Source organism: Lissotriton vulgaris, chromosome 11 (genome assembly GCF_964263255.1).
Source record: "Lissotriton vulgaris chromosome 11, aLisVul1.2, whole genome shotgun sequence".
NCBI classification, from domain to species: domain Eukaryota; kingdom Metazoa; phylum Chordata; class Amphibia; order Caudata; family Salamandridae; genus Lissotriton; species Lissotriton vulgaris.
The window spans coordinates 949,030,537-949,607,252 of NC_141699.1; the positions used below are offsets into that span (position 1 = coordinate 949,030,537).

At 44.3% G+C, this 576,716-nt stretch overlaps 1 protein-coding gene and 1 pseudogene across 1 annotated transcript; both read right to left on the reverse strand.

The window, feature by feature from the left end:
- Positions 1–149,781: 149,781 nt before the first annotated feature.
- Positions 149,782–412,385, reverse strand: LOC147683731 (mast cell carboxypeptidase A-like). Its single transcript, XM_086944112.1, has 11 exons — positions 412,229–412,385; positions 412,069–412,144; positions 408,281–408,405; positions 345,874–345,979; positions 345,655–345,756; positions 340,951–341,052; positions 267,763–267,873; positions 251,851–251,941; positions 215,463–215,665; positions 165,005–165,089; positions 149,782–150,073 (listed from the first exon to the last, which is right to left on the reverse strand). The coding sequence occupies exons 1-11, from the start codon at positions 412,297–412,299 to the stop codon at positions 149,886–149,888; spliced, it is 1,260 nt and encodes a 419-aa protein (XP_086800238.1). The 5' UTR covers positions 412,300–412,385; the 3' UTR covers positions 149,782–149,885.
- A 149,243-nt stretch (positions 412,386–561,628) lies between these two features.
- On the reverse strand, positions 561,629–562,264 carry LOC147683732 (protein salvador homolog 1 pseudogene; annotated as a pseudogene).
- Between the last annotated feature and the right edge of the window lie 14,452 nt (positions 562,265–576,716).

The window sequence follows — 576,716 nt, forward strand, 5'->3', positions numbered from 1 at the left end:
TCATGCACGCCGCTTACGTTAAAGCCCCTGAAGAGAAGCATATGGAGCTTCGAAACGCGTCGGGCAGATCCATTACGGAGCGGCATCTGCAGGCGGATTCCCGTCCTCACCTACGCATAAATTAAGCTGCTGCTCGTGTGCTACTCAATGGTGGACAACCTTGGAGCGAGACTATATATATATATATATATATATATATATATATATATATATATGTATATATATACATATACAATAAAGAATGTTGCATACACTAAAAAAAAACAACAAAAAAAACAGTGAATAAGAGAAAAAGACAACAAGTAAAAAGAAAGAAAGGAAATAAAGACACTTAAGAGAAAATAAAGACGAGAAAGTGCAGAGCACGGAGAATAGAAGAGTGCCAGGAAGAGCACAGAAAACAGAAGAGTGCCAGAAAGAGCACAGGAAACAACAAAAGAAATAGATAATAGGAGAAATAACACAAAAAAAAAGAGTGCCAGGAAGAGCACGGAGAATAGAAGAGTGCCGGAAGAGCACGGAGAATAGAAGAGTGCCAGGAAGAGCACAGAAAACAGAAGAGTGCCAGAAAGAGCACGGAAATAACAAAAGAGTGCCAGGAAGAGCACACAAAAGTGCCAGGAGGAGCACAGAAAAGAAGAGATAGCACAGGAAACAGACAAAGAGTGCCAGGAAGAGCACCGCAAAACAGAAGACAAAGTGCCAGGAAGAGCACAAGAAACAACAAAAGAGTGCCTGGTAAGAGCACAGAGAATAGAAGAGATAGCACAGGAAACAGACAAAGAGTGCCAGGAAGAGCACAGCAAAACAGAAGACCGCCACCCTTCAAGTTGTTTGAGCCACAAGTAGGAATTATAGAACCAACGTCACTAGAGAATATCATGTCGCTAGCAAGAGCGGTACACGCTAAGGAAATGGAGCGAGGAAAAGACAAACGAGTGGACCAAGATCGCGCGGGCAGCTGGAAAAAAGACAGAAATGAACAGGCCATGAGGAAACACCACGAAGGAACATGCCACAGGGGTGGACGTGACCTTTCACATCGAGGCCCACGCCTAACATTTGGCCAGATGTGCAAGAGATGGAACGGGAGAAATGACTATGCCAGCGCACGCCAAGGAGCGCAGGTCAGGAACGACAGAGGAAGACTATGGAGACCGCAAGTGTCAACAAGTAGACATGTTGAAAAAGGAACAAGGAGCTCATCACTAGAACCGAGCGAGGAAGAAGAAGAAGAGGAAGAAGAAGAAAAAGAAAGGACTAAAGGACTGTATCTTATGACGAACGTCACCATAGAGTCAACAGATGAAGATGAAAAAGGAACAAGAAGGCGCCTGGTGGGCACAAGCAAAATGAAAAAGACAGAGTACGTGACTATAGGAGGAGGATCACACAAAAGAAAGTTTGTTTCAGACAGCGGTGCAACATGTAACATCATGTGTGTATCGGAACACGAAAAGACGAAGAAAAAGCAGACCTCGAGACTGTCCCGAGTTGAGGTTTTCACTTGGGGGTCACAGAAAGAAGTGACAAACATGGGGAAATTTACAGAAGAGCCGACACACAAAGACCAAAGGATCAAAGAGGACATTCATCTGCTGAAGGGCGACATCCCGGTGCCATGTTTGCTGAGCATCATCACAACTCTGACAATGGGTCTCATGGCCATGACTTACAACATGCCAGAGAAAAGAAGCATCCTAGAAGAATACCACAAGCAGCGCACTGAACTGACTGTAAATGCCAGCCCAGTGGGACTGGGACCAATATTGGCACAACACAAACAAGGAAAAGATTCCCCGAGAAACATGGTGGCATATGGGAGCAATATTCTATCAAACGCAGAAGAAGGATACTGCCAGCCGGAAAAAGAGAGCCTGGCGGCAGTGTGGGCGTGTGAACGCGACCACATGGTCATCCACAGAAAGTTGTTCAAAATCATAACAGATCACCAAGCACTGGTAACAACATGCGGACACCAAAAAAGAATGAGACTACCCAGGATAGAGAAGTGGGAGACAATACTGATGGATCATAACTTCACAAGGATACACAAGACGGGGAAGGAACACAATGAAGCAGGCGATATATCAAAGCAAACGCCACCACAAGTGTCCCAAGCGACAACCATGGCGGAGGAACATCTAAATTTTGCACTGAAGCGTAACACACCGGCAACGATAACAATGAAAGAACTAGAACAAGAGACAAAACAAGACATCACCATACAGACCACAATGAAGGTGACCAAACAGCAAAGGTGGAGTCACCACAACAACAACAGCAGCTGGAGAAAAAAAGTATTGAAGGAAGAGCTGTTGGCGTTCAAAAAGATTAGCGAAGAACTATTAGGAAGTGAGAACGGAATAGTGACGAAATGCACCAGGATAGTAACACCACGGACGATGAGGAGAAGGACAGCAAGATTGACGCATGAGTCACATAGAGGGACTGTGGCAACAAAAAAAATGGTGCGAGAAAAAGTATGGTTCCCGAGATTTGTAATAGATGAACTATCCAGATTCCTCATAGGGAGACAAGTGGAATCAACATCAGCCAACGCAACTTTGCCAGCTCTGGATGACATACTGGCAGCATGGGTGTCACCGCAGACAGAACAAACAGAGCTGGTTCTGGGGCGATCAAGTAGAACGAGGTTGCCCCCCAAGTGAAAGAAGTGGAACGGGTGGAACAAAAAGACATAGCTGAAAGAGACAAAGAAGCGAAAACAAGAATGAAGGCGTATGTTGATCGGAAGGGACATGCAACAGATGGAAAAGCGGAAGAAGGAGACACTGCGCTAGTTCGACAAAGACAACCACGGAAGTCAGACAGCACTTTCGCAAAAGACCCACTGACGATAACAGAAGTGGAAGGACAAATGATAACGGCGTTAGCAGGACAATACCACATCACCAGGAATGAGTCGTACACTAGAGAATTAAAGACAAAAGAAGAAGAGCAGCAGAAAGATGGGCTGGGAAAAGATGCCCAAAGGAAAGTAGCACAAGAGGACCTAATAGAACAAAGACCAAAAAGAGAAGGCAAGAAGCACAGGAGACTGACTGAGGAGATGCAAAGAAACGGAGACCTGTGGACACACTTTTCCGTATATCAATGTCTATCTATCTCTCTCTCGCTCTCTCTCTCTCTCTCTCTCTCCCTCTCTCTCTCTCTCTCTCTCTCTCTCTCTCTCTCTCTCTCTCTATACCTCTCCAGTATCATCAGCAAACATTGTCAACATAAAAAGGAGTGACAATGTCCAGTGAAATGTACCAAAGATTTGTTTGTATGTACCAAAGATTTGTTTGCGACAAAGGGGGAGGTGTAGTGACCTGACAGATGGGCGACTGGACAGGAGGGGACACTAGGACCCTGTGGGTCATGAGGGAGGTGACCAGGTCACCGGACACCACATCCTGTTAGGGGACAGGAAGGACACACACAGAAGGAGGACTGAGCAAGGGGACGGATGTGCTGAGGCTGGCTGCTGCAAATACAATAAAGAATGTTGCGTACACTAACCTGAGTCCCTTGTCTCCGGCCACAAAGACACCACAGATACCACACCCTGCAGGCTCTTTCCTAAGTAGTTGTTGTTAAGGACAACCTGGCAAAATCTGCTCGGGTAGAGAGTCCCGGGATGAAGGGAAATCCTGTGTCAGTCAATGTGCAAACACCGATTCCTGCACCGTTGCGTTGCTGGTGGGTCATGGGCCCTCCAAGTGCAAGCACGGATATTGACATCCTGGTCACAGTTTGAACTGGGGAGTACAGCAATGATCAGGGTTCAGTGGGCCCTGGTACACTGCACCTGCTGCTTCAATTTAAGCTCCTCCCCTGCTCCAGCAACAATTGACAGTTGCCATAATACTACTCAAACGCCCATCCCGGAATTATTATAGCCTGTGGCATTGGTAATTCCGGGTGCAGGATACGATTTACGATGCAGTTTTCCCGCAAACGTTTTAACAAGAGCTTAGGTGAAAATGTTCAAGAGTCCCCAGAGGAGGGAAAATAACAGACACCTCAACAGCGTCTTTGCAATTGGAAAACGTGCACGAGCAGACCTGGCCGATGAAGGAAGTAGGCCATCTGTTATTGGGACCGTCGTAACAACAGAAACAGATTTGGAAAATGAGTAGGCGGCCGCTAGCAGTAAAGATAGAAGCTGCGTATCCGGACGAGTGTACTGCTGCAAAAATTAGCTGCCAGCTCAGAGGCAAAGCCCTTTTCTGCTGCTGCTCTCCCTGCACAGAGGAAATGAACGTGGAAAACGGCTTGCATATTTATGAGGCATCAGCAGGGCAGCTATTCTTAAACGGAGGTAAGTGCCGCGAGCTCCCGTGTATGATTTGAGCGGGAACTTAACGAACCCGGGATGACCCCTCGCCAGGAATGTCAGTGGCCCCCCTCTCGCGTGCCCGTGGGCACGGGCGGCATTCCGCTGCACATCAGAAGCACATGTGGGATTGTTAGCACTCGGTTAGCTTTAAGGAGCATATCGTTTTGTGAATGTTTGTATTGCTTTCTATGAAACACATACAATAAATCAAAGTAACAGGAACATTATTTTACAGGGAACACTGGCTTTGTCTCCAGCATTCCAAGACTTCCACACAACGCCAGATCCCGTGTCTCAGTCATTTCACACTGACCTACATTCAATGTTTTCTTTAAAATGCTTAGTCACAAGTCTGCCAACGTATCTCGGAGGCGCTCATGCGGACGCTCCTGCCACACGACACGAAGCAAGAGAGAGCATCTGTGCGCATTAAATTGTAAAGGCCCACTTACATAGAGAGCAGATTTGGAGACTCAAAAACCGGGACAGGTCAGACATAAAAGTAGGACTAAGGCCTTTAGTCCTACTTCTATATCAGGCCTAATCCGGTTTTCTGTGCGGGACACACACACACGCACCCCCCCACCACCCCACACACACACCACAGCTTGTATGTGTGTGTGTGTATATATACATATACATACATACACACATTTACATGGCTACTTACCCTTAGCAATAGCAGGACCTCCACCCTGTGCCCCCCTGCCCCCCCCCCCCCCCACTGTCTCTGCTGGATGCAGACAGGTGCCTCCTCCTGTGCTGCATCTGGCAGAAAACAATACATTATTTTAGACTTCACAGTCATCCCCTGTGAAAGGGGAAGATACATTTCAATTCTGCTTTGCAGGAGGACCTGACCTTTATCCCAAAAACGTCGACATGTGGCTAAAATTATCAAAAGCGCTGGGACACCTGGACAGTCCTCTGAAACCAGGGACTGTCCGGGGAAATATGGGTTGTCTCGTCACTCTACGCATGCTTAGCACTAAAATGTGTTTTGTCATGCATTTACCCTCGCACTCTTTGCTGCATGTGGGCCCCGGGTGATACAAGTATCTCATCATTCCCCTCACTTTCAAGGAGGTAAATAACCAGTTGGATCTACAAGTGCCTTTGTCAACGCACCCCACTCCTCCACCACGCCCTCAAACTCAAAGAAATTCTCAGTGAGTGCCAGTTCTATACTATGACAAAGCGTCTTGGGATCATAAAATCCCACTCTTTTTTTTGCCAGGATCGCAATACTACTTCCAGGGTTCATCTCTGTGGGATACTAGTATACAGTGCTTCTATGTCCATTGATGTTATCATGTCATCGTGAGTAGTAATCTCCATATCTTGGAGTAGACATTGAACATCTTTTGTGTTATATAAATATAAGGTTGATGTTTTCGCAATCAGTCTGAGGAACCGTTCGCAAAATTGTGGCAGAGGTTCCAGGAGTGATCCTACCCCTGAGACAATTGGCCTACCAGGTGGCGCTACCCTGTTTTATGTATCTTAGGGAGGGTATAAAACCTCGGGGTTCTTGGTTTTTCAGTAATTGGAAATTCAGCTTTCCAGCTTTGTAATCCAACCCTGGAATAGTGCTTCTTCCACCATAGACTTTATTTTGTTAGCAAGTCTTGGTGTTGGGTCAGAAATAAGGATCTCGTTGCTCTTTCCATCCGACAGGAGACAAAGTCATTCAATGTCATACATATCTCTGTCATCACAACTATAGCTTCCTCTTCATTTGCTGGCCTTGTGACCAGATCTGTAGTCTTTTTTGAAGTCTCTAGGGCATGTTCCTTGTCTTTATTAAGATTCTGAAAAACCCTCTGGGCGTGGCACTCAGTTTCATCCACTTATTTAAGAACCGCTTGTTCGAACGGCAATATTTCACAAGGTAAGGATTGTGTTGGAGGCATGAAGGTGTCATCCCTATGTAATGTCGATTACAAGAGCACGTTATCATATAGACTTCTCGTTAGGAGTTGCAATTGATGAAGTGTCTTAATTCCCAGATGGTATTATTGTTAAATGTGATCCGTTTCGTTGTCTGAGTGAGATGGTTCACACTTCAGCTCCAGCTTGGGTGATGTTCCTTTATTGGGGTAATGAACCCCTGGTTCTCTCTTGTGTCTTTTGTTTTACGTGGTCGTGTGTGGACTAACATGTCCCTGAGACTGCACCACCATTTATGCCAGAACAATGGTTTTGGAATTTGTAAAGACCAACTATTCAGTATCAGCCAGTGTTTGTTTATGATTTTGTTCACTAGGTCAGATGCTGCACTGTAAATTGTGATGCAAATTGGTCATTCTTCTTTCCCTTTCAGAAGTAGGTTCTCTAGTAGTGCCTCTCTGTGGATATTCTTGGCTCGTTTCATAGTGTGTGATATGATTTTTTGTGGGTAGGTCCTTGCTTTCAGTTTGGAAGCCAAAGCCTCATCCTGTCTTTTATAGTCACTGAGTCTGGTGCCATTTCGTCTAAGTCTCAGAAATTGGCCAAACGGTAGATTCTCCTTGAGGTGTCTCTGATAGAAGCTGTCGAAAAGTAGCAGATCATTTTTAGCTGTGAGTTTTATGTGAGTGGTTGTTCTGAGGGTCCCCTCATCTGGGATGATGTTTAAATCCAGGAAAGCTAGTTCTGTTTTAGATAGAGTATGCGTAAATTTCAGAAAGTCATTCTGTCTGTTTAACCACCTTAGGAAATCCAAAGCAGTGGTTTTGTTGCCATGCCATATGGCTAATACATCGTCAATGTATCACTTCCACATGTTTATGTGCGTGAGGTATGTGTTGTGGGACATAGGATTTTGTGTTTCTCCAGATGCTAAACATGGAGACCTGCTATGCTTGGTGCAAAAGTGTTTCCCATATTGGTCCTGTGTTTCTGTAAATACAGGGTTTCCTCAAAGTGGAAGAAAGTCTCAGTTAGTGCCCATTTGCAAAATTCATCAAATGATCAAACATGACACCTGGTGGTGTGTGAGGACAACCCGTCACATTGTTATGTTTGTCCAATAATTGGTATTATGTTGAGTAGAACCTTCAGGGATACATAACCAGAAAATAAAAGCTTGAGTAGCTCTTTTTGCATGAAAGCATTATGTTTGGAGGCTAGCTCACCCTTGAGACCCCATAGAATCTAGTTCCCTACCGTGGGTACATTCCAGTGGTGTGTGTGTGTGCATGGCTTCTCCATCGTCCAATATGTGATCACAGTTGTTCAAAATTTTCAAGTTGGCTCTTTCAGTGCTGCAACCTTTATGGAATCCAGATTGATATGTTGCAAGTGGATTTCATTTTCTATGAACCTTGAAAGTTATATGTGGCATATTTTATGACTTTCCCAAGTTATGGAAAATGTATTACTAACCGGTTGTGCACAAGTATGTTTGGGTCAGCTTCCTTTTATTTTCATGACAGCATGATTTGCCCAATCTTTAAAGTTTTAGGAGGAGTCAATTACATAGCTCTCGAATTTCAAGAACTGGAAATAGCTTATGATTATGGTGGCTAGTAATTAGAAAGTTGGCTTCAAAGAATTAACAATCAAAGATAGTTATTCTTGTGAAATTGGACACACATTGCTGTTATGCCTTTTGTTTCCCTTTTGTGTGCAGTGTAATGGGGAACAATGAGAGCCTAGGAGCAGACTCTTGCAGTGGATATTCACTGACCAGCTGCCAAGCAGTAATAATGGAAATAGCACTAATTATTGTTTTCAAAGCTGTTGATTAAAATATACGTTTTCATTGCTGCTACATAATGTAAATGCATTTATGTATCAATAGTTTCCAGTCTATTTATTAGGATATATTTTTACATCTACTTGCACATACACAACCAACATCATTTATAATAAACCCAGTAACCTATGTTTGTATTGATGTACTTATAGATATTGTTGACAAACATTTTGTGGGTCAAAGGTATGTATATAACCAAGAACTGCTCTCTCGTCTGTCTAATCAGTCCATTTCCTTTGTGCTAATCACCCACTGTTTGTTTTATCGTTGTTTAATGCTTTAGGGTACTCAAAATGTAAATGTAAATGTACATGTATTTATATAGCGCAAATCACCGACCCGGTATCTAAGCGCTTGCTTAGGGAACCCGTCTTGGTATTCCCCTGCGAGATAACCCCGGCAGGGTATCCGCAAGGTGAAAGCTAGGCATCCCGCCGCGAGGGGCCGTTGTGGAGATTAAGCAAGCTATTGCCCAGAGTCGCAGAGTGTGAACCCATGAATCAAGTTGGCACCGGAGCGAGAATTGTCGAGTCCGTGGACATTTTAGGACTCAAGACCTCGCCGAGCCGGGAATTGAACCCTGGTCCCGGTCCTGATGCCACTTACATCTCTTTTGTAATGTTTTATCACTTTTGTACGAGGTGATTGGAAACCTGGGCAAGAAATTACATGTACACAGGAGATCATAGGGATCAGAGGGAAATTGAGTCTGAAGCCTAAAGTGGACGAGCTAGAGGGAAATTGAAGAAGACCGCGTGACTTACCATCGGCAAAAATAGGACATCGCCAGCTCTTCCTTTGTACTAACAGAAAGCTACAGGCAATTTTATCAACCTCCACTTAAGAATGAACCGTTTAAAAATACCTTTCTGAAAAAAATTAATGGCCACGTTTCGAAACTTCCAGTAAACTGATGATTAGAGCCTATATATTGTTGTTGGCCTGAAGGTGTGACAGAGCCCTGGGCAAGCTGTGACTGAAGGTTAGAGGTCTTGTTAGTTGTTTTAAGGGCAATTGATTCTGTTATTTCTTGCATGTGTTACATGCATTTCGTCAACTCTATTGATGAAGAATTTTGTGTCATTATGACTATTACTGTTAAAGGTTGGAGCCTGTAGCGTTGTTGAAACAAGTCTTTAACCACATCGCTGCAGCGGCTTTTCCCGCTGTGTGCGGCATTTTTGAAAATACCGCGTTACATGACGAGCGCTGAGCTCGTCATTAGCAGCGAAGAGGTTAAGCACATGTAGTGATTTATAAACACAAAATGAGAGTCATCCAGTCGGCCATATATTCTCCAGTCCTTTCTTTAATTGGATTCAGATTCCTCTACCATCCAACACGTGTTTCGTCAATGGGTAAATCACCCTACTACTTGCTCAGGGATGTAATCTGCAAATTCGCTCTTAAATCGGTAAAGCCTATCACATGTTTGCAGAAATAACAGTGACACAGTAGTTTGTTCTGAAATCCGGATACAAGCGTGTTCGCACCTTGTAAAACCTGCGACCAGTGTCCCGGCAAAGGTCTCCGCAATACCTTCCTTGGGGTGTACGATTTTTTCCTCGCTTAGAGCATTGTTGCAATATGTGTGCCATCCTAATCTATAAGGTTTCTGTAGCTTAGGTGTTAGCTGTCCTGTCTGAGCATGTACATTGTGTCTACTCCTGCTGTCTTCAGTCAGAGATGTTAAGTTTTGTGTAACATTTTTACTTATTTACTATGCCCTGTCATTCATAATCTAGAATGTACAATCAACATGAAAGGGACAGGGTGAAAATAGGAAGTGGAATATAGAAAGGAAGAAAAAATGATATATCTGTTTTAACAAAAGAATACAGTGTGTATTTAGGCAATTGGATAACTGGTTGAGGGGGATGTGTCATGTGGCCCATGGGGACAGTGTCGTCCTACCTAAGTTAGTGTGAGAAGGCTGCAGACTGTCTGCTGCTTTGCAATGTTACTACATGAGTTTACTTTGCAAATGCGTCTTTTGATATTTTCACATGAGAACCTACTGTTGTGTTCACGCTTTGCAGGCTCCTGGGATTTAGTCTAAACATTGTGAACAAGGTCAACGAACAAAGGCCCCTTGTTATTCTGTTCTGGTCAGGCCCTAGCACATAGACAAAACATACAGATGCAGCTGTTGTTTAGTAATACGTATTTTGGTCCTATTGGAACACACCACACAGATAGGTAGCACACACTTGGTGAGGGAAATTTCCAAGGAGAAGTGCATGACAGCACTTATGATGTAGATCTACCATCTATAGACTGAAGTACAGGGTCTCCAGAAAACGCCTGGAGATCTTCTAAAGTATATTCATCCTGCTTCTATACAGTGGGAAGGAGGTTAGGCTAAAGTGTCTCTCACTAGGACAGCTCCTTTTATGATTTACAGACTACTTGCTATGCTGACTGTATTTGTGTTATGCACTTTTCTGCTTATATGGGACGTATACTGCTTATTAGAGCACATTAGTTAAAATACATATTTTAAACTTTTTTAAAGGACAGAAGAGACAGTGGAAACTTCCTAATTACAGCACCTAATCCAAATCACCCCCAACATTCTTTAACACACCCTAGATAGTTTGTATGGGCGAGGTGTGTGCACACTGGTTAACACCCACTGTCACATTGATAGTTCATCCAAGAACTCAGTGAATTAGTACATAAAAGCAAAGGTGCACCACATAATTCCAAAAATACAATATCAATAATCACAGACGTAGGTCTTTCTTAATTGTGATTTTCTTTATTCCAAAAAGAGGGTGTACAGTCAAAACACGGGTGCTCGCAGCCGACGCGTTTCGTCCTCAAGGGACTTTTTCAGGGCAAAGTCTTTTGAGTGTATGCAGTCGTAGTGAACGATGGAAAATTTCTTTGCGGATGATCGTTTCCAAACGATTTCTTAGTAGGAAGTATTGGGAAGCCACAAGGACGTCTGTATATGCAGACAAGTTGTCACAATGTGTTTCGTCCTCAAAAATGTTTCAAGATTTCTATGAGTAGTCTTCTTAGGTTGTAATATAGATTAATTTTCAGAGGAGGATGGACAGGAGGATAGATGTTCCATCAGGGATAACTCTTGATAAAGTTTTTAGACTCCCCGCATCCTCCTTCTTTGTACCACACCACGCAAAAACGGCTTCCTTCCTCGAAAAGGGCTCGGACCCTTTTCGAGACTGCACGAACTAAGTATCCATAAGAAGATTACAAAGCACTCCTTCACATAGGAAAGCTATGTTTCAAAACATATAGGAGCATCATAAATATATGATACCAGAGAGAGGAGCTAAATAGGACTCTCACTCTTGGTCCAGAATTGAGTATATACTGCCCTGAACAGGAAAAGGAATATCTACCTGTACCATCATTACGGGATAGACTGACTAAGAAAAAGAACTAGGAAGGAACCAAATACTGTTACCCTTCCCTCCAATAAAGGATATGTACTAATGACGAACCCCATGAATATTGCTGTCCTGAAGAAGGTGTTTACATATCAGTGAGACAACACCGAAACACGTCGACGCACAGACAGTAAACAGACCCTTGACCTCCCAGGACTCCCCCCTCCCCCAACCCTGATCCAAGCTAAACAAAAGTGGCACAATTTTCTGCATTATGAGAAAAAAACAACCGTTACTAATAATATAATATTCACTGTAGACATAAGTGAAATTGACCCATCATTTCATATTCATGTCATATCTTGCCTAAACAGGTCCACAATATACAAAAGAAAAAGGAAAAAGAGAGTAGGTTAAATCTCTTATTTAATGTGTCCTGAGGGGCCCACCCTTTACTATCTTACGCCTAATCCTGCTGTCTGAACGTGGGAGGCTCGCCCTGCCTCATTGCCTTTTTCATTCTTCTATCTCGTTGGTCCACTTACTCAACGGTGCCCATATTTCCACCCCTCTTTCCTGCACCCTCTCTATGCATATACAGCTGTTTCCCATTGGTATACCACCAAAAATCTACCCATCCATTTTTGACTGGTTGGATGATCTGAATTCAGCCAGTGAGTGGCTAGAAAGAGTCTTAATACTGTCATGGCAATAAATAAGAATGGCTGAACCTGCCATGGCGCTTTAGAGTCGTCCTCCCCCAGCACGATCAGTTGAGAAGACATATCTATCTGGCTCCCCATCTGAGGTTCCAGCATTTTACAAATATCTCCTTTGAAAGTGTCCTGGTCAGGACAAGATGTGAACATGTGAACTGTATCGGCTGAATAGCAGCTGCATTGAGGGCATTGTGAGCCAGCAGAACCTCCCCACTTTGCAATCTTAGTAGGAGTGATGTAGAGGTTGAACCAGGTTTTAAAGCAATGCATCTATAAGCTAGTGACTATAAATGACGTCTGGGCTAAATGCAACAACTATTCACATTCCCCTGACCCATCTTGCAACATCAAATGCCAATGATCAATATGCTAGTTTAGGTCATCCGGCATTGTCATTTAGTAATTTATACACAGTGGGAAGCGGTGATATCCTCTTCAGCAGCTACACCATCAGTGCTACCCTTGTAAAGCTGCGCTGTCCCCCTACCTTTTTCCCCAGAAAGTCCCTTATTTATAGATACTTAAAGAAATGCCTGTTCTGTACCCAGTAGGAAGATAGGAAGATGGATATCTGACTATATGGTTACCCCAACTTTTTGCCTAATGTTTAGCTGGTTTTTGACTTAGTTGGCTTGGCATCCTGCTAATCAGGGCCCCAGGCTATCTGCTCTCTCTCTGTGAAATGGACTCCATGTACTTTAGGTACATCTCCAATTGGATATCGGGTCACCTTGTGAGCCCCTGTATAGTGTACCATAGGTACCCAGGGCATAGGTGCATCCAAGGCCTACCAGGGGCTGCAGCATGTATTATGCCGCCCCTGGCTGGCCATCCAAACTGACACAACTGGCTGATCACTCAGCTGGGGCAAGGTCGTGTAATCACCTCTTGCTTAGGTATAGTATTCCTATACCTACCATTACATATATACACACATATGCACCTATAAGTCACTCCTATGGCAGGCCTTGACAATCCTAAAGGCAGAGTGCTTGGTTTTATGTGAGATGGTGCTCTAGCATGAGCTGAGCCTGTCTGCATCTTTCGGAACCATGTCCTGATAGCTGTTCTATGATATAGCCATACCATATATTAAGTGCATATTAATCCTCGCGGTTAATGATAACTTTGGTTTGGCTTTATCAAAACATGTCTTGTAAGGTGTCATACGCTTTGGAATACTACCCCCCCCCCCCCGCCAGTCCTGGCGGCGGGGGTAGCATTCCACCCTTCTAGAGGGAGAAGACATGTAGTTGTAGCTTTACCCGTTTAAAGTTAAACAGAGCCTCAGCATCACAAAATAGATGCTGCTGCCGCAGACACAAGTCTGACCTCCTGCAGCTGGGAGCCCTTCCAGCGAGGGAGGCCTGGACAATAGATTTCCTGCCTTGGGAGGTGCTAGCCCCTCCCCAGACAAGCTATAGTGTATTGGGGCAGGGTGGGTTGAATGAAATGAGACACTGCCTGGGGCACACAAGGTGCTCCATGCATAGCCCGGTTCAAACCAGTTGCTGGGGCACTCCAGCCCCAGCTCTGGCGCGAAAATGGACAAAGGGAAAGGGGTGTAACCACCCCCTTCCCAGGTTCCACCCACAGGAGGGACCTAGCAGGTAATCCCGCCCCTTTGATTAGTATAAAGCTAGGAGCTGAGTCTAGAGACTTTAGATTATCCTGAACTGAAACTCTGAAACGATACTCTGGACCTTCGACATTCTACTGCAACTAAAAGACTGAAGAATTTCCATTGTGGTCAAGGAGTGATCACCCTGTGCAAACAGGCACCATCAGTGATTTGCCGGTTTGCTTTGTCGACGCTCCCGCCGGAGCCCGAAAAGCTGAGACCCGTGGCGGACACGAGAGACGTGGGACCGAACTACCTTCAGTACCAGCTTTTTGCTAACTGTGCAGCTTCTGAGGCATTCTCAAAGTTGTGCATTCGGACTTGAGAAGCCGCAACCCCGAGTCATAAGTGCACCGAAGCTCAGCCCTCCACACTCCACGAGTGCCACGTGGGGCCTGCTCTTGAATTTCTTCTTGATGCGTCTGCGCGGTTGCTAGTCCGCTGGCTAGTGGCCCTCCTGAAGACATCTTTACAAAACAACACTGCTTGCCTGATTGCTTCGGGTTTGCTCCTGCTTTTCTGTAAAGGGGAAGCTCCCCAGACCTTGATGGTCTGATCAGAAGCCAATCTTCCCTTCCTGCGTGGGTTGCCTTTGCCAAGGCTTGTTGACTCCAATCCGGAAGCCGACACCGCCAACAGCGAGATCCTTCGTGGGACAGTCCGTATCCAGCTCCAGGTCATCGTGGACGCCTCCTGGTCCATGTGGCTGCAAAGACAAGCTTCACTTCTTCACCTGTTTGCATCTCGACATCGCCTGGTTTCTTCCTGGTCACTGGCTAGTGACCCAGACTCTGTCCCCTCTGCTTTCAGGATCTTCACTGCTCCGATCCACCCTTGGATCCACCTGGACATCTTCCTCCTGATCGCCTGCAGCATCTTTGTGCAGCTCTCCATATGATTCGAAAACTAAACCCGACACGAAAGAACACCTATGCACCGGCTTCCCTGGGTGAGATAACTCGAGTACTCCGGTACTCCTGTGGGTAATAACTATCCAAGTGTCCTACTTTAACTGGGTTATACCCATAGTCCATCCGGAAGTGCCCGAAATCAACTACTTTGTTAACTTTACGTTCCTGTTGAAAGTCTATGAGAACCCCCGTGTGTGTTTAGACACTGCACACGTATCCTGTAGGACTCCTGCTTCCTAACCTTTGGTTACTCAGTGTAGTCCCAGTGATTCCCTAGGCCCTAGGCCTATTCACTTTTCCTGAAGTGGTTCTTATACCACTCACTGAGTATATGGTTCGTGAGGCCCCTAGGGCAGAATTGTATTTGTGCAACTTATAGTATGCTTATTGAGTAACTTGTGCTGTACCTCGAACTCTGACCTCATAAAGAGTGCAGAGGGGTTGTGTTAGTAATAAATACATATATATTTGATATATACCTTGTTCATTTGGTATTCAAGGGGTTATTATTGTTAAAACAATTGGCTTCACATGCTCTCTGAAGTATTAGCCTAAGACTGCTTTGTCCATGCTACCACTAGGATAGCTGTTCTATAAGGTGGACTTTGCAACCATCACCATAAGGGGTTGTTTGGACTGATACAGGGTGCCCACTAGAATAGTGGACATCACATATCAGGCTAACTTCTCACATACCCCATACTTGCCCTTAATTGAATCAAAAGATACAATCCCTCCTCATCCATCAAATCCCCAACCATCCTCAGTCCTCTTTCATCCCAGCATTTCATGTACCCATCACTAAAGATGCCAGGGAGTGATCCATTACTGTACATAGGGGTATACGCATTCACAGGGCCTACTCCAAATTTTTTCCGGACTGCTGTCCAGATCTTAAATGCACAGATCGCAATTTTGTACCCAACCCTTTTGAAATAGCTGAACTCAATGTGCCGCAGGACACACCCTCTAGCCTCTGTACCTAATAATAATTTATGAATTGATATGGACGCCTCATCCTCTGAACTTGTCCTCTCCCCTCTTAGTAGCATAGTCATCTGTTGTAAGATTGAAACCCAATAGTGTAGCTGCAAATTGGGAACTGCCCACCTCCTCGATCCCGTGAGAGAGTCAGAAATTTTAACGCTCTCTGAGGGCGTGAATTGGCCCATACAGATCTGGAGACTATCTATCTCCAGGGGGATATCCCTAAAGAAGTACAGAATTTTAGGCAGGAATACTATTTTGATAACATTACTTCCCCCGATCAATGCGAGTTTTAAGTTATCTATTAGAGCAATTAGAGCAAAATCGGCTTTAAACTTTTTGAGTAGTGGACCCAGATTGGCTTCGACAATTTTAGTCATTTCCACCCCAAGATCCACTGCTTTGAGAGTTACACGCCTATCACTCAGCTGAACTGAATGACTAATCACAATTTGAGTCTTACTTTGGTTGAGCAGGTACCCTGAGATATGCCCAAACATGGCGTTCTCTTTCAATTTCCACTAGGGCATTTGCAGGGTTGGGAGTAATAATTGCCACGTCATAGATCAAAATCTTTGTATCCCCCCTTATTGTGCATTGGTAAAATATTGTTGTTTCTGTCGATATTCCTTACTAATTAGAGGATCGATATATAAAGCAAACAATAGGGGGGAGCAGAGACAACCCCGTCGAGTCCCCTGGCTAATCGTAACCAAATCAGACATTCCCCCAGTTACCAAAATTCTCGCAATTGGATTTCTGTACATCATCGCAATAGCATTAATCAAAACCCTGGCCAGCCCTTATTATCCAAAATTGCCCATAAGAAAGGCCAGGAGACCCTATCGAAAGCTTTTCCTGAGTCTAGCAGAATTAGCGCCATAGGGTCTCAGCTAATCTTTGAAGCATCAAACAATGCGATCGTCCGCCGAATATGGTTGATGGTGCTGTGACAGGAACAAAACCATGTTGGACTGGGGAGACCAGTTTCTTGATTACCCCCGCCTAGCAACTATTTTGGCATAGACCTTGACGTCGCTGTTCACCAGCGCGAATGGGCGATAATACCCGAGTTTGTTCGCCGGTTTACACTTCCTGGGGAACACCACTATATTTGCTGACCTCCATGAATCTGGAGCCCCCCTGCCTGTCTGTGCCTCTAAAAACACTTCTCTCATAAGTTCCTGTAGGCGGTGGACTAACTTCTTATAAACTTCCCTGAGAATTGAGTCAGGCGAACTGCCTTTCCTATTGCAAGTGATTGAATAGCCCCTCTTACTTCTTCTTCCGTAATTGGGGCATCTAGCAGCTCCCTCTCCTCTAGAGATAGCTTCTCCCATGGTAAACCTGTCAAATACTGCTCTATTTCTTTTTCCTCATACTAAGCCTCCTCTGTATACAGCTGCTGATAGAACCGTTGGAATGCTGCACGTATAGCTGTAGGTTTAGCTGTAAATCAACCGTTAGATCCTTAATTTCTGTAATTCCTCCCTGAACTACCCGCTGCCTTGTACACATTGCAAGCAAATGTCCCACCCTTTCATTGCATTCATACATTTTACTTCATCAGGCCATTTATTTATTTATTTATTTATTTATTAATTTGAGAATTTTGTAGAGCGCGCAGCGACCCCAACGGGGCGTCCCGGCGCTGAGAACTCTGAAAAATAGAGGTCATGGGGTCAGATATCCAATATTAAGAGGAGAATAGATGTGTTTTCAGGGATTTACGGAAAGCTGATTCTGTCAGACAGGTGCGTAAGGCTATTGGAAGCTTGTGCCATCGCTGAGAGGTACAGACCTCAAAGGTTTTTCCACCTGCCCGAGAGCGTTTAAATCGGGGAGTTTCCAGGAAATGGAGGGTATTGGAACGTAAAGTCCTGGAATTGGCGTAGGGTCGCAGGGTGTTTTTCAGGTGTGCCGATCCACTGCCTTTTGATGCTCGGAAGGCCAGAGTCATGACCTTGAACACACATCTTTTAGCTATGGGCAGCCAATGTAGTTTGCGGAGGTGAGGGGTGATATGGTGTCGAACAGGGATTCTCTCCACCAGCCGGGCGGCGGCATTTTGGACCGTCTGAAGTTTATGGCAGAGGCCGGCCGTGATACCAAGGTAGAGGGCATTGGCGTAATCAAGGTGGGATATGATTAATGCCTGGATCACAGTCTTACGGCAGTCCGCCGGCAGGTAGTTGATAAGGTGTTTTATTGTTCTAATCTTAGCGAAGCAGGAGGTTGCTACTGATTGTACCTCGTTGTTAAAGCTAAGTTGATTGTCCCAGCGAACTCCAAGATTTCTCACTGAGTCTTTAGGGGTGGGAGCTAGGCTCAGGTCTTCTGGCCACCATATACTAGAATCCAGGGGGGATGGTGTGTTGAAAAAAAGGATCTCTGTTTTTCCAGCATTGAGTCGGAGGGAATTGGCATCCATCCAGCTCGAGATGTCCCTGAGACAGGATTTCAGTGGATCAAAAGCTGAGGCAGAGGGGTTGTCGAAAGTGAAGAGGAGCTGGATGTCGTCAGCATAGGAAGTAGATTTGTTCCCCGTCTGTGCAATCAGCTTGACCAGGGGGGTGAAATACACATTAAAAAGGAGCGGGCTCAGGGAAGACCCCTGTGGGACTCCCCATTTGAGTGGTCTGGCAGGAGAGGAGAATGGAGGAGTGAAGACCTGCTGTGTGCGGTCCGAAAGGTAGGATGAGAACCATTTCAGGACAGCGCCACCCAACCCTAGGTCCTCCAGTCTTTCCAGCAGAATTTTGTGAGAGACGGTGTCGAATGCTGCCGAGAGATCCAGCAGCACCAACACCGCCCTTGACCCTTGATCAGGCGTCCACCTCACCGAGTCAGCCATTTCGATTAGGGCCGACTCAGTGCTGTGGCCCGACCTGAAACCGTGCTGTGAGTCGTGGAGAAGCCCATTGGCTTCAATGTAATTCGACAACTGAGAGTGAACCAGTTTTTCCAGGATCTTAGCTGGGGCAGGCAGGAGAGAAATAGGCCTGTAGTTACTGGGGTTGTCTGGATCCAAATTGGGTTTTTTAAGGATGGGGACTAAGGAGGCATGTTTCCATTTGGCCATGTATTTCCCTGCCACTTTCCTTGCTGAGATATCACATATTGAGGACTTTACCACTGCCACTCTTGCTTCTACCTTATCTATATCCCCCCTCCTGAGATTGCACCCACCAACTGTATTTCTGCCACCAGAAACTCCCCATACAATTCCTGTTCATTTTTTTTTCTCCTTCCTCTGAGCGGCCCATCTGTTTCTTGATGTCTCCCCCTTATCCCTGCATTCAGGGTATCCCAGACCACATCCAATCTGGCACTTCCTTTATTCTCTGCTATAAACCTAGGAATCCACACCCTCATATGTTGAATATATTCCTAATCATATATCAGAGCTCTATACCACATTTGTTGTTTTTTGTTTTTTTCCCCGCTCTCGATATTTCCTGAACGAAGTCTTGGGCCTGAATTTCTGAGGAGAACACCCTTGAATTCCCCTTATAGATAACCTGGGCCGGGCTTAATAGAAACACTTCGCAGCCGAGCTTCTGGAAGGGTGTGATCAATTGTCGTAACCTTCACCTTCTCTCCAAGGTTGTATTACAAAAATCCAGCCTAACAAAGAAGGTAGGCCCTTCAGCAGAGCATCTGGCCTTGGGTCTAGCTTTATCAAACACTGCCTGCCTCAGAAGGAGGTTCCCCCAAAAAATCAGAATGGCCCTAGACTTCTCATTGGGATCGATCTGACCCCTTCTCTTTTTTAACATTAGTGGGAATTGGTGCACTCTCTGCACAACCGTGTCCCAATCCTAATGAGCCTGTTCGGGTAATGCCCCCTTCAGTAAGCGTAGCACAAATCCGCGGATGTCATCCCCTTCAGCGTTATCAGCTATGCCCAATAGTCTCAGATTATTTTGCTCCTGGTGGTTTTCAAAGTCCTCCAACTTTCACATAACATCTGGCATCCTTGTCTCATTTGCAGATACTAGCTGCCCAGTAGCCTCGGGCCCAATCTCCAGTACTATGATCCGCTCTACCAATACTCCTGTACATTCTGAGATTTCAGTGCAAGCCTTGCTGACTTTTCGGATAGCCCCTTGTAATTTCTTTGTTGCCAATGAGCCCTCTGATGCTCTTGCTGTGCTTCCCCTTGCATCTGTTTTAATGTAGAGTAAATTAACTCGATTGAGGGGGTGATTCTCAGGCCTCTTCCCCCCTGTGTATTTCCTCCATCTTTGAGAGGATATCAGTTTTTGGGTAAGTATAGAGCTATCTGAGTCAACCCCAGAACTGTCCAGATCCGGATCGCCATTCTCACTTGGACTAGATAGCTCTGAGTCATCATTGAGGGTAAATAACTTTCCCCCTTCTGGGTTCCCCCTACTTTAGAGGGTATCTGGCTGAAGCTTGATATCACCCTCAATTTCCCTTCCTCATTGTTGTTGTGTGGCAAGCTTAAAGTGCAAAATTCAGTTCCTTCCCCCTTAGCTATCTCTGATGGAGCTGGAGTCAGCAAATCTGTACTCACGCTATTCCCCAGGGGAAGATCTCCAGGGCCCGCAGTTGATTTCTGCAGTCTCTCGCCAGATACCTCTGTGATCGCCGTGCCTGCCATCTTCTTGTTCCCCGCTGGCCCACGTCCGGAGAACATACCAGGGATAACCTGCTGCTTTGCTGTCTCGGCTTCCTTGCTGGGACACTGCACTCTGGATTTTCCCTTGATGCTAGTCTCCTACTCTCTAAGTCCCACAAGGGGGGGAGTAGTGCCTTCTGTTTTTGTCCATTTGGCATCTTCCGGGCAGGAAGCGTGCCGCGTAATCCTGCGACAGCTCCAGTCTCAGTGCGGACCCTGGGAGGCTTGAATTGCTTGGAGGGTATTGCGATCCACTGGGTGTGTCCGCCAAGGTTTTTCAACATGGCGTGAACCAGCAAGTACACAAGTTGGTTGACTCTGGCTCCGACTCCAAAAATCCCTTGCTGTATCTATCTCGTCATCCAGTCCCTCTGGAAGAAGAGCAGCACATCAGATCTTCTTCTGTAGTATCCACAGGCCCGGAGATGTACTGAAGAGTACTGAAGAGTGGGTCTGAGGGTCCAATATTTATACCTGGTGCCCACTTGAAGTAGGAGACGTTTCTAGAGGCTTTCACCCAGAGGTGCTTGGAAATTCCTACCCCCTGGCCTGGGCCCAACTTGTCTGGGCTCACAAAAGACTTGTATCAAACCTGTTGTCTGTGTGTTCAGGCTGTGATGTGCAAGTATGGTAGGTTGAAAGCTCTGCCCCCTATCAAGTCAGAGATGGCCTATTCTGCCAACACCTAATCCCCTTTTGTCTCATTGTCTGGGAGTAATACACACAGACCAACTGCCAGCTATATCTAGTCATGTAGCTCAGGATACAGGCTGTAGGCACCAAATGGTTAGGACAAGAAAATGTCAACTTCCTCAACACAGCAGAATCCTCGCATAAAATTCACACACAATGAGTCAACATTCCATTAATTATTGGACATACAGTTGGAATTGAAAGAAGGCAGTCTACAAACCAGTGTTTATATAAAGGCCACTGATAGAAATAATGTGTTGCATTTTGCGAGCCTTTATACACCATCCTTAAAAAAACATCTACCTCTGTCTCAATTTATCAGAATCAAGAGAATCACTTCAGACCCAGGAAAATGCTGGCAATCTATCGAAGACACATCCGATTAATATCGCGAACAGGGCTATCCAGAAAAAATACTACAAACTGCAAAAACCAAAGTTCAACACAAGGAGTGGAAGGTCTTACTAGCACATTCTGTCAAACACTTCACCAAAAGAGAAGTGTGTGTTTTGAAATGTTCTACTGAAGCACCGGCCATTAAATGGAGCATATTACGAAGATGGAAAATCATCGAACAGGAACCTGATTTTATGAATGTATTTCTCTTCAAACCATTGTTTACGCACTCTCGGGCAAAAAACCTGAAGGAATTGCTGAAAAGAATGTCAACGCCCGAGCAAACAGTTCAAACCACAGGGATGAAAAAATGCTTCAACTGCAGCCACTGCGGCAATGTCATTGTAGGGAACATATTCACTCATCCTCAAACAGGGAAGAAGATTAAATTGACAAACACATCGGACTGTAATACAGACATGGTAGTCTATGCTATAAAATGCCCATGCGGATTGGTGTTCATGGGTAGAACATCATGCAAAATTAAAACAAGCATTACAGAACATAAAAGCATGATCAGAACAGCCAATACCAATTCTTGTCTAGTAGTACACTGGTTGGAGACGAAACATTGCATACCAAAACTAAGGTTTACGATTCTGGACAAGATACTCTCTACATCATATAGAGACACCAACAAACTGTTAGCGCAGAGAGAATCGATCTGGATCAAATGCTTAAATACCCTTATAGCACATGGGTTAAATGATAACATAGAAATGGTTTGCTCTCTTTGAACTTACGAAAGTATAGTTATAATGTGTTTTGAATTCACACTCTGAACAGGGGTCTATTACTGCTTTTGCAAGTATCACCAACTTGGTTATGGAGCCCTTGCGCACCGGGATAGCATAATTCCAATAATACAAATCAACATGTATGTCTTCATGTACTTGATTCTCTCATTATGATTTGATGATTTAAAATGGGGTGATCAAAATTATTCATGCCGATTGCAAGGGTAGTGGGGTACACGTTTTTCCGCACACAGAATATAGGCCATACATTTGAAAAATGTGGGTTTATCCAGATATTCTATCCTGCTTTTCCTTTTGGGTTTTAACTCTAGATTATTATGTTACAGGAGCCTTACAAATGTCAAGCATATACCGTTGTACATTTGCACAAAACTCAGTTGTCTATTTTCTTAGTTTATTGTGTATCGCATAACGTCAAAACGGAGGTACTCACGTAAACACCCAGAATTAGTATTTGAACCTAACAAGTGTTAAGAATACACTGCAGTACAATCACACAGAACCTAGTTTAGTCTGTTGTCTTTGTTTAATATGCATCGCATAACGTCGACAAGTACATATTCACGCAAACACCTAAGACTCTTATTCGATGGTAGTCGGGTATTTGTTACAACTCACATTGACTACAGAGAGCCGGTATCAATTTTAATTCAAAGTAAGTGCCACAGTTTAATGACTGACTATTGATTGTCTGGTCAGTTGAGTGATGGTATTGAATTTGGTATTTGGTTTTCTATTTAGGAAGTTGCAATTATTTACTGGTAATGCGCATTTGGACGGTTTGTCACGTTTACTTTAGGTACACATACAACATCCCTTGGGGGATCTGGCTTGCTTCGTACACCCTGAAATCTTTGTAATTGTTCATGATTTCCGTATCACAAACCTTTGGTTGTTAGCCCAATTTTGGTGAAGAAACAATGCTCCAACATCCAGTACTTGCCACCTCTTTTTCGAAGTCTTTCCCTGGGAGACCACGAAAACCTTGCTGGAGGATCTCTGGTTAGCTCTATTTGCTCCCTTTTTCAGTGCATTTTGGTGCAGATATCGACACGTCACTGCTTACAGACTTTGCTATCTGCTACTATTCCTGTTGAACGTTGAATAAACGTGACTGATCATGAATACCATTGATAAACATTTCACTCCCCTTCCAAATCTCTAACAGAAAAAAATATACTTTTCCTTACAAAGATGTTTGCTAGAGAGAAAGAAAAGCATACTGGCATTCTTGTGTCAATTGCAGTTTTCATTTTTGTGACCGTATCTACCTTATCCAAATTTAATATAATAAACTTTGCTTAAAGTATTCTAGACTCGACATTTGCAGTAATACGTGAGACTTTGAAATGAAGTCTATGGGCCCGATTCACAGAATTAACTTAAGACTAAATCCTAAACTTACTACTAATTTGGTATTCACAGTATGCACTTACTACTTTTGGCATTCAGGGAATGAACTTACTACTTTTGGGATTCACAGAATGAACTTACTAATTTCGGTATTCACAGAATGAACTTATGACTACTAACTTTACGTCTGCCGCCGGGCCGTAATTTCCGCCACCGGGCCGTAATTTACGGCTCTCCGGCGAAATTTACGATTCCGGTCTGCAATTTCCGAAATAGTGCCGTAACTTACGATTTCGGGCCAGAAATTCCGATTCCGGGCAGGAAGATGCGAATTTTGGCAGTTGGTCATGTTAGCCAAGGGTAAACACCTGTTCAAGTGCCTACCATCCCCCACCATGGATCAGGTGATACACTGCAGCCAATCTCAGCCAACAGCTCCATCTTGCCATGGTGAATGTTGCCAGTGCCTACCATCCCCCACCACGCTCCAGCTGAAGCCAATTAGCAATAATTGACCAGCACTAGAAAACACACAAAAGCAGCACACATTGAAGGTACAGGTTTGTCCACAGAGAGTTTGTGTCTACAACGCTCACAGTGCCACAGAAAATGGAAATGAGGAGAAAAAGGAACTTCACAGAAGAGGAGACCACCATGCTTGTGGAGTTCATAGTCAGGCACCACAAGCGCCTATATGGACTCCCACCCTACTGCACCAGTGGGGCACAGAAGGCAGAGCTATGGCAGCAGATAGCAACTGCTGTCTCAGCCTTGAGGGAGGAGAGGCGCACAGTACAGGACATAAAAAAAGTGGCAGGACAAAAGGCAGAGGGTGAAGGAGAAATACTTCAGGATTGAATTAAGCAGGATCCTCCCTGCTGCTTGCGCTGGACCCCGCATCTAGCTCTCCCCACTAGAGGAGGATATCCTCACAACAATACACCCCCACGTGGTCCATTGGCTGTCTGTCAGTGACGTCCGCTACGTGGTACCAGGTAAGTGGAATGAAAAGAAAAAGTGCATGAAAAGATTGTCTGTGTTACACTGTCATTGGTATTAAAGAACTTGTCCAAAGTGTATATGAAAATATAGTCAGTCGGAAACACATGTGTCACCCTCTGTATGTAGCACCACAAGTCCCAGAATCCTTTGCATTAGAAATGACAAATCCCTCCCCCTCTTTTTTATAAACATGGGCACAGTACTGCAGCCGTACATACACAACCCTGCAAACTCAATAACTGTTCATATTGACCGAAAATGTGCAATTCTATATGGAAATGCTAAATAAAGTTAAAAATATAAAGTAGCAATTGACAATTATTAGCAGGGAAGCACCAGTACCAATGTGACATGCAATTCAACCCTTGCGCAAAAACGGATGCCTTGTGTTTAGATGGTGGTGCACTGTGGCGCAGGGATAGACAGATGTGTGTTGAATCTGATGGTGTGTAGGGGGGGCTTTGCTGGAGTTGTGTCGCAAGAGCGATACAACTCCAATAATGTCCATGCACTGCCCATACGTAATGTGCTGCGCCACTCCTTACGTCTGCTTCAAGCAGACGTATGGTTGCGTCGCAGCGGCCTCTGAAAAGTGACTCTGTGAAACCTTGTAGATTTCACTGAATCACATGTACGCAGCATATCCCAAAGGAATGCCCATCCTGGCTACATCGAAGCTGACGCAGGTTCCATGTTGCGCAGGGCCTCACAATGTGACGTTTCACCATAGAAGCGTCACGTTGCGAATAATTCTAAATGTGTCGTCTGTTGTACACCACCGTTGTGTCACAGAAGTGAAGCAATAGCAGTGTAGATCTTATTCAAGGGGCTTGCCACAAATTCTCCAAGAAGTACATCACCCTGTGCCAGCCTAAATCACAAAGCAGAAGGTGAGAGTATCATCAGATGTAAATATGTCATACACATATTCTGTTGTCCATTTTGAACTCTGCCACGCCATTACATCCCCGACAACCCACTGCTCCTACCTGCCCCGTCTGCGGCAGTACTTCACAACACTGTTAGCACGCAGAAGATATGGGCAAATCCCCGAAAAGTTCCATAAGCACATTTCCCATTTGTTTACTTTTCTCTATTCTCACCCATTGACACATCCAGCCAGAGCACAGACAACTGCAGTAGCAGAGGTCACTGCATCTAATGGAAGGAATCAGCAATGTACAGAGTAAGGCATGACAACCACACTAACTGGTAAGTCAAACTGGTCAGGATATGGTCAAAATGCATACATTGTCAGGAGACGACAGAGGGACACATAGTGCCCAGCTATGTAAGTCAACCAGTGATGCAAAATTTGCTTCAGTACAATTGGAGTTGTCAATGGTCATTCACCTTTACCATATGACATTTGTGAACAGCAAAAGAACCAATATAAAATGTCTTGACCTATCATACCTTTGTAATTGTGTTACACAACATGTATTACACCAACAGACCCAGACTGGGGAAACCAATCCTGTAATCGAGGGCCACAACTAGTCAAAAGGGTGTACCCACTATATTGTAATAGTGTATGTAGACCTAATCAAGAAAGTCTATTTGCACAGATATGGAAATGAAAAACAAACACTGAGATACAAGTCTCTGTAGTATTGACAATGCATACACTGTCCAACCTCAAATCTTTCCAACATACATTAAATTGCACAGTCCACACAGCTGGTCATGTACTGCGTAAATTGGATGGATAATTTTCTGGGCATCAACAAAACACAATAGTGGACCTTACCTCTGAATTCGTAGGCATGTCATTGTGATATAGGTAGCATCAAGGTAGGGGGCCCATTCTAGGTGATATGTGTGTTCACTCCTTACATTATGTATGACACACTTCTGCAACGGTGGTGCCCACAACTGCTTGTGCTCGTCCTCTGTGCCAGAAATTGAATGCATCACATGTGGCAGCAGGAATGTAAAGTTGCATAACACACTTATCATTGTAGGTACAATGCGGTCCTCCCAGAATCAAAGACGCACAATGACTTCTGCTACTAGGTTGGACTTGACATCTGTCCAGGGTCCACACACTGCTCCGGAGCTGGGCCAAGGTTAGTCAACCTGACTGAATGCTCATTAATTGTGCCTTTCACCTCCACCTTATGTGTTGTACAACACTGTTGTCCTGCATCACAATATGCTCACATAGGGCATTTGAACACATGGCCGATCAGACCCTGGTGGCAAATGAGAGGCTGACACCAAATGTATGCCAAGTGTGTGCAGAATGGACATACAATAGAACAATGTGTCATATGAACTGACCAAAACACAACAGGCTTGCAATTCAATGATAGGATGAATCCCTAACAAACTGTACATGGTTAAATCAAAATGAAATTGGTATGGCTGAGGCACACACTGGTGCCAATTGTGTACCTTTCAGATGGGTGTAGGGGCTGCTAAGGTGACTCTTCATGCAGTTACACCTGCAAAATGAATTAGCTGAAGAGCAACACGATAATCCAGTGCAGGCGGGAAGCCTCAAAGCTTCTCACCTCATCTGCAATGTGTGATCATAACCAAATGTTGTTTTTTGCTTGCCTCCCTTCTATCGTATTCACATGTATAGGTGATTGTTTGAAATATGAGGTTTGGATGTCTGCTGCACAAGCCACCATCCGTTGTCATTTAAGTAGTACCATGATGTTGGAAATAGAGTATGGGAACAGAGAACACTCAAAGGATGGACATTAGTAATCTGTGTCCTCTCATTCAAAAATGAGCTGTGTGACCTCTTGGGTAGGGAAGCACAAATGGGCAACATCATGTCCCTGACAAGTGCACATCTCAACAAACAACATTACACCCATTAAAAGTTAGTCTCAATGGTAAAGGTAAAATCAGTGTGATGCAGATGAGTCAGGGTCATTTATCCCCTTCCTTGAAATATCAGTAACCTTCTCATACAAGTTTGTCAGTTGATGTGTCATCTTATTGATGTCAGTGCTGCATGGATGTAACAGCTGTCAAATGCTGCTTGTGAGTAGGCATGAGCGGGAAATCCATTACGCTCGCGGATTTTGCAGATTTTTGGGAAATCCGCAATCCGCGAATTTTGCAGATTTCCCGCAAAATCCGCAAAAAAAAATCAGCGAGCGTAACGGGTTCAAAAATTGAACCCACTCTCATTTAACTATTTTACAATGGCGCCAGCAAGCTGCCAGCGCCGTTGTAAAATAGTTACAAAGTTAGCTTGCACAGGAACCACTAGATAAAACGAAGCAGGTGCTTCCTGTGCAAGCTAACTTTGTAACTATTTTACAACAGCGCTGGCAGCTTGCTGGCGCCATTGTAAAATAGTTACAGCCTTACACAGGTCACTCAAGGGACCCCTGCGCCCTTCAGGGCGATTGCATAGTAACACACACATGGTCACTCGAACTAGTTGATGCTCAAATTCAGTGACTCATTCATTAGCCCAAAAACAATCATGAGCGTCTTCGAGGCTGGACAGGTGTGCCTCTTCCCAAATCTACCGTGGAAAATCAGCTGTGATGCTGGGTAGAGGGCGGCCTTTGCATGGTCGCTCGAACTAGTTGATGCTCAAAATCAGTGACTCATTCATTAGCCCAAAAACAATCATGAGCGTCTTCGAGGCTGGACAGGTGTGCCTCTTCCCAAATCTACTGTGGAAAATCAGCTGTGATGCTGGGTAGAGGCCTTTGCATCCTTGACTTTCATGAGCGCAATCCCTGTGCTGTTCCTGTGACTAGGAGCTTCTTTCTCTTCATATAATTGTGTTCGCACGGGTTGCTGCAAGTTCACACGCGTTTTGTACAATTTCGCAATTTGCGAAATTGTACAAAACCCTCGCGAACTTGCAGAAACCCGTGCGAACATGAAAAAAAAAAATCCGCGCCGATTCGCGGATTTTGCGGATTTTGGCAATCCGCAAATTCGCAAATCCGCAAATTCGCGGATTGCCAATCCGCAAAATCCGCTCATGCCTACTTGTGAGCAGGTGCCCACCTGTAAAGTCAATGAGGTAAACATGCTGCACATCGTCCTTGATTATCCGCAAATGGTTAATGAGAATGACATGTTGGCTCATAGCTACAATCTGTTGTACTAAAATATGGACATGTATTTCTCATCACAGGTGCTGACAGGATGAGACCACCACAGCGGACAACATCCTGGGGGATGCATGACATCCTGGCTGTAGCTGTAAAACCGTTGCGCACCTGTCCTTCAGGTAAATCGGGCATGAGGTGTGTCACCAGCTTAGATTACTAAGCCATGGCAGAGATCGAGATCTCCTTCTGCATGGAATCAACAGTTGTTGTTTACAAAGTGAAATACAAACCAGGAGTGTCACATATGCCTGTCTGTCAATTGGTAATGCAGATCATTGAGAATGAAGTTTCTACCCTCTACAGCTATGTCTACAACAACTATGAGGAGACAGATGCAGCAGAATACACCAGGGGGAAACGCAAAGGAACAGAGAGTTGTGGCTGGAGTTGGTGAGTTTGCTAGTATTATGTACATCTCTGTGTAACACCTCAGTGCTATGGTGTGAGAGTCATTTGTGGTGGTACCCTAACCAGATCACATGATCCTCATCTGCTGATACAAAGTGCAGGTAATACAACCCAGGTGTTGCAGCTCATGTAATACCTGATCAATCACTAATACGGTTGCAACCTCTGTGTTTCAGATGATGCTGAGGGAGAGGCTGACAGACCGACAACCAGTGCTGGCCGACGGGGAATCAGAGGGAAGAATCCCCTGATCCTCCAGGCAGTAATGTCGGCAGCAACTCATGCCCAAGAGGAGGATCAAGATCAGTAGGACGTTGACTTTGAGGAGGATGATGAGCACATATCCATTGACTCCGGGGATGACAATACTGACGTCACAGCATCACATCCTCTGCAAAGCAAGGCTCGTCTGCCTCCTCTCAAACAAACAATACCATGTCCTCGGCATAAATCAAACCAGCCACGGCTCACGCACATCCAATCACAGACATCACTCCCTCACAGCCCGCACGTCCGGTACTGACATGGTGGTTCCCCTAACCGCTCTTCTCTACGCAGTGTATCCCTGCCATCCTCTCCACCATCTGTGGGAAGTACAAGCCCTGTAGTGGTGCAGGAATCTCCTGGGCACCCTTCTCCTGTCCACAGTCTTCCACCTGCCACACACCCCTGTTGTTCGACTTGCTCATCTCATCCCTGGCAGATACCTGCAGAGGGGGCCTGCACGTGGCGATGGTGGCCAGTGGGAGCAGGACTTCTACCAACAGCAGGCAGATGTGAGGCAGGACATTCATGCCATAGGGGCTAACCTGTCACTCCTACCACCCCCACCACCTGCACAAACACCACCAACCTCTGGATAGTCACTCCACCACCCCCACCACCTGCACAAACACCACCAACCTCTGGACAGTCACTCCCACCACCCCCACCACCTGCACAAACATCACCAACCTCTGGACAGTCACTCCCACCACCCCCACCACCTGCACAAACACGACCAACCTCTGGACAGTCACTTCCACCACCTGCACAACCAGTCCTTGTCCAGGTGCAGACACCAAATATGCAGACACCATCTGCATCTGCACCTCTTGATCACCCTGTACAACACCCACATACACGAAGGCGAAAAGCTCAACCCAAACACGATCGCCAGTGACATTCACGTGGGCAATTTGTTTTGGGATCCTTAGGTGTATAGTGAAAATAAAGATCTACAAAAGTAATATCCTGTTGTGTATCATGTCCTGTCTAACGATGTAGGCATGTGTGTGTGTGTGAGACAGATAAAAGTGTAACACATCATAGCAACACGTTGTTATGTGCATAGCATATGACTCACTAAATATGTGTCCATCTTTGGAAAGAGACATTCAAAATGAAGTCAAACAAGTTAAACAAAGTAGAATTACTCAAAGATATTTATGTAGGAACAAAAACTGACCGTCCGTTTGGAAGGGAAAAAGGAAAACAAATGATGATCTTAATGCAGAAGGAGAAGGGAACTTGGATTGGGGTGGGGCAAAACAAATATAATACGTCAGGGAGAGTAAGGGAAGCCGGTCTATTTACAAGGGGAAATAAGAATCTTCATCCAGAACAATGTCTCAGTCCAAAAGTCAAGTGTCTTTCTGGTCATCCTCCAGGACCACAATGTCTAGATCCTCAGGGTCTGATGCATCCACACAGCTGGTTCTGAGCTGGGATGGTGCAGTGAGCTAAAAAACGGTGATGGATCTAGCCCTGATCTGTTGACTGGGTAGGAGTGTTCTGCTTAATTCAGATACTCTGTCCATCACCACCCCCTTTTCTGAATCGTTTTGTCCACCATAAGCATGGAAGGGTATGCTCAGACATGAGTCCCTTGCTCACTGCACCATCAGGATTCAAGCAAGCCAGGTCGAAGACAGCTGTAATGCCAGAAACAGGTCCCCGGAAGCTTGTTTCCTTTCCAGTAAAAGAATTGGCTTAGTAGTTTGGTCTGCCCTGTTCCCATGATGCACTGGGCCAGGGACAGACTAATTTGCATATAGCCAGGTTCTGAGCTGGGATGGTGCAGTGAGCTAAAAAACGGTGATGGATCTAGCCCTGATCTCTTGGCTGGGTAGGAGTGTTCTGCTTAATTCAGATACTCTGTCCATCACCACCCCCTTTTCTGAATCGTTTTGTCCACCGTAAGCGTGGAAGGGTATGCTCAGACATGAGTCCCTTGCTCACTGCACCATCAGGATTCAAGCAAGCCGGGGCAAAGACGGCTGTTATGCCAGAAACCGGTCCCCGGAAGCTTGTTTCCTTTCCATTAAAAGAATTGGCTTGGTAGTTTGGTCTGCCCTGTTCCCATGATGCACTGGGCCAGGGACAGACTAATTTGCATGTAGCCAGGTTCTGAGCTGGGATGGTGCATGGGGCTAAAAAACGGTGATGGATCTAGCCCCGATCTGTTGACTGGGTAGGAGTGTTCTGCTTAATTCAGATACTCTGTCCATCACCACCTCCTTTTCTGAATCGTTTTGTCCACCGTAAGCGTGGAAGGGTATGCTCCGACATGAGTCCCTTGCTCACTGCATCATCAGGATTCAAGCAAGCCGGGGCAAAGACGGCTGTTATGCCAGAAACCGGTCCCCGGAAGCTTGTTTCCTTTCCAGTAAAAGAATTGGCTTGGTAGTTTGGTCTGCCTTGTTCCCACGATGCACTGGGCCAGGGACAGACTAATTTGCATGTAGCCAGGTTCTGAGCTGGGATGGTGCAGTGAGCTAAAAAACGGTGATGGATCTAGCCCTGATCTGTTGACTGGGTAGGAGTGTTCTGCTTAATTCAGATACTCTGTCCATCACCACCCCCTTTTCTGAATCGTTTTGTCCACCATAAGCGTGGAAGGGTATGCTCAGACATGAGTCCCTTGCTCACTGCACCATCAGGATTCAAGCAAGCCGGGCCGAAGACGGCTGTATTGCCAGAAACGGGTCCCCGGAAGCTTGCTTCCTTTCCAGTAAAAGAATTGGCTTGGTAGTTTGGTCTGCCCTGTTCCCATGATGCACTGGGCCAGGGACAGACTAATTTGCATGTAGCCAGGTTCTGAGCTGGGATGGTGCAGTGAGCTAAAAAACGGTGATGGATCTAGCCCTGATCTGTTGACTGGGTAGGAGTGTTCTGCTTAATTCAGATACTCTGTCCATCACCACCCCCTTTTCTGAATCGTTTTGTCCACCATAAGCGTGGAAGGGTATGCTCAGACATGAGTCCCTTGCTCACTGCACCATCAGGATTCAAGCAAGCCGGGCCGAAGACGGCTGTATTGCCAGAAACCGGTCCCCGGAAGCTTGTTTCCTTTCCAGTAAAGGAATTGGCTTGGTAGTTTGGTCTGCCCTGTTCCCATGATGCACTGGGCCAGGGACAGACTAATTTGCATGTAGCCAGGTTCTGAGCTGGGATGGTGCAGTGAGCTAAAAAACGGTGATGGATCTAGACCTGATCTGTTGACTGGGTATGAGTGTTCTGCTTAATTCAGATACACTGTCCATCACCACCCCTTTTTCTGAATCGTTTTGTCCACCATAAGCGTGTAAGGGTATGCTCAGACATGAGTCCCTTGCTCACTGCACCATCAGGATTCAAGCAAGCCGGGCCGAAGACGGCTGTAATGCCAGAAACCGGTCCCCGGAAGCTTGTTTCATTTCCAGTAAAAGAATTGGCTTGGTAGTTTGGTCTGCCCTGTTCCCATGATGCACTGGGCCAGGGACAGACTAATTTGCATGTAGCCAGGTTCTGAGCTGGGATGGTGCAGTGAGCTAAAAAACGGTGATGGATCTAGCCCTGATCTGTTGACTGGGTAGGAGTGTTCTGCTTAATTCAGATACTCTGTCCATCACCACCCCCTTTTCTGAATCGTTTTGTCCACCATAAGCGTGGAAGGGTATGCTCAGACATGAGTCCCTTGCTCACTGCACCATCAGGATTCAAGCAAGCCGGGCGAAGACGGCTGTAATGCCAGAAACCGGTCCCCGGAAGCTTGTTTCCTTTCCAGTAAAAGAATTGGCTTGTTAGTTTGGTCTGCCCTGTTCCCATGATGCACTGGGCCAGGGACAGACTAATTTGCATGTAGCCAGGTTCTGAGCTGGGATGGTGCAGTGAGCTAAAAAACGGTGATGGATCTAGCCCTGATCTGTTGACTGGGTAGGAGTGTTCTGCTTAATTCAGATACTCTGTCCATCACCACCCCCTTTTCTGAATTGTGCAGGAACAGGCACCACATGGGGACATGACATACGAGGTGTATGGGGGGAAATAGTGTGGGGCAACGGACAGGGGGACACATTGACGGTGATATGGGAAGGGAATTGGGAGACAAAAGACGACATGGCTGTGCTCAGGGACTGGATGTGGGTGCCGAGGTTGTCCATTGATCGGACAAGGTCCGCTCGCATCGAGCGTATCTCCAGACACACTTGTAGCAACATGTGAGCGGACCTGTCAGGTTGACCCTCGACCATCCAACTCAAGTCCCCTGGCGCAGCCACAAGAGGAACAACACCGGGAGGGGTCGGGGGGACAGAAGGGATGTGGTGCCTCTGGTCCGGAGCTGATTTGTTCGGCTTGGTGGCTACGTGGGGGGACAGGTTTCAGGGGATCGAGCTGGAGCCCCCGATGGCATGGGGGACTCTAGAGGTAGGGAGGGGCAGGTGGCAGGCCCAGATTGAATGTTGGCCTGCCCCGGGGACACCTCTTCGTGAGCCACTGGTGATGAGTGTGTGGCTGAGTAGCTCTCCACCACATCATGGTCCGAGGTGTCCGGTCCTCCCCCCCTACAATGTCACCAGCCTCCACCCAGGATGTAGTACCAGAGTCGTGTTCTTCCTCATCCCAGGTGGGCGCAACCCCCTGGCCTGCAGATGTAGAGGTCCCCTCCTTCTCCTCTTCTTCCTCGCTGGTAGAAATAGGGTGTAGCCGCTGGCAAACTGATGTCCTCCTGCTCCGGACTTGTTCCTGCGTATCTTCTGTCTCACCAGCCGTGCCTGCAGAACTGTAAGCAAAATCCTGATGTGGTGATTGTTTCATGCAGGACGATACACATACATAAATGAGCCCAGGTCAGATTTATTTTGTTCTCCTCTGATCACACTCTACAGTTGTCAGGGGGCGATTTACAACTTCTGGCGCATCTCTGCTAATCAGCAGAGGTGTGCTAGAAGAGTTGCGACGCATCTGCCCACCCGTGCGCCACCCCTGAAGCGCCGCATTTACAATGCGGCACACCGTGGCGCTTGGGTGGGCAGATGCGTGATGCATCCCCGGTGGGATAGGTTCGCTTTGCTGGAGTGGCGTGGCAAGTGCGACCCCACTCCAGCAAGGCTCGGGGGTGCATGATCGCTAACATGCTGCACCAATGCTTACAACTGCTTCAAGCAGGCACAGAGTTTTGACGCAGCATGGCCTTAAAAGTGACTCAGTGAAATCTTGTAGATTTCACTCATCCACTTTTAGGAGGTGTTCCTGCACCGGATGCATCACATTGTAATTACCCAGCAGCATGGCGCATTGTTTGCTCCGCCACTGCATCACAAAAGTGACTCAATATCGGTACAAAAAGAGGAGCAAGTGCCTTGTAAATCTGCCCCTCAGTCTTTATGGACTAAATGGTAGTTGGGAGCACACTGCCTCACAGTCCCAGCACTGTTTGCCCCTCTGCATCCTGGTAAATGCAATAAACAGTTCAAACTTACTTCACAAACATCTGTGGTTGCTCGAAATGCTGCCAAGTTCCTCTCAGACCACAGTGCCACTCACAGGCACACAACAACCCCAGATGATTTTTCTTTGCTCTCTAAAACTACTGCTCTCTACTGATGAAGCACTCAATACAGAAACACGTGTCTAGAGATACACAGCAATGTCTGCACCAACTGTGGTGAATTAATCCAGATAATTTAGAAGTAAGTTTGAACTGTGTACTGTATTTACCAGGATGCAAAGGGGCAAACTGTGCTGGGACTGTGAGGCAGTGTGCTCCCAACCCCCATTCTGTTTATGAACTTACATTACATGTATGTTCACTGTCATGTACTGAATTGAGTTTGACATGGACATCTCATGTGTATTATTGTGACTTACGCAACTGTATTGGCCAAACCTCAACCTTGGCATTCTTGTGATCTGTGTGTCCTCTCACTGCTACATGTGTATGTTTAATAACCAGTCCACCAAACGAGAACATGAGGAGTCCAGATTTAATAGATTCTTTTCATTGATATGGATTTGCAGCTATTTAACGTCTGAACAAGTGTCATCTGCTTTGGAGCATTGTATGGGACAAGCCAAATGTAGGTCACACATCCACATAGGGTCTGGACTACTCCTCTAGCTACTTTGTGAGTCTAGCCTTTTGCTGTTCCCACACATCATCGGACAATCCAGTGCCACATATTGGCTTTGTTGACTTAAAAGGTAGTGCAGTACACCGGTGAACAGTGGTGGGTGGTTGTGACAGCTACCTGTACATGTAAAATGTCATACAGGCCACTGAGGGTGAGACGTCTGTCAGTGGACACACCTTGCAAATTTAGGAACACTTAAGAGTGATGCAAGGATCTCAAAGTCTGTCTTGACTCCATGGCAAATGATGATCTGTCTCAATTGGAACCCAACTCTACAGGTGCAATGCGAATCACAACATCCAATACCCTATGGCCTGCCATCCGCACACTGGACAGTCTTGGTACCATAATATTCACTATGCACCAGAGCACACCCAATCACTATATCTGTAATCCAACTAGTATATCACATATAAATCGGTCTGTGTATTCATAAGTCCTTTCAACAATGTGGTTCAAATTCCCAAGTTGTCAATCAAAGGAAAGGATCTGGTCACACTCTTCAATCAGATCTGTATGTTTTTACTGTCCTACATTGCAGGATCATTTTATCAGCACTTCGCCGCATCAAGCGCAGAGGAGCGCTTTTTAAACTCAGGAACTATTTCGTGATCCTAGTCTCTCCCCCGGACTCCAGGACACCTACCTGATCACTCCTCCTGAGTGCACCGGCGGTCGGCTGAGCGCTGATCGCTTCAGCGGGCTCTCAGCGGCCGGGGCCGCCATCTTGGGCCGGGTTGCTCGGGTGAGGTGGGAGGCGAGGCCAGTGACATCACCGCCACACCCCCGAGTCCCGCCCCTACTTAGGAGAGCCGATTGGAATCTACCCTTGGCATTCACAGGCTGACGACCCTGTGGCAGGGGGTCTCCGCCTGTAGCTAAGGAAGTAGCAGCAGCATTCACAATACGGAAAGTGACATTGCAGGATCATTTTATCAGCACTTCGCCGCATCAAGCGCAGAGGAGCGCTTTTTAAACTCAGGAACTATTTCGTGATCCTAGTCTCTCCCCCGGACTCCAGGACACCTACCTGATCACTCCTCCTGAGTGCACCGGCGGTCGGCTGAGCGCTGATCGCTTCAGTGGGCTCTCAGCGGCCGGGGCCGCCATCTTGGGCCGGGTTGCTCGGTTGAGGTGGGAGGCGAGGCCAGTGACATCACCGCCACACCCCCAAGTCCCGCCCCTACTTAAACGGTCCATATGTGTCAGCGCAGCGGAGGAGCGCAGCGGGCGCGACGAAGGCGCGCCGGAGTTGCGCCTGAGTTAAGCCCGTCTGCGCCCATCCGCGGCCGACCGGGACCCGGGCCCACCCCCCCTGGCCATTTTCTGAGGTATTCCTCTTCTGATTTACTATCATTGCAACCTAGCTTCCCCTCTGGAATAGCCCTCCCTACACTCCCCTTGCACCCCTGCTCACGTATCCAAAGACTGGGGCTCTCTCGCCTTCCCCTACCGGCCGATGATATTCAGTCTACTCCATCATTGACGACTGAACCTCGATCGGCTCCTTCATTAATACATAACCTGCGATGCTACTACCTCAACACAAGGTCCCTAATAAAGAACCAGGTCAACATCTTTCTTTTCCTGATGGAGGAAAAACCAGATCTTCTGCTGTTGACCGAAACGTGGACCAATCCTCATTCCCTGCCGGACATTCTTGCATCACTTCCCTCAGACTACTATATTCTGACTGCCAACCGTACACAAGGGAAGGCCGGAGGTGGGGTAGCAGCAATCATTTTGAAATCTTTTCATTTCCGGGAATTACCTTCTCTCACTCTCCTTAACACCGAAAACTTGGTAATCACATTAGACTCAGTGAGTGGGGCTCTTACTCTAATTCTACTATACCGCCCTCCCCAATACATGGCCAATTATCCAGTACTTTTGGCAGAACAACTGGCCTCTCATGTAATTAAGTACTCTAAAACTGTCCTAGTGGGGGATTTAAATTATTGGTTCGACAGAACAGACACAGACATTCAAGCTGGAGAACTGAGGGATCTGCTTACAGATCTAAACTTGGTCCAACACATCCACTTACCCACTCACCAGAAGGGCCACAGCCTGGACCAAATTTGGACACATAATCTACCACCATTCTCTCCCATTATAAGTCCTTGTATTTGGTCAGACCATTATTTCATCCAGTTCCCGCTAGAAATTCAAGGGCAGCTTAAGGCCAAACCTTCTATGGGAAAAGAGTTCCGTAAATGGAAATCCATGGACCGCTCTGGGTTCATGGACACGTTGAATAACACCCTTCCCCTATCAGGCGAAGACCTGGAGATTGACGAGAGGGCACTGTCCTCCTGGCTCCTCCATGCAGCAGATCTGTTCGCCCCCTCTGTATACTTGTCTAATATTAGAGGTAATGATGCCCACAAATGGTTCACCCAGGAACTTAGAGCACTTAAATTAGGGGTACGACAGAAAGAAAGACAGTGGAGAGCCACTTATTCCTCACAGGATAGGGAAATTTTCTGCGTCACTAGGAAAAAATATCAAAAAATTTTAAGCCAACACAAACTCAACTACTTTTCCACAAAAATGTTATCTTCATCTAATAAGTCCAAAGACATTTTTAATATAGTCAATGAACTCTGTGACAGCGACAGGACAGCCCCCTCAATAGCTCCCACGCAGAAGCTATGTGATTCCCTGAATAACTTTTTCAGAGAAAAAATTGTCACTATTAAATCGAGCATTGCTAGTTCCCCAACGTCACTTCCTCTGGATGACGCCTTTTATAATCCCTCTGTACTAGATGCCTTCCCGGCCATCGATGGTAAAACTTTTTCTTCACTTTTGGCGAGGGTAAAGTCCGGATCCCCAAACGATATCTGCCCCCCCCACATCTTCTCTGAAATCGGTCAGACTATCCCTCAGGGTATCCTACCCCTACTAAACAAATCATTGGCCCAGGGCAGGGTACCTACTGGTTTCAAACACGCCCTGCTAATCCCTCTGATAAAAAAACCAGGTCTGGACCCCCGGGACTCATCAAATTATCGTCCCATATCCCTGTTGCCGTTTTTATCCAAGATATTGTAGGCTCACGTCTCCAATTGTCTTTCCAACTTTGTGGAAACCACTGGGTTTCTGGAGCCCAATCAAGCTGGGTTCCGTCCAGGTCATTCGACCGAGACGGTAACCCTGGCAGTCCAGAACACACTTCGGTGTAACGCAGACAGGGACGTCCACCAGGCACTGGTACTCCTTGACCTGTCTGCTGCATTCGACACGGTCGACCACACCATTTTGGTCGGCCGTGTCGGGCAGGCAGGCCTCAGAGGTGCTGCCCTGAGCTGGGTGGAATCATTTTTGTCTGACCGGACTCAAGCAGTGAGACTGGGCACCTTCACAGCCCCTAGAATTAAGAACGACTGCGGTGTCCCTCAGGGCTCTTCCCTGTCCCCCCTTTTATTTAATTTATATTTGCGTCCCCTCTTGTACTCCTTGAGGAAATTCAAAGTGTGGATTTTTAACTACGCAGATGATCTGCAATTGATTTTCCCCCTAGGCTCGCCTGACGCTGTTACTGAGTTTAGGGAGGTCATGGCTCACATCCAGAGGTGGATGGGCCTTAAGCACCTAAAACTCAACCCAGGCAAGACTGAACTGATCTTGCCTGGGAAGAGTGAACTCAGCTGGGGACCTCAATTCTGGCCTCCGGAGATGGGAAATCCCCCTTTCCCAATCCCGCATGGTCAAGAGCCTTGGAGTCACCTTTAGTGAAGACCTCTCTTTGAAAAGTCAGGTAGGGACAGTAGTCTCCGCATGCTTCTTTCAGCTGCGCAAGATTAGAAAGATTGCCCATCTCCTAACCCATTCTGCCCTGATACAGGTGACCATCGCCCTTGTGCTGTCTAGGCTGGACTACTCAAATAGTTTATATTTGGGTCTTCCAGCCGGGCAGCTCAAGAGGCTGCAGCTAGTCCAAAATCAGGCGGCCAGGCTGATCTGTGGGCTTCCTAAATGGCAGTCCATCAGGCCAGGCCTGGCAGATCTGCATTGGCTGCCGATAGCCCAGAGGGCGGCTTTTAAAACCGGCTGCATTATCTTCAGGGCACTACAAGGCAAGGGCCCCAAATTTATCATCAACTTGCTTGCCAGATATGTCCCCTCTCGCAACCTTCGTTCCAGTCACAAAAGCCTGCTCACGGTGCCTGTTGTTAGGAAACAACGTCAGGGCGGCAGCTCCTTTCACTTTCTTGCTGCCTCCCTCTGGAACTCCCTGCCAGCTTCTTTAAGGTTACACGAGGGTATTCTGGCCTTTAGACAAGCCTTTAAGACCTGGCTCTTTAGGGAAGCCTATCCTTAGATGTTCCAAGCTGTCCTCCTGTTGTTGTGTTGTGTTTCTGAAAACTTCCTATAGCGCCATGAAGCCTACGGGCGAACGTGCGCTCTACAAGTCAAATTTAACATAACATAACATAACAGTCAGAAAATTGTTGAAACAACAGCAGCAGACGCGCGTTTCGCCCGCAGGGCTTTTTCAAGGCTTTAGAATGTAAGTAGAATTCATATAATTTCGTGAATTTGTCCACGTGCTAGTTAGGTCGTGCAGTATAATGAATCCAATGATAAAAAGGAAGGTTTTTTGCGTGATATCAATATAATCACCGTATGATTCTCCAGATCGAGGTTAATGGTCCTTTGTTATCATTCTTCATTCAGAATTGTTTTTTTTCTCCATTGATCCCCGTGCCCGATCCTGATACATCGTGCAACTGCGGGAAAGTGTCTTCAAAAGTCTTCCTGTCTCCTCCGATGTGTGTCCATATAACGATATGGCATAAGTGAGCGTAGTCTTGGTACCATAGCCCATCCAATGCACACATCAGTTATGATTTACTTGGTTCAATGGTAGTGGTGCTGGCAGAGCAGAATTCTATATGAATGCATGAGTGTGGCTCATTTACCCAGTTGTCATGAAGTAACTACAACTCCCAAAATGCACTCTGCCCTGTACAGTCCATATGCCACAGTGTGCTTCTTTAATCTTGGCGATGGCTGCTTGGACACGGAATTGGTAAATGTAGGCATGGGACACACAATGGTACAGCACTGTTTCACTCACATCATACTCCCAGTCACATATTGCATATGATGCACTTACTAGGTCTCTGCTGCTCATGCTCCTCCGGCTGAGCATGGAGGGTCGCCAAGCTGCTCACAGGACCCTCCTGTACAGTGGGGAGAGGCGAGGACGATGCACATGGTGCTGGAAAGACAGGCCTGCCAGCTCCGTAGCCTTGTGACGGCCCAGCGCTTTAGGTCCTCCCAGCGCTTGCGGCACGCCCTAGCACTCCTGGTGGACACTCCCACTGTACTGCAGCGCTCGGGGATGTTGGCCCATAGCCTGGCCCGGGCTGCAGTGCTCAGCTGGTGCTCAGGGTCCCCATATAGCTGAGGAAATTTCTCCAGCACCCCCTCCACCAAGATGTCCAATTCCCTTTCTGTGAAAGGGGGTGCTCTCTCCTCATACTCCTCAGCCGTTATGGGGAAATAAGTTTGATGAAAGCAGCAGGATGCCTGAGGATCTGATCAGTGATAGAGGATGACTCAGAATGAACACAAAATGGCTGCCAACTACTTCCTGTGATGTATTTCCTGTCTCCTACTTCCTGTATAACATTGCTTGTATGAAATGAAGTGTTCCAGTTTATGTTTCGGAATTTGCGGCGTGAAAACGTAGTTTCCGGATCCGAAGCGTTGTTTACGCGCACGCACATTATGCCGCAACACCGGAACGTACAATTTTGCGTCGTAACCTCCGAAAATGACCCGGAACACATTATATCATACAGGAGATGTTACACAGGAAGTGGGAGACAGGAAATTCATCACAGGAAGTATTTGGCAGCCATTTTGAATTCATCATGGTCCATCTACAATCAGTAATCAATTCCACTGCCATCCTGTTGTTCTGTTATAGTAAAAAGTGAAATGACAGTGCAGGTGTAAATCATGAATATGTATCTAAAGGGGGAACAGATAATTTCATGACATTTCTGCACATGCAAGGGGGACTGACACAACATCAGACCCCAGTTTCATTTTCTCATACTTTGCATTATGGGACCTGTAGTCCATATTGAGTGCTCAGTATCTGAGTTGTGTGATGTGTTATGTAACATTGGTGTGGAGCAGTGTGGATATGTCACAGACACATGGGGGGCAGATTTACGAGCCTGTATGCCACATTTGCCCCACAGTTGCATCACTTTTGTGACGCAGCGGCAGAGCAAAGCCAACGCCATGCTGTGGGTTATTTTCAACGTAACGCATCTGGCAATTGTTTTATGTTGTAAGGCCCTGTGCCACAGTTGAGTGTTCCTGCGCGGGGGGGTTACAGCACAGGAACGCCTCCTAAAAGTGGCAGAATCACTTTAATGGCCATGCTGCATCAGAACCCTGCGCCTGCTTGTTGAAGGCGTAAGGATTGACACAGCATGTTAGGCATTGGGTCACCGCTTGCCTTGCAACGCAACTCCAGCAGTATGGCAGCGTATGCGTCACGCTTCTGTCTATACTTACCCCATGGCGCACTGCATTGTAAATGCAGCGCATCCATGATGGTGCTAGGGGTGTCTGCTGTGAGGAACAATAACTGGGGCATTCCTGCAGATATGCAGGGATGCACCAGTTATTGTAAATCTGCCCGATGGTGCCTGATTCTCCCATGACATCATCACTCACATTCAGGGCCCATCATTTGTGGTGGAGTCAAATCTGCTGAGGTCACAGGCCTAAGTATGCAACCTTTTGTGAATTGGTGACCCATCCTTATGAGGTCCAGGTATGTCTCTCAGGACATGTATTGTTTGTCATCAGTGTGAATAGTTGGTTTTAGGGATGTCCACTACACTGATCGCTGACATGGGCACATGACCTGAGGCACACTCCACCTTTTGACTACTGTCAGCAACTGTGATTTGCATGCAGTTAGTGTGGCTTGCAAAGTCGTCTCAGGGTGGGATTTATTGACACTGTCGTGTCTATCCAAGTTTCATCATTGACAACAGAATGCAAACCACATTTTGTCCATGACACTACAGGTTGCTCATGTGAAAAACGTGGTAACGAGCTGATCACAGACTTGCACTCCCTGCCGTCGGTCATGTGCAATGGCCCAGTTTCCCAGATTCAGAGCTGGCCGAGGTTGCAGAGGCATGTGTAAGCCATGCGTTAAAACAATGTTGTGCAAAACACAACAGGCTAATATAATCTTGCACACGACTTCTGGGGAGTACTGCAGCACACCCCCTGTACGGCGGTAAGGGGGACGGTGGCAGCTTCTCCCCGACTCCGTTTGGCGCCATTTGCGAGCATTCTGCTCTTCTTATGTTTTAAATTGCTCTAAACCGGCTCCGTGAGCTCGTGTAGAATTTTAAACTGTGTACCTGAAATAATTGTTCTAAAAGGGGCAAAATAGCTTGTTGCTTGTGCTTCACTCTGTTGAAGTGTTACACTTTGTGAAATTTGTTTAAAATTGTACCGCATACCCACACGCACTGAGGGACCTGCTGTTTGTAGTTTGTCCTGTGCCTGCACGCCCAGTCCGACCCTCAGCCAATCACGGGTGCGGAAGGCGGGGCAGAGGCAGGAACATCCAGGGAGGCGAGCGGTTAGCGCTCTAGCTCTCCCCTAACTCGAGGGCTATAAAGCACCTCGGCGGCTCAACGCGCAGTGTTGACGCGCAGTGTGGCGCCTACTCCTGCGCCTAAGACGAGCCAAAGACTAGCCCGTCTGCGCCCGTCCCCGACAGGACGTGGCTAGGGGCTGGGGGCTATGGCGGGCTCTATCAGCCTCTCGGAGCCTTTCCATCGTCCCGTTTATACGTATTCGAGTCAGACTTTGCGGGATGTGGGCAGGTATGTTTCCACTTTGTGTTCCCATAGGGTGGAGATTTGTTTGGAGGGACCATTTACTTGCAGGGAGTGTTTTACACAATTCACCTGCAACGCTGTCATATCTTCTCGGCACACTACTTCTATCCCCACAAAATACCTGACTAAATCACCTCTCAGCCCTTCTAACGATTCTTCTCTGAATTGTAAGAACCTTCTTTGCAATGTTCGCTCACTAGTGTCCCACGCAACTCAGATCTGGGATCTCATTACTTCTGAGAACCCACATCTCTGTTTCTTAACTGAAACGTGGCTTAAGCCCCATACTGTCCCGGCCATTACAATGGGGGTGCCGTTAGGGTACAAAATAGTAAGAATGGACCGCCCTATCAAAACTGGTGGTGGGCTGGCCATTATTTTCAAACAAGATATGGAGGTAGTGGTCACCGAAACGGTGTGTAACCTGCAAATGGAGCTCCTGATTTTTACTATTAACCCGAATTCAAAGGAAACCAGGAAAGGGGCACTGGTTTATCGACCTCCAGGCCCTCTTGGGAATTTCTCCACTCAACTTGTGGAAGCGTTGGCCCCCCACATGCAATTCAATTCAGATTTTATTGTGGTAGGGGACTTTAATGTTCATAGCGAAATAGCGACATGTGTGGAAGCACAGACACTCTTGGCTGATCTGGCCACGCTTGGTCTTAACCAAATGAATCAGGGACCCACACACATAGCTGGACATACCCTGGATCTTGTGCTATGTAACTACACCTCCATAAAATGTCTGCCTCCCACTCCAGTGGACTGGACTGACCACGCAATTATTGAATTTTACACCCGCTCTAATTATAAGGTCAAAGGCACCCAGAGGACTATGGCAGAAGCCAGAAGACCCTGGAATAAACTAACTGCAGAGGGTTTCAGGAGGAAATACACAGAGCCCAATTGGGATGAATGCGGGGACAACGTTTCCTCTGCATTAGTTAAATTCAATGAAGCTTTAGCATTGACCATTAACCATGTTGTTCCTTTGAGGAAATATAAACCACGGCCTGCACCTAAACAAGAAGTCTGGTTTACAGACGATCTTAGACAGTTAAAGCTAACTGCTAGGAAGTCAGAAAAACGCTGGAGGGCTACTCGCAAGGCAGAGGACAAAGAAACTCATAGGACCTTATTAAAAGTTTACCATAAAGCTATTCGGGCTGCGCGGAAACATCATATTGCAGCCCAATTGTCAGCAGCCGGTAAAAATCCCAAAGTACTCTACCAGATTCTGCAAACCTTTATAAAGCCCTCGGTCTGCGAAACGGATGGGATTGAGTCTCAGGAACTTTGTAATAACATCTCTCAGTTCTTTGTCAGAAAAATAGATGGCATTTATACGAAGATCTTAGCCACTAAATCCACCTCTAACAATATGAGTACCGTTGATAGCATGGTCCAGCCTCATTTTAGCTCAGTAGAAAATACGACCAGTAAGCTTGAAGTCTTCCCGCCAATATCTTTGGAGGAGATAACCACCCTTATCACCCAAACAAAGAGTGGGTGTCCTTCAGATATTATTCCAGCACGGGTCATGGCTCTTCTTAGCGATGAGCTGGGTGCAGGAATTCAGCAAGTACTCAATCTTTCTCTGAGCACAGGGGAAGTTCCCCAAGGCTGGAAGCAGGCTTTGGTCAGACCTCTACGTAAGAATAACTCCATTCCCTGGACCGATCTGACAAACCTGAGACCCATCTCCCTCCTCCCTTTTCTAGGGAAGCTTACTGAGAAGTTTGTAAATCGGCACTTATCTAAATATATAGAAAGTGCGGGGGGACTTGATCCTTCCCAATCGGGGTTCAGGCCCAGGCACAGCACTGAGACCGCCTTGCTGTCCGTCGCTGATGATCTCCATATGCTACAGGATAAGGGTTATTCCGTTATCCTGGTGCTTTTAGATCTGTCAGCGGCGTTTGACACTGTGTCACATGATATCATGACCTCCAGACTCATTGACATCGGTCTGGGAGGTAAGGCGCTGGCCTGGCTAAGGAGTTTTTTCACCAAGCGCACTCAGAGAGTCATACTGGGCCCATACCAGTCAGAGGAGGTGGAGATCTCTAAGGGGGTGCCGCAGGGCTCCTGCTTGAGCCCAACGCTTTTTAACATCTATGTGGCACCCCTAGCTAACATCATGAGATCCCACGGGTTTATCCTTGTATCGTATGCAGACGATACTCAACTCCTCTTCCCTTTCAAAATCATGACTCCAGAGGTGCGTAACTCCTTTGCCCGGGGGATGAAAGAGGTGGCTCATTGGATGGCAGCAAACTTCCTTCAGTGTAACGTCTCAAAGACTGAGGTGATGCTTTTTGGAGAAGCCAAACGATTGTGGACTCCTGACTGGTGGCCTCAAGACCTAGGCCCAGTCCCTGTGCCCAAAGGGGTAGTGAAAGATCTAGGAGTCAAACTGGATCAGGAGCTCGCCCTTAAACATCATACTAATCAAGTGGTAGGCTCCTGCTTCCATGTTATTGGTCTTCTCCGAAGGGTATTCCCCCTGTTACCTGACACCACCAGGAAAACTCTAGTTCAGTCGCTTGTGTTGAGCAGACTGGACTACTGTAATGGTTTGCTGTTAGCCGCCAATGAGGGCATCATTAACAAACTCCAAGTCGTGCAGAACACGGCAGCACGCTTGGTTCTGAATGCCCCAGCACGTACACCCTCAAAACCATTGCTGAATCAACTGCATTGGCTTACAGTGAAACAGAGGGTGCTGTTTAAAACGAGCTGCATCATCCATAAATGCCTCACTGGTAAAGGTCCTGACTATCTAACTAAAAAATGTGTTCCTTACATCCCCCCGAGAACTCTGAGATCTGGTGATCAAGAGTTGTTATGTGTCCCCAGGTTCTGGAAGACCAGACAAGGAGGAAGGGCTCTGTCCGTAGCAGGACCAAAGCTCTGGAACGATCTTCCTTACGACATTAGTGTCTGTAAGGAACATTTTCCTTTTAGGAAAAAATTAAAAACTTTTCTGTTCAACTACTAGTTCCGTTTAGGCATTACTTAACCTTAAGATAGAGCCTGCTTTGGTCTCAGATGCTGCTAAAGGCGCGGAGATACTCCTCAGGGAGTCGATTCCCAGCGCGTTATAAGTATGCAAATAAATAAATAAATAAATGCATCTGAATTGAGACTTCAACAGCCCAAAAGTGCGCTCTATGATGGCTTGAGTCCGTATGTGTGCCCTATTGTACCTACGCTGAGGTACAGTGTTTGCACGCCTGTAAGGGGTGAGGAGATGTGGGGAGAGTGCATAGCCAGCATCGCCTGAGGAGGGAAGAAAGGGCAGTTGTTAACATTTCCCTTTTTGACTTGCACAGAACATGATCTATACGTTTGCACATGCAGTGTCTGTTGTGCCATGATTCTCATTGTACAATTGTTAATATTGGGGGGCATTCAGATATTTCAATGGCACATATCACTCATTTTTAGTGCTTGGTACTTACCCAGTAGCCACATGTTGCCAAATTCTCCTGCAGCCATACGCCGGGCAAGAGGTGACATGCGGAATATGAAGCCGTCATGCGTACTGCCTGGGAACACTGCATGCACATCGATGAACCTCCCACTGGCATCACAGACAGCTTGCACATTGATGGAATACCATCTGTGTCTATTGCAGAAGAGGTGTGCAATGTGGCGGGGTGGCTGAAGGGCCACATGGGTGCAGTCAATTGCACCCAGCACACGTGGAAATTGTGCAAGGAGATAAAAATCTCTTGCTGCAGTTTGTCTCATGACCAGTGTATGTAGCATTTGTATGTAGTTGGGGGCTCTAGCAGTGATGCATCTCAGTACCTGATGCAGGCACCGCGACTGGCTCACCTGGGAAATGCCCACAAGGTCACTCGTAACCCTTTGGAAAGACCCAGTGGCAAAGAAGTTTAGAGCAGAAAGGATCTTGACATATGCTGGTATTGCATATGAGCAGCAGGTCACAGAATCAAGTTCATGCTCCCACTCACAGACCATATCCAAGATGACCTCTGGTAGGAAACGGTACCTGGCCCTTACATCTTGGCTGGTCATTCCAAATAGGTTGATTTTCTGCCTGAAAATCCTCTCTGATCTCCTCCTCCTCAAGTAGTTTTGCCGCATGGCAAGGGGCAGTGCTACGAACACATTCAGTGACATCCTGAAAAGGTTTGTTTGTGTCTGCTCTGCATTTATCCATGTTGGTGGGCTGGGATTGGCTGCAGTTTGTCAGCTGATCAATGGTGGGGGATGGTAGGCACTTGAACAGGTGTTTACCCTTGGCTAACATGAGCAAGTGCCAAAATTCGTATCTTCCGGCCCGAAATCGGAATTTCAGGCCCAGAATCGTAAATTACGGCAATATTCCGGAAATTGCGGGCTGGAATTGTAAATTCCGCAGGAGAGCCGGAAATTACGGCCCTGCGGTGGAAATTACGGCCAGGCGGTGGACGTAAAGTTAGTAGTCATAAGTTCATTCTGTGAATACCAAAAGTAGTAAGTTCATTCTGTGAATCCCGAAAGTAGTAAGTTCATTCCGTGAATGTCACAAGTAGTAAGTGCATTCTGTGAATATCAAAATAGTAGTAAGTTTAGGATATAGTCTTAAGTTCATTCTGTAAATCAGGCCCTTAGACCCCATTGTAATGTTTCCATTTTATTTCTAAAAATCAATAAAGCACATTAACACAAAATAGAAGAGATTTAGGGCCAGATGTACGACGTGATTTTGCATGCGCAAACAGGTTTGCGAACCCGTTTGCGCATGCAAAATCATTGTTGGCCATGTACAATTCCTAAATAGCGAGTTGCAATTTATTTGCCACTCGCTATTTAAGAATTGCGAGTCACAATTAGGAAGGAGCGTTCCCTCTTTGCCTCTAATGGAAAAAAATAGCCTATCAGTCAACGGCCAATAGAAAAAGGCAAAAAAAAAATGTAATGCAGAATGGAGCAGCCAGGGCCAAGTGCAGCACACATCAACAACCCCCTCAAGCCACCCAACATCCAGGAAGACCAGGATGAGAGCCTGGTGCCTCGCTGGACCTGCGCCTGGAGCCTGAATGCCTCGCTGGATCTGTGTCAGGAGCCTGGAGTGGGCCATGGACATCCGTTCTCCGATACCATTGTAAAGCTCGTTGCACACCAGGCTCTCCCATTCACTGACGACATCCTACTCGGCGAACTCAAGTTCCACCTGGACTACCCCAGTGACCAGAACATCACCCCCTGCTAGGGAAGCACCCCATCATCAGACTCAAGCAGCTAGTCACCGCAGCAAGCCACATAGCAGGACACACGGTCAAGCGTGTCTCCTCTGCCAGCGGGACCTTCAACTACAGCCACACCACCGGACTCTACTGGACTGACCATCATCGTGTACATCACGTCTTCACCATGCCCACCGTACACCACCGCCATCATCGCCCCCCTCGCAGCTGGATCAAGGCCACCGAAGTACGTCTTGTCAACACCCTCAGCACCACCACTCTCCCAATGCTTACAGACTATGACACTGCAGCGCGCAACCACCACTGATGGATCTCCAAATGCGCTAACACCCAGGCACCCCTCAAGAACGGCACTGCATTAGTACCTTACGCCTGCCGGATGGAAGGAGTAAGGGGGACACAGTGCCACAGGGATAGGCTGGCCCCATGCATTGCTGGAGTTGCGTCATGGTTGTGACACAACTGCAGCAATGCGTGACTTCAGCGCAGACCGATACGTCAGGATTCCAGACGTATCTGTCATTACTTGTGTCATGGAGCGCTGTCCAGTGAATACAGCGCATCTGTGGTGTCGCAAGAAGGGCTTAGTGAAGAGTGTTGCAACGCTGTATTGTCACAACGCTGCAACACTTTTCATGAGTGAGGCCCACTCCCATTATTGATGGTGCGCAGTCCTGCCCTGTAGTTGTGTCGCAGGGCAGCGCAGCAGCATTGCTTGCAGCGCTGTCCAGCACCAAAACCTGCTGAAATGAGACCCCAAGAGTTATCTCCAATTATAAGACCAGCTATTTTCTGGTCCTAAAAAACTGCTTCTAACTGCAGTTTGCTACATTTTTTTGGGTCCTCCAAACTTCAATAATCCCCTTGTAAATATTGCGAAGTGGGGTTAGCGCCATTTTTGCACAGGAACGCCTCCCTTGGATATCATTATCGCTAACAATAGTGGCAATCTTTATAATGGACGTTTTCACCGAAAACCTGCCGCTAACAGAGGTAGCAGTAGCTTGTACATAGGGCGATAACAATCTCACCGCAAAATTGTCTGTACACAGACTATCACTATCAAGTTTATTTAATATGCAAAACCATTACATAAATAGCATCACAACACATCTGTCAAACAATGAAAATCTTCCATAATAGGTTTAAAACTGGTATAAGTTTGTGAGTTACAACAATAAGTGACATTTCAATTATTATCATCTCCATGGATTTTATTATATATGATGAAAAAAGAGAAACATGATTAAAGTGCAATGGTTCTTATGAAGTTGATAAATTAGATTTTAATTTTCTTCTCTGTGAGGCTAAAACATATAACAAATTGGACATTGATTTTTTACGTTATCTACAATGTAATATTCTATAACGGCTTGGCGACAGCTTCGTACGCCCACACTAGAAATGAGGGGCCGTGATATTCAGGGAGGAGTGCAGGACATGTGCAGATGACCTGCATATTGGTTAATTGACCTTGGTCACACCATCTGCAGATACTACCATGTCCTGTCACTATTCATTTTGGTTAGCGTTCTTGAGTTGGGAGGCCTCCTAGAGGCAGTTTGACAAGTCTCATTTTCATGGAGCACTTTGCTAAAACATTTCTGTCTTCAAGTAGACAACTTCATCATTTTGCGGTTAACCCGTTAAGCGCGCGCAAACATTCCGCCCCAGTGCGGACGTTCGATTGCGCTAACGGGATTCGGACGTCCAACGGTCGTGCGCAGCACTAGCGAGGTAGTGCACGCGACGACCGTTGGACGTTCGAAGCACTCAACTGGTTAATATACTTCTTGAAGACTGCGAATTATGTTGGCTGGGTCCACAATTGGTTGGTTTGCAAGTTCCTTATGCACCTCTGTAAATAATCACTGTGCACTGATTTCCTGGAGCCATCGGCCAGTTCTTGTCAGAGTAAGTGGTCAAGCAAACCCTCCTGGGCAGCTCTTAACTTAAAGCAAGGTTTTGAGAATGCGCCTTGTCTTGCGATGGATTGCTTGACCAGGCTAAATTCCAGCCCGATTTGAGCTGTACGTTTTTGTCCCATTTGTGTTGCTTGAACTTTGAGCTATTGGAATTAAATGTTATATATTGCTGTAGTTATTTGTTAAACTGGAACTAATGAAGTGAAAGCTTACCCAGAGAGTATTAATCTGTGTGAAAATGCAGTGGCGGCTCGTATTTAATGGCGGTAGGAGGGAATGAAAAATAAATGAAAAACGTCCCTGTGTGCCGCCACTGCCGCTTCTCTGTCCTCGTCTTCACCCGCTTCCAGGACTCCTGGGCAGGAAGCAGAAAGCACCCGTTGTGATTGGTCTGAGCACCGTGGTTCAGCGCACAGCCAAGGAATGGAAGCCTGGGCATGTTCTCCATTCAGGCAGTAATGCAGCCTGGGTGGAAAACATGCAACGTGCCCATAACGCTTTGGTCGGCCCGAGACGGCTGGCTAAAGCCTCATGTGCACTTGAATTGGGCTGTGCTGTAGCAGAGCAGACCCGCCCCTACCCAGCTGAGCAAGGACGGAGAAATAAAATGATAATAACAATGAGTTATTATCATTTTATTTTTTCCTTTTGGACCCACTCAGTGGGGTGATGCTCCTCTGCCTTAGCGGAGGAGCTAGCCCTGTTAACCCCTTCCATGCGGGGCTGTTCTCCTCCGCTGTGCTGGGGGGGCGGGGGCGCGTACAGCGCCCCGGTGCTCATGGCGAGGTCAACTCGTTATGAGCCACGGCGCTCCACTGCTCATGACGAGAGGAGCTCGTCATGGCCACACCCGTTCCAATGGAACTCTCAGCACAGCAGGGGAATCAGTCCAGCATGCAAGCGTTCCACGGAACGGGTGCGGTCATGACGAGCTCGGCTCGTCATGAGCACCGGAGCGCTGTGGCTCATGATGAGCTGACCTCGTCATGAGCACCGAAGGGGTTCAAATGACAAGTAAATACTGCCACAGGATGTGGTGCCTTATGCCTCAATACTTGCCTTTTTCTCCTGCATAATTGAATCATTCCTACTGCATATATTGTTGTTTTTAATGACTAATTCAAGTGGCCCTACCTCTGTATTGGACATTATTCCCAAGGTCACACCATCCCCTCAACCTTTCTCACAATCAATGCCTAACGAAACACAACACAACATATCACAACTTAACAAATAGCAAACTCTCATCTGTTCCTGTGAACAAAAGGCCATGTAGCCAACAGTGCCAACATAACCCAAGTGGAAAAACAGACGTTTTAATTGGTCCGTTTCGTGGTCCCTTGAACAGAGCTGGGCCCAAGGGCAATTCCTCCCACCGCCCAGCCCTCTGTATGACTTGCACGCCAATGCAATTAAACACAGTCCCTCTAAAGGCCAGTTTTCTTATGCGAATTGCATAAAAGACGGACTTTTCATTCTCATTTACATGAGACCTTAGCTATCAGATTTTACACGTTTTCCCTGCGCTCTTGCAGAGATTAAATGATTCACAGCCTCTATAAACTGTACAAAGGGATATGTTTGGATTTAGCTGCATGCACAGCAGTATCAGGTAAAGAAACCCCAAGGACAGAAATGCCTTGCATTGCTAAAAAAAAAGGAATGATCAGTCTGTTCCCTGGTAGCCTGCACAGCCCCAGATGCTGTAATCCTCTGCATCAGGAAGGCTGCCCCTGCTCAGCCTTCATTACCTACGCCTGATGAGTTCAGCTATAAAAGAGAGGGAAGCACAGGCAGCCTTTCTGCAAGGATCACCGCAGAAAAGGCTTCCCCTGTTTTCATATCAGATCAGGGGGAAGCATTTTCATGCCTGTGTTTATGCTTTGACTGTAACACAGTAACAGGCAAGAATCGCGTGTCTGACGTTGTTGAGATGGTTTTCTGTGCTGACCTTTTGCAGATGCTTATCTGGGTCATCATGTCAGTGGCGTCTGATACTGAACATGACAATACTGCACTGCACAGAGGGATGAACAAACCCTCACTGCTGTACCAAGAACATCCACCTGCGAATGCATTAACCAGTAAATACATTCCAGATTATTGTGTGAATGATGTAACCGGTGAAACAACAGAATAAAATTATTTTACGTCTTTTTTTTCCCTGCAGAATGGTCTTTCTTGCAGGACCAACCATAATGATATAATATCCATATAATATCCATGCAAATTCGGTGTCAAGTTATTTTCTTATTTACCTAGGCCATCTGAGATGCTTTACTGATGAGTACATGATGCTGTCAATATCCCTCAGGAAAACAAACACTGGCAAAACCAACAGGACGGGCTTTAACGGGCAAACACACAAAAACATTTGTCAATGCCTGTAATGTAGATAACTAGCAGAATAGGCAAGCACTTATTTATTTATTTACTTATATTCTTATGGATTCGACCCCCGAAGGGGTATCTCCGCGCTTGCGCTATTGCTGGAATGCCCAATCAGGTTTTATAGTCTGTAAAGTAGTTAGGAAGTCGAAAATAGATATGTTTTGAGAGGCTTCCTAAAAGACTGGAAATTAGTATTTTCAGAGTGAAAGTGAGTGAGTTCCAGAGAATGGGGCCTTTATAGGAGAGAGCTCGGCCTCCCTGCCTAATCTTCTTAATCCTGGGGACCTGAAGTAATCGTTGATTGCTAGAACACAGGGAACGTCCAGGACAGTAGAGGTTGAGCTTTTCAGTGAGATATTTAGGGCCAGATCCAAAGAGACTCTTATGTATTGTGCAACAGATTTTAAACTTAATACGTTGCCGGACAGTAGTACTAACTAAAAGAACATATATCACTAGATTAGTATAGAAAAGCAAGCCATGGATTTAGAAACTGGATTCAATTAGAGACGGGAATTCGGCCACTCTAGGTGAGGACGAACGAGGGCATGGGGGGAGTGAGGAGCATGATTGACTGACTGATGTAGTAGTTGGAGCAATAACATGTAGAGACTGAACTGATGTGTGCCAAGAGGTTTACGCACCGCAGGCTGTCAGTACTGGAGCCTCAGGGGCTCAATATATAGCGAGCCGATGACAGTGAAAACAAGCCACAAGCATGGAAAAATCTGAGCAGTGAGTGCAGGTCAAGTGTACAGTAAACATCAACCACAAAGTAGACTGACGCAGTCAAACAAACAGCATAGGCAGATGTTCCGCAGCAGAGGGATCTTAATTTACACCATTGAACAGAGCAGGTGTGTTAGAAATGGGGGTCTCTAGTTGGCAAGGGATTGCACCTTTGTTCAAGTAGGGACCCCTTTTCCTAGTCAGGATAAGGGAGTTACACTCCTAAATAACCCCTGCTCACCCCCTTGGTAGCTTGGCAAGAGCAGTCAGGCTTATCTTAGAGGCAGTGTGTAAAGCATTTGCACATAACCAACAGTAATACACTGTAAGCACGACAAAAGGACACCACACCAGTTTAGAAAAATATCCAATATGTTTATATACTTAAAACAATACCAAAACGGTAAAAATCCACCATACAGTACTTAAATATCTTCAGTTGTCAAAATAAAGTTAAAACACAGTTCCTTGATGTCAATAGCTCTGTCCGGGGCTATCATGGCATTGTGACCAAACAAATCCAAACAGTTTTGGCTGACCACGGCGTCGCGGGCCAGCAACGGTGTTGGGAAAACCCGCAAACAGTACCTTCCAGAAATGCAGGCTGTCGATGACCTCTCGTTGAGATTCTGAAAACACGGCGTCCGCAGGCGTCGGTTCTGGAGGTCAGTGCAGGAGTCGTCAGGGCCCTCAAAGTCACACGCATTGCAGATCGAACTCCTCTCTGGTGAAGTCAGGAGCGCTGGCATCAGCAGGCATTGGGTGCTGCGGTGTGAAGTGCAGCGATGCAGCGTGCGGTGCCCTCAGGTCGCGGTGCGAGCAACGGCTCGGTGGTGGCATCATATGGCGTCGTTGGTGAGACCAGGGTCGCGGTGTGAGATGAAGGCGGTGCTCGTCACCATGCTGGCAAGTCGCGATGCAAGCAGCAGCGTTGTCGTTGCTGAAGTGCTGTCGTCGGCTGACGAACTGGAGTCGATGGCACCGGTGTCGGTAGGCCAAGGCTGCGGTGCGGGATGAGGGTGGTGCGTTGTGTAGCTTTACGAGCGGTGCCCTCGAACCACGGTGCAAGCAGCGGCGTCGATTCCGGCGTGGAGCAACATCGTCGGGGATACCACGGCATTGTCATGAAGCGAGGCGGTGCGGAGTGCGGTACCCACAGGTCGCTGTGCGAGCAGCAGATCAGTGGCAGCATCAGCATGCGTCTTCAGTGAGACCAGGGTGGCGGTGCGGCGGTGCCCTCTGCGGTGCCGTAAGGACACGGAGTCGGAAGCAGCGTCGTAGACGTCGTCAAACTTGAAGTCTTTGCTGTTCCTGAGACTTCTTGAACAGGGGGCAAGATCTACCTTAAGCCCTTGGAGACACTCACAGGTAAATAGCAGAAAGTTCAGTCCAGTCTTTTCACTGCCCAAGACAGAAGCAGCCACTGCAGGCCAACACATCAAAGCACACATCAACGTAGTAGTTCCTCCTCACAGCTTCTCCAGCTCTTCTTCTTGGCAGTCTTCTTGATCCCAAAATTGTTGTAAAGGCTTGGGTTCTGGGCTCCAATATTTATACCAGCAATTCCTTTGTCCTCTGAAGGCAGAGGGGCTGGACCTAGTTCAAACCAGTTAGAGGTGCATTCTGCCAGTGTGCACCTTCTTCCTTTGTCAGTGTGGGCCAGGGTCCTCAGACTCACCACAGGAGGTGGAGCCAGCATTGTGGAAGGCAAGCCCAGCCCTTTTCAGATCCAGGTGCTACTCCTCACGCCCATCTATGTTTAGATGTGTATATTCAGCCCTTTGCTGACTCACCCTGTCTCCTGGAGTCTCCCGAGCCACTGTCACTCACAAACCAGACAGCTAATACACAAGCAAGCAGAGGCAGGCTGGATGGTGTGGACAGAAATTACTCACTTTCTAAAAGTGGTATTTTCAAACACAGAATGTTAAAACCAACTTCACTAAAGGATGCATTGTATCATTCTGAGTTCAGGCATACTAAACTCGAATTTCTACCATGTTCCCAGAGTCAGTTAGGATGATAGGTTGTTATAATCTAACTGCCCACTCTGGCCAATGGGGAACAGGTAGCCTTGCAATAGTGAAAAATGAAGTAGGCTGTAATTCACTATCGGGACTTGCCACACACAACAGGGCATGTCCTACCTTTCACATACAATGTACCCTGCTCATGGGGGTACCTTGGGCCTACCTTAGGGGTGACTCACATGTAGAAAAGGGAAGGTTTAGGGACTTGTAAGTTTGTGCACTTGCCAAGTCGACATGGCAGCCCCAGGCTGCACACAGACTCTTCAATGAAAGGCCAGAGTTGCACTTTACGGGCTGTTTGCATGGGTGGCACAATCAAGTGCTGCAGCCCACCAGCAGCTTTTGATTTATAGGCCCTTGCACTCGCAGTGCACTTTACTAGGGACTGACACATAAATCAGATATGCCAATCCATACCACATTTTACACAGAGAGCATATGCACTTTAGCACTGATCAGCAGTGGTAAAGTGCCCAAAGTCCTAAAACCAACACAAACAGGTTAGGGAAAAATAGGAGTAAAAAGCAAAAATTTTGGGGATAACCCTGCAAAAAGGGCCATTTACAACTAGGTATGACAAGGATCAGCAGCTCTTTGTGAATCTGTCAAACCTTGATGTAAAGAGAAGACACTCCAGGCGAAGGCTGTGTTACTAATCACTACGCCAGGGAGTGCATTGCAGGACTCAAAGTGCAGCTCGGTATCCCTATGACTTATACCATACTGGTGGGCCCTCGCTTGGGTCACCTAGTGTAGAAACGAAGCAATGCGGATGTGTAGGTTCATAAGTTGCTTCCATAACAGCCCCACACCAGTGTGCGGTTCACGGTTAAGGATTAAAATGATGTTGGGACGGTTGACAAGAGGGGAAGATGTGGGGCTAGAGTGTGGAATGTTGGGGAACCAATAGGAAGGGAGGAATGACAATGGATGCTCTCACGCAGGAGAGTCAGTGGACTGAGGCTGTAACACGCTAAGGTTAGCGCGTGACATTGACAGTGAATACAACACATCTTCCTCTCTTGCATGTTTAACAACAGTACAGTTACTCACAAACAAAATCATCAAATCATCTGGGTTTGTTGATGGCTCTACCAAACCTTCCTATGATACGTGATTGTCTGACACAACCTCAGTATCGGAATGAGGATCGCTGATGGTTCTACCAAACCTTCCCCTGAGACAGTGACTGTCAAGCCTGACTTCAGTATCAGAATGTGAAGGGCCATCCTCGCTCTGATAGAGCATGGGAGTGTTGGGACTGACTTCATCATACTGGTCCGGTGTGTGACAATCAGTGGACTCAGCGGTGGGTGGAGGACCACTATCATGAACATCTTAATTTCTAGAACACATTCTATCATTAAAAGGCATGGAACTGTGTCCCCTTTCAAGTTCATCGTAATCTACCCACAAATCTTTATTAGTACTATTGGGCTGGCGTTGACTTGACCAATCTTTATTACCACTATTGGGCTGAAATTGACTCGACTCTTTTCTTTCTGAATGACATTTGGCCAACTTGTTCATATGCCAGACTTTGCTATCACTGAGTCTGGCTGCATTGTTGTAAAGTTTGTTGATGCGAAGGGAAGCAGTGAATCTGCTTTCTCCCTTCCTGACTTTCTTTTCAAGGCGAACTTTGACCAGATCAACAATCCTGAATGAATGTTCTTTGACACCATGTCTGGTGTCGTACCTATCTTTGTAGCATTTTTGTGCCTTCTCAATGTTGTTTCTGATGGTTTCTGGTGACCACTCATTCTGTTTGGATGCGGGCATCCAACCTAAATCTCTGCTCAGGGGTTGTCTGCTCCTCATGAGGACAAAAGGTGATTCGTTGGTGCTGGCACATGGCGAGATCCTATAGGCCCAAATGAGTTTCAAAATGTCATCTTCCCAGTTGCGATTTGCGTTCCTGGACAATTGTATGTTCCCTTTAATGACTCAATTAAAACGTTCGAGAAGGACGTTACCTTCAGGATGGTAGATTGAGGTGGTGTGGTGGGTGATACAGTTTCCTTCCAAAAATGACTTGAAGATGTGGGGTTAAAGTGTGGAATGTTGGGGAACCAATAGGAAAGGGGAATGACAATGGATGCTCTTACGTAGGAGAGTCAGTGGATAGAGGCTGTGATGCGTTAAGGTTAGAGTGTGACATTTTACCATGTGGATGTTTGCCCCGCCCACGAGTGCGAGGAGTGCAGCCACCTTGGAGTGATTGTTCTTTTTGTCTTAAAATTAAAAAAAAACAAGGTGAGCATTCATGATGGCTCTCTTCAAATGTTTTTTCTTAAAATAAAAACAAAAAACAAAATCCAAGATGACGTCCGTGCACGTGCATGCAAACATGCACATTCAGTGCAGCCATCTTGGAATGATGTTTCATTAAAACATTGAAAGATGGCTGCAGAGCTTGAGTGAGCATGGAGGCCATATTGTTTTTTATCTTAATATGAAAATAAAGCATTTCAAGATGACTGCCATGCGTGCACATGCCTGCAATAACACACGTGTATCTCCATTTTGAAATGCTTTTTTCTCAGTTTTCAAGAAAAACAATCCCACTGTGGCCACCAATGTGTGCATTACAAACATATGGGGAACATGATTTGCTAAAGCAGATAGAACTGCACCTGACTGTCATAGGTAAAAAAAAAAGGCCAATGCTTGTTTTTTTGGATTTAATACTGGAAATTCGAGCTCATCTAAGGACATCACAGAGTTGCACGCCAGATAAAAATGTGCGATGCTTATAACAGAGTATGATGGTTTTGCAGATAGCATACTGAACCATGTTCAGTATTAAGTGCACACATTGCTAACAGGACAATTTCTTGTAAAAATAGGTGCACATATTATAAAGGGGGTTGTGGTTTAGCCCCTGAGGTGGTATCGTCCACGGGCACAGTGATGCAGAGCCATGCAGTGTGCCAGTTTTTAAGACATTACACTATATTTAGTGCACACACTTGGAAATCTTCTCAGTGCATGAGCTACAGAGAATACAACTCAGAAACTGGCAGCACTTGTTGGCTCTTTTTGCTTCTGAGCCTCTGTGGCGATGCCACCTAACTGTGCTATTGGACAGGGCACAGATGTGCACCTGCATTTACACAAATGCACTGTTAAAAGTGCATATATTTAATTTAGAATTTCTATTAGTAAGTGCAGAGATGCAGGCACCACATCTTGGAAACAGTGAGCTGTGGCTGCCTTACTCTCTTTCTTAGCTTTGCTGTCTGCAGTTCCCGGACCAATTCAGAGAAATTCTGAGTTGTGTGTGCATGCTTGACACCATAACTCTTTCCACAAAGAATGAAAAAACTACTGCCAACCATTCAGACCTTCACAGGGTAGTGTGCCACTCATCCAAAAATGCACTTTAGTGCCCCACAGCATGATATGTAGCACTGTATAAGAGAAACACTTTGCCTCTGCACCAGCGTTGTATTAAGGATGACTGGGTTGCCGATGCACTCAAAATATAGTATATAGATTGTTAGGTAACAATACAACAACAGTTTAGCACAATAATGACAGAAGTATTTCGACAGAACTCCAGTTGAAGAGTAAATCGTGGAGTCTTTAATGAAGTATACAGCCAGCCGACACGTGTTTCATCGCACTCGCGATTCCTCAGGGCTGAAACAAACAAATAAGTAACATAGAGCATGTGTCTTGTATGGATACAGTTTACAAATAAGACCTTGGTATGTGGTCTATACAGACTTTATTAGCTTCCTACTGCAGTGAACGCACATTGATTCATCTTGCATCTCCTATGTGCCACCACAACACATTCGTGTCGAAAGTGTGTCCAATGCCGATATTATAAATGAACGTGCTTGTGACTGGTGAGTTTGTGATGAAGTGTCATTACATTAAAGACTCCACGATTTACTCTTCAACTGGAGTTCTGTCGAAATACTTCTGTCATTATTGTGCTAAACTGTTGTTGTATTGTTACCTAACAATCTATATACTATATTTTGAGTGCATCGGCAACCCAGTCATTTAGATAAGTGGTAGTTCTTCCTACTCAATCCGAGTGGTTAAAGGTTTGTCCACTCGCCGATTTGCACCTATGATGAAATTGTTCTGAAACCTGTGTGCGTATGAACTGGCAGTGCACCCAGAGCTTTAACTGATCAAAAAGCCTTCAGAATCCACATTGTATTAAGGATGGCCACCATGAGGCGGGCTGACTGTGCAAAGCAAAGAGGTAGCACGCAATAAGTGCGTCCCCCGATTGTGCCCCTCTGGGTGGGGATGAAGAAGGTCCCATGGACCCAGTGCTTAATTTTTAAAAGGATAAGTGCCGGGGCTCTCGTCGGGAGGCCACTACAGCTTGTACCTCACATAACCCATGCCAACAGCCAATGACAGTACATACACAGCTACCAACCTTCACACTCCTACAAGTCAGGCTATTCTAGTCCCCTAAAGCCAGAAGATTGGCTTGGGAGTATGGTATTATTCATTGTTAATGTAAATTGAACAAATAAATCGCTGTTGCTGTGTTCCTACCTAAATGAGCATGACACACCACCATGTGGCACCGGTGAGTACCTGCTCAAATTAAGCACTACATGGACCCCCCCCCCCCCCCCCGCCTTACCCCAGCAGGTGGGTCCCTGAGGGAGGATTATCCTCCCCATAAAAGTGCAGGCAGGATAACACTTGCACAGTGAAAGATGGAGTTCTATCCTTCATCCATGCGCCACCCTGAGGCAGAGTGGCATCAGGGCTGCCGCCGGGGCTGCACCGTATCAGTAATAGGGCACATTCACTCTGTCTCCACCCAGAGCACCTCATTAGAAACGCCTTACTGCAAAACAGCCCAGGCTCATGATAGTCCATGGCACTCTTTGTACTGCCACCCACCCCCAGAGCCAGGCATGTGCCACCCAGATCAGTGCCTGCATTGTCCTCAGCAGCATGCCAACAACTGCCAAAATAATTGTTTTTTGCTCTGGCTTTTCCTGTAACCTGCTCTTGTGGGTCTTAGGTCGGAGGGATGCCTATAGTACCTGCACTGTCTTATGACTGTGTAACTCTTTTAGGAGCAGATACCAAAACACAAACATGGAGCGCGTTGACATCGACTCCCGGGGTCTCTTTTAGCAGCACCTGAGGTAGGAGTTGAGAGATGGGGTGGCACAGACTCATAAAAACAAAATAGACCCTGTTGAGCGGTGGAGATTTACAGCAGTCATCGAAATATCTTTTTTTTTAATAAACTAAAGGTCTGTCAGTTTCCATGTTAAAATCTGTTCTGCTCCATGTTATTTATTTCATAGAATATTTGTTTATGTAGCACGATTTGCTTTGTAACCTATTTTTTGAACTTTTTTTTAAAAAAAAACTTTGTTTTTATGGCAATGGAACCACATTCCATTTCGATGTTGTTTTTCGTATTTATTTCATAAAAAGTGTGAATAAGCCGTTTTCTCGGTGGTATTTCTGAAAGCTCTTTTTCTGCGTATAACATTAAGTCTCGCATTACCAGAAGGCGGCCTCAAGCCAGAACTAATAATAAAAAGGTATACTGATACTGCTTGATGAAAGCATAATAGGAAGATAGGAAATGTATTTTAGTGAGAAGAAAACCTTCCTCGACAGGCTTTCCTTTTCCATCAGCTCATTTGCACAGTGTGATCATATGTCTATTTAAACCCAGGGCAGACTGATATAATATTCTAAAAATAATTTACTGTTTGCATACTGATAGCAATCGGTGTAACAGACTTTTCCCACGCACGAGAGTCAGGGATCCTTTGGTCATACAGGAGGTGAAACCTACGGGCCGGTGCTACCATCTAGTGGTCGTGTTTGAGAATGCATGCATTATTTTGTAGTTTCATGCCTTTCAGGCACAATAAAAAAAATTCATTCTCCTTTAGGAATGTACTCAATAAAAATATGTGTGAAGTGAATAGCTATATTAAAATGGTAACTCTCTATTTACAACATAAGACTTAAATTAAGTTTTGTGAGACTTGGTGGTTTCAACACTCACAAGTTTGTTGAAACTACAGTGCTTCTGGTGGTTTAGTGCACGTTATTTGCTGTCAGCAATTTATAAATATAGCTATTAGAGTATTAATGTCAACTTGTGACCTGGTAATATTTAAGGCAGTGTTGTCTTCCCCTACAACCGGCTGGAAAAACGCAGAGGACGAGCAGTAACTGCTAATAAAACTCGGAGGCATGTGTGTCCGAAGAAGGAAGGCTACGTTCCTCGCTGTGAAACCCACCCGTTCATGTTTCACATTCTCCACCGAGGGAGGCCCAGCCTGGATCAGCAGAGCAGGCCTTGAAGCGGGGCCGCTGACACAAATGCCTCTTAATGCGGATTGTCTTTGAAAGCGTCAGCGGGGATTGGCTCCATGACGAGAAGCACTGTCCGCAGAGCACGTGTGCTCCAAGTGGACATAGGCAATAAACCAACAAATAAGTAAATAAATAAAGCTAAATTCGATTACAAATTAAATCTGGAGCAGGATTCTATCCAATCCCGGCGCTTTATACCAGGGTAGTAATAGCTTTCTCTGGTATTTTCGACATCCAACACTGTAAAAAGAATTTTACTTAAGGGAGATCTGTTGGGCAACCTGATTATCCCACTTTTGAATCGGATGTATGACGTTACAACGCAGGCTATTACAACGCCTGCCTTTACAACGCGGTTTTTACATCGCAATCCATTACAACGCATAGCGCTTTGGGGTGCTGGATAGTGAAAAGTTTAATTTACTATTCCAACACCAGTCCCCGTGGACACTAGGGAAGGTGTTGGATAGTAAATTAAACTTATTCTCTATCCTAGAGCGCCACCCAGCGCAATGCGTTGTAATGCTTTGCATTGTAATGACCGCGTTGTAATGGTAGTGCGTTGTAAAAGTTTCGTTGTAAAGGTTGTTCACCTTTTGAATCTATTACCAAAATAAAATAACTATATTGCAGACATTCCTGCCCACCTTTTTAATATTCTCCACAATCACTGACATGTGCTGTAAAAAGGAATGTATGGATGGGGGGCGGACAGCGTAAGAAAGGGAGAGAGGGTAGTTTATATTACACCTTGCATTCTTAGGGGCATATTATCTAGAACTGCAATAAAATTATCGCAGCTTTAGCGGCAGGAAACTGCAGCTAAAAAGGCGATAATGGGCTTGATAATATGTCCTTGTGAATTACCATAGCAGCCCAGGTTCTGGTGTTAAGTGGTTCTCCTCCTTTCTATAGGATAGATATCAAGAGGTGTGGTACCCTTCTTTCACCGCCCCCATCCCTGCTGTGAAGGTGGGTGTCCCCCAGGGTTCTATTCTGAGCCCAACACTTTTTAATATTTACATATCCCCTCTTGCTCCCCTGGCTGAAGCTTGCAGCGCAACAATAATAACCTATGAGGATGACACCAGCTTCTATTTTCATGTCAAAAGGGCGAGGACTTTGTAGGGGAGAAGATCAACAAATGCCTGACAGGGGTTTTCACATGGCTCAGAGAGAATTAACGTAAATGTAACCCAGAGCAATCCGAGATAATCTTCTTCAGCTCTCCATCTCGGGACGAATGGAGACAATGGTGGCCATCAGACATGTCACCTCCCTTGCCTCAGTTAACACAGACAAGAACATTGGTGTCAAGTTGGATGATCAATCAATCAATCAATGACATTTATAGAGCGCACTACATACCCGTAGGGTCTCAAGGCGCTGGGGGTGGGGGGGTGCCGCTACTGCTCGAACAGCCAGGTCTTCAGCTTCTTCCTGAAGGAGAGGTGGTCTTGGGTCAGGCGCAGGTCGGTCGGGAGGGAGTTCCAGGTCTTGGCGGCCAGGTAGGAGAAGGACCTTCCTCCTGTAGTCGCTCTTCGGATGCGGGGGACGGCAGCGAGGGTGTGGTTGGCTGATCGGAGGTGGCGTTTGGGAGCGTACCGTGTCCATGAAGGCACAAATCCAGTCAGTCGCAGGAGCCTGCTTTGGCCTCCTACGGATACCTAAGAGATTTCTCCCCCTACTGCCTCTCACCCACAGGAAGACTGTGGTCCAAGCCATTATTATCTCCAGACTGGACTACACCAATGTCTTATACCTTGGCAAGTACCTTCTGAATAGACTTCAGGTGGTCCAGAATGCGGCTGCCAGTGTGGTCCTCATGCTTGGCTCGAGAGCCCAGATCTCACCCCACCTGAAGGGGCTGCATTGGCTTCCCATCCAAAAAAGAATCAGCTTTAAAGCCCTGGTTTTAGCCTTCAAGGCTTTTCAAGGTGCAGGGACACACTATCTTAGAAGGAGAGAACTCTGAGGTCATCCTTCCGGTATCAGATGGTTGTCCCTAAGTTATCCCGCACCAGAACTGGAGGTCGTTCCTTCCAGGTTCTGGTAGCCCGTGTTTGGAACATCTTACCAGTAAATCTTAAACTGGTGTCGGACATACTTACCTTTAGGAAGATGTTGAAAACCTGGCTGTTCCAGCAACAACCTTAAGGATTTTCCCTTCAACTTTCAGGGTCTGCAACAGTCATGGCTTTGAGGTTTCTTAAGCGCCTGGACACTCTTGTTGAGTAGCTATGCACTCTACAAATATCATATATCAGATGATAAATAGAACCCAGGATAATTTAAATGTATATACAGAGAAATGGCAAATAAATCTTGGAATCAGGAATGTTGATTTATCTAGGTCAATTGAGCTGGCTAGTAGGGTATTATTTAATGGATCGCTCAAAAGCCAACATTTTATGTCCGTTTTTGATTTATATTATACCCCGGCTAAGCTGGCGAAATGGAAAGCTAAAAGTGGAGATAAATGTAGCTGGTGTAACCATTTTGCTGTGGACTCTAATCATATGTTTTTTAGTTGTCCCAAATTAATTCAATTTATTACTGATGTACAATGCTTTTTAAATAACATTTTTGGGACATCAACTCAATTATCCGTGGAATTAGTAATATTTGGAATGCAATCGGATCAAATTGGTAGAAAAATAACGGAAGAAGAAGGCCTTTTGTTTATATGCATGTCTGTGTTTCGATACTGTATAACCTCTCGCTGGCTAAATGTTGACCCACCAGCCTTTCATCACTGGCAGTCTAAATTACTAAGCATTTATCAACTTGAAAAAGCGACATATAAACTAAAGGGACAGAAAAGAAAGATCTTTGGTCAAAAACTCTGGGCTCCTATGTGCAACTGGATATAATTATTTAGTTTGTAAATTAACGTTATAGACTTTTCTGTTCTCTGAACCCTTTGTACTTTCTGCATCTTCTTTCTTAACTTTTTCCTTCTCTTTTTTGCTCCATCTGTGAAATGATGTTATGCCGGAATCATTTTGTTTTTTCTTCTCTTTTTTTATTTTTATGTATTCATCATGTACTGTACTATGTATAACTATCCGCGGTCATAAAATCAATAAAAAATAAATAAAAAAAATATCATATCAATTCAATTCAATAAAACTTTATTTGGCCACATTCTGGCCATAAAAGTAAATTTCGAATAAAAGAACACATACATTTTTAAAACTACACCACAGTCCAGGGTCTGGGCTCAGTGGAATTCGTATCGCGGGGATATCTGCTCCCCTCCACTTGATTATGAGGCTCCTCTCCCCTCCTCTCCATGATTGACGTTCCGTTTCCAGTTTTCCGTACTTCCTCTGTTTTTCCCCTTCATGCCCACCCCCCTTGCCTGATGTGTTCCTTTATCTCTTTGTTTTATCCCCCCTCCCCCCCCTCCTATGACCCTTGCCAGTATGATACCATGTGTTTGTGTGTTGTTGTTTTTTCGACAAAATCATAAAATTAAACCTTTTTTATCCTACTTGATATGGTGCTATGTTCCACATGACAGTGTATGCTCAAGAGATTACTTTAACAGCGTACTGTCTCTAATTTCCTTTTTATCCATCCTGTTTTGTCATAGCGGCCGGCCCCGCGGGATTGTAGGCAGACGCTGTGTACTGTGCTTTTATAAATAAAGGTTTTAAAAAAAACAAAAAAAACAAACAAAAAAACTACACCACAGATATCATTAAAAACACAGTTAAAATACATTTGTCATACAAGAAGCATATTCAAATCTTGGCATACAAAGTGGCGGAGGATAGAGCTAGTACTTTGATCGCTAATATTCGAGGCTCTGATAACAAGTTATATGACCAGCCTCATGATATATTGGAACAATTCGTGGATTTTTATAGGTCTCTGTACACTCCGGAATCTACCCCTAGTGCAGTTACAATACGGAATTATTTAGATGAGAACTCTATAAATGTACGTGATATTTCAGAAATAGACCTACTGTCTGAAGATATTACAAGGCAAGAACTCCGTCAAGCCATCGCTGCCTTGCCTGCAGGGAAAGCCGCAGGGGAAGATACCATCCCTCTTGAGATCTATAAAATCTGTTTAGAGGAACTGGTACCCTTATTACTACAGGTTATACAATCTATTGGGTTAACTGGAAAGGCTCCCAACTCGTGGAACAGGGCTAAAATAATATTCTTCCTTAAAAAGGGTAAACCAAAGGAGGAGAGAGGGTCATATAGACCCATCTCTTTGATAAACACCGACGCAAAAATATTTGCGAACATTCTAGCAACTAGGTTGGCTCCTCTTATGCCCAAAATAGTTAACCCGCAGCAACACGGGTTCGTGACTGTGAGAGACACTGCCACTCACGTCAATATGGCCATAACGGCGTTCGACGTAGCTGAGACTGAGTCCACCCCAGTCGGCATGATCTTGCTGGATGCCGAGAAGGCTTTTGACCAAGTGGGGTGGGACTACCTCTGGCACGTTATGATAAAAATGGGGTTCAGTGGGATTTTTGAAAGTGGATACAGGCACTGTATGATAATCCCTCAGCCTGTATTAACTATGGGGGGCTGACCTCTTCAGACTTTATAATTTCTCAGGGCACCCGTCAAGGCTGCCCCTGTTCACCTTTATTATTCGCCCTCTCACTTGAGCCATTTTTACATGCTCTTCAGGCACAACTCCGAATTGTACCTTTCAGGTCTAGTGTACAGGCATTGAAAATTACGGCATATGCCGATGACATCGCCATCTATTCTCCCGATGTCATCGAGGCACTACAAGGGTTCACCACTGAGGCTTGTAAGTTTGGGAAAGTATCTGGCTACAAGTTAAATATAAATAAGACACAAATTATAGCTATTTATGTACCAGTGGTAAAGGTCCCGGAGATTTGTAAAGTCGCTACATATTTAGGCGTCAAAATTACATCTAATATACGAGAAATAAATAATATCAATTATAATGAATTATTTAAATCTACTACTTTATTGTTAAAAAAATGGCACAGACTGCCCCTGAACCTAATTGGCAGAATTATTCTAATCAAAATGAAGGTACTACCTAAATTCTTGTATCTTTTCCGCTCCTTCCCACTAGCATTAAATAATTATTTTTTCAAGCAATTAGATGGAATATTTAGCAGTTTTATCTGGGGGTATAAAAAAGCTAGAAGATCTCTGAAACTCCTTAAAAATAATACGGATAAGGGTGGTCTCAACTTTCCCGATGTCAAGCATCCCCACCCTCTGGGTGGGGATGAAGAAGGTCCCATGGACCCAGTGCTTAATTTTTAAAAGGATAAGTGCCGGGGCTCTCGTCGGGAGGCCACTACAGCTTGTACCTCACATAACCCATGCCAACAGCCAATGACAGTACATACACAGCTACCAACCTTCACACTCCTACAAGTCAGGCTATTCTAGTCCCCTAAAGCCAGAAGATTGGCTTGGGAGTATGGTATTATTCATTGTTAATGTAAATTGAACAAATAAATCGCTGTTGCTGTGTTCCTACCTAAATGAGCATGACACACCACCATGTGGCACCGGTGAGTACCTGCTCAAATTAAGCACTACATGGACCCCCCCCCCCCCCCCGCCTTACCCCAGCAGGTGGGTCCCTGAGGGAGGATTATCCTCCCCATAAAAGTGCAGGCAGGATAACACTTGCACAGTGAAAGATGGAGTTCTATCCTTCATCCATGCGCCACCCTGAGGCAGAGTGGCATCAGGGCTGCCGCCGGGGCTGCACCGTATCAGTAATAGGGCACATTCACTCTGTCTCCACCCAGAGCACCTCATTAGAAACGCCTTACTGCAAAACAGCCCAGGCTCATGATAGTCCATGGCACTCTTTGTACTGCCACCCACCCCCAGAGCCAGGCATGTGCCACCCAGATCAGTGCCTGCATTGTCCTCAGCAGCATGCCAACAACTGCCAAAATAATTGTTTTTTGCTCTGGCTTTTCCTGTAACCTGCTCTTGTGGGTCTTAGGTCGGAGGGATGCCTATAGTACCTGCACTGTCTTATGACTGTGTAACTCTTTTAGGAGCAGATACCAAAACACAAACATGGAGCGCGTTGACATCGACTCCCGGGGTCTCTTTTAGCAGCACCTGAGGTAGGAGTTGAGAGATGGGGTGGCACAGACTCATAAAAACAAAATAGACCCTGTTGAGCGGTGGAGATTTACAGCAGTCATCGAAATATCTTTTTTTTTAATAAACTAAAGGTCTGTCAGTTTCCATGTTAAAATCTGTTCTGCTCCATGTTATTTATTTCATAGAATATTTGTTTATGTAGCACGATTTGCTTTGTAACCTATTTTTTGAACTTTTTTTTAAAAAAAAACTTTGTTTTTATGGCAATGGAACCACATTCCATTTCGATGTTGTTTTTCGTATTTATTTCATAAAAAGTGTGAATAAGCCGTTTTCTCGGTGGTATTTCTGAAAGCTCTTTTTCTGCGTATAACATTAAGTCTCGCATTACTGTAATGTCCGGTCTTCCCCCTTCAAGTACACACTGAAGCATGTAAAGTGGTAACAGGTATTTATTGTCAAACAAATACAATTCTCCTGAGCCAGGGCGCCGAGCGTCTTGCTATGCCTAGCTCCGGTCGCCAACTCCGATTCCTCGTTCGCGCCTTCGCTCTATCGCCTACTGCGCATGCGCGCGCTCCTAACGCTCCGGTCTATGACGTGACGCGTCATCGCGCTCGCGTCATAGACTAGAGCGCACACCACATATCTCCCCCCTTTTAATATGAACAAAGTAACCATTCCCCCCCCATAAAGCTGGGTGTCCGGTGGACAAAGTCATAGTCTATGGGGGCGCAGGGTACGGCCCCTCCCTATTGTCCATCCATTACAAAGTCCCTGTATCGCAAGGGCGCCGTGACAGGCCTACCGCTGCGGGTGTGTCTTACCGGCATGTTCTCCTTCACTTCAGACTCACACTGTGATTTCTCACCATCTCTCGAATCTTCTCTCTGTGTTACGATCGCTGGTGCCTCTTCTCTGACAGTAGACCCTTGATTAGGTGCATCTACCTCATTGTCTGCTTCTGCTCCTTCCCACTGGTCCACCGCATTGGGCTCTGGTTGGTGCATTGCTACTTGGCTGTTTATCGGTGTCTCGTCCTCCTCTGACTTGGGCCACCTTATTATCTTGTTAACTCTGGCCATGCGGTCTTGGGACCACACCTTCCCGTCGCTAAGGAGTGCCGCTCTGCCTCGCACCTCCTTGACCTGTAGTGGCTGGCTAAACTTGCTTTCGCCTTTCCTTTGCATGGTAGGGAGTTTGACCCTGACCCACTCCCCTTCTTCCAGACTTGTCTCCTTTACATTACGTCGGTTATTGTAGTGGGCTGCGTAGATCTTCTGGGCTTTCTCCAAGTTGTGCTGCACCACTGCAGGAGACCACTTGCTGGTGATGGTTTTTTCCCTCCACACTACGTTGTCACGTGTGAACGGATATCGACCTCTTAGTACCTGGAAGGGGCTGTACCCCACGGCCGTGGGGGTGATTCTGTAGGCCCACAGCATACTCATCACTTCCGTCTCCCAGTCTTTTCCCTGCGAGATAGCAGCCTGTATGGATCCCATTAACACGCGGTTAAACCGCTCCACTTGACCGTTGCAGGCCGGATGGTACACAGCTGTGTGCCTCGATTCAATCCCGTTCCTTCTCATAAACCGGACCCATTTATCCGATACAAATTGTGGACCATTGTCACTGAGGATAGATTTTGGTATGCCCTCTCTCAGGAAGACCGATGATAGAAATTTCAAAATGGTGTCCGTTTCCATGGACTCTTGTATGTCCACTTCAGGCCATTTGGAGTACTTGTCCATGATGACACATATGTATTTGTTCACTCCTCTGCTATCCAGGATGGGCCCTAAAATGTCTATGGCCACATTTTCCCAGGGGCCTTGAGGGGTGTCGAACTTCCCTAGTGCCGGTCTGAGGGGACGTAACACTTTGTCTGCTCCCTGGCACTGTCCACACTCTCTCACTTGTCTTTCAATTTGTGCGTCCATCCCCGGCCACCAGTACATCATCTTGACTCTTGCCTTTGTTTTCACTATTCCCAAATGACCCTCATGTAGCTGCACCAACAGTTTGGGTATAAGGGACTCCGGGGGCACAACCTTCTCACCTCTATACAAGAATATACCAGAATCACTTACGGACAGTTCTTCCCTTATTTCGAAGAACCTCCGCACTCCTTCTGCAAGCATTTTTTTGTTCGGCCAGCCGGCGGTGAGGTGCCTTTTCACCTCCATCTTCTCCTCGTCCTTGTCGTAGGCAGCCATCCACTCCTGAGCGCTGATCGTTGTCTCATGGTCCTCCATGCTGGCCACCATCTCTTCGCAGTCCTGGGCATCTTCCGGCGCTTTTTCCATGGCCGCAGCCCTGCTGAGGTAATCCGCAACCCTGTTTTGTGTCCCCGGAAGATACTCCACATCGTATGTGTAGTCCAGCAGTTTCAAGGTCATCTTAGCAATCCTCGGGGTCGCCGTATCATGCCCCGAGGAAGTTAGAACTTTCACCAGTGGCTTGTGATCTGTCTGGAGTTTAAATCTGGTGCCCCAAATAAACTGGCGAAACTTGTTCATTGCCCAGGTGACCGCCAGCATCTCTTTTTCGATCACACTGTACCTCTGTTCCGTTGGGGACAGTGCCCGGGATGCGAAGCTGATTGTCTCCGTAGACCCATCTTCTCTCACTTGCGCCAAGACCGCCCCCAAACCTTTGTCGCTCGCATCCGTGGTGACTATGGACTTGTCCTCGGGCATGAATCCTTGCAGTGGGATGGCCTGGCTGATGCAATCCTTGACGGTGTCAAATTCCAGTTGGGCTTCCGCATCCCATTCAAATTTGGTCTTTTCCCTGGTTAATTGCCTCATTTTGTGTGTTCGGGTGGCGAAGTGCCTCACGAATTTACTGTAAAACTCAGCCATTCCCAGGAATGACCGCACTTCTTCCTTTGAGCATGGGGCTTTGGCTTTCTTGATAGCTTCCACATTCTGTACCTTCGGTGTGATCCCATGCGTCCCTATTTCGTGGCCCAAGTACGTCACGGCCTGTGTTCCAATCCGGCACTTGCTCCATTCCGCCGTCATGCCCTTGTCCTGCAGCACCCCAAGGACTCTGTGCAGCTTTTTGTCGTGATCACCTTTGGATGAGCCCATCACCAGGATGTCATCTTGAAAATACTGCACCCCCGGTATGTCCTTAAACAATCTATGCATGAGCTTCTGAAACACAGCCGCAGCGGAAGCTAGGCCAAAGGGCATTCTCCGGAACTGGTAACAACCAAATGGCGTTATGAAGGCCGTGTACCTCCTGCTTGCCGGGTGGAGCTCAATCTGGTAGTACGCTGACGTGAGGTCTATTGTGGTGAAATGAGTGACGCCTTTTGTTTTCGCCAACATCTCCTCTATTCTGGGGAGCGGAAACCTCTCCACTATGAGATTTTTATTGAGTTCCCGAAGGTCCACGCAGAGGCGGACCTTGCCGTTGGGTTTCCTGACCACCACCAAGGGCGAGAGCCACTCTGCACTGTCCACCGGCTCAATGATGCCCTGATCCTCCAGTCTCTTCAATTCTTGATGTACCAGATCGCTCGTGGAGATGGGTATGTTCCGGACTTTGTGCACCACGGGCACAGCTCCTTCCTTGAGGATCATTTTGTGTACGAATTTGTCCAACTTGCCCACTGTGCCCTCGAAGACTTTCGGGTATGCTGATCTCCAATCTTCGCCCCTGTCCAGGGGCCATTCATCGGTCAAAAGTATCTGCTCCTTCCCCCCAGGGTTGAGGATGATGCCCAGGTTTCCTGCGTCTCTCCATCCCAGCACAGAAGGGCCTTTTTCCGCCACATACAGGGTGCACGTGGCTATCCTTCCTCTGAATTCAAATTCAAAGTCCCGGCACCCCACTAAGGGGATGGCGTTCTCCGTGTATGATATGGGCCGGATGTCCGGCGGCCATAAGTCTGGCCCTACAACTGGAGCGAAATCCTCCTCCCAGATGGACCTTTGCACGATGGTCCAGGGAGATCCTGAGTCCACCGCCACGTGTACTTTCACCCCTCCAATGAGCATGTCCGTGCGGGGTTTATCACTTCTCTTCCCTGCCACCTCCAGCACTTGGTCCTCGATGCACAATACCAAATCACCATCGTCCACTTCATCTTCCCCGCTCACCTCTACGGCTGCTGCTTCTACACACTTGACTGAGGATTTCGATCCTTTCTTCCGACATACCTTTTCGAAATGTCCGGTCAAGCCGCAGAACGCGCACCTGGCGCGGAAGGCGGGACATCTTTGGTCCTGGGCCGAGTGTGCCGTGCTGCCGCACCTGTAGCACGCGAATTTGCTGCTGGGGCTGGAGCGACTCGTCTGCTTTCCCGCTCCTCTGGTGTCTTTCCGCATCTCTCCGTACTTGCCCTTCGGGTTGCTGGAGTGGGGTGCCTCGTCGATTTTATTAATCATTTGCCTTGGCACACTCTCCCTTTTCGCTGCATCTGCTCCTCGCTTGGACATCTCTGCTTTCTTGACCATCGCCACCACCTCCTTGAGAGAGGTTTCATTCATTGCCCATAACTTATCTTGAACGGCTCTGCAGGTCGTGTGCATCACGATCTGGTCTTTTATGTATTCGTCTTGGAGAACACCATACCGACACGTGATGGCCAAGCGTCGTAGAGCTGCCACATAATCATCCACGGATTCACCGACCTCTTGTTTTCTCTGCTGAAAGTTGTAGCGATCTATGGAGACGCATACTGCTGGACGGTAGTGGCTGTCCAGATCATCGATTGCATTCTTGAAGACATCTACCTCTGCTGCATCCCTCTCCTTGGGTACTAGATTCTTAAATACCCTCACCCCTTCTGGGCCTAAATTGTGGAGCAGCAATCTCTTCTTCCTTGCCGGGGTGTATTCCGCTTCACCTTCGTCTTCCAGGGCTTCTATGTAGTTCAGGAAGTATTCTTTCCAGTCCTCCCATTTTAACTGCGGCTCACCCGGTCTGGGTAGGAATGGTACTGGTGCCATCAAGGCTGAGGCTTGATTTGCCATTCTTACTTCACCTCTGGGGTTCTCCACCTGTGCGCCTGACTGGTTGAGTCCCCCGGATGTCCCCGCGCTTCCTGCTGCGTCCCCTTGACTCCTGGGACTGCCTGGGGTACTGTCCCTTATGGGCGGTGTGAGGTTATCTTCCTGTGCCTCTACCTCTGACTTAGGGGTGATGCCCTTGGCTGCCAGGGTGCTGGCTAAGAGTTCTGTCCCTTGGGTAGCACTGACCTGGTGAGTTGAACTGTTTCCCGGTTTTTCTCGTGGTTTCTGCGCTGCTGCCACGCCCTGTGCTCTTGCTGGTTGTTGTCCTGTCCCTCTGGCTGCTGTGGGACTGTTAGGGGGGTGTAGATCCAGTACTGTGTGCACGGTGATGTTCTAGGTGCCAGCCTCGTCGCCAATGTAATGTCCGGTCTTCCCCCTTCAAGTACACACTGAAGCATGTAAAGTGGTAACAGGTATTTATTGTCAAACAAATACAATTCTCCTGAGCCAGGGCGCCGAGCGTCTTGCTATGCCTAGCTCCGGTCGCCAACTCCGATTCCTCGTTCGCGCCTTCGCTCTATCGCCTACTGCGCATGCGCGCGCTCCTAACGCTCCGGTCTATGACGTGACGCGTCATCGCGCTCGCGTCATAGACTAGAGCGCACACCACAATTACCAGAAGGCGGCCTCAAGCCAGAACTAATAATAAAAAGGTATACTGATACTGCTTGATGAAAGCATAATAGGAAGATAGGAAATGTATTTTAGTGAGAAGAAAACCTTCCTCGACAGGCTTTCCTTTTCCATCAGCTCATTTGCACAGTGTGATCATATGTCTATTTAAACCCAGGGCAGACTGATATAATATTCTAAAAATAATTTACTGTTTGCATACTGATAGCAATCGGTGTAACAGACTTTTCCCACGCACGAGAGTCAGGGATCCTTTGGTCATACAGGAGGTGAAACCTACGGGCCGGTGCTACCATCTAGTGGTCGTGTTTGAGAATGCATGCATTATTTTGTAGTTTCATGCCTTTCAGGCACAATAAAAAAAATTCATTCTCCTTTAGGAATGTACTCAATAAAAATATGTGTGAAGTGAATAGCTATATTAAAATGGTAACTCTCTATTTACAACATAAGACTTAAATTAAGTTTTGTGAGACTTGGTGGTTTCAACACTCACAAGTTTGTTGAAACTACAGTGCTTCTGGTGGTTTAGTGCACGTTATTTGCTGTCAGCAATTTATAAATATAGCTATTAGAGTATTAATGTCAACTTGTGACCTGGTAATATTTAAGGCAGTGTTGTCTTCCCCTACAACCGGCTGGAAAAACGCAGAGGACGAGCAGTAACTGCTAATAAAACTCGGAGGCATGTGTGTCCGAAGAAGGAAGGCTACGTTCCTCGCTGTGAAACCCACCCGTTCATGTTTCACATTCTCCACCGAGGGAGGCCCAGCCTGGATCAGCAGAGCAGGCCTTGAAGCGGGGCCGCTGACACAAATGCCTCTTAATGCGGATTGTCTTTGAAAGCGTCAGCGGGGATTGGCTCCATGACGAGAAGCACTGTCCGCAGAGCACGTGTGCTCCAAGTGGACATAGGCAATAAACCAACAAATAAGTAAATAAATAAAGCTAAATTCGATTACAAATTAAATCTGGAGCAGGATTCTATCCAATCCCGGCGCTTTATACCAGGGTAGTAATAGCTTTCTCTGGTATTTTCGACATCTAACACTGTAAAAAGAATTTTACTTAAGGGAGATCTGTTGGGCAACCTGATTATCCCACTTTTGAATCGGATGTATGACGTTACAACGCAGGCTATTACAACGCCTGCCTTTACAACGCGGTTTTTACATCGCAATCCATTACAACGCATAGCGCTTTGGGGTGCTGGATAGTGAAAAGTTTAATTTACTATTCCAACACCAGTCCCCGTGGACACTAGGGAAGGTGTTGGATAGTAAATTAAACTTATTCTCTATCCTAGAGCGCCACCCAGCGCAATGCGTTGTAATGCTTTGCATTGTAATGACCGCGTTGTAATGGTAGTGCGTTGTAAAAGTTTCGTTGTAAAGGTTGTTCACCTTTTGAATCTATTACCAAAATAAAATAACTATATTGCAGACATTCCTGCCCACCTTTTTAATATTCTCCACAATCACTGACATGTGCTGTAAAAAGGAATGTATGGATGGGGGGCGGACAGCGTAAGAAAGGGAGAGAGGGTAGTTTATATTACACCTTGCATTCTTAGGGGCATATTATCTAGAACTGCAATAAAATTATCGCAGCTTTAGCGGCAGGAAACTGCAGCTAAAAAGGCGATAATGGGCTTGATAATATGTCCTTGTGAATTACCATAGCAGCCCAGGTTCTGGTGTTAAGTGGTTCTCCTCCTTTCTATAGGATAGATATCAAGAGGTGTGGTACCCTTCTTTCACCGCCCCCATCCCTGCTGTGAAGGTGGGTGTCCCCCAGGGTTCTATTCTGAGCCCAACACTTTTTAATATTTACATATCCCCTCTTGCTCCCCTGGCTGAAGCTTGCAGCGCAACAATAATAACCTATGAGGATGACACCAGCTTCTATTTTCATGTCAAAAGGGCGAGGACTTTGTAGGGGAGAAGATCAACAAATGCCTGACAGGGGTTTTCACATGGCTCAGAGAGAATTAACGTAAATGTAACCCAGAGCAATCCGAGATAATCTTCTTCAGCTCTCCATCTCGGGACGAATGGAGACAATGGTGGCCATCAGACATGTCACCTCCCTTGCCTCAGTTAACACAGACAAGAACATTGGTGTCAAGTTGGATGATCAATCAATCAATCAATGACATTTATAGAGCGCACTACATACCCGTAGGGTCTCAAGGCGCTGGGGGTGGGGGGGTGCCGCTACTGCTCGAACAGCCAGGTCTTCAGCTTCTTCCTGAAGGAGAGGTGGTCTTGGGTCAGGCGCAGGTCGGTCGGGAGGGAGTTCCAGGTCTTGGCGGCCAGGTAGGAGAAGGACCTTCCTCCTGTAGTCGCTCTTCGGATGCGGGGGACGGCAGCGAGGGTGTGGTTGGCTGATCGGAGGTGGCGTTTGGGAGCGTACCGTGTCCATGAAGGCACAAATCCAGTCAGTCGCAGGAGCCTGCTTTGGCCTCCTACGGATACCTAAGAGATTTCTCCCCCTACTGCCTCTCACCCACAGGAAGACTGTGGTCCAAGCCATTATTATCTCCAGACTGGACTACACCAATGTCTTATACCTTGGCAAGTACCTTCTGAATAGACTTCAGGTGGTCCAGAATGCGGCTGCCAGTGTGGTCCTCATGCTTGGCTCGAGAGCCCAGATCTCACCCCACCTGAAGGGGCTGCATTGGCTTCCCATCCAAAAAAGAATCAGCTTTAAAGCCCTGGTTTTAGCCTTCAAGGCTTTTCAAGGTGCAGGGACACACTATCTTAGAAGGAGAGAACTCTGAGGTCATCCTTCCGGTATCAGATGGTTGTCCCTAAGTTATCCCGCACCAGAACTGGAGGTCGTTCCTTCCAGGTTCTGGTAGCCCGTGTTTGGAACATCTTACCAGTAAATCTTAAACTGGTGTCGGACATACTTACCTTTAGGAAGATGTTGAAAACCTGGCTGTTCCAGCAACAACCTTAAGGATTTTCCCTTCAACTTTCAGGGTCTGCAACAGTCATGGCTTTGAGGTTTCTTAAGCGCCTGGACACTCTTGTTGAGTAGCTATGCACTCTACAAATATCATATATCAGATGATAAATAGAACCCAGGATAATTTAAATGTATATACAGAGAAATGGCAAATAAATCTTGGAATCAGGAATGTTGATTTATCTAGGTCAATTGAGCTGGCTAGTAGGGTATTATTTAATGGATCGCTCAAAAGCCAACATTTTATGTCCGTTTTTGATTTATATTATACCCCGGCTAAGCTGGCGAAATGGAAAGCTAAAAGTGGAGATAAATGTAGCTGGTGTAACCATTTTGCTGTGGACTCTAATCATATGTTTTTTAGTTGTCCCAAATTAATTCAATTTATTACTGATGTACAATGCTTTTTAAATAACATTTTTGGGACATCAACTCAATTATCCGTGGAATTAGTAATATTTGGAATGCAATCGGATCAAATTGGTAGAAAAATAACGGAAGAAGAAGGCCTTTTGTTTATATGCATGTCTGTGTTTCGATACTGTATAACCTCTCGCTGGCTAAATGTTGACCCACCAGCCTTTCATCACTGGCAGTCTAAATTACTAAGCATTTATCAACTTGAAAAAGCGACATATAAACTAAAGGGACAGAAAAGAAAGATCTTTGGTCAAAAACTCTGGGCTCCTATGTGCAACTGGATATAATTATTTAGTTTGTAAATTAACGTTATAGACTTTTCTGTTCTCTGAACCCTTTGTACTTTCTGCATCTTCTTTCTTAACTTTTTCCTTCTCTTTTTTGCTCCATCTGTGAAATGATGTTATGCCGGAATCATTTTGTTTTTTCTTCTCTTTTTTTATTTTTATGTATTCATCATGTACTGTACTATGTATAACTATCCGCGGTCATAAAATCAATAAAAAATAAATAAAAAAAATATCATATCAATTCAATTCAATAAAACTTTATTTGGCCACATTCTGGCCATAAAAGTAAATTTCGAATAAAAGAACACATACATTTTTAAAACTACACCACAGTCCAGGGTCTGGGCTCAGTGGAATTCGTATCGCGGGGATATCTGCTCCCCTCCACTTGATTATGAGGCTCCTCTCCCCTCCTCTCCATGATTGACGTTCCGTTTCCAGTTTTCCGTACTTCCTCTGTTTTTCCCCTTCATGCCCACCCCCCTTGCCTGATGTGTTCCTTTATCTCTTTGTTTTATCCCCCCTCCCCCCCCTCCTATGACCCTTGCCAGTATGATACCATGTGTTTGTGTGTTGTTGTTTTTTCGACAAAATCATAAAATTAAACCTTTTTTATCCTACTTGATATGGTGCTATGTTCCACATGACAGTGTATGCTCAAGAGATTACTTTAACAGCGTACTGTCTCTAATTTCCTTTTTATCCATCCTGTTTTGTCATAGCGGCCGGCCCCGCGGGATTGTAGGCAGACGCTGTGTACTGTGCTTTTATAAATAAAGGTTTTAAAAAAAACAAAAAAAACAAACAAAAAAACTACACCACAGATATCATTAAAAACACAGTTAAAATACATTTGTCATACAAGAAGCATATTCAAATCTTGGCATACAAAGTGGCGGAGGATAGAGCTAGTACTTTGATCGCTAATATTCGAGGCTCTGATAACAAGTTATATGACCAGCCTCATGATATATTGGAACAATTCGTGGATTTTTATAGGTCTCTGTACACTCCGGAATCTACCCCTAGTGCAGTTACAATACGGAATTATTTAGATGAGAACTCTATAAATGTACGTGATATTTCAGAAATAGACCTACTGTCTGAAGATATTACAAGGCAAGAACTCCGTCAAGCCATCGCTGCCTTGCCTGCAGGGAAAGCCGCAGGGGAAGATACCATCCCTCTTGAGATCTATAAAATCTGTTTAGAGGAACTGGTACCCTTATTACTACAGGTTATACAATCTATTGGGTTAACTGGAAAGGCTCCCAACTCGTGGAACAGGGCTAAAATAATATTCTTCCTTAAAAAGGGTAAACCAAAGGAGGAGAGAGGGTCATATAGACCCATCTCTTTGATAAACACCGACGCAAAAATATTTGCGAACATTCTAGCAACTAGGTTGGCTCCTCTTATGCCCAAAATAGTTAACCCGCAGCAACACGGGTTCGTGACTGTGAGAGACACTGCCACTCACGTCAATATGGCCATAACGGCGTTCGACGTAGCTGAGACTGAGTCCACCCCAGTCGGCATGATCTTGCTGGATGCCGAGAAGGCTTTTGACCAAGTGGGGTGGGACTACCTCTGGCACGTTATGATAAAAATGGGGTTCAGTGGGATTTTTGAAAGTGGATACAGGCACTGTATGATAATCCCTCAGCCTGTATTAACTATGGGGGGCTGACCTCTTCAGACTTTATAATTTCTCAGGGCACCCGTCAAGGCTGCCCCTGTTCACCTTTATTATTCGCCCTCTCACTTGAGCCATTTTTACATGCTCTTCAGGCACAACTCCGAATTGTACCTTTCAGGTCTAGTGTACAGGCATTGAAAATTACGGCATATGCCGATGACATCGCCATCTATTCTCCCGATGTCATCGAGGCACTACAAGGGTTCACCACTGAGGCTTGTAAGTTTGGGAAAGTATCTGGCTACAAGTTAAATATAAATAAGACACAAATTATAGCTATTTATGTACCAGTGGTAAAGGTCCCGGAGATTTGTAAAGTCGCTACATATTTAGGCGTCAAAATTACATCTAATATACGAGAAATAAATAATATCAATTATAATGAATTATTTAAATCTACTACTTTATTGTTAAAAAAATGGCACAGACTGCCCCTGAACCTAATTGGCAGAATTATTCTAATCAAAATGAAGGTACTACCTAAATTCTTGTATCTTTTCCGCTCCTTCCCACTAGCATTAAATAATTATTTTTTCAAGCAATTAGATGGAATATTTAGCAGTTTTATCTGGGGGTATAAAAAAGCTAGAAGATCTCTGAAACTCCTTAAAAATAATACGGATAAGGGTGGTCTCAACTTTCCCGATGTCAAGCTATATTTTTGGTCTTCATTTGTTAGGCGCCTCCGGTCTTTGCTTAATAGCGAAGACACATTCTTTTTTCATTTACGACCCCAACTACTTTAAGAGGGTGAAATTTAAGACTGCCAAGGATATTGTCAGGATTTGGGTTAATATATTAGCTTTTTGTAAGACCTCCTTTTTCCATCCGAAACTTCTGCTATGGGGTAACCCGGGCCTTCCGGGGATCTTCAATGATGGCATGGCCCTCAGATGGTCTTCTCAGGGAATTAATGTTCTGGGAGACTTATACACCGCACAAGGGTTTTTAGATTTTCACACACTCCAAACTTTATACGACTTGCCGGAAACAATGAGATTCAAATATTTACAAATACATTACTTTTTGATAATTTATGCCACTCTAGACTGTGATATTGGGAATTGTTTATACGCTACCAAAAAGAAATCAGTTATAAGTGAGGCTTACAGGCATCTTTATGCTGTCAAAACAGATGATTGTTTAAAACTAGCTGAGAAATGGAGTAGCAAAATGGGCTTAAATATAACACCCAAACAGATAACATGCTCTTTATCCAACATTAACAACTCGGTACGATCATCTTGCTTAAGGTTGCAGCAGTTTCAAACAACTTGTATGTTGTATTACACACCGGAAAGGATTTCCAAGTGGTCCCTTAATAATATCCATAGCGATCGTACCAAATGCCTTAAATGTTTAGCTGATGCAGCAGATTTGGAACATATGCTGTTCTCTTGCCCAACTCTGAGGGACTTCTGGGGGGAAGTACATAAAGTTTTGGAAATTAAGAAGATTTATTTACCCTCTTCCACCGCTTCAATAGTGTTACTTGATATACATCCTGTTTCCCTACCCCGGCCTGCTCTGGTGACGATTCTCATATCTTGTGCTAAACTAATATTGGCTAGAGCCTGGATCTGCCCCAAACCCCCTAACATCTGGGAATGGTGGTCATTAGTTAATGAAACTTACTCTATGGAGCTAGCCCTGGCAAAACTTAGAGGAGCTTTTTCATTAAAAAAATTTGAGAAAATTTGGGGTAACTTTATATGAAGGTTATGCAGGCACCATAACACTACCTACTCGGTAGATACTTAGTTTTCTTGTAGACAGTTATCAGACTGTAATATTCTTGCTGTTTTGCTCTCTGTATGAACAAAATGAATTATGTTGTAATAATAATAATAAATAATAGGGGCATTTATAGAGCGCTGAGTTACGCGCACCGGCGTATCCCCGCGCTGACGATGAGAAGGCATAAGACAGAGAAATGAGGCTGCTAGGCCGGCCAATTATCTAACATAAAGGTAAGTTTTTAGCTTAGCTCGGAACCTCGTTTCTGCTGGTTCCAAGCGAAGGTCTACTGGAAGTTTGTTCTAGTAGTTTGGTGCTAAGTGCCTGAAGGATCTGCCTCCCATGCGAGCTTTCTTTATCTTGGGGATCCTCAGCAGTCCCCCGCCCGCAGATCTAAGCGCTCTGACAGGTTCATAAGCTTCGATCAATCTCTGCAGTGGCCTAGGTGCCCGGCCATTCAAAATCCGATGACAGGTGCAGAGAGCTTTGTACTCTACTGTGCTCCTCACAGGTAGCCAGTGTAGTTTTTGCAAGGCCAACTTCGAGGGCGCCCTTTTGGGCAACCTAAGGATCAAGCGTGCTGCCGCATTCTGCAGCACTTGAAGGTGTCCCACACTTTTACTCGGTGCCCCCAGATACAGCAGGTTCGCATAGTCCAGCCTTGCGGTCACCAAAGCATGTACCAGAGTTTGACGAGCTTCCAACGGCAGTAGGTCAAGGACTTTTCTCAGTCTTTTCAAGACCCCGAAACACACGCCGACCACACGATTGATCTGGGGCCCGAAGGTAAGACCCGCGTCGAACCATACGCCAAGGTTTTTTGCCTCCTGACAGGGGGTGCGGGTCGGTCCAAGACAGGATGGCCACCAGGCTGATGACCAGGCCGACTGGGCTCTCCCTACCACCAGCACCTCTGTCTTGCTGCCGTTAAGCTTCAGACAGTTCATGGCCATCCAATCGGCAAGATCTTTCATGCACGATCGGAAGCCATCTGCAGCAAGACAGGGTGCGTGTGACAGGGAGATGACCAGAACATATTCCACTTGGAATGTGTTCCAAGTGGAAATCGAAAGAAGTTCTCTTTTGGGAACGAGCTACATTTATTTTGTAAACAATGGTTTTCTTATTATATGTATATTGGTATGTTTTCCTCATCAGTTTGTCAATAAACCCCCCCCCCCCAAAAAAAACCAAGAAAAATATTCAAATAGGCGCAAGTCAAGCCAGATCATTCCTCTTATGAATTGCCCCTGATAAAAAACTTGCAACCCCATAATAGACGAGTGGAGAAAGAAAGCATCTGTAAATAGATCAGTGCTGGTCTTACTTGTGCAAAATAGCAATCTCTTAAAAGTGGTAGGATATGTTTAGCTCGCAGCGCAGTATAAAAGCCACAAAAAAAGATAAAATGCAACAGGTCTTGATCAGAGAAATTTTCGCATGCACATGGTTGCAAGGTGCCTAACTTTGTGAAGCCTTGAGGTACAGTTAGGGACCAGTGGATACAATTCAATCTGAATCTAGATAAAAGGAAACAATGATGCAGATTATTTACAAAAGACCAAAAATGTTGACTTACAATTCCAGGACTTATAATCAAAAAATGTCTACATGTAGATTTCTTAGGTTCATTTACTTCCCTATCCAGTTGTCTCCTTGTTAAAAATTGTGATTTTATAGCTTTCACATCTTCAGGGTGCAGCTTTCTTGGGTGATTAAACAGCTCTGGTTGCCCAAGTGCTGAATGCTGTCGGGAGACATACTTCAGCCAGGGAATATCTGCTGCACTGTCTAACACCATGCAGTCCTCTAAAATAGTTTGGTTTAGATTTGGCTTATCTCTAAACCAAATTTTTAGCCACCATATCAGGGATGATACAGCAATATTGTCTTTAATCGAGCCCTGCCTTAATTCCTCATGTACCATAAAAGCTGGAATGCTAGAAGGAGCAGAGAGGAGTTTACGTAGGTGTTTGCTTTCAACTCCTTGAATTTTATTGCATTCCTTGTGACCCCAACTCACACGACCATACACTGTCATGGCGATGCATTTCTCATTATAGATCTTCAGCAGAGGTGGTATGGGTTTGCTCCCTAGTCTTCTTGCAAAATCCAGTGAGGCTCCAGCTGCTCTTGCCAAATAGTTTTTCTGTAGAGCACGCTGTGCGACCCAGGAGCCATTTTCATCAAATGACACACACAAATATGGCTATGTTAATACATTCATCAGCACTCCACCTTTACATGGAAGGGGCTTTTTCCCTCTTTTTAGATTACCAAGTGACATGATGTGAGATTTAGTAAAATTGACCTCAAGGTCGAGAGCTACCATAAAATCGATGAAAGTGTTAACTAAAGATTTCAAAGCAATCGGAGTCCATGCAAGTAAAATTGCATCATCTGCATATAAAAGTGCTGGAATTGATTTAGAACCTACTCTTGGGATGTCTAAACATGAGTTTGATAGCGCTGCCCCCAGCTTATTTATATAAAGTTTAAATTAAACCGGAGCAAGGATGCACCCCTGCCTCAATCCTCTTTTTACATTCCAGGGTTTAGTTAGGGAGCTATTCTCATTATACCTTGCTGAGGCAGTCAGATTAATATGGTACCAGTGCAAGAAACTTACTAAGTTCCTATCCATCCCAATTTCAAGCAACATTTGCCATAGCTTGGACCTGTTTACCCTGTCAAAAGCAGACGTTAAATCCATAAAGGCCAAAAACATATGCCCTTTTTTGGCTAGAGTATATTTGTTAGTGATCATGATTAGGTTCATAGAGTGCTCCACTGTACCCCTGCCCTTGTGAAAAACATATTGTAGGCCAGACAACATATCCTTTTCTTCTAGCCAAAGACATTAACAATCTAAAATTACTTTGCCCATTCAACGATAACCGGCGGGATCGTCCCAAGAACCATTTTTATAAATGTTCAAAATCACTGCCGTTGACCATGAGCGGGGTTGACCTGCCCTTGTGGCTGCATTGAATACCTCGGTTAAGATGTTCGCCCATGTACCCAAGTCTGATTTATTGAGGTCCACGGGTGTCCCATTGGGACAGGGGGCTTTACGTGCAGATATACCCTCAATCGCTTTCTGAACCTCTTTTACATCAAAACCTAGAATGAGTGGTTCCGCGTTCGGTACCCAGAAGGGGCCTATTTGTTCTGTGTCAACCTCTGCATATATTTGTTCAAAGTGACTAACCCACCGGTCGGCTGGAATTACGCACTCCGTTCTTGTTGTGTTATTATCTTTAAAGAAAGGGCTAACGACTACCTTCCAGAATTTAGCACTATCAGCTTGTGCACTTGCCTGTGTTAATTACTCCCATGCCTGATCCCTTAAAGTAGCCTTCCCTAATTTTAAAGCTGTACCATATGCTTTCCTTTGTCTTTTAATCTGCTCAGGATCTACGTAAACTTTTTAATACGACCATAAGGGCTTTGTGAGCTTTAGAGCAGTCAGCATTAAATCACTTGACCTCTTTTTCACCTACCAAGGTCTGTTTGCCTGTTAACTTTTTACCAATTTGCTTTGTTAACTTGTCATAAGCCTGGAGTACTTCTGTAGGCTCACTATGTTAATTAAGGAATTGCTCAATCTTCTATTTACCCACACTATATAACTCTACTAAAAAGAGCTCGGGACAATTTTCTCCGAGCTTATTATCGGATCCTGGTCCATAGGTTGAAAATCCCCATTTGTGAAGGTTTTTTGCTCCGCACCCCGAAAGACCATTAGGCCTTTGGATTCAGCAATGATGGGAGTATGGTTGCTAAAACTGTTTTGAGCCGACATGATTTCCTGTATATGTTGATATAGGGGGATGATATTACAACATAATCTATAGTTGAACTGCTCCATCTCCCAAAGAACGACAGTATCATCTCTGCTACCTCCCCAAGCTCTAGACAGTATAAATTATTACTTGCTAATAAACTTTCTAGCCGGGCACCTTCAGGGGTATGCTCGAAATGGGCCACCGGTGGTAGATCTTCATAGATCTCCCCATCTAACAAACATTTTAATTTGCAACAGTGTATATTAAAATCCTCCATTATAGTTGTTTCGCAGGGAGAGTGTCTCTCCTGTGCAAGCTCCTCTATAAAACTTTCAAGATCATTTAAGTGTTCAATATCGTGAGCTCTACAAAGTGAGTTGTAAAAACTTACAATTACCAGGGTTACACTGCTTGGGCAGGTTAGTTCTATAGCTAATAGGTGAGGAGAGGAGCTAGGCAAAGCCTTGATGCTACATGACAATTTAAACGAGATTAGGGTAAACAAGCTCCCCTCTGCTCTTCCTGCTCCTGATTGAGATGCAGATTTAAAATAAGGGGCAAAACCATCCATTACAAAGGAGTCGGACTTGTCCCATGTTTCTTGGAGTAAAATAATGTGACCCTTCTTTATTACCACTAACCAATGTTCATTGTCTCTTTTTGCTTTCAGACCTGCAATGTTCCATGTCATGAGGGTACACACCCAAGGATCTAACACTTTGTCATAGGGTAGTTGAGATGCACTAATCGTTTGTACTCTTAAGGAAGGGTTTATACTAGTCACTGTCTCAGAAAGGGTTGGCTGTCAATCCACACTTTCCAGATCCCTTAATGGTCCAAATCTGGTAGTGAGAGGGATTAATAGATTCCTAGTGGTGCTCTCTTCTTGTGATTGCAATAACCTTTGTTGAGGCCGAGTGTATCTATTTCCCTCAAACCTATGGTTCCTCAGTCAGGATTCAAAGAAAAGCGGGAAGCCGTCAACTAAGCCTTAGAAGAATTTCTGCTCCTGGAAAATTGAACTTACTGTATTTTGGACACTGAAAAAATTGGAAATCAAAATAATTTACGCCATAAATCCTTGAGAAAGCCCCGGCGCAAATCGCCAAGAGGGGGCGAAACACGTGTCGGCTGTCCATGCTCTACAAAAAATAATAAAGATATCTCATTGCAATCAGAAATAGTTCTGTCCTCTCTACGACAACTTGAAAGAACGGATATTAATCCTGATAAAAACTCTTGTGATTTTCTATGGAGTACACACTCACCACTTCTCAAAACAATGTCTCACCTTGTGTATTAAGTCCACTGTGGTCTCTTTGGAGTTCTCCTGTAAGGGAGGAACTCCTACTAGGACAGTCACAAGTGAGGCTGACTCAGGAGGCAGGTGTAAAAGTTCAGTTCTTGGACTCACTAAACTATTTGATTTAAGAGATTTCAGGCCAATGGGCTCATTCCCACGAGTCAATCTGGTTTCCTTAGGCACAGCCCCTAATAATTCATGCGAGGCTGTGTCTGGGCAGTTACTTGGGGCCAACCATTTCCGGAGTAACCGGTTATTTCTTGTGGGCCAATCCTACCTAAGCTCTGTGTACTATCACTTGGTGACTGCTGTGACTCACTGTGTGCTCTTGGAATACTTTTATTATTTAATGACCTCTTATTGTGGGATTGACTATTACTATCTTTACCCTCGGCCACTAAGGGACGAACCTGTCCCATTGGTTCTGACCCTGTAATATCCGAGGTACTAACTGTGAACCGTTCATTAGCTTGAAGTAGTAGTAATTCTAGTTTGTCCAGCCTTGCAATAATTGGGCTTAGATGCTAGTTTGTAATTTCTTCTACTTTTGAAGAGATGCTATTTACAATTTATCCCAATCCCACATTAATTTGATCAACAATAGGTGGTGCGGTTTGCTTTTTCAGTCGCTGAGACGTTTTCCTGCCTTTGCCTCTTTTCTTTTTTACTGGAGGCTCAAATAAGGAGGGGCCCTCGTCTTGGTTGCCATCCGCCTCATCCATTAAATGGATGGCAGCCAATGGTGATGGCATAATCCCACCTTGCACTGTTCTTGATGGGGTATTTGATGGTTCCGGGCTCGAGGGTAAACCGTTCAGTTCCAACGAAAGTCTGCACTCGGTTAAAGCAATTTCATTGGACAAAACATTGGCAGCCCTGGTCAAAAATGAATCAAGGGTTGTCACTGCTGGCCCCCACTAGACCCTTTCATGGGTTGCTTCCTCTTACCCATGTTTTCCTTGTAGTCAAAATGCTAGTAGTTATATAGGCTTGTTCAAGATAGATGCAACAAAATGCACCAAAATTGTAGCCAGAGAACAAAAAATACTAGACTCTTATGCACAGGCCAGGATTCTCCTCGAGAATAAAATCTGTCAATTAAAAAGAATTCAGTCCTTATTGTTGTTTAGCATGGTTTTCTATTCCATTTTTTCCCTTCCCTTCTCCCCTTTCCCCCCCTCAAAATTAGAAAATGCTTGGTTTTTCTTTGCGACATCAATAGTTGAATATTTATTATCATTGCCTTTTTTCTCCTATTCATTTTGTTCCTCCTGGTGTCATCTTGTTGCTTTTATATCTTGTTGATTCAATAAAGCTTTTAAACTAAAAAAAAAGAATTCAGTCCTAGCGTTCATCAAATCGGGGCTACCAATATAGGGAAATACCCAGAAAGTGGTCACCAAACTACACAGTGCTCATGGAATATGATTCACTTGGTTTTCTGAACACTCGGTGCAATACCCCACACGTCTCAAGTATGTTTGGTCACACAAATGACGACTCACTTAATTAGGGTCCTGGCAGGTTTCCTTGGAAAGTGTTCGATAATCAGCAATGGAAACTTGTTGGCCGAAAGAAAGAGGGGTGGCCCAGCCCTGTGGGAGTGCAAAATGCCTTAAAAGGCGTGGAGTTGCTGTAGGGGTTTCTGGGACTTGCAGTCCCTAACGATGTGAATGATGGCGGTGCCACCGGTAGTGGCTCCCTTCTCGCTGGAGCAGTCCGGCGACTGATGGTGGTGGCGCGTTGGGGTGAGCAAACAGACCTTCGCCCTGGGAGAACAGGCTCCACAGGTGGCAGCAGAGGGTTTTCGAGTCCAGTTCATATCATATAATTACGGTAGGAAAAACAGCTGGTAGATGCGTACTCAGTATGCACTGGCGCCCAAAATCAGAAAAGGCGCAAATACGTTTTACTGACCTAGCATTCCTAATAGCCAAACGCTTCATAACAATGCGGTGGAAATCGGCAAGGCCCCCACCAGTCTATATGTGGCACGGGGAGGTGGTGACATGGGGTAGTGCGGAGAGCACGGCCATCAGGCGAGAGGAGGCCTGAGGTCTGCGTAAGAACCTGATATCGATGGACTGGGACCTTTTACTGGAGGCATTCAAAGCCCTTAAGCCCACGCCCGTCCCGCTAGTAAACAATGCATAGGCTAGACCTGTAAATCATTCCCAGCACACCTGAGCTAGACCCAGGAAGAGAATAGGCTCAAGCACCATCATACACACCAGTCACACCATTACGAGCAAGATCGGGGCACCCAAGGTAGAACCTGATGACAATAATACCAGCCAAGGTAGAGCCAGTAGATGTCGGGGGAGGGGGGGGGGGGGGGGTTTAGAAGTTACATTAACACACTTGCAATTATTCCTAGTTATCTTCCTGTCCGTATCAAGGAATGCTTATGTACTGTGTAATGTACAGAAGGTACGCATTGCTTGCTAGCTGTAAAACATTAGTGACTGTAAACTGTATAATGAACTGCATTCTACCACAATAATGTACCAAATGGACCTAGGTTAATACATGACTCAAAGAAACTTGGAAAACCAATAAAGTTTGTTTAAAAAAATATTAACTTAACAATTAACTGTTGTTGTGGTATTCTCTAAATTAGTCAGACAGCGCCACCTAGTGCCAGACTGTCACAAGTCCTGGTGTTGACAATTTAGTGCTGGTGCCAAGCACCGGAAATCAACAACTCAAATTAAGTACTAAAAACCTAAAAATATTACATTGCAGTAATGCAGCTGAAAAGAAAGGCAAAATAGTAAATAAACATGGCAGAGCACATCACCTCCACAATAAAATGCCACACAAAAAATATGCACAAACATTCTTCTCACACGTTGCCTCCTCCAGACTTCTGCTTTTATAATACAGTGGTAAAAGATGTTTGCACCACTCACTGCCTTAACTTACCACCAAGAACATGAAATAGCACCAGTCCAAAATGTTTTTTATCCGGCACTCTAGGGTGCTATGCGTCTGTCCCTCCCTAGCTACTATGGCCAGGAAAACCCTACATAAAGTGTTGCATGAAATAATGATCACCCTATCAACATGGAAGGTAGAAAACCCACACTTGGACGTTAAGTTCATCCCTCTCAAGTATTTTGGAAACATCTACCAATTAGCCTTCTTCTGATCCACATTGGACAGAAGGAGGGTCAATCACATTGTCAAATAAACAACGTGGACTTACTTGTGCAGAGTGTGACTGTTGTACTTTCTAAGTAATTTGAATTTTCCAATCTCTTACTTAGGGTCATCCAAGCATTGCCATTGCTCTGGTGAAGCAAGATCTAACTGGATGACATCTATAACCAAACAGATTGTTTTCCAGGAAGTTGACTCAATGCTCTGGCCCAGCCAGTGAGCAGAGCATTCACCTTGTAGGCTCTTTGGAGAGGACTTTGAATACATAATGCTCCACTACCCACAGGCTTGAACAAACATTGGAAGCGCCAATGAGTATGGTGTTGGTTGCCAGTCTTTTGACTTTGTCATGCTTGTTTTGTCATGTTTTTTGTAAAGGTTTGGTGTTGGGGAGCTGCTGGGCCCTTCAATATACAAAATAAATTATTTAGCATTTAGAAGCAGACAGGGCTGCCATAGAGGGCTGCCCTAGAGGATGTGGCCTAAAGGCTAGAACTTATTTGGAAAAAGGGGACCCATATATAATATAGTAGCACTTGCTATACATAGGGAAGAAAAAGAGTTAAGAAAGGTCTATAGCAAAGTGACAGACATTGATTAGATAGTACAATTTGCGTTTTTTTGTAAATAAAAACCTAGAGTGAAACAGTATATTAAGTCCACTTGTGTACAGAAACCAATGAGCAAAATAATTTCTGATAGAGCTTTACTGTTTATTGTTGTTGACTATTTTTCTTTTGTTTTCTACTATTTTTTGTATATATAGTTTTTATAAGTGATTATGTGTTTAAATTTGATATAGTCTTGAATTAAAAAATACAGAAGAGAAAATACAAAATCAATAGACATGAAACATATATACAGTGATGAAGGCAAAGCGGTAGACACCACTACGCGCATTTCGGCTCTTGAGCCTTCTTCAGGTGACCGTCTATTGTTAGAGTTTCAAAGAGTCCAGGACTCACAGTTAGGTGTGGCGTGGATATAAAAGGTCAGTCGGTAAAAGCAGCTTCTTAAGATCTTGAGATGTGGAACGATGTAATCCTATAACTTGTCATATGATGTTATGACATCAGAGAAAAGGAGGTGGTAGAACAGTATAGTGGAGGTAGCTTAGATTCAGATCGTTATTTGTGTTGACATTGCTTGCATTCTAGCGTACCGGTGTGCGGTCTTTTGGCGGTCGAGTACTGCTACAAGTCCTTTTCTACCAGGAGCGTCACTATCTTCATCAAACCTCACGGGCAATGCTATGACCAGATCATCCTCCATAGTATCTTCCGCTCCTGGGACATCCTTTCTACTTTATCTTTAGGTGGATACAAAATATTCGTGCTAACAACTATACATCATTATTGCTCGCCTCCGGATATTTTATCAACTTGTGGAGATAAAATACTCGCTTCCTTCACTATTGCTCTCATCACCTTACCATCTATTCACTGGAAGTTATCCTCGTGGAGATTTCTACAAATGTCAACACAAATAACGATCTGAATCTAAGCTACCTCCACTATACTGTTCTACCACCTCCTTTTCTCTGATGTCATAACATCATATGACAAGTTATAGGATTACATCGTTCCACATCTCAAGATCTTAAGAAGCTGCTTTTACCGACTGACCTTTTATATCCACGCCACACCTAACTGTGAGTCCTGGACTCTTTGAAACTCTAACAATAGACGGTCACCTGAAGAAGGCTCAAGAGCCGAAACGCGCGTAGTGGTGTCTACCGCTTTGCCTTCATCACTGTATATATGTTTCATGTCTATTGATTTTGTATTTTTTCTTCTGTATTTTTTAATTCAAGACTATATAAAATTTAAACACATAATCACTTATAAAAACTATATATACAAAAAATAGTAGAAAACAAAAGAAAAATAGTCAACAACAATAAACAATAAAGCTCTATCAGGAATTATTTTGCTCATTGGTTTCTGTACACAAGTGGACTTAATATACTGTTTCAGTCTAGGTTTTTATTTACAAAAAACCGCAAATTGTACTATCTAATCAATGTCTGTCACTTTGCTATAGACCTTTCCTAACTCTAAAGGCTAGAACGGTCAACCTCGACGCTGGGTAACCGGGTTGGATTCTCGACAAGATCCTGGGCGAATCACTTAATCTACCCGTGCCTAGCAAATAAACATGCCAGTCTGTAATGCAACTGGTGCTTGTGTAATGCGCTCTGAGACCTTTGGTTTGAGTTCGCGCTCTATAAAGCAAAAAAAAAAAAAACTAGGAGTGAGTAGAAAATTAATTTGCCTCCACTTTGAAACTTACCTTTAATGGCATGGACAGTTTAAAGCTTGTTTGCCCAAAGCTCCTAAATAGACTTCTCTTCACCCATCCATACTTGGATCGATTCCCCATCATCCATCCATCCACTCTTTTAATATCTATCCAACATTTTCCCGGAACATCCATCCATCCATCTCCCCCCCTCATGCATGCATTCTCTTAATCTTCTACCATTAGTTCCTTTCGATCCTTTCAGCCTTCCAGCCAAGCGCTCACTTAACCCCTCTTTTCGTCTTTATTCCTTGTTTTCATTCTTCCTTGCTTTCACCCTCCCTACGTTTTCACTTTTCCTTTCAGCTTTGCTTCCCTACTTTCTTCCTTCCATTCCCATTTGCTTCTTTTTAACTTTCACCTTCTCTCTACCCCCTTTTAGCTACCCATCTGTCTTTGTTCTTCCCTCATTAAGTGTTCTTATTTCAACTTCTCTATCATACTCACACTATTTGATTGATTCCTTAGTCGTTTTCACTGCAATTGCCGAGTTGGTCCCACTAGCCACGCCTCTTACTCCACTACAGTGCTATTTGTGAGCTGCAGACAGAGGAGGCCCATAAAGATCCAATCAATGTTTTAGTAAGTCTGTGGCAACCTCTGCTGTCCTACTAAAGTGGGGCGTCCATGGCGCCACTGACCATAACTCTTTATATTGATCAATTTCACCATTGTGTACCACATCTGGCAATATCCAAGTGAGTGTGTGGAACTTTTTTAAAAATGCTTTGGTACAGATTGGTCAAGAAGGACCAAAGTTATTGACATGGTAAAAATGGCCTTTACTAAGTAACTCTTAGTTTTACCATATTTTTAGAAATACGTAAATTCCACGTTTTCAGTTAGGGAATCAGGAGGTGTATGAAATGTGCAAATTAGTTTTTCGTAACTTTGTGAAGGTTTTTCAAAAAAATCCAAATGTGTTGTTGTTGAAAAAGTGAACGGCTTCCAGCAATAAACTGATTTTTGGGACAATAAACAGCCGCCTTGATAGATTTTACATTTCTTGGGCATTGGTTTTCACTTTTCTTTAGAGCTAAAATACACAGTAGGTGCATGTTAACGCTTTACAAATATTAATCTTTAGGTAACCTAGCCTGGTGCACACATTTATTCATCCACCCTTTCACGCACTATCTCAATACTGCACATTATAATAAGATAATCTTTCTAACTTGTATTTTGGCGTGCCTAAAAATGCTATTTATTCCTAGAAGTATTTGTCTTTTTCATTTTCATGCCCTGAAAAGAAAATCATATATAGACGACACTAAGCAGAATGCAATTCTATGGCAGAGAAGTACAGAAATAAAAGTATGGGCAGTGTCACTGGAATGATGTGATATGGAAGGACCAAAGTAGGCAACAGGGTTAACTATATTAATGTAAATGTACATGAATTTATATAGCGCAAATCACCACTGGTTTCTAAGCGCTTGCTTAGGGAACCCATCCTGGTATTTCCCTGTGAGATAACCCCGGCAGGGTATCCGCAAGGTGAAAGCCAGGCATCCAGCCGCGAGGGGCCGTTGTGGAGATTAAGCAAACTATTGCCCAGAGTCGCAGAGTGTGAACCCGTGAATCGAGTAGGCACCGGAGCGAGAATTGTCGAGTCCATGGACATTTTAGGACTCAAGACCCCACCGAGCTGGGAATTGAACCCTTGTCCCGGGCTGACCTCTGCTTCCAGGTCTGCCTTCTCTAACCAGTGAGCCACACTTCTCCACAAACGGCAAGAAAAGGCAAATTTTGCCACCCACGTAATGTGGCATATTTTGCCATAGTATTACTTCGTTATGTTGCCATTTTCTTACATATTAACACTGTTAGGGCAAAGGGTTCACATCATTAGTTCCAGTTTAAGTCCCAAATACTGCAATATCTAGTAGTCCATAAACAATAGCCAATCTTTGCAAAGACCTTACCACTGCGTGGCAACACATGTAGATGCATTTTTAGTATCTCTTGATTCCTTTGAGCTAAAAAAAATGTTTCTGTTAAAATCAGAGAAATATGAAGCAGATGATGTATTATGTGGCAAATGTGGCAAATCCACAATTATTCTGAAAAGGCAGCAGTTGCTCTAAGTACAGGTTGCTCTTTTGCTTGCCTTTGTTTGTTTCATGCACTGTTTAATTTTAGAAGATGGTATGATGCAAAAGGTTCGACAGGAAAGGTGTTCAGTTTTCAATGCCAGCGTGTGGTAGAAGCATTAGATGGCATGTTTAAAAACATAGCTAGCGATGAATTTTACTGCAAGCATAGTCTCTTCACAGGTCGTTTATATCTCGAATTCAGGGAGTAGAAATCCAAAATAGCCATCATCGCAAAGCTCAAAATCAAATGTGTAATTCACGCATGCATTATGGGCCTCATTTATGAAAAGTGACGCATCGCTGCGTGAAAACAGCGATGCGTCACTTTTCACTGCGCACTCCGTGCGACATTCCTGATGCGTCATATTTAATGTATGATGCATCATGTCGCAAGGAGTAACAGATACGTCAGTATTTCTGACGTATCTGTAAGCGCAAAAGTGACGCAGTGCTGGAGTGTGTCACAAAAGTGAGGCAACTCCAGCAATGCGTCCTTTCACATGGGGAAAGCCCCATGTGAAAGGGCTTGCGTCAGTCTTACCCCTGCTGTGAGGCAGGCGCAAGATTTTGACGCAACAGCGTCCTAAAAGTGACGCAGTGAAATCTCATAGATTTCGCTGCGTCACTATTATGAGGCTTTTTGCGGGGGAACGCCCCCTCTGCATACATTATACCTGACGCAGGTATAATGTGGCGCAGGGGTTTAAAAAGTGACGCATCTACCTAGATGCGTCACTTTTTAAATATGGCGCAACAAGGCGCATTTTTTACACCGCTGGTGCGTCACAAAAAGTGACGCACCGGCGGCACTAAACTGACGCAAGACCTTCATAAATAAGGGCCTATATATCCAGTCCAGAGGTGTACCACCAGTAATAGCTGTAGAAATAATAATGAGGAGAATTGGAATGAGAAATTCGCGTTTTTTGATAACCACACAACTCTCAGTTCAGATGTATTTTTTATTATAATGTGGTTCATTATAACATTGCAGGTACCCTTGCAAGGCCATGGGTAAATACCTAGGTGTATTGAGCTGCTTCACAAAAGGCACAATATTATTATACTTGTGAGGATAGAAACAGGAAGGAATCGGGAAATATCCTGCTTTAAATCGAAATTGACAGTCACGAAAATCACAATTCATTTGTGTTCATGAGTATTGAAAAAATATTATTTTTGTTTTCAAACTAAAAACCTGATTTATGGTTTTGTGGACAGGGTACTCTGCCTCAAATGTAAATCTATACCCGCCCGTCAAACAATCGGTCAGCCCATTCTATTGTCAGGTTTTGGACAGTACCGCCCAGTTGGTTCCGCCATCAGGACCCTTACACCAATGGCATGATGAAGTAGAGGTCATCAGTGTGAGAAGATCAGACTTCAGCCCTTTTATGAGTGGTCATTCTCCAGAGCCCCCTCGGATCCCTGCTCTCACCACATCTTCAACAGAGCCAACAGCTCCATTGCACTTGAACTTTCCTGCACCATCAACTGCTTCATCGAGTCCGCAACCTTCCCGGAAGACAGAAAGCATGCAGAGATCAACCCCCTGCTGAAGAAACCTTCTGATGATCTGACGGACCTCAAGAACTACAGACCCATCTTTCAACCCCCCTTCCCAGCCAAAGCAATTGAGAAAGCCATCAATGTCAAGCTATGCAAATTCATCTAAACAAACAACATCCTGTAAATCTCCCAATCAGGCTTCAGAAGCAACCACAGACCACTCTCTCTGGCGCTACAAACAACATCAGCACCCTACTTGACTTTGGCGAGACTGCCACCCTCAACCTTCAAGAGCTCTCAGCCGCCTTCAACACCATCTCCTTCCCCAACCTCTGCGCAAGACTCCATGGCGCCAGCACCACAAAAAAGCCCTAGAATGGATCTGCTCCTTCCTTACCGGCCGAACGCAGAGATTCAGACTTCCACCATTCAAGATCTTCCCTGAGCCCCACCCTTTTTAACATCTTCATGTCCCCGCTTGCAGTAATAGTCAGAAGCCATGGACTCAACATCATCTCCTAGTTCAACGACACCCAGCTGATTCTGTCCCTCACAGATAAACTCACAGCCGCCAAGAGCAACTTCTACTACGGGATGAATGTAGTCGCCACCTGGATGAATGGCAGCTGCCTAAAGCTTAACTTAGATGAGACTGAAGTGCTTAACATGGGCTCCTCCCCCTCTGCCTGGGATGACTTGGTGGCCCACAGCACTCGGATTCCCCCCACACCCATGGACCACACACAAAACCTCAACGTTGCTCAGTCAATATATCGATTTTGAAATATCGACCTACCTTAATATCGAGTTTTTAATATCGTAGGGACAGAACATTGAAGTCAAGAATATCGTTGACCAGAATATCGACCTTAAGGTAAGTAATATCGTTTTTTTGAATATCGAAGTAAGGAAAATCAAAGTAAGTAATATCCTTAGCAAAAATATGGTTGTCAATAATATCGAATTTTTTTTAGTGTTATGTATTTTAGTATGTATTTTATATGTATGTTTATTTTTTTAAATGTATTTTCATAAATTTTTCAATATATGTATTAAATGTTTTGAAAAATTAGTAATTTTTTAAAGTAAATTATACATTTTAGAATCAGAGCGGGTTTTGGGTTTATAGGGGAATAGGGTGGAAAGTGATTTAATTTTAATTAATTCATATATTTTTATTTATTGTTATTGATTATTAATTAATTGTTAACAAACTATTAATTGGTAATTAATTTGTATTAATTGGTTATTGTATAATAGTATTAATTATAATTAATATATTATACATTTTTATTTTTTGTTATTGTTAATTAATTTATTTTTAATTAATTAATAATTGGTTACAAATTTTTATTACATGCTTAATTGATCATTAAATTAATTATGTGATTGTTTTATGTGTATTGGGCTGTGGGTTTATAGGGGAATAGGGTGGGAAGTAATTAAAGTAAATTAATTAATGAAATGTTTTTATTTATTGTTATTGATTATTAATTTATTGTTATTTAATTTTTCATTGCTAAATACATTTTATTATTTGATTAATTGATAATAAATTAATTGTGTTTATTTATGTGCAGTGTGTTATGTGTTGATGGGGGAATAGTGTGGGAAGTAATTTAATGGTATTTAAGTAAATATTTATTTTATTTTATCGGTATTTATTAATAATTATTTTATTAAATAATAATTATGTTATTTATTTTACACAAATTATTTAATTGATAAGTATGTTAATTTAACCTCTACGCTATCCTACATTTTCCACACTGTTCCACTCACTGGAGTTGGAATAGTAATTTTAACCCCTCTGCTATCCAACACTTTCCCTACTGTTTCACTCACGGGGTGAGAATAGTAATTTTTACCCCTATGCTATCCAACACTTTCCCTACTGTTGCACTCACTGGAGCGGGAATTGTAATTTTGACCCCAACACTATTCAACATTTTCCCTACTGTTGCACTCATTGGAGTGGGAATAGTAATTTTTACCGCTACGCTATCCAACACTTTCCCTACTGATGCACTCACTGGAGGGGGGATAGTAATTTTTTCCCCTACACTATCTAACACTTTCCCTACTGTTGCACTCCTTGGAGTGGGAATAGTAATTTTAACCCCTACGCTATACAACACTTTCCCTACTGTTGCACTCCTTGAAGTTGGAATAGTCATTTTATTCCCTTCGCTATCTAATATTTTTTGTATTATTTTAGCTAATGTAGTGTATAATTAATTTTAAAAAGATTAAAAATATTTTTACTTTTGAAAATTTGTTACATATATTTATTTCATTTTTATTTGTATTATTGTTCTATGTGTATAGATGTATGTATAATTTATAAGAGTTTTTAAACAATTAAAAGTTATTAAATTAATGATTACAACATTTTAATAAGTATATATATATATATATATATATATCATATATTATATGTATATGTTTAATGTATTTTTAAATGATATATATATATTAATAATTTTTAACATTTAAAAATATTTTTAACTATGTTTATTTCAATTATATTCATTATTTACTTTATTTTACATTATTTTTTGATTTTTTTAACAATTATATTTTTTACATCAATATTTTGTTTCTCGATATTTTTGTACTTACCATGATGTAGACATTGTCGATATTCTTGATTTCGATTTTCTTGCTGCGATTTTTATGTAGGTCGATATTCTGACCTTCGATATTTTGTCAGTGATTCAACCTCGATGCTGTTTCGTCCTGCTTCCACACGCCCTGCCTCCTTTATGAGATCTTCAAGTGGATCCCACCGAGTCCAGGAAAACAGTCACCCATGCACTCATCAGCAGCAGACTTGACTATGGCAATGCGCTCTACGCCGGCACCACCGAGAATCTCCCCCAAAAATGTAAGACTATTCAGAAGGACTCTGCCAGACTCATCCTCAAAATACCACGCCGCAACAACATCAACGGTCGCCTGAGAGAGATTCACTGGCTACCTGTCAACAAAAGAATCACCTTCAAGCTTCTCACGCATGTCTACAAAGCCCTCCACAACACGGGACCTGCAAGCTTCAACGAGTTCATCTCCTTCTACACTTCCACCAGACATCTCCACTATGCCCAAAACTAGCCCTGCCCACCATCCCATGGATCCGCAAGACCACGGCTGGAGGAAGATCATTCTCCTACCTCGCTGCAAAGTGCTGGAATTCCCTGTCTCTGTACCCCAGGCATTCACCATCACTGCTGCAATTCAGGAAGGACCCCAAGACCTAGCTCTTTGATTGAGCCGCAGACCCCCACCCCCACTCAGGGCCTTGAGTCCCTCATGGGAAAGTATTCACGCTTTATAGTATCACTGATTGATTGATTGATGTTTACTTCTAAGTTTGAGTCTGCAAGGGAAAACCACTTGATTCAAAACCCCTCGATAATGGCTAGAAGAACACAGTGGATAGGGACTGATATCAAATCAATTATTAATGACTGTAATTTAAAATTTTGATAAATGAAAGTTTGGCTAGAGTCTTATTAGTATGCGCTAATCAGGGTTACTATCCCGGGAGACCTAGCCCTAAGCCTGCAAAGGTGGCTCCCAATCCGCTTCCCTTATATAACAGATACTCAACATTAGAAGATATGGAGGCCTGTGATTGACTGTCCTCTGAGCAAACGGCTTCTGGTCTGTGGCTCGCCTGACTAGTCCTGATTTAACAAATAGCATCCCCCCAATATGAAGTAATGATATTCCATCTACCTCTCCAGCTCCGTCAGTGCACCATTCACAAAATTCCAAAGAGACATAAAGTTTCTATCATGGAATGTAGCGGGATATAGAACCAAAAAAGAAAATCCAAACTGGCATTAAGTATTCCTAACTTTTGATATCATCTGCTTCCAGGAAACTTGGTCAAAACAGCCTCTGTTTGTAGATGGTTATTGTTCTTATGTTACCCTAGCAGTCCCATAAATTGCCGGTAGATATCAGGGAGGTTTACTTACCCTTATTTCAAACTCGATCACCCTAGGCCAGTTTATTAAGAATTCTCCTCATTTTCACATAATTTTGGCTTAAGCCCTGGGGATAGTCGATCTGCTATTAATTAATTTTTATAACAATAATTTTAAGAATCCTACACATGTGATAGAGGAGTCAAGGGAAATAATGGTTGCTTTTTCACATTTTATCCACAAACTCTCTTTTTGATTTGGGCGGGAGATTTTAATATACACTGCTGCCTTAAAATGGATCAACATATTTGTGATGTTACTGATTCAAATGATTTGCTGCTTACCTATTTTGTGCCTCAAAATTATGGTAATATTTTAAACAGTTTCCTATTAACCTGGGATTTAAAAATAATAAATCCATGTCACCAAATGACAGGCCAAGTCCTCCCCACTTTCCATTGCAACGGAGTCACATCGACAATTAATTTTATAATCACTCAATGTAACACTATGCGTAGTATTAAGTCTTTTAAGGTATAGTGGACAGAGTTCAGTGACCATGCTTTTCTTGCCTGGTATTTTGATGCGAAATTAAGACCTTTATATACTCCTAAACTGATACTGTGCACGAAAAATGGATTTACCCTTAAATGGAAGAAAATTGATACAACTCATTTCCTTCCAAAGGTTATCAAACAGTTCTTACTTGAGATTGAAACTTGTCTAGAACCCTACACTGACAATGACCAGGTAATAATATGATTTAATAAAATCTTAACATCTATAAAAATCTAATCTTACACGCCGATTTATGAGAAACACTACATCTACGAAGAAGTGGTTTGAGTCAAACAGTTCGAAGGCTTCTAGAGCTCTTCGCACAGGTCTAAAATCGTTACTAGAAATAAAGACCTAATAAGGTAATTGCGTGCTGATTATAAGAGAGCTAGAATGGTGAGGAAAAAGATGCTATGGGATGAAGCTTGGGAAAAATTGTTAGAGGCATCGAGAAGTAAAGACAGCAAGGCATTTTGGTGGGTAGTAAATGCCCCCTTTCTACATACAGGAATAGGGAGGGCCCTCTCTTGACACCCACATAGACGAATCCTCCTGGCTCTCTCACTTCAACAGTATTTTTAACATAATGAAGGATAGAGCTTCAAATCATCTGGATGACTCGACGATCTGCCACTGAGGATAGAGTAGTCCATAGAGGAAATTGATCTTGTATTTTCCCAATCACCAGCCTTAAATGCTGCAGGGCCAGATGGGGTCCCTCTGGATATTTGCTTTACACATAAAGATTTATGGATCCAGCTATTGACAGAAGTTTTTAATGCAGTTTCTAAAATGGGACCTCCAGTATCCTAGACACAATAAGTGATCATTCCAATATATAAGAAAGGTGACCACATGAATCCAGCAAATTATTGCCCAATTTCTCTACAAGACAGCACTGCCAAATTAATGGGCCGATTGCTCCTAAATCGGCTGGAGGAATGGGCATCCTCCAACAACATTTATCAGAAACTCAATATGGGTTCAGAAGGGGGAGAGGAACTATTGACCAAGGACTTAATATGGTACTACTAGCAGGAAAGTATCTCTGAGAGAAGAAGGGACAGTTTTATATGTTTTTTGTGGATCTGTCTGCGGCCTTCGACTGCGTGCACCACTCAAAATGATGAGTCCTTCTGGAGTCTATGGGTGTGGACAAACCCATAATTCTTTCTATCAGGGAACTTTACAGAGAGGCCGGGATGTAGTTTTATTTGGAAAACAGGGGAATGCACAAACCCATTTACAATAAAAAAAAGGGTGCAACAGGGTTGCGTTTTCGCCCCCTTTCTGTTCTCGCTACATTGCAAAAAATGCAACAAAGTCTTGACCGCACAGTGCTTGGATGTTCCATCAGCAGATAGCATATCACTGCCAGCCCTTTTCTATGCAGGTCATGCAGTCTTGATGGTCAGGACACGGAATGTCCCTACAGCGCCTGAATAAATCCAATTGATATTTTATGGCCGAATTGGGTTTGTTGGTCAACAAATCGAAACCATTATGTTAACAGCGGAAATGGGAAGGAAAAGGTTTATTTTATTTAACTTAGATGGGCACTTTGAAACTAGTAGAGTCCTTTATGTATTTAGGCATCTTTCTTTACTCTAAATTGAACTGGTCCGCCATGATTACAAATAGAATAAATATATTACAAAAAAACACAGTCGCTCTGTGGAAATTTGCCTCTAAATTGGGCAAAAAATCAATCAGGGTAATGGTTGAAATATACTAAGCAAAATGTTTTGCCGGTGCAGAAATCTGGGGTACAGTTGAAGTAGGTACTTTGCAGAAAGTGGAGGATAAGTTTGTAAAAAAACTGCTTTCAGTTAACCCAGGCTGCTCAAATTTGATCGCACACAACAAACCGGGCCACCCCTACATCACTGATATAGTTAAACTGGCCTGCTCATTTTATGGTTGCGCATATGGAAAAGGGACTCGGTTGGGTTGAACGAAGCTGTAATTAATGATATCATCATCCTTGACCGAGCCAATAGTATTCCCTGGCTTGCATATGTTAGTTAATCTTTTACAGATCTGGGTTTGGCAATCTTGTACACATCACCTAGTGAGTTTATGTTCTTCTCTAAGGATAAGCTAAAAGAGGCCTTTTCAACAAATGTGAGGCGGAAAGATGGCAACGTAATCATAGCAAAATCATGGTTATATATTACCACACGTGTCACAATTCATATGTTTCTTTCATGACCAACAATACCCACCAATATCTATTAACGAGGATGAGGTTAAACTTTTTTCCACTCATGGCAGGATACCCAGCATCTGTACATTCATTAAGCAACTTTACACCATGTCCCTGTGATGGCCTGTCTACCCAATCAACGGCACACATGTTATTGTTTGCTTTACCTGATTATTTTTACCAATCTTCATCAATGGTTAATACTGTTTTTAATTAAATTGCTGCTAATTACCTAACACATTAAATTGAATCTGTTAAAGAAAAGTGATGGTGATATAATCACAATTTGATTAATGTAAATATCTCACTTATGAAGTATAGCTGCCAGTTTTAGAAATCCGGATGTACTTAAATTATGCTATTTTTAATAGGCAAATGTACAACATGAAGTTTTAACTGTTTTAAAATATCTCTCGATCAATTCGCATTATGATACTTATTTGTACTTTTATGCATTTACTAAATGCGAATAAAGTTATTTGATTGATTGACCAGCACTGGAGTGTCAAGGAAAATAAAATAGTGGTGGTACCAGTGTAAGAATGAGAACGTTTACATGTAGCTTTGTGGTTCTTTCCATTTTACGTCACTCACTTCCTGCTGGTCGCCCGAACGACTCTGGATCAGTGCTGAATTTGTAAAATATTAAGTGCCAGGGCTCTGACCAGGAGGCCACTGCAGCATGCACCATCTATCGCCCTTGTCATCGCTGCCAAACCAGCTACTAACCATATCTCTTGCATGTAAATGCGACAGTTCAGATGATTCCAGGTCCCCAAAGCTAAAGGAATTGCTCGGGAGGCAGGTATATTCCTAAACTATAGTTGTTCTGCTCGTTTCTAAATTAGATGAGCAGCGCCACCATATGGTGGACTATTCTAAGTATGGTGTTGACAATTAGGTGCCGGTGCCGAGCACCGGAAAAGTGCCATTGCTTAGCACCGGAAAGCTCTGGCTCAAATTAAGCACTGCTCTGGATTGCAGATGGGACCAGCTTTCCTTTTGAGACAAACTGTAAGCCGATTTTGAAGAAGCTCCTTAAGTTGTGACTGTTCTTTCAGATATTATTGCATCCATCAGGGATGCATGCCTTTGGAGCTCACAGTGACCATGTGGGCTTCCCTTTTGGAAAGCTCCCTGCTTTTGTTGCATTCTACTATTGGGTGATTTTGGTCCCACATCGTCCTTAGGAGGCCAAATTTGGAGGCAGAAATGCTTTGACTTTCATCATTCAATACAGTACATTTTAAATAAAGAAGAAAAACATCTTGGATTAGAATATACATCTAATTGTGAGTTCAATTAATTTGAGAATTGTAACATTGGTCTAAATTGAATTAGTGTTGGATCCTGCAGACGTTTCTTTATTTGACCAAAGGAGGGTACATCATCCGTCATTTGCGGAAACCCTACTCTCCTAATTTGTCCAAAAAATAGAGTTACATTAATTATGTACTGTGATTTAGTATTACCTATGTGTGGATAAATGTTAACTGACCAAATAAATGTTTCGAACAACAAAGTTATTTTCATGTCAATGTTTACTTTTCATTTGCACAGCAAAACTTTTAGTAATTTTAAGATGCTACATGATAAAAATGAATAGACTGCACTAGGCGAGCACCTCTACCAGAGGCCACATATTAGTTAGTTGGCCTTTCTAGATACTTGTTGGTTATCTATCCTGCAGGAGCCATTTTCTCCTTTGACACATGTTTATGTTGTGGCCCAGGCTCCAGAGGGTTACATGGCTGTTGCTCTTTCTTTGTCTTACACTGCCTTGTTGGCCTTCCTTTTTTTTTAGGTCTCGCCTAGACGAAGCAAAAGCGAAAGCTTTTGCGTCTAGGGCGAGACAGCTTATGTTGTTACTTTTGGGGGAATGTGGACAGAGGAGATTTCACCTCGGGAGCGCGCACGTCGGCGTGCCTCTCATTCCCATTCGCAAACCAAGCCACACTCACGCATGCGCACATACACAGGCACACACACACACTGCATACACACACGAACCCCCCCCTTAAACAGACACACACACACACTGCATACATACACGCACCTCCCCTTTAACAGACGCACGCACGCACAGACACACTAGAACAGACACACTCGAACAGACACACGCAGACACACACGAGTACACCCCCACCCTCACCCCCACCCCCACCCTCACCCCCACTCACCGGGCTCCTCTCCCCATAGGCATGTTCGGCCCTTTCGATGTTCTTCACGACGGGAGCTGGCAGCCGATTCACGACGGGACTGGAGCTGGCGGACCTGGTAGAGCGGGGGCTGCCCGCGCATGTGCGGCATTTCTAACAGGGGCCGGGGCTCTCAGAATGAAAGTTAGAAATGCCGCGAATGCGCGGGCAGCCCCCGCCCTCCCAGGTTTCACGGGCAAATGCTTGTTATAGTATTGTTCGCCGGTTTTATTGTTGATTTTCCTACAGCGAGCGCAAATGCACACAGTAACCCATATCTTGGGAAGCACCTGTATAGCAGGTCTTTACAAGTTCGAAATGGTTCCAGTTTACAAATGTGGGCTATTTTTTTAGCTATTCCATTTGCTACTGGAGGCCTCTTTTATTTTGATGTCCGGGGCCATTTGTTCCCCAAGTCCGACAATGGCCTTGGCTTTTGTCCATGTCGGGGGCAGCCTTCAATGAGACTTAGGCGCAGCAGGGTCCTGGAGTACTGCCTGTGCGTTCACCTATGCCTGGGGTTGCAGAGCCGGTTCGGGCCTCCCGAGCCCTGAGATTGGCTGTGCCGGGAGGCGGCGCCTGCTGCTCCTGCTGGCAGCTGGACTAGAGCAGATGCAGCCGATAAGCGGCAGACCAGCGAGGCGGCGAGTGGCGGAAGCGACAGCGGCGGCGCCAGGACACAACGGATACGGCACTGGGAGGTATGTACAACTCGAAGTGCTCGTTTCTTTACTTTGTTTGCGCAGTTTGCCTTAAAGGAGCGACGAAAAGGACGGATTTCCGGGAGTTGAAAAAAGCAAAGCTGATTTTACTTTCTGCGCGGTGGTTCGGGTTACTTACAGCGATTGCTGCGTGTCTGAAGTGACGAGACATTCCTAGAGAGTGAGGAGGGAAACGTAGAGACGCACACAGTGAAATGGCTGTAGAAATTTGCGCATAGAAACCAGACATCGACGCAGTTTGCAAACAAGTTGTTTACGTGTTCTGCACACAATCACTGATGCATGTTCCAAATAACCCGTGCACATACCGAGCACGCAGCTTGTTCACAAAACTGCACTCTGCCCCCAATCTAACTCTGCTGGCAACATGCACACAAGCTCTGCAGACAACCTGCACCCAAACTGTATACACCTAAATATGCACTGCTCGCAGCCGACTGACAGGTTCTGCGCACCAACTGTATAACTGCACACAGCTTTCACTAGAGGTGGGCGAGCCAACAGATTGCCAGGGGAAGCCAAGCCAGAAACGAGCAAAGGGGATTGCCAGGGGAAGCCGAGCCAGAAACGAGCAAAGGGTCTGGTGAGGCTCTTAACAGCCCGTGCAATCTAAATCGTGTGAAAATATGATGGTCTCTTTAAAATTGAAAAAGATAGTTAACATGCAGAGACGTTTGACATCAATACACCAGATTATTTTTGTACAGTGCACACCCTCAATTCGTGTTTTTTTTCTTATATCTGACAACGAAGAAAAAAAGAGGCTTTATAAACTAAAATATTTTCCTAGGATCACACAATTTGGGAAAGCCGGGAAGCCAGAAAGCCAGAATTAGTCCAAGGTTTTTTTGGTTTCACATTATCCAATTCACCCACTAGATGGCTAGCTCTTTCACTTCTTTTTAATTACAATGGTTTATGTTTTCTTTTTAATTCTTGGAGCGCCATGGTAGAGTGTAGGTGTGAGCAGTGCTTTAAATGGGCCGGTACTCACCGGTACCGAGTACCGGCACTTCTAATTTTTATCGCTCTGAGTACCGGCACTTATCTGCTGCCAAGGAGAGTACAGGTACTCATCAAAGGTAGGCTTATTGTTGCTAGTATTCACAAACACAAACGAGGCTGTCTGACAGCCAAAGCACCTCTGTAACCCAAGCAGCGCCACCTCTAAACTATTCGGCAGGGCTCATTCGCATAATGTCCGGTGTTCCCCAACACACTGTGTTTGACAGAGCAGGGTCCATTCAGGCCCTGTGCTATCAATCACATTCACACCATGGGGTGTATGTGTGCACACACTCGAATCCAGGCATCCCGCTGACAGCAGCAATTGAGAAAGTGCAGGAGATAAGGGGTGTAAAATGGCCTTTATCCCACCAAAGTCTTTTGAATGAGTGTCTGTCTGCTTATGTCTGGATGTTTGCCTGCTTGTGTGTGCATGTTTGTGTGTGTGTGTGTGTGTGAGAAAAGCGAGTGAAAGAGGGAGAGAATCCAGACACTAGGGAGGTATTTTAAACGACATTCTGGGAATGCCGCTATATAAAACTTTATAAAGAAATAAATAAATGCTTGTGTGAGCATTGCTGCTTGTTTCTTTGATTGCGCACTTATATAAGTATTAGGCCGCATAGCAGAAGTGTCTTATATGTCTTGTCCTTAGCCCTGCCCCTAGCCCCTCCCACTTGCTACACTCATAGCTCATTGTAAGAGTATGTGGCTAATGGGAGCCTGGAACAGCCGACATCCTAAGGCAGGCTCTACAGCCCAATGCATGGAGCTGAAGTGCGGATTTGGTGACTTTGAAGGCCAGTGACAAAGCGTTAAATGCTTTATTTAGTTCATGGCTAAGGGCAGACTGGCCATTACGGCATACTATTGTTTTACCAGTGGGATGCAGGCTAGTATATTAGGCTGCCCTAGTAGCCAGTACGGATAATTACTCCCCCCCCCATCCACCAACGCCCCACCATAGTTATGATCCCCCGCTGTGTGGTGCTGCTTTGAACGTCATTGGTCGGGCCCTGTTTCGGCCTGTGAAAGAAGTCCATTGTCAGTGACGAAGGGACAGCTAAGGTATCATGTCTTACCCTGATGTAAGGGGTCTGAATGAATGTTGGAAAGACAAACTAGGCGCTGCCTGGGCAGATGAATGTGCAAAACGACATTCAATTAGTGCAGAATTGTGAGGCATACCATTACCAGTGCCACTGGAATTATACAATTGTGCAGCTGCAGCATTTTTCACATAATTGTACATTTGGCGCATAATCCATTATCTGCTGCACCATCTGCAGATAAAAAAAAGGTTTCTAGCTAAACGTTTCAAAAGTTACTAAAAGTGGAGCAGCATGCGTTGCTGCTCCATGGAAGGCCCCTGCCAGAGCTTGACTGGTCACCTTTTGTTGCTTATTGCTACATTTAATGGTTAAACTTGAAAAAATGAGGTGCAACCAATGCCCAGGTAGTTTTAGCAAGTGTAAAAATGACAAAATGGCATCATACTAGCATAAAGTGTGCTGCATGACGCCACATAATTTGGCTTTGCTTGCCGCATGATTTACTCATCCCTGCCGCAGCTCTGTGTGTGTAGCTCTGTGTGTGTGTGTAGCTCTGTGTGTGTGTGTGTAGCTCTGTGTGTGTGTGTGGCACTGTGTGTGTGTGGCACTGTGTGTGTGTGGCACTGTGTGTGTGTGGCTCTGTGTGTGTGTGGCTCTGTGTGTGTGGGTCTGTGTGTTTGTGTGTGGCATTTGCGAGAGATTAAGCTATTGGGATGTATGACGTTAGAACGCATACATTGACAACGCGTACCTTTACAACGCGTTCGTAACAACGAAAGTTGTTACCACGCATTGCGCTGGGGGGCGCAAAATTGATTAATTTAATTTACTATTCCAACACCAGTCCCCGTGGATAGTAGGGAAGGTGTTGGGATAGTAAATTAAATCATTTACTATCCTTGAGCGCCCCCCAGTGCAATGCGTGGTAACAACTTTCGTTGTTACGCCCGCGTTGTAAAGGTATTCCGTGGTAATGCTTGCGTTCTAAACGCTGCATACCAGCTATTGGCATTGTAAATGACTGCCATTTATTTATCTGTTTTCAAAACCAACACATAAATAAAAAAATTGTCATTTACAATGCCAATTGCTCTAACCTTTGCAAAGGCGAGACCGTTGCATTGTAAATGCTTGTCTGTACCTGAGTGTGTCCGTTTTGTCTCTTGTTTCTTCTCTCTTGTAAACATTCCATAGGGAAGGAGATAAGTTGTGTCCTGTCTTCACCTGCTTGTTCTTCCTGTAGTGTCATCCATCGCATGCAGTTCTCTTGCTGTCTTCGAGGCTGATTCCCCAACTTCAAGGGTGAAACTCAGGGGTGGTTTGAACACATGCCAAATGCGATTCAGAGCGTGCAACTAAATTAGTTCCATTTATTTATATGTTTACTTACCTCTAATCAGCCGTAATCCGTTTACTACCCCACACCCTACTCCTCCCCCACCCCACATCAGCGCCCAGCAGCACTTCCACCACCGGCCACTACTGTCATGGGTAAAAGAGTGCATAACAAGAGACAGCATACATTACCAGAAAAGTAAAGCCATGACCAACAGCAGACATAGGAACACGATGAGGACAGCAATTCTGAGCACAACATATTAAACAAATTATTTAATGCAGAATAAACATAAGAAGGTTAAATGGAGATAATGGTACTAAGTGCCCCTGAAAATGGTTACAGTTTTAGAAAATGCTCCAGCACCAACAAATTAAGACACCTTAAAGATTTCTCCTATTGGAGCACTTTAAAGATAACTCTTATAGTAGCACAGACGAACTCCAGGTCTGCACAAATGTACTTGTACACTTCCCTTTTCATGAGGTCGTGATTCGACGGTGAGCGAATGTGTATAATTTTCTTCAATTAAATTTTGTGAATTCACTGTAAATTCATGAAACTATGCTCTAAGCACAAAGTATGGTTTGTCAATCTCTTCAATGCATTTTTATGCGAGGGTGTAACTTGGTTAAAAATGTCACAAATGATAGCAACAGGAGACTGGTTTGAGCTAAAAATATCTGATGCATCATAATGTGAAATTTAGAGACATTTTGTGCATTGCAAAAATAAGCAATTTCACAAATGTTGCCTGAAAGTTGATGTTCCTCCTGTTTTAGTGGGTGGAGCAAGAGTTTGACAGACAGGGTACTCCATCTTGTTGCGGCAGAGTGCCCTTTCCGACAAACTCTAAATCAGTCACGTAATCCAACAATTCATAAACAGCTAAGTGGCTACTCTTTCTGGCATGGAGTAATGGTCTCCTGCAGTCAATGAGCTAAATTAAGTCCAGTTATGAATTAAAAGAAAGAAAATACCATGTATTATTTGTATTTTGCATTTTATTTTCAAGTTACTAACACAGGTGTTAAAAAACATTACATAAACATCATTAGATATCATTTATTCTTCGTTTTGAAATAACTGAAATAACTGATGTTAAAGAAAATAGTTGGTTAATTTAAATCAAATTCAATTAACCCCTTGCATGCGTCAGACATCCCCCTGCCGTCCGACGTCACGGTGGGCGTGTGCGTCGGACGGTGGGGTCCCCCTGAACCGCTCACGCGTGGAATTCACCCGCACCGTGGGGAATTCGAGCCGCGTCCAAGGGGTTAAGCGTGCCTTCTTCTTATTTCTGATTCTAACTATATAACTAATAACTGAATATTAGCTTGAAAACTTATTTTTTACTAATATATACTTTTACATACCTCACAAAAATTCCACATCCTCAAATCACTACCAATGCCTCAACCCTCAAAAGGTCGATGTCACTCAAATCACTATCTACAATAACCCCTAAATCCCCTTACCCTATTAATAATTGTGAGTAATTGAGTTTTGGGTTGAGTGGGGTGTTAACCCAGCTTAAGAAACAGCCACAATCCCTGTCAGTGAACTACAAAAGTTACTAAATTGACCCGTGCTTAACTCTCTGATAGCTTGGCACAAAGAGGTCAGGCTTAACGTAGAAGCAATATGTAAAGTATTTATTGAGCGCACAAACAGTAATGAAGTGAAAACAGAGTACAAGAAAAATCCCTCACCAGTTTAAAGAAAAAGAGCAGAATACAAAATTTTCTAGCTATCTAGCTTTTCTAGCTAATTTTAGATTCTATTAAGGACACGGAGGCGAGGATTATGCTTTCTCATTTCTTTACTGCAACAACAGCAGCCAATGAAAATGAAAGTACACATGTAAAAAATAACATTTCTCATGAGGCTTTGAACCACGCCTCTCTTACAACAACCAATCACAAAGGTATCATGTCTATAAATCCTGGAGACACTACTCCGGCCTCCTCTTTCTTTGCGCGAAAGTCAGTAACAGTCTCATCACACTGAAAAGTTCAATACTGCAACGGAAAACAGATCCAGCAGAAGTCCCAACGGAAAAATCTTGACCAGAAAAGGAAAACCTCCATCCGGAAGGAGCTGCAGCCAAAAGCACAGGCGGTCTTCAACTCTTGTTGGAGTCGTTTCCTAGAACATAAAAGGGAAGTTTGAGAAAATTTTCCACCACAACCTAGATCGTTGTAAGGGTGGGCAAAACAGTTAGGCAAAACCACATAAACAACAACAGTTGTATAACAGTCCCAACGGGTGGGATAATCCTCGCCTCCGTGTCCTTAATAGAATCTAAAATTCTTGTTGCGATAGCTAGAAAATTTTGTATTCTATGGCAGGACCGGAGGCTTCTGATTATGCTGGTTCAAAGCTCACATTAAAGCTCGTCAATCACAGCATCAGAAACATGAGGAATCGGTTTGTAATAAAACACCTTAAACATTGAATCTGAGGACCAGTCAGCTGCCTTCAGAATGTCCTCCAAGCGGGAACCCAATAAGTAAGCCTTAGAAGCCATCGCACCCCTCGCAGAGTGTGCCCCATAAGCAGAGATATCAATGCCGGCTTCCGACATTATCCACCTGACCCATCTGGCCAAAGTAGCGGCCGCAACTGGCTTGAACGGTTTTTGAATAGATATCAGTAACTGCCCCAGAGGATCCGCCCTGTGTACACTAGTACGCTCCTCATAACATTTAAGACATTGAAGAACACACAGCCTGCCGTTATGAGGAAAGGCAGGATAATCAACTAAACGGGACATGGTCTTAGTACGTCTAGTAATGACAAAGGATACACCTTGGGGTGAAAACATCCTCCCAGCCAAATCCAAAGCTCTGACATCTGAAACCCTCCGACATGAAATCAGGCACAATAGCATAGTAAGCTTGGCAGAAAGCTGTTTCAGAGACAAATCACCATTATCGGGCCAGGATTCCAACAAATTCAGAACCTTATTAACATCCCACATGGTGGAATACCTGGGCCGAGGAGGGTTGGCCACACTCACGCCTTTAAGTAACTTACATACCAAGGGATGCATCCCCACAGGTTTACCATCTATGTGGTCGTGACCAGCCGAAATAGCAGACCTGAAGTTGTTAACCGACCTGTAGGCCAGGCCAGAAGTCGCACACTCTGACAAAAAGTTCAGTACCTCTGTTATATTTGATCCCACGGGATCCACCTGTTTTGAAAGGCACCAACCCACCCACTTCTTCCACAAAGCAGAGTATCGTTTTCGGGTGGAAGGAGCCCACGCTTGCTGCATGAAGCTGGAAGCCTCTTGTGAAAGGCCTGCAAGGCGTTCATGTCTCCGGAGAGCGTCCATACCATTAAAGACAGCTGTTTCTGCAGGACCAGGGGGTGGCACGTCCCCACTGGGTCCTGCAGAAGCGTTGGGAAGACTGGGAGCCGGAAGGGTAGGTCTATTGACAATTCCAACAGAGTGGGAAACCATGACTGAGTCGACCAATAAGGCGTTACTAGCACCACCGTCGCCTCCTGTCGGCGCAGCAATGCCGCTACTCTCGGGATCAGTGCAAACGGTGGAAACGCATAATTCCTCTGATGTCCCCAATGATGAAGGAACGCGTCCGTCCCCAGAGCCATTGGGTCCGGTCTCCAACTGTAGAACAGGGGAAGATGGGCATTGAGGCGTGAGGCAAACAGGTCGATCCGACACGGGCCTCGTAGCGACATGATCCGGGAAAACAGCGATGGATGGAGCCTCCAATCGCTGGAGTCCCGGAGAAATCGGGAATGCCAATCCGCTACATGATTGAGTTTCCCGGGAAGGTATTCCGCCACCACGGAGACCTTGCGATCCAGGCAGAAGTGCTAGAATTCCTTCGCAATGTGCACCAGCATCCGGGACCTCGTCCCGCCCAATCGATTGATGTATCGCACCGCGGAGACATTGTCCATCCGAAGGAGGATACAACAATTGCTCTTCAGCGGTGAGATAGACCTGATGGCAAAAGACCCTGCTAGAAGCTCTAGACAATTGATGTGAAGTGAAAGTTTGTCTGCAGACCAACGTCCTCCTGTGGCAAACTCGCCGCAGCGAGCGCCCCAGCCCCACTGGCTGGCATCGGATTCCACCACCACATCCGGGGCTGTGCCGAATATCGCTCGGCCGTTCCAGGCTGACATGTGGTCCAACCACCACTGAAGCTCCTCCCTGGACTCGGAGGAGAGAGGGATCAAATGATCGTAGTGAAAGTTTCTCTGTAGGTAGGAGATCTTGAGCCTCTGCAGGGCTCTGTAATGCAAAGGTCCGGGAAAAATGGCCTGAATCGACGAGGCCAGAAGGCCCACAATCCGTGCCAGAACTCTCAAAGAAATCTTCTCTTTGGACAGGGTAGCTGTAATTTCTCTCTTGATCGACCTGATCTTCGGCAGAGGAAGGAGAAGCTGGGCCGAGAACGAGTCTATCAGGAAGCCTAGGAATTCCATCTGCTGATTCGGTATCAGCACCGATTTCTTGGTGTTGATCACGAATCCCAGATTCTGCAATAAGGACGTCGTCCACTCCAGATGCGTGAGAAGGAGGGACCGGTCCTGTGCCAGGATCAGCATATCGTCTAAATAGACAATCAACCGAACTCCCATCTCCCGGAGGCGGGAGACCACCGGCTTGAGTAGTTTGGTGAACACCCAAGGGGCCGAGGACAGTCTGAAAGGAAGCACCTCGTAACGAAACCAACGCCCTTTCCAAGGGAACTGCAAAAACTTTTGATGTGATGGGCAGACTGGGACCGTCAAGTAGGCATCTTTCAGGTCCAATCTGACCATCCAGTCGTTCTCCAAGAGAAGGTCCCGCAAAAGATGGATGCCCTCCATCTTGAAGTGTCGATACGTGACAAAGGGGTTGAAATCCCTCAAGTTTAACACGAGGCGCTGACCGCCTCCCTTCTTTTGAACAAGAAAGACGTTGCTGCAGAAGCCTCCCGGAAGGAAGGGTCCTGCAGCAATGGCGTGTTTTGCCAAAAGCTCCTCTAGTTCTGAGTCTATAAAACTCTGTTTGAGATGGGAAAAAAGGAGAGGACGGGGGGGGGGAGGGCTGAATGGGGCAAGACACCATCTCTATCTCGTAACCCTGGACGGTCCGAAGGACCCACACATCTGAAGTGAGAGATGCCCAATTCTTGACAAAATGGCGCAATCTTCCCCCTAACGGAAGTAAATGAAGAGAGAGACTTACCGGAAGATTGGTTATCGAAGTTCTTGTAGCCTCGATTGATTCCTTTATTATAGCGGCCCCTGAAGCCGCGTGATCGGGACGGGTAAAATCCGGCTTGATCCGGTTCTTGCGTGTACCCTCTTCCCCGTCTAGGGGCGTAGCCTCTTTGAGGACTGGGATTTGAGTAGCGGCCGGTCGAGCGTCCTCTGCCACGCCCGGCCCTACCAGAGACCTGTAGAACACGTTTCAGCGATGCCTGAGACTTATCCAAAGAAGCAAAGGTGTTCACAAATTTTGCAATATCTTTAACGAAATTGTCCCCAAACAACTGTCCTTCCGCCAAAGGACCCGGCTCCGAGGAAGCCAATTCCACCAATTGGGGGTCGATCCGGAGAAGGACGGACTTCCGCCGTTCCGAGGCAAGGGCGCAATTCGCGTTGCCTAGCATACAAATGGCCCTCTGAGCCCAACCCGCCAGAACCTCAGGGTGTATGGCGGCACCAGTCTCTTGCGCCTGCAGGGCAAATTCCAGGATCTTGGCCAACGGGCCCGAAAGGTCGAGGACCTTATCTTGGCACGCTCTGAGCGCGCGATCAATCCCTTTCTTCGGGTCCTTTTTATACTTTTTAAGAAAAGTGGTCATGGAAGGATCTATGTCCGGTGTGAGAGCCACCTTGTGGGGCAAATCAGGGCGCGGGCATTCAGATTTCAGGCGGGCACGAACCTCCTTGTCGAATCCCTTGCGGAGATGAGTCTCCAGATAGGTCGCCACCGCCGGAGGGGGAACCCAGTCGGATGATCTGGGGTGGACAATGTCTGTCGGATCAAATAAAAAGGGGGTGGGAATGACCGGTGAAGTGCGTTTACGCTTTTTAGTGCGTTTGCGCGGAGCGGCATCCGAGGAATCGGTATCGGTGCCAGTATCTGTCGTGGTGATAACCAGGGGGGAAGTGGGGGGAGGGGTAACAGGCTTGTCTTGGGATCGAGACTCCTGGGACTTATAAAGTTTGTCGTAAGACTGGGCATGCGGCCAGGAAAGGTCAAGAGCCGCCTTCTTCGGGGGAGGGGGGTGAAGAGGATCCTTGCCCGGCGCGGGCACCGGCTTACCCGGGACCAGCAGGTCCAACTTCTTGGCCAGAGGGAAGAGGGCAGAGGAAAGGGCTTTGTCCAATTTGGCATCGAGTTTTTTGTCTATGATCTCCTCCATGGAGTCCCCTTCATAGAATTCCTGCTGTCCCTGATAACCATACGCAGCATCCTCCTCTTCGCAGTACTCAGTGTCTGCCATCGCAATCAGGAATCCGAAATTCCAACTCTAGTCCCCAGCGGGAAGCAAAGACCAGCCCGAGCACGGGCGTCGAGGGTGGGGGGTGCTGGGCGCAGGAGCCGGAAATACCAGGAAGACAAGAGCAAGGCCTAGTCCCACTCTAGGACCAACGGAGGAAAAAGGTGGTTTGGGTAAGCTGCCCAAAAGCACGGAAATCGCCCACGGCTCCTGGCCCAAGCTGCGTCGATCCCCACTTCAGCCGGGGGCAGAGCGTTGATCTGGCACCTTCGAGAACTGGGCGTGCCAACACGGCGTGCGCGGGCTCCCCGAGACGTGCGTAAGGCCTCAACGGCACCTACGTACGCTCGTCCCCGAGGGGGGGGCTAACCCCTCACTAGTGCGGCCAGCCGAAGCTTGCGCCGCGGGCAGCGACGACTGGATGTCGGGGAAAAGATCGGACAGGCCTAGGTGCGCAACACGCACCACCACGGGGAAGCGGGGAACGGAGCGAAGCTCCGGCCCCAATCTAAGAGCAAACGGACAATGTATGAATAAACAGTGCCAGTGCCGTGAAGCGATCAATCAAATTATGCAATATACATGAATAACAAGAAACAATAGGCAATGGCATCAACCAAAATAAAAGGCATAAAGCACAAGTAATAGATCAACATGAAAGGAAAGAGCACTTATCTGGGCTGCGGAGCAGCAAAGAAAGAGGAGGCCGGAGTAGTGTCTCCAGGATTTATAGACATGATACCTTTGTGATTGGTTGTTGTAAGAGAGGCGTGGTTCAAAGCCTCATGAGAAATGTTATTTTTTACATGTGTACTTTCATTTTCATTGGCTGCTGTTGTTGCAGTAAAGAAATGTAAATGTAAATGTAAATGTACAAGTATTTATATAGCGCAAATCACTGACCGATGTCTGTATCTAAGCGCTTGCTTAGGGAACCCGTCCTGGTATTCCCCTGTGAGATAACCCTGGCAGGGTATCCACAAGGTGAAAGCCAGGCATCCCGCCGCGAGGGGAAATGAGAAAGCATAATCAGAAGCCTCCGGTCCTGCCATAGAATTTAATAAATCATTTGACAATAAAGTGACAAAAATCAAATCAGTAGAACTAGAGTTATGAATTTTTAAAGGTTAAGGTAAAAACGAGCTCCTAAAAGATCAAAGCACCAATCGTGGACATCTAGACGTGCAGACCTGTTCAAAGTCGAAAAATATGGCCAACTGTGTTGGAGTGCAAGCCGGGTACAAAGAGTGTGTTGGGCCCAGTCAGTGCTTGCCTTCAGACTGAGAAGACATTGTAGGAAGGTAGGATCTGACTACATGGTTACCCCCACCTTTTTCCTGGTGTTTTGCTGGTTTTTGACTAGTCTGAATGGGATCCTGCTAACCAGACCCCAGTCTATCTGCTTTCCCCCTTAAATTGCAATGCATGTACTTTAGGTACACTCCAGGTTGGATTCTGGGGTACCCTTATCGGTCCCTAGTATATGGTACCCCATGTACCCAGGGCATAGGTACCCCAGAGGCCTCCCATGGGCTGAAGCATGTATTATGCCACCCATGAGAGGCCATCCAAATTGACACGACAGGCCTGCAACTGCAGACTGTGTAAGATGGTGCTTGCACCACTTACTGAGATATAGGTTAACTATATCGATCTAAATCACTACACTTAAATACCTGTCAGTCACCCCTATGGCAGGCCTAATCAACTCTGAAGGCAGGGTGCTGGGCTTTACATGAGAGCGTGCCCCTGCATGAGCAGAGCCCCTCTGCAGCCTTCGGAGACCATTCTCTGGGGTTGTCTATGGTGCAGCCAGACATATATGTTTAAGTGCATTATAACCTCGAGGTTAATGCTAACTTTAAAACGGCTGCTTAGAAACATGTCATGTTTGGTGTCAAACACCTTGGAATCATACCTCCACACCAGTAACTGGTGTGGGAGGTATGATTCCACCCTTCTAGAGGGACATACGTGAGTCACCGGTCTACCCGGTACCAGCGTTCTCGACTTGGGCAGCACAAAATGGATGCTGCCAGTCACAGACACAGGTCTGCCCTCCTGCTGCTGAGCCAAGCTCACGCAGAGGAAGGCATAACAATAGGAATCCTGTCACAGGAAGGTGTAACCACCTCCCAGACAGGATTTAGTGTATTGGGGCTGGGTGGGTGCACTCACTGAATGCCAGAAAGTCTGCACTGGGGCACATGTGGTGTCCCTGTGCATAGTCCAGCTCAAACCAGTTCTGGGAGCCATTGGCTCCTGCTCTGGTGCGAAACTGGACAAAGGATATGGGTGTAGCCACCCCTCTGTCCTGCCCCTCCCCTAGGAGGGTCCACAGAATCTATCAAACCCCTTCCCATGGTTATAAAGTGGGTTACCTGATCACAGGATTTTTTATATCACCTGGACAAGATTCTGCTAAGAAGAAACCAAGTACTTCAACTGCCTGCATGACGCTGGATGAATCAAGAATCTTCCTTGGAGTAAAGGAGTAACTCCCCTGCAAAAGCAGGCACCTAAATGCATCTACCCAGTTTGCTTCTTCCAAGCTCCTGAGGACTCTGAAGATTTCAGGAACACCGGATGTGGTTTCCTGACTGAAACACTCTAAGGTCGATCTGCCCTCTCAGCAATTCTGAGACCAGAATCCCTTGTGGGGACCGTGCAACCGAACCCCTGTGCACTGCATACTTTTGCAGGTGCATAGGCTTAGTGATGATTTCTGAGCCTATGCTTTGGCTTCTGGGTAGTCCCAACCCTGAGCAGAATTTGCTCTGAAGATTTATGGCCTCCACTCTCCGAGCGTCCTGTGGACTGGTCTTTTGCATACTTGCTTGAGGTCTCTTGCGATCCCTGGTCTGTTGGCCTGTGTGTACAATCAAGGGTCACCTTGTGAATTCTTGGGCTTACCTGGTTACTCCAGACGTGCCCTGACTCTCCATTGCTTGGAGCTTACCCTGGACCTTGCTAGTCCACACCGCAAATTGATTCCTCTGACCTTGTGAGTTGCAGTTGCCAAGGCGAATTGATGCTCCAGCCAGACATCCTTCATGGAACAGCTCACCTCCAGATTCTGGTCATCCTAGACATCGCCTGCTCCCCGTGGCTGCAGACTCAAGCAAACCTTCTTTTCAACTGAAGCAACCCAACATCGGTGGGCCTTCGACTACTGAGCCCCTGGGCACCAGAAGTGACCCAGACTCTGTCCCCTCTGCTTTTAGGTTCCTCTCACCTTGAATCCAGGCTTGGATTCCACCGGACACTCTTCGCCTTCTTGGCAGCAGTGCTTCTTTGCAGCTCTCTATTGGAAAACCACAAAGGTTTCCAACACCACTTGACACCTATGCACCCGGATCTAAAAGGTTTGCTTGAATTCCAAATAGAAGTGTCCTTAACTTGTAAATTTCCAACCATGAGTTTCTAATAGAGTTGTACGGAGCACGCGTCTGTGTTTCCTCACTGCACCCGTCCTCTGTGGGCTCCCTGTGTCACTGCACTAGGTGGTTCCTTGGTTCCCAGCGATTTTACGTGCTTTAGGTACTGTGTCTATTGAAGTTGTGATTGTTATACAATTTTTTTAGTATATGGTTCGGGTTCCCCCTGGAGCCCGCTTCAAATTGTGCTATTTACGAATGTTGTATTGATTCAATATTGTGTGCTTTGTGCCCTAGTCTCACATAGAGACTAGTAGAGAGTGTTATATTAATAAATACATATTTTTATATAAGCACTGTGTGGTTCTCCTTTCATTTAGTCATTTAGGAGGTGATATTCTGGTAAAACAAGCTGATTTACATTCCTTCAAGATTAAGCCTGAAGGCTGCCCTCCATAGCTACCACTAGGTTAGCTTTCAATAAAGGTTATCTTTGACCTCGCGCATCATAAGGGTCGTGTAGACTGGTGCAAGGTGCCCACTATGGTTAGTGGACAGCATATACCAACCCACCTTCTCACATTGGTGTGCAGCAGTTGGGATTCAAGCTTGCTATTGTTGTACCAGATACATCTCATTGACTGATTAACAGAAAACCACTAAGTATTTGGTACATATAATACAATCAAGATTAGAATAAAGTAAGTTCTACTAAGCTCTACAGAGTTGGGTAAGTTAAGGGTCCAGCACACCCTTTCTCCAACTCAAGAGAGTGAAGTCTCCACTAGGTTAGGTAGGTGCCTACACCACATAACACTAGTATGTCTTCTAGAGAAGAGCGCAGTGGCTCTCTGCCAACTAGGTACAATGGTATTCCATTTTTAGAATTGAAAGCCATGTGTGTGTCTAGGAAGTTGAGGCCACGGAGAAGTGCCAGCACTCAACGCCTCATAGAGATATTGGTTCTTGATTACCTCAGAAAGACCCCAGGGTCTGATGAGGTAGGTAGAGTGGGTGGGGCAGGGAAGGAGGACAGGCTAGGAGGTCTCACCTTCTTTGCCCTAGAATCAAACCCTGACCATGAGAATCAAGATGGTTCTAACATGGCAAATCGGGACCAGTAAGAGAATGGAGAAGGCATTGAGGGTCCTCTCTTTAATCCTCCTGGTAGAATTCAGATTTTACCTTGGAGACCTAGGTCTCCCTCTGAAGAATCCAGACACTCAGGGACTTCTGTAGGAACTTCCTTTTATAATAAGACAGAAAACTCTTATGACAGACAGTGCCAATTCCTAGACCTTGGGAAAATCAAGCTTACACTCAAAAGAGAGCAATTGGCATTGGATAAAGAAGCCTTAGAGCTCCAGAGAGCTAGTAAAAGGTTTGGACTAGAGTCCCATGGTGGCAGCAACAGTGTCCCTAGAACTAGAGAGTATTCTCGTGATCATAGGAACCTGAACAAGATAGTCCCTCCCTATCAAAGTGGGGATGACATCCACAAATGGATACCTGCGCTAGAGAGGGCCTGTAAAGTACAGAGGGACCCTTAAGAGCAGTGGGCAGCTATCTTGTCGCTCTCCTTTGCTGACAAAAGTAGAGATAAGCTCCTCACTATTAGAGAAGAGGATGCTGATGATTATTCTGTCTTGAAGAGTGCTCTAATTGATGGGTTTGGCTTAACCACTGAACAGTATAGGATTATGTTCAGAGACACTCAGAAGGCGCAGACTCAGGACTGGGTTGACTTTGTAGATTGTGCTACTAAGGCTCTGGAAGGTTGGATATATGACAGCAAGATGCATGACTATTTAGGATTGTACAATTTGATTATAGGGGAGCAGATCCTTAATAATTGTCAAAACCATCTTTTACACCAGTACCTGATGGACTCAGGTCTGACTTCTCCCCAAGAATTGAGAAAGAAGGCAGATAAATGGGTCAGGACCAGGGTGAATCCAAGGAATCAGGGTGGTGACCAGAAGAAAGATTCTTCCAAAAACCAAGAGAAAGGTGGGGATAAATCAAAAGATAAACCCACTACAGGGCCCCGAAAGTCCTCTACTGTGGGTGGGTCCGAAACTCCTTCCTCCCCTGAAAAGAAACCTTTTTGCTTTGTTTGTTAAAAGCTAGGCCACTGGAAAAATGATCCCAATTGTCCAAGGGCCAGCAATAAGGTGAATGTTCCTCGAAGCACTACTACCACCCCTCCTGTTACTACAAGTAGTAATCCTCTGGGTGGTGGTAGTGTACCCATACAGTTAGGTGGATTCTCATGGGGAACTGCGGTAGACCCTGGCTTAGAAAGGTCCCCCTCAAAGGCCTCCTCAGTCTGTGATGGTGGCATGGGATTTTCTACTTTTACTGTCAGTCCTAATTCTTTGGGCAAGGAGAAAAAGGAGCAACTGATCAATGGCCAGAAAGCTGTGGCCTTTAGTGACACAGGGTCTAGTGTCACCATGGTAGTAAATCTCAACTGGGGAGGGGTCAATGGCCCTAAAAGAGTGGCATTGTCCCCAAACGTGCCTGTAGATTACCTCTTGGGCAAGGATTTAGAAACTTCAGCCTGGGCTGAAGTAGAACACCAGACCCATTTAAGAATGGTAGGCCTCCCTGAGAAAGTTGGTGGGACCCTTAGGGCCTCAGTCCAACTCCAGGAAAGTTTTGGAGAAGTGGAGCCTGAAAGAATGGCCCACTCTAATCCACCAGAGAGCAAAGGGATTAAGGAAAAGTCTTCTTCCCCTCAGACTGTAGGTAAGGGTCAGCATCCGCAGGGAACTGATCCTACCCCTTGTGGATGAACTGCCCCAGAGGTAGTCAGACCTAACCAGGCAACACACCTGAGAGCTGGGGACTCTTCCAAGGTGGTACCCAGTCTGGAGCAGGTATCCTTCCCCTGTCTACCCTACCTCAGTCAGCCTAGGGCTGGAGAGGTCAGGGAGGAAAGTGGACCTCTAAGGGCCCACTGTCCAGAGGAACCCCCTCATCAACAGATTAGGGACACCCAGTCTAGTAGCACTAGCCAGGTGACAATTCCTCAACACACTGAGGGATCCCTTATACCCTTGTGTAGGGACCTCTCCGAGATTGACTCTGTTGGGCAAAGGCAAACCTGGAACCAGAAGATTCAAAACCTACCCTGTCCCTCCAGTGTTCCAACCAAAGGGACTTAGCCCCAGTTGTAGGCAGCCAGAGGTTAATCTCGAGGGCCAGATATAACTCAGTCATGGAAAGAAAGGCCTCCATGGTGACCAGTGCTCTGAGGAAGCTGAGACCAATTTGTTTAGGTTCTCACTTCTACACTTAGGCACCCTACCAGCCCCTTTCTTTGCAAAAACACCCTACAGGTAGGAATCACAAATTCTGGAGAAAATCCAATACCCTGAAGGGTAGGGACTCCTTAGTGGACCAAAAGACAGGGGGTATCCATGCTAGTGCAGGATCTTCCTTATATGGCCACTTAGTCAATGAAGTCTCAACTGGGTAAGGGTAGCCTTATCTCCTTTCATTTTGGGGTGGGGTTATGTAGGAAGATAGGATCTGACTCCATGGTTAACCCCTCTTTTTCCTGTTGTTTTGCTGGTTTTTGACTAGTTTAACTGGGATCCAGCTACCCAGGACCCCAGTCTATCTGCTTTACCCCTTAAATTGCAATGCATGTACTTTAGCTACACTCCAGATTGGATTCTGGGGTACCTTTATCAGTTCCTTGTATATGGTACCCCATGTACCCAGGGCATAGGTACCCCAGAGGCCTCCCATGGGCTGAAGCATGTATTATGCCACCCATGAGAGGCCATCCAAATTGACATGACAGGCCTGCTACTGCAGACTGTGTAAGATGGTGCTTGCACCACTTACTGAGATATAGGTTCACTATATCTATCTAAATCACTATACTTAAATACCTATCAGTCACTCCTATTTCAGGCCTTATGAATCCTGAAGGCAGGGTGCTGGGTTTTACATGAGAGGGTGCCCCTGCATGAGCAGAGCCCCTCTGCAGCCTTCGGAGACCATTTTCTGAGGTTGTCTGTGATTCAGCCAGACGTATATGTTTAAGTGCATTATAACCTAGCGGTAAATGCTAACTTTAAAAAGGCTGCTTAGAATCATGTTGTGTTTGGTGTCAAACACTGGTGTGGGAGGTATGATTCCACCCTTCTAGAGGGACATATGTGGGTCACCGGTCTACCCGGTACCAGCTTTCTCGACCTGGGCGGCACAAAATGGATGCTGCCAGCCACAGACACAGGTCTGCCCTCCTGCTGCTGAGCCAAGCTCACACAGAGGAAGGCATGACAATAGGCATCCTGTCACTGGGCGGTATAACCACCTCCCAGACAGGATTTAGTGTATTGGGGCTGGGTGGGTGAAATCTCTGAGAGCCAGAAAGTCAGCACCAGGGGCACATTTGGTGTCCCTGTGCATAGTCCAACTCAAGCCAGTTCTCGGAGCCATTGGCTCCTACTCTGGCACGAAACAGCACAAAGGATATGGGTGTAGCCACCCCTCTGTCCTGCCCTCCCCTAGAAGGGTTCACAGAATCTATCCAACCCCTTCCCATGGGTGTAAAGTGGGTTACCTGATCACAGGATTTTAGATTTTACCTGGACAAGTTTCTGCTAAGAAGAAACCAAGTACTTCAACGGCCTGCATGACGCTGGACGACTGAAGAATCTCCCTTGGAGTAAAGGAGTTACTCCCCTACAAGAGCAGGCATATAAACACATCTACCCGGTTTGCTTTTCCTGAGCTCCTGAGGACTCCGAAGATTTCAGCAACACAGGAGGTGGATTCCCGAAGGTCCCTAAGATCGATCTGCCCTCTCAGCAATTCTGAGACCAATGTCCCTCTTGGGGATCGTGTAACCCGAACCCCTGTGCACTGCGTACTTTTGCAGTTGCATAGGCTTAGTGACAATTCCTGATTCTGTGCTTTGGACTCCGTGTAGTCCCAACCCCGAGCAGTATTTGCACTGAAGATTCCCGACCTCCACTCTCCGAGTGTCCTGTGGGCTGGTCCTTTGCATACTTGCTTGATGTCTCCTTGCGATCCCTGGTCTGCGAGCCTGTAGGTCCTATCGAGGGTCACCTTGTGAATTCTTGGGCTTATGTAGTTGCTCCAGACGTGCCCTGACTCTCCATTGCTTGTAGAGTCCTCTAGACCCTGCTGGTCCACACCGGAACCTGTTTCCTCTGACCCATGGGTTGCAGTTGCCAAGGCTTGTTGGTGCTCCAGCCGGACTTCGACTCCTCAGCTCTCGACAGCTCACCTCCAGATTCTGGTCATCCTAGACATCTCCTGGTCCCCATGGCTGCAGAGTCAAGCAACTGTTCTTCTCACCTGAAGCACCCGACATCGGTGGGCATTCGACTACCGAGCCCCTTGGCACCAGAAGTGACCCAGACTCTGTCCCCTCTGCTTTCAGGTTCCTCTCACCTTGAATCCAGACTTGGATTCCACCGGACACTCTTCACCTTCCTGGCAGCAGTACTTTTTTGTAGCTCTCTATTGAAAACGACAAAGGTTTCCAACACCACTTGACACCTATGCACCTGGCTCCTCTGGGATAGGTTGCACAGGTACCTCGGTACTCACGGGTGGGTTGGCCTTAGAACCACCATAGTTCCAAAGGGTTTGCTCAAAGTCCTCTTAGAAGTGTCCTTACTTGTAAATTTCTAACCGCGACTTTCCCATAGAGTTGTACGGAGCACGCGTCTGTGTTTCCTCATTCTATCTGTCCTGCTTGGGTTCCCTGTGTCACTCCTCTGGGTGGTTCCTTGGGGTCCCAGTGATTCTACGTGCTCTAGGCACTGTGTCTATTGACGTTGTGATTGTTATACCATTTTATTAGTATATGGTTCGGTCTCCCCTTGGAGCCCGCTGCGTATTGTGCTATAACGAATGTTCTATTGATTCAGTATTGTGTGCTTCGTGCTCTAGTCTCACACAGAGACTAGTAGAGAGTGTTATATTAATAAATACATATTTGTATATAAACACTGTGTGGTTCTCTTTTCATTTACTCATTTAGGAGGTGGTCTTCTGGTAAAACAAGCTGTTTTACGTTCCTTCAAGATTAAGCCTGAAGGCTGCTCTCTATAGCTACCACTAGGATAGCTTTCAATAAAGGTTATCTTTTACCTCATACTTCATAAGGGTCGTGTGGACTGGTACAAGTTGCCCACTTTAATTAGTGGACAGCATATACCAACCCACCTTCTCACAGACATTTTAAGAGAAAGTCTCTGAATAGATAGATTGCCTGCATCTGAATTGATAGATATTAGGGAAGGCGACCAGCAGTGCAAGAGGAGGAGAGATTACTGTGGGTAGCTGCTGAACGAAGTTGTGGTGACGATTTAAACATTCGGACTTATGGGCCATTGGTGTTCAAAAATAATCCCCCCTTGTTGGTGATGGGCTTTTGTAACCCCTTTGGTAGGAAAACAGAAACACAACGCATCCTCGCCCTTCATTGCTTTTTTTAACAAGACGAGGAGAAAAGGACCACTTACCTATCTGGTCATAATATTGGGTGATTTTAATGTACTTCTATGTCAGCAAAGCTGTGTTTTTGTAAAAGGATCTCTAGATGTAACTCCTGGCGTTACTCACTTTGAACATTCGGAGCAAGGTAACTTGATAGGGGAGTTCCTGGTGGCCAATAACCTGTACTGTCTGGAACAGACAAGGGAGGGCAAAGTTATTCCTTCTTCCACTGTTAGGGGTTGTTCGTCTACTATTGATTTCATCAAGTTATCTTCACCCCTGGCCTCTTAAATCTCTGAGAGCAAATTGGAATAAATTTAGTGATCACAATTACATAATGTTGGATCCGGCCTGGGATCAGAAATAGATGGCAAAGAAAAAAGAATATCTAGGAGCAAGACCAGCAGAATTACTTCAGTACTGTGTGATAGCTAACAGTACTTAATTCTGGGTGATGCAAATAGCCCATTTTTTTGCAGGATCAGTAAATTCTGGGGTGGACTGCACCAACACTCCCGATAAATGGAAGAGCCATTTTATCACTGACCTTTAGTATAGAAGAAGTGTGTAATGCCATCTATGTCACAGCTGGGGGAAAGCCCCGGCCCCGGATGAAGTTCCTCCAGACCTCTATAAAGCCGACCCCTTAACCTGCGCCAAGATACTGACTCACTTTTTTAACAGGCCATGTAAATGCGGTTTCCACTCTGCCTGGTCTAGTGCCATTATTTTACTAATCTTTAAAAAAAGGGTGAGGGATGACCCGCTGTGCTATCACCCAATTTCTCTTTTAGATTTGGCTACTAAAACTTTGGGGAGGGTTGTATATCAGAGCTACAATATGGCTTTAGGCAGGAGAGAGGGACGTTGGACCAGTGTGTCAACCTGAAGTTGACTGTGGGTAAATACCCTATGGCTAAGGGGGGTTGTCTGCATATGGCTTTTATGAATCTCACCTCAGCATTCGACTGGGTGAACTGATCCAAGCTTTAGCCTCTTCTTCTGGACTTGGGTATGGATTTTTTTTATACAGCTCCCATTCCAATCTCTCTGACTCGGTGTGGTATGATGAGAATGACAGCTTGACTGCCTCCTGGGGGTACAGAGGGGGATAAGGCAAGGGTGCATTTTGATACTCCTGCTATTTAGCCTATATATTAGTAATTCAGTGGAGGTTTGGACAGCCGCTTATAGGGATATTCCCAGGGTAGGTTCTGAATTATCCTGCATTGTTATACATAGATGATGAGGTCTTCATTACATAGACCACTGTGGGCCTCCAACATCTCTTGAATGCCTTTGTTGATTTTATGGATTCTCTAGATCTGTCATCAACTACACTAAATCACACACTATGACGACTGGCCGCAGGAAGGCAGTTGGGATTATGTTGTTTGATAAAGGGGTCCAACTTACCAAAGTCTCAATTTACGGGGTACTTGTGGATGATAGACAGTCCTGGATTGCACAAAAAACCCTCAAAACAAATTTAAATGATGGCGGTAGGTGGGATGATGGATTTTGCCAAGAGACTCCGGGCCAAACCGGTGCAAGCCCTAGTAAAGGTATACTGAGAGAAGTATATTCCAATGGCAAGTTATGGGTGTGATGTTTGAGGGTATAAAGATGTGGGAGAGCTCCAGGTGGTTGAAAATGAATTTCTGCATAGACTCCTCACCATCCCTTCTAGTACTCCATCGTTTATGGCTTGTGAGATTGGTTGGGTTAGGTTATATCTCCGATCTTATTGCTTTGTCACCCATTATGTGATGGCTGAAAACTTGATCCAGCCCTGTTCCTAAACCAACTTGTAATTGAGGACTGCAGATCACCTGCGGGGGAGCTGCATATCCCATGGCTAGGGCACGTCAAGGAGATGCAGAAAAGTGCAGGTTGTTTAGCTTTGTTTACCAATCCAAGACCATTAGGACCAAGGGAGATGCACAATATAAAAATATGCTTTTAGCTCGGAGGCAATATGAAAGAGAGGAAAGCAAACTTGTTAAACTCACTGTGCAACAAGGTTTGTTGCCGAAAGCATATCTACAAGGGCAACCCCATTTGTTGATTGTTAATAACGTTCACATCATTTCTTTTTAATGACAAGATGATTCAGGTTCAATACAATACACTGGTTTCTGGCTGTCCCTGAATATTTTGAAAGTCGGGTGATTTAAAACCATGCTCTTGTGACAATTTTGTGAACAAGACATTACACATTTTATATTTTTCTGTGACTTTTATGGCAAATTAAGGTTAAGATGTATTTTCCTGGTGATAAGAAATAATCAAATTGTACAAGTGAGACCAAAATTCCTGTACATACAACTGCTTTATTCCCCCTCTGTATCATTTGGGGTTGCAAGTTTCCTTTTTGGTGCACTTAGACCAAGGAAAAAGCTATTTAATGATTAGAGGATCTTTAACTAACTATAGGCCTCATTACAGTGTTGGGTGTACACTATATTGGTCTGGAACCGCCAGACCATAAGCCGGCTGTTCTGACCTCACAATTTGGATGCGATCCATTTAGCTAAGACAGGTTGTGTGGGGAGGGGGGGTGGGGGGGGGGGGGGGGTGGAAAAGGCCCACAGCACAAGCTGCCATAGCGAAATGAATTTTTGAAAACATCACAGCACCGTGTGGCAGGCACCTAATGTTGCCTGCCACGCGGTGCTGGGATGTTTAGGGGGCACCATAGGTGCTCCCTGGGGCCCCATAACAGAGGCCCAGGGGGGCCTGCTAGAGGCCTCCAAAGTCACTTTTTGCCTGCCTTTTCATGGTGGGCAGACATGGCGGGCAGACAGTGGAGTGGCATAGAGTGGAGTCGCATATAGTGGAATAACAGATTGTGGAGCTTAGTACAGTGGAGTTCCATACAGTGGAATAGTGTATTGGTGTATAGTGTAGCAGTGCACAGTGCAGTGGCGTAGACTGGAGTGTGTTAGAGTAGAGTGGCATACAGTGGAATAGCCTAGAGTGGTGGGGCACATAGTGGGGTATTATACAGTAGACTGGTGTACAGTGTAGTGAGATAAAGTGAAGTGGCATACATTGGAATAGCACAGAGTGGAGTGGTGTAGAGTGGAGTAGCATATACTGGCGTGGCATACAGTCTATCTTACAAACACAAACTCCTCTCACACACTGGTCAGTCCTTTACTGCCATTTAGCACTACTTTCAACACCTAATTACCACAAGGAGAAAAGACTACTTCCATGGCACACATTCCTTGTTGGTTTAGCGCCGGGAAACCTCCGGGTAGTTGCACGCTCTATAAAATTAAATATAATAATAATAATAATACCCAGGCCGAATCTGATTCTGTGATCAACTGCTCTTGTTTACAATTCAGCAATAACCCTTGGGCCCACTATGACTCATATCACCTCGAAAGAGCACACTTACAATCAATAATGAAAATAACCGATATGGACTCATCAGACCTTAAGCAATAGAGGCTTAGCTCATATTTTTCAAAATTCTGCAAAGTCACTAGAACAGCTGTATGAGGTACCTAAAGCACTAATATCATCATTGCAGTGCTGTGAGAAAGAAACTGTCTCCAGTGTAGGCAGAGTCTTGACACTCCAAGATGTTTCGGTTTCAACAGCTAAATTACAGGTAAATGAACTCATATTTCAACCTGTTTGCCAATCTAGGCATGTGAAACACCTTCACAAATTTTTCACAATGTGATTGAAACCACAATATTGATGAGATTTAGTATTAAGTACAGACTATCACAAACAAAATATTAACACGTAAGTCTTGATTTTCTTTCCCAAGCTCCACATCCATATACCTACGATTACATGAATCTTCAAGGTAAGTATATGTGGAGCTATGAACAGTAAAGCTATACTTTCCTTTATGCAACAATATTTCCCCTCGATATTCTGTCCTCAGTATTCTTGTAACACAATAGTGTTGGTGCCAATTTACAGTAGTACAATCATAGACCACAAATATTCACAGTATATCTCCTGCTGAGGACTAATGCAAGAATCCTTAGTGTCACACGTGTTATTCAAACTATTCTTGAGCCTGCAGTCTCTCTGATATGATCTTTCAACCTCACCATCCACAACTATGCAAACAAAACCCAAGCACACTTAATCAAGAGATTTTATTATGAGTCTTTCATTGATTTTCAGAGATAACCGTCGGCAATTGCATGATTCTTTAAGTTGCCATTAAGCAAAAAGATGATGAGAGAGCATCTAAAAACATATGAAGCAGCTTTTGAAATGTAATACCCACACTAACCTCACACGTCCTCAAAATCCACCCACTAGACATACATGGTACTCATGAAGAATACAACCAAAGAAATGAAATACTGATGTCCAGAGTCGCTATCACAGACTTCCTCGTACAGGGCTCAAGTTAGATGACCATGCATGTTAGCCCTTGAGACGTCCTCCCCGCCTGAAGCATCACATAAAGATACAGATCAGTAACTGAAGTCTCTGAAACAATGGGCCCAGAGCCCATCCATTCCAAGTCTAGAAGGAAATCTTGAATCATCTAGACATTCTTGGTAATCAGTTAGGTTCTGTCTAGTGAGCAAATGGTGATGTGTTTGCATGAAATCAGAGGACCATCCTAAGCATGGGCTTACAAGCTTGGGGTGGTGGGACAGAGATGACAACAGAAGTATGGAAGAGAAGAAGAGTGCTCTTGGGCACACGTGTGAAACAGGAGTCTCACTGATCTATAAAATGCCAGTGTGTTCTTCTTGTTACCCATCTTACTCTGGCCTAAGAGCAAGAGTCAACCATAGGGAGTCAAGCACTGTTTCAGTCAGAAGTGGAGCGTTTTATTAGAGCTAGTGATAATCCATCAGATATTGGATCTGGCATAACAGAAATAAATGTTCACCGGTTACAACCCAGGATTAGTCAAAGTGGAATATAGTTCTAAAATATGCATGCATAGTGTTGAGGGGGATGGAGGACATTTCTCCATCCTATTCCAATTGGGTTCTCTCTAGCTAGTTGAGGAGCATATCACTGACACAATCCATACATGTGCAGGACCAGTTAGCTAGGGAGAATGTTGGCCCAGCTTCTAAACACAGTATATCTTCCATGTAAGATTTCATCATCTATGCAATCTCCTTGCACCATGATAATTTTAAATATTCCTAATCAGATAATGCATGACAAATCAAAATAGGGAATTGCACCATTGAGTACACAGTTACCACTAGCATTAGTTTCAATTGGACTAGCCTGCTAACTTTTCTGGAAGCAGATAATATCAAAGCTAAAATCTGTCTGCAAGCAAGATGACTGGTCACTTCCATTGATTTAAATGATCTTCACTCATTTGTAAAATCTCAGGTTTCTTATTTAATTCTGGAATCTCTTTAAACCTACACGAGGCTCAGATTGGGAAAGAGAAACACAGAGACAGAAAGACAGTTCTTGTAAGTCCTATAATCACTGTTTGGTGTTCCATCAGCCCAGGCACCGACGCGCCACATATATTAAATTACTGTTCTCAAAATGTGATCACAAATTGTGAACTTACTTTTTGTGACAATTCTTTAATTTTTGAAATGCATCCTGTGTACTAGCAGGTTTTTATGCAATATCTCCAATCACAGGGGTGCACCACGACCTTCCTAATAAATATTATCTGACAGGTCACTATTTGTGACCTATTGTCACTGGATAGAAACAGGAGGATGTAGGCCTGTGAGGAGCAGAAGACCACAATTACGGTGTTTGGATTCCCAAATAGGAAACAGTTGCAATGAATCAGTGTTTCTTCTTAGAAAAGGTTTCCCAATTGGGAAAACACTATGGGAAGTACTGCTGGGCTGGTGCCTTCTACATGAGGTTGCCAATGGCGTTTTTTTCATACAGGAATATGCATGAAGTGAAACTCTCCCATTTGTGAATCAGTTTCTATCTCATTTGAGGTGTTGATAAGTGATCAAAGGTTTACAACTCCCAATTCCAGTCTCAATCCATTGTTTTTTATTTTTATTTTTTTTATTAATTGTTTTATTGTGTTTTACAAATCCAAAAACATCAATCCCCAGCAATCATCGAATCTCCCCCGCCACCCGCACACACAGATCAGAATCTCAAGTTAACATGTCTCCAGTACCCGTTACCAGGACTAAATGTAAATGTATATGTAGTTGTACTTGTAAAGCGCACAGCTGCCTCAGCAACAGGGCGTTCCAGCACTGCACTCCTACCGCTGTGGAACCCTTCCTGGCTTTCCTGTAAGATGTCCACTCCTGGGCACCGCCAAGGTGAAGCTAGGCATCCAAGCACTGCTGAGGCCATTAAGCAAGCTATTGCCCAGAATCACAAAGCGGGACCCATGATTAGACAAGGAACCAAGGCAAGAATTATCAGGTGTGTGGAAATGGAGTCCAAGAGCCGCCGAGGCGGGAATTGAACCCTGGTCCCGGGCCAGACCTCTGCATCAGGGTCTGCCACTCTAACCATTGAGCCACACTTCTCCACGAAGGACTGCACAGCCATTTAGCCAACAACCCGTTAACCGGGCAGGCGGCGAACACTGCATTCAGGCTCCATAAGACGGACTTGGTAAACCCCCTCAAAAGTCTCTAAAAAAATATAGGCGCATGACTGGACGTCATTCACCCCGGATCTTCCACGTTCGTGGCATCTTCTTCCACCACACTGAGCTCGTCCTCCACTTCCCCCTCCCCACTAACCATATAGGTCTGAAACAATCCGCAAACATTTTTTGCCCGGCTCCTAGGAGGTAACAGCGCATTGTATACCTCAGACTGTGTGCAACAATACAGCATATCCTGCATCCAACTCTGAATCGTGGGAGTCGGCCCCCTCAGCCAGCGCCTAGCAACCTCATGCTTCGCCATTAGCAAACCCATGCCTACCAGTCTGCGTAGGGACCTAGGCAACTGTTTGGTGTAGCCTAAAAGCGCCAGCGCAGGGGCCGGGGCGATCTTCACCTCTGTAATTCTGCTGATTTCCGCAAATACGGCACTCCAGAAGGTCTGCACCCTCGGGCACAGCCAGACGAGGTGTAGAAAATCCGCAACCGGCGTGTGGCATCGTTCGCATTCCGCAGCTGCACGGAGGCCATATCTGTGTAAGCGCTCTGGGGTGTAATAGACCCTATTCAGAAATTTCAAGTGAATCAGCCTATGTTTACCATTAAGGGAAATACGCCTGGTATTCTCGCAGCAGTATCGCCACATATCGTCATCAATTGGCATCTGCAAGTCTCTCTGCCAAACCAGTCGTGCCGCTGAGTACTGCGTCTCTCTATGGGATAGAGCAATTCTGTATAAGTTGGTTACTAGTTTACGTGGAGTCTCAGCTTTTACCACAAAGGTGAGTTCGGGGACCTCCAGGGGCTCCGCGAGGTCTTCTCCTAGCTGCTCTAGGAGGGCACTACGCACCCTCTGGAATTGGAAGCGTTGCAGCAGTGTTTCTGTGCCCCCGTTACTACGTACCTGCTCCCATGTTTTGGCCCTCCTCTACTGAAATAGATCTCCTACTTTGGTGATATTAAGCTTGTGAAGTGTCTCAGTCACTGCCCTATCTCTGCAAGGAGTCAAGCAGTGTGCCCATTCCACCGGCATACAAGGTGAGTATAACAATGCCCCACCCTGGTGCTGCAATAGACTATACCATGCATGGTTGGTAGATGCTATGGAGTCTAGTATTCCCGTTCTGCGGTCCACGGCCCAAAATACCGTTACTGGCAAAGGAAGCAGGTCTGCAAACAATTTCTCCATTCTCAGATGCGGTATTTGCAGGTTACCATGTATCCAAGCATGCAAGTGTGCCCCCTGTGCTTCTCTGTAGCATAGTTCCAAATCCGGGGCTCCCAGGCCTCCCATGTTATATGGTAGTGTAAGTGTCTTCCATTACACCCGTGTTTGTTTGCCTGCCCAAGCTAGTTTCACCATGATTTGAGTCAGTCTATGAAAGAATGTGCTGGGCAACACTATGGGAAGATTGGTAAAAAGGAATAACATCCTCGGCAGCACCACCATCTTCATAACCGAGATACGACCCAGAGGTGACAGGGGCAGTTTACACCAAGCTTCCACATCGGCCTCCAATTTGCTAACGGCCACGCCATAGTTCTCTCTCTAAACACCAGATCAGAGTCTGTGTGCAAGCGTTTACCCAAGTACCTAATGGACTCGGTTGTCCACTGCAGGAGGTATTCCACTTCGAACTCTTCTGTAACGGGGGTCAGCGGAAAAACTAGTGACTTTGTCCAGTTCACACGGAATCCAGACAGCGCACCAGAATGCACAACTTCGCGCAGGACCGCCCCTAGGTTTTGTTCAGGCTCACGAACATACAGTAACGTGTCGTCCGCGTACATGGAGACTACAATCTTATAAGAAGGGAATCCAATACCTTCCTGCCCATGGTATTTCCACAGAGTGCAGGCCAACGGCTCCGCCACTAAGGCATAGAGTAGAGGTGACAAAGGACACCCCTGGCGGGTCCCTCTGCCTATGGGAAAGGAGTCAGTGACCAGGTCGCCCAGGCGGATCCTCGCCGTGGGTCTGTCGTACAAGGTTCATATCATTTGCAAAAACGGCGCCCCCAGCCCCATCCTAGTTAAAACGTGTCTCATGAAGGGTCATTCCACCGAGTCGAAGGCCTTCTCCATATCCAGAAACACCGCCACCACCTTAACATCCTGCCTAACATGCTGCATTGCGCCGAAAATCATTCTAATGTTGTAAGTAAGATTCCTCTCCGGGATGAATCCTGCCTGTTCCGGTGCTACTTTCATCGGAGTGAGAAGCGCCAAACGAGTCGCCAGCACCTTGGCATATATCTTCGTGTCAACGTTCAGTAGGGAGAGGGGTCTGTATGAGCTGCACTCGTCCGGTGCCTTGCCCGGTTTGGGGATCGCCAACAGGATGGCCTCCCTCATAGATTGCGGCATGCAGCCTTATTCACATAAATCATCAAACAGTGTCTGCAAGTGTGGGATCAGTACGTCTTGAAACGCCTTATAGAACCCCACCATGAGCCCTCCCGCCCCCGGAGCACTACTAGCCCTCATGCTTGTCATTGCCTTCACAATTTCATCCTTCTCTATGGGGCACAATAGGAATTCCCTATGTATGTTTGTGAGCGTGGGGAGCTCAATGTGTTCAAGATAATCCAATATCTCATCATCTATCTCCCCACTCTTGGATGAGTACAAGTCTGTGTAGTATTGCCTGAACCTGTGTGCGACATCTGCCTCCTCCGTAAGAACGCCTCCTGCCTCTGATCTGACGGACCTTACCTGTGCCCGGCCCCTCCTCCCCTTAAGTATTCTCGCCAGAACCGAGTTTGGCCTGTCGCCCTTGCCATATAAGCGTGCCTTCGCATACTTTCCCATATGTTTAATCTCCCTATCTGCTTCCTCATTGAACTGATCTAGGAGTGTTTTAATCTCCTGCTCCGTTGCCGTGTCTGCCTCCCTCCTTTGCTGTTCCTCTAGGTGACCCAGCTGCTTCTCAAGGTCAGACAGGCGCTGTCTGATGGATCGAAGAACCCCTGAGTGCTTGGATATCACTACACCTTTGATGTAGACCTTAAAGGTCTCCCATACAGTTTGGAAGCTGTCCACCGAGCCAATATTTGTCTCAAAGAAGGTGTCTACTGCCTCCGCTATTTCCCCCCCCAAAAAAGAGGGTCAAGTAGGGAGAAGGGCGGAAAGTGCCAGGTGAAAGGGCGGATAACTTTCTTGGGGTGGCCTGGACCAGCAAGAGTGGTGAATGGTCAGAGAGCGTACGAGGGAGGACCCTACAGTCGCTCAGCGGGCTCATCAGCGATGAAGACATAAGCCAGTAATCTATTCGGGTATGAATATTGTGGTAGGCCGAGTAATGTGTGAATCCACACTGTTCAGGGTGTCTCGCTCGCCAAACATCTTCTAAGTCGAAGCCTATTATGGTGCAGTCTAACTGACGCGCGGCTGCCGAGGGTCTGTGGGCAGGGCCTGCCGATCTATCTAGCCTCGGATCCAGTACCAAATTGAAGTCCCCACCCCATATGTGCTGCTGGTGGTGATAAGCGCCGGCAACAGCGTCTAGCGATTCATAAAATTCCAGACAATCAAAGTTCGACCCATAAACCTTGATTAGCACCAGATACAACCCATGTCCTTTACATCGGGATATCACAAGGCGACTCGCCGTGTCAGCATTCAGTAAGTCCATTGTATATTGCGATTTGGGGTTAACCCACGTCAGTACCCCTCTAGCATACGATGTAAACCCCGTCGAAGTGATGTTCCCAGTGAGTCCCTTGCAACCCAACATTGGGCTAGACTGAGGAAGATGGGTCTCCTGTAGCAACGCAACATCAACCTGCTGCCGTTGCAAGTAACTCAGGACTTTACGGAGCATCCGGTGATCATTTAGACCCCAGACATTCCATGTGAGTGCCCTGAATGTGTCAATCATCCTGGGGGCTACTGTGTCACCCGTTACTGCCATCCTCCCCCAGACTAGTCATAGTGTCAGCTTCAGCGTCATACATCCAGCTGGAGCCGTCCCCCTCTGTCGTGGCTACCTCCCTTGCAGTCACTAGGTAGGATGGGTGCTCGCCCTCTGTGGGTGTGTGTTCTAAGCATAGTGTGTGCATTTTCAGGCCCCTCCCCAACATCTCAACAGAACTCCCTCACCCCCCAACATTCCCCCCCACCCACAGCTGACCGTCCCCAACCTGGTCAAACAGATTCTAGTATCCCCCCACCCTCCCCCCGCCACCCACCAAAACAGATCGTCCCAGAAGGGGACGAGATAGGTGCACTGCACTCTGGGCCAGAGGTTGCTTCGCAGTCAGTCGGTACTAAACTGTCCCAGAAGGCCAGACACCGCGCCACCCCGCCGCGGTAGTGCCTGAATGTGTGCCCCATTATGAACCCGTGGCCCTCCACCACGCTCCCGGACCATCCACATAGTGTCACTACTCACATAATTAGCCATGGCTTCCAGCGCCAGGAGTCCAGGGCCCGCCTTGGCAGGCCATACGCGCCGCCCAGGGGCCTTCTGTACTATGCCGATCGGCCCCAAAACGGCGGGGAGACCCCACTCCACACCCCCACATCATAGTCCCTCAGGGGCTGAGTACGTCCCTTCTCAGAATGCTCCCTGCTGGTGCAGATTAATGACGGAAGTTAAAACACAGTGTCAAACAAACCACAAAATTGCTGCATGTATTACCCCTCGTTCCCCCCCGCACCACTCGACGACTTGCTTCAGTCTTGGTCATCCAGCCGCCCATCTAGCTCTTCCTCTGCCGGAGCGGTAGCCGACTCTTTGCGGTGTGCACTCAACTACTCCTTAAGTGCTTGCTGCAGCGCTTTCGGGTCAGTAAACAGATGGGATTTCCCCTGCCGATTAACTCTCAGTCTGGCTGGGTACAGCATGGCGTAGTCTAGACCCAGCTCTCGCAATTGCCGCTTGTATGGGACAAAGTGCTTCCTGGCCTCCTGAACCCTGGCAGTGAAGTCCGGGTACAGCGAAATCTCTGATCCCTCATTGCGCAGCGACTTCTTTTCACGCGCAAGGCGCAGAGCCACATCTCTGTCCCTGTAGTTTAACAATTTCACAATTATTGGGCTTGGAGGGGCTCCCGGCCGAAGCCGGGGTCCCAGCGAGCGGTCCGCACGTTCCACGACGAACATCGAGGAAAAAACGCCTTCCCCCAGTAAGGTGACCAAAAGCTTCTCCACAAACAACTCAATGTTCCCTGTAGCAGTAGTCTCCGGCAGGCCCGTTATACGTAGATTACATCTCTGCGAGCGGGCTTCAAGGTCCTCCGACTTGTCTTGCAGGGTTTGCATCAGTTTGCCAAGTTGTTTTTGCCCCGAATCCAATTCAGTGTGGTCTTCTTCCACCTCTGTGATCCTTCTTTCGGACATATCTAATCTCTTGGCATGCTTATCGAGGCGCTCCGCCATTCTGTCCATCCTGTACGTGAGTGCGTCTATTTTAGTGCCCAGCGACGCCATGCTAGTTTGCAAACCCTTTTCCATTGCAATTAGCAGGCTTTTAATGTCCGTGCTAGGGTCCTCCGAGGGGGCAGTGGGAGTGTGTTCCTTCGCCGCTCCTGCTGTATCCTGGGATTTCAAGCGCCTTTGCTCGAAAGTCAATTTAGTCTGCGATTTATCAGTCCTTTCCATGTTGCACCGTGGGCTCCGCCAGAGTCGTCAAGCCACAACGTAACTCCAATGCACAAGGTCGTCAGTAGGCCACACCTGCCGCTCAAGTCGCTCCGCCGGGTCGAGAGACAGAGTTCGGATAAGGCCGCCAGATTGCACCTCCAAATTGTTCCCCACTCCAGCAGCGACGGCTTAGCCCCTGTACCTCCTCAGACTTCTTTGCAGGATGGGGTCACTCCCAGTCCAGCCTCTCCCGCCCGAATCCAGCCATAGAGGCTGCCTCAAGGCACTCGCTCCGGCCAGGCCCAAGGCTCCAGCGCCGCCCGGCGTATGGCCCCAGGTGTATACAGTCTCAGGGGCAGGGAGTCCTCAAAATGTCAATGTGCCCAGAATTACAGTGGCGCTCAGGGTACGTGACTCCCACCCCTTGGTACAACAGCCCGATCTCTCCGCTCTCCAGGGGCCCCCTCCTGTGTTCTCCCACCTGCAAATGGGTGTTGCAGCAGCCGGCTGTATGCTCCTACCGGGGGGGACGCCGGCCTGTTCTCCCGGATGTCTGTGTGCCCACCAGGAACGGCGTCACTGCACCAGGGCCTCCAGATGAATCCGCCCTGTGCCACCGCCGCCGGAGTTACAGCCGCCACTGGGGTACAAGCGGAGTGTTGATGGCGGCAGGTGCAGGCCCCCTCGATCGTGGCCCCACCATGCAGGGCACCGCGCCTCTGTGTACCCAGGAGCGGGGCCCAGCTCCGTTATAGCCCCTCTGCAAGCTCCGAGAGGGGTGAGGGGGGCAGCCCGCACCACCCGATCCTTCCAAAGTTTGTTAGGCTAGGCGCACTCCGCAGCCTCCAAGTACCGGCCCGGCCGTCCCGAGGCAGGACCGTTGCGTTGGCCACACGTTGAGCAACGCAACGCTGACCGGCCTCCAACTTCAGGCCGCCGCCTCGCAGCCCTCCCTCGCCTCACTGTCAAGCCGCCGGTGCTCCGGCTCCAGGCGCCGCAGGAGGTCCGTGGTAGCTCGGCAGCTTCAATGCTGTTAGGGGCGCTGAAGTACCCCCACGGGAATCGCTATGAAGGCAAGATAATTAAGGATATAGTGCCTACTCGGCTCAGGCGGCCATTTCGTTCGCCGGCAAGTTCCGCCCCGTCTCAGTCCATTGTTATATAGGAAGGTGACCGAAAGGGCCTCTTCTACAAGAAAATTACGCAGTGTGGCACGGCAGGCCATTTAGTTGTGCTGCGCTGCGTCATTTTCAAAGCACAGGGATGAGTCGTATTAACAACAATACAACTTTGTGAGATTGAGAAAACATGGTGCCCGGCTAGACGTGAGTCGCGGGTGAGCCTGGAGTGTGGTGGAAGCAACAAACATGAAACAGAAGTAAACTGGTATAAACATCCTGATAATCAGCCAAAACTAGCCCGTGTACTCGAGGTAAAGGAAGAAGCACCCTTAGGGAAAATTACATCACCCAGGATGGCCTCAACAGCATTTCTGCTGATCGGGCGACAGAAACAGCAAACACTGCAGCGGAGCAGCCATGGGTGAGGGCGGCACTGGAGCTGCGCAGAGGGCGGCGCTCAGCCAAAAGGATCCCCTTCCAGGGCAAAGGAGGAAGCGGCAGTGGCAACGGCAAAGGAGAAGCTGTCAGGAACCAAGTTCGGGATCGAGTCTGGTATCAAGGAAGTTTCAAGCCAGCTAACTCGACCATCACCACAGTTTCAGCTCCAGGAAGGGCGCGCAGACACAGAGCATACAAGAGCAAATGCAGGTAAGAGCAGGAGAAGAACAGAGGTGGGGAGTGTGTGTGTGGAGGGGAATAGAGGGATCTCCAGATACACATTAAGGAGTGCAGGGGGAGTTGGAGGGTCGGTAAATCCTGACTTAGGTGGGTCTGTACTTAAGGTGGAGGAGGTGGAAGGGAGGGAGGTAAAATAAATTGAAAGGGCAAGACCTCCAATAAGGGAGATACCAGTGCCTCGTGTTGCTTCAAGCCACAAGAAAATATTGGGAAAAAAACATACCCCTGAGCAGATGATTCAGGTCACCCCTTCACTTAGAACATATTTTAAGGTCTTCCAAAAACGCCTATTTTGAGCGAAAGCTGCATGGCGGAGGTGAAAGGGAGCCAGGAGGTGCTGAGCAAGGGCAAGGGACGCAAGGATAAACCTCTGAGGTAAAGAGTATGACTGGACTAAGGACATGAGCCCGAACCGATATCGGGTTCTCGCCTCTGATACTCTAGCGGACTAAGGGGAGGGATATTCAATTTCAGAGAAGGTCAAATCAGATCCAGAAGCATCAAAAGGCTCTAACCATAGTACTGACGCAAAACAGACTAGCACTGGGGGAGCACCAGAAAGAGAAGGAAGAAGGCAAGGGTACAGTGCACAGTTCTAAAAATTCAGATAAGTAGGACCCCTCTATTGGAGCTCTTTTAGCAGCCCTGGCCACTGAAATAAAAAGCAGATTTGAAGTTTTGGAGTCAAATCAGAAAGAGATATGGTCGGCCTGTGAAACCCTGAAAAGGAAGATTCATGACCTAAGCAACAGAACAGCAACCCTAGAAGGCGAAGTGAGGGAGCTCAGAGAGGCAGTGCAGACTAACAGCGCTGAAATAGAGAGGCTAAAAACGAAGGAGAGAGAGCAGCAAGATAGGTTTGAAAGGTTGGAAAACTTTCAGAGATGAAACAATCTGAAGATCTTAAGGGTCCTGAAAGTCAAGGCGGGGTTGGTATCAAATCTTACATAGTCCAAATGATTAAAAGGGAGCAACAGTTGGAGGAATCAGAGTAGGTGAATGCCAAGATATCCAGATGATCCATTGAGACCCCTTTAAACTAAACGCTAGCACGACCAAGCCTAGGAGAATTTTAGTGAATTTTCTCACATCACATTAAAAGAGAAGATTCTGTCTAAAGCCTTGAGCAAGGAGTCGATTGAGGTAGATGGGATTAGATATGAACTCAGATCGGATTTGTCGAGCGTTACTTCCAACAGGCAATGGGAACTATGGAAAAGGATTGAACCACTAAGGAGGTTGGGTGCATTGGTACAGCTGACGGTCCCAGCATTTTTGAAGGTGATGTTTAACAATAAGATGAACGCCTTCCGCTTTGTTGAGGAAGTAGACGAGTTTATAGAAAGTTTGCAGCCAGGTGGCTAATAAATTTGGCATAGGAATCAATATACCCCGGTATGGCGGTGCTTTTCTTAATTTTTCGTTGGGCTGTTTCATACTTTTTTCTTTAAAAATTTCCTTTCTTACTATTAAATAATCACTAGAATTCTACACACATTTTGGGGGGCGCCCATAGGGTTCATGCCACAAAGAGTGAGGGTTGGGTTTTTTGGGGGAGGGGCAGGTACAGGGAGCACCGGGTAGGAGCATGTGGGGGAAATAAAAAAAAACGTTCTCCGAAGCCTTATTAACGCTGAACTTACACTCAGTTTCAGACTTTAATGGGGATGGGTGAGAATCCATTTTTTTAAAATAAAATCTTATCATGGAATGTGAATGGCCTTAGAGTAAGGGGAAGACGAGAGAGGGTGCAGCAGTATTTAAAGGACTGCCCTGCACAGATCAGTATTCTACAAGAAACGCATTTAATGCTGAAGGAGGGTCAGTCGATTTTTAAGGCCAAAAGGTGGATGTGTCAAGCAGTATGTACAGGGCATTCGGCAGTAACAAAAGGGGTGGCTGTTCTGGTGAAACAGGAAGCAAACATTTCTATAGAAGGCAGTGTCTCAGATGGCTTGTGGTAAAACTAAAGACTTCAGGGCATAATTTCACGTTGGTGGGCTATTATGGTCCGAATAATGATGATACTTGCCCTCTAGAGGAACTGCTCACTGAGCTACTAAATTTCCCTGATCCGATTATTATGGAAGGGGATTTTAACGCTGTTCTGGATTATACTCTTGACAGATATTCGAATAGCAGGGTTGTGGTAAATCCCAAAATGTCAGGGCAGATTAGACAAATGATTAGACAGTTGGGTCTGTGTGATATCTGGCGTCAGAGGGCGGGCCTCAGAAAGGTTACACATTTTACAATAAGGAATACAGACACCAGTCAAGGATTGACTACTTCTTAATAGACAGCAGTCTGAAAGATTGGGTACAAGTTATCAATCATGTGTGGTTACACCTGTTAAAACACTCAGCGGTGATGCTCCAATTAAGTCTAGGTGTGGTCAATCCAGATGGACATTGAACCATATGATCTTACTAAAGGAGGAAGTCAAATATGTATTAAATACTGAGATGAAAGAGTTTTTGACAATAACCTGGGATCCACTTCGATTGGTATTGTTTAGGATGCATATAAAGCCTACTTGAGAGGCAGATTGGGGGCTCTAGCGGCGACAAAAAGGCGTCTGGACCATAAAGAAGTTGCGACATTAGAAGAGCAAGTGCGAACAATAGAAAAGGAATTGATCAATCTAAAAGTAAGTCTGGGGGACCGGGAAGTTTTGAAATGGGAAATAACAGAAATAAAATCAAAGTTGATTGCAGTCTTACAGGACAGGCTTAGAAAGAGATGGGAGGTCAGTCAGTTGGCCCACTTTGAATATGGTGAAGGATGCAGCAAGTTGTTGGCATGGAAAGTCAAGAATGAGCAGGGGGAGGAACAGGATAAAACAGGTTAGGTGTGAGCAAACAGGTACCCTACTACAAGGGCATTGAGCAAGCCTTTTTCAGATATTTTAGGAAAGTGTACCAGGAAGAGCTGGAAATCACAGAAGAAGAGGTGATGGCTTGGCTGAGACAGGACAATGCTGAACCCTTAACGGTGGATGAAAGCAAGCAGCTGAATGAGAGGATAAATGTGAAGGAAGTAGAACAGGCTATTGGGGAGGGCAAGAACGGGAAGGCACCTGGACCAAATGGCCTGCCAAATGAAGTCACAAAGCCTTGGCTATTGCATAAACACCTCTCCTAGTCAAAAATTTCAACAAACTATTCTTGACAGGAGCTGAAATACCTGAACCATGGAAAGAAGCCATCATTACATTTAAATCTGAAACCATGGCACATGCCCCAAAAATTGTGATTTGTACAGGCCAATATCTTTTTTAAATTGCAATTTTAAGATTTTCCTGAAAATTATGGCAGGAAGACTCAATGGGGTTATGTCTGAGCTTGACCATGAACATCAAAAGGGGTTCATTTGAAGAACATCTCTGAAAGAGTTGACTTACACGCTCATTGGTTCTATAGATTTTGCCACTGTCGAGGTCCCACTTGCAGTGGTGGCGATAGACGTTACTAAGGCATTTGATAGAGTTAACTGGGTCTACTTACAAGCTGTGGTGAAGTCTTTAAACCTCTGTACGAATTTTTGTAAAGCCCTGGCTGGAATTTACCCCGCACCAGAAGCTAGGGTGCTGGTTAATGGCACCCTGACAAACTCCGTTTGGATCACCAGGGGCATAAGGCAGGGCTGTCCCTTGTCACCACTATTGTTCAATTTATATATCAAACCGATAGCCAGAAGAATCAGGAGTAACTCAAATATCTTACCATTTGAATACAATGGTTGGAGAATGAAATTAGGCTCATATGTGGATGACCTTCTAATTTATACAACCCACCTGCTGAGAACTCTGAGTTGTGTCATGACATTAACAGCAGACTTTAGGAAGATCTCAGGCTATGAGGTTAATAAAGAGACGACAGAGATAATGGCATGGAACACAGAGGTAGGGAATGAGAAGGGTAAAAGGGAAATTATATATTTAGGGGTTAAGATCATCCATGATATCACCAAGCTAACCAAGGAAAACTTTTAAAAAGTAAGGAAAGAAGTGGGAGTTTTGCTGAAGAAATGGTCATATCTCCCGCTCACCCTATTCTGCCGAACAAACTTGGTGAAGATGATAATCCTGTCCAAGTTTATCTTTCTTTTTGATTCAATTCCCTTAACTTTTAAGAAGGAATGGTTTGCGAAAATGCAAAGCCAGATCAGTAGGTTTATTTCGTCTTCCAAAGGGCCATGGATAGCGTGGAAGAAGGTGAGAAGGAGGGTGGAGAAAGGGGATTAGCACTACCAGACCTGTTATTTTATTCCTGGGCATTCTTGCTAAAGAACAGGAAAATGCTATTGGATAGACCCACAAGTTCAGAAATTGGGAAGTTACTGGCAGAGATGCTGAAGCAGGTGGAAGGAGGGTGATGTGGCTAAATGCAGAACTATGCTGATCCTAAGTACTTTAAAAAGGTTAGGCAAAAAACTTTAGGGGGTATGGCCGAGACATGGTACAATATCAAAAGACCTTAAAACCTCTGTCAACTTTCACCAATTTGAGATTCTCTGAGCTCTCCAGAATGGTCAAAGGACATGCTGGGAATTCCACTACGAGAGGCCGGCAATAGGGGATCAGAATGAACTTGAAGACAGACGTATTTTAGGAACTGCAGCGAAGAAAGAAATTGCTACGTGGTACTGGCTGTTGATTGAGCTGGAATAGAGAGATTTTACCTTGCTGGTGTAGTTCTGGGGAGGATGCTTTCCGGAGACTTCACTGTAGTACCAATGGCAAGTATCTATGTCTATGATGTACAAAACCTGCCGATCTGAGGGGAAATTATCTTTTCACCAATCACAGGGCTTACTGGACCCCTCAAAGACTTTCAAAATTTGGAAAAGGAGGTGAGGTGGCATGTCCAAAATGCAGCAGCATGAAGGAAGATGATGTGCATATGTTTTTGCACTGCCCAAAGATCCAGGTATTCTAGGAGGGTGTGAGTACAGCCTTGTCTAACATTCTGAAGATACAAATCAAGGTTAGCACTTTGCTGATGATCTTTGAATGTTTGGACCCACAACTTGAAATTGGCAAAAACCATGCGATTTTGGTATTTTATGCTGTACTACTGGCACGCAGAGAGATCTGTAGGCAAATGGGGGCCCATGCCCCTCCCCTATACAAGGACTGACTACGTGCTATAAAGAGTATAGCCAGTTTGGATATGTCAGGTAAGGGGCATAAAAGGTATGAGTTCTGGTTACCTTTGTTACGATGGTGTGAGCAACAAGAGAGAAGTTCGGATAATGGGACCAATGATTAAGCCTACTCCGCCTCGGCTGGCACTTTTTTAGGAGCAGGGCTTCTCGCAGAAAATGTGCGCTTGAATAACAGGTCGTCACAATCTGAGAGTGGTTTCGTGTGAACCCTCTTTCTTTCTTTTCTCAGCAAAATGGGCAGGATACCCGGGTCAAGGTGCAAATGAAGATAAAAAAACAAAAAAAAACATACAACTCTATGCTTTGCCATGCATTGGCACACAAGTTGCTGCCATGCGCCATCGTAGTCACCCTTGCATCATTTTGCAACGGTGCCTATGCTGTGGGGATGACTGTTTTTGTGCAGGAAGGTAAACCTTCTTGCATAAAAACAATCGTTAATGGTATTTACCTCTTTCTATGAGTGCTGCAAAATGCAGCACGCATAGAAAGATGGAAAAACAAGGAGAATTAAAAGCATTTCACCTAGCTATGCAATGTCTATGCCATCCCTGGGCAGGAGTAGAATTATGATACTTTCCCAGTTTTACAAAATGCTGTAAATCTGGGAATGTGTCAAGTTCCATGGATGTTAAGTGGGAACACTCACAGCAACACCCATGGCATGCCCCTTTCAAGCAGAGTAATGCTTGAAAGGGGCCCATATTTACAAGGCAATGAATAGTCACACAGGGTGACTTTACGTGCCTTCTTTATAAATATGGGCTAGCCTGTTGTGCGGCCAATGCGTCATGCACTGGTGGCACAATGGGCTTGTAAATAAGCCTTAACATTTGGAGTGGATAATCCCTTTTACATCTCTTTGTAATTGCGATTTATAATGCCTTACAAACCCATTTTGCAAGTTGGAAAGACCATTCTAAGAAATGACCGGGTTTGCAATCGCAAAGTGGCTTTTTGCATCTAACCAGTAGTCCTTGGATTGAGCAAGGAGATAAAGACACAGTGAGAGGGTGACACAGACAATGGAGAAGGGAGATATGCAGCAAGACAGAAAATATGGACACTGTAACTGGCAGACCTGTATAATAGCACAAGAAATCATGAAGACTAGGAAAGGAAGACAAGGGCACTGTCCCAGGTGACACCATAGGAAAGGGAGAAATAGAAACTGGATCACTGAGAGATGGACACAGGGCAAAGAGGAGCAAACTCATGGGCAGAGAGACAAAGGTACAGGAAGAGGGTCACACAAATACTGATTAAGGTGGAAGATACAGGCAGTAAGGCACAAAGACACATATTCCGGAATATCTAGCTACATATACTAGGACTAGATGACATGTACCCTAAAATATGAAGAAATGGACTTTGGGATAGGGACATACGCCCACAGGGACAGGGAGACAATAACACTTGGACAGAGAGACATACACTGGAGTAGAGAAACATAGATATGGAGATATAAGCACTGAGAGAGGGAGACATGGAGCACTGTGACAGGAGGCATGAACATGGTCACAGAGACATGTGAACATCAGAAGAGGGAATGCGTGCAACTAGATAAGTAGACTACTAGGAACTGGGGAAATGAACACCAGGCAGGGGAGAAACAGGTACTCTTATGGGACAAGGAGACACAGACAAGGCATTAGGACAAATAAACATGAATTTGAAAATTAGGAATATTTACCAGAGGAGAGGCTCTGGGCAAAGCAACATAACCTAGGATCCCTAGTCATGTATTAGGCTACAATGCCCTCTCATGAATTCAATATAATTAAATATAATTTACTTGACTTTATATTTCTACCTGCTTTGGTTTCATTCCTCAGGCAACTGATCGATGAAAAATGCTTTTCATAGGGGAAAGGGTAGACACAGAAAAGGAGTGTAGGAAATAACCATATTTTGTTTGATGTTCCCCCAATTGTTGCCTTATCTGCCTTATTGTGTTTAGAACTATGTGCACTCTACCACTTAAAACCAGTAGTAAAGTCCTTGTTCTCCACCTTTACACATGGTTAAGTTGGCTTACCTTGCCTAAAGGTCCCTAGTATATGGTCTATGCACCCAGAACTTGGAAGTTATGTGCCACCTGTGAAATGCCACCTGTGGACCACCTATTGTGCCATCCAGAGAGTTGGCCGGCAAACCAGGGCTTCAGGGCAACCATTGTAGCCCGATTGCTGCAGTGTAAAACCTGCAGTGTTACCTCTCAACACAATAATTTTTGATAGGCAAAGACCTCCCTTTTAAATATTATTAAGTTACCCCTATGTAGGCCTGTGGCCACATGGTGCATTATAATTAAAATTGAGACATGAAGAAAATTAATTTCACCATGTTCCTACAGTGGGACTGACAACCATTTTTACTGTGTCAGGCCTGATTGTCATATTGAGAAAACCAATGGTTTGGGAACAGTTAGAAAAATAATTAAGCTACTATTTTTAATAGTCATTAAAAATGTAATTCAATGCTGAAGTCAGAATTTAAATTAATATTAAGGAAAAGTGACTTTTAGAAAGTTATCATTATCTTGCCTGAAGTTCCTGTGGGCTAAATTATATTAACTCTCCAGAGGTTGCCCAGCCTTTTACATGGTGTTAAGTTTCTTCAAGGAGTTACACAATAGACCACTTTGATTGAAAGGATTGAAAGTTCAACCTGAATTGACAGGGATTACTCCTCTAGGCTCAGCTATGCATTCAGGGTGGGGTCCGCTGGCCCTCCTGTTGAACCCACAAGGTCAAATCCTCCCTGAAACTGAGGTACATGTTGCCGAAGGACCCTGTTTTTTTTTCTCCCCAGAATTTTGTGTCACTGTTTGTTGTCGGTTAACGGCCTGCTTCAAACTCGATTTTAGTGCTACATGTGTGAGGACACTAGTAAATTCCATGGTCCACTCCCCTACACATCCTGTGCTCTCAGAGCCCAAGTTTAGAGTAGCTGAACGCTTTGTCCATTTTGCAGTTGTTCTAACACACTACATTTTGGGCCTGTTTGCAGTAAGGCAAACTGGAACTACTGGAGACAGAAGGTAGAATAGACCCTCTAAACTTCTATTCAATTCGTAAGAGGGTAGCCAGGCATCACTGCTACCCACTAGCTAGTGCCAACGATGAATGTAGCATTCCAAGGTCTCCTCCTCAGGACATGTTCTGGACCTGCAGAAGAACAGAAGCCGATTTGACCTGTGGTCTGTCACCTGAGAAGAACCCTTATAGACTTGATCTACTCCCTCTTGTACCCAGGACAAAGATACAAAATGGCAAGCATCCTGTGTGGCTGCAGAGACACAACAAGGTAAAAGAAGACTTTTCCCTGAAGTGGCCAGTTGACAAGTGGTAACTTTACCAGTACTGGACTTTGTTTTTGGCCTCTGCTTGACACCTGGACAGTCTATAAGTGCCTACCACAGAGGTCATAACAGCCTTAGAAGTGTACTTCTCAGGTTGTTTGGGCACCAGAAGAAACTTTGATAACTTAAAAACTAACTACAGAGCTCCAAAGTTTCAGCTGGACCTATTGTTAAATGTATCTAACCATCAGTTCCACATCATCTGATTGAATTTCAGCTTCGTCCCTCGCAGAGACCTCCACACTTTCGAAAGAACAAAACAGTCTCATTCTGGACATAATACGTTTTCAGTAAGGAATCTCATAAGCTCCAGAGTACCAACAGGACCAACCTGCTTCAGGTACCTGCCCTGTGGTTTCACAGCTGCTGCTACAATTTCAGAAGCATTCCATGTGGGTCTTCCCCAAAAAGTGACAAAGTTCCATTTTGCATTGGGGCATATAAGCATTTTCAGTTCCTGCATGAGGAGGATTTGTCTTCTCAAAAGTGACTAAGTCCCATTCTGTGCTGGGATAAAGAAGCATTTAAATGTTTTTTCTTCAGAAAAGTGACACCGAGCCCATTGACCCCCATTGGTGATTTGTGCTTCTTGGCACTATTTTTATATACACACTTAAAATTGATACCTCTGCTCCTGCTTGGATTTTTGTTGTTTTGATATCATCTTGTATATTAAATTTTACTCTATTTTCTAAATTTTGGTGGGGTTTTTATTGTGGTATTTCGACTTTCTTAGCGTTTTGGTGCTGCATACACACTTTACAACATGCCCTAAGTTAAAACTGTCTGCTGTGTGCCATACCTACCAGGGGGTTGAGCTCAAGTTAATTTAGTGACTTTTAGGGTTCATTCGGAGAAGAAGGGTTACTGTTCATTGAGATAGGCAGTCGCCCACCCCAAATATGCATCCACTTTATTAAAAGGGGATAGAAATGTTTCCTGTTGTGATTGTCAGCACATTCCATAAGTACATAGAGAGGTCTCCAAAATAAATTAGAGATTCTTTTTAAAAACAACATTGGTCCAACAGGAATTTTCACCTATTTCTAACAATAAATTCCATCAGTATTGCAATAAACTACATTGAAAAGAAAAATAATTCATCATAATTCCACTGATTTATTAGATACTGATACAAATCTAATACATACTTGACTGTCTGTAGAACTTCATGAAATATTTTGGTTTAATCTTTATTTTGTCTGTAGCTTCTAAAACAGTGTTCCAATATGATATCCTTTTTAAAAGATGGCCATTTTGATCAATTTACAGCTGAAATCGCCATTAAAACGCCCCAGTTCCCCAGAACGTCGAATGTGCTTTTAAAGTTTGATGTTCTACCTAATTATGAGAGAATTGCCTCCAAATATAAAAGAGGGACAAAAGAATGCAATCATTGAAAGTGCATTCCTTAGCTTTGCTGAAATACTTCATTTCTGATGTTTTGTTAGCCATTTCTATTGTTCTCAAAGGTCAACCAATATCCTAAACAAATTCATAATGTAAGCCTTTTCTTCTAGATGCAGTAGGTTTTTACACAACTATCAGCTCATATGTAGTTTCTAACCGTCAGTGATGTTTTGTTATTTAATATGTTTAGCCACATCGATGCTGATGACGGAACGGCTCTGTCATCAGCTGCGGTGGCGCTGTGCTGATGACGGAGCGGTTCCGTCATGGCCCACCCGACGCGCCTGCATTCTATTGAGCGGGTGGGGCCATGACGGAACTGCTCCGTCATAAGCACAGCTCAGCCGAGGCTGGTGACGGAGCGGTTCAGTCACCAGTGTGTGAGCGCCGCGCGGCCCCCCTTCGCTCTGCGGCGGAATAGCCGCCGCAGGGAAGGAGTTAAAGTGTGCATTCTGTGTGTTTTGATCTGTTACTTCCATTTCACGGGATGTGCAGCAGTGTAAACTCTAGACAAGTTCCAAGCAAGGGTGGGCATAACTTGCATAATTCCATGTAGCATATTCATGCGGAATTACCCTAAAATTGCACAAGATTATGTAAAACTACACAAGAAGAGTAGTTCTGCATTGAGTACTTTAGCCACAATGTACGTGAGGATACATTTTGAACCAAGAAATAGCACTGAATACAACAGAACACGAATAGTGAGTGTGAGTAGCTGCTCGTGCTCACTAAATGCGCACTTGGGGGCAAGAATTTCCCCCAACTTCTTTCTTGGCAAGTTGGCTTCCAGAGGTACTCAGGGAGGAGGAAACCATAATCGCCTGAGAGTAATTCTGCATTAAAGGTATTTTTGTAGCAAAAAAATGCCTCTTCACTCCAAAATGGACACAGAGATATGTTCGGAGCTAAGACATAGCACTGAATGCAATTGAACTTGAGTAGCAAGTGGGAGCAGCTGCTCGCACTTGCTACATGTGCAATTGGAGTTGGGTTTCCCCCAACTTACTCCAGACATTTAGAACAAAATGCACCCTTGCATACAAAATGGATGCAAGGATATATTTAGCAGTAAGGAAATAGTGCTAAATTCAGCAGAGCATAAACAGCAGAATGGACAGTCACCCATGCTTGCTAAATGTGTTCTTGCGGCAGGATATTTTCCCCCAAATGACTCTAAATTACGCGATTGGGCATAATTGTACTATTAGCTGTAATTCTACTTCAAAGAGCAGCACTCTGTTTTTTGTCACAACAGTATGAGAATGATGCTCCAAGAGTGATGAGGCCAGTTCCAGGCATACATGTGAAATTTCCTGGCAGTTATTGACCAGCAAAGTCCTCATTTCTTGATGAGCCATTTTACAACATTCACATTTGCTGCAATAACAAAAAATCTAGTTACTTGTTCAAAGTTATATAAAATGCACATTCAATGCAGACCAAGCAACACAAATGTTACACAAATTATTCAGACAGCACAACTTCTTAATCTCTACACACACTCATTTTTCATTATAAACATAATCAAAACGGATTGACTGTCTCAAGGCATGTTTATTCATCTTATGTTGCATTACAATATGTTTCGCCTAACAGTTGTTGATCTGTGCAGCACAGATACCTCTGTATCATCTTTAGATTTATGGTACAGTCCCGAGAACATGATTAGCAATAGATTTCACAGCCAGCATAGTTTCTTGGCAAGTTGGCTTTATTAAGGACTCGGGGAGGAGGAACCCATACTCGCCATTGTCACGAAGTTCAAAGCCGAATGAGTACTTGATGCCCTGATCATAGGTCCAGTCAACCGATGAACCAGCAGTGGGATCTAAAATACACAATTAATGAAAACAATATATGACTAGCAGTGGAAAACACACTGTATATTCGGAGCGAACACTCATCATAGCTTTAGAAGTTTAGCAAACTGTCATAGCAAGTCTGGTATTGAGATCATGTCAAGTTTACTCTGCTGTTGATAGTAACTGTTTAGGTTGTGTGAAACTGTAAGTTTTGTTTCCCCTCAACATTTATGGAAAAGGACCTCAAATTATGTGAATGGAGATTTGTCTATATCTGGAGTGAAATTTGAGGCAATACCTTGAGTTAAAAAAACACACAATTTACTTGTAGGACACCAGTTAAAGTGGAAAATGCCCCCCAAATGGGATGTTTTCTATGCAAACCATCCTCCTGCATTTGAATATTACACAATGTATGAGGCAAAGCTGAACAATTTTCACAAAATTTGTATAAATCAAAAATCATCAGTTTTGAAAAGTTTACTGGCGTGATAAAATATCACCCAGCCCTTTGGCAGATCCTCTGGCCAGAGCTCTGTTCAAGTGAGTTGACCTGTCTCTCTCAAAACCCACTGACACACTCAGGACTTGTATAAAGATTCGTCTATCAACACACCAGTTTCCACCATATGTATTTAAGACACTTATCCCTATCTAGGCCAGTCACCCACATTGATAGCTCTAATTAGTGCAGCAAGGGACTTTCCTGTGATTGGTTGATTACACTCATATTATGGCTGTTTCAAAGCTAAAACATGGGTATGACTGGCATTTTTCTTGCTTGTGTTATGAGTAATGACACACTTGCACATCACTGCAGTCACTGCCAGAAAGGATGGCATCCCCTGCCCACTGGTACACAGTGAAAATACATCAATGATTGTTTCATACGTTGACATCTCTTCACATCCATTAGAAGGCTAGCTGCTCCATATTGGACAAGTCTACATGTGTCAATGGTTCCCACATGTACCCAAACGCATCTGCTTTTTTCTACTGGATATATGTTTCTACCTGAGGAAACCCCTCCCCTATCCCCTCATTAAATATGGAAACCTTCCCTTCCCACTCCTAACATGAAAATGCAGTTACTCCCGATTCTGACAAAAAGATAAATGCATGTGTTTAACCCCTTCACTGCGGCGGCTATTCCGCCGCAGTGCTAAGGGGGAAGGGCAGCCGAGCGGCGGGCGCATGCTGGTGACGGAACTGCTGCGTCAACAGCCGCGGTTGCGCTGTGCTCATGACGGAGCGGTTCCGTCACGGCCCCGCCCGCTCAATAGAACGCTCAGCGCAGGTGCGGAATCCGCGCAGCGCAGGCGTGCCGAGCGGGCCGTGACGGAACCGCTCCGCCATCAGCACAGCGCGACCGCGGCTGATGACGGAGTGGTTCCGTCACCAGCATGCGTCCGCTGCTCGGCTGCCCTCCCCCTTAGCACTGCGGATCATGGAGCACAGGAAACCAAGATGTTGCAACGTATGGCTCTCTTTCCTGTCTGCCATGAAGTATAATCCAATCTGAAAAAAATGTTAGGCTCTGAAATGCAATAACACTTATGTACAAGCATGACCAATGCACCTATGATGTTTGAACACTTTCTACAGACCTTGGTTAATAAAGTGTATATTGTACTGTCAACCAATCTCATTTACTTAGTTAGGAATTAGAAAGATAGGTGCATGGCCTCTCAGTGTTAGTGCTCAGAGCTTGCTTGTTTGCTGACAAAAACAGGCTAACAAGGCTGGTTTTATGAAGTGGATGTAGAAATTGAAGAAACAGCACATCTAACTGAGACACAGTAATGTTAGGATTTAACAGGATCAAGGTCATGGCATTTATTCACTAATAAACAAGACCATAATGGAGACGGCTTCTAGGCAAAGATTGCATGTTACGATGATATTGCAATATAGTAAGGTCAAGCATATCTAACCAGACCAACATCATGTAAACCAACATGAAATGTATTCAAATATAGTACTCTGTATAACATACTTGATAATAATTCAACTAAGGAATTTAGAAAGATCTTGAATGATATTCATGAGAAAGCCCTCAATGCAATTGCATAAAAGAGAAAAACTAAGACTTTTCCCTGTACTACCAAATGACCATGAATATATGTTACTGAAGATCACATCAACTCATCATTAAGAATTGTGTGGTATATAGTTCTATAGACAAAGCAGCAGGTAAATACATCAATTAATTATTCCAACCTATAGTACAACACAGTAAATTGTACGTGAAAGGTACCTTTGATTTTTGGAGAAAAATAGCAAACTTTCAAATTGCTGATAGAAGTCAAATCTTCTTACATACAAATGTTTTGAATGCTTTATATATCTGAATTGTACATCATGGGGGCTTGCAAGACTTAGATTGGGCACGTTTGAAGCATGAGATGAAAGGAGCTAATGAAGATTTCTTTGTGCTACACTTTTCATATTATCCTTTATATTTCAATTAGGAGAGCAATTGATACCAATGAGATAGACACTCATGACTTTGTGGATTAGGTAGCAATGCAAATATAGTTATGTCTGAGTTTGAGGATGAACACATGTATAAAACAATGAATGGAAAGAAAAAGTAGTCATTTACTTGTGGTATATTCATGATATTTTTGTCATTTGGAGACAACAACAAAAAATACTAGTATGCAAAATCAATGAGCGTAATACCAAAAATATTGTAAATTATTCAGTGAAAACCTAAGTTCAAAACAAAGTGCTTTTTTGTGTACTGGTAGAGAGTGGTGACAGGATGCTGCAAATGAATATGTAGGGCAAATCCACTGACAATGATAAAAACAGTTTGTTGCTTTATCAAATTTTTCATCCTGAAGATATTGAAAATATCTGCCTTACCCCAAATTAGTCTGACTTAAATTAATAACATCACACAAAACATGTACATCAGGAATATGATTTTTGCCAAACATTTAATAAAGACAAAGGGGATATTCACAAAGTGTAACAGATAATGAAAAATCACATCAGCAAGATGCCATGAGTTGAATTAATGCCCCCTACCAGAGCAAAAAAAAGAGAGCAGATAATGTGCTTCTAATTATGCCACTGCCAGTAGTAACATCAAAAGGATAATCAATAAAAGTTGTGAAAGAGTGAAATTGTATCCAGTTTTCAAAGGGAATGTTTAAAACAAAACTGTATTTGTATACCTGCAATCCAGGAGTATTAAAGAAACAGTTACTGTAATTAGCCGAAGACATACAGCACAAAGTTAGCTTTAAATTGTGTTCACTGTAATATTTTATGAGGGGACTAGTGCTCCGTGTAACCCAGAGTAGAGGCATGACAGGTCAGTGCAGATTTTCCTGTGGCCGGTACCTTGGGGATGTTACAGATAGATTATCAGACAGATTCATCATTGAAAAATGGGCTCGCAAAGGGCCAGATTCTGAGAATCTGGCCCTTTGCAAGCGCAATTTTTGCATTTGGGATTCATCATCCCAAATGCAAAAATCGGTAATTGCGAAATCGCTAAATTGCGAGGAATTGCATTTAAGGAATCTCTATTTGAGATTCCTTAAATGCAATTCATTAACCATTTTTAAATTGCGAAATCGCAATTTCGGGCCGCTATTTACCGCGAGGTCAAACCTCGTGGTAAATAGCGAAAACTTAGAAAAATGCTTTTAAATGCATTTTTCTAAGTTGCATGTTACACACACACATGTCCTTTGGACATGTGTGTGCGCAACACCAATGTAGATTACATTTCAGGGGTGCTACAGGGTGTCCTTTGGACACCCCTGGCACCCTTGAAATCGCATCCTTATTTGCGATTAGCAAATTGCTAATCGCAAATAAGGAATGACTCCCCATTCATTCCTATGGGCCTCTAGGCACATAGGAATGAATGGGGAGTTATTTCTTATTTGCGATTAGCAATTTGCTAATCGCAAATAAGGAGGCTGTAGGAATCGCTATTTATTTAGCGATTTCTACATGAATCCCGATTTGCAAGTCCTTAATAGCGAATCCTTAATAATCGCTGTTAGGGACTCGCAAATCGGGACATTGATGAATCTACATGTATATGCGCTGTGCCATTTAAATATTGCTATTTACCCAGCGTCCGTGCTGGTAGTGTTGGTGGCTCAAATAATGATTTTATATTGCAAGAAACGTGTATGAGAGCAAACATTAAACTCTCGAAATGTCATTCTGGCTTGCTGTAACTTCACTAGTACCTAGTATGAGGGCTGTTTCTGTGACCCTGAACCAAAAACCGTGGCACTGTTTATTATCCTTTTCTTTCCCTGATCGTACGTACGTAGCACAGGCCAGCTCTGAGGGTGAAGCCAGAGTGTGAAGCAAGGACCAGTGACCCCTTTATGAGTGTGAGCGTGGGAGTCTGACACAGATCAGTGCCGCACATCCTGTGTATGTAGCATGGATTGAATCTGTGTTCTATGCAGCTAAGCACTGGCACGTGGCATGGACAGCCCAGCCACTAATATATACATTTTTGGTTATACAGAATGGAATGAGGACTGGTTCTATGTGACCCCATGTTATGCACCTTCAACCAGGGCTCTGCTTTTACTGAGCCTGGTTATGCAGCATGACTGAGAGCCCACTTCCTTGTTTGCCTGGTTTTGTAGCATGGGCAGTGACCCTGTTTTTTGAGCTTGGTAATTCAGCTGGCATCAGGCCGCTGTGAATAAGGGTTTGCACCCTGGGTCAGGGTACTGTCCTTTGTGAGCCTGGCCACGTCTGGTTATGCGGCTTGTGCCATACCCTGCTGTCTTTCAGTCTGGTTATGGAGCTCGTGCCTGAGCCTTGTTCTCTCAAAGAGCAGTAATGCTGTGTGTTTAACCCTCGTTTTTTTGTGAACCACGTTTTGTGCCATGGATCATATTTGCAGAATGCTAAGCAGGCTTGCCAGTACCTTGTAGGTCACTGCCTGACCCTTGCTCCTCTGGTGGTGTCCCATCGAACCCCTCTGGCTCAGGATATAAAATGTGGCATTGGTAGAGCTCTTGGTTTGCCAGCTACTTTCTCTGGTGGTGCAGATGTTGGCCTGCAGTTGAGTCAACAAGCTAAGGTTCTCCAGAGGGCCTTTCCTTTCCTGAATAAGATTGATGTGGGTGAGTGGCTGGGAGGGAGTGTGTTATTCTCATAGTGATGCACAATATGAGGGCCAAGGGGCTCTTGCGATCTTCTATCCTAAGCTATTTGAATGTTGAGTGTGTCAGCTGTCATTTGCCTGACACGAGTTGAGTTCTGATGGGCCTCTTGCTGCAGGGGTGTTGTGCAGTGCTTGAAATGGAAAAAAAGAAGTGCTGGTACTCTGCAGCAGAGTACCTGCTTGTTTCTGAGAAGTGTCGGTACTCTCCAATTAAAAGTATAGCATTTCTCTTGAGCAGTGCCGGTACTCTCCCTCCCAAAAAAAAAAGTGCCGGTACTCCGTACCGGACAGTACCGGCCCAATTAAAGCACTGGTGTTGTGCTAAACATCAATTATGTGTAGCTAGAGTGAGAGTTAATGCTGTGATTATTAATTGATTAACCACATAATATAATTGGGGAGTTAGATTTCCTGATGTTGGTAGAATCTTGGGGCACGATGGATCAAATGATTTCTCAATTTCGTGCCTATGTGAAAACACGTTTGTATAAATGGGCTCTGGTATGTTGATGGTGGTTCTGAGGGTCTGCTTCTTGCGTGGCAGCTTATCCACTGCTTAACATGATATCCCTAATGTCTCAAGGTGGTACCCTGCATTTGTTGTGTCATTTTCTTTAGTTCTTGGTTTCTGTGTTTTCCTTTCCCTCCTCCTGCTGTTTCCTTTTCACAGTGTAACTCACCGCAAGCAATGGTATCTTGTTTTTTGGCACATTGTCTTAGCTTGGAGCTACATGAAGTCAGAACTTAGTTTCTTGTATAGTGCTTTTTCTCATTATGCCCACCGCACCCCTACCCTAATGTGGCTCTCCGCCCACCCACAATCCCCTTTTTTATAATCTCAAAATGCGTTCTACTACTATTTCCAATGCACTACCCTATCTCTCATCCTATACATCTATCAATATATCCTCTACATCCACTATCTCATTTATCCCAAACCCCATACCACTACTATGATTCCCAAAATAACCCTTTCTAGACACTCTCCTACTCTATCCCTCCTTGATCATCTGATGCCTCTTTTACTATACTGAACCCCCAAAACAAACCTTTCGAAATTCTTCCCTATGAGTCTGCCCCTTCAAAACCCCTTTTACTCGTACAAAAGCCTCCTCCTACTGATATAACCTAAAAAAATAAAATAATAATAAAAAAAATATTCCAAATCCTTCACTCTTATATCCCTCCACAATCCTTTTCAATCAAAATAACAGACTACCGATGCTGTCGGCAAGATGCCGGCCGCTTGATTCGAGTGGGTGTCACTCCCTGATCAGCGCTGCAGTATTAGAGGTTTCTGCGAGAGAGAAGGAGCGTTTTGAATGAGGGAGTAATAACTCAACATCGCTCAAGCTATTGGGGAGCTATTGCAGTTCGACATTTGGAAAAAGAATCTATGTTTACGAACCAGGAAAAACAGAAGCTCTGGCTGCGGTCTGTACGGCTTGCAGTAATGATCCTTCGCAGCCATGCACACCTGTGGACTTGGCGGGCGTGGCCAGCAGGGAACTGTCAGTAAGATCCGAGGCTGAGCGGCGGCTCACAAAGCATTATGCCGCCTCGCAAGAATGGAAGTTCACCTGTCTTAGGCACCAAAGCTGTGGGAGACGCGCTAGTCTCAGGGACGAGGAAAACTCCGGCTGCTCAGGAAAAGTCTGACAAATTTCCCAAATCAGACAGAGTGGCGGAAAAGCCCGGGGCTAAAGTAATGGCGGTGAGTTCAAAGAAGGCGAGTCTTGCAAAAGGGAAAACTGCAGAAAAGACCCAACCCCCACCTACCTTGAATGAGGAAAGTAGGAGCAAGAATCTGGGGGTGTCGGGGAGTGCCTCTCAGATGATGGAGAGCTCTGGGCGATGGAAAACTGTTACAGTCCCAGGGATGTTTGCGGGGAAATCCTCACAGACAAAAATTCTGACGCAATTCTCCTTTTGCGATGCAAATGCTGCCGGCATCCCTAATAACACAGAGGTGATTGCGAAGGACTGTGTTGAGGGAGTAAATGACATTGTGGCAATTGAGAAGCCCAGGACAGTTGGTGATGATAAAATTGCAAATAAGCAAACCATAACCCCCCTGAGGTCTCATTGGTGCTGTGTACTGTCACAGGAGGGGCTGAAGGGGCGGAAGGGGGTTGTGAAAAATCACTGCAAGGCTCTGAGATCGATCTGGTTAAACCTCTGCCTTTCAAACTCCTGTCAGTGGGGGGCTGTATATGGAATCTGGGGCTAATAGTATACCGGATGCCCAAGATGGAGACAGCTTTTTTTCTCCGCCAGAGGAATCGGATATAGATTCTACCTCGGACTCCGAAAATGAGGAATTTATCTCGGGTGAGGAAAGTGGGAGTCCCCCAACTACAGCAGATACTTTGAAAAGGGCTACACCCCGCCAGAGTACATCTAGGAAGGTACCACTGCCCGTTTCAAGAAAATGTGAGAGCGATGGCTCTGAGGCAAGCAACAATCTACAATGGGATTATTCGGGCGCTACAACTACCCTTGCAGGCTTAGGAGGGCCAAGAGTCCAAGAAGGAGACCTGGGGAGGCCTGGGGACGAAACTAACTTACCTCCTTCGAATTCCCAGATCATTACCATGCTGAAGTCTATTCAAAATGAAGCTCGCCAAGAACATAAGAGAGCCCAACTAGCCAAGAGGAAAATACAAGGGGCAATTCGGAAAAATACTAAGGCTTGCTCTGAGGTAGTAGCCAGGACAGTTGCCCTGGAAGAACAAATTTTTGGGCTTGAGGCTGGATTACAGAATACCGAAATAAAAACCATGGCAATTGATGAAAGGCTTTCAGATTTAATGTGGAAGTTGGAGGATTCCCAAAATCGCCTCCGCAGGAATAACTTACTACTTTTAGGCATTGAGGAAAAAGCTGAGGGCGAGGACATTAGAGGGATTGTTCTGAAATTATTTAAAGCTGCGTTTCCGGAGCTCTCACATTGGTGTTGGGAAACCGAGATACAGAGAGTGCATCGGTTTCCCCTTATGTTGAAAAAAAACTGTCCCAAAGCCAACCCCCGGGCAATATTGATATTTTTGGTAATTTTTTGTTGAGACAAGCCATTTTTGAAAAAGCACGTCCGAATGCAAGAAGATCTGCAGAAGGCCACACCTTTTTTGTGCAACCCAATTTTTGTCATGCACCAGTGGAACGGAGGTTGCGCTCTGTCTGCTGATTACCCCTTTTCAGAAAAAAGGGTGTGAGGTCTTCTTGATGAACCCTGCACGGCTGAATGTTATTCTTCATGGCAAGATACGGGTATCTTACTCGGAAGTACAAGCGGAAAACTATCTGAAGGAACTTACTGATGGCTAATGTGTAGTAGTTTCAGTTCGGAACATTTGTGGAACTAACTTCTGTTGTGTTGGATGTTTTTTATACCCTCAAGACTGTTTTTTTTTTCTCTTAAATGTCCTTTTCTCTCTCTTTATGTTGTTATATGGACAGGGAGTGACCAGGTGAAACTCAACAAGTGAGAGGCATCACAAGGGTCTGAAGACCTTTTTTGCCAGTTTTTTTGGGTTGGGGGGGCTTAGGTGGGTGGGGGGATCAGGGTGGGGGAGGAACTACAGGGCAAGGGAAGGTTTGGGCTGGAGTTTGTCTTTGGGAATAGGGTAATTCAGGTAGGGTGGGCACAATCCTTTAGTTGGATATCTGTATGGAATGTATGCACAATGCCATGGCTAGTATCAGGATAGCATTTAAATATTTGCGGACTAAATGATTCTGCTAAAGGGCGTGGGATCAGAGAGCTGTTCAGAGAGAGGATGTTCGTTTTCTGCGGGCAGATATCATCTGCCTTCAAGAAACTCACATCGAAGCTAGTCGGTATAAGCTCCTGGAACTTGAGGGGTTTCAGTTGATTTCACGGACCAAATTGGAGGCTAAGACCAAAGGGGTTGCCATTCTGGCGCGATGGGGAATGGTTAATATAATCCGCTCCTCTGTTGACGCGTACGGCAGATGGGTTATTATTCATGGTAAATTCCAGAACAAAGTTCTCACACTCTGCTCAGTCTATGGCCCTGTACTTGATGATCCAGAATTATACACTTGGTTAAATCAGGAGCTGGTTGGGTGGCCAGAACCGTTTATATTGTGTGGTGAATTTAACATAAATATCAATTGTGAACTTGCTAATCAATCGGGTTTAGCATATGCTGGTCGAAAACCTAAAGTATATAGGGCTTTGTGGCAGATGATTGAAATGCATGGTCTGATCGATGTATGGGCTTCTTTTAGAAGGGATGATCCTGGGTTTACCTTTTTTTCTGCACCACACAAAACCCATTCTAGGCTAGATTACTTTTTTATTTCTCTAATCTTGGCCCAAGGCTCAAGTATCACTAGATATTTGAGAGTAATGTCGGATCACAACCCGCTTGTATTCAAGGTTAACTTACAACCCAAGGTAAGGAAACCAGATGCATTGACTTTTAATCGCGGTCTGTTAAGAGATAGCAAGTATATTGATTGCATGGCACTTTGGATAACAAGATTTCTAAGCAAAAATATAGGTAGCACTAGTGTGCAAAATGTATGGGACACACTTAAAGCTGGTATTAGGGGAGAGACCACTCTATACGGATGGGAGAGCCAGAAAAGGGAAAGAGGTAAACTGCAGGAGCTATACAGAAATCTTGAAGAGGCTGAGTTTATTCTGGCCAGAGCTGTCTTGGTGGGTGGGGATGGTGATGCTGCTCAAACTCAGATTATAATCGCTAAATCAGCCATAACCGAAATTTCACAGGCTAAAGCTGCAAGTAAATTCCTGGCCTGGCGTTCAAAAATGTTTGAGAATAGTGAAAGAGCTGGACATATGTTAGCGGGCAGAACTAGAGAAAAGGAATTTGCTTTGCGTATTGAGAGCATTTTGGACCCTGAAGTAGGGTTAGTCACTGAAGAAGGCGCTATAGCTCTAGCATTTCAGAAATTTTACCAAAAGCTATATAATGAAGATATCTGTGGGAAGAGGTGGTTCAGGTTGAAATCCAAAGATACCTTAAGGGAACGTTCTTTCGCTCTCAGCTTACCCCAGTAATGATTGAGATGTTTCGAAGGGTCCAAAATGGCGATAAGCCTCCTGAATCTTGGCGAAGAGCCAGGATTGTTACACTTTTAAAGAAGGGCAAGATACCATTGGACACTGGGTCCTATTGACAAATAACGTTAATTAATAGTGATATTAAAATTTACTCAAAAATTCTTGCAAATCGGTTAGCAGGTGTGATTAAAAAGCTTGTGTCGGCCCAACAACTTGGTTTTAACCCTGGGCGCGAGACAATCGAACATATACGCAGCACAATCGCATTGTTCGACTATACCAAGGTTACAGGAGACCCTATGGCTTTAATCCTGCTTGATGCGGAGAAAGCTTTTGATAGGGTCTCATGGCCTTTTTTATGGGCCGTATTGAGGCATTATGGTCTTGGGGCGAGGTTTATTTGTGCGATTCAGAGTATGTATATACACCCAACCGCTCAAAACTCGGCTATGGGAATTCAATCTGATCCAATAAACATACTGAGAGGTACAAGGCAGGGGTGTCCCTGCTCCCCTTTATTATTTGCAATTTATATCGATCCTTTGATCAAAAATATTTTTTCTGATGTATTAATTTGTCCGGTCCGGGCTAAGCATAGGGACACTAAAATCCTTGGCTACGCGGATGATCTAGCCATCTTGACTGACTCCCCCCGGGTAGCTCTGCAAGAAATTCAAAGAATTACATCGCAATTTGGTGCGATATCTGGGTATCATTTAAATGAGGCAAAAACCCAAATAATCTGCAATGATAAGATTATTTTGTCTGATCCACGGGTAGTTAGTAAGTCTAAATATCCAGGGATAGAGATCAGTTCCAAACCCGAGGAGACGGTCGACCTCAACTTGAACTCTTTGATGCGTAAATTAGAGGCTGATGCTCATCGAATAAATAATCTACAGTTAACGCTGATGGGCAGATGTAATGTTATAAAAATGATTTTTGCCCAAGATCTTATATTTTCTTAGAGCCATTCGTTTGCTTATTGATCAAATTTGGTTTAAAAAGTTAGAACGGATTACCTCTTGGTTTTTATGGGCCGGCAAATGCCCAAGACGGGCTATGAAATTTATGACTCTCCCTAGGGAGAGGGGCGGCTGGGCAGTACCTAACTTTCAGGTTTATTACTGGTCAATAATGTTGAGACAGATTGCTGATCTATTAGATGTTGGAGATGTAGATCGCTCCGGTATCTCAATTTACCATTTAATTTATGGGGAAGAGGCTCAGGGATTATTGTTTAGACATATCGACTTTGCTTATTTTAAACGGGTGAGGTTCAAGGTTCTGCTTGGTGCTTTTAAAGTTTGGACGACGGTTCGGAAAATGTTCAATATTGGTAGAATTAATCTATACTCCCCTTTTGCCGGTAATACTCTTCTTCTGGAAATTTTCCGGGATGGTTACTTTAAGGAATGGGTTATTGTAATAGGGGATATTTTTTCTGAATCTGGGCTCTTGACTTTTGAATCTATCAAGCAGAAATTTGGGATACACAATGGGCAATTTTTTTAATTCCTACAGATTCGTGATTTTAAAAAAAAAAAAACTGTTTGCTGGATTCGTAGTCCGTTGGTGGAATTAATTAATGGGAATCAATCGACCATATCCTCTATTTATAAACTGGTTAATGACAAGAGGAGTGATGATTTAGCTAAGCATTTTAGTCGATGGCAGGCCGGATTACATGTGGAACAAGGTTTGTGTGAAGATTCTTTAGCTTACAGCCAAACTGCCACTATCTCTGCTAACCGCCAGGTTCAATGCTTTAAGACTTGGCTCAATCTGTATATAACCCCTCTTCATATACAACAATGGGGTGGGGCGGTGGGGGTAAACTGTCCCCGATGCGGGGAGCTTGCGGTGGACAGTATTCACATGTTCTCCTCTTGCCCCTCTTTGGCTTCCTTGTTATGTAAAAGAGAACAACGTTTAGAACAAGTGTTTGGGTATCGGATATTAGTGGCACCCCAGGTTATTATGTTGGGTATAGCTAACCAAAATGTGGTTGAATCGAATAGGAAGTTACTTTTCGTTGCCATGGCTGTATTGAGATTATGTTTAGCTACTGTTTGGTTGGACTCGGTTCCCCGGACTCTACACGAATGGTTCTGCAGATTTCTAAATGTGTGTAAGTGGGAACTCTCTGTGTTTAAGAGAAGAGGATATAGGGCCCGGAGGGAGGGTGAACAGATCTGGGGTCCATTAACTAATTAGTTGAATACTGAACACTAAGGCTTAAGGTATCGCGTTAAATGTGAATTATGTTTATGTATCCTTTTTCCCTTTTTTTCTTCTTCTTTTCTATCTGCCCTGTAGTGATCCACCGGGGGTGGGTAATAAACTGAAAATCAGGACCTATGACATGGCTGTATGATATTTCTCAATTTTTTGTTCCTCTTCTGTAGGATTCTTTGTACATGTCATATCTCCTAATAAAAAAATTAATACAAAATAAATAAAAAGCAGACTAACATGTTCACTTCTCAAATTCCATATTCCCCTATACTAATTCACCGCTAATCCTTTATGGGTTACAGAGTATCGTGCTACTCGCCAAAAAAGAGTTTAAACACCCCATCAGGGTTACAAGTGCTATATAAATGCAAACCTTTTTCCCTTTTCTACCCCTCCCAAACCCTTCTCAGTCCAGAAAACTGACTAACATATCCACCACTCAAATTACTTTCATGTTTTACCATACTAATTCAACACTAATTCTTATGGGTTCCGGAATAGCGTGCTACTCGCCAAAAAAGCGCTTCAAAACCCCATCAGGCGTAGCAAGCGCAATATAAATACAAACCTCTTTCCCTCTTCTATCCCCCATCTACCCTCTCTATCAAATAACTGAATAACTTATTCACCACTCAAATTACTTCATATTTCACTATACTAATTTTTAACATTAATCCTTTATGGGTTCTGGAGTAGCATGCTACTCACCAGAAAAGTGCTTCAACACCCATCAGAGGTAACAAGTGATATATTAATGCAAACCGTTCTACCCCTTCTATCCCTCAGCTATCCTTCTCAGTCCAAATAACTGACTAATAGCCACCACTCAAATTACTTTTATATTTCACCATACTAATTCACCACTAATCCTTTAAGGGTTTCCGGAGTAGCGTGCTTCAACACCCCATCAGGGGTAACAAGTGCTATATAAATACAACCCTTTTTTTTCCTCTTCTATCCTTCTGCTATCCTTCCAAATCCAAATAACGTACTAATCTATCCACCACTTAAAATGTACGTGCATGTTTGACTATACTAATTCAACACTAATCCTCTATGGGTCCTGGAGTAGCGTGCTACTAGCCGAAAAAGTGCTTTAACGCCTCGTCAGGGGTAGTAAGCGATATATAAATGCAATTAGAATACAATACTTTTAGCTTTTTAGTAACAGCACATTGCTTTCTAGGATGTTGTGCCCGTACAGAATTTTCTGTGAAAGCAACATGTAGCAATATTGGCTACAAAGCCCGGAGGGGTGGAGCTGTCACACATCACATGTTGCCGCATGGTTGGTGTTGTGCTGATAACATCTGCTTGTGTGTTGCATTTAGTAAAATACTTTGTTTTGTGTGAATGGTGTCCTTTAGATGTGCATGGCCCGTTTAAAGCCATTGCTTGTGTATGCCAGAATTGGTATATGCTTTTCGCTTGAGACCATACTTGGGAACTGTGGGCCTCATTTATGAGAAATGACGCATCGCTGCGTGAAAGCAGCGATGCGTCACTTCTCAGTGCGCACTCCTTGCGACATTCCTGATGCGTCATATTTAATGTATGACGCATCATGTCGCAAGGAGTTACAGATACGTCAGTATTTCTGACGTATCTGTAAGCGCAAAAGTGACGCATTGCTGGAGTGTGTCACAAAAGTGCCGCAACTCTAGCAATGCGTCCTTTCACATGGGGCAAGCTCCATGTGAAAGGGCCTGCGTCAGTCTTACGCCTGCTGTGAGGCAGGTGCAAGATTTTGACGCAACGGCATCCTAAAAGTGACGCAGTGAAATCTCATAGATCTCACTGCGCCACTTCTACGACCCTTCCTTGCGTCAATACGCCCCCCTTGCATACATTATACCTGTTGCAGGTATAATGTGTCGCAGGGGTTTACAAAGTGACGTGTCTACCTAGATGCGTCACTTTGTAAATATGGCGCAACAAGGCACATTTTTTACGCCATTGGTGCGTCACAAATAGTGACGCACCGGCGGCGTAAAAGTGACGCACAGCCTCATAAATGAGGCCCTGTGGGCGGAGAACCGGAGGGCGGGAGTAACTTGAAAATATACATTTTTATTTCCACAACTCACACAGACTTTTTTGTAGGTTCGTATCAATAATTTAATGTATTTCTCTTCCAACAACTCCTAAGACCTCAAATACCACGTTCACTTGTCTGTTGCCAAATCTACTGCCATTCCCATGATCACTGCCACACAGTCCATAGCTAGGCTACTTTGCAGTAATGACGGTAATGTGCTGCATGGCGGAATGTTTATAAGGTCCCAAAGGCGAGACCGATTGCATTGCAAATGTTTGTTCTAAGAGACAATAATTAGAGAATCTTTACAGCTGTGTGCCAGTAATAACAGCTTGTCAGACCCATTTGCAGTACTGGCTGCTCCCAAAGTGAACACAGTTATCACAACATAAATATAACAGTTTGTGCCATGTTTAGAAATGAATCACATGCTCAGTAAATAAAGAATGCAGAAAAAAACTTACATATTGTAGATGCTATTGGTCCATATGTGTAATTTGTACCATATAACGTTTCCAAAGCTTCCGCAGCAGCTTTTGCAACAGCATTCTGAATTGGAAGAAATTACTTTTAAGTTTACAAAGGTACAAAGACTGTGAACGTGAAGTATTTGTTGATAATGTGTTTAGCGGAACCAGACAAAGAATACATTTTACTATGCGTTATTGGTGTAAGTAATAACCATCAAATAAAATCATCTGCAAAGTTGACCACGTTTTTGCTGCACTGAAATATGCAGACATTGAGAGAAACTATGAGAATCACTACTTTCATATTTTGATAAACAAAGCGAGCTCGCGCAAGAACCACACTCCACGCTGTTACTTGAAGAGTAAAAGGCCATTTTATTAGGACAAGGTTGCACTCCTTTAGACTTTATTACATAGTACATAAATGCAATAAATTTACTTTCCCCACCCCATGCCGACTCATTCTCCATTCCTCCTTCTCAAAACCATCTCACCTGTTTGACTCTTCCCCATTCACTCGGTGACCTCCTTCCTCTCCCTATTCTCACCTTCACTTGCCCTCCGAGCATCCTCTGTTGAATTTCCTTCTTTGCCTCCCGCGCCCGGCTATCAGTCACCCGTGTACCGTTCTCCCCCTCGAGGGGTGGATCGCCCGTATGTGACTCACCACCCCTCAAAAGTACCGCCACGCCTCTGCCCTGCAACCTGCCCTAAACTGGCACACTCAAGCCCAAAAAAACCACCCCAAAGCCCATCACTTAAGACCTGTAGGGTGGGTGGGTGGGTGGACAAAATTCTCCTGAAGTCCCCCCGGCGGTGCTTAGGTGTTCGGAAGAGACTGAATCTCCTCTCCCAACACCTTTTAAGCACTCCCAAATCCCCACCCCTTGCCCTTCTAATCCCACCCCCACACCTTGTCCTTCCGGTCTGCGCGAAATCCCCAGGGGAAGACTGGTCTGCGACCTTACTTCCCCTGGGGCCCGCAATTTGAAGAGCAATAAAAAATACACTGGCTGTCTGCCATTTCTTCTAGTTGTACTGTCGCCCTGATCTCTCCTCCGACCAGTCTATTTGGCAGCAGAGAAACTCTGGTATGGACGAAATTAGCCTTTGAAAATCAAGTGATTAGCCTACGGTCATGTCTTATGGTATGTAGAGTTGTATGTAGAGTGGTCTGTTTGCGGGGCTTATATACAGTGTGCTCTCCACTGCCAGTGGAGTGTGTGTGTAATCCAAACATAGAGTAGCAACTAACCCTCCTACAGTCCTCTGTTTTCGATCAGCACCAGGAAGGTCAGAGGTCACCCAACATGTGGATTTCAGTCCCCCCCCCCCTCCCCCTCATCTTATCAATTTTTGGGGTATGAGTAGGCCCCCCCAGTGTAGGGAAGCCTAGTAATGAAGTGGGTATTTTCCCCCAATAATATCCAATCTCTAGGGCGATATGACTGGAAAATGTCTTCTCTATGTAGTGCGTGTGGTAGACAGTTGGTTGAAGAATGCTGGAACAGACAATCTAATCTAAGCAAGCATACAACCCATGTGGTGGGGGGAAAAATTAGTATTCTCTCATCCCTGCATTTCTGCAGCTCCAGGACCATTCACGCACTCAAGGTCTTAGCATTACGCACTGTAGGTGAATTGGACAACGGTGGGTGAGTGGTCAAGGTCTACATAAGGAGATCTAAAATTGCCCCCTGTGCCCAAGGTATATCAACCCATTTAGTTAACTTCCTAGATAATACGTCCAATAGGGTTGAATTGTACACATTAGGGGGATGAATTCTACCCTACACTATTAGTTGGTTGTCCAGTCACCCTTTAAACAAGATGTAACAACCGCAGGGTCAAGTTGTTCTTCTTCCTTGGTGAAGGGTAGGTACTCCTATCTTGATCCAGATCTCAGGGCCCCTAGCATACTCCATGCAAGTGGCATAAAGCAGATTGTTCCTTCCTTTTATTAAGTAAACTGGCCCCTTCTGCTGCCATTAGATGAATCTCTAAAGACAGCTCTATATTGGCCCCTCACAGCTTTAGCTGTCAAAAACTTATAGCATTTACTGACAATGCCCAAGCCTCAATACCCACGCATTCCTAGTTGGAAACACGTATTTTCCTTTGGCTGTCATGACTTGCCTTCCTAGAGTAGGGTGAATGACTACGTGTTGCGCGTTGATAATTACGCACTAACACAGCGATAAAATCCGGCGATAGGAAAATGTGCGATGTGCGTTTTTTAACGCACATCTTGGTAATATGGCCCTTTGTGCTCACAAACTCTACAAAAGATGTATTTCCTATAGTCAAATCCCTATCCTCTCTAGAAAGTGTGGCAGTTTGCAACCCACCCTCAAATATAAGCTGCAATGAAATTGCTGGTTTCTTTGCCATAAGATCTCAAAAACCTATGAGGTCTTCCCTCAAGAGGCTAGAAATTTCAGTGCGACACAAAATTATTGTGACAACAACCGATCAGGGGCCCGTCTTCTCAGCTTTGGGGTGCCCCCCAACAGAGAGCTCAATGGGCTTTAGGGTAAAATTAAAACTGGGTCTCCATTGGACCCAGCCTCTGCACAAAATCCTCGTTCAAGCACAGGAAGCTATTCTGTCCGATTTTAGCAACCTATTAGCCAGGTCTTTTCCACTGGAACTAGTGCCCCTCAAATGAAAACAGGCAATGGTTGTTCCACGACTGAAAAACCCCTCCCTAAACTACTCACGGTTGGAAAATGTAAGACCTATCGCCCTGCTCCCCTTTTTTGCAAAAGTCATAGAAAAACTGACAAATAGCCAACTGACTAAGTTTATTGAGGCCAATAACTTTTTGCATTCTGCTCATTTTGACTTCCGGGTGCATCATTCAATGGAATCAGCCTTATTATTGGCCACTGAATCTTTGTGGTGCTATGTTGATGGGGCCAGACGACAGCACTGATTATGTCAGACCTGAGCGCTACCTTTGACACTGTGTTGCATGGCCTACTCTTACACCGGCTAGGTGCCTGTGATGTGAGGCGTATTGCCTGGCAATGTTTGACATCCTTTTTACAGGACTGCTCCTGCCATGTGTTGCAAAAATCTTTCTCCTCAGATCTGGTCCCGGAGGTGCCACAGGGCTCTATCTTGAGCCCTTTGCTATTTACTATCTATGAGAGCCCCCTGGCTGAAATTGTTGAGTGTCATAACATGACGATTGTATACTATGCAGATGACACTCAACTAACAGTTGCTTAATCTCAGGAGTCGGACGGGTAGGCTGTAGAATTTGAGATGTGCCTGGCAGAGGTGGATAAATGGATGACCAATAGCTGCCTCAAATTAAATGGTAACACAACTGAGGTTCTCATTGTAGGGAAAAGTCCCTATATTTGGTCATCAGCTCGGTGGCCTGATGTAATGGGCCCCACCACTGTCTCAAAGGGAAAATTAAAGAATCTGGGAGTGTGGTTAGACCTGTCATTATCATTAGAGTACCAGATAACTGCTGTGGTGGGAAAGTGTTTTAACACCCCAAAATGCTTAAAAAGCTCTCTGTTGTCCTTCCGCTCTCAGTAAAAAAAATCATCCTAAAGGCATCGGTCACCTCCCAGTTGGGCTACTGCAATGTACTCTACTTGAGAACTTCAGAAATGAGATTGCACAAACTACAGCAAGTACAAAATGTAGCGACCCGCCTTGTACTAAATCTTCCTAGTCGGGCTTCTGCCAGGCATACTCTGACTAGCCTGCACTGGCTGCCACTTAAAGACAGAATCTTAATTAAAGCCGAGTGCTTCTGTCATCGAATCTTAAATGATAGAGGTCCAGGGTAACTCACCTCTTTGGTGAAATGCCACAAACCAAGCTTTCATCTCAGATCTTCAGGAACGAACCAGGCAGTTATTCTGCGGATAAGGAAAGCTAGATGCCGCGGTCACTCTTTGCCTTCCTGGTGGCTCAGGCATGAAATTTCCTACCCCTCCATCTCAGGATAGAACCATCAGAGCTACTGTTTCGAAGGAGACTAAAAATGGCTATTTCCTCTAGATGCCAGCTAGTCATGAATCTTATATCCATCAAGAAGATAGACATATGGCATGCTATTTTTCTTCTGCAGCACTGGGAGGCACCATTAGGCATAACCAAGTACTTTATAAATAATATTATTATTAGCGACCCCTTTCCTGGATATCACACAGTAGGTTGATATTGATGACCAGTGTGTTGATCTTCGATTCAAGGGGGTTCTGAGTGTCACTTATAACAGCAAGATTTCGCTCTAGCTTATCCGGAGCGGGTTCCTCTTCTGGTAGCATCATATGGTCAGGTGGCCTCCCGGAGGAAGTCAGCAATTGCCACTCCCTCATTGCTCCATCTTAGGGTGCCACCTGACTGCCTTGAGTCTGCCATGTGGAATGATAAATGTGTTTGTAAATGTTGTTTGGCAGGTACAACGGCACCTTGGTTGGAAAGTAAACATGCTAATAGCCTGCCTGGCACCTATGGGTCTGGGGCTGACCCGAGAGGCTATTGTCTGGTTCCAGGGCCTCTAGCATTGCACTAGCAGGGATCCGCAGAGACAGTGAGGGTCCAGTCCGCGGCAATGGGAGACCCCTTCTTCAGGGATGACCACGATCCCCACTGGGCGCCACCTCCCACTGACCAATTGGACTCCGTAGTAGAGACCATGTTGTATGCAGCAGGGTCACTAGGATCTCTGAGGCATCATGTAGACTACCCTCATGAAGTTGCCAGGTGTCCCCAGGCCACAGCAAATCTCCTGGTGTGCCAGTCAGTCAAATAAAATAAAAAATATTCCCCTAGGGCACTGTTCTGATGCTCTTTGGTCCCTTTAATGACAGCATTCAATCAGAAGGCCCCCACCCCTAGTGGGAAGGTGGTGATCAATGGAAGTGAAATAGCAAGTAAAGGGACAGGGGGTAATCCAGGGCCCCCACCCATCATGAGCTCACCTCCCTCTGGGACTGTAGGTCTGGGTCTCCTCACAGCATGGCTGCCTAACCAAGACAGGCATCTCCAGCCCTCCAGTGCAGTCCATGGGTAGGGTACTCCACAACCCACTGAGTCCTCACTGGTGTTGCTTCTGCCTCACCACTACTGCATGAGGCAAGTCAAGGGTGTCCACTTGTTCAATCTCTCCGTGGAACGATTCCACCTGTTTAACTGGTCAGGGCCCACTTATAAAACGTTGCTGGCTCCTAAGCTGCTGGCCAATGAGGGATAATGGTGGTTTTCCACCAGATGATGCCAGATTATGATGGGCTGGTGCTCGAAGTTCGATTAAAAAACATCTGCCATGTTCAACAGTTGGCCACGTCCTCCAACTCGAGATGTCTTTATAGAGTCATGGTCTCTTGTCCCCTTTGAAAGAAGTCACACTCTTGCACTTGTTCCAAATAATTACATCTATGTCAATGTTTTGTATTTACTTAAGTATATTCATTGTCATGGCAATAAGTGTTCTTTTTTAAATTTAAATACTACAGCTGTCCACCAACAGATTCATAGATGTGTGAGAGGCTTTAATCCAATGAGATGGAAACAGAAGTCATGTTGTATCTGATTCACACAGGCTATGTATGAAAATGTGTAAAGTGCCTGGCTACACACTGGGTGACTTCTATAGATTGCAGGATCTTCAAATCGGGCAGTAGATCCTCATTTTATGTAGTATATTCTCACATTTTTCTGCAGCCTGCCACTCAGATGGAGCCTTCGCTCGGGAAACATCACTTACAACGCAACTTTTACAACGACATACCATTACAACGGAACTTTTACAACGCAAAAACTTTTACAACGCATGTATTTACAACGCATGTATTTACACCGCAGGTACCTTTACAACGCATACCATTACAACGTAAGTATTGGTAAGTATATAATTATATTTTAAATGTTATATGTTTGGGGTAAAGGGGTATGTTTAGGGTTCAGGGTCAGTTTTGGGTTTTTGGGTAAAGGGGTATTTTTGGGGTTCAGGGTCAGTTTTTAGTTTTTGGGTAAAGGGGTATTTTTGGGGTTCAGGGTCAGTTTTTAGTTTTTGGGTAAAGGGGTATTTTTGGGGTTCAGGGTCAGTTTTTAGTTTTTGGGTAAAGGGGTATTTTTGGGGTTCAGGGTCAGTTTTTAGTTTTTGGGTAAAGGGGTATTTTTGGGGTTCAGGGTCAGTTTTTAGTTTTTGGGTAAAGGGGTATTTTTGGGGTTCAGGGTCAGTTTTTAGTTTTTGGGTAAAGGGGTATTTTTAGGGTTCAGGGTCAGTTTTTACTTTTTGGGTAAAGGGGTATTTTTGGGGTTCAGGGTCAGTTTTTAGTTTTTGGGTAAAGGGGTAGTTTTTGGGGTTCAGGGTCAGTTTTGGGTTTTTGGGTAAAGGGGTATTTTTGGGGTTCAGGGTCAGTTTTGGGTTTTTGGGTAAAGGGGTATTTTTGGGGTTCAGGGTCAGTTTCGGGTTTTTGGGGTACAGGGGTACAGGGTAAAAATAAATTAAAATTAAATTTGAATTAAATTACATTAAATTATATTATTTAAAATTAATTTACGATTATAAAATTAATATATATTTACCAATACTTATGTTGTAATGGTATGCGTTGTAAAGGTACCTGCGTTGTAAAAACATTCGTTGTAAATACATGCGTTGTAAAAGTTTTTGCGTTGTAAAAAATGCGATGTAAAAGCATGCGTTGTAAAAACATGTGTTGTATCATCATATATCCCCTTCGCTCATGACTTTTAAGATGCCTGCATGGATACAGCAGTGAATGTGCTTGTGATGCTAGTGTAGTGTAGTCTCAGGGGTAACAAACAGGCAGCACATGAATGATATCCACAATCCTGGGTGGCATGACTTCTGTCATGGAGCACAAAAGACATCCTGAGTGGCAATGTCCTGAGCAAGAGGTGGAAGGATCGGCCAATAATGCCCAAGACCAAAGGTGGATGGGAGTGAGAATGAAAACCTGTAACAAGCCATGGCATCCAATTTCTTTTGAATTGAGTCATAAGCACTTATAGACTGTAAACCAATCATTGTGGACAGAGATAAATCCTTGGGTGTCTTCCTAGAGAACACATTTTACCTACAAAACAAAATTTCTGCTATGGCTAAAAATGCACTGCATCACCTCAAACTACTCCGGGTCGTCAGACAGTTCTTTCCTGACCAGGCGCCAAAGTCAATAGATTGGGCACTAATACTTTCTAGACTGAATTATGGGAAATTCTCCCCTCCCAGACCTTCCCAGTGTATATCTAGCCCTGCTTAGTGGATTGCTAAGTGTTGCTACTCTTTTTCTTTGGGTTGAATTAAATTCAACCCCAATACCTCTGTCCTAACAAGAGTTGAGTGGCTCCCCTATAGATGGTCAACTATAATGTAAAGTAGCCTGCATCACTCACAATGCCATACAAATGTCTACTCTCACTTACTTAGCTAGGACCTGAAAATCTGTGCTGGCCAACAAGGACCTAGAAATGCACAGTACCTTCACTTGGAGCCTCCTACCTTTTAAAAGTACAATATAGGAAGCAATATTTCTAGGGCAGTGCCACAAGAATTTAGAATGCATAATCTCCAGGTCTTTGCACTACCTCATGCCTTTCAACTGTCAAAAGCCAACTCAAAATCCTCTTGTTTGTTATACCTCAATGTTCTGTATACCTTTCCTCACTGTTGAGGCGTGGATGATACGGCTTGGACTCTGTTTTTCAGCTTTGTTCCTCTGTTTGAGCTTAGCCCTTAGCCTGTGTTAATCGCTCTCCATTCAAGATTATTGTTAAACCAGATATCGAGAACATTGTTGGACTCCTGTTTGGCCCTGTATCATCTCCTTCACCTATGTACTACAATCCTGTCAGATCCTCAAAGTGTGCTGCAACAACTGTTCTTTGGTCTCTCCAGTGTTATGTGCAGATCATGTGTGGACCTTTGTTTTGATGTATGTTAAGTTGTGGAACATTAACTGCTGCCGTAGGACATTGGAACACCAGTCTCATGACTCATGACAATTTGTTTGGGTCTGATAATATTAAGGTACTATACCACTGATATGTTGAAATGTTAAATGCTACGTATGACATGGTGAATCATGGCTTATTACTCTCCATGTTTGACTGTGCTTTATTGTTTGTAATTATGATATATAACAGATAATGTAATGGTTCCATTTTGAAATGACAAAAAGAAATCTTTTTTCCAATAAGAAAAATATATTCATGTCTGCTTGACCTCATTATGTCCATTTTTTAATAAAATCTTGTTTTCTGAGGGCTGTTTCTCACACTAATCATCTACCCTGCCCTTGGGACTATTATCCTTCAACAGGGGTTCCTTCTTTTGCTTCAATACAATAGATACTTGGAAATCAGCAATATGATAAAGATCAAATATATGTTTTATTTTCAATCCAACGAAAAAAAAGGTAATTGAAGAAAGCTTGCAGAAAGTCTAACCACTGACAATCGCTCAGGTAGCACTCCAACCCATTGTTCTTTTGCCCACCATGTTCTTCTGGTTAATCCCAACTATACACAAATCAGTCTTGGGCCTGCACCAATAGGAACAGTCCCGCCTGAACTACCACGCCTGGTCCTCTCTGAACTGTTAAACAAGCAATTATAGACTGGTTTCGGACTGCTTGGCCTCTTAAGTTGGTTGTAGCTCGGCTCTAGTGGCACAGTAAGAAAGCGACCAATGTCTGGCCATACACTTGGCCATTTAGGGCATTACAACAAACACATAAAGGTTGATGAGAAGAATGCTTGCCATAAGTCTAACCACTGGCAATCACTCCAACCCATTGTTCTTTTGAATACCATGCAACCTCCGAATGGAGCCCCCAGTTTCCAAATCAATCGTGATCCTGCTTAAATAGAAACAGTCCAGCCTCAACTGCCAAGCCAGGTCCTCTATGAACTGGAACACAAACAACTAAAGACTGGTTGTTTCAGCCTAATTGGGCCGTTTCAGTTAGGTGTAGCTTTGTTCCAGTGGGACAGTAAGCAAGGGTCCCACAATTGAAATCCAACACTTCAGTAGTGTAGCTCAGATTGGAATAGTAAATCTGACCCCTGCAAAGTACAATGATGTATTTTCTGTTGCTCACATAGGAGTGTGTATAGTAAGTCTACCCCTTTTTAAGTCCATTACTTTTCCTACTATTGCACAAGTTGGCCAGTAGATCTGCCCCTCCAAAGTACAACTCTTTCCCTACTGTTGCTCAATTTGGAGTGGGAATAGTAAATGTCACCTCCCAAACGCTAATAATTTCCTTACTGTTGCTTAAATTGGATTTAGAATAGTAAATCTGACCTCCTCTGAAGTCCAACATTTTCTCTACTATTGCCCAGATTAGAGTGGGAATCATGAACCTGAAACTTCCAATGAAATGAAATGAAATGAATTTGTACTTGTAAAGTACACTTATATCCCAACCAGGGTTTCCTGGCGCTGTACGCATACCGCTGTGGAACCCTTCCTGGCATTTCCCTGTGAAATGTCCACTCCTGGGCACCCCCAAGGTGAAGGCAGGCATCCCAGCGCTGTTGGGGCCATTGTGGAGATTAAGCAAGCTATTGCCCAGAGTTGCAGAGTGGGACCCATGATTATAATAGGCACCAAGGCGAGAATTATCAGGTCGGAGGAAATTGAGCCCAAGACCCTCCGATGCGGGAATTGAACCCTGGTCCCGGGCCAGACCTCTGCATCAGGGTCTGCCGCTCTAACCATTGAGCCATACTTCCCCAAAGTACAACATTGCTCCTACTGGTGCTCACATTGAAGTAGTAATAGTAAATCTGGCAATCGTATATTCAATCCCTCCAAAGTCTCACATTTTCCCCTCGCTTGGGTTGGAGTGGGAATATTACATTTGTTTTCTTTGATGTATGTTTTCTTTTTATTGTATCAGAGTTGAAATTGTAAATATTATCCCCTTTTTCTTAGTTCTATCTATTTCTATTATGTTTGTTGAATTGTATTGATAGTAATATGTGTGTATATTATTTAACTATTTTTATTTAAATCTTACTCATTCTTTTTTAATTTGTCTCAGTATTTTTAGATATGTTGTGCAATTTAATTTGAAACGTTATATTAATTGTAATTTAACATTTTTGGTTTACTTTTGTTATTTTTGTTTCAGTTTTATAAACATTAGTTTTAGTATTCTAATTTCTGTATTCGATTTCAATTAATTAATGATCATATTGCAAAGTTTATGTTTATCTCATAATTTTGTTTATCATTTTATTCCTGTACGTACTAATTTAAGTATTTAATGTTTTTTAAACAATATTTAAGTTACATATTTGTTTCTTAGTTTGTTATTAAATTTACATATGTATGTATATATATATATATATATATATATATATATTCACTGAAAAAACCATAGGTTTCACACCAGTTATAGTTAGCTGGAAATTTTACTGACATAAAACCAATGAAATTCCACGTTATAGTTAGTTGGACTCACTGTAACTTGCGCGTGTAATGCACTGCTGATGACATCACATATTACATCACTCATGACATGGTCAGTTACATCACTCATGACATCACTGATGACACCATCCAGTGAATGTGTGTCTTTCTGAAAAATAAATATGTTTTATATATGTATATGTAAAAGTTGATTGAAGAATAAATGTTTGAAATAAGTGTCTAAATGGATTTTTTTTAATTGATTGGTTAACTGGCTTATTAAGTGTATCTTAGTGAATACATATATTAGCGAGTAATGTTTAAAAATTTAAATATTTGTATCAGTGTTTCACTTTGTGTATAAGTGGCTGTATGGTTTGGTGAGTAGCTACATGTGTGTGTATATGTGTTATTATATGTTTTTTTTAGTATCAGTATGAGTGTCTGTATGGTTTGGTGGGGGTGTTACTTAGCACATAGATGCATCAAAGACTGACTCACTGTTTGTATGTTTTTTTAAAACAGCATATGTGCAGGACTGTATGAGTAGATGAGTGTGTATATGCGTGTTAGGGATTGAATGCCTATCTCAGTAGTGTGTTTATCAGTAACAAGATATATTTTAATCTAGTATATGTGAGTATTGATGTATATAAGTCAGTATATGTGAAAGGGAGAGATTGTAAGAGTTCCTGTTCAAATAAGTATGTGTTTCTATAAGTGATTGTTTAAAAGAGTACGTATGTGTAAGTTTCCTTAGAAGTAAGGTGGTAGTGTGTGTATATCTGTATATGCAAATAAATGGATGTTTATTAGTTTATTTGCATATGTGAGTATATGTGTGAGTAACTTTTTGATGACTGTCGGTGTGTAACAGGATGAATAGGTGTATCACTACATATGATGAGTGAGTATATGTATGAGTGACTATATAAAACTGTTGGTTAATAAGTGAATGTGTACATAGATGGTGAAATTACTGAATTGGTTGTTGTAACTGGTATGGGTATATCCACTTTTTTGAAAATGTTAGTTTCTATTTTTGAATATGTGTTTCAAGGGTTACTTTACACTGAAAGGAGATCAGTCACTGTGTCACAAGGATGGTGTCATCAGTGATGTCATGAGTGATGTAACTGACCATGTCATGAGGGATGTAATATGTGATGTCATCAGCAGTGCATTACACGCGCAAGTTATAGTGAGTCCAACTAACTATAACGTGGAATTTCATTGGTTTTATGTCAGTAAAATTTCCAGCTAACTATAACTGGTGTGAAACCTATGGTTTTTTCAGTGAATTTCTTAGGTTTTTTAAATGCTAATTCCTAACTATAACTGGTGTGAAACCTCTGTTTTTTTCAGTGAATTTCAAAGGTTTTTTTCATGCTAATTTCTAACTATAACTGGTGTGAAACCTTTGATTTTTTCTGTGAATTTCATAGGTTTTTTAACTGCTAATTTTTAACTTTTTATAGGGCTTCATACCTATGTACTTTTTAGTGAATTTCTAAGCTTATTTTTTCACAAATGTCTATAGCTGAGAAAGGTATGTTTTTCTAAAAATGAACACTATAATGTATATTAAGATAATTTTTTTGTTTTAAAATAGTATTTTACTTTTTTTTTATATTTGACTCTGGAGCGCTCCCGGTGCGCGTACCGGTGAACGCCCCTGTGCGCGTATCGTCAGTGCACCAACAAAAAAAAAGAAAAAAAAATAATGAAGGAGTGACCATGAGGAATGGGGACAGAGAGACTGGTGTTAAGAGAAAGAGAGCTAGAGGGAGGAACACAGAGGGACTGTGTAATAGATAGTAAGACAGAGAAAAAGTGTAAGAGGAAGTAACTGAGAAAAAGAAAATGAATAAGGGAGCAAAAGAAGAGAAGAAAGAGGAAGAAGACTAAAGCAGAGGTTCTGGGAGAATGTGAATGGATGATGACAGTAAAAGGAAGGAGACTTAAGTATGGGGAATGACAGATAGTGACGGAACCAAAGAAAAAAAACAGTAGTGACGGAGGGAAAGAAAATAGCAGTGAGTGTAAGTAAAGAGGAGTGAAAGAGGGTGGATATAAGTGAATAAGGGTAAGACATGGGGAGTGACAGAGAGAAAGAAGAGAGAGAGTAAAGGAAGGAGTGTCACAAAGGGACTAAGTGAACCAGTAAAAAAGGTAAGTGAAGGAGTGTGTATAACAGAGGTACTGAAAGAAGTTGAATGTGGTAGGAAGTAAACATGGAGGATAAGAATAAGTGAGGGAAGCAAAGTAAGGAAGGGTGAGAGAAAAGTAGTGAAAATAAAACAAAAGGTGATAACAAACTACATTTTGTAAACACACTTACCATATAATTAATGAAAACTTGTATCTGTGAAAGACAAAAGAAAAACACGTTATAATTACTTTAAAATATATATTAAAATAGAAGAAACAGTTCAAGAGGTTTAAAAATCTAAAAAAGTTTACTAAGAAATGAAGCAATAGTGAAGGATACAAAAACAGAAATAAAGTAATGTAGAAAGAGAAAAAAGAAGGAAAAAGAAATAGAAAGAGAACAAATTACTAAAGGTAAGTAAGATACTAAAAGAATGTGAGATACCAAAACGAAATCAGGAAAGATAAGAAAGTAAAATGAAAATGAGTGAAAAAGAGAGGAGTCTGAATGAGGAACTATTAATAAAAAAGAGGAATAGAAGATGACTGAGAGTGAGTGAAGGGGAGTCACAGAGTGAAGGGATGAAGGGAATGATGTTAATATAGAACGATGGATAAAACAGGAGTGAGAGAGTAAGTACACAGAAAAACAAAGGGAAGAACTAAGTGAACTACAGTACAATGAGTGCGAAAGAAAAAAAAAAGGAAAAAAAGAAAGAGAGGGTAAGAAAACTAAAGCAGTGGTACTGAGAGAATGTAAAAAAGATAAAAAGCGGTGGAAGGAAGAGAGGAAATGCAGACAGTTCAAATTAGATTGATAAGTTGTGAATGAAGTGCAGTAAAGGAACAGCGATGAAATAAAGTTAAAAAAAGAGAATGTAAATGAGTAAAGAGAGGTAAATAAGGGTGAAAAAGGAAAATGAGTGTGAGACAATGTGAACACAATATAAATTACACAATGCAAACTACACAATAACTTCTACAATATATTACATTATTTATTTTTGCTGTTCTCAGAATATATTGAATTTCACTTAAATTAGTGAGTTCAAAGTCTTCATCATATAACAGCGGGAAAAAAAAACACAATCTAAAAGATTGTGTTTAAAAAAACCCATTCAAACATACATCTCATATATGTACACTAATCTTTGATTCACTTACTTTTCCGTGAGGCCAAATAGAAGATAGTGAAGGTCCTTTTGGTGGAAAAAAAGTCTGCTGTGCTCTATAACTTCCATTTCATCGACTTCCTATGAAAAAAGATCTAAGAGCATCATACCTTACACTTTCCTCACGGCCAATTTGTGTCAGATATATCAGTATTTTTTACTTTGAGATCCACTTAAAGTATCTACATGAGATAAATAATTTAAAACATTAGATTAACTAACTAACTAACTAACTTTTAGTATCTATTCCCGTCTTCAAAGGCCAATTCCCTTTACTAAAACTTTAGTTTTAAAAACACTAGATAAGAATTTGTAGAGTCATAAGGCAAATTTTGTTTATAAGTTAAATGAGAATCATTGCAGTAACTCCATCCTTTTTCACATTTTAAGTAGCATGTATAATGTCCTGAGGTTGTTGAAGAACCATCATGATAAATAATAGCTTCAGTTGTAAAGGTTCTTCCTGAAATTGATAACTGAGAAGCCACAACATTTTTGATAGAAGTTGTCAATTTAGTTCCATCAGGTCTACATCGTTGGAAAACTAAAATGATATACTGCCCATAACTTTGTATAAATAATGTGGACAGCATTGTACAGTTACATTGGGTACACACCATATTATGATCTGCTGCTTTAACTAGATTTTTAAATGACACTGATTTACAGTCAGGTAAAGTCAAATATATAAATCTTTCAGTGTCTATTCTAGTAGTACTTGATGAACTACAATTGTGGCAGTCATGCTGCCATTGATAAGAAAGGCTGAAAATATTATCTACATCTACACCTTCATCTTCCAAAACACCAAACATATACATTAAAAATTCCTGACAATCCTGCTGAATGTTCTGTGAAAATTTATCTTGACCAGAACACATATCTAAAATATTTCAAATTTCTGTTACACTTTCTATTTTTGCTCTATCACTGCTACATTTCTCAAACACAGAATTCAATAAACCACACAATCTTTGATCCCGATTTTCAACAATCTGTTCTTGTAAAGTTTTAAGAAAAAAAACAACATTAACCACTACATTAGCATAGCACTTGACACCAGAACTATTTTCAAACTGAAATCCAACAACATTTTCTTCACAATTCTTTTTCTTCCTGTTTTCAATTACAGTTTCATCTACTTTTTGTCTTTTTGCTACTACCTCACTGCAATTACTCTCATTTCTTCTTTTTCGGCCTACCATACGTTTTTCAAACAGAGGATATTGAGGCAAATGTTGAGCATATTCTCTTCTTAATCTATTGTATTCTTTAACACAATCTAGATCTGCAAAAATTTTTGTCTCATTACACTCAATCAAGTACAATCCTGATAAAGTTCTGACTCGGGATAATGCCACATATGCCATACCCTCTTTAAACACAGATCTTCCAATGTTCACTAAAGTATTATCTACACTTAAACCTTGAGATTTATGAATTGTTACTGCATATGCCAAACAAACAGGAAACTGTTTTCGGCAAACATATAAGTCTTTTACAAGCAAAATCTAGCAGAACAACGACTGATTTGTTGTACTTGCTCAATGCCATCAAATTTTATTTTTAAAAATTCAACTCCATCTCTATTTCTATAATTCACAAAATCAACAACATAACCCATTGCTCCATTTACCAGACCTCTTTCAACATTTAAATTCCTTCTCAAAATGATACGACAATTTAAACACAAATTCAGAGTCTTTTCAAAACCAGCTGTTTTAGAAATACTTTTCTCTAATGAATCCAATTTAGTTTTCAAATTTTCAGACAAAACAATTGTTGCACCCATATGCTCTATTTTATCTATTGCTTCTAGTTTCACAATCTCTTCATTTTCTAACTCTAACATTTTGTTGTTGAAGATGGAACATTCTTGCAGAGTTGGCATCAAACATATCCCAGATTTCTTCTCAGTCATTTTTAAAAAAAATATTCTCTGGAAGAATGTTTTCATTTGGATACAAATTTGAAATTAATCGAGCATGTAAAGCTTCTTTCCCAAGCTCGCTTACTTTTCCAATTCTTACATCTTGTAGAATATTTTTATAATCTTCATCCTTTGCCTGTCGCATATTTTGAAGCAGTTCAGCATATTTAAAATTTAGCCATATATTAAAGTTTCCAATGCTTCCAAGGGACTTCCTGGTATCTTCATGCGTGAGCATTTTAAACACTGGTTGTCCTTTTACTGGAGTCAACTGCAATAGATCTCCAAAAACAATAATGTGTTTTCCTCCAAATAACACATCATACTCTGTTCTAAGAATTTCTTGCATTCTCAAATGCACAAAAGCAAGCATTAGATTTGAGACCATGCTTACTTCATCAATAATAAGAAGTTTCATTTTCTTCAAGACTCTTGAAACTTTAGAACACGCATCTCCAGATAACTTGTTGTAATGCAATTTATTATCATGCTCAACTGGCAGCATCAGTAAACGATGTAGAGTAATCCCTTTAATATTATGTGCTGCCAGACCAGTTGGAGCAGTTACAACACAAGACAGTGGCGAATCAGTCCTTTTCTGCAGATAACTTGCAATGGCTTTAATTAGAAAACTTTTTCCTGTCCCCGCTTCTCCACTTACGTACAGTCGGACAGGGTCAAATGATGTACATGAGCACTCTTTTTTCTCATGTCTGAATACATGTTCAATCTGCTCTGTGACTTCATCATATATCTTTTTCTGCTCAACGTTTAGTTGCTTTACCAAATCTTCTAAGTTAACTCCATCCTCTTGAGCTTGTTCCATAGCTCTTTCCACCTCATCCATGGCAGTGGCAGCTTCATTTTGGATAGTAGGTCCTCCTAGTGGATCCTGACTCAATGAAGTAGAACTCTGACTATCTTGAGAACTGTCTCTAGCTATCTCTTCAGCAATTGTGGTTTCTTGCTCTATTTCTTCATTCAACATTTGCAGGTAATTTAGAAAAATAGGACATTCTATGGTATCCTTAGTTGCATTAAAAGAGTCTTCATAACAGAGAAAATCTCCAAGTAGTTCCTCTTCTGTATGCCATGGCTTAAAGAGTTGCAAAAGAGCTAAATAGTAAAATTCTCTTTTGTCTGGAGCTTCACAACTCAATTTTCGATGATTAATCAAATGGTCTTTTTTCTGCTTCACTAGACATCCTTCATAGCCAATGACTGCATATTTTCCATTATTGATATCTTCTGTGATGTTCCTCTTATAACTGTAGTTTTGCAGAACTTCATACAAACAAGTGTTCTCAAGGTGAGTACTTCTATTTGGATAGTATGTATCCAACATATTTGTCTTCAAAATATCTGTACTGTTTGGTTCTTTCTCCGCCAAATATTCAATTTCTTGTACAGATTTCAAAACTCGGTTTCGTGTTGCAGCAAGACCTAGACTCACCCAAATGATTGTTCTTGATTTGGCATAGAGACTTGCTGATGATAACCGATCAGAACATTCATTTGCTCCAATTTCTCGATGCGACAACATCTTCAGACTGAAACTATATAATTTTTTGCTTAGACTCTTTTCATGTGAAATGTCCTCCCACATTTCCTTCAGTTCTGTCTTTTCTTTTTTGGTGATGTAAGATGTCACATATCGAGCCACAGCAATAGAATTGTCAGCAACGAACTGAATATCCATGTTAGCATTCCACATGGACAAAATCACTGGGTTGTAATCATTGATGTACTTAGATTCTTCATTTCTTTTCAAATTGTATGTATTTTTGGGAGATTTCCTCTTCACAGTATGTCGTAGAGATGACATCAAATTATTTACTCTTCCCTTAGAAATCACTGGTCGTGGAAATGCAAAACGACATTTCGTGTAGTACTTTTCCTTGTTTTTAAATTTTCGACGACAATACTTTCCACAACGATGAGATTGAAAACGTAAAACTTGTTGCCTTAAACTGTTTTCTTCAGTAGATTTTGGAACAGCACATGTTGAATACTCTTCAATGAAACTCATCACTGTTTCATCCGAATCTGATCCAAATTTGGGTGCATCTTTAATCCATAACAACATATGTATATGAGGAGCACCTCTCGCTTGATATTCCTTCCTCCAAAAGAAATCCAAAACCTCTCCAAGGGGAGGATTTTTTTTGTTGGTAATAAAAGACATCATAGCTTCAAATCTATGATTAAAATATCTGCAAACATTTTCTGGATCCAAAGAACACAGTTCTCCAGGTGTTTTCAATTCTATATTTGGTATGTTTCCATTTGCCTCTCGTAGAAATTCAAGTAAGTCGTCCCATGCATACTCGGCACAGCTAAGAGTGAGGAACCATGTAGGAGTTCCTAAGTTTCTTAGCATACATTTCAATTCTCCATGACGATGGAACCAATACTCATTGGTTCCACGTTGACATGCCATGAGATTGATTAGCTGAGATTCCAAAATACTATCTTGCAGATTAACTTTCTCCATAAAGTCCCTTGCAGAAACATTTTGCAGATGAGCTCCACTTTTCAGTATATGATTAACTGCATAAGAAAGCCCAGACAAATCACTTTCAAACAGTAGATGAAACAAATATGGAATGCATTGACGAAACCTTGAATCTTCAGCATATAATCTTAGAGTCCGGTATTCAGCTGCAGGAATTTGAACTGGTCGATCATCATATCGTCCACCACGACCTGTTGGAAATAATTGTGGAAAACAACGAGCTTCCAAACTTTCTTCCCATACACTAATAGGACTTCCTTTTGCTGCTTTCATTTGAAACAGGTCAATTGCATTTCCCATTACTTCTTTGGAATGCAAAGGATGAACAGTATAATGTTCATATATTTCTTCACTTCTAGACACATCGACTTTTTCAATTTGACCAACTGAACAATCACTGTCTTCTTCTGTAGCTGTTTCCTGTTTCCAGTGAAGTAGTGTGGCTCACTGGTTAGAGGCGGCAGACCCGAGAGCAGAGGACGGCCCGGGACCAGGGTTCGATTCCCGGCGCGGCAGGTTTCTGGACCAGGGTCAGCGGACTCGATAATTCTCTCGCCTCGGTGCCCACTCTGATCAGCGATCACACTCGGCAACTCTGGGCATTAGCTTGCCTCATCTTCACTAACGGCCCCACCAGACCGCCGGGGATGCCTGGTCTCACCCTGGAGATACCCATTAAGGGACCATCTCTCAGGGAAGCCAGGAAGGGTTTCGCAGCGGTCGAAGCGCCTTGGGACCCTACGGGTAAGTAGTGCGCTATATAAATGCCTATACATTTACATTTACATTTACATTTACATTTACATTTACATTTACATTTACATTTACATTTACATACATTTACATTTACATTTTCCTCTGCTCCAACACTTACATCTTTGTAGTACTCATTGTTTTTGATCAAATACAACGTTGCCTTTTTGACTTTCCTAACATCCACTAAATCTTGCCAGATTTTCTTACTCTTTGTCGGAACCCCATTAACTAGAATAACTAGAGGATCCTCTTCTACTCTTTCTACACCAATTGTATCAATATTTTTCTTTACATCTAGAGGCAAATAAACAACTCTTCCCTTTAAACTTCTCTGTAAATCTGATGGAGGCAATTTCCCTGTCTTAGGCTCCATGCGAACAATAGCCTGAAAAGGATGGACACATTGAATCAAAATAGATTCATAAGTATTTAAATCCATCAATTCAGAAGGAATATCTATCAACTGAAGATTATTATGAACTGCTCTAGCAGGCATTCTATTTTCATTTAATTTTTTTAAACAATAATTACAAATACGCTGATCAAAACTCAAATCAAAAGAATTCTCCACCAACAAATAACTTACAAAATCCTTCCATTCACTATTATTTTCCAATTCACTTTTTGCATATAAATCAACTAACCTAGTCTGAATCTTATAATGAGTCCGTCGACAACACACACAAGTTAAATTAGGCCTTTCAGTTGATTTCACCTTAAACTTGGTAATTTCCCCGTCAAACTTTTCTGTACTTGAAATCTGTCCATTATCTTCCACATTACCATCCATTACTATATCCATTTCTACACTGTCCTCTTTGTTCCCAAAATAACAAAACTCAATTTCTTCACAAATAGTCTTCACATCCACTTCAGATCCATGCAAAAGAGCACTGTTTAACTGTTTAAGCTTAAGTGCTGGACTTTTTGCACAATACAACTTTCTCACTAATTTCCTCACCTTATTATGATGCACTGCTAACATCCTAAAATGATGAAAAACACTCTGACATACTTTTCTAGAAAGACAAGCTAGTGAATGCCCATGCCAACCTGTGCTTTCTCTCTCTCTGCAAGGATCTAACTCTTGCAAGATCTTCATTTTTTGTTTGAGACTTTTCTTACTATATGTACGTAAGAAATTTCGAAGCAAATCAGTTGAATCCTGTCGCACACTACAAATACTACTGCACTTCCATGTGTACACTGGACCCTTAGTACGTCTCCCTAAAACTTCATCAGCTAGCACCTCTTCTGCATCTCTAGACACAAGTTTTTTTTTTTCATCACACAACCATCTTTCACCTCATATGCTCGACCACTGGTGTCAACTGCATGCATCAAATCATTTTCCTGAAAGTAACTCTCCTCATTGAAAAATGGCTCAGAACTTGAACTATGCATCCATTCACCAGAAAATACTTCACAAAAATTACTCCGATTAATAATTCTTTTCCATCTACTGTTCGATTTGAAAACATCAATTGCCTTATTAAGTATCCTAATTCTATTGATTACTAAAATAAATAAATTTTTCTTAACTTCAAAAGCCTGATCAACAATCTTCTCTACACTTTTCTTTTTCTTGTAAAAAGCAGTTCTAAGTTTACCTTTCTTATCATTTTTTAGCAAATTTAAAACTACCCTATTGCGAAACATTCGCCTACGGATTTCCCTAAATTGATTTACCCTTCTATTGCTATCCATTCTCTTCTCTCCTGCTCCAATCGAGACATTTTTTGTGGGCCTCTCCTTCCTTTTAAAATTTGCTGTCTCTTTCTGAATATTCACATTAGCAATATCATTTCTTTTTGTACGACATATGTTGCGAAGAAAAGACTAATTGGCTTAGCAGAAGCTTTTCTGGTGTTTTTTGAAGTAGTTGTTGTAGAGAATTCCATAAATTCTGTTGTTGATGTTCTCCTTTTACGTATGGTATTTTTGATAATTCTTTGCCTTGAAGGCATTTTTGCTTGCTTTTCAGAAGTTGATTTGAATCTGTTGTTCTGAAAAAAAACACATGAAAGACCACTATTAGCAAACAACAAAGTAATGACAAAAAGCAAACAATATAAACAATAAATTGCAACATATTTAAGTTTATACAACAGCAACTCTGGCCTTATTTATGAAGGCCTTGCACCACCAGCAATAGCAGAGCACAAACCAAGAGCAAAGAAACTCAAGGCCTTATTTATGAAGACCTTGCACCAGAAAAGCGTCACTTATTACCCATGTATAAAGTGATGCACCGGCTGCACAAGGCAATCATAAATAAGGGCCAAATTAAAATACCATTCATTTGCCCCAAAAATCGTTTTTTGAATAACATTTTAGAAACACTGCTCAGAACCTATGTACAAGCACAGAATTTCACTTTTGAAACATCACTGTTTCCCAAAATACAAATCCTCTATCTTGCAAATATTGATATCAAGCATTATCAAAAAGCCAAAAACAAACCAAAAGCAAATAAACTCAGGGCCTTATTTATGAAGGCCTTGCGCCACCAGTGCATCACTTATTACCCATGTTTAAAGTGATGCATCGGCTGCACAAGGCAAACATAAATAAGGGCCAAATGAAAATACCAATGAATTTATTTATTTATGAAGGCCTTGCGCCACAAGAGCGTCATTTATTTCCCATGTATAAAGTGATGCACCGGTTGCACAAGGAAATCATAAATTAGACCCAAATATAAATACCATTCATTTGCACCCTAAATCGTTTTTTGAATAACATTTAAGAAACACTGCGCAGAACCTATGTACAACCACTCAATATCAGCTTTGAAACATCACTGTGTCCCAAAATACAAATCCACTATCTTGCATATGTTCATAAAAAATATTATCAAAAAGCAAATAACAAATCAACAGCCAACAAACTCAGGGCCTTATTTATGAAGGCCTTGTACCAGAAAAGCGTCACTTATTTCACATGTATAAAGTGATGCACCGGCTGCACAAGGCAATCATAAATAAGGGCCAAATGAAAATACCATTCCTTTGCCCCAAAAATCGTTTTTTGAATAACATTTTAGAAACACTGCTCAGAACCTATGTACAAGCACAGAATTTCACTTTTGAAACGTCACTGTTTCCCAAAATACAAATCCTCTATCTTGCAAATGTTGATATCAAGCATTATCAAAAAGCCAAAAACAAACCAAAAACAAATAAACTCAGGGCCTTATTTATGAAGGCCTTGCGCCACCAGTGCGTCACTTATTACCCATGTTTAAAGTGATGCATCGGCTGCACAAGGCAATCATAAAAAAGGGCCAAATGAAAATACCAATGAACTGCACCCAAAAATCGTTTTTTGAATAACATTTAAGAAACACTGCGCAGAACCTATGTACAATCACTCAATATCAGCTTTGAAATATCACTGTGTCCCAAAATACAAATCCACTATCTTGCAAATGTTCATAATAAATATTATCAAAAAGCAAATAACAAATCAACAGCCAACAAACTCTGGGCCTTATTTATGAAGGCCTTGCGCCACAAGAGCGTCACTTATTTCCCATGTATAAAGTGATGCACCGGTTCCACAAGGCAATCATAAATAAGGGCCAAATGAAAATACCAATGAATTTATTTATTTAGGCATGTTTAAAGTGATGCATCGGCTGCACAAGGCAATCATAAATAAGGGCCAAATGAAAATACCAATGAATTTATTTATTTATGACGGCCTTGTGCCACAAGAGCGTCATTTATTTTCCCATGTATAAAGTGATGCACCGGTTGCATAAGGCAATCATAAATAAGGGCCAAATGAAAAAACCATTCATTTGCACCCAAAATCGTTTTTTGAATAACATTTAAAAAACACTGCCCAGAACCTATGTATAAGCACTCAATATCACTTTTGAAATGTCACTGTTTCCCAAAATACAAATCCTCTACCTTGCAAATGTTGACATCAAGCATTATCAAAAAGCTGAACACAAACCAAGAACAAAGAAATTCAAGGCCTTATTTATGAAGGCCTTGCGCCACAAGAGCGTCATTTATTTCCCATGTTTAAAGTGATGCACCGGCTGCACAAGGCAATCATAAATAAGGGCCAAATGAAAATACCATTGATTTGCACCCAAAATCATTTTTTGAATACCATTTATGAAACACTGCGCAGAACCTATGTACAGGCATTCAATTTCACTACTGAAACTTAACTATCTGCTTCCAAATATTCTCCATAGAGCAAACAAGTCTCTATCTTAATTAAATAAATCATTTCTTACCTTTACAAATGCTTTGGGAGATTGAAAACAGTGTCAGACACACACACCAATTTTTCTTTAGCAGAGCAAAAGGTGTGCACTCAATACACTGAAACCAAGACTGGCATTGAAAATCTCTAACTTTGCACACATATGCCTTAATTCAACCAATCAAAAGTCTTCCCTCACTATTTTCAAACCAACACCCTTCCCCCTCTCAGATCTTTCTATCTGTTACCATAGCAACTCCCTCCTAACTGAACTCTCAGGTTCAAAAGTTTATTGTACAATGCTGCAAATTAACTCAGCAAGGATGTTTGACCTCTCAATACATCAGCTTATCCAGGGCAGTATTGCTTTTAGTGACATTTTCTTAACCATTCAAATTGTTTCTTTCACACAACACAACCATGCACCCTAACTTTCAGTTTTCAACTCTCTGAATCCACCAATCATTGCTTGTGATTCAAGAGCAGGGAAATTCCACATTTTTTTTGTAAACTCCTACAGTTCCAACTGCTATTTCATTCCCACACTTCATCTGACTGCACCAGAACCTTCTCACATCATGTATTCTGTATGGATTATTGGACATAGCTACATCCACTGGGCTGAAAGGTATGCAGCAAGCAGAAATTATCACAACCTTGATTTATCAAATCTGGAAATCAAGTGGATTGGCCAGAGAGGATTAGGATGTCATCAATTGATACCATTGGTGAAAACCTTTTTGCATCTGCCAAGCCCTAACCTCTTAATAGTGCACTGTTGTGGAAATGATTTGGGCACTATGACTGGGGTTGGTCTGGAAATGCTCTTAAAGGACACCTTTGATCAATTGATGACACTTTTTCCACAAACTGCCTTGGTATATTCAAATATATGTCAAAGACAGAAATGGAACTGGTCCAACCAACTTTGGCCACAATTTGAGAAAGCACGGAAACATGTGAATAAATCTGTTTCTGCTTACATGAGAGACTGTGGAATGGGTTCAATATACAATAACAACTTGCATTACAACATGCAAGACATCTACAGAGGAGATGGTGTGCACTTCTCAGATGAGGGAAATAGAATATTCCTCCTGAATTTAAGACTGTGCATTGGAACCTACTTTTAGGTACCTAACTCAACCACAGAACCCAAAAGCTCTTTTCAGAGCTACCCTACCTCTGATCATTCAAAACGTTTATCTTTTTCTAACTTTTTTCACTATTTTTCACCAAAGTACGCTTCCCGGTTCGCTTACCGGTGCGCGTACCGGGCGCATCCCTCGCGGAAAATTAAAGAAATTTTTTTTCTTACCTTTATGAGCCTCCTAAGCCCCCCTCAGAAAACCTAGAGGGTCAAGAAGTCTCTACCGTGCCCCCTTCTAGCCATACCGAACATTGTTGTTTGCCCTCCATCTTGTGTCTCGATTGTACCGAAACACAAAATGGAGGACTCCCGTTACACTGCCGATGCGCGTACCGGAGCGCGCACCGGTAAGCGCTCCATAAAAAAGGTGGGAAAGAAATTTTCAGAAAAACCACTGGAGACACTTTCATCAAATATAGAACAGGCCCTACTACATAGAAGTCCCTACCATTTGCCCAAATTTGGTGGAATTCCATTGAGACATTTAGGCTACAGGCCTGTCTAAATATCCTGAGGTAAATTACATGTCAAAAACACATATGAAGTGTTAGAATTTACAACCAATTAAAAAGTTTCTTTCATTTTCTACAATTTTTTCCTGACATTTGATTGGTTATGTACAAGAATATATATAAAAGAAGAGAGGGAAACACAGCCATTTTGACTACTGCTTCCTGAAGTACATTTGAAAAGAAATAACACTGACAACTTCAACTGCTTTCTCAAAGGTAAGTTGTTATTTTAGAAAGTGAAGTATGTTGTGCACTTTAAGTTAATTTGAGAAAAAATATTCTGTTAGTTATATACTATCCCTGTGTAATAGTTATAGATTGAGATAGACTTCTCTGTAATAGTTATGGATTGAGTTAGGCTTCTCTGGTATAATTATGAATTTACTTAGGCTTCATCACATGCACTTTTTAATAGTTCTACTTCCTGCCTGAAACCATACACTGCCCAAAAATTACTTCACTGTTAAAAACTCAAAAGTACCTGTCTAAACTTAAACCCAACAGTACCCTAACTCTACTAATATAGTTAATTTTTATGCAATTTTCAGAAAGAAAATGGAAGGAGAAAAACAAGCAAATGTTACTTCTATCGAAGTAAAGGTGGAAAATCCAGAAGAGCAAAAAGATAAAGTTGATTTCATGGATGACTCTTTGGACCAACAGTTAATAGAATGTTTGGAACAAATGGAATCACATACTTATAATTATGAGGAAATACCGGACAATATTATGTTACAAGTTTTATTAAATTATGAAAAAGTATCAGAGGAATAAATTTATATTTAATAATTTTAAATTGTTTGAGACAATATTCATTTTTATATGTAATTCATGAAGTATTACCAAAATAATTATATTATAAAATGAGACTTATAGTATACTGTGCAACTTTTTTCTGTTACATAGTAAGTTTACTCATAGTTACTACCTTTCTCCCACTATATTATCTCCTATGTGTATTTTACACCTCTTTTTCATCACAAGGGATCAGGATAGACTACCCATGATCCCCTAGGACTTCTCAGGGAGTGCTTAAAAGATCTGTTTCTGCTTTCCTGACAGACTATGTTATGGATTCCATATACCACAATAACTTCGATAACAACATGCAAGATATCTACAGAGGAGATGGTGTACATTAAATTTAAGTCTCTGCATTGGTACCTACATGTAGGTTGGTTGAGTTGGCCCTGAAAGCTGAACATTTTATCGTGGCTGGCGATCTCAACTTTCGATTGGATGATCCATCCGATCCGGCTGCCACCAAACTCTCTGAGGTGCTAACCCCTCTGGGACTTGTCCCTTACCTTCAGGAGCCCACGCATGAGAAGGGGCACACCCTTGACCAAGTTTTCTCGTCTGTCCCTCTTGAGGGTATAGAGGTTGCTCCTGTCCTCTGGTCAGACCACTTCCTTGCCAAATTTGTCATCAAGGGCATAGGTAAGTCAGTGCCTACCCCTGCACATCAACAGGGTCGTGTCCATAGGGCACTCCATCGAGTAACCCCAGAGATGCTGGCTCAAGCAGCTGTGGCCCATCCCTGCCTCCTATCAGGCGACCTAGACAGGGACGTGCAGACCATGCAGGATTGGTTTTTGGACAGGCTAAACGACCTCGCCCCGGAAGTAACATCTCGCCCGACACCGAAACGGGTCTCCGCGCCCTGGTTTACCGCTGCACTGTCGGCTACGCGGCAGCAGTGCAAGGTAGCCGAAAGAGCTTGGCGGGCACAATATGACACTGTTGCCAAGCTGACCTATAAAACGGTGGTCAAGGCTTATCACCGGGACATTCGCCTGGAAAAAAAAAAGCGTATCTTGCCAGGAGAATTGATGCTGCGTCCAACTCCTGCAAGGAGATATTCTCCATCGTGAGAGAATTTACCTCACCTTGGTCGAACACCTCGGACCAAAAACCATCTGGTACCTGGGCTGCGGATCTTGCTGACTTCTTTACGAGCAAGATCCAACGCATCCAGGAGTCATTCCTGGTACCAATGTCTGTGGGCCAAACTGAACGGGATATCACCACACTGCCACAGACCGGGCCAAGGGCGACGTTGAGTGTGTTTCCTCCGATCTCTGCTCCGGACTCCCTGGCTCTAATGGGCAATTTAAAATCGGGTTCTCCCCTTGACCCATGCCCGGCTAAATTTCTAGCGAAAGTCGCGGAGGTGATCAACCCGCTGGCTAATCCGCTTTTGAATCTTTCGTTGAGGCTAGGTGTGGTCCCGCAAACCTGGAAGCAGGCGATGGTGATCCCCTTGCTTAAAAAATCTGGCCTGGACCCGAAGGCCCCAGTTAATTATAGGCCCATCTCTTTGCTGCCGGCCCTCACGAAGATTCTGGAAAAGCACGTTCAAGGCGTGCTCTCCAATTTCCTTGAATCTAATGAGATCTTGCACCCCACCCAATCGGGCTTTCGTCCCCATCTTAGCACTGAGACGGCGCTCCTGGAGGTTTCGGAAACCATTAAAGGGGTTCTGGACTCTGGGGGCAAAGTCATGCTGGTGATGCTAGACCTGTCGGCGGCTTTCGACACCGTTCCCCATGATGGTCTCCTCGCAAGACTTCGCGAGATAGGCATACGGGGGACGGTGTTCGACTGGTTTTCCTCCTTTCTTGCCGGCCGCCGGCAAACGATCTGGGCCCCGCCTGATTCCGCCGTGATGCCGCCTCTGGGAGTCGGGGTCCCTCAGGGCTCTATTCTGAGCCCGACCCTCTTTAACATCATTATGACCCCGTTGGCGGCACTGGTGGAGTCGCATGGTGCCCAGATCGTATCCTATGCGGATGACACCCAGCTCCTCTTCTCCTGTACGAGAGGAGGCGACTTTGACGGGGAGAGTATTCGGGATTGCCTTGGGGCTGTTTTTCATTGGTTCCATCTAAACAGCCTCAAGTGCAATTCCGACAAGTCCGAAGTACTTTTCTTTGGGTGCGACACCGAGCCTGACTGGCAGACTTGGTGGCCACAGGATATGTTCCCTCCATCCTGCTCCTCTCAGGTGGCAAAGAATCTGGGGGTGAAGCTGGATAACAGGTTAACCTTGAAATCGCAGATCCTGGGGGTGTCTGGCATGTGCTTTGGCATCCTTAGGATGCTGCGGAGGTTTCTTCCTTTGTTATCCGTGGAACATAGGACGTTGACAGTTCAGGCTCTGATTGGGTCCAGGTTGGATTATTCCAACATTCTTTACCTGGGCCTTCCAGAGTACCTGCTGCAGCGCCTTCAAGTGGTGCAAAACGCCGCGGCCAGGGCTATCTTCGGCCTTAGTAGGCGCTCCAGTGCCTCGGCCTTGCTGGTAACGTTACATTGGTTGCCCATTCGCAAGAGGATCGCCTTTAAGGCTCTGACCTTGGTCTATAAAGCTCTTCACAAGGGGGGAGCTAAGTATCTCCAAAAGAGAATGGTCTTCTATCATCCGACCAGGTCTCTGAGGTCGGAATCCCTGCACCTTGCTGTCGTCCCTCGGGTAAAGAAAGCGCGCCTTGGTGGACGCTCTTTTGGATTGCTGGCATCTCAGCTATGGAACTCTCTGCCGCTGGCCCTGCGGGGTGCCACTAGCTTATTGGCTTTTAGGAAAGGCCTTAAGACGTGGCTTTTTATTCAGTAGCCGTTCTTTTTGGTATTTCTGGCTCACTACTCTTTTAGTCTTTCATTTGGTGTTATGTTATTATGTTGCAGTTTTCTTGCCTTCTCCAATAAAAGCGCCGGGACACTCTTTTTGAGTAGCCGTGCGCTATAAAAATGAACCAATAACATAACATAACATAACATAACAAAATAAAAAAAACAACAAAAAAAACATTTAATAAACATACAATTTTTTAAAGTGATTTTTTTCCCCATAGTACGCTCCCCGGTGCGCTCCCCGCTGCGCGTACCGGATGCTTCCCCCGCGAAAATCGAAAAAAAAAAAAAATTGAGACCCCGCAGGGCCCTTTAATGGCCCCCACATCAAACCTAGGGGGACAGGGGATGTCTACTCTGCCCCCTTATGGTCATTTCCCCCTTTGTTTTGGCCACCTCTCATGTCTCGATCCTACCGAGACACAAGATGGCGGCCGCTCCGGACTGTTTAGAATGTTTACAGACACCCGAGAGCCAATCAGCTTTCCATGCGCAAGTCGCGTGGCACGCCCGGTGCGCTCCCCGGTGTGCGCACCGGAGCGCGCCTATAGATATATATATATTTTTTAACCTAAATTACTCAAAATCCACTGGAGCACATATCTTGAGACATAGCAAAGGCACTCGGGCTACCAGTCCCTACAATTTTGCCAAGTTTGGTGTAAATCCATTCAGCCGTTCGGGCTAAAAGTGAAATCGACCGCCCTATGGAAATTAACATGGGGAAAACGTGTTTTGGGACCCCCCTTTTATCTCGGCCCCCGCTTGACGAATCCCCCCCAAACTATCAGGGAAGGACCGGGGCGCCGCAAGGCCATTTTGAGGACATTTTCAGGCAGATTCGTCAACCGGCGCAAAAGTTATTCCAAATAGAATTTTGAGATTTAACATTGAAAAAAATCCTAACTATAACTAATATGTAATATGTATATATATATATATATATATATATATATATATATCTGCTCCCAGGTTCAATAATGATAAAGAACCACTCGGACACCTCAAGTGCTGTAGCTTGAATTTAATAGCAAAGGGTTTTTCCCTTTGCTATTAAATTCAAGCTACAGCACTTGAGGTGTCCGAGTGGTTCTTTATCATTATTGAACCTGGGAGCAGATAATTGCAAAGCGCCGGCTTTGGTACTCGGACCGCCCAGACAGCCTTACACTCTTTTCCGGCATTCGTGGAGCAGAATATATATATATATATATATATATATATACCAGCTGACTCCTCCGAATCTCTCGGCGTTTCAAGCTAGCACGCCAGCAAACAGAAGGAAGACGGACCACGAAGACTCAGCATCAGAAAGATTTTATTTTCGGTACACAGAAAGCAGCTACGCGTTTCCGGCAAATTATGCCCATGATCACGCAATATATATATATTGTTTACCAATCCGATTCCCATACGATAAAAGGAAGGCACTGACTCCATGAATTTGACTCAAGGAAAAGTATTTAATCCGACATGCTGCACAGACGCGTTTCGGCGGAAGCCTCCGCCTTGTTCACTTACTCTGCTGTGAGTAACATCAGTATATATAACACTTCACATAATGACACATCAAAAACAGACCCTCTGTCATGATAGGCTGACCATTACCATAGTTACCATGAGTCATGGTCCAGGCACACATAAAAATAGACATAGAAGATTTGGTTGTTTCTGTGACATACTACATTTACCGTTTTTACCCATAAAATAGATATAACCTTTCAATCGACGGAGAATGAACAGCGACTGTGAAGCCATGATAGGTTACTACAGTTTACATAACGGTGGCGAAAATAATCTCAAATTAATTACATATATTGTAACGTTATATATATATACGAACATCACCATTCTTCGCAACTATGTTATACAATTATTGTCATTGTATAGTTGGTAACATTCTCAGCCAGGACATGATTAGTGCATTTTCATGCCTTTGTATCATCATGGGGCAAAAGATCAACAATAGATATTAGTGTCATGTCGAAACTACGGAAGCACAGTTACAACGTAGCACAAAAAAACATATATTTTTAAAGTGCCTAGAGTGAATTGCCTATTAATTGCAATTCTGTATCACTACACATCGTCTCCAAGTGGAGTAGATAGCTCATACGCACATATGAAACGCTGCTGGAGTTTTATTTCGTATACTTCTATGACAATTGGCCTGGCAAAATAATAACCTTTTTTACATATATACATGGCATACTGTTGATGATTATGTGTCATACAAATATAAATCATAAAGTTTAAACTAAACAATAAAGTTTCACAGTAAGTTTTTGTGTGCAGAGTTGTTCATGGAATGGGTTTAAAAGCGGGAGACGCTTATCACTGGGTTATAAATGTACAGTTAAGGCCTCGTCCGAGTTCAGCCATTTGGGAATCTTGGAGTTTAGCAAGATAATGTATCTTGATTCTAGACGTCTTAGGGCTAGTCTGCGATTCCCTCCCCTGGGATTCTTAGGGATACTGTCTATGACATAGTAGGAGATATGCTTGATATTCCCTTCATGTTCTGTGTTTATGTGTCTGGCCACTGGATAGGTTGGGTCATTATTTGTGATCGCACGCAAATGTTGGAGAATTCTGATGTGGGCTTGATGGATTGTGCTCCCAACATAGCGTTTACCACAACTACAGACCAAAACATATACGGCATACTCTGTATTACATGAGTATCCGCCCCTGATGATATAGGGTTTTTTCCTGAATGGCACGATAACGTCTTTCGTGTTTATACCTTGTTTACAGGCTTTGCACTTGGTGCATTTCCTGAACCCTTTCTGAGGTGGCGGCCAAGTGGCGGGTTTTACCAGTGTTGGTGAGGTACATACTAGTTGACTGCACATTGATTTTGCCTTCCTGAATGTTGTGGATGGTTTGTTGCCATTCAGATGTCCTATCACTGGGTCATTTTTTATCAGTGGCCAGTGTTTTTGTAAAATTCTCCTTACTTGATTGTGATACATGTTAAATCCCATTATCATCCTTGGGATGTTCCATGTGGTCTCTGTTTTTTTATCTTTATCCTCCAAATCCTTGGAAAATAACAGATCCTTCCTGTTTTTAGTTTTACATTTTTGTTCAGCTTTATTCAATGTTTCTGGTTTGTAACCCCTCTTATTCAGTCTCTCAAACTGGTCAGTTTTAGCCTTCTCTACGCCTGCTTTCGTGCTGCAATTGCGTGTCATGCGCAGGCATTCTGCATAGGGGATAGACTCTTTACGTTTTGTAGGATGAAAGCTAAGCGCATGAAGCACTGCGTTCCCAGCCGTTTCCTTCCTGTATGTCCTTGTCTGTATCTTATTTGACTCTACATAGAGTTCTATGTCTAGAAATTGGAGCATTTCTTTGCTAGTAGAGCATGTAAATTTCAGGTTTAGGCTATTTTCATTTAGATTTTTTGCAAAAGACTCTGCACTTTCGATTGTCCCTCTCCATAGAATAAAAATGTCATCTATGTAGGGTTTATATAACACTACATTTTCAGACAAAATTTCAGCATGTTTGGTGGCTAATACCTGCTCCTCCCACCAGCCCATATGCAAATTCGCATAGCTGGGGGAGAAGCAATTACCCATGGCCGAACCCTGCAGTTGTTTATAGTGTAGTTTGTCAAACAAAAATTTATTGTTGTTCAGACACCATTCCACCATCTGCAATATCATTAAGGAGTGTTGGTATAATGCTATAGGGCTCTTATTTAAGTAGTGTTCTAATGCTTTCAAACCATCTATATGATGGATGCTCGTATATAATGCTTGAACATCTAACGTCATGAACACATACTCATCATCCCAATCAAAGTCATACAATTGTTTAAGAAAATCCCCACTGTCCTGTATGTAGGCGGGTAGATCTTTTACAAACGGTTGTAGGAAGTGATCCACATAGGTGCTGGTATTCTCGAACAGACCGCCAATGGCGGGTATGATTGGTCTTCCTGGTGGTCGCGTTGGGTTTTTATGAATTTTGGGTATCAGGTACAGTTGCGGTGTTGTAGGGTAATCGTTTTTCAAGAAATTAAATTCTGCTTTGCTGATTAAGCCCATATTCCTCCACTTGTATAGTTCACCGTGATACCTTTCTTGCATTCCAACTATTAGGTTGGGGCTCACTCTACAATAGCATTCTTGATCCTGTAACTGAATCATAGCTTCCTCATTGTACATTTTAAGTGGCCACAACACTATATTTCCACCCTTGTCTGACCAATGTACTACGATATCAGACCTAGTTTGTATTTTTGCAATTAGAGCACCATATTCTATTCTCCGGTTGTGGTCTTTAGTGCAAAATTGTCATGTGCTCAGAAGTGACAGTTCTTTTAAATCCTTTATCACATTTTCAGAAAAAAGATCTAGCCCATCCTTTAGTAAAACTGGCATAAACACAGATTTTGGTTTGAACTGTGTTTGCGTTGTTTGATGTGCATTCAAATTAGCTAGATTTGTTATTTCACCAGGTGTCAGTTGGCTTAATGATTCCTCATATTCCAGGGCATTGAGATCTCCCAAGGTTGCCATGTCCGCGAAACTGAGAATATTATCGATTTCTTGGCCAGATTCTACCATGTTCGTTCTTTTGTTTGTACAGTTTATAAAGTATTTTTGCAGTTTAAGTTTTCGTGTGAATTGGAACAAATCTATTCGGGTCTGAGTATAATCAAAGTTTGTTGGTGTGCAATACGTTAATCCCAATGAAAGTATTTTCGTCTCACTTGGTGTTAGTTCAAGATCGGTTAGATTAATAACCGTATTGTCCAGATTATTCTTTAATTCGTCATCCATTATCGTTTCTTGTTTTTTCTGTATTTTGGCTTGGTTTGTTTTGTGGCACCGCCACCCCCAGCGTCTGTCCTTTCTTCTTCTGCTTTTTGTTTTTTGTCTTGGTTGGATTTGCCTTTATTCCACTCTGGTCGTGAGTTTATCCGAGGCCTTAAGGATTTGAGTCGCTGTAACCGAAAATAAGCCAATTCCTGTGCTGGATTCGGAATTTGACCTGTCAAGACCAAGGAGTTGTTACTTTCTTGATCTGATTCCACCGAGGTACTTAGATCAGTTCCACTTGTGGCGGGTGTTGTTTGTAACCCGCTCGCTGTTGCTGATAGCTGTTGCCTCTTTATATTATCAAACTTCCTGGCAAATGTATATATTCGGCCATTTATATAATCATTCCGGTCTCGCTGGAAATTTATTGCCTTCCGTTCTTTTATTTCTTCTTCTAATTTGGAGAGTCTATTCTTTATTTCTTTCAATGCGGTGGCTATTTCCTCTTTATTTTCCCTCGCATCCAGATCTTTGAGTATTTCTTCAATTCTGGATATTATTTTATCCCGATCACTTGCCGCATATTTAATCAATATTTTGAGTATGTTTTGTGAAGCTTGGGCGTTATTATTCGCCCAATCTTGCAGCATAGCCGGGTCTGGGTTCTCATAAGTGGGGGCTACTAATATTCTTAGTCCGCGGGGTACCCTCCCCACATCCAGATAACGTTGCAGGGACTTGATCTCCCACCATTTGGACACTTCTTTTTTTCAAAGTTTTTCTAATTCTGCACATACGTTTTTGGTGCTATTGTCTTTATCGGGTACTGTTGTCGTGTCTGTTTTCTTGCTCTTAACTGCTGTGCTTGTGTCCGCGTCAACAAATACATAATTGCATTTTTTGTTTATCATTTTATTCCTGTACGTACTAGTTTAAGTATTTAATGTTTTTTAAACAATATTTAAGTTACATATTTGTTTCTTAGTTTGTTATTAAATTTACATATTATGTAAATTGGTTAACAGGTCAAGGCTGTGGGGGGTCCTTTTGGAAATAGGTATAGAAAAGTCATTAGTGGGCTTCTTGGCTGATCTGCACCAAGGACTGGAGGCATCGGTCAGAGTTACCAGGGATGGTAGATGTACCAAACCCTTTAGCTCTGAGAGAGGAGTGAGGCAAGGATGTATCCTTGCCCCTCTCCTCTTCACGCTGTATATAAACACACTTGAGCCGGTGCTCTCTGCCCTGGGGGCGGATGTTCCGTGTGCAGGAGAGACCAACAAACCGGTCCTCCTGTACACGGACGACGCCGTCCTTCTGGCACGAACAGGTGTTGCCCTTAACAAGTTATTGGCCTCTTTTGGAGACTTTATGAGTTCCCTAGATTTAAAAATAAATACGCAAAAATCCCATGTCATGATCATGGGACTCAATGGCAGAAAAAAGAGACCCATAACTTTTGCTTGCACAGGAAAGGAGGTACATATGGTTCCCTCTTTTACTTATTTGGGTGTCCTAGTCGATGACAAAGGCACTTGGGGTGCTCAACATAAGGTCAAGTCGAATGCAGTGAGTAGATCTGCTGGAGCCATCTTGAATTTCGCTAAGAAAGTGGGGTCAAGACCGACAAACGCCATTCTTAAACTTTATAACGCTAAAAGCATGGCGATCGCCACCTATGGGGCCTCGATTTGGGGATGTACGAGTCCAGTCCTCATTCAGAGGGCAGAAAACAGGTTTCTCAGATTATTACTCACTGTTCCCCAGTCCACCCCCACCTTTACTATCCATTCAGAGCTGGGGGTTGGGTATGTCTCAGACGTTATTAAAGCCGCCCCTGTCATTTCATGGTTAAAAACTTGGTTAAATGACGAGATCTCATTAAATCATAAAATCCTCGAAGATTGCTTAAGTATGGATGGAGCCTTAAAAATCCCATGGTTGACGTATGTAAAAACAAAATTAACCCAGGTGGGACGTATTGATCTTTTTAACTCCCCTGAGGGCATCCAAAAGGAGGATGTCAAAATGATTAAGGCTTCACTGATAAACCTTTTTATAGCAGAGCGGGAGGAAATGGAATTAAATAAAATAACGGTGAGAAGAAACTTTGCGCTTAAAACCGTCCCAGGTCCAGAACTATATCTGGTGTTTGTTAACAAACCATTTCACCGCTTTCTTTTAATTAGATTTCGTTTGAATTTAATACATTTTCTGTTGGGCACATACTACAGATGGGATACTCCTGATAACAATAAGCCATGCGACTGTGATCATTTTTCACCCCAGGACACATTACATTTTATTATGTTCTGCGATCACTACGATAAAATCAGAAGAAAATATCTTGTTCCCATCCTTAGAGAGGCTAGCTTTTTACAGGTTAGACAGGCGCTCCTATTTCTGCAACTTTTGCACAATGCACAAATCACTTTTCATGTTGCTAATTTTTTAGTAGCAGGAGTACGTATTAACAAAATGCGCAGCAAAGGTAACAATGGATTAATTATAAACGAAATACCTTAAGTGTATCTATAATAGATAATAGATATCAGATATTATGATGTTTTAAAATATTTTATCAGACTTTCTAAACTCTCGGATTGTTTATATTGCTAGCTTATGCACTTGTCACTTTAAAAATAGTCTTTTTGATGATATGATCTATGATTCACTATGTAAATATATTATGTACATATTTTTGATATTGTCTTTTTATATTTCGTGTAACTCATGAACTGTACCCTGTGTCTTTTTATGATTTTCAAAAATCGAATAAAAGTGATTGACTGACTGTATGTATATATAAATATATATAAATATAAATATATATATATATATATATATATATATATAAAAAATATATATATATATATATACACTGAAAAAAACATAGGTTTCAGGGACGTTAGAGTTAGTTGGACATTTCACTCATTGAAAACCATAGAAATTCCCCTGTTACAGTTAGTTGAGCTAACTATAACCCGCGCCCCCGCAATGCACTGCTGATGATGTCACATATTACATCATTTATGACATGTTCAGTGATATCACTGATGACATCAGTGATGACATCTCAAATGACATCACTGATTACATCATCCAGTGACTAATTGTGTCTTACTTAATCCATGTGTTAACGACTGATACAGACATTCACACAGTTTAGGTTGTCAGTTGGTGTGTAAGCGCATACCACGATAAACGCCGACCACAAGAAGCTAGGGAAACTCATGCAGTCCCTACAGGACAAGACTGAGGACTTGGAGGCCCGCTCGCGACGCTAAGATTTACGGGACTGCCGGAGACCACCCCCACTGGAAATATGGAGCTGCGACCCATTATCCCCAAATTGCTAAACTATAGAGACAGAAACGCGGCGCTAAGAGTTGCACAGGAGAAGAAGTCGCTTAAGTTTGAGGGTTCTGACATCTGGATATACCCTGACTTTACAGCAAGAGTGCAGGAAGCACGGAAACAATTTGTACCGTTCAAGAGACAACTGCGCGATCTAGGCATTGATTATGCCATGTTGTACCCAGCAAAACTTCAGGTGAATCGGCAGGGGCGGTCCCATATATTCACAGACCCAAAGGCTTTACAGCAGGCTCTAAAGGTGTGGTTGAGGGACCAACGCAGGAGCCCGGAAAGACAGCTGCTGGATGAGGCGGCGGGTGGCCAGATGGAGGAGCAGGACTGATAAAGATGAACATTTGCACCAAAAAGAAATAAGATTGAGGGGGGAGACCATGAATCTGGGTAGTAAGGCTAAAGATGTGATGCGGCTCAGGCTTAACGAATACGAGGCACTGACATTGTTGGGGCTAAGAAGTGTGTCAATGATGTGTGTAGAGAGGCAACAACTATGCATACAGGTTTGCTTTGGAACTGGGTGATGTTTACGGCTAGACACGAAGGGATAAGCAGTGGGGCACCGAGCAATGTGTAATACAGTAATATTCTCCATATACGGAGTGACCTCTGCCCACGTGTGCTGATCACCACAGTCTTTGTTTTTGGGGTTAGTTTGTGAAGTGTTGTAAGGGTTAGGTAGGGTGGGATCCGGGGTACTGAGTGACCATGTTGGGGGCGATCGACTGTGGGAGCGGGGAGGGGGTGTGCAAGGGGTTTTCGTACGGTTGAGGAACTTGTTTTGTTATCGCATGCAGGGTACAGCGCTGGTACACAAGATGGAGCAGGATACACAGTGTACAGGGAATATACTGATGGCGGGACAGGCTACAGCTGACTGCCTTGGTCGGGCTTACAGTATCAGAGTGCTATCCTGGAATGTCAGGGACCTAAATGACCACCCGAAGTTGCGCAGGGTTTTGAGCTACCTACAAAGACATGACATTGGTGTGGCACTGCTTCAGGAGACCCATCTACCATTGACGAGTGCGATGCTGCGCTACAGAGGCCTTAAAGATAATATTGCCGTGGCAGGATTTACCACGCATGCTAGAGGAGTTTTGACATGGGTGAACCCTAAGTCTGACTACACTTTAGAATTGCTGAGGGCAGACCTGGGGGGGGGGCGATTTGTAATTTCCCGGTGTAAGGGGCGGGCCTTGGATCTGGTATTGGTAAATGTGTACGGACCTAACTATGACTGCTCAGAGTGTTTCGCTTCGCTGTCCACAATTACACGTAGTTTTCAAGACGTACAGTTCTTTTGGGGGGGACTTTAATTTGGTGACCTGCTGTGGCGGCACTTGCACTGAACAGTGTGATGGTCAGTATGGACCTCAACGATGTATGGCAGACGCACAACCAGGGACAGGGGGGGTACACGCACTACTCGGCCTACCATAATTTGCACACTCGTATGGACTATTGGCTAGCCTCCATATCACTGATGGGACAAGTCCAGGCCTGCCAGGTCCTACCACGTACGCTATTGGATCATTTCCCGCTGCTCCAGGTCCTGGCCACCCCTAAGAATACAATTCCACCGTTTACGTGGCGCTTCCCACCCTACTCACTGCTGGATCCGCTCTTTAAGGGGGAGCTTGCAGAGGCGATTGAAATATACTTTGAAACATGTGGATAGTTTCCAAACAGTGTGGGAGGCTTTTAAGGTTTACATTCGGGGCATTACTATGACTAAACACTCGGGGTCCTTAGAGCCATAAAACAGAGACTTAGAGACCTGGAACTGAAACTGGGACAATTGGAGGAATGCCTGGTTTTAGAAGATAATAAAGAGCTAGAGGAGGAGATTAAGGAACTGTTAAGCGAATGTCATGAGGAGGCGGACAGGGAGGTCCAACACATGGGGAAATACGCATCAGCGCATACGCACGGGGAGGGGGATCGACCAGGATCAGTACTCGCAAAACGCGGGAAAACACATATCACTGTTATACGTTCGGCTGACGGTAAACAATTAACTGAAGAGACGGATATTGCGGCTCGGTTCCGACAATATTATACTGATTTATACACATCAAGAATGGGGGACTTAGATGGGGAGAATATAGATTATCTGGAGCACATTGCACTTCCGTCGCTTATGAACACACAAAGGGAATTCCTGATGCTCCCCGTTGAAAAAGATGAGATAGTAGAAGCACTGACCGGTATAAAGACGGGGAGTGCCCCAGGCGCTTATGGCCTCACGGTGGGTTTCTACAAAGCCTTTCTTGATCTCCTGCTTCTGCATCTGTCTGCACTTTTTGATGATATGAGCGAAGCGGGTAGCATGCCACAGTCGATGAGAGAAGCAATCCTGGTGGCAATCCCCAAGCTTGGGAAACCCCTAGAGGAATGTAGCTCGTACCGCCCGCTTTCCCTCTTAAACATAGATGCCAAAATATATGCAAAAGTTTTAGCTAACCGACTAGCGCTCCTGGTCCCACACCTGGTGGCCATGGAGCAGCGGGGTTCATTTCGAGTAGAAACCTGACATACAATATTCGCACCGTTTTCGGAATGATGCAGCATGTGAGGCAGGATACAAAGGCGGTGGCGGTGTTACTAGATATGGAGTAGGCCTTTGACTCTGTGGAGTGGCCCTTCGCGCAACATGTTTTGCTGAGAATGGGACTGGGGCAGGTGTTCCTTCATATGATCGGCATCCTGTACGGTCACCCCGGAGAGAGGATTTGAGTGGGCAATTTGGATACGGACTCCTTTGCTATTTCCAGGGGGACTAGACAAGGTTGTCCGCATTCCCCCTTGCTATATGCTTTAGTCGCGGAACCACTGGCATGTGCACTTAGGGAATATCATGGAAATTAGGGCATTGAATTCCTGACGTACAAGATAGTTGTCTCCACCTACGCAGAAGACACGCTGCTTAAAGTTCGCGAACCCGAGAACAACTTGTCGACGGTTCTTAGAGAGGTGGTACACTTTGGCATGCTCTCTGGCCTGAAGGTAAACTGGGCAAAGTCCTTGGCTTTCCCACTCACCCCGTCCACGAAGGAATTCGAGATGGAGTTTCCACTACAGTGGACCACGGACGCGGTCAGGTACTTAGGGATCCAGTTGCATACGGATTCCGAGATCGTATTTCGTGAGAATTACGGGGTTGCCATCAACAAATTGGAGGACGATGTAGAAGTTTGGTGTCACCTCCCACTCTCGTTGATGGGGCGCGTCTCCATTATGAAGATGGTGGTGCTACCTAGATTGCTGTTTCTATTCATGAATATCGTAATGGTACTCCTGCGGGCCTTTTTTCAGAGGTTGAAGCAATCCATGGCTAAACTTGCCTGGGCAGGCAAACAGGCCCGGGTACAATAGCGGGTGATTACACTGCCATACAGCATGGGTGGCCTAGGGGTCCCGGATTTTGAATTATACCACAGAGCCGCACAGGGAGCCCACATGCATACATGGATACATGGAGAGGAGAATATCCCATGTGTCCAGATGGAAAAGCTTTTTGCGGACACTCTCCCTTTACCGGTTATGATATTCAAGCCAGTTGACCGCCGAACTGGAATACTAGACTCGATAACTGCTACCAATCATGCATGGCATTGGTTACTACAGCAGCAGGGGGGTGCACTTCTGTACTCACCTATTATGCCATTGGAGTGGGTCCTTTGGTTGGTTCCTTGCAGAGGCAGGGGGCTGGTAAGGGCACTGCAGCAGCTGAAAGTTCTGAAGGCAGGGGACTTGTTTTTGGATGGAAAGGCTAAGACCTGGGAACAGGTGTCTGAAGATGTGGAGGCGTGCACCATGTTGCAGAGCTTCCAATTCTACAGAGTACGCAGGGCCCTGCAGAAACAGTTGGGAGAGGATCTAGACGAACCGCCGGAGGTCCCCGAACTTACCTATGTGATTAAAGCAGAATCCCCACATAAGATGGTTACCAATATTTACAAAATTGCTATGTCTCACCGGGAGAATAGGTACACTGCAGCGTGGCTTGCATGGCAAAGGGATTTGCAAATAACGATAGATGATGATATGTGGCGATACTGCTGTACAAACACTAGGAGAATCTCGCTACATGGCAAACACTGCTTATTGACTTTAAATATATCAATAGGGTGTACTACACACTGGAACGTCTACGTCGGTAGGGATTTCGCAAGGAGGCGGCATGTGAGAGATAACACGCACCGATAGCTAACTTTTTACATCTGGCTTGGCTATGCCCCGCAATACGCGTATATTGGATAGAGATATTCGGAGAACTGAGCAAAATAATAGAAATATCACTGGACCCAGACCCAATGGTAGCCCTCCTAGGCTACTCTAAACCGCTGCCCAGAGCAAAGTGTAGGTTGGTAGATATGGGTATGCTTATAGCCAAGCGAGTGGTGGCCTTGTGCTGGATGAGGGGACCGACTCCTACGGTGAAGTGATGGGCACATGATATTCTGTACTGCTGCACGCAGTCGGAAAATTATAACAAACTACTCCCTCCAAGAGGCAGACCGAAAAATTTCTGGGGGCTATTTCTGACACAATTAACCAGCGGGAATGGGGACACAGCTCCACACGATGCGACACACAATGGATGAGTAGAATTGGACAGACATAACTGGAACTGAGTGGGGAGGTTAGGGAAGGCCCTACAGGCACAGTGTGCTCCCCGGGAAGGTGTGTACAAGGAATGGTCGCAGATGGGGGGGGCGGGGGGGCGGGTGAGTACGGGAAGGCGATTGAGATTGACTGGAAGGGCTAGGGTTTGAGGAGGTATGGAAATAATGCCTGGTAGAAGACGGTGGTGGAACGGCTGTGGCATTCGCAATGTTATCCAAGAGGTATCCTTTATTCTTTGTAACACTGTTGGTGACTTTGACAGAACATGCCGCCTGCCCACATGGGGTTGTTGGCACTACAGCTGTGTTCCTTCTGTGACGGAGATGTGCTGCTGACTATTGTGTCTCCAGATGTCTTGCTCTGAACGCCTGTATGCTTTTGGTTTTGTTGTGTAACAAAATGTAAAAATATATATATATTTTTTTTAAATACTGAAATGAAGATCTTCGCCACAGCCCTGGCCCAGCGTCTCTGTCCCCTATTGCACAAGTTGGTCCATCCGGACCAGTGCGGCTTCATGCCTCCACCTCGCCCTGGTCCACCGCTATTGCCTAACACTGTATCTTGCCCTCCTTCTTCTAGAATTTGGAAAGGATTTTGACATGGTGGACTGGCGATACTTAGAAGACTCCTGATGATGGGCTTCGGTCCCCACTTCCGCCGTCTTGTCCGTGTTCTCTATTCCAGTCCCAAAGCTATGGTCCTTATCAATGGTGCCATCTCGGAGGAGTTACTAATCCAGAGAGGTACAAGCCATAGGTGTCCTCCTCTCTCACCTCTCTTATTCGCACTGAGGATGGAACCCCTGGTTTGCCTCATACGAAGCGACTCCCAAATCCAGGGTTGGTTGTGGCGAGCCGCCATCTTGGGTGGAGCTGGACCGGATTCAGCGGTCTAGTTCTCCCGGGAGGCAGGCCTTATAAACAATGTGCATACAGGAGCGCAGCGGACGAGCGCAGCGGGCGCGACGAATGCGCGCCGAAGTCGCGCATAAGTCAAGCCCGTCTGCGCCCGTCCGCGGCAGTCCGGGGCCTGGGGCCACAACCCCTGGACCAAACTTCACATACTCCTCTTCTACTTTGCTGTCACTTAGACCTCCAGCAAGTACTGCACTTGCCCCACCCGTCCACACCTTGAAACGCGCGGCCACTTACGGCATTCTGAAGCCCGAATATACCCTTGCCAAAATCCCCAAACACTGCTCCACGTCGTCTTTTGCTACCACGTACAACCCAGCGACAACGCTTAAATGCCTTTATTTAAACACCAGGTCTATGGTCAAGCACCATCTTGACATTTTTCTTTTGCTGCAGGCCGACCAGCCAGACTTTCTATTTATTTCTGAAACCTGGCTCAATGAAGGATCCCTGCCTGACATCCTAGCTGCCATCCCCTCCAATTACTACATCCTGCATGCTGACAGACCCGCCGGCAAAAGGGGCGGAGGTGTCGCTGCGATTATTCGCAGCTCTCATCAAGTCTCCTCTTTACCATCTTTAGATTTGACAGGATGCGACAATTTGCTTTTTAATTTGAACACTGACCTAGGAACATTACTCTTTATCCTGTTATACCGTCCCCCTCAAACTTCGCCTACTTTCATTACGTCCTTTGCTGAACAGCTTGCATCCCTGACCATCTCCCACGGCAAAATTGCATTATTAGGAGACTTTAACCTATGGCTGGACTCTACTGAGTCTGACCCTCAGGCAGCCAATCTTAAAGAAATGCTATTGGATTTGAATTTTATCCAACATATCCATCTTCCTACCCACGACAAAGGGCATAGCTTAGACCAAATTTGGTCCCAAAACACTTCTCTTGCTATTAATTCCATCACACCCTGTATCTGGTCGGACCATTACCTGATCAACTTTACCATCACCATTGTAAGCAACAGAAGGTCCCTACCTCAGCCAGGAGGTAAAACCAGACTGTGGAAGAAGGTCAATATCTCCACCTTTATTGAATCCTTATCCTCCTCTCCTCCCTCATTCGATCAGGACATCGACAAAGTGGAAGAAGCTTTTTCAGGTTGGCTACTTCAGGCAGCTGACGCTCATGCTCCCTGCACCAACTTTCTTCGCTCCCGCCCCAACGACGCACACAAGTGGTTTACACCTGCTTTGAAAAACTTTAAGCTTGAGGTCCGTCAACTGGAGCGAAAATGGCGTTCCGCCTATTTAGAGCAAGATAAGGACAATTACCGTAAAGCTCTCAGGGACTATCATAAGCTGATCTTAAAACATAAAACTGAATATTTTTCTGAAAAAATTCTCAAAGCTAACAACAAATCCAGAGAACTATTCAACATAGTGGAAAATCTCAGTACTAGTGATAGAACCTCCCTTCCGATAACCCCCACTCAGGAACTCTGTAATTCACTTAATTCTTTCTTTTTTGATAAAATTTGCACCATTAAACAGAGCATCGCCACCACTCAGCTATCTCTTTTGTTCTCCGATGTTTCCCATAACCCTGCCATTTTGACTTCATACCCTCAAATTGATAATGTCATCTTATCCAAGCTTCTCACTAAGGTTAAATTAGGCTCCCCTGACGACATCTGTCCCTCTTTCATTCTGAAAGAAATAGGCTCCCTCTTCCCTGAGGGCCTACTCCCCTTGTTGAATGGTTCACTCATCCAAGGGAAAGTTCCAAGTAACTTCAAAAAAGCCCTACTCATTCCTCTTTTAAAAAAGATAGGAGCTAATCCATCAGACCCTCTGAATTATAGGCCTATTTCTTTGTTGCCTTACTGCGCCAAACTTTTGGAATCTCATGTCTGTGAGAGTATCTCCGCTTTCCTGGAGAAATCTGAGTACCTTGCACCCAACCAAGCTGGCTTCCGCCCTTGCCACTCAACCGAAGCAGTCATTCTTTCGGTACAGAATTCTCTGAGGCGGAATGCGGACGAGGGGATTCACCAGGCCTTGGTGCTATTGGATCTTTCCGCTGCGTTCGACACGGTCGACCACACCATCTTGGTCGACCGTGTCGAGCAGGCTGGCCTTAGAGGCTCGGCTCTGAGTTGGATCCGCTCGTTCATTTCTGGCCGAACTCAATCGGTCAGACTGGGTACCTTTACGGCCCCCACCATCTCCACCAACTGTGGAGTGCCTCAAGGCTCTTCACTGTCCCCCCTACTTTTTAATTTATACCTGCGCCCTCTTCTGTTTTCTCTTAGAAACGCCAATGTTACCATCTTCAACTATGCCGATGATTTGCAGCTCATCTTCCCCCTTAACACCAAGGACTCTGTGGTAGAATTTCAAAACACCATGTCCCACATTTTGAGTTGGATGAGCTGCAATCACTTAAAACTCAATCCAGGAAAGACCGAATTGGTCTTACCTGGACAGAGTATACATAGTTGGAATCCCAGTTTTTGGCCTTCCTGCATGGGCGCCCCACCGTCTAAATCATCTTCGGTAAAAAGTTTAGGCATCCATATCAGTGAAGATCTTTCCTTGAAGAAACAGGTGGGAACAGTTGTTTCCTCCAGCTTTTTTCAGCTGAAAAAAATTAAAAAAATTGCACGTTTTTTTTCCTTTTCCGCTCTTACTCAGATCATCATCTCCTTGGTCCTATCCAGACTGGATTTTTCCAATAGTCTTTACCTTGGGCTCCCAAAAGGAGAGCTTAAACGCCTCCAGCTGGTTCAGAACCAAGCAGCCAGACTCCTTTTGAACATCCCCAGAAGGCAATCAGTCAGATCTGGTCTGAAACAACTACACTGGTTACCGGTGGAACAACGTGTGGCCTTCAAGGCGGGCTGCATTTTATTCAAATCTCTGCATGACACTGGCCCCTTATTCACCAGGAACCTTTTCCATAAATATAATCCTTCCCGATACCTCCGGTCCACCCATAAATCTTTGCTGATTGTGCCATCGTACAAGAGGAAACGTCTCGGAGGCAGCTGCTTTGACCATCTGGCAGCTGTCTTCTGGAACTCGCTCCCCCCTCACCTTAAACTAAGCGACAATCTCCTCAGTTTTAGACACCTTCTGAAGACCTGGCTCTTTTCGCAGGCATACCCTTGAGCTGCTTTTTCTTTATCATATGACTGACGTGCCTTGTTCCTCCCTATAGCGCCATGAAGCCTCCGGGCGTACGTGCGCTCAATAAATATTTGTTAACATAACATAACATAACATAACATAACATTCCAATCATGTGGACAATATCGCCCTCTACGCGGACGATGTCCTGCTCTCTTCGCAGACCCAGAATGTTCCAGTCCCCAATGCCTGAAGGTGCCCTGGGCATTTGAGAGTGAATTGGGCCCGGCTAAGTCTACCCTAATTCCCCTCCATCTGTCAAGGGATTGCTTTTATTGGCAGTCGAGTATCCCCATCAGGAGACTATTGTTCAAGTACTTTGGAATTTGGGTGGCTCTGCTTCCAGAGCTGGAATGGGCGCTTAATATTATCCCCCAGGTCACGAAAGCCAAAAACGACCTCAAATGTTAGCAGACTCTACCACTTAATCCCCTTGGAAGAGGGGCTTTTTTTAAAATGATGATCCTCCCCCGCTTCCTATGCATCATTCAGAATACCACCTTTCACTTTCCCGGGGGCTGGTTCCGAGAGTTTGCTGGTGTGATCATGCGGATTTTGTGGGGGGGAAGGAGGCCGCGTATCACCCTTGCCCGCTGCAGGATTCCACCATTTGATGGAGGCATGGGCATGACGAATCTCCATCTTTATTACCTGGCTAATATACTCCTTGTCATCCATGACAGGCTCACTAGGGGGTGGTCTGACCCGGCCAATGAGACAGAACTAAGAGACATGGACTTTTCACATATTCAAGCCTACCTGTGCCGGACTCCCATACCACAGACGATACCATCAATCACCAGAGCGGTCCTGGTGGCCTGGTGCTCCTCTCTGCGAAACACGCGCTGGGATAAGCGACTAACTCAATATACACCTCTCTGGCAAGGCACGTGGTTCCGAGAAGCGTCAACGCTCACAGGTTTCCGACATTGGGACCACGTTGGGATTTCTCTGCTTGGAGATGTTTGCGTGGGAGATCACATCAGGGCCTTCTCGATCTACAGCACTGCCACACCCTTCAAACCTCGCAATTCTGCAAGTATTTGCAGATCCACCATGCCCTCAGTGTACATATCCCAATAGGCACATTACTACCCGACTTTAGGCAGTTGGAGTCACACGTCATGATGGGCAATCTGGGTAGGGGAGTGGTGTGATTGATATACCGTTTCCTGGTGAACAATGGCCCAACCTCTTTGGACTTGTTCCGGGCCCTCTGGAAGAGATGGCTGGGCCCCCTAGAGGACACGGACTGGTGCAATGCCCTTAGGCTCCCAAAACCCTTACGGCCTCCTCCAAACTCCACCTCATTCAACTCTATTACCTCCACATGGCCTATCTCACTCCCGAGCACCTACACAGGGCTGGGCTGCGCCCCTCCCCGGACTGCACACGATGCGGCCGAGCTCCAGCCGACTTCTACCATATGGTCTGGCTTTGCCCAGGCCTTGACCCATTCTGGTCTGGGGTGGAATCTGAGCTCACACAGACTCTGGGTTGGCAGGTTCCACACAAGCCCTTACATCTTCTCCTGGGTGTATTTGATGGTTTGGACGGCTCTAGAGGGGACAAACATTTTCTGGGAATGGTGGTCGCTGTGGCTAAACAAGATATTGCAGCGGCCTAGGCCCAGCCCAATCCCCCTACCCTGCGAAAGTGGCGCCGGTGGTGGATTGGTACCCGGCCCAGGAGGAACCCCCCTTTGAGGCACATGGTTGTCCCCCGAAGTTCCATAGGGTTTGGGGCAAATGGCTGAACCTACTGTTTTAAATTACCAGATTTGGCTCTCCCATTTAACGGGGTGCTGCTTTCCAGCTTGGATGGCTTGCATAAAGACTCTTACCCTAACAGTGGGTTTTTTACTTCCTGTTGGTGGTGGAATTGGCTTTACTGTGTAAGATGTATGCTGTCATTTTGTGTGTTTGTTTTTCAAAATAATAATAAAATTGATTATCAAAAAAAACTACTACCTACAGAATCCCCACTAACTCAAAAACCCCAAAATAGATTACTTTAATATGATATAAAAATAATTCCTCAATAAAATAATGAGAATTAAGAAATAATACAATATGATAAAACAATATTATCAAAAATATTATTCTAGTAAACTGTATTTAAAACTTAAATATTACTATGAAATAGAAAAAAATATATACTTACATTTCATGCTTTTGTGTACAATGTTTTGTATTCATGATATTGTGCCCACAATATTATGGCCCATGTTTCTGATTTGTTATGTAGGTCGACCAACTTTTCATCAATGTCCATAGTATTTCAATATGTTCTGGCAGAAGTGCTGTGTCAAAAAAAGGAAGAAGGCGGACCAGGAGCTAACTGTGCTCCACAATCAAGTTGTTAAACCAAAGAGGGGTTCACTGTTCCGTTCGGTGGGGGTGAAAAAAAGTCACCACTCACCAATGAGAGAGAAAGGAAAGAGGAATGGGCAAGAGGGTAAGCCTGGGTCTAGAACCCACTTTGCAGGACGGAGAACAAGTCTCGTCTCATGTTGCCCTCACACACCCGGAAGGATGTCATGCTTCATCATCGAGCGTTTACTCCTCGTCGGGCTGGCGCAGCAATGCCCTTTGGGTCCCCCGAAGGGTCGCTTTAGCGGAGATCTTTTAGAGAACAGCTGTGAGATTAGTTCAGCTGGCTGTGTGGGATGGGTCCTATGTGAACAGTGAAAGTGTATGTGAAGGATAAAAATGGCTAAGAGATACCAGAAAAAAGGTATCTTTATTGTGGCGGTACCTTTGTCATACTAAAAAACCTGAAGGTTGTCCGAAACGCCTATGGGCAATGAAGTGCCCCATGTAACTAAAAGGTCAGGTCAACATGTTTCATGCCTAAATGGTCATAAAGATCCGCAGCGCTTCCATATGACCAGCAATAGATATGGAAATGGAACGTACAGGCGATAGAGGGAATCTGACCCTCAGTGTAGTTAGAGCTGTGCTGTGGAAAACGACAGCTCAGCTTACAACTAAGTAGCTGATCCGCTCTTGAAGTTACCTAAAGTTACGTGGAGATTTACTCCATGGGCTAGGACGTAGGTAATCCAGCACCTTGACGGGAGTTTCCGTGCGTGTGCTGCCTCTCAGCACCTACCCATCCTTACCCCAGCCCACATGTTCAGCAGTGCTACCTTGAAGAAAACACCAAATATCTTCAGGACTATCCTCATACTCTACAACCCTTCTTTCCATTGTGTGTGGGGGTGATGGGGAGCCTCCAGTCGGCTCCCTAGTCCAGATGAAACGCTCCACTCTGATAAAGGCTGACAAGGCCTTCACTGTCTAAGTTTCTTAGGCATCTTCCAGTTTTAGGAGAAAAGATTCACTGGGGCAATCAAGCTTAACTTACATAAACTTTTCACCCTTCAGCTCTGTAACCAGCAGGAAACCTGAGCCACTTGTCCCAGGGCAGAAGTTCAGACAGACGAGGGGGTTCCTTCTCTCAATGAGCATCCAGTAATTCTTCATTGCAGTAGAAAATTTGTATTAATCTTCTGCAGATTCTCTCATTGCAGAGAGTCAGGCAAAGTATTTTTATGGTCAGCCAGTCAGTGTCTGGGCAACTAGCCAATCCTAATTAAAATACCAAGCTTTCCACTATTGGTTTTTCAGCAATGTGGTGCATGTCTTTACTTGAGAACATGCTTTCTGCCATCAAAATCATCTCAAAATTCCTTTAACCAAATACCCATGATCATGAATGTCTGCTCAGCTGTGTAGAGGGCCACCTTGCCTCCCACCACTACGACTGGACTTTCTTGGTCATCCTTTTCAGCTTCTAAGGAAATATGCACATAAAAATATATCTATTTACATTTCAATAGTAAGTTTACGAGTGGGAGGGCCAGTGGCATAATGCAAGTTGAGGTAAACCCCCTGCAGAGGAAATGAAGGTCCCCCCTCCAGACTCACTTAGCAGCTCTTGGGCCATGGTTCAGTGCTGAGGGGGCCCCCATATACTGCCGGAGCTGCGGGGTCTTTGTATTGCCACTGGCAGAGGCCCTGCAGTCAGGGCAGAAACCTCTGCGTATAGCAGTATCTTTGTATGCGTTGCGTTCTTTGCCCCATCTTTGGAGTCTTTGCACTTGTAAACTTACTATTAAAATGCAGTTTTCTGAATACTGAAAAAGCGTACACTTACACGAACAATGTTTACCCTTGTGAATCAGGACCTCTGTATATATTTGTATTCATTTACAATAAAGCACGTAGGTGACTTTTGGTTCTTTGGGTATGGTCACTGCCTGCATGTTCCTACTCCAGTTGAAGAAATGGAGGACAAACAAGAACATGGAGATGCGTAATCTAGTGCATCGAGTAATGTGTCTTCTTTAGCAATCTTCACATTAAAACCCAATCAGAGTGTTGCTTTCTCTCCATTATGAAGTGCAAATTAATTCTACAAGCCTTACAGTTGTTACTACATATCTTCTTACTTGACATGACCCTATCTGCACTTATCCTTCTAGACGAAATTATCAGTTTAAGTAACTTTTTGCTGCATATTTGGTTATGGAACATTGTAATGAATTGAACTATATTAGATCTCTAACAAAATATCACTCAACTTGGTAATTTGAGAAAATGTATTGTCTTGAGCCTCATTGTGCTAGTCAAACAACAGTGAGGAACTCAGAACCATCATCCAATACCCCACCCCACCACAGACATGACGAGGAAGTCTAGATAAGGAGGACCATCTACCAATTGGACAGCAAAGAAGGTGCCTTCTCTAGCTTGTCTGCTTGGTACTTCAACTACAAACCTATTAATGAGGGTGTTGTTCAGGAGCAGATTTGATGTAGAACCAATGAAGCACCACCACACTATCTGTATAAACACATTATCAGCCAATTACATAAATAAAACAAATAAGGGTCCTTATCTACATTGCTGTTGTGTCTTACTTTATTGCCTTGATAGAGTTAGTGTCACAGTCTTCGCTTCACATATATGTCTCTTCGTATTAGATACGGACTACAAATTCTCAGCCATTGGATACATATTATTTCATTGTATCACACCAGGTCTTATCATAAATGAAAAAAAAGATGAATGAACTACAGTATGTACATAACTTCAAAGTAAAATACATTATAATATGACATGTACTGTACACCTACCAGGTCTTCGTGAGTCGGAGCCAGATCATAGGTATAGCCGTAGGGGTACAGCAGCATTTCAGAAAAAGCATGGAAAGTCAGATAGGCCTTGAGGGAGTGAACATTTTCTCGAATGAAATTTGCTACAGCCTTCGTTTCCTTTTCAGACTCTGCTGCAGCTCCACAATAAATGTCCTCACAGGGTTTGTTTGAAGAGTCTATAGCTGCAAGTAAGATTGTACTTTAATATTGTTTTTCAACTTTACCAACCATAGTACCCATCAGTGTTCACAGGACAATGACAGTTTTGATTATTATAACATGATGTTGCTGTTCCCCTATGTTTTTTTTTGAAAATTCTTTATTGTCAGGAGTTTAGAAGAGATAGTCATAACAACATTATGCAATTGCAGCAACATAACAGTAATATGATCCCCGGGCGGGGAAAGGATTGAGCATGGATTGTAATAACAGTTATCATGTTTACGTGAGGCCCAGCAGTTGAAAAGTGAATAAGCAGACATTTGTATCACAAGGCCCAGTGTCACCCCTTCTTCTTAACACCCATCCCGCCCATACTGTTTCAAGTCAGTAGGCTGACTTCTCCCTTACATAGCATGTGCGGGGACTCATAAGAATAAAGAAAACAAATCTAAAAAACCAAACAACGGTCATCATGTTACCAAAATCTGTGTACGTTCATATATATCATCCCACCGGCTTACATATTCAGCATTCCGCTTGGAGTGGCGGTGCACGCCCTCCGCCTCCCGGCCCCGCCCCCGTTCAGGTTAGCACCTCTATAGCCACTAGTCCTCTTCTTCCTCTGAGTCCGAGTCCTCACCCTCCGGCAATGCTTCACATGGGTCACCCCTATATGCGTTCCATGGCATCCACACCCGGTTCCATTTGCGGGGGCAGGCTCTTAATACATACACTGCTCTCTCCTTAACCATGAGAAGGTCCATATTTCTTATCCACCCTGCCACCGTCGGCAAGTCTGGAGCGCCCCACCTCTGTGCAATGTCTCGTTTGGCCACTGTCACCGCTAGGGTGACCCACAGTTGTCCATACCTGTTCAAGTCCGTAGGGTCCCAAATGTTCAGCAGGCATTCACGAGGTTTCGGCAGTACAGACACATTGATGGCCTGAGAGACTGTGCGCATAATCTGACGCCATAGTTCCCTGATTTGTGGACATTCCCATAACGTGTGTAGGAGAGTCCCTTCCTCCCCGCATCCCCTGAGGCAGTATGGGTGTGGCGCCCTCTGTATTTTGTGGAGTAATGTGCGGGTGTAGTAGGTGCGGTGTAGCACCTTGAGCTGTACCAGGCGGAATCTGGCTGAAATGCCCACTTCCCTCGGCGAGGCCAATGCCTCATTCCACTCCGTTTCATCCATGTCGCCCAGTTCGTCCACCCATTTCTCCTTAAGTTTGTGTGTGGGATCTGGCATGTTGTTAATTAATTTTTTGTACGTGAGTGAGGTCGCTTTCTGCTCCATGAATTCGGTGAGCAGCCTATCCTCAAGGGGTGACGATTCTGGGAGTGCGGTGTCTGGTGGGATCGCTCGTAGTAGTGCATGCCGGATTTGTACATAGCGGTACGTTTCAGTGGGCCCCAGGCCGTATTGTTGCTGGAGGTGCTGGAAGGGAATAACCGTGCCCCTGTCCCAGAGGTCCCCAACTACCGAGATCCCTATGTCGTCCCACCTCGCAAATCCTTTACAGGTCCGTAGGTTACCCAGTGTTTTAGTGTCCCACAGTGGTGTCAGCCTGGTGATTTTACCCTTCCACCCTAGGCGTGATTGTGCCGTGTGCCAGATTGTCGCTGTGTGGAATGTCGGGCCTAGCAGGGTCTTTACCTGCGGGTAGTTGTACAGTACCGAAAGCATGCCATCGGTCCCTAGTTGCGACCAGTCTGCCTTATATGCGGGGTCGGCTCTGGAGACGTGAATCCAATGATTAATAACTTTAAGCTGTGACGCCCAGTAATATAGTTGGAGATTGAGTAATGCAATGCCCCCCTCGTACCAGCTCTTTACCAGTTTTGCCTGCGCTATTCGCGCCGGACCATTACTCCACAACAGGCTGGAGACCAGGGCTGCTACTCGTCTAAAATACTGCGGGCTAACCACATAGGGGGAGTTTTCTAGCACATACAGAAATCTCGGGAGAGCCATCATTTTGTAGAGCGCCGCGCGCCCTAGGAGGGTCAGCGGCAGCGTCGCCCAGTATTGGACATCAGCACGCAATCTTTGCAGAGGCGGCTGCAGGTTTTCGATATAAAACTGTTTAGCGTCCTTCGTCACATAAATACCTAAGTACTTAAAGGAGGAGGCGGTCACTGTGAGAGGACAGTTAGCCGGCAACACCGGAGCCGGGCCAGTAAGGACATAGAGTATAGACTTGGCCCAGTTCAGGGTATATCCTGAGGCCCTGCCGTGTTCATCGCAGATCGCCAATAGGGCGGGGACCCCTTCAGTTGGGCCGGTCATGTATACTAACATGTCGTCGGCGTACAGGGAGACCTTGTCCTCCCACCCGTCGCTCCAAGTGATTCCCCGAAACAGCGGCGTCGATCTTAGCAGGATTGCCAGTGGCTCCAGTACTATCGCAAACAACAGGGGCGACAGCGGGCACCCCTGTCTTGTTCCCCTCCCCAGTGGAAAGGTCGAGGATATGCGTCCGTTCGCCACCACCTGTGCCATCGGCTGGGCGTAGAGCAGTCGCACCCATGCCATATAATGGGGCCCGAAGCCCATGCGGGCTAGGACAGCGAAGAGGTATTCCCACTCTACCAAATCAAATGCCATTTTAGCATCTAAGGAAAGTATCACAGCCTGCTCCTTAAGAAGATGCGCCTTCGCCAACACCCCATGTACCCTCCGTAGATTAAGCGCTGTGCTTCTATGTGGCATAAAGCCCGATTGGTCAGGGTGAATTAGGGTACTCAGATGCTTGGTTAGGCGACTGGCCAGGAGCTTCGCCAGGACCTTTGCTTCTGCGTTGAGCAGCGAGATGGGTCGGTATGAGGCACTGTCTGTTGGTGGCTTAGATGGTTTGGGGATGGCCACAATGGTGGCCGTGCGTTGATCGAGTGGGAGCAGCGCCTTTTGTACGCTGTCGTTATACATGTCTAGGAGGGGCTTGGCCAGGACAGAGTCCATCGCCTTATACCATTCCACAGGAATGCCGTTTGGGCCTAGGGCTTTGCCTGACTGCAGCGCCTGTATCGCCAACTGGACCTCTCCCTCTGTCAGGTCTGCATCAAGTTCCTGCTGTGCTTCAGGCGTGAGTACGGGGACAGGAATGTGACTAAGTGATTCTGTGGCCTCCCGCTCAGTGACTGGTCGTGTCGGTGCGTAGATCCCCTGGAAGTGGCGAGCTAGAGTCTGGATTATTTGCTCCGGGTGAGTTTGCAGCACGCCGGTCGCATCGTAGAGCCCGTGTATCCCCTTGTTACTGCTACCCCGTTTGTCCAGCCACGCCAGCATCTTCCCCGCCTTATCGCCCACATCATAGATTCTGTGCGCCGTGCTCGCGAGGTGTCCTTTGGTGATCACAGTGAGGTGTGCCTGGTGTTGCTGCTGACGGAGCTGCAGTTTATGTAGCGTCTCAGGAGTGGGGTTTGCCATATGCGCAGTGTTCGCTGTGTGTAGTGCTAATTCCAAATTGGCCAGTGTAGCCCTAGTCTCCCTTTTATGCCCAGTAATGGCCGATATGGACGCCCCTCTGAGGACCGTCTTATAGGCCTCCCACAGAATTGAGGGTGAGGTGACCGACCCGGTGTTCTCAGTAAAATAGTGTGTGGTGGTCAATTTGAGTTTTTTCCTAATGGTAGGGACCTGCAGATAATTGGGATAGATCGGGTACAGCCTACCCCGCTTACAATCCTTAGTAGAAATGTGAAGGGAGACCGGGGAGTGATCAGAAATACCTCGTGGTAGGATATCAATACTATCCACAGAGCTCAGTCCAACCCCTAGAGAGAAGAAGTAGTCAATACGGGAGAGGGTGTTGTGGGGTGCAGAGTGGTGCGTGTATTGCTGCGCTGTAGGGTTCAGGTGGCGCCAGATGTCTGTGAGGCCCATAGCAGATAAAAATCCCGGAAGTGTGGCAGACCCTCTCTGGCGAGCTCGCTGGGGAAAGGTGTCTAGCAGGGGGTCCGTGATGGCATTGAAATCTCCCCCCAGGATCACGTCCCCCTCAGGGAGGTCAATAAGGAATCGGCTAAGCGCCGGCAAGGCCGTAGCATGCAGTGCTGGGGGGATGTATACAGATATCACATTCAAGGCTCTCCCCTCCCATTGGCCTGAGAGTGCTGCGAACCGTCCCTGATCATCTGTCTTGTGGCCAGTGACCAGGAAGGGGGAGTTGTTTCTGAGGAGTATCCCGGTGCCCCTGGAACCCGAGGTAAACTCGGAGTGTACTGCCATGGTGTACCCACGCCTGTTTAGAGCCTTACAGGTGGTCCCAGCCAAATGTGTTTCTTGTAGCAGCACTAGGTCTGAGCGATTACGTTTAACAGTTTGCAGCACCAGACCCCGTTTAATTTTGTCTCCCAACCCTCTGACATTCTATGTAAGGAGCTTCAGTGGGGGCACCAACGTCGCTACAGGGGTACCCATTGTGGGTGTAGCTCGATCATGTTGTGCCATTTGAATGTATGAACCGTGTTCTCTATGTTCAGTAGGAGAAGGACGCCAGAATGCGGAGGCGGCGCATGCCGCCCATAGTGAGCAGTGTTCCCGTGCCTTGTGAGATTGCAATAATGATGACCATAAAACTTAACTTTAACTTGAACCTCGTAACTCCCATCCCTCCACCCCCTCCCTGCTTCCCTGCACCACGGACGAATTCCCGCCCGCATCCCCAACTCGGCAGAGTGCTTTTCTCCCCCCCCTGTCTAGTCTTACTTGCTTGTGGGGTTGGTGAGTCCCCTACAGGCTCCGGCCAAAACCCGCCCTACTCAGTTCCATCGGCCCAAGGTCCCAAGGGCAGTGATCAGTTCTTGGTGCTTCCAGTGTAGCCATTCATCCCCTGCTAGGCTGACCTGAATCAAACGGGTCCCTCTCGAGATCGGAGTCCAGGCCCCAGGCCGCGCCCTGCTCGGTGGCCGGGCTGGCCGCACGGTGTTCCGGCGTCTTCTCAGTACGGCGATCCTGGCGCGGGCGTTGAGGCCTGCCCGCCGGTCTCCAGCCATCTAGCCATTCTCGTGCCACCTCAGGATTGTCGAAGAACCATGTCCTCCCCTCGGCCACAATCCGCAGTTTGGCGGGGAAGAGCATTGAATAGGGTAGTTCCCTGTCTCGCAGCGTCTTTTTGATTTCATTGAAGGATTTTCGACGCCTGGCCACCTCGGCCGTGTAGTCTGGGAAGAACGCTAGCGTGGAGTTCAGGATTTTTACCGGCGGCGCCACTCTGGCCGCCTGCAAAATGGCGTCCCTGTCCCTATAGTTGAAGAGTCTGGCCAGCACCGGTCTTGGCGTGGCCCCTGGTTTGGGCGTACCCCCCGGGACCCGATGAGCCCTCTCGACGGAGAAGAAGGCGGACAGGCCTTTAGGCTGCAGTTTGGTCTTAATGAGGTCCTCGATGTACAGGTCCATGGCCCCCTTTCCCTCCGATTCCGGAAGGCCTAGGATACGGACGTTATTTCTTCTCGAGCGTCCTTCCTGGTCGTCCAGTTTTTCCTGTAGTTGTTTAGTGGTCCTTTCTAGTCGCTCCATCGCCACCTGAAGGTCAGAAGTGTCTTCAATGAGGGATTTCGTGACCACCTCCACTTGCGACACTCGCTCCGACATTTTCTTAAAATCCGCTCGTAGCAAGTTCACCTCAGTGGAGATGGTGCCTACCGTCGCTTGGACGTCTGTGAGAGTTCTCATTATGGCTTCCAGTGTGACTTTTCCAGTGCCATTGGTGTCAGAGGATGCACCGGCGGAGTGCCGTCCAGGTCCCTGTGAGTGGCTGTTCTGGGCATAGGCAAACTTATCAAGCTTTGTTTGCGTCGCTGTCATGCTCCTCGTGTTTTTGCCCGTCATGTTGGTTTGCTTGGGTTGATAGTGTCCGTGAAGGCCTTCCCCTTGGTGTTTGCCGTCGAAGCAGCCGGTAAAAGGAGCAGGAACCGCAGGGCTCAGGTCGATCCCGGCCTGTAGTGTAGGCCTACTGTGGCCGCCGATGAGTTCAGCAGAGGGGTTTTCGCGGTGCTGATGGCGGCGTGCGCATCTCTCGGATATCGTACTGTGTCTCCTCTCCACGTGGGTCGCGCCGCCGCTTTCTAGGGCTGCAATGGACAGCCGGAGACTGGCGCCACTACGATGAATATAGCCCTTCTGCCCAACGGCGGTCCGGAGTAATGTTCAGTGCTGTGGGTGGACTGCGTCGACCCAGGCGTCCCTCGCCCTGTCTTGCCGTATTTGTCGGGGCGTCCGCCTGGTATCGTAGATCCGGGGCTGCTTCGACGTTGTGCGGGGCCTCTCCCGTCCTTGATATCACTGGAGTCTTGGCTCAAGGGTGCTCCCAGGTGCAGCTTTAAGTGAGCGCCGTGGTGGAACTTGGCGCCAAGCGAGGAGGAGCGGATGCCGGCCGAGGCTGACTTCTCCCGGCCGGCAAGGCGCGCCTCCGGTCGGCCTGCCCTCGAACTCTGGGCCGGTGCTGCCGAGTTGTCGTAGGCCCCGTCTCACTGTCGACGGATGGAGCACTTCCCGGCGTCGGATTTTCGCTGGGGGCGGCTCGTTGTGTGCCGCTCGGTTCCCGAAGCCGATTTCACCCCTTCAGGCAGGTTAGTAGACGGATGTGCATGCGGATTATTGTGCGGGCCGGGTTGCCTTGCGGAGCTCCCGAGTTAAGCTGCCGCCATGTTCGGCAGTTGGCCACGCCCCCCCTGTTCCCCTATGTTTAAGCACATGTAAATGTAAATGTGTTTGTATTTATATAGCGCACTTCTACCCTGAGGTCTCGTAGCGCTGTATTCATACCGCTGTGGAACCCTTCCTGGCTTTCCTGTGAAATGTCCACTCCTGGGGACCCCCAAGGTGAAGCCAGGCATCCAAGCGCTGCTGGGGCCGTTGTAGAGATCAAGCAAGCTATTGCCCAGAGTCACAGTGAGACCCATGATTAGACTAGGCACCGAGGCGAGAATTATCAGGTCCGGGAAGATTGAGTTCAAGAACCGCCGAGGCGGGAATTGAACCCTGGTCCCAGACCTCTGCATCAGGGTCTGCCGCTCTAACCATTGAGCCACGCTTCTCCACATAGAAGAGGTAATCTAAATATTGACTATAATAGAGTCTGATGGCTATTGAGAGGGATAACCATGTTTGGTATACAGTTGTGGGACAGTGACAAATATGAATGTTTTGCCATTACTGGTATTCATACTATGATTGCCATTCACTTTCTTACAGCTCTTGGATTGTCATGGCTGTTTCCACTCTACTCTGGCTCAGTTGATTTTGATACACGTGGTAGCTTCTGATACCGCACATGTTGCCCTTTTGAGTTTTGCGACAAAAATCAGCAGGTGAAACTTGCAGATGTTTATCGAAACCTTTGGATTTGGTGCATTAAGCATTAAAGTCTAAGAATACTATTGATTGCACCCAGAAAGGTCTGACTCAGAGTATTCTATGTATTCTATATATCACACTATCAATGAGGGCCTTTACCTTAAAAATATGCAGCTTCCATATCATAGATTTTAAAGTATTTGAGAGGATTGAGACTCAAACAGGTAGAGGTGTTGTTACTTAGTTGGCGCGTGCATGTGTGACCAAGTGGAATTCGCTGAACATTGAGTATGTATTCATATACTTTTGCAAGACACGCTCGAATAAGTGGGGATAGAGATCTGAGAGAGGACTTTTTTAGAGTGATGAGAAGCTGAAGTGATGAGAAGCTGAAATAATGTTGGGAGTGTATAGATTTAATGGCATGGATTTGTTGTTGTAATGTTTTTTTTGTGTGCATGGAAATGCTGAAAACAAGATTAGGCTGTGGACCTGCATGAATTCTAGAAGAGGGAGAGTGCAGTGTGAGTATGTTGCTCTGTTCAATAACTTGAAAAATGGTTGGCTTTTGAGAAAGTGTTCAACCCAAAAAAAGGAAAGTAAAATGTTAGGGAAGGTGGGGGTGCTGTTTCAAAGATACAGAGGTTATACATGTTTATAAGCATATAAGAACACAATTATTGTCAACTGGGAATGGATGTCATCCATACGTTTAATAAAGAAAATCGTTCATGAGTCAGTGCTATCAAATATCATTTATGAAACATTTCTTCTTATTCAAACTCAAATCAAATAAGAATTTATTGTTATCAGTTAATAAAAACCATCACAATATACATATAAAACAATCCTTTTTTTAATTAATCGCTTATGTTAGCAACATGACTTAATGATGCTACAGCTCAGGAAAATGTTGTCTTGTTAAAAAAAACATTATCATTATAATTTATTCAGACATTTTCACTGTTGCCATAAATCAACATATGCCACAATAAAAGATTCAACAACTCTAAGAGTTAACATCTCAGAGCTGTTTTAACCATATATAAATATTGTGTACTCATTTTATGAAGCAAATTCCTCATGCTATGTATGCAGCTTACAATTCTGCTTAACTGCTTTATCATGAATTAGTAAAAATTTCCGAAGTTTGCAGTGTAGCTGAGGATATGTAGAGGCCAGACTTCTCATAATGGCTGTTCTGCACGTACGTATCCCTCTCTCATTAAATAAGTGCTTTAAGAATGTGTGGTGTGCATTATTCAGTTTAGGATGGTGACCAGATGCACGAAATCCTCCTTCGGAGCATCACATAGCCTGCACATTTTAGGTCCTTTGTATCTCCACGCAGGTTTGTCGGAGAGGGACGGCAGTTCACCTAAACGCATGGCCAATAGTTTTTTCTTAACCCCTTCCGTGCTCCCGTTGGCTGTTGGCCGTCGCGACCACTACCTCACTGGTGCTGCAAACGACCAATGGTCGACGTGGCCCCGCCCACTCCGTGGAATGCCCGCTCTGCGGCGAAATAACGGCCGCGGTAAACGGGTTAAGATACACCAGATATGTTAGGTGTAAATAAGCTGCTGGTTGCAATGTGACATAGGTTTATATTGTCATCCAAGCATGTGATCTCTGCAACAATTTGCTTTTGTCCTCAACTAGCGAATGGATTTTTGCAGTTTTATTCATGGTTTGGCAAAACGTGGTATGCAATTAATTCAAGTTCCATAAGTCACCCTTATTGGTTAGTTGTAAAGATGATGTCAAGTATCTGTTGTAACTTGAGTTCACATCATTGTTCAGGGATTCCCATAGAGCACTTATTAATGGACTAGACTGATTGTTGCATAATTTATGCATTGATTTGATGAAGTGATATCTTCTTGCTATGGTTTGTTGTGTCAGTCCAAATTCCAAACGAATTTGTGCAGGAGAGGCATTACAAGGCAGACCAAAGAGGCGTCTGTATGTTTTAACTTGTAGTCTATCCAACATTTTGGATTCCTTACCGTGCATCACTGTGCTTGCATAAGTAAGAGATGGAACCAGTTTGGCTTTAATTACAGAGAGCAGTGGTTGATAAGAGGGGGTGTCTAATTTTTTGGTAAGTAAACAGAATTAATGTGTTAAAGTATTATTTTTTCTAACCATATATTCTTGATGTGCACGAAAGTTAACATTTTTATCAAAATTGAAACCTAAATATTTATAAACACTGACTTCTATGGAGTCCAATTTCTGTATGACTCAGCAGGACAATATAGTCAGCATATAATAGATGGGATAACGTTAGTGAAACTATCCTTGGTGCATGTGAATTGACTTGATCTAGTTGGGTTGATAACTCCGCCGTAAAGAGGTTGAACAGGTGTGGCGCTAGCACACATCCTTGCTTAACACCTTGGCTGCTAGTGATATTTTTGTCCTGTGCTGACCTTTGATGTTTACCCATTGTTCATGACGAGCTCAGCTCGTTATCAGCACAGCTCCACTGTGCCTCATGACGAGCTGAGCTCGTCATGAGCATCGGAGGGGTTAAGACCCCTTGCAGTTGGTATTTTTCTTGATATTTTGTTCCCATCCCCTACCTTAATCTGGATCCATGTATCTATGTATAAAGATGCGATTGCTCTTAGCATTGTTTCTTGAATTTCCCACTGTCGCAATTTAATCCATAAAAGTGGTCGATCAACCCGGTCAAAAGCTGCTTTCAGATCTATAAAGCAGAGTTGCAGTTTCTTCTTTTGGCGTTTGCTCTTTTCCGCAATGGATGCTACTGTGGTCATATTGATTAGCATGCCATACCCTCTCCGAAATCCCGTTTATTGTGGTGGGATCAAGGAATTAAAATTAGACCACTTTTTTAGATCATCTAATATTAATGATGCGTAATATTTGGCTTCCGAGTCAATTTGAGCTATTAATCAATAGTTGGATGGATTCATTTTATCACCTCCCTTAAAGATAGGGTTTATTAAGGATCCCCTCCAGCTATCTGGAGTCAGCCCTGTATTTTCCACCTATTTGAACAAGAGCATTATCAGGTTGGCCCAGTATTTTGGGTCCAGTTTGAATATTGCCAGAGGGATGCCATTTGGACCTGGGGCCTATCACTTCTTCCTGCTTTGATCACATTTTCAACTTTTGTGAGCGTGCATGATGTCACATCTAAAGCATGTACCAGCTCAAATTGTGTTCTAGTCTTAACCACATCGCTGCTTGACAGATTCCTCTCCTGTGCTGGGCCCCAATGTAAATGGGTGTGGTCATGACAAGCTCAGCTCGTCATGAGCACAGGAGCACTGTACTGCATGACGAGCTGAGCTCGTCATGAGCATGGAAGGAGTTAATCATTTGCTCAGTCTCAATAACCTTGGTAGTTTTTATTGCTTGTAGGTGGTCTTCATCAGAAAAGAGTTTTGTGAGATGGACTACCCACTCTTGTTCCGCAACATTTGAAGATAGTGATACTGGATTTACCTTGTGTAAGCCATTTATTGTTTTCCAAAACGCTTTGGTATTCGATTGTTTACAATTGTAGAGCAACTTTGCCCAAAACTAGTCTGTCATTTTTCTTTTTTCCTGCCAGACATGTTTCTTAAATTTCTTCTTCAGTTAAGTTAACGTATCCATTGCAATTGGATGGTAGCCCTGCTTTTTTACCTTACTTATTTCTCTTCTCAATTCTTTCTTCAACACTTTTATTTTCTGTAGTGATTGATGTATGTAACTTTTGTTCCGTCCTGGTTTCGAATTTGGCTTATGATTTGTCATTTCGGTGACAAATTTGATCCAGACATTTAATGCTGTGAAGGATGACAATAGACTGTTCTCCATAACTGTTTTAGCTTTGCCAGAGAGTCCTGGAAGTCGATGGGTTGTCCAATTTAATTGTTTGTAGATGGTTAGTGCACTTCCTTCGTCAATTGTTGGAGCAGACTGATATCTGTCTGGATGAATATTTATGGCTATGTGTTGGATTGAGTGATCACTATTGTGAGAAAGTGTCTCTATATATACTGGACTAGAAGGAAGTACAGTGTGTATAGAGTCCACCAACCCCAGAGGTATAACAGAGGTTGAAGTCAGAACTGACCTTACTCTCCAAAGTGGTAGCTTGGTCGAGCAGTAAGGCAGTACCAGAGGACAGTGTAAAGCATTTGATGTACATACTCAGTCAGCAAAAGGTTTCACACACTCAAGGACTGAAGTCCAGGCCAATTGTTTGTATATCCAAAGATATGGTTGTTTTATTTTTAGAACCAACAGTTATAAAAAATATACTTTTCAAGTTACGAGTACTCTCATGTAGATCCTTTGCAGAGGAGCAATAAGTTTGTACACACAATAATCACAGGTTAGCTAATAAGCAATACAGTTCTGAAACACAGTCTAGCAAAGAGCTCAACGGGTTTTCATAGGAAAGTACAGTTGATTACTTTATGGATTACTTTGGTTGTTCCAGGACTAGATCTTGGATTCAGCCCTGGGGTCTAAGCTGACACCAGATTAGCAAAAACATTTTAGTTACAATGATGATTTTTCCTGAATATAAAGCTTTTTTAAAAGTTCACACTTAGAAACTTTTCAAGGTGATTCTCACAATGTTATTCAATGGGAGGAAATTCAGGTTACAGGTAAAGTACGATCCCGTTACTTTTGTAACCCAGCACTAGTCTCCTAGGGACAGCACTGGGGCTTAACTCAAAACAGGTAGGTAATTGCGTTTCAGTATTTTTTACGATTTTTAAAGAATATTTGCAGTTTTCAAAAGTAGACGCTTAGAAGAAATTTTATAGAAAAATAGACAATGGGTTCCTATGGAGAAAATACAGGTTACTAGTAAACCCGCTAGGGATTACTTTTGTGGTTCAGTACAGGGCTGAAAGGTACAGCACTGGCTTCTCTCCTGATCACAGGTGAGTATTTTCAAATTCGGACTTTGGCTGATTTTATAGGAATATTTTCAGTTTTCAAAACTTCACACTTAGAAAACTTTCGAGTCAAAAATGGGTCAATGTTATCCAATGGCAGGTAAGTGAATTACTGGTTGCCAGGTGAGTACTTGGATGGTGAAATTAGGGTTCTGGGTATAGATTCAGGGGTCCCCCAGGGTCAGGTGAGTACAGTCAGTTCAGTCCCAGCGGTGCAGGGGCGGCCGGGTGCAGAGGTAGGTACGCCCAATGTTATCCAATGAATGAAAGGGGACCATTGGTTGGTGGCTACTGGCAAGCAGGCCACGCGGCTCTGGGAGCTGGGCTCCTGGTCACTTGCTCAGGGCAAGAGGGGAAGTAGGATAGGGCAAAGAGGTCACAGCAGGCGACACTCAGACGGCTGGGTGCAGGGTGCTTTTGAGCCGTCGGGCGCTCAATGTTATCCAATGAGGATCTTGAAAAAGGAACAAAGGCTGCAGGCTCAGGGATGGTGACTCTCCAGAGGTGACCAGCACTTCGAGAGGTAAGTTGGGATGATGAAGCACAGGTAGGTACCCCAAAGGGTGGCACAGGGGGCCGCGGGGCTCCGGGTGCAGGGGTGTCTTTGGGGGTCGGAAAAGCTTACCCTCGGCGGGTCGCAGTTGGGGTGGCCCCTTGTTCTGAGTCTGCAGGCGTCGGCTGGTTCGTCGAGGAGGGTCTTTGGGCACTGGACTTTGGGTCCCAGTCGCCGGCGGGACGTCCTTGTGGTCTTGGTTCTGTTGGCCCGGCCCGGGCTCGGCTGGTGCAGAGTGGGCTGGTCCGGAGCTTCCTGGTGGCCACCAGGTGGATTGTTACAGCAGAGCCTCTGCTGATGGGAGTCCCAATCGTCAAGAGGGTCAAGGCAGGCAGGTCCTCTGGGTGTCCCAAGGTTGCTGTCCGCGGAAGTCGCCGGGTTTAGGCAGGAGCAGGTTCCAGGATCAACAGGCGGGTAGGCTGGGGCCAAGTCAGTTGTTGTTGTCCTGTTGTTAGCAGCTGCATGGCGGGTCTTCTTCTTCTTGATCTTCTTTTTGATATCGGGATCCGAGGAAGGAAGGTTCAGGGAGCCCCTAAATATTAAATTTAGGGGTGTTACAGGTAGGGCAAGGGCAGGGACGAATGGGTCCCTGTCCTGGGGTGAGTACACCCCCTAGCCTGCTCCTCTCCTGTGGGAGGGGGGCTGGAGCCTAGCTGGGATTGGGCAGGACTCCCCATCTACAAGAGCCCGGGGTCGTGCTTCACCTCGCCTCCTCCACCTGAGGGGTGGAGTTGGCACAGGTTCAATCAATCAACCAATCAATCATTACATTTGTAAAGCGCGCTACATACCCGTGAGGGTCTCAAGGCGCAGGGAGGGGCATCTACTGATCGGAGAGCCAGGTCTTGAAAAGTCTTCTGAAGGCCAGCAGGTCCTGGGTCTGTCGTAGGCCAGTGGGAGAGTGTTCAAAGTCTTGGCTGCGAGGTAGGAGAAGGATCTGCCGCTGGCGGTGGTTTTCCGGATGCGTGGAACTGTGGCGAGGGCGAGGGTGGCCTCACCCCCCTTCCTGACGTAGTTTTTCCTGCCCGTCTTCCCGCCAGAGTGGGGGTAGGACTGGTGGGGAGCTGGTTGCTGGGTACAGCAAATGGTCTGGAGAAGCTCTCAGAGGTGGTATGCCTTTGAAGCTTCCCCCTGTCCATCCTGGAGGAGGAGATATAGCACCTCGCCCAGGATGTGCTTTGTTGCAGACCCAGGAGAGCGGGGGCTCTCCACCCGGGGGTCCAGCAACATGTCTGCTGTGTGGCAGCCTCTGCAGCCGCTTAGCCCAGACGTGAATTGTAGGTTCGGGTTTTTGGAGGGCATCTCTAAGATGCCCTCTCGTGCATTTTACATTAAATCGCACACTGGTATCAGTGCGGGTTTAATGTGCTGAGATATTTGGTACCAAACTTGTCAGTCTTCAGTGAAGCCATTATGGTGCTGTGGAGTTTGTGAATGACAACCTCCCAGCACCATATACTCTTAAATGGCAGCACTGCACTTACAGTGCCCAGGAATGGTCCTGGGTACTGTAGGGGCACAGTGCTCATGCACCTGGGCCCTCACCTCTGGCATAGGGCACCCAGCTAGAGGGGTGACTAAAGTATGCCAGGGCAGTGGGTTCTGTGGGCATGGCACACAGGGATATGTGCCATGTCCACTCTTGCTTTAGTTTTGTACTTAGACACTCAGCCTGCAAAGGCAGTGTGTGGGAGCCAGGGTACAGAGCCCCTGAGGGTGGCACAATAAGTGCTGCGGTCCTCAGGGGTCTTCTCTGGTCACCATGCCCTGGGTACCTAGGGTACCATTTACTAGGGGCTGACAGGGGCCAGAGATACCAATTGGGTATTTTGTCTCAGCATAGCTTTTCTTTGTAGGGAAGGAACACCGGCCCTGGGTACCTGATTGGCAGGGACCCAGGGCACACTCAGTCAAAGTACATCAGCAGTTCAGAAAAAAGTGGGGGCATACCAAGGCAAGAAAGATGGCACTTTCTCACAACTATCCGTTGTGCACTTTATTTTAAACGAACTTAGGTGCTGTATTAGTGGCAAGGAGAGAATGTATAGTAAATTACGGACCCAGTCAGTGGTCCATAGTAAGTAAAATTAGGAGGATTATCATCCAGTGTTCTCCCATTGCTTACTCGCAAGCCTAAATATTATGGAGAGGTAACCTCGGGCCCGATGTAGGTGGCCCTTTACCGGCTGGTAACGGCCGATTTCGGCCGTTACCGACCGATAAATGGGTTATTGGGATGTAGGGGGCCAATTTTACCGATTCGGTAAATTTACCGAATCGGTAAAATACAGAATCGGTATTTTTACTGATTCGGTAACTTCCAGATGTAGGTGGGACTCTTCTGAGTCCCAAAGGCCTTTCAGATTCAGTATTTTACCACCCAATCCAATTGGGTGGTAAAATACCGAATCCAGGTGTGCATGCACATGTGTGCATGCACACCTATGTCATGTGACAGACAGACATGCCCTTAGGGCATGGCTGTGTGCCACATGGCACACATGTCTGTATTTGGGGTGCTAGAGGGTGTCAAAGTGACACCCCCTGCACCCTTGCTGGAATCGGTATTTACCGAATCGGTAAATACCGATTCGGTAATGCCCATTGATTCCTATGGGCTTCAATGCCCATAGAAATAAATGGGCATTACTGAAACGGTATTTACAGAATCGGTAAATACCGAATCTTAACGATTCGGTATTTACCCATTCTGTAATACCTACACCCCCCCCTCAATTTTACCACTTCTTAAATACCGAATCGGTAAAATTCGGTATTTAAGAAGTGATAAAATAAAATTACCTGCATCTAGCCCCAAGTCCTTACCGACTTTAGTAGGTTTCCTCCAGGGATGGGGTGAATGTTGGTTTATTGACCACATTTCATTTTCTACTGCCAGCTGATCATCATACTCCGGCGTGTGAATGAGATGAGTATTGAAATCCCCTGTAATCACAATATCTCAATCCGTGGAGTTACATCTTATTTCTGATATCTCATGTAGTAACTTCTTAATTGTTATTGCTTTTTCTTGAGCATTTGGATGAGCATAAACATTCAAAAGGATTAACAAAGTAATCCAATGATTTCTGCAAAGTGGAGTCTAATTATCTGAATATTTGTCGATGTGGTCGTCATCTGTTCTGATTCAACTTTAAGGTTATTCCATATGTAAACCGATAATCCACCTTTTGATCTTCCAAGGCGGTTTACAGCATCCATCCTGTGTAGTGTAAAACCCGGCAATTAGAAAGAGTCTATCAGCCAGGTTTCTTGCAGAGCAATGATGTCATATGAAACCCAGGTTTCTGTTAAAGTCCTATTTGCAAATTTAGCTTTTGCACCGGCAATGTTCCAAGAATATATATTAAATTTGGCATTTTGCAAGGCACACATTGGTTCACAGATTGGTCATTGCATATTTACATTTCTTGTTGGTAACGATGACCAATGACCCTGGAGATATCTTCTTTTTATTGGTGTTGTTATGTCTTTACCTGTCGGTCCTCAGGCGTTTTGCAAGATCAAGTATACTGGGGTGTGGGTCCTATCCTTGTTTTCACATTGAGCCAATGGAGCTGGCTCAATGGTTAGAGCGGCAGACCCTGATCCAGAGGTCTGGCCCGGAACCAGGGTTCAATTCCAGCCTCGGCGGGTCTTGGGCTCAATTACCCCGGACCTGATAATTCTCGCCTCGGTGCCCATTCTAATCATGGGTCCCACTCTGTAACTCTGGTTAATAGCTTGCTTAATCTCCACAATGGCCCCAACAGCGCTAGGATGCCTTGCTTCACCTTGGGGGTGCCCAGGAGTGGGCACTTCACAGGGAAAGGCCAGGAAGGGTTCCACAGCGGTATGTGTACAGCGCCTTGAGACCCCTTCGGGGTGATTCGTGCGCTATATACGCACTAAATTTACATTTTTACATTTAAGGACGCCCCGGTATCCAATCTGGAGTGTACCTAGGTACATAATATAATGGTTTAGGGAGAAAGCAGAGACTAGGGTCCTTATTAGCAGGATCCCAGCTAGACTAGTCAAAAAACGGAATCACATTTAGCAAAAAGTGTGGGGGAACCATAAGAAGCAGATCCTATTTCCTACACAACCCCATCAAAGGTAAGGAGATGTGGCTAACCTTTCCCAGTTGAGTCTTCATTTTCTAAGTGGAAATATCTGGAGAGTCCATCTGCATTGGCATGGTTACTCACAGGGCTAAGTTCCACTGTACATTCTCCCCCCATGTAGGGAAATTGACCACCTCAAAAAGTTTGGGGTTTTTACCCTTCATGTAGCCATAGGAGAGGCGAATGGTATGTCTGAACCATGAAGTGAGTGCCAAACAGGTATGGCCTCAGCTTCTTCAGGGCCCAGGCAACTGCAAAGGCTTCCATCTCTATAGCTGACCAACGTTTCTCTCTGGTGGTCACCCTTCTGCTGATAAAAGCTACTGGTTGATCCTGACCCTCTGCAGTAAGTTGTGACAACACAGCCCCTAACCCCCAAATCAGATACATCTGTTTGGACAATAAATTGCTTGGAGTCGTCAGGACTATGCAGAATGGGAGCAGTGTACATTGCGTGCTTGAGATCATCAAATGCCTTCTGACAGCTAGCTATCCACTGAACCTTCTTGGGCATCCTTTTTGATGTAAGGTCATTCAAGGGAGTAACTATAGGCCCATATCCTTTCACAAATCGTCTGTAGTACCCAGTCAGGCTCATGAAAGCTCTCACCTGAGTCTGGGTAGTTGGAGAAACCAAGTCGTTGATGGTCTGGATTTTGCTCTGTAATGGTTGCGCATGGCCTCCACCCGCAAGGTGGCCCAGGTATACAACCTTGCTCTGCCATATCTGGCATTTAGTAGCCTTGATAGTGAGGCCTGATTTCTGCAGAGCCTCCAAACATTCTTCAAGTGGACCAGGTGATACTCCCAGGTGGAGCTAAAGACAACTATATCATCAAGATATGCTGCACTACAGGCTTCCAGGCCTGTAAGGACTTTATTCACCAGCCTTTGGAATGTGACAGGGGCATTCTTGAAACCAAAGGGCATGACAACAAATTGATAATGCCCACCAGCGGTTGAAAATGCTGTTTTTGGTTTGACATCCTCAGCTCGTCTGATTTGCCAATAGCCAGCAGTGAAGTCAAATGTGCCCAATAACTTGGCTGAGGACAAAGTATCAATACGCTCATCTGCTCTAGGAATTAGATAAGCATCAGGTCTAGTTAATGCATTGAGTCCCCTGTAGTAAACACAAAACCTCATCTCTCTTTCCCCACCCTGGGTGTGAGGTCTTGGTACCAAGACCACTGGACTAGCCCAAGGGCTCTCTGAGGGCCCAATAACCCCTAACTCCTAACTCCTAACTCTAGCATCTTTTGGACCTCAGTCCTGATGCAATCTCTGACATGGTCAGGCTGCCTGTAAATCTTCTTTTTAATAGGTAGACTCTCACCTGTGTCCACTTCATGGGTACACCAGGTGGTATGACTAGGAGTCAGAGAGAACATGTGTCTATATTGATTGAGGACCTTCCTGCAATCAATCTGCTGTTGGACAGTAAGGCTGCCTGCCAACGCTACACCATCAACTAACCCATCATCAGGGTTCTGAGAGAGGAGCTCAGGGAGAGGGTCACTCTCTTTTTCCTGTCCCTCATCAGTTGCCATGAGCAAGTCCATGTCAGTCCGGTCCACAAAAGGGTTGAGCCTGTTCCCATGGAACACCCTGTGTAGGCTCCTTGGAGTGCTAAGGTCCACCAAGTAGGTGACCTCACCCTTCTGTTTAATTATAGTATGGGGTCCACTCCATTTGTCTTGGAAAACTGCTAGGGCCACATGCTCCAACACCCACACCTTCTGCCCTGGCTGCTAAACAGTCAGAACAGCCTTTTGGCCATACCAAGCTTTCTGTTATTCTTAACTTGCCTCAAGGTTTTTGCTGGCCTTCTTCATGTATTCAGCCACCCTGCAGCGGAGACCAAGAGCATAATCCACAATGTCTTGTTTAGGTGGTTTGAGAGGTAACCCCCCATCCCTCCTTCACTAAACACAGGGAACCCCTAAATGGATGCGGAAACAGAAGTTCAAAAGGTCTGTAGCCAACCCCCTTCTGTGGGACCTCTCTGTAGACAAAGAGAAGGCAGGGCAACAGGACATCCTATTTTCGCCTGATCTTTTCTGGGAGGCCCATGATCATGCCCTTGAGGGTTTTGTTGAACCTTTCTACTAACACATTGCATTGTGGGTGATAGGGTGTGGTGAACTTATAGTTCCCTCCATACTCCTTCCACATTGCAGTGATATATCTTGACATGAAGTTAGTACCTCTGTCAGTTAAAACCTCCATAGGCAAACTCACTCTGTAAAAAATTCCAAGGAGGGCCCTGGCCACCACTGGCGCTGTGGTGGTTCTGAGGGGTATTGCTTCTGGATACTTGGTGGCATGATCCACCACCACTAGTATGTAACTGTGTCCAGATACTGTAGGAGGGTTCATGGGACCAATGATATCAATACCAACCCTCTCAAAGGGAACCCCCACCACTGGTAGTGGTATGAGGGGGGGTCCTTTGTGGTGCCACCTGGCTTCCCACTGGCTTGACAGGTGGTATAAAAGCGACAAAATGCCTTTGTGACCTCAGACATGTGAGGCCAGTGAAAGTGAGGGACAAGCTTATCCCAAGTCTAACTTTGGCCTAGGTGTCCTGCTAAGGTAATGTCATGTGCCAAGGTAAGTAGGAAGCCCCTAAACTTCAGAGCTATGGCCAACCTACTAGTGGCACCAGGCTTGGGGTCTCTAACCTCTGAGGAAAGCAGTCCCTCATCCCAATAGATCCTGTGGGATCCACTGACACACCCAGCAGCCTTAGCAGCAGCTTTCTGTCTGAGGGGTTCAAGACAGGGGCTAATATGCTGCTCAAAACTCAATTCTGCCCTGGAAGAGCCCCCAACCCAGTCAGGTTCAAGTTCATCTGAGACAGTTCCAATTCAGGGACCCGTGTCATCTCCCACAAGAGACTGATCCTCACGTTGAGTCTGGGGGAAGACACAACCTTATAGCCTTACCCCTCCTGCTCCTCCTCTTGGAAGGCCCTTGGTCCATTGTTCCAGGATCCAGGGAATGTTCATTGTTTGTCAGTTTGAACTGTGACCTGGTCACAGGAAACACATCTGCAGAGATGCCAAGCATTGCTGCATGAGTCCTAAGTTCCGCTTCAGCCCAGCCCAGGTAGGTCTGAGCTAACCACAACTTTCATAGGGCCAGTTTCCCCTCCCCAGCTGAAATTAACAACTGCCAAGGAATGGTCATTCCTGACATTGTTAGCATTGGTTACTTGGTGCCTTTCCCCAAGTATGATTTGGTAAGGGGTCACCGTAGTAAAACTTGCACCTGTGGCCCTGTATGCCATGGCCTCCTTACCATTCATCAAAGGCTGTTGTCAGTATTTGTCCAGATTACTGGGACTGACAAATAGGGTGACAATATACATGCCACCATCACAAACAAGCACAGCCTGAGCTGGAGCTCTGACTAGGCTAGAACCTTCTCAGAGCCCATGGTTAACCCTACTAATCACTTGTTACCTGTACCATCAAGTGTACTTGTGTTAGGGGGTGGAGTTGCCTTATGGGCAGTGGTGGTAGGAGGATTTTCCTTGGTTTTTGGACAATCATCTCTTGTCCAATGTGTCTTCTGTTTATAGGGATAATCCCAAGGTTTTGTCTGCTTTTACCTTTGTTGGATTGTGACTTCCCCCAAGATACAGATTGTAGGACCCGTGATGAAGATTGTTTTTGATCTTCATCCTCGTCCCCACCCTTTATCTGGAGTTTTAGAAACTTGTTTCTTTTGGTCATCACCATTGTTATGGTTTTTCTGCTTCACCCTGGTTCTGACCCACTTCTCTGCCTTCTTTCCCAATTCTTGGGGAGAAGTCAGAGCAGAGTCAACCAGATATTGATGCAATAACTAATGTTGGCAATTAATAAGGATCTGCTCCCTCATAATCAAATTGTATAATCCCTTGAAATGATTCACTTTGCTGCAAAGCAACCAGCCTTCCAGAGCCTTAACCCCTTGCATGCTCATGACGAGCTCAGCTCGTCATGCGCTACAGTGCTCGCTCACACGCTGGGCTAATTCCCCTGCTGTGCTGAACGTTCTAAAGAAACGCCGCGTCCCCCCTCCCCCCAACTCAGCACCAACTCAGCAGGGGAATGTGCCCAGCAGGAAAGGGGTTAATGGCACTATCCAAAAAGTCTACCCAATCCTGATTCGGTGCCTTCTGGGTGTCTCTGAACTTAATCCTATACCGTTCAGTGGTTAAGCCAAACTCATCAATGAGAGCACTCTTCAAGATTGAGTAGTTGTCAGCATCCTCTTCTCTAACAGTAAGGAGCTTATCTCTGCCTTTGTCAGCAAAGGAGAACCACAAGATAGCTGCCCACTGCTTGCGAGGGACCCTCTGAACTTTACAGGCACTCTCTAAACCAGTTATCCATTTATGGCTGTCACCCCCAAGGGAGGGACAATCTTGCTCGGGTTCCTATTATCAAGGGAATTTTATTTAACTCTAGGGGCACTGTTGCTGCCACCTTGGGACTCTAGTCCCAACTTTTTTCTAGCTCCCTGGACTTCTAGGGACTCTTTAATAAGGGCCAATTGCTCTTGCCTGAGCCTAAGCCTAGCTTTCTCAAGTTAAAGAAATGTGTACTCCCTATCATAAGAGTGGTCCCTCTTGCTAAATACAGAGGTCCTTACAGACTTTCCTGAGTGATTAGACTCTACAGAGGGAGATCTAGATCTCCTTGGTAAACTTTGCACTCTTCCAGGATGAGTAAAGTAGGGCCCTCATTTCCTCCGTCATTCTCCTCTTGAAGATCTGAGGTATACAGGTGGGAAACATCAGGTTCCCCCTGGTCAGGGTTAGAATCTAGGTCATAAAAGGTGTCACATTCTGATCTGCTTTCATTCCCATGCCCACCCATTCTGTCCTGTTAATCTGACCCAGGATTCTTCCTTAGATCATCTAACAGTAACACCTCTACCAGGCGTTAGTGTTGGCACTTCTCCCAGTCTTCAACTTTCTAGAGGCACACAGGGCTTTCAATTCTTGGAAGGAAAGCTCACTGTATCTAGAAGGCAGAGAGCCACTGGCATCTCCTTTTGCAGACATATTAGGTGCGGTGAGGTGTTGCACCTACCTAACCTAGTGGAAACTAAACTCTCTGTGATCAGAGAAATTATATGCTAGACCCTTGACTTACCCAACCCTAAGTTTAGTAGAATGTACTTATTTTAAGCCAGTATTATGTGTACCTAGTACTAGTGGTTTTGCAGTTAATCAATACAAAGATTTATCTGATAAAACAATGCAGGGTTGAATCCCAACCACTGCATACCAATGTAAGAAGTTGGCCTGCTTGTGCTGTCCACTAATTACAGTAGGCACCTTGCACCAGTTCAAGCAACGCTTATGGTGATTGAAGAGGGCAAAGATAACCTTAGAAAGTTATCCAAATGGTAGCTGTGGAGAGCAACCTTCAGGCTTAGTCCTGAAACTGTGTAGACAGGCATTGGCACCTTTCCTGAAGCTGATGGATGGGTGCTTGCACCTTAGTTTTCTTGTGTTTCATCATCACTACAAATGAACCTTGACTTTTTAAGGGTGTCGATGCAGTGCAGGTATACACTTTGACTTTCAGTGGTATGAGTGGTGGTAAGGTATACAATTCATTATATTTCTTCTTTGGCATAATATTTATTAATGCACCACTGTCGATGATGAAAGGTATCGAACAATCATTTACTTTCAGAGTAATCTACGGACAATGTTTGAATGACATTAGTGATTTGGCATGTAAACTTTCTTTTTTTGACTAACATTTTTCTTCACATGTGGCCTGTCCAACATGCATATCCTTTTCTCAGGTAAACATCAACATGGCACAACCATCTTCTTCACTTTCACTTACAAACTGTTTGACAATGAATTAGATGACACTACTTTGCTCAGTGTGAATTTGTCGTACCTGACGTCTCTGCTGGGCCTTGTAGTTGTCCGTTGAACATTGCTTCTGGAACGTTCTGGAGGACATTTTGTCTTCGCGTTGTGACGCACTTGTTTTTTCCTTTGCTTTGCAAATAATCACAAAATGGTTCTCCTTCCCACAAGCCTTACATATCTCTCCAATGGCGGGACATTTACTTTCATGTGGAAACGAAAATCCACATCTAAAACATAACTTCTTTTTACATCTCGACCACAGCTTGTGTCCTTCAGTCTTTTGCTTTGACTTACTTTTCACACTCATGACTGATTCATTCTGGGCGCCTATGGCCTCCATATCAGCCGCGTTTCAATTGGCATGCTCTTCAGCTCTGGCAGCCATTGATGCTCATTCCAGACTCAGAGTTTTCCTCAGCATTCGCTGCCTGAATGAATCGGAAAATCATCCATCAAGAACCCTAAGATGTATGTTTGATGAGTGTGTCAAGTCTTTCTACAAATGAATTGATGGTTTTGCCAGCTTTCTACTGTTCTTGACTGAAAATATATCTTTTTTTAGACGACATTGGGCATTGGTTGAACTTGAGCTTCAAAGTCTCTTAATCAGACAATATGTGATTTCTTTGTCAGTCCATGCCATTTTCTCTATGGCTTCCTGTACACCATCACCAGCAAGAGTTTTAGGTAATTTGTTAATCTTTTTGTAATTGGTCTCTTCAAGTGCATCAATAAAATCTTCAAATGTTTCTATCCATTGGATCTATGGATTAAACCCAGATCAGTTGACTGGGGGTGAGTGCTTGTATTGTCAACGCTCTGTCCATCATTTCCTTTGGTTTTTCTTTGTTCGCCATAAGTTGGCAGGGTATGCTCAGACGTGAGTCCCTTGCTCACTTTGCCACTGGATTCAAGCAAGCCGGGCTGAAGACGGCTGAAATGCCAGAAACCGGTCCTCGGTAGCTTGTTTCCCGTCCAGGGAAGGCATGGCTTGGCAGTTCGGGCTGGACTGTTCCCATGAGGCACAGGGTCAGACTGATTTGCATATGGCCATGTCTGAACTGGGGTGGCAGAGTGGGCTAAAGATCAGTGATGGATTAAACCCAGATCAGTTGACTGGGGTGAGTGCTTGTATTGTCAACGCTCCGTCCATCATTTCCTTTGGTTTTTCTTTGTTCGCCATATGTTGGCAGGGTATGCTCAGACGTGAGTCCCTTGCTCCCTTTGCCACTGGATTCAAGGAAGCCGGGCTGAAGATGGCTGAAATGCCAGAAACCGGTCCTCGGTAGCTTGTTTCCGGTCCAGGGAAGGCATGGCTTGGCAGTTCCAGCTGGACTGTTCCCATGAGGCACAGGGTCAGACTGATTTGCATATGGCCATGCCTGAACTGGGGTGGCAGAGTGGGCTAAAGAACAGTGATGGATTAAACCCAGATCAGTTGACTGGGGATGAGTGCTTGTATTATCAACGCTCCGTCCATCATTTCCTTTGGTTTTTCTTTGTTCGGCATAAGTTGGCAGGGTATGCTCAGACGTGAGTCCCTTGCTCCCTTTGCCACTGGATTCAAGCAAGCCAGGCTGAAGACGGCTGAAATGCCAGAAACCGGTCCTCGGTAGCTTGTTTCCTTTCCAGGGAAGGCATGGCTTGGCAGTTCGGGCTGGACTGTTCCCATAAGGCACAGGGTCAGACTGATTTGCATATGGCCATGTCTGAACTGGGGTGGCAGAGTGGGCTAAAGAAGGGTGATGGATTAAACCCAGATCAGTTGACAGGGGGTGATTGCTTGTATTGTCAACACTCTGTCCATCATTTCCTTTGGTTTTTCTTTATCCAAGAAATCAATCACAAATATTTTGCTTATTGGCGGCATTGAATGATGATGGTGATTTCAGGAAGGTGGCAACATTTTAATTTTAACAATTTTTGGAAATTATTGACATTGAGAGCAATGTTTTCTTTGTCACTCTGTGGTGATCTTTTACATGCAAACTATCTCTGAGGCCTTGCGATGTATAGCCTCGGGGTCGTATTTTACACTGATGAGAGACTTAGCTTCTTTCTTCACTGCCATTTGAAAACTTGCACTATTCTTATCTTCCATCATCGACTTTCCACTCTGTATTGACCTATGGAGTTGTTCTGAGCCCCACTCATCATTGTTGATGGCATGCCTCTTCAGATATGGAAGACTCTGTAAGGACCACTCTGCGCCCTTCTCCTTGGGCCGCTTTGAATAGTGCTGCAGTATGAAGACTCTCTCTTGATTCATTCTGGTAAGCAGAAGCCCACATTGCTTTTGGCATCTCCGTGCAATTGCTTACACCTGGCTTCACAGCACTTGTAATCCCAGTGTTAATCTGTGCTTGGCTGTCACTTTGTACCCTTTAACACCAGGTTGATCTCTGCTTGGCAGCCCCTGTAATCGCAGCGTTATCACTCGGTACTATTTATGTCTCTATGTTGTGTAGTAGCGCGGTACCATTATGTCTGGCCTAACAAAGAGTTTCTCGACCAACAATGTGCAGAATCTCTGTAAATACTTAGGTTTTCAACTGCTTCACGATGTCTGGAACTACTCTTTGACTCCATGTGCATTAAGCGCTGATTCCATACTTCATCCACTGCACACCTGGAACGCATGAGTAGTTTGCCACGGCAAACTCTATGAGAGAGCACTTTCAATCTTTGGGTTACTTATCCCCTACCTCATTGCCATTTGTAGCATTTCCTCAACCGCAGCACCCATCAATGGTACTCCACACATGGAGCATGATATTACACTTCTTTATTCATCTGTGTGTAACTGCAAAGTTAATATTCTAAATCAACCTTCATTGCAATACGCTCTAACAACTGTCAAAGCTCTACAGAGTCTATCAGGAGCCAACATGGTTCTGTCATTGCTACCTCGCAAGACATTACAGAGGGGACACCCCACAATGCAAAAATATCAACTAGCCTGTCAATGACTCTGTCATGGGTGGTCAATGACAAATTTTCTACTAAGGGAAAACGTGAGTACTAATTAATAACTACCATCATTTCATGGCCATTGTTTAAGGGTCCAAATAAATCAACTGTTATTTCTCCCATGTTTACTCAGGATGGTCAGACATATTTAGCAGATGCTGTGTTGCCTAGGAAGACAGGCAGTTACACAGGTGACATGCTTTTAGTTCCTTCTCAACTCATTTGTCAAGGTGGAGAAAGAACACTCGTTCTTGGAGGGCTCTTTTAGTGGCTACCATGCCACAATGTCCTTTGTGTGCCAGTTCAATGACTTGTTGGCTCAAGCTCTCAGGTATGGCAATCCTCCAACTTCTTAAACTAGAGTGTCAAAAATTTCTTCCTGCATATTCTTCGATTTTTGATGGTCATTGCCAACTGTGAAAGGTCGCATTAGCTTTATCTATGTTTGCACTGTAATTATATCCTTGAGTGTGAGCATGTCTCTCTGTGTGTTGGTAGCAGCAATGATCTTCTCAATAGATAGAGCTGCAGGGTGCTACACTTTACTATGAAATTGATGTATGCTTCAGCTGCTTTAAACATTGCACTGTGACGCTGTAATGGTACTCATGAGAAGTAATCTGTGGGGTTTTGATCCTTCCTCGATTTATGCACAATAGTGTAGTCATACTCTTGCAATCTCAACGCCCACCTCTCGGTGCAAGGGGCCATCTTGGCTTTTGCATTTTCCAAATATGGTGAGCAATGCCTGGTGGAAATGCTTTCCATACAGAAACACAAGAAAAGGTTCACAAGCCAACACTACAGTCAGGCGCTCCCTTTCTAGCTGAGAGTAAGCATGTTCAATCTGAGATAGACTTCAGCATGCATAGGCCACAAGGTGTCTCTGAGCAATTGGATGTCCATTGTGATGAATAAGGATCACGTCCAAATCCATGGGACTTGCTTCTACAATAATATTAATAATAATAATAATAATAATAATAATAATAATAATAATAATAATAATAATAACAATAATAAAATTATTTATTAAGCTGCTGGTTACTTTAACCGAATTGTCCCCATACTAAGAATTCATAATCAGGCAGCACCTATGAAGTGTGATCCAGAGATGGCCTTTACGACAGTCTGAATAGCCAAGTTTTAAGCTTCTTTCGAAAGGTCTGTTCTGAGCTTTCCTGTCTGAGTGCCAGTGGCAAGGTGATCCACTGTTTAGAGGCCAACCAACAAAAATAGCATGCTCCCATGGGAGTTCTTTTGACAGTAGAGATGGCGGCTAAAAAGGCCCCTGCAGGCCTGAGTCTTCTGCTGGATAGATATGGTTTTACAAGTGGGTGCAGATACTATGGCCCTTTTCCATTCAGGATTCTATGACAATAGCACATAGCTTTGAAGGACACTCTCTTGCACAATGGCAGCCATTGCAATTTTGCGAGGGCAGGACCCGTAGGTGATCAGCTTAGGAGGTTAAACAACGGACGACCTGCCACAATCTGCACCCTCTGTACTCTCTGTAGTCTGCATTGTTGGACTCCAAGGTACAGCACTTTACAATAGTCCAGACCATAGCTTGGACTACTGATTTTCTAATGGCTTCTGGTGGAAAAGACAGGGTCTTTTTCAGAATTTTCAGAATAGGGAAACATTACACTGCTAGCCTGGTGATCTGATGTCAAACAAGAGACTTGCATTGAACTAGATGCTGAGGTTCCTAACTTTTACCTTGGGCTCAAGTAGTGGCCCAAGTGCCACTGGTCACCAAGTAGAAGACCAGATTGCTGGTTGCTTCCCTAGAACAAAAACCTCTGTTTTTACAGCATTCAATGTAAGGCAACTATGGTTCATCCACTTAGTCAGTTCTGGCAGACAGGATCTTAACAAGGCTGTGTGCTTCTTTCATCCTGTGACAGGGTAATAATAAGTTGTGTGTCATTGCCTTACGACACAATGTTGAAGCCATAACACTCAATTATATCAGCTAATGTGTGTGTGTAAAGATTGACGGAAGTGGGGCTCAATGCTTAGTCCTATGGTAACCGCTGTCCCAGCTGAAATCCTAAAATCCGAAAGGTTTTGGAGACACCTGGAAAGTGCGGTTCTGGAGGAAAGAAGCTAGTTACGGCAAGGCCTTGGCTGCGATACCATAGTTTCACAACCGTTTCAGCTGAAAGCCATGGGACACGCATCAAAGGCCAGACTGAGATCCAGCATTATCAGTGCCACAGTGTTACCCCGTCGTACAATAGGGGGTGGTGATGGACGGAGCATCTGAACCAATCAAACACTCACACCCAGTCAACAGATCTGGGTTTAATCCATCACCGTTCTTTAGCCCACTCTGCCACCCCAGTTCAGACATGGCCAAATGCAAATCAGTCTGACCCTGTGCCTCATGGGAACAATCCAGCCAGAAACCGGTCCTAGGAAGCTTGTTTCCGGTCCAGGGAAGTCATGGCTTGGCTGTTCAGGTTGGACTGTTCCCAGTTCGAGTTGATGGTAACCTTTGTTCAAGTCCAGATGGTAGAAGACTTTGGCACTATTCTGCTGTGCAATTATGTTCACTGTATGTGGACCTGGATGTCTTTCTCTCTTGATTGCTTTGTTGACCTGACTCAAATCAACACAAATGTGCACTGCAAAACAAGTGTCTTTTTAGCACTAAAACTATGGGCAAAACCCATGGTTTCAGACCAGTAAAGTGCTCGATGATGTTGTGCTTTAATAATGTATCTAGTTCTTTCTCAACGGCCTCCTGCAAATTAAAATTCGAAGGTGTCGCTGAGCAACAGGACTAATGCCCTCATTAATGTTAGGATGCACCTTCATTATCTTCAGTTTCCCTAGTCCATGAAGCAATGACAGGAATTGTCTCACTATTTCAGAATGTGCTGATGATCAACTTTGTTAACTCTCTACATGCCTCAATTGATATTGATATTGCCGTTTGACCTTGGAGGCGTGGCTAGAACCTGGCTTCTGGAAATTTCTGGCATCCATTTTCTCTTCTCGTTGTGATACATGTAGTTTCTACTTCGCTCTGCAAACTGTTACGAAATGGTTTTCTTTCCCACAACCCTTGCATATCTGGCCAATGCTGAGACAATTACCTTCATGTGGAAATGAGAATCCACATCGGAAACACAATTTATTTTTCTTCTGAGGTATCTTGCTCTGGGCTTCCACTTTGGGTTTTTGCTTACTTTTCATGATCAACGCAGATTCATTTTGGGTTGTTACAGCTTCCGTGTCTGCAGCCTGTCAATCTGCATGGTTCTCAGCTCTCGCAGACATAAGTACCTTCTCTAGACTGAGTGTCTCTCTCAGCATGCGTCATTGGAATGAATTGGATAGGGACCCATCGATGACTGAATCGCATGGCTTATACTCATTAAATTCACTGACGTTAAGTACTTAATAAGGTATCAAGTCTTTCAACAAATTCACCCATCGTATCACCAGCTTGTTGTCTTGCCTGGTTGAAAATGTACCTTTTATAGTCAACACTCATCGCTGGATTGATACTTGGCTTCCAACGTTTCTTTGATTTAACGGTGCAATATTTCATCAGTTTGTGACATCTTCTTTATTACTTCTGTCATTCCATCACTTGCAAGGTTCTTTAAGTATTTGATGATCTTTTTGTTACCTACTTATTCCATAGCAACTATAAGTTGATCAAATGTTTCAATCCATGCTGTTCATTGGCACTAATATTCTGGTTTTTGGCAGTGTCGAATGGCAGTGGTGCTTTCAGGAACGCGGCTGGACCTCATTTGTTGCTCTTTTCTGCAGCTATTGAAGAAATTTAATTTCTTGAAGACATTTTGAGTTGCACTGAATGCCATCAGCTGCATTTTCTGTCATTTCTGCATGAACCAACAGCTTTGTAGACACAATCCCTGTATTGGTGTTTGAGGCGCCTCGCAGGATTTTTAGGTTGTAATGCTAATTGTCTATTCTTCGCAGGTGAGTAGGTGTTCATTTCTGATACCTGATTGCCGCTGCCTTTAGCATTTCTTAGCACCTGGTTGTTTCTGACTATAGCACTTTCTTGCACCTGGCTGTCACTGCCTTTAGCATTTCTGCTTTCTATAAACGATGGCTCTGTGTTACACTATGGTGCATTATCCCTTCTTTTGGCCATACCAGTAAGTTTTTGGCAGGCTTTCTGATGGTGCTCCTCTGTAGGGCCTTCATCTTCTTCGAAGGCATTGTATGAGCTAGAGTGGCACACTGACTGGATATACGCAAACTGTAACTTGCTTCCTAAGGTGCACCATGGTACTCACAAACCGTTTGCTGGACCTTGGCAACCTCTCAGCGAGAGTAGTCTCATTTCTTCGGGGCACAAATGCCCTACTTGTCGCCAGTTTTTGCATCCACACAAATGACTACACAGTCGTGATCTCACCTTGGGGGCATATATTCTTGATCACCTACATGGCAGCTCGCTGTTGCTGACCCCGGGAACCCTTTGCTGACCGGATACCGCTGCTGCTATCTCTTTGGTCCCCCCTGTCGCCGCAGCCTCAAGCATCTCGGCGCGGCCGCAGTACGGGAGGGGACCACAACGACCAAGAATATTAAATTCTGCACTAAACATGACAAGTTTGGAGGATCAAGATGCGCACACAAAGACCCTGATTAATATAAAACCCCCTACTGCCGTAAACACGGGTCAACATATAAAGCTGACAGAGAATGTGATGGGGGGCTTAGTAGGGGAAGCGCCAGGGAGAAACCACAGGGAACAGAGGGCAGCGACAGGAAAATGAGGTTACCGGAGAAATCCCTAGAAGGGGAGAAACAGCCAGGTCCGAAACATACCGACAAACAAGCCATAGGCCCAGGCGACCAAACTATCTTAAATCTACCACCTGAATGTTCTCTGCTAGTGATAAAATGCTGACCCAAAATGGTTTGACCATGGATGTTCTAAAGCTGCAAGGGACTTAAAAAATGCATTAAAGAGTTCCCTTAGGGACTATACGTTAATTCGAGTGGCTCGAGCTACATATAAAAAACAGCTAGGCCTACGTAAGAGGGAGTTGAAGGAGGACTTATGGCGGGAACTTCTAGAACCCCAGACTCTATCAAGTAGCTCTAGATTCTGGAATATCATCAATAGTCCGTTATTCCCAACTAAGAAATCAGAAGACATAGGAACTAACATAACTGAGGAGGAATAGATAGAACATTTCAGGGTTATCTTCGAACGCACAACATCAGTCCCTGTGCCTCAAATAATCCCTAAGCTTGGAAATGAGATCATATTCACAGTACAAGAAGTAGAAAACAGCATCAATAACCTCACCTGTAAAAAAAGCCCCAGGCCCTGATGGTGCCCCACCTGATCTCTATAAATCTAACACATCTCTGTGGGTGCCAGTTTTGGTGGCGGTGTTGAATGCAGCAGTAAAGGTTGGATGTCCTGAATCGTAGGGATTGTCTACCATAGTCCCAGTTTATAAAAAAGGGGACAGGAACAGTACCATGAACTATAGACCTATCTCCCTGATAGATTCAGTCATTAAAGTTGTAGGGCATATAGTGTTGAACAGATTGAGGGCTTGGGCCGAAGAAAATAGCATTATATCAGAAGTGCAGTATGGGTTTTGCCTGGGAAGATCTACTGTGGCCCAATGTGTCAACTTACACCTCATACTCAGAAAATACACTGTAGCCCGAGGGGGATCGATATACATGGCGTTCATGGACCTATCCTCAGCCTTTGATTGTGTAAATCGGGAGGGGCTGTGGGGGACCATGAACTCCATGGGGGTTGACCCTAATCTGGTGGATTTCTTGATTGATCTCCATAAAGAGACCAAGGCAAATGTCAGGTACTCACAGGACCTAAGGGTCTCGAGGGTTTTTAGTATAGAAAGGGGGGTACGTCAGGGATGTATCCTAGCCCCCTTTCTTTTTACTTTTTATATAAATGATCTGGACCGAACCCTGCAGGCAACTGGGGTGGATTACCCATACGTGGGTGATAGGAGGCTGCCTGTTCTGCTATATGCGGACGGCGCAGTTCTCCTAGCACGGACACCCAAAAGTCTACAAGTCCTGCTAAACACATTTCGGGGGTTTATGGCAGAAAAAGACTTGGCAATAAACAATGCAAAATCTTTTATAATGCAGGTAGGGTCTAGATCTAAGAGTCATTATCCATTAATGGTAAACCGAATGAGAGTGCCAACAACCTCCACCTTTTCGTACTTGGGTGTTCTCCTAGATGAGAGACAAAATTGGGCCCCTCTGATCAAGAAGAAGCGGGGGGAGGTGACCAGGAGTAATGCAGCAATTCTGAATTTTGCAAGTAAGATGGGGAATAGGCCAGTGGCAGCAATGTTAAAAATGTATCAAGCCAGGAGCGTAGCCATAGCCACATACGGGAGTGAGCTGTGGGGGTACGCCAGAGTTGAAGGTATACAGGTGGCTGAAAATATTTTCTTAAAACATCTGCTGGGGGTCCCACGAGGGACATCAAATTTCTCCATTCATGGAGAAACTGGTGTTTAATATATCAGCGACACTATTGGATTGCGCCCTCTGCTCTTCTGTCTAAAAAGCTGACTGAACAAAGATCTCGGTCTGACACACAAAATCTACAGGGATTTGCTGAAACTGGACCATATGTCCGCAATACCTTGGGCCAAATACCTAAAGAGCTCTTTCAACAAGCTGGGACGCCCGGATCTTTTCTTAACCCCAGAGAGCATAACTAAGGAAGATGTGGCCTTTGTAAAGGGATCCTATCTAGTGTGTCAGCAGATTAAGCGGGAGGAGCAGGAACTCCAAACATCTGGAGTATGTAGACACTTAATGCTTAAAACCTCTCCAGGAATGGAGCAGTACCTTGCATGGCCTCTCTCAATGCACGAAAGATTCCTGCTAGTAAGGTTTAGATTGGACTACTTCCACCTCTTACTGGCAGTACCTAAAGGGAGCCATAAAGGACAGGTGTTAGCACCCTGTGGCTGCGACAACCTGTCTCCGCAGGATCTGCTACACTTTGTCCTTTTCTGTGATTTTTATGTGGCCCCCCGCAGACTGTTTTTAAAACCTCTTTTAAAAAAACTACATTTTACACAGGCAGGCCCAGCGTTGTTTTACCTGCAACTTTTAAAACCCGATTGCATACCGTTGATTTTAGGGTTCTTAAAATGTTCAATAAGATACAGAAAAAATCTGGACTGAAATTGATTTGGATAATAATGTACTACTGTGAATGGTTTTAAAGCGGTTTTTTATACTCTTATTTACCCACGAATTCACAGAACCTGACTTGTTATGCCTATTTTTTAAAGTGTATGTTTAATTGTGTAAATTTAACTTTCATGGTTTTCATCTGGAAGCCGAATAAAGTTGAATTGAATTGAATTGACTACACCGTACATGGAGCTCTGTATTGTATGTCGTTATTTTTCAGCATGCAACTGTTAACTGAATGCACTGTGTCATAGACTTTATTGACCAGACTCAGGCACACCCAAATACCTCTCAACTAATTATGTAACTTTGTAAGAAGTTTGCCAAGACCAGAAGTGGCCTACAGCACCTAACCATACAACACTACACCTTAGTACTTGCTTTCTGCCATCATAATGACCTAATAATTCCATGGACCATATACTCATGATCATGAATGTCTGTCTCAGCTGTGTATAGGGCCACCTTGCCTCTCACACCACCCCTGGGCTTTCTTGGTCATGCCTCTCAGCTTCTAAGGAGATTTTCAACCCTGAGCCCACATTTAGCCCAGCCCTTTTGCAAAATATGGCAACACTCTATTAAGTGTGGAGACTCTGTATTCATAAAGATACTACTCGCAAAATCCTATTGTGAATAGCATACAATAGGAAATGAACACGAAAGTGTACGTTTACTTTTGTGAACAAGGTCCTATGTGTTTCTATTTTTACTTTTTCTCCACAGTCATAAGTTCCAAATACCTACTGAACTTACATCTCAATTACTGTGCCCCACTTCTACTTAGTTTGCTTCTCTTCTGCGGTCAGTGCTCTTTTAAAACATGTTATCATTTATTTTTACATTCTTCAAAGATTCCACCCAAACTGTTGCTGGTTCAGCTATATATCCTAGTAGCACTTATAAGTTCACCCGTACATAATAGATTTTGCACTCATTACGAAATAAGAGCATTCTTTATCAGAGAGAAATAGGAAACAGTTTCTCATGCTTACAAAACACTGAAACATTAAACATATGACAATTGAAGACATAATTCTTCTATTCTCATTCTTAGACTTCGCTACAGGCTGCTTTAGTTGTCTGAAAGTCCCCTTGTTACCAATACTTAAAAGAAAGTACATACAAGAAGCAGTACAGTGAAAGAGCGGGCTTTCGGTCAGTCCATTTTAGGCACTGGCTTTCATGGTTTGCCATTGCTTGGATGGGCTGTCCTTCAAGCAAATTTAGTGGAGGATTACAGTATGATTTGATATTCGATGTATTGATGTATTGAGTGGGGTTGTGTGGGGCTACAACAACAGTTTTCACACACAATCGTGGATGTGAAAGAAAACATTGTAGAGCTAAACCAAAGTCTTAGTTTACACAACAGAAGATAGAGGGAAGGACAGATGTGTAGAATAAAGAATGTGTACATGGATCGAAAAAGAGGTAAAAAAGAATTTAGGAAGTAACAAATGGAAGACAAAAGATGTCAACCACCCCATACCTTAGTGCTTGGATTGCTTGCATCGCTTGCTCACACAGTACTCTTTTGGTTTAGTTCTGTCGTGTTATATTTTGCTGGCTATACCCTAGCCCAAAGCTCAGATCTCTCACATGTCTTCCTGTAACCTGCAGGTCTATGTTAGAGTCATCCTCACCAAAGTGAACCACGTCCTGGACATCTCTCAATCTAGATTCTGAAGCAACCACAGCATCAAGACCACACTCCTCTGTGCCACTAACGACATACGTTCCCTTCTTGACCAACACAAAACCACAGCCCTCATCCTGCTGGACCTCTCGGTCACCTTTGATACCGTCTCCCACCACACCCTAATCACGAGATTCCATGATGCCTGCATCAGCAACAAAGCCCTGGACTAGATCCACACCTTCCTTACTCTCCAAACGCACCCTAATCATAAGATTCCATGACGGCTGCATCAGCAACAAAGCCCTGGACTGGATCCACACCTTCCTTACTCTCCAAACACAGCGAGTCACACTATCTCCATTCATCTCAGAACCCACAGAGATTAGCTGCGGAGGGCCCCAGGGTTCCTCCCTGAGCCCCACCTTCTTCAACATCTCTATGGCCCCCATCGATGTCATTGTCAGTAACCACAGATTCAACATTGTTTCCTACCCGGATGACACCCAACTGATCCAGGTAGTTGCCTTAAAATCAACTTGGACAAGACTTCAGTAATTATCTTGGGACCCAACCCCTAGCTTAGGATGACTCCTGGTGGCCCACGGCATAGGGAACCTGCACGGACCACCCACGTAACCTCTGTATCATACTGGACTCCTTGCTCACAATGAACAGCCAGATCAGCGATGTATCCCCATCATGCTTCCACATGCTCGCTTTTCTTTGAAAGACATTCAGATGGATCCCCACAGAATCCAGGAAGATGGTCACCCACACACTCATCACCAGCAGACTCAACAACGGCAACTCACTCTATGCTGGCATCATCCAGAAACTCTTCAGGAAACTACAGAATGCTCAAAAACGCCACAGCCAGACTGGTCCTCAACACCCCCCACCACAGCCACATCAACAAACACCATTGAGAACTCCACTGGGTCCCAGTCAACAAAAGAACTACCTTCTAGCTCCTCACACATGACTACAAATCTCTCCTCAATGCAGGACCTGCATATCTGAACCAAGGCCTCTAATTCCACCTACCCACCAAACACCTGTGCTCCGCCCATCTGACCCTGGCCACTGTCCCACGGATCTACAAAACCAGAGCCAGAAGATCCTTTTCCCACCTCACCTAGAACACCCTGCCTCTCCACCTCAAGCAATCCCTGCTGCTAACCCAATTCAGGAAGGATCTCAAGAACTGGCTTTTCGACTGAACCCTGCACCCAGACAGACCAGCAGTGCCCCTCTCCCCTCAGCACATTGAGACCCTTACAGGTGAGTAGGTAGCGGCGCTATATAAATCCCTGATTCATTGATTGTGAGTAAATTGACTAAATCATTTTCCTATGTACAAAAAAGAAATAGCTGGTACTCTTTCAAAATGACATTGCACAGGGTTTCCTCACCACATTAGACACACATTCTTATCACTGGTAACAGGGTTGGTAACAGTGATGAAACCAAAAATACTGGAAACGCAGTTTCTATAAGATAAAACACCTTTCTAATTTTTAAGTTATCTAAATTGTCATTGCATTTGTTCTATGTGTCTAGAACTACTTACAGCCCCATGCTGCATCAAAGTTTCTGTTAAGGTCAGTCCCCAAACAGTCACTTCCAGGGTTTTTCGAACGATTCTTTCTCCAAAGGCGATCCTAAAGATTAAACCAATAACATTTCTGTCAATATTTATAGATTGACTCCAGCCAATAACTCTGCAGTTGAAATTGTTTGGAAAAAAAAAGAAGTCAGCTGAAGTATTCATTGAACATTTCACAGCCTTTGAGAAACTGAATGGAGTTAGATATTACATTTTTTTTAAGACAGAGATTGGGCTGCTGGAGTTCATGTCAAATAAATGTCAGACAATAGAGGAGCAGATATGTTTTAGTAGATGTTACATGGGTTTTAGAGGAAGGGGATGCAAGGGACAATATAAGCCCCAGATTTCGAAGTGTAAACAATGCATACAACAGTGCAGGCAAAACATAGGTCTCTGAAGTCATGCGACACATTGTCTGTCTCTGAAGCACCTTAGCCTGTGGAGTAAACTCCTTGGGGCTGTGTGATCTCTTTGTTTTCAGTCATTGAGGTGATGACCCTCTTCTAAAATAATTCTGTTTCTCCAACCTGGCGAGCCAGCAGAGTAAGGGGCAGGAGTAGATGCTCTTTTCTGTTAACGTCATTGCTAGCTTGCCTCATGTGGGAGAAAGAAGGACTTTAGAAGGCCCAGCATCTAAATTACCTCAAGTGAATATTAACCAAATATTAAGAGGTCTCAGAGTTTGCTCTGGAGGCTAAAATTATGTTTTATCTTCAGCGACTGTGGAAATATGCATAATCACAAATTTAAATCGTATGACTACAAACACATACGTACATATATATATGTGTGTGTGTGTGTGTGCTGTGCTTGTGTGTGTGTGTGTGTGTGTGTGTGTGCGTATAGTGTTACTTTAATTTAAGGTATGATTATTCTATTTATTGAATCCTTTATCTAACACTAATTGAACACCTAAATAGTAAGCAACGCCCTTTAGTGTTTAAAGGAAGAGAGAAGAATTTAACCCAACAGTTTCTGAACTGCACAGTTTACAGCCTGGCCTTAAATCCCAGCCTACCCACTTGACCAAACTGTTTCCGTTAGGGCCCATTGCTCCAATCGCATTAACCCTTCAGTTTAAGAGCACATCGAAGTAATTCAAAACAAGATCTGCATTCTACAAACACTTCACTTATGAATGACTAGTTGTTTGGTTTATATAAAATAATCTTGCTTCACAATTAAAAAGAATGCAGGCTATATAACTAGACAACATGACTAACTAACACATTTAAAGTAACTTGTATCAGTTTCATAAGAAGAGTGGTGTATTCTTGAATATTACTATTAATAAATGTCACTCAATTCAACTATATTATTGTATGTACTTTATTGTCTCTCCTTGCCTTTGTAGCTATACCCTACCATAAACCCATAAGGTAAATGCTGCACAGTTGTGTTAGGAAGGTGAATCATGTGAATAAATGAACAGCTGATTAATAACTGAAACCCTAAATAAATACAAAAAATGTGGTGCAGCTAGTTTTTTTTTCATCTCGTACATTTTCACACTAACGATTTTTCATGGAGACGTTTCAAAGCCATCAGGCATTAATACATTGATTGCAACTCATAAACCAGATTTTGTTCTAGCTACAGTTCAATGCCTCTTTGAAAAAATAAATTCATGGCTTAGGTTTTGGGACACATTGGACCTTTATTATTAGGACCTACACAGACAACTGTGACTTATTTAAAGATAGGGGGCAAGCTAGGCAGGGCATTTTCTAGTGTAGGCTTAGTATTTTGCACCTGTCGTCCTCAAAGGCTATTGATCTTTATGCTGCAGTATTTCAGAACCATATAAAGTGTGCACTTGTAACATCAGGCTTTGACTTATTCAAAGGTTTTCAGTGTGAATTCACAATGGACTAGTCTTGTTGCACTGCTATTATCTAAGGGGTTGGGTTTTTTCCTGGTTGCACGCTGGGTTTGAAAAAACATAGAAGACATAGATCGGCCTTCTCTGCATAACTGTTATTAAGATGGCGGCCAAGCCCTCATGTGAGGCCTTCAACATCAAACAAAAGAAAATTCTCTCCTCTCCTTGTCAGTCAAACAAGCTTTATTCGACAGTTAGTCATAAAAGCGAAATACAAAACATGTTACTAAAAAGATTATTCATTATCAATGTACAAAGTAGCTAAACTTGATTGAAAGACTTGTTTAAAAAATGCAATTGGATCATCATAACATTTAAAAAAAAACATAAAATAGTAGTAAAAAAACGTTAATAGCTATCACTAAGAACAACCATTTAAAGCAAGCACCATTAAAAATCTCTGCTACGAGGTATTAAGCTTTAGTCCTAACATGTAGGGCCAGCATTACAAAGCTAGTTACATTTTGATCAAATATTAGTTATGGAACTCCAAATACAGGTGCAAAATAGCATTTGTTAGGTGGAAGGGAAGTGTGACCTTATGACCCATAACCAACCTAAACATTTTGCTACAGCTGTAATGATTAGGATAGAAGTATTTGTGCGTAAAATTCTTTCCGCATCTTCGCTCCTTCTGGTTCCAAGTAATTTACAAATTGGCACAAGCCATGCCCGACGAGGAGCGGCATAAGCCGGGCAGACAAACAGCAAATGTGCCACCGACTCCTCTTGGGTCTGACATAAAGGGCACATATTGTCACATGATTTAGACCACCTAGCTGTAAAAACTCTAGTGGGTAATGAACCCACCCTGAACTGAAAATAAAATTTTCTGTCATATGATTTAGCTATTATGTCCCAATATGGTTCTAGGCTCGGAGTCAATTTGACTTCCAAAAGGTTTCCGGTTAGTGTCGATGACACACTGTTTGTTAATGTTTTGTGCATGATCATCTCCCAATATTTTTCTTTCAGGATCTTTTTTGAAGCAAAGCTGGCTGTGTCTGGTTCTTCCCATAATGTCCTCATACCTTTGCTTATTAGGGCAGCTCTAATTTCTCTCAGCCACCTTATTTTGTGAAATGTGTCAGCCCTTATTATGTCCAAGATGCCCGCAGCATGGTGATTCGATTCTGGTGTGGTTCAAAGTCTCCACCAGTATAATAAGGGGCGTAATTTAGCGACCTCAGCCAGAGGCCTTCTTCCTAGATCATACAGTAGGGGACACCCTGGTGTGCTTTGGGGGAGGGTTGTGATGTTGCGCATAAACCTATTTACAACGATCGTAAGATTGGACAGGTTTTCATACCCATAGAGCTCTGCTCCATAAAGTGCAGAATTGACCACTTTCATATTGTATGCCTGGAGCACTGGGCTAATTGGTTTAGTCTGTGAGGTTTAACACTCCAGACAATTGTGGTACAGAATTCTACAAAAATTATCAGGGCCCTATGAAGACCACTCAGGGTCTTTGAAATAATCAACGTGTTGTCCGCGAATATTAAAATCGGTATTTTATTGCCAGCAAGTGACGGGGCATTGCTGGGATCTACTTCCATATGATTTACAAAACCATTGATGAATAGGGAGAATAGGGTCGGTGCCAGCACACAACCCTGGCGTACACCTCTCTCTACTGGGAAGGGGGCAGGTAACCATGCCCTGGGAACCCCAACAAATTTTAGCATAGTTTTCTTCATGCAATCTCACAAGTAGTGTGAGTAAATTAGGAGGAATCCCCATTTCGCGCAAGATTGCCCATAGTTTGGAACTGGGAACAAGATTAAATGCTGATTTTAAATCAACAACGGCAGTGTACAGGCTGCCATTGCCCATGACCACCTTTTTCCAATACAATAGTGTGAAGCGAAACACCTGGTCAATGGTGCTGGTATATGCTCGAAAACCTGCGTGCAGGGGGGATAAAATGCAATTCTCATCAATCCACTCCTGGATCTTGTTAAGGAGTAGCCTACCCCTTATCTTTTGTAGGGAGTCTATCAGGCTGATGGGCCTATACCTACCTGGTTGTGTTTTATCACCCTTCTTGTAAATGGGGATTATTTCTGCCCCATTCCACGAATCTGGTATGGGGGCTCCTTTCGCAACAGAGTTGGCCAGCAACAAGATGTACTTGCTCCATCTTGGTTTGTCATATAGGAACATATCTGCAAGGACGCCATTGGGGCCAGGCGCCCTCCCTCCTACTACAGTTCCCAATGCTACATTGACATTGGTACTATTGAATGCGTCTTCTTCTTATAGTTCATTGATGGGATCCTTCAAATTTGGCTCTCTATCAGTGCGGGCATACTGTGGTTTAAAGAATTTATACCAATCATCCTGTGCTACGTGGTTGTGTGGGTGTTCCGGCTGGCCTCCTCTATCCCACTTTATTATGCTCAAAAACATTTTACTATCACTTCGGGAGCATGCCTCCCTGAGATCCTGCCATCTTTTCTAGTCCCATGATTTTTTTGCCTTTTTCTGGGTGCTCTTATAAACCTGTCTGGCTACTCGGACTGCAGTGGGCTCCCCCTTTTTGATTGCCTCCCCAAGTAATTCTCTAGCCTGCCTACATTCCTTGTTGAACCAAAAGCTGGCTTTCTTCTTTGTTGTTTTATTTGGCTTGCAACGATTCGAAAAATGTGTGTGCAAATGGGTAAAGAATTCATTATGGATCTCGGTGGTAAGCTCTAGTGCTGCATTCGAACCCGTAGTAGACTCTAGCGCTATAAAAGCGTTATCTAATTCCTTGGTAATGTTAGCTATGGATTCGGGCTTTTCTATTAATCTTGCCTACTTTAGGCGCCACATGTCGTTGGTGGGGACTACATCACAAGGATAAAGGTACCTATTCCGTGTGGATATCCGCTGTCGCCACAAGCCCAAGGGTGCACAGAAGGGGTTGTGGTCACTCTCCAGCCGATCCTTGACTACCATGTCACCAAGTGTGTGCCATAGATTCAGACAAATCAATTTTTAGTCTATACGACTGGCCTTTAATCCATTACTAAAGGTGTTTGCCCCATATCTATCCAGTGGGGTCCTGCCATTTGCAGCGTGTAAGCCCTTTCCTAGGCAGATAGAATTAATCTGGATGGCCACGTCAGTCCATTTGTTTATGGGTGCGAGCTCCAACTTTGGTATGGCCCACTGCACATCTTCTTCCTTTGGGAGTTTGCTTTCCCCGTTATCAAGGGGCTCAAAAGTGGTATTAAAATCACTCTAAATGATAACATTAGAATCTGCTGAGCATTTATCAAGGAGGTCTTCGAGCACCAATATCTACGTGCTCCATGGGGTCAAGTTTCAGGCATAAGGCCTGGATGACATTATTCATAATTGGGAGCTCCACTATTATGATGCCTAGTTCTTGCCGCACCCAGATTGTCAAAACCCCTGAGGGGCGACCTTTGTTCCCTCTCATGGCTGGAATGTGATAGTTTAGTTATCCTACATAAAATTGTGGAGCCGTGAGCCAAGTTTCTTGGAAAAGGCAAAGGTCATAATCTTCAATAAAGGCATGCCAGTCCGGGGAAGATCATTTTGAACCAACCCTGCTATGTTCCATGATAAAAGTGTACCCCATTTGGAATTATTACAAGACAGAAATGGGCCCGGTAGGTCCACAGGATGCGTGCAGCTGGATTCCCTGTAACTCTCCATTGGGGATGGAGATGTGTTAATCCTTCCTGAGAGCTCAGCACGCCCATCGTCATCAGTACCAAGAAGGTAAGTAGTTGGCGGACTACCCCTTTTGTTTGGTGAGTTTCCCGTGTCACCTACACTTGTTAAAAACAAGCCTCTTAGTCAGTCAATGTTCTCCAATGAGGAACAACCCACCCGCGTTGTTGGCAACTGTCCCATGGCGAAACTGTATGATTGATGAATTGGGGGAACAAGTACGAAACTCTAGGGCAAAGAGATTGTCAACTAAATCCTTCCTGCTGAGGGTGAGTTCAATGCAGTCTGTCAATTGGTTGGGAAAAGAAAGTCTGCGCGCCCTGGTAATATCCTCCCTAATCACAGAGTGGCAGCCCCTGACATGCCTAATCCAGTGTATGGCTTTGTTTGTTAGAGTTTGCATGTTCTATACCTCTGCTGGTATCTAGCTTAGGAACGTTTACCATGTAGATTCTGTGCATGCTGTATGCTTTGTCTGCATTCTGTTCCCCCCAATCCAGTGGGTGCCACTCTGCTGTATTTGAAGCTGGAGGGGGTAAGTCCCTCTACCACCCGGAGGATGTTTTTTTTTGGTTTTCTTATGATGTTTGGGTTTACAGAGTGGTGGGGAGTGGCGTTTATGTTAGTATTATGCGCCTGTTTGGGGGTAGGTAATAATGGTGCTGATTTTTTGGGCTTCGCCACCTCAGAATACAGCCGGTCACCTATGTTCGTGCCACCATTTTGAGGCTTAACATTTACTCCCTCTACGTCAGAAATTTGTCTAGGTGGTAAGGAACTATTAGGTCGAATGTTAGTGCATTCAGGGCAAGAAGGTTTTTTTTTGTTAAAAGTCTAACCACTATGGATAGATCCTCAATCACCTATTTCATGACCCCTATTTCAGCCCTTAACGATTGCACCAGCTCAATTACCTCCTGGGGGTCTGCAGTGGGAGTCTCTACTGGTCTTACTGTGTTTACTAGGGGTACCTCAGGTACCTGGGGCGTCGCTTCCTCTATGTTGTTAGATAACACCGTCAACCTATTTGTACATATCATTAGAGGGTCAATGTGTTGGGGATTATTATCTTCCATTGTGATAGGAGGGGTGGACAGATTAGTGACTTCTACTGTGATCAGAGGGCTGGGGCGGGATTGGCAGGTAGAGGGATCACCCATCTTTCCCTGATTCTGTTCCAACTCTTTTTTTGGAGCGGGCCCTTTTTTATGTGTTTTGAGGAACATGTCCAGGATAGCAACATGTTGGTTTGGGCATCCACCGTTAGTTTGTATAGGTCTAGATGGAGTTTTATTCCTACCTGCTCTCACGTTTGATTCAACTTCTATAATATCCTCACACTCCTCAATGAGCGTTTCAATTCTGTCCATTACACAGTTATTTCCAGCTTGTTTGGATACCTTTCTAGCTTTTCTTGCCTTGCGTGGTCTACCACTATTGCCCTCTTCGCCTCCGCCCCCACTGCCTTCCATGTACTTTCTTTTTCCCATGATTTGAGTTTGTAACATATGAAGAAAAAGCAGTAGAATATATAAACAATTAGAAACAGGCCCCAGGGCTAGGACAGAGTCTAACACCACGGGCTGGCCAGTATTCGGTACATTAGACCATACGCCCAAAATTCCATACGTTGATTAGCAGTCGGTAAGTATAGCGTTCAATTTCAACGATCAAGATCCTGCTCAGTCCATCACACAGAAGCGAATGAGGGGGAAATAATAAAGGACGCACAGTACCTCTACAACAGGAGGGGTATCGCCGGTGTAGACCAGACCTGAGGGGCAGGTAACAGAGGGGTGGCCCAGTCCGGCCTCTTCCGGACACTGACGGGCAAGGATGGGCCTGCCCCGGGCGCACCCGCGAAGCGGGAGCCACGAGTGGATTTATGCACCTTTGGGCGCGCAGGATGATGACGGCACCTCCAGGTGCAGCAGGCATCAGTGCAGTCTGGAGGCTGATCCCCCCCCCCCCCCCCCCCCCCCACCCGGTGGAGCAGGCCAAGTGCCAGTGGTGTGGTATGCGGGTCCCGCCAAGCCAGAGCCACAAGTGGATTTATGCGCCTCTGGGCACGCAGGATGACGACAGCGCCTCCAGGCGCAGCAGGCAGCAGGGCAGTCTGGGGGCTGCAGTCCCCCCCGGTGGAGCAGACCGAGTGCTGGTGGTGTGGTATGCGAGTCCCGCGAAGCAGGAGCCACGAGTGGCTTTATGCGCCTCCGGGCACGCAGGATGATGACAGCGCCTCCAGGCTCAGCAAGCAGCAGGGCAGTCTGGGGGCTGAAGTACCCCCCGGTGGAGTAGACCGGATACCGGTGGTGTGGTACGCGGGTCTTCTTGTCAGTTTACTACAATGTATCCCTCTAAAACTTTTTGTAATTCCTTTTCTGATATTTTTGTACAAAAATGTAAAACATTGGAAAAACCTTTGCTCCAAAGCCCTCAAACCCTGAACACCTGCAGTACCTTTATAGAGTTAACTTAATTTTCCTCCTCGCACAACTGAATCCCCTCCAATCTGGGTTTGTATAGATTACTTGGGGGATGTTTCAGAGTTTGGCAGTCTGGAACTCCATCACAAATTGTCCGTGCATAAGGATATAATGCATTTCTACTAAGCTAGACAGAATATCTGTTATGTTTGTGACAGTGTACCTGTCCACCGAACTCTAAATCAGACCCCTTATCCTTCAGGAGAGCGATGATGCAATTTAGCAAGCTAATGCTTGGTCAGATTCATCAGACCAGATCTCCAACCTCCAGTGACGGATTTTGTGTGCTAAGTGGAGTGTGATGTACACAGCACATGTAGATAAGCTGCTCTGAGGCCTGTTACTTCTTTCCTTTACTTCTACTTTATTCACTCACAGACTCTGATGGCCGTGATGCAAGTGGATTGATGCTTCTCCCTATAGCACAAGAAAATCACATAGGACTCCTGTTCGACCTGTCAGCCCTATGGTGCTCTTCCCCCAAACATTTCACCTTCACTCATCCTATTGTGGTTGAATTTGTTGTTGTTGGCCCTAAGACTCTGTGCACTTTGCCACTGCTAACTAGTACCACAGCAGTTGTGCTCCCTCCCTAAATCATGGTAGGATTGGAGTACAACTGATTGCCATATTTAATGTATTTGTAAGCCCTGAGTAAAGTAGTGATCCATGTACCCAGGACCTGTAAATTAAATGATACTGCTGGGCCTGCATTACTGATTTTACCACCTACTTAAGTAGCCTTTTAAGCATGTCTCAGGCCTGCCAATGCAGCCTGAGTGTGCAGTTTAAACTGCCATTTCCGCCTGGCAAAGTAAACCTTTTGCCAAGCCAAAACATTTATTTTTAAAACATATAAGTAATTCATAGGGTAGGCCCTTAAAAGTCCATAGGCAGAATGCATCGCATTTAAGAAGTTGGACATGCATTTTTAAGTTTTACATGTCATGGTAGTGAGCAACTCTCAAATTAGTTTTTCACTATTGCAAGGCATATCTCTCACATAGGCTATCTTTGGGTTACTTTATGACATTTAATTAGTGCTAACTTATGATTGGGAGCCAGTAGGAAGGCCATGTTTAATGTCTGAGAAATTGTAATTTAAAATCCTCTTTAACGGTGAAGTGGGATTATCGATCACAATTTTGAAAATACAGTTTTTAGAAAGTTGGCATTTTCTTGCCCTAATGATTTAGTGACTGCAGCCTGTTCCTGGGTCACATGACTAGTTGTGAGTGGCAGTGGCCTTTGAATATTCTTCCCACTCAGTAGATGGATTAGGTGTGCCTGGATTGGCTCCTTCAGGAACGATGTCGGGCAGAGGTAGGTACAGCCAGACTTGCAATTCCATAGGCTGTACCGTGCTCACACACAAAGGATTTCACGCTAAGCTATAGTGCATTTAGCTAGGCTGAAGCCAGGGAAGGAAGGTAGGAATTTCCAAACACCTCTGAAAAGGGGACTTCTAGAAACTTCCCCTACTTCAAAGAAGACATCTGGTATAAAATCGGACTCTTAGACCCACTCTTCAGCTCACTTCTGGACCTGTGCAAAACTCAGAAGAAGGACTGATTTGCTGTCCTTCTGCATGAAGGATTGCCCTTCTACCCTGCTACTCTTCTGCTCTGCTGCCCTGCTGCCTGGATAAGACAGACCTGACCTATACCTTGAAGCCAGGACCACCAGAGTGAACCCAAGGTCTAAATGGCGGCCTGATCATAGCCTCAGGTTCAGAAAAAGGCTCCAACCATCTTGGATGTAGCATTTGGTCCTTGCCTGCTTCTTTAAATCCATACACCCCCCCCCCACCAACTGGTACCTCTCCAGTCCTGAAACTTGGAAGTGTGAGACACATCCTTGTCCTGGACCTTGCATCGTTCCTCGGAACCATCGCTGTGGCACAAAGCTTTGCATCAACGACTTATGGTACATTTCTCAACAAGCCTAACTTAGTCACCATAGCTACACTGATCTCCATCATGGTCAGCCTGAAATTGTGACTTTGTCCCAGTCTGGCACAACCAGATATGCACAGTTGGCGCTTTGTGCTTTTAAGCACTATTTTATTCTACTTTTTCTTAATTGTGTATCCCTTGTTCTACTAATTGGATTTTAGGTGTCAAATAATTTATTACATTTTACTCTATTTTTCCAAGTTAGATTGAGATTTTTCTTGTGTTAAATTTTACTTTATTGCTGTTTATGTGCTCCATAATATTTTACACTTTGCCTTTAAGTTAAGCCTGACAGCTTTCCTGCCTAGCTAACAGGGGGTTAAGCAGAGGTTCATTTAGTGACTTTAGGGGTTCACCCTGATGGAGTTGTTATCCATAAGGCTACAGTATGTTAGGTCAATGGGTTACTCCATCTAACTGTTGACTGAAAAATAATGTCTGGCCATTATATTGTTGTTAAAGTATTGTGTCTACAAAAATATTGTGAACTAAAATATTGAGGGCATGTTTTAAAAATATTGAGGTTTAACATATTATTTACTTTAGTATTGATTTTATTATGGTGTTCAACTGTACTGTTATCTATTATAATTTGATTATTATATATGTTACAATATCTATATTACAGAGGGGGGTTCACAAGTAAATGTGGGCCTTTCTTCAATATCATGGTGCACAAGCATGCAGAAAAGTTGAGCACATACCTGTTGCAAGCCTGGATCACTCAGTATAATACTGCCCCAAGTGGCATATGTGAACTGGCATGTGTGAACCGTTGGCATTCACAAATATCAACTGCCTTAGGTACAGAAAAGGAAGTGACTCTATACCAAGACGAGAGCAGGTTTAGAGTAGAATATTAGTTCTGACAGGATTAATTGCATATTCGCAGGTGTTAAATTGTGAAATTCTTTTAAACAAATTTGCAAACTGAGTCCACTGACGTTTGCCAGTCCTTTTGTTTACCTATGTGTCTGATATTCAAAAAAAGGATCAAAAGTACTCAGCATCAAGAAAAGGGTCAACATTGATCAGCCTCAACAGCGAGAAAACTGACTTTGCAATCAGTGCAGAGAGTACTGTGAAAGAAATCGTCTCTAATTGATATCATTCAGAGTATGAAAACAAACATGAAATTGATTCATGAAGAACTGGCCGGCATAATAAAGGTCTTCAAGGAACCATATTTAAGGAGCACAGATTTAAGGGTTGGAATATTGGAGAACAATGTGCTTCACATTTGAAACACAATGATCCAACATTGATTAACTTATGTGAAGAAAATAAAGAGATGACTAATTAGGAGAAAAGAATGGAAGGGGAAGCATGATAATTCTGGACCATTAGTAAAATGTAAGACTGGAATAAATTATTGTATTTTTTTAATATATGGATTTTGAATGTACTGCATTTTGCAGTTGCAAGAGACTGTTAGAAAAAGAAGCAATACAAGATTCATGAGATCCTTCAATGCAGCCTGCTCGGTTTCCAAAATTCTAAACTCATAACACAAAAATTACAACAGTAGTTTCAGATGCCATTCCCAAGGTTGCGAATTGAGCTCTAAAATAAGTTATGACAATGTGAAAGTGAAATAGAGCTAGGTGATCCTCTTGCCTAGGGAGAATATGACAGACATGATAATTTCCTTCAACTTGGATGGGTTCTGCAAGATGAGGATCACCATCAACAGCAAGACTCATTTTTAACATGAGCCGAATTAACTTGTATTCTTAATAACTTGATCCAATTCTTTAATGGACAACTGGGCACATAGCTGCGTATCCTAAGTATATTATTTGAGGATGAGTTAAAGAGATAATTGTCTAACCTTACATTAATCTCCTTTTTTCAGTGAGAATGGTTTAACATATATGAATTGGAATAGGATCAACTCTATGTTTGTACATTTGCTGACATGTACTTGTTGGATAATGTCTTTGCATGGTAATGTTACTCAAATATGAACTTACCTTGAAAGACCAAAATACAAGAGGCTTTTGACAAAACAGGACCAGTTGGTTTAATTAAACTTTTAGGCCGGGGGAACAGTTACAGAGTCAGAGTCTGAGGATCGTCTCAAAGTACAATCGATCTGAGTGCCATTACGTACATTTCTTGGAGCATCATAAAACAATTTGAAGAGTCTTTTTTGGTAAAGGAATGTGAGTCTAGTTTTGGGGTCATAAATATTCCCACCTAATAAAAAATGCAGATGGGCCTCAAACTTGCGTGGCCACAATGAGGGCCAGTGGCTAACATATCCAGATGTCCAGGATGAGAAACGTGTGACCACTGTGTGTGCTGTGTTCTGATTGGCTGTGTTACTAAATTTATGTGGCATCTAACTTTATGGTGTTTTGGGAACGTGTGCACCCCTCCGGCCATGTGTGCTTTAATGGGGCCAATCTCCCTGGACCATTGTGGTGTTGCTGTGCCCATCTGTGGGATTCATCTGAGTTTCCTATTTGCATGTTTGTCTGCCGGCTATGTGCCACTGCACCTGTGACCTGTCAATCAGTAACCTCAGGCCTAGGTCACAAAGCCTGCTTGACCAAGTATGTTTGAATCTGGGATAATGGAGAGGTCATGTCGGGTAAATTTGACAGTAGTGCTGCAATGTCGTTCTTTTATACAAATGTATCATGGAGTACATAAAGATTGACTTTCTCAATAATAACAGCAATTGCCACAACCTGTCCTATCACATTTGATGCACCTAGATCAGCTAACAAAGGTGTCGGTCATTTAGTCATCAATATGGCTAAGCAAATCCATTAATGCGATCTTTATAACCATTAAGGGCCAGATGTAGGAGCCCTAATACCGGTCGGAAACGGACGATTTCGGCCGTTTCCGACCGGTATTAGGCTTTTCAGATGTAGGGGGCCTACGGAATCGGTAATTTTACCGATTCGGTAAATATACCAATTCGATAAAATACCGAATCGGTATGTTTACCGAATCAGTAAATCCAGATGTAGCTGACACTCCTAAGAGTGCCACAGGCCCTTAAGAGTCGGTATTTTACCACACAATCCTATTGTGTGGTAAAATACCGAATTCAGGTGTGCATGCACACCTGTGCCATGTGACACACAGACATGCCCTTAGGGCATGTATGTGTGCCACATGTCACACAAGCCTGTACTTGGGGTGCTAGAGTGTGTCAAAGTGACACCCCCTGCACCCTTGCAGGATTCTGTATTTACCGATATAAATACAGAATCGGTATTTCCCATTGATTCCTATGGGCTTCAAGGCCCATAGGAATCAATGGGCAATACCGATTCGGTATTTACCGAATCGGTAAATACTGAATCTTACAGATTTGGTATTCCTAAATTCGGAATTACCTACATCTGCCCCCTTCCCATTTACAGACTCTTAAATACTGATTCAGTAAAATTCGGTATTTAAGAGTCTGTAAATGGGAATTACCTACATCCAGCCCTAAGTGAGGTGATGTGGATCAATGAATCCAATGTGAGTAAATGTGGGACTTGGGCAAGCAGTGGAGGAAGTGATTGATTATTTTTTTCTTGTGTTCTTTGCTTCATATATGTTTAGATTCCTAAGTTACCTGGACAGTAGTAAAACTGATTGCATGCTGGGCAGTAAGAGATATGCGGAGGAGACAGCACTAACTCACCTGTTCACAATTATTATTGTGTCTTCTTTGACTCTGATGGTTGTACAGAAAATGGTTTTATAGATATACTAGCTTACCCGTCGCGCGTTGCTGCGATCTCAGAAGAAAGTAAATTTAAGGAAACTGGTTATGATAACATTCAATTTACATTGTGTCATTTTTATTGAAACTTATTCATTTTAATATGGAAAACATTTTAAAGTGTTGCTTTAATTCTGTTTATTTATCCGAGTGCTTGTGGATACACGGTATTTATTGTTTTTCCATCTGGTGCGTACATGAATAAATCAGAAGGTTTTCCGACGCGTGAGCTGGCTACATACAGTTGTGAGAAGCACAGATTCTCTAAATCTAGTCCACACACTTGCAGCGATTGTCCTTGGGCTTTGTTGATGGTCATTGCAAAAGCGAGTCGCACCGTAAACTGTAAATGTTCACTATTGGAAAGATTATGAGGGTCCTGGGGGGCCGGGGAGCCGATATTTAACACATTTTTCGCGGGAGTGTACTCAACATCTTCCCAAAGTTTCATGCCGATCGGATGAATGGTTTTTATTGAAACATTCATTTTAATATGGAAAACATTTTAAAGTGTTGTTTTAATTCTGTTTATTTATTTGAGTGCTTGTGGATACGCAGTATTTTTTGTTTTTCCGTCTGGTGCATACACAAATAAATCAGAAGGTTTTCCGACGCGTGAGCTGGCCACATACAGTTGTCCATGTGAGAAGCACGGATTCTCCAAATCTAGTCCACACACTTGAAGCGATTGTCCTTGTGCTTTGTTGATGGTCATTGCAAAAGCGAGCCGCACCAGAAACTGTAAACGTTCAGTATTGGAAAGATTATGAGGGCCCTGGGGGGCCGATATTTAACCGATTGGACCACCACCACCACCGCTGCCTGACTGCTGCCACCACAGCACCCATCACCACTGTTATCATCAAGACTGCAGTCACTACCACTGCTATGAACGCCCCTATATTGGTCAGTCCTCTTAGAGCAAGGTGTGCCAAACCATCAACAAAATAGGGGACGTCTTTGCCAAGAGCAAGGTCAGCAATACAGGGAATCACGTGATAGTCTTGGAGTGATATAGACCAGAAGAGCCACAGTGAGACAATGGCCCCTGAAGAAACAACTGCTGCACCTGCAATTGGGCACGTTTTTGCTTTTTAGCTATAACAAATAAATAAAATCAAGTGGGCATATTATCAAGGGGGTTTATCTCCGCTTTTATGGCTTTAAAAGCCAAGAAAGCGGAGATAAAATAAAATAACACCCGTTAGCGACAGCTAGTAGGAGATAGCGACCATCTTGGGCCCCGCTTTGCATGTCAGTGCAAAGTGGGCGTGCCAAGATGTTAGCGACTGGAAACAGTCGCTAACATCGCTATCTCCTATTACCAACTTTAGGAGATATTCACGCTAAGCGCGAATATCTCCAAAATCTAACACCTGCCCCAGAGCAGTTCTTAGCCATGTTATCCAATGGTAGGTGGATAACATGGCTAAGAGCATTAGCTCGGTAATGCATGAATATCGCAGACTTTTCAGCGATATTCATGCAAATCGGCAGATTTTTATCGCTTAGGAGATATACCTTGATAATAGCAAGGTTCCTAAGCGATAAAAATCGCCGCAGCTCGGCGATAAAAATATCGCTGCTAAACCAACCTAGCGATAATTATCGCTAGTTGTTGGTAATATGCCCCAAGGTTCCTTAAAAAAATATTTTACATGCAAAGAGCAATATTTTGGCTTAGTAATCCGTTGCTGCAGTGAGTTAGATTTGATTTTGTAGATGCTAGAAAACGCATTTCTAGGAATTGCAAAATATCAAAAAATGGTATCATTTGGCATGCCAAAGAAATGTGAATGGATGCACATAAGGTGTTTAACAATTTCTATTTTGGTTGGCACTTAAGATGGGCTTGGGTGTAATTTGTAAATTCCTACTTTTATAGAATTTACTAACCATAAACGTATTGACGTCTCTCGACAGGGTATCAAAACTGAATATAATTAGTGTCAGCTAAAATACTTAATAGGAGACTCTACGTTCAATAATTTTATAACCATCCTAGTGGCTGTACCAACCATTTTCAACAACAACGTCAGAAAAGTTGTTGTAATAGAATTCAAAACATGCTTAGAGGTGAAATGAAATATAACAATGTGTGAATGTTTTAAGTAGAAATGTATACATTACCCCAATCCATGTGTATACATAGCCATCAATGTTCAGTACAGGAAGAACATAAAAAGCCATTTCGTTCAAAAGATTGGTCATGGTTCTGTCCTTTCCATATTTTTCTGTGGCCTGAAAAACACCAAAGAAAATGTTATTTTCATTTAAATGCAGGCAAGCTAACCAAAGTTAAAATCATCAAGAACACTGTATTTATCTCCCATCAAGGGTACTCATGTGCTATATTTTGTTGGGCTAATAAGATAAGCACTGATCATTAAATATACAACACAACTCTAAGGACAGAAGCATGCCTGGTACATAACATAGATTCTACAATACAGGCTATCATCCTAGGTTGACCTTAATCCTGAGAAAAATGATACACCAAGTGAATGTGAATACTTTAGGGTTCTATAATTACGTTGTGTGCAATGAAGGACCATTCTGAGGAACTATCTGCTGGAAAATGGCCCTCTCTGAAGGATAACCTCAACCTTTTTGCCTTCCTCCTCCTCTTTTATATATGGATACGCTGAATATCTATTCCAAACACTCCCAAGTTGTACGCTGCAGGGACAATCCACCCCAGAAAGGAACCAATATCTGTGCCAGCTTTGCTCTGTGCCGTAATCCAACACTACCTATATGTTCGGCTCAATGAGGACTTGCATGATATTGACCCTTAATTCCTGAGACAAGCTTTCAAATTGTACAAAGCCAGCAGAAATCGTTGATCACTGGGGCAAAGAAAGCTGTGGTCACTAGATTCAAAAGGGTGAAATGAAGGAGAAACAATTTTTTTATTGGGGCTACCAATACTTGGAATCTGCTTTCACCTCATACCAGGGCTGCCCACTCCTTGCTTGACTTCAGAAAGTATTTGAAAACATGGCCTTTTTAATAACAGTGTGCTCAAGCTGTTTGCTAGCACTAAGACACCCCAGGGTATACAAGCGCTCTATAAATTGTTTAACATAACATAACATAAGATTAAAAAGAGTAGCAGCATCATGTTTGATATCATTTGAATGTTCGGGATAGATCCTCTTAATTGGTAAAGCCGGATTTGACATTACTATTTTAGAAATGCCACTTTTAGAAAGTGAGCATTTCTCTGCTCTTACTGTTGTGTGTGCTTGCAACCGGTCTCAAATACACGTGTGGGCTGGGTGACACCTACACGTTGTACATTCTCTTTAGACAGCCACAAACACAGGAATGGTGGGTGTGACAGAGGATTCATCTGCATTCATATGCATTCTGATAGCCTTCCTGAGCAGGAAGGGGGAGAGGGAACTCACACATATATTGGAATAGACTATGACCTTTCCCCACAGTAAGGGATGATTACCCCCAACAGATAGCCTGCACTTCAAGGAGCTGCTTTGAAGTCCCCACCCACTTCAAAGGCACATTTGGGTATAAGTACTCTGAGTCTCTGATCCTACTAAATCAGTACACTACTGGGCCTGGGAAGACCTCTGCTGGAGTAAGGTCTGCTTGCTTTAAGGATTGCCACTGTGCCTTGACTGACTGTTCTGAAGAACTGCCCCTTTGCTTTACTGAGCTGCCCTGCTGCCTGGTAATCTCAGTCCTGCTGAGGACAAGGACTGGACAGATCTCACTTGAACCCAGAGGGACTCCAAGGGTTTGCTGACTACTTTCCTGTTTTTTGAAGTCTCATGGACACAAAAGGTTTCCTGCAATCCTGCTGGTGCTGCTGGAACCTGCCATATGAGACTCCTACCCTTACTGGAGGTGCCCCTTTTGTCTTGGGACTCAGAAGTGGTTTTTGCTGTTGTTTTGCCACAAAATTGATGCATTGTGTGTGACCTTTGCGCAATCGAAATCAATGTATCACCTTTTCAGGCTGATGCAGAGGCTGGTCAGTGACAGACAATCCACAGATTGCGCTCTGTGCATCTTGATAATGACACATTGCCTGCATCTCTACAGAGCTTAACAGTGACGCAGTCACCAACTGTGTGAAATTGAATGGATGCATCATGCTCTTGACGTCAACAATTTGCTCCACCCAAGGTACTTCTTCAGCAAGACCTGTGTGAATCTCACAGCCAACCTTTCCTCCTTCGTGGTCAACATGAGATATTTCAGATTTGCCCAAATCCCTTGTGACCTCAATAAACCTTTTAATGCTATTGGCTTCTAACCACTGTTTCTGCATTTATTCTTTAAAAAATTATATCTCGACTTCTACTGATTGGATATTTATCAGTTTGCTCTTGTTTTACTCAGATAAATATTCTTTATTTTCTAAACTGGTATGGAGTCTGTTTGTAATGTTTTCATTGTGTTAGACTGTGAGTGTGCTGCACAAATGCTTTACACATTAGTTTAGCCTCACTGCTCAGTGCCAAGCTTAAAGAGGGCCAGAGCAGGTTAATTTAAAGTGTGTATCTCACTTACCCTGACTAGGATTGTGGTCCATGCCTGGACAGTGTGTAGGAAAGTGCCCTCTTTTTGTTTGGTTGCCCCCCACTTTATGCATAATGTTGATTTATTGATGTACTTTGACTGAGTGTGCCCTGGGTTTCTGCCAACCAGGTACCCAATACCTATGTTTTTATCCCTAAAATTGTAATGTTGCAAAACCCAATTGCAACTCTCTAGCCACATTTAAGCCACTAGTAAAAGATGCCCTAGGTACTAAGGGCACTGAGACCAGGTAAGGCCTCTAAAGGCTGCCGCACTTATTGTGCCCTCCTTAGAGGCAATGTACCTTTAAACACACACACTTCCTTTGCAGGCTGCTGTTTTGGTGCAGAACAAAGTTAAGAGTCGACATGGCACCCATCCCTGGGTGCCATGTCTACAACCCACTGCACTGGCATACATAAGCCACCCCTCTAGATGGGTGCCCTGTACCAGTGGTGAGGATACAGGTGCATGTGCCCTGTATACCTACAGTGTCTAAGTCAATTCCTAGAAATTGTAAGTGCAGTAATGCCATTCAGAGTATATGTTATGGGAGTTTGTATCTATAAACTCCACAGCATCATAATGGCTTTACTGAAAACCGAGAAGTTTGGCATCAAAAGTCTCAGCACGTTAAACCCACAGTGATGCCAGTGTGGGATTTAAAGAACAATGCACTCAAAGGGCATCTTAGAGATGCCCCTTGACAAATTATCTAACTCTAGTGTCCTAGCTTAGTGGCTGCTCACCAGCTGCCATCACCAGACATGTTTCTGGACTACTGGGTCGAGAGCCTGCTGCTCTTGATATCCTGATATAAAGCACATCCTGGGACAAGGTGCCAAGCCTCAACCCCCAGAATGGGCAGGGCCCACGAAGGGAAAGCTTCAAAGGCCTGCCGCCTTTGTGAGCTACCCCAGCCATTTGCTGCTCCCAGCAACTGTCCCCCACCTGTTCTGACCCCCACTTTGGGTGGGAGAATCGGCAGGAAAATCAAGTTATGAAGAGAGGTGTACCGACCTTTGCCAACCCCACCGCTCAGGCAAGGGAGGCGAGGTGAAGCACAACTCTCAGTCCATGCCATCTTGCAGATGGGGGACTCAGCCAACCAGAGTGAGTCTTATGCCCCCTCCCATTGGAGGGTCGCATAATAGGGGGTTTACCCACCCCATGGAAGGGACCTATTTGTCCCAACCTGTACCTTGCTGTAACACCCCTAAATTTAGTATTTAGGGGCAACCCTGAACCTTGCCTCTTCAGACCAGAGCCAAAAGGAAGAGGTAAGAAGAAAGACAAAACAACTGTGTGGAGAGAAGAAGAGGAGGACACCAACTGACTTGGCCCCAGTCCTTCTGGCCTGCCCCGACCTCTGACTATTCCAACAGAACCTTGGTGTGACCTGCAGCCAGCAGTCCTCGAAAACCCAGAGAACCTTCCCTGCCTTTGTAACTAAAAAGGACTTTGTCTTCTGTGAGCACCGGACTTGCTCAAAAGTAACCAACTCTGACTCTGGCCAACTCCGTGAGTCTCCATCACTCCACTCTCGGCGCCCGAGCCTGAGTGAACCAACTCCCTAAGGAGGTCCCCCCAGAAATCCTAGCCTGGATCTCAGTGACTCCTGAACCTCAAAAGGCTCCTAAATCTAACCTGCAACCAACAACTAGAAGTTCCCCTTAACCGCAACCGACACCCTAACCAATTCTGTAACTGAAGATGTCCAGAAAGAGCAACCATGACCATTCGACCTACTCCGTCACCGAACGCTTGCAGTCACAGGACAACAACTCCCAAAGACCCCACACGCCTCAACAGCAGCTGACCAAGTTCGAGGGAACTGAGACCGAATCTGCTGCATCAGCCAAGTCTGCATCCTACACCCGGCCGCCCCGTGCCGCTGGTGGTGTAGTTAAAGTGTTGGCCATTGGGCCCTACAGTGCTGACCTCAACCCCTGGAGCTTCTGTTCCCTAATCTGGTGGTCTGCTCGCAGCAGTCGCCAAGCCCACAACTGTGCTCAGCCCATTGGCTAACGTGTGGTCCCTGCACTCTGCATCCAGGCTACCTCTGTGCCGCTGACGGTATAAATCAAGGGCCCATTTGACAAAATGTTGCCCACGGACAAATAAAACTCAGTGCTGCATTCTAAGGACTAAATGTGGCTCGTGTGTAGTACTGTAAGCCTGTATTAAGTTTGCAAAACGCATTGTATCTTTTTTCTTTCCATCAGGAAATGCACCAGCCCTGTATCTAGAGATATCTGGCTGTGTAAGAAAAGTAATTGCAAAGTAATTCTGACTATCTGCAAATACAACGTAATTCTACTGTAGCTAATTCAATGCATTCAACCTATATTTAAACTGCATATGCTTGCAAGTTATTCTTATACTTACCCGTACCAGGCCTGGCTTGGTTCTAGAAAATATATATATAACTAAATATTATTTTTATACAAACCAATTGCTTGGGGTTCAATCCTTAAGTGTGTGAAATCATTTCTTGCCTGTGCTTAGCACTAACCTCTGATAAGACCTTACTGTTCACCCACACTACCGCAAATAGAGAGTAAGGGGCTGTCTACTTTAACCTCTGCCTTACTTTGGGGATCCACTGGAGTCTGTGTACACTATACCTTACTTTTGTATAGTATATACAGAGCCAGTTTCCTACACAGGGTGCATACATCTGCCAACTAGGGACCCCATTTCAAACACTATCCTTGTACCGGAAGATAACATGCTTATATTGCTTTCTTTTCTCCATTGTGAAGTGCACACACTCAGAATGTACACAGTTTTACCACACAATGTGTGCCAGATTTCCACACAGCATACTAATCCTATTGTGGGTGCAAACAGGAGTTTGCACACAAATACGTTTTGCACCCAATTGAATGAAGGATATTTGGACACAAATATCCCTTGCATGGTGTACCTCTTTGTTTAATAAACACTAAGAACAACCTATTTGGTGGCATGCTTCATCATTAGGTTGCCACCTAGGGGGCTGAGTGCTTCCTAGGTGTGCTGCGACGCTTGATTAAAGCAGAGCTGTAATCAGGCATAATCAGGGGTCGAAGCACACTAGAAGGCACTTGGCATGCTAGGTGGGAAACTAATAATGAAGCATACTACCAACTAGGTTGGTGGGTGAGAGTTCTTTTAAAGTCCTAATAGTTTTCTGCAAGGTAGACAACTTCTATGAAAAATGATAAATTGTCTCCCAGATGACCTCTAGCTTGTTCATAGTGCTTAATCAGTACATTTTGGGGAGACGAGCGAACCCCATTGTTCCCTACTCTCTCTTATATCTCTGCTTAGAGTACATCTTTGTTCTCCAAAAACCAAACAAGAGTACCTGTATGCAAGTATGTGGTCCTGTGGTTTTTACTTTTGGCCTTAACCTCACCCTAATCTATTGTGTGTGCAAAAGCATAAGTCTCTTCCTTGAGGTGAGTAAGGTCCTCTTTGACCTGGAGGGGAACATTTAGGGCCCTTTTGTGAGTATGATGGTCTGAGGACCACCAGACTTGTGGTGGCACAGCAGTGGCAGATCCAGCCACTGCAGCACTGGCGGTCCGACCCCCGAATATGGCCTGGGTAGTCAGACCACCCTGCGACTACTGGCTCTGCCAGGGAAACACCATTCCCTGGAGTTAGAGTGGCAGTCAGAGGTTGCAATATGCTTCGCGGGACAGCATATTCAAGTTTCCTCTCTGCCAGGGTAATAATCGGTGGTTCCACTGCCATGAAACCCCTGGCGGAGAGGAAACAGGGCCCGTGCCTCAAGCGTATGTGAATTCACACTTGGGGGCATAAAATGTGACCCCCTGTGTGCATGCACATAGGTTCCTGCCCTGAATGGACTTTTGAGTCCATACCATATAGGAACCTTGCAGTGTGGTCCCATTGCGGTGCCTTTTGTAAGGCCACTGCTACCTTTAAAAGAGGCACCACCTTTAGATTGCCATGCCGCCTGCCTGCCAGGCCACTTGTTAGTTGTAATCTGGTGGGTGTGCGGGTCAACTTCGGCAGAGCGTTGGCACAGTGGTTTGCACCACCACGCCATCGCTCTACAGAAAGGTCGTAATAGGTCCCTAAGTGTGCCCTCATTGTGCAGACAGTTTAATTCTTTCCCTGTGATGTGTTTAGCACATGGAGCGGTGGAGGCAACTGTATTGGGGAAAGAGGACACAGCACCCCTTTAGAAATGCAAATATCCTGTTGCTGAGAACCGAGATGCTGATTACTCTTCATGTTGTACTACCATTTAGTAGATGATATGGGTGAAGGCTGGACTGGACACTCTATTGTTAAAGATCCAGGGGACCACTCTTTCAGTGTGACTGATGACATCCAGGCAAATAAAGTACACACCTCTTAAATAATCTGTTGTGGATGCTCCAGCCTGGAGACAACCCTGCTGTGCGGAGCACTACTCTACACAAAGGCTGTATCTTGAGAGCTGCCGGTAGAGGACACCTTAAAGAAGAACCACAACAAAATGGTTCTGAGAGTGCAAACTGTGAATTCACATCTCATGTCTGCTTGACTGTATACAAGTCGGTCCCACTGATCCACTTGTTGTTCCAGTTCTGTCTGACCAAGGAAGGGAGTGCTTCAAAGAGTATCAGAGGACTGCTATTCAACCAGAACTGGTATCTGCCTGACAGCTAGCTTCTCAGAGGTGAAAGGATATCACTGCAGGCTACCTGTTGCTGAGGAGCTGTTGACCTCTGTCCTGAAGTGCCTAGAAGCCAACCTACCAATTGAGCAAGGTAAGGAGCCTGTCAACTCTGCAAGAGAAGTGACTATCCAGGAGTAGCAAGGTGCAGAGGGGCCTTAGTGTGGGAGTCTCCAGAATTGGAAGAGAGTGGTCTGTTTGCCCTGGTGGTCCCCAGACCCTCCCTTGAAGTTCCACTCAGGAATTGTGAAGCTGTGGATTGACCTAAGCTGCTGTGCCTGAAGTGTGAAGCCGTATCATGAGCTAAGCTGTTGTACCTGATTCTTGAAGCTGATTGTGGAGCTATGGTGTGATCTGAGTCACTTCCCAACTTGAGATTGTGGCATGACCTGAGTCATGGTCCTAGTCCACTAATGAGGGCTGCGTAATGCCTTAACCTTTGCTTGAGGCAGGACATTATATTGGTGCAGCAATCCAGACCAAAACAGCATGAGTGGGGCTGCAACATGCACATTCCAGACAAACCATGAGCAAGCCAGTACTTATCAAGCAGCGATCAACAGTTCAGAACAGTCGCATCACTGCATGCATGACTGATGAGTAGACTGAGTAGAACTGACAACTTATACTCAGGCCAGAAGGGAGGAGCAGACAAGTCGAGAAGAAACTTGGCTCTGTTGAGAACACTGACCCAACACCGAATGAGAGACTCATAGGTAACTGTGAGAGAGTCTGAACACAATTACAAGACCACTGGAGCTTATATAGACCTGAGCCTAATATTACTAAACACTGACCTAGGGAGGGATCCACCAGGATCACAAGGGTGAATAGGGGTATGTTTTGTGAATTTGAAATATGTAAAAGGATGGCAGTAGAAGCACACAGCTGTGTCATTTTTATAGTAATCGGAGGTCAATTTTAGAATTATGTTTATATTGAGTAACTTTAATCAATCTAAATAAATAGACCACAAAAAAAGAAAAGTATTACAGTACAAATATTATTTAACATGGTCTTTTACAGTACATTATGAGAACAGTCCATAAAAACACTATCATATCTTATCATAACACTGTCTGTGACATCCAAATAACGATGTTACATTTTTTGATTGAAATCAAGGGTAAAGGGAGGTGGCAAAAACCTCTACTAAGGGTCCGCTATGCACTCCCGCCTACCAGTGTGTCACTTCCAATTATCAGAATATACTAAAGGGTAAGCCAGTATCAATTCAGTTTTTAATAAAAAAGTATAGAAGTACAAACAAAATACAATCATAAAAAACAATAACATTAATAAAAGGAGAAACACCTTCTCAAAATACAGGGTTAACTCAGATCATAGATATTACATGAGAAAAAGTAATGATCAAACCAACAATTGTGCGGTCTGCAAAACTTTAAATATATAATGGTCCAGTGGAAGGCTAGAGTAGCTGAAATGCGTAGGCCGTCCGTTTTTTGATGATCTACATCCTGCACATGGTGTGTGAATAATAAAGAAGTTTGAAAAACTTACTGCTGCTGTGCTATGACTTCTGCCGACGAGTGGGGGGCAAGGAGAATCCAGAAATATATATATATATATATATATATATATATATATCGCTGCACGCTCGCTCGTACTTCAGAAAGCAGACGGCACTCAGAGCTCGATGTTTCTTTTTAGTTTATTGACAGACCCCCGTCACCCCAACCAAAAGACAAACGCGTTTCGCCGTGAAACGGCTTCCTCAGTGTCAATTGTGAATGATAAAAAATCGCCATTTAAACTCCAACTCTAACCACAATAGAAAGAGGACTAAGCCCAACATTACTCGAAAAAATAGCGGCAGACATATTGTAAGGTGCAAATGCTTACTGCTTTTCCATGCAACTTGGGAGAAATGGCGATCAATAAAGTGCTCGTGCATTAAAAAAAACAAGAGGGCAAACAGCTTCCCTCGTAATAAATTTAAACATTCTTAGGCTCACAAACAAATTAAAGAGAAAAAACATTTCCGACCATTGAAATCATAATATGTACAGTAACACATCAAATCATTATAAATGTATATGTATGGTGGTACTTTTAAATTTGACAATAAATATCATAACGTGTCCCCCGCGAGATGATAAATTGGGGGCAGACACTTAATTCATTGAAGGGAAATATAGTTGTGATTTAACCTTCTTTTGCACAATCATATATCCAAGTGCATCCTGTACATGTGGTCTTTCTCTTACATGTTGTGTAATACAGGTGAGTGAGTCCTAAAGTTGTTCTAATGCCCTGAATGGGCCTATTTGTTTTCTGTTTTTATACATCTAGCCCTGTATGGGCAAATGACTCCCTGATAGAAGTATATTGGTGACATATAAACTTTATGCAGGGGTTGTGGAGGCAAAAGATGTTAACATATATATTCTACAGAAGTTGCATGAATTACTTGAAACAAAGATTCCCCGTCTGATCAATCCAAGTGAACCCAAAGTTCCTCATCGTTATTAAGACCTGTCGGTTTCATCGTTTGGAGGTCTATGATGTATTTAGATTCCATAGCCCTGAGGGTTCTGATCTTGTCACCACCTCTCTCCTGTCTCCCTAGTTGGTCTATTAAATAGAATGACAAGAGATCTCTGTTGCTGTTATGGTGGGTCTCGAAATGGCGTGCCACCGGATAGTTCTTATCCCTGTTTGTGATGGCACGCATGTGCTCCAAGATACGTTTCTTCGCTGGATTGATGGTACTACCAACGTATCTCTTGGAGCACGGACAAACCAGTATATATACAACGAATTCCGAGTTGCAATTCAGGAATTTCGTGATATTCCTGGTTGGTCGTGGGTCTTTCGGTCTGCCCTCATACTTGATCTTCTTTTGGCTATACTTGCACGCTTTGCAATGCATGCAAGGATAAAAACCTTGTATGGGTTTGGATCTTGGAGCTGCAGGGGGCTCAGTGTAGTGACTCCTGGTCAAATGGTCACCGAGTGACTGACAACGTCTATATGTGATCAATGGTCTAGGCGATATTCTGTTCTTCAGGATGTTGTCTGTAGCCAGAATATGCCAGTTGTTATTAAAGATTTGGACCAGTTCTTTCGATCTCATGTTATAAGTTGTTATCATTCTCGTTGAGGATTCTGTCTCTGCCTGTTTGTTCTTGGTCACCAGGAGGTCTTTTCTATCTATCTGTTCCACTTTCTTTGAGGCTGCTACTAAAGCTGATTTGGAGTAGCCCCGTTCTTGGAACCTAGATATCGCTGCCTCTTGTGCATCTAGGAAATCGCTTGTTTCAGAGCAATTCCGTTTGATGCGCAATAGTTCGCCATATGGGATGTTTTTCACCATAGATTGAGGGTGGTGACTGGCAGCGTGGAGTACAGCATTCCCTGCTGTAGGTTTGCGGTAGAGTTTAGTTTGTATACTACCCCCTGCCGCAAATACCTCTAAGTCTAGGTAGTGGACTGACCTCTCACTTATTTCACTGGTAAACCTCAGGTTTAGGCTGTTGTTGTTAAGCGTTGCCACAAACCTCTCAGCCGAGGGTCTGTCGCCCCGCCACACCACAAACAGGTCGTCTATGTACCTTGTCCAGACCATGATATGGTCAAGACAGTACTCGTTGGTCCCACCCCAGGCCACGTGCTTCTCCCACCAGCCCACGAAGAGGTTCGCGTAGCTGGGGGCGAAGCACGTGCCCATGGCGGTCCCCCTGATTTGGCGGTATAATGTACCTGCAAACAAGAAGATATTGTTAAAGAGACAGAATTCAGTCATTCTCAGTAACATGCGATTATGTTGATGAAATTGCATGTTCTTCTTTTTAAGAAACCATTCGATAGCTTGGAGTCCATCTTGATGTCCAATTGACGTGTACAAGTTTGCAACGTCCAAAGTAATGAATAGCATCTCAGTGTCCCAGTGTATTCCATCAATAATCCTCAGGAAATCTTGTGTGTCCCTGACGAAGGACGGAAGATCCTTGACAAATGGAGAGAGGTAGTTATCAATGAATCTGGAGGTTGCTTCCAAAAGACTGCCAATAGAGGAGACGATTGGTCTTCCTGGGGGGTGCTTGATGTCTTTATGCACCTTCGGAAGGTGGTAAAATGTGGGGAAAAAAAAAAAAAAAAAAAAAAAAAAAAAAAAAAAAAAATATATATATATATATATATATATATATATATATATATATATATATATATATATATATATATATATATATATATATATATATATTACCTTATGGCTATCGCCAGTAGGTATATATAGTTAGGATTTTTTCTCTATGGAACTTTTGAAAATTCTATGTCTAATAACTTAGGCGTTTGTGGACGGAATCGGCTGAAATTTTCAGGAAAATGGCACATTTTGTTTCTGAGCAGCCCCTGAAAATATGGGGGGGTTCGTCAAGGGGGGGCCGAGAAAAAAGGGGGGTCCCAAAACGCGTTTTTCCCATGTTAATTTCCATAGGGCGTTTGGCCTCACTTTTAGCTCGAACGGCTGAATGGATTTGCACGAAACTTGGCAAAATTGTAGGGACTGTTAGCCCGATGTGCCTTTGCTGGGTCTCAATATATGTGCTCCAGTGGATTTTGAGAAATTAACGTTTTAAAAAATGTATATATCTGTGACAGCGTCCCAGATAGCGCTCCAGATCGCGTACTTTTCACGTCACGGAGCTTTGCGAAGCGATGCTGATTGGCTCTCCGGTGTCTGTCAACATTCTAAACAGTCCGGAGTGGCCGCCATCTTGTCTCTCGGTGGGATCGAGAGACAAGAAGAGGTGAAAAACGAAGGGGGAATTTAATGAAAGGGGGCAAGGTAGACCCCTCTTGACCCCCTAGGAATGATGTTGGGGTTATTAAAGGGTCCAGTGGGGAAAATAAAAAAAATGTGATTTTTCACGGTAGAAGCGCTTCTCGGTTCGCAAATTAACGGCTGAATGGATTTGCACGAAACTTGGCAAAATTATAGGGACTGTTAGCCCGATGTGCCTTTGCTGGGTCTCAATATATGTGCTCCAGTGGATTTTGAGAAATTAACGTTTAAAAAACAGGTATATCTGTGACAGCATCCCAGATCGCGTACTTTTCACGTAACGGAGCTTTGCGTAGCGAAGCTGATTGGCTCTCCGGTGTCTGTCAACATTCTAAACAGTCCGGTGCGGCCGCCATCTTGTCTGTTGGTAGGATCGAGAGACAAGAGGAGGAGAAAAACGAAGGGGGAATTTAATGAAAGGGGGCTAGGTAGACCTCTCTTGACCCCCTAGGAATGATGTTGGGGTTATTAAAGGGTCCCGTGGGGCAAATAATAAAAAATTGATTTTTCGAGGTAGAAGCGCTTCTCGGTTCGCAAACTGGTAGCGAAACGTGAATTCGCCATTTTGTGTTTCGATTTCATTAAATTACTAGGTATAAGGGGGTACGGGAGACGTATCCTGACCCCTTTTGTTTTCTGAGGGTGGCTGAGGAGGCTCATATATGTTGATACATGTCTTCCAGCGGCTGTGCGTGAGCTTTTTTTTTGTTGCGTGACGTCTGTTAACGTTTGATTCGATGGAAATCAGGAAGTGTTGACCGCCATTTTGTCACTGCGAGTAAATATTTTGTTTTAAATAATTGTTATAAATTAATCCTTATTGATAAACATTGTCTGCGCCATCTTGTCTTTTTTGCAATGCCACACTTTTGTTGAGCACGGCAGCCATTTTAGATGCCTTGACCAGACCCACTCTCTGCACGCCGCCGATCCTCAGCATGGCTCCTCACCCTCACAAGCATCTCCTCCACGCACTGGTCACCCCCGCTCTCTCTCTCATGCATGGGCCAGAAACCTCCTCCCATGTGCGCTGCTCTTCCCTGAGAATCACACCCTGTGCCCGCCCGACACCACCCTTTCACCCTATTCACTACCGCACCCTCTGACACTCTTCTTCCTCTGTGTCCGATTGTTCAGGCCGGTCCCAGGCTATCACCTAGCCCTGCAGATGTAGTTTATGGCCCCAGCTGTAGAGAATCACCCCTCTTCAAAGGAGTTACAGTAGATCTGTCACACCACACGCGTTCCTACTATCTGATAACCATCCTGTATTGTGCTTGGGGAGGGGATTCTCACTGTGAGGGTGTGTGGGACCGAGCCTGAAGCGGAAGATTCCAGGGATGCCTCTTTGTACATCAAAGTTTTTACAATTATGTGTCACATTATAAATATATAGTACTCCAACAAAGTAGGATTATAACACTTTAATAACTTTTAAATATATAGAACGCAACAAAAACAGTAAATACATTTAAACATTTTTTTGAAAAAAGAAGCAACAATGGTCAGTAGCTGTGTTTTGTGCGAATAGTCCCAAGGCAGCACAACGTGCTGAGTTCTGGAGGGCACCCAGGTGATGTTACCTGGGTGCCGCACTGGTTTTTGGTATCCTACAATGCAGCTCCAAAAAACGGCGTGGGGCGTCCCGGGGGGTGCGCGGGGAGGCCTCGTCAGTAGCGGTCTGTTGTGCGAATAGTCCCAAGGCAGCAGATCGCGCTGAGATGTGGATGGCACCCAGGTGATGTCCAGTAAGTTGTCGCACTGGTTTTGGCATCCTACAATGCTGCTCCGAAAAACGGCGTGGGGCGCCCGGGGGGGGGGGGGGGGGGGAGGCGGCGTGAACGGGTCTCCCCAGGTGGAGGCTCGTCGGCTGTACTGGGGCGCCCCTTTACCGTTTCAGTTGCCATTCCGCCCGCTAAGGCTACACTGTGCCTCATCCGCCATTCAGCTGTTTATCGCCCGATCTTGCGGCTACAGCGTCTCGCTCACCATGTAGTTGAGTTGCGCCCACTCTTGCGGTGCAGCGATAGGCGGCTGCCACAGGACTCTTAAAATGGCGGACGGCTCTTCCGATTTGGGCCTGGTCCACTAACATGGCCCTGGGACACCTTGGAACTCGGACGTCCCCTGAGCCTTGAAGATTTTACAAAAGTCTTGGGGGCTCCTGACTCCTGCAGGCTGCCATGATTGCTCGCGGAATGACCACGACGGAGCCACGAGATGGTGGTGCTCTCAGGCTGACACCAGCTTTAGTCTGAAACATCTAGAAACAAGGTGGGGCTTTCATCGTTTGGGAAAAAAAAATGTTTTAATCCAATGAAAAGTGATATTTTTAGGTCATATGATCAAGCCTTCCATCATTAGGAAACCAAAAGTAAAATGAACCAATGAAAAGTTTTATAAAGAAGTCACATGACCTGTTATGCTTACGTTACGCGCTGCTATAAAAAGCGTAAAAAATCCGTTGGCACGTGAGGCGGCGTCAGTAGCGGACCGATGTGCGAATAGGCCGAAGGCAGCACAACGCGCCGAGATCCGGATGGCACCGAGGTGGTGTCCAGCAAGTTGCACTCGTGTGGCCATCCTACAATGCTGCGCCGAAAGTCGGCGTGGGGTGCCTGGGGGGGGGGGAGGTGGCGCAAACTGGCCTCTCTCGCCTCCCCAGGTGGAGGCACCTGATGTGCAGTGCGGCGCCCCTTATCTTTTCACTCGCCGTCCAGCAGAGTTGCGCCCGCACTTGCTGCTACAGTAGGCCAAAGGCAGCACAACGCGCCAAGATCCGGATGGCACCGAGGTGGTGTCCAGCAAGTTGCCGCACTGGTGTGGCCATCCTACAATGCTGCGCTGAAAGTCCCATGGTCCGGCTGAACTTTTTTCCTTTTCCTTTCTGCATCTTGTCCCACAATCCGTTTAACCTTTAGACACAACCAGGTCCCTGAATGTGTGCAGGGGGACGCTATTGATTGAATCAAAATGGCGGCTTCACACAAAGCTGACTCAAGCGTTGCTGGTGATGCTATACAGACAAAAAATGGTTTTCAGTTTGTACATTCTTCAGGATTTTTCCATCCAAGTCTGCTTGAGAGTTTGTAGAACAATGGCTTTAGATCTTGCCCTCCCCTCTTTTGACTGTTGGTCTTGTTGCCTATGTCTTCTGTTGTCATTTAACTGAACCTTTTTTGACTGCCGAAAGGGGTTCTGGTCCGACCGCTGGTTGGTGGAGATATTTTGACTATATCCTGGACCTGCCCGGCCTCGCCCAAAATGGCGCAGGTATAAATGGGACTCGTACCTTCTTGTTGTGTACTGGTTGCACAACCTTGATATCACGAGATACGTATGCAGTTTTGAAGCACATGGCGGGCGGGAATGAGAATTGATTGAATATTTCGACATCCCTATTGATATTAAGTTCTTATGTGTTATTGGTTACTGTACTATTGAAAGTTCGAATTAACGTCACCCATGGTACTTGCCCGCAAATGTATATCTAGATAATTTTATTGTAAGTGGCCCTGTCGTATTTTAATTACAAAATGTACGTCCACCGATTCCGCAACTGTTAGACACCTTAGTTCTTGCAACCTAATGGCCCGCTCGTTGCGTTCCTCTACAGTGTAAATGTCTCCTCATCATATATACGATTCCATGTTTGCTCAGTGGCCGGCCCACGTGGTTATAGGCCCGTATTTGTATACTGACATTTTCACAATAAAGGTTTTTAAAACAAAACATGGTAGTAGTATTTACATTGGTAAAGTTTTTAATTTTAGTCACTGTTTTCGAATCAGTAAAAGGCAAGTGAAATAAAGCAGTCCAATTACATGACGGATAAAAGGTATAATACGCAGGAACGCAGTAAAGATAAATGGTCAAGGGCTGTTGTGTTTTTTACTTCTGCAACATAAAGTGATCGATAAGAATCTGATATTCGGGCGTATCGGCGACTAAGACAGCAGGCCGAGCATCTTTTGCTCAACGGCTCCGTCATGGGACGAAGAAACGCCCTTTTGCTAGAAAAAGGAATATATTTTACTTGCAGGACAGTTGTAAATTTTCCGGGAAAATACATTAGCCTGGAACATTATAACATATATGTTTAAGAAAAAATAATGTTCGAAAGCAATAAAAAGCGTAATTTTTAGGTCATATGACCAAGCCTTTCATCATTAGTATAACAAAAGTAAAATGAACCAATGAAAAGTTTTATTAACAAGTCACATGACCTGTTATGCTTACGTTACGCGCTGCGCGCCGCGCCCCGGATCCCTTCCGGGAAGCTGCGCTTCGCGCACTGGAGTACTTCCGGGTGCGCTAACGTGGCGTGTCATATAACGCATTACCCGACAACGTAGGTCCAGAATATAGTCAAAATGTCTCCACCAACCAGCGGTCGGAACACAACCCCTTTCAGCAGCCTAAAAAGTTCTGTTAAATGACAACAGAAGGGACAGGCACCAAGAACCATCAGTCAAAGAGGGGAGGGCAAGTTCTTCCCTACCGGGTCACGTTGGGGCGCTACCGGAACTGATCGAATTGGTAGCCTACAGTGTTTCTGGATGTTTCAGACTGAAGCTGGCGTTAGCATGAGAGCACCACCATCTCGTATCTCAGTCGTGGCCATTCCACGAGCAATCATGGCAGCCGCTCCCCACCAGAAGCCTGCGGGAGTCGGGGGCCCCCAAGACTTTTGTAGAATCTTCAAGGCTCAGTGGACGCTTTTGAGAATGGGGCCCAAGCCCTAGCAGACAAGCGTCCGAGTTCCAAGGTGTCCCATGGCCATTTTAGTGGACCACGCCCAAATCTGAAGAGGCGGCCGCCATTTTGAGAGTCCTGTGGCAGCCGCCTATAGTTGCATCGCAAGAGCGGGAGCAACTCAACTACATGGTGAGCGAGACGCTGTAGTCGCAAGAGCGGGCAGTAAACAGCTGAATGGCGGAAGAGGCACAGTGTAGCAAAAGCGGGCGGAATGGCAACTGAAACGGTAAAGGGGCGCCCCACTACAGCGTGTCTTCAGGTCAAACGGATTGTGGGATAAGGTCCAGAATGGAAGAGTCATCAAAAGGCAAAAAGTTCAGTCGGACCCCGGGAGCCGGCCGCCTATGTCGGGGGCGATCTTAGGCCACGCCAGGGCAACACGACTTGGGGAGGAGGCAGAAGTCAAGCGCACCCTCCCAGTCCGCGCCACCACACCGTATGTTGAAAATCTGAAGCCATCGTTCTACAAACTCTCAACCAGCCTTGGATGAAAAATCTTGAAGAATGTACAAACTGAAAACCAGTTTTTGTTTGCATAGCATCAGCAGCAACGCTTGCTATCAGAATGCATGAGTTTCATGCTCGATCGATTGAGCTAGCCGGCTCAGGCAACAAAAAGTATAAAATAGTTATGTAAATAGTTATTTAATAAAATGTTTTACCCTGTTACTTTGCTGGTGTGTTGTATATATTTATAATATTTGCATAGAGTTTATCGTTATTTTGGGCGGGGTGGGTGGCGGAGCCGAGCTGTCTTGCAGCCATCAATGTGTGGTGCTCAGTTCATCTCACTAGTTTCGTATTTCTCATGAAGGGTTGTTCCTAATGTTTCTATTTTAGCGAGGTCAAAAAGAGATCCCATTAGTGGCCTACTGATTTTGCTCGATTATTTTTTTTTTAACACGATTTTTCACTTTCTGCAAAGACTAAACAGAGTATTGCGGCTTTGTGCTTGTTAGTAAATAGAGAATGAACCAAAGAGAATAAATTCTAAAATAGTAAATGCTTGGATAACAATCAATCAAATGGAGAGACAAGCAGGCACGACGGATTACAACGGGGGCAAAGGCCTGCGTTAACTACCCTTCACTATCTGCAAAGAGAGAGTACTTCTAAGAGAAAAGAGGGGGGGGCAGCATTTAAAGCACATCAGCGTGCATAAACACGAAAATGTTTTTACCTATCACGTACTTGACATTTGACAGCTTTTGATATTTGTTATTAAAAAACCATTGAAATTCAATGAAAAAACCATAGGTTTTAGCCCATATATAGTTAGGGATTAGCATTTTCAAAACCTTATTTTACTCGCATAAAACCATTGAAATTCGCATATATAGTTAGATGCGCTAACTATATATCGCGCACCCGCAATCCACTGCTGATGATGTCACATATTACATCATTCATGACATGCTCAGTGACATCACTGATGACATCACTGATGACATCTCAAATGACATCACTGATGACAACATCCAGTGACTGTATGTTTCTGTAAAGTTAAAATATGTCTTACATATTGAAGAATGAGTGGATGTATAAGTGTCTGGATGAAGGATTTAGTAGGTGCATGACTGACTGTATGAGTGAGTGATTAAATGTGTCTCACTGAGTGAATGGGTTAGTGACTAAACTGTGTTAATTTGTGCATCACTATGTCTGTTGTTCTGTAAACTGCTGCATGTGTTGATCAGTAGCTATATGAGTAACTATATGGGTTATTGATTGGTTGCCCAAGTATTTGTATGGGAGACTGAGTGTGTGTGGGTGGTTGGGAGGTGTATGACTCTGTGCATAGATGTTTTAGCAGTTGATTCACTAGATGTATGGGTTCAAAAGTGCATGTGGAAACAGCTGTATGGGCGGTTAACTGTGTGCATGAGTGTATTGGTGAGTGAATGGATATCTCAGTGCTACATGTCAAAGTAAGTACATATGTAAAACACAGTACATGTGAGAGTTGACATATATAAATAACTGTGCATAAGAGCCAGTGAATGTGTGAGTGGCTGTATGGATCATTGTGAACTTGTATCAGGGATTGTATAAGAGAGTAAATATGTGTTAGTATATGTTTGGATAAGTAAGGTGTGTATAACTGTATAGTAGAGGAAATGGAGGTGTGATTGATTCTTTGCATGACTGACTAGGTGTGTGAGTAACTCCATGGATGAGTGACAGTCTGTGAGTGTCTGTTTACACTGAGTGTATCTAAGGTTATATTAGAGTCTGAAGAGGTTCATCGTATTATCACATGAATGATGTCATTAGTGATGTGCTCAGTAATGTCAAATGAGATGTCATCAGTGATGTCATTTGAGATGTCTTCAGTGATGTCATCAGTGATGTCATCAGTGATGTCATTTGAGATGTCATCAGTGATGTCATCAGTGATGTCACTGAGCATGTCATGAATGATGTAATATGTGACACATCATCAGCAGTGGATTGCGGGTGCGCGATATATAGTTAGCGCATCTAACTATATATGCGAATTTCAATGGTTTTATGCGAGTAAAATAAGGTTTTGAAAATGCTAATCCCTAACTATATATGGGCTAAAACCTATGGTTTTTTCATTGAATATATATATATATATATATATATATATATATATATATATATATATATATATATATATATATATATATATATATATATATATATATATATATATATATATATATATATATATTTATGTCACCTAGTGGCAGTCGCCAGTAGGTAGTTATAGCTAGGACCTAATTTCCATAGGAAAAGCGTTTTTTGATTTGGTGCTGTTTGACAAATCTTTGCAAAATTTTCAAAACTAATGGGGGGCTCTGGTCAGCTCCTCTCTTGAAAGGTATGGGATTATTCGTCAAGCGGGGGCCGAGAAAAAAGTGGGGTCCAAAACACGTTTTCTCCAAGTTAGTTTCCATAGGAAACTTGGACAAAGCTGCAGCCGAACTGCTGAACGGAATTACACCAGATTTGGCCAAAAGGTAGGTCTGGGTCCAGAAAGCAACCTTTTTTTTAAATGGTGTAAATCCGTTCAGTAGTTCCTAAGAAATTTAAAAAAGAAAAATATCGATATCTGAGCACCGAGGAGAGGTCGCAAACCCTCCCGGGCACGAGCTTCACTCTAATTGGCTACCAACACTCCAAACCAGGAAGTGTTGGCAGCCATCTTGTGACTCTTAAGCCGAGTCGCAAGAAAAGAGTTTAAAAAAAAGGTGAAAAACAAGATAAGGGAGCAGGGTGCAAACACCCAGACCCCCAGGCCTGTGCAGGGGGTCCCACAAGGACCCCCAGGGCCAAAGCATGCATGTAAAAAAACAATTGGCCTAATTCGTGCTGGGCGCACAAATCCAGATGACAAGATAAAAAAATGAAGCGCGGGCTCCCACGCTTTGTTGTATTTAGGCCCCCGGTGGGCTAGGACCGCCACATCCCAGTAGCATAATAAAATAAGGGTGGGAGGACCTTGCAGGCCACCCCAAGCTATGGGGACCGCAACCTCCCAGGGCTGTCTTAAAATTAAGGGGGCCTCGCCGGCCCCCTAAGCCCCAGGGAGTGCCAGCTCCCCGAGGTTTTGAAAATAATTAGTGTGGGGGGCTCAAGCCCCCCCACACTGCCCTGGGGACGACCACCTCCCCGGAGCATTGATTATGGTAATATGGCGGTCAATTACGGACCCACCGCCCCGGGGTCCACCACCTCCCCACGGCTATGTAAATAAAGGGAGAGGGGCTGCACGGCCCTCCTCCTGGCACCATTGATGGCCCACGGCCCCCCTTCTGGAGCCCTTGATGGCCCTGGGGACTGCCACGCCCCCAGGGCAGGCTCCTGCAAGGTCTCTGGGTGCCCACCCCGGGACATAGATGCTTGCTATGACAGGGCGGGAGCGTGCCTCCCACCCGGCCAATGCAAACACTGTTTTGGTTTTTGGAAGCAAGAGCAGGAAACCTGCTCTCGCTTCCAAAAACCAAAGCAAATTGCTTTTGAACAGGGGGAGATGCATGTCAGCAGCTCCCTTTGTGCAAAAGCAATGCCGGCTCCTGCAGGGGGCGGGGAGCCGGTAGGACTGTGGGGGCATTGGGGGATTAAGTTCAAAACCCTTTGCATAGTATACAAAGCACTGCATAATCATGGCCCGCATTTCCTGAAAGCCCATCTTAGGTTCCACTTATCCACAAGATCGCTCAGATCTAACAACCTCAATCTTTTGCTGGTACCGCGAACCAAAACAGTCACTTGGGGCGATAGGCGCTTCTTGGTGGCTGCTCCCAGATTGTGGAATTCTCTGCCAGTAGCCATCAGAGAAAGCCCGTCCCTGATGCAATTTCGCTGAAAAATAAAGACCTGGCTGTTTGGTCAAGAATATCTGCCGATTTAGCCTCTGTGGGAACTCTACGCACTGTTTCTAGCGCCGAGATGCCTACGGGCATTTGTTCGCGCTGTATAAATTGTAAAAATAAATAAATAAATAAACTGTTAGGCCAGGCTCCAGGGGATGAGGTCCCCTTCACCAGAAGTGGCCCAGGAGGGGGGCCACGCAGCCCGCCTCCCCTCTATTTACTTTTTTTTTTTAAACACGGAAAGGCCATCCCTGGGGGATGGGGTCCCCGGGGCCATAATTGGCCTGAGGAAGGGGGCACGTAGCCCCCTCCAAAAAATTAAATAGTTAAAAATGTAAAAAGTCTGGCCATGCCCCAGGGGATGGGGTCCACAGGTCCAAAATTGGCCTTGGGAGGGGGACCATGTTGTCCCCTTCCCAATCTTTTTTTACAATTTTTTTTATAAAAAGGGGTCAGGCCCCAGGGGATGAGGTCCCCAGGGCCCCAAAAATGTGAAAGAAGGGGGGCCACATAGACCCCCTTGTTAACATTTTTTTTTTAAGCCGGCATCTCGCCGGAGGCCACGGCCCCTTTCTCCACCACTCTGCAAATGCGCCCCCTGGTGCGTTGTTAGTTGAGGAATTAATTCCCCTTGAATACTGAGGGTCCCTCAGGGCCAACTAGCCCACCAGGTACCGCCAGTAAGCGCCACACAGCTGGATTGCAGAGAGGTGGTCTGAGACCATGCCCCTTTTTACACCACCTTAGGACACAAGTGGACTTCATCCCCCGAGCAGCAGTGCGCCAAGAGGTGAATTTGCAGAGCGGTTTAAAAAGGGGGGTGGCCTCGGACCACCTCTCTGCAATCCAGCTGTGTTGTGCTTACTGGAGGTACCTGGTGGGCTAGTTGGCCCCCAGGGACCTACAGTATTCAAGGGGACTTAATCCCCCAACTTAGAACCCGCCGGGGGAGGGTTTGCAGAGTGGTGGAGAAAGAGGGCGTGGCCTTTGAACAACTTTCAGGAATCCCACTGTGTGGGGCTTACTGGAGGTAAGAGATAGTCTAGTTGGCACAGAAAGGACCACCAGCAGCAAAGGGGACTTCAATCCCCATCCAAGAGCGTGCCAGGGAGTGCATTTGTAGAGTGGTGGGCAAAGGGGACGTGGCCTGCTCTGAGAACTTAGCAATCCAGCTGTGTGGGACTGGCCAGAGGTAATAGGAGGGTTAATTGGCCCCCAAGGACGTCCTTGGGGGCCAACAACCCCTCTAAGACGTCTTCGGAGCCCATGCCCCGTTTCTCTATCACTCTGCAAATGCGCCTCCTGGCAGACTACGGGATGGGAGTTGAAGTCTAATTTACTCCTGAGTGACTTTGGGGGCCAAGAAGCCCTACTGGTACCTCCTGTAAGCCCTAAGCAGCACAATTCCTGAGCGCTGGTCGGAGGCCCAGCACCCTTTCTCCACCATTCTGCAAACGCGACTACTAGTTAAAGAGGTATTTGCAATGTAATAGGTTTCGCGTTTGCGAGAATTAGAGCTATTAGCGTAGGAAAACGCAAACGTTTTTTACTAATGTTTTTTGGAGTGGAGTGGATGAACGTTGTGTGTAGTGTAATTATGCGGTATGTTGTGCAGTGAAATTATGTGGATATAAAGTGTGTGGTATTTAGTGTAAAGGAATTATGTAGAGTCAGATTATGTGTTATGGAGAGTAATTATGTGGTAAGGTAGTCTGTGTTGTGGAGTGGTAACCTCAGGTTTAGTCTTCCTTCTTTTCATAGAAGCTCAACTATGAAGTCTGTGAGACAAAAAGATGGAATCACTGAGCAGCACTTGTGGATCTAGTCAGAGGTATGAGCAGGGCCACTGGAATTATGTGACTGTTTGGCTGCACTGACTTTCGCACAATTCTAAATTTTCTGCATTAGCTCCATTAGGGGTACTCATAGTACGGCCCGCGGGCCGCTGGCGGCCCGGCAAGCCTTCCCTGGCGGCCCGCGGACCATGCAGACATCGTACCCGAGTTTTTTAAAATTTGTTTTTTTTAGAGTGTCTGCAACCAGAGCGCGACTCAGACTCTGCTGCTCTGTGGGGCCGGGCGATTCCCGCCATAGTCAGAGTGGGGCTGCAGGGGCGCTGAGAGTTGAACAAAGCCTCATTAACATTCCAATGGTCTTTTAAAGACATGTGAAGTGCTTGGGTGCTGCTGTGTGTGTGCGCCTGGAAACTGTCACAGCCCGGGCACACACAGGCAGGGTGAGGAGGGAGAGCCAGGGAGGGAGGGAGAGGAAACGAGGGAGGGAGAGCAAAGGAGGGAGCGAGGGAGAGTGAGGGAGAGAGAGCAAGCGAGGGACGGAGGGAGAGCAATGGAGAGCAAGCGAGGGAGGGAGAGCAAGCGAGGGAGAGTGAGGGAGGGATGGAGAGCGAAGGAGGGAGAGCAAGCGAGGGAGAGCGAGGGAGAGAGATAGAGAGAGGGAGAGGGAGGGAGAGAGAGAGGGAGAGCAAGGGAGGGAGAGAGCAAGCGAGGGAGAGCGAGGGAGGGAGAGCGAGGGAGGGAAGGGAGAGTGAGGGAGCGAGGGAGAGCGAGGGAGCGAGGGAGAGCAAGGGAGGGAGGGAGAGGGAGTGCAAGGGAGGGTGAGCAAGGGAGGGAGAGCAAATGAAGGAAAGCGAGAAAGAGGGACCGAGGGAGAGCAAGGGAGAGTGGGGGAGAGCAAGGGAGCAAGGGAGAGAGAGCAAGCGAGGGAGAGCGAGGGAGAGAGAGCAAGTGAGGGCTAGCGAGGGAGGAAGAGCGAGGGAGGGAGAGTGAGGGAGGGAGAGCAAGCGAAGGAGAGTGAGAAAAAGGGAGTGAGGGAGACCGAGGGAGGGAGGGAGAACGAGGGAGGGAGAGCGAGGGAGGGAGAGCGAGGGAGAGACAGAGAGGGAGGGAGAGCGAGGGGAGTAAGGGAGAGTGAGGGGGAGCGAGGGAGAGCAAGGGAGCGAGGGAGAGCGAGGGAGGGAGGGAGAGTGAGGGAGGGAGAGAGAGCAAGAGAGGGAGAGGGAGGGAGAGGGAGGGAGGGAGAGGGAGAGCGAGGGAGGGAGGGAGAGGGAGGGAGGGAGAGCGAGGGAGGGAGGGAGAGCAAGCAAAGGAGAGTGAGAGAGAGGGAGCGAGGGAGACCGAGGGAGAGAGGGAGAGTGAGGGAGGGAGAGCAAGGGAGGGAGAGCGAAGGAGGGATTGCGAGGGAGGGTGAGCAAGGGAGGGAGGGGGAGGGAGTGAGACGAAGGAGAGAGGGAGAGCGAGGGAGGGAGAGCAAGGGAGGGAGAGCAAGGGAGGGAGAGCGAGGGAAGGAGAGCGAGGGAGGAAGAGCAAGGAAGGGAGAGCAAGGGAGGGAGAGCAAGGAAGACAGAGGTAGGGAGACAGAGCGAGGGAGACAGAGCAAGGGAGACAGGGAGACCTCAGAGAGAGGGAGACCTGAGAGTGAGGGGAGGGAAGGAGAGAGAGGGAGACCTCAGAGTGAGGGAGAGAGAGGAAGACCTCAGAGTGAGGGAGACAGAGGGAGGGAGACCTTAGACTGAGGGAGAATGAAGGAGAGAGAGGTAGACCTCAAAGAGGGGAAGAGCTCAGGGTGAGGGAGAGGGAAGGAGAGAGAGGGAGACCTCAGAGTGAGGGAGACCTCAGAGTGAGAGAGAGCTCAAAGTGAGGGAGAGGGAAGGAGAGAGAGAGACAGAGGGAAAGGGGGGAGGGAAGGAGAGAGAGGGAGAGGGAAATAGAGTGAAGGAGAGGGAAATAGAGTAAGGGAAAGGGAAATAGAGTGAGGGAGAAGGAAACAGAGAGAGAGGGAGACTGAGGGAATGAGGAAGAGGGAAGGAGAGAGAGTGAGACAGAGGGAAGGAGGGAGAGGGACGGAGAGAGGAAAATAGATTGAGGGAAAGTGAAACCGAGTGAGGGGGAGGGAAACAGAGAGAGAGAGGGAGACAGAGACAGAGAAAGTGAGACAGTCAGGGTGAGTGAAACAGAGGAAGAGAGGGAGTGAGACAGTCAGAGTGAATGAGACAGAGGGAGAGATGGGGAGAGGGAGTGAGAGAGTCAGAGTGAGTGAGACAGAGGGAGACAGAGAGACAGAGGGAGAGGGAGGTAGGGAGAGAGAGAGGGAGGGAGAGAGAGAGAGGGAGGGAGAGGGAGAAAGAGAGGGAGGGAGAGCGAGAGAGAGAGAGAGAGAGGGAGAGAGGGAGAGAGATGTGTGTATGCCTGGTCTGGTGGCTCAGTGGATGAAGGCGTCCGCTGCAGGGACCTGTGATCAACCTCATGGTCCCGTTTTTTTTTGCTCCAGCCCCGCCCCCTTCTCCACTAACCCCGCCCCACTGGTGCGGCCCTCTGACACAAACCACACTGTAAATTTGGCCCCCGAGAAAAAGTTTGTGAGTACCCATGAGCCACATAATTCATCATCTGCACCCTAATCTGCAATTTTAACAAAAAAAGCTTGCTTCTAGCTCAAACGGCTCAAACGTTACCAAAAATGCAGCGACAAGTGTTACAGCGTGGTGGAAGACCCTTTGCAATCCTAGAATGGTCCCCTATTTCTTATTGCTAAATGTGGGTGTTCAATTGGTACTAATGGTGTGCAAGCCACTCTTGCTTCCCTCTGCACCTCTCTTGCCTCTTTCTGCATTTCTGTTGCTTCTTTCTGCATGTTTCTTTCTTTTTCTTTTTCTGCACTTCTCTTGACCTCAATCTGGAAATTTCTTGTACATTCTGCACCTCTCTTCCCTCTTTCTGCACATCTGTTGCCTCTTTCTGTACCTCATTTGCTTCTTTATGTACCCCTCCTACATATTTGTGCACCCTTTTTGCCTCGTTCTGCACCTCTATTCCTTCTTTCTGCACTTATTTTGTTTCTTTCTGCACCTGTCTTGCTTCTTTCTGTACCCCTCTTCCCTCTCTCTCCACCTATCTTCCCTGTCTGCACTTCTGTTGCTTCTTTCTGCACGTATCTTGCTTCTTTCTGTACCCCACTTGCCTCTTTCTGTACCTCTATTGCCTCTTTCTTCAGTTTTCTTGCCTCTGTGCAACTCCCTTGCATTTTTCTACACCTCTCTTTCCTCTTTCTGCACCACTTTTGCCTCTTTCTGTACCTCTGTTCCTTCTTTCTTCACCTGTCTTGTCTCTTTCTGCACCCTTCGTGCCTCTTTCTGTACCTCTGTTCCTTCTTTCTTCACCTGTCTTGTCTCTTTCTGCACCCTTCGTGCCTCTTTCAACACCTCTGTTGCTTCTTACTGCAGGTCTCTTCCTCTTTCTGCACCCCTCCTGTCTCTTTCTGTACCCCTCTTGCCTCTTTGTGCACCTCTGTTGGTTCGTTCTGCACTGCTCTGGCTTCTTCCTACACTTCTGTTTCAATTTTCTTCATCGCTCTTGCCTTTTTGTGCACCCTCTTCCCTCTTTCTGGATCTCTCCTGCCTTATTCAGCCACCTCTATTCCTTCTTTCGGCACTTCTTTTGTTTCTTTCTGCACCTGTCTTGCTTATTTCTGCACCCCTCTTTCCTCTCTCTCCACCCCTCTTCCCTCTTTCTGCACTTCTGTTGCTTCTTTGTGCACGTATCTGACTTCTTTCTGCACCTCATTTGCCTCTTTCTGCACCTCTATTGCCTCTTTCTGCAGTTCTCTTTCCTCCTTCTGCACTTCACTTGCTTCTTTCTGTAACTCTCTTGCCTCTTTCTACACCTCGCTGGCTTCATTATGCACCGTTTTTGCCTGTTTCTGCACCTCTCTTCCCTCTCTGTGCAACTCTCTTGCCTCTTTCTACACCTCTCTTTCCTCTTTCTGTACCACTCTTGTCTCTTTCTGCACCCTTCGTGCCTCTTTCAACACCTCGGTTGCTTCTTTATGCAGTTCTCTTCTTCTTTGTGCACCTCTCCTGTCTCTTTCTGTACCCCTCTTGCCTCTTTGTGCACCTCTGTTTGTTCGTTCTGCACTGCTCTGGCTTCTTCCTGCACTTCTGTTCCAAATTTCTTCTTCCCTCTTGCCTTTTTGTGCACGCCTTTGACCTCTTTCTGCACCTCTCGTGCCTCAGTCTGCCCACCTGTTCCCTCTTTCTGTACCGCTTTTGCCTGTTTCTGCAACTTTCTTGCCTCTTTCTGCAGTTCTCTTTTTGCACCTCTGTTGGCTCTTTTGCACTGCTCTTGTTCTTTCTACACCTCTCTTGCAAATTTTTGCACCCTTCTTGCCTCGTTCTGCACCCCTTTTTATTTGTTTCAGCACCTATGTTCCCTCTTTCTTAACCTCTTTTGCCTGTTTCTGCAACTCTTTTGCCTCTTTCTGGAGTTCTCTTGCCTCCTTCTGCACCTCTGTTGTTTCTTTCTGTACTTCTCTTGTCTCTATCTGCACCCCTGTTGCTTCATTCTGCACTTTCCATGCTTCTTTCTGCACCTGTCTTACTTCTTTCTGTACCCTTGTTGTCTCTTTCAACACTTGTCTTCCCTTTTTTCTGTACCTTTCTTGCCTGTTTCTGCATCGAAGTTGGCTCTTTCTGTAGTTTTCTTGCTTCTTTCTACACCTCTGTTGTTTCTTTCAGCACTTCTCTTGCTTCTTTCTGAAGTTCTCTTACCTGTTTCTGCACCCCTCTTACCTCTTTCTTCACCTGTCTTCCCTCTTTGTACAACTCTCGAGTCTCTTTCTACAACTCTCTTCCCTCTTCCTGCACCACTCTTGCCTCTTTTTGTACCTCTGTGGCTTCTTTCTGCATTTCTCTTGCCTCTTTCTGCACCCTTCATGCCTCTTTCAGCACCTCTGTTGCTTCTTTCTGCACTCCTCTTAATTCTTTCTGCACCCCTCGTGACTCCTTCTGTACCTATGTTGCCTCTTTCAGCAACTCTGTTGCTTCTTTCTGCACTGCTATTGCTTCTTTATGAACCACACTTGCCGTTATCTACACTTCTCTTGCTTCTTTGAGCACCTCCGTTGCTTCTTTCAGCACTTCTCTTGTCTCTTTCTGGACCCCTGTTGCTTCATTCTGCACCCCTGTTGCTTCATTCTGCACTTTCCATGCTTCTTTCTGCACCTGTCTTGCTTCTTTCTGCACCCCTGTTGTCTCTTTCTACACTCGTCTTTCCTTTTTCTGTACCTTTCTTGCCTGTTTCTGCATTGCAGTTGCCTCTTCCTGCAGTTTTCTTGCTTCGTTCTACACCTCTGTTGCTTCTTTCAGCAATTCTCTTGCCTCTTTCTGAAGTTTTCTTACCTGTTTCTGCACCCCTCTTCTTGCCTCTTTCTGCACCAGTCTTTACTCTTTGTACAACTATCTAGCCTCTTTCTACATCTCTCTTCCCTCTTTCTATACCATGCGTGACTCTTTTTGCACCTATGTTGCTTCTTTCTGTACCCCTCCTGCCTCTCTCTGTACCCCTCTTCCCTAGTTTCGCAACTCTCATGCCTCTTTCTACACCCCCCCCTTCCCTCTTGCTGCACCACTCTTGCCTCTTTATGTACCTCTGTTGCTTCTTTCTGGACATCTCTTGCCTCTTTCTGCACCCTTTGTCCTTCTTTCAGCACCTCTGTTGGTTCTTTCTATACTCCTCTTCCTTATTTTTGTACCCCTCTTTCCACCTTCTACACCACTGTTGCCTCTTTCAGCACCTCTCTTGGTTCTTTCTGCACTGATCTTGCTTCTTTCTGCACCTCTGTTAACTCTTTCTGTACCTCTTTTGCCTGTTTCTGCAACTCTCTTGCCTCTTCTGGAGTTCTCTTGCCTCCTTCAACGCCTCTGTTGCTTCATTCTGCACTTTGCTTGCCTCTTTCTGCACCCCTGTTGCTTCATTCTGCACTTTCCATGCTTTTTTCTCCACGCGTCTTGCTTCTTTCTGTACCCCTGCTGTCTCTTTCTGTACTCGTCTTCCCCCTTTCTGTATCTTTCTTGTCTGTTTCTGCATTTCAGTTGCCTCTTTCTGCACTTTTCTTGCTCCTTCCTACACCTCTGTTGCTTCTTTTAGCAATTCTCTTGCCTCTTTCTGAAGTTTTCTTACCTGTTTCTGCACCCCTCTTGCCTCTTTCTGCACCAGTCTTTGCTCTTTGTACAACTATCTAGCCTCTTTCTACACCCCTCTTCCCTCTTTCTATACCATGCTTGCCTCTTTTTGCACCTCTGTTGCTTCTTTCTGCACTTCTCTTGCCTTTTTTTGCACCCTTCGCGCCTCTTTCAGCACCCCTCGTGACTCCTACTGCACCTCTGTTGGTTCTTTCTGCACTGCTCTTGCTTATTTCTGCACTTCACTTTCTTCTTTCCGCACTTCTCTAGCTTCTTTCTAAACCTCTGCTGCTTCTCTCAGCAATTCTCTTGCCCTTTTCTGCACTTCTGTTACTTGTTGCTGCACCTCTGTTGCTTCTTTCCGCACCCCTCCTGCCTCTTTCTGCACCCAGATTTCCTATTTGTGCAACTCTCATGCCTCTTTATACACCTCTCTTCCCTATTTCTGCACCTCTCTTTACTCTTTCTGCACCTCTGTTGCTTCTTTCTGCACTTCACTTTCTTCTTTCTGTACCCCTTGTACCTCTTTCAGCACCTGTGTTGCTTCTTACTGTACTCTTCTTCCGTCTTTCTGTACCCCTCTTGCCTCCTTCTGCACCTCTGCTGTCTATTTCAGCACCTCTGTTGGTTCTTTCTGCACTGCTCTTACTTATTTCTGTACCACACTTCTCTTGCTTCTTTCTACATATCTGTTGCTTCTTTCAGCAATTCTCTTGCCTCTTTCTGCACTTTTCTTCTTTCTTTTTGCACCCCTTCTGCCTCTTTCTGTACCTCTCTTGCCTCTTTCTGCACCTCTGTTGGTTCTTTCTGCACTGCTCTTGCTTCTTTCTGCACCTAACTTGCCTCTTTCTGCACTTATCTTGCTTCTTTGTAAACCTCTGTTGCTTCTTTAAGCATGTCTCTTGCCTCTTTCTGTACTTCTCTTCCTTCTTTCTGCACCCCTCTTGCCTCTTTTTGCACATCTGTTGGTCGCACTGCTCTGACTTCTTTCTGTACCTCACTTGCCACTTTCTGCACCTCTGTTTCGTGTTTCTGAACCTTTCCTGCCTGTTTGTTCACTTCTCTTGCCTCTTTTCGCACCTCTGAGTTAGAGGTAGTTTTAATCCCCCTGCCCTATTATGTACTAGGGCCTTACAGTGGAGGTAATGCCAATCAGAGGGGTACCCCAACCTATAATGTATGTAGGTGTTTTCACTGTATTCTAAGTGTCTTTCAGCATAGCATTGGCTCCGGGCCTGGTTAGTCAGAGTCAGTTACAACCAGTAGCAGTCAGTAAAAAGTTGGGGGCACAGGATGACTTTGCAACAAGGCCTTTTACTGCACCTCTGTTGGTTCTTTCTGCATTTCTCTTGCTTCTTCCTGCACTTTTCATTGTATTTCTGGACTTCTGTTGCCTCTTCACTGGGTGTATGGGCTCAAGAGTGCATCTGTGAGGGGCAGTATGGGTGGATGAGTGTGTGTATGGGTGTGTTGGTGAGTGAATGGATGTCTCAGTGGTACATGTGTGAATATCAACATATGTGAAAGGCAGTATATGTGAGTGTTGGAGTTCATAAATGTGGCTGTACGGATGAGTGTGTGCTTGTATAAGTAATTGTAAAAGAGAGTAAGTATGTGTTCGTATCTGTATGAATCAGTGAGGTGGTATGTGTATACGGTGAGTAAATGGGAGTGTAAATGATTCTTTGCTTGATTGACTAGGTGTGTGAGTAACACTATGGATGAATGGCAATGTATGAGTGTCTGTATATGTATATGAGTGCAAATGATAGTGCTGTATTGATAAGTGACTGCATGTATGAATGACTGCATGGGTGAATGAGTGGACCTGTGTGTAGAACTAGGAATCAGTGAGTGGGTATGTAGTAACTGGTATTGGTGTGCCTATGGTTTCGAAAAAGGTAGTCTGTATCTTAGAGTGGGTGTATCAAATGTGATATTAGGGTGTGAGGAGGTACATCAGATGATCATGTGGATGGTGCCATCAGTGATATCATCAGTGATGTAATTTGAGATATCATCAGAGATGTTATCAGTGATGTTACTGATCATTTCATGAATGATGTAATTTGTGACGTCATGAGCAGTGCATTGCGGGGTGCAAGTTATAGTTAGCTCAACTAACTATAACAGCCAAATTTCTCTGGTTTTGTCCGAGTGAAATGTCCAACTAACTATAACGTCCCTGAAACCCATCATTTTTTCAGTGAATTTCATTATTTTTCTTTACATTTTTATTGACATTTTCCAGCTATAAAACCTTCCTCACCTCCCCACCCTCCACCCCCCACCTTCCTCAGACAAGTACATAAGCAGGGAAAAAAAACAGATAAAAGGGGAAACAATAAGATACAACACCAAAGAAAAGTAATTGATATCAGATAAGTAAATTGAGGTTGCATGTATCCTTATGACTTTTATATCACATCATTATTCAAATAGAGCTATAATTTTAATTACAAGTGACATAGACCAGCTAGGAAGCAGTATATGGGAGAAGCGAAAATATCAAAGAAGAAGATAAATATTAATAAATGGAATACAAGCCTACCCACTCCCACTATGGTTTTGCATCCACTCCACCAGGGGATCCCATATTTTCATCCACTTTTTGCGTTTTTGATGGCCTTTTCTTTTATATATGGCTGTTTCTAGACTACATGCCGCCAATAGTCGAGCACGCCATTGTTGGAATGTTGGTGGATTTGGGTCCAACCAGGCTGATGCAATTCATATCCTTAGAACTGCCATGGCCACACAAATCAATCCTACTGTATTCCTTGGTCGACTTCCAGCCGAAATACCTAAAATTATATCTACCACTGAAATTTCTATTCTATTTTTTAATACCTCCAATAAAAAGTCTGAAGTCTCATGAATTAATTCTTGTAATACATTACATGAAGCGAAGATGTGTACTGTATCAGCCTCATACAACGAACACCTAGTACACACAGTTCCTTTACCGGACCCCACTTAGCTACCTACTAGGCGTGTAGCATAACAAAAAGTACATCTTATAATATTGCGCCTATAATCTAGTGGACATAAAGAGAGACTGAGATAGATTAAATAGGCTAAGAAAAAGTTTGTAGAGATCCCTAATATTGTCTGCCATTTCACAGAACATTTTTCCATGTCGTCTGGCAATAGCTGGTCACCTATTTTTTGTTAAAATTTCTACAGTTGAGACTTTTTGAAATGTATCTTCTCCTCCCACCTTCCTCCACAGATAATCCCTAGTCTGGAGAAATTTAAAGACATCTTTATTCTCTAAAACATATTCACTTTTAAAAGTATCAAAGGTTTTTAGCCCATTTATAGAGTAGAATCACCCAATCTGATTAACCCCTTCCAGGCTCATGACGAGCTGGGCTCGTCATGGCGTAGCCTCCTCGCACGCTGATGCTGAGCCCAGCTCGTTATGAATAATGGGATTTTGAAAATCTGAGCATGCGAGCAGAATTCCGCTCGCACGCATGTGGTTAATCCCTGCTCGTATCCATCTATTCATACTTCGCCCGTAAGGAAGGGTGCAACGCTGGAGGGGCAAAAGACAACATTCAGGCTGAGCATTGAGGCCCAGGAGACCGCAGGGCCAACACCGCTGCAGAGGCTCTGCCCCCTTTTCACCGGGGAAACTTAAACTGCTCGCGCCGCCCGCTTCGCCGGAGACGCTTCGCCCGTGAGGAAGGGCGCAACGCTGGTGGGGCAGAAGACAACATTCAGGCTGAGCATTAAGGCCCAGGAGACCGCAGGGCCAACACCGCTGCAGAGGCTCTGCCCCCTTTTCACTGGGGAAACTTAAACTGCTCGCGCCGCCCGCTTCGCCGGAGACGCTTCGCCCGTGAGGAAGGGCGCAATGCTGGTGGGGCAGAAGACAACATTCAGGCTGAGCATTGAGGCCCAGGAGACCGCAGGGCCAACACCGCTGCAGGGGCTCCGCCCCCTTTTCACCGGGGAAACTTAAACTGCTCGCGCCTGAGGAAGGGCGCAACGCTGGTGGGGCAGAAGACAACATTCAGGCTGAGCATTGAGGACCAGGAGACCGCAGGGCCAACGCTGCTGCAGAGGTCCCGCCCCCATTTCACTGGGGAAACTTAAACTGCTCGCGCCTGAGGAAGGGCGCAACGCTGGTGGGGCAGAAGACAACATACAGGCTGAGCATTGAGGCCCAGGAGACCGCAGGGCCAACACCGCTGCAGAGGCTCCGCCCCCTTTTCACCAGGGAAACTTAAACTGCTCGCGCCTCCCGCTTCGCGGGAGACGCTTCGCCCGTGAGGAAGGGCGCAACGCTGGTGAGGCAGAAGACAACATTCAGGCTGAGCTTTGAGGCCCAGGAGACCGCAGGGCCAACACCGCTGCAGAGGCTCCGCCCCCTTTTCATCAGGGAAACTTAAACTGCTAGCGCCTCCCGCTTCGCGGGAGAAGCTTCGCCCGTGAGGAATGGCGCAACGCTGGTAGGGCAGAAGACAACATTCAGGCTGAGCATTGAGGCCCAGGAGACCGCAGGGCCAACACCACTGCAGAGGCTCCGCCCCCTTTTCACCGGGGAAACTTAAACTGCTCGCGCCTCCCGCTTCGCCGGAGACGCTTCGCCCGTGAGGAAGGGCGCAACGCTGGTGGGGCAGAAGACAACATTCAGGCTGAGCATTGAGGCCCAGGAGACCGCAGGGCCAACACCGCTGCAGAGGCTCCGCTCCCATATCGTCACTTCCTATTAAGGAACAACCCTCTACCGCCTCGCGGGACACGCGCGGGCGGCGCCGGCTAAGCCCGGGCAAAGGCCGGGCCGTCTGTGGCCGTCAGGGGCTGAATGAGGCTGGGTTGGGCCACCCCCATAACATCTATTGCCGGCAATGGGTAAGCGCAAGAAAGCGACTAATATGGAGGAGGGAGGGAAGAACGCTATGGTCCCAAGGCACTCAAATTCAATATTAACTTATCTCACATCGGCGGTGGGTGCTTTGACGGAAGAGATCGCCAACGCTGAGCTCGAACTGGCTCTGGCAGCCACTCCTACTCCCTCAGCTGCCACTAGCCTATCGACCCCCCCGGGCTTGAGTGATATAACACCTAATGTCAACCTCCTGCCTCCACTAGACCCCGTTGTGACAATTGTTAACCCTCCTCCTACTATATGCCATTCAACTAGGGTACTTACCCCAGAGTTGAGCCAGCAGTCAACCACTCAACCAACTCAGAGACCGTTGGATGATAACGTTACCAGTTTCTGCCCTTCAAACTTGCCAACTGACCTACTGGGGGACAAATTAGAGGAACTTTTTGTTGCTAGGATCGAACCACTACTTGTCGGGATTGCGAAAGACATTGTGGACACACTAAACACCTGCCTAGAAGGAATATTAAAGAAATGTGCTTTAATTGATAGACTTGTCAATAACCCCCCGCCTCATAGGGCCCAACACCCTAGTGTAATGTGCCCCGAGGGTAGGGGAGGGAGGAAGTCAAATGACAAGGGGGTCTTGACACAGGCACCAGGCGTGGCACCGCAACCTGAGAGTAGTACAGAGGTTTCCAATGCTAATACATTCATTCCAACCAAGGATGCACCCCCTCTTACCATGGAGGGGCAGCTTCAGCCTTGTACACCTGAACATGGGAGGGTATCCTACAGCAAATATAAACCAAATTTGCCACCTGAGGCGTCCCCACTAGTAGCGGTTTTTATCGGGGTCCCGCCACTAAGGGTTGGGGAGGTGGAATCTACCACGGACCTCATGGCTAAAACTAATAAGTGGTGCTCGGATAAATGTTGTGGGGAGAACATCGCAGATGAGATTATTTATGCAAGAAGGGTGGGTTGGATTGGCAAACAACATAAATCTACCAAGGAGATTGTGTTGTCATCAATTTTATCAGGGCTAACCTAGCAGATAGGCTCTTTTGGGATGGCTCTGACCTATCTTCAAAGGACCAACTGAGACCTGTACCGCTGTTTTTTTTTTACCCCCCCTGTTCGCCCTACCCTATTTAGACGCTCCTGGAGCAGAAGGCCTGGAGGGCGCCCACTACTGGGAGAGGGCAGGACCAACACACATGTACCCCCACAAAACCTAAGGTGCCCAACTATCCCACTAACTTGCCACCCCTGTGACCACCAGAATGGCTGGGAGGGCCCGGTATTGGCCACGGAAAATCGTTTTGGCCCCCTGTTGGGTTTGGAGGACATAGACTGACTAGCAGTCAATCGCACCGCTGCAACAGAGGAGACAGGGCATCTAATAAACGATGAAGCTGGGGCTTATAAGATATTAGGCTGGAATGTGGCAGGTATTAACTCTAAACGTAAAGATAATGAGTGGATTAGCTTTGTCTCAGGACATAAGGTGATTGCCTTACAATAAACATGGGACAGCACTGCTAATTTTTGGTTGGATGGGTTTATCAGCTTTGCTAAAGCTGCTACCCCTAGCTGCGCTGGCAGAGCTAAGGGAGGCCTCCTTATTTTATTCTCACTAGAACTTAAAGGATCTTTAAAACAGATAAATAACGCTTCTTCCAACATCCTCATTGTTGAAAGGGAGATTAGCCCCTCCAGGAGGACATTCTATAAAAATTTCTATAACTCCTGGAACAGGGACAATAGTGACAACAACATTGCTAGATTAGATGCAGTTTTAAAGTCTGTCAGTCAGAATATACATTTCGATTCGGAGTACATACTATTGGGAGATTTTAATATTCACCCTTGTAAACAAATATGTGGCCTAAGTAACAAGGAAGGGAGAGATGGTCCAGAAGGACCGTACTTCGAGCACACTACATCAGGTGAGGAGCTAGAAGATTTACTGGCCAACCATAATCTCTATGAACCGGAGGGGGCCACAAGAAGAGCTACCTTTACGGGTACTGACCCCGGAACAATTATTGATTACATCTTTATAACACAAGGTATTTTAAACAGGGTCATTACCTATCGTACAGTCCCTTCCCATGTTAGTGACCATAATCCAGTCATACTTGATGTAGCCTGGAAAGATTACATGGGACCAACCCCGGGTCCATTCAGATTACAGCACACCCTAAGTACATCCGACCAGGGTAGAAGACTCAAATGGGCCAAGGTGGTTCCGGAGAACTTTTATGCGGAAGTATTCCCGAAAATCGAGGCCCAGGTGGCGGTGTGCCAAAACCCAAATGCCAGGGAATGTGAGATTATAGGGGCTTTTGAGACTATGTGTGGGCAGGTCTCACAGGATCTTTTGGCAAAACCCAGGAAAGGAGCGCGTAGTAAGCAGCGCTGGTTTGATGCCTCCTGCTCAAAGGCACATAAGTCCCTAATGACAGCCTTGAAGAGAACTCCTAGGATAAGGGATGATATTGTAATGCTGAGAAAGAACTACAAGCTAGCCGTCAAGACCAGACAAGATAATATCAAACGTGAAGCATGGGAGAATCTCCTCTCCGTGGCCGTCCTGAAGGATAGCAGGCAATTCTGGGAAACAATCAAACAGCCTTTTTTCGCTGATTCAACTAACGATGTCATGGACTGTGTTATCCCGGATGACAAATGGCTGGATCACTTTAAAAAGGTATATGGGGATAATGGGATGGGTGGTCAAGCATGCCCCCGGGTGGCCCTGGATGCCGCTCCTATTTATTTTAATACATCTGAGGTGGAGAAAGCTATTTTGGCCACTACCAAGAACAAGGCCCCTGGACCTGACGGTGTGCCGGCTGACTTTTTCATACATGCACCCAAGTTATGGGCGGGGGTTTTGGCTAATGTCTTTACTGCCGTTAATGGCAACCCCATACCATCCACCTGGGCCATTTCTACCATCGTCCCCATTTTTAAGAAGGGCCAGCGGGATGACCCCGGGTGTTATAGGCCCATATCCCTCTTGGACTCTACAGTTAAGATCCTAGGTAGAGTCCTCCTGGATAAATTGAGGGTTAGTTTAGATTGTTGCGGGGGGCTGGCCGACATTCAGTACGGCTTCAGAGAGAAGAAAGGTACAGTTGAGCAATGCTCCAATTTACACCTGTTGATCTCGAAATACATGGTGGCCAAGGAGGGGTCCCTATTCCTAGCGTTTATGGACCTCTCCTCGGCCTTCGACCTGGTGAACAGGTCTAAGTTATGGACCACACTCCTGAAGATGGGGATAGATGAGGCGCTGGTCAAGTTCATGGCCTCTCTCCACCAAGAGCTTTTTGCTGCAGTGCGGGTCACTAATGAGGGAAGGTGCACGTCCCGTTTTAAGTCCATGCGAGGGGTCAGGCAGGGCTCCATACTGGCCCCGTTGCTCTTTACCATCTACATTAATGGCTTGGGTGCCTACCTGGAGGACGTCGTTGGTGATGTTCCGCGTGCAGGAGCAGTTAAGATCCCTGCGCTCCTGTACGCGGATGACGCAGTGCTGATAGCCCGCACTGGTCTCTGCCTGCAACGTCTCCTGGACGCATTTGGCACATTTATGGACCATATGGACTTAAAAATAAACACAAACAAGTCCCATACCATGGTTGTGGAGCGCCAAGGCAGCAAAGGGAAATCTAAAATCTTTAAATGTAAGGGAGAGATCGTCACCAGAGTCTCCATGTTCCCATATCTGGGGGTTCTTTTTGATCAGAGGGGATCCTGGGGACCCCAGGTCAGGGCGAAAAGGCTGGCGGTGACTAGATCTTCAGCAGCCATCATGGGATTTGCGAGTAGGTTGGGTGCTAGGCCGATGGAAGCCCTTCTGAAGATTTATAAAAGCAAATCAGTCGCTTTGGCTTCATATGGTTCAGCCCTTTGGGGTTATGTAAACTTGGAACCAATTCAGAAGGCGGAAAACAGATTTATTCGGACCCTCCTGTCTGTCCCACAGTCCACACCAACTTTTTCAATACATATTGGGGTGGGCTTGGACTTCGTCACTGATGGGCTGAACATGGCACCCTTGATCTTTTGGTTGAAGACCTGGCTCAACGAGGAGCTGCCTCTTAACCATAAGATCATGGCTGATGTCATGTCTTTGGACCACTCTAAAAGGGTGCCATGGCTGGCCTACTTGATGAAGGAGTTCTCAGACCTGGGACGACCAGAACTTTTTTCATCTCCCCGGGACATCAAAAAACAAGATATAGATCTGATTAAGAAGCAATTTATGGGTAGGGCATGAGCATCCCGTGAGGAAAAGGAACTTGTGAAACCGGCAGTGAGGAGGCATTATCTGCTTATAAATTCATTTGCACTAGCACCTTACCTTGGCTTGGTCATGATCCCATTCCACAGTTTAATTTGTTACATTTTTATTTGGGCAATTTTAAAACGTGGGAAAAACCTGATTTAGCCCCCCCCCCCCATGTTGTTGTGATCACTTTTCTGTTCAAGATACCATGCATTTTGTTATGTTTTGTGGGTTTTATTTAGAGCCCAGGAAAAAATACCTGTTACCTGTTTTGAAGGAGGCTGGTTTCACACAAGTGAGGCCAGCCCTGCTATACCTACAATCTTTGAACAGCATACGCATTACATTTTGTATGTCCAATTTTTTGGTGGCAGCAGTTAGAACTTAAAAAACACATTACAACAACGGGTCTTTTTAACACTGTGTTTAATCAATGTACTCAAATTTTGCTAAATACAAAATGAATTCTATTTGCCTTTTTATAAATCCCATGTATGCTCTGACTTATATGATATTGTAAATAGTTTTAACATTGTATGAAATGTTTTTATCACTTTGAATGATTTTTAACTAAATCGAATAGAGATATTTTTGACTGACTGACTGACATACATGTATCAGTAAACATTTCAGGTAGATTATAATTTTTCCTTATAGGTGTATAATAAGAAAGTCTACTGATTCCCAACATTTTACGAATATATTTCCAAACTTTGTAAACCGCCATGATAGTTTTGAACCAAACTTTCTTGAAGTAACTATCATGGAGTTGTCGCCAGAGAAGCCCTCTTGCATTTTCACCCAATATAAGTTCCTGTTGTATAGGGATTTTGATGTTCCGAGGATTATCAATATCAATATCTAATAATAGGAGCTCCTGGCTGTATCTTAATGTAGTTGCCTAATAATATAATTTAAAATTGTGAAGAGCCATACCCCCTCTATCCTTTGGCAACATAATAAATCTTAATGCTCTTCGTGGTTTCGTATAGCCCCATATAAATTGAGAAAACATACTCTCTATTATCTTAAACCACTGGGGTGTAAATTCCAAGCAAATTGTCCTGAACAAATATAAAAATGTAGGCAAAAAAAGCATTTTTATAAAATTACATCGGCTCCCAATAGATAAATGCAAATTTTTTAGCCTTGCGAGGTCCTTTTTAGTACATTGCACTAATGGTTCTAAACTATCATTAACTACATTTTCTAACTTTGATGTGATACTAACACCCAGGTATGAGGCTCTATGTACTACATGAATATCCTTCATCTCACTTTTTTGATTTAATACTAACTGCGTTTTACCTGAGTTTAGCTTGTATCCTGATATGGCTCTGAATATTTCAGTCTCTTCTTCTATCGCTTTTATAGCAGAACAAGGTTTGGGTGTTACTACAGCTATATCGTCCGCGCAAGCCAATGTTTTTGTGGCCTAGTTCCATGACTGTATAGGTGGAATTAATACGTTGTTTTCAAGCCTACGAATGAAGGGATCATTGAAGATTGCGAATAATAGAGGAGAACCTGGACATCCCTGTCTAGTCCCCCTCGTGATAGATATCTTTTTTGACAGTGTACCATTGACTATTATTACAGCCAATGGTTCCGAGGATAACATTTGGATTGCCCTGATAAAGTGTGCTTCAATACCACTTTTCACCATAGCTGCCCATAAATATTTCGAGGAGACCCTATCAAACGCTTTCTCAGCATCCAGTAGGATAAGCGCCATAGGGTCCCCTGAAACATCGGTAAGATCAAATAGAGAAATCACTCTTTGAACATGATCGGTGGTAGATCTTGTCGATATAAAACCATGCTGTCGCTCTGACAAAATTTTATGGACAACTGATACTAACCGGCTGGCTTGAAGTTTAGAATAGATTATGGAATCACAGGGTAATAGGCTGATAAGACCCATGTTTGGTAGGGTCTTTGTTTTTTTCCGGGAAGACCAAGATCTTGGGGGTCGTCCCCCATGAAAAATATGTAAGAATAAGTTACACGTTATTCCACTCAACTGTTGAGAACATTTAGCATATAACTCTACAGGTATGCCATCTGTGCCAGTGGCTTTCCCCTTGGCTAAACTACTTATAGATACCAACAATTCCTCCCATTGCGGTATTTGATCCAAGCTATCTTGATCTTCCTCCTCTAATCTGGGGGAACGGATTTGATGTAAATAGTACTCAATCTTATCTTGTTCAACACCAGGTTCTTCATACAGTTTCTGATAATAGCACTGAAATGCAGCTCTTATTGCTTGGGACTCGGTCTTGGGGCCATATTCTGGATCGTTAATTTTACGTATTAGATTGACTGTGTTTTGTTGCCTAGTGCAGACAGCGAGTTGGGGTCCAACCTGTTCATTTAGTTCATAAGCCATTTCTTTATGTGTTGTTACCTTTACTATGATTTTTTCTGTATAGGTGTATATAATACGATTTTGGGCAATCGCCACCAATCTTAGTTCACTTTTAAGTTCACGTCCCTACTGTACGCCCTTATAAGTCCTTCCTCAGCTATCCCTAACTTTCTCTGTAATATCTCCATTTTCAATTTAGCCTCTCTGTTTAGATTGAATGAGAATCTAAGTGTTTCCCCTCTGATCCTACCTTCAGGGCATCCCACACCACATCAATTGTGGTGCTACTCATATTACCCTCAATGAACCCGGGAATCCACTCACACAAGTGTCTACAATAATCTTTGTTAAGCAACAATGCCCTTTCAAAGGCCCATGTTGGTACATTAGCGTTCATAATCCCTATTTCTATACTTACAACTAGCGGATTGTGGTCTGATAAGATTTGTGGCATTTTTTTGATAGTACAGTTTGAACTCATTGTATTTGAAACAAGCATATAGTCTGATCTCACATGCTTTGTATGCGGGTAGGAAAAAAATGTGTATCCTGGATTGCCTGGATGTTTTGTCTGCCAGCAGTCTATCAAGCCATGTGTTTGACACAGATTCACCACCCCCTTTTGTACCGCTTTTGGCCGCCATAAGTGTGGCAGGGTATGCTCAGATGTGAGTCCCTTGCTCACTTTGCCACTGGATTCAAGCAAGCCTGGATGAAGACGGCTGGAATGCCAGAAACCGGTCCTCGGAAGCTTGTTTCCGGTCCAGGAAAGACATGGCTTGGCAGTTCGGTCTGGACTGTTCCCATGAGGCACAGGGTCAGACTGATTTACATATAGCCATGTCTGAACTGGGGTGGCAGAGTGGGCTAAAGAACGGTGATGGATTAAACCCAGATCTTTTGACTGGGTGTGAGTGTTTGATTGATTCAGATGCTCCGTCCATCACCACCTCCTTTTGTACCGCTTTTGGCCGCCATAAGTGTGGCAGGGTATGCTCAGACGTGAGTCCCTTGCTCACTTTGCCAAAGGATTCAAGCAAGCTGGGCTGAAGACGGCTGGAATGCCAGAAACCGGTCTTCGGAAGCTTGTTTCCGGTCCAGGGAAGACATGGCTTGGCAGTTCGGGCTGGACTGTTCCCATGAGGCACAGGGTCAGACTGATTTGCATATAGCCATCTCTGAACTGGGGTGGCAGAGTGGGCTAAAGAACTGTGATGGATTAAACCCAGATCTTTTGACTGGGTGTGAGTGTTTGATTGATTCAGATGCTCCGTCCATCACCACCCCCTTTTGTACCGCTTTTGGCCGCCATAAGTGTGGCAGGGTATGCTCAAACGTGAGTCCCTTGCTCACTTTGCCTCTGAATTCAAGCAAGCCGGGCTGAAGACGGCTGGAATGCCAGAAACCGGTCCTCGGAAGCTTGTTTCCGGTCCAGGGAAGACATGGCTTGGCAGTTTGGGCTGGACTGTTCCCATGAGGCACAGGGTCAGACTGATTTGCATATAGCCATGTCTGAACTGGGGTGGCAGAGTGGGCTAAAGAACGGTGATGGATTAAACCCAGATCTTTTGACTGGGTGTGAGTGTTGATTGATTCAGATGCTCCGTCCATCACCACCCCCTTTTGTACCAAAGATTTTTAATGGCCTGAAACACTTTTGGCTTTCTCCCCTGATATTTATACCTGAAATCCAATGACCTATCCCATGGTAGATTAATATTATAGTCCCCACAAATAAATATAGGAAGGGGCCAGTGAGCCAATTCATTGAAGATATGATCAAAAAGTGTCAGATCATCGCATGTACTGCCGCATACTGTGCATATTGTCATCTTTTTGACATTATTGCACTGACACTCAGTGATTGCCAACCGCAATCATCTGAAGCCGACCGAGAAAACTGTAATCCGCTTCCTTTGGCTAAAATAGCCACCCCCTTGGTTCTTACTCCCTGAGTTGTTGCAGTAATCAGTCTGTATCCTTGTGAGTTAAAGAAATATAACTGTGATCCCTCAATATGGGTCTCCTGTAACATATAATATTAGCCCCAGATGATTGTAATCCAATTGCAACTCTTTGTCTCTTTTTCACATCGTTATGCCCACATATGTTAACAGTAAGAATGTTTAGCCTAGCCATCATATTTTTTACATGTAATGTAATGTAATGTAGGCGTCTTGTAAAGCGCACTGCTGCCCTGAGGCGTCGTGGCGCTGCAGACCGCTGGGGAACCCGTCCTGGCTATCCCTGTGAGATGGTCCCTACTGGGTATCTCCAAGGTGAAACCAGGCATCCCCGGCGAATGTGGGGGGCCGTTGTAGAGATGAGGCAAGCTAATGCCCAGAGTTGCCGAGTGTGTTCCCTGGTTAGAGTAGGCACCGAGGCGAGAATTATCGAGTCCGCTGACCCTGGTCCACGACCCTGCCGCGTCGGGAATTGAACCCTGGTCCCAGGCCGTTCTCTGCATCCGGGTCTGCCGCCTCTAACCAGTGAGCCACACCACTCCACATGTGTCTATATGTTTTCTTTCATTCTTGATCAATCATCTGTCTTCTGCTCTTGATTTTCTCTATGTCCTTGCTTCTTCCTTCTGATTCCTTGATTATTGCTATACCCCTACCTCCCATCATCTGTCTGAGACTTCCCCCATCCCCATATAAGGCAATCAGGCTCAATCCTGAACCCGCGTGATAGTGTCTGAACCACTCTTCCCCATTCTCCCCCTCTCTCCCCTCCACCGGTGCTCACTTATGTGTGTAGCTAAATTGTGACAATCCGGATAAACAAGAAAAGAACAAATTCAACCAATCAAACCAATCAAAACAAGTCACTTAGAGTAAATGAAAAAAAGGGCAAAAAATATTAGATTCATAACCTCTATTTTGCTATATTATTTCTTGTAGATCCAGTATTCCCGGCTGATATCTCCTCCAGAGCTTTTTGTGCTTGTATTTCTGAAGTGAAGTTGTAGTTCCGACCTTGAAAAGAAACTTTTAGTTTAGCGGAATTGTGCAAAAAGGCTGTAGCTCCTATATTTTGAAAGGGTGTCACGAGCTGCCTGAGCCTCCATCTTCTTTCCACTGTTGCATGAGCGAAATCCGATTTCGCGAAGAAAGAAAAGCTCTCAGACTTTCTTTTCATATTAGGCCTGGCCAGATCATAAACAGCCTGTCTCAATCGAATGTTTCCAAAGTAGACTAAGATTGCGCGTGGATATGACTGGGGTTTTGACAGACGTTTTGATATTGTAAACACAAATCTGTGCACACGTTGAATTTCTCTATCCCAGTCCCATTATGCCAAATCCGGTAGTGAATTTTTTAGCATATCGCGGGTAAACTTCCTGATATCGTTGCCTTTGCTGTGTTTGGGTATCCCTAGTAGCCGTAGGTTGTTCCGTCTCTGGTGATTTTCTGCGTCTTCTAGCTTCCAACAGACATCTTTAAGTTGTCTTTCTTGAGATGAGGACAGAGTTTTCAAGGTTTCTACCTCTGTGCGCACTTCTACCAAACTTAATCTCTCTGTGATTTCCGTACAGGTCTTCCCAACCTTGCATATTGACCCTTGTAGTTTTTTAAATATCAGACGTGCATTTCGATTTTCAGTTTTAGCCTTGTTTTGAAAAGATCTCAAGGATTGCAAAATTAAAGAAAGGGAGGGTTCGGAGGGATGCTCTCCAGTTTTCTGAATGTTTTATCAGATATTTCCCCTCCAGTCACATTTGTTTTTTTCATTATTCCATTGGATGGTAGAAATTGAGTGGTGGAATAATCCCAGCCCAGTTCTTTCACTTTCTCCCCTGAAGTTCTCTGAGGGTTTGATTTTTTCCAGCTAGATTCTCATTTTAGTCTTTTTGGTAATCTTTGTTCCCCTTAAGTACAACTGTTGCTGGTTTCGGAATCCTTGCTAACGCAATCTTCCGTCAGGGAGAAGAATTTTTCCAGAGAGTCAGGGGAGAGGTAGCCAGCCTCAGAGCTTTTTGGATTATTTCCAATACTGACCCTGCTCGGATTAGATTCCTTAGGTTAGGTTTAGGTTTAGGTGATCTGCCTCTCCCTTCTTTTATGGTTACCAGGGGATTTGATAATTCCATTGTAGGGTGGTCTTTTCCCTTAGAAGGTTCAATCTCCTTAATGTTGCCCCATCTCCCTGAGAGTCTACGGGTACCTTGGTGACTCCCACCACGGTATTCTCACACATTGAGCCCCGCTTTGTTTCATCATCTAGAGGGTCCGGGACTATGTCCTGTGGGCTATGCTGTTTATTCAGTATGATGGTGTGTTCTTCCTCAATTATAATTTGTTCGCCTGACTCCCTTTGAGACCCTGTCTCCTTGTTATTTTTTTTCACTGTGTCTCTTACGTCAGGGCAGAGAAACATACTTTGAACAACCGGACCTGGCAACCTCCCAACCCGTAAATAGTCGTCAGCAGAAGCGGAGCCAAGGATTCCCAGCGCTCGCAGCAGTCTCTGCCAAGGCCCCCGGTAAGAGCCCCTTGTTTTGTTTATCATATGTAGCGTTTGGCAATAGCAGCCCATCGAGGAGTCCCCGCACGCATAGTCTGTCACAATCGGTAGAAGAATCCGATGGAGCAGTGGGAGAAGAGGAGATGAGTAGTAGCGGTCTCACTCAGATGCCATATTGTCCCCTAGGTATGCAAATCATCAGTGATGTTATCAGTGATGTCATTGACCATGTCATGAATGATGTAATTTGTGACATCATCAGCAGTGCATTGCGGGGGCACGAGTTATAGTTAGCTCAACTTACTATAACAGCCGAATTTCTCTTGTTTTGTACGAGTGAAATGTCCAACTAACTATAACGTCCCTGAAACCTCTGTTTTTTTTTGTTGTGAATTTCTAAGGTTGTTTATATGCTAATTTCTAAATATGCCTACGTAGGTAGGACATGTGGAGGAAGAAAGGCACAGAAAGAAGCAAGAAAAGTACAGAACGAGGCAAAAGAATTCCAGAAAGAGGAAGAAAGGTGCACAAAGAAGCAAGATAACTGCAGAAAGATCCAACGGAGGTGCAGAAAGAGGCCTACTTTGATTGTACCTTACAACAGACTCATACAAAGTAGCCTAATCAGTAATCCTTCTCCCAAGATGCCTTGAACCTCACTTTTCTCTTGAAGGTTCACTATTAATCGACTGCTCAGAATGTAAGTTTACGAAATATAAAACAGCAATCCTAAGCATATCACTGTTGTAAGTCTGACCAAGTTTGTGAAGGTATGCTTGCGTGTCTCTGCTTTTACCTAGTGACATGTTGCATAGAAATAAACATACAAATACTTGAATATCTGTGTTTCAAACAGCATTCTCTGTAAATATGTGTGTACAAAAAGGTGTGTGTTTTTCTTTATGCTCATAATACAGTACACATGGGTATTCAATAGAATATTTGAGGGGCTCTATAACACCTATATACATAAGGCATGTCTGCCTGTGCAACTGCATACCTGAGAACATTTAACCACCTATAGGAGAACCTATCCACTTTTTAAGTTACCATCTTCAGATGCATAACACATGTGAGAACACATGTACAAGTAGATATATACCTCAGTCACAAGAGCACACAGACCTATAAACTTAACAGCTTGCACTTCACATTTGAGTACCGAAACAGGCGAGAGATGTACAGAAAGAGGCAACAGAAGTGTAGAAAAAAACAGGAGCGGTGCAGAAAGAGTAGCAAATGTACAGAAAGAGGCAAAAGAAATACAGAAAGTGGAAAGAGGAGTGCAGAAAGAGGCAAGAGTGGTGCAGAAAGAGGGAAGAAGAATGGAAAAAGAGGTAACAGGGGTGCAGAAAGAAGCAAGAGAGGTGCAGAAAGAAGCAAGAAAAGTGCTGAAAGAAGCAATGGAGGTGCAGAAAGAGGCAGGAGAAGTGTAGAAAGAGGCTAGAGAGATACGGAAATAGCCAAGAGAGGTACAGAAAGAGGGAAGAAGGGTGCATAAAGGAGCAAGAGAAATACAGAAAGAAGCAGGAAAAGTACAGAAAGAAGCAACAGGGGTGCTGAAAGAGGCTGGAGGGGTATAGAAAGAAGCAAGAGAAGTGCAGAAAGAAACAACAGAGGTACAAAAGTAGGCAAGAGAACTGTAGAAAGAGGCAAGAGAGTCGCAGAACCAGGCAAAAGAGGTACAGAAAGAGGCAAGAGAGGTGCAGAAAAAGGTAAGAGGGTTGTAGAAAGAGGCAAGAGGGGTGCAGAAATGTGCAAGAGGGGTGCAGAAAGAAATAAGATTAATGAGAAAGACCAACAGCTAAAAGGGAACAGTGCTATGAACTTATTGAACGGGTGAGCCACACCTTAGCGGTTCGGGTTAGGCAGAAAGCAGCTCTAGGTGAAGTGAAAGAGATAGAGGATATCACCAGACGCCATGTTACAGATACTGATGGAATTAGTGAAGTTTTTGGACAGTTTTATATTGCACCATACAAGGAAGAACAACCAAAAGATCCCAGAGAAATCCAAGGTTATTTGCATGACATCCCCACTTTTACATTGTCTGAGGACGATAAGGAAATATTAGACACACCTCTGGAGAAAGAAGAGATTGTGGCCACCTGGTCAAGTCTCCCTTCAGGCAAGGCAGCAGGACCAGATCAGATCCCGGGTGAATTTTATAAGGTTTTTCCCAATGTAATCATGGCTGATCTAGTCAATACAATACAAGAGGCGCAGCTAGGCCTGTCAGTACCGGATATAAGAGGCACACTGGTTAGTATTAATCAACATGGTTTCATTCCAAGAAGAGGCACGACTCATCACATACGTAAGGTCATCACTCTGTTTGACGCCGTGGAAATTCCAGGAGACTCGATGGCAGTTATGCTTCTGGACGCCAAAAAAGCATTTGATCGGGTCTCCTGGGTTTATATTACACCATACAAGGAAGAACAACCAAAAGATCCCAGAGAAATCCAAGGTTATTTGCATGACATGCCCACTTTTACATTGTCTGAGGACGATAAGGAAATATTGGACACACCTCTGGACACACCTGTGGTCGGTTTCGAGGCGATTTGGCTTTGGGGAAGGCTTTATTAAGGCGGTACAAGCATTATACACAGCCCCCACAGCACGTATCCGGGTGAATTCAGGATACACCTTGCCCCTCCAAATCACACGGGGCACGCAACAGGGGTGTCCATGCTCTCCACTTCTTTTTGCTATGTACATAGACCCATTAGTTCCTAAATTCGAAGCGAACAGCAGGATCCCCCCACTGGAGACTCATAGAGGTCTCTGTAAGGTCTTGGCTTATGCCGATGACGTGGCGGTTATCACTTCATCACCTACGGAGGCTATAAGAGAGGTGGAGGAGAAAGCGGCGCGTTTTGGTCAGGTTTCAGGTTATGCCCTGAACAAATCTAAAAGCCAAATCATTAAAAATGGGAAGGTAGAGTGTGGAGATCCCCGTGTGGTCCAGTCTGGAGTTTACCTGGGGGTAAATATCTCCGCCGACCTGGACAAGCTGGTAGAGACAAATATAGGGCAAATAATCAATAAAGCCAAGAAAGATCTGGATAAGTTTCTGTGACAAGGGGAGCCTGTCCGGAATCAAGAGGAATAAAACTTTGACACCGAAGACTAGAAATAGAACTCTCTCACCTCTCTTCCTACAGCAGTCAGAAAATTGGAACAGGGCCGAACCCCACCCTTCCTTCCAGGAGAAGAAAGCGGTCCCTGTTTCTTTAACTGGGCTGAATTCGCAGGAAGCCACACCCCATTTGATGACGCCAATGACTCAGAGCCAGTAAAACCAGGAAGTGCGGAGGAGACGGCGTGTTCTACACCCGGAGGAGGAAGCGAGTGCGGAAAGAGTGCAGCGAAGGAGGAGAGGAGAGGATCAACTGAAGAAATAGGAGAGGAGCCACCCAGACGTCTACCGGAGCCAGGAGGCCAACGACACGGCTTATCGCCCAGCCACGCTTCAGGGGAAGCGTGGCTCACACAGGTACGTTTACGTATCTCGGGTTGGGCCGGAAGGAAGGGTTTTAAACCACCATAGTCTACCTCAGAAAAACCCCATCACTCCCCTACCTGAGCACAGCCGACACGACGTACCAAGTTATTTTTTTTTTTGGTTTCCCTTGTGCACAGAGTGACTCCTCACTTCCCTTTCCCTGCTCACTGTAAATAATTGGTCATGAGATTGAACCCAGTCTTTCTTTTCCTTTACTCCTTCATATTCCGGACTAGCGACTGGCCCTGGGATCACCCTGGAATGGAGAAAAGAGGAAAAGGCTTTTCAAAAGGGTGTGTATCCACGGAGAAGGAGTTGGAAGCGTCCCTACCCTACTATAGACATATTATACGCAGGAAAAGACAGCTAAAACCAATAAAACCTGGGTTAAATGGATATACTGTCTCCGCGATTTCCTCTAGCCCGCCACAGTTTCATAATCTACATTTGTCCATAGTAGGGTGCACCAATATCGTTAAAATGATCCTTCTCCCAAAATTCCTCAATCTGTTTAGGGCAATTCCACTTCTGTTTGAGGCGAAGTGGTTTAACATAGTAGAACATATGATAAATAGGTTTGTCTGGGCGCATGGCAAGACAAAAAAGCGTTGTGATACATGTCACTTCCCAGGGATAGAGGTGGATGAGCCTTGCCTGATTTTAGCTGTATTATTGGGCAGCAGCCCTACATTACATGATGGGGCTACTAGGGGGAGCAGAGTCTGAAACAGAGGACACACTGGGGTCTGTTTCCATTTACGCGCTAGTGCTTGGTGAAGAGGCAGAGAATGCTTTTTTGAAATACCGACCCCAGCTATTTTAAAAGAACGAAGTTTAAAACTGTGATTGCAGCACACAATATTTGGAAGGCATTCATGAAAAAAATTTGTTTAGGGAGATTTAATGTATATACTAGGCTATTTCAGAATCCTACTCTACAGCAGGAGATTTTTTCAGACACTATTTTCTTAGAATGGGGGCGGCGGGGCTGACAAAGGTGGGGGACATGATTGGAGTCGAGGGACTGCGCCAATTTGCTGATAGTCAGTGAACATATGGTCTTAACTCAAGGAACTTTTTAAAGTATTTACAGGTTAGGAGCTTCCTAACCACTAAAAAGGGTGGACCAATGGGGTTTGGAAAAACTGTAATTTTGGAAGCTATCCAAGGTAGAACTGGCTGCACGATTAAAAAATTCTATGCTGAGCTTATTGAAAATAGAGAAGAGGATCTTATGAAATACGAAATTAAATGGGCAGACAAGTTAGGAACAGAACAGGAGGTTTTCCGTTTGTCATTCGATTTAGGTCAGAAAATTCTTTGCTCAGCCGCCCTCCAAGCACAACATTACAAGACAATTTACTTATTATATTATACACCAGCCAGGATTGCACAATGGGGGGGAACACAGGGAATTAATTGTCCACTTTGCAATAGCTTAGAAGAAGACTTAATACATATATTTTTTTTTTTTTAAATTTTTTTAAACCTTTATTATTTCAAAGCACACAGCTATTCAGCCTAACATCCCGGAGGCAAGGCAGCACGGTATCAGGAGGAATAAAGTGCAAAACAAATTACATCAGAACATTGCAGGTTGTTTTTATATTTTTGTTTAAGGTTATATAACAACAAAACCCAAGAAAGAAGCGCCAAAGGGCGCATGAGAAAGGCAATGGAAGAAGAGGAAAAGCGCATGAGTCAGTTGGAGGTGTCGGAGGTCAGGTAAGAGTCTAAAGAAGAACGGAAAGTAGGATGTAGGAAAGAAGGGGGGGGGAAGGAAAGCAGGAGAGTTACAGTAATCGTAAGAATAGCTGGTGTCATCGGTTACGGTGACAGGTGTTCCTCGCGGGGAATAGGCTCCGGTGGTAAGCACAGGTCGCCCCTGTAGGCATTCCACGCCCCCCACACCTTGTTCCATGTCTGAGGCCTCCCCCTGGCAGCGTATACCGTCTTCTCGCGTAACATACACCAGTCCATATTGGCCTTCCATTGCACCACCAGGGGGGCCGTAGTAGAACCCCATTTCTGCGCTATATCCCGCTTGGCTATCATGTTGCCCAAGGTAGCCCAACGAGTCTGCGCCGTGCTGTAATCATTCGGTTCCCAGATGTTGAGGAGGCACCTCCGCGCCTCTGCTGCCAACTCGACTCCAGTCACTTCCCTCATTACTCGGTGTACTCTCTCCCAGTAGGGGGCAATGAAAGGGCACTCCCACAAAATATGCATGAAGGTAGCAGGGGTTCCACAGCCTCGACGACAAAAGCCATCAGGTGAGAAGCCCATGCGCACAAGCCGGGGGCCGGTAACATATACCCGGTGGAGGATCTTAAACTGTACTAGTCGCAGACGCGAGGAAATGGCAACTTCCTTAGGGGAAGACACAGCACTCTGCCAGTCCTCGTCGTCCAGTTCCAGGCCGTCGGCTACCTACTGTTCTCTTAAGCGCTGGAGGAGGTCAACTCTAACGTTGATCAGCTTCTTGTAGGACAAAGAAATGGCACTATCAGGCATATGGCCGTCCAGAATCCTGTCCTCCAAGGGGGAGCTTTCAGGAATTTCACCCTCCTCTGGCCTAGCGGCACCTATCGCGTGCTTCAGTTGGGCGTATCGGAAAAACTCCGACCCACCCAAGTGGTATTCAGCCTGTAGTTGGGGAAAAGTCTTCACCTCTCCTTTAACTACCATGTCTTCCACCCTTGAAATACCTATAAGGTCCCACTTATCAAAACCCTTGGTGTGCCAGAGCTTGCCTAGGATATCAGAATCATACAGAGGGGTGAATCTCGTCAGTCTGCCCTGCCAGCCCTGTATCCTGGTAATCGTCCGCCACGTGTGAACCGCCGCCTTGGTCGGGCCCGTAAGGCGCCGATCAAAGGACCTAGAATACAGGGCCCGGTAGTAGTTCCCTCCACTCAAAAGCCACCTGTCCATAGCGTAGCCCGGACTGTCCGCGGGGCCATAGAGGCCATGGTTGATGGCAGTGAGCTGAGAGGACCAGTAGTACCGCCGCACATCTGGTAGAGCGATGCCCCCGTCATACCACGGCAATGCAAGCTTCTGGATGGCGACGCGTGGGCGACCTTCCCAGAGCAGGGCCCGTTGTAGGCTCTCGATCTCTCTAAAGTAGCGAGCCGGAACAAGGTCCTGGGTATTTTGCAAGGCATACAGAAACCTGGGCAGGGACATCATTTTAAACAATGCCGCCCGGCCCAGGAGAGAAAGCGGAAGCTTGCGCCAACTATCAACATCCCTTCGCAGTCTTTGAAGAGGAGGGAGTAGGTTGTAGTCATACCGCGCCTTAGGACTACCTGATATATAAATTCCCAGGTACTTGAAACCTTGCCCGGCCAGCTGTATATTGCAACCCCTAGGGAGGCGCGGCATGTCTCCCTTGAGAATGTAAAGGGAGGACTTGGCCCAGTTAAAAATCAGGCCCGAGTAGCGCCCAAACAGCCGGAGTACGTCGCACGCCACAATAAGCGACTTACAAGGAGAAGTAAGGTAAAGCAGGATGTCGTCCGCATACAGAGAGACCCTGTCTTCAAAACCCGGGGCCCAGGTGATTCCATGCAGGTCAGGGTGCGAGCGTAGCATGGCCGCAAGTGGCTCCAGGGCCAGCGCAAACAGGAGTGGCGACAGGGGGCAACCCTGTCTAGTGCCACGGTGAAGCGCAAAGGAAGCCGACATGCGGCCGTTAACTGTGACAGCAGCCAGCGGGCACGCATAAAGAAGTTGCACCCAACCCAGGAAGCCCGGTCCAAACCCAAGCTTTGTTAACACCGCCCAGAGGTAGCTCCATTCCAGGGAGTCAAAGGCCATCGTGGCATCAAGGGAGGCAAGTACCGCTGGTTCCTCCAGAGCGTGGGCTCTGGCCATGACACCATGCAGGCGACGCAGGTTGAGGGCAGTGTTGCGGTGGGGAATAAAACCTGATTGGTCCGGGTGCACCAAGTCGCTGATAACTCCGACCAGCCGATTTGCAAGCAGTTTAGCTAGGATCTTGGGTTCCGCGTTGAGGAGAGAGATAGGACGGTAGGATCTACAAACGTCCCTCGGCTTGCCTTCCTTGTGAATGACCACTATGGAGGCCAGCCGTTGGTCCAAAGGGAGGACACCCTCCTCCCGAGCCCGCAGGAACATAGCTCTCAGATGAGGAGAGACCACGTCCGGCCTAATCTTGTATAACTCGGCCGGTATGCCATTGGGGCCGGTAGCTTTACCCGACCGCAGGGCGCGGATCGCCAAGGCAATCTCGTCCGCGGTGATATCCCGATCCATATCTGCACGTTCCTCATCAGAAAGACAGGGGAGGTCAATCGTCGAGAGAAACTCGGCTGAATCAGCCTCGGAGCGGTCTGAACCAGAAGTATAGACACCCCGGAAGTAGTCTGCAAAAGACTCGGCAATAGCGCTCGGGTCCGTGACCGCCACTCCGTCCTCGCCCCGAATCTCCGGAACCACCCGGCTCGCCATCTCGCGCCTGTCCAACCAGGCCAGCAACTTACCGGCCTTGTCCCCAACATCATAGACACGGCCCTGCTGTTCCTTGGCCAAAACCAGGGCGGCATTCGTAGCGAGATCATGGTACTCCGACTGTTTCAAGGAGAGGTCGTGTAGGAGAGTAGGGTCCGGTTCAGGCCCCAAACGGGACTCGAGATCCGCGATAAGGGCCAGGGCCTCACCCCGCAACACAGTTTTGAATGCCTCCCACAGGGTGACCGCCGAGCCAACCGAGCCAGCATTTTCAGAGAAGTACAAGTCGATGGCCTTGGCAAGGAGTGCGCGCGTCTTGTGGTTGCGGAAATACCAAGGGTTAACCGCCACCGGACGGCTGGACAAGACGATGCCAAAGTCGAACGAGACCCACAACGGAGAGTGATCAGAGACGCCCCGTGCCAGAAAACGGGCCTCAGACACGGCGGGCGAATGCGCCGCCAGGGTAAGGACATAATCTATACGGGACAGACTCCCGTGGGCACTAGAAAGGAAGGAAAAATGGCGGAGCGTGGGATGCAGCAGTCGCCAGCTATCCACCAAACCCATGGAATCGAGGAAAGCCGGCAGCCACATTTGGGAATTCCGGAGGTCCCTTGGCGGTTGGCGATCAAGGGTGCCAGAGCAGACTGAGTTGAGATCACCCCCCAGGATCAATAAACCCGCAGGCAGGGACAAGATGGCGCCACCAAGGTCCTGAAAGGTGCTGGATTGAAGGCCTGGAGGAACATAAACCGAAAGCAACGCTAGGGAATGCCCCTCCCATCTTCCCGCCACAGCGGCGTAGCGACCCCTATCATCAAGCACTGTGACGTCTATTTCAAGGGGAAGGGACGCACGCACAAGAATGCCCGCCCCCCGGGAACCCGAGGAGAACCCAGAGTGGGCAACCATTTTGTAGCCCTTACGGTTTAGGGCCTTGCAGGAATTCCCTACCAAATGCGTCTCTTGCAGAAGTACAACATCAGGCATATGTCTCTTTACCAATTGGATTACCACCCCTCTCTTAACTCGGTCACCCAACCCATTAACATTCCAGCTAAGCACTTTTAAATTCCTACCCCCCATCAACCAACAACCCGCCCCACCCGACCCCAACCAACTCAATCCTCAAGTATACAGTAAAAAACACAGTCCATTGCCTCAAGAAAGAGAAAGCGAAAGAACAAACGAACAAATAAACTTGCATAGTTGCACCCCCCTCCCTGCACCCCTGCATATGACTAAAAAGCCCCCCCAACCAGCAGTGTGCCTGTCGCCCCATAACTACTCTACAAGAAGATACCCAGAGGAGTAAGGAATCCCCGCGAACACCCCCCGCCACCCTCCATGTACAGACAGGAAAGTCAACAGGGTGTAATAAGGCAATATCCGATAGTCATATGAGGCAGAATTAACATACGATGAATCACCCACTATGGAGCCAAGTCTCATAGGTCCGGGCCACCAGCAGCACCACCTTCATGTTCATCCTGAGCGTCTCGGCGCGGCGATAAAGTGTCCAGCCAGTCACTGACATTTTCAGCAAAGTCAAAGAAGAGGGCACGGCCCTCATGCTTGATCCGGAGCTTGGCAGGGAACATCATGGAATATTTAAACCCCAAGTCCCGTAGTCTTCGCTTCACCCCGGCGTAGCTCTGGCGTTGTCGCTGTACCGTCCTGGTAAAGTCCGGATAGAAATGGACGTCGGCGTTCTGAAATTTAAGCGGTCCATGCCGTCTGGAAGCCTGAAGGACCGCGTCTCTGTCTCGGAAATTGAGCAACCGGGCCACGATGGGTCTAGGTGCCACGCCCGACTTCGGCGGGCCACCCGCCACTCGGTGAGCTCGCTCCACCGAGAAAAAGTTGCTAAGGCCAGGCGGAGCCAGATGGGTCTTGATCAGGTCTTCTACGAGGAGATCCGTCGCCGCCTCTTCCGAACCCTCTGGTACCCCGACAATGCGGACGTTCTGCCGCCTGGCACGGCTCTCAAAGTCCTCCAGCCGCCTTGAGAATTGTTCCGCGGTCCTCTGCAGGTTCCGGACCTCTGTTTGTAGGTCCGAGACGTCGACCGTCAGGCTGGATGCCTTAATGTCCAGATCCTTGACTCGATCGTTAGTTTTACCCAAATCGGCTCTAATGAGAGTCAGGTCGACGGCCATAGTGTCCACTTTATGCGTAAGGACTTCATGCTGTTGTTGCATGTCCGCCCGGAAACTAGTGATGGCCCCCATGATGTTGCTCAGGGTAGGCTCCGAGCCTTCCAGCGAGCCCGAGGACGGGTGGTTCTTGGCAGAGGGTCCGGTAACAGGTGGCGTCTTTGGCTGGGTATAGCGCTCAATCCTGTTCTGCTGCTGTTGTGTCTTGCTGCGGACGCCTTTGCCCGATGTCTTGTCGGGGTCCCCTCTGCCCGCCATGTTAGGTCCGATGAGAACAAAGGGCTATGCCAGGGAAGCCCGAGCCCAGTGAGCCGGAGATCTTGTCCGGGCCGGACAGTAGGAGGCCGCCTCAGGAACGCACTGTGAGCAATAACACTGCACGGTGAAGACGACAGGCAGGCACTCCGCAGGTCAGTCGTGCGTAGTGACGGAGTCCGGAGAGACAATGGCACTGCACTGGCACGGAGTCCCACTCGACGTAGCTCAGTGTAGGAAACACCGATTCGTGATCTGAAAACGGTTCTCGCCTCAGTGGACCATCAGCAACAATAATCCACCCTCGTGGATCAGGATTTCAAGCAGGATAATTGCGGAGGATCGGAAGGTCCGCGGAGCTCCGAGCTTACGCGGCCATCTTGGTTGCCCGCGAAGCTCCTCCCAATACATATTTTTGCTATATGCCCGCACCTGCAGCCTTTACATAATTCCATAGAACTCTTCCTGAAAGGCTCCCAGGGAATAAAGGTCAGGTTGACACCAGCAAGAATTCTGCTGGGGGTAACCGAAGACCCACTCAGTCTCAATTTGAATATTTTTTATTTGTTGCTATGGGAGTGCTCCGAATTTGTATTGCTTCAGCATGGCTTGACCGACTTCCACCCACTCTGCATCAATGGTTGGCCAGGTTGCTAAATGCCTATAATATTGAGAAGGGGATGTATGTAAAGAAAGGTAAAAGGGAAAGAAAGGTAGGGCTAAAAATATGGGAGCCCCTTAATAATTGGAAGGAAAGGCAAGCCTCTGTTCTCTAGCTAATTCCATACCCCTTACCATCCTATGATTTATTTATTCCCTTTACTTATTTTATTTGATTGATTTATACTGCAATTATTTTTTCTTTGTTAGGCTGACCTATGTGTAAATGTATCTCTTTTTAATTTAATTCATGAACATTTATGCAGATCTACTTAAGACTTAAATGTTACAAATGCTCCCAGCTCATGCTGGTTTTTGTTTTTGTACATATTGGTTCGCAGTTGTATCGGTTTTGTTTTCTCACGACTGATTGTGCACTGTGGAAAAAAATAAAAATATTGGAAAAAAAAAGAGAAAGACCAACAGACGAGCCGAAAGAGGCAACAGGGATGCAAAAAGAGACAAGAGAAGTGCAGAAAGAAGCAACATAGGTGCAGTAATAGGCAAGACAACTGCACAAAGAGGCAAGAGGTGTGCAGAAAGAGGCAAGAGAGGTACAGAAAGAAGCAGGAGCAGTGCAGAAAGAACCAACAGAGCTGCAGAAAGAGGCAAGAGAACTGCAGAAAGAGGCAAGAGAGTTGCAGAAACAGGCAAAAGAGGTACAAAAAGAGAGAACAGGGGTGCAGACAGAAGCAAGAGAGGTATGATAGAGGTAAGAGGGGTACAGAAAGAGGCAAGAGAAGTACAGAAAGAAGCAAAAGAGGTGCAGAAAAGAAAGAGTACTGCAAAAAGAGGCAAGATATGGGCGGAAACAGGCAAGAGTGGTGCAGAAAGAAGAAAAAAGAGTATAGAAAGAGGCAAAAGGCGTACAGAAATAAGCAAGAAAGGTGCAGAAAGAAGCAAGAGAAGTGCAGAAGAAAGGAACAGATGTGCAGAAAGAGGCAAGGAAGGTGCAGAAACAGGCAGGAGTGGTGCGGAAAGAGGGAACAGGGGTGCAGAAATAGGCAAGATATGTGCAGAAAGAGGCAAGAGAGGTGCATAAACAGGCAAGAGAATTGCAAAAAGAGGCAAGGGAAGGACTGCAAGAAGCAACAGAGGTATAGAAAGAAGCAAGTAATGCAATTAAAGCAGGGGGCCGTGTGGCCCCTTCCTGAGGCCAAATTTGGGCCCCAGGGACCCCATCTACGGGGCTTTGCCTCTTTCTTTTTTTCTTTTTTATATTTTATGGGGGACATGTGGCCCCCTTCCCTGGGCCAGTTTTGGCCCTGGGGACCTCATCCCCTGGGCCTAGCCTCATGTTGGGGACTGCAGGGGATCTCCATGCCCCCACAGTCCCTGCTGGCTCCCCGCCTTCTGCGGGAGCAAGCATTGCTTTTAGGCAAAGGAAGCTGCTGCCATGCAGCTCCCTTTGCCCAAAATCAATACTGCTTCGCTTCATGGAAGCAAGAGCAGTTTTTCTGCTCTTGCTTCCACGAAGCAAAGCAGACGTTTTCTATGACAGGGCAGGAGCAGTGCTCCTGCCCTGCCACAGCAAACTAAAATGTCTCGTAGTTGGGCACCCGGGACATTGCTGGACCTGGCCCTGGGGGGGTGGCGGTCCCCAGGGCCATCTAGGGCTCCAGGAGGGGGGCCGTGCAGCCCCCCTCCCAACTGGGTTAAAGCCCCACGGAGGTGGTGGTCCCCAGGGAAGTGTGGGGGGCAGGAGACCTCTGCACTTAATTTAAAATATTAAAGCCCCGGGGAGTTGGCTGTTCCCGGGGCTTGTGGAGGCCAATGAGGCCCCCTGCCCAAAATTAAATAAAAGCCCCAGGGAGGTGGATGTCCCTGGGGCAGCATGGGGGGCAGGAGCCCCACCACACATTTGTATACAAAAGCCCCAGGGAGGTAGCGGTCCCCCGGGGTCTGCAACGGACCCCCATATATTTGAATAAAGTGTGCCCCAGGGAGGTAGCTGTTCCCAGGGCAGTGGGGGGGGCAGAAGCCCCCCCACACTTAATTTAAATTATTTAAGACCCTGGGAGGTGGCCTTCTCCAGGGTTTGGGGGGCCCGCAAGGCCCCCCTGCCCAAAATTTATAAAAGCCCCAGGGAGGTGCAGTCCCCAAGGCTGCAGGGCCACCGCTACACATTTATATATTGCCCCCGGGAACTGGCCCATCTGGGGGCTTATATTGCATATATTGCATATAAGTCGCCCCTAAGGTACGTCCAAAGTAAGTACCCATATGGGCAAGGTGCAGTGTAAGTGAAAGGTTGGACATGTCCTGGTGTGTAGGGCATGTCCTGATTGTGAAATACAGTGTACTTCAGTTTTCGCCATTGAAAGGCTATCTGTCCAATAGGATAGAATGGGAGGTTACGTGTAACATCTTAGAAGTATGCCTGCCCATTGGAACAGGATAGGGGAATGGAGTTCAGTATGCCTGAACCTCAGAATTTAGAAATGCATCTTTTATTAAAGATGATTTTTATGTTCTGTGTTTGAAAATACCACTTTTAGAAAGTAGGTATATTCTTGCTTAGCCATACTGTGTGCTGCTGCTGGGTTGTGGATCGACTCTCTGGCTTTTGAGTGGCAGGGGCTGTGGATGCCCATTCTCTTCAGACAGCCACTGGGGGGGTCGAGGTGTGTCCTGCCTTTCCAGGATGAGTCAGGGCTGGCCTGAATAGACTTGGGCTGCATTTAGAGTAGTGGGAAGAGATGTGCTTGCACCTGAATGGCCTGTTAAGCCTTGAACAATTCTGTGTCCACCTCCTGCCAGGAAGCAGGGCCAGATAGGACCAAGATAGTTTGGACTGAGCACAGACACTCCCTGCTCAAGAGAACAAAGAGAAACTGAGTATAAATATTGGGGCCCAGACCCCAGAAGTTTAGAACTCATTTGGATCAAGGAACCTACCAAGAAGAAGAGCTGGAAGAACTGGCAGGAGGAGTACTGCCCCTTTGCTGTGCTGTTGCTTTGTTGGGTTGGCCTGGAGTTGCTGCTTCTCCCTTGGGCAGGGAAAGGACTGGACTGATCTTTCTTCACTTGTTGGTGAGTATCTCCAAGGGCTTGAAATAGAGCTTGCCTCCTGTTCACAAAGTCTCAGGGACAGCAAAGACTTCACTTCCCTCTGGGTACCTCCTCCAGAACAGTGGGTTTTCAGTGGCCCCAAAGGGAGAAAGCACCCGACAATACCAACAACACCGCTGCTGGCTCTGTGTCCTGAAGGCACCGCCACACTTCGTACTGTAACTCTGGTCTCCTCGATGATGATGGCTGACGCTGCTTGCACCACGACCTATGGGCACTGCACTCTGCACTGCCTTGCTTCACTCTGCCACCCTGATCTCACCAACGACATTGCTCCACGCTGACATCAACACCCGTGACCGCACCGTGGCTTGAAGGGCACCACTGGTAAGTCACACGACGTACCGCCCCGTCCGACACAGCAGTCTAGGCCAACCAACGCCACTACCATCACCCGACCCGGCCACTGCACCAGGACCTGTCAGCACCGTAACGAGCACCATCTCACTTTGCACCGCAGCTCTGAACTCACCAATGCCGCTAGAAGACCGTCACTGATCTGCGGCCTGCACCGTGACCTGAGGGCACCACAAGATGAGGGTACCGCAGGTTGCACCACTACGTTTCACATCACAACCGTGACGGTTGCTGGGACCAGCCTGCTCAAATGCAATCGGCTGCAACCTAAGGTACTGTTTATAAGTGAAAGTCTAAAAGGAATCCCTGGAAAAGGCAATTCACTCACTCATACGGGATTTTTCTAAGTACTACTTGTAATCACTGGTCACAAACTAATTTATACCGTTCACAGACTTTTTTTATTTATTAAAAAAACCCGCATGTAGATAAAACATAGTACATTACATAATAAGTTTCTATTACTCATAAAAAAGACTGACTTTAGGTGCAATCAATAAAAAACGAAGTTAAAAATAATTCAACAAAGTATACAGATAAGACAGAGAAAAAAGTTGTACATTTGAACATTTAAACAGGTCCTTACCAATTTCATCACAATATAGTCTTAAGGCAAAAGATACTACACATAAAAATCAAAAGCAAAAACCCCTAAGAATCAGACAACACCTAGATTTACTGGGCTTGAATTCTTATGGAAAAAGAAGCGTCAACGCGTTTCGGTGTCGTTGCCCTTGGATATTGGCACACCTTCCATCTCAGGAATTAGGTTGATTGTAAATGAGACTTGTTCTAATAACATTCAAAGGGCCTTTTGAATCTTGAAATCAGTATCAGAACATAGGTGTTGTCTGATTCTTAGGGGTTTTTGCTTTTGATTTTTATGTGTAGTATCTTTTGCCTTAAGACTATATTGTGATGAAATTGGTAAGGATCTGTTTAAATGTTCAAATGTACAACTTTTTTCTCTGTCTTATCTGTATACTCTGTTGAATTATTTTTAACTTCGTTTTTTATTGATTGCACCTAAAGTCAGTCTTTTTTATGAGTAATAGAAACTTATTATGTAATGTACTATGTTTTATCTACATGCGGGTTTTTTTAATAAATAAAAAAAGTCTGTGAACGGTATAAATTAGTTTGTGACCAGTGATTACAAGTAGTACTTAGAAAAATCCAGTATGAGTGAGTGAATTGCCTTTTCCAGGGATTCCTTTCAGACTTTTAGTCTGCAGCACCCTTTTCCCTGGAACTTGTGGGGTATTCTCTCTTCTTGTTGACTGTTTACAAGTGTGCTGACACTAACGACAGCCCGCACCAACGCGGTCCCCCAGAACTGTTAGATTCGGTTTTTTTCAGCACCCCGGTTGCCCTGGACAGAGCTACCAACTATAAGGAACTGCATTTTAAAGTAATTCTTGCAAAGTGCATACTTTGTATTACTGTATGTTGGTATTTATCATTTTTGTCTTGTATGCAAAGATGAATATTGGTTATATTTTTTAAACTGCTATGGTGTCATTTTGTATTGTTTTCACTATATTACTGCTGGTTATGTGCAAATGTTTCACACACTTCCTCTGAGACAAGTCTGACTCCACGTGCCAAGCTACCAAAGGGGGTGAGCAGGGTTATTTCAGTAGTGTATACAACTTATCCTGACTAGAAGGAAGGGTCCTTATTTGAACAAAGGTGCAAACCACTGCCAACTAGAGACCCCCATTTCTGACAATGGCATTAAACTTAAACACAGTTTTTCTTGTTCAGAGAGGTAAAGGTCATCTGGAATTGTATCCAAGCCCACGGGCCTTATCCCTCTGCTGGGTGAAAAGGGTCATTTTAAATTCATCTAAGATAAAAAGATCTAAATCAACAAGTCAAGACTCCTCAAAACTCTCTAGACATTCTTTATCGATAACTTTATATCGGCCTCAAAGCACCATAACAGCGCATAAAAATGTGTAAAATACAAATATTAAGACAATAAATATGAAATGCTTTTATAATACATTAAGTATGCAGTAAAATGAAATATATAGTAAAATAGGATTAAACTATATTTCATTATCGAACTTACATTTGATTGGCACTAATCGATTTCCTACGCTGATACCACATTGCATTCAGGAAACGCGAAACAGCAAAAACAGTAAGAGGTGGGTGTCATATTTTAAGACTCTCATTGCACGTGAGCACTGGCGAAATCCCAAGTTTCTACAAATAGGGATTAGCCAGTACTTATGTGCGCCCTGATACCCTGGGCAAAAGAAAAAGACATGCATGTCATTTTCCAGAAAATATCCACAGACGGGGCATTCTTTCTGGTTGCTTTTGTCCCATATACTGGAGAAAACTCTAAGAGGCAAAGTGCCTAATCTAAATTGCATATAGAGTTTTCTTGCTAGTGCAGGGAATACCACGTCCAAGAATTCTTCCCTTTTATATTCTGCCTTGACCTCAAGGAACTCTGTGGTCAGTCTTCCCACTCCAGAGCTCGCCTGAAGGGTGACTAAGTTGTAGTTCTTATAATGGCGGATCACCTCAGCCTTGGTGATCTCCGGGCAGGCAACATCCGGGGTCTCCCAAAGCTCAGGTAAGCCTATCTTACTGCTAATGAGCTTTATATGTGACAGCCAGATAATGTTCTTGCTTCTCAAGGCATCCCATATATCCCTGAATACATTTCTGTAGGACATAAGTTCCGGCACGGACCCCAATCTTTTCAAAAAGTTAGAGGGCGTGATGACATAACCTCTTCGATGGGGAGCAGCCCTATGTCCAGACGCAGTGGGCTGAGTGGGGTACTCACAGGGAGGCCCAATATGTTCCTTAGAAAGGTGTGTTCAACCTTCGCCAGACTGGGGGAGTTTTGATGCCCCCAGAGTTCGGCCCCATAAAGGGCTGCTGCTCTGGCCTGCACACTGTAAATTTCTATAACTGGGGCCACCAGTTTGAACTCAGACTCTATGTGGAGCTTCTGCATCCCCCCACCACTCTTGTTAGTTTAAGTGTAGGTTTGGCCAACTGCGGATCCCATTGGAAGTGTTCACCCAGGGTAATACCCAAATATTCAAAGGTTTTAACTCTCTCTAGAGGAGTTCCTCCCAACAGTGGATTCGGGCGTGTCTGCCTCGGGGGATTGAAGATCATTTACTTGGTTTTGTCCAGGTTTATCTCCAATCCCCGCGAGACACAAAAGTCTGCGAAGCCATCTAGGATGCGCAGGATGCACGATGATGTCTTGGACAACAGCAGAGTGTCGTCCGCGAACATCAAAGCGGGCACCCGGCCCGTAACTAGCCACGGGGCATCTATGTTTCCGGTCCCAAGCAGGTGATCTACCAGGCCATTGATGTACAGGCAAAAGAGGGTGGGCGCCAGTAAACAGCCCTGGTGGACCCCCTGCCTAACCAGGAAACGTGGAGACAGTTCACCTTGCCTTCCGCACCTCACCTGGGAAAAGTTATCGGTATGGTAGCTAACTAGAACATTGAGGAGGTAACCTGGTAGACCCAACTCATGTAGCACCTTCCAAAGTTCAGCTCTGGGCACCAGGTCAAACGCTGACCGCAGATCTACAAAGATCATGTAGAGGCTGCCACCCTCTACAGTCACTGTTCTCCAGTATAGAACCTGGAGTCTAAATAGCTGGGCCACAGTTGATGTTCCCTGCCTGAAGCCTGCCTGGAAGGTAAACAGGATCTCATGTTCCTCCATCCAGGTCTGTATTCTACCCAGGATGATGCGTCCCATCAATTTTTGGGTGACGTCTGTAAGGCTAATTGGCCTATAGTTAGACATTTTCAAAGGGCATCCTTTTTAATAAATAGGGACAATTTCTGCACCCCGGCATGAATCCGGAGGATCCATGCCTTTTAGAATAGCATTATACAGAACACAGAGATAGGGGGCCCATATATTCGGCTCTGAGCGGTACAAGTCACCTGGTAGCTAGTCCAAACCAGGGGCTTTATTTGGGGACAGGTTCAGAATGGCAGACTCAACCTCTGCAGATGTGATCTCCCAGGCCCCCTCCAGTTGATGCTCGTGGGGGGGGGGGCATGGGAGAGGGGTCTCTAGTCTATCACTGCTCGGGAGGGAGTACAACCCCCTAAAATGTGACTCCCAAGCCGAAGCAGCTGTGTTGGGTTCATTCGTCAGTTTTCCTTCCTTGCTCCCACAGCTAACAATTGACCAAAAGAATTTAGAGTCTTTGGTCTTGAGTGCAGTTCTTAAATCTTCCCAATTATCTGCCTCCCACTCCTTCCTAGCCCTCTTCGTGGCCAGCTTGTACAAACGCCGGTAAAGCTTAATCTTGTCTTTATCCTGGATCCTGACTGCACAGACCAGTTCATTTTTGGCTTTCCTACAGTAGGCGTTGTAGCTGTTTTTGCCTTAGGTCTCCCCTCTGGGTAGAACACATCACCAAGGTCCCGCACAAGCCTCTGGTGGATAATTAGGGGTTCCTTGCTGACTACTGGGATTTCCTCCACCTCCGCCATACCGCAAAGGTGGGGCAGGGCCCTTTGATAGACATCAGCCAATTTATTAGGAGAACCCAATATATATGGCCACTTAACTCTCCGCCTGTTATTGGTTAAAGATAGCGGAGGGGCGATTAAATTTGGATCAGAACCTGGGTTAAACAGGCCCAGGCTCCCGGGTTTCAAAAACATGACCAGAGGATTGTGGTCACTGTCTTTCCTGGGAAAGATTTTAAAGTCTGAGACCATACCCCAGGTTCTAGCTTCCACCAGGATATAATCCAGGATGGAGTTTTGGCCCTCCCTATTAAATGTTATTTGGGCTGGTCTGTCTGAGTTTGTACTCCCATTACAGGCTCTGAGAGAGGTCGAAAGAGTGAGGGAATTAATTTGTAAGACCAAAGGGGTCCATGCTCTCACCACCGGAATCTGCGATTCCAGGATGAGCCAGAGCTGGTCCTCTTCGTCTGGGGAGTCGTGGGATGGGTCAGTGAGTGGCTCAAACTGGCAATTAAAATCACCACCCACAATTAGCGTAACTGCTGGGTCCAGAGTTGGAATGAACTGCACAAGTTGGTCTATAGTTGGAGACTCCTTCCCACTTACTTTAGGTCTCGAGTAAATATTAATTAGTGCAGCATGCCTGTTTCCAGGGAGTGTAAGTAGCACACACTGCACATCTCGGGACTCAGTGGGAACCTGGACAGCCTCTGCCCCCAGGTGTGTGCTGACCCAAATACTTCATTCTTTATCATTTTCATCTAAATGGGTATTTGACAAATTTGTTTATAGAGCACTAAATGATTAACCCAGAGGTGTGGTTGAATATGAAATGTTTCTTACACAATGCCTCTCTTGGAACCCTTGGCTACCATATGACAAAACTGTTTACAATCTTTTACTTTTGCTGCATAAGGCGTTCAGTTTTATTGCAACTAATGGCCTTGCCCTTTATCTCCTAGAAAAAACAATGTTCCCGCATTAGTTGTTAAATATTCAAAATATGTGGTGTTCAACATCTGAATAATTTTTTAAGTAGGACTACATTATAATTTGTGCTAGAACTGTTGAGTTACCTTCAATCTTTAACCACTTAACCCTCCTTCTGTTATTACTAAATATAATCAGATTAGGATTAATATCTTCAATTGGTGTTTGTTGTAAATCAGAAATAGGCTCTAGTTCTAGTGCTAAAGCATGGAGATCACTGTCAGATGGTTCTATGGCTTGCATATCAATTAGCAGACGCCACTTTGGCGTTTTTTGCAAATCTAACCTGGGTCAATCGGGGAATCCACCTTTCCTCATCCTCTTCCTCTGTAAGGTTTGATAACAATTCCAAAGGTTCAAAGGTGACATTCATGTCCACGGCTATTAAAATACAGCCCATACCCCCAGTATTTCCCAGGAACTCATTCAAGGCCATAATAGTACACAAGTCTTTAGTTTGGGCAGAAATTCTATTTTATATTTTACCAGTATGATGAACCTGTTTTCTTATCAGAACTAAGTTTCAAGGCCAGAAGATCTTTTGATCTCAAACTATATTCTTTAATGGAGCAGTTCAAATGGGTCTTATTCCAAATCATCAGGCCCCCCACAGCCTGCTCCACCTGGGTAGGTGATGCCTCAACACTAAAGTTCACAAATCGCACCCGAGAGATTGTATCCGTAGACCATGTTTCCGGAAAAAATAGACATATATCAAAACCTTCTGTAACATTCCCCTATTTTTCACTATTAATTTTGGATTTAAGTGCAGCAAGGTTCCAGGAGAAAATGTTAAGGGCTTTGTTAGACACTGGAGCTAATTCACTCAATTCAGGAGATTGCCTCCAGCTTGAGATCCACTTTTAACAGGGAAGTTAGCATTTCCAAGACTATCAGCTTGATGATCCATTGTATCCAATCGAAAATTCCCAACATGGGATGACAATTTGTTTTCCTCTGATGCCTGCACCTCCACCCAAGGAGTTTTGTGTTGTTGGGTAACAACCACTCCTTTTACCACTAGATTAGACCCATCCCCACGTCAAGTCAAGTCAAGTCAAGTCATAACATTTATATAGCGCACTACATACCCAGAGGGTTTCAAGGCGCTTAGGGAGGGGAGGTGGATTATTTGTCAAATATCCACGTTTTAAGCTGCTTTCTGAACGCTAGGTGATTCTGGGTGAGGCGGAGGTAAGCGGGGAGTGAGTTCCATGTTTTGGCAGCCAGGTATGAGAAGGATCTGCCTCCCATGGTGGACTTGTTGATGCGAGGTACAGTGGCGAAGGCTTGGTTGGAAGAGCGAAGTTGGCGGGAGGGGGTGTAGAAGGACAGTCGAGAGTTGAGGCAATCTGGTCCGATGTCGTAGAGTGATTTGTGTGCGTGGGTAAGCAGTCGGAAAGTGATCCTCTTATTGATGGGTAGCCAGTGGAGGTCTTTAAGGTGACCAGAGATGTGTTCGTTGCGTGGGATGTCTAATATGAGCCTGGCTGAGGCGTTTTGGATTCGTTGTAGTTTCTTCTGGAGTTTAGCAGTGGTACCTGCGTAGAGGGTGTTTCCGTAGTCCAGTCGGCTCGTGACTAGAGCGTGGGTGACTGTTTTCCTTGTTTCGGAGGGGATCCAGCGAAATGTTTTTCTGAGCATGCGAAGAATGTTGAAGCAGGAGGAGGATACGGCGCTGACTTGTCTGTTCATAGAGAGTGAAGAATCCAGGATGACGCCAAGGTTCCGTGCGTGGTCTGTCGGGATGGGTGCATTTCCGAGGGCTTCCGGCCACCAGGAGTCGTCCCATGCAGAGGGGGATTTACCTAAGATGAGGACTTCTGTTTTGTCTGAATTCAGTTTCAGACGGCTTTGTTTCATCCATTCGGCGACTTCTTTCATTCCTTCGTGTAGGTTAGTTTTAGCGGTGCTGGGGTCCTTGGTGAGAGATAGGATCAGTTGAGTGTCATCCGTGTAAGAGATGATGTTGAGGTTGTGTTGGCGGGCGATGGTCGCGAGGGGGCTCATGTATACGTTGAAGAGGGTGGGACTGAGTGAGGATCCTTGTGGTACGCCGCAGATGATTTCAGAGGCCTCGGACTTGAATGGTGGGAGGCGGACTCTCTGGGTTCTTCCGGTGAGGAACGAGGTGATCCATTCCAGTGCCTTTCCTTGGATTCCGATGTTTCTGAGGCGTTGTAAAAGGGTGCTGTGGCAGACTGTGTCGAAGGCTGCAGAGAGGTCGAGGAGGATGAGGGCGACTGTGTCTCCATTGTCCAGTAGAGTTCGAATGTCGTCTGTTGCTGCGATGAGGGCGGTCTCAGTGCTGTGTTTGGCTCGGAAGCCAGATTGTGAGGGGTCGAGTGATTTGTTGGCTTCGAGGAAGGCGGCGAGCTGGTTGTTGACAGCTTTCTCGATGACTTTGGCCGGGAATGGAAGAAGCGAGATGGGGCGGTAGTTTTTGAGTTCGGTGGGGTCCGCTGTTGGTTTTTTCAGGAGGGCGGTGAGTTCAGCGTGTTTCCAGTCTTCTGGGAAGGTAGCGGAGTTGAAGGAGCAGTTGATGACGTCTCGGAAGTGCGGAGCTATGACGGAGTCTGCTTTGTTGAAGATGTGGTGGGGGCATGGGTCTGTGGGGGATCCAGAGTGGATGGAATTCATCAGGCGGATGGTGTCCTCAGTGGAGATTGGGTTCCAGGCGTTAAGGGTGTTGACGGGGGGAAGATGGTCAGCTGATGGTAGGGTGGGTTGGCTTCCGGGTTGGTTGTCAAAGCTGTTGTGGATGTCAGCAATCTTGTTGTGGAAAAAAGAGGCTAGGGAATCGCAGAGGGTTTGAGAGGGGGTGATGTCGTTGGAGTTGGCCGAGGGGTTGGAAAATTCCTTGACGATGTTGAAAAGTTCCTTGCTGTTGTGGGCGTTGTTGTCAAGTCGATCTTTGAATGCTGTTTTCTTGGCTTTTCGGATCAGTTGGTGGTGAGTGTGGGTGGCGCTTTTGAAGGCGTCCTTGTTGCTGGTGGATGGGTCTTTTTTCCAGGCCTTTTCAAGGGAGCGGCACAGTTTCTTGGATTTCTTGAGGTCGTCGTTGAACCATGAAGCCTTTTTGATGCCAAGTTTGTGTTGACGTTTTTTCAGTGGTGCTAAGGTGTCGGCGGTGTTGGATAACCAAAGGGTGAGGTTGGAGGCGGCTTCGTTGGCGTTAGAAGAGGGGGCTGGGGAGGTTTGAAGGAGTGATGTGGAGAACTGCTCTGCGGTGATTTTGTTCCAGTTTCTTTGTAGAGTTGGTTGGAGGTGGATGATGGGTTTCGGCTTGTTGTAGGTGAAGTGAACGCAGCTGTGGTCAGTCCAGAGGAGATCTGTAGTGTGGCTGAAGGAGACATGGTTGCTGGAGGTGATGCACAATTGAGGGGTGCAACAGGGTGTCAAAGTGACACCCTGCCACCCTTCAATGTTTCCCCCAATTACCGAATCGGCATTTAATGATTCGGGAATTGACATTCATTCCTATGGGCCTCCAGACCCATAGGAATGAATGGCAATTACTGAATCGGTAAATACTGATTCGGTAATTACTGAATCTTACCGATTCTGTAATGAATTCGGTAAAATTACCTAAATCCCGATTGCCAGTTCTTAAATACCGTATCGGTATGATTCGGTATTTAAGAATCGGTAATCTGGGATTACCTACATCGGGCTAGGGGCCCGATGTAGGTAAATCTTTTTTACCACTTCATAAATACCGAATCATACCGAATCGGTATTTAAGAAGTGGTCAAAAAGAGAAGGGCAGATGTAGGTAATTTTATTTTAAAAATTACCGAATCGGAAGGAATCGGTATTTACCGATTCGGTAAATACCGAATCGGTAATGCCCATTGATTCCTATGGGCATTGAAGCCCATAGGAATCAATGGGCATTACCGATTCGGTATTTACCAAATCGGTAAATACCGAATTTTGCAAGGGTGCAGGGGGTGTCACTTTGACACCCTCTAGCACCCTGAATTCAGGCACGTGTGCCCTTACATGCCCTTAGGGCATGTCTGTGTGCCACATGGCACTGGTGTGCATGCACACATGTGCATGCACACCTGTTTTCGGTATTTTACCATCCAATAGGATTGGATGGTAAAATACCGAATCTGACTGGCCTGTGGGACTCAGAAGAGTCCCACCTACATTAGGAAATTACCGAATCGGTAAAAATACCGATTCGGTATTTTACCGATTCTGTAAATTTACAGATTCGGTAAATTTACCGAATCGGTAAAATGGCTCACCTACATCAGGAATGTCCATTTACCGGTCGGTAAATGGACACCTACATCGGGCCCTAGGTCTTTAAGGGGGCCGACCTCAGCTAGGCAATCACATGTAACATCATTCTGTTTTGTTGCAGTCTTTTTTCTGGTCCTTATTCGATCTTCATTCTTCATTTCAGCCTCTTTGTTGATGTTCTTGAGGGGGCTCACATACTAAAATAATTAGAACACACAATTTGATTAATCTGTGGAGCTCTGGATGGATTCCCTTGTACCATATTCTCAGCAGCCAAACTATGTGACCTGACAGCAGAGAGATCTGTCTCCATACCATAACCTGCAATCCTTACATCAGCCTTGTCAATACCATCCCAACAATTGGGTTGTTGGCTGGCGCATGTCGTTTTATTGCCAGGCAGGAGCATATTTTTTCTGTAAAATATCTGGCACATGCCTGCTAGGTTTCAGGGGATTTAGACGGGGATGCCCCACCAAGTAAAGATTCAACTTCCTCTATTAGGACGTCAATATCATCTACCACACAAATGTTTGCTCCATCAACACCCTGCAGTTTCGTTTGCCATTTTCGGTACCCCGTGGGGGTTCGTTTTTGCCTTCCTTTTACCCATTAGTAACAATGCCTTACCTAATGCAGGTTAACAATCAATAACAACAATCAGAGATATGTAGAAATATCTGAATTTGAGACAAAAGGGTCCACAGGGCAGATGTTAAGGATCAGGCTTTGCCCTTCCTCTTCCTGTCTCAACCATGGAAGCATCCTCAGCATCAACAGGGGGCAGTCTCTCCATCACTTCTCCTCTATTGCGTCCCACACTGGGAAGCTATGAACCCTCTACTGCTAGACATTGAAGGCGGCTCCGCCCCTTCAGGGGTTATCATCTGCAGCTGCGCCTCCTGGTGTGCTGTGCTGTGGGGTATGGAGTCCCCAAGGGACCTCAGAATCCACAGAGGTCAGTCCACCCACCTCTTCTCCTCTTTGACACTCATTCAGCTGATTCAGCTCTGATGCAGGGCTAGATGCAGCCTGATGCCTCTGGTGCTGCTCCGAAGTGGAAGAAGCAAGACACAGTCACCATGTTGGGAATTCACCTCAGGCCTCTGCTGATGAGGGTGTGAGACTGAGTGCAACCCGCTACCATTGGCTGGGAAGGGGCAGAACACAACACTCTGCTTTGGGGCCTTGGTCCTCCGAGGAAAATGAGTCCGAGATCGCAGCATTATGCTGCCTGTCAGTGTGGTGTGGCTGTGAGTGGCTGCTAGGTCCCATTCTAAAATCCAGAAGACTCTCGCCGAATCCCAGCATCAAGGCTCACCCGCTCAGGTTTGTTTTGGAATTAATAGACATACAGGCAGATGCATTAAAGAAAATACCGGGAGCGAACGGGCAGATTCTCAGAATCTGGCCGTTTGCTCCCGGTATTTTTGCATTTGGGATGCATCATCCCAAATGCAGAAATCGCAATTTAAGGAATCTCTAAATAGCGATTCCTTAAATTGCTCTTGCATTTAAGGAATCCGAAAATGAGATTCCTTAAATGCAATGCATGAAACCCAAAAAAATAGTGATTTCGCTAATAGGGGGAGCAAATTATCATGAAGTTGAACTTCGTGGTAATTTGCTAAAACTTTGAAAAATGCACTTTTGTGCATTTTTCAAAGTTACATGTTGCGCACATACATGCCCTTAGGGCATGTGTGTGTGTAACATTTGTGTACAGGTCCATTTCAGGGGTGCAACAGGGTGTCCTTTGGACACCCTGGCACCCTTGAAATAGCGGAACATTAGTGATTCGGTAATAGCTAATCGCTAATAAGGAATGGCTTTCCCATTCATTCCTATGGGCCTTAGGCCCATAGGAATGAATGGGAAAGCCATTCCTTATTAGCGATTAGCTATTACCGATTCGCTAATAAGGAATATGTAGGAATCGCTAATAACATTGCGATTCCTACATGCATCCCGTTTTGCGAGGCTTTAATAGCGATTCCTTAAAATTCGCTATTAAGGGCTCGCAAAACATAACTTTGATGCATCTGCCAGATAATCACCCTCAATGCTATTAAATTCCACATTAATCATATAGCCACTATAATACTGAGCTACCTATGATTGCTTACTCATATGCATAAAAGGGTGTTGTAAGAAGTGAAATACTCATCTGAAGTCTTAACGAATCTCTATAAGTTAGAGCAAATAAATGTTGAAAAAAGTCATAGAAAAGTGAATTCTGCTAGGGTCGCTAGTATGTGCAGAGGATGTTTAGATAAATTAGTCTAACGTATCCCATAGTATCCTGTCCAGCTGAGAGGAAAAAGGCCCTGAATACAATGTATGGAAGACTTTTGAGATATCCAGTAAGATCTGCAATGACAGATGACACTCACCACATAATGCCAACGCATGACATCGTACAACACCCAGATCCTCTTCCTTCCTTCCTCCGACAGCATGAGTATCAACAATAGTGTGGACCCAGAAGGTTCTGGAGGTGTTGCAATTGTGATATAAATACATGCATAAAGACTACAGACAATCTTGCAAAAGAATGGAGATTCAGGAGCCTGGATATGCCTCATGATGTGCTTTTTTTCTGTAAAACTTTTGGAACAAATCCTTTAAATATTTTTGAGAGCTAAACCCTAGGCTAGTTAGAAGGCTAACAACTATACGAGTCTCTGATATAACTAGCACATTTGCACTCTTAACTAAAATGACAAAAAAAGCTCAATATAGCACAGTAAGGGCCAGATGTAGGTCGGCAAATACCGGTCGGTAACGGCCGATTTCGGCCGTTACCGACCGGTATTTGCTAATGGAGATGTAGGGGCCTTAAAATATACAGAATCGGTATATTTACCGATTCGGTAAATTTACCGGTTCTGTAAAATACCGAATCGGTAAATTTACCGAATCGGTAAATACAGATGTAGGTGGCACTGGAAACAGTGCCACAGGCCATTACCGATTCGTTATTTACCATGTAATACTATTTCATGGTAAATAACGAATTCTAGTGTACATGCACATCTGTGCATGTACACCTGTGCCATGTGGCACACAGACATGCCCTAAGGGCATGTATGTGTGTCACATGGCACACAAGCCAGTAACAGGGGTGCAGCAGGGTGTCAAAGTGACACCCTGTCCCCCTTGTAAAATCGGTAATTTTACCGATTCGGTAATTACCGAATCGGTATTTGCTATTGAATCCTAAGGGCTTCAAGGCCCATAGGAATCAATGGCAAATACCGATTCGGTAATTACCGAATCGGTATTTGCTATTGAATCCTAAGGGCTTCAAGGCCTATAGGAATCAATGGCAAATACTGATTCGGTAATTACCGAATTGGTAATTACAGAATCGTACCGATTCGGTATTTTTACCGAATTTTTTACCTACATTGCAATTACCGAATAGTAAATACCGAAACGGTAAAATTCGGTATTTACCATTCGGTAATTTGCTATTACCTACATCTAGGCCCACATTTCTTAATTTTCTTTCATACACCTGTATCCTAGATGAACAATTACAGTTCCAAATAGCTTAGTCAATGAGCTTGGATGCCAATCAATGAGATTTTCTCATGGACTGGAAGATGTGTTTTACTCTAACTCACACTCGAGGATAGTACCGGGGGATCAATGATCTTCTCCATGCATGCGAATACACTTATTCATTTACATTTTCGATTACAATAACTTCATGGACAAATGTAGCTTGATGAAGCCTTGCTTCTATAGTAATATCCCATAGAAAAGGCCACAACATCAAAAATCTTGCTGATAATTGTGAATGGTATTAACTCGTCTAGGTTCTTTTTGTTGTATGATAAAGAATGCGCAGGTCTGCTTTACTAAAATATGTCAAATGATACTTGATTGTATGTGGATATGCAACATTTATAAATAGTGCGTTAATTCATTCAAATCAACATCCCACACAACAGTGATAACACATGTAGATTAAACAAAGGTCATCATATGTGGCTTACCTCCTTTACAAACCACTGGCAGAATGCAGGAGAGACCCATTCTCGGGCGTGGATCCCGCAGTCCATAAAGATGGCTTTCTTCACAGAACTTTGTTTTCCCACCTTTTTGCAATGACATATGATAACATAATGTAAGCCGAGCCGACTGAATATTTGAATATGTTTGAGTTTGCTAAATTACTATACAATATTCTTAGGTAAATGCACATGGGCAATCACAATATTTTCATTCTTTTTTTTAGACTGTCTAAAAATTGAGATTTGAGGTAAGTGGTATAGATGGGGATACGATGATTTTAAGAACAAGAAATTATATTTCCATCAATAATGTTTTCAGTAATTTATTTTGAATTTATCATAAAGTTGAAATCATGCTGTAGTCTCTCATCCTTCTTTCCAGATTTTGAAGCTTAATTTCCTACACACAACTCAGTAGAAAAATATCCCAAACACAGAATAAGCTCAATTTCAGTTTTTGATATGATATTCTAGTGGAGTTTGGCAGGCATATACTCAGCGACGGCTGGCAACATTACAATATGGTGGGGCGGTATGCCCAAAACACACACTAACTATGCTGGCCGCAGTGTCTGAATGCGGTCTCCGTCCTGGAGCTCTCCTCCTTGGCACTGACTCAGGGGAAAGGGAGTGACTTCATCCTTTGTACAACCCAAAACCAACCAATTTTGGAGCTGCTTTGGTTGGAGCAGGCTCACCCAGTGGTAATTTTGAAGCTTAGGTCCTGCGGCTGCAATCCCCCAGCTGTGTCTCAGCTTTGGGATTGCAGGCTCTGAAGTGCACATGTCATATTGGTCGGCTGTAGGCAGCCAGCCAATCTGACATGCGCACTGGCTAGGGGCTGCATTAATAATGCAATTGCACTAATCAGCCCTGCCCCCTCCCCTCGCTCAGTAACGGGAGAGCCTGAGACACATTATTACTATTGTATTTAATAACATTGTATTAATGTATGTGCCTGCTATGCTCGCAGCAGGTGGGGCGATGCTCCTCTGCCATAATGGAGGAGCCACTGCTGTATTTACTGAAGCGGCAAAGTTGTTTACGCAAGACTATTACCTCATACTTTTACATTTTGTGTAAAAAAAATAAGGAGTTTTCAGTAACAGTATACCACAAGATTTACAGGCCTTCATGCAAGATTTATGCTGGTTGTACTAAAGCTTAAAATGCTCTGTGCTGTGATGCAGTTTTATCACATCACTGATCAATTCTCACTGCATCACACATGCACCTTTTCTTCACAAATGTGTGCAACAAGGACACACATGCATTAATTGGGTGACTGCACAGTTTCTGATTGTGTTTTACAATAAATACACTCAATAATCTGACATGGATGTTGCTTTGTAATATGTCTCACAAGGTAAAAACACTTGTGGCTATTAAACGGAGAAAGCAGTATAGATACTGGAGATTATGGGCCAGATGTAGGTAGCCTAATACCGGTCGGTAACAGCCGAAATGACCGAATTTTGGCAGTTACCGACCGGTATTAGGCTTTTCAGATATAGGAGGCCTAATTGAAGGATCTGGTAATTTACTGAATCAGTAATTTCAGGAATTGGTAAATTACCGAATCCTTAAGATACCAGTTCGGTAATTTATCGAATCCCTAATGTAGGGAGCACTCAAGTTAGTGCATTCCTCATTTAAGGATTCGTTATTTACCACCAACTACAATTTGGTGGTAAATATTGAAAACCGTTATAAAAGCAATTCTAGGCTTTTTTAACAGTGCCATATGGCAGACATACATGGCCTTGGGGCATGTATGTGTGCCACATGTGCACCCATGCACTATTCAGGGGTGCAACAGGGTGTCAATGTGACACCCTGCCACCCTTGTAAGTCTTCCCCTTATTACCAAATCGGTATTTACAGAATCGGTAATTCCTAATCATTCCTATGGGCCTCCAGTCCCATAGGAATGAATAGGATTTACCGATTCGGTAAATACTGAATCAAATAATACCGAATATTACAGATTTGGTAATATTTACTGAATCATTAGCTACATCACATTTACCGATTCCTAAATACCGAATCAGTAAAATTCGGTATTTAGGAATCGGTAATATGTGATTACCTACATCTGGCCCCTAATTTGTACTTTACCCACTGCTATGTGGTACTGCCTATTATAAAATTACTACTGCTCAATGGTGACAAGCAGTTTGAATAAATTTATGCCAGTGTTAACATTATTAGCAGCAGTTACTTCAACACTAGCAGTAAACGTAATGATAACTGTACTTATTAAATCACCATTTGTGATCCTTAATTGAGAAGACATGGTAGCTGGGTGGAGGGCCTCTTGCTGGGTATTTGATTGGTGCAGCATGCACCATTTAAATATTTAGGATGCTATGGACATTGTTGTTATGTTGCTATTGTTGTAAATATAATGTATATCTTTTTTGGTTTTTCTTAGAACCGAATAAAGATGCATTGAATTGAATTCAATTGAGAATACATGCCACCGAAAACTGATGGTGATTGCCACCTCAAACAAGTTTAACTCTTGGTGGTCTCAAAAGAGGCCACCCTTTTAACCAGCTGCCCTTGCCTAAAGTATAGTATTATATTGATCTTACACGCTCATATAATGGGCGATTACTGTGCATGCAAGACTATTACGCAGCTGAAAAGTACTCTTTGTGGGCCAAAGGTTCATGTGATGCTGCTCGACAAGAGGCCCAGTCATCATTTTCAAACATTAGGACAGAATTTTTAATTTGTGTTTACTGAGCTGAGATGAGGGGGGAGTGGTATGACCCTGTTTAGAAACACATCTGCGTTGAAACTATAAACCTCTGTGCACACAAATTGGATAACACTACATAAGAATCTAAAGGTACAGCAGAAATCAGTGTTTATCTCCAGAGATAGATATACCATAACTTGTGTATAACAGGCCCATTGACAAGGTTGTGGTTGAAGAGATGCATATCTGTTCTCCTCTTTTTGGGGTAGAATTTTAGTTTTACAGGATTCACATAGAATTTCAAGCAGATTCTCTGGATTAATATCCTTCAACTTCATCAAATGTACTCATGTGACTTTTCACCTGATGGAAAATCTGTACAAATAAATTAAAGGTAAATAGGAATCTACATATGACCCCTTGAAAGATGAGGGGTTTGCCTTCTCTTTACTCCTCAAATCAAGAACTTGTCTTCATTCACACAGTATCTGAGTTCTCATATGCAGAATATCCCTTAACCAAAAAGTATATGAATATTTGTTTCTTAACCCCTTGGGCGCGCCCGCGATTCTGCGACTGTGCAGCGTTTTTCAAAGTGGGCGGGTTCATGACAGCCCCCAGTCATCATCAGCACACGCCCACCGCGGTGCATGACGGACGAGGGCCGGCATCAGCACCGAAGGGGTTAATATCTAATGGACCCCTTTTAACAAACATGATGGTAATCGTGCAGAAAGGAAAGTTTTTCAGGAATGACATGTTTTCCTTTCTGTACTACTGCCACCAAGTATCATAACGAACAAGCCTGGAAATAACAGAAGATGGTCCGGTAATACTGCACACCCCGATTAAATTCCCGACAGAACTTGGGTGTCTCAGCCAGTCTCCAGCTGTAGGGCAAGTGTGTAAGGGAGATTATATGGAAATACTAACAGAAATAATCTCTATGACAGTCATACCCCAAAATTCCCTAAAAGTACAAAATATGACTGGAAGAGGATGTCGGTGAAGGAGATACCTGACTCTCCTCGTCCACAGTTATTTTAGAGAAATTGGCATACTACAAGCAAGTGCCTTACATCTTACGGCACTCGAAATAAAATGGATGGCATAACTACCACATTTATGATGGAGTAACCAGTCTTTCAAACTCTAAATCAGGCTCTAAGATGCCAATTACGATGGCAGGCGGACAAAGTCCGACTGCCATCGCATAGGATAAAGGGACCGCCCACCATAGGTGGGGCGGTCCCGCAATAAAAATTACGATGCACGCGCCACATTGGCGGGCGCATCCCGTATTTTTACATTGCGTCGGGTGGCAGCCCCCGTCACAATTTAAAAATACATGTTTTGCATATGTATGTACAACGTGACAGGTGCAGTGCCTGCCACCTTGCACATGCAAATGCAGGGGGGTACCATAGGTACCCCCCACATGCAGCACTCCACCCCCCACCCCCCCCGGGGGCCCGCAACGGGCCCCCAAAGGCATTCACCGCCTGTCTTTTTGCAGCAGGATCTCCGCCAATAAAGACAGGAATACAAATGCACATGGCAGTGCTTGCAAAATGCCCCCATTGTACCATGTCCCGCAAGGCGGGCGGAAAAGGACCGCATTGCGGGACCATGGCAGACGGGCTTTCTGTCTGCCGCGGTACCATTCCCTTCCCACCGCCATCCTAATTTGGCAGTAGGAATATTCAGGTTGATGGCAGGCGGTCCTCACCGCCGGGCCGGCGGTGGCAGACTGCCCGCCATCGTAATCGGCCCCTAAGTCTGTATTACAGAATAAATGAATTGGAACAAATGACACCATTGCAAACCATTGATCTTTTGAATAACATAAGATACAACATGTGTTACAAGTAAAACTCTTATGTAGGGCTAGTTGAACAGGAAATTATGTAAACTGAGAGATGCCATGTTTTAATAAATGTTATAACCAAAAGTGAATAATTATATTGTGAAGTTTCTACCTTGAGTAGATATATGGGGCGGCCTTCAGCAGTGTCTCCGATTTTGATGCGGGACACCAGTTTTGAGTTCTTTTTCGCAATTCGTTTAGTCCATGTGGCAATCTTTAAAAAAACAGAGTATTGTTAAACCGTACATTCAAATTAGAATATAATTTAGTATGATAAAAGAAGATAAAATATGACATTAGAAGTACTTATTAAGGCTGTTTCCAGGCTTACCGTTTCCCAAGTATTATATCTGGTGTAGCTGTGTACTTTACGTGTAAAACTGCTTTTGGTGAGAAGTTGTTTTTCAATTCCATCTTGCACGTTGTGAAACAAAATTCTGTTAAGAAAGCATGGTTAAATGTTAACTAGACGCTGGTATTTGATGCATTCAATTTCAATTTCTGCATGCACTACTTTGAAATGTTTGTCACTGTTGTGGTTTTCAATAAAAACAATGATTGACATTTTTATGTTAGGGCATATCAACAAGAGTCAGCGTTAATTACCACTGACCGTGCTTAGCGCGGTTTTTGTTAACTCCGGCTATCGCTGGAATTTATTCCAGCGATAGCGGGGAAATCGCCGTTTTGCAGGGAACATCGCTGGTTTTTCAGCGATGTTCCCTGCAAAGTGCCGATATGTTTGATGATACGACCCTGTGGGCGTGACACAATATTCCACCTCCCATCTTACACATACATTAGTCAGGATTTTAGCAGACGTTAGTTTTTGGCAAAATCCGCGATTTTTGCCAAACACTAACGTCTGCTAAAATGCTGTGGGCCGCCTTGTAAATATCGCAATGTGAACTTTGCAATATTTTACAAGTCCCCCTGTGTGAGGCACACCCAGTGGCGTCCACTTTGCATCTCAGAGCAAGGCGTCGGGGGAAAAGGTTGCTAACATGCGCTAATGCATGTTTGCATCCCCTTGTAGATGGGGCGATAATATTAACTCAGCTTTTTTTACTTTTAAAGCCAAAAAAGTGGAGATAAGGCCCTTGTTAATATGACACCAAGTGACTTAGGAGAGTTTGTTGATTCTTCTTCTTAAAATACCGTGGGTCTCATTATGTAAAGATCGCACTGCCCTAGTCTGCTCCTAGGGCACCTTTAACTGGATGCACAAGGCATAGACCTTGTCAGCATGCTAAACTACTATAGTTAATGCTCTGCCCCAAAGGCAACTGCAAAGTCGCCTTGGCCTATGGGCTGCTCACTAGTGAAAGGTGAACCAGCTGTGGACCTGCCGGTGGCCCATCTTTCACTTTACAAGTGGCAATGTAGCCTGCATTTCAAAGGGGACACAGAGAGTGACTACCCACCTGCCAGGAAATGTCTTGGGCTTCCTTGTTTCACGCTTTCCAGTTTTTCAAAGGCCGTATACAGTTGACACGCTATCTGTCCACAACCTCTTTGTGACTCACATTCAGTGTACTCCTCTGACAGCAACCTTGCCTCTGCACCCATGTTTATAATACGGCGTGGGTGCTGAGGCAAAATGTTCCCTCATTTGTGTGGGGCCAAGCCCCATCAACTGAAGGAACTCCCGTTTGAGACTGCCCAAGCAAAATTCATGCAGCCTCTGTGCAATCTGTTTTACAGAAAAGGCTGAGTATACCACTGCAACTACTTCTGTAGTACCAAAGTGATTAGGGGCTCAAATGCCTGTTGTGCCCTCGGGGCATTCAATGTGATACAGTCACATTTGTTGAATTAGATAGACTGCAAACATTTCAGATGTTTTCACCTGAGTTAGTTAATTTTATTCACCAGCATTTGTATCAATCAAACTGTGCAGTAATAGCATTTGATCATGATGGTTCAAATGGTACACAGTCAAAATATCGAGTAGGAAATATCGACCTACAATAATATCGAGTCTGAAATATCGAAGGAGCATAATATCGAAGTCAAGAATATCGTAGGACAGAATATCGACTCTAAGGTAAGTAATATCGAAATTCTAAATATCGATGTAAGTAATATCGAAGTTAGTAATATCGATAGCATATATATCGATGTTACTAATTTCGATGACACTAATATCGATATTTATATTAATTTATAGTTTTTTATCATGTATGTGTTATATGTTTAACTTAAGTATTTAAAATAATTACTATTATATGTGTATTAATTTTATATAATAATAAAATAATTTATAAGAAAATTGTATGTTTTAGTACTGGAGCGGGTTGTGGGTTTATAGGGGAATAGGGTGGGAAGTAATTTAATTATGGTAAATAGATTATTAATTTGTAGGATTAATTAATTATTTATAGTTAATTGCTAATTATTATTAATTAATTTGAAAAAAAATTAAATTAATTGATTAATTGATATATATGTTCTGTAGCGGGTTGTGGGTTTATAGGGGAATAGGGTGGGAAGTAATTTAATTATGGTAAATAGATTATTAATTAGTAGGATTTAATAATTAATTATATTTAATTGCTAATTATTTTTAATTAATTTGAAAAATAATTAAATTAATTGATTAATTGATATATATGTTCTGTAGCGGGATGTGGGTTTATGGGGGAATAGGGTGGGAAGTAATTTAATTATGGTTAATTAATTAATAATTAGTAGGAATTATAAAATAAATGTAATTAATTTTAATTAATAATTAAATAATTTTAATTATTTGCTAATTAATTTTCATTAATTCATAAATGGATAAATGTGTTATGTAGTGGGTAGTGTTTTTATAGGGAAGTATGGTGGGAAGTAATGTAAATTTAATTAATTAATAATGTATTAAAAATAATTGTATTGTTAATAATATAATTGTTAATTAATTATTAATTGGTAACAAAATATTATTAAATGGTATTATTTTAAATTTATTTTAGGTTAAATATATTTTGCTAAGCATGTATTTTATAATTATGTATAGGTATTGTATATTGTTTATATTTATTTAATAGTTTATTTATTTATAATTACAAAAATATTTTATTTATAAGTATGTTATTTTAACCCTTATACTATCCAACACTTTCCCTACTGTTGCACTCTCTGGAGTGGGAATAGTAATGTTTATAACTACGCTATCCAACGCTTTCCCTACTGTTGCACTCTCTGGAGTGGGAATAGTAATTTTTACCCCTACGCTATCCAATGCTTTCCCTACTGTTGCACTCTCTGGAGTGGGAATAGTAATTTTTACCCCTACGCTATCCAACGCTTTCCCTACTGTTGCACTCTCTGGAGTGGGAATAGTAATTTTTACTCCTACGCTATCCAACGCTTTCCCTACTGTTGCACTCTCTGGAGTGGGAATAGTAATTTATACTACTACGCTATCCAACGCTTTCCCTACTGTTGCACTCTCTGGAGTGGGAATAGTAATTTTTACCCCTACGCTATCCAACGCTTTCCCTACTGTTGCACTCTCTGGAGTGGGCATAGTAATTTTTACCCCTACGCTATCCAATGCTTTCCCTACTGTTGCACTCTCTGGAGTGGGAATAGTAATTTTTACCCCTACGCTATCCAACGCTTTCCCTACTGTTGCACTCTCTGGAGTGGGAATAGTAATTTTTACTCCTACGCTATCCAACGCTTTCCCTACTGTTGCACTCTCTGGAGTGGGAATAGTAATTTTTACCCCTACGCTATCCAATGTTTTCCCTACTGTTGCACTCTCTGGAGTGGGAATAGTAATTTTTACCCCTACTCTATCCAATGTTTTCCCTACTGTTGCACTCTCTGGAGTGGGAATAGTAATTTTTACTCCTACGCTATCCAACGCTTTCCCTACTGTTGCACTCTCTGGAGTGGGAATAGTAGTTTTTACCCCTACACTATCCAACGCTTTCCCTACTGTTGCACTCTCTGGAGTGAGAATAGTAATTTTTACCCTTACGCTATCCAACGTTTTATATAATTAATTGTAAAAAAATTAAATGTTTATTTTATTTTTTATATTAGTTACATTTTATTTATGTTATTGTTTTATGTTTGTAAATGTATTAGTAATTTAGAATATATTTTATTAATTTATAAATTAGTAAAATAATTATGAATACTTATTGTTCAGTACATATATATTATATCTTTACTGTATATATTTAATTAATGTATTATTAATATATATGTATTATTTAAAAAATTCAAACATTATAAGATACTTTTAAATATGTAGATTTTATTTATTAGTGTTATATACTTTATTTTACATTTATATATTAAAAGAAAAATATTATATTTTTAACATCGATATTTTTTACATCTATATTATTTTTTCGATATTTTTGTACTTACCATGTTGTAGATAGGATGTCGATATTCTTGCCTTCGATATTGTTGACTCGATATTACTGTAGGTCGATATTTAGGAGGTCGAAATTCTGTCAGTGATCCAGTTCAAATGTCTTTCTAACCAATCGAGCTTTCCAAATTATTCTGCAAACTTGTCTAGTGCAGGTTTAATCAATCCACATAATTTCCCGATTGGCCGGCACATAAAACATTTTTGACTGGAGGTTTTTTCTCGGCCATGGTGGTAAGTTAAAACAGTGGCTGCTCAAAACAATTTTTACCACTGTTTTATGACAACAGCATTCAGGAAGTGGTAATGTGTGACAAGAACGTTTGTGCATATTTGTTGTGTGGCATTTTGTTACGGTGATGATGTGATCTGTGTTTTTTTGTGATGGTGTGAATTTGTGCTGCATTATTGCATTGTGGTTTTGTTTAACTGAAGGTGTAGCATTACCTTGTGTTTGGGCTGTTTCGCTGTGATTTGCCATTATGTTTTAATTGTGTTAAGTCACATGCGTGGAGAAGTGTGGCTCAACGGTTAGAGGCGGCAGACCCGGAGGCAGAGGTCGCCCCAGGACCAGGGTTCAATTCCTGAAGCGGCCGGGTGCAGGGCCAATGTCAGCGGGCCCGATCTCGCTTCGGTGCCACTCTAACCATGGGGTCCCACACTGCAACTCTGGGCAATAGCTTGCTTAATCTCCACTCCGGCCCCATCACCGCCGGGGATGCCTGGCTGCACCTTGGGGATGCCCAGTAAAGGGACCATCTCACAGGGAAAGCCAGGATGGGTTCCCCAGTGGTACAGCGCTGGGACGCTCCAGGGTAACCACGTGCTCTATAAATCCAACATTCATTCATTCATTGTGTATACAACTGTGCTGTGTACTGCTGTTTACTTTAGGCATGACAAAAATGTTGCTACATTTCCACCAAAAGAAGCACATGCCTTGTCAGTTCCTGTGACAAGCAACCATTCACTACTGTCTGAGGTGGTAAAGTAGTACTGCCACCACTCTTCAACTACTAACAACACTAGGCAGCCCTACACTGTGGCAATCATTGTAAAGTTATATCTGTGAGGTAATAACGTTTTCTCAATGGTGAGTTCACACTACTTTTGGTAATAAACTGCAATTTGACCCATGTACTGCAGAAAGAAATGTGTGAATTTGTCTTCATTAGCACTGTATAACAATATTTACCTCCTCTCAGATTGCATGCAACAAATACCTTACAAAGGGTAACAACACTCCTTATTGTCAGAAAATCTCTTCAATTTGTTTATACCTTACTGAACAAATGTAACCCTTTGTATCATGATTTCGTTTAAATATTTTTTGGTAAAACAAATATATTTAAAAACACATGAGCCACTCCTGTCTGCTGGAAATACATAAAAAGGAACACACATATAGCATTTTCCCTTATTGATGCAGCTTACTACTAGCTGAATTTAACGTTCATTTTAAAATGTGTCTAAACACCTTCGCTTCGATTATGGGTCTGTCGGTCCACGGACTGCCAGACTCGCAAAGGGGCACGGTGGTGTCGTTCTCCTGACCACCATGTTATGAGTCGGGTGGTGGGCACGCCACAGCCCCGCTGCAGCCGCCAGGGAACCACCATACCCTGGCGGTGGTCAGGAGGCTGGAATGTGTTTGGCGGGACCGCCTCGGTCCTGCCAATTAAATTACGAGTTTCATCTCTGCCGGTGGTGTCATGGAGGTTCCTCCTCCATGAAGGTATTCAGACAGAATATCAAAAGGAAAACATTACTCCATACTAAATTATTGACTCACACAGTATAGGAACCGTGGTTATGCCATATAAAAAAACTTTTTTTGTTTATGTCTCCTATCCTGATGGGAATTCACAACATATGTGTAAGAAGCTCACAACAGATACACCACAATTTTGATTCATCAAGGGCTAGATGTAGGTAATTTTATTTTACCACTTCTTAAATACCGAATTTTACCGATTTGGTATTTAAGAAGTGTTAAAATAGAGGGGGGGGGATGTAGGTATTACAGAATCGGTAAATACCGATTCGGTATTTACCGATTCTGTAAATACCGATTCGGTAATGCCCATTGATTCCTATGGGCATTGAAGCCCATAGGAATCAATGGGCATTACCGAATCGGTATTTACCGATTCAGTAAATACCGATTCCAGCAAGGGTGCAGGGGGTGTCACTTTGACACCCTCTAGCACCCCAAATACAGGCATGTGTGCCATGCGGCACACATACATGCCCTAAGGGCATGTCTGTCAGAAGAGTCCCACCTACATCTGAAAGTTACCGAATCGGTAAAAATACCGATTCGGTATTTTACCGATTCAGTAAATTTACCGATTCGGTAAATTTACTGAATCAGTAAAATTGGCTCCTACATCCCAAAAACCATTTACCGGTCGGTAACGGCCGAAATCGGACGTTACCGGCCGGTAAATGGCCACCTACATCGGGCCCCAAATCTTTTAGCGTTTGGAAAATGTAAAGCGTAAACAAAAATATTGACAAACAATATTAAACATAACAACAAAATACACAAAAATATATTCACATTAGTGACATGAAATGATGACAGATTGTGACAATACACATCAATAACTCCACAAAAATCAACAAAAAACCAAAAACATCAAAATTGAAATCATATTTCTTCTGCTATTACTAGCAACCACAGAGACCCTAACAAGACTACCTTGACTCTATAAATCTTACTGGGCTGAAGACATGCTAGTTGTTGAATGTAGACATTTCGACTCCTATTATCGTGTGTGTTTCATAAACATCACAGTGGGGTCTTCTTTAGGACAATAAACTGCTCTGTATGCCTTTGTGAATTGTATCTAAAGATTACAATTTCTGTCTGATAAAAAATTATTTATAAAAGGTCCTAAAGTACTCTGGTGTCTTGTTCCTGATAATGAAGACGTTTCAGGAATGATCATTCGATTATCCAGGACAAATTTAAGTAGAGGAAAGCTCAGATGCTCATCCTCCGGCTCACAGGCTCGGAGCACTCAGCAAATAATCAGTAAATATTTCTTGGGTTTTAAACAACAAACACTGCATCTCATGATAGACCTGGACCAGCCTAGGTTCTATCATATCCACCCACGTCAGGTATTAGACCTCCGTATCTCTGGCAAGGCTGCTCGGAGTCTAAAAAGGAAATATCCTCTGCTAGAATATCGATGTCAAGAATATTGATGTTAAGGTAAGTAATATCGACTTTTAAAATATAGAAGTCCTTAATATTGTTTGCAAAAATATAGTTGTTTAAAATATCAATGTTATGTATTTTAGTATATATTTTAAACATATATTATGGAATGTTTTAATTCCTTAGCCGGTTGTGGGTTTAAAGGGATATAGAGTGGGAAGTAATTTACTTATAATAAATTAATGAATATTTTTTATTTAATATTATTTATTTAATTGATGTTTAATTGTGTTAATTGTGCTTTTAATATTTGTTTGGTACATTTTCTGTGAGGGTTTTAGGGTTTATAGAGGTAAATGTGGGAAGTAATGTACTCTTAATTAATTAATTTGTTGGTAATCAAATACTAATTAATTATGTTGTGTAATTTTTGTTTTGGTTGTGGGTTGTGGGGTTATAGGGATAACGGGTGGGAAGCAATTATTTTTAATTAGTTGTCAATTAATATCACTTAATTAATTGATAATTAATGTTGTTTTCTTACGTGTGGGTGTTGGGGTTTAAAGGGGTAAAGGGTTGTAAGTATTTATTTTTACTTAATTAATAATTGATTGGTTATTAATAATAATGAATTAATTATTAATAATGTGTTACTTTTTTATTCGAATAAAATGTAGGTGCAGGTTGTGCAGTTTATGGGGTAAAGGGTGGGGAGTAAATTAATTTTAATTAATTTATAATTAGTTGCTAAATACTGTTAGGTATTTAATTGAAAATGTATTTTAGGGGGAGGAGCCAAGCCTGCATCCGAAATGGCCGCATAGCCGCTCGGCTCCGTGAGCCCTTTCTCCCTGCATGCCTATCCTGTTGTTCGTTCTGGCCAAAAAAGGCATAATTGGATACTAGAAGGTGAGCGCTCACTTACCGCCTGCTCCTGAGATTCCGGCGTGCTGTGAAACCGGAGAATTCCCCACCCATCGCGCAGCGGCCCGTGCAGTGATGAAGCCGGGGTGTCGATTGCAATGGGCGGCCGGCGGCGATCGCAACCACAGCGGCCGCCTCTGGTGGTGTGGAGTCGATCGGAGGGTGCCGTTGTCTTGGAGTGCCTCTGAAGGCAGCATCAGCCAGGTCCCTTGTCAAAGAGCCTTGGGGGCCCATGGGGCATACTGGAGTCGAGGGGGGTGCGTGGCTCCTGGCCCCCCTCTTCGGACTCCGTGCCCGGACGTAACCAAGGATCGCCCCCGAGACAGGCGGGCAGCCCCCAGGCAGCGGCAGGGTCTTTTGTTTAGCCTTTTGGTGGCTCTCCCTGGGGAACTCGCATCATCACTTTGTGTTCCGAGCGTACATTTAGCGGTGCCCTGGGCTGGGGCCGGTCCTCGCTGTGAGGTGCGGAGGTACGGGGCCGAACTGTCGAAGATGGCGGCTGACACCCCTCAACATGGTCCATGTCCCGATCGGATGGATGCTGTAAACATGGTGATGGGATGCTGGCGACGCACAATAGAGCCCACACCCAAAGATGTCCTGGCCGCCTTAACGGATCCACGTGAGTCCCTGATCTGTAACGTCAGGGGCCTGGCTCGAAAAATGGCCGCCATTGCTGCTTCGCTGCCCTGTGAGGACGCAGTCCGATTTCAATGTAGTGCCTCTGGGCCCGTTTCTACTTCCTTGGGGAGGACTTTGGCCCCTCCTGGATTCCGGGAATTGCCGAGAGACCTAGTTGCTTTGCCCCCCCTGGACAGTGCGGATGCACACGTGAATGCTTCTTGGGGACACATGCCTAACCTGAGCCGGGGGACGCACTGCTGCTCTTCTACTCGGGTAGCCTCAATAACACCGCGGCACTCGCCGGACAGTGATAATTCCTCTTCATGGATGGTACTACTGTGTTTGGGCTTTGTGGCACCTGCGGGCGTGATACTTCCGCCCTTGGACTTTAGTTGCATACATCTGGATGGACTCGAGTTGCTACCCCCTTTTTTGGTATTACTTGGGACTGCTTCGCTTGGATCCTTCAGATCCTTCAAAAAGTACTGTAATTTGCTTGACAAGGGTATGTTGGGTGGCTCCGTTGTTAGACGAGGCCAGGGGTGATGCTCTTTAGATTCCGGCGGCCCTCACGTTAACTGACGGTGCTTTGGGTGTGGTGATACTGGGGTTATATTTTCGATGTGATTGGTACTTGACGCTCTCCGCGATCCTCCATTTTGCTGTTGGACTTTCTCTATGTGTAGGGGTGATGGGCGGGGCTGGGGGCGAATATGAGGGCCCTCCTCCTTCCATACTCTTTGTTTCCTCTCTTCTCTTTCTAAATTTTGGGTTCCATTAGGGCGACAGGCACGCGGCTGGGGGGGTAGGCCTTGGTCTTCCGCGGGTGGGAGTAGGGGGGTGGGGTTTGTTCGTTTTTGTTTCCATGGCCCTTTAGTCTACGTCTTTTCTATAGTGTCGTCTCGTTCGTGGTTCCTGTGACGTGTATTGCTTTGAGGGGTGGGATTGGGGATTGCTCTCCATCGGATTTGTGCCAATATATCTCCTGATTTGTGTGCCATATCCCCAATACTTCGTCGATATTTATGTTAATTGTGGATATCCTGATCTGTGTACTGTGTTTTAGGACCACGTGTGATTGTATGGCATTTCTTCAGTACCCTATATTAAAAATGAACCTCTATAATCCTGACTTCGGACCTGACCGTATGCCCATATGGTGTCTCCTGATATATATATCTCTCCGGCTTTTGCATTGCTCTGATTCTTCGTATTGACTGCTACATTTTTACCTTGTTTCGCGGCCGGCGGTGAAGGTTGTAGGTCCGTACCTGTAATTGATTGCAAGACAAATAAAGGTTCACAAAAAAAAAAAGAAAATGTATTTTAATTGTACGAATTGTGGATTTATAGGGGTAAAGAGTGAGAAGTAAATGAGTTTTAATGTATTAATACTTAGTTTTTGATTTATAATATTTGTTTAATTGATAATAATTATGTTAATTGTGCAATTATTTCTTTTTTGTAGATTTTAGATGTGGGTTGTGGGTTTTGTAGGGTATAGGGTGGGAAGTAAATTAATTTTAAGCAATTAATATTATTTTGTAATTATTAATACGTATTCATATAATAATTAATTATGTTCATTGTCAAAATAATGAGTAATACATTTCATGAGGGTGTTGTGTGTTTTGTGGGGGTATTTTTTGGGAAGTACATTAATTATTATTAATCATTAAATAATATTTAATTAAAGGTAATTAGTTTGTTGATACAAATTTATATCAATAGTGTAAATCATATTTTTTTACAAGCTGAGTGTTAGGTGCAGGTTGTGAGTTTTGTTGTGTTATGAGGTGAGAAGTATCTAAATAAAATGTTTGCGATAAATAATGTTTTGTTAAAAAATAATTAAAAACAAATCTTTATTTGTATGTAAATTATTTTTGTATTTTATTTATAATAATATTTGTAGGTATTTGTGATACATATTTGACATTGTAATGGATTTTTATGTTTTACATTTTCTTATATTAATTATATATTTGTGTATTAATGTTCAATATATTTATATTTTTTATTTACTTTATTTTATAAATAGTGTTATCTTGTGGAATATGTTTTGTTTGTTTCTTATGTTGAACTGACTGGAGTGGGAATAGTACATTTTGCGACTCTGCAATCCAACAATTTCCCTACTATTGTACTGACTGGAGTGGAAATAGAAAATATTACCCTTCCGCTATCCAACACCTTCCCTACTGTTACACTTATCGAAGTGGGAATAGTGAATGTTACCACTCCAGTATCCAACACTTTCCCTACTATTGTACTGACTGGAGTGGGAATAGTACATTTTACCGCTCTGCTATTCAATACTTTCCCTACTGTTGTACTGATTGGAGTGGGAATAGTACATTTAACCCTTCCCTATCCAAAAGTTTCCCTATGGTTGTACTGATTGGAATGGGAATAGCACATTTCACCACTCTACAATCCAACACTTCGCCTACTGTTACAGCCATTGGATTGTAAAGAGTAAATTGTACCCATTCACTATCCAACACTTGTCTTACTTTTGTACAGAATGGAGTGGGAATAGTACATTTTACCCCTGTGCAATACAACACTTTCCCTCCTGTTGCACTGATTGGAGTGGGAATAGTACATTTTACACCTCCGCTATCCAACACTTTCCCTTCTGTTGTACTGAATGGAGTAAGAATAGTAAATATCACCCTTCCGCAATTCAACATTTTCCCTAATGTTACACTCTTTGAGGTGGAAACAGTGAATTTTACCCCTCTGCAATCCAATAGTTTTCCTATTGTTGTAGTGATTGAAGTGGGAATAGTATTTAACCCCTTCGCACTCCAATGCTTTTCCTACTGTTGTAATGGCTGGAATGGTTATAGTAAATATTACCTATCTGCAAAATAACCCTTTTACTAGTGTTGGATTCATTTGAGGGAAGTTTGCACATTTTACCCAGTTTTGTTATGTTTGCATTGTGTAAAGTGGGTGTAGTAATTTTTTTAATATATATATATTTTAATAGTTTGCATATTTTTGTATAACTTGTAATTGGAATAGTATATGTATGAAATGTTTTTGTTTATTTCAAATGATAATATTTGTAATTATTAATATTTTGAATGTGTAATTTTTAACTTAATTTAAAGATCTTAAGGTGTTTATGGTTTGTTTTTTAAAGATTTTATGTTAATGGTGTGTATATATATATATATGTACATATATATATTACCTACTGGCTATCGCCAGTAGGTATATATAGTTAGGATTTTTTCCCTATGGGATTTTTGAAAATTCTATGTCTAATAACTTTGGCGTTTGTGGACGGATTCGGCTGAAATTTTCAGGAAAATGGCACATTTTGTTTTTGAGCAGCCCCTGAAAATGTGGTGGGGTTTCGTCAAGGGGGGGCCGAGAAAAAAGGGGGGTCCCAAAACGCGTTTTTCCCATTCATTTTTCCATAGGGCGGTTGGACTCACTTTTAGCTCGAACGGCTGAATGGATTTGCACGAAACTTGGCAAAATTGTAGGGACTGTTAGCCCGATGTGCCTTTGCTAGGTCTCAATATATGTGCTCCAGTAGTTTTTGAGAAATTAACGTTCAAAACAAGATATATATCTGTAACAGCGCTCCGGGCAGCGATCCGGTCCGCTTACTTTTCGCGAAACGGAACTTTGCGCGCAGAAAGCTGATTGGCTCTCCGGTGTCTATCAACATTCTAAACAGTCCGGAGCGGCCGCCATCTTATCTCTCGGTAGGATCGAGAGAGAAGAAGAGGTGAAAAACGAAGGGGGAATTTATTGAAAGGGGGCAAGGTATACCCCTCTTGACCCCCTAGGAATGTTGTTGGGGTTATTAAAGGGTCCCGTGGGGAAAATAAAAAAAAAATGATTTTTCACGGTAGAAGCGCTTCACGGGCCGCGAACTGGGCCGCAAACTGGTAGCGAAACGGGAATTCGCCATTTTGTGCTTCGTTTTAATTGTTTAGAGACAAAAATTATCGCCGCACATCGGCCACAATGCATGAATATCGCTGAAAAGTCAGCGTTATTCATGCATTATCCAGCAAATGCTCTTAGCCATGTTATCCACCTTCCATTGGATAACATGGCTAAAAACTGCTCTGTGCGTGAGCTTGTTTTTTTTTTTTTTGCTGCGTGACGTTTGTTAATGTTCGATTCGATGGAAATCAGGAAGTGTTGACCACCATTTTGTCACTGCGAGTAAATATTTTGTTATAAATGAATCCTTATTGATAAACATTGTCTGCGCCATCTTGCGTTTTTGTCCAATGCCACAATTTTGTCGTGCACGGCAGCCATTTTAGATGCCTTGACCAGGGCCACTCTCTGCACGCCGCCGATCCTCAGCATGGCTCCCCACCCTCGCAAGCATCTCCCCCACGCACTGGTCACCCCCGCTCTTTCTCTCATGCATGGGCCATATACTTCCCCCCATCTGCGCTGCTCTTCTCTGAGAATCACACCCTGTGCCCGCCCGACACCTCCCTTTCACCCTATTCACTACCGCACCCTCTGACACTCCTCTTCCTCTGTGTCCGATTGTCCAGGCCGGACCTAGGCTATCACCTAGCCCTGCGGATGTAGTTTATGGCCCCAGCTGTAGAGTATCCAGACATGCCAACCCTCCCGATTCAGGCGTGAGACTACTGATTTCAGTGCTAGTCTCCCGCCTCCCGATTCCTGCAAGCAAAAACCCGGGGGCATATTACCAACAACTAGCGATAATTTTTGTCTCTAAGTTGTTTAGAGACAAAAATTATCGCCGCACATCGGCGAATTTTATCGCACATAAACCTTGCTATTAGCAAGGTTTATCGCAAATGCGATAAAAAACAGCCGCAATGCATGAATATCGTTGAAAAGTCAGCGATATTCATGCATTATCCAGCAAATGCTCTTAGCCATGTTATCCACTTCCCATTGGATAACATGGCTAAAACTGCTTAGGGCAGGTGTTAGGTTTTGGAGATATTCGCGCTTAGCGCGAATATCTCCAAAAGTTGGTAATAGGAGATAGCGATGGTTAGGGACTGTTTCCAGTCGCTAAAATCTTGGCACGCCCACTTTGCATGTCATTAGTGATAAATATCACTGATATGCAAAGCGGGGCCCAAGATGGTCGCTATCTCCTTTTAGCTGTCACTAACTGGTGTTAGCGACAGCTTGGTAATAGGGAAATAATTTTATCTCTTTTTTTTTGGCTTTTAAAGCCCAAAAAGCGGAAATAAACCCCCTTGATAATATGCCCCATGATTTCTCGGGGGTTTCAGCTGACAGGGCTTGGTATTGTGTTACGTGCTAATTCTTCCAGGAAACGTCAGAGGGTCGATGCAGGGGTTCTAGAAGGGGTGATAAACCATTTAAGCCTCATGAACAAGCGCATGGTCTTTTAAAGATTTGTGAAGTACTCGGGGCGGCGGTGTGTGTGTGCCCTCTTTCAGGAGCGGGCGGGGGGGGCACTGCCAGCAACTTTCCAGGCCAGGCAGTGTTCAACACGTGCATCACCCTTTCTCTGCCTGCTATTGCGCTCCATGCTTCGGAAAGGTAAGAAAAAGAACGTGCATTTGAGTTTGAAATGTTCGATCTTGTAGCAGTACACTTGCAAAGCCCACACATGACAATAACCGGATTCAAGGCCCCATTCACCCGATTTTTTAAACATATATAGCACTCCAACAAAGTTAGATTTTAAAACTTTATTAACATTTAACTATAATGAACGGAACAAAAACTGTAAAAACATTTAAACATTTTTCACCCAAAAAAGCAACAATGGTCAGAAGCTGTCTTTTGTGCGAATAGTCCCAAGGCAGCACAACGTGCAGAGTTCTGGACGGCACCCAGGTGATGTCGCCTGGGTGCCGCACTGGTTTTGGGATCCTACAATGCTGCTCCGAAAATTGGCGTGGGGCGTCCCGGGTGGGGCGGGGGGAGGCCTCGTCAGTAGCGGTCTGTTGTGCGAATAGTCCCAAGGCAGCAGAACGCGCTGAGATGTTGATGGCACCCAGGTGATGTCCAGTAAACTGCCGCACTGGTTTTGGTATCCTACAATGCTGCTCCGAAAATTTGCGTGCGGCGGCCCGGGGGGGGGGGGGGGCGTGGGGGAGGCGGCGTGAACGGGCCTCCCCAGGTGGCGGCCATCCAGCTGAGTTGCGCCCGCTCTTGCGGCTACAGCGTCTCGCTCACCATGTTGTTGAGTTGCTCCCACTCTTGCAGTGCAGCGATAGGCGCCTGCCACATGACTCTTAAAATGGCGGACGGCTCTTCGGTTTTGGGCCTGGTCCACTGAAATGGCCCTGGGACACCTTGGAACTCGGACGCTTGCCTGCTAGGGCTTGGGCTCCATTCTCGAAAAGCGTCCCCTCAGCCGTGAAGATTCTACAAAAGTCTTGGGGGCCCCCGACTCCCGCAGGCTTCCGGTGGGGAGCGGCTGCCATGATTGCTCGCGGAATGACCACGACGGAGCCACGAGATGGTGGTGCTCTCATGCTGACGCCAGCTTCAGTCTGAATGATCCAGAAACAAGGTGGGGCTTTCATCGTTTTGGAAAAAAAAATGTTCTAAACCAATGAAAAGTGTTATTTTTAGGTCATATGACCAAGCCTTCCATCTTTAGGAAACCAAAAGTAAAATGATCCAATGAAAAGTTTTATAAACAAGTCACATGACCTGTTATGCGGCATAGGGCTACAAAAAGCGTAGAAAATCCGTTGGCACGTGAGGCGGCGTCAGTAGCGGACCGATGTGCGAATAGGCCGAAGGCAGCACAACGCGCCGAGATCCGGATGGCACCGAGTTAGTGTCCAGCAAGTTGCTGCACTGGTGTGGCTATCCTACAATGCTGCGCCGAAAGACAGCGTGTCCAGCTGAGTTGCGGTCACTCTTGCGGTACAGTGACTCGAACGCGCCGAGATCCGGATGGCACCGAGGTGGTGTCCAGCAAATTGCCGCACTGGTGTGGCCATCCTACAATGCTGCGCCGAAAGACGGCGTGTCCAGCTGAGTTGCGGTCACTCTTGCGGTACAGTGACTCGAACGCGCCGAGATCCGGATGGCACCGAGGTGGTGTCCAGCAAATTGCCGCACTGGTGTGGCCATCCTACAATGCTGCGCCGAAAGACGGCATGTCCAGCTGAGTTGCGGTCACTCTTGCGGTACAGTGAGTCGAACGCGCCGAGATCCGGATGGCACCGAGGTTGTGTCCAGCAAGTTGCCGCACTGGTGTGGCCATCCTACAATGCTGCGCCGAAAGTCGGCGTGGGGTGCCCCGTTGGCTTATGAGGTGATGTCAGTAGTGGACCGATGTGTGAATAGGTCGGAACCAGCACAAGGCGCCAAGATCCGAATGGCAAGTCCTGGATGTTGAGTGCCTCAGTTGAGATTTCTGAGCAGTGCTTGTAAGACTGTCTGAAGCTTATTTGCACCTGCTGCAGCTTCACTATTGCCCTGGTGTGGCCAAAGGTCGCACATGACATAGGCGGCCGGCTCCCGAGGTCCGGCGGAACTTTTTTCCTTTTCCTTTCTGCTTCTTTTCCTACAATCCGTTTCATCTGAAGACATGACCAGGTCCCTGAATGTGTGCAGGGGGACGCTATTGATTGAATGAAAATGGCGGCTTGACACAAAGCTGACTCAAGCGTTGCTGTTGATGCTATACAGACAAAAATTGGTTTTCAGTTTGTACATTCTTCAGGATTTTTTTTTCTATCCAAGTCTGATTGAGAGTTTGTAGAAAAATGGCTTCAGATTTTCCACATACTACTCTTCAACATTCTTCCTAAATGTAACAATGTGAAACTCACTAGGAGAACGGCTGTTTCTGATTCCTTTCAAAATGCTGCCAACAATATTTTCTGAATGGAAGACACCATCTAGTAGCATAAAGGGCCGAAAGGGGTTCTGGTCTGGCCGATGGTTGGTGGAGACATTTTGACTATATCTTGGACCTGCCCGGCCTCGCACAAAATGGCGCCGGTATAAATGGGACTCGTAACTCCTTGCCCGCAAATGTATATCTAGAAAATGTTATTGTAAGTGGCCCTGTCGTATTTTAATTACAAAATGTACGTCCACCGATTCCGCAACTGTTAGACACCTTTGTTCTTGCAACCTAATGGCCCGCTCGTTACGTTCCTCTACAGTGTAAATGTCTCCTCATCATATACGATTTCAGTTTGCTCCGTGGCCGGCCCACGTGGTTATAGGCCCGTATTTGTATACTGACATTTTCACAATAAAGGTTTTTAAAACAAAACACGGTAGTAGTATTTACATTGGTAAAGTTTTTACTTTTAGTCACTGTTTTCGAATCAGTAAAAGGCAAGTGAAATAAAGCAGTCCAATTACATGACGGATAAAAGGTATAATATGTAGGAACGCAGTAAAGATAAATGGTCAAGGGCAGTTGTGTTTTTCATTTCTGCAACATAAAGTGATCGATAAGAATCTGATAATCAGGCGTATCGGCGACTAAGACAGCAGGCCGAATCTCTTTTACTCAACGGCTCCGTCATGGAAGGAAGAAACGCCCTTTTTCTCGAAAAAGGAATATATTTTACTTGCAGGACAGTTGTAAATTTTCCGGGAAAGTACATTAGCCTGGAATATTATAACATATATGTTTTAAAAAAAATAATGTTCGAAAACAATAAAAAGCGTAATTTTTAGGTCATATGACCAAGCTTTTCATCATTAAAATAACAAAAGCAAAATGAACCAATGAAAAGTTTTATTAACAAGTCACATGACCTGTTATGCTTACGTTACGCGCTGCGCGCCGCGCCTCGGATCACTTCCGGGTGCGCTAACGCGGAGTGTCATATAACGCATTACGCGACAACGTAGGTCAAGAATATAGTCAAAATGTCTCCACCAACCAGCGTTCGGAACACAACCCCTTTCAGCAGTCCAAAAAGTTCTGTTAAATGACAACAGAGGGGACAGGCAACAAGAACCATCAGTCAAAGAGGGGAGGGCAAGTTCTTCTCTTCCGGGTCATGTTGGGGCGCTACCGGAACTGATCGAATTGGTAGTCTACAGTGTTTCTGGATGTTTCAGACTAAAGCTGGCGTCAGCATGAGAGCACTACCATCTCGTAGCTCCGTCGTGGCCATTCCACGAGCAATCATGGCAGCCGCTCCCCACCAGAAGCCTGCGGGAGTCGGAGGCCCCCAAGACTTTTGTAGAATCTTCACGGCTGAGGGGACGCTTTCGAGAATGGGACCCAAGCCCTATCAGGGAAGCGTCCGAGTTCAAAGGTGTCCCAGGGCCATTGTAGTGGACCAGGCCCAAAACCGAAGAGCTGGCCGCCATTTTGAGAGTCCTGTGGCAGCCGCCTATCGCTGCACCGCAAGAGCAGGAGCAACTCAACTACATGATGAGCGAGACGCTGTAGTCGCAAGAGCGGCGGTAAACAGCTGAATGGCGGAAGAGGCACAGTGTAGCAAAAGCGGGCGGAATGGCAACTGAAACGGTAAAGGGGCGCCCCACTACAGCGTGTCTTCAGGTCAAACGGATTGTGGGACAAGGTCCAGAATTGAAGAGTCATCAAAAGGCAAAAAGTTCCGCCGGACCCCGGGAGCCGGGCGCCTATGTCGAGGGCGATCTCAGGCTACACCAGTGCTATAAGACTTGGGGAGGGTGTCGGAGCCAAGCGTCTTCTCCGAGTCCATGGCCATCACACCGCCCCTCAGGGGCCTCCGTCAAGCTGTTTAGGAAGGTAACATATCACATTGTTTTCTAATGCAGTCAGGTCCACAAACGACACTCACTTACTTTGAGAATAGTGAAGCTGCAGTAGGTGGAAATAAGCTTCAGACAGTGTTACAAGCACTGCTCAGAACTCTTAACTATGGCACCCAACATCCAGAACTTATGCCATTTGAGAATGGCAGTGACATTGAAGCAACTCAGGGACCAAAACCATTAACGTACTTTCACGTATGAAAATCTTACTTGGGGAGGGGGCAGGAGCGAAGCGCCCCCTCCCAGTCCGCACCACCACACCGTATGTTGAAAATCTGAAGCCATCGTTCTACAAAGTCAACCAAACTTGGATTGAAAAATCTAGAAAAATGTACAAACTGAAAACCAGTTTTGGTCTGCATAGCATCAGTAGCAACGCTTGCTATCAGAGTGCATGAGTTTCATGCTCGATCGATTGAGCTAGCCGGATCGGGCAATAAAAAGTATAAAATAGTTATGTAAATAGTTATTTAATAAAATGTTTTACCCTGTTTCTTTGCTGGTGTGTTGTCTATATTTTTAATATTTGCATAGGGATTGTCGTTATTTTGGGCGGGGTGGGTGACGGAGTCGAGCTGTCTTGCAGCCCTCATGGTGTGGAGCTCAGTTCATCTCACTATTTTCGTATTTCTCATGAAGGGTTGTTCCTAATATTTCTATTTTAGCGAGGTCAAAAAGAGATCCAATTAGTGGCCTACTGATTTTGCTCGATTACTTTTATTTTTTTACACGATTTTTCACTATCTGCAAAGACTAAACAGAGTATTGCGACTTTGTGCTTGTTTGTAAATAGAGAATGATCCAAAGAGAACCAATTCTAAAACAGTAAATGCTTGGATAACAATCAATCAAATGGAGAGACAAGCAGGCACGACGGATTACAACGGGGGCAAAGGCCTGCGTTAACTACCGTTCACTATCTGCAAAGAGAGAGTACTACTAAGAGAAAAGAGGGGAGGGGGGGGCAGCGTTCAAAGCACATCAGCGTGCATAAATACGAAAATGTTTTTATCTATCACGTACTTGACATTTTAAAGCTTTTCATATTTGCTATTAAAAAACCAATGAAATTCACAGAAAAAACCATAGGTTATAGTGGATATATAGTTAGGAATTTGCATTTACAAAACCTTGAAAATTCAATGAAAAAACCATTGGTTTTAGGCCATATATAGTTAGGGATTTGCATTTACAAAACCTTATTTTACTCGCATAAAACCATTGAAATTCCATATATAGTCATAAGCGCTAACTATATATCGCGCACCCGCAATCCACTGCTGATGATGTCACATATTACATCATTCATGACATGGTTAGTGACATCACTGATGACATCACTGATGACATCTCAAATGACATCACTGATGACATCACTGAAAACATCTCATTTGACATGACTGATAACATCACTGATGATATCATTCATGTGATAATACCATGAACCTCTTCAGACTCTAATATAACCTTAGATACAATCAGTGTAAACAGACAGTCACAGACTGTCACTCATCCATGGAGTTACTCACACACCTAGTCAGTTATGCCAAAAATCAATTACACCTCCATTTTCTCAACTATACAGTTATACACACCTTACTTATTCAAACATATACTAACACATATTTACTTTACTCTCTTATACAATCTCTGATACATGTTCACAATGATCCATACAGCCACTCACACATTCACTGGCTCTTATGCACAGTTATTTATAGATGTCAACTCTCACATGTACTGTGTTTTACATATGTACTTAATTTGACATGTAGCACTGAGATATCCATTCACTCACTAATACACTCATGCACAGTCAACCGCCCATACAGCTGTTTCCACATACACTTTTGAATCCATACATATAGTGAATCAACTACTCACACATCTATGTACAGAGTCACACACCTCCCAGCCACCCATATACACACACTCAGTTTCCCATACAAATACTTGGACAACCAATGAATAACCCATACAGTTACTCATATAGCTACTGATCAACATATGCAGTAGTTTGTAGAACAACAGATATAATGATGCACAAATTAAAACAGTTTAGTCACTAACCCATGCACTCAGTGAGACACATTTAATCACTCACTCATACAGTCAGTCATGCACCTACTAAATCCTTCATCCAGACACTTATACATCCACTCATTCTTCAATATGTAAGACATATTTTAACTTTACAGAAACATACAGTCACTGGATGTTGTCATCAGTGATGTCATCAGTGATGTCATTTGAGATGTCATCAGTGATGTCACTAACCATGTCATGAATGATGTAATATGTGACATCATCAGCAGTGGATTGCGGGTGCGCGATATATAGTTAGCGCTTATAACTATATATGGATTTTCAATGGTTTTATGCGAGTAAAATAAGGTTTTGTAAATGCAAATCCCTAACTATATATGGCCTAAAACCAATGGTTTTTTCATTGAATTTTCAAGGTTTTGTAAATGCAAATTCCTAACTATATATCCAGTATAACCTATGGTTTTTTCTGTGAATATATATATATATATATATATATATATATATATATATATATATATATATATATATATATATTCACTGAAAAAACCATAGGTTATAGACCATATATAGTTAGGAATTAGCATTTACAAAACCTTGAAAATTCACTGAAAAAACCATAGGTTATAGACTATATATAGTTAGGAATTCGCATTTACAAAACCTTATTATACTCACACAAAACCATTGAAATTCCATATATAGTTAGTTGCACTAACTATATATCGCGCACCCGCAATCCACTGCTGATGATGTCACATATTACATCATTCATGACATGGTCAGTGACATCACTGATGACATCACTGATGACATCACTGATGACAACATCCAGTGACTGTATGTTTCTGTAAAGTTAAAATATGTCTTACATATTGAAGAATGAGTGGATGTATAAGTGTCTGGATGAAGGATTTAGTAGGTGCATGACTGACTGTATGAGTGAGTGATTAAATGTGTCTCACTGAGTGCATGGGTTAGTGACTAAACTGTCTTAATTTGTGCATCATTATGTCTATTGTTCTGTAAACTGTTGCATGTGTTGATAAGTAGCTATATGAGTAACTATATGGGTTATTGATTGGTTGCCTAAGTATTTGTATGGGAGACTGAGTGTGTGTGTGTGGGTGGCTGGGAGGTGTATGACTCTGTGCATAGATGTGTGAGCAGTTGATTCACTAGATGTATGGTTTCAAAAGTGCATGTGGAAACAGCTGTATGGGCGGTTGACTGTGTGCATGAGTGTATTGGTGAGTGAATGGATATCTCAGTGCTACATGTCAAAGTAAGTACATATGTAAAACACAGTACATGTGAGAGTTGACATATATAAATAACTGTGCATAAGAGCCAGTGAATGTGTGAGTGGCTGTATGGATCATTGTGAACTTGTATCAGGGATTGTATAAGAGAGTAAATATGTGTTAGTATATGTTTGAATAAGTAAAGTTTGTATAACTGTATAGTTGAGGAAATGGAGGTGTGATTGATTCTTTGCATGACTGACTAGGTGTGTGAGTAACTCCATGGATGAGTGACAGTCTGTGAGTGTCTGTTTACACTGATTGTATCTAAGGTTATATTAGAGTCTGAAGAGGTTCATCGTATTATCACATGAATGATATCATCAGTGATGTGATCAGTAATGTCAAATGAGATGTCATCAGTGATGTCATCAGTGATGTCATTTGAGATGTCATCAGTGATGTCATCAGTGATGTCACTGACCATGTCATGAATGATGTAATATGTGACATCATCAGCAGTGGATTGCGGGTGCACGATATATAGTTAGTGCAACTAACTATATATGGAATTTCAATGGTTTTGTGTGAGTAAAATAAGGTTTTGTAAATGCAAATCCCTAACTATATATGGTCTATAACCTATGGTTTTTTCGGTGAATATATATATATATATATATATATATGTATGAGAAGCAGTTGTAGCCCAGAGTGGTGTCGGAGCTCTATTTTCAGCGTGGTGCAGTTTTCTACGGCTGGGCCAGTCATTTGAATGTGGCTAAAAATACCCCAAGGGGGCAATCAAAACGCACTCTCTCGCCTCAATGCAAGTGATAGCGGTTTATTAAGTAACCAGTACCCAACGCGTTTCGCTTCTTACAAAGCTTGCTCACGGGATGTTGAGCCAGTTTCTAAGTCCTCCTTTTAAAACACCTGGTCATGTGACTTCCTCTGTTGTTGTTATATGCATGCTGGTTAATGTAGTCCAATTACATTATTGTCACCAGTATACACTTATCTGTTATAATTCACAGTTTATGACAACAGGGAAGAGTGGAAGGGATGAGTGCATTTCTTGATTTGCAGACAATGTGAGAGTGGCCTGAGGAATAAATCAAAGTTCAATCCACAGTTTCCACCAGGGAATAAAATTGACCTTTTCCAAGAACTAGTTGTAGAAGACCTATACAAACTACAGCCCACCAGGATCAAGAACAACTTAACCAAAAATGAGATGACCCAACTAAAACAACTAGAAATGGACCCACGAATAGAGATCAAACCCGCAGACAAGAGCGGCAACATCGTCATCATGGACAAAACGGAATATGTGGCAGAGGCCCAACGTCAATTGGAAGACACAGAATGCTATGTAGAATTGGAGAAGGATCCAACCAAGGAACTACAGCTTAATTTACAAAAGAAATTATCAGAATGGCATACTCAAGGCCTAATTGATGATTACGAACATAAATACTTGGACAACAAGAATCCGGTAACACCTACCTTCTACCATCTTCCGAAGGTCCATAAAGACAAACACAAACCCCCGGGAAGACCGATAGTGTCATCCAAACACTCTGTGATGGAGCCCATATCCAACTACATTGATAAATTCCTGGCACCCTTGGTCAAACAATTACCAGCATACCTTAAAGACACGACGGACTTGCTACAAAAACTCCAAACAATTACCTGGTCAGAGAAGTACATACTGATCACAATGGACGTGGTGTCATTGTACACCAATATTGAACACCACATAGGGACAGAGGCATGCAAGTTCTTCCTAGCAAAAAGGAACATCCAGTACAAGGACCACAATAAGATGCTGAATGAAATGATCGATTTGTGTCTGAACCAAAACATCTTTTTGTTCAATAAAAAGCTATACAAACAGACAAAAGGATGTGCCATGGGCTTTTCCTTTTCGCCCAATTACGCAAACCTAACCATGGGATGGTTTGAACAGCATTTAGCGTGGCACACAAATAACTATCAATGGAGCACAAAGATCATCCTATGGCTCAGATTCATTGATGATCTGCTTATTATTTGGGATGGCTGCAAGGAGGACTTTCTCAAATACTTTGATAAAGTAAACAGCACTGCAACCAACTTGAAATTCACTGTGGAAATGAGCGCAGAAAGGGTGGTATTTCTGGACACCGAGATCTACATAAAGAATGACACAATACATACCACGTTGCATCGAAAAAAGACAGCCACCAACGCGATTCTCCATGGGGAGAGCTTCCACAATAAGAAATTGAAATGGAGCATCCCCTATGGAGAGTTCTTACGCTTCAGACGCAACTGTTCGGAGGATGAAGAATTCAAGCGCCGTAGTGCCTACGCGATCACCAGATTCGCGAAAAGAGGATACCCCAAGAAAGTGGTGGAACTTAGCCTCAAAAGAACGCAGGCACAAGATCGGAGTGAAATCTTAAAGAAAACAGAAAAAACACCAGCACAAGAGGAAGTGATCCGACTAATCACCACCCACAGGGCGGAAAATAACAAGCTGACGAAGATCGTTCAAATACATTGGCCAATCTTAAAAACTGATCCTACTCTAACACAAATCTTAGGCGACCACCCAAACATAACGTACAGACGCACAAGAAATTTGGGAGACCAGCTGGTAAATAGCCACTATAGAGAAGTGCCAAAAATTGATTGGCTACAACGAAAGGGCTTCTTTCCACGCAGACACTGCAAGGTGTGCAAGATCGCTAAAGCAACCAAGGAAATTGTTATCAGAAAAGGTACGAAATGGACTATACCACAACATCTGACATGCAAGAGTACCTATGTGGTATATCTAATCGAGTGCCCCTGCAACAAAAAATATATATGGAGCACCACCTTTGCATGCAATAAGCGAATCCTGGAACACACCAGGGCAACAACGAACAAGGATCACAGCTACGCAGTGGCGAAGCACATGGAGCAAGCACACAGCAACAACTGGGAACTCTTGATCTTCTGTGCAATAGAACAAGGTCAACAATCGGAGAGAGGAGGTGATCGACTCAAAACCCTGAGACGCAAAGAATCCAAGCATATAATCAACTCCAGAACCTTGTAACCGACAGGCTTGAACTTGACTGAAGAACTTTACGTTCATCTCTAACGCATTGGTGTTGAACTACAGATAACTTTCCCCGAACAACAACATAACGCCCACTAGAGGGCAATACATACAGATCTGAATACAAGAACAGAACTGATTAAACTGGGTGCAAGAAGGAGTACCACGGAAATTGAAATCCAATGGGCTCATTGGAGAAAACCTAAAGGATATGATAAAAACTCACCAAGGAGTTCAATAAAACATTGTCTGCAAATCAAGAAATGCACTCATCCCTTCCACTCTTCCCTGTTGTCATAAACTGTGAATTGAATTATAACAGATAAGTGTATACTGGTGACAATAATGTAATTGGACTACATTAACCAGCATGCATATACCAACAACAGAGGAAGTCACATGACCTGGTGTTTTAAAAGGAGGACTTAGAAACTGGCTCAACATCCCGTGAGCAAGCTTTGTAAGAAGCAAAACGCGTTGGGTATTGGGTACTTAATCAACCGCTATCACTTGAATTGAGGCGAGAGAGGGCGTTTTCATTGCCCCCTTGGGGTATTTTTAGCTATATATATATATATATATATATATATATATATATATATATATATATATATATATATATATATATATATATATATATATATATATATATATATATACATATATATATATATATATATATATATATATATATATATATATATATATATATATATATATATATATATATATTCAATGAAAAAACCATTGGTTTTAGGCCATATATAGTTAGGGATTTGCATTTACAAAACCTTTTTTTACTCGCATAAAACCATTGAAATTCCATATATAGTTATAAGCGCTAACTATATATCGCGCACCCGCAATCCACTGCTGATGATGTCACATATTACATCATTCATGACATGGTTAGTGACATCACTGATGACATCACTGATGACATCTCAAATGACATCACTGATGACATCACTGATTACAACATCCAGTGACTGTATGTTTCTGTAAAGTTAAAATATGTTTTACATATTGAAGAATGAGTGGATATATAAGTGTCTGGATGAAGGATTTACTAGGTGCATGACTGACTGACTGATTGAGTGAGTGATTAAATGTGTCTCACTGAGTGCATGGGTTAGTGACTAAACTGTTTTAATTTGTGCATCATTATATCTGTTGTTCTACAAACTGCTGCATATGTTGATCAGTAGCTATATGAGTAACTGTATGGGTTATTGATTGGTTGTCCAAGTATTTGTATGGGAAACTGAGTGTGTGTGTATGGGTGGCTGGAAGGTGTGTGACTCTGTACATGGATGTGTGAGTAGTTGATTCACTATATGTATAGATTCAAAAGTGCATGTGCAAACAGCTGTATGGGCGGTTGACTGTGCATGAGTGTATTAGTGAGTGAATGGATATCTCAGTGCTACATGTCAAATTAAGTACATATGTAAAACACAGTACATGTGAGAGTTGACATCTATAAATAACTGTGCATAAGAGCCAGTGAATGTGTGAGTGGCTGTATGGATCATTGTGAACATGTATCAGAGATTGTATAAGAGAGTAAAGTAAATATGTGTTAGTATATGTTTGAATAAGTAAGGTGTGTATAACTGTATAGTTGAGAAAATGGAGGTGTGATTGATTTTTGGCATAACTGACTAGGTGTGTGAGTAACTCCATGGATGAGTGACAGTCTGTGACTGTCTGTTTACACTGATTGTATCTAAGGTTATATTAGAGTCTGAAGAGGTTCATGGTATTATCACATGAATGATATCATCAGTGATGTTATCAGTCATGTCAAATGAGATGTTTTCAGTGATGTCATCAGTGATGTCATTTGAGATGTCATCAGTGATGTCATCAGTGATGTCACTAACCATGTCATGAATGATGTAATATGTGACATCATCAGCAGTGGATTGCGGGTGCGCGATATATAGTTAGCGCTTATAACTATATATGGAAATTCAATGGTTTTATGCGAGTAAAAAAAGGTTTTGTAAATGCAAATCCCTAACTATATATGGCCTAAAACCAATGGTTTTTTCATTGAATTTTCAAGGTTTTGTAAATGCAAATTCCTAACTATATATCCACTATAACCTATGGTTTTTTCTGTGAATTTCATTGGTTTTTTAATAGCAAATATGAAAAGCTTTAAAATGTCAAGTACGTGATAGATAAAAACATTTTCGTATTTATGCACGCTGATGTGCTTTGAACGCTGCCCCCCTCCCCTCTTTTCTCTTAGTAGTACTCTCTCTTTGCAGATAGTGAACGGTAGTTAACGCAGGCCTTTACCCCCGTTGTAATCCGTCCTGCCTGCTTGTCTCTCCATTTGATTGATTTCAGGAGGGCTGCAAGACAGCTCGGCTCCGTCACCCATCCCGCCCAAAATAACGACAAACCCTATGCAAATATTAAAAATATAGACAACACACCAGCAAAGAAACAGGGTAAAACATTTTATTAAATAACTATTTACATAACGTTGGTTTATAAGATGATGTCAGTAGTGGACCGATGTGTGAATAGGTCGGAAGCAGCACAAGGCGCCAAGATCCGGATGGAAAGTCCTGGATATTGGGTGCCATAGTTCAGAGTTCTGAGTTTGAGCCTTTTTCAATGCCTGTGCTTTGTTGTTTCCCCTCCATCAAAAACAAAAAAAATATATAAAACTGTGCAAAAATACAAAAAAAACAAAAAATGTTTACAAAAGCAGTGCTTGTAAGACTGTCTGAAGCTTATTTCCACCTACTGCAGCTTCACTATTCTCAAAGTAAGTGAGGGTCGTTTGTGGACCTGACTGCATTTGAAAACAATGTTATATGGTACCTCCCTAAACCGCTTGACGGAGGCCCCCGAGGGGCGGTGTGATGACACGGACTCGGAGAAGACGCTTGGCTCCGACCCCCTCCCCAAGTCTTATAGCACTGGTGTAGCCTGAGATCGCCCCCGACATAGGCGGCCGGCTCCCGGGGTCCGGCGGAACTTTTTGCCTTTTGATGACTCTTCTATTCTGGACTTTGTCCCACAATCCGTTTGACCTGAAGACACGCTGTAGTGGGGCGCCCCTTTACCGTTTTAGTTGCCATTCCGCCCGCTTTTGCTACACTGTGCCTCTTCCGCCATTCAGCTGTTTACCGCCCGCTCTTGCGACTACAGCGTCTCGCTCACCATGTAGTTAAGTTGCTCCCGCTCTTGCGGTGCAGCGATAGGCGGCTGCCACAGGACTCTCAAAATGGCGGCCGGCTCTTCGGTTTTGGGCCTGGTCCACTAAAATGGCCCTGGGACACCTTGGAACTCGGACGCTTCCCTGATAGGGCTTGGGTCCCATTCTCGAAAGCGTCCCCTCAGCCGTGAAGATTCTACAAAAGTCTTGGGGGCCCCCGACTCCCGCAGGCTTCTGGTGGGGAGCGGCTGCCATGATTGCTCGTGGAATGGCCACGACGGAGCTACGAGATGGTAGTGCTCTCATGCTGACGCCAGCTTTAGTCTGAAACATCCAGAAACACTGTAGACTACCAATTCGATCAGTTCCGGTAGCGCCCCAACATGACCCGGAAGAGAAGAACTTGCCCTCCCCTCTTTGACTGATGGTTCTTGTTGCCTGTCCCCTCTGTTGTCATTTAACAGAACTTTTTGGACTGCTGAAAGGGGTTGTGTTCCGAACGCTGGTTGGTGGAGACATTTTGACTATATTCTTGACCTACGTTGTCGCGTAATGGGTTATATGACACGCCGCGTTAGCGCACCCGGAAGTGATCCGGGGCGCGGCGCGCAGCGCGTAACGTAAGCATAACAGGTCATGTGACTTGTTAATAAAACTTTTCATTGGTTCATTTTACTTTTGTTATTTTAATGATGAAAAGCTTGGTCATATGACCTAAAAATTATGCTTTTTATTTTTTTCGAACATTATTTTTTTTAAAACATATATGTTATAATATTCCAGGCTAATGTACTTTCCCGGAAAATTTACAACTGTCCTGCAAGTAAAATATATTCCTTTTTCGAGAAAAAGGGCGTTTCTTCATTGCATGACGGAGCCGTTGAGTAAAAGAGACTGGGCCTGCTGTCTTAGTCGCCGATACGCCTGATTATCAGATTCTTATCGATCACTTTATGTTGCAGGAGTGGAAAACACAACTGCCCTTGACCATTTATCTTTACTACGTTCCTACATATTATACCTTTTATCCGTCATGTAATTGGACTGCTTTATTTCACTTGCCTTTTACTGATTCGAAAACAGTGACTAAAAGTAAAAACTTTACCAATGTAAATACTACTACCGTGTTTGATTTAAAAACCTTTATTGTGAAAATGTCAGTATACAAATACGGGCCTATAACCACCTGGGCCGGCCACGGAGCAAACTGAAATCGTATATGATGAGGAGACATTTACACTGTAGAGGAACGTAACGAGCGGGCCATTAGGTTGCAAGAACTAAGGTGTCTAACAGTTGCGGAATCGATGGACGTACATTTTGTAATTAAAATAAGACAGGGCCACTTACAATAACATTTTCTAGATATACATTTGCGGGCAAGGAGTTACGAGTCCCATTTATACCGGCGCCATTTTGGGCGAGGCCGGGCAGGTCCAAGATATAGTCAAAATGTCTCCACCAACAATCGGCCAGACCAGAACCCCTTTCGGCCCTTTATGCTACAAGATGGTGTCTTCCATTCAGAAAATATTGTTGGCAGCATTTTGAAAGGAAAGATAAACAGCCGTTCTCCTAGTGAGTCTCACATTGTTACATTTAGGAAGAATGTTGAAGAGTAATATGTGGAAAATCTGAAGCCATTTTTCTACAAACTCTCAATCAGCCGAAGTCATGGGCGATCTTTGTCCACACCAGGGCAATAGTGAAGCTGCAGCAGGTGCAAAAGAGCTTCAGACAGTCTTACAAGCACTGCTTTTCTAAACATTTTTTTGTATTTTTGCACAGTTTTATATTTTTTTTTTGTTTTTGATGGAGGGGAAACAACAAAAAACAGGCATTGAAAAAAGCTCAACAGTGCAGGGCGCCTTGTGCTGCTTCCGACCTATTCACACATCGGTCCACTACTGACATCACCTCATAAGCCAACGGGGCACCCCACACTGACTTTCGACGCAGCATTGTAGGATGGCCACACCAGTGCGGCAACTTGCTGGACACCACCTCGGTGCCATCCGGATCTCGGAGCGTTCGAGTCACTGTACCGCAAGAGTGACCAGAACTCAGCTGGTCACGCCGTCTTTCGGCGCAGCATTGTAGGATGGCCACACCAGTGCGGCAACTTGCTGGACACAACCTCGGTGCCATCCGGATCTCGGCGCGTTCGACTCACTGTACCGCAAGAGTGACCGGAACTCAGCTGGACACGCCGTCTTTCGGCGCAGCATTGTAGGATGGCCACACCACTGCAGCAATTTGCTGGACACCACCTTGGGCAACAGTGAAGCTGCAGCAGGTGCAAATAAGCTTCAGATAGTCTTACAAGCACTGCTCAGAACTCTCAACTATGGCACTCAATATCCAGAACTTGCCATTCGGATCTTGGCGCCTTGTGCTGGTTCCGACCTATTCACACATCGGTCCACTACTGACATCACCTCATAAGCCAACGGGGCACCCCACGCCGACTTTCGGCACAGCATTGTAGGATGGCCACACCAGTGCGGCAACTTGCTGGACACAACCTCGGTGCCATCCGGATCTCGGCACGTTCGACTCACTGTACCGCAAGAGTGACCGGAACTCAGCTGGACACGCCGTCTTTCGGCGCAGCATTGTAGGATGGCCACACCAGTGCGGCAATTTGCTTGACACCACCTCGGTGCCATCCGGATCTCAGCGCGTTGTGCTGCCTTCGGCCTATTCGCACATCGGTCCGCTACTGACGCCGCCTCCCGTGCCAACGGATTTTCTACGCTTTTTGTAGCCCTATGCCGCATAACAGGTCATGTGACTTGTTTATAAAACTTTTCATTGGATCATTTTACTTTTGGTTTCCTAAAGATGGAAGGCTTGGTCATATGACCTAAAAATAACACTTTTCATTGGTTTAGAACATTTTTTTTTCCCAAACGATGAAAGCCCCACCTTGTTTCTGGATCATTCAGACTGAAGCTGGCGTCAGCATGAGAGCACCACCATCTCGTGGCTCCGTCGTGGTCATTCCGCGAGCAATCATGGCAGCCGCTCCCCACCGGAAGCCTGCGGGAGTCGGGGGCCCCCAAGACTTTTGTAGAATCTTCACGGCTGAGGGGACGCTTTTCGAGAATGGAGCCCAAGCCCTAGCAGGCAAACGTCCGAGTTCCAAGGTGTCCCAGGGCCATTTCAGTGGACCAGGCCCAAAACCGAAGAGCCGTCCGCCATTTTAAGAGTCATGTGGCAGGCGCCTATCGCTGCACTGCAAGAGTGGGAGCAACTCAACAACATGGTGAGCGAGACGCTGTAGCCGCAAGAGCGGGCGCAACTCAGCTGGATGGCCGCCACCTGGGGAGGCCCGTTCACACCGCCTCCCCCACGCGCCCCCCCCCTCCCCCGGGCCGCCGCACACAAATTTTCGGAGCAGCATTGTAGGATACCAAAACCAGTGCGGCAGTTTACTGGACATCACCTGGGTGCCATCAACATCTCAGCGCGTTCTGCTGCCTTGGGACTATTCGCACAACAGACCGCTACTGACGAGGCCTCCCCCCGCACCACCCGGGACGCCCACGCCAATTTTCGGAGCAGCATTGTAGGATACCAAAACCAGTGCGGCACCCAGGCGACATGACCTGGGTGCCGGCCAGAACTCTGCACGTCGTGCTGCCTTGGGACTATTCGCACAAAAGGCAGCTTCTGACCATTGTTGCTTTTTTGGGTGAAAAATGTTTAAATGTTTTTACAGTTTTTGTTCCGTTCATTATAGTTAAATGTTAATAAAGTTTTAAAATCTAACTTTGTTGGAGTGCTATATATGTTTAAAAAATCGGGTGAATGGGGCCTTGAATCGGATTATTGTCATGTGTGGGCTTTGCAAGTGTACTGCTACAAGATCGGACATTTCAAACTCAAATGCACGTTCTTTTTCTTACCTTTCCGAAGCATGGAGCGCAATAGCAGGCAGAGAAAGGGTGATGCACGTGTTGAACACTGCCTGGCCTGGCAAGTTGCTGGCAGTGAGCCCCCCGCCCGCTCCTGAAAGAGGGCACACACACACCGCCGCCCCGAGTACTTCATAAATCTTTAAAAGACCATGCGCTTGTTCATGAGGCTTAAATGGTTTATCACCCCTTCTAGAACCCCTGCATCGACCCTCTGACGTTTCCTGGAAGAATTAGCACGTAACACAATACCAAACCCTGTCAGCTGAAACCCCCGAGAAATCATGGGGCATATTATCAAGGGGGGTTATTTCCGCTTTTTTGGCTTTAAAAGCCAAAAAAAAAGAGATAAAATTATCTCCCTATTACCAAGCTGTCGCTAACACCAGTTAGTGACAGCTAAAAGGAGATAGCGACCATCTTGGGCCCCGCTTTGCATATCAGTGATATTTATCACTAATGACATGCAAAGTGGGCGTGCCAAGATTTTAGCGACTGGAAACAGTCCCTAACCATCGCTATCTCCTATTACCAACTTTTGGAGATATTCGCGATAAGCGCGAATATCTCCAAAACCTAACACCTGCCCTGAGCAGTTTTAGCCATGTTATCCAATGGGAAGTGGATAACATGGCTAAGAGCATTTGCTGGATAATGCATGAATATCGCTGACTTTTCAACGATATTCATGCATTGCGGCCGTTTTTTATCGCATTTGCGATAAACCTTGCTAATAGCGAGGTTTATGTGCGATAAAATTCGCCGATGTGCGGCGATAATTTTTGTCTCTAAACAAGTTAGAGACAAAAATTATCGCTAGTTGTTGGTAATATGCCCCCGGGTTTTTGCTTGCAGGAATCGGGAGGCGGGAGACTAGCACTGAAATCAGTAGTCTCACGCCTGAATCGGGAAGGTTGGCATGTCTGGATACTCTACAGCTGGGGCCATAAACTACATCCGCAGGGCTAGGGGATAGCCTAGGTCCGGCCTGGACAATCGGACACAGAGGAAGAGGAGTGTCAGAGGGTGCGGTAGTGAATAGGGTGAAAGGGAGGTGTCGGGCGGGCACAGGGTGTGATTCTCAAAGAAGAGCAGCGCAGATGGGGGGAAGTATATGGCCCATGCATGAGAGAAAGAGCGGGGGTGACCAGTGCGTGGGGGAGATGCTTGCGAGGGTGGGGAGCCATGCTGAGGATCGGCGGCGTGCAGAGAGTGGCCCTGGTCAAGGCATCTAAAATGGCTGCCGTGCACGACAAAATTGTGGCATTGGACAAAAATGCAAGATGGCGCAGACAATGTTTATCAATAAGGATTCATTTATAACAAAATATTTACTTGCAGTGACAAAATGGTGGTCAACACTTCCTGATTTCCATCGAATCGAACGTTAACAAACGTGACGCAGCAAAAAAAAAAAAAAAAGCTCACGCACAGAGCAGTTTTTAGCCATGTTATCCAATGGAAGGTGGATAACATGGCTAAGAGCATTTGCTGGATAATGCATGAATATCGCTGACTTTTCAGCGATATTCATGCATTGTGGCCGATGTGCGGCGATAATTTTTGTCTCTAAACAATTAAAACGAAGCACAAAATGGCGAATTCCCGTTTCGCCACCAGTTTGCGGCCCAGTTCGCGACCCGTGAAGCGCTTCTACCATGAAAAATCATTTTTTTTTTATTTTCCCCACGGGACCCTTTAATAACCCCAACAACACTCCTAGGGGGTCAAGAGGGGTATACCTTGCCCCCTTTCAATAAATTCCCCCTTCGTTTTTCACCTCTTCTTCTCTCTCGATCCTACCGAGAGATAAGATGGCGGCCGCTCCGGACTGTTTAGAATGTTGACAGACACCGGAGAGCCAATCAGCTTTCTGTTATCCAATGGAAGGTGGATAACATGGCTAAGAGCATTTTCTGGATAATGCATGAATATCGCTGACTTTTCAGCGATATTCATGCATTGTGGCCAATGTGCGGCGATAATTTTTGTCTCTAAACAATTAAAACGAAGCACAAAATGGCGAATTCCCGTTTCGCTACCAGTTTGCGGCCCAGTTCGCGGCCCGTGAAGCGCTTCTACCGTGAAAAATCATTTTTTTTTTATTTTCCCCACGGGACCCTTTAATAACCCCAACAACATTCCTAGGGGGTCAAGAGGGGTATACCTTGCCCCCTTTCAATAAATTCCCCCTTCGTTTTTCACCTCTTCTTCTCTCTCGATCCTACCGAGAGATAAGATGGCAGCCGCTCCGGACTGTTTAGAATGTTGACAGACACCGGAGAGCCAATCAGCTTTCTGCGCGCAAAGTTCCGTTTCGCGAAAAGTAAGCGGACCGGATCGCTGCCCGGAGCGCTGTTACAGATATATATCTTGTTTTGAACGTTAATTTCTCAAAAACTACTGGAGCACATATATTGAGACCCAGCAAAGGCACATCGGGCTAACAGTCCCTACAATTTTGCCAAGTTTCGTGAAAATCCATTCAGCCGTTCGGGCTAAAAGTGAGTCCAACCGCCCTATGGAAATTAACATGGGAAAAACGCGTTTTGGGACCCCCCTTTTTTCTCGGCCCCCCCTTGACGACCCCCCCCAAATTTCCAGGAGCTGCTCAGAAACAAAATGTGCCATTTTCCTGAAAATTTCAGCCGATTCCGTCCACAAACGCCAAAGTTATTAGACATAGAATTTTCAAAAATGCCATAGGGAAAAAATCCTAACTATATATACCTACTGGCGACCGCCAGTAGGTAATATATATATATATATATATATATATATATATATATATATATATATATATATATATATATATATATATATATATATATATATATATATATATATATATATATATATATATTTGTTATATTTTATAATATTTAAAAAATATAAATCAAAATTATTAGTTGAATAACTTTTTTTTTAAGTAGATATATGTAAATATATAGGGCCTCATTAGGATGGTGGGCGGACTTTGCCCGCCCACCATCTTGCAATAGTAGGGACCGCCCGCCATAAGGGCGGTCTCTATCTCCGGCAAGCAAGACTCGATGTCATCGGAACCAGGGCCTCCGTAAATGCCTTCCTCTCCCGGTGCCCTCTGCCATCGGACCGGGGGCTAGGCTGGGTCCGGCCCGATCGTTGTGCTGAACTCGGCCGACCTGCCGGGGGCCACCTCACAGAGAAGATGCCCTCAGCATCTAGTTGATCCCCGCATGGTCTCCTCTCCTTCAGTGCAGAAGCCCATCGCTTCCTCAGCCTGGTTTGTGGCCTTCCATGGCAGCGGGCCTCAGGAAGAGGATTGAGCCCTGGACACGTCTTCCGCCCCCGTCGCCCTCCGAGGTCGGTCCCAGATGCTGCAACCGGATGGGCTGCTGGGCTCCACCTTGCAGCGCAGCTGCCCTCCTCGTCGTGCTGGAGCCTTGCGAGGACCTTCTCGCTTCGGAGGCCCATTGCCTGCTCAGCATGGATTGCAGCCGCCCATGACGTTACAACAAACACATGAGTGTGTCACCCTTCTTCATCCAGTCTAGTTTGAATTCAGTGGCACAGTGAGCAAGGGACCCACTTCTGGGCATATCCATCTCACTTAGGGCAAAAAGTGTTACAACAAACAAATGATGGACGGAATACTGACAGTGCAAACATTCTACCCCAGTCAAAAGAGCCGGGTTAAATAAATTGTTTTTTTGCCCACTAGGCGACCCCAGTTTGGATCCAGCCATATGCAAAGCAGTCTTGACCCTGTGCCCCATGGGAACATTCCAGACCGAACTGCCAGGCCAGGTCCTTCCTCGACTGGAAACAAGCATCCTGGGACCGGTTTAATGGCATGCCACCATTTTTTCAGCCAGGCTAGCTTGAATCCAGTGGCACAGTGAGCAAGGGACCTACGTCTGGGCATACCCATCCCACTTAGGGTGAAATGTGTTACAACAAACGATGGACGGAATGCTGACAATACAAACATTCTCGCCCAGTCAAAAGATCTGGGGGTTGAGGCTCTTGGCCATGATTTCTCATTACATCATTGAAGCGGCCGCCCGCCCCTGTACTCTATCCTCTGCCCTGCACCCCATGCACGGGCTTTGACTCCAGCTGCTGCCAGAGCTAACAACCTCAACACCCGATCCAATGGGGGGCTCCTCACTGAGCTCTGCGCTAATCTCTTCCTGGCTTCATACCTCAAGGGAATTCCAGCGCCAGTACAGAACTGGTTCAAGCACGTCTACCATGCAGCACCGGATCTGCCCATGCCTCCCACCAGATCAAGGCCCAGAAAGTTAGAAAGAACTCCTGGTGCCGTGCAGCGCTAAGCCCCACCTATGTTTTGTTGTTCCAGGGGCCAAAAGGCAGCTGTTCAGCTCAATAACTCTGGCGATCCTTGCCACATTTTCCTGGTGGTAGTGGAAATGATCAGGAAAATTAATGTAGGTGGGGATTATCACGGAAAGATATGGCAGCACAGAACTTGCTAGATATGCATTGTGTAGTAAATGTCCTCTCCACTGTTCTCCTCTGGATAGACTGTACTATGATATCTGTGACATCATAGAATGCCTGGGTGTCCCTCTGGCTCTCAGTGGCTCTCTATAACTTACTTGGCAGTTGGTCATCTGAGGCTGAGCTGCTAACAGCTGGCTCCTGGTGGGGTCTACTCTTGTACTTGTCATCTTGGAAAGAACTTACAATCAAGGAACTTAACTCTACAGTGGACTGTTACTTCCTTTACCACACATTGCACATGTCATGACCTAAGAGAGTGCCTGAGGAAATAAGCCTCTGCCATTTTCTTACAGGCCATATCTCTTATAACTGCCAACATTCATAATTGCTGAATTTATAAAAAAAAACACAAAAGTAAAAAAGGACTAACTAGCACAAATTAAATGACTATTGAAGACACCTACAAGTTGCTGCCATCGTGTAACGGCTCCCAACTTAGTGGCAGCCATCTTGTAGCAGCTCCCTACTGGTAAACTGCTGTACCCCTCCCGGCACAAGGAATATAACACAAGGGTAGCCATCTTGTAACGGCCCCCATCCTGTCTTTTATTTGCTGTTCCCCTCTCAAAACAAGGAATAGAAAATCATCCCTGGACCACATATGATACCTGTAGGAAACAGTGCACATTCTATTCTATTCAATACCCAATAGTTTTCTATAAAGTCATCACTTTCCCACTGAGCACCAACATTGGTATATCATGAATGATATGTTGCATGGCTCATGCTATCTCACAACGTGAATTATGATAACTTTGTTAAAAAATTGCTAATAGGATAACTTTGTGTGAAAATTGCTAAAATGGCCGCTCTCTGACCATAGGTGCAACCACATGTCATATGACCTTTAATGACCAAAGATGCAACCACAGGCTTATGACCTCCTAGGAGACCTCTATTACCCGCTGAGCTCCAACCATTATCTCTGACCCCTACTTCTGTCCAAAAAAAAGTGCAATTACTAGTGACCTCATATTCTATACTAAGAGAAGAGGTCAGTGGAGATCGGCGTTCCACTCTTTACTCAGAATTGCCTCGGCTAAAAAGTTTCCTCACGGTCTTAGACTCTCGGCTATGACGTCTCCCACATTTAGAGCAAAGGCTACTATATCCATCTACAACAATGGGACTATACTAATTCAGACCACTGATAGCAACCTGGGCATCTCTGATGACAGATTTACCTTCGTTAAAAGAGCGTTGGACATTGGCGACACTCCTATTCACTCTAGGAACGTGCCTCCCCTAACCCTGTCTCAGGACCACCCTGATCCCTCTCCAATTTGGCCACAACCACCTGAGGATTGTCCCACACACCTCGATCAACACACACAGGACACCAGCTCCACCAAACGAAGGCCCCTCCAACTCACCCACACTGTGCCTCGACCTAACCAACCACATGCCTGTAACTCTGGAGCAGTTGAGATCCCTTGCTCTGACCACCTCTCCGACACCTCCTCCATTCCTTTTCCCACTAACGCTATCTTACATAATTCCCTCACTCCTCAGCTGGTTCACCCACTCTCCACCAGGCATTCAGCTTACCTTCCTTCCACTAACCTCCCTCCCAGTGCCCACTCTCCTTGCTCTCCCATACATCAGAGAGGGAACTATCCGTCAGCGAATTTCCCCCCTCGCCTGCGTCCCCCTGCCCTGTACTCCCCTGCACCCTCCCTATTAATCAACCCCCCTCCACTCCATAATAAGCATAATCCACATTTGGATCCCTCTGCTGAGCTCAAGGAAATAAACCAGAGGCCTTATTTATGAAGGCCTTGCGTCAGTTTTGCGCCGCCGGTGAGTCACTTTTTGTGACGCACCAGCGGCGTAAAAAATGCGCCTCGTTGCGCCATATTTAAAAAGTGACGCATCTAGGTAGATGCGTCACTTTTTAAACCCCTGCGCCACATTATACCTGCGTCAGGTATAATGTATGCAGAGGGGGCGTTCCCCCGCAAAAAGCCTCGTAATAGTGACGCAGTGAAATCTATGCGATTTTACTGCGTCACTTTTAGGATGCTGTTGCGTCAAAATCTTGCGCCTGCCTCACAGCAGGCGTAAGACTGACGCAAGCCCTTTCACATGGGGCTTTCCCCATGTGAAAGGACGCATTGCTGGAGTTGCGTCACTTTTGTGACACACTCCAGCACTGCGTCACTTTTGCGCTTACAGATGCGTCAGAAATACTGACGTATCTGTAAGACCTTGCGACATGATGCGTCATACATTAAATATGACGCATCATTGGTGTCGCAAGGAGTGCGCAGTGCAAAGTGACACATCGCTGTTTTCACGCAGCGATGCGTCACTTTTCATAAATGAGGCCCCAGGAACTTATAATTCTCAAAACTGTTATTCAAAATCTCATTAACTCCACAGAGGAGCTTGCCCTTGATCTCTATACAGCAAGACCTTGCAGGAGATCCTGCATATGATCCAGCTGAAACCCCCAGTCCTGAATTGGAATACCACTCCCTACCCTAGCACCCCATCTAGAACCACCAGATCCAAAAATCAATTATCAGAACCAGATATTCTCTTCCTCCTCCGAGCTTACAACGTCCTGCATTCGTCCATCTCTGTCCCTGCTAGAACCTCACAAACAGCCCCTTTAAATGCCCCTAGCTCGACCTATCCCAATCAAGGCAAGACGGAAGCAATACAAAGCATCCCATCTAACCCTCATAGAGTGCCCAGACCCAACGTCAATGCCTTAAAACTAATAACCTCATGCAGGATCCCCACTACACGGATCTCGCTCACTGCCCACAAGTCAAACCTGAAATGCATGTTACTTCAATCAATCAATCAATCAAAGCACTTGTAAAGTGCGCTACTTACCCGTGAGGGTCTCAAGGTGCTGGGGGGGGTGGGGGATTAGCTGCTACTGTTCGAAAAGAGCCAGTTCTTGAAGAGTATTCTGAATGCGAGTAGGTCTTGGGTCTCTCGTACGTGGGTAGGGAGGGTGTTCCAGGTCTGTGCGGCGAGGTAGGAGAAGGATCTGCCTTCGGAGGAAGTGCGATGGATGCGGGGGACAGTGGCGAGGGCGAGGCTGGAGGATCAGAGCTGGCGGATGGGGGTGGGGGTGTGGAAGCTGAGTCTGCTGTTCAAGTAGGCTTGTCCGGCGTTGTGGAGTGCTTTGTGTGCGTGTGTGAGGAGCTTGAAGGTGATCCTCTTGTTGACGGAGAGCCAGTGTAGGTTTCTCAGGTGGGGGTGATGTAGTTGCGTCGGGGGACATTGACGATCAGTCGGGCTGAGGCGTTTTGGATGCGTTGTAGTCAGCGTAGATGTTTGGCTGGGATTCCTGCATAGAGTGCGTTGCCATAGTCCAGTCTGCTGCTGACGAGGGCATGTGTAACCGTTCTTCTTGTTTCGTTCGGGATCTTCTTGTAGATCCTGCGGAGCATGCAGAGGGTGTTGTAGCAGGAGGAGGAGACGGCGTTGACTTGTTTCGACATGGAGAGGGAGGTGTCGAGGATGAAGCCTAGGTTGCGTGCATGGTCGGTGGGTGTTGGTGCTGTTCCCATTGTGGTCGGTCACCAGGAGTCATCCCAGGCTGAGGTGGTGGGTCCGAGAATGAGGACCTCCTTGTTGTCCAAGTTCAGCTTCAGCCGACTGTTCCTCATCCAGTCGGCGACGGCCTTCATTCCGTTGTGGAGTTTGGTTTTGGTGGTGAGTGGGTTCTTGGTGAGGGAGGGGATGAGTTGGGAGTCATAAGCGTAGGAGATGATGTTGAGGTTGTGATGGCGGGCCACTTTTGCGAGGGGGGCCATGTAGATGTTGAACAGTGTCGGGCTGAGGGATGAGCCCTGGGGGACGCCGCAGATGATGTTGGTGGCTTCGGAATGGAAGGGTGGGAGGCAGACTCTCTGGGTTCTGCCGGAGAGGAAGGATGTGGTCCATTCCAGGGCTTTCTCTTAGATTCTGGCTTCTAGGAGGCGTGTTTTTAGAGTGCGATGGCAGACCATGTCGAAGGCGTCTGACAGGTCCAGGAGGATGAGGGTTGATGTTTCGCCGTTGTCTAGTTGGCATCTGATGTCGTCTGTGGCTACGATGAGGGCTGTCTCTGTGCTGTGGTTGCGTCTGAATCCGGATTGGGATGGGTCTAAGATGTTCTTGTCTTCCAGGTGGCGGGTCAGTTGCATGTTGATGATTTTCTCTACGACCTTTGCCGGGAACGGGAGCAGGGAGATGGGCCGGAAGTTCTTGAGGTCCTTGGGGTCCACTTTGGGCTTCTTGAGGAGGGCGTTGATTTCAGCGTGCTTCCAGCTTTCCGGGAATGTAGCTGTTTCGAAGGAGATGTTGATGGCCTTCCGTAGTTGGGGTGCTATGGCTGCGTCTGCCATGTTGAACATGTGGTGTGGGCAAGGGTCTGACGGGGATCCTGAGTGGATGGAGTTCATGACCTTGTGTGTCTCGTCGTCATTGACGTTGGTCCAGGAGGTCAGGCGGTTGGTGCAGGTGGTGTTCGCAGGGGGGGTGGCAACTGGCGTGGTGGGGGCGGTTGTGGTGTTAAAGCTTTTCGGGGATGTCAGCAATCTTGCGGTAGAAGAATGTGGTTAGTGAGTCGCATAGTTCTTGTGAGGGCGGGATGTCGTTGGTGTTGGCGCTGGGGTTGGAGAGTTCCTTTACGATGTTGAAGAGCTCTTTTATGTCACGTGCATTGTTGTCTAGGCAGTTTTTGAAGGAGGATCTCTTTGCTAGTCTGATGAGGTGGTAATGTCTGTGGGTGGCGTCCTTGTGGGCTGCGTAGTTGTCCATGTGCGATCGTGTAGCCATGTCTTCTCCAGTTTCCGGCATGCACGTTTGGAGGTCTGGAGCTTGTCGGTGAACCAGGTGGCTCTTTTGCTGGTGTGGTTGTTGGGTGGTTTCTTGAGCGGGGCGAGGGTGTTTGCGCAGTCTTCGATCCACTGTCTGAGGTTGCGGGCTGCGGTGTCTGCTTTGGTAGGGTCGGTTTGTTCTGGGCAAGGGTGGTGTTCAGCTGGTCGTCGGTGACTTTGTTCCAGCAGCAGCGAGGTGGCTTTTGGGTGCGGTGATGTGTAGTTGGTTTCTTGAAGGTGAAGTGAATGCAGCGGTGGTCGGTCAAGTGGAGTTCGGTGGTGTGGTCGAAGGTGAAGTGGGAGCCTGTGGAGAAGACGGGGTCCAGCGTGTGTCCGTCAGCGTGGGTGGGTGTGGTGACGAGTTGTCTGAGGCCGAGGTTGGCTAGGTTGTTGATGAGGGTTGAGGAGTTTGCGTCGTTGTTGTTCTCGAGGTGGAAGTTGAGGTCCCCAAGGAGGATTTAGTCCGTTGAGTTGAGTGCGTGGGTACTGGCGAGGTCGACAATGGTGTTGCTGAACTGGGCCCATGGTCCGGGGGGGTCTGTAGATGAGTGTTCCTCTGAGGGTGGTGTTGGGGTCGGTTTGGATCCCGAAGTGCAGGTGTTGGCGGCGTTGAGGGTGTCATCTGCGTGGGTGGAGACCTTGAGGGTGGATTTGTAGGCGATGGCTATTCCGCCTCTGATTCCATTGGCGCGGTCCCTACGGGTGATCTTGTAGCCATCCAGGATGGCTATGGCGATGTCGGGTGCCAAGGAGTCCTTCCACCAGGTCTCGGTCAGGAAGGCCACGTCTGGAGCAGAGGTGTCGTGCAGATCCCAGAGCTTGATGGCGTGTTTGCGTGCGGAGCGGGTATTTAGGAGTATGCAGCGGAGGTGGTTGGTCCAGTCTTGGGGGGTTTGGTGGTTCTGTCGCAGGTGAAGCTGCAGATGCAGCAGGAGAAGGGTCTGTGGGTCCGTTTTGGGGCTGCCTGAAAGCAGGTGGGGTTTCGGCCGGCGTTGTGTGCGTGGAGGGTGCTGGCGTCGTAGTACGTTCTGGTGTCTTGGCATTCGTGGGTTCAAGGGGTCCTGGCGCTGGGCGCGGTCGAGGTGCAGATGGGCGCAGACAGGCTTGCCCTTGGCGGGGCGCGGACGCGCAGCGGCCACTATTTCAGGTGGGGAGGGAGGGCGGAGCAGCTGGGAGGCGGGAGAGGGGCTGTGAGGGGGTAGGGCTGTGGGGGGCAGCGGTGGGAAAACGGAGGGGAGCAGGAGCACGAGGGGGGTGGGGGGACAATAGAGGGGCTCCGGCCAAGAAAGGGAGAGCAAGGAGCGAAAAATACAGGGAGGAGAGCAATAGCAGGCAGATAGGTGGAGCTGTTGGCAGTAGGGGGGTGACCAAGCTTGCAAGCAGGGTCAGGGGTCACTTAACTGTAGATCAGCGGTGAAACATGCCACGGACCTTGCAGATCTCGTCCTTGCCCAAGATCTTGACCTCCTTATCCTTCATGAAACTTGATTCACTGGCTCCTCAATCCCCATCCTTAACATTCTTGTCCCACCCAGCCACAACATTATCAGACTCGACCAAGTTAAGAAAACGGGAGGTGGCTTAGCCTGTATCTACCGCAACTCTCTCTTAGCAAAACAGTACCCTTCAGCTAATCTCTCTACCTGTGAATACTTATGTGTAGACATCACTAGCATACACAGACCCCTATGCAGCCTGTACATGTTTTACCACCCCCCCACAAGATAACCTCCCTCTAATTGAAAACTAGGGAAACCACCTCCTCCAACCTGGGCAGACACTGTCCCCAGATCTTCCTTGGTGTCTTCAATCTCCATTGAATTGACCCGCGTGATCAGGCCGTTAACACTCTCAAAAACTTCCTAACTGACCTCTCCCATACTCTATTCTGTGACAGTCCCACACACAACTTAGGCTTGACCCTGGATCTAATCATCTCCATCCCCAACTCCATTCATCTTGAATCTATTCTCCTCTGTGGCTGGTCAGACCATCACTAAATCAATTTCTTTATCCTTAAAAGCTGGAATTCCAAAAGTTCACAACCACTAAAACTAAGACAATGGAAAATATTGCTCCATAATACAAATGTACATGAGCTCATATCTTGCTGCAAAGTCTCCCTACCATCACCTGCAAACTTGACCGACATTCACGACCTCACTGAGCACAATAACAACGCCATGTTGTCTGCCCTGAATGTAACGGCCCCCCCTTCAACTAAAAAGAATACCCATCAAAGACTCCAAACCATGGTTCAATGACAGCCTAATTGCGGACAGACTAGCTGAATGCACCTGAGATCCACTCCTTCCACTGACCTTCTAAAAACTAAAAAATCTAAGACTAAAAAGAAGTAGATACAACAAACTCATTAGAATGGCGAAATTTACCTTCTTCAAAGCCCAACTTGACAAAGCCAAAAATCAACCAAAATGGCTATTTTAGGTGAATAAAGCACAATCCAACAACACCTCTATCCAATCTCAGCTCATCTCTTGCCCTCAGCCAAACTGAGATGCTGTCGCTTACTTCTTCCTTGAAAAGGCGAATAAGATCTAATCAGATCTAAAGTCTGTTTTACTCGAACTCTCACCCTCTAGTGATGCCTCTTTACCCATGCCCCTTCCTACGCATCCCTGTCTCTCTCCCAAAAACAATGCCTCTTGGAGTCAATTCACACCGCCTCAATTACACTGACACCCTCAACATACTCTCGACCCTGAAACCTTCAAATGACTTCAATGACCTCCTTCCCCCAACTTCTATAAAGAAATGATAGGATCACTAGTACCGCTCTGGTGCAAGATCATCAACGCCTCTCTTCTTCAAGGTGAGATCTCGGACTGCCTGAAGGCCAGCCTAATGCTCTCTATTCTCAAAAAACCCTTGACGGACCTGGACGACTTGAATAACTACCGAACAATCACAAACATCCCTACCCTTGCAAAACTACTGGAGAAATGTGTACAATAACAACTGCATAAACACATTGAGAAATTCCAACTTCTCAACCAATTCCAATCGGGCTTCCGCACTGGCCACAGCACCGAAGCGGCCATCACTCATATAGTGGAAGATGCTCTCACTTTGCTTGGCCAGAATAAAGCTTGCCTTTTAGTTCTACTCGATCTCTCATCTGCATTCGGCACTGTCAAACATGACAATCTGCTCAACCTCTTAGAATGCAGGCTGGGGCTCTCAGGCACGGTCCTTAAATGGTTTGCCTCTTTCCTCAACAACAGAACGCAAAGTGTCAAATCCAATCAGACTCTATCTAACCCCAGTCTCTGCATGCTGGGTGTCCCCCAAGGGTCCTCACTCTCCCCCACGCTCTTTAACCTTTTCATTTAACCACTGACTGTATTACTCAACGCATCCAACGTCCAATATCACATGTATGCGGCCAACACCCAACTGTACATGAAAATATCCTTCCACATCAAGTCACTTAACGGAACCTTGCTCAAAACCATAAACTGGATAACCTCCAACCTATCAAACTAAAACGCCCTTTAAACGTAATTCCTCATCTCACCCACCAGGAAAACCCCTACTGTTGTGAAATATCTATGTAACCTCACTGCTCTCACCTGCACACCACACATCATTGATTCAACTAAATCACTGGGAAATGTGCTAGATAAGAACCTAAACATGCAAGATCATATGAAAGCATCTACCAAAAAAGCGAACTTCCAACTGAGCATCCTAAGAAAACTCAAACCCTACCTCCTCCAAGGAGACTTCAAATCGACGTTCCAAGCACTAGTCATCTCTAGAATAGAATACGGCAGTGTAACTCTATGCGGACTGCTGAAACTCAGTTTAGCCCCCTTCAGAGCATCTCTCAATGCTGTGACTAGACTCATCACTGGCTCCAAGAAGACCAACCACATATCGCTGGACCTGAGATCGCTCAACTGGCTTCCTATTGAGGCAAGGATCCCGCTAAAAATTGCATGTATGACCCATAGAGCACTACACTTCAATACCACACTATACCTATCAAATAAGTTGGTGGCTACCGGCCCTCAAGGAGCACCAGCACTCTGCTGCTTAAGCCAAAGAAATTTTAAAAACTTAAAACCTACAATCATACATTCTCTGGCAATTGCCCTGAGAATCTGGAACTCCCTTCCTCATTTGTTGCAGCCCATTGTCGCCCGCCATAATGTCTTTATCTGAGCTGGTTCTTTTTTGCCTTACGTATTTTTTTTCTCACTCAGCTATCTTACTGTGTCTTCCACAACTGTATGTAAAGCACTCTGATAACCGCTTGGGTCATATTCGCGTTATACAGAATAAGCATGGGCGAATTTTGCGAATCTCGCGTTCGCGAATTTTGCGGATTTGCGAACTCGCAATCCGCAAAATCCGCGAATTCCCGCGAATTTGCGGATTTTTTTTTTTTTGTGTTCGCCCGTGTTTCTGCCAGTTCGCGAGGGTTTTTACAATTTCGCAATTTGCGAACTTACCTGTCGGGTCGCAAGTTTTGCGAACTTGTTGTTTCTACGTGTCCAGCCTGTTTGGGACACTCTTCTTCATCACTGCCACTCTCTGTCACCACTGCCACTCTCTGACTACTCATGCCACCCTCTGGCCCACCCATGCCACCCTCTGTTTCATCACCACACCCTCTGGTTGTCCAGTGTACATTATTTTCGGCAAAGCAAAGCACACCTTCCCTGCCTCAAGTGACCTGAATTAATTTGGGGCTGATTAATGTGTCACAGAATATTTTTTTAGCTGGCACCTGCTTCCTTAGTGCTTCCTGATTAGTGATCTTTTGCACTTGCTAAGTGCTTTCATTGTTGCAAAATTAGTTACAACACCTGCCCTGCCCCAACTGACAATAATGAATTAGGGGCTGATTAATGGATTTTAACTTCCAGCCTGGCTCCTGCTTGTCTCCCTTAGCTGTAATTCAGGACCTTTGTGGCATATGTGTAACTATTCTGAGGTTCAGAGCAGGGTCACATAATAGTTGCAACTGGCAACTGAACTCTGGAGGGGCCCCTCAGGAAGCACTACAGGAAATGGCTACTAATGATGAGCCTGAACTTTTGAACCTGGTAAGTAGTTTCAGTTTTGCTAAGATCGTATTTCTGCAATTTAGCACTTATTCGCGGGACGTGAAGTTGTACTGGGAAGCCGCGAACTCACGCGAACAGTGCGAGCAGTGCGAGCAAAATCCGCTGCTCGCAGATTTGCGGATTTTGCGGGAGATTCGCGAATCTCGCGGATTGCGAATTTCCCGAAAATCCGCAAAATCCGCGAGCGAAACGGATTTTCCGCCCATGCTTAATACAGAACTTTAAATAAATAAATAAATAAATAAACCGTTTTTGGCATTCCTATTGCTGCTGCACAAGGTCCCATAGAGAAATGGGAGTTTGTGTATATCCCTGCACTGTGTGGCAGGCACCTCATGGTGCCTGCCACACGGTGCAGGGATTTATAGGGATGTACCATAGGTGACCCCCAGGCCCACAACTGGAGGGCCAGGGGAGGTGGTAAGCATTTTAAGGGCCCCAAAACTCACTCTTCGACAGTCTTTCCATGTCGGAAAGGACGACATCATAATCCAGACAGCAGAAACACAGCCTGTAAGGGATTATTTGGAGGTTTCCGACTGGCTGACGGGCTCTGTGAGCCCGTTGGAAGTGAATCAGATTGACCAGCTGGTTTACACACCGACCGCCGACATTGTAATTTGGCAGTTTGATTCTAAACCTACCATGCCGGTAAGTAAGCCTCATCGACCGACATCATAATAGGTCCCTTAGTGAAGTTTCTGTATCTTCGCATTTGTCAATATAAGTCCAGAACTAAAAGAATGAAGTAGCTCTATTTGGCATAGTGTGCCCCTTCTGGGGAGCTATTGAAATGAGCCGTTATTACAACACCATTATTTTCAGCAACTGCCTCGTAGGGCTATGAGGTTAGTGAGGCAATCTATTTTAATCCTAGAATTTCTACCAATAACATTAGACAGTGTTGCATTCACTATTCACCCTCCCTGACAGTTGAACTATGTTCTAGCAATAATATGATAGGGTGAAAATACACTTAAGTGGCTGTGACTTCAGATTGTCCAGGACTTTTACCATAAAAAAGTAATTTTATGTTTTACCCAAAAATCCTTTTCGATAACACCCCTATGTTCAGCCACAGATAAAACACCTACTACCACAATTATGTTGCTTGGTAGCAATTTGTTGCTAACAGCCACATCTGACAACTATTAGAGCCCTTGATGTTGTTAGAGAGATCTTTTCTGCAGTAAACACATGCATTAATACTGTGGCTGAAGCAATTAAAATATATTTTCTCCCCAAAGTTGTGGGGGAAAGGTTGACATGGTCTATCAATTTTCCTTTTGAGTTGTCATCCTCTAAGAACTCTGTTTACTAACTCTGGGTGGCAAACTCCACTCAGTTTCTGAGGTTTAGAGAGTTTTCCACAATCCGCGGCGCATCTGGAGTTCACAAAAAATCCTCACTGCTCATAGTGCAGTTCACGATGATTTTAGAGGGTGGGACAAACACATAGGTCTCAAAATCACGGCAGAGTTTTTTTGTCACTTCATGGAGCTTCGCTAACTCTGCCCAGGCTTACTATTCAAGTTGAAGACCACATTCCAAACATCTGTCTAAGGTGAAGGAAACAATCAATTGTAACCATAACATTACATACCTTGCATTTTGTTCTTACTTCCTTTTCGTTACCATTTGGTTCTCAGTGAACATGAGAGACAATAAATCTAACTAGAGGAGGTTTTGATATAAGAGGTACAGCATTATCTGTGAGACTGAAATGGCATGTACGGAAATAAAATGAATGAATGAATGAATGAATACATTTATTTGTGGTTACTCAAAACCATAAAAATAGAGCAATTAAATAATTAAAAACATTTGCATTGTAAAAATCTAAAGTGCATTAGTCCGTTCATGCTCTCTCAGCAATATGGCCTGCTCTCAATCGCATAGGCTATTAAGTGTTGACGATGTGGGAGATCAGTGCAGGTACTGGCCCAATTACTTAGCTGGGGGAGTCCATCAATTTCCGGCGTGTCTGTTGTATAAATTTGCCGAACATAGCCATATGTTTCACTGTTTCCAGTGTGTACAGATGAAAAACAGCCTCATTGGTGGATCTGATCCCTTGTAATAAAATGGGTTTGAGATAAAGACTACGCTCTAAACATAAGGCGGGGCAGCAAAATAGGATGTGGGCCAAACTCTCATATTTATATTTACATAGCTGACACTCTGAAGACCCCATACTTATCGGCTTCGAAGGGTATAGTTCATTAAGGGGGAGAGGATGTAATCTGAACGCTACAATCCTATTTAGGGCTTGTCTCCCTACTGCCTGGGTAAGATGGAGTTTGGACTTATGATCTGTGTGTGGGAGGCTTTGAGACTCGTGAAAGCCTCTTATTTCCAATGATTCCAGGTCAGTGGTGCGTGAGCAGAGGCGAACCTGTTTTTTTATCGCACTTTCAATGGCGGTGTACTTAGTTATCTTGGGATCCCAGTTTTCCACTGCGAGATTCAATGCTTCTTTGGCAGCAGATAGGCTCGTTGACCAGGGGTTATCAGGTTCCAGAAAGATGTTTTTTATGATGGACTTTAATGTGTTCTCTGTTGCCGCCATGGTGAGAAAAAAGTATTTGCTCATGGAGGCCATCTCTTCCAATTTTTGTTGATTCAGATCAAATTCTGGCCGCACTAGATTGTTTCTGGTAGGTGGAATAACTTTTTGTATGCCAAACAATGGATTTTTTCTAGGACGCTTGGAAGTTTTTCTGGGAAGGCCTGTTGTGCATAATTAAGTGATGGTATTAACTTTGCCCTCAGTACTCTTCGGATTGCTGTTGTTGTGGGACTGTGTAAAGTAGCGTAAAGCTTATCAAGGGCGTAAGTAATGCTTTTCCCTTTTGTACGTATTTTGTCGAGATGTACTCCTGGGCGCCCTGTTTCAGTAAGCCAGACTTCCAAGTAATTGTAGTGTTGTGTGCAATCCAAAGACAGCTGTCCTATCCTCCATTTTGCCAGTTTTTTTTCGGATGGCGCCCAAAGATTATTATTTTTGATTTGGATGAATTGACAATCAGTTTGTTCTTGGCGTTGTAGGTTGCCAGGGCTGTTAGAGCTTTTTGTAGGCCAATTTTAGTGTGGTCAAGGAGTAACAAGTCGTCGGCATATTGCAGTAGTTGGAGCTTGGCGTGCCCAATCCTCGGTGTTGCTAGTGAGGCTCCGGTCAGGGATTGGCCCATGTCAGCAGTATATAAATTAAAGAGCAGTGGAGCTAAGACACAGCCTTGCTTCAGGCCGCGGTCTGTGTCGATTTTATCTGAGGCAGCAGTGCTTTAAAGTTTGATTCTGACCCAAGTTCTTGAATATAACGATCGAATAGCTTGTAATAAGGGGGATCAATGTTCCAGCTTGCCAATTTCTGCCAAAGGATGGAACGGTCAATGCCATCAAATGCTGCCTCTAATCTATGAAACAAGCAAAGAGCAGCAGACATTTTCATGCCACATCCTTCTGCGCAAGATATGAAAGTGCTGTAATGTTAGCCACTGTTGATGCTCCAGGTCTGAACCCTGTTTGATAAATGGGGAGAAGGCCCTCGTTGCTTACCCAGTTTGAAAGTTCCACCAGAAGGGTACTTGCGTAGGCATTGCACTCGATGTCAAGCAAGGCAATCATATGATAGTTTTGAGGGTTAGATTTTGGCCCTTTCTTATGTATTGGGTGCAGTAACGAGCCTCTCCAAGAATCAGGGACATCCCCATTAGTCGGCATTCGGCGTATAGCGTGGTCAGTTTGTCCGTCCAAAAGTCGGTGTCTTCCCTAAAAAGGGAACCAGGCAGACCATTAAGACCTGGGGCCCCATTATGTCTAATCTTTTTAAAGATTTTATTGACAACCTTTTTTCCAGGGAGAGCCAGGTGATCCACAGTTATAGGAAGGGTAATGTTGGATGGTTGTCCAGCCTTGTCCGAATCTTTGTTCGGTGGGGTTGTACTTCCTTCCTCTTTATACAATGTTGTCACATGAACTACCCAGCTGACAGCATCAAGTGAGTTCTCTCTCTGGTTGCTGACTTGATTTAAGGTGTTAAGGTATTGCCAAAACTCTTGGGACTTCCCGGGTCTCAATAGGTCAAAGATCTTTAGCCATTTTGCCTCAATGCAGTCGCGTTTTGCGGCCCAGACTTTCTTCGAGTGGATTTTTGCTGCTTCTTGAAGTTGCCTTTTAGCCATTGCTGAGCCTGTTTTCTGATAGGCCCTTCATTTAGTTCTTAATTGTTTCGCACTCTCTTTGATTGCAGGGATGTGGCCAAGGTTGTGCAATTGACGTGGAAGAGTTTTATTTATTGTTCCTCCTTGAAGTTGTATTACCAGATTGCGAGCAGACTGGTCCCATTCTTCTATTGCACCCCTGTTGTTTTCGCTTTGTAGCCCATCGGCCCTTTTTCTTCCATTCCTCAAACTTGCTAGATGGCACTGGGCCCCATTTAATCCGTCTCACCAATGTAGAGTTCCGCTCCTTTTGATGACCCAACGCATTGTAGCTTATAGCGGGTATCTACTGCAAAGTTTAACGTGATTGTTAGTGCGGCGTGGTCGCTTTCGTTACGTTGGTCAACTTTGTAGCCTGTCATAAGATTCTCTAGGTGACTGCTTAGTAAAATATAGTCAATGTTGGTTTGATTATTATACATTGGCGGGCAGAAAGCTCCTGGTGTGTCCCTTAAAAATAGAGGGGTCCCAAAGCTGACAGGGGCATCGGAAAACTCACCGGGGGTCACGCTACACTCCTGCTGCTGTTGGTCTCCGGCCGCCGCTTCCTCCACCACGCGGCAGCCGTGAGAGAGACTACAGCCCCCAGCATCCTTGGCGGTGACACGCCCACCGGGAATCGCGCACGGAGGCGCACTAAAGGCAGAGGTCCCTACGGACGAGCGGGGGTCCCAAAGCTGACAGGGGCATCGGAAAACTCACCAGGGGTCACGCTACACTCCTGCTGCTGTTGGTCTCCGGCCGCCGCTTCCTCCACCACGTGGCAGCCGTGAGAGAGACTACAGCCCCCAGCATCCTTGGCGGTGACACGCCCACCGGGAATCGCGCACGGAGGCGCACTAAAGGCAGAGGTCCCTACGGACGAGCGGGGGTCCCAAAGCTGACAGGGGCATTGGAAAACTCACCGGGGGTCACGCTACACTCCTGCTGCTGTTGGTCTCCGGCCGCCACTTCCTCCACCACGCGGCAGCCGTGAGAGAGACTACAGCCCCCAGCATCCTTGGCTGTGACACGCCCACCGGGAATCGCGCACGGAGGCGCACTAAAGGCAGAGGTCCCTACGGACGAGCGGGGGTCCCAAAGCTGACAGGGGCATCGGAAAACTCACCGGGGGTCACGCTACACTCCTGCTGCTGTTGGTCTCCGGCCGCCCCTTCCTCCACCACGCGGCAGCCGTGAGAGAGACTACAGCCCCCAGCATCCTTGGCGGTGACACGCCCACCGGGAATCGCGCACGGAGGCGGACTAAAGGCAGAGGTCCCTACCGCCTCGCGGGACGCGCGCGGGCGGCGCCGGGCTAAGCCCGGGCAAAGGGCGGGCCCTCTGTGGCCCTCAGAGGCACTAGGAGGACGGGACGGGCCACCACACTTGGCTCCATCACAGAGGCAGGTACAGAAAACATCTAACCCTTTTGCTTCCTATTGTCATTTGTCCCTGACCCGTCCAGTTTCTATTTTGGAGCTCTTGTTGCCCTAAAAATATGTCTTTCTGGGAAGACCTGAATGCCTTGTGTGGCACTAACTACGCCCCTATCATATCAACTCCACCCACATCTGGCAGGAATATTGACCTTATAAACAGCTCTCCCCAGGAACTACCTTTATTGCCTGTAATGATTCCCACCCAAGCTAACACGCTGCCCCAGGCCCTAATCACCAAAATGAACATTGAGGAGATTCCTGCTAATGTTGATCAAATGTCCTGTAGCCCCTCATCACCCCCACTATTTCAACTGTTATTACGCCACAAAAGGTGGGGGCCACATCAAATGATTTTGCTTCCCCCTTCCAATCCACCCTATTGGCCCACATTGAACGATTGCTGAACGCGGCCCTATCACCCCTGGTCACAAAAATTCACGTCCTGGGAGAAAGGTTGTCCAGCGTGGAAAAAATAGTACAAAGGATTAACCCATCAAATGTAAATACTGCTTATTCGCCTTCCACTAACCATGAGAACCCTAAGTCTATAGAACACAGAAAAGCACCATCAATTGATCCCTCTACCAGCAAACCCATCCCAAAAAGATGTAACTCTTTAATAGCACCTAGGATTCCTCATGAAAGAAGGCATCGAATCAACCTACCCCCTGAAGCCGCCCCCTATGTGACTGTTCTCTCTGGGGTGCCAGAGCTTAGACAGGGCAAATTTGAAACAAATCAGGACCTTCTGCACAAAGTCATCTTCTGGCTCAACAACAATAGACCGCTGCCACCTGACCTAGATGGCGGAATTGTAAGCGTCAGGAGGGTAGGATGGTTGGGTACGTTGCCCAAAAACTGTCCTGTGATTTTTTTTGGTTGATTAACTCAAATGTATCCCTAGAATGATATTGGTGATAACAATTGTCGTTCTTTAAATGCTGCCTTTAAATGCTGTTTTTAATTGTTCCCTTAACAGTGTGTTTTACTATTTCCTAAGTAACTGATGAATTTTAAATTGAAATTCTATGTCCTTTTTTTTCATCATCTTGTTTTTAAAATACTGTATATTAATGTACGCTTATATGATATTTCTTTGTTAAATATCGAATAAAGCTTATTTTGACTTTGACTTTGACTTTGAATAGAGAGTGAGCTGATTGCAGCTGATAAGAGCACATTAGGGCATTAAAGGTCTCTGCGGCCGTAGAGTTGCTACTTTGTGTTAACTTGGCCCCGATGTTATGTGTATTAAAGTCCCCAAGTATTATTGATTCCATATGTGCAAATTGTAGAAGAAGATTTTCTTTTTGGCTTATTAGCTGCGACAGCTTGCCCTTGGCTCCCGGTCCATGGGGATTGTAGTAAACATTAATTAAGAGAATTGTAAGTGGGCTCTTGTTTATTGAGAAACCTTTCAGAGTACCTGCCATGTACACGTTTGACAGTGTTTTTATTTCTGTGAATTGTATTTTCCGAGAGTGCCTGATGTGTATAGAAATACCTCCAGATGGTCTACCAAATATGTTCTCCTTGATATCCGGTTTACAGTATTCCGCGAATCCTCTTATTGATAATGGTTTAATGGCCCACGTTTCTTGAATGCAAATTATGTCCACTCCTTCTAAGAACGGCAGCGTCGCCGGGCTTTGTACTAACTTTAAAATCCCTGCTACGTTCCAGGACATGATAGTTGCATTCTGAAAGCTAATCGACAAGTTTTTATTCTTGGCTGGAGGATCCATTGACGATTGCTGTAAGGTTTACTTGCTTTCAAAGCACCTGTAGTTAGGAATTGTGATTTAGGGCCCTTGACACCCACAACCAGTCTTCGCTAATATTGTTTTACAATGAGCAAGACCGAGTGCCTTTGCCCAAATTTGTGGTTACTTTAATTAAGCCATTGCTTGTTAATTTTTTATTTGTGCCACAGTTGGTCCTGTGAAGAATGGACAGTGCAGGCGGCTGTAAGTGGAGTGGCTCAGTCAATGGACTCTTTTTTGGAGTTTCCAGTCCCAGAGAGGCGTTTTGTTGCTTTGAGTAACTCTGTTTCAGGGGCAATGGGTATTTTAGCGCAGGCCTACTTGTGATCGTTATGCCCCAGTCTTCCAGTTGTTTCTTGTTTCTTTTTAATGCCTGGGCCGTATCCAGATAGGAAAAGAGCAGTTCTGTAATCTCATTGCACTCACCTGGTCCTGGGGTAAGGAAGGAGACACTTTCAATATCAGTTGTTTTTATGGTTTCTAGACCTGGGATGTTGGCGCAAAGTTTTAAAAGATTGCTGCGATTAAGAATATCCCACTTGCCCTGTGAGACATATTCAGGGTGGAGCAGTATTTTCAAGTCGTCGTGAGTTATGGGAGTTGAGTTATGTGGTGTCATAGTTTCCCACGAATCTTGAGAAGATGAATTGTTTGAAAATTTCAGTTTCAAGACGTCGACCTTGGCCTCTGCTTGGTTTATGTTAACAGCCTTTATCTGGTCTTTCATATCGAACTTAACTGTGGTTGGTGAAGCTTCCCTCACTCTATAGGCAATAGTCTTGGTAGAGCCTTGCGGTCCCCTTCGGCCCAGTAATTGTTTGATTGTTTTTAGTATATCTCTGGTCGTGCTGCTCGAGTCTTTTTCCACCGCGTTGGTCAAGCGAGGGGTTCCCTGAGTTTGGTGCCAGGGTTCTGTGCGAGGCATGCCTTCTGTCCCAAGGTGTCTGTCCTTGTGGGCGGTTAGAGCACCAGCCGACTTTTACTTCACTTGTATCCAAAGATTTTGGCTGTTGCTCCATGCACTCGTCCGAGGCATCCCCAGGGGTTCTTTCAAGGTCATTTTTAGCCAATTTAGTGGAACTGATAGTCTTTTCGTTTAAGATTTGATGTTTTAGAGGCGTATTGGTCTCAAAGTCATTATCGGTGTGGGACCCAGTTTCTTGTTTTTCCGGCATCAGCCACTGTCTGATTGAACCGTGAGAGATGGAGTTGTTTTTACTTTGTTTATTGAACTTTTTTAATTTTTTCTTATTTTTCCGTGAAAGGGGGGCGGTGTCTAAACTTGTCATGTGCGTGATGATTGTAGTTTCTTGTTTTTTAGCATTGGCGCAGTTGAGATCTGTTGCCGTTTCTATAGCCCTGCATGAGTGTTTCTCCACTGTCCTTATTATGTCCTGCAGGGGTTCTTTGACATTGGTTTGAGAATGCTGCAAATTTTCGCCACTGCACAGACCCTCCTGCAGGGCTACCAAGGCAGAGCCTCCTCACGACTCTTTGCAGCACTGTTTTCAAAGGCGTCACGGCTCACGCCACTCTCTCCTCTCTTCACTGGCTGCACTTCTCCACTGTGCCCTCCGTGCTGAGCCTCAAGCAGCCTCCCGCAGCACTCACGGGGACTCGCGGCCCACCACGACGCAACTCTCAGCTCCGCCCGCGGCACCCGCGGGACTCTCGGCGCCTGCCTTGTGGCACTCTACTTTGCTGCTGTTTTTTACCGCACCCGCGGCAGTCGTGGCATCTGGACACCCGTCGCAATTTCCTACGCCGCGGTGCCGCTGCAGGTTTTTAACAGTATTTATTTACCGATGTGTCCCATCCCCGGTTTGATTCCCCCACAGCTTTAAAAGCGAGCAAGCGAGACGATTTCTCCTCCGCTCCTCTGCTCCTCCGCTCCTCCGCTCCTCTCGCAACTCGCTGGCTCTGGCTCTGTGGCTTCTGGTTCTGTAGGTCACGTTCACGGCTCTCTATAAAATAAAATGTCCCGAAGAATAAATGTGCCCCCAGGAAGAACATTTGTCATATGAACAGCCCTTTGACTTTCAATAACGTTACTCTCACCACCTTGACCTGCCTCAGGCAATATGCTGCTATGGCTATAGCTGATTAGAATGTATTTTTTCACATTAACCAATATCTATCTGTTATACAACTGATAGGTGAGTAGCTACATATTATGAACACAAGCAAATATTGTGTGATCCTCTAAGGAATAATGACATTTGTAAATCAGAATCTACTATTGTACAAAAATCAGCAGAAAGAAACACAAAATACATCTAGATTGCTTGCTTTTTTCCATGCTTGGAACACTACAGCCAAAAAGAATCACCTTAGTGTGTTCCTTATAGGGAATGAATAGGACCAAGACTAAAATAGTAAAATATGTCCATAAAACATCTTCCCTAATATCTGAGACTGTTTATGTACACACTATGGCCAACAAAATTAGTGATGGATGTGTTAGTGGCACACAGGTTGCTACAACTAAGGAATTAGAGTGTGCAAACATGAAGCTCAAGTTTGAATGCTTGAACCACTGTTTGAACAAATAATGATGCTAATGCATCAAGTAATTGTAATATCACATTAATAGTTTATGAAAGTTCTACTTAACTATTGAGTCAATCACAGTAGCTATGTATTTCAGTTATATTGTATTGTTGACCAAATTATTTTTCATAGTTATATTAATCATTCCAACATTGTTAAGATAGTTCACTCTAAGACAGTACCAGATCTTTTTCTCTACCTATAACAATGTTTTATTAAAGACAATTAAGCACTTTCTAGTCTTACTAAAAATATCAGATTTCTATCTGAACAGCGTATGATTCTATGTTGTCCGTCAGAAATGGGGATCATGCTTTGGGTTATCATATGACTTGTAAGTAATGTTCAACTCTATCAAATGCTTGATTACTTGTCTTAAAAGCTGGCATCAAAGATAAAGTGGTGTCAGACAGATATCCATTGCTGTTGCGATGTTTCAAACACCAGAGCAAACTTCAATTTTGTTTCTTCATCTTTTCAGTAAATTTAACCTTACACATAAATTCTATGACCCCCAATGGTACGTGGATCTCATTTCTATATTTATCTCCAGGGGGTTAATACATGTGTCTGGTGTTTGCACACACAAATCTCACTGACCTTGAAGTCTGTGTTATTGCCAGTACATTCTGGAAACTTAGGGACCATAGAAGGACTAAACAAATCTTACCTATTCCAGAATATCAGAAACCATTACCAAATACGTTTTTATGTTTCAGGAGACCAGGATGGTTGAAAATGTTGTAATGCCAGGTTTAAGAGTGCTTGAAAGTAAAGCAGTTCAAGGGAAAGCGAGATGTATGTATGGCGATTTGGCTGTTTGTAATATTTATATTCTTTTTCTTGTGCTGAAATGTCATATTTAAGCATGTCAACACTAGCATGCAGAGTAGAGAACTTCACCTGACAAAAGACAATCATTTTTTAAAAATATTATTTTATTTTAATGTTTTCATTCCTCTCCCCAATCACATGATTTTATGCTGTGAAGATTTGAAAGATAGAATTGCTGCATAGGACAAATCTTATGATTGAGCAAGGTCCTTAAAGGTTAACTTTCTTATTCCTGGTCCATGTGTTAAATTGTATTGAGGAAATAAGTAATTGCATTTTAAACGTTTTTGATGATGATGATGTAGACCATTTGAACTAAAGATTTAAAAGCCACAAACAAACTGTAGAAATGTGTTTCAACCTAACCTCTTCTCTAAATATTCCTTCTATTTTGCCCATTGTAGTGATTCTTGGACTATGACCCAGGTTGAAAGTGACCATTTCCTCCACACAGTGTATTTTGGACTGTAGACAGTGCTTTTCCTATGAAAATAAAGTCAGAGTCATACGAAAGAAAAGGTTTTATGCAACATTGTCAACTTTAAATTTGATATGTCCATCCAAGACATCATGAGTGAGCACTCTGTGGCGCAAATGCCTAGAATCATTATTGCAACCATGCAATACAATCTCTAAGTACTAAAAGGGCTACATAATGCAGGCCCATATGTAAAGGCCTTTGATCCCTGCTAGAATTACTGTTTACAAAAATCTGGTGTGACATTAAAGTCCATGCTGATTGTGGATACCTATGAAAGTAATTAAACAGTAGGAGACACTTGGGTTGCGATGACCAATTAAAGTTCAATTAGTGATTACAACGTAATCCATAGCCGCCAAGCTTTCAGGTCCATGTGTGACATGCTGCCCCCGTCCAGGTTTGGACTTTGAATATGTGTTTAATGGTCCTACTGTAAAGTATGATGAAACTACATATGAATGCTGGGCCATGTATGAGTTTCTGTATGCTAGCATTTAAAGTCCTGAGCAATGCACTTATGTATCACTGAATGGAAAAGCATATCGTTGCCTGTAAAAGACTTAATTAAAAAGGTTAAACCCCCTAATGTGAAAAGCCCTAATGGAAATTCAATGAATAATATGAAAAATATATCCAATCATTCAAATCTGTCTTAACTCCTCTACTGAATGCTATTGACAGTGGTAATTTGATCCCTAATGACTGGAAACATTATTTATAGATGGCATTTTTGTTTTAAAAATGTGACCTAGTAATGTAGTCAGCTGCTGTCTTCTCTCAGTGCTGTGCCTTCCTATTGAATTCTTCCCCACAATTATTTTCACTGAGATAAACTATTGATTGAGTTATATATTACCAATCCAATTATGCAGATGAGATGTCACCAGAATCTAATAACTATGCATGTTGCAGTGGTTTTAAATCGTGTTGTTAGTTGTGCCCTTTGCTTGTAAATCGTTTTCTAAAGCATTTCATCATGTGGACTGGGCCGTACTGAGAAACAAGCTGTTGTTGCTGGGCTTCAAATAGAGATTAATATACATCTCCACAAATTAAGAGTTGAACACATCAGTATAATTCACAAATGCTTTCATGAGCATGGGAAGTAGTACTACACGAGTATTATTTTAAGTACTCTTACATGCCCTTGTGAGTCATCTCCAAAACATCTAACTCGCTCTAGTAGTCAAAGAGTACACAGTCCTTTCAATCTGTATTATTGTATATGAATATTCTACAAATAATAATTACTTTTATATTATTTTTAATACATTTAAAAAATTCAATATTTTAGTTAACTATATTTTGACAATCTATATTTTGGATTCGATATTTTAGTACTTACCTGTTTGTAGATAGGGATTCTGTATTCTGTACTTCGATATTTTGGAGTCGATATTTTGAGCATTCTATATTATGTCCCTTCATATTTAGTCACTGAACCATAAATTACACGAGCTTATTGTGCAATATTTTATAAGTGCAAATCACACTTATACTTGCACTAAAGAATTGGCCCAAAATGTGTATCCTAGTGTAATAAAGTATTAGCATAAATAATATCTGGCCATCAGGTTTTATTGCTACTATGAATGATATAACAACATATTCATATGGCGAATGTTTCCGAATTACATAAAAGTCTGTGATAATCTTATGAAAATCACAAATAAAACAAAAGACGACAGATGAAACAAATATATTTATATTTCTTCCAAAAACTTTAGCCCACACTGATTTTAAATCTACATGTGCACAGTAGTTTAGGGCTGAATTGAAATATTAATATGTAATAACATGAGAATGGAAGCTGCTATCTTATGGTGGCAGGCATGGCTTCAATATGAGATGCAATGCTTGTAAAGTAAACCCAAATATAAATATAAGACATTAAATTTACTGGTGAAAAGTAACGAAGCAAAGGAATTTTCTCAAAAAGGGTCTAATATTGAGTTGAGCACAATGAAAAAGTATGGGATTTACCGTGGAAAGTGCAAAATTATGGGGAGAATCAGCAAGTGAAACTTCCTCCACTGTAGCTATGGCATAACTAACAATTACTGTTGTGCTGTTTCCACTTTCTAGTAGGAACTGCATTTGTTGGACAACATAAACGTTGGACTTGGTGCCAGACAGATTCTATGCACCCCCTTATGATATGTTTGCCTACGGACCGGCTATTTCACAGTACCCCCATCAGCACCCCACACACCAGTAAGGTACCTAATGGTTTGGGCAACCTCAGAACCTCATCCCCTCAGGAATCGTGGTAACGGATCTCAAACCCTTTCGCTCAGTCACTGTGCTCTCTCAGAGAAGTATACAATGAATACCCTAAGGAGCGTTTTAAATATTTATTGAACCATTGTGATTCATGTATAACATATATACACTGCGATAACCAGATAACGGAAGCAGATAAAAGTAATTAGTAATTTAAGGACATGGAACAGAATGCAAAGATCCACCATTGTGCTAAAACAATGTACATATGCGGGAATATAATCACTCAGTGTAGCTTACTCGTACTGTGCTTCCGTATTCTAAGGAGGTCATTAGGATGGCGGGCAGACAAAGTCGCCCGCCATCCTATCGTGAAATGGGACCACCTGCCATAAAGGCGGGGGCCCCGTGGGGGCCATTAGGATGCGCATCCTGCATTCCTGACATTGTGGTGGGCGGTGTGCACTCAGCACCGCCCATCACAATGCCAGGAAGGCATGTCGTGCACTTCCATGCACAACATGGCAGGCACCGTGCTGTACCTGCCACGCCAAAGTGAGCTTTGGAAGTGCTATTTTAAATCATGGTCTGTCACATGGCGCAAGGCTGAACAGTATTATGCAAAGTACCATGGTACTTTTGAATCTTTAGTAGTGATTTGCTTTAAACTGGGAAAAGTAGCAGTATTTTTTATTCAGATGAAGTAATCAATATATCACATATGGTACACACCAGTGAACCCAAACATCAACATGACACAACTACAGAGGCGTTAGAAGATATGGGAAACCCAATCAACCCTTGTAGGCTTGGGCAATAAACTGTATCACTCCTCCTCCTCCCAAGGAGAAATCTGCAGCATACGTGATCCGACTAAACAGACTACACGCATTGTGTAGTCTGTTAGTCAGATCACGTATGCTGCAGATTTCTTCTTGGGGAATAATTTTGAGAAACTACGTATACCAAGAGTATTCAATCATTGATGTTGGCTCTCTTCACTCTCAAGAATAGCAACTTTGAGAGATCGACAGTGACAGTCATACAGTCCTGATTGCCATCTTGCAACCAAGGTTATATATATTGCGTTTGTCCGCATCTACCTCTACTCCAATAAAAGGGGCTTCTCCTGCAAAAAATCAATTGTCCTGATGATGGTCTTATAGATTAATGCGGGAAAGATCGAAACGTCGACTTCTCCATCAACTTCAAAGAAATTGATTGTCTGAAGAGTAAAGTTTATTCATTATTGTTTTACGGTTGCTCTCCTTTCACTTTAGGAGTTGATGTATGTTATGAATTGTCTGTTTAATTGACTTATACATCTTTTCATGACATTTTTTGCTGATGGTTCATTCTTTCTGATGTATCTCCTTGAGCTAATTTTTGATATGTAAAATATATAAACTATCTTGATACAAATAGGATTCTCCGTGTGCTTTTTAACTACATTTAATGTTGTTGTCCTGTGGACACGTCCAATTGTGATCTTATACGATTCACGTGCCAAATTGAATTGCAAAATCTAGAATTGTACGAGAAACAAAATCCCTTGTAGACTATTTTTGTCCTGTACAACTACAGAGGAACACACAGAACAAAGCAATGTAACATAATGCAGTAAAGTAGCAGAACAACAGTTTATCAGACGAACACAAAGTCGCATAAAGCTAAAAACAAATAGAATTGCAAAACAACACCAATAATGCAATACTAAAACATCACAACACAATACAGTAACCTACCTCTTCGACCTGAAGAATCAACATAACACATTTCTAAAGGAAAACAATACACCAAAACAATACAAGATAATGTAGTAAAGCAGCACAAAACAGAATACAAGTCAACAGAACCACAGTCACAAAACAACTATAACAAAACATAATATTAAACCAGCACCAGCAAAGCAGTACTAAAACTACACAACATGCTACAACAACCTACCACACCAAAGCAAAAAGCAATACAATGATAGTAAAAATACAAACTTAACCAATGCAAAATCAAAACAGTTTTTGATTTCAAAGCTGTTCTGCTGTGGTAGTGTGTTGTGTTGTGAGAGGCTTCTGCTGCTGGGTTGCTGTGTTATTGATTTGTAATTATCTTGCACTTTGACATTGATCTGTGGCAAACGGATATATATAATGTGACAAAAACTACATTTTTTCTCTCGGATTTACACATTGTCCTTTGGATAATAGTTATAAGGATCTGGCGTGATTTGGTGTATTTTGGTTAACTATTGGTATGTTGTTTGGTTTTACTGTACTATGGTCGGTGATAAATTGCGTTGTTGTAACGTGATTTGCATTGTTTGGTATAAGCTGGTCATTGTTTCTTAATTGCGTTTCATCTGTTTGAATGTGAAAAACACTCTTGTGAAACTGTCACCTTAAACTTTTGTGGCCTGGTCAATGCACCTTAACTCTAATAACCTTATTTTTCTAGTTAAAGAATTGCTTCGTTATGCATTGTATAGAAATAAGTTTACTTGTATTTCATGTGATTTTGCTCCAGTAGTTCCTGAACTGGCCCACTCTGATCTGCAGTGACATGGAAATCCACACTCATCTTGGAAGTAATCTGATGAGCTGAGTCTGGGCGCCAGAAATCAAGCTGCGAAGTGTGAAGTAAAATGATGTGCTTTAGTTATTGTAAATAAAATACATGATAAATAGGTATTTAATAAATACAAAAATTATCATAAACATTTAACATTTCGAAAATACCATACTTAATCTTGTGTTCATATAAAATAGAACTTTGGTTTGATTAGCCAAGTTAATTTGTAATCGGATTGCCATTTTCACATGGCACTTTTGTTATTAAGGGGGTCATTAGGATGGCGGACGGACCTGCGTCCGACCGCTTCCCCGAGGAAGAGGGACCGTCCGCATGGGCAGCGGTGGTCCCTCCATGCAAATTAGGATGTGACCGCCACCCTGGCGGTCACATCCTGTTCCTTTAACCTTGCGGCGGGTGCTGCTTGAAGCAGCAACCACCGCAAGGTTAAAAATGCATGTATTGCATTTACATGCACAAAGCGGCAGGCACCGCGCAGTGCCTGCCGCTTTGTTCATGTAAATGCAGGGTGGTACCATAGGTACCCCCCATGTGCACCCCCACCCCCTGACACCCTGGGCTCGCAACGGGCCCCCGAAATGAAAAGACCACATGCTTCTCAATGGCGGAAAAGCCGCTGTGGAAAAGCATGTTTCCTGCCCCATCCTAATATGGCTGGTGGTGTCTGATAGACACCGCCACCATATTAGAGCTTTTCCGCCACGGTCGGAAGGCGACCGCGGCGGAAAAGCGGCGTACGCTTTTCCCGTCCGCCGATGACCCCTCAGCCATCCTAATCTGGCATGGGGTCTTAGGAGGCACTGCTGCGGTGATTCCACATCCTCCGGGCCGGTGGTGGCTTCCACCGGCCCGGAGGATGCGGAATCACCGCAATCCTAATCGGCCCCCAAGTTCTTTTTCTCCTCTGCTAATCACTGAAGCCCACTCTGAAGAGATGATGAAACAGAAGGTGCTGGGTTAACATAAAGAGACCACTGTGGGTGCTAATTTAAGACGTTGACATTGACTATATCAATAAACATTTTAAATTAGTACTGTGTCATTTTCTTGGTGGTAAATTAAGGCATTGCTTCTCGATTCCGTTTACCACCTTATTATGAAACAGGATACTGGAGGTGCTCATATGCCACAATAACGTGTGCACGCATTTGCCATGGGGTATTTTGTTGTGGTAGTGATTCATTGTGTGATCTTTAGTTGTGCTGCGTTTTTTGCTCTAGTATTGCAATGTGGGGTTGTACAGTGGTTTTTGTGTTGCTTTCTGTTTTGACAATTTCGCTGTGATCTGAAATGTTAAGTTCATTAGGTTGCTATACTGCTTTAAATCTGCTATGGTGTTATGTTTTGTTGTTTACTTTAGATATGTCAACAAATTCTGCTGCATTTCCAGCCAAAATCAGGACATCCCTTGAAAGTCCCTCTGACAAGCAACACGCAAACTCTCTAAGTTGAGAAAGTAGCACTGCTCCAGCTCTTCAACTACTTAAGACACCAGTCAGCCCAAAACTATGGCATAGATAGTCTAAACGTAGTGCTCCCAGTGCTCACTTTATCTGAGATGGCCCTGTGTTATGTTGTGTCTCCCCAGCCACTCCTCAGAATGGTGTGTTTTTTAAACTGCATTTATAGCATCCTCCTGGCGTAAGGATAGTGGAGGACAGCAATAGAGAAAGAGGGCGGAAATTGGATGGAGGGGAAAATAGTGGGATAAATAGAGAAGGGAGAGGGTGAGGCAAGGGAGATAGAGACAGGCAGAAACAACGGGAGGCAAAAGTGGACGGAGAGAGAGAGAGACAATGGGAAATGGATGAAGAGTTAGTGGGGAGGAGTGAAAGGAAGAGAGGCAGAGAGGGGAGAGAGGCAAAGGTAGGAAGAAGGAAGAAGGCTACAATGACAGAAACAAGATTGAGCAGAGGTAGAGGTAAAATGAGAATAGGAATAAGGAGGAAAAAGGGGAAAAAAAAGTCCAAAGGAGGAAGAGAGATACAAAAATTGATATGGGTTGAGAAGGAAACAATAAGAAAAATGGAGGAAGGATCAGAAGATAGGGAGAGAACACGAGAGAGAAGAGTCAAGGTTGCAAAGAGCAAGGACAGAGAAAGATGGGGGGGTTTAACCAAAAAAAAGAGAAAGGTGGGAGAAGGGGAAGATGCAGCAGATGGAAGAGAGGATGGCAATTTAGAGTAGAGGGGAAAGAGAACACGCGATTGTGCCAGGCAGAAAGAGTGAAGGGAGTAGGGTATGTGCAGAGAGTGAGAAGAGGAGGGAGGAAAAACCAGAGGAGATTAAAAACCCATGGAGAGAGGAGAAGTGAATGGTAATGAAAAGGACAGGTAGGAGGAAAGAGATATTAGGAGTTTGAATATGAATGGAGAGTGGGGAAAAGATATTGGCTAGGAGTATGGATAAAGGAGGAAGAAAGGAAGAAAGCATTTTGGATGAAAGATGCAGGGAGGAGGAAAGAGAGAAGGGGAAAGTGCTAAATACAGAGGAACATCCTCTGAGTCACCAAAAGGACAATATGGTGGCAGAAACACCACAGTGGTACTCTCAATGTCACGTTGGTAGTTCATTTACTGACTATCCTTGGTGCCAGGTACCAAGTTTTCATGTCCTGATAATCAAAGGTGCTCCTGTGCTCTTTCCCAGAGCCAAACTCTTAAAAGACTAAGGGGCATATTACCAAGCAATAGCTATAATTATCGCTATTGCTTGGTTAGAGACAAAAATATACAGCTGAGCTGCGGCGATTTTTACCGCAAATAAACCTTGGTATTACCAAGGTGTAACGCAAATGCGATAAAAATCGCCGCAAAGCATGAATATCGCTGAAGAGTCAGCGATATTCATGCATTAGCGAGCTAATGCTCTTAGCCATGTTATCCACCTCCCATTGGATAACATGGCTAAGAAGTGCTCAGAGCAGGTGTTAGCTTTTGGAGATATTCGCGCTTAGCGCGAATATCTCCAAAAGTTGGTAATAGGAGATAGCGATGTTAGCGACTGTTTTTAGTCGCTAACATCTTGGCACGCCCACTTTGCATGTCATTAGTGATAAATATCACTGACATGCAAAGTGGGGCCCAAGATAGTCGCTATCTCCTACTAGCTGTCGCTAACTGGTGTTAGTGACAGCTAGGTAATAGGGAGATAATTTTATCTCCGCTTTCTTGGCTTTTAAAGCCAAAAAAGCGGAGATAAACCCACTTGAAAATATGCCCCTAAGATACAACAGGAAAGGTTGCCAGTATCAGTTAAGGCATGATTTATGTCGAGTAGGGTCAGGTGGCATTTGCCAATAAAATCATCACCTGTGCCTAACTGCACCAGGCTATTGCAGCCCCTTTAAGGCCTATTTAGTCCATTACACTTCAGATGAAGGATGTCATTTCTGAATATAATCTCTTTCCACGGACATAACAGCCTTGTTCGGCTCGAAATAAAGATTCACTCAGAGTGTAACACATGAGGTCTTGAAATGTCACGCCTATCACTCTGCAGTCATAGAAATGTCACACATAATCAAAGTGATAAACTTGGCAGCTATTTATCAAAGCCCTTCAACATGTTTGCATACATTGTCAAACAAGGGCGCCGATTTATGTTTATAACTATCATTCAGAGAAATAACAACCTGAACAGAAAAACACAATTAGTGGAGTTGAAGATGCTACAAGATGTATAAGAGCCACTTACCGGTACAACTCGAGTCAGGTTCCTCAGGGTCTCTACCTGCTGATCAGTTTGCAGATGTACACGAAAAACTTTCGCTCTGAAAATATAAAAGTATGAGAATGTAATATAGACATAAATTATTCATTCCAAAAATCTTTACAATGATAATCTCTGGTTCTACCCGTCGTAGCGTCTGGTGGGTGAAAATGCAAGAGCCAGTGGAATCAACGCGAGAAGAACAAGGCGGGCCATGGCTCTGCTTTCAGCAGCAAGCGCCTCCTGCCACCTTCTGCTAGCTGCACGAATCTGCTCTGCTGCTGCCTGCTGACAGCGAAGTGATTTCACAAGTACTGACTCAAGGATGTGCCTGCTGATTAGACCCTTAACAGATAAGGGTCATCCTTTTAGGCAATCCTTTAAAAGTCGCACACAGAGGTCGGATCACAAAACAATGTTTTTATGGCGCTATTACAAGCCATTGGGGGTAAGGCGCTGCCCGGTGCACATACCTTTTACTACCACATTATAACAATGTCGTTGTGGTGGTGACAATGCTTGACACGAATATGTGGGCGAATGTAATCAGAGAGACTTCAGTTGAAGTACAGCTGCACTGCAGCAAAATGACACCATATTACACATACACAACACAATAAAAGGAGTAAGGCCCCATAATAAAACGTTGGAACAATAATACAACAAAGAAACAACATATTAACAATACACAATGCATTAATAAACCTTAATGAAGCAACAACAGAATGACAACACAAAAACACACCCCGACAATACACAGATGCAGCAAAGTGTACCAATCCAGCTACACAGCACAATACCATACCAATAAAAAACAACTCAACAAATATATATGTTGTGTAAAGTTGTATGTGTTATTGTTTAATGGTGGGGCGGGGTTGTGCTTTTTTGTTGTGAAGTGTTGCAGTTCTGTTTTTGTTCTGTTTCATACACTTTTTCATTCCATTGTCTTTTTTCTATCTTTCTTTTGCTCAGAGGAGGTTTGATACATACAAAAGAAATACAAATGGTTCGTTTTTCTCGAAATTACCGGGTCTTCCAAAGAATAAAAAAGAGCGAAAGTATAGTTTTAAAGTCTAAATGAAAAATTCTAACCAATCTATACCAGACTTGCCTGGTAATGCATTAAGGGCCGTCAGTCAGATCATATTCCCTACAATAGGGGCGATGTCTGCACAGGCACCGCTGTAGGGATTTTGATGTCCCTTTGCGACAGCCTTTCTATGGCGGTGTGCTCGCCTTAGAAAGGCTGTTGGAAAGGGACTTTGTGGGTCCTATCTTTAGGACTAGTAAGTGTAACTATCCCTATGTGTTGGCCTACATATCTTTTAGGCATCATAAGGTTAGGGGATGAGACGGAATCTGTAGTAACCTATCCGTCAAGGGACTATGTCCATGAACACATTTACTAGACTCCTCCTAACCCTACATGCAGGGTTACTGGGAGTCAAGTAGGTGTGCCCGTGTACGTAGTCTTATGACGAATGTGTGACTACAGGGACCATCTCATCCCCTAACCTTATGATGCCTAACAGATACGTAGGGCATGTCAGACCACAACAAGGAAAAAGTCTAATCAATAGTCTGTATAGTTGCGTACATGCTTTACTGATATATGTACAAACGCATGTATAATTCGTTCAAATTAGCAACCCCACCACACAGGAATTATTACACTTACTGGTCCTGAAAAAAGCTGATTGACCCACTGGACCTTAAAATGGCTGCAACATGTCGACATCAGATGTCTAGGGCCATTGTACCCCTAAGGCATATCATTGTTTTTAAGCTTGCCAAAGGACCTTCTGATAAAATAAGATATTATGATCCTGCAGGCAATTTTAACTTGCGCTTAGTCCCTGGGCAGTAGTTTAAGCACTCCTCCTACAAATGCGATGAGTCTTCCACCCACACTAGATGAGTGGGGTGTGGGTCTGATGATGCAGCAGGCCACATTCGCTACTTGTGGGCGAGTACCAAACCAAATATCCCAGGGATGTGCTGATCACACCAATTCACCTGGGTGTAGATCTCACATTCTGAAGAGATACACTATGGGCCATGCAACAAACTTGCAGAACATAATGGGATTTAAATGCATAGGCTATTTCTCTATAGTAGAATTACTTCATGTTGTTACTAGCCCTGTGTGCTTGGCCTCTAGGGTGTGGTCATCCCAGTCCTGATGCCCCTGGTTCTGATTCTTTTCTACCTCCTTATTCTAGTTCTCCTGGTCCTGATATTCGAAGTCCTGGTCATCTTTGCCCTTCTCTTCCTGACCCACCTGGTCCATTGTTTCCTAGTCCTCTTAGAGCCCTTCCTTCTGGATCCAGTTGCCTGCATCCTTAGTCTCACCTTCCTGGTATTCCTGGCAATGGTTCTCGAGATTATGTGCCCATTGGCCCTGATCCTGTTGGCCCTGGCTCTTATAGTTTGTTTCTACCGGGCCTAATTTGTATGGAACTGACCCACGGCCATTCTTTTCTTGGTCTCCTTGGTCCTTGTCATGTTGGTCATCCTGGTCCTTTTTGTCTAATTATGCTTCTGATCCTAAACTGCCTTTCAGCCATTCTGGACCTTGTTTTGCCCCAGCCATGGTCCATCTAAGTCTGTCCCTGTCTGGTTCTCTTGGCCTTGGTCATCTTGGTCATCTTGTCCTCCTCACCTTGAACCTACTAGCCCTGGTGCGACTGGTCCTGGTCATCTAGCCTCTTTTGTCCTGGTCCTCTTAGTCTTTGTCCTCCGGATTTGGGTTATCCTTGTCCTCCTGAATCTGTTCCTTGTCCTCCTAGTCCTGCTACCTGTAATGAATGCTCTGCCCCACTTGGTAATTCTATCATCCTAGCCTTTCCTAGTTCTGATGATCTTTGGCATTGACCTTTTATTCAGGCTGACCTTAGAACTGTGCTTCCTGTTCTCCTGATCATCATTCCCATGTGCTCCTTCACCTAATCTTTGGATCCTGGGTCCCCTCTTTTACACACTTCCAGTCCTGCACGTTTTCATCCCCTCAACATAATTCCCATCCATCAGTCCTTATGATCATACTCCTCTAGTTTATCTAGTCACCTATTTTGCCTGTTACTAATTCTTCTGCTCCTGGATCATTAGTTCCGATACTAATATCTCTGGTCCCTGGCATTTAATTCCATAGCCCTCCTAGTCCTCTGGTACTCATGCTCCATCCTAGTCCTAGTAGTCCTCCTGATCTCCCAGTTTGCCTATTGCACCTTGTTCTTGTCCATCTGACCAACGTCACCTCTATCATAGTCCTCCTAATAATGGTCCTCTTGGATCTTGTGTTCCTCAACTCACTGGTACTGTTCTTCCTAGTTCCCATGTTTTGGTTCACTCATCTCATGTTCAAGTGGTCCTTGCCACCTGGTTTAAGATCACCCTGAGTCTGACCCTCATGGACCTTGTGATCCTGGCTGCACTAGGCCTGGAATTCCTGTTACTCTATATCCCTCCTGCTCATTCTAATCTAGGGTGCCCATATCCTAATAGCCCTGGTTCTTCCTGGTCCTTGCTCATTCGCTTTTAGCCCCTTGGTCCTGCTTGTTCTGATCTCTGTGATCTTGGCTCTCTTGCCTCTGGTCCATCTTCCATTGGCCTCCTGGTACTGGCCCACGCTGGTCTGTCTAACTGGGTCTGATACTCCTACCTCTTGTCACGCTCGTCCCTCTCATTCTGATCAGTGTGATCACTCCATCCTAGCCCTCCTCATCGTTATGGCCCACACCCTTCTGATTCTTCTACTTTGGCCCTTTTCTTCCTTTGGGCCCATGTCCACTCAGTTAAGATCTCCCTGTTGCACATCCTTTGGTCCCTCCTTATCTTTCTCACCACGGATCCGGTGTTCCCGATCTTGTTTTTTCTCTTCCTGTTGCTATTGTCCATTTGTTTCTGGTTCCCTCTGGCACTGGTAAAACTGGTCTTCAAAAATATGATCTCCCTTGGCCTGTTCTTCTTGTCCTTGCCCTCATGGCTCTGGTTATCCAAGCCCCCCAGTGGTTCCTCTCCTGGTTCTCATTCTCTTACTCGTGATCATCCTCCACCTACTGCTCCCTTATTCCCTAGCTCCCCTCCGCAATGTTGTTAATCAGGAACAACCTCTGAGCCTGTCGCTTAAGATTTTTGTTTTTTGTTTCCAGATTTCTTTTGATGAGACAGCACTGTCAAAGGCAGAAATTACGGATCAGTAGAGACAGGACCATGCCCACTTAAAACACCTATTTGCATGATAAAATCAAAAGTACAATTTCGAAGATGCATTATGCAGGTGACTAAAATGTCAATGTGGCTGAAGAGGCCACTCATGACATGGAACCAATAAGCATCTATGCCTGAAACCCACTGAACTAGATGAATAGTAGGAAAATGGGAAAGGTGTGCTGATTCACAGGCAGCTGAGTAAACTTCTCCTGTGATTCACAATGGTGCACTACTTACCTCTCCTATGTTTTCACATCCCCATTCCACAGAAGCCCAATAATGTATCTCACGCAACTTACCTCCTAGAAGTGTTCCAATGCATTGTGCTTCCAAGAACCATTTGCCTACGGTACATGTTTTTCCCTCTGGGGCCCATATACCACACTGAAATACATGTAATGCTGCTAGTCGTCTGATTGCTCTGCACTACTTGGTAATTTGATCATTTTAGCCTTTCCTGCTTTTGAAGTTCCTTGACCTTGACCTTCGGTTCATGCTAGACTTAGAACTTCCTGGCCCTGTGCTTCCTGTTTATCTTATCGTCATTCCCTTGAGTTCCTGCACCCAGTCCTTTGGATTCTGGGTCTCCTGTTTCATGGGCTGCCAGTCCTGGATCTTTTCATCCCCTCAGCCTAATTCTCGTCCATCAGTTGTTCTGGTCCTACTCCCCTGGTTTGTCTAGTCTCCTAGTTTTCCTGTTTCTAATCCTCCTGCTCTTGGTTCTTCTGGTTCATTAGTTGTGGTACTCATTTGTCATGTCCCGGCCATTGATTCACTAGCCCTACTAGTCCTCCCACCCTCATGGCCCCTCCTAATCCTAGTAGTATTTGTATCATGGTATCCCTGTCACACATTGTTTTTTTCTATCTGACCAATGTCCCCTTTCTCATGGTCCTCCAAGTGATGGTCCTCTTGGCTCTGGTGTTCCTCAAACCACTGGTATTGGTCCTCCTAGTTCCCATGTTGTGGGTCACTCTGGTTCATCTAGTTACTGTCACCCTGGTTTAGGATCTGCTGTGTCACTAGATCTGTATAAATAAAGCAAAACCCTTCTTGAAAAGAAGCATAAAACTAGCATAAGGCCTTCCATAAGCATCTCAAAAAGGAGGCTAGCATTATGCATAAATCTGTTATTGCTAACTCTAAGCAGCAGACTTTAATAGCAACTTATAACCATACTAAAAATCTGAGAATTAGAACATGCTGGTCATTAAAAGTCTCAGAATGGCAGCCATTTTCTCCTTTATATATTCTCTGAGACTTAAATCTGATAAAACTAATATTAACACCAAGGTCTTAGACTTAAAATATCTGACTTCCAGAGTTTATAATGTAATTACTGTGTCTCTGTCAACAAAACAAACACTAATAAACTCTGATAAAAAAATTAAACAAAATATTGAAACACAAATTTATGCTGACACACACAAAATAACCAAATATAGAACTTTGATACAACTTTTATTTTTCTCTTCTCTCCAAATTATTTTCTTAAAAATTATAAATATAACAGTGAAAGAACACAACTCCTTCCCAAAGGGTGGAAAGGGAAGGATAATGCTAGCTCTATGTCTTTAATGAAATCTTGATTTTCCTATAGCACCCGTTGGAGAATCTACATTTCGTGTCAAGACTAGAGGCTAGCATAATGCTTGTTCAAAGCTACAGAGAGTCACAAATGATACATGCTCCAATGGTTTCAAATAAAACCTTGTAATCACTCCAGCATTTGACCAATCATTTGCTTTCAAAATCTTCTCAAAAAGCCCTTCTGATGAAAAAATCCCTATTTAAAGAAATTGGGTTGTTCCTTGAGGAATGTGAGCACCCACCCAAAATAATTATCATAATCCTTATCAGGTTGAACAAAAAAAGTCACAAAATAGATCTCTGCTTAACCCTCTTACCTTCTTGTCACAAAAGTAGACAGGCTTCCCTTTGGAGCAATGTGATAAGTATTATGATTTTGTATTATTAAATATAAAATGTAAATTATAAACTTTATACTTTTAAAAATGTGTATTTATTTAAATACTATTTTATGTTGTGCATTTTTCTCTTTTTTCCATTGTTTAACTTTTTTTTCGAGTCATTAAATTGTTTTCTATAAATATTTTCAACATCATTTTAACATAAATTATTTCAGTATATACGAAATAATGTTATAATCTTTTTTCTATTATTATTTTAAACTTTAAAAAACAATTCTTACAAAATTTTTGACAGGTTTAATAATTTTGACATTTTGGGCCCCATTAGGATGGCGGGCGGACCATGTTTACCCACCATCCCGTCGTACAAAGGGACCGCCCACCATGAGGGTGGGGGTACCGTGGCTGCCATTAGAATGCACCCGCCACAGTGGTGGGCGCATCCTGCATTGCTAACATTGTGGAGGGCTGTGCACTCAGCGCCGCCTGCCACAATGCCAGGAAGGCATGTTGTGCACTTTCACGTGCAACATGGCAGGCACCGTGCGGTGCCCGCCATGTTGTGCATGGAACTGCTGGGGGTACCATAGGTACCCCCCATGTGCACCCCCCACCCCCCACACCCCAGAGTTCCTGGGGGCCCCCAACGGGCCCCCACAGTCTATTCCCGCATGCCTTTCTGTGGCCGCAATGCCACCACGGAAAGGCATCTTTCCACACCCATGGTAATATTGCTGGTGGTGTCTAACAGACACCGCCACCATATTAAACCCTTTTCTGCCCTATCAACTCGTTGACTGGGAGGAAAAGCCATGGACTGTCTTTCCGTCCTCCGCGGTTCCCCCGCCATAATAATATGACGGGGGAAAATGGGTGACGGGCGGGAAAGGATCTCGGGGGATCGCAACCGCCATGCGGACGGAGGCGATCCGCCCAAGATCCTAATGGTCCTCTTTGTGATACATTTTTCAAAGTTTTTACATTAATTCCTGTTCACTTCTATGGAGAGGTAGTGTTTAATTTTTTGTTTCATTTAGCGGCCTTTTATTTCTAAATTTATTTGTGTTATTTTCATTTATCTTCCTAGAACCAGGTCGTGGTGAGGTGCTGCTATTCGTGCTGCCTGCGGCCGTCTTGCCAGTCGAGGATTCGCTTTATTTATTTAGCGCTTATGAAATCCCACGGAAGTGTATCTTTGGACAACGTCAGTCAACCTTGAAGTGATTACCCTTTGCTACAATTGTTTGCTTTTTAATAGCGCATTAGGACATCGGACATTGTGCACTCTGCTGGGGCATTCGCTCCGCTCTTTACCTCATTCTTGGATACTTCATTAAGTTTTGGCCTTTTTCTTACAAGGATCAGGTTTTCAGGATCAGGGTACTTAGCACGACCATTCTGTGTAGTGCAAGTCTACCGCCCGTGTATTTTTGGATTCTAGCGGAACACATGATGATATTATCACATTTGATTCAGTTTCAAGATTGAGCTCCCTTGTTGTTATTCTACTTTGTTGATTTATTTCGCAATATTTAAAGGAAAAGTTACGTCAACCAAGAATTGTATCTACTGTGCCCTGACGAAGGAACTGTGGAGACGGGTACTTTTCCGAAACGCATGTTGGCGCCCTCTTTTTTGTTGCTATGTTGTATGTGTAAACTTATGTAATTTTTCACTGTGATGTTTTGTCTCATTTGCTTTACTGTGGCTTAGTTGTGGTTGGTAGTTTTTGGATGAATGTTTAGATGCTTGGTATGATCAAATGAATGAATGACACTTTTTGTTACTTTCTTTGGGGGTTACTGTATATATTATATTTGTAAATTTGAAAATATTGTACATATAGAATGGGTATGTTGATGACGTCTTCTTGTTATGATTATATTTTTTATGTCAGAAAATAAAAAAAAAGAATATTGTTTTCTGAATAATCTTTGCTATGGGACAATGCTGATATATATTTAATGAAGGATATACTACCGAGATATTGATGTGATACCTAGGAGAGGTTTGTTGTTGTTCTAGAGGTGTTGCTGTTCATCATGACAGGTAAGTCTTTTTTAAGAAATTGTTAAGGGTTTTGAGTGTTACAGGGTTTAGCAGGTAGATCTCGAAGTTAGCTATAGTGCCGTTTGTGTGTTTCTTTTTAGAAGTATTGTTTTTCACTAGTTTGTTGTCTTGTTTTTTTTTTTTTTTTTAAATTTTTAAAACCTTTATTTAGAACAGTGCACACAGCTATTCAGCCTAACATCCCGGAGGCAAGGCAGCATATAGAAGCAGGCGGGCAATAGCGCAAGAATAAATGTCACAGTACAATGAAGGTTGATTTTATTATTTTGTTTCATAAAGGAACATAGAGAAAGAAAAAGAAGAAGACGCCAGGCGGCGCATAAAGAGTGGCAATGGGGTAGAAGAAACCAGTGAAGCGTTGGCAGTGGGGCAGGGGGAGTAGCGGGAACACAAGCACGAATACAGGAGAACAGATCAGGATAGAAGGGGGGGAGAAGAGGAAACAGGATACAACAGTACAGCGTGTCACAGTTGGTGTCACAGGTTATGGCGACAGATGTTCCTCCAAAGAGACAGGTTCCGGGGGCACACAAATATCTCCCCTGTAAGCATTCCAGGCTCCCCACACTTTCAACCACTTTTTGGGCTTACCCCTGGCAACATAGACCGTCTTTTCCCTAAACATACACCAATCCATGTTGGCTTTCCATTGCACCACCATGGGAGCTGCCGAAGCCCCCCACTTCTGTGCGATATCGCGTTTGGCCACCATGTTGCCGAGGGTCACCCACTGCGTCTGAGCCACATTGTGATCCGTCGGTCCCCAAATGTTGAGAAGGCATCTCCTAGCTTCCGCAGTCTCCACCACTCCAGTCACCTCATCCATAATCCGATGCACACGTCTCCAGTAGGAGGCTATGGCAGGGCATTCCCAAAGAATGTGCATAAAAGTGGCAAGGGCGCCGCAGCCGCGGCGACAAAGCCCATCGATCGAGTAGCCCATATGCACAAGCCGGGGGCCAGTCACGTACACCCTGTGCAGGATTTTGAGCTGCACCAGCCGGAGACGAGAGGAAATGGCGACTTCCTTAGGGGAAGAAACTGCACTCTGCCAATCCTCATCGTCGATTTCCAATCCGTCACGCACCCACTGATCCCGCACACCCAGGAGGAGGTCAGTGCGAACATTAATAAGTTTCTTATAAGACAGTGAGATGGCACTGTCAGGCATATGGCCATCCAGCACCCTGTCCTCTGTTGTCTTGGGTTTTTGTATACTTTTTTAGTATTGTGTTGTTATGTTACGTTAAATTGTATTATGTTACCTATATTTTGATTATGGTCCGGATTATGAGTTTGTTCGTCCGACTGCTTTACCGCCACAGTGGCAGTCCCTAAAAGACTGCTGCGCTGGCGCAATGAGGCTGGCTACCTGATACCCCAACCGCATCAAAGGTGTTGTTTCTACCTGGATCACAGTGGTCTGCAGTGTTAGCAATGTGTACTCCATCACTGTCGGGCTGAGACTTCCTGCAGAACCTGTTTTGACAACACTGTTATACTGGTGGTACCCTTGCTGTGGTTCCTCAATGGTGGTAGACCACTGCAGTATGCTGCAGCAAAGAACCACAACTGTGCTCATTGGATGTATTAAAAAAATACAAAGCTGATGTCCATTGTCCAAGTTGACATGCCAGCAATTCTCATTATAAAACACACCCCATTCCTGACCATGATCCTTTGCTTCTCAACTGCAGCACTGAAAGACAGCCACCACCAATTTGTGTTTTTGAGATAAGGCAGCTCTTTTTTTCATCATCCCATTTAACATTCTCCACGCCGTTTTTTGATCTTTCTTATTATCTCTAATCTGTCTTATTTATTGTAGCTTACTTTAATTTGCAGTTATGCCTATTCCAAAAATCGATGTTTTACAGAGTTGTCAGTCATGGTGGATGAAGTCATAAGAGCAGAGCCACAATTGTTTGGAGCCCAAGTTCAGCATCCTCCTCTCAATAGGAAATGGAAATGTGGGTCAGTACAGTAAACAAAGTGAATGCTGTAGGTACCACCCTGCGCATACAGATGGAAATTAAGAAGAGGTAGAATGACCTGAAGTCAAAGGTGCATTACCTGGCCACCAAGCACCGCCTGGAGCCCCAGAGGACTAGCAGTGGTCCTCCCAGTGCCCCATTACAACTCTTTTCCTGGGAGGAGAAGGTCTTGGCCATCCTGCATTTTGATAGGTTGACAGGAATAACTGGGGTAGTGGAGTCTGGTAAGTTACACTTCACTAACTAACAATTCCTCAATATCCTGTTTGCTCTCAACTCAGCTTTTGATATTGTGTTGTCGATCTACTTTCCTACCATGAAATCCTCAAAGTATATGAGATGTTGGTTTGTAAGTGTTAATGTGTATTGAAGGTAACTCAGCTGATTAAAAGTGGCAGGTGGTCCATTGACTCTGCATAACGACTAATGCTAAATATACATCCAAGTTGTGCGTTCACCTGTTTTCTACACAACTAGGCCTTGGAATGGTCAAATACACATCTTACCTCTTTCTACACTCTGTTGGCTTACATTTTTTGGGAGGTGTCATGTTCATCTTTTATTCTAAAATGCAACATATTAGAACATCTATGAGCTTCTCAATTCTACTACATGTATTGAATGTCTCCAAATGTCTTGTAAACAAGTTGCACACCATGAAAATAGATCATAATAGTAATCTCTACCTATTTTGTTTATTCCAAGGTCTCTACTTACTGTGACACAAACGATGTGGCTGTAGATACCACACTACCACCAATAACAATATTCTCTATTTCTCAACAGGTCTGTCTGGAAGAGCAACCGGTCAGAGCTTGGCCATGAAAAAGACTCCCACTCCTCCCCAGGATCAAGCCGTCAGTGATGACAACACTCCTGAAGATCTGGATGTAGATAACCTTCCTGGCCCATCTGGTCAACCTGGGCAGACGACAACAGTGGTTCTCACTGTGCCCACAACAACACTTCCCACCTCAGTTGTAACACCATAGCCAAATCCTGCCCCTCCAACATGTCTACCTAGCCCAGTCAGTAACATCTTGTGCCCATCAGTCCTGGGTTTTGAGGTGGCAATCAACAACCCAATCACAGGAACCAATTGGAGATGCAGCCTGGACGAAGTCCACAGACCCATTGGGGTAGGGTTCGTGACTGTGGGCCCGGTGTGTGAGCCTACTGGGGCCACTCACACCCAGGCCACCATTGACCAAGTTATGAGAGTCTATAAGGACTCCCAAGGCATGATGGGCAAGGTACTAACAGAAATCTAGGAGTTGAAGCAGCAGCAGAGGGAAATACACCAGGAGCAGGCCACCCACATTACCAACATGGGCCAGCTCATTGGGGTGCTGCAGGACATCAGCAGCACCCTCTGCATGGATTTCCGACCACATCAACCCCTTCTTTTGGTTAAGCTACATTCGGATCTTTTACATCTGTGGTAGCCATAGGAATGGAGGCCCTGTCAGAGGAAGACACATCTCAGCACAGCAGTAGATCCCACTCATTCGCAAGAGGGGACATCCACACAAAATTCCAGGAGGTGTGGATGGCAAAACACCCACCATCCCCAGTAAGAAATATTTAACCTAATTTTCTCTTGTGTGTGTAACACATTCACTTTTTGAACTAATTCTGGAAAATTCTCCATTTCTGATGGAAGTAGTATTTTGAACTTTGGACTTCAAACAATTGGAATTCCTACAACTATGGTTTCATTAAAAAAGGGGTTAAGAATCTAGGTGTCAGGATAGATCATAAACTTACCTTTGATACACACGCTAACGCTACTGCAGGATCTTGCTTCTATATTTTGGGCCTCCTGCAAAGGATTTTTCCCCTTCTACCCTCCTCTACCAAGAAGACGTTAATGCAGGCTTTACTGCTCAGTAGATTTGACTACTGCAACGCCCTTCTATTTTCAGCCAATCAATCTGCCATAAGAAGACTTCAGGTGGTGCAGAATACCGCTGCCCGACTTACTGTCAACGCCCCAGCAAGAACACCCTCAGAACCCCTCCTCAACCAACTCCATTGGCTCTCCATAGAGAAAAGGGTTACATTCAAAATAGGCTGTATTATTCATAAAGCCCTCAATGGTCAAGGTCCTACGTATCTTGCTACAAAACTTTCTTCCTACAAACCCCCCAGAACCCTTAGGTTCTGGGGGGTATAATTGCAATGGCCACTATCCTAATGTGGTACAAAAGGGGGTGGTGATGGACGGAGCATCTGAATCAATCAAACACTCACACCCAGTTAAAAGATCTGGGTTTAATCCATCACCGTTCTTTAGCCCACTCTGTCACCCCAGTTCAGACATGGCTATATGCAAATCAGTCTGACCCTGTGCCTCATGGGAACAGTCCAGCCCGAACTGCCAAGCCATGTCTTCCCTGGACCGGACACAAGCTTCTGAGGACCGGTTTCTGGCATTCCAGCCATCTTCAGCCCGGCTTGCTTGAATCCAGTGGCAAAGTGAGCAAGGGACTCACGTCTGAGCATACCCTGCCACACTTATGGCGGCCAAAAGTGGTACAAATGTGGGTGGGGATGGACGGAGCATCTGAATCAATCAAACACTCACACCCAGTCAAAACATCTGGGTTTAATCCATCACCGTTCTTTAGCCCACTCTGCCACCCCAGTTCAGACATGGCTATATGCCAATCAGTCTGACCCTGTGATTCATGGGAACAGTCCAGCCCAAACTGCCAAGCCATGTCTTCCCTGGGCCGGAAACAAGCTTCCGAGGACTGGTTTCTGGCATTCCAGCCGTCTTCAGCCCGGCTTGCTTGAATCCAGTGGCAAAGTGGGCAAGGGACTCACATCTGAGCATACTCTGCCACACTTATGGTGGGCAAAAGCGGTACAAAAGGGGGTGGTGATGGCGCTCAAAATGGCGAAAGGAGTCCCTTGCTTTGACAAGAGAGATTATCAAAGATGTTCTGAAACTAGATGGGGTAGGTAATATTGCTTGGCTAACTTATGTCGAAACAACACTGAAGGTGGCTGGGCTACATTACCTCTTTTTGGAACCTTCTAACTGCAGTTCTATATCCAAAGTTGATCTAAAAGTTTGACTGCTTTTGAATCGCCAGATAAGAAGGGAGATTAAAAATAGTAATCTCCCAACAGTTAAATCTTAACCTATGTTAGAATTAACGAACTCAAACAGAACATATCTAACCTTTGTTGCTAATCTGCAACATCGGTACATCTTGGTTAGGTTTTGATTAAATTATATTCCGTTAATGCTGGGCACTCCTCGAAATGTTTATGTTGAACTCCCATTTTGTACCTGTGATAATCTATCCATGCAGGATTATATAAATGTTTTTGTTTTTCTGTAAATGTTATTATAATGAAAGGAAACGTTTTATTATCCCTATTATGCGAAAGATGAAATTTAAACAGTGTCGCATAGCTCTTTACTATCGCCAGCTACTATCTGATCCTTTCATCTGTTTCTCTTGAGCGTCCTTTTTATTACTGGCACTAAAAAAGAGATCGATATCCATCTCAAATTATATTCTTACAAATGAAATGATATGATTTTATTGTTGTGTAAATGATCATGAACTTGTATTTGTATTTTAAAGTAATGACCTTTTTCATATGTACTGTAATGTTGTGAATTGTCTTTTAAATGTACTATACCTTTTATGCCTACATTGTGTTGGCGAAATAAAGTTATTCTGACTGACAAACTATGTACATCCAAACAGCATTATATACTTGCTAATGTCACAACTCTGAAATGTCTAAATGAAGATGCCATTGTGAGAGTATATAAAACAGACCTAAAAAATTGATTAGGTATGACACCATACATATGACACCATTCCCATAGTCAACTTCAGGAGAACACAGCCCAAGACAAAATTCTAAGCTAAACAAAGCAACACTAACAAAACAAACTCCTTTCACCAGATTTTGCCAGAACTTTATCCTTCTAGTATTTTCCATAAATATACACCTCAAATCATTACCACAAGAATTGCTTTAATTGTCACAGACATGACATCTCCCAAAATACTTACACTCATGTAAAGAAGTTGTGGATGAGATCTTGACGCAAGTCTGCTCCTTCCTCTTCACCATCATCATCATCATCATTTGGCATTTCAGAATCCTCACCCATTGGCTATTCATGGTCTCTATCCTCTGCGGTATAAGGGAAGTTCAGTTGCCGGGCAATGTTGTTTAGCATGCAGCAGACCACAGTGATTTGACACATCTTCCCGGGTGAGTAGAGGAGGGCTCCCCCGGTCTTGTCCAGACATCTGAATTTGGCCATCAAGGGCCGAAAGCCCGCTCCACTTAGCACCGTGTTCTTCCATGGGCCTCATTGAATGGAACCTCCCCTGGTGTAGTTGGAGTCCACAGGGGCACCAACAACTGTGAATGTAAAGATGTTGGCCCTCGTTTGAAGTGGTGGTGATGTACCAATACTGTAGTTCCAACAGGTAAAATGGTAGATGCCTGACCTCACATATAGAACATTTGGAACTATCACCACCAGTGGAAGTCAACCACATGGTAGGCAGTTGCATCCACGGCAGACACAGCCATAGGCTGTCGTTGGTGATTGTGACGGTCGGGGTCCAAAGACGTTGTGTGTCTACACTGATGAGCGCATATGTGAGGTACATCTATGCCGTGGTTTGAAAAATAACTCACTTGCCTCCCGGCACCTCTGATATCAACATCCCCATTTTAGCTGCTGTCTCCCACCTGTAAGAGCAATCATGCCAGGCCAAGCAGGTGAGATGACCCTGCCTTCCCTCCAGAGGAGGTGGAGAAACTTGCAGAACAAGTCCTTCCCCTGTATGGGCAACTTTATGGCTCACCAGAGAAGCAGGTAACTAACTCACATACCTATTTTACTTTGTTCAACGCCATCGTTTCCATTCCCACAGGCTACAATGTGCTTCTGAGTCCCAGAGTGAATTCTGATTACTATTGTAAATATTTGTGATGCCTACATAGGACAATCATGTCATGAATTGTGTATCAACTGTACTCTGTGTATTTAACATCACCATTGTGATGTGTGTTGTGTGTTAAGTCCGAGATTCTACTTGTGGTGCATTCACATATCTATGCATGTACACTTTTCATGGTACTTATGATTAATTTGCAAATCAGATCATAGTAAATGTGCATCCTAATGTTTAGGGTGTAGTTCATTAACTATGCAGACAAACTGTTGTCTGGAAGCTAACTATTCCTCATAGATCCCTTCAGAGTGCCACACTACCTTGAGGTCACTTATTGAATGGCCACAATATGTACATTTATGCTTTAAAGTGTTTGAAATGTGAGGTTCATATGGGGTCAGTATACACAACCTGCAGAAATGATGGCCTGCCAATGAGTTGTGCCCAGTATGAACCATGACCCTGGCTGGGTCGGAGTTACTGTGGCAATATACAGGATGCACAGAATAGTCTTCATGTAGACCTGCAGAACCTTGGATGTTCCCAAAATGAGTTTTCTGAAACACTACTTGCCCTGATAAATTTTACATGGACTACATTTGGAATGTTGCCCGAGGTCACCCCCACACCTGATACTTCTTTCCATTGACCCACATTGTCCATGTGTATCATTTACTTCTGATAGGCCCCTTACTCCCACAGGTCTGGTATCACGTTTTCATAAGTAATGCTTGCATTGTAGAGGCGTATTGCACAGGTGACACATTAACAGTGCAGAGAGTTGGCTTCTTCTGAAGAGTTTTTGATATGTGAATCACCAGCTTTTATTACAATGAACCTATCTAACAAGGCACACAATGGTATGTTGCATGTCATCCCTGTAACAATGACATATATGGCAAAAGGTGTGTCGTGTGATGGCAGTACTACCACACAGACTCAATCAGATGTAGTTTGATATCCCATTAAGGTTTTTACATGTCCTCACATCCCCAGAGAGGTGCTCTCAATGACACATGCCAGCCCTTTCTTTGTGACCTAAGTCTTAGGATGTAGTCTATACTATGGTACTAGCCTGTATGGATCTTATGCATCAAGTCAATGGGCCTGCCTGTGAAAGTGTCTGTACGATTATGCAGAATAAGTTTACCCTGTTTTACATGTCATTTTGGATTCAACCAAGGCAAGCAAAGTAGAAGGGGCCAACATGGGGACACAGCTAGTCACAGTGTTCTGTGAGTGACAGCACGGACACAGATGGACCCAGTTGGCTGGAGGGTGTGGGGAATGCCACAGAAGACACAAGCTCAAGGTCAACATCCGAGTCATCCTCCGGTGTCCAACCCCGAGAGGTGGTAGACCCCACATGATTAGTTCTACCTCCCTACTTGTCCACCCCTAGTTCCTTCGCCACCCTCCCCGTTGTACCCCAACCAGATGATCGGGCCTGCTCCCTTGAACGGTGAGTCACCCCCTTCGCTCCAGACACCTCAGTACCTGCCCCTGTTGCCCTGAGTGAGGATGGTATTGACCTCCTGAGGAACATTTCTGTTGGTCTGACTGTAATCCTGAATGCCATCTAGGTGCAAGGCAGCCAGTTTACACAGATGATGGCCTACGTGGAAGGCATCCACAGTGCTATGTTCGGCCTACAGATGTCTTTTCAGGCTCTGGCTTCTTCCTTAATGGCAGACTTCCACCCATCCCAACCATCCACCCCACTTCCTGCCTCTTCTCCATCCAAATTCCCTCTTCTCATATCTGTACCAAGCCCATGCATACATCCTCACACTTCATTAAACTTAAGCACCACACACAAACTGCATGAAAAGGCAGGCATGCAACCACTCACCAGATACTCGGCCCCCTTATCCCCCCACCACTCAAAAATATACCCAGACACCACAACAACACCCACAGACCACTACACAACGCCCAGCATTCCTGCAGACACCACACCAACACCTGCAGACCCCTCCACAACTTCCACCATTCCTGTAGACACCACACCAATTCCCACAGACCCCTTCCCAACACCCAGCATTTCTGCAGACACAATACCAACACCCACAGACCCCTCCACAACACCCAACATGTTCACATCACACACACACCAATAAAAGGCAAATGCAGACAGTTACCCACATGACAGACACCTACGGAACACACAGTAGATAACGCACACACACCTCTTGCTTCCACTGTGTCCACAACCCAAACCCAACACCCTCCCGAACATCGTCTTGATTTTCCCACTGAAATTGTCTTATTGGCCCTTGTCCTTAACCCTGTAAAATCTGACCGTCCTCCCAAAGACTAGACTCTCACCACACTAAACCCAGCCATATCCATTAAGATAGCCCAGAAAACCCCTCCCAAAGCCAAACCCATCTTTTCCACATTCCAATTCACCCCTTGAAATTCAGATTCCCACTCCACTAAACCCAGCCATATCCTTAAGAAGTCAAAGAAAACCCCTTCCAAAACCAAACCTACCCCTCCCTAAGCCAACTCTCCCCGCAAGTACCATCTTTGAGGTGCATGCTATGCCCAATGTATGCCCCTTTGTCAGGGCCTTCCCTGGCAGTGTCAGTGACGGCAAGTGTGGTGGCACAGCAATGTGCTGTGGCACCGATTTTTTAAATGGACTGCCCATAGGCCTTTTTTACCAGATGTTTTTCCTCCATTCATTAAAACTTTTCATAGTTTCATAGTTTGGAAGACATTAGTCCATCCATTACTTTTATTATTATTTGATGTTATTGGATAGGTAGTGATGGGTGACTACAGTTGTGTTTGTTTTATTCCTGATTGCTGATCGAGTTGAAGTAGTCAGTATGATCTACCTTGGACCCAGTACTGGAATTACACAGAACAAAGGGAAATGTTAAATGGATGTGTATGTGGGATGAAATCCAATTGGGGCTGGCATTACAAAAGGTGTTATATTATAGCCTTATAGTCCACCGTAGCAGGGATTTTAACAAGGCAGGGGGACATTAATAGCCGGTATAGCCCTGCTACGAAGAGCTCTAAGGCTATTAGAACATTCTGCCACTAGAGGGCAGAACGTTCTAACAAATTAAACGAAGGCTTCAGGGAGCGCAAGGGGATTGAAATCCCCTCAGGCTCCCTGAAGCCTTTGTTCACAGCCACAAAGAAGCATTGCAATGTTTGAGCTCCGGGCTTATACCAGCCATTATAAGCACAGAGCACTCCATTGTTTTCAATGGAGCTACCAACGTTCCAATGTTCTAAAATATGGTGAGTATTTCAGCTTCTTCTGGCCAATTTTAACATGATTTAGGTTGCACTCCTCCTTATAATGTAGGTAGGATATGTGTGTGATTTGTTTATCCACACATGGAGGGTGTTATATCATACCTTTGTGGACAGTTTATGGACATGTGTCATTTTTCCCGGGTGTATCTTAATCTACTTTTAACTTAAATGTATGGCAAATGCTGTTAGTGCTGTGTTTGCTTTAATGGCTTTCGCATACACAATACCTGCACGTGCATGACACTTGGTATTAGCTATTGGTTTTCTCTGATATGCTTTAATCCATAGAGGTTTTAAGGCATGTGCAAAATGGGCTATAGCCCATGGCCACAGCTTTTCAGGATTTCCTGTTGGTTGCATACCTATTCTGTAGAGAGTGTTTGCACTGTGCCCTCTGAATGTTTCTTTCACTGATTATTTGTAATCCCATTTACTGACATTACCTTTTAATGTGGGTGATGTGTGAGAGTCCAATACAGAGTTATTGCAGAGATGGTGTGTAGCAGAGAAGGCGTGTTTTAGTTTCATGACACATCCATACAGATGTATATTTCATCTAACAACAGGACAAAGGATGTGTGCAATGTGAGGGTTTCATTTGTATTGTGTTATCTTAAAACCAAATAAAAATTTCTTAAACTGAAATTGGTGCTGTTGGGTGACACAATTTCATGCACACATCACTATCACTAATTATAAGATATTAACACATGTCTGTTTGTGTAAAGTGTGCCTGTGCAGTGTCAGTGACCTGATCAAATAGGCATCATAGAGCTGTATAGGGGTGATTTCTTTAAAAAGGGTGTGGGGGCTATGCCCTCCATATTTCTTGCCACTTTCATTTTTAGGTCTTGCCTAGACAGCGCTTGCTCTGTCGTAAGACTTACAGTAAACACACATATGTAGGGTAATTTCTCCTGTCTGTTGTCATTGGTTGATTCTGGCATTGGTCTTCTTTTCTGGCTTATGGTTAGCTTTTGGCCTGACACGTCACTTCCGTTTGCCTCCGTTTTGCAGGAAGCAGCATCAACTACAGTTTAGTTCCTCTGCTGGCTGTTATATATTCCTTTAGGGACTACTTGTTTTCTTTGCTGCTCCTGAAGTTTGCACACTGCTGCCGCTGGCACATCTGCCAGCTTTCTGGCCTCACCCGAATCCTTACTCCACCTCTATGTACCCGGGACCGACGCTTTGCCACTTCCCGCGCTACTCTCGGACAGTCGCCTCAAATGGTTGTATGTTGTGGGGTTGATACTAAATTAGTGCAATAAGTAAACAACACGTTGCAGTTTGTATCAGCTTGAACATAAAACACGTGATTTTGTGCATACTCGAAGTGCTTGCAACCCTTTTGTCCGGCACGGCGCAGTACCATGATGACCTGGACCTCCCTCTCACTGGTGCAGCCATCTTGCTCAGCTCCCCAGGTTCCTTCGTCCCGGCGGGGTCCTCGCACCAGACTTACTTCGTGAATTTGCGCAATACTTGCCCTGGCCATGACCTGCACCAGGGCCCACTAGGTCTGCTCTACCACCTTCTTCTGACTGGACCCTGGCTCCACCAGAATTCCTTGTCTAATACATTTGCGCCCTGGTAGTGGCATCATCACTGCTTTTTCCATGAACACCGGTGGGGGACACAGTAGCAGCCCCCCCTCCATCCTGCTCAGGGTCGGTCGTGCTCCCTCATTGCCTGGGGGAAATCCTCTTACAAGCACTGCTGCAGACACACCTGAAGAGGCTGAGCAGCAGAGGTCCACTGTGAACAGCTTGACCCCCCCACCCCCTCCTTTAGTGATCAATGCCAGGGGGGAGCGGCCACACTGATTCCAAAGCACACTCAATTACAAGTTACGAGGGGGCGACTGAAGCCATCAATACACCCTTATATCCAACAATTACTGACTTATATTGGCACATTTGTAGCGCCCGAAAATGAAACAAAATCGCCACTCTCAGGGAAAAATGTACCCTTCAATAACTGTTTCACAAGTTCTTGAACTCTGGAAATTCCCTTCAGCTCAGTGGTGCCACAGTGGGAAGTGCTCTCGCCACTGTATGCTCCGACGTTATATGGGCGGCCCTCTAGCAACCACATCGTGCTGTATCTTCTTGTACCTCCCAAAGTCCCTGAGCACAGACCACGCTGCGCTGCCAGTGTTCGAGTACACAATTTTATATCTGTGTTAAAGTGGCTTTTCAGCATTGGTTGGGAGTTCTGAGTGGACATAATGTGTATGAGCCACTAATTGGTGGACTGCGGTTTCTGATGCTTGTAGGTGGACGATGCAGTAACAATGTATAGAGTGGATGCGGTGAGGCTGACACACTGTTGAATCAACGCTGTTGAATACTACACATCGCTGGATATACGGTAAACAGAAGGTTACAAACATGGGGTGGCCCCCAAATGTTAGACTTGCCCCCTATCTTTGAATCCATTAAAGTGAGCCCTTAATATTTGATTGCAGCTCAATGCACGTCTTCATGTATCGGAGGCTGTCCCACTCCCGCTCCATAACTTCCCTCCATGTCTTCTTCACTCTCTCGCTCTTTAAAATGTCTTGGTCCTAGCTATGGTGTAAATGGAATTCATCAAATTACAATGCAGTGTGCTTAAGTGTGCTCAGTTCACATAAATGCAATGTTGTATCCATATTAGTCTTAGAGTGTAACTGTAGCTACCATATTAACCACCCATTTAATTTACAGAAATTTAAATTCACAGATTTTTTTTTGCAGCTCCAGTTACTGTTTCCTTTAATTTAATATAATTTGAGACATTGTTGTGTTTTACAATTGTTTAATTTAAACCAGGATTTCATGAGTTCAAAGGCAGGAACAGCCCTCCATCCTTCCAAGGTCTGTAAACTGGGTTTAATAAAATGGTTAGTTATACAATCTGCTGTTTATAGCACTTAGAGATAGCAGATGTGCAGCATGATGTGCTGTGTGAATACAAATATATATAGCACAACTGAGAATTCTTTTCTGGAATGAATCCAATGTACAGTGAGGCAGACCGCCGCGACGCTGCTTCTAACATATTTAAGACGATAACTGATGCTCGTCCGACAGTAGACCCGGGGACTTCAACCCAGCCCCTTCAAGAACTCAAAGTCAAGTATCTTACATTGGAAAGGCTGTACGAACGTGAAACTAGGAAGTGGTGGGAGGCGACATCGCTTCAACACTACAAAGATGTCAATCGGGTGCCCAGAGGACTGAGAATATACACTATCCCGGCATACGAGAACCCGAATGCTAAGTTGCTGGACGAATGGGCGGAGTACACTGCGGCTTCCTCCAAAGGTCTATTGGTCATCCTAGTAAAATTTGTGTGGATTGACCGTCAAGAAACCCTGGACCAGATCAGTGATCTGGAAGCCAAAATTGCTGAAGAAGGGGAGAAGGATGAACATGACGCTTTAAGAGCTGAAATGAAGAAGAGACTGGAATCCTATGAGGGCAAAATAAAACAACGCAAACAACAAACGTTCGAAAGAGACGCACAAGATTACGAGCAAGGGAGAATGCTGACGTTCTCTCGTAAATATGATGCTCCAAGGAGAGATCTGAGAAAGAATCGTCTGAAACAACAACAACAACCTATCACCACACCGGCAACCTCGGAATCGGAGGTATCAAGTGCTGAGCTTTCAGAGAACGAGTCACCAGAAGCATCAGGATCAAGTACACCAAAGACCTCCATTTTTCACGAGGAAATCGAACTTGTCAGGCTAGCGTGGCTGAGGGGAGGGAAGGGGAGACCACCTGAACCAGCCACAGGCGCACAAGGAGAGGTGGGGGGCACCCGTCCAAAAATAGGTGCAAACAATTACAACAAAAAGAAGAAAAACCCAACCCAGTAACGCCTATTCCACTGATAACATCAAGTGAAACAGAGAACTTGACAATCATTAACCTGACTCCAAAAACGTTGACAGCTGCAGAGACAGCCCTACAATTAGGATTAACTTTTTGCCCTACAAGTAACTTCGAATTCGTACAAACATGAATAGACATTTTTAAACTGGTCAGGAAAATCAAATTACACAAATTTTTCAAACTCAAAAATTTGAACGGAATGGAGAACATGATAAGTTCCAACCAGTCTAGCATCAATGAGAAAAAGCTGGAACTCTTGGCCATTATGGAAGACCTGAATGTGGAAGGTGCAACAGCAAGCCAGGAAGAATGCATGCATCCTATACCCTCCAGCAATATCGTTCAAAAACGCCAACCAAGCCCATTCAAACCAACTTCTACATTTGTTCTACCGACGACCATGGATATGATTGACTTGTTTCATGAACGCGTCATATGTGACCTCACAAAAATGAGGGAGGACCCATTGGAGAGTACCAAACCACAATGGAACTTGACATTCGCACAAAGGAGTGCATTAAAGAACTTGGAAGCGGACTGCAATATAATAATCAAACCCTCCGACAAGGGCGGCAACGTGGTGCTGCAGACCAGAACAAACTATTGCAAGGAAGCTCTTTTCCAACTGTGCAATCGTGACAATTACACTCCAATTTCCATGAAAGACTACTTGGAGAGCATCATGCAATATGAAGCACTGCCACGAAAATGGCTTCAAAAAGGGATGCTATGAATTGAGGAATTCCAATTTCTGCAGGTTCCTGAACCCAGGCTACCTACCTTCTATCACCTTCCGAAGGTGCATACGGACCAGTTGAAACCTCCAGGCCGCCCGATAATTTCTTCAATCGGAGGACTGCTAGAAAACATGTCCAAGTTCATAGACTTCTATTTGTTTCCTTTTGTGGAGGAACTCACTAGCTATACTAGAGACTCCAAAGAATTCCTGCGCTACATTGAGGGAAGCCCATGGGATCCAGATTTCTTGATGGTGACTCTAGACGTAGCTAGTTTATATACCAGCATTTCCTATGAACAAGGTATAGATGCTATCACTCAGACCTTGTTGCAGAGACCATAAGAACTCAGAGAACATAGTGAGATGCTCATTGAATTTTTACACTTTTGCTGTTTAACAACATTTTTACCTTTCAGGAGCAATTTTATCGCCAACGACGGGGGACTGCCATGGGAGCCTGCGTCGCCCCCAGCTATGCGAATTTATTCGTTGGCTGGTGGGAGAAGCGGGCGGCATGGTCTGACTCCTGTGATTATTGGGTCAATAAGACCATAATCTGGAGGCGTTATATCGACGACCTCTTTTAGGTCTGGAAAGGGGACAAAAAGTCAGTTGAGGAGTATATCAAACATCTCAACAACAATGACTTAAATCTAAGATTCTCTGGAGAAATTAGCGAGACTGAGGTAACCTATCTTGACGTTAAAGTGTTTGTCAGTGAAAACAAATTACACACATCAGTTTTCAGAAAGCCGACTGCGGGAAACTCAGTGCTCCATGCACGCAGTAGCCATCCCACAAGCCTCAAGAACAGTATCCCCTATGGGGAACTCTTGCGCATTAAGCGCAACAGTTCCAGACCAGATGACTTTTGTGAAGCTAGTGCAGAGAGCCTCAGTAGATTCAAACAGCGAGGTTACAAAACAAGGATCTTGAGAGAGGCTTGGAAAAAAGCGCAGAACAGAGACAGAACAGATCTTATCAAGGATACACCTAAGAATAGAACTGTCACCAACACTAATCTCAGGCTCATTACTAATTTCTCAAATGCTGCAAAGAGCCTGAAGAAAATATTTTTTTCTAATTGGAAAATTCTCAAATCCGCCCCGATCATCGGCCGAGATATACCCGCGCAACCATCCATAACCTTTTGCAAGACAAGATCAATAAAAGACCTGCTAGTACAGAGCCACCTAGCACCAGTCAGTAGAGGGATCCAGGGGCTTAAAGGCTTCTATCCTTGTAACAAATGCAAGGCTTGTGCTGATAGCAAGAAAGTCAACAACTATCAGGTACCTGGCAAAAGTGATCCAGTCATGATTAAAAAATTCATGAATTGTCTGACACCCTATGTTGTATATTGTCTGAGTTGCCCATGTGGCCTCAGATACAGAGGCAGTACGAAACATCAAGCCAAGATTCGCATTTTAGAACACCAAAGAGCGATTCAAAACAATGACAGCAGTTACCCAGTGGCTTGCCATTTTCACACACACCACAACAGCAATCGCAAACTTCTGAGTTATTTTTGTTTAGATCATGTTGCTGCAGACTCTAGGGGAGGGGATCGAGAAAAACGACTCAGGAGACTAGAACCTCGCTACATAATCGATCTAGCAACTAAGACTCCTTTGGGTCTGAACATGGGGGAGGAGTTGAAGGTACACCTGTAAATACTGTATAGAATTGTATATATTTACTGATATTCTTGTTCACATAAGCCTCACCTTGGGACTTTGGAGCTCATCAGATACACTGAGAGATAATCTCTATCTACATTGATTAAGAGTTCTGTATATATTGTACATATTCATCTGTACATATCACCTTTTTAGTTGGGGTAAGGGAGTATTTGTTAGATTTAAAAGAGATTGTATTGTGTATGATACCTTTTGCTTTGGATAGATCTATGATTTCGCCCATTCAGGGCTTCATTTTACTTTTTGTAAATACAAGGGTACTAATCAACTTAAAACATTCGATTTATGTATCAATACGTTGAATTATAACATATTGTTTGTTTTTTCCCGACAGACACATCTGATTTATCCATGCCGCACAATTAATTGCTTTTGCCGATTTGCTTCTCACTATGCTTGTTAGATTTGATTTACCCCACTACTTGTTTAAATGGTATACAGAATCTGATCAAATTTGTGTTTATTAACTTACGCCAGTGAAACTGCCTGATGTAAAAATGGCGTCTAGGTGAGACAATTCCCGCGAGAACCAGTGAGAAGCTATGTGTATATGTATGCAGCTTAATGGCAGCCGCCTGTAACTGACGAAGGCGTACCGCCGAAACGCGTCTTTATCTTTAATTTGTGTGCAATAAAATCCGGCTGGATTTGACCCCCGTGAGTGCAGTTTTTCTGTTTACACTGAATCATATATATATATATATATATATATATATATATATATATATATATATATATATATATATATATATATATATATATATATATATATATATTCACTGAAAAACCCATAGGTTTCACACCAGTTATAGTTAGGAATTAGCATGTAAAAAACCTAAGAAATTCACACAAAAAAACCATAGGTTTCACACCAGTTATAGTTAACTGGAAATTTTACAGTCATGAAACCAATGAAATTCCACGTTATAGTTAGTTGGACTCACTATAACTTGCGCGTGCAATGCACTGCTGATGACGTCACATATTACATCACTCATGACATGGTCAGTGACATCACTCATGACATCACTGATGACACCATCCTTGTGACAGAGTGACAGACCTCCTTTCAGTGTAATGTAACCCTTAAAACACATATTCAAAAATAGAAACTAACATTTTCAAAAAAATGGAGATACCCATACTTGAGCCAATCAGCTTTCCGTGCGCAAGTCGCGTGGCGCGCCCGGAGCGCTCCCATAGATATATATATTTTTTTGAACCTAAATTACTCAAAATCCACTGGAGCACATATCTTGAGACATAGCAAAGGCACATCGGGCTACCAGTCCCTACAATTTTGCCAAGTTTGGTGGAAATCCATTCAGCCGTTCGGGTTAAAAGTGAGGTTGACCGCCCTATGGAAATTAATATGGGGAAAATGCGTTTCGGGACCCCCCTTGACAAATCCCCCCCCAAACTTTCAGAGAAGGACCGGGGCGCCGCGAGGCCATTTTGAGGAATTTTCAGGAAGATTCGTCAACCGGCGCCAAAGTTATTCCAAATAGAATTTTGAGATTTAACATTGAAAAAAATCCTAACTATAACTACTAATATATGTATATATATATATATATATATATATATATATATATATATTCACAGAAAAAACCATAGGTTATAGTGGATATATAGTTAGGAATTTGCATTTACAAAACCTTGAAAATTCAATGAAAAAACCATAGGTTATAGGCCATATATAGTTAGGAATTAGCATTTACAAAACCTTATTTTACTCGCATAAAACCATTGAAATTCCATATATAGTTAGCTAACTATAAGCGCTAACTATATATCGGGCACCCGCAATCCACTGCTGATGATGTCACATATTACATCATTCATGACATGGTCAGTGACATCACTGATGACATCACTGATTACAACATCCAGTGACTGTATGTTTCTGTAAAGTTAAAATATGTTTCACATATTGAAGAATGAGTGGATGTATAAGTGTCTGGATGAAGAATTTAGTAGGTGCATGACTGACTGTATGAGTGAGTGATTAAATGTGTCTCACTGAGTGCATGGGTTAGTGACTAAACTGTCTTAATTCGTGCATCAGTATGTTTGTTGTTGTGTAAACTGCTGCTTGTGTTGATCAGTAGCTATAAGAGTAGCCATATGGGTTATTGATTGGTTGCCCAAATATTTGAATGGGAGGCTGAGTGTGTGTGTGGGTGGCTGGGAGGTGCGTGACTCTGTGCATAGATGTGTAAGCAGTTGATTCACTAGGAGTATGAGTTCAAGAGTGCATGTGGAAACAGCTATATGAGCGGTTGACTGTGCATGGGTGTGTTGGTGAGTGAATGGATTTCTCATTGCTACATGTGCAAGTAAGTACGTATGTAAAACACAATACATGTGAGAGTTGAGATATATAAATAACTGAACATAAGAGCCAGTGAATGTGTGAGTGGCTGTATCGATCACTGTGAGCTTGTATCAGGGATTATATAAGAGAGTAAATATGTGTTATTATATGTTTGAATAAGTAAGATGTGTATAACTGTATAGTTGAGGAAATGGAGGTGTGATTGATTCTTTGCATGACTGACTAGGTGTGTGAGTAAGTCCATGGATGAGTGACAGTCTGTGAGTGTCTGTTTATACTGAGTGTATGTAAGGTTATATTAGAGTCTGAAGAGGTTCATTGTATTATCACATGAGTGATGTGATCAGTGATGACAAATGAGATGTCATCAGTGATGTCATTTGAGTTGTCATCAGTGATGTCATTTGAGATGTCATCATTGATATCATTTGAGTTGTCATCAGTGATGTCATTTGAGATGTCATCAGTGATGTCATCAGTGATGTCACTGACCATGTCATGAATGATGTAATATGTGACATCATCAGCAGTGGATTGCGGGTGCGCGATATATAGTTAGCGCTTATAGTTAGCTAACTATATATGGAATTTCAATGGTTTTATGCGAGTAAAATAAGGTTTTGTAAATGCTAATTCCTAACTATATATGGCCTATAACCTATGGTTTTTTCATTGAATTTTCAAGGTTTTGTAAATGCAAATTCCTAACTATATATCCACTATAACCTATGGTTTTTTCTGTGAATTTCATTGGTTTTTTAATAGCAAATATGAAAAGCTTTAAAATGTCAAGTACGTGATAGATAAAAACATTTTCGTATTTATGCACGCTGATGTGCTTTGAACGCTGCCCCCCCCCTCCCCTCTTTTGCCTTTGTTAGTACTCTCTCTTTGCAGATACAGAAGGGTAGTTAACGCAGGCCTTTACCCCCGTTGTAATCCGTCGTACCTCCTTGTCTCTCCATTTGATTGATTGTTGTCCAAGCATTTACTGTTTTAGAATTGGTTCTCTTTGGATCATTCTCTATTTACAAACAAGCACAAAGTCGCAATACTCTGTTTAGTCTTTGCAGATAGTGAAAAATCGTGTAAAAAAATAAAAGTAATCGAGCAAAATCAGTAGGCCACTAATTGGATCTCTTTTTGACCTCGCTAAAATAGAAATATTAGGAACAACCCTTCTTGAGAAATACGAAAATAGTGAGATGAACTGAGCTCCACACCATGAGGGCTGCAAGACAGCTCGGCTCCATCACCCATCCCGCACAAAATAATGACAAACCCTATGCAAATATTAAAAATATAGACAACACACCAGCAAAGAAATAGGGTAAAACATTTTATTAAAAAACTATTTACATAACGTTGGTTTATAAGATGATGTCAGTAGTGGACCGATGTGTGAATAGATCGAAAACAGCACAAGGCTCCAAGATCCGGATAGCAAGCTCCTGGATGTTGGGTGCCATAGTTTAGAGTTCTGAATTTCAGCCTTTTTCAATGCCTGTGCTTTGTTGAATCAAAATGGCGGCTTGACACAAAGCTGACTCAAGCGTTGTTACTGATGCTATGCAGACCAAAACTGGTTTTCAGTTTGTACATTTTTCTAGATTTTTCAATCCAAGTTTGGTTGACTTTGTAGAACGATGGCTTCAGATTTTCAACATACGGTGTGGTGGCGCTGACTGGGAGGGGGCGCTTCGCTCCTGCCCCCTCCCCAAGTAAGATTTTCATACGTGAAAGTACGTTAATGGTTTTGGTCCCCGAGATGCTTCGATGTCACTACCATTCTCAAATAGCATAAGTTCTGGATGTTGGGTGCCATAGTTAAGAGTTCTGAGCAGCGCTTGTAACACTGTCTGAAGCTTATTTCCTCCTACTGCAGCTTCACTATTCTCAAAGTAAGTGAGTGTCGTTTGTGGACCTGACTGCATTAGAAAACAATATGATATGTTACCTTCCTAAACAGCTTGACGGAGGCCCCTGAGGGGCGCTGTGATGGCCATGGACTCGGAGAAGACGCTTGGCTCCGACACCCTCCCCAAGTCTTATAGCACTGGTGTAGCCTGAGATCGCCCCCGACATAGGCGGCCGGCTCCCGGGGTCCGGCGGTACTTTTTGCCTTTTGATGACTCTTCAATTCTGGACCTTGTCCCACAATCCGTTTGACCTGAAGACAAGCTGTAGTGAGGCGCCCCTTTATCGTTTTAGTTGCCATTCCGCCCGCTTTTGCTACACTGTGCCTCTTCCGCCATTCAGCTGTTTTCCGCCCGCTCTTGCGACTACAGCGTCTCGCTCACCATGTAGTTGAGATGCGCCCGCTCTAGCGGTGCAGCGATAGGCGGCTGCCACAGGACTCTCAAAATGGCGGCCGGCTCTTCGGTTTTGGGCCTGGTCCACTAAAATGGCCCTGGGACACCTTGGAACTCGGACGCTTGTCTGCTAGGGCTTGGATCCCATTCTCGAAAAGCGTCCCCTCAGCCGTGAAGATTCTACAAAAGTCATGGGGGCCTCCGACTCCCGCAGGCTTCTGGTGGGGAGCGGCTGCCATGATTGCTCGTGGAATGGCCACGACGGAGCTACGAGATGGTAGTGGTCTCATGCTGACGCCAGCTTTAGTCTGAAACATCCAGAAACACTGTAGACTACCAATTCGATCAGTTCCGGTAGCGCCCCAACATGACCCGGAAGAGAAGAACTTGCCCTCCCCTCTTTGACTGATGGTTCTTGTTGCCTGTCCCCTCTGTTGTCATTTAACAGAACTTTTTGGACTGCTGAAAGGGGTTGTGTTCTGAACGCTGGTTGGTGGAGACATTTAGACTATATTCTTGACCTACGTTGTCGCGTAATGCGTTTTATGACACGCCGCGTTAGCGCACCCGGAAGTGATCCGAGGCGCGGCGCGCAGCGCGTAACGTAAGCATAACAGGTCATGTGACTTGTTAATAAAACTTTTCATTGGTTCATTTTACTTTTGTTAATTTAATGATGAAAAGCTTGGTCATATGACCTAAAAATTACGCTTTTTATTATTTTCGAACAATATTTTTTTTTCAAACATATGTTATAATATTCCAGGCTAATGTACTTTCCCGGAAAATTTACAACTGTCTGGCAAGTAAAATATATTCCTTTTTCGAGAAAAAGGGCGTTTCTTCCTTCCATGACGGAGCCGTTGAGTAAAAGAGATTCGGCCTGCTGTCTTAGTCGCCGATGCGCCTGATTATCAGATTCTTATCGATCACTTTATGTTGCAGACATGAAAAACACAACTGCCCTTGACCATTTATCTTTACTGCGTTCCTACATATTATACCTTTTATCCGTCATGTAATTGGACTGCTTTATTTCACTTGCCTTTTACTGATTCGAAAACAGTCACTAAAAGTAAAAACTTTACAAATGAAAATACTACTACCGTGTTTTGTTTTAAAAACCTTTATTGTGAAAATGTCAGTATACAAATACGGGCCTATAACCATGTGGGCCGGCCACGGAGCAAACTCAAATCGTATATGATGAGGAGACATTTACACTGTAGAAGAACGTAACGAGCGGGCCATTAGGTGACAAGAACAAAGGTGTCTAACAGTTGCTGTATCGGTGGACGTACATTTTGTAATTAAAATACGACAGGGCCACTTACAATAACATTTTCTAGATATACATTTGCGGGCAAAGAGTTACGAGTCCCATTTATACCGGCGCCATTTTGGGCGAGGCCGGGCAGGTCCAAGATATAGTCAAAATGTCTCCACCAACCATCGGCCAGACCAGAACCCCTTTCGGCCCTTTATGTTACAAGATGATGTCTTCCATTCAGAAAATATTGGTGGCAGCATTTTGAAAGGAAACAGAAACAGCCGTTCTCCTAGTGAGTTTCACATTGTTACATTTAGGAAGAATGTTGAAGAGTAGTATGTGGAAAATCTGAAGCCATTTTTCTACAAACTCTCAATCAGACTTGGATGGAAAAAAAAACCTGAAGAATGTACAAACTGAAAACCAATTTTTGTCTGTATAGCACCAACAGTAACGCTTGAGTCAGCTTTGTGTCAAGCCGCCATTTTCATTCAATCAATAGCGTCCCCCTGCACACATTCAGGGACCTGGTCGTGTCTTCAGATGAAACGCATTGTAGGAAAAGAAGCAGAAAGGAAAAGGAAAAAAGTTCCGCCGGACCTAGTGAAGCTGCAGCAGGTGCAAATAAGCTTCAGACAGTCTTACAAGCACTGCTCAGAACTCTCAACTGAGGCACTCAACATCCAGGACTTGCCATTCGGATCTTGGCGCCTTGTATTTTTGTTTTGTTTTTGATGGAAGGGAAAGAACAAAAAACAGACATTGAAAAAGGCTCAACAGTGCAGGGCGCCTTGTGCTGGTTCCGACCTATTCACACATCGGTCCGCTACTGACATCACCTCATAAACCAACGGGGCACCCCACGCCGACTTTCGGCGCAGCATTGTAGGATGGACACACCAGTGCGGCAATTTGATGGACACCACCTCGGTGCCATCCAGATCTCGGCGCGTTCATTCATTCAATAGCGTCCCCCTGCACACATTCAGGGACCTGGTCGTGTCTTCAGAAGAAACGCATTGTAGGAAAAGAAGCAGAAAGGAAAAGGCAACAAGTTCCGCCGGACCTAGTGAAGCTGCAGCAGGTGCAAATAAGCTTCAGACAGTTCTACAAGCACTGCTCAGAAATCTCAACTGAGGCACTCAACATCCAGGACTTGCCATTCGGATCTTGGCGCCTTGTGCTGGTTCCGACCTATTCACACATCAGTCCACTACTGACATCACCTCATAAGCCAACGGGGCACCCCACGCCGACTTCCGGCGCAGCATTGTAGGATGGCCACACCAGTGCAGCCACTTGCTGGACACCACCTCGGTGCCATCCGGATCTCAGCGCGTTCGAGTCACTGTGCCGGAAGAGTGACCGGAACTCAGCTGAACACGCCGTCTTTCGGCGCAGCATTGTAGGATGGCCACACCAGTACGGCAATTTGCTGGACACCACCTCGGCGCCATCCGGATCTCGGCGCGTTCGAGTCACTGTACCGCAACAGTGACCGCAATTCAGCTGGACACGCCGTCTTTCGGCGCAGCATTGTAGGATGGCCACACCAGTGCGGCAATTTGCTGGACACCACCTCGGTGCCATCCGGATCTCGGCGCGTTGTGCTGCCTTCGGCCTATTCGCACATCGGTCCGCTACTGACGCCGCCTCACGTGCCAACGGATTTTCTACGCTTTTTGTAGCCCTATGTCGCATAACAGGTCATGTGACTTGTTTATAAAACTTTTCATTGGTTCATTTTACTTTTGGTTTCCTAAAGATGGAAGGCTTGGTCATATGACCTAAAAATAACACTTTTCATTGGTTTAGAACATTTTTTTTTCCCAAACGATGAAAGCCCCACCTTGTTTCTGGATCATTCAGACTGAAGCTGGCGTCAGCATGAGAGCACCACCATCTCGTGGCTCCGTCGTGGTCATTCCGCGAGCAATCATGGCAGCCGCTCCCCACCGAAAGCCTGCGGGAGTTGGGAGCCCCCAAGACTTTTATACAATCTTCACGGCTGAGGGGACGCTTTTCGAGAATGGAGCCCAAGCCCTAGCAGGCAAGCATCCGACTTCCAAGGTGTCCCAGGGCCATTTCAGTGGACCAGGCCCAAAACCGAAGAGCCGTCCGCCATTTTAAGAGTCATGTGGCAGCCGCCTATCGCTGCACCGCAAGAGTGGGAACAACTCAACTACATGGTGAGCGAGACGCTGTAGTCGCAAGAGCGGGCGGTAAACAGCTGAATGGCCACCACCTGGGGAGGCCCGTTCACGCCGCCTCCCCCCCCCCCCCGGGCCGCCGCACGCCAATTTTTGGAGCAGCATTGTAGGATACCAAAACCAGTGCGGCAGTTTACTGGACATCACCTGGGTGCCTGTCGTACATGTTGTGTCAGCCATGTGACACTGGACACAGACCGCTACTGACGAGGCCTCCCCCCGCACCACCCGGGACGCCCCACGCTGTTTTTCTGTGCTGCATTGTAGGATCCCTAAACCAGTGCGGCACCCAGGCGACATCACCTGGGTGCCGTCCAGAACTCTGCACGTTGTGCTGCCTTGGGACTATTCGCACAACAGACCGCTACTGACGAGGCCTCCCCCCGCCCCACCCGGGACGCCCCACGCCAATTTTCGGAGCAGCATTGTAGGATCCCTAAACCAGTGCGGCACCCAGGCGACATCACCTGGGTGCCGTCCAGAACTCTGCACGTTGTGCTGCCTTGGGACTATTCGCACAAAAGACAGCTTCTAACCATTGTTGCTTTTTGTGTTAATAAATGTTTAAATGTTTTTAGTTTTTGTTCTGTTCATTATCGTTAAAAGTTAATAAAGTTTTATAACCTTACTTTGTTGGAGTGTTATCTATTTTTTGAAAAACGGGTGAATGGGGCCTTGAATCGGGTTATTGTCATGTGTGGGCTTTGGAAGTGTGCTGCTGCAGGATCGGACATTTCAAACTCAAATGCACGTTCTTTTTCTTACCTTTCCGAAGCATGGAGCGCAATAGCAAGCAGAGAAAGGGTGATGCACGTGTTGAACACTACCTGACCTGGCAAGTTGCTGGCAGTGCCCCCCCGCCCGCTCCTGAAAGAGGGCACACACACACCGCCGCCCCGAGTACTTCAGAAATCTTTAAAAGACCATGCGCTTGTTCATGAGGCTTAAATGGTTTATCACCTCTTCTAGAACCCCTACATCGACCCTCTGACGTTTCATGGAAAAATTACCATGTAACACAATACCAAGCCCTATCAGCTGAAACCCCCAAGGAATCGTGGGGCATATTAGCAAGGGGGTTTATCTCCGCTTTTTTGGCTTTAAAAACCATGAAAGCGGAGATAAAATTATTTCCCTATTATCAAGCTGTCGCTAACACCAGTTAGTGACACCTAAAAGGAGATAGCGACCATCTTGGGCCCGGCTTTGCATGTCAGTGATACTTATCACTAATGACATGCAAAGTGGCGTGCCAAGATGTTAGCGACTGGAAACAGTCCCTAACATCGCTACCTTCTATTACCAACTTTTGGAGATATTCGCACTAAGCGCGAATATCTCCAAAAGCTAACACCTGCCCTGAGCAGGTTTTAGCCATGTTATCCAATGGGAGGTGGATAACATGGCTAAGAGCATTAGGTCGATAATACATGAATATCGCTGACTTTTCTGCGATAATAGCAAGGTTTATCTGCGATAAAAATCGCCGATGTGCGGCGATAATTTTTGTCTCTAAACAAGTTATAGACAAAAATTATCGCTAGTTGTTAGTAATATGCCCCCGGGTTTTTGCTTGCAGAAATCGGGAGGCGGGAGACTAGCACTGAAATCAGTACTCACACGCCTGAATCAGGAGGATTGGCATGTCTGAATTCTCTACAGCTGGGGCCATAAACTACATCCGCAGGGGTAGGTGATAGCCTGGGACCAGCCTGGCATCTAAAATGGCTGCCGTGCACGACAAAATTGTGGCATTCGAAAAAAGGCAAGATGGCGCAGCCGCTGGAAGAGATATATCAACATATATCAGCCTCCTCAGCCACCCTCAGGAAACATAGGGGATTAGGATATGTCTCCCGCACCCCCTTATACCTAGTACTTTAATTAACGAAGCACAAAATGGCGAATTCCCGTTTCGCTACCAGTTTGCGGCCCAGTTCGCGGCCCGTGAAGCGCTTCTACCGTGAAAAATCATTTTTTTTTTATTTTCCCCACGGGACCCTTTAATAACCCCAACAACATTCCTAGGGGGTCAAGAGGGGGATACCTTGCCCCCTTTCATTAAATTCCCCCTTAGTTTTTCACCTTTTCTTCTCTCTCGATCCTACCGAGAGACAAGATGGCGGCCGCTCCGGACTGTCACGCAGCAAAAAAAAAAAAAAAGCTCACGCACAGCCGCTGGAAGAGATGTATCAACATATATCAGCCTCCTCACCCACCCTCAGGAAACATAGGGGATTAGGATACGTCTCCCGTACCCACTTATAACTAGTAATTTAATTTACGAAGCACAAAATGGCGAATTCCCGTTTCGCTACCAGTTTGCGGCCCAGTTCGCGGCCCGTGAAGCGCTTCTACCGTGAAAAATCATTTTTTTTTTCTTTTCCCCACGGGTCCCTTTAATAACCCCAACAACATTCCTAGGGGGTCAAAAGGGGGATACCTTGCCCCCTTTCATTAAATTCACCCTTCGTTTTTCACCTCTTCTTCTCTCTCGATCCTACCGAGAGACAAGATGGCGGCCGCTCCGGACTGTTTAGAATGTTGACAGACACCGGAGAGCCAATCAGCTTTCTGCGCGCAAAGTTCCGATAAGCGAAAAGTAAGCGGACCGGATCGCTGCCCAGAGCGCTGTTACAGATATATATCTTGATTTAAACGTTAATTTCTCAAAAACTACTGGAGCACATATATTGAGACCTAGCAAAGGCACATCGGGCTAACAGTCCCTACAATTTTGCCAAGTTTCGTGCAAATCCATTCAGCCGTTCGAGCTAAAAGTGAGTCCAACCGCCCTATGGAAAACTCAATGCAAAAAACGCGTTTTGGGACCCCCCTTTTTTCTCAGCCCCCCCTTGACGAAACCCCACCAAATTGTCAGGAGCTGCTCAGAAACAAAATGTGCCATTTTCCTGAAAATTTCAGCCGATTCCATCCACAAACGCCAAAGTTATTAGACATAGAATTTTCAAAAGTCCCATAGGGAATTTATCCTAACTATATATACCTACTGGCGAACGCCAGTAGGTAATATATATATATATATATATATATATATATATATATATATATATATATATATATATATATATATATATATATATATATATATATATATATATATATATATATATATATATATATATATATATATATATATATATATATATATATATATATTCACTGAAAAAACCATAGGTTATAGACCATATATAGTTAGGAATTAACATTTACAAAACCTTAAAAATTCACTGAAAAAACCATAGGTTATAGACCATATATAGTTAGGGGTTAGCATTTACAAAACCTTATTTTACTCGCACAAAACCATTGAAATTCGCATATATAGTTAGTTCCACTAACTATATATCGCGCACCCGCAATCCACTGCTAATGATGTCACATATTACATCATTCATGACATGGTCAGTGACATCACTGATGACATCTCAAATGACATCACTGATGACATCACTGATGACAACATCCAGTGACTGTATGTTTCTGTAAAGTTAAAATATGTCTTACATATTGTAAAATGAGTGGATGTATAAGTGTCTGGATGAAGGATTTAGTAGGTGCATGACTGACTGTATGAGTGAGTGATTAAATGTGTCTCACTGAGTGCATGGGTTAGTGACTAAACTGTCTTAATTTGTGCATCATTATGTCTGTTGTTCTGTAAACTGCTGCATGTGTTAATCAGTAGCTATATGAGTAAGTATATGGGTTATTGATTGGTTGTCCAAGTATTTGTATGGGAGACTGAGTATGTGTGTGGGTGGCTGGGAGGGGTATGGCTCTGTGCATAGATGTGTGAGCAGTTGATTCACTAGATGTATGACTTCAAAAGTGCATGTGGAAACAGCTGTATGGGCGGTTGACTGTGTGCATGAGTGTATTGGTGAGTGAATGGATATCTCAGTGCTACATGTCAAAGTAAGTACATATGTAAAACACAGTACATGTGAGAGTTGACATATATAAATAACTGTGCATAAGAGCCAGTGAATGTGTGAGTGGCTGTATGGATCATTGTGAACTTCAATCAAGGATTTTATAAAAGAGTAAATATGTGTTAGTATATGTTGTAATAAGTAAGGTGTGTATAACTGTATAGTTGAGGAAATGGAGGTGTGATTGATTCTTTGCATGACTGACTAGGTGTGTGAGTAACTCCATGGATGAGTGAAAGTCTGTGAGTGTCTGTTTACACTGAGTGTATGTAAGGTTATATTAGAGTCTGAAGAGGTTCAACGTATTATCATATGAGTGATATCATCAGTGATGTAATCAGTAATGTCAAATGAGATGTCATCAGTGATGTCATCAGTGATGTCACTGACCATGTCATGAATGATGTAATATGTGACATCATTAGCAGTGGATTGCGGGTGCGCGATATATAGTTAGTGGAAATAACTATATATGCGAATTTCAATGGTTTTGTGCGAGTAAAATAAGGTTTTGTAAATGCTAATCCCTAACTATATATGGTCTATAACCTATGGTTTTTTCAGTGAATTTTTAAGGTTTTGTAAATGTTAATTCCTAACTATATATGGTCTATAACCTATCGTTTTTTCAGTGAATTTTTAAGGTTTTGTAAATGCTAATTTCTAACTATGTATGGTCTGTAACCTATGGTTTTTTTCAGTGAATTTCAATGGTTTTTTAATAGCAAATATCAAAAGCTGTAAAATGTATTCTTCTTTTAAAGGAAAAATATATTTTATATGTATTAATTAAAAAAAAATTATGCATCTGCCAAACCCTGACCTCTTAATAGTGCACTGTGGTGGAAATGATTTGGGCACTATGACTGGGGATGATCTTGAAATGCTTTTAAAGAGCACCTTTCTTCATTTGATGACACTTTTTCCCCAAACTGCCTTGGTATATTCCAATATATGTCAAAGACAGAAATGTAAGTGGTCCAACCAATTTTTTCCACAATTTGAGAAAGCACGGAAACATGTGAATAAATCTGTTTCTGCTTGCATGAGAGACTATGGAATGGGTTTAATATACAACAATAACTTGCGTTCCAACATTCAACACATCTACAGAAGAGATGGTGTGCACTTCTCCGATGAAGGTAATAGAATATTCGTCCTTTATTTAAAAGTGTGCATTGGAACCTACTTGTAGGTACCTAAATTAGCCACAGAACCCAATAGCTCTTTTCAGAGCTAGCCTACCTCTGATCATTCAAAACGTTTATCTTTTTCTAATATTTTTTTCTTCAACAAAGTACGCTCCCCGGTGTGCGTACCGGGCGCTCCCCCCGCGAAATTTTCAAAAATTAAATTTTTTTATTTTTGCATATATCACCGTCCTAATCCCCCCTCAGAAAACCTAGAGGGTCACAAAGTGTCTACCGTGCCCCCTTCTACCCATTCTGAACATTGTTTGTCCTCCATCTTATGTCTCAATTCTACCGATATACAAAATGGAGGACTCCCGTAACGCTGCCGGTTCGCGTACCGGGGAGAGCACCGGTAAGCGCTCGATAAAAAAAGGTGGGAAAGTAATTTACAGAAAAACCACTACAGACACTTTCATCAAATATAGAATAGGCCCTACTACATAGCAGTCCCTACCATTTACCCAAATTTGATGGAATTCCATTGAGAAAATTATGCTGTAAGCCTGACTAAATTTCCTGAGGTAAATTACCTAACAAAAACACTTATGAAGTGTTAGAATTGACAACCAATCAAAATGCTACTTTCAATATCTTCTATTATTTCATGACATTTGATTGGTTATGTACCTGAATATATATAAAGAAAGAGAGAGAAACACAGCCATTTTGACTACTACTTCCTGAAGTACATATCAAGTGCATTTCAACTGAGAACTTAAACTTCTTTTTGAAAGGTAAGATGTTATTTTAAAAACTGAAGTATGTTCTGCACTTTAAGTTAATTAGGAAAACATTTTCTGATAGTTATATACTATCCCTCTGTAATAGTTATAGAATAAGATACACTTCTCTGTTTTAGTTATGGATGGAGTTAGGCTTGTCTTGTATAATTAAGAATTAACTTAGGCTTTATCACATACATTTTTTTATATTTCTACTTCCAGTCTGATACCATACACTGCCCAAAGATAAAATCACTGTTTAAAAAACCAAACTACCTGTCTGTACTTAAACCCAACAGTGCCCTATCTGTACTGATATATTTTTTTAAAATTCATTTAACAGCACAAAAATGGAAGGAGAGAACAAAACTAACTTGGAAATTGTTGCAGGAAGCAACACAGATACAGAAATTGACTCTGAATTCTATGATGAATCACGGGACTTTGAACTTCTGCAATGTGTAGAATCAGTAGATTTCCTAAATGAAAATGAAAAAAATTCTGACAATTAATTATTAGAAGTTCTTTTTAATTTTGAAAACGAATCAGAAAAATAAATTTATATTTAATAATTCAAAAATAGTTTGAGACATTATTCATTTTTATATGTATTTTGTAAACTAGTAGCAAATTGATTATAATGTAAAGTCAGACTTTAAATATACTGTGCAACTTTTTTGTGTTACATAGTAAGTTTGCTCATAGTTACTTCCTTACTTCCACTATATTATCTCCAATGTGTATTTAACATCTCTTTATCATCTCCTGCCTCCATGGTGTTTCTGCTTTCCTGACAGACTACGCTATGAATTCCATATACCACAATAACTTCTGAAACAACATGCAAGATATTTACAAAGAAAACGGTGTATTTTTATTTTTAGACTCTGCATTGGTACCTACATGTTGGTACTTAAATAAAAAAAAATTAAAAAGAACAATCAATAAACATACAATATTTGAACATTCTTTCATCCTATTTTCCCAATATTACGCTTCCCGGACCGCTTCCCGGTGCGCGTACCGAGCGCTCCCCCCGCAAAAAAAACGAAAATATATATATATTTTTTTACCCCGCGGGGCCCTTTTAAAGCCCCCTCATCAAACCTAGGGGGTCAGGGAGGATGTACTCCGCCCCCTTATGCTCATTTCCCCCTTTGTTTTTGCCACATCTTGTGTCTCGATCCTACCGAGACACAAGATGGCGGCCGCTCCGGACTGTTTAGAATGTTCACAGTCACCGGGGAGCCAATCCGCTTCTCCTCGCGAAGTTCCGTTACGCGTCAGGTACGCGAACCGGGGAGCTATCCGGGACGCTGTCACAGATATATCTGTTTTTTGAAGCGTTAATTTCTCAAAATCCACTGGAGCACATATATTAAGACATAGCAAAGGCACGTCGGGCAAACCATATCTACAATGTTGCCAAGTTTCGTGTAAATCCATTCAGCCGTTCGAGCTAAAAGTGATTCCAACCGCCCTATGGAAAAATGAATGGGAAAAACGCGTTTGGGACCCCCCTTTTTTCTCGGCCCCCCCTTGACGAAACCCCCCCAAATTTTCAGGGGCTGTACAGAAACAAAATGTGCAATTTTCCTGAAGATTTCAGCCAATTCCGCCCACAAGCGCCAAAGTTATCCGACATAGAATTTTCAGAAATCCCATAGGAAAAAAATCCTAACTATATATACCTACTGGCGACCGCCAGTAGGTTATATATATATATATATATATATATATATATATATATATATATATATATATATATATATATATATATATATATATTACCTACTGGCGGTCGCCAGTAGGTATATATAGTTAGGATTTTTTCTCTATGGGATTTTTGAAAATTCTATGTCTAATAACTTTGGCGTTTGTGGACGGAATTGGCTGAAATTTTCAGGAAAATGGAACATTTTGTTTCTGAGCAGCCCCTGACAATTTGGGGGGGTTTCATAAAGGGGGGGCCGAGAAAAAAGGGGGGTCCCAAAACGCGTTTTTCCCATGTTAATTTCCATAGGGCGGTTGGCCTCACTTTTAGCTCGAACGGCTGAATGGATTTGCACAAAACTTGGCAAAATTGTAGGGACTGTTAGCCCGATGTGCCTTTGCTAGGTCTCAATATATGTGCTCCAGTGGATTTTGAGTAATTTAGGTTCAAAAAAGATATATATCTGGGCGGAGCCTAACCACACATCTGATCTGATTGGCTGTCAGCACTTCATCCAAGAAGTGTTGGCAGCCATCTTGGGACCAATATACATGATAGCACCTCATTAAAAAGCATTGTAGTTAATAGAGGGTTTTAGGACTTTAGTTACATTATAAATCATTTGTTGATGGTACCATACTCGTTTTAGGAATTGTGGTGGGTTCTAAGGTGATTTTACCATGTGAAAAAACCTTCTGCTGTGATATCATGAATATTGTTTGAAAGAAAACTAATATCTCATGATTTTCCCACAGTGGTTTGGAAGGGGATCTATAAGCTAATCTGAAAGCATATTTTCTGTAAATTCACATTATCTTTCTCAGTCATGTGAAAATGAAGTCTGACATTCTCAGTAAAACATGTACATCCAACAAGGACAGAGACTGTCAGTTGATTCCTTTGTGTTCTACTGCAGCCTCCTAGAGTGTTCTAAAGAACAACTAGAGCGCTAACAGTCCTACTTATTACAAAGGTATGGCACACCTGAAGCCATCTTGATTGGAATAAAGTGGTAACTCTTAAAACATTTAATTTAAAAAGAAACAACATGAGGGGGTATATTTTGCCATAGAAAGTATGATTAGTGCTGCAGAATGAAAAATTAGGGCACATTTTGAGTGACTTCTCAAATCCTTTTCTATTTCATCAAAACATTCTGACATGCAGTCTCCCAAAATGGCCACCAGAGACAAAAGAGCCCAAATGTAGCCCAAATATCACCCAGATGTAGCCCAAGTATAGCCCAATGACAGAATGTCCCAGAGTGTTCTAAAGAACAACTAGAGCGCTAACAGTCCTACTTATTACAAAGGTATAGCACACCTGAAGCCATCGTGATGGGAATAAAGTGGTAACTCTTAAAACATTTAATTTAAAAAGAAACAAAATGAGGGGGTATATTATGCAATAGAAGGTATTATTAGTGCTGCAGAAAGAAAAATTAGGGCACATTTTGAGTGACTTTTCAAATCCTCTTCTATTTCATTAAAAAATTCTGACATGCAGTCTCCCAAAATGGCCACCAGAGACAAAAGAGCCCAAATGTAGCCCAAATATCACCCAGATGTAGCCCAAGTATAGCCCAATGACAGAATGTCCCAGAGTGTTCTAAAGAACAACTAGGGCGCTAACAGTCCTACTTATTACAAAGGTATGGCACACCTGAAGCCATCTTGATTGGAATAAAGTGGTAACTCTTAAAACATTTAATTTAAAAAGGAACAAAATGAGGGGGTATATTTTGCCATATGAATTATGATTAGTGCTGCAGAAAGAAAAATTAGGGCACATTTTGAGTGACTTCTCAAACCCTCTTCAATTTCATTAAAAAATTCTGACATACAGTCTCCCAAGATGGCCACCAGAGACAAAAGAGCCTAAATGTAGCCCAAATATCACCCAGATGTACCCCAAGTATAGCCCAATGACAGAATGTCCCAGAGTGTTCTAAAGAACAACTAGAGCGCTAACAGTCTTACTTATGACAAAAGTATGGCACACCAGAAGCCATCTTGATTGGAATGAAGTGGTAAGTCTGAAAACACTCAATTTAAAAAGGAACAACATGAGGGGGTTACTTTTGCCATAGAAAGAAAAATTAGGGATCATTTTGAGTGACTTCTCAAATCCTCTTCTATTTCATTAAAAAAATTCTGACATGCAGACTGAAACATGCACTTTGAATACCAGCAGCAGACATCCCTGGTGCTATACTACAGTGATCTAATGTGCAACTAGAGTGCTAACATTCAGAATTTATGGCAAATGTGTGACACATCTAAATGCCTTCTTGATGGAACCAAAGTAAACAAGCATTGAAAATGCAATAGATCTCGCCCTCGTTTAAGTTAAAGCCATTCTGTTTGTAATGAGGTGGCTTTTTAGCTTTGCTTTTATTAGTGTTTTTTCAACTTTCATGTAAATAACATGCATCTGTATGCATATAAGTATATGTATGCATGCATTTATGTTTGTATTTATATAGATATACAGATGATATATGTTTATATATGTATGTATATATATATATTCACTGAAAAAACCATAGGCTATAGACCATATATAGTTAGGAATTAGCATTTACAAATCCTTGAAAATTCACTGAAAAAACCATAGGTTATAGACCATATATAGTTAGGAATTAGCATTTACAAAACCTTGAAAATTCACTGAAAAAACCATAGGTTATAGACCATATATAGTTAGGAATTCGCATTTACAAAACCTTATTTTACTCACACAAAACCATTGAAATTCCATATATAGTTAGTTGCACTAACTATATATCGCGCACCCGCAATCCACTGCTGATGATGTCACATATTACATCATTCATGACATGGTCAGTGACATCACTGATGACATCTCAAATGACACCACTGATGACATCACTGATGACAACATCCAGTGACTGTATGTTTCTGTAAAGTTAAAATATGTCTTACATATTGAAGAATGAGTGGATGTATAAGTGTCTGGATGAAGGATTTAGTAGGTGCATGACTGACTGTATGAGTGAGTGATTAAATGTGTCTCACTGAGTGCATGGGTTAGTGACTAAACTGTCTTAATTTGTGCATCATTATGTCTGTTGTTCTGTAAACTGTTGCATGTGTTGATAAGTAGCTATATGAGTAACTATATGGGTTATTGATTGGTTGCCCAAGTATTTGTATGGGAGACTGAGTGTGTGTGTGGGTGGCTGGGAGGTGTATGACTCTGTGCATAGATGTGTGAGCAGTTGATTCACTAGATGTATGGTTTCAAAAGTGCATGTGGAAACAGCTGTATGGGCGGTTGACTGTGTGCATGAGTGTATTGGTGAGTGAATGGATATCTCAGTGCTACATGTCAAAGTAAGTACATATGTAAAACACAGTACATGTGAGAGTTGACATATATAAATAACTGTGCATAAGAGCCAGTGAATGTGTGAGTGGCTGTATGGATCATTGTGAACTTGTATCAGGGATTGTATAAGAGAGTAAATATGTGTTAGTATATGTTTGAATAAGTAAAGTTTGTATAACTGTATAGTTGAGGAAATGGAGGTGTGATTGAATCTTTGCATGACTGACTAGGTGTGTGAGTAACTCCATGGATGATTGACAGTCTGTGAGTGTCTGTTTACACTGATTGTATCTAAGGTTATATTAGAGTCTGAAGAGGTTCATCGTATTATCACATGAATGATATCATCAGTGATGTGATCAGTAATGTCAAATGAGATGTCATCAGTGATGTCATCAGTGATGTCATTTGAGATGTCATCAGTGATGTCATTTGAGATGTCATCAGTGATGTCATCAGTGATGTCACTGACCATGTCATGAATGATGTAATATGTGACATCATCAGCAGTGGATTGCGGGTGCGCGATATATAGTTAGTGCAACTAACTATATATGGAATTTCAATGGTTTTGTGTGAGTAAAATAAGGTTTTGTAAATGCGAATTCCTAACTATATATGATCTATAACCTATGGTTTTTTCAGTGAATTTTCAAGGTTTTGTAAATGCTAATTCCTAACTATATATGGTCTACAACCTATGGTTTTTTCAGTGAATATATATATATATATATATATATATATATATATATATATATATATATATATATATATATATATATATATATATATATATATATATATATATATATATATATATATATATATATATATATTTAATATTCTCTGTGTGTTGTATGAAGCAATAGATTTCAGTGAATCAACAAAAACAATACAATACAAAAATGATATTTGGTCTGACACAAACCAGCAAACAAGTTTTTTTAACTGAAAGTCTGAATAGCAATACAATATGACATTAAATCAGAGGAAATGTCAGCCAGAGAGGTGTATCATGCTCATTCAAATCAATAGTACATAGGAAAAATGGTCCCAGTAAAAAGTTCATCAACACATAACGTGCATATATCAGAGAAAAATATTTAGAAGACACGTATCATTGTAAACATACAGTGTTATTTAATCACACTGAACATGCATTGATTTGTAGCGTTGTTGTAACAATGCCAAATATATACAGTTAACCTAGGAAGGAAAGGGGAGAGCGGGGAGATGGAAGCGTTTGTGATTAAAGTGAGGAGTGCCCCTATGTTTTTAAAGATTTAGCACAAGAAGTCTGCCCAGGGAAAGCAAATGCACAGGCAATGAGTGTTTGTAGCACAATTTATTTAAAATATCTACTCTTTAACACAGACTAATTATTGTGGCCTTCATCAGATACCAAACAAGCTACAAGGTCGTAACATAAGGAACATTACTAGAGGCATTCCTTAATAAGCATTGGCAAAGGCAATAGGTCTCGCCTTTGCTGACCTATTGACTTTGCCAATGAATTCTAAACACGCTGCAAAGAATCCCCGATCCTGTTCAAGTGGCTAAAGTTAAACAAGCATTTGTAATGCTACAGATCTCGCATTTTCGAAACTTTCACCTATTGGAATTGTAAATGACAATGCCTTTTATATATGTGCACTTTGTACTCATAGTCGTCGTTTGCAGTTTTTCAAAACACATAAGTAAAAGGCATTGTCATTTACAATGCTAATAGCTCAAAATCTCGCAAATGCGAGAGATATTTCATTGCAAATGCTTGTTTTTTAATACCATGAATCCTACCTGCCATAAGTGTTGCCTGCTCAGCAATCAGCATAGCTTCTGACCCTCCCTCTGCGCGAGAGTCAGGCAGTCACAGTACAGACAGGCGCATGCACTTACTGAGCATGAGCATGTCGCAGGGTTTTCATGGCTTGTCTGATGTAAAACCCTCGATTCTGTACCTTGCAGGAGCTTAAGGCCACTGCTCCCCCTCGATGAACCCCACCCTCTCTGAATGATTGCACTTGGGCCTGCAGGCTCAACCCTGTACTCCCCAAAGCAGTGTGTCAATCAGCGAGGGTTGGTATTGGAAGCAGAGCATGTTACAGGCGTCATCACTGACACCAGGTCAGATTCTGTAAACAGATACAGTGCACATCTTTTCATTTTATAGAAACATGCACGCTGTAGATTTCATAGAGAGCCTATGAGATTTCCCCTGCAATGCCAGCAGAGACAATTACTTACGCTTGCTCAGCAGCTAACAGTGGCTCTCTCAGCAGAGTCCGAGAGGAAACGCGTATTGATTTTTGTATTGTTATAATCCCTTCTCTTACTGACCTCTCTTTCGTCTTGCTGTTCCAAGGGCTCCAATCAGAAGTGGGAGATCCTTAACCCTAACAGTGCAAGCTAAGGGACTTCTTTGGTTCTTGCAGTCTGGCACAAGCGGAGCTTTGTCAATATTTGCCATGTAATTGAATCATGCATTTAAAATGACAGCTACCAATGAACTCTGGCCTGGCAACATGCTTAATGCCCTGCTCAGTGGTGAGTGTTTCGACGAGACTGATAAGATGCCGTCAAAACTCAAAAAGTGTATTTCTTTAGCACATGAAAGCTTTACACCCTACTATATCAAGTTATAGTTCTGTATCGCGAAGTGTTATTTAAAAGTGCGAGTTTTTAGATCTGACTGGCCTAGATGACAGTGCTGGTAGTGAACTAGGACAAGAGAACAACACAACTGCCAATACTGGACATCACTTTCTAATAGTTGTACTGACCTTTATGAGCAAAACATACCGGTCCGTTTTTTGATTTCCGTCACTAGTTTATTGATTCATTTTTTCACTAGTGGAACATTATTACTTCATAAACATATCACCAACTTTTTTGTGCTTGTACAAACGAATATAAAACACTACAATACAATACAACAAAATTTCAATATACAATACATTTACAAATTTTCAACACATCCAACCCACATTCTGGCCAATCCATTCATCCTTCCCTCACAAAACACTCTAAACAAAAAACATAACACAAGCCACAGTCATCAATGTGGTGATATGTTTATGAAGTAATAATGTTCCACTAGTGAAAAAATGAATCAATAAACTAGTGACGTAAATCAAAAAACGGACCGGTATGTTTTGCTCATAAAGGTCAGTACAAATATTAGAAAGTGATGTCCAGTATTGGCAGTTGTGTCGTTCTCTTGTTTCATTGGGCTTAGCCTTACTGGGTCAGAGCCACGACCCTATGTTGTTTTTCCTGTAGTGAACTAGGAGGCAGTCTTCTACAAAAAAACTAAAGAGACTGTTATTTACAGTACACATTGTGAACGCAAGTGTTTGAAAGTACTTTAATATGTGATATTGTACAAAAAGTGTTTTCTTAGGATCACAGACTTTGGTCCAGCAGAGTAGCCAGGATTGATTTTGATGTTCCAGTTTCGTTCTGTTCAGTCCAGCCACGAGAGTCCATCTCCCTCTGATATTTAGGAGTAATGCTTTGTCCTTAACTCTCAAAGGATGTGATTGGAGCATGGGGTGACGAGCAGACATTTTATTGTTGGCAGTGGTAAATAGCAACACAGGCCTTACCTAAGGCCATAAAAATAGTTTGAAACATACACAGGTTATGTTACATGATTTTTTTTCCCACTAACTTAGATTTCCCATGTGTCACACAATACTAAACTGAGGCCAGGATTTGAACCTGGGTGCCAATGTTAGATGGTCAAAAACTGTAGCACTAGGCCTGTTTGCCTCCCGTGAGAGCTCATATGGGTTTAGGTTCGGGGTTCCAAATGAGCCTCTAACTGAACCAAAGCCAGCCCTCTGGCTTGAGCCTGGATCCAGCTTTTAGTTGCTCGTGTTTCTCCGCCTCCAATCCCTTTCGACTACCACAGACCTTCACACAGAGTCTGCTTTTATGCGCTTCAATGAATGAAAACGTTTTTTTAAGTTTCTATTTTGCTGAACAATTAGACGTGAACCTTTTTCTGGGAGATGATGTGTTGTGAACTTGTTCCGAAATGAGGGGAATAGATCGGGGGTGTTCATTCTCTCCGGAAAGCATACTTATGCATTCTGCTTCATTTCACACTTCATGTTGTATGGTAAATGGAATGTAAATGTACATTGATACTTGTATAGCGCACTACTCACCCACAAGGGTCTCAATGCGCTTGTACGAATACCGCTGTGGAACCCATCCTGGCTTTCCCTGGGAGGCGTCCACTCCTGGGCACCCCCAAGGTGGAGGCCAGGCATCCTTAGCGTTGTGGGGGCCATTGTGGAGATTAAGCAAGAGTTGCAGAGTGGGACTCCATGATTGGAATAGGCACCAAGGCAAGAATTATCAGGTCCGTGGAATTTTTGAGCCCAAGACCCGCCCGAGGCGGGGAATTGAACCCTGGTCCCGGGCTAGACCTCTATATCAGGGTCTGCCACTCTAATCATTGAGCCACACTTCTCCACGGTGTGTATATGTCCCAATTTCCTCCATGCATTGGTTTCTCCGGCTCTACTTTTCATGTAACTAACAAGTTTCTACAGCGCATACTGCAGGATACGTTTCAGAACACTATCATTGGAACTGAAAGCCATGGGAATTTCTCTTAATGCCTGTCCCTATCATAAAGGGGTTCAGACTATTTGCTCTTCTAGTACTTGCAAACCGTATTGGAGCAACAGAATGGCAGTCTCTTTTTCTCACAGTGGTATGGTGGAGGTGAGTGTGTTTACAAGTCTTGAATGACACATAGTTCTAGTCCAACTGGTCAATCCCAGGAAAGAATTATTTTTCTACGCAACATACTTAATGCACTGCTTGGTGGTAAAGGTTTTGACAAGACTATTGTAATTGTACAAACATTTCAGCCATCCACATAATACAGGGTCACACTTATTTTCGAAATAGTAAATAAAGAAAAGCTGTGTAAAAATAGCTCAGGAAGTTCCACAGAACACTCACTTGAATTAGAGCCTGATCAGGAGGGCTGAACAGTAAATGAGGCGCTGCTTAGTGTGATGTATCCACCTGCCTGCCACATGTTTATATAATAGTGGGGCTCCATTATTCCTCAATTAAGAGTGCCTGCAGGAGGTGATATTTAACACACTTGTTGAAAAGTGTATGCCTGAGTAGGGAATTTTAAGTATGTGATAAATTTAACTTATTACAAATTTGAGCCCTCTGAGATTGGGTCTAGCTTGTCTGGTTGGTCTTACTCCTCACCACCTTTAAAATTCACCAGCCGCCATTGGAGCTGTATTTGGGTAATATATTGAAAACATTTCTGAACAGGGTCCCACAAAATATGTTTGGCCCAAGGAAGCCAACCCCCTTGCCAAGTTCATGGTGAGGCATAGATTTGCTGATGGTTTTCTGGAAATAAGTATAACTTACCATCGGTTGCTTCCGCGACGGTATCGGTTTTGGACGTCATCAATCGGGTGGAAGCAGCAGGACATGTAGGATCTGCTCTATGGCGGCACAGGACATGTGCAGGTAAGTACTGGTGAGCTTCGGCTTTATATTCTTCCCTTTCTGCCAGATTCACACCCGCTGTAAGGCAACACGCAATTGGGCCAGTGGTAACACCGGCAATCCACTTTTCGACAGATGTATTGAGATATCCTGCTGCAGTCGGAATTTCCTGGCAGGGTGGTGGGACCGCGGCGGTCATTCATTTATATAACCGCATGCCTTGTAATACGGTTTTCGGACCAACAGCAGTGCAAAGGTTAATCCGACACTGCTGCCAGGGTGGTCCCAAGGCTGCCAAATGCCAAATCAGGCCCTAAGTGTGATGCATACGTATTTTTGGGAATGTTCTTTATTTTGTGGTTGGGTTTTCTTATTTTCTTTATAGGTTTTTGTCTACAAACGTGTCCTATCAGCATTAGGAGTTTCTTTTTTTTTATTTTAAAGGAAGTCAATTTTGGTTTATAATAAAACAATGCTTTTTACTTTGATTTTCTTGTATCTGGGTTTCCTGGGGTGCTTCATTTGTTTAATCACTTGTTTGGATTTTGTATGATTCCTAGACATTTTGGTCTGCTCCAAAGGATCTTTCTTTAAATTATTTTATTGTTGCATTTTTTTGGGGGGGTTGTTTTGGATCATGTTTTGCACATTTTTACTGGATTACTCCTATTAGTTTGAAGCAGTCATTAACATAACACTGCACCATTTTCTTGCACATTACCCAAATTAAGCATTACATCTCCACGTAACACATATCCCCATCATATTCAATTACAGTAAAGGGCTGTTACGCATTTATCCCATCAGGGGCCCTGTCCGCTCTTCATCCTCATAAACCAGGGACTATAATGACATAACCGTGGAAGCTGGACATAGGCTCCCCCTGTGTACATTCCATTTGCTCCTTACCCTCTCCCACTTCCAGGGGCAACCTCACTCTCATAAACTGGTTTCTCTCCACCCCCAAAGACGAGTTATGTTACGCTTTGCAATCATCATGCCTAAAGTTACCCAGGTTTGATCAGCACGCCCTAGGTCAGTGGCCTCCCATATATTGAGTAGACACCATTTAACCAAGGGTTATAGGCGCACACCACAGATCCCCGTCATGCACGACACCACAGGGCCCTAAAGGGATTACATATTGGAGCAGGCCCAAATAATGTGATCAAATATCCCATTCTGACCACAGTGTCAGAGGCAGAGTGGGTCCACCCTCTTGCCCATGTTTACCATTGTGTTGGTTGAGATATAGGCCCTTTGAAGTATTTTGAGCTGGACCAGGCGGAAGCGGGTCCTGATGGCCACCTTTCTTGGTGATGCCAAGGCCTCTGGCCAGTTGTTTTCGTGCAAGTCTGTTATATCTTTTTTCCCAAGTGTTCCAGTTAGTCTTTAACCCCTATTAATACCTTTTTGATAAGCAAGTGAGATCGTCTTGGAGTGATAAGTTCCTATCTCTGAGTCTATTTTCCAGTAGTGATGATTCCAGAAAGACTTACCCCCGGGGCAGCGCCACCTGTAGGGCATGGCAAATTTATAAATATCAGGTTTCATGGGAGCTAGATCAAAGGTTTTTTGTAACTCTGCGAAGTATACCTCCTCCATTTCAGATTATAGGTTGCCCACCCTTAAGAGCCCAATCATGTCCCATGTATCAAAGCCCTGTCTTGTGTTCATTGCACCGAAAAGCTCGGAGTCCCACAAGTGAGTTGCTTGAGTCATCCTGTTTCCCCATCCCAGTTTGTTGAGTGTTGAGTGCCAAACTTGGACCATCAGTGCAGTTGGTCCCTCCAGGCTTAGACTGCGTGGATTGGCATAGAGCTCTCTGAGATATCCTCTTGCTTGGAGGACCATATGGTCCATCCGGTCAGCAGGTTCAGGGACGGGTTGATAAGCCCAGTGGTAGATAGTTGTCAACTGTGCCACTCTGTAGTATGTTTGGATATCAGGCAAAAGGGGGTGGTGATGGACGGAGCATCTGAATCAATCAAACATTCACACCCAGTCAAAAGATCTGGGTTTAATCCATCACCGTTCTTTAGCCCACTCTGCCACCCCAGTTCAGACATGGCTATATGCAAATCAGTCTGACCCTGTGCCTCATGGGAACAGTCCAGCCCGAACTGCCAAGCCATGTCTTCCCTGGACCGGAGACAAGCTTCCGAGGACCGGTTTCTGGAATTCCAGCCATCTTCAGCCCGGTTTGCTTGAATCCAGTGGCAAAGTGAGCAAGGGACTCACGTCTGAGCATACCCTGCCACACTTATGGGGGCCAAAAGCGGTACAAAAGGGGGTGGTGATGGACGGAGCATCTGAATCAATCAAACACTCACACCCAGTCAAAAGATCTGGGTTTAATCCATCACCGTTCTTTAGTCCACTCTGCCACCCCAGTTCAGACATGGCTATATGCAAATCAGTCTGACTCTGTGCCTCATGGGAACAGTCCAGCCCGAACTGCCAAGCCATGTCTTCCCTGGACCGGAAACAAGCTTCCGAGGACCGGTTTCTGGCATTCCAGCCGTCTTCAGCCCGGCTTGCTTGAATCCAGTGGCAAAGTGAGCAAGGGACTCACGTCTGAGCATACCCTGCCACACTTATGGCGGCCAAAAGCGGTACAAAAGGGGGTGGTGATGGACGGAGCATCTGAATCAATCAAACACTCACACCCAGTCAAAAGATCTGGGTTTAATCCATCACCGTTCTTTATCCCACTCTGCCACCCCAGTTCAGACATGGCTATATGCAAATCAGTCTGACCCTGTGCCTCATGGGAACAGTCCAGCCCGAACTGCCAAGCCATGTCTTCCCTGGACCGGAAACAAGCTTCGGAGGGCTGGTTTCTGACATTCCAGCCGTCTTCAGCCCGGCTTGCTTGAATCCAGTGGCAAAGTGAGCAAGGGACTCACGCCTGAGCATACCCTGCCACACTTATGGCGGCCAAAAGCGGTACAAAAGGGGGTGGTGATGGACGGAGCATCTGAATCAATCAAACACTCACACCCAGTCAAAAGATGTGGGTTTAATCCATCACCGTTCTTTAGCCCACTCTGCCACCCCAGTTCAGACATGGCTATATGCAAATCAGTCTGACCCTGTGCCTCATGGGAACAGTCCAGCCCGAACTGCCAAGCCATGTCTTCCCTGGCCTGGAAACAAGCTTCCGAGGACCGGTTTCTGGCATTCCAGCCGTCTTCAGCCCGGCTTGCTTGAATCCAGTGGCAAAGTGAGCAAGGGACTCACGTCTGAGCATACCCTGCCACACTTATAGCACACAGAAGGCAGTAAAATCTCGGTTCTCAGGGGTGCTGCCGGGCCAAGCTGTATTGGCAGAAATGGGTTCATCGATCTGGCTCTCGGGGAACGATATGGAAGACAAGCTCCAAACGGGTGGCAGGAACAAAGACGGTTTGTGAGAACCATAACAATTAGTAACTGTCATGCGGAGCGGATAACAATGGAGCACCCACAGAATCAATTGTGTATATGCTCCTGGAATATTAATGGCCAAGCATCCAAAATGCTGGATTTGGATTTCATAGACTACATTTGATCCTTTGACTTAATTGCGCTACAAGAAACTTGGCTTGCCGAGCCGCCGCACCTTCAGGGGTACCTATGCTTTTTTTCCGGCGCCAAGAGCTTAGCCAAGTATGGGCACTTAAGAGGAGGGTTGGTAATATATGTAGGTACAACTAGCTTTGTGATGGCAAAAGAAACTGGGCCCTCGGTGACAGCTGCACTCGCAGTTAACCTGACTCTGACAACAGGCTCAGGTAAGGCAACTAACAACTGCACCCTGGTCAATGCTTATATTCACCCCAAAGGAAAGAAAAAAGCAGCGGAGGACTTATATGCCTTCATAGAAGAGTGCATTATGGGGGAAAAAACTGCGAACCTAGTACTCACTGGGGATTTCAACCTCAATCTTATGGGAACAACACAAGAGGAGGGAATTATGGCACAAAATACATCTTGGGCCCTCCCACTACATGGAAAGCCACAAACAGCTAAACAATCAAAACTGGGAAAAATGGTACTCGAGGCATTAGAAAATTTCGACATCAGGGCAACCCGCCAGCCTCAACTTTTCATGCAAGAAAAGCGAACAGCATACTAGACTATACCTTTATGTCACTTCCACTTTTCCAACACATAATATCCTATCGGATAGGGAACCAAATAGATAGCGACCACTGCCCTCAGGAAATCACCATGGACCTTGCTAGACCAACTTACGAGCGTTCGACGGCTCCTAAAGAGTCCATCTATACCGTAAACTTTAGAAAAATTAAATATTTGGCTGCAGCGGCAGAAATCTTGATAGGACTGGCAAAACAACATTACATGGAGCGTACAGGCCTCAACGAAGTAGCGAAATGGGTGCAGTTTACTACCACCCTGGGGCAGCATGCAACAAAGCCCAAAGTGCGCACAAGGATGAACAAGCCGGGTATCCTTCCCCGAGCACACAGAGGGAAAATTAAAGAAATGAAAAACTCAATCTCTAACTTAATGAGAGCAGTACAGCTGGACCACAATAACAAAGGGAAGTCGGAACAACTTGCTAAATTAAAAGCTTCGTTAAAAAAACTAAAGTGGGAAGCAAATAGAACTATAGAGGAGCAACTATGGGCAACACTTCATGAGGACATAAAAAGGAACGACGGAGCAAGGAAACCGGTCCTCTGTAGCTTGTTTCTGGTCCAGGGAAGACATGGCTTGGCAGTTTGGGCTGGACTGTTCCAATGAGGCACAGGGTCAGACTGATTTGCATATAGCAATGTCTGAAATGGGGTGGCAGAGTGGGCTAAAGAAGGGTGATGGATTAAACCCAGATCCTTTGACTGGGTGTGAGTGTTTGATTGATTCAGATGCTCTGTCCATCACCACCCCCTTTTGTACAGAGAGGGTGCTCCTTTTTAGGGGAGCGAGGGCCTGTCCAGAGCAACTGGACTTGCGGTGTAAATTTGAAGGTTCGTCGGTACTGGGGCCACAAGCCAACGGGCAAGTGACCGGACCAACGCGTTGAGCCAAAAGTTGCAGAAGGGCCCCACGCAGCACTCGTTGAGTGTAGAGGGGTGAGCTTTGGTGCCGGTGTGGCTCAGGGCTGGGGCTTCTCATTCCCCAATGCACAGCTTCGAGGATGCCTCAGGATCTACACGGTCAGCGCCTCATGGTCTTTCCAAGATGGCTGGCCCCACGCTTCAGGTCGCCTCCACGGGTCTCAGCTCTGCAGGGACTGTGGATCGGGCTGTTAGAAGGCAGGAACGCTGGGTCTTGTTGATCTCTGTCGCTCGAGTTCCGGGGGACCTGCAACAAAGCAAATGTTGAGGTGCTGGATGGTGCCTGTTTGCACAGGGTGGTCACTCCTTGACCACAAGGGAGATTCATCAGTCTTCTACGTCGAGTAGGATGTCGAAGGGTCCAGAGTTTTGTTTCATAAGTTTCAGTCAGGATAATCTGAATGCTTTGGCACTGCTCCCACTCTTATACCAATCTGGTGGGCTGGATTACCTGCTGGGTCCCTCCTATGGGTGGACCCAGGAAGGGGGTGGTTACATCCCTTTCCCTTTGTCCAGGGTCATGCTGGGACTGGGGCTGGTGAGCCCCAGAACCGGTTTGACCGGATTATGCAAGGGGAAGCCTTGTGCTCCCCAGGCACTGTCTGGTTTCTTTCAAACCTCCCTGCTACAATCCACTATCTCGTGTCTGGGGTGGTGTGACACCTCCCCGCGACAGGAAACCCTTTGTCCAGGCCTCCTCGGCTGAGTTTCTGTCAGCAGCAGGAGGTCAGACTCGTGTCTGTGGCAGAAGCGTCCATTTTGTGATGCTGAGGCTGTTTTAAAAATCAACCGCGTTTCAGTAAAGTAAAATGTCTTCTCCCTCTAGAAGGGTGGAATGCAACCCCCGTCGCAAGGACTGGCGAGGGGGTAGTATTCCAAAGCGTATGACACCTTACACGACATGTTTTGATAAAGCCAAACCAAAGTTAGCACATAACCGCGATGGATTATAATGCACTTAAGAGTATATGGTATGACAATATCCTGGAACAGCTAAGGGAGTTGGTCCCGACAGCTGCAGACAGGCTCAGCTCATGCTAGAGCACCATCTCACATAAAACCAAGCACTCTGCCTCCAGGATTGTTAAGGCCTGCCATAGGAGTGACTTATAGGTATATATGTGTCCAGATAGGTTTTGATATAGGTATACTATATCTAAGCAAGGGTGATTACACCACCTTGCCCCAGCTGAGTGATCAGCCAGTTGTGTCAATTTTGGACAGCCAGCCAGGGGTGGCAAAAGATATGCTGCAGCCCCTGGTAGGCCTTGGATGCACCTATTCCCTGGGCACCTATAGTGCACTGTACAGGGGCTGATAACGTGACCCAAGCCAATTTAGTTATGCACCTAGGGTACATGGAATCCATTTTAAAGAGAGAGCAGATAGCCTGGGGCCCTGATTAGGAGGGAGCCAGGCCAACTAAGTCGAAAACCAGCTAAAGACAAGGCAAAAAATCTGGGGTAAACATAGTCAGGTAGCCGCCTTCCTACACAACCCCACCCCCCCCCCCAAACTAAAGGATATAAGGCTATCCTTGACCAGGTAAGCCTATATTGCCTGAGTGGCCATATAAGGAAGTACCTGCACTAGCATGGTTACCCCCTGTCTCATGGTCCACTAAGCAATCCCTCACCCTTCGGGTATTAGAGGGTCTCCACCATAGGGAATCACTACCTTGGGTGTGTTTATGCAAAGTAAAGGGCTGGTGTTGATATGGAGTTCTGAAGTGAGGCTCCACTAATGTAGGGCTCAGCTTCCTCCAATTATCTTCCACCATGTGTGCCTTTCTTTCATTGACTGAGTTGCACTGTGCTCTCAGGGTCAACCTCTGGCTGCCTAAAGCTGGAGGCTGGGTCCCTTTGGTTGGCTTACTGGAGGGACAGTTCAGGTTTGGGCCCTTTGGGTCCCAGGTTTGGCTGTGCCCAACAGAATCCATCTGTGGGAGGTCCCTAACTAGTTTTAAGGGGGGATCCCTCAGGAGTTTTTAAAATTTCTACCTGGCTAGGGCTGCTAGCTTCGGTGCCCCTAATCTGCTGATGGGGGTGCTTTATTTGACAGGGGCCCTGTGGGGTCTCACTGTCCTTCTTGTCCTCTGCAGCCCTGGGCTGACTAAGGCAAGGTAGAGAGGGGCAGGTTACCTGCTCCAGACTGGGTCCCACCTGAGAAGGGTCCACTGACATCAGAGGCTCTGTCAGGCTAGGCCTAACCACCTCTGGAGCAGTTCCTTTATCAGGGGTCAGATCAGTTCCCTGAGGAGGCTGATCTTTTCCTAGAGTCTGGTGAGAGGGAGATTTCTCTTCCTCCTCAATGCTCTCAGTTTGTGTGGAGTGATCCATCTTTTCAGGCTTCACAACACATGTATCAGTTTGAGTTTGGGCTGTGGCCATCACAGCCCCACCAACCTTTTCAGGAGGAGACTCAGTTTGGGTATGGGCTGTTACCATCACAGCCCTGCTATTCTGTTCAGGAAGGGAGTTAGCTAAAGATGGGGCTGAGTCTTGCACAGCCCTGCCAACCTTTTCAGGAAGGACATCTTGGATTGGGGCTGTAGCCATCACAGCCCCACTAACCTTTCAATGGAGATTTATCATTTTTGAATGGATGTTTTGTTCAACCTCAGCCCAGGCTGAGATTTCCAAATCATTCCCCAGTAGACAATCTACAGGCAAGTTTGGTGACACTGTCACTCTCTTTGGGCCAGTGACTCCTCCCCAGCTGAGATTTACCACTGCTATGGGATGATTTTTCTGAACACCATCAATGTTTGTCACCTGGTATGTGGCACCAGGTAAAAGTTGCCTTGAGGGGACTAGGGGCCAGATGTAGCAAAATCAGAAATACCGACTCTTAATTACCGAATTTTACCGATTCGGTAATTAAGAGTAGGTATTTCTAATGTAGGTACCAATTCGGTAAATTTTACCGAATCGGTAAAAATCGGTATTTAACGATTCGGTAAATACCGAATCGGTATTTGCTATTGAATCCTATGGGCCTTGAAGCCCATAGGATTCAATATCAAATACCGATTCGGTATTTACCGAATCGGTAAATACCGAATTTTGCAAGGGTGCAGGGGGTGTCACTTTGACACCCTCTGGCACCCCTGTTTTAGGCTTGTGTGCCATGTGGCACACATACATGCCCTAGGGCATGTATGTGTGCCACATGGCACAGGTGTACATGCACAGATGTGCATGTACACCTGAATCGGTATTTTACCATGCAATTGTATTGCATGGTAAAATACTGATTTTCAAAGCCCTGTGTCAATGTTAAAATCGGCACCTACATACCAAACATGCATTTTCGGTAATTTTACCGACCGGTATATTTACCGATTCGGTAAAATTACCGAAAATGCATGTTTTTTATCCCCCTACATCTCCATGGCCATTTACCGGTCGGTAACGGCCGAATTCGGCCGTTACCGGCCGGTAAAAGGCCAAAATCTCCCACCTACATCTGGCCCTAGATTCTCAGTCACCATAGTGATACTGGCCCCTGTGTGTCTGTAGGCCTCAGCGTTCAAACCATTGATGAGGGGTTCTTGTCTATACTTTCTCAAGGTATTTGGGCAATCAGTGAAATTGGCAAACCCCATGCCAGTCTCATAGACAAGATCAGTTGGGGACCTGGTTAGGCCAGAGTCCTCCTGAGTTCCAAAGGTAAACGCACCCAAATTCTTGGGGGTGCTCTCACCACCTGGGGGACCACTGCTAACAGTGACAGGAGGTGTTGGAGCTTTACCTGGAGGTATGTTTCCTTAATACTATTCTTTGGACAACAGCTGTTTGTTTTCCAATGGCCAACCTGTTTACAGGCATGGCAATAAGGCTTTTTCTGAGTTGAGGAAGTGTCTTGGGACCCACCCCATCCTTGGAGTTTTGGGGCCCTGGGGAAGTCTTCTCTTTTGATTTATCCCCACCCTTATCTTGAGGCTTGGTAGACTCCTTCTTCTGGTAATTTCTCTGATTTCTAGGCCCAATCCTGGTTCTGACCCATTTATCTGCCCTCTTTCCCAATTCTTGGGGAGAGGTCAAATCTGAGTCCACCAGGTGCTGGTGTAAGAGCTGGTTCTGACAATTACTTAGGATCTGCTCCCTCATACTCAAATTATACAATCCTGTATAGTCATGTACTTTGCTGCCATGTAGCCTACCCTCATGAGCTTTAGTAGCACAATCTACAAAATCAGTCCAGTCCTGTGTTTGTGTCTTCTGGGTGTCACTGAACCTTAACCTGTATTGTTCAGTGGTTAAGCCAAACCCATCTATTAGAGCACTCTTCAGGACATTGTAGTTTTTAGCATCCTCCTGTCTGACAGTGAGGAGCTTGTCCCTCCCTTTCTCAGAAAAGGAGTACCATAAAATTGCAGCCCACTGTTCTTGAGGAACCTGCTGTACCATGCAGGCTCTCTCCAGAGCAGTCATCCATTTGTGGATGTCATCCCCTTCCTTGTAGGGGGCACCATTTTTGTCAGGTTTCTATTATCATAGGCCCTGTCTTTCTCTTTAGGAATTATGTTGCTGCCACCAGTGGAACCTAGTCCACACAATTTTTGTTCCCTTGCCAAAGCATGTTTAGCTTGGGCCAAGGCTACCTCTTCCCTCTCTATCTGGAGTTGGACAGCCCTCATCCTGGCCTTATGCTCTCTTCTCTGGGGGGAAGTCATTCCCCTTTGAGATTCTCTTGAGGCACTAGAAATGTGAGAATCCCTGGAGGGAGATCTCAATCTTCTATTGCCTGGAACAATTCTAGTATGTACTCTGGGGAGGTGCTGGCCCTCTCCATTTCCAAGTAGGTCCAAGTTGGCTTGGCTAAGCCTCCCCACTTGTAGCTGGATATCCCCTTGATCACGATCTCACTCATTACCATCTGATTCTGGGTCCATCTCATCTTCTGGGGTGCTATTCTCATTCTCTGGGGGAGTCCCTCCATCTCCTGATCCTAAGGGAGCTATACTAGCTTTCTCAAGGTCATCCTTCTCCAGGATGGCTATCAGGATGGGAATGGTAGGGTTGTGACCCTTTCTCAGCCCCCTTGAAGTGCACAAGGTACTCAAGTCTCTGTGGCTGAGGTTGTCATAGCTGGAGGGTGCCTTGGTAAGGTCAACCCTGACAGGTAGATAGCAGGAAGCTTCACCTGTGCCAGACATGACTGCTAGTGAGGTGCAAGTGGTGCACTTACCTACACTAAGTGTTTTCCTACTGTACCTTGCTAGTGAGTTGTAGGCAGGGTGTGCTAAGCCCTTTGATCTACAACTACTGAGTTCAGTAGAACTTAAATATGCTAAACTTTTGTTTATATGTACCTAAGGTACTTGATGTGATCTTTCAATTTGATAAAAAGATTGCAATGCTAAAACAACAGATGTCTCCAATTCTGGGGGCACCCTGTATCAGTCCAAACAACCCTTATGGTGTCTGGTTGTAAGTCAACCTTATTAGACAAGCTATCCTAATGGTAGCATGGACTAAGCAGCCTTAAAGGCTTAACTTAAGAGGTCGTGTTAAGCGAGCTGTTTTACCAATCACAACCCTGTAATATCAAATGAAAGGACACCACACAAGTTATATATTATAAAAATATATGTATTTATTACTAGAATAATCCTCTATAGTCTTTATGAGTCTAGAGGCACAAGCGTTTAAACAAAAGCACAGTTAAACATATGAGAGTTGCACAATTATGGATGAGGCCGGGGGGCCACGCTAACCATATATTAAAAAAGTGGTATAAGAGATACCAATCGAACAGGGGTTAGGCCTAAGGCCTAGGAAATCGCTGGGACCAATCGGGACTCGCAATGCTGAAGTCGGGAAAAGCCCGCGGGAATCGGGTGCAGCTCTTAAAGCACACGCATGCACCAATGCAATGTCAATGGTGCGTAAAAGTTACAAAGTTACTGTTTAAGGAACCTTCCGACTGACCTAGAAGGACAAAACTTTAGACACATACACTAGAGGTGTGTACCAGTGTAGGAACACCGGTGTTGCTGAGTTACCTCACCCACAGGAAGCGGGTGCACAGGTGCGAAGTAGTGTCGGGTTTCGTCACGCAGGTCGATGGTGCCTGAAGATGAAGATGCTGCAAGCGTCGGGAGGAGAAGTGTCCGGTGTGATCCAAGGGTGGATTGAAGATGTAGAGTACCTGAAAGCAGAGGGGACAGAGAGAGTCTGGGTCACTCAGCAGTGACCAGGGTGGAACCAGGAAGGAACCAGGCAATGTCGGGCGCAATCAGGTGGTTGTCGAGAAGCTTGTCTCCGCTGCCACGTGGACTCTGGGGCACCGAGGATGTCCAGGAGTGGATCACGAGCTGTCCCATGAAGGCTCTCGCTGTCGGCAGTGTCGTCTTCCGAATTGGAGCAAACAAACCTGGGCAAGTGCAATCCACGCAGGACTGGAAGATCGCTTCATTCTTGGACTAGCAAAGTCAGAGAGAGTGCTCCTTTTTAGGGGAGCGAGGGCCTGTCCAGAGCAACCGGACTGGTGGTGTAAATTCAAAGGTTCGTCGGTACTGGGGCCACAAGCCAACGATCAAGTGACCGGACCAACGCGTTGAGCCAAAAGTTGCAGAAGTGCAACCCACGCAGCACTCGATGAGTGTAGAGGGGTGAGCTTCGGTGCAGGAGTGGCTCAGGGCTGGGGCTTTTCAAACCCCAATGCACAGCTTCAAGGATGCCTCAGGAGCTGCACGGTCAGCACCTCGTGGTCTTTCCAAGATGGCTGGCCACACGCTTCAGGTCGCCTCCACGGGTCTCAGCTCTGCAGGGACTGTGGATCGGGCTGTTAGAAGGCAGGAACGCTGGGTCTTGTTGATCTCTGTTGCTCGAGTTCCGGCGGGAACTGCAACAAAGCAAATGTTGAGGTGCTGGATGGTGCCTGTTTGCACAGGGTGGTCACTCCTTGACCACAAGGGAGATTCTTCAGTCTTCTACGTCGAGTAGGATGTCGAAGGGTCCAGAGCTTCGTTTCATAAGTTTCAGTCAGGATACTCTGAATGCTTTGGCATGCTCCCACTCTTATACCAATCTGGTGGGCTGGATTACCTGCTAGGTCCCTCCTATGGGTGGGACCCAGGAAGGGGGTGGTTACACCCCTTTCCCTTTGTCCAGGGTCGTGCTGGGACTGGGGCTGGTGAGCCCCAGAACCGGTTTGACCGGATTATGCAAGGGGAAGCCTTGTGCTCCCCAGGCACTGTCTGGTTTCTTTCAAACCTCCCTGCTACAATACACTATCTCCTGTCTGGTGTGGTGTGACACCTCCCCGCGACAGGAAACCCTTTGTCCAGGCCTCCTCTGCTGAGTTTCGGTCAGCAGCAGGAGGTCAGACTCGTGTCTGTGGCAGAAGCGTCCATTTTGTGATGCTGAGGCTCTTTTAAAAATCAACCGTGTTTCAGTAAAGTGACATGTCTTCTCCCTCTAGAAGGGTGGAATGCTACCCCCGTCACCAGGACTGGCGAGGGGGTAGTATTCCAAAGCGTATGACACCTTAAACAACATGTTTTGATGAAGCCAAACCAAAGTTAGCACATAACCGCAATGGATTATAATGCACTTAAGAGTATATGGTATGGCAATATCCCGGAACAGCTAAGGGAGTTGGTCCCGACAGCTGCAGACAGGCTCAGCTCATGCTAGAGCACCATCTTACATAAAACCAAGCACTCTGCCTCCAGGATTGTTAAGGCCTGCCATAGGAGTGACTTATAGGTATATATGTGTCCAGATAGGTTTAGATATAGGTATACTATATCTAAGCAAGGGGTGATTACACCACCTTGCCCCAGCTGAGTGATCAGCCAGTTGTGTCAATTTTGGCCAGCCAGCCAGGGGTGGCAAAAGATATGCTGCAGCCCCTGGTAGGCCTTTGATGCACCTATGCCCTGGGCACCTATAGTGCACTGTACAGGGGCTGATAAGGTGACCCAAGCCAATTTAGTTATGCACCTAGGGTACATGGAATCCATTTTAAAGAGAGAGCAGATAGCCTAGGGCCCTGATTAGCAGGGAACCAGGCCAACTAAGTCGAAAACCAGCTAAACACAAGGCAAAAAATCTGGGGTAACCATAGTCAGGTAGCCACCGTCCTACAGTGAGCAATGCATCATACTGGATTTTTTAGAGGGGGCCCTAGCTCCCTTTTTATAATAGGCTCCATCAACCATCATCTGGCCCTGCTCCTTTCATCCAAGAGCGCATTGTCAGCATAGCCCTCAAAGATCATGTCCATTGAACAGATATCAGAAACTAGCCTACAACATATTAGCTACATCAAGTGTTCTAGTAGTTTTAACATGTTTGAGGCATTCATGATTATGCAGAAGTTGGAGGGGGGTATAAAATAGGGGCTCCTAAAGTGTAATCCATGCCCCCACAGTAGCACAAGTACTACATTTTAACCACACTCCTCAGAATTTGAACTTTGAGATACGCAGATTTTTTTCTCACTCTGCAATTTATTTTGTGCCATTATTTTTTTGTTCTTTCACAGGTATTCATTTGCTGGCATCCCAATTCCCCTTTACCAATTTGTACACTATGGGGCCGATTACGATGAGTGTGGGAAAGCCTCAGATCTCAAGTCGGAGGCTTTCCAACACTCATTGTTGGTTTCATTTCTGAACGCCTAACTACAATCTAGGCAGTCAGAATTGAAACTAACTGGTGATTCTGTCTGGATAAGGAGCCTATCGGGCAGTCGGAACCGGTCCGTAATCCAAATGTATGGCGTTTTCGCCGTTGAAATTACGATGCTTGGTTTCCCACAGACTTTCCATGCCGGGCTTTCATAAGGCCTGTCAGAAAGCGACTTTGGGGGCCCCTAGCAGGACCCCCTTCATTCTGTGGCCTCTGGTTGGGGGTCGAGGGAGAACCTAAGGTGCCCCCCTGTTTATCCCTGCACTGTGTGGCAGGCACCTTGAGCTGCCTGCCATGTGGTGCAGGGATGAACACAATCTGCCATTTCTCTATAGGAGCTTGTGCTATGTCTGGTTTATGGCTTCCCTAGAGAAATGGGAATATGCAACTGCACCATGTGTGGTCACATTGTAATTGCGGTGTTGGGATCGCCGCCCGAGTTCGGTCGGTCCTGAGACCGAGACAGTGTCGGTCAACTCTGACATCGTAATAAGGCTCATACATTTTTTTCCTGAAATTTAGCTTGGTATGCTATGACCTCAGCAGTTTAGTCTCAATTGTGCACATTTTCACCTGGTGGGCGTTGAATATTCACAGCTGTTTGCTTTTTGTTGCACTTCCTGTTATATTTAAAGAGGTAGAATTAGCAAGGCTTTTCTCTGGTTTAAGGCCACTCAAGGAAAAGAAAACCAGCTTTGTGTTGTTTTGCCTTACTTTGCGTCGAGGGGACGTCCCATGGTTGGTGCATGGTCCTTTCCAAATTACGACCCACCTTTCTTAAGGGATAGTTCCAGGTGCTAAAATTGGTAGTCAGGGCTTTGTGCCAAAATATAATGTCTCCTTAAGGCAAGTGTTAACAAAGAAAACATAGTTTATTTCTCCTAATGCTTCACTATGTAAAAGTGTGGTTCACTGTACAGAACTCATTCAATCTGTGGAAACTTTTAAAGTTGGGCTAAACACACTATTTTGTATTGTAAGGATGCCCTTTCAGTATAAACACCTGTGGTAGACATTACACACACTATGGTGCAAAGGTGTGTGAGTGGCACTAGGCAGACTGCTTGTGCGCAAGTGCTTTGGAAGAAAGTAGCACCATATCTTAGTGTACATCGCTCTACAAAGCTCTCTCCAAAACAGCGAGCAACTTTAAGTGTTCTGTTGGTGCACATTTTGAGGTTAAGCAGTTTACTGTACCACATATATTTTACTTTAAATTGGCCCCTCTGTGTCATAGATTCGCCCAGAGTAGATAATACCTACCATTTTCTGTGACACAATTAACTTTCATTATTTCAAACTCAGGAATATTCCACTCACCTTACATTGGCATTCAACTGCTTTTACCAGTTAGACATATTTTAATTACCAACAATAATGAAAAGTGTCTCACACCATTGTTTACCTTTAATAAATGTTCATTTGTCATGATTAGCAGGTTTGTTGCCTGTCAGTTAATGACTTGGTCTAAAGGGCCAGCATCGGTTTACAGTTACTGAGATAACTTTTTTTTTAAACTAACTGTCAGATCTACACACAGAGATAGCACTGATATGATACTTCATAGTTAATCTGCCCATGTGTTGCCGTTCGATAAGATATGGCTGTCAACGAAGCTTCCTCTTATTTCTGTTCTGCATCTACGCGAAATGTTATTGTGCAAGTATCAGGGTAGCTCATTCTGGCATTCCGTTGGAATTGGAATGGGACCTTGGCATGGCCAGGGTTCCAGGAGAGGTGGTTAGCCTGGGCTTCTCCGAGAAGGAGCTGTTTTTACGTGCATAACTAAATATGAATGTTTTACGTGAACCTCCAGGTGCAGCAGTCTTTACAAGAGCGGGACTTGACACTGGCGACGAGCGAGTTTACAGAGGGGAGTCCAGAGCTCTTGTGGTTGTACAGTCAGCAGAGGAGCCACAGATGGGGAGGGTCAGCGGAACGGTACTGGATAACTCCATCAAACCGATGGTCAGCAGTGTCACGGAACAAGAAAGAGTTATGACTTCGGTTCATTTTGGGTGAGAGCGGTTACAATTAAAGCGAGGAGCCAAGTGGAGCGGTGCCAGCGTGTTAGCGCGAGGACTCATTGAAGCGGGCGCGAGGACATCGGAGTGCTCTGCCAGAAGAGAGGTGCGGGTGCTTCAGCGCGTGGAGTCACGTCGAGCTGGCGCGAGCACGTTGAAGCGTTATCTAAATGTGGACGCTTAATTGCTGATGGAGCATTGACATTCACGTGATGGAGTGCGACTGAGTGCTGCAACTATTCTGTACTCTAGCTTGGCATAGTATAGCTGTAATATTGAGAGTCACCACTGCAAGCAGTAAGTATGGATACAACGTAAGCAGGCATAGAGTTTAACTGTAGTTCACACACTTTAAAATGTATTTAATCTACAAATCCAGGTCGGTACAATCACTGATTTGCACACTGTGTTGGTGTATATTTATTTATTTGCAGAACAATAGAATTATATATGTGACTCAGTGATTCGCACACTTTCAGATTAATATGAACTGTGCATCCAGGTTGGCACAATCAGCGATTCACACACTGTGGTGGCGTACACATATCTATCTACAAAGTAACAGAATTATATATGTGGTCAGTGGCGGCTTCTCCGCTATGGCAGCGGTGCATCGCCTCACTGCTTTCAAGCTTGCAAAGTACGTAACATAAAATTATAATAACTTTAAATTATGATCATTTTATGCTTCGTGCTGCTTTGTGGGTGAATAGGGCTGCTCTGCTCTCAGAGCAGGGCAGGGGAGAAGTCGTTTGCCCACTCCTAAGTGCGCAATGCAGTTGTCGAATTGGAAGGGATCGGCAGGGCACGGCGTGCCCCTACTTCTTTCATTCTAAACATTACGTTCCCCTACTCTTTTAATTTGAAAATGCGTCGCAGGACGCAAGAAATCGCCTATAGATGAAGCTCGGCGTTCCTGTCATTCGTGACGGGCGAGGCGGCAGAGAAGTAACAGGTCTTCTCCTTCTTGCCCAGAGAAAACAAAGACAGTGTCCACTTCTGCTCTGCCGCTTCAGCTCCCCCCCCCCACTCTTTCGTTCTTTCCTCTCTGTCTGTCTAGCAGTTCTTCTCGTCCTGAAACCGTGACTTCAAGATGGGGTTCTCAACTCTCTTTCCTCCTTTCTTTTATTTGCTCCCCTGTGAAGTGGATTCAAAAAAGGAAAACGCTTTTGTTGGAAATGTCGTATTTTTCTGACATTTTAATTCCAAAGTGCAGCATCAGGAATACAAGGTTAACAATATGAAAAATAGATACATAACTAAATAAAAAAAGACAGAGTGATAGCAAACTGGCCAGCTTGATTTGATTCACACACAAACAGATTAGCTCCACTTTTACAGAGTTTGCCAGTGAAGCGCTATTTGTTTTCTTGTTTTTCTTTTCCCATGACTTGGAACTAGTGCACCAATCCTGGAGGTACTGCAATGTGTGTATTGGAAAACAAAATGTGTACTGCGGCTCTGCGTCCAGGGAAGTGGTCTTTTTACCATACTGGTTACGTCTTGTAAGGATATAAGCAATGGACATTGAAATGGGTCCATTCAGGGCCCTGTAATCATATCCTGAACTTTTCAGGTAATAGCACTCACCAATTTCTGAATAGTGAGCGTAAAAGCGTTAAGGTGACCATGTTGTTCCTGCTTCCATTTCACATGGTTTGCTAAATTTTGCATTCCCTATGAGTGTTTGCTTTTTCCAGGATGTTGTTATTTTTTTTTGTAGGCCGCATATTGCTTTTGTCTAGTGCGTAATTTATATTGAGTCGCATCCAGGTGTTTATAGCCAGCAAAAATTGGGTTGTAGTTTAAGGCAGTGTGAGTTTTTCACAGTGGGGCAGTATGGTGTTCAGTGGGGGAGAGGGTGTGGCACCATGGCCAGAGCTGCTGAATTTGGAACTGGGGAACCAGGTTCAGCCTTAATACCCAGTCCACCAGACCACTCTCCTGAGAGAGCACAATCCCATGCAAGACCTTAGAAGGCTTCGTAAGACCTTAGAAGCATTGGTGTCGTGGCACCAGCAGGTGGACCCTAGCATAACAATTGTAGGTTAACCTTCAAAGCTTGTCCACCACTATCTATACTGAAGTACACCTACAGTCTTGGGTGTAGGCCTATTAGGCAGCATACCCCTGAACAACAGTGACCCTGTCACTGAGATCACAGGACTCCTGAGAAGGGCCAGCTCCAGGGCGGTGCAACCGGTGTGACTGCACTGGGTGCTGACCTAAGGTGGAGGCCTCATGTTTGCAAGTATATTATGGTTTTAAAAGCACTTGCTGCCTCCTTCCAGGCATCCAGCAATTTTCAGCAACAATAAAAATGTCATGATGACTCTGGTGATTAATGTTCTTCCTAGAGAGATCAACGTTTTGACTCATGGAAAGGTAGCTCAGAGGGTTAATGTACCTGCTGCAAAGAACATGTACCATGCAGATCACAAAGTGCACATAATGTAAATAGGTCAGTAAGCTACTGCTTTTGTCAGAGAGATCCTTTTGTTATTTGCGATTTATAAGTTAAAATCCTAACATAGAACAGTGAGCTATTAACTGTCATCTAAGAGCTGCATACAAACTGCAAGGTATAAATTGGAGTGTTATGTATTTTCCCCCAGTCTTTGATTATCCTAATGTTGCAAAAAGTGTTCTTTTGGACCAAAATCAATTCTGAATATTAAAGAGAACCCCCAACAATGGTATTATGTTTTAAATTCCGGGTATTCTGTTTCTCCATACCAATCACTATAAACCTATACGGCCTACTAATATGGTTGTCATGTGACTCCTACACCTTGTAGCCCTTAGTCTTATGTAACAATTTCTATACATTGATTTACACACATATGATTCACTATCTCTTTGCAATATGTGTGATGTAAAATGCTCTGACAACCTACAATGGGATGAGTGGTAAATCAAATTAAATGCATCTGAGAGAGAATGTGGTTATGGAGACTTGAGAGGCACCGTTTAAGGGTGGTAGTGAGGAAATCCACGGCAGGGGTGGTCAATGGGGTGCATTATTAAACATTAATGCACAGGGCACCACCAGTGCTAAGGCCGGCCCTGCTCTTGGGGCCAGTCTGCCTCACCCATAGGTACCTCCATTGGCCTTGTTTCAGCAGTATTAGCTACTACTCATCAGGGATTGGCAATGAAGGATTTGCATGCACACCAAACTAAGTTTGCAAACTTCACAGTCTCTCTGCTTCATTCACAAACACTTTTAACATGTGCTGCCTGCCGTGGGGCCACTGGAATGAGTGTTAACTAAATTATGCATTTAAAAAAAGGCTGCAGAGATATGCAGTATATTTTCAGATATTTTAGTATTTTGACATGTGTACACATGCTGAGTCTCTGGAAAGATTTTGCCTTATTAGTACGAGTGTAACCTACAAATGCAGCAGTGAGAAAGGTGATCAGTCAACCTTTGCAATAGGCCATCCACTCCGCAGCAACACAAGTCACATTTTTTATCAACTTGTGATACATTTGAGCTACAAATAGTTTATTAGTTTAAATGGTCAGATAATGCAGCAGATCTTGCATTATGAGGCAAATATTGCAGAGCCATAATTATCTAGAACTGCTGTTGTGGATAAAAAGGAGAAATGCTGATGAGAGGAACTCCATTGCTGAGAACCAAATGGCTTGTGCTTCCACATTTTATCATATTTGGGACATTCTGTGATTAGAAGCATATCCCACTTTGTGAATATATTTTTATGTCAATAACTGATTATAACCTTAAATAATCATGTGTATCCATTGGTTGATTAAACTGGGCAGTGAAATGGCAAACAAATACAAAAAATTGGGATGTTTGCGCATTCTGGTCACACCTCTGACTCCGCCAACTGATCCACTCTTTGGGTTATTCCCGCTCTCTGATTTTCCACCTACAGTTCCCCTACTTTTTCCCCCCACTTCGACCAGTGGCGCAATGACTGTTTGGTCGGCCCTCTCGGGCCACCCAAAGCAGTCTTGTACACGTTCCCTCATTGTCATGCAGGCTGCATTACAGCTTGCTTGGAGAACATGCCCAAGCCCACATTCCCTGGTTGAGTGTGGAACCAGGATGCTCAAAACAAATCACATGCTGCATTGCAGAATTGTGATTGGTCAGTGGGACCTCGCTGTGTTTCCTGTTCCTCGAGTTAAGATGAGGAGAGCAGGAGCAGAGACGTGGGTCCCGGCTGTATGTGACTCATGGAAGATAGTATGGCACCTCCATCATTTCTAGCAAGTCCTTTTGAACCAACTCTTGATTGGCCACATTGAAAAGATTTGTTTGAATTGTTTTTGGTATTGATAGTGGGAGATGTTTTCACTGACTAAAGAAATTTAGCTTTTTAACCCTTTGTATGCTCGTGACGGCCGGGAGCCATCAGGCATCACGCTGGGCGTGTGTGGAGGACGGCCCTTGGCCATCCGAATTCCTCCCATTAACAAAAAAAACTCCCACACTGCGTGGAAATTTAGGGCACGGAAGGGGTTAAAACATTGTCTGGGTCGAAGGGGAAAGGGTTCTGAGTTATTCACCACCTTTGCCACCTTACGTTCTGGAAGACAAGGATGAAGAAGAGTTGGATGTGTACGAATCTGCAATAAAACAACTCACTCTACAGTAAAAGGGTGAATGAAGTTGTGGACAGACATACGTTTCTAGGAAGAGGCCAAATGTTTATTTAATTTACATACTCTTTTGCAAGGGAGTTAAGAGTATGGCTACTAAATGTAACTATAGTTCTTTTCATGATTAAATGATAAGTGACCCATGGTGCTTAAATCATACAATGTTAAGTTACAAGAAAAGTTATTATAAGACGAAGACAACATTAGAGAAAGCAATTAATATTGCACCCCAGTTTGAGGAAATCAGAGTGGGTATGAAAATGTTAGTTCATAAGGTCAAGGCTGAAATGCAAGTAGTCAAAACTGATGTAGCAAATAAAATACTCACTAGTGGTGACGAAGGGCCCGATTCACAGAACTAACTTAAGACAAAATCCTAAACTTACTACTTTTGGTATTCACAGAAGTTAGGATTTTGTCTTAAGTTTGTCTTAGGACAGACTTAAGACAGACTTAAGACAAAATCCTAACTTAAGTCTGTCTTAAGTTTGTCTTAAGACAAACTTAAGACAAAATCCTAACTTCTGTGAATACCAAAAGAAGTAAGTTTAGGATTTTGTCTTAAGTTAGTTCTGTGAATCGGGCCCAGCAAGTTGAAGGCTGGAGGGAGTAACAAAATAATATGGGAAAAAAAGAATGTGTGTTTTAATTTTGGCTTATCTGGACATTTATAAAATTATACATCATGCCCAGCTATTGGTCAAGTTTGCAGAAATTGCAAAACCGAAGGGCATTATGTAGAAATGTGCCAAAGTAAAACAATTAAGCAATTTAGACAAGAATGTTTGAAAACATGTGGACAAAATACCCAATGGTTTCATTTTAGGTGTGCATGAAATTAATAAGTTGAATGCACCTTTTTGTGAGTTAAATATTGGAGGTAAAGATATCAAAGTAGGTACACAGTCAAAACATCGAGTTTGAAATATCGATGTACCAAAATATCGTGTCATTAATTTCGAAGGTGTAGAATATCGAAGACAAGAATATCGTTGGACAGAATATCGACCCTTAGGTAAGTAATATCGAAATACTTAATATCGATGTAAGTAATATCGAAGTTAGTAATATCTATAGCATATATATCGATGTTACTAATTTCGATTACACTAATATCGATATTTGTATTATTTATGTTGTTTTTTATTATGTATGTGTTATATGTTTTACTTAAGTAATTAAAATAAGTAATATTATATGTGTATTACATATATATATTAATACATTTATTTATAAGTAAATTATATGTTTTAGTACTGGAGCGGGTTGTGGGTTTATAGGGGAATAGGGTGGGAAGTAATTTAATTATGTTAAATTGATTAATAATTAGTAGGATTTATTAATACATTGTAAGTATTGGTAATTATTTTTAAATAATTGGAATATAATTTTAATTAATTGATTAATTGATAAATATGTTCTGTAGCGGGTTATGGGTTTATAGGGAAATAGGGTGGGAAGTAATATAAATATGTTAAATTAATTAATAATTAGTAGTTAATATTAATTAACTATAAATAATTGGTAATTAAATGTAATTAATTTGTTAATCATTTTAATTATTTGATTAATTGATAAATATGTTTTATGGCGGGTTGTGGGTTTATAGGGGAATAGGGTGGGTAGTAATTTAATTATGTAAAATAAAAAAATATTTAGTAGTCATTATTAAATAATTTTTAATAATTGGTAAATAAATTTAATTAATGGTTATCTCATTATAAATAATTGATTAATTGATATATATGTTCTGTAGCGGGTTGTGGGTTTATAGGAGAATAGGGTGGGAAGTTATTTAATTATGTATAATTAATTATTAATTAGGACTTATAAATTAATTTTAAATAATTGTTAAATATTTTTAATTAATTGGTAATTAATTTTAATTGATTGGTAAATAATTTAAATTAATTCATAAATAGATAAATGTGTTCTGTTGTGAGTAGTGGGTTTATAGGGGAATATGGTGGGAAGTAATGTAAATGTAATTAAGTAATATTTTTTTAAATGATTGTTTTGTAAATAATATAATAGTTACATAATTATTAATTGGTAATTAAATATTATAAAATGGTATTTTTAAAAAATTATTTTTGCTTAAATATATTTAGGTAATCATGTTTTTTATAATTATGTATAGGTATTGTATATGGTTAAAAATGTTTTAATACTTTATACCATTTTTTAAATAAAAAGCTTTTATTTATAAGTATGTTATTTTAACCCCTACGCTATCCAACATTTCCCCTACTGTTGCATTCTCTGTAGTTGGAATAGTAATTGTTACCCCTACGCTATCCAACACTTTCCCTACTGTTGTACTCTCTGGAGTGGGAATAGTAATTTTTACCCCTACGCTATCCAACGTTTTCCCTACTGTTGCACTCTCTGGAGTGGGAATAGTAATTTTTACTACTACGCTATCCAACGCTTTCCTACTGATGCACTCTCTGGAGTGGGAATAGTATTTTTTACTCCTACGCTAGCCAACGCTTTCCCTACTGTTGCACTCTCTGGAGTGGGAATAGTAATTTTTACTCCTACGCTATCCAACGCTTTCCCTACTGATGCACTCTCTGGAGTGGGAATAGTATTTTTTACTCCTACGCTATCCAACGCTTTCCCTACTGTTGTACTCTCTGGAGTGGGAATAGTAATTTTTACCTCTACGCTATCCAACGCTTTCCCTACTGTTGCACTCTCTGGAGTGGGAATAGTAATTTTTACCCCTACGCTATCCAATGCTTTCCCTACTTTTGCACTCTCTGGAGTGGGAATAGTAATTTTTACTCCTACGCTATCCAACACTTTCTCTACTGTTGCACTCTCTGGAGTGGGAATAGTAATTTTTACCCCTACGCTATCCAACTCTTTCCCTACTGTTGCGCTCTCTGGAGTGGGAATAGTAAGTTTTACTCCAATGCTATCCAACGCTTTCCCTACTGTTGCATTCTCTGGAGTGGGAATAGTAATTGTTACCCCTACGCTATACAACACTTTCCCTACTGTTGCACTCTCTGGAGTAGGAACAGTAATTTTTACTCCTATGCTATGCAAGGCTTTCCCTACTTTTGCACTCTCTGGAGTGGGAATAGTAATTTCTACCCCTACGCTATCCAACGCTTTCCCTACTGTTGCACTCTCTGGAGTGGGAATAGTAATTTTTACCCCTATGCTATCCACCGCTTTCACTACTGTTGCACTCTCTGGAGTGGGAATAGTAATTTTTACTCCTACGCTATCCAATGCTTTCCCTACTGTTGCACTCTCTGGAGTTGGAATAGTAATTTTTACCCCTACGCTATCCAATGCTTTCCCTACTGTTGCACTCTCTGGAGTGGGAATAGTAATTTTTACCCCTACGCTATCCAACGCTTTCCCTACTGTTGCACTCTCTGGAGTGGGAATAGTATTTTTTACTCCTATGCTATCCAACTCTTTCCCTACTGATGCACTCTCTGGAGTGGGAATAGTAAGTTTTACTCCTACGCTAGCCAACGCTTTCCCTACTGTTGCACTCTCCGGAGTGGGAATAGTAATTTTTACCCCTACGCTATCCAATGCTTTCCCTACTTTTGCACTCTCTGGAGTGGGAATAGTAATTTTTACTCCTACGCTATCCAACGCTTTCCCTACTGTTGCACTCTGTGGAGTGGGAATAGTAATGTATATTCCTACGCTATCCAACGCTTTCCCTACTGTTGCACTCTCCGTAGTGGGAATAGTAATTTTTACCTCTACGCTATCCAACGCTTTCCCTACTGTTGCACTCTCTGGAGTGGGAATAGTAATTTTTACCCCTACGCTATCCAACATTTTATATAATTAATTGTAAAAATATTAAAAGTATATTTAATTTTTTATGTTTTGTACATTTTATTTATGTTATTGTTTTATGTTTGTAAATGTATTTGTAAATTAGAATATATTTTAATAATTTATAAGTTGGTAAAATAATTATTACAGCATATTGTTCAGAACATATATATTATATATTTACAGTATATATTTAATTAATATATTATTATTATATATGTATTATTTATTAATTTTAAACATTATTAGATACTTATAACTATGTATATTATATTTATTAGTGCAATTTAATTTATTTTACAATTATATTTTAAAAGAAAAAAAAACGATATTTTTAACATCGATATTTTAACATCTATATTATTTTTTCGATATTTTTGTACTTACCATGTTGTAGATAGGATGTCGATATTCTTGCCCTCGATATTTTAGACTCGATATTTCTGTAGGTCAATATTTTGGAGGTCGAAATTTTGTCAGTGATTCATCAAAGTTATGGCTGCTTCAGAGGCAAAGCATATGTTTATTTGGGATAATTTATTGCATTTATTTCCCGATGTGAAGCTATTGCCACCTAATATCACACTGGTGAGTTATGATAAGAAGCCCATTGACGTAATTGATGTACTTGATGTACATCAGTACATTTCATCAACACTAAATGTCTGATTATGAATACAGTGGTCATTGACCGATGTATTCACGGTGGCTCAGCGGTGGTGGTCCTGCGGCCACTGAATTACGGGGCTACTTTTAGGACTGACCATCGCTTTGCTGGCTACGACAGGGAAGCACCATTATCTGGCAGTGGTGCAGCGGAGAGGGCCTATATAATGTGCAAGGATAGACCACAGCGATCTACCAAGCATAAAATGAGTTTCCACTCCACCAGGCATTTCATGGCGGGCTCTGTGACATGAAAAGGCTGGGGGAGGGAAAACAAAGGGGTCCTATAGGGCTGCCATGTCCCCTCTGCCATAGAACTGCATTCAGGGGGGCAGCACATGTGCCCCCTTGTTTGCATGCACCCTAAGTTCCAGGGTGGCATGGACTTCACAGCCCACGCCGGTCGGAAACTTCTTTTGCGTTTCCATTGTGGTGCCCATTTTAAGGGCACCACTGTGGGAATGGTAAAAGAAAAGACAGGAAAAGCCCGCCAGAAGCAAGTTCAACTCATATTCTGGTGGGCGGTCCCTGCACGGTTTTGGCAATGCTGAGCTGATTAGAGCGGGGGTGTCACTTCCAAAGTCATAATCGTCCCCTAAGTTATTAAGGAAAAAGCATTGAGACAAAGATATATGTTGCCTAAAAGGATCATGTATGTTGGACTGGCTGCAACAAATGAATCTTGTGATAACTCTTGATTCTAAGCCTCCTGCTCAGTTATTGGGTTACAGTGGTTTGATTCTATGTATCATTGAAGGTAATGGATTGGGAGAAGCTATTCCCCAACGTGTTTTCGTCTAATTTTAGTTTATTAAAGAATTTTGTTCATAAAACTATATTGAAAGACAATACTGTGGTCAAGCATCATAAAGTCAGGAATATACCTATATCAATGAGAAGGGCTTTAAAAGAGTAATTAGGCAAACTTTGAAAACAAGAGATAATAAAATAAATTAACGGTCACCTGTGGTTGTTGTATATAAACTAATGTAAAAATGAGATCCTGTGTTGAGTTAGGAGGTCTGAATGAGTGTGTATGGGTAGATGGGCATCCTTTACCCAATATTGCTGACATTTTTCTTTATTGAATGGTATAATATTTACCACTTTATATCTCTTGAGTGCATACCATCAAATAGTCTTACATGATGATAGTACGCGCTATACCTCATATGGTACACCAGAAATAACTTTCTGGCACAAAAGAATGCTGTTTTGGATTAATACCTGCATTGGTAATTTTCTGAAGAAAAATGTATAGATTGTTTAAAGATTTACGCAATTTACTGTGTTTTCGAGATGATATTTTGGTATTTGGTAAGACTGAAAAGGACCATACCGACCTCCTATTTAAAGTTCTTACAATTTGACAAGAGAATGGGTGGACTATAACAAAAGAAAAATGTAAATTTGAGGTACAATGAGTTGATTATTAGGTCACAACATTAGAAAGTGTGCATACCTCCAAAAAAGAGTTTAGTTCTAGCTATTGAAGATGCTCCTAACCCAAAAAGATGAAGATCAGCTCAGAGCATTTATAAACTTACCAGGATACTATGCCAGATTTTTTTCAGGATTTTCAGACAAGAAGAAACATATGAGAGAATTGATTAGGAAAAATCCGAAATTTGTGTGGGATAGTATCCCATATCAGAATGTATTAATTTAAAAAAGGAGATTGCTTGAGCACTGGCTTTAGCTTCATTTGATAACAAGTGTGATTCCATAACTATGAATGATTCCAGTAATACAGAAATCGGTGTAGTTTTGTTAGAAAATCAAAATTACAAATCAGTGGGAATAGTAATTTTTACCCCTACGCTATCCAATGCTTTCCCTACTTTTGCACTCTCTGGAGTGGGAATAGTAATTTTTACTCCTACGCTATCCAACACTTTCCCTACTGTTGCACTCTCTGGAGTGGGAATAGTAATTTTTACCCCTACGCTATCCAACTTTTTCCCTACTGTTGCGCTCTCTGGAGTGGGAATAGTAAGTTTTACTCCAATGCTATCCAACGCTTTCCCTACTGTTGCATTCTCTGGAGTGGGAATAGTAATTGTTACCCCTACGCTATACAACACTTTCCCTACTGTTGCACTCTCTGGAGTAGGAACAGTAATTTTTACTCCTATGCTATGCAAGGCTTTCCCTACTTTTGCACTCTCTGGAGTGGGAATAGTAATTTCTACCCCTACGCTATCCAACGCTTTCCCTACTGTTGCACTCTCTGGAGTGGGAATAGTAATTTTTACCCCTATGCTATCCAACGCTAACCCTACTGTTGCACTCTCTGGAGTGGGAATAGTAATTTTTACTCCTACGCTATCCAATGCTTTCCCTACTGTTGCACTCTAGGGAGTTGGAATAGTAATTTTTACCCCTACGCTATCCAATGCTTTCCCTACTGTTGCACTCTCTGGAGTGGGAATAGTAATTTTTACCCCTACGCTATCCAACGCTTTCCCTACTGTTGCACTCTCTGGAGAGGGAATAGTATTTTTTACTCCTATGCTATCCAACTCTTTCCCTACTGATGCACTCTCTGGAGTGGGAATAGTAAGTTTTACTCCTACGCTATCCAACGCTTTCCCTACTGTTGCACTCTCTGGAGTGGGAATAGTAATTTTTACCCCTACGCTATCCAATGCTTTCCCTACTTTTGCACTCTCTGGAGTGGGAATAGTAATTTTTACTCCTACGCTATCCAACGCTTTCCCTACTGTTGCACTCTGTGGAGTGGGAATAGTAATGTGTATTCCTACGCTATCCAACGCTTTCCCTACTGTTGCACTCTCCGTAGTGGGAATAGTAATTTTTACCTCTACGCTATCCAACGCTTTCCCTACTGTTGCACTCTCTGGAGTGGGAATAGTAATTTTTAGCCCTACGCTATCCAACATTTTATATAATTAATTGTAAAAATATTAAAAGTATATTTAATTTTTTATGTTTTGTACATTTTATTTATGTTATTGTTTTATGTTTGTAAATGTATTTGTAAATTAGAATATATTTTAATAATTTATAAGTTGGTAAAATAATTATTACAGCATATTGTTCAGAACATATATATTATATATTTACAGTATATATTTAATTAATATATTATTATTATATATGTATTATTTATTAATTTTAAACATTATTAGATACTTATAACTATGTATATTATATTTATTAGTGTAATTTAATTTATTTTACAATTATATTTTAAAAGAAAAAAAAACAATATTTTTAACATCGATATTTTAACATCTATATTATTTTTTCGATATTTTTGTACTTACCATGTTGTAGATAGGATGTCGATATTCTTGCCCTCGATATTTTAGACTCGATATTTCTGTAGGTCAATATTTTGGAGGTCGAAATTTTGTCAGTGATTCCTCAAAGTTATGGCTGCTTCAGAGGCAAAGCATATGTTTATTTGGGATAATTTATTGCATTTATTTCCCGATGTGAAGCTATTGCCACCTAATATCACACTAGTGAGTTATGATAAGAAGCCCATTGATGTAATTGATGTACTTGATGTACATCAGTACATTTCATCAACACTAAAAGTCTGATTATGAATACAGTGGTCATTGACCGATGTATTCACAGTGGCTCAGCGGTGGTGGTCCTGCGGCCACTGAATTACGGGGCTACTTTTAGGACTGACCATCGCTTTGCTGGCTACGACAGGGAAGCACCATTATCTGGCAGTGGTGCAGCGGAGAGGGCCTATATAATGTGCAAGGATAGACCACAGCGATCTACCAAGCATAATATGAGTTTCCACTCCACCATGCATTTCATGGTGGGCTCTGTGACATGAAAAGGCTGGGGGAGGGAAAACAAAGGGGTCCTATAGGGCTGCCATGTCCCCTCCGCCATAGAAATGCATTCAGGGGGGCAGCACATGTGCCCCCTTGTTTGCATGCACCCTAAGTTCCAGGGTGGCATGGACTTCACAGCCCATGCCGGTCGGAAACTTCTTTTGCGTTTCCATTGTGGTGCCCATTTTAAGGGCACCACTGTGGGAATGGTAAAAGAAAAGACAGGAAAAGCCCCCCAGATACAAGTTCAACTCATATTCTGGTGGGCGGTCCCTGCACGGTTTTGGCAATGCTGAGCTGGTCAGAGCGGGGGTGTCACTTCCAAAGTCATAATCGTCCCCTAAGTTATTAAGGAAAAAGCATTGAGACAAAGATATATGTTGCCTAAAAGGATCATGTATGTTGGACTGGCTTCAACAAATGAATCTTGTGATAACTCTTGATTCTAAGCCTCCTGCTCAGTTATTGGGTTACAGTGGTTTGATTCTATGTATCATTGAAGGTAATGGATTGGGAGAAGCTATTCCCCAACGTGTTTTCGTCTAATTTTAGTTTATTAAAGAATTGTGTTCATAAAACTATATTGAAAGACAATACTGTGGTCAAGCATCATAAAGTCAGGAATATACCTATATCAATGAGAAGGGCTTTAAAAGAGTAATTAGGCAAACTTTGAAAACAAGAGATAATAAAATAAATTAACGGTCACCTGTGGTTGTTGTATATAAACTAATGTAAAAATGAGATCCTGTGTTGAGTTAGGAGGCCTGAATGAGTGTGTATGGGTAGATGGGCATCCTTTACCCAATATTGCTGACATTTTTCTTTATTGAATGGTATAATATTTACCACTTTATATCTCTTGAGTGCATACCATCAAATAGTCTTACATGATTATAGTGCGCGCTATACCTCATATGGTACACCAGAAATAACTTTCTGGCACAAAAGAATGCTGTTTTGGATTAATACCTGCATTGGTAATTTTCAGAAGAAAAATGTATAGATTGTTTAAAGGTTTACGCAATTTACTATGTTTTCGAGATGATATTTTGGTATTTGGTAAGACTGAAAAGGGCCATACCGACCTCCTATTTAAAGTTCTTACAATTTGACAAGAGAATGTGTTGACTATAACAAAAGAAAAATGTAAATTTGAGGTACAATGAGTTGATTATTTAGGTCACAACATTAGAAAGTGTGCATACCTCCAAAAAAAGTTTAGTTCTAGCTATTGAAGATGCTCCTAACCCAAAAAGATGAAGATCAGCTCAGAGCATTTATAAACTTACCAGGATACTATGCCAGATTTTTTTCAGGATTTTCAGACAAGAAGAAACATATGAGAGAATTGATTAGGAAAAATCCGAAATTTGTGTGGGATAGTATCCCATATCAGAATGTATTAATTTAAAAAAGGAGATTGCTTGAGCACTGGCTTTAGCTTCATTTGATAACAAGTGTGATTCCATAACTATGAATGATTCCAGTAATACAGAAATCGGTGTAGTTTTGTTAGAAAATCAAAATTACAAATCAGTAACAATTACTTTAGCTTCTAGAGCACTAAGGAATGCTAAGTTGAACTACTCCACCCTGGAAAAGGAAACTCTGGCATGTTAGTTAGGAATAGAACATGTTCGAAAATATGTTTACGGTAGCGAATTTAGGGTAATGACAGACTATCAACCATTATTGGAATTGTTAACTACAAAGGGTTGTGGGAGAGCTACACCAATGGTAGCTAAATGGCAGTACACATTTTAAGAATTTCATTTTCAAGTTGAATATGTGTTAGGATTTGTGCCGTGAACCTGGCTAATCCTCATACTGTCTATTAGAATTGACCCAATATATGTAGCATGTTCAGTCTTTATTTTGGTTTGCTTTATGGAATTGCACAAGTGAGAACTTTCATGCTTTTATTTTTCTTGTATAATTTGATATGGCTTGCTGTAATACTGTTATAAACATTGAGTAGTTCTTGGTATCTGAATCCATTTGGCTTAAACCAACTTGATTCAGCAGAACTAATAACAGTTAACGTGTGCCTGCCACACCCTCTTTACAGTTGGCAATTTTCATTTCTGTAAAACCACCCCTCCCACCTGAAGCCCATAAAAGGCTTGAAAGCTCCTAGGGTTAGAACCACTAATCCAAGACATCAATCGCAAGAATGAAATAAAAGGAGTAACTTTTGGACACTCTCAAGAGAATCTTGCTATGTATGCGGATGAAATTCTTATAGTCACAGAGGACCCTAGCTCGTCCATTAAGGCCCTGATGCATTCCATAGAAATGTACTCAAGTCATTCTGGGTATAAGTTAAACAGTGACAAATCCGAAGTTAAACCCCTGAAAATCCACTGCACCCGGGAGGTACTAGGAGACTCGGTTCTTACCTGGCAGCCATGATTTATCAAATCCCAGGGGATGGAATTCGGTAGCACTATCTACGTAAGGAAACAAACATCCTGGGGAAAATCAAAACATTACTCGAGGCATTGTCCCCAAGATTCATCACATGGTGGGGGAGGATAGAGACCATCAAGATGATGATTACGCCCCTAGTGAACTATAATAAAGCTGCACAGAGGTCTTGCATGACTCACAGGCTACCCTCTCAATTCTCTTTTATTTTTTGCCCTTCTTCTATATTCCATTCGTCTGTTCGTTAGTGGCACAGTAGGGAGATGCACAACCCAGGTTAGCCTCGTTGGCTACGGTCCATGGACGCACCACAACAGGTACTTACAGTTCACAAAGTATGGGATGGGAGTTGTGGAAGGGAAAGGGTGTTTAGGAATGGTTTTTGGTTTCTTCTCATTTGGTACTAATAGACACAGATGCATGGCAGGCACATGAGACTGGTACTTATGATTCAATGACATGGTTAGAGAATGGTACAAAAGGGGGTGGTGATGGACGGAGCATCTGAATCAATCAAACACTCACACCCAGTCAAAAGATCTGGGTTTAATCCATCACCGTTCTTTAGCCCACTCTGCCACCCCAGTTCAGACATGGCTATATGCAAATCAGTCTGACCCTTTGCCTCATGGGACCAGTCCAGCCCGAACTGCCAAGCCATGTCTTCTCTGGACCGGAAAGAAGCTTGTGAGGAACGGTTTCTGGCATTCCAGCCGTCTTCAGCCCGGCTTGCTTGAATCCAGTGGCAAAGTGAGCAAGGGACTCACGTCTGAGCATACCCTGCCACACTTATGGCGGCCAAAAGCGGTACAAAAGGGGGTGGTAATGGACGGATGGTTAGAGAATGACTGGGACATTGCAGCGAGTTCTCCTGGTTACACTTACAATCCTCTGGTAAAATGTCATATGTATGCTTGGCAAAATCAAAAAGGAGAGATTAAACAAAACCATTTAAAATAGGGTCCAAGGGATATATATTTTAAAGACCCACACCTGATTTTATCCCCAGCACCAACTGAATGTATAACACACGAAACACAGGGGGTCTAACAGCCAAATTGAGAGGCTACACTGTCGATACTGAGTCAACAAGATCTCAAAATATCTTTATCGCACACACATAGCGTATTAATAAGGATAGAGAACGAAAAAAGGCTAACACTACATGCATAGAGGAGACCGGTACATCATCGATTATTCACAAAATGGCTGATTAATCCACAACAGGATTAAATACCCGTTAGGCAGAAACATGTTGGCCCTTATGTAGACAGATAATTGTCACTGTCTTCTCTTGCACTGTTCTATTTTTTAATTAGGAGGTGTGTCCAGTCCGCAGAATAAAGTATTTAGAAGGAGGACATTCCATCCTATTTTAAATCACTTTCTTGTTCGTTGCACTATTTCTTCTTACTTTACCATCAAAATATCAGTCATCATGGACGGTTTGTGTATTTGGTGGACCAAATCCTGATACAACAATAAGGTGCGGAGCTGAGTGTCCCACTAATCAGGGGACCAGCCTCATTTGCACATGGGTTTGGGCAAATGATAGGACTGATCATTGAGTCTAATTTGATGGAAACCCTTTACAATCTGTTGTGGATTAATCAGCCATTTTGCGAATAATCGATGATGGACCGGTCTCCTCTATGCATGTAGTGTTAGCCTTTTTTCCTTCTCTATCCTTATTAATACGCTATGTGTGTGTGATAAAGATATTTTGAGATCTTGTTGACTCAGTATCGACAGTGTAGCCTCTCAATTTGGCTGTTAGACCCCCTGTGTTTCGTGTGTTATACAAAATCAAAAAGGAGGCAGCACTCAGGGCAGCCTCAAAGACTGATGCTGACATTCTTATGCTCCAGAAAACTCACCTTCTTGGAAATCATTGTCTTTTTCTGGTTTGCAGGAATTATGCTCAGGTATATCATCCCACCGAGACTTCTGAGGAATGGCCATTCTCATCTGAAAATGCATGCCTTTGGTGGCGTCTAAAGTATGTTCTAATACTCTGGGTGGTACGTTGTTTTGATGGACAACCTACAAGGGCTCCTGATCCCTTTGATTTGTGTGCATGGCACCCCACCTCTTAAATCAGAATTCTTGGGACAGCTAGGTAGCCTTATACTTAAGCTCCCAGAGGCTTCGTGGCTACTGGTGGGATCTTAATGGGGTGTGACCCAGACCTTAATCGCTTCTCTACCCCTTTGATAGTTGGCCAAGGTGTGATGCTCTCATTGACTTTCCTGTACAACCTGACTTTCATTGATAGTTGGAGAGCACACCATCCAAGAGAGAGGGGTACACTCTTTACTCTAATGCTCACCAGTCTATATCCTAGCCAGGTCATTTTCTTGTGCCCTGCAGTGAAAGCTACTGAGATATACAAATATTAGTGCGAGGCCTCTCAGATCACTCACTGGAGGAATTGGTCTGGGACACATCCCAAGCCACAACGGGTTGGTTCCTGAATCACTAGAGCCTTCAAAATGAGGAGTTTAGAGAGATGTGTCAGTGCAGATGCCAACAGTTCCTCAATGAAAACCATGGATCTGTGGACACAAAGGGCACAATGTGGGAGGCCCAGAAGGCTACCCTACATAGAGATATTATCAGTTAAACGAAGAGCCAAAAAGACCACCTGCAATGAATGGTTAAAGATTTCGAGGAGTGGGTGCTTGACATAGAGAGTCATTAGGTGGCATCAATGGAGGAGTCTCTCTTGAAGGACGTGCTGCATATGCAAACTTTGCATAGACAGCAAGTTCACACAAAAGGCGCAAGAGGCCTGGGTGGCCGCTTGAAGTAAAATTTGTCAACGGGACGATGAAGCTAGCAAAACCTTGCATTGGTTGTGCATCCCTAAAAAGACAGGTGCCCTGTGGCCTACTTAATGGCTGAGGACTGCTCAGGAGTAACTGGCAGTGAATTCATTGCACATGGCTTTTTCGTCTCATACCGTGACCTGTATTGCTCTAATTCCTCCAGCCCGGAGCAGACCTACACCAATTTGTGTTGGACCTACTGGTTCCCCACCTATTAATCGCAGACAGCCAGTACCTGGAAGCCAAGGTCACCGGTGAAAAACTACGAACGGCTCTGGCACAGCTTCACGCAGGCAAGACGCCAAGAACAAATGGTTTCCCAGCTGAGTTTTGGTGCCTGGTTGGCCTGATCAGGGGTTTTGCTGCTGGTAGCCTTCAAAGAGGCAATAACACGCAGAGAGCTGTTGCTGGATCTCAGGGCGGCTGAAATTGTCATAATCCTGAAGTTGGGATTGGATATAGCACATTGCAAAGACTATAGACTGATTTCATTACTGAACTTGGAAGTGAAAATCTGGGACAAGATGTTGGCCATTTGGCTCACAAGAGTCATTACTCACCTGGTCCTTCCAGATCAAGCTGGATTCATGCCTCACCATCCCACCCACCACTATATACGCAGATTCCACAATGCCATTTGCCTGTGCAAGGATCATCCTGGAAATAGATCCTTACTCTCAGTTGATTTTAGGTAAGCCTTTAATTTAGTGAACTGGGAGTAGTTATTTGCTGTTCTGCCTCGTCTTGGAATTGGGCCAAAATGTATTAGATTCCCACGCTTGCTATACTCTAATCTTAGGGTCAAGGTTTGTGTCAGAGGGGTAACCTCAGATTGGTTCCAGATAGAGAGAGGCGCACGCCAAGGTTGCCCATCATCCCCCTTATATTGCTTTGGTGATTGGTCCCCTGAAGGCATAGTTGCGAGTAGGCACACTGTTCCGGGGCATCCAATGATCCCCCAAGATAAATGACAGAATGGTGCTGTACACCGGTGATGTCTTGATGTTCCTGGATGATCTGGAAATGACAGGACCTTGGGTGCTGCAGATCCTTCAGATCTTTGGTTTGTACTCTAGCCTACTTATCAACACTCACAAATCTTTCATTTACTCTATTGCTTCATGCAGATAAGGCCAATATGTAGATTTTAAAAGCGATTTATCTGCCTTATAAATTGGTTCAGGTAAATTCCATAGCTTAAGCATGCTCATTTGTTTGCACCACCCATCATAAATCTTAGCCAAGGAACCTACAAGGCATGTTCCAATCCCTTTACACTTCTCAGGTAATCTCTGTAGTCAGCTAGTTCAGGGGCCGTCCAGATTTGAATCCAAAAAAAATAAGGGTTTTAGTTAGGCCAGGTCAGATACTCGTTTCATGTCAGTATCAAAGTAGAGTGGTACAATGGGAGTGCTTGCCGTAACAGAAACCAATGATCTAATAAAGATGTTCTTCACAACGGCGGCAAGCTTATGAGTGCCCGTGTAGCCCCAAACATCTGCACCATACAAATTGGCACTTTGGGCCTTTGGACAATAAGCTTCCAAGGCAGGAGAAATAGAAGTAAATATATATTTTTTCTGTAAACTGAGTACAGCTTTTGAGCTATGTGACATTAAAAGTGATTGTTTGTTAGTTTAGGGCCCCCAATTGAATTTGGCAGACAGGGTCACTTACCAAATAATCAAAGCTAAGCACCCCTTCCAATCGGTCTTTCTCAGCCTTTACAGAGCAACTCTAGCTAACACTCTTTTCGAGTGCCATAAACTTGCTTTGTGCTGGCTTTAATTCCAAACCCCTGTTGTTTGAGAACTCTAAGGGGCAGATTTACAAGCCCCTTGAGCCACTTTTACGCCACCGTTGCGTCACTTTTGTGACACAGCAGCAGCGCAAAAGTGGCGCCATGGTGTGGGGTATTTACAACGTGACGCATCTGGGAGATGCGTCACGTTGTAAAGCCCTGCGCCAGAAGTAGGCGTTCCGGTGCAGGAACGCCTCCTAAAAGTGGCTGAGTGAAATCCACATGATTTCACTCAGTCACTTTTAAGCCCATGCTGCGTCAAAACACTGTGCCTGCTTGAAGCAGGAGTAAGGATTGACACAGCATTGTACATATAGGGCACCCCGGGGCCTTGCTGGAGCTGCGTTGCGCATGCGAAGCAACTCCAGCAATGCGCTGCCTTTACGGCACAGATGCGTCACGCATCTGTCCATTTTTGCCCCATGGTGCGCAGCATTGTAAATGCGGCGCATCCATGGTGGCGGAGCCCTGACGCACAATAACTGGTGCATCCCTGCTGATATGCAGGGATGCTCCAGTTATTGTAAATCTGCCCCTAAGAATTTATTGAGCTGATTTGTAGACCCATTGGGATTTTAGAAATTAGTAACACATCATCTGTTAAAAAAACTATAGGTGTTTTAACCCCGTTCAGGATGGGAGAGTCATTAGCACATTTTGCTAATTCTCTGGCCACTTCATTGATATATAAGGTAAGCAGGGTGTGTGCCAAAACGCACCCCTGTTGAAACCCTCTTGGATTCATAATGTACTTTGTCAAATCCCCTCTATCACCCCACCTGACCTGCGCATTATTCTTTTCATTCAATCTGGCTAGTAACTCAATTGAACCACTAGAAATTACTATACGTGCTAATACTCTCCAGAGGTTCTCCAGAGGAATCCGATGAAATGCAGCACGCAAATCAACAAATTCTATGTAAAGTTTTTGACTACTCAACAGGGTATATTTTCAATAAAGGAGTAAGAACTTTAAAACTTGATCTAGTGTGCTAATTGTAGCATGGAATCCTGCCAAAAGGGCGATAATATCTTATTTTTGTCCATTCAATCTTGTAATTTGTTCAGTGCCTGCCTTCAAAATATCTTTTCAAGATTATTTAATAGAATAATAGGCCTGTAGTTTGACAGACATCCCGCAACACCCTTTTTAAAGATCGGGATTATTTCCGCCCCCCTCCAGGTATCCAGAACCTCTTCCACCCTTACTATTGCATTAGATAGAGGATTCACATAAGTAGCCCACAGCCGGGGTTTTGATTTATTTAGCACTCCTTGTATGCAATGGAGACCTGCGACCTTAATGCCTTTAAACTACTAATGGCAGAATGGGTGTCCTCTAGACTAAAAACGATCTAATCAGTCTGCCTGTTTCCCAATTTGGTTTTGCTTTGTTTTCCAAATTTAAGCATGTCACCTTCAGTGCCAGGCGACTCTTCTGCAATTGTTAGCCACAATGGGTTCAAGGACCACAGTGCAGCACGTGGATGAAAATCCACTAAAGTCATCCCCAATTAATGTGAATTTCAGGTGATATACCCCTCTCTTTTAAATGTATATGCTGTCTTTGGATCAGATCGATTTCTCCCCTTAGATGCACAACTGATGAAATGTGTACGCCAACATTAGAACAGTAGTACTGAGGCTTTACATCAAGACTAGGGATACCTCTTTGCTAATCCTCTTTCTCTGTAATCATACTAACATTTTGTGAAGGTTCAAATGAGGAACTAAAATCCCCCACTATGATTACTTTTGCTTTCTGCTAATACTTAACGATCAGGTCATCCAATAAAGACATACTTGGTGCTAGTAGGCATAGACCTGGCATAAACATGTAATAACACCAGATTAAGTCCTGTTGAAAATTTAAGAAGTATCCCAATTAAATCTGGGGAATCAATGCTCAACAATTCATGGGTAGATACATTGTCAGTTGTAACCATTATCAGTAAGCCTCCCACCGCCTGCTCTGTGTTTCTTGGAAACTGTAAGTTACAAACCCATCAATAAAAACGTTGTCCACAGCCCAAGTCTCCCGAAACAGACAGCTTCATGAGCTTTGATTCAACACCAGCTAGGTTCCAAGAGATTAATGAGAGACTTTCCTTATGAACAGAATTCCACAGGGGCACAGTACCTTCAACCCTCTTCTCCAGAGCACTTACTGGGTCAGAGGTAGATTCACTATAAGTGCTGATAGTACAGAGCCTGGGGGAAGGGACCGCCTCTATGCTGTCTTCTACAATGGGGCAAGAACTATCAATGGATGGTGGTAACTGGGTCTATTGAGTAGCTGTGTTAGTTGCCTTTCCAAGTGAATCAACGGGGCAGAGAGGTGAATTAGGCCCATTAATACTTAAAGGGGCATGTGATCTGGAATGCTTAAATTGGATATTGGAATTGCATGGAGTCTTCCCGAACTGCTACGTCTGGGATCTTTGAGCGAACACAAATCTGACTATGTCCTGAGGTGTTTTCCTGGGAGCGTGCTCCTACCCCTCCTTTACAAGGCTGAGAGGCCCTCTGACTGAATGGCCTTATAGAAGCTTGAAGGGGCTGAACACAATTCACTTTCAAGGCGCCTCCCTATAGACAAACAACAGGTATGGCAAGGGAACACTCAAATCCCACCTCAAGGTCTTTGATAGGCCCATTATCATGTCTTTCAGAGCCTTCTTTAATCTCTCAACGCACAGATTGATTTGGGGATGATAGGGGTGGAGAACTTGTAGGTCACTCCACACTCATCCCACATGGATTTCATGTATGCAGACAAGAAGTCGGTGCTTCTGTCAGATACTACCACCTTGGGGAAACCCACTTGAGGAAAGCTCCCTATCAGTGCACTGGCCACATTGTGTGCAGTCACCGTTTCCAGAAGGATGGAATATGGGTACCAGATGGCATTCCCACCAAGACTAGAGTGAACCTTTTGTCTAAGGCTGCATTGAGGTCCAGAGGCCCTACAATATCATTGCCCACCTTTTCAAAGGGAGTGAAAACAAGAGGAAGGGGAACCATTTGAGCCTTCTGCTTTCCCCTTGTCTACTTACTGCCTGACAGGAAGGATAGGATCTACAGAATACATCTAAAGTACTTTTCATCCAGTGCCAGAAAAAGTGGGAGATCAGCCTTTCAAAGGTCTTGGTCTGCTCTAGATATCCTGCCAGTGATGCATCATGAACCCCTCCCAGTCGGAAGGCCCTGTAGCACTGCAGGCTCCAAAGCAGGGGTTGCATCATTCTCAATAAACCCAGGCTTCCTGTGCAGGAGATCATTCTCTCAGTAGATGAGGTGATCACCAGAGGTGTCTCCACTAGCCTGAGCTTCGGCCTGGCACCAAACGTCCTTGAGAGTGAGACACTCCCTCTGCGCTTGGCAGAATTCCAGTTGGGAGTGGCCTCCTTTAGCTTGCCAACCATCCTATTCAGTAAGGTTCTCAGGGCATCAGAGCAGCAGAATCATCCCTTGTAGTATCTCAATTATACCAGTCAGGTTTTCCTTCCTCCTAGAATGTGGGAACTCTGGAGTGAGTTTCCCACAGCCCCTTGCCCCTCCTCTCAATGTCTGGTGACCTGGTCATTATTCCAGGTTCCAAGATCTTTGAATTTTTCTAACAGGGGGTCATGGACTGTGTGGTCAGGGACACCCACTTAGGCAACCCTGACATTTCCAAGTGTGACCAGAGCTCCACATTCTTCCAGATTGGATGCTCCATGTCATTACCCAACAGGCAATCCATTGGCATGATAGGACTCACAGCTACTTTCAAGGTACCTAAGACACCCCCATTCAAAGGAAACCAGATCCACTAGGTAGTCACTCATGTGGGTGTCAGCAGTAACCACCTGATGTACTAGATTGGAAAGTACCTGCTCTGAGGACACAAGATTACACCAGGCAGTAGTTGTACTGGCTCCTGCATCTCTCAGAGCCTCCACCATTTGCCCATTGATGGTGACCCAATGCCTGTACTTCTTAGTATTACTAGGTATTTGAGTTCTTGGTACCATCTCTATGCCTCCCAGGGATACTAAGGTGACTTCTGCAATACCCCCTATTATCTGTGAAAACCTCCATCCCAAGCAGTAAACTACTCCTTTCTGGGGTCTGCCCACCAGTGGAAGGCTACTGTCTCTTTGGGCAGTTGAGGTCCCCCTTTGTCTGCAGGTATCTGGAGTCCTCAAAGCACATGGATTAGTGACCTGAAGGCTTCTTCCAATGGAACCCTCCCTTCTTCTAGTCAGGACTGGGGTGGGATACTCTTTTGGGGTCCTTTTGAGAACCCGTATTTTATCTTTGTCTCCCTCTTATGTCGTCTGGTGCAGACACTCTCCACTTGTGTGGAGATCCTCTCCATGTAAATCAATCAATCAACGATTTTGTTCGTTAATCTTTATTTCGGCTATTTTTAGCCTTAAAAGAAACAGTTAAAAAAGGTTGCAAAAAAATCAATCATTTAATTTGTAAAGTGCACTACTTACCCGTAAGGGTTTCAAGGCACTAGGGGGTGGGCCAGAGCTGCTGCTACTGTTTGAAGAGCCTGGTCTTGAGTTGTCTCCTGAAAGTCAGCAGGTCTTCGGTTTGTCGTAGGTAGAGGGGGAGGGTGTTCCACGTCTTGGCGGCACGTGGGAGAAGGACCTGCCTCCGGAAATGGTTCTGGGATGCGCTGGATCGTGGCCAGGTCGTGGTCAGTAGAGCGGAGTTTCCTGTTGGGTACATAGAAGGAGAGTCAACTGTTGAGATAGGCTGGTCCAGTCTTGTGGAGTGCCTTGTCGGTGTGGATCAGGAGTTTGAAGGAGATTCTCCTGTCGACAGGGAGTCAGTGCAGGTTCCTCAGGTGGGGGTGATGTGGTTGCGGCGCGGAACGTCGAGGATCAGGCGTGCAGAGGCGTTCTGGATTCTCTGCAGTCTGTTGATGAGCTTGGACGAGGCTCCGGCGTAGAGGGCGCTACCGTAATCAAGTCTGCTGCTGACTAAGGCCTGGGTGACTGTTTTCCTCGTGTTTGTCGGGATCCATCTGTAGATCTTGCGGAGCATGCGGAAGGTGTTGAAGCAGGTGGAGGAGACTGCGTTTACTTGTTTGGTCATGGTGAGTTTTGAGTCGAGGATGACTCCCCGGTTGCGTGCGTGGTCGGTGGGGGCCGGGAGGGTCCCCAGTGATGCGGGCCACCAGGAGTCATCCCATGCCGAGGGGTTGGACCCGAGGATGAGGATCTCCGTCTTGTCTGAGTTCAGCTTAAGTCGGCGCTCCTTCATCCAGTCGGCGAATGCCTTCATTCCCTGGTGGAGGTTGGATTTGGCGGTGAGAGGGTCCTTGGTGAGGGAGAGGATCAGCAGCGTCTCGTCGGCATAGGAGATTATGTTGAGGTTGTGCCTTCTTAGACACCCTGGTTCTGATCGAGAAGTCTTCCTTTGCATGTCCTTGGGGTAAAGTAAGCTTGCTATCAATCGGGTCTTGCTGCAGCTCTGTAAGGAAAGTATTGCATATGTGCATTCTCAACATCAGAATATACAGTCCTTCATAATCAATCCCTTTGCTGCCTTTCACCCACACAATCAATGCCTTACTGGAGTAATGAATGAAATCCACCCAAGACTGGTTTGACCTCTTGTGGGTATTGCTAAACTTCATGCAGTATTTTTCAGGGGTGAGCCCAAACATGGCGCCATTAACAGCTTTCATGGGCTTATACTTCTTCTAGTCATTTCTCTCTAGTATCAGCAGGGAATCCCTCCCTACTGTGTGCATGTGTTCCCAGAGACTCGCCCCCAAATCCTCTTCAGGGACCCTATTTGTCCATAGGATTACTTCATAAGCTAAAAACCATTTGTTAATGTCATCCACCACCACATAATAAGGCGCTAGGTCTTTAGGCATGTGGATTCTCTTGTACCTGTTGGACACTGCTGTTTCACTGCTGCTACCAATGTTGCCATACCGTGTTCTTTGTTTGACTTTAAGGCCCAGCTCCCTAGGACTCCCTTCATGAGTCAAAAAGATATTGTTTTCTTACAAAGCCCTCTCAGCCTTCATTTTCTCAGTCAGCATCTCCTCCAGATACAGTTTCCTTTCTTCAAGGGACCTCTTGACAGCAGCCTTGCCCTTGGCTGCCTACAATTTAAATTTAGCCAGCTGCAATTTGAGCTCCCTTCCAGCTTTCCTGTCTGCCAGTTTCTCTGGGGACGAAGTGTGGTTTGAGATGCTGTTGCTGGCCCTGGAACTGGCAGAGGCCCCTCTCTCTGATAGGGTAACAAAAAGGGAGTTCTTTCCCTATCTTCCGTCTCTTCCTCCTCAACGTCCACCTCCTTCTCCGCCTCAGTAGCCTGTAGTTGGCAGGCTTCCCACCAGGCTTTGAAGGCCTTCTGGAACTCCTCTTTCTTGGAGTTACTCTTTGCTTGAAGGCCCCTCTCCCTTCAGACTCCTCTGAGCTCAGCCACAGTATAGCTCTCCTAGTTGTTCAGATATCAATCCATGCTAGGAAGTAGAGTCACAAATGCACAAAGTAAGGTGGAATAGAAATGAATTTTGAAAAAGCAAAGGAGGCCACTAAAGGAGAATTTAAAAAGAGGTCAGATCTGATACCAAATAAATTATAAAGGAATGTTTGTGTTACACAAATCACTATATGGTACTACACAAACATAAGTACTGCATTCCACCACTGAGCATTAATGTAAGAAACTGTTTTGTTGGTTAAGGGGACATTTGTGAGCCCTTCTCAAGCAAAAGTCACAAACCATGTCAGGGTGAACCACCAAAGTCACTAAATTATCCTGTGATTAACCCTCTGGCAGCATGGCACAAAGCAGTCAGGGTTAACTTAGATGCAATGTGCAAAGTATTTATGCAGCAATCAAATTGTAACCAAGAGAAACAAAAGAAAAATCCCACACCTATTTTGAAACATGGAGTATAATGTCCCCAAACAATTTTGCCACTAGAATGACAACAATCTTATCAGTAGAACCAGAAATATGCAGTTTCAAAGATTTAAGATAAGTATAGCACCTAAAAGTACACAGTGTCACTCATGGTTATCTGGTAGTCCGAGACTGGTTAATATCAAAAGTTCGGGCTGACTGGGATGGGGCACGGGCTGTTTTAAAGTTCACTTTAGAGTCCAGTTTGTCATGGAGGAGGGCGTAAGGAGTTGGTAGTGTGTTGCAGACATTCATTGCTGTAGGGTGAAGATCATGTTTTAAAGTTGGGGGCTGCAGATAGAGCCTCAAGAGCCCCAGGGTCCCTGTCAGCTCCCCTGATGAAAGTCGGACACTTTCATGATTGGTGGGTGCCCACAGGACACCCACAATTCCTTCATTATTGAGGGCCACATAGGGAGCTAATGATTGATTGGTTCAGCATTCCATCTATCATATGTTCTTTTTACATTTGTCATCCTAGGTGTGAAGGGTAGGCCCAGACGTTGTATGTGTGCTCTCCATGCCAGTGGAGTCAAGTTAGCCTGGCTGATGAGTGGTAATAACTCGAAACCGGTCCCAGGATGCTTGTTTCCAGTCCAGGGAGGACCTGGCCTGGCAGTTTGGGCTTGACTCTTCTCATAGGGAACAGAGTCGAGACTGGTTTGCATATGGCTGGGTTTAAACAGGAATGGCATGGGATGCAAAAAAAATGAATTTAGGCCAAGATCTCTGTACTGGGGTGAATGTTTAACTTTCTGTCCATCAACTTTTCCATTTGCATTTCTCAGATAAAGGGCATAAAAGTGGTGCACCAGAATGAACATTAGCAGCGTGCTCTCATGAATCATTCTCCAGCGCATACCCCTTGATAGCAGAGGCAATTGCCCTTAAGATGAGAATCAAGGATCTTGCAGAACTCTTGTTCTTGTGACACAGGGGGTACTGGGTGTACCATGCACTGAAGTGATACCGGTTTCATTAAAGACATGTGAAACACAGGGTGAGTACAAAGAGTGGTTGGTAACTTCACACACTAAGCCTTAGGATTTCCCTGACCAGAGATGGAATATGGTCTGATGAAATTAGGATGAAAAGGCAACTTGTTCTTGAATCTGTTGTGTTTTGTGGTAAGCCAGAGCCCGTCAACTAGGGCATATATAAGATCAGCACACTGATGCCTGACAGACGTGCGTTTTCACTGCTTTTTGCTTTGTTTATATTTTTTAGCACATGCACTAGGTCCTGTTTAAGTTCTGGAGTTTAGTCTGCACAGCGAGTACAATATCTATATCAGCCAAGCACGGAAGAGAGAAAATCAGGATGAAATCCATAAGAACACTAAAAAGTTGATGTTTTGATGGATTAGTGGTGCTAAGAATTATAAGCAATTCCTGTTAGCCAGAGAATATCTGCCCTGGAATCATCAGCTTCCTCTGCATAACACTTGAGACATTGCTTTAACGTTTAATTAAGGCATTCTGCCTGACCACCCAATTGCGAACGATGACTGTTAGACAAGACTAGGAAAATGCTCAATGCAGAATATCAGGTCTTCCAAGACGTGGCGGTAAATTGCGGGCCTCAATCCAAAATAATCTTTTGAGGGATTCCATGCAATCACATTATGTTATGTAAGAGTAACTGTGCCAACTGACTGGAAGTTGGTAATTTGTTGCAGGATGTAAAATGTCCCTATTTGGTTTGACAGTCTATGGCTACTAGAATTGTGGTGTACTCCTGATCAATAAGCAGATCTGGTATGAAATCAAGTGAGAAATGTTCCCAAGGTCTTTTGGGAGTCGTTAAAGGGATCAACCATCTTCTGGGCTTCCCTGAGTCATTCTTTGCTTGAGCACACATGTGACATTCCTTGTCCCATGACTATAAATCTTGTATCAATGTGTCTCACCAAAATTTGCAGTTGACAGCCTCTATAGTTTGTTGTATGCCTGGGTGCCCTCCACAAGAAAGATCATGATACCAGTGGAACACAGCTTTTCGCAGTTCTTTACTGGGTACAAATAGTTTGGAATTGTGGATGTGTAATTCTTTTATGACTCATCTGTCTTGGCTTCCTGAAGTCATGATTTACCAGTTGTGTGACTGAAAATAGTCTTTATTTGCATCCAAAAAATGTTGGTCAAACAAAGAGCAATCATCTAGTTAGCTGCCATTATGGATTGGAGATTGTTTGGTGCCAGGCTGGTAAGATTTTCTTGCCTAGTTAATGCATCAGTTTTATGGTTTTCCGCCCCCGGGCCTAAAGGTAAAAGTGAAATCATATTCTGCAAAGATGTCTTCCATCTTAATTGTCTAGGGGTGACGTTTCTTGCTGCTTTCATGAACTGTAGGTTTCAGTGATGAGTGTATATGGTCACCATGTGATAAGAGCCCAGCAGATCGCGTTGCCATTCTTTGAATGCGTCCATAATGGCTACTCTTTTTCAGCAATAGTGTAATTACTTTCTGTAAATGTTAGCTTTTTAGACATATAAGCCACTGGGTATAATTGTACGGTGCTATTATTTCATTGAAACAGAATGGCTCTGAGGGCCATGTCAAAGGCATTTGTTTTGACCATATATGGTGCTTGTGGATTTGGATGTGCCAGAATTGGTGCTGATGTAAATGGTCAAAAGCTTGGTTTGCTTCCTGATCCCACTGGAAAACATGTTTTTTAGTAAAAGTCTTGTAATTGGTGCAACTACTTGGCAAACATGATTAGTGAAGAGCCTGTACAAATTAGTGAAACCAAGGAAACATTGCATATCTCTACTATTTTTTGCTATTGGCCACTGGAGTACAGCTTTTGTATTTCATTCTGTCATTTGTCATCCACTTGGAGACAAAAGGACTCCCAAGAACTTCACTTCTGTAACATGGAAGTCACATTAATGAGTTTACAGAATACGTGATGTTGTTGTAGAACCTTTAAGATGGATGTAACATGCTGTACATGTTCTGCTTGAGACTTGGAGTATATCAAAATATTATCTATGTGGATAGTGACGAAGTGAACAAGATATTATCGGAGATCATTGTTTAGAAGAACTGAAATCCGTCAGGCACATTGCATAAGCTGAATGGCATGACAATCCCTGGCGATTTGGAGAACATTCCACAGGTCGAGGGTCATCATTTTTCATCAGAAAATTGACTTTTTGAACTGTACAAAAATGTATTGAAAATGTCAATCACCCCTCATGTTGAAGAGCCAGTTATTATGGCCACCCAGTGACCAAAATTGCCATTTATATAGACTTTTCCTCCTACTTAGAAGCTTGTACTTTCCCAATTTCGAGCATGTAAATGATTCTAAACACATGTATTCTTGTTCTAGAAGTGATGATTCACATTGACAGTCATTTACACTCAAAATTTGAAACATTAAAAAAATCACCATTAATGACCATTCGGAGAAAGTTCCTCAGGTCTCGCATCCTTGTTTTTTTCAGGAAATAGATTTTTTGGACTATACAAAAAGTTTTTCAAAATGTCAATTGTATTGCGCCTTATGGCGAATAACCATTTTTAAAGGCTTTCTAGTGATCAAAATTGCCACTTTTGCTGACTTTTTCTCCTATTCAGAAGCAAGTATGTTGTCCGATTTCAAGCATGAAAATGACTCTAAACACACTAATTTTAGCAGAAAAGTGATGAATCACATCCGCAGTCATTTACAGTCAAAACATTAAACATTCATCAAATCGCCATTACTGACCATTCAGAAAATTTTGCTCAGGTCCGGGGTCATAGTTTTTCATCACAAAATAAAATTTTTGAACTGTACAAAGCAAAAACAATCAAAATGTGAATTGTAGAACACTTCATGTTGAATAACCACTTTCTAACGCCTTCCAGTGACCAACTTTTCCGCCTACTAAGAAGCTAGTACTTTACCTGATTTTGAGCATTAAAATTAGTCAAACAAACTTATTTTAGTTCCAAAAGTAATGATTCACATCCGACAGTCATTTGCACCTGTAAGATGAAATATTCAAAATGTCACCATTACTTACCATTCAGAGAAAGTTCTGCATGTCTGGGATCATCATTTTAATTCAGAAAATGTATTTTGAACGGCACAAAAAATTATATATTTTTTAAAACCTCAAAGTGACAGAAATTGTCATATTTTTACGGATAGTTTGTCCTACTGATAAGCTTCTATTTTGACCAAATTCAGGCAGAAAAATGACTAAACACATTTTTTTGTTCCATAAGTGATAATTCACATCCAATTTTCATTTACAGTCGAAAGATTAAACATTAAAAAAATCACCATTACTGACAATTTGGAAAAAGGTTGTCAGGTCTGGGGTCATAATTTTTCATCTGAAAATTGTTTTTTTGGAATGTACAAACAATGATTCAAAATGTCAGTTGGATAAGGCCTCATGTTGAATAAGCTCTTTTTAAAGCCACACAGTGACCAAAATTGACATTGTTACAGATGTTTCATCCTACTCATAAGCTTCTATTTTGACCAATGTCCGTGGGGAAATAACTCTGAACACACTAATTTTTGTTCCAAAAGTGATAATTCACTTGCAGTAATCATTTAAAGTCAAAATATTAAACATACAAAATCATGATTACTGACCATTTGGATAAAGTTCAATAGGTCATCGTTTTTTATCAGAAAATTGATTTTTTATGACTATACAAAAAACTTATTCAAAATGTCAATTGGATCATGCCTCATGTTGAATAAACTCTTTTTATAAGTGACCAAAATTGGCATTTTTACAGGCTTTTCCTCCAACTCAGAAGCTTCTATTTTGACTGATTTCCGGCTGGAAAATAACTCTAAACACAGTTATTTTAGTTCTAAAGTGATAATTCACATCCAACAGTCATTAAGATCAAAAGAATAAACCTTCAAAAAACTCAATTACTAACAATCTGGAAAATGTTCGTAAGGTCCGGAGTCATTGTTTTTCATCAGAAAATAGATTTTTTGAACTGTACAAAATATCATTTAAAATGTCAATTGGATCATGCCTAATGTTGAATGACCTCTTTTTAAAGCCTAACAGTGGCCAAAATTGCCAATTTTAAAGCTGCTTTCTCCTACTCTGTAACGTCAATTTTGACCACTTTTGGGCAGGAAATTACTCTAAACACACTTATTTAAGTTCCAAAAGTGATAATTCACATCCAACAGTCATTTACAGTCAAAAGATTAAACATTCAAAAATCACCATTACTGACCATCTGAAGAAAGTTCAACTGGTCCATGGTCATCGGTTTTCATCAGAAAATAGATTTTTCGGAATTACAAAAAGTGATTCAAAATGCCAATTGGAATGTGCCTCAAGTTGAATCACCATTTTGTAAAGCCTCACAGTGACCACATTGCCATTTTACAGACTTTTCCTCATACTCTGAATTTTACATTTTGACCAACTTGGGGCAGGAAAATTACTTTAAACACGCTTGTTTTAGATCCAAAGTGATAATTCACAAGCAATAGTCATTGACATTCAATATTAAAAAATCACCAATACTGACCATCAGGAAAAAGTTTGACAGGTCCGGGGTCATCGTTTTTTTTCAATCAGAAAATTGATTTTTTTTGTACTGTACAATAAATGATTCAAAATGTCAATTGGAACATGCCTCGTGTTGAATAACCTCATTTAAAGCCTCCCAGTGACCACAATTGCTTTTTTTACAGATGGTTTCTCCTGCTCAGAAGCTTCTATTTTGACCAATTTTGGGCAGGAAAATTACTCTAAACACATTTATTTTACTTCCAAAAGTGATAATTCACACCCAACAGTCATTTATAGCCAAAAGATAAACATTAAAAATTCATCATTACCGGCCATCTGGAAAAAGTTTGACAGGTCTGGAGTCATCGTTGTTCATCAGAAATATTTGGGGGGGACTGTACAGAAAATGATTCAAAATGTCAATTGGATCATGCCTCATGTTGATTAAACACTTTTTAAAGCCTCACAGGGAAAAAAATGCCTTTTTTACATACTTTTCCTCCTGCTCAGAAAGTTATATTTTGACCAATTTCAGGCAGGAAGATGACTCTAAACACACTTATTTTAGTTCCAAAAGTGATAATTCACATCCACCAGTCATTTACAGCCAAAAGATTAAACATTAAAAAACTCACCATTACTGACCATCCGGAGAAAGTTTGAAAAGTCCGGGGTCATCGTTTTTCATCATAAAATTGATTTCAACATAAAATTGAGTTCGACGGGCCCGTGGTCATCGTTTTTCATGAAAAAATTGATTTTTTGGACTGTAGAAAAAATGATTTAAAATGTCAGTTGGACTGTGCCTCATGTTGAACAACCACGTTTAAAAGCCTCCCAGTGACCAAAACTGCCATTTTTATAGCCTTTTCCTCCTACTCAGAAACTTCTATATAGACCAATTTTGGGCAGGAAAATGACTCTAAACACACTTATTTTAGTTCAAAAAGTGATAGTTCACATGTAATAGTCATTTACAGTCAAAAGATTAAACATTAAAAAAAAAAAATTCTGACCACCTGGAGAAAGTTCAACAGGTCTGGGGTCATAATTTTTCATCAGCAAATTGATTTTTTTGGACTGTAGAAAATATTCTTCAAAATATCAATTGGATTGTGCCTCATGTTGAATAACCACTTTTTAAAGCCTCACAGTGAACAAAATTGCCATTTCTACAGTCTTTTCTTCCTACTCAGAAGATTCTATTTCGACCAATTTCGGACAGGAAAATAACTCTAAACACACTTATTTTGGTTCCAAAAGTGATAATTCACATGCAATAGTCATTTACAGTCAAAAGATTAAACATTAAAAAATGACCATTTCTGATCATCTGGATAATCGTCTGGGTCATCTGGGTCATCGTTTTTCATCAGAATATTGTTTTTTTGACTGTAGAAAAAATGATTCAAAATGTCAATTGGATTGTGCCTCATGTTGAACAACCACTTTTAAATCCTCACAGTGACCAAAATTGCCATTTTTCTAGACTTTTCCTCCTACTCAGAAGCTTCTATTTTGACCAATTTCGGGCAGGAAAATTACTCTAAACATACTTTTTTTAGTTCCAAAAGTGGGAATTCACATGCAATAGTCATTTACAGTCAAAACATTAAACATTAAAAAATTACCATTTCTGACCACAAGGGGAAAGTTCTACCAGCCTGAGGTCATCGTTTTTCATCCAAAAAATGATTTTTTGGATTGTAGAAAAAATGATTCAAAATGTCAATTAGATTGTGCCTCATGTTGAATAACCACTTGTTAAAGCCTCACAGTGACCCAAAATTGCCATTTTTATAGCCTTTTCCTCCTACTCAGAAACTTCTATATAGACCAATTTCGGGCAGGAAAATGACTCTAAACACATGAATTTTAGTTCCAAAAGTAATAATTCATATGCAATAGTCATTTACCGTCAAAAGGTTAAACATTAAAAAATGACCATTTATGACCATCTGCAATAAATATAATAGGTCCGGGGTCATCGTTTTTCATCAGAAAATTGATTTTTTTGACTGTAGAAAAAATAATGATTTCAGTTCAGTTCAGAAACGGTCGCTCCCTGTGTCCTGCTCCTGCGAGGTATCGTTTACATTTAACTCATCAGCTGCTTTGTATTTGTGCTCTGCCTTTTCTAGCGCCTAAGCTCTCTACATAGCGCTGCAGCGCGAGTGCCATTGCGACGCTACTGAGACATTTAAATAGCTCCTGGGGGACTATTTACACAGTGCTTCTAGATCTGGGCATTGCAACGCTCTGGGGGCATTGTAGTCACGGCGCTTTGATCTGGAACCCTGATTCGAGGAGCGCGATTGTGCAACTAGCCTAGTCAATTTCCTGAGCCCCAGCCTACCTCCAGTTTCGTTTTTCCCTACGCTGACGCCATATTACGCTTGTTGTTGTTGGTGCCTCAGAGCCTGGCCCCCACAGCCCGCCCCGCCTCCCTGCTGACCCTCCCTCCCACGAAGTACATTGCCTGCTCTGACCCCGCCTGCGCTGTGACCGTCCTGACTAGTTCAGAAACGGTCGCTCCCTGTGTCCTGCTCCTGCGAGGTATCGTTTACATTTAACTCATCAGCTGCTTTGTATTTGTGCTCTGCCTTTTCTAGCGCCTAAGCTCTCTACATAGCGCTGCAGCGCGAGTGCCATTGCGACGCTACTGATACATTTAAATAGCTCCTGGGGGACTATTTACACGGTGCTTCTAGATCTGGGCATTGCAACGCTCTGGGGGTATTGTAGTCACGGCGCTTTGATCTGGAACCCTGATTCGAGGAGCGCGATTGTGCAACTAGCCTAGTCAATTTCCTGAGCCCCAGCCTACCTCCAGTTTCGTTTTTCCCTACGCTGACGCCATATTACGCTTGTTGTTGTTGGTGCCTCAGAGCCTGGCCCCCACAGCCCGCCCCGCCTCCCTGCTGACCCTCCCTCGCCCCCTCCCCCTCCTCCATATATGACATATGCATTCTCGCGCAGCGATAACGCGCAGCGATCGCGCCCCTTGCGTGCCGAAGGTGCGCCAAAGGTAATCCCGTCTACGCCCGTCCGCGCCTGGACCGCGCCCAGCGCCAGTCCCCCTGCCCCTCGCGCTGCCCAGCCCCCCCGTGTTACCTACGATGCCGCCACCCTCCTAGCCCTTAACCCCGGTCGCGCCCCCAACTGCGTCCAAGCCGCTCCTGGACGCACCCATGGACCGTTCTCCTGCCTCTCCTGCAAATTTAGCGGCACCGACAACATCTCCGCTGCGACCACAACACAGATTACCGACCCCAACCACCTAGAATGCATCCTTCTCAACACCCGCTCGGTCCACTGGCACGCCATTGACCTTTGGAACCTACTAGACACCATCTCTCCTGACGTCGCCTTCCTAACGGAAACATGGATGAACGCTTCCTCCGCCCCTGACATCGCCATCGCTATCCCTGATGACTATAAGATCACACGCAAGGACCGCACAGACCATACAGGAGGAGGAATCGCTATCGTCCATAAGAAATCAATCCGCATCTCAACCAGCTCTGACGCCAACCTCGCTAACTCCGAACACCTTCACTTCCAGATCCACATCGACCCCAAAACCACACTCCGAGGCACTCTCCTCTACAGACCACCAGGACCCCGCGCAAAATTCAGTGAAGACATCACGGACTTCATCACCCCACACGCGCTCCCCTCCAAAGACTACATCCTTCTGGGAGACCTCAACTTCCACCTTGAAAAGATCAACGACCGCAACACCGCCACCCTCTTGGACAACCTCGCCAACCTCGGACTTAAACAACTGGTCACTTCCCCCACCCACATCGCAGGTCACACACTCGACCCCATCTTCACCTCCAGCAACCATGTCTCCTTCAGCCACACTACGGATCTCCTCTGGACTGACCACAGCTGCGTTCACTTCACCTACAACAAGCCGAAACCCATCATCCACCTCCAACCAACTCTACAAAGAAACTGGAACAAAATCACCACGGAGCAGATCTCCACATCGCTCCTTCAAACCTCCCCAGCCCTCTCTTCTAACGCCAACGAAGCCGCCTCCAACCTCACCCTCTGGCTATCCAACACCGCCGACACCTTAGCACCACTGAAAAAACGTCAACACAAACTTGGCATCAAGAAGGCCTCATGGTTCAACGATGACCTCAAGAATTCCAAGAAACTGTGCCGCTCCCTTGAAAAGGCCTGGAAAAAAGACCCATCCACCAACACCAAGGACGCCTTCAAAAGCGCCATCCGTACTCACCACCAACTGATCCGAAAAGCCAAGAAAACAGCATTCAAGGATCGACTTGACAACAACGCCCACAACAGCAAGGAACTTTTCAACATCGTCAAGGAATTTTCCAACCCCTCGGCCAACTCCAACGACATCACCCCCTCTCAAACCCTCTGCGATTCCCTAGCCTCTTTTTTCCACAACAAGATTGCTGACATCCACAACAGCTTTAACAACCAACCCGGAAGCCAACCCACCCTACCATCAGCTGACCATCTTCCCCTCGTTAACACCCTTAACGCCTGGAACCCAATCTCCACTGAGGACACCATCCGCCTGATGAATTCCATCCACTCTGGATCCCCCACAGACCCATGCCCTCACCACATCTTCAACAAAGCAGACTCCATCATAGCTCCGCACCTCCGAGACGTCATCAACTGCTCCTTCAACTCCGCTACCTTCCCAGAAGACTGGAAACACGCTGAACTCACCGCCCTTCTGAAAAAACCAACAGCAGACCCCACCGAACTCAAAAACTACCGCCCCATCTCGCTTCTTCCATTCCCGGCCAAAGTCATCGAGAAAGCTGTCAACAACCAGCTCGCCGCCTTCCTCGAAGCCAACAAATCACTCGACCCCTCACAATCTGGCTTCCGAGCCAAACACAGCACTGAGACCGCCCTCATCGCAGCAACAGACGACATTCGAACTCTACTGGACAATGGAGACACAGTCGCCCTCATCCTCCTCGACCTCTCTGCAGCCTTCGACACAGTCTGCCACAGCACCCTTTTACAACGCCTCAGAAACATCGGAATCCAAGGAAAGGCACTGGAATGGATCACCTCGTTCCTCACCGGAAGAACCCAGAGAGTCCGCCTCCCACCATTCAAGTCCGAGGCCTCTGAAATCATCTGCGGCGTACCACAAGGATCCTCACTCAGTCCCACCCTCTTCAACGTATACATGAGCCCCCTCGCGGCCATCGCCTGCCAACACAACCTCAACATCATCTCTTACGCGGATGACACTCAACTGATCCTTTCTCTCACCAATGACCCCAGCACCGCCAAAACTAACCTACACGAAGGAATGAAAGAAGTTGCCGAATGGATGAAACAAAGCCGTCTAAAACTAAACTCAGACAAAACAGAAGTCCTCATCTTAGGTAAATCTCCCTCTGCATGGGACGACTCCTGGTGGCCGGAAGCCCTCGGAAATGCACCCATCCCGACAGACCACGCACGGAACCTTGGCGTCATCCTGGATTCTTCACTCTCTATGAACAGACAAGTCAGCGCCGTATCCTCTTCCTGCTTTAACATTCTTCGCATGCTCAGAAAAACATTTCGCTGGATCCCCACCGAAACAAGGAAAACAGTCACTCATGCCCTGGTCACGAGCCGACTGGACTACGGAAACACCCTCTACGCAGGTACCACCGCTAAACTCCAGAAGAAACTACAACGAATCCAAAACGCCTCAGCCAGGCTAATATTAGACATCCCACGCAACGAACACATCTCTGGTCACCTTAAAGACCTCCACTGGCTACCCGTCAATAAGAGGATTACTTTCCGTCTGCTTACCCACGCACACAAATCACTCTACGACATCGGACCAGATTGCCTCAACTATCGACTGTCCTTCTACACCCCCTCCCGCCAACTTCGCTCTTCCAGCCAAGCCCTCACCACTGTACCTCGCATCAACAAGACCACCATGGGAGGCAGATCCTTTTCATACCTGGCTGCCAGAACATGGAACTCACTCCCCGCTTACCTTCGCCTCACCCAGAATCACCTAGCGTTCAGAAAACAGCTTAAAACGTGGATTTTTGACAAATAATCCTCCTCCCCTTCCTAAGCGCCTTGAAACCCTCTGGGTATGTAGTGCGCTATATAAATTTTATGACTTGACTTGACTTGACTTGACTTGACAATGTCAATGTCATATTTCATGTTGAATAACCACTTTTTAACCCCTTGGCTGCAGCTCTAATTCTGAGGCAGCGCTGGGGGGGGGGGGGGGGGGGTGAGCGCAGGGCCGCCATGCTCGTGACGGAACCATGAGTACACGCCGCCTGTGGCTGATGACGGTGTGGTTCTTTCATGCGCAAGGAAGGGATTAAAGCCTCACAGAGACCAAAACTCCGATTTTTTTTTGACTTTTCCTCCTACTCAAAAGCTTCTATTATGACTGATTTCAAGCAGGGAAATGACTCTAAACACACCTATTTTAGTTCCAAAAGTGATAATTCACATACAATAGTTATTTACAGTCAAAAGGTTAAACATTTAAAAAAAAGCATTCCTGACCATCTGGAGAAGGATCAAAAGGTCCAGAGTCACCGTTTTTCAACAGAAAATTGATTTTTTTGGACTGTGCAAAAAATGATTTACAATGTCAATTGGATTGTACCTCATATTGCAAATCCACTTTGTAAAGCCTCACAATGACCAAAATTGCAATTTTTAGAGACTTTTCCTCCTAATCAGAAGCTTCTTTTTTGACCGATTTTGGGCAGGGAAATTACTCTATAACACACTTATTTTAATTCCAATGATGAAAAATGCAAAATTCACCATTCCTTACCATCTGGAGAAAGTTTGACAGGTCCGCAGTCATTGTTTTTCATCAGAAAATGTATTTTCGGGGAGGAGCCTAGCCCGCGACCATGATGGCCGCCTGATCCCTCGGCTCCGCCGACCTTCTCGTTCCCCTTCCGAAACGCCGCTGATCCTGCAAGCTATCCTGCTAACCTGTCGGCGTCCTGGAACCGGGTGGCGCTCCTGTGTCCGACGGTGTGCTCCCCGGCGGGATCCCCGCGGCAGAAGCGGCAAGGTGTCCCAGTCTTCGCATCAGTGTTGCATGGCGGAGGCCGGGTCTTTGTTCTCCGGAGACGGCCGTCCAGGATTGCAACAACAGCGGACATTGTAGCAGGGCGGGGTTGGCTGAAGGAGAGCGATTACTGCATTGACTTCTTCGATACAACGAGCCGCCCTTCCCTGCACGCTCCCACGCCTGCATTCTATCGTCGCCGCCGGTGCTACATTGTATCACTCTTTCCGGCTTGTGGACGGCTTTGATCGTCTTCTTGTTCTTCAGCGCTGCAATGGGTGCCATCTTGAACTGAGCGCTCGGCACCTGGGGCTCTCGACCCCCGGAGGCTATCAGGGGTGTCTATTGTGGTTGGCGCTGCACTGCAGCCGGGTGGCAGGCGAAGGGGACCATTCTGCTATTGTACCCCCCGGAGTGGAAGTGCTTTGTGGGTCGGCTACTTGTGGGCTGCCTTCACGATGGCCGTCGGCGAACAGCCTCGAGGGCTATGGTGTGCCTACGCGCCCAGGGTGTGCCAGACGGCAGCGCCCTCTCATCCTGAGGCGTCCCTTAGGATTGCTGATATTCTGGGCGCCCTGAGTGATCTTCGTGTAGCTATACGTGACACGGCCCAGGACCTGGAAAGCCGACTGGATACCGCTGCGCTTGCAGAGCCCTCGGATGGCCGTGCTGCTCCTCATGTGCGGTGCACTTCGCCACACCCTGTGTTCGACTGTGATTACCAGCCTGCCCAGATGTACGTGGAAGCGCTGGGGACGAGAGATATGGTTGCTGCCGCGCTACCCATTACTGTTGTGGAGACTGGCGGGGATCTTGGACCTTGGCAACGGCTGGAGGTTTATGTCCGGACGCCTCGCCCCACGACTGCTTCGTGGCCTCATGGCGGGTCTTTCTGCCCTATCCTGGATTTGCAGCTACTGTTTTGGCCGTTTGCCCTTCAAGAATTGCTGTCGTGCATTGCTCTTTCTTGGATGACCGCTTACCATTTGGCTCTGAGGTGGACGGACTTTTGTGGATGGCGTCTTGCTCTGCTGTGGACCTTCCATTTGCTTTCTCCGTCCAAGATGGCTGCTTTAGAACTGGACATCGTTGATATGCTGGATCGAAAGGGACAAGGCTGAAGGAGTTTTTCCCTTTTACTGCATCCCGTTGTGTGCATTGCTGGGACTGTAATGGACAGTTATGGGAGGTACATGTTGGTTTGGTATTGGGTCGGGGTCCGGGGATGGGTGGCCGAGGGTAAACATGCTGGTTGATTTGGTCATTTCTCTGGCCCTCCTCCGGTCTTATGTGATTCTCTTTTTCCTTCTTTCTTCTGCTTCTGAATTTCGGGTACTCTTTTGGGGCGACAGACACACTGCTTGGGGGGGGGGGTAGGCCGTAGCCTCTGCATGCGTGTAGGGTGGGGGGAGGCGGGGGGGGGGGGTTTCTTTGTTCGTTTCAGTTCCTATGGGCCCTATTTTTTCTTTCCTTCTTCTACTCTTTTCTTCTCTTATTTCCCTGGGTCATTGGGTGGTTTGAGGCGTTGTGGGTGGTGGCTGGGGCGTATCACACTGTTTGCTTGTTATCTCTCCTGTGCTACTCTCCTGCAGCCATATGTTTGGTACGTAATGCTCGCTGACTTCTTTGAGGAACGTTGCCCACTTATGTCCTAGACGGATTGTTTGGACTCAGATCCTTCTTAGTTTCTACTATTTTGGACATACTTTAAAAAACTTTAAAATGAAACCTTCACTTCTCCTACTTCTTGGTAGCGCAATTACTTACAGTGTAACTCAGATTGATCGTGCTTGCTTTGATATGCTACTGAGTCGCCCAACTGCTTGCCATTGTGCTTCAAATGATGTCGAGGCCGGCCGGTAGGTTGTAGGCCCGTACTTGTTTGACTATATTGTGAAATAAAGGTTTTCAAAAAAAAGAAAATGTATTTTCTGGACTGTACAAAAAATGATACAAAATGTCAATTGGATTCTGCTTCATATTGAATAACCACTTGTTAAAGAGTCACAGTGACCAAAATTTCAATTTTTAGAGACTTTTCCTCCTACTTACAAGCTTCTATTTTGACTGATTTCGGGCAGGGAAATGACTCTATAACACACTTATTTTAGTTCCAAACGTGATAATTCACAAGCAATAGATATTTACAGTCATAAGATTAAAAATTAAAAAAATCACCATTCCTGACCATCTGGAGAAAGTCCAACAGGAACAGGGTCATCCTTTTTTATCTAAAAATTGATTTTTTGGACTGTATAAAAAATGATTCAAAATGTCAATTGGATCATGCCTCATGTTAAATAACCATTTTTTAAGCCTCACAGTGACCAAAATGGCCATTTTTCAGAACTTTCCTCCTTCTAAGAAGCTTCTTATTTGACTGATTTCGGGTATGTCAATTGGATCGTACCTCATGTCGAATAAGAGCCTCAGAGTGACCACAATTGCAATTTTTACAGACTTTTCCTCCTACTCAGAAGCTTCTATTTTGACTGATTTCGAGCAGGAAAATGTCTCTAAACACACTTATTTTACTTCCAAAAGTGATAATTCACATACAATAGTTATTTGCATTCTATAGGTTAAAAATAAAAAAAATCACCATTCCAGACTATCTGGAGAAAGTTTGACAGGTCCGGGGTCATAGTTTTTCATCAGAAAATTGATTTTTTGGACTGTACAAAAAATGATTCCAAATGACAATTGGATTCTGCCTCATGTTGCATAATCAATTTTTAAAGCCTCACAGTGACCAAAATGGCCATTTTTCAGATCTTTCCTCCTATTCAGAAGCCTCTCTTTTTGACTGATTTCAGGCAGGAAAATGACTCTAAACACTCTTATTTTAGTAACAATTTCCTAGAGTCAAAAGATGAAACATTAAAAAACTCACCATTCTTAACATTCGGGAGAAAATTCAACAGATCCGGGGTCATCGTTTTTTATCAGAAAATTGTTTTTTTGGGAATGTACAAAAAATTATTCAAAACGTCAATCGGATCGTGCCTCATGTCGAATAACCACTTTTTAAAGCCTCACAGTGACCAAATTTGCCATTTTTCAGACCTTTTCTTCTACGCAGAAGCTTCTTTTTTGACTGATTTTGGGCACAAAAATGACACAGAACACAATTTTAGTTCCAAAAGTGATAATTCACAGACAATAGTTATTTACAGTCAAAAGATTAAACATTACAAAATTACCATTCCTGTCCATCTGGAGAAGGTTCAACCGGTCCTGGGTTATCATTCTTCATCAGAAAATTGATTTTCTGGACTGTACAAAAAATTATTCAAAATGTCAATTGAATTGTGCATTATGTTGAATAACCACTTTTAAAAGCCTCACAGACCCAAAATTGCCATTTTTACAGACTTTTCCTCCTACTCAGAAGCTTCTATATTTTGACTGACTTAGAGCAGGAAAATGACTCTACACATACTTATTTTAGTTCCAAATGTGATAATTCACATGCAATAGTTATTTACAGTCAAAAAATTAAACATTAAAAAATCAACCTTACTGCCCATCTGGAGAAAGTTCAACAGGTCCGGGGTCATCCTATTTCATCAGAAAATTGATTTTTGGGAATTTACAAAAAAATATTCAAAATGTCACTTGGAACGTGCCTCATGTTGAATAAAAGCCTCAGAGTGACCAAAATTGCAATTTTTACAGACTTTTCCTCCTACTCAGAAGTTTCTATTTTGACTGATTTCAAGCAGGAAAATGTCTCTAAACACACTTATTTTACTTCCAAAAGTGATAATTCACATACAATAGTTATTTGCATTCTATAGGTTAAAAATAAAAAAAATCACCATTCCAGACTATCTGGAGAAAGTTTGGCAGGTCTGGGGTCATCGTTTTTCATCAGAAAATTGATTTTTTGGACTCTACAAAAAATGATTCCAAATGGCAATTGGATTCCGCCTCATGTTGCATAACCACTTTTTAAAGCCTCACAGTGACCAAAATGGCCATTTTCAGATCTTTCCTCCTATTCAGAAGCCTCTTTTTTGACCGATTTGGGCAGGAAAATGACTCTAAACACACTTATTTTAGTAACAGTTTCCTAGAGTCAAAAGATGAAACATTAAAAAACTCACCATTCTTAACCATCGGGAGAAAATTCAACAGGTCCGGGGTCATCGTTTTTTATCAGAAAATTGAATTTTTTGAAATGTACAAAAAATTATTCAAAATGTCAATTGGATCGTGCCTCATGTCTTAATAACCACTTTTTAAAGCATCACAGTGACGAAATTTGCCATTTTTCAGACCTTTTCTTCTACTCAGAACCTTCTTTTTTGACTGATTTTGGGCACAAAAATGACACTTAGAACACTTAATTTTAGTTCCAAAAGGGATAATTCACAGACAATATTTATTTACAGTCAAAATATATAACATTACAAAATTACCATACCTGACCATCTGGAGAAGGTTCAACCGGTCCTGGGTTATCATTCTTCATCAGAAAATTGATTTTCTGGACTGTACAAAAAATTATTCAAAACGTCTATTGGATTGTGCCTCGTGTTGAATAACCACGTTTTAAAGCCTCATAGTCACAAAAATTTTCATTTTTATAGACTTTTCCTTCTACTCAGAAACCACTTTTTTGACCGATTTAACCCCTTCGCTGCTCATGGCGAGCTCAGCTCGTCATGCAGTACACTGGTCGTGTGCTTATGACGAGCTGAGCTCGTCATGAACAATGGGAATCAACCATGGTCAGCACAGGAGGGGTAAACCTCTAGCAGCCAAGGTGTTAAGGCACGAAAATGCCTCTAAACACACTTATTTTAGTTCCAAAAGTGATAATTCACATGCAATAGTTATTTACAGTCAAAAGATTAAACATGAAAAAATCACCGTTCCTGACCATCTGGGGAATGTTCAAAGGTCTAAAGTCAACGTTTTTCATCAGAAAATTGATTTTTTGGACTGTAAAAAAATTATTCACATTGTCAATTGGATTGTGCCTCATGTTTAATAACCACTTTTTAAAGCATCACAGTTATCAAAATTTTTAAAAAATTAAAAAACTTCCTCCTAAACTTATAAATAACTCTAAACACACTTATTTTAGTTCCAAAAGTGATAATTCACATGCAATAGTTATTTACAGTCAAATGATTAGGCATTAAAAAATCCCCATTACTGCCCATCTGCAGAAAGTCCGACAGGTCTGGGGTCATCGTTTTTCATCAGAAAATTGATGTTTTGGACTGTACAAAAAAATTGTTCAAATGTCAATTGGATTGTGCCTCATGTTGAATAACCACTTTTGAACCTTCACAGTGACAAAAATTGCCTTTTTTCAGACCTTTCCTCCTACCCAGAAGCCTCTTTTTTGACCAATTTTGGGCAGGAAAATTACTCTAAACACACTTATTTTAGTTCCAAAAGTGATAATTCACATGCAATATTTATCTAGTCAAAAGATTAAACATTAAAAAATCACCATTTTTAACCATCTGTATAAAGTTTGAAAGGTCCGGGGTCATTGTTTTTCATCAGAAAGTTGATTTTTTCTGGACTGTACAAAAAATGATTTAAAATTTCAATTGGATTGTGCCTCATTTTGAATAACCACTTTTTAAAGCCTCAGAGTGACCAAAACTGCCATTTTCAGGCCTTTCCTCCTACTCAAAGCTTCTATTTTGACTGATTTCGGGCAGCAACAACAACTCTAAACACACTTATTCCAGTTCCCAAAGTGATAATTCACATGCAATAGTTATTTACAGTCAAAAGATTAAACATTAAAAATCACCATTACTGTCCATCTGGAGAAAGTCCGACAGGTCCGGGGTCATCGTTTTTCATCAAAAAATTGATTTTTTTGGACTGTACAAAAAATGATTAAAATTTTAATTGGATCATGCCTCATGTTGAATAACTGTCTTTTAAAGCCTCACAGTGACCAAAATTGCGATTTTTTTAGAGACTTTTCCTCGAACACAGAAGCTTCTTTTTTTACCGATTTCAGGCAGGGAAATGACTCCAAACACACTCCCTTTAGTTCCAAAAGTGATAATTCACATGCAATAGATATTTGCAGTCAAAATATTAAAATTTTAAAAACTACCAGTCCTGATCACCCGGAGAATGTTTGACAGGTCCGGGGTCATCGTTTTTAATCAGAGAATGGACTTTTGGACTGTACAATAAATAATTCCAAATGTCAATTGAATTCTGCCTCATGTTGAGTAACCACTTTTTAAAGCCTCACAGTGACCAAAATTGCCATTTTTACAGACTTTTCCTCCTCCTCAGAAGCATCTATTTTGACCGATATCGGCCAGGAAAATGAATTTAAACACACTTATTTTAGTTCCACAAGTCATAATTCACATGCAATAGGTATTTACCGTCAAAAGATTAAACATTAAAAAAATCACCAATACTTCCGTTTGGAGAAAGTTAGACACGTCGGGGGTCATCGTTTTTCATCAGAAAATTGATTTTCATGGACTGTACAAAAAATGATTAAAAATGACAATTGGATCAAACCTCATGTTGAATAACCTCTTTTTAAAGCCTCACAGTGATCAAAATTGCCTTTTATCAGGCATTTCCCCCTACTCTGAAGCCTCTCTTTTGACCGATTGCGGGCTGGAAAATGACTCTAAACACACTTATTTTAGTTCCAAAAGGGATAATTCACATGCAATAGTTATTTACAGTCAAACGATTAAACATTCAAAATTCATCATTCCTAACCTCCTGGAGAAGGTTCAGCAGGTCCAGGGTCATCGTTTTTCATCCCAAAAATAATTTTTGGACTGTACAAAAAATGATTCAAAATGTCAATTGAATCGTGCCTCATGTTGAACAACCACTTATTAAAGCCTCACAGTGACCAAACTAGCCATATTTACAGACTTTTCCTCCTACTCAAAAGCCTCTATTTTGACTGATTTTGGGCAGAAAAATTACTCTAAATGCTCTTGTTTTAGTTCCAAAAGTGATAATTCACATGCAATAGTTATTTACAGTCAAAAGATGAAACATTGAAAAATCACAATTACTGCCCAACTGGAGAAAGTCCGAAAGATCCGGGGCCATCTTTTTTCATCCGAAAATTGATTTTTTGAACTGTACAAAAAACTATTCACAATGTCAATTGAATTGTGCCTCATGTTGAATAACCACTTTTTAAAGCCTCATAGTGACCAAAAGTGCCATTTTTACAGACTTTTCTCCTCCTCAGAATTTTTTATTTTTACTGATATCGGCCATGAAAATGAATTTAAACACACTTATTTTAGTTCCAAAAGTGATAGTTCACATGCAATCAGGGCCGGACTGACTACCGGGCAGTTTGGAATGCTGCCGAGCTGGCGGCTGATTACACTGTGGTGGGGGCTGATTTCGTTTATGGAGACCTGCATGTGGTTCAAAATAATTAAAGCAAAACTAATTTTGTTCAACACGGGCAGGTCTCCATGAATGAAATCAGCCCCCAGCTCAGCAGCATTCCAAACTGCCCAGTAGCCAGTCCGGCCCTGCATGCAATAGGTATTTACAGTCAAAAGAATAAACATTAAAAAATCACCATTTCTTCCCATCTGGAAAAAGTTCGACACGTCGGGGTCATCGTTTTTCATCACAAAATTGATTTTTTTAGACTGTACAAAAAATCATTAAAAATGACAATTGGATCAAACCTCGTGTTGAATAACCTCTTTTTAAAGCCTCACAGTGATCAAAATTGCCTTTTTCAGGCCTTTCCTCCTACTATGAAGCCTCTCTTTTGACCGATTTTGGGCAGGAAAATGACTCTTAACACACTTATTTTAGTTCCAAAATTGATAATTCACATGAAACAGTTATTTACAGTCAAAAGATTAAACATTCAGAATTCACCATTCCTAACTTTCTGGAGAAGGTTCAGCAGGTCCGAGGTTATCGTTTTTTGTCAGAAAATTAATTTTTTGGACTGTACAAAAAATTATTAAAATTGACAATTGGATCAAACCTCATGTTGAATACCCTCTTTTTAAAGCCTCACAGTGACCAAAATAGCCATTTTTACAGACATTTTCCTCTTACTCAGAAACTTCTATTTTGATCGATTTAATTCAAGAAAATTATTATTATTATTATTGTGAAATTTATAACGCGCTCAGTTACCCAGGGGCATCCCGGCGCTGGACACAGCGAAGGAAAAAGACTCAAACTCAGCCACTACACCGGAAACAGATGGGTCTTGAGGAGTTTCCTAAAGTGCAGGATGTTTGGCTCTGAGCGTATCTTAAGGGGCAGGGAGTTCCACAGTGCCGCCACTTGCACCGAGAAACGCCGGCCACCCAAACGAGCTCTTTTAACTCTGGCTGACTGAAGCAGGTGTTTTTGGTCAGAGCGAAGAGCCCGTGTGGACTTATATGGACGTGCCATATTAATCAAAATGGAGGGGCCCCTCCCATGCAGGATTTTGTGTGCAGTGCATAAGGATTTGAATGACTCTAAACACACTTATTTTAGTTCCAGAAGTGATAATTCAAATGCAATAGTCATTTACAGTCAAAAGATTAAACATTAAAAAATCACCATTACTGACCATCTGGAGAAAGTTCGACAGATTCGGGGAGGTCATCGTTTTTCATCAGAAAAATTGATTTTTTTGGACTGTACAAAAAATGATTTAAAATGTCAATTGGATTGTGTCTCATGTCGAATAACGTCTTTTTGAAGCCTCACAGTGACACAGATTGCCATTTTCACAGATATTTCCTCCTACTCAGAACCTTCTATTTTTACTGATTTTTGGCAGGAAAATGACTCTAAACACACTTATTTCAGTAATAAAAGTAATAATTAACACCCAGCAGTCATTTACAGTCAAACGATTAAACATTGAAAAATTACCATTACTGACCATCTGCAGAAAGTTCGACAGGTCCGACGTCATTGTTTTTCATCGAAAAATTGATTTTTTGCACTGTTCAAGTATTGAACCAAAATGTCAATTGGATCATGCCTCATGGTGAATAACCTCTTTTTAAAGAATCACAGTGACCAAAATTATCATTGTTACATACTTTTCCTCCTACTCAGAAGCTTACATTTTAACCTATTTCAGGAAGGAAAATTACTCTAAACACACTTATTTTGGTTTAAAAATAGATAATTCACATCAACAGTCATTAGAGTCAAAAGATTAAACATTAAAACATCACCATTACTGACCATCTTGAGAAAGTTCAACAGGTTCAGGGTCATCGTTTTTCATCCAAATTTTTGGGAGTATACAAAAAATAATTCAAAATGTCAATTGAATCATGCCTCATGTTGAATAACCACTTTTTAAGGCTCACAGAGACCAAAATTGCCATTTTTATAGTCTTTTCCTCATACTCAGAAGCTTCTATTTTGACCGATTTCAGGCAGGAAAATGACTCTAAACAAACTTATTGTAGTTCAAAAAGCGAAAAAATTCAGACCAAACAGTAATTCACAGTCAAAAGATTAAACATTAAAAAATCACCATTTCTGACCATCTGCAGAAAGTTCGACAGGTCTGCAGTCATAGTTTTTAAAGCCTCATTGGCATTTTTACACACTTTTCCTCCTACTCAAAAGCTTCGATTTTGACTGATTTCTGGCAGGAAAATGACCCTAAACACACTTAATTTAGTTCAAAAAGTGATAATTCAACTCCAACAGTCAAAAGATCAAAACATTCAAAAATCACCATTATGGACCATCTGCGGAAAGTTCCTAGTCATCGTTTTTCATAAGAAAATAGATTTTTTTGTTTGCACAAAAAATGATTAAAAAGTGATAATTCAACATGAGGCACGATTTAATTGACATTTTTAAAGACCCACAGTGGCCAATATTGGCATTTTTACAGTCTTTTCCTCCTACTCAGAAGTTTCGATTTTGTCTGATTTCTGGCAGGAAAATGACTTATACACACTTATTTTAGTTTAAAAACTGATAGTTCACCTCCAGCAGCAAAAAGATTAAACATTCAAAAATCACCATTACTTACCATCTGGAGAAAGTTTGTAAGGTCTGGTTCATAATTTTTCATCAGAAAATGGATTTTTTGGACTGTACAATAAATTTTCCAAAATGTTAATTAGATTGTGCCTCATGATGAGTAACCTACTTTTTTAAGCCTCACGAAGTCCAAAATTGCCATTTTTTGAAAAACGTTTCCTCCTATTCATAAGCTTCTATTTTGAAAGATGTCAGGCAAGAAAATGACTCTAAACAAACATTTTAGTTCCAAAAGTGATACTTCACATCAACAGTCATTTATAGTAAAAAGATTAAACATTAAAAATTCCCCATTACTGACCATCCAGAGAAAGTTCGTAAGGTCCAGGGTCATCGTCCTTCATCAGAAAATTTTATATTGGACAGAACAAAAGATTATTCAACATGTCAATTGGATCATGCCTCGTGTTCAATAGCCACTTTTTAAAGGCTCACAGTGACCAAAATTGCCATTTTTACAGACTTTTCCACCTACTCAGAAGCTAATATTTTTACCGATTTCGGGCAGGAATATGACTAAACACACTTATTTTAGTTAAAAAAAGTGATAATTCGCATCCAACAGTCATTTACAGTCAAAAGATTAAAGATTCAAATATCACCATTACTGACCATCTGGAGAAAGTTCCGTATGTTCCAGGGTCATTGTTTTCATCAGAAAATCGATTTTTTGACTGTAGAAAAAATGATTAAAAATATCAATTGGATTGGCCCTCTTGGTAAATAACCGATTCGTAAGGCCTCGCAGTGACCAAAATTCACATTTTTACAGACTATTCCACCTACTCAGAAAGTTCGATTGTGACCAATTTCAGGCAGGAAAATTACTCTAAACACACTTATTTTATTTGCAAAAGTGATAATTCACATTCAACAGTCAAAAGACTAAGGGGCCCATTAGGATGTCGGGCGGTGGCGGAAAAACAGTTTTTTCCACCTGCGAGCAGAGGAACTCACGTCCGCCACATTAGGATAGCAAAACATAGGTTATTTCCCGTCCGCCGCGGAGCGCCGCGCACCGCTATCAAATTGCGCCCGCCACCGCGACGGTGGGAGCCAATCGAGACTCTCTGCCATGCGGAATGACGTCCGCACGCTCATCAAATTAGGATGGCCCAAACATGTCGACGCACTGCAGCGGAGACACCGCCCATTTTGAGCTGGCGGGAACTCGACAGCTGAGCGAGATAGCCGAGACCCAGTCCTGAACGCCATGAACCCAGCCCTCCATATGCATCCAGTGATGTTCCTCCTACAACACTATCGTCAGATGGGCCGACGCGGACGCCGCCGCAGTTACGCAACTACATAAATGCAACACATAACACACAGGCCAACACAGGGTCCAATCACCACACAGACACCCTGCTGGGGGTCACAACACATCCACAAGGGCACCCACACATCACCGACCTGACAACATGGCACCCCTAAGCATCCGGGACACACATCGTCCGCCAACCAGCAGCAACGTCCCGCTCCTGGTCACGTCACCGCCGCGGTCAACACATGCGCACTATGCAGAATGCAGGGCCACTCCAAGGCATGGGCAGGGCACAAACACCACAGGGCCACACCACCCCAAACCACACTGCAACACACCCCATCAAGTCACAGGCCAGGAGTGCCCATCCCGTGCACTCCCATGCACACCAACAAACACTGCAACAACAAGCACAATACACACTCTCTGCACCACACAACACACAATCAGGGACACAGCCACTGCAGCAGTGGCTGACAAGGAACACCAGTGCCACACACACTGAAGGCTCACAATCCTTGCCAGCACATACACACACAAACAAACACACACCCTGGGCGTAGCCACAAACACAACACACACACGGGGATGCCTCAACAAATGCCTGCACAAGAACAACACACAAACACTACAGGAACACACACTGAACTCCAACAGAAACAGACATACCCTGTACTCCCAACTGGGGAAAAGCAATGGGAGCACAGACACAACAGGAGTACACAACATCATCACTCAGGAACAAATCACACACACCATAACACAAATCACACAAGAAGTACATCTGGGCAAACACACACTCCCACATCAAACCGACCACAGATGCACATCAAACACCAATCAACAAACACCACAAGGCATCAGGGGATGCACATCAGGCAATGCCAAGGCCACATACACACAGCACTGCCTACTCAACAAGCAGTTTGTGCATAACAAGCACAACAGCCACACACACACATGATTAACACAACCACATCACACACACCACAAATCAGCATTACAAAAATACAACAGCACACCCAGGAACTGAAGCAATACCACAGCCAACACCAACACATCCAACACAACAACTACACATGCACCACTCTGGGACACAAGAGCCAAGCCATCTCCACCAGAGCACTGGGCAGCACACACAGCTGAAGTGCACATGACCACTACAGAATGACTAATAGCACAAGGACAGCACACATACACCATTGTGGCAATGTCCAGAGTGGAACAACACTTATGGCCCAAGAACTGCACCAGAAAGCACAAGCTCACAAATGAAGTGATGGGGAGGCACACAAACATGGAAACCAAGGGGACAGCTGGCATCAAAGTGAAATACCCTGCATGTCATTAGCAGACATGTAATGGGTGTACCACACACAGATAGAGGGAGGGAAGACCCACAATGGCAATGCACAAGTGGCACACATAGAGGATTGTGTAACACCACACACGCCATGCCATACAGGAGGAGAAAACCCACCATGTGCCTGCACTGCATGACAAGCACAATGCCAGTGTGGAGCAGCAGGGCCACACAGTCTACACAAGCACACCCAAGACACATTGAGGATCAATCAAACACAACACTGATGTGCAACTCACACACTTTGCACACTTCAAACTTACAAAAATAACAAGGAGGAGTCACACACAACAGCATGGACACACCAACACACAGCACGGTGCACTACAAACAGCTCACACAAGTGCATACAATCTTCTACACAGGGCAAGACAAAACAAACAACAGGCATACAACTCCTGGGTGACACGTATGTCTCTCACAATACAGGGGCACTTCTACATCCACTACAAACTTACACCCTTAACACTGCACACCTCTGCTACACCCAAGACCACGCATCTCATGTAGGCCATGGTACCAGGACTAAGGGCCAACACAAGATGACCATACACATACACAGCTGGGCACACATAAAGGAATCCACACACATACATCATGACATATCCCAACCTGCTTCTAAACCTTTGCACAGCATCAGACCCTGTGCTGGCAGTGTCCCACAACCTAACATGTGAACAGTGTATCCAACAATAGCAAATCACTAAGAAGATAACTGCATGGCAGATAAAATAGCCATCTCAGATTGCACTATTATCAGGGTCAGAATGGACTGAAGACCCTGTCACCCCTGTCTAAAACTCTGATGCCTGCAAAGAGCCTTGCATGTTGAAGTGATACATAGAGCATGGGGCACAGCCAATCAAATGCAAACCGAAAAAAGAACTTTAATTAGCAAGGACACTGACAAAACACACAACAGAAGTAACTGTATTTATTCACATATTGCACAGATGTAGCAGTAGAACAATAGTAGACAACAGCATGGCACAAAATTATGTACAAATGCAAGATACTATGCACAGGTGAAACACAAACAGGACAGCCAGTGTCCATAGCACAGGAGAGAGGCCAACACAGCAGAGTATAAAGATTTATTGCACAGTTAATAAAAACTTACAATTATTAAAACAAGCAAATTATAAGACAATCCCTACTAAAGTGTTTGTGATTAAAATAACAGGTGAGTTCTCCTGTTAAATAATAAAACACATTTTGGTTTGTTGCTGTCCACTGTGACGACTGGATGCTAACAGATTTTTTGTTTTAAGCAGTGCTTCCAGTTGGCCCGGCAGCTGATTCTTTTAGTCTGTTTGCCACAATGTCAAAGAATTTTGTTATTCTACAGTTTAACTGGGTTTCTCCAGGGTTAAAGCAGAGCATCACAGCCTGCCTGCAACTTGTTATTCCCTTCTGAATCCATAGGGGTCAAAGCAGGTAGCGTCTTTCATCCAGAAGTTTTGTGCAGATGCAGATTATGTGCGTCAAGTCCTCTTTTCCAGTGGAGAGAATCGGCAGCAGTTTGCTACATTTTCTCTTTTCCAGGGTGCTAAGTGAGGCACTATCGGTATATTGCCAAGGCGCATATTAAGGAACTTATTTTTTGTTGTCTGTGTAAGACCCATTGTTAAATACTGTTGTGGTAAAGAGCTATGTAGCCTTCCAATACCACCCATCCATGTGCTCTCTTAGCAAAAGTTGCTTTATCCTCGATAGATGAGACCATCTTGGTGACCTTCGATACCATTTTTTTGAAAGTCTTGGGGTCGGTTGCTGACTCCCATAAGCTTATTAGACCTAGGGTCTCCAATGATTCCATTAGATATTTTCCTGCTGGTGAGTTTTCTCTAATGGATAGTTCAGTCCACAGGTAGGTGTTTAGGGATCCATACTCTGCGTCTCTGATTTTCCGCCAGCTTTTAATGTATGCGCCTCTTCTCTCCACCGTTTGTTTCTGCAGCCCGAATTCAAGGCGGATTTGGGCAGGTGAGGTGTAAGTGGGCAGATGGAATATTGCCCTGTAGGCTCGACTGATGGTGTTGTCTAGTGTCGTTGCGTCTTTACCACGCATAGGTTCGCTGCCGTAGGTGAGCATTGGCTGTAGGCGAGCTCTTATTACCTGTAGGAGGGGGCCCAGTGTCCGGTCAGGAAGAGCTTTCTGCAACAGCTTTATCGATAGATGGAATGTCGTGCCCTTCCGCCGGATAGCCTCTAGTTGTTGTTTAAATGAGCCATTGCTATCTAGTATGACGCCTAAGTGTTTATAGGAGGTTACTTGCTCTAACTTCTGTCCATTCAGTAGCCATATAAAGTTCAGTTTTCTGTGGTGGTTAATTATCATGATTTTTGTTTTGTTTAGGTTAATTGTCAGTGAGTTATTTTTGGAAAACGTGTTAGTTTTGTCCAGCAGGTGTTGAAGACCTATAGGGGACCGGCTAATGAGAACTAAATCGTCTGCATAAAGAAGATTTGACAATGTGGTGTTGCCCAGCCGTGGTCCATGAGATTTAACTGCTTCTAGCTCTCCGGGGAGATCTGCAAGGAAGAGGTTGAATAACATTGGGGCTAGGACGCAGCCTTGTTTCAGTCCTTTGCTGGTCCCAATTTCTCTTGATGGTGCGTCCCAGGTCCCAGTTTTATCCTGACCCAGGTGTTGCTGTGTAGCAGTATTAACTGCTGTAGGAGTGGGCCTGGGATTCCCCAGTCGCTCAGTTTCTGCCAGAGTTTGTGACGGTTTACGTGATTGAATGCAGCGCTATAATCGATGAAACACAGACACAGAGATGTCTTGCTGGCTTTTGCCGCTTCTGCCAGGAGGGTTAGTGCCATGATGTTCGTCGTAGTGCCCTGACCACTGAGAAATCCAGTTTGGGTTGCTGGGATGATGTTCTTTGCAGTTGCCCAAGCTGTCAGATCTTCTAGGATGAGGCCCGCATAGTACTTTGCCTCTGTGTCCATCAGAGCTATGAGGCGATAGCTGCTTGGGTCGTTCCTGGGGCCCTTTTTGTAAATCGGGCTTATTATCGAGCCTCTCCAGGATGTTGGTGTTGTTGTTATTTCCCTTATTTTGAAAAAGACCGGTACCAAGGTACTGCTCCAGTAGCCAGCGTAATTTTTATATAATTGGCGGAATCCCATTTGGGCCTGGGGCCCCCTCGAGTTTGCCTTTTAGGATTTTTTTCTTGATCCTATCTGCTATTTCTAGGTGTGGGTTATTCTCTGTGTCTGCTGTTAAGTTGGTAGTTGATTTTGAGTCTGTGCATGCGTTTGAGTTGTGGGGCGGAAAAAAAATCCTTTTGTAGGCTGAGGTCTCGTCGTTTTTGGGTGTACCGAGATGTTTGAGGTTCTGGTCAGCGTCGTCTGACCAGTCTCACCCTCTGGGACTGGTCGTTTTTGAGTCAGCTGTGTTAAAGTGTGCAAATAGGTAGTTGACTGTAATAAGATGGATAAATGATGAGTAGACAAGGTGTAGCATTAGAAGGATGCTTTATTCTTCAGATAGTAAGTATCATTGGGGGGACCCCACCAGGAGCAGCTCACTTGCTGCTCAGCCCGACTCCAACTCCTCTAACTGAAACCTCACGCTCACACAAGCATTCCAACACTCCACTCACGCGCGCACCAACATTCCACTATCATTCATACTACTAATGGCTGAGCAGCAAGAACTAGACCACTACATCACCTTCCCCCTTTTGAAAGGAAAGAAAAATTCTGTAAGTACATTCACAACATGAAATAACATTGGTGTAAAATTGCTAACACAGGATGTGAAGGAAAAGAAATATGCAACAATCGCAAAAGTAAATACATTGCATTAATAAAGAACAAAAGACATAGTATGCAATTCATAAGCATATTACAAAGAGTAAGAGAAAAACAAAATATATTAAGAAAGGTGAAGATTTCACCCTGATGAACTATAAAATAAGTTCAACGTGACAAGGTAAGGTGAGGAATAATGTACCACAACCCAAAAGAATAAAATCACACACTGTCACAAAATTACAGAAGCTGCAGAATCTACACACAGTGGATAATTAAACCCATTAAATTAAAACAAAATAAGTAGAGACACAGCAGGTGATATATGCACGAAAAAGTGAATATCACGAAGTGACCTATCCACATAAAGTGGAAATCCCCGTACACAGGAAAAGTGGCAACCCCTTAACTAAATGGAAAATCCACAAGCCAGGAAGACCACGTAGCCAAAGGCTACAACAAAGTGAACCTTGCTAAAACAAACTATAATCGTATGGTTAAATTAAATAACGTACATTAATGAGTTATGTGGCATTTCCAGTAGGACTAAAATGACACGGGCAATGAATGGGTGTTATGAAAATTCTGTTACTGGTTGAATTAAGAAGCTGTAGGCAACAATCTATACTTGCATAAAGCACAAAACTGTATAGGGAGAAGACAGTGTAAAAAGGTGTGCGCATCACCCACACTGAAGTATAAAACAAGTGTAAGGAGACCAGCTCCCAAACATAACTACCCTAAAAACAGTCAAAGCTTAGAGCATTGATAATAAATAGATTGGCCAAAACCATAACATATAAATGCATTCCCTGAAAAGAAAACACTTGACTAATGTATGAGTTATGAATAGCATATCCTACAGCCTATAAATAAAACTGTAGCACCTATGCCATTTCCTTTTTAACTAAATAAGCTACCAAGCTTGGTGTTGCTGTAAGCACAACACAGGCAAATTAATGACATCTTTTAAAATAAAGAAGCTAAAAGCTTGGTGTTGCTGAAAGCGTAACTGCGCAACACAGGCAAATTCATTACATATTTTTTAAAACAAATAAGCTAAAAGCTTGGTGTTGCTGAACGCGAAACTGCGCAACACAGGCAAATTCATTACCTTTTTTTAAACAAATAAGCTAAAAGCTTGGTGCTGCTGTAAGCGTAACTGAGCAACACAGGCAAATTCATTAAATTTTTTTTGTAAAATAAATTAGCTAAAGGCTTGGTGTTGCTAAAAGCAAAACTGCGCAACACAGGCAAATTCATTATATTTATAAATAAGCCAAAAGCATGGTGTTGCTAAAGGTGCAACACAGGCAAATTAACTTTAAGATTTTTTTTTTAAAAACGAAAATTATTACCAACTCTCGAATAATTTTAAACTAAAAACACAGTAAAGCGAATAGGATAGCCGCCGGTGAGCGAACTCTCTCACCCGAGAATAGTGTTGCGCATGTCCCACACCAATCAGCAACTGGTTTAAGTTGAACATGTCCCACGCCGATCAGAAAATCCTTTGGGTACTTCGAGTGGAGAGAGAAAAACTTGTACCCTGTGGCCAATGAGGCCAATGACAACAACGGTGTTGATAGATTCACACAGACGCTTCAACATATTGCCAGGCACAGATGAGCCAAGATGATTGGCAGAAGCGGAAGATTGCGTGACTAAATGTAGAGCTCCGGTGAAAACACAAAATGGCGGCACGTTTTTCGACGTAGACGTAGACCCAGGTGGTTCACGGTACGTCAGTAAACACAGACGTCCAGGAGGAACTCTGATGTCATGAAGATAGAATCGTCTCGTGAAAAGATGCAGGTGAGCGTGGCTCGAGCTAAATTCAAACTGACTGCGGCTTAACTGACATAGGGAGCTCCAAGAAATGTATAGGGCCAAAACCAAGTAAATAAACATTGTCCACAAACGAACTGCTCACCCAGGTGCCAATCAATATGAAGCGAAAATGTGCAGACTCCCAGAGGAAACGAAATTGAATAGTCTTACTCCTCGAATTAATTTAAAGCCCAAATAAAAGTCCCTTTTCCATCCAGAAGATGGCAGCAACCATTCATTCTCTCCTGCTCAATGGATAAATTACACAACTCTGACCTGACATTGAAATCGATGTCGAACGAGCCAGATCACTTTACCGTTCTCTCTTTAACTTGTCATTAGAGCTCCGCAGTGCCTCGGATTAGTCGGATTCTCCTCAGATGGGGCTCATACTGATCCAAGATTGTTGGGAGAGTGATAGATAAATCTTAAATTGGTAGAAACAGGTCCGGTATATTTACGGATACAAAAACAGCAAACAGACAACTGTCGCATGAAGAGCTTCAAGTCCTGACACATTTCAGCGGGCGACGGTGACAGTCACTGGTGGGGTCCCCAGGTGTCAGGCTCCCAAAAACAGCTGCTTTACCTTTTTTAAAGTTCCGTTTTCAATTTCGTTTTAGCTGTTTCACCTTTGTTAAATTCCGTTTTAAGTTCAACATCCTTCAATACAGCACATGCGGGTTTTTCCTGATCGTCGCCATATGTAATAAAATGGATAAATGATGAGTAGATAAGGTGTAGCATTAGAAGGATGCTTTATTCTTCAGATAGTAAGTATCATTGGGGGGACCCCACCAGGAGCAGCTCACTTGCTGCTCAGCCCGACTCCAACTCCTCTAACTGAAACCTCACGCTCACACAAGCATTCCAACACTCCACTCACGCGCGCACCAACATTCCACTATCATTCATACTACTAATGGCTGAGCAGCAAGAACTAGACCACTACATTGACCCAGTCAGATTCAGATATATTAGAGTCAATGCCTTTGTGGCCTGGCTGTTGAAGGGAGTGGATTAATTTCCAGAAACTGGAGCTATTCTTCTGTTTTGAGCTATGGACGATTTTTATCCATTGATCTTCACATTGTTGTTTTTTTTAATTCCCAGGTCATCTTTTTTAGTTGTCTTTTTAGAGTCCGAAGCTCCTTTTGAGTACCTTCATTGTTAGGTTCATTTCGGAGCTGTTTCAAGGTCTTTTTTATTTTGCATTGTATGCTTTTTATCTCTGGTGATGTACATTTTCCATGTGGAGACCAAATGGTAATCCCTTTATGGGTTTTCAGCTCGGTAGCATGTTTGGCTCCCAGTTCTGTTGTAAAGCCTTCCCAGGCGTCTAGCGGATTTATGTTTGAGCAGGATGCCCGGTGCGTGATTGTTTTTGCACTAGTTGATAGTTACTCGATCTCTATGGTCTTACACCTTATTCGTTTGTAATTGGCAGTGTATTCTGTTCCAATATTGCAATTGACCACAATTTTATTCTCGCTTGACACGCCTAGTGTGGCTTCTAAAGGCTGGTGATCGCTTGAAGCGTTTTCCCCGATCTTGAACTAACTGATTTTTCCATACAGCGGGAGTGTCATCAGCATGTAGTCAAGGTGTGAAGTCGTACTCGTGGACAAGTGTGTTGGTGCTGGTGGGATGTCGTCTTTAAATCGTCCGTTAAGGACTCTAAGGTTTAGCTGCTCAAGGTCTTTCAGTAGTTCGATTGAGGTTTTTATGTGTTTGTTGGGAAACAGAGTTGTTTGGCTTGGGATGGCCCAAACGGTGTCCATTTCCTTGGTCATTTCATCTGCAGGTTTGATTTCAAACAGGTGAAGGTTAAAATCTCCTGCCACTAGTGTGTTCTCCATTTCCCTGTCCACCATGAGTCTTGTCAGCTCTTTGGTAAGTTCTCTGGAGCCCAAAAGTCTATGCTTTGGGTGTATGTATACATTAATAATGTACAGCTGTTCGGTTGCCTGATTGTTTGTGATTGTTACTGATAGCGCCTGTATCATGTTTGGAGGAGTGAGGCTTACTTTTATCGTTTCCGTTGCCCCGATTGTTGATGTCGAGGCGAAGATTGCCAAGCCTCCTGAACTGTGGCCATATTGAGAGCTTCTGATTGCCGGGTACGTTTGAGTTGTGAAACCTTGTAGTGGGATGTCATTTGTTTCCCATGTTTCCTGAAGGAGGATCAGATCGAAGGATCTTAAGTAATTTAAGATCTCGGGGTCCTCCAGTTTGTCTAGGAGGAAGTTGATGTTCCAATTACATATTTTTATTTTGGGGGTGGCTGTAGGGTTGACGGTTGAGGCTGATGTTCTTCGTCAATTAGTGTCTCCACCGGGTATAGTGCGTGTTAGTAGTTGTGCTCTATGTGGTTTTAGCTGGGAGAAGCTTGGGTATTGGAGTGGTGGCAGATGTTTTACCGGTCCCGGTGAGTGGCTCCGTGCACCTTTCAGGATTGATTTAGCCATTTTAGGGCGTTCTTGTTTTATTTCTTCAAGAAGCAGAGTCGGGTAAGGGGGCCTGATTTCCACTTCTAACTTAATTCCCCACTGGGAGAATCTAAATGTTTCCTCCATTATTGAGTTTGCAACGGCATGTGTTACCCATCTGGTCTTTGTTGTTTCGTTTCCACATATGTGAGAAGCTGGAAGAAATTCAAGTTCAAGCAGGTCTGTGGTCTGTGGTCTGTATATTTTTTAGGTTGTCGATTGAGTTGATCAGCTTTAGTATCTTACCCCTGTTTAAAGTGTCCACTCTTCCTCTGGATTCATATTCGGGAATAAAAAGAATTATGTCGGGTTCCTCTGTGAGCTGTAGTGTCTGCTGTGACTGTCTCGCCAGTTCACTTGGCCCTTTTGAGTGTTGACTGGTGGGTATTGTAAGGTTTTGATTGGAGTTTGCCCACCGAAGTTGGTCTTTAGGCTGGCCACTTTCTGTATTAGTGATATTTGATGTCATGGTGTCCCCCTTTGTCTCACTGCTGATGGTCTTAATGTTTTTGTGAGTAGTGGTGGTTAGGAGTTCGGTGGTTGTGACTTTAGTTGTAACTTTAACAGGCTCATCATGGGCCTGTTTTCCGACCGCCCAGGTCCATTGCTTTGTTGCTGCTTGGCTATGGCTTTGGCCTATGTGTGTCGGTTATTAGTTGTTAGGTTTTTTGTTTGACCAGAGGGGAGTTCCTCTGTCTGTTTGTGGGTTTTCTCTTTAGGGTAGGACGGGGTTCGCATGCCCTCTCCGGCTTGCGTCTGTGGATTTTTTAAGTTGAGGTGAAGGGCTGGAGTGGTGCTTGTTTGCTTCTGGCGGTACACACCCCCCCAGCGTGCTTGGCTGGTAGTTCTCTTCTGTACTGTGGTGCTTATTTGATATTGGTGGCTCAGGGCCCCCCAATGTAATTATCTGGCGATTCTCTTCTGTACAGACTACATCAACTTGCTTCCTGTTCCTGCCCTTTCTTTTTTGTTTGCGTATAGTGCGCGCATTCATTGGGCTGCCCGATTGCTCGACGTGTTTTCTTGTTGAGGTATTTTGGGGGGACTCTTCTATTGAAGTGTTGGAAATTGGTTGTTGGCATCGTTGCATTCTGGCTTTATTTGGGTTGTTGTCAGTCCCTTGTGGGCTTTTGTTATGCAGTGGTGTGGCAGGCCTTTCGTTTGTTGGGGGAACTTTGTGGAGTTTAATTTTATGTCCTACAGAAGATTACCCAACATAGTGGGTAATGATGATAATTTTTCGACAATAGATATGCAGGCACAGTCCGTTCTTACAATCTGGGATAGTTTTACTGACTCTTGTCCTCTTTTTATAAGGCCATTAAGATCTGCGAGTTTTCTATCGATCACCGTTGTGGCCTCTGCCAGCCTTTGCAGCACAATTAATTGTAGATCTAATTTGTCAGATTGATACTGGAGTGCTGTTGAGGACAGTTGGATAGTGTTGAGTAAGGTTACCCAAAAGGTGTCAGTAGTATCCCTTACCCTCACATTGGGATAAGTTAGACTCTCTTTGCTGATGTTGTTTGCGGGGTCCTTTGTGTTGTATGCAGCCTCAAGTTCGATCCATTCTTGATGTTTCAAGAAGGTCATGTCCCTATCTAGGGAGGGTGAGATCTCGTCGGCCCTTTTTGGAGAAGAGTTTGCGGGTTCTTCTTTCGCACCCTGGATAACATGGGCATTGGTTTTGTCTTGAAGTTTTGGTTCAGCTTGATGGATGACTTTGTTTCCTCGAGTCAATGCTGTTTCTTGGTCATGTTCTACTTCCTCCCCTAGAGGCTGGATGAGTGAAAGAGAGAGTATTGAAGGTGACATACCGCTTTCTTCGTTGTTACTAGGGTGTCCCTGTGACTCTACCGGCTCTAGGACACGAGTGCTCAGTTTTTCTTTCTCCAGCGGAAGACTGGATTGGCTTGTTTCCTGATTTGCTTCCTCTATTATTGAGGTGTGACTGGCTACGCTTTCTTGTGTCTTAAGGTGGCTATAATCTTGTCCCCATTGTTCTCCTGCCCCTGCTATGCTTTTGATGTTTGCCGTGGTCTCTTTTGGGTCTGATGGCGTGTGTATTACAGCTACAGTGAGATTTGTGGTTTGAGGCGAGGGGTTATTTGTATCAACTGGTGGCAAGGGAGTTTGAAGGCCTGTAAGCAAGTCATTTGACGAGGAGATCACATTTCCTGGGTTCTTTAGAAAGGCAAATTTTGTGTAAATTTTCGGTTGATAATTATATTGCGTTTTCGCTGGCTGGTCTGCTAGGTTGATTAGGTCTTTAGGGTGTTTCCTTTTGTTATTTTTATTACTTGTGGATTGATCTAGAGGTGAAGTTGATGTTGAAGTTAAGGTTGAGGTTGGAGTGGGAATGTGGGCTGTGTTCGTTAGTAGCCCCTCATTTGTGTCGCAATTGCTGTCTTTTTGGTTGTTTTCCGGTGAGTTTGAGGTGCTCGTAGAGTTGCTAGAGTCCTTATGGCTGCTGACTGGTCGCTTGATTTCTCCCGCTGTCTCTAAGCTCATTGATGTGTTGTTCCTTTTCCGTTTTGTCGGTTGCCTTGTTGGAGGCCTTCTTTCTTTCCCTGACCTCATGGTGGTCCTCCTATGTCCCTGTCTGCGTTTCCCCCGTGTTTGTTATTCGTCTGCCTCTTCTTTCTCTTCTATCTCTTCTCTCTCTCTCTTCTATCTCCCTTCCAACTTGTACGTGTCGTTGTAGTAGAGTGGGGCAGGATGGACTGGATAGATGCTTATCGTTTGCCTATCTTTTGGATGCAGCTTTGTTTTGTCGGATGAGTAGCAGCTGGGGGGGAGGTCTCGAATGTTGGCGCGTAAGAAATCTGATCTTCTGACGATGCTCTGTGCTGCAGCCTGGAGACTGGAGACCGCGGAGACCGCGTAGATGGACCTCCAGGCGCAAGTCGGTCTCTCGGTCGCTTTTGGGTAAGATGTGAGATGTGTTCGTCCGGTGATCATCCGATCTTTTATGCGTCTTTTTATACGTTGCAGAATGGCTTGCTAAATGACTTGCTGCCTTTCTGTGCCTTTGGATGCTTGGGAGCTTCAGAGTGAGGTTACTAAAGGTTTAACATTAACACTTCTATGCAGGAATCTCACAGGTAGTTTACTTTGAAAGCTTGAGACCACCTTTGAGTCGTTTTCAGGACTGGTGCAATGTTGGAGGGTAATTCCTTGGACTGAGGAAGGGGCCTTTTTCCCCGATTTTGTTAGAAGATTTTCAGGAGAATCTGCCAGTTCTCTATTTTTATGGTAGCTTTAACGTGGCTCGCGGCTCGCTGCTTTTAAGGGGCGCATGCTGCTCTCACCTCTGCCGCTTGAAGTAGCTGTCTCCTTCGCCACCTCCGCCGTCACTGCCGCCGCCGCCTCGCCCTTGAGTTGGCAGCGTGAATGGAAAAGAGAGTGGGGGAGTAAGGGGAGTAAGGGAGCAAGGAAGGAAGCAAGCAAAGGTTTTCGGCTGGGGCAGCTGACCGTTGACTCTCACCTCTCGCCTCTCCCGTCCACTCCCGGCCATCTGTGGCTTCCAGTGCCCGGCTCCCGGCTCCTGGCTCCCAGCTCCCTGCAGCCCCCGATGGCCCATGGGGGCATAGGTTCTGTCGGCTCCGCTCGGCTCACCCCTTCCTCACGGCGCTTAACTCGCTTGACCAGCTTGGACAGCTCAAACCGCGGCGTGCGGTTTGCTCGGCTCAGCAGCACAACAGCTCAGCTCAGCAGCTCAACAGCGCCACCTTATGCCAGTTACCTCTTGAAGCTGTAGCTCATGTCTTCATTGTTTGACCCATGGACCAATAAGTTGGAAGTATGTTGGAAGGTGAATCTTGACTGGCAGAATCCAAAAACGCTATTTGAAGATACCAGTAGTCTCACACGTGCTATGGGTGCTGTTTGAGCTTCAGTTTCTACAGGCCATTAACGGCAGCTGTGTTGATTAGGTGCAAGTCCGATGTGAGAAGTACTGAGGCTGTTAACTTCGAAGGTGGCAACTGGCAATCATGGCAGCTCAAGACAGTTCCAACAGGCTCCAGCAGACTCCGGAGGGCGCAGGCAGTGGTTTTCCCCGGTAGATGCTGGTGCCTTGATACGAAGGTAGTGTGGATGATGCGGGTCAACCGCGCTGCAAACCTGCTGCAAGGCACCGGTTGAAGTACACTACAGGCTGCAGCTGCGGCAGTGGACAGAGAGCAGAGAGGGACAGAGGGAGTGTGTCAAGCGTCTCTTCTCAGTGCTCGAATTCAGAGCACTCTGTGCAGTCCCGGTCGCCCCCGCTTTCCTCCGCTTCTCAGGCTTGTCAGGCTGTCTAGGCTGGCCTGACCCCCACTGCTTCCCAGGTTTCCGGGCTCCTGTAGGTGGGTTTCGTCCCCCACCGCTGGATGCTACAGTGTTCTTTTCACAGCGCCCGCACTCCCAGCACTCACACCAGCATGCAACCTGCTCCTCTGCACCTCCTCTCCACTAGAACGGCTGCAAAACACGGACTGGAATGCAAGTTCAAAACACAGCAGAGTAACGGGGCCAGTGTCCATGGCAGGTGAGCCAGCAAGTACATGAGAGGCTGCACAGGGGAGAGTGCAGCACAGCAGAGCAACAGGGCCAGTGTCCTTAGCAGGTGAGAGGCCAACACAGTAGAGCAACCGGGCCAGTGTCCATGGCAGGTGAGAGGCCAACACAGCAGAGTAACATGGCCAGTGTCCATGGCAGATGAGCCAGCAAGTACATGAGAGGCTGCACAGGGGAGAGTACAGCACAGCAGAGCAACATGGCCAGTGTCCATGGCAGGTGAGCCAGCAAGTACATGAGAGGCTGGACAGGGGAGAGTACAGCATAGCGGAGAAACAGGGCCAGTGTCCATGGCAGGTGAGAGGCCAACACAGCAGAGCAACGGCAGTGTCCATGGCAGGTGAGCCAGCAATTACATGAGCGGCTGCACAGGAGAGAGTACAGCACAGCAAAGCAACAGGGCCAGTGTCCATGGCAGGTGAGAGGCCAACACAGCAGAGAAACAGGGCCAGTGTCCATGGCAGGTGAGAGGCCAACACAGCAGAGTAACAGGGCCAGTGTCCATGGCGGGTGAGCCAGCAAGTACCTAAGAGGCTGCAGAGTACAGCACAGCAGAGTAACAGGGCCAGTGTCCATGGCAGGTGAGCCGGCAAGTACATGAGAGGCTGCACGGGGAAGAGTACAGCACAGCAGAGCAACAGGGCCAGTGTCCATGGCGGGTGAGAGGCCAACACAGCAGAGTAACAGGGCCAGTGTCCATGGCAGGTGAGAGGCCAACACAGCAGAGTAACAGGGCCAGTGTCCATGGCAGGTGAGCCAGCAAGTACATGAGAGGCTGCACAGGGGAGAGTACAGCACAGCAGAACAACAGGGCCAGTGTCTATGGCAGGTGAGCCAGCAAGTACATGAGAGGCTGCACAGGGGGGAGTACAGCACAGCAGAGCAACAGGGCCAGTGCCCATGGCAGGTGAGAGGCCAACACAGCAGAGCAACAGGGCCAGCAACACACCCATATACTAAACAATGTTTATTTATTTTATTTATTTATTTACTGACATTAATAGAGCGCGAACGAATACCCGTAGGCGTCTCGGCGCTAGGAGTAGCACACCTGTATGAGGCACAGGCATATGAGGGGGATGTCAACTCACTCCTGACTGCCATGCGGACTTGTACCTGGCTGTGTGTTGTGGACAGCAGGCCCACTTGACTGTGTTGACAGAGCCCCAGGTGATGTGGTGCTAACAGTGTCTTTTCAAGCTGGAGGGCTGTGTGGACCAGGTGGAATAGTGGCATGTGGAGGTGGAGTCATGCAGACCTCTGACACAGTGTGGGTGGGAGAGGTTGGAGGGGTGCCCTTCCACTTATTGGGAATATGAAATGGCTTCCCTGTCTTGGGGTTGATGGGAAGTGGTCATGACACAACTGGCACACACCCCAACTGTCCCACATCAGGTGCAGATACTGGCACCGCCAATGGAGATGTGCTGGATCCCGCGGAACGCTTGGTCTGGCTACGTCTCTGGACCACCTTCACCTCTTTGCCAGGTGTACCCCCTACAGTGCCCTCCTTCGACTTCTTGCCAGGGCTGGTCACTACTGTGCCCTCCTTTGCCTTCTTGCCAGGGCTGGTCACTACAGTGCCCTCCTTTGCCTTCTTGCGAGGGCTGGTGCCCTCCTTTGCCCTCTTGCCAGTTGTACCCCCTACAGTACCTTCCTTTGCCTTCTTGCCAGGTGTACCCCCTACAGCGCCCTTCTTTGATTTCTTGCCAGGGGTGGTCTCTACAGTGCCCTCCTCCACCTGCAGCAATGGTCGTGGAATTGGGGTAGATGTGGTGGGTGGATGTGTCCCTGTGCTCTTCCTAGGTTTACCCCTGATATGCAACACCTCCTCAGTGGGCACAGACACTGCATGGGTAGTTTTGTGTGATGTTTTAGTGACAGGAGAGTCTATTGCTGGTTATGTCTCTGCGGCATGTGAGCCTGATGCCTGCCTGATTGCTCTTCTGCCCTTTCTCTTCCCTAACTGGCTCTTGTCTGTGCATTCTGGGGTGGACATGCTCTTCAGTGGGGATGGTGTCTGTGGGTGGGAGTGTTTGGCTTGTGTCTGTTGTGTGCTCCAGGTGCTGTATCGTTTTGTTGACACAGGCGAACAGTCGTCACTGTCATCTGATGTGGCCACTGACTGGTGGGTGGACAAAGGCACCTGAGCTGCAATGGGAGCATGTGCTTGTTGAAGGGCTGACGTGACTGTGGATGACAACGCCTGGACTGTACGGTGTAGCCCACCCACGTCAGAGTGTATGCATTCCATGTATGCAATCACCTGGCCAAATTTCTTGTCATGGTCACTGAAAGCATTGAGCAGGGCAGTCTGGCCCACACAAAGCTGGCGCAGGAGCTCTACACACTCTGCACTGAGTGCAGCAGGGGGGATAGGGTGCAGGGGCAGCGGCGCCAGGTGTGAATGTGACTCATCCCCTCTTAGTGACACGGATACGGGCAGCCCCAGAGGAAGTGAATGGGAGGCTGGGCACTGGCCACTGGGTGGTAGATGATGACGCAGAGTCCCCATCCCCATGCCAACATGGATGCATTCCCGCTGGCATCAGATGATGTGGTTCTCTGTGTCTCAGCCACGGATTCCTCCTGCTTACTTCTGTCCCCCTCAGATGCGCTGGTGGGCTCAGTGTCACTTGCCTCCGCTGCAGCTGTAGTACTACTCTCGCCACCACTGGTTTCTGGCTCATGTTCCTCTGTGATCTCTTGCAAATCTGCATTAGAGAGAGATACAGGGTTGTGTAAGTGTCATCATTTGGTCACACAAATTCAAATCAATGCAGTACAGGAGAGGCCCAAATCTACATGGTAACCACCACACCCTGCAATCACTGTGTAGCAACACACTACATAGATCACAACAGTGCCTGTACCGCAGAATAACTGCCAGGAGTGAGGCATGTTGATGCCACACAGCACTACACCCTGCCCGTAGATGGAGTGCTCCCCCACCTTGACCTGCCCTAGGGACATGATGTGGGTACCACACTTATTACCACTGACAGACCTTCAGGGAACAGGAGGGGACAACACACACACCTATTATGACATTGCATGCCACAATGCCAACTAGGCCATAGCAAGCACCATGTGGTGATCTCGGTCTAATTGTTGTCAGATGTGTGGGCCTCAACCATCATGCTAAGTAGGCATACATGAAGTCACACTCATAAAGTTGACACTGCAGTTCACCACAATATAGATTCCCCACACTATCGCAATGATGAATGACCATGTGGAGCCTAACACATCTGGCAATGTGAAACAACAGCAGGGAGGATCAGCTCAGTAAGGCCAGGGTGGCCCAATGCCTCATACAAGCACACATCACAGTAGCCACTCACATCACACAGCACAGCATAGCAACACACGCACATCACATGGGTCCCCGCTGCCACAGGCCCTGTACACATGCATCCACTCCGAGCTAAAGTCACCCTCCCCAGATACTCACCAATCCTGCCTTGCTGCCGATGCTCCTTCAGACATGCATCCAGGTCTGGATTAGTCACTGCCAGCATGCGGTCCATCAGGGGACTCATGCTGTGCCGTGCCAAACACCCTGTGCGTGGTTGCATCCCCAAGGTCATCTCTGCCACTTGCTTTGCCAGCCGGCTGATGTCGTCCCACCTCTTGTGACAGTAGGTTTGTCGTATGTTGGAAACCCCCAGGGCTCGCACCTTTTCTGCAATGGCACTCCACAGGGCCTTACGCTGGTGTACCTTGAGCTGCAGGTATGAGAGAAAAGAATGGTAAACAAACAGTTACAAAATGTCAGATAACAACATCTATCAGTACAGTAGCAAGACACAGACTCAGGACTCATTGTAACCTCCGTCCCTCCAAAAATGGGTGACCCCTCACAAGGGTACTCTGCATGGCCCAAACATTTGTGATTGCATGCACACATTGGGGCGTATAGGCTCCATGATAATCTCACAAATGCAGGATGCCTCCACACAATATGCATCGACAGAAGTGTGTAAGTCTGAAATTATTCAGGGCATAGATGTGGCATATCTACTATTCAGTTTAAAGGAACAGGAGCATGTGAGCCTGGTGATGTTTTATCATTTGGGTGGGCAGCCACTGAACCTACTCTGTGGGTCACACTACAGGGGCACGCTGAAATATTCACACAAGCAATTACTGTCCTGGCACCTATATGGCTAACATCCGTTGGCTCTGTATGGCTGACAATATAACACACCACACTCACACATACAAGGACAGGCATGGAAAAGAGTGACATTGGGACACACACACACTTGTCTGTTGGTGTCTTACACAAACCCACACCCTCAGGAATATACTGCAGCTGCACAACTACACGTCTGACACCCCCCTGCCCTACAGCTACCTTCATGGAGACTTGCCACTACATTGGGACCACCAAACAGCCTTGGGTACTGTGCCAGCCCCTCGTCCACAAGGACCTCCAGCTCCTCACTTGTGAATGGACTGGCACAGATCTTCTCTGTCCTTGCCATCCCTGTGGACATGGAACACCTGTGGTGGAAGTGAGTGGTGAGGGGTCCCAGGCAGTAGGCTCTTCAGGCAGCAGCAGGAGAGGGTCCCAGGCAGCATGCTCTGTGAGCAGTGGAAATGTGAGGCTCACTCCCACAAATTTATAGCCCTCTGGGGTCGTTTGGAAGCTGAAAAGCTGCTACAATTGGTTGTCCAGGTCTGCCTCTTTCAAAAGCATCCAATGACCGCCTCCGTGGTGGCGGTGCACACCTCCCACGATTTTCAAATCTGCATCATGCCACCGCGATCATCACTGCCATTAGCTGAAGACAATGCTCCATGGCGGTGACGCACCGCGGGTGCCCGGGGTGCGCTACTGCGATGGTGCATCATTCAAAAGTATCCAATGACCGCCTCCATTGAAATCAATGTGTTGTGGGTCAGTGCTGACCTTGACAAGGCTTGTGTCACTGTATGGTATCTTACCAGACTGGTGCTTTCACATCAGCTCATGCACACAACTGAAAGTTTTCCTGCTACTGTGATGAATGTGTGGATGGATTTGTGCAGACTTTACATGATGCATTGAGGTGTGACAGGTACAGCATATGGGTATGATACAGTCATGGTAGTTTCAGACACATTTGCGGATTTTACAGCACCTGGCGTGCACATGTGACATGTGTGGTTCAGTATGTGTGCATTCACATCCCCCAATGTGTTTGTGGCACTCGTGTATTGTTAGTGAGAGGTGTGCCCTCTGTGTGTATCAAAAGGCCATCCATGTAACCTGGTGTGCTATGCATCTCTCAGGCAGTCTTTTTTTTTTCCATGACATCGTTGATGGTATGTGCTGTGGCCATCTCATGATGGTTGTCACTGAAATTTTCGAATTTACATCTCAACTAGGAGGAGGCCAAATGTCCTATGTCACCTGACAGTGCTGGAGGACATGGAGAATGTTGCAGTAATTCAGAAATTCCGCCTGGACAGACCAACACTGAAGATCCTATGTGATCTTTTGGAGCCCCACCTGCAGCCTCGCCGTCACTATCCAACTGCATTCACACCCACATACAAGGTGATGGCAGCCCTCCACTTTTTTGCAACTGGTTCCTTCCAGGAGACCATGACTAGCGCTGGACGGATGTCGCAGCCCATGTCTTCTTTGATGCCTCTACACTCAATGGCACACACCCACTCAAACTCTTCCTCATCTTTTTCCTCAACACAACCATCATCTTGTGTGACCAATCGGGACAGGGCATCTTCAGTATAATTAAGTACTCCTGCTAGATATTCCACATTAAAATTGTAACCTTGCAAATCCACAACCCACCTTGAGATCCTGTTTGAAATGGCAACTGCCCCTTTCATGTTAAAAACTTCAACCAACGGTTTGTGATCAGTTCGAACTACAAATTTGGTTCCCCATAATAAATTAATCAACTTTTTCATGGCCAAATGTACAGCTAAAGCTTCCTTTTCTATCACAGAGTAGCGGAATTTGGCTCCCCTAAGACTCCTAGACAGAAAAAGCATAACATCTACTTTACCTTCAGATTCTTGTTGAAGTACAGCTCCCAGACACTTCATGCTTGCATCGGTAACTAGGACCGACATAGCCGCCTGATCATAGCTCCTTAATTTGGGCATGTCTTTGAGGTATCCTTTAATCTTAACAAATTCCTCTTCACACTCCTTGGTCCACACAAACTCCATGCCCTTGCAAAGAAGAGCCCGCCTGTGGACTCACTTCTCAGCAAATCCTTTCACAAATTTGCTGTAGTATTCAGCTATTCCCAAAAATTTCATAAGGTCTTCCTTGCTTCTAGGAGAGGCTACATTTTCTATAGACTTAATCAAATCACTCTTAGGTTCAATGCCTTTACCTGATATGGTATGTCCTAGATAATCGATCGAAGACTTTCTAAATTTACATTTATCAATCCTAACCGTAAGATTGTGTGAATTGAACCTCTCCAAAACTTCTCTAACTCTCAAATCATGCTCAACTTCATCTTTCCCGTAAATCAACACGGCATCTTGGTAAATTTTTACTCCCTTCTGACCTTTCAAAACCCTTTCAAGTGCCCTCTGAAAGCCGGAAGATGCAGGAAACGAGCCCAAATGGTAGACGTTTAAACCGATACATGCCAAAAGGAGTGATGAAAGAGGTATAATCTTTGGAACACTCTTCTAACTTGCTCTGATGGTAAGCCAATTTGAGGTCAACTGTGGAAAATATATTTGCCCTTTTAAGTAGCATGAGCATGTCTGAAATTTTAGGGAGGGGATATTTGTCAACCACTACCTGTTTGTTAGGCTCTCTTAAATCAATGCATAGACTGAGACTACTGTCCGATTTGCGAGCGGCTACAACCGGAGCCAACCATTGTGTTCCTTCTACTTCTTCTACTATACCTTCCAATTTGAGTTTTTCCAACCGATCTTTCATCTCTTCCCTTACTGACAAAGGAACACCACAAACTTTACTGGCAAAAGGGATAGCTCCAGCAACTAACTTAATCTTGTGAGTGTAGTCTTTCAAGCAACCCAGTTCATCTCTGAAAATCTTTGGAAAGGATTCCTTTAACTTAGATGTGTATTCTTCCCCACAATCTTAGAGTTCAACTTTATTTATACGAAGGTACTCTTTCAGTAAATAGGCGGACCACTATTGGGATCCAGCATAACTCCCAAATCTCTCTGATGGAACCAGCTCAAAATATTGTCTCCTGTACAGGCTACATAGACCTTCCCAGAGATGTATCTTCCTTTATATTCAATGAATCCATTGAAATAACCATTAATTGTATAGGCTCCCCACCATAAGAGTAGGGATTGATGTCTGCCTTCAATAATGTAATGTTATTCATTAGACACTTTTCATAAAATGTTCTTGATATGATAGTAATTTTCTCTCCAGAATCAAAAAGAACACTTGTACCACAATGCTCCACCATTACCTCATCCACTGGACATTTCTTTTTATCATCCGAAACTTGAGAGACAATTTGTCCGCAATCAATATCAGAGTCCGACACACTATCACTATCATCATTCTTGCACACCATGTTAACTTTAGATTTGTCTTTTTTGAACTTACAAGAGGAAGAATATTGTCCAACTTTTTTACACTTATTACATTTTTCTTAAGTGCACGACATTTCTTATCATTGGCAAGATGACTGGGACTCCCACACCTAAAGCATCTAAATTGCAAATCATGACCTTTGACAGTATGAGAAGAATGGGGATGCTTTTTATCTTTAGAGGGCGTTTTCTCTTTTGCATGTACCTTTACTACACGTACACTCTCACTTTTATTTTCATTCTTAGTTATCACATCCACGCACTTAAGTGAATGTTCAATCTGTTTTGCAACAACTAATACTTCATCCAGAGTAGGTTCATCTTTCTGCCATATGTCGTCCGTAACTTTTTGCACATTGCAGCCCAACATAAACTGGTCCCTTATTCTTTCTTCCAAAAGACTTCCAAACTTGCAAGAAGAGCCCAATTTTCTGAGAGCAGTGATGTAATTCCCCACTGACCTTCCCTCATTTTGGGTGTGTCTACCAAAATGATAACGCTCAAGAATTGTGCTAACTTTTGGCAAATAGTGGCAAGCTAATTTAAGTACACAAATCTCATATTCATTCAAAGTAGAATAATCTATGTCAGGTAGATGATCAAAGACATCCTGTCCCTCTGAACCTAAACAATGGAGAAGTAAAGCAGTTCTTCTTTCAGCACTCAAATTAGTTCCGCAAACTTTGGCATATCTCTCAAATACCTTTTTCCATTTTTGCCACCTAATAGGTGGAACCCCAGGGTTAGATAAAAAGAAAGGTGAAGTTGCAACATTCTGCATGTTAAATTCACTAGAATAAGTGACCGATATAAGCAGAATCAATTGAACTAACAGAGAATGGATTGTAAAAACACCACCAATACAGATTGATAGGAGAGTAAATTTAACAATATACAGAGCTTTAGCAAAAGAAAATATATATTTTTCATAGTCCATCTAAAAAGCAACAAAAAAAGTTACTAATAATTATTATCATGTCAAAATCGACATCAAAATAACTCAATCCACATTGAAATACATAAGAATCCACAGTTATGTTGAAATATATAACAATCCACGAGATGGCGCTGTTGTTCCATCCTTGTATCAAAAGGAGAACTGTGTGATTAATGCGTGAAGAAAAAAAACCAAAGTTATAAGCAATCCTTAGCAAGTCTTACTTGTAAGCCTTCTGTAGTTGTATGAGTAGTTGAGATAAACAGTTCCACAGCAGAAGAAATACAATCACTTGAGGAGATAAAAAAACAAACACTTCAAGAGCCGATAAAACAACACACAAAATGGCGGCCACATTGCGTGACATCACCGCGTCATGACATCACTTCAACTACAGACACCTGTGTGGTCCAAATTTGATGTTTACCAGCGCGTTCTGGAGAAGAATGTTTCCACAAAGGAAAAGAGATTCCAACTTGAACTTGCACGTCACAGGAAAGCTCGCGGTGAGTTTGAATGCAAGCAACTTTAAATGATATCTGGGATGTCTTAAGCGGTTGAGAGTAGCATTTTCCAAACTACAACTGATCGAAATGAGCGACTGTTCAGGGTTTTTAGAAAGCAATTAAAAACAGCAGTTACCAGGCAGCATCGTCTTCGGAAAGAAAACACAGCATGTAGATCATATAGCTGATATTAAAATCCAGAAATCTGAGGTGTTCAGAGTTCAGAGAAAACAATTAGAGGTAGAGGTTTTGGCAAGAACACAAAGCATGCAACACAGTTTTTGGCATGAAAACACGGCATGCAGCTTGTGAATATGATTTTAAAATCCAAATCTCTTCTTATAAAAAAAAAATATCTCCTCAGAAAAACACCATGGGCCTTATTTATGAAGGACTTGCGCCGCCGGTGCGTCATTTTTAACATGGGAAAAAGTGGCACACCGGCAGCGCAAGGCTTTCATAAATGAGGCCCCATAAGTTTTGAGATTTTAAGAAAGTCAAAGCCAGTATGTGGAATTTCACAAACCAGTTAGATGGCTTTTTAATCCACTAAGTACATCATTTAACAACTCCAACAGTAAACCTTGTGAATCCTTACTTTGTAAGAAAGTATTAACATTTTTCAATTAAATGAAATGTTAAAAGGCTCCCAACAAAGTTTCCAGGATTACAAAAAAAGCCCACATCGAAATTACTCCCAACCCTTTTAGAAATGTTTAAAGTTTGAGGGTGAGAAATGTGGCGAATGCTTTAAGGTTTACAATGTTTAAATAAAGCTTAGTGACTCTAGGAAAATAAGGAATCACTTACAATGACGTCCAAAAGAATTTTCCACAAATGTTGAAGATGAATTCATAGATGTCACAGATGTTGAGATCTTCTAGAAATGTTGAAAGTCCAATAATCGTGTTTCAGTTTCTCTAATCTGCACAAAGGCATCCCACCCTCGTCGCCAGTGTAAAAATAGTAATAAAAATTAAGATTGCTGTTGCAGGTTGAGTAAGAGTAAGATAAGTTTATTGTAGAGTAAAAGATCTCATCCATCCAGTTCAATAAGTCAGGTGCAACTGACCATCTGACCACTTCAGAGTATTCCATCTCCATGGAGCTACTCAAAGCACAACAGGTTTATCAGTAACTAACCCTTAAAGGAGACACACACCACTATGTACAAGATGAATAAATAAACAAATAAATAGGCACATTATTACAGCGGCATTACACCATGTTAAGTGGCTTAACACTGACTTGTAAACAAGGCAAAGCTCCTATTGTTACCACAATGTCTGAAAAAGTGGCGCTGTGGTGATGATAGGGGCCTGTAAATATGCCCAGTCATGTCCAAACATTGCCTTCTGCTGGAACTTTCCAGTGTCTTGGATTGGTTGTCACGTAGAGATATCTAATTTTTCACAAAATAATTCATTTCTGAAAGTGTTTTCTGATGTCATGAATGTTTTCTGTGAAAAAGACATCTTCACCTACCTATTGCTTTTCTTCGCCATGAACTTTGACTGTGATCATCGTCACATTTATACACCACACACTACCCTGGGGTCTCTTGGCACTGGTCTTAGTGGCAAATGCCTTGAAAATATTTTTCTTAAGTCCCTTTCTGAAGGAAAGATAGTTGGACGAGTCCTCGCTTCCTCCGAAAGAGAATTGTAAAATGCTGAACCTTGCAGAGAAAAGCTCCATCTCACCTGGATTTTAATTTCACATGGCGAAGACAAAGGAGCCTTCATATAGCAATGTAGATGGAAACATATTGACTTGCTAAATGATTTAGGCATTTAAACATTAAGCATAACAATTTCAAAATAAGTTTCTCTTGAACCAGAAGACATAACAGAGCTTCTCTGGTCTGAGATTGCCAGGGAGGGTAACATGTCTGACTGCATTGTTTTCTGTTCTTTTAAGGTGTTCGATCTGAGTAGCCGGTAAGCCAGGTAAGTGATGAAGCAGCTGCATTGGCCTTTTGCAGTGGCATGGGTGCATCCAACCACCAAATTGATCGATCAACAGCATCTCAAGGAAAGGAGGACTCAGATGGGCTGCATGGCCACTGCAACAATGGTGATGCCTGTACCCTGTGTCACGAAACAAATGAAAGCGTACCATCAACATTAGATGTTCTGTATGGCAAATGCCTACTTTTTTTTAATGAAGAGACATATTTGCGAAAAATGGGTGCAGTTGAACAGATTGCTACAAGTACCTGGAAAGTGCTAAAAAAAGAAGATCAAATTTAAGGCAGGAAACCTTTTCCACAGTTGCCAGTATGGTATTTGTTTAGCACTATCCTATACTAAGGTTTTCCTACCCAGTGGGTTGTGTATCGGGCAGGTGGGCACCAGGATTTGATGCTACCATACGATGGAGGAAGATTCATCAGTTAAAGATGATCAGTCATCAATGCTGAAAAGACAGGCAGCAAGTTAGCGAGTGGTAACACTTGAAATTTGCTCTAAAAAGAAAATGGTCAGAATAATAAAATATTTTTTTAAATGCCTGACTTTGGTAACTAAAGTACCTTAGACAATCAGAGAAGGACAACAAAACAATTACTTTTTTTTGTTGCAAAAAGCAGCAAGTTTATTACAACCAAATGTGGAGATGGGCGCGTTTATTTTTAATCATTGGTTGCTTTTAAATATCTTGAACAAATGTTCAGATTGTTCCAGTTCAACAAACCTTACAAAATAAAGGAACGTTTGCTGTAAAGTGTTTTTAGATTTACAATGTGCTGTTGCATTTTTGGTTTACCAAAGGATTAACACATGTAAACTGTAATATGCCTTACATTTTTAAAATTTTATTTTCTAAATATTAGCTTAAAAATTCTTGCCATGCGTGGCTTGGAGGCCAGTGGAGATGGCTGCCTAACTTTGTCGTTCGGCAGAGCAAGGAGGCGAAATTTTAACATCCAGGCGATTTACCATTTCAAGCGCCGTGGGTGACACAGTTCCAGATTCCCCATGCTGCGCTGCATCTAATGTGTGCCATCTCGAAGGGTTAATACTGCTCTCAACCATGAAATCCTGGAGCCTTTCCTCCGCGCGTGAGCGGGTTCGATCATCCTAAAATGGCGCTGCATACCGATTGCGATCCTGCCTGACGCTGTGCAAGGACGTTCTGCACTGAACTTTTACGGATCCCCTGAGGATGCTCTAAGCGGTGTACAGGAAGCGACTCGCCCTCAAACAGGATCGGGAGGTGAGCACCTTGCCTATTGCGATCCAAGCTGCTGCTCTGCCCCGATAGTAACACTACCTGCCTGACCCTAATATGCAGGCGGTCGGGACATTATACCAGCGCGATCTCGGAGACAAATCCTTGTTGCAGTAAAGTCCCTCGTGATAATTTTGCTGTTCAGTGGCAGAATAACTTATTGAGCCTCATCTATAGGGAGCGCTTCAGCAGCACTTCAATACAGTACAGGACAGGAACACTTGTGAGTCCAGCCCTGTCAACATGCAAGGAGCTGCTCAAGTCTTAATTGGCTCAGCTAGAAGTTCTTCTTAATCACAGCTGGAGCGCTTCAAATACAAATACAAGCTGCTTTGCCACTATCACTGCTACCAGCAGGTCTGCCACATGTGACCCAGTGCGCCAGTCTGCATGCCTGACTAAATTGACCATCGCTCCGCATCAAACGTTGCATGATGACATCACACAGTCTGTGAGATTACCCACGCCAACAGCTTCAGCGAAGCAGAGTACTTTGCGTAGCAGACCCAACAACCAGTACACACGTGTGCAGTGAAACCACCGAGGCTGGAATGTTCTTCCTTTCCGTCTCAGCCTTTCGCAGTAAATACTGTTCCCTACGCTTCTGACCTGATGTCGATAAGATATCGACGGCCTGCCAACTGCTATCACTACTATTGAATTAAATGCCTGCTCGTGTGCCTTTCACTTGTCACCTACCTGCTGCCTATTACCACTAGCCTCACAATATATACTGACCCTGTGACTCCTGCATATCATTCCTAAAGGCTCACTACCTACCGTGGTTTTTAGAAGCGGGCTGACGCCCATTCAGCCTTACTGAGCCACTACCGACCACACCACAATACAAAATCCTCACAAACAACTGAGCTGGTGGCAAGACATCGGTGGATCTAACAGCAATAGGGTATTCTACAATGGCGGAATGAGAAGGCAGGGGCAATACCAAAAAAGTGCGTCCAGCTCCAACAACATCAGACTCTCCCTTTAAAGCCAGGGCAGACATGGCTGCCACCATGGAAATGATTCTTAAGAAATTAGCCGATCTCCACGACCGGTCCAAATCCACCAAAAGCAACACAGACTCCATGCAACTCGAACTCACAGCAATAAGGGCAGATATGAGCACCATGAATAAACACATGGGCGAGGCAGAACAACACCTGAGCGATGTTGAAGATATGTCCATGCAATCAACAAAAGTAATAAAGCGCCTTGAATCTACCACCGATGCCCTTAGAAGAAACAACGCTGAGTTGGAGGACCGCAACAGACGGGGGAACTTCCGTATATTTGGCGTGCCGGAAAACTCCGAAAAAGACGCAGACTCTTGCGTGGCATACTTAGAAACATGGATTCCGATGATAACCAAGATCGAATTTCCACACGAGTTCGAGTTGGACAGGACGCACAGAATCCCCACCTACACCGATAAACACAGGAAAGGGCCACGTCCTCTGATATGCAAGCCCCTCAGATTCCAACATGTTGAGGCCATCCTCCAATTCGCAAGGAAGAATCACAATATATCTTGGGAGGGTCATCGCATAATCTTTACCCAAGATTACTCCAAAGACACAGTGGAACTGTGGAAAGGATTTCTCCAATTGCGCGAGAGTCTCAGAGCAAAGAATATTCCTTTCTCCTTTGCAGGCCCAGCAAGATTCAAAATCATGGAGAATGGAAGACCACACTTCTTCTCGGATCCCAGAGGCTTGGCGAGCCACCTGGAAGACTGCCAGACACAGTATATGGACCAAGCCAGCGGCTCTACAAACAAGAGGAAAACAAACAACCATGATTAACAGGACACTGACCCAGCCGGAACTCTGCTGCTGGGATATATTTGAATTGTTTTGCGGTAGCTTGTCTGTGGTTCTGCTTGGCTGCCAAACCCTGGGCTGGTCACCCACAGGAATTTGCCTACCACGCTATCTACATCTTTATGCCTCCCAATCTGACCAACATGTATCGTGAGTGATGCCCTGAGTATATGCTCAGGTCATCTTACATTATTAGTCTCCATTACCTTGTAATGAGCTCTAAAATTCATTGATATGTTATTTCACTGTTGACCTATATTGTTGTTTAGGTAAGACAATTGGGTGCACATTTCGCATTGATATTATGTGCTATATTCTGACATGTTCTGTTCACTTTTGCAATACATTGAGACTCCTTTGCCAATTGATCCTGTCATCCTGGCTAGGGTTATTAACACTCAAGCTGTATTGTTCGTCTGACGCAAACAGTCTGCCATGACTGCAGAGTTCATCTAGTTGACACCTAATGTCTAGTGTTTCCATGACGTTCCAGCGATGCATCTTAGTTTCCACTTCGGAATTCCTTATCCTTAACGCTCTCTATCTTGACCGCTACTCACAGCCCAGGTCATAGATCTTATAATGCACCATCCTTGTTCCATTCTTGGATGCTTTGAATACCACATAATATTCTGAGTGTGATATCGCTTAGTATTATGCTGTTTATTAACCTTGTTCTGCCTAGTGACGGTACTGCCATCGTTCTCCCCACGTACGTATGTTGAGGGGGGTGGGGCCGGGAGGGGGGTTGAGAGGGGAGTTGAAGAACTGGTGAAGAGGGGGAGGGGGGAGGCGGAGGGTGAAAAGGGAGTTGACATGTATGTTATTTGTTTTTTTTGATTATGCTTCATTTCCTTGCAAAGATGCAGTAGCCTACACCGATGTTAGATTACAGCTTTCACACACTACCATGAGTCCCGACTTGAAAATATTCTCTAGTCCTTCATGGCGGACACCAGTACATCCTAAACCCCATAACACTGCACTGATGACACGCTCAACGATCCAATCGGACTCCGATGGCCGACACTAAGTCCCTCTCAGAAAATCTTAACATAATATCTCTGAATGTTAAGGGTCTTAATAACCCGGTAAAGAGACGGAAAGTCTTTGAGTACCTTGCTAAGTCAAAAGGAGATATCCTCCTACTACAGGAAACCAAACTATCGGAGGAAGACACAAGATTCATTAACCTCCATTAGATCTCACACCCACTCTGCTCACCCGCTGACCACAAGAAAGGTGGTGTAATCACACTGATCACCAAAAAATCTAATCTAGCTGTTGTTTCACACACACACGATACGGAGGGCAGGTTGCTAATCACACATCTCTTAAGGGATGATGACACCATAGTTATTGTGAATATTTACGGCCCCAACGCGGACGACCCGGACTTCTTGGACTCGACTGCCTGGGCAATGGAAGATATCCCATAGGACGAGCTATTAGTGGTAGGGGGTGATTTTAAACTTCCTCTGGACCCAATTCTTGATCGACAGTCTAAATGTACATTCCACCATTCCCGATCGCATGAGGCACTCCTACGCCTCTGTGACCGATACCACCTCAAAGATTCTTGGCGCCTTCAGAACCCCAATGGGAGGGATTACACCTTTTATTCTGCCCCACACAACTCATATTCTAGAATTTATTTTATTCTTGTCTCGAGCTCCTTTACCCATCTCATTGAGGAAACAGACCTTGCCCCGAAACTAGTCTCCGACCATGCATGTATTAACACCAAACCTGCTGGTTCCCGTTCGATCTTACCTCCTAGGAGGTGGCACTTCAACGAAGAAATCTTAACCGACCCTGATAACAAACAACAGATCACAAAAGCCATAGAAGAGTATATTTTACTGAATGATCTACCTGATACAGCTCCCTCCACTATGTGAGACGCGCTTAAAGCCACGATTCGTGGTGTTATCATTAACATTAGAGCCAAACCCAACAAGAAACTAAATAAAGATTTGGAAAACCTCGAAGATGATATTAAAAAATTAGAAGCCACCCAGAAGACCAATCCTAACAACACATCAGCCCTTGACCTCTTAGTCAAGAAAAAATATGAATACAATGCTATCACCAGCAAACGAGCTGGGGTTTGGATCAATAGATTCAAAGCCCTAAAGTTATGTGAAGTAAACAGGGCTGGGAAGCTCCTCGCTTCTTATCCTAAACACAAACAGAAACTGACCACTATCACCTCTATCAAAGACCCGGCAAATAATATTCACACTAAGCAAACCAACATTTTAGAGACCTTCAAAGTATTTTATGAGGACCTGTACAAAAATGATCTATCCTTTGACAAGGAAACCTGCGATAATTATCTGGAATCCCTGAATCTCCCTAAACTTTCAAAGGAGGACCATGCACAATTAGGCTCCCCCGTCACAAACACAGAGATCTTGTCTTCCATAAAAACGCTTAAAAATCATAAGGCCCCCGGGCCGGAAGGTTTTTCCGCAGCCTTCTACAAGGCCTTTGACAAACAACTTACCCCCACCCTCCGGACGCTCTTTAACTCATTAACAACCATTGGCCGTGTCTCCCCTTCCATGAGTGAGGCTACCATATTTGTGATCCCCAAAGATGGCAAGGACCCACTTTTAACCAAGAATTATCGCCCTATCTCATTGATCAATCTAGATTGCAAAATCTATGCTAAGAGCCTAGCAACAGGACTCAATTCCCTGCTTCCCAAATTGATTAGCACCTCACAAGTTTCTTAAAACATCAGATGTCAATCGATAACACCAGGCTCTTATGCCACATTTTAGAAAAAGACAAGACCTCATCCACCCCAATGGTTGCCATAACCTTGGACGCCGAAAAAGCCTTTGATAAGGTTTCTTGGACATTCCTACAGCACTGCATGCAATCCTTTAACCTACGCCACTCATTCATCAATATGGTAATGGCCCTATACTCCTCTCCGTCTGCCAGAATTGCCATCAATGGCACCCTCTCTAACCCATTCCGCCTTTATCAAGGCACTAGACAAGGCTGCCCTCTTTCCCCTGCATTGTTCCTCCTGGCCCTCGAACCCCTTCTAACTGACATCAAGCATACTAAAGAAATAGTGGGTGTGACTTTCAATGATACTCAGGTGAAACTTGCGGCTTACGCCGACCTCATTTTAATAGCAACTGAAGACCCGGAGAACTCCATAAAAGCACTTATGTCATCAATTGACAGGTATTCGTCCCTCTCCGGTTACAAACTTAGGGGCTCATTACGATCGCGGATGGACTAGCGTCCGTCCGCGAGCCCTGAGTAGTAAGGAACGTCCGCATGTGCTGCGGCGTTCCCTCCTGTGCAATTAGGATGTGACCGCCACCCTGGCGGTCACATCCTCTATATTAAACATTGCGGCTGGTGCAGGTTCAAGCTGCACCAGCCGCAATGTTAAAAAGGCATGCATTGCATTTACATGCAGGAAGCGGCAGGCACCGCGCGTTGCCTGCCGCTTTCTGCATGTAAATGCTATGCCATGTGCACCCCCCACCCAACCTTCACCCAGGGGGCCCGCAATGAGCCCCCGAAGTGAAGATCCGTATGCTTTTCCACGGCGGAGAATCCGCCGCGGAAAAGCATGTTTTAGAAGCCATCCTAATATGTCTGGCGGTGTCTGAGAGACACCGCCACCATATTAGAGCTTTTCCGCCGCGGTTGTAAGCCGACTGCGGCGGAAAAGCGGTGGACTGAAACCAAGACCCACCAGCCATCCTAATTTGGCGGTGGGTCTTTGGTGGGTCCACAGCGGTTTTCCCACATCCTCCGGGCCGGAGGATGCGGGAAAACCGCGATCATAATGAGCTCCTAAATCGGGACAAATCGGAGGTCAAATCTCTTAATGTACATACCACCAGAAACGTCCTCGGTGACTCTGGCTTGGCTTGGCAAAGTGGAGTTATCAAATACTTAGGAATTGAGTTTGAAGACTCCCTGATTGGAACGCTTCGCCACAATGAGTTCTCCACCCTTGACAAAATTAAGCGGCTCCTAGATGGTTGGTCCCCTCGGTTCATCACTTGGTGTGGCCGGATTGAAACCATCAAGATGATGATCTCACCCTTGGTCAACTACCTCATCACCATGCTACCTCTCACACTTTCCCGGGACTTTCACCATAGGCTTGACACATTGATTTCCACCTTTCTAAGGCAAGGGAAAAGAGCCAGAATCAGTCTGAAAAAACTGTGCCTTGACAAATCCCAAGATGGGGTTAACCTAGCAAACTTCAAACTTTACCAAACGGCTTTCCTTGCCAGACAGGGCTCACACTGGCTGACGCCTCAGCCAGGATACACCCCTGTGTGGCTTACGGTAAGAAAGGGCCCTCCTTCAGTCCCTTGACCCAACCTCCTTCCTGACCATTACATTCCGTCCCTCCCTCTGTTCAGGATCCATTTTTAAGACCACGAAAGCAGCCGTCTTGCAAGTACGCAGACACCTGCAGCATCAGTTCAAAAAGTCAAAATTGGAATCCTTATGGCACAACTCTACTTTGACATATAAAGGGAAACCTCTATACAACGATACTTGGGTTGCGAGAGGTTTGTTCTTCCCACACCAGCTGTTTAATGATGCCTGTCCGCTCCCCTTTACTGAAGTACGAGACAAATATGATCTTCCGGAAATAGAATTTTACAATTTCCTGAATGTCAAGGTTGGCTATCTCCAAAGCCAAGCTCAACAACTGCACCCCATCCCTCCCTGCCTATCTTGCGACCCTTAACAAACTTGGCCACCAGGTCTCCAAGCTATACAAGCTGATGCGCCCGCAGCAGCCCAACCTTACGCAATCCATACGCCTCTTTTGGGAGTCCTACTCCTCTACACCAACCTCCGAGGTGGAGTGGGCCAGAACTTGGGAATCCACCACACGTCACAAAATTAGCCCTACTCTCTCCCAGACTAAATTCTGGCTCCTCCATAAAGCCTTCTGGACCCCCAAACGTCTCTTCTTACATAACATTAGGGACGACGATACATGTTGGAACTGCACAGAGGAAGGAGGCAATCTCGAACACCAATTATTTAAGTGTACCTGCGTTACAGGCTACTGGGATAGAATTTTTGAATTCATCGCCAAGGTGCTCCCCATCTCCCTACCACGGGAATTTTCCACCCTAGTGTTAGGTTCTGCCAAGGCTGATATACTTAATAATAACGATAAGGCATTGCTTGATAAACTACTCACCGCTGCTGTTAAGATAATCCTAAACAATTGGAAGGACACCCGCAAAGCATCTTTCCCGCAGTGGCTTAACTGGGTCTCCAATTTAAGAGGTGCCAACATTTTTCACTCATAAACTCCCCATGGCGGCCCCACACAGGAAATTGTGGTCCTCGCTAGACGAATACTTTAACCTCCACAAACCACCATGATCACCAGCACTGGATCAGGGCTTTTCTGCGCCCCTCCTCCCACATCTCTCTTGGTAGTGTGCACAATTCTAGTGCTCGCAAGGTTCATCCAAACACCGATGTTCTTTCTGCATCCATATAGCTGATTTATAGCATGGTTATTATTATTTCTATTTGTGTTAACTGTGATTTCAGATGTATGTATTGTCAATCTTATATTTCATAATTTTCATGATTTATATATGTATTGTTTCTTATGTTGAAAACTCCCAATAAAAACTTTTGTGAAATAAAAAAAAATTCTTGCCATGCTGTGCATACCACTGTTGTCTTTGTTTACGATTCTCAAGCTCAGCGTGGAGAGTTTGTCTGTACGCTTCATAAAGTTTAACAATTCATTCTAGTTCTTTCATGAAGAGCAGTTTTAGCATTCCCTGGTATGTATCCAAGTCTGCAAGCTGGAAGATATCCCACTTCATGATGTGATCAAACCTCACTGGAGCGCGGGCATAGACCTGTAACCAATCTGGGATGTCGGCAGTGTGGTATGCATTAGCTGGTACTAGGAGGTGCTGTGGCTGCTGATCTGTAACAGGAGGAGGAATCGGTGGAGGATGATCATATCGAGGAACACTTGGAGCACTTTTATTGATGTGATCCACATAATATACTCCAAACTCTGCAGATTTCACTCACTCCCAGCTAGGTGGAAGGCTCTCTCTCTCCGGTGGGTGGCTCCAATGAGTTGTATTAGTGTTATGGTCTATGAAATATTTTCTTCCTTTTATAGTCCAGTCCACTGACCATCCAGGGGGGAGGGGAACATCTTCTGCACTGTGAGTAGTTACATTTCCCAGAGATGTAGCAGCAACCAAAGCATTCCACACCATTTCTTAAATTCTTTACAACAATAGTCCCCAAACTTTCTTAAGTTTGCATAATGTGCGATTCCCTCTTATTTTAGCCAATGCTAGTTCCATGTCGTATGTTTCTTTAACAAATCCCCACCATTCGAGAGCAGATGGAGGTACTCGTGAGATCCAGACTCGGGCAATTGTCAGCCTAGCACATACCAATAAAACAGTAATTAAATCCGCCTGACTGGTTGCTATATTCTGCCCGCGGATCAATACATCTGCTGCTGAGAATACAAACAACCTCCCACGTTTCTGAGACATAATTTGAGTCACCTTCTGCCAAAATTCTGCTAGTACAGGACATAAAAAAAGCATGTGTTTCAGATCAGCTGCATTTAGATCACACTTTGGGCATTTAGTTTGATCACTAAAAGAATTATGAGATGACCATTTCGATATCCTTTCAGGTGTATAGTATAATTGACAGATTGTTTTATAATGCTGCAACCTCAGGTTAGAAGAATGTTCTGAATTATTGATACTGAATGAAGTTTGGAACCTTCAAGTAAGCCACAATGAATTTAAAATGGCTAGCAAAATTAAGTGCAAAAAAACTCTCCTTATTGGAGGACAAGGCACGTCTGGCAGGAAGAAGCCACGGCTGGAAGACCCTGCTATCATACATCCAGTTGACACCTCAGAGGTATCTAACCTTACCATTTACCGCACGCACCTAATCAAGTTTTTTTAAATTGAGAATGAGAGTTATCAACTTGTCATGTCACCTGCCTAAATGGAAAAGAGATCACGGCCAGGAACATTGTCGACTTTGTGGAAACCATAAGGAAGACTTGATACATATCCTATGCCTTTGTCCAAACCTGTTGAAGGAAAGACGGTCCCTCTTAAGGAAACTCTGGAACATCAACGAGGCCAGATCATGCAGAGCCGCAGTTTTGACCTGCTTTGACCCACGGAACACCAAATTAAACTGTGCTTTAGTAAGGTTTATGGATCGAGCTGTAAAAAAACTAGGGGAGGGGACCCAAGAACATGATCTTTCATCAGAATAACAATTTGGCAAGTCCCTCCTGCAGCTACCCAAGAAAGGCAAACCGGTCAGAGTCATCATACCAACTGACTAAAGGGGCTGGGCACCCTGGCCGGTCTACTCGAGGCCAAACAAAAAAGGGGTGGGGGGGGGGGGGTACTTCTTACTACAAGGACCTGGACTTCCACTTTCTTTTAACATGCATATTTTAATATTTTGTACTTTGCAAAGGTTTTTTAAATCACGCAATAAAGTTTCCTTATCCCTGAAAAAAAAAGAATTATTGATACTGGTGAAGGCACGTGATATAGTATTAGCTGATACTGGTGTTCCTTATACTTTGACTCCTGTGCTTGGCTAATCTAGCACAGTAGTCTTCCTTATAAGTCATAAGGTTTTATATCTGATGCTAATCAAAGATTTGTCGTTTATTTCATACAGACATTCCCATATATCAGAATCTGATACATTTATCAATTTCATACTACGTATGAAATAATCTCGGATCTGAAAATATTTAAATTGCATGTCTGATGATAAATTATATAAAATATTCAGTCTTTCAAAAGAAATAAACCCATTATAGTCATACAAATCCCCTAGGCATTTTATCCCAGAGCTGGCCCATCGCTTGCCCTCTGCATCTTGAAAGATCTCTGGTAAGCCCGGGTTGCCCCACAAAGGGAGTTTTTAATGATAGAACAATGTATTGCATTTAAGCATGATAGCGTGCCAAATGTTTACAATATCACATGCAGTCTTGAATTTAACCCGCTTAAAATAATTCTGGATCGTTGGTTCTAAAAAGAAACATATTATGATCTTTTCCTAGTAAAAATCTGAAAGGAAAGGTGTTGCTTGTAGGATTTATTAAGCTGCGAAGACACCCCAAAAAAGCTGCCCAGTAATACAATTTGAAGTCTGGGAAATCCAGTCCTCCTTGATTGAATGAGAGTTTTAATAGGACAATAGCTCTGCCAGCCTTCTTGTAGCCCCAGATAAAACCACTACAGACTCCATGTAGATGTTTGAAAAAAGAAGCATTTAGTCGTAGAGGGATAGACCGGAACAGGTATAGGAATTTAGGCAGGATTTTCATCTTAATTGTGTTTATATGCCCACTGATACTTTTAGGCACCTTATGCCATTTCTTAAGTGACTTAACAGTTTCCTTCAAGAGTTCCTCGTAGTTTAATACAATAATCTTATCTAGTTTAGCCAATATTCTAATCCCTAGATAAGTAGCATGCTACAGACTCCAGGTACTGGATCAAAAGATTTATAATTCAGTAGAATTTGAGTCTTATTAGTGTTGAGTCTGTAACCCGATATTGCGCCATATCTCTTTGCCTCCTCAACAACACACTTCAGTGCTTCCATAGCATCGGTTGAATATACCGCAATATCCTCAGTGTATGCCGTGACTTTAAGACTATTCGAGCCACATGTAAAGGGTATAATCTGAGGTTGGCTTTGGAGAGCCAAAATAAATAGTTCTATTGACAGTGCAAATAATAGCGCCGATAAAGGGCACCCCTGACGGGTGCCACGAAGTATTGGAAAATATGTAGATTGTAGTCCTGCATAAACTAGTTTAGCACTAGGATGGTGATATAGAGATTTAATCAAATGCAGGAACTTGCCTTTGATGCCGAATGCTGGTAATGTGGCCCAGAGAAAGTCCCACCCCACTCGGTCGAAAGCTTTTTCAGCATCCAATAAAATCATACTGAATGGGGTTGACTTTATCTTTGCCCCATCAAATGCTGTTACAGCCATATTCGCATGGGCCGTAGTGCCCCTCCCTAAGATGAATCTGTGTTGTTGAGGAGACACCAGTTCGGGCATTATCGAGGTAAGGCGAGTTACAAGAATTTTTGTGGATTTTTGCATCAGTTTTTATAAGTGATATGGGTCTGTATGACCTGCATTCCTCTGGAGGTTTATTCTTCTTTAGAAAGAAGACAATCTGAGTGACATTCCAAGAATCAGGAGCGTTTCCTCCTGCCCGGATAAATCTAATCAGCTGAGTGAAAAGTGGAAGTAGTACATCCATACAAAGCTTATATAGTTCTAGAGGAATAGAGTCCTCACCGGATGCTTTACCCGAAGGCAAAGCAGCTATCAGCAGCTTGACTTCTTCGTTCGTAATATCAGATGACAATAAGTCAGATATTTCGGAGCCCACACTTTTTATTAAATGTGTCTGCAAGTATTTATTTATATCAGCAAATTCTGATCGAGCCTCTGGGGTTTATAGTTTTTGATAGTAGTCGGCAAACTGCCCTAATATCTGATTTGGGTGTTCATACACCGCGTTATTAGGCCCTTTGATCAGCTTTATATACGACTTAGCTTTGTCGTCTGGCACCTTAAATGCTAAAAGCTTCCCAATTTTTTCCCCACTTTCATATTGAGATACCCGGTATTTTTTCATTTTGGCTGCACTTTTTTCTCTAAATACCTTTTTTAGTAAGGATTTTAAGTCAAATAATGCATACCCTAAAGCGTCTGCGTTTGGGAGACCCCTTAATAATGCTTCCACCTATTGATTCTCAACCATGAGAATATCCTTAATTGTCTTTTCTGTTTCTTTCTTACGCTCCCTGTTTTGTCTCCAGATATATTGTTTTGAGAATCCTCTAATACTAGCCTTGCATGAATCCCATACTACGATGGGTCCTGCAGAGTCAGCATATTATTTCGAGAAATTCTTTCAGGTGTCTCTTAATGAATATTATGAAAGTTTCATCTGAAAAAAGGTATCTAGGAAAAGAGAAGGACCTAGATCGTCTTCTCTCAGCTGAGATTTTAAATGACAGGAAAATGGGATTGTGGTCAGAAGTGACCCTTGGGCATATCTCGATTATACTTAAATCTAAAATTTCGTCTGACAACCAAGCCATGTCTATCCGAGAGCATAATTTATGTGCAGCCGAATAATAAGTATAGCCTGGTATATACGGGTGTAATGCCCGCCAGGCGTTTCTGATAGCATGTAGTCGACCAAGCTCTTTAATCGCAGCCTGTGTCTTTCTCATCCTTTGAAAAGCGCTTCGTCTAGTGGAATCTATTTCATAGTTCATAATGCAAATAAAATTGCCCATCACCACCCTGTCACCCTCCCAATTTAACAATTCCATGGTTAATCTATCTAGAACTAGACGATCCTCAATATTTGAGCCATATATTACACAGAAGACATATTTACTCCCAATCTAGGCATATTTATCTCCCATACTAGGGTATGGGAGATAAATGCAGATGACATCATTACAGCAAGTATGTACATCAATGCTTTAAGTCTAACATTGTTCCATGGGCTGGCCATCGCTATGTCAATGAGAGGCACAATGTGCAAGGCCCCATATTTGGCATGAGCTTGGCAGCAAGTATGCAAATGCCACAGTTATGGCAGCGATGGGTCACCATGATGTCAAGGCAGATGACAATATAAAAGGTCCGACATTATTCCAGACAGTATTTCTCCAACTAGTTCTGTAGCTCTACCCACATCACCCTTCCATGCTGGCAGATGCCCATAAATTAACACAGTGACAGCTAAGATACTAGCACAAGTTAACTCACATACTATCACACAGTAGCATTCGCTGATACCCGTACATATTAATATGTGAACATACTCATGCACACACAGCTTGTGGCCTCATACATGCCTATACGTGTTATTTGCATAGCACCAACGTAGCCTAAAAGAGCTTAGCACTGTAAATGTTTAAAGTCAAGCATACAGTAAACAAGGTTTTCAGCAGTAGCAGATTTGTGCACTGTTATAGCATCATAATGTAATGTTCTTTAAAGATGTGCATGTTCAACTCTTTCTTGATTTCGAGCAGAGCTGGGATTGGAAGGGTCCTGATGCACAAGGGTAATGTTTATCCAGCTGCATCACTGGTCCAAGCTTCACACAGTTCTCTGGGATTGACTGGCCAGGTCATACCCTCTTAAAAATTTAGAGCATTTGATTAGACCAACCCTCCTCCCTTTGCATAAACCACCGGGAAGGGCATAACAAAGGGAATGATTGTCTCAATTTGATGAGTGATGGTGCTGTAAGAACTTAAGAGAACCCTTACACATTTACATCTGTGCTTTCAGAGCATGCTACCATACTCATTTATTAGTCTGCTTGAGATATCCCTCAGACCTAGTGTTAACAAAAGGCCTTTAGGATTTCTTAAGAGACCCTTCACTCACCACCTAGTTGGTGGCATGCTTCCTCACTGGGGTCCAACCTGAGACACCTATATGGAGCTATTGTGTCCAGAAAGGAGGTACTCCTACTGGCGATCTCCCTTAACAAATGTGTGACTACAGGGCTTGCCCCCTCAGAGACTCCATGTTGTTACGTATTACCAAGCAATAAAGATTCAAATGGAGTAAAACATAGATAAAGCGGTTAGTTTCAAACTATGGGCCTGATTCACAAAGGTAAAGTTAGACGTTTGGTTTAAACCTAGACCAAACGTCTAATTTTAGGACTCTGGGGATTCACAAAGGGCATTGCCCCGAGTGCGGACATGATGAAACTACTCGTAAATACCCTTTGTGCATTCTCAAAGTCGTAAAGTCATACGCTTGTTCTAAGTTTAGAGCAAACGTCTAACTTTACCTTTGTGAATCGGGCCCAATAATATTCTTGCATGCCTTAGCGTGCACGCGATTCTTGTCCTGAGGGAACCCATACTGACCGTCTTTGGTTGCTAAGACATTATGGCTGAAACATGTCAATCTATAATGAATATGCAAGATTTCATTGGTTTCTCGCAGCACATCCACCACTGCTTCTAATCCTTTTCCATGGTTACCACTATTAAAATATACCACATTGGTTGGTAACCGTAAGACAATTTTAAATTCAACCTCTTTCCTCATTTGAGAAAAACAAAAAAAACGCTCCGCTGTAATCAGGAGCCGAAGCACACCTTGATGCGATAGGTGTCTTGGGTGGGACCCCAATGATGAAGCATGCCACCAACTAGGTTGGTGAGTGAGGGGTCTTTTAATAAAACCTGAAAGTGTTTCGTTCACACAGAGTGTGAGGGGCAACCCAAGCAGACTAATAAATGTATATGGTTGCATGCTCACTTTTCTTCTTTGAATATAACGATACGGGAAGATGAGCGAGCACACTTCTCACTCTCCTTTTGGAAATACCTCTTTTCCTCCTTTCTACATTAGAAATTTTAATTGGTTGTATATTTTTGATAGGATGTTTGGAGGCTCACGTTAGCATAATATCATAGAATTTTTATTTTGATGTGAAAGTGTAGATCAGGCAAATATCAAAAGAGCATTATTAAAAATTTTAAATCTACTCTTAGTGAGTTTTCACCCTAAAGTTCTGGTTTGTAAACACTGTTCTTGCACGTGAACAAAATCATGTGGTTGTATATCTTTCTATCTCAAATTGTAAATACAAGGTGTGTTAAAAATGTATAATGTGTAAATTAACCATACAGCGTGCACTATATTAACCTTCTAGTTTTGCAGTGTGAAAATTAACAATACAGTGTGCATTATAATAACCTAGTTTTGCAATCTGAATTCAACTAGACTCCCCATGCACTTTACCTTCTAGGCTTGCCTCTCAGAAAGTTACAGATGGGCATGAATATGCTAGCTGTCAAATGATCAATTTACTCCTATAATCCAGTTCTCGATCCACTAGCTGTCACTGTTAATTGAGGCACTCATCTGTGGAGGTAGGTGTTGGATATATGAAATGTCCTGTGTAAACTAGTGTAGCAGGTAACATAAAATCATTTGGGTAGGAAGGCAATGCGACCTGACTTCACGGTGCACAAGTCGAATACCAGATGGCCACTGGTATCTAGCGCTCTGAGACCTTCGGGTGATTTACGCGCTTTATAAATTTATTTTACATTTACATTTATAAATTTATTTTACAAAGTTATAAATTAATTGAATATTTAGAAGACGATTCCACTTAATAGGGATACACACACTTGTAGAACAATTTACATGTGTATGAGAATAAACTTCATTAGACTGATGGATTAGACTGATAGATTGGTACTGCTAGAGTAATGACATTATATAAATAAGGTAACAATAAATCCAATTGACTCTTTTTATTATAATGTCCCAGATCACAATCTTTTATATGAGTTTATTATCAAGTATCTCAAAGTGATCATAGCATGACTTTTGTCCAAAGTTAGTAAAGAAGTTCTTGTGAGTTTTAATTTGCTTCTACATACATCGAGTGAAACAAAAGATATGACATGCAAACTGAGGGCCTCCTTTACAATATTTTGCCATGGGGCATCGCCGCAAGCCGTCCTGCTGCACTGCCCTACAGCAAAAGCAAAGGGCAGGAATTCAACGTATCTACCCGATATGGCGCATTCCTGTCCTCTTTCCCTGCGCTGGCACTCAATTGGCTGCCATGCGCAAACGCAAGCATCTGGTGCAGCAGTGTCTACATTGTAGGGATGATTGTTTTTGTGCAGGAAGGCAGACCTTCATGCACAAAAACAATCAATGGAGGCAATTTCCCCATTGTATGTGTGTCCCCATTTTATCTGTGCTGTAGAATGCAGCATACAGAAAGAGGAAACAACGAGGAGAAATAATGTTATTTCTCCCCGTTGCATGGTGCTCCTCGTTGCATCTCCCCAACGCCACTGGTGGGGAGGTGTAGGCATTTTTCCCATTCCAGGTTTACAGCTTCTTGCAAATCTGGGAATTTATCAAATGCCATGGATGTTACGTGGGAACACCCACAGTAACACCCATGGCACACATCCCCATCATAGTTTGAGACAACAAAGCGACTTGCACAGCCTTGCCTCCCTCCATATCTACAAGACCATGAAAAGTCAGGCAGAGTGGTTTTACGTGGCCTTGCAGTATGGCTAAGCCCTATCTGCCACCGGAACATCACAAAACGTTATGTTCCGGTGGTGCACAGGGCTTGTAAATGAGCCCCTATATCTCTATCTATCTGTCTTAGTAGTGAGCTCTTGTGATCAGCGTGTCTGTGAGAATGACTGTTTACATAATATAACCCACTCAGTCTCTACATCTCCAGATGTTTATTTGTGGATAACTGAATTATTCTTATGCATGTTTCCTGCAATAAGGCTATCACGTCTACCAGCAATGCAAAAAAAATGACAAAACCAGGAGATGCATTCGTAAAAAGAATCTCAGAAACCAATCCCTTGAAAAAGGGCATACACTCGATTGGGTTTTCCCGTGAAGTCTGAATATTGGTCCATTCACTACCTTTTGGGTTGGTTTTTCAGATGCTATATTTTCAGATAGAGATGTAGCAAAGTCTGAGAAAACTAAGGTAGCCTCAATATCTTACACACCAAACCTGAGGTTGAGAAAGCTGATAAAGTTTTTTGCAAGGGAATTCTGTAAATGATCTGGTGCTTGGAGTGCACATAGAATGGGGGAATCATATAATACAACTTTGCCGCCTTTACTGATGAATTTTCTTCTTTACAAATTCGAGGCTTAATAATCTAGAAATATCTAACTAGGGGTTTTCAGTGAATTAAAATGGCTTCAGGTTGGAAAGATCAATGAGGAAGGAGCTCTTCAAAGACAGGATCTTTAAAGCTCAGAAATATTTTCATTTGAAATTAAATACACTGGCCGTCTAACAAAAAATATATTGTCTGTTAAAAGAAATTGCGATTTCAACACCCATCTGTTAATTGTGCTGATGTACCAAAGGGGTAATGGAATCTGGCATAGAATGATTTTCAAAAGAAAATTCACTCGATCAGATCAACCCTTATCCCTGAAAGATAGATCAAAATAGAAACCGAGAACTAGATTCTCATTCCAGGACATTATTTCAGCCTACAACATCTTTCTAATAAAGTGTATGGCAAGCCTTGATTCCTATGTTAGATCCAGCAGGATCCCCTAAGTACTTTAAAAATCTTTGCCTCTAATCTTCAAAAATCTTCATTGGATTATTTACATTTGAAATGCTATCAACCATCTTGAAAAATACCCGTCTTGCTGAGATAGTTACAGAAGGTGACATCTATCCATTTGAAAGATTTCATTGAGGAAAAATAACACCTGGCGAGGGCTGACAATCAGGCTGATTAATGCACAGGGCACAGAGTCAGCGTTGTTAGAAATTCAAAAAACCAAAGGTGCTAAACCCTCACCTGTTTTCAGGGGTAGATACTCCAATATGGCGGAGGAGTGTCACCACCACTGCTGAAATGCATTAGCCAGAGGAAAACTAAAATGGCAATAAAACTATTTTATTTTTCATATCCATTCTGTGAGTCCAGGGTGGGGAGTGGCCATGTCATAATATCAGCAGCAGGGGTAGGAGGTGTTTAAGGCACTGAAAGTGAGCATGACAGTTTTGCTGGCTGTCTTAGGATGGCCAAACTGACACGCGCACCTGGAAATCTCCAGGCTGTACCTTGGAGATATCAGAAGTGCTCAGTGGCACAGGCTCCCAGTCCCCAGCTGCAGCATGACGCCTGCCCGCTCTGCCCAATTTTATTTATTTATTTATTTATCTATAAAGTCCTATATAGCGCGAACGTGACCCACGAGGGTATCAGAGCGCTTTACAATAGAAGAATAAACAGTGGAAGAGGTAGTCAACACAAACAAAATGTCAATTTGTCATAATAGAGCAATAGCATCTGCAGAACAAATTACATTAGACATTGAGCTATCAGCCACACAGATCTACATCCAATGAAAAACATTAATCAGCAAACAATTGTGGAGCAACAGGGGATGTGATGAAAAGACAAACAGTCAAATACGTCCCATACTTAGTTTTAGGACATGAATTTGTTCATTAATAGACTTTTTACTTCCTTTTTGAATACAGTAAGGGAGGTGATTCCACGCACTTGGGGTGGTAGAGAGTTCACAATCTTTGGAGCAATCCCTGAGAAAGCTCTACAGCCTGTTCTCTTCTTCCTGAAGGATTGGGGTTTCAGAAGTAGAGTGCTCGCACTTCGTAGTTGTCTGCAGCCTCCTGATTTTTCCAACTTTAGTGCCAAGTAGCTGGGTGTATTGTTGTGAATTGATTTGTGCATCATGCACGCCACTTGAAGGTGTATTCTTGCTCCATAAGGCAACCAGTTCAGTGCTTTCAAGGTTGGTGAGATGTGATTGTTTCTTTTGGTTCCTGATACCAGTCTAGCCGCAGCATTCAGAGCTGCTCTCAACGGTGCAAGACTGTATTTAGGGAGACCAGAGAGGGTGGTACTTCCGTAGTCTAGTCTTGGTAGTACAAGAGCTTGTACAGCCACTTTTAAGTCAGCCTGAGGGAGGAAGGCTTTAAGTTTTCTTAATATACTAATTTTGTGATTAGCTCCCTTGGTGGCAGTAGAGATGTGCGACTGCATATTCAAGTGTTTGTCAATGGTGACACCTAGGGATTTAGCCGAGTCTATGATGAGGGGGACACAGAGGACCAGAGGTCTATCTTTGGGGTGTAGTTTGGTGGTGAGATGAGAATGAATTCAGTTTTTTTGGTGTTTAGCATGAGATGGTTGTTGGTGAGCCAGCTTTGCGTGTTCAGAAGCGTATTATTAAGAGCAACAAAGTCATCTGGCGAGGTGATTTTAAGGTATAGCTGGGTGTCATCCGCATATAGGTGATATAGAATGTTCACAGAATTCAGAGCATTCGCAAGGGGCTCCATTAACAAATTGAAGAGAATGGGTGAAAGGGCAGATCCCTGAGGTACACCAAGAGTGAACATGGATGGTTGCGTGCGAGAGTTCCTCATTTTGAATCTTTGAGATCTGTTATTCAGGAAGGAGGAGATCCACTGTAGCACAATGCCCGAGAGGCCCATCCTTCTTTCCAATAGGGCTAGGAGCTTATCGTGCTTGACGGTATCGAAGGCGGAAGACAGATCAAGAAGTATCAAAAGGCATGATTCATTTTGATCAAGCATGATTAGTATATCATCCATAATGTGCGTGAGTGCAGATTCTGGGCTGTGCCCACTTCGGAAGCCCGATTGGTGACTATCTAAGAGGTTGAAGATCTCAATGTGATTGCATAATTGAATTTGAACACATTTCTCCAATAGTTTAGCCAAGGTGGGGATATTGGTTATAGGACGGTAGTTGTTAGGATCAGCTGGAGAGGCGTCAGCCTTTTTTAGTATAGGAGTGACCTGTCCTATTTTAAGACAGTCCGGAATGACACCTTGAGTCAGGGAGGCGTTTACAATTTTAGACCATAATGGTAGTATAGAGGTTTTTAAAATCAAGAAAAGGGCAGGTGGCAAGGGATCCGAGAAATGATTGGAAGGGTTGATTGCTTGTAGAGTGTTGTAGATAGTTTGTTGAGAGATTGGCGAGAAGGTGTGCCAGGAGGCATTGTTTTTTGGAGCTTCCGTTTGGTTAATATAATTAAAATGGTCTTCAGTTAAACCGTCCAATTTGGGATCTAGTGCCATAGGTTGGCGGATGGCCAGCTTTGATTGGATGTCTAGCTCAATAGTTCTAGTCTTTTCATGGAAGAAATTGGCAAGCACGTCACATGTAGGACTGGCCAGGTCATTTAACTCCCTGTAGTTAGTTGTATTGCAAGATTTTTCCTTGATGATTTCAATGTTTTTTTGGTCGGTTGCTCGCTAGGTTCAGCTGAGTTCGGAAAAAGTCTGCCGTTGCCTTAAGAATCTTCCTATTGTATGAATTCCTTAATTTTCTAAGATGATCCAGGTTGAGAGTGTTAGGAGCTGATTTCCAAAGACGTTCAGTAGCTCTTAGCTGTCTACGCTCCAAGTTCAGGTCTTCATTGGACCTCTTAGTGGAAACTTCATAGCAGTGAGGAGCCCATAAAATCTGTATCATCACAATTGTATTCACAAGTACACAGTGATGATAGCCAAGAGTCTGGGACCTGGGGGCATCTCTTGGGGATCATGACTGACTTCATCAGAGACCAGCAGCAGGGCTCAGGCAAGCCCAGCCAAGTCCAGTTAGTGCTGGCCAAAGGAGCAGTTGTATGGTGGCCTCTGGAAGCTCATTGTGTGACTGTAGCTCAAACAAGAGGCCAGGAACAGGAAACTGATTCTTGTAGTCACTTCCAGAGATCCAGGGCTCAAGCCAAGCAGGTCCAATATTCCTTCTTCAGATAGCTGAGCAGTTTGTCTTCGGCATTTTCTACAGATCCAGGAGCGTTCTGACAAGACGTTCTGAAGGTGCCACTTTTATACCTGATGCTAGCCTTAGTGTGGGGGAATTCTGTGGCCTACCCCAACAATCTGGTCCTTCCTTTTCCCCTGGCCCTGGCTCCAAACTGCCTAGGGTGACAAAGGGAAGGGCAGGACTGAGTCAGGTTCCTTGATGTGTGCAACAGGCAGGATCCTTTGAAGTGTAATCAGGGCGGGCTCAAATCCTTCTCAGGAAGACCCTCTCCCTCTGGGCAGAAAAATGACAACTTTCCAAAAGTATCAACTCACACTATGTATGGGGGTAGAAAAGATAAAGAACTATGGGAGAATGTGGAGCACTGCTTGGGTTTGGATGAGAATTCTCACTCAACCTAGGGTGACATGCTTCATCAAAGGGTCCCCTCCGCACACTGGGACCGCAAGGTATCCAGTGTGGGCTAAGACTTTCCCGTAGGAAAGGAGGAGCGGTGTTCCCTAGCATGTGTAGTACTACTACCTATAGGGGCAGAGTGAGGGGTGGAGTGCAGAAAGAATAGAAAAGGTGGATACAACTATCTCATGGGTGGCGAAAAACTTTATTAGAATGTCCCAGTGGATAGGAATTAAAAATGTAGTGATCCAGGGATATGGATATTACCCTATCTTATGGTCAACATGTTCTGCCGTATATGACTATATAGTTCAAGGCATTCCTCAGGACCAAAGCAGTAAGTCACTCTGCTGTATACCGTATATGTAAAATAATAATAATTGTTTTTATAATTAGGCCATACAATCAGCTAGCAAGCTGTACTTGTGGCACCACCAACGTGAATGGACCAGATGGCACTGTAAGAGACATAACAGAAAAAGTTGAGAAAATGTTGCCTCATGTTCAGTTTACAACATCAGTGTCCACCACCACCACTGAAAACCATGGGTTGGATGCTCCCAGTGAATATATGTAGTATACAAGGGGGTTACCCAATTAAAGTCACTGGGACCTGGGTTGAGTAAGTACTGAAGAGGAAGGGGCCCCAGTGTGGACAGGGAACATATAATGCAATTCACAAGAATTAATCCAACACAATTATTTTGATCCGCAAAGTTTTATTCACTGTGGGATCAGGTGTAATGAATACACGTAGCATAACAAACAGTCAACTGTATTGAAGGTCATACAGTGCCCCAGAAGGGAGAAGGGAAGTGATAGTGAGGAAGTAAGGGAGTGAAGGGATTATGTGACAGTAAAATCAACAATTCAGAACACTTTTCTTGCTATAATTCGTATAGCAATAGCTGCCATAAAAGATGGCGACATTATTTATAGAAAGGCATACAACACAGAGTACAGTGTATATACAAATATTAGCGTGTGGATTTAGGCCCAGATTTCTGTACTGGGGTGAATGTATGACATTGATCTGCATTCTGTTCATCAATTGTTCTTTTTGCATTTAAATAAGAAAGTCAGCTGCACCTTTGGTGATCCAACCCGATTCTTTACCTCTCTGTACAAGAGCATTGATTACTCTTCCAATCTTAACGTGAGATCACGTTTGATTAGGTTTGTAATACTTGGTGTCACTCAGTTGTCGAAGACACTCGGTGCGATAGGTTTAGGTGTCCAGAATCACAGTGGCCCCTCCTTTATCCGCGGGCTTCAGTACAATCGCTGGGTCAGAACCTAGCCTGTGTAGACACAGCTCCTCTTCTTTCGTCAGATTGAGGAACGGTAGTCTGGCTTGGCCCTTAAAGGTAGCAAAATCCTTGAGAACTGCCTTTTCAAAGGTGGCTACCTTTGATGGCACTTGTGGGAGAGAAGGAAGGAATTTGTGATTATTTTTAAAGCCAGTGTTGGGGGGGCGGTGTCTCAGGATTGGTATTGTTCTGTTTATCAAAGAAGATAAACGTATTTTACAAAAGAATTCAGCTAATTCTTGGTGTTTTGTAAAGTCATCACCCATATAGGTAGGCACAAAACCCTGCTTTCAAGGGTGGTCAAAGGTCTACTATTCAAATGAACTATTAGGTTGTCGCTCTGCTTGTTGATGCACTTGTCATACTCCTGGTTAAGTGTTGTTATAGAGACGGGTCTCTGGTGCTCTTGGTGGGTATCTTGAGGTCGACCCCTGTTGCCTCTTCTCCGACCTCTTCATCCGCGGTCCTGCCCCAAAAAAAGGCTGGTAACCAGGTCCACCGAATTTCATTGGTTGGAACTTTTTAAAAGTGACATGTTCAAGATTGCAAACTAAAAGCCAACTGTAGCATTA

Coding starts and splice junctions, on each gene's coding strand:
- LOC147683731 (XM_086944112.1), bottom strand. CDS start 412,299: ATGGCCCGCCTTGTTCTTCTCGCGTTGATTCCACTGGCTCTTGCATTT. Junction 251,942..267,762: donor ATGTATACACATGGATTGGG/GTAATGTATACA, acceptor TTTAATCTTTAG/GATCGCCTTTGGAGAAAGAA. Junction 150,074..165,004: donor ACCAATAGCATCTACAATAT/GTAAGTTTTTTT, acceptor TGTGTATTTTAG/ATCCCACTGCTGGTTCATCG.